Source organism: Ambystoma mexicanum, chromosome 12, assembly GCF_040938575.1.
Source record: "Ambystoma mexicanum isolate Mex_15411 chromosome 12, UKY_AmexF1_1, whole genome shotgun sequence".
NCBI classification, from domain to species: Eukaryota; Metazoa; Chordata; class Amphibia; order Caudata; family Ambystomatidae; genus Ambystoma; species Ambystoma mexicanum.
The window spans coordinates 1,143,509,502-1,144,086,217 of record NC_090936.1 but is presented as its reverse complement, the minus strand read 5'-3'; the positions used below and the strand labels follow the sequence as shown (position 1 = coordinate 1,144,086,217).

The 576,716-nt window shown below is 46.2% G+C and overlaps 1 protein-coding gene across 4 annotated transcripts; it reads right to left on the bottom strand.

The window, feature by feature from the left end:
- Nucleotides 1-130,120: 130,120 nt before the first annotated feature.
- MDM1 (Mdm1 nuclear protein) lies at nt 130,121-520,256 on the bottom strand. 4 transcript variants are annotated; one of them, XM_069629725.1, is made up of 15 exons: nt 520,083-520,256; nt 514,240-514,351; nt 504,672-505,159; nt 504,450-504,584; nt 469,975-470,154; nt 393,304-393,431; nt 379,862-379,961; nt 347,836-347,874; nt 347,286-347,461; nt 327,932-328,219; nt 287,907-288,055; nt 287,647-287,780; nt 264,763-265,006; nt 175,991-176,053; nt 130,121-130,421 (listed from the first exon to the last, which is right to left on the bottom strand). In XM_069629725.1, exons 1-15 carry the CDS (start codon nt 520,098-520,100, stop codon nt 130,309-130,311), a joined length of 2,367 nt encoding a protein of 788 aa, XP_069485826.1. In that variant the 5' UTR covers nt 520,101-520,256; the 3' UTR covers nt 130,121-130,308. The 4 variants fall into 4 exon arrangements, with proteins under 4 accessions (XP_069485826.1, XP_069485827.1, XP_069485828.1 ...); XM_069629726.1 differs by lacking the exon at nt 347,836-347,874 and having other exon boundaries at nt 520,083-520,230; XM_069629727.1 differs by lacking the exon at nt 469,975-470,154 and having other exon boundaries at nt 520,083-520,230.
- Between the last annotated feature and the right edge of the window lie 56,460 nt (nt 520,257-576,716).

The window sequence follows — 576,716 nt, the reverse complement described above, 5'->3', positions numbered from 1 at the left end:
GAGTTGAACATACTATGCCCTTCTCTGTGAACGAGTTTGTCATGTTTAACTTTGTCATTAGGTCTCATCCCAATATATTCACTGGGGTTTGCCTCGAATATAGCAGTGGCACATTCATGTCACTTTCTCCTATGGAAACTGGAAGTTCTTTGTGAAAGGAACACAACTTGTTGCTCCTGTGAAGCCCTGAGTATTTATGGCATCGCCGGACAAAGAAAATGTGCCTTCTGGTATAGACAAGCATGTCGCACCCATATCAACAAAGAAAGAATATTCTTTATCCCCTATAAAGACATCTACCCTTGGTTTCTAGTGAGGGTTCAGTGTCACTGATAGGATAGAACACATCAGGTCTCCTAGTGAGCTGTCCTAGTCCATATATAATTTTGTCCCATATTGAGTGAATGGACTTCCTCCATCACCAGTGTCATTTCTTATTCCAGAATTGCATGCCTGTCCTGTACTTGTTGTTTGTAACAATTGCATTGGCGTCTTTTGAGACTGTCCCAGTGGAAAATGTGTCCCACTCTGTGGTTGCAAACTTTGCTGTGCTCCAGGTGCTTGCTGCGTGTGATTTAGTGCTTCTCCATTTCAACCCTACTGCGAGAAGGCAGGTGGATTCACCATCCATTCTCGTGTACCTTGGTCATTTTACAACATGCCTTGACTTTTGCATGTGCGTGCTAGATGCCCTGTCATCTCACACGTCCAACATACTGGCAGCAGTCTGATTATTTGCCCATTCTGCATATCCTGGTTACCGTTTTGCATGTTTTGAAAACCTCCCTGATTACTCTGCCATCCTCTTACTCGAAAAGCCTCTTCCTCTTGCGTAAAGCCTGTTATTGCCGTGATCAAACTGCCTTTGATTATTTATCTGCTGTGTATGTGATCCGTCTGTGTTAGTAATCATTGTCCCCTCAATGTCATATTTTGACAATTTTTTCTGCACTAATTTGGCCTCTTCACCTTTTTGTACAGCATCCTTTTTGAGATTTTTCTCTTGCAGCAACCTGCAATAGTGTGCGATGGTCAACTGTATGTCAGACCACGGCTTGGCCTCAATTCCTACCAAGTTCTTGATCTGCTTCTGTACTTGTTTTGGCAGCCCTTGGCATAATACATGGTAAACACGTGTATAGATTTCCCCCCAAGATTCACAAGTTTCTAGCACCCAGGCATCTTGGAAATTCTGAATGTAAAGCAAAGGATCATCTGACTCCTTCATTTTATAAGTCATTATAGCTCCCATATCCGAAGTGTCTGGGTATAGCACTCAAAGTGCTTTCCATACCGCTGTTCTACAATTGTTAAACAGCACTCCATCATGCACAGTATTAACTGTAGTTATTCCAGGGTAACCTGCATGTGTCCATACATCGTCAGCTCTATGACCAAGTATGGCGATTAAAAGACCCTTTATATCCCCAATAGCTAACGTGTTCCCTCCTGTCATTTTTTCTAAATAATGTATCCATTTTCCAGCTCCCGATGTCAACATTGGGAGCTTATTTTTCAGGTTTTCCCGATCCATTGGGGCCAAGGTATATATTGTAGCCTTGTTCCTCGTTTTTCAACTAACAGGAACTGTGACACATGGCACTCCTTTTCTTCTCTCATAATTTTTCTGTCCACTGCAGGGGTAATATTCCTGCATCGCCGTCTACCTGGTAATGTCCTTAGTCTGCTCATATAGGGTGGAGGAGACACCCCCCTCTGACCATATGATACTCCTTCATGCTGATCTGATTGTATGGCTGACTCTGATGTCTTGGGTGCAGACCCACTAGAATCTGACCATCTTATTCCCTTTCCTCCAGAGAAGTGTTTTTCGCGTCTTCTCTTGTCTTCTCTTTCTTCACATTCTTCTCTTTCTGTGTCTGATATTGTCTGTGCCCAACTCATGCAACTTCTCTCATCCTCTTCCTTTCTGGTTAGCATTAGCCTATCTAAGGACAGCTCTCTATTTCTGCACTTCTGAAGGCGTCCTCAGTATTGTACAACTGAGTCCTCTCAAGACGCTCGTCCTCTCCTTTCCATTCCTGTTCTAGCCCCATCTCATCATATATCCTATCAATCGTCTCTCCGATGCTTCTGGTTTCGAAGTCATCTTCAATATTTGCCCTAGACATGCCTGGTACTGAATCATATTCAGGGAAGAATTCTTCTATATCCTCACAGTCTACTACTGGATCAGGTTTTTTTAACCTCTCTCTCCAGATATTCAAGATCCTGTGCTCTCTGTCTTTGCTTACGTTCTAGGTCATCATCAAACTGTCACAAGCTTCTTTCTTTCTCACCTTTTTCTCCTTGCTTGTGTTCTTCCGGGATGAGGTTTCTTTCTTTTTCACCTACAGTGACTTGTACATGCTGGAACGCGAGTCCTCAGGTTCGTGCGTGGAAGCCGGCTGCCAAGCCGGTAGCGTTCGATTTCCAGGAACAATGTCAATAAATCCAGGAAGGAAGATATCGGAAGGTAAGGATTGGAGGGAGGGGGGGTCCCAGGACCCAAGAAGGAAGATAGAAATCACAATAGCAAAGAGAGCGAACTCGAACAACGTCTAGTAACTCATAGGGGTAGAGTTGAGACGCGCACAGCTGCAGGGGCATGCCGGTTTTCTATGAAGCCAGTGACTGCACGCAAAGGCTAGACCACAATGGTTCTGACTCGTCGGCCATCTTGGATGAGTTGCAGAGTTTATGTTGCGGTGCATCATGGACCACGAAGTCCAGAAGGGTTGAATCCAGCTATTCATGACAGTATGTCTCCTCCTGAGCCCATACCCACCAGGTTTGCTCGGGTTTATTCAATGAAACCTCTGCAGTAGACGAGGAGCATTCATGTTAGAGACTGGTTCCCATATACACGTGCTGTGGGAGTAACCTTTCAACTTTACCAAATATTGTAGTTGGGCTTGTCTATATCTGGAATCACATATCCTGGAGACTTCGAATTCAACCTCATCATTGATGAGCACAGGATTAGGTCTAGGAATAGTCTGATTGGATTGTACATAAGGCTTCAATAAGGAGGTGTGAAAGACCGGATTATTTCTTTTCCAGGATTCTGGGAGCTGAAGTCGATATGCCACTGGGTTAATGATTTCCTTGATGGTGAAAGGTCCGTAATACTTGGAAGCCAGTTTATAGGGGCCGTAGATGTCGAGGAAGGAGTTTGGAGGATAGCCAGACTTCATCCCCTATGAATAAGAAGGGCTAGGTCTCCACTTGGCATCTGCATATCGTTTAACAGCTATCCTGGCCTTTTCCAGATGTTCCTTAGCATCCCTGTGAACATTTACCAACGTTTCAATCCAGGAATCAACTGCAGGGACCGGGGTTGGATGTGGTAAAACTGATGGTAAAACTGAAGGATGGAATCCTTGACTGCAGAAGAATGGACTTGTCTTGATGGCCGAATGGTCTGAATTGTTGTAAGCGAATTCGGCTACAGGAATCAATAGCGACCAATCATCCTGGACCTTTCTCGCAAAACAGCGGAGATACTGTTCTAGAGTCTGGTTGACTCTTTCTGTGATCCCGTTGGTTTGGGGATGGTAACCTGACGACAATGCCCGCTGAATGCCTAGTATTTGGCATAGTTGTTCCCAGAACTGGGAAATATACTGAGGACCTCTGTCAGAGATGATCTTGGAAGGTAATCCATGGAGCCTAAATATGTGTTCGATAAATATCCCAGCAAGCTCAAGGGAGGAGGGTAGTTTAAACAGCGGTGTGAAATGTGCTATATGGGTTAACAAGTCAATGGTAACCATTATAGTCGTATATCCCCGGGATGGGGGTAATTCCACAATAAAATCTGTGGCGATGATCTCCGAAGGACGTGTCGGTAATGTAGGTTGATGCAGAATACCGGCAGGTTTTCTATTGTCATGTTTGTTTTGATTGTACATAGCACAGGATTGGATGTAGGTTTTTATGTCAGTAATCATTCTTGGCCACCAGAATTATCTCTGTATGAGTTGAAGGGTAGTAATGCCTCGATGTCCTGAATGAAAGGTGTCATGAGAGAGATTCATGATTTTATCTCTCAGTCCTTGTGTAGGGATGACTAGTCTTTTGTCCTTGAAGAGATAACCATCCTTTGTGTTCAAGTTCCATTGATTGTTCTGGGTGTATTCTTTCCAGAGATGAGGGGAAGGTGTATGAGCATGGATGTCTTCCAGGAGAAATTCAGCTTGTGCCACAAACACGGTTTTAGGAAACATCTTGGGAAATGCCCTGACCTCGACAGATTCGTAGTCAGGACATCTGGATAAGGCATCTGCGACGATGTTATTGATTCCAGGAAGGTGGTTAATTTGAAACTGGTACTGTGCAAAAAAGAAGGCCCAACGGGCCTAGCGACTGTTTCTGCATTCCAGGGATTGTAGTACTTGCAAGTTTCGATGATCTGTATGTACTTGCACTGGATATTTAGCTCCCATGAGTAAATGACGCCAGTCAGTGAATGCTTGTCGGATGGCCAGTAGCTCCTTCTCCAGGACGGAATAATGGCATTCACTTGGCGTCAAGGTGCGGGATAGGTAGGCAATAGGATGCTCCATCTTGTCCTCAAATTCTTGCTTTAAGACTGCCCCAATGGCATAGTCAGAAGCATATGTTTCCACCAGGAAGGTTCGATCTGTATCGGGTTGGGCCAGGTTAGCATCTTCAGTGAATTTTCGTTTCAGTTGTTGAAAGGCCTGCTTTTGTTCTGTAGACCAAATAAACAGTGTATCCTTCTTTAGAAGTGCCACGATGGGATGTACAATTTTAGAAAATGTCAGAATACATTTTCTGTAAAAATGTGCAAGTCCTAGGAAGGATTGTATCTGTTTCATAGTGGTAGGCACAGGCCACGAAAGTATGGAATCTATCTTGCCCGGATCCATTCCTATTCCATTAGGGCTGAGCACAAATCCAAGGTAATGAACGGTCTGAGCATGAAATAGACACTTTTCAGGCTTGGCCAGGAGTTTGTTTTCACGTAACCGTTGCAGAACACTCCTTAACATGCTCTTGATGAATATGGGGATCTTTAGAATAAATCAGTATATCATCCAGGTATACGATAACAAAAAGGAACAACATATCCGAGAAAACCCTGTCCATGAATCGTTGAAATACCGCGGGGGTGTTGGCAAGACCGAAGGGCATGACCAAATATTTGAAGTGGCCAAAAGGGGTTCTAAAGGCTGTCTTCCATTCATCACCTTCCTTAATTCGAATGAGATGGTAAGCACTCTTAAGGTCGAGCTTGGTGAAAATAACAGCTCCTCGCACAGCCTCCAGAATATCAGAAATGAGGGTACATTGGGTAAGACCATGGTAATCTAAACAGGGTCATAACTCTTTTGTGTTTTTCTTGGGAAAAAAAAACAAGGAGGCACCGGCAGGAGACTTTGAAGGCCGGATAGTTCCATTTGCCAAGTTAGTATCCAGGTAATCACGTAGAGCCCTCTTTTCAGGTTCGGATAATATGAACATTCTCCCAAATGGAATCATGGCAGAGGACTCAGTTTCTATGGCGCAGTCCTCAGGTCTTTGGGGTGGAAGAGCTTGAACAATGTATGTTGAAAACACGTCGGAGTATGTTTGGTATGATTCCAGTACTTGGATAATGTTGGACACGCTTAAGGAGGATGGTTTGTGGTTCTGGGAGTTTACTGGAGGAATCCGGGACATGTCCTGACATAGACAGTGGGACATACAAAACTCTGAACCAAGGAACAATGAACCTGCTGTCCAATTGATGTATGGGTTGTGCTTCTGTAACCAGGGCATGCCTAAAACTATGGGATAGTGGGCAGCCTTTATGATGTCAAATCGTATTCTTTCCTGGTGGTTGTTTATTGACAGTTGCAATTCCTTTGTTTGGGGAGTAATGGGGCCTGAAGACAATGGTCTACCGTCAATTCCTTCCATGAGTTGTATCACTTCTTTGAGCTCTCTAGGGATGTTATGAGTGATGGCCCATTCGTGATCAATGAAAATCCCCATGGCACCGCAGTCCACGAGAGCCAGTATGGGAAAAGATTCATTCTTGGTGGATGTCAGGACAGTTTGTAGAATCACTAAAGTATTCTGTCCCGGAGTATTCAAGGAAGGAATGGATGCGGAGTAGGCATCTTTCTCCAGAAGCTGTGCTCCATTTAGGATCGGGAGCTGGCGTTTCCCTAACGCTGGGGTGGTGCTATAGGACATTCTCTAACTAGATGTTTGTCAGAGGCACAGTACATGCAGAGTCCCGTATCGATTCTACGAAGCCTTTCTTGTGGAAAAATTGGATTCCTGAAGGCGCCTAGTTGCATGGGTTCTGGATCCGTGGTACGTGGAGCAGCGGTTTCTTTGGTACTGGGGTATTCAGTAGTTGTCTTTGGGAATGTTTTCACCTTTCTTTTCTCAGCTTTTCTCTCCTGGATCCTAAAATCTATCTGCAAGGAAAGGTCCATAAGGGCCTGGAAGGTTCCTGGACATGCTACTCTGGCTAGCTCATCCTTTACTTCATCATTTAAACCCCTTCTGAAGAGAGTGAAACTGGCTTCTTGTGACCAATCTGCTTCTTTAGCCAGCTGCTTGAAGCGAGTCACATAAGTGAGCATATCCTGACTCCCTTGCTTAAATTCAAGAAGTCTTTCTTGTGCACTGTAGACAAGCTCTGGTCGATCGAACATGGCTTTTAGGGCATCCACAAATCCTTCGTAGTCATCCAAAAGCTGATCTCCCAAATTAACTAAGAGAGTTGCCCAGGTTAAGGCATTGCCCATTAAGTGTGATATCATGAATCCGACTTTTGCTCGTGGTGTAGAAAAATAGTAGGGTTTGAAAGTGAAGTGCACCAAGCATGAATCTAGGAAGGAACGCAGGGACCTAGAAGATCCATCCTACTTGTCCACAACACCTCCTACCAGAATGCTTTCTTTGACTGCGGAATCCCCGGATAAGACCAGCTGTTTTAAGGCTGCATTTTCGGCTTTGGGATTTTGAACCTCGGTAGTTAATTCTTGCATACCTCTCATGAGGTCTTGGACTGCCGCTTCCATATCTGTTTCCATATCAGGTTCTAGGCGTCTCAATATGTCACAAGCTTCTTTCTTTCTCACCTTTTTATCCTTGCTTGTGTTCTTCCGGGATGAGGATTCTTTCTTTTTCACAGACCGTGACTTGAACAGGCTGGAACGCGAATCCTCGGGTTCCAGTGTGGAAGCCGGCTGCCAAGCCAGTTGAATTCGATTTCCAGGAACAATGTCAATAAATCCAGGAAGGAAGATATCGGAAGGTAAGGATTGGAGGAGGGGGTTCCAGGAACCAAAAAGGAAGATAGAAATCATGATAGCGCAGAGAGCGAACTCAAACAACGTCTAGTAATCGTAGGGGTAGAGTTGAGACGCAGAGCCGCGGGGGCGTGCCGGTTTTCTAGGAAGCTGGCGACTGCACGCAAAGGCTAGACTGCAATGGTTCTGACTCATCAGCCATCTTGGATGAGTTGCAGAGTTTATGCCGTGGTGCATCATGGACCACGAAGTCCAGAAGGGTCGAATCCGGCTATTCATGACACAAACTCTACACTTTCTTGCTTCCTGTCTGACCCTATCTTCTTCTTGTTTCCTAGCATCTCTTCATTCATTTGCTCTTCGTATTTCCTCATCTCTTCGCCTTTTTATCCTCTTCTCCCATACTTTTTGTTCTTCTTTTTCTATTCTCCTTTGTTCCTGTCTATCCTGATCATCAGCTGTTCTCTGCTTATGATCGCGTATTCGTGGCTCTTCTGCCTTTTCCTGTTTTCTGACTTGCTCATCACGCTATAACTGCTCTCATTTCTGTCTATCCTTTTTTTTAGCCCCTTTGTCCCTTAATCATTTTCATTTTCCTCCTTTTTCCTTTTTAATTCTTCTTGCTCTCCCTTTTGTCTCATATCCACAATGCCTTTACCATTGAATTTCAATAAAATCTGACCTCCCATCCATTCGTTCTGTGCGAATGCCGTACTTTTAGTTCTTCTTTTTCTATTCTCCTTTGTTCCTGTCTACCCTGATCATCAGCTGTTCTCTGCTTATGATCGCGTCTTCGTGGCTCTTCTGCCTTTTCCTGTTTTCTGACTTGCTCATCACGATATAACTGCTCTCATTTCTGTCTATCCTTTTTTTTAGCCCCTTTGTCCCTTAATCATTTTCATTTTCCTCCTTTTTCCTTTTTAATTCATCTTGCTCTCCCTTTTGTCTCATATCCTCAATGCCTTTACCATTGAGTTTCAATAAAATCTGACCTCCCATCCATTCGTTCTGTGCGAATGCCGTCTCATCAGTTCTTTCCTCATCTCCTTTCTCTCTCTACACGTATCTAGAGATGTACTTGCTTGTGCTTGATCTCCTTTTTCCTTTTCGCATCTCTCCTTGCCCTTTGGGCCTTTAGAGGTAATATCTCTTTCTCTATCCTTGTCTGGGCTTTTGTCACTACTTTGCGTAGGCGACTCATATGCCGGGTTGCTATATACAGTGGCTGCTTTAAGTTCCCTCCATGCGTACAATCCTTCGTCTTTACTAGCTTTGTTTTTCTATTCAGACGGGGCAGGTGGTGCAGAAAGCTCCTTCCCCCCTCTGTGCATATATTCAGTATCCAATCTAACGGTGGCTCCTCCTCCTTTTCCTCTTGATACATTTCCCAAAGCTCTAAACTAGCTAGGCAATTTTCTAACTTTTTGCCAGTGTACGTGGCGTGCATATATGTCATCATGTGCTGCAGGACCGTTTTGGATAGCGATCCTCCTTGGGGCCATGGCATATACATTTTGTTTGCGGCCCCTTTACCCCATTCTGCACTGTACTGTTTAAGCTTAGGTGCATGTTTCGGCAACTGTTTGCACAAGTGTACCAATGGGGTAACGTCTTCCATGCTCAAACCTGTTTATCATTTCCATATATAACACTTTATTATGCTTTACGTTTCACAAACAAGATCAACAATATGAGCGAGCACCAATCGTTGCAAGCTCCAATCCTGTTTTTTCAACAATAATTTTACTCTTACTTTTATAAACAACACTCATCAATCCATGTCATGCAACATTTTATCTATTCAATCGCACAATTTTCATACTATTTTAAAAGTTTTTTTTATCTACTGACATCATAAAACATAAAACAGAGAGGACAGACAAGACAGACTCTGGCCGGCTACACAAATCTCATGCCATCTGCTTCTTCTGATGCATCCTACCCCTATTTATTATTCCAACATGGAATTTAAGCCGATTTCTTTCAGATCGTCTTTAATCGATTCTGGTCTCCTACGTCATCCTATCAATTCAGGACCTTACATGAAGGCTTCTTCTAGTGCTCTATAAAAACCTAGGTATCTGGACATATACTCCTCTCTTGGTTGCTCCCGGTATCACTCTCTATTTCTCAGCCATTCTTGAGTCAATATTTTCCCCTTATATATTCATTATGCTCTTACTCTGTCATTATTCTTTTGTCCCACCTCCTTCCGTTACCTTCCCTTACTTGTTATAAGGCATGTCGTTTTTTGCCAAAGCATTCAGTCTTTTTCACTCACAGTTCGCATATTTTTCCTCTCCGAACGCTCGGGATCACTGCCTTCGCTACCGCCTTTCCATGCTGTTCGTCCGATCGGCTGCTCGTTGAAGTGGGAAGGGGTTTTTGGGAGAAAATAATGGTTCCTTCAGACTTAACCTGCAGGGCTTTTAATTAAACAAACCACTATCTACGGGGAGCTTCTCGTTCTACTCAGCCGGATGGCAAAGGACTCGTGATATTGCCTGGGACCCAAGTTACTTATGTCAACGGTTAAAGGGTGTCTTATCCAATCTTAACCATCTAACTCTACTACCAAGTGAGCCGGATGGACCTCAGTCGGCCCATAGGACTGGGGGTCTCCAAACAGCCCTTTAAGATGAGCAGCAGCACCCTCGAGATAGATGGGGATGCAGATTCGGACTCTTGCACCAAATAATAATGACAACTCAATAGTTTGGCAAAGGGAGTCCATTTAATGACAAGTACACAAAAATGGGGAGTTCAATGAACATCAGCTTCCGCTCGATCTTCCTTCTCGCTTAAACTCCAATTAATTTCAGAAAAAACATGATATTTATACCAAAATTTCGTCATCACTGATGTGTAATTTTTAAAATGTAGCATGCAACTTGATTGTTTATAGGAAGGTAACTTTAATATAGATACTATATCTGTATATGGTAATGGGGAGAGGGTATTGGATAAACAATGTCAGATGGGACAACTAAGCCCTTCTTTCAAAATGGCTACTGCAAACATCACTAAAAGTATGATGTCTCATTGGTTCTACTAACTATAGGACCCTAGATTACGCGGTCCACTTTGATTGGATTGGCATCGACCCCACTCATACTTTTCCACTTGCGCTTAGCAGCATGCAGAATAGCCAGCCAGGTGCAGGGAGCTATCTTCCCTTCAATTATGTTACAATCAATCATCACCTCAGTGGTCATGTGTCAATTATTTTCTTGTAGTTTGGCCTTGAGTCTGATTTTTGGTCTGGGAAAGTTAAGGAGTATGGGTATGGCAAGGATTCATACGTAGGTGTGAAAGTCTCATCCCTTTCTGCCTGCCTGGTCACGTGATTCAGACACCGTAAATCATCCTCTTCTTCATGCAATTTTATGTATTTGACTTAATTCTGCCAGTCGTCTACCATCTGTGGCTTATCTTGACCTTTCTGAACAGTTCTTTTTTCTCTTTAATTGTATCCACTGTTGGCCTATTCCAGCTGATATGACCTTGGCTTCTTGTCATGGTTATCTTCAGCTGAGTTTCTCTCCGTCTTAATTCTCGATTTGTTTTCTGCAGCACTCTCCTCCTGAGACCTTTAGTAGCCTCTGTTCAATTCTGCTCATGTGCTTAGTGGAAGTATACTTATACAAAGTGCTTTTGAGGTAGATATATGTATAGGTGGCGCTTGCCGCAATCTATTTCACTACTAAGCAAAAGCAAGCTTCATGATTTCTTTGCTTCTTGCGGTTTCCTGTATCTGTACACGTTTAAACTGACTGAATATCTTCATCATGCATATGGCATAAGCTTCTTCATCTTAACATCAACTGTTCCACCTTAGGCTCAAGATGTCACTTATCCATGGTATTTTGTCTCCTTGTCATTATTCTCAGGTCATTATATCTTCTATACGTATGTCAGTCCGATTTCTTATGACGTCACCATTCATCTTCCTTTAGTATTTTCTTGGCTTCTTCGGGCATTACATTTTGACAACCATCATTCTGTCTTGCTTGTAGATATGGTTTTCTCAATGGGTACCTTACTGTCCAGGTTTTCTTAGGTGTCGGTACTTCAATAGGTGTTGTTATTCTAATAGGTAGTGAGCAGAGCCCGATGGCGGCTCTCTGCTGGTTTATTTGCTCATCATATGTCACATACTTTGGCGTGAACGTACCTGGTACTACGAAGGGGTCGTCTGGAGTGTGGATGGTGCTTGGCACTTCCTCTTCACCTGGTAAAAGCAGGGGGATTCTACTGGAATCCATTGTAAATTCCTTCCTCAATCCTTAATTGCAGGCAACAGTTACACTGTTTGCACTACATAGGAGAAAAGAAACGTCTTAAGGCAATTTTTACCACTACCTTTTAGAAATGTTGGTGGGGAGAACTCCCAGGTATGCCAGAGCAATACTGGAAGTCCACAGACTTGGAGGGCCCAACAGCCTCCCCCAGAATACACAGAGGACTAAGTTAACAGCAAGTTCAAACTGCAGTTTATTACAGCCAAAACCAACAGGGATCGATACAAGAACTCCGAAAAATTACAGCATGTCACACAGTAAATGGCGTGCATGTCACTTTTGTCTAACAAATGCGTCACTGCTCTGTCATTACTTGGGCCTCTCTCTAGAAACCTATCGCAGCATGGGATTGGCAGTCAGGGGCATAATAACCTATATGTGTACATATATATGTTATTCTACTGGTTCTTCCATGTCAGGTGACTGGCCTGTTCCATTCCCAATTCACTATCAATAACCTTGTTGCAGTGTTGTGGACTTAACATTGGTTCTTGCCCATTGCTACCCACCACTAGGGTACTAGAGTGTGATTGGCTTGAGCTGACATCCCGAGGCCTGGGACCCGACATGGTTCTCAGCTCACTGTGTATCTTTTCAAGGTGATGAGAACGAGTATGTGTCTGTATTGTAACTTATGTGCACCACCTTTGTCTTATGAGAATATTCTCCTGCTCTGCTCAGCACTTGTTGCATACTTGTTGCAGTCTGTGTCTGGCTGCCAGAGATAGGCTCTCCTTTCTCACCACAGATCACGGTCCATTGTCTGTTTCAGCTGCATCACATGTTTGGAGACCATGAAGTTGAGCTCTGCAGCTCTGAATTATGAGTATGTATTCCCTTTTTCTGCAGCTGGTGCCCTTGCCGTCTGGGGATTGGAATGTCATCCGTATCTCCTGACTTTGGCTGTGGGTCCTGTCTCATACGTCTTGCTCTCTGGCCAGCCTGAATCAGAACGATGTGTCCCTTGCTCAGTGGTCTGAGGCCTGCTGTAATTTTCCTAAACCCTATAATGTGGTTTCCAAATTGTCCACGCTACACTATATTATTCATAGGTTAGTCACACTTGGGTCTGCCAGGTCCCATAGGTGCTCTTGTAGTCCCATAGAGTAATTTGTGTTTAAGAACTACAAGCTTTGCTCAGGATCTCTTGTGCCTTGCAGTATCTGCGTTTCTGCATTTGACTAGTTGCAAAAATAATAAAAGTGATGACAGTGTGTATATGCATCTGTCCCCTAACTATAGAACTGTGCGCTCGTGTTCTTCATGTATTCGAGTGTATGTTTGTGTCCCGAAGTGCGGATGGCACGTGTGCCTCATGTCTAACGCTGCTATGTTGTGGTATCTCTAACGACATCAGCAACATGGCTTCTTGGCACTTTAGTCTAGGCTGTCCATATTAGTGTCTCTGAAAATGGCCTGCGGCTCTTCATCCACACATGGATAGATCTGCACTGCATTTGGGCTGGATGGTTGACTGAGGGGAGACCTCTCAACGTATTTCTCAATCATTGGTGCATTTGTGATTTGTCTGAAATAGAATGGGTGATTGCAGTGTTTTCTGGCCTTCCGTCTTGTCATGAACTTGATGGGAGGGGGAGGGGGGGGTTGTGGCAGGATTCCGACTCCGCCTTCAGAGTATACGGTTTGTCATAGTACTTTTAAGCAGGTTTAATGATAAACATCCTATCAAAAGAGGATGGATAACCCTCTCAGTTGGGGGGGAGGCCTACCCTGGGGACTCCCAGAGCCAGTCCTGCCCCAGAGATAGGGTGAGTGAGTTGGGAGGGCCCCAGTCCCTGTCTCTTCTTCATTTACCTGCATGCTTCCAATACATATCACTTGCGTCCACCCCATGCCTGCAGTGTCCAGCTCTGGCCAGTTTCTTTCTGTTTTCCCCATTGGACTTCCAGTGCCAGCGGTCTTATCAGTGGATCTGCCAGTGAACAGCATGATGGGTAGAGAAACAGCAGGGAACATGGGGAACCAGCAGAAATAAACAAGCAGCACCAAACAGCACAGAGCCTGGGGCAATATGCCAGGCTCCGCCGGCATAAGAAGCAGGCCCCTCAGTAGTTCAACAACTTCTGTACACCTTTTGCAACAGACATAGACAGTCCCCTTACCTGCCAACAGGCTGTGGATCAGCCACCCCTAGCGAACCAAGAACATGAAAGTCCAGAAAGCCACTGATACAAACTACGACATTAACTTGGATTTCAGTGGGCCGGTAGAGCCTATGAGTGGCGCATCCATGTACAAATAAACGGCAGAGCTTAAGACACCTTTCATGCGCTTGTCCACCTGTAGCAACTTCCCTGGGAAAAGGAAAGCCAGCAATAGGCCCTGGGAAACAAGAGAGGAAGAGAGCCAATGGAGATAGAAGACGTTGGGGTACAGGAAACAGGAACGTGTGGGTGATTTGGGAGAGGTCAAGGGAGGAGAAGGATGACTAAGAGACCACGCAGAGGAGCGATCGTGTAGGAGAGCATGGAAGAGAATTGCTGAAGGACTGAACACAGCAAGGCATTGGTTGGTGAAAGAAAGTGATATGTTGGTTTGACTGTGTATGCAAGGTGTGTGAGCGATAGAGAGTGGAGTGTTAATAGGGAGGAGATTCGGGAAGTGAAAGGAGAGTGTATGAGTAAGGTTTGGGTGAAGAATAGTGGTGTGGAAAGGGGTGTAGTAGTAGTGTGGAAAGGGGTGTAGTAGTAGTGTGGAGAGGGATGTAGTAGTGTGGAGAGGGGTGTAGTAGTGTGGAGAGGGATGTAGTAGTGTGGAGAGGGATGTAGTAGTAGTGTGGAGGGGGGTGTAGTAGTGTGTAGAGGGGTGTAGTAGTGTGGTGAAGGATGTAGTAGTGTGGAGAGGGGTGTAGTAGTAGTGTGGAGAGGGGTGTAGTAGTAGTGTGGAGGGGGGTGTAGTAGTGTGTAGAGGGGTGTAGTAGTGTGGTGAAGGATGTAGTAGTGTGGAGAGGGGTGTAGTAGTAGTGTGGAGAGGGGTGTAGTAGTGTGGAGAGTGTAGTAGTTTGGAGAGGGGTTTAGTAGTAGCGTGGTGAGGGATGTAGTAGTGTGGAAAGGGATGTAGTAGTGTGGAGAGGGGTGTAGTAGTGTGGAGAGGAGTGTAGTAGTTTGGAGAGGGGTGTAGTAGTGTGGAGAGGAGTGTAGTAGGTTGGAGAGGGGTGTAGTAGTAGTGTGGAGAGCGGTGTAGTAGTGTGGAGAGGGGTGTAGTAGTAGTGTGGAGAGCAGTGTAGTAGTGTGGAGAGGGGTGTAGTAGTGTGGAGAGGGGTGTAGTAGTGTGGAGAGGAGTGTAGTAGTTTGGAGAGGGGTGTAGTAGTGTGGAGAGTGTAGTAGTTTGGAGAGGGGTTTAGTAGTAGCGTGGTGAGGGATGTAGTAGTGTGGAAAGGGATGTAGTAGTGTGGAGAGGGGTGTAGTAGTGTGGAGAGGAGTGTAGTAGTTTGGAGAGGGGTGTAGTAGTGTGGAGAGGAGTGTAGTAGGTTGGAGAGGGGTGTAGTAGTAGTGTGGAGAGCGGTGTAGTAGTGTGGAGAGGGGTGTAGTAGTAGTGTGGAGAGCAGTGTAGTAGTGTGGAGAGGGGTGTAGTAGTGTGGAGAGGGGTGTAGTAGTGTGGAGAGGAGTGTAGTAGTTTGGAGAGGGGTGTAGTAGTGTGGAGAGGAGTGTAGTAGTTTGGAGAGGGGTGTAGTAGTAGTGGAGAGGGGTGTAGTAGTGTGGAGAGGGGTGTAGTAGTGTGGAGAGGAGTGTAGTAGTTTGGAGAGGGGTTTAGTAGTAGCGTGGTGAGGGATGAAGTAGTGTGGAAAGGGGTATACTATGAACAGTTTGTAGAGGGATGTAGTGGTGGTGTGGCGAGCGTGTTGCATTTTTATATAATGTGTGACTAATGGTGCTGTGTTTACTGAATTAGGAAATCTTGATCAATGTTCATAAATCCAGTGGTGGCCAGACGTTTGTGTCATTCTCACATAACATTTATCGAATGGTCAATATTGTACTGTACACAAATCACTGGCACTACCACACACATTGTCCCCAGCGCTACATTGTGCTGTATATAGACACACTAACCCAAGCACTGTGCGCACACAGCACTCCAGCACTACAGCACAGAATGTACACAGCCCCAACATTGCTCTTCACATATTTTTTCCATCCTTGCACTCACCATTCCCACACTGCATAAAGGCTCACAGCCCCGAAACTGCTCTGAACACACTACCTCCAGCAAAGCACCCGCCACATACAGCCTCTTGCATTGCACACTTGCTCACACTGTCCCCGGTATTGTACTGTACACACAAATCACCCTCACCACCACATACATTGTCTCCGGCACTGAATTGTACTGTACACAGACACACTAACGCCCTAGCACTGTATATGTGACACTGTTCACACATACTGCCCTAGCACTGCACACACAAAATGCCCCAGCATTTCACACACAGTATTCCAGTACTTCTTAAACATGGTCACACACATACCTGCACACACAGTACTGCACAGATACCACACACAGTACTACACACTCACCACCCCCAGGCACTGTGCACGCGAGCACCCTCCTAACTGCACTGCCCACAAACACACCATTCCAGGACTACACCACACACATATCACACTGCAGTACACCCAGTGACACTTCAATGCACACTCACACTGCCTACATGGCAACACATATACATTCCACTGCAACACATACAGCCCCCTTCATGATATGTCTGTGCAGTGCTAATTGGGCTTACTGTGCTGGTGAACACAATGGTATCTTGCTTTACTTTGATAACTACAAATAATGGAATGCGGCCTTACTGTACTAGCTCGGCATATTTGAATCCGCCATAGCTCATGGTAACTTGGCATATTGGTATCTGACCTTTCTGTGGTAAGTTGGCATAATGGAACCTGCCATTGATGTCTGTGTATGGTATAAGGGATTCTTGCTATACTAACTAGGCATCACAGAATCTGGCACTGCTTCCTAATTGGGCATAGTCTTGACAATGGAGTGAGTACCTGGGCATTGACTGGTAATAGAGCAGGAACCTGGTGCATTGATGGCAATAGCTGGTAATGATATGAGTACCTTTGATTTTAGTAAGAGAACCTTGAAATGGTGAGTACCGAGGTGTTTGATGTCATCACCTGGTATAGGATAGCAAGATATGGTACATGGTGTGAGTACCAGGGCACGTCATGCCAATGTCTGACAAATTGTGGTACTCTGTGGGCTTATGACGATTAGCATTAGTACCTAGTGTTATAATGACAACGGCCATAAAATGCCTATAGATGAGCCACTAGGGCTGGCTTCATCTGTGCTTATTCTAAGTAGAATCTAAAGTGTTGCAGCAAGCATGGTAATAGGTAAATGAACATTGGATTTGGCGAGCTTTATTGTGGCAATTATCTGTGTATATATGCCCCTCTCCTCCTGTCCCCCTCTCAAATGATCCTCCATCCGAGTCATCTTCTTTTACCACCACTCTCAATCTAATTTGATAACAACTCTCCTCCTAACCACTCCCTTCTTTCGCTCTCTGCCAATCCCACCTTTCGATCTCTTCCATTCAACTCTTCCGCCAACCAGAGAGAATGGGCCTCATTACGAGTCTGGCGATAGCCGTGCCTGTAACAAAGGCACAGCTGGCGCTGGACCTGTGATTTTACCGGCACCCCGCGAATGGGCAATTACCTGCTCATGCCGAGGTCGGCAGACCCAGTAATTGCCCATTCGCAGGTGCTGGCAATTAGGGACTCCCCATCCCCATTCGGCCCCATAGGTCTGAATGGGAATGGGGAGCTCGGATGCACCGGCACCGTTCATAACGGCGGGCAGAGCGAGCCCTGTGAGTACAACTCATAGTATGGCGGTACGGTAGCAACGGTGCCGGTAGCGAAACTGGCGCCGTCGTTTTCTTACCGCATTACTTGTAATGACCCCAATGTCTCCCTCTCTGCACAATTAGCAACCTTATCGAGGGTGCGCAAGTATTTTCCCGTCTCAGAACTGGTAGCCATTTTTTCAAGGATCCTTCCCACAAAAAGAGCTTTCTTTGCAGAGATGATCCTCTTAACAGTTCCGGCTTCTTTCTTGCTACGTTCAACGAAGTCTCAGAAAAGACTGAATCATGTTGCATTGTGCAATATACAGAAAGATAACATAGATCTCGAAGAAATACAAGCAATAGGAAAAGAACTTGCCATGTGGACAGAGCGACACAAAAAAATGAACACATGTTCATGATCATGACTGACTATGAAACAATTGACCCATTTTACTCTGTGGATATTCTTCCAAAGAAAGACGATGAAGGAGAAGGGAAACAGCAGTCAAGGAACAGAGTTGGGGCTAATCAGTCTAGAAGGAATTTCATCGTTATCGTGTTTATCATATATGTATTTTATATAATTGTATTTCAGAATAATGTTTATTTATAACTTTGTAAATAAACCAGTGTGTGTGTTATGTAGTATAGGGTGAAAGATTTGCACTGGCTACTAGCCATTGGCTAGTGATAATTAACTCCTGGTGAGTAAGAACTGGTGTGATGATTTTTTATGGCTGGCTAGTAGCTTACAATTTGAAATGTTTACCCCAGATTGCCATATGTATGAAATATATATATACATATATATATTATGAAGCACAACATATGTTGATATTTTGAGATTCAGGTTATTGCTTTTGGTTAGATGTTCCCTCAATAATGCTTTTTCATTAACCATCAACACCTTAATGCTGCCTGTAAATGTTGTGTGTCAGTATCTATGGTGTATTCTTGTAAATGGTGTGTGAATGAGTCTGTCTTGATCTCTTCTCATCATGTATCACCAACATTTTAAGTGAGCAGTGTCCAGTTAAAGCTCTGGGGCCACAGAACTTGGAACTTCCCCCAGCAGTGACATGCCAAGCCAACAGAAATCACATTGGGCCTCAACACAAGTTGGGCGGTAACGCCGGCGCTAAAACCGCTGGCGTTATTAGCCCTACTGCCAAACCCACTGGCGCTATTAGCGCCGGATCACGGGTTTGGCGGAACGGATATTGCCCATTCCCCATTGAGCGCATTCGGGAATTCCCCATTGGCTCAATGGGGAAATTTCGCGCTTTTAGCGCCGGTGGATTTCCCGCCGGCGGTAAACGCTCCGAAAATTGGCAAAATCTCAGCTCTGAGCTAGGGGGAAATCAGCCAAGCCGTGATTTGGTGGACCCTTAAATCCAGCAGGAACAGCACTACCGCCGGAATTTAGGGCTACCGGCAAACTCGTGATGAGCCCCATTGTGTGAGTTCCTTCCAACTATGCCACCTTAGTGCTGTAGGTGGTATAGGACGAAAATGTCGAATCCCATTACTGCACCGCGGAAATGTGGGGGTTTTATCTTGTTGGCACCTTTTTCAACATCAACACAAATAGATGGTAAGTGTGTTAGGGGTGTTAATTAGACATGGAAGAGAGCTGGGTAGGTCTCCCCCTGCATTTCATTGCGAAAGAAAGTGCAAAAAAAGAAGAAAATAAATTAGACATTTTGGGCTTTTGCAGTCATTTCTTTGCAGTGATCACTTAGATCCTTATAGGACACTGGCATCATGGCATTCTCCACCAATGCATTTTAACTGATATATACCTTCAAAGTACTTTTATTGTAGCGGCAGCACCACAAGGAACATTTAAAAAACACGTGTGAATTATTTGGTTGTTGAACCTAAAATAGATTTGTAAGACAACCGTAAGCTTCTCCCAATGTAACAGAATTCAGCAGTGCAGAAACATTTGGAGGCACCTAATTCAAATGTTGATTTTGCTTGGGTAATCCCCCTAATCAAAAAACCTAACCTAGACCCTAACATTCATACCAACTATAGGCCCATCACCACGGTACCATACCTTCTAAAAATCTTGGACCGGGCGGCATACATCCAATTTCAAAGCTATCTTGACAAGAACAACCTACTAGGACTTAGGCAATCCGGTTTTCGGCCGAGACACGGCACAGAGACCGCTCTTATAGACCTAAAAACACAAATTGAGGACCTGAAAGACAAGGGCAAACAAGCGCTCCTACTCCTCCTAGACTTATCAGCCGCTTTTGATCTGGTAGACCACCAAATCCTTTGCCAGCACCTTATAACGGCTGCCCATTTCTCTGATGCAGCTACTTCCTGGATCAGTTCATTCCTTGCAAACAGATCCATGAGAGTCTTCTCATCTCATGCCGCAGCTGACCCAGCACATGTTCCTTGCGGTGTCCCACAAGGCTCATGCGTATCACCCACGCTTTATAATGTCTTTACAAAACCACTCTTTGATATTCTTGACCATCTGGGTGTCACCTATACAAATTATGCGGATGACACCCAGATACTCATCCCTATAACGGGTGACTACGCAACTGACGTCAAAGCTCTCAATGCAGTTTACTCCGTCATCCAGGCATGGATGGCCCACCACGGTCTCTGCCTCAACGACGAGAAGACTGAGCTACTCATCTTAGGTTCCCAAGCTAAACTTGCAAAACTTGGCAGCAAATATGACGCATTCAACATTGATGGCAACATTATTAAGGTCTCCAACGTTACTAAAACACTTGGAATCTACTTGGACTCCACCCTCTCGCTCACCAGACAAACTAACTCAGTAGCTTCAGCATCGGCTTACACGTGCAAACTAATCACTGCCTGCCGTCCTTTCTTAACTCTGGACAACTGCCTGATCCTTGCCAGAACCCTTATTTTATCCAAAATTGATTACTGTAATGCCCTGTACCTCGGAACTAATCAAAGAAACATCGACAAACTTCAGGTAACCCAGAATAACGCCATTAGGGCTGCTCTCAACATTCCTAGGCGCACCCACATCTCATCCACGAGACGGAACTTGCGATGGCTCTCTATCCCACAGCGTATTGCCTTCAAAACTCTTATCTTAAGTTACAAAGCACAGAACAACGCAGCACCAGCCTACTTGTCAGAGCGCTTTACACAGCATACAGCCCACAGACCACTAAGAGCTGCGCAAGCACATACACTCATTATTCCCTGCTTTAAACTACAGACTGCCAGAGGCTCAAGCTTCCCGGTATTGGCCGCTAAGCTCTGGAACTCACTTCCCAATGACCTCAGGAACGTCCCCTCCCTCCAATCCTTCAAACACAGAACAAAGCAATGGCTCTATGAGCAAGACGAAGAGCTGTCCACCATGTGGTAATCATCCACTACATGCTCTACAACCCCATCCACTGCTGTATTTATTGTGACGACTTTCTATGTATGCTTATTTTACTATGCAATTTGTAATCGATATTTCTGTAAACTTATGTAACCCTTCTAAACATGCGCCCTGATGCCTTTGGGCAGGCTGCGCAATATAAATAAATAAATACAAATACAAATACAAATACCTTTTTTGCATGAAAGTCATTCAATTTTTATCATGATCCTTTATAAAACATGCTTTAAGTCCAACATGTCAATTGAACAATATAACAACATCAAAGCCCCCTCATTGCCACTACATTGAGATCTTCAAAGAGATTGAGAGAACTTTGTTTTCTTAAAATCCCTGTTGTAAGATCTCAAAAGTTTGAAAGTTTGTTTTAGCAGTGCACAAATACTTTATTTCTAATTGTCTTGATGAAAATGTGTTTACTATCATCTTTAAATATTGTGCCTTGGATGAGAAATCTTGAATGTATTTGAAGTGGAACTGTGTTTTTAAAATTGCCATTATTCAGTGTTCTTTCTTAAAACAAATCTAACAACACATAAGTTTATAGGGGCTTTTACGCTTCAGCGTCCGACCCTACGAAAAGTTGGATTGGGTTGTGTCTGTAGCAAAGTCCCCAAGGTTCCCCTTTCCCCCTCGGAGGTTTTGTGTGTCTCCTATGCCCCTTCTCTTCAGTGCCTTTGCTCCGGCACCTCCTGGGAGAACCAAAGTGGAAACGAGTCCCTGCAGGCTCTTTGCCACATCTCTACTGGATTAGCATTAATAGAAACAGAGACTGTTTCTCCATTAAGTTGCTTGTGCTACACAAATGCCGCTGGACCATTCAATGCCCTCCGGGATAAAATAATGGGATACACACGCGCCACTGGCCCGTTCAAAGCCCTCCGGGATAAAACAATGGGATACACAACCGCCAATGGCCCATTCCAAGCCCCCTGGGCTAAGACAATGGGATACAGTTGATAAGGAGTCAGCGGCGGTCCTTGTGTGGTTCTGAGAGGGAGCTGACTTCCCTAGCGCCTTCTTAACGTCGTCAGTGACTGTATTAACATATGAGAGGCTGGCCCATAAGCCACAGAGAAGGATGTGACACCAGGCGCTGGGCCCTTTGCAGTGCCCACAGAGGAAGTTATAGAGAAGATGAAAAGAGAGAAAGAAGGTGAGCCTGGACCGCTAGACCCCTTTGCATGCTATGTCAGCACTCTCCTACCACCGCTGTCAGAGTACCCAGGGACGTCATTTGGGGGTCACCAGAGGTCGCAAGTGCGACCTCTGAGGTCTCCCTTGCAACCTCTGTGGTCTCCCTTGCGACCTCTAAAAAAAAAAACATATATATATATATATATATATATTATTTCTTTTTTTGCAATGCAAGCTCCTGCGCTGTGGCCAGAACCATGTGGATCTTTAATTCTGGAGTGGCTAGCTGTCTTGTTCAGGCCCCTAAAAAAAAGAAAAATAAGAACATGAGGGCCACAAGTCTAACACTTTCAGCACTGAACCTAAATAAGAAAGGATAGGAATGCCAAAAAATGTGTCTTTCTGGAATTCTATACAATAATTGCTAGACTAATTAAAGGTTTATTTCAGGCACACTTCAGGGGGTGAGTCACTGATTTAGTCTGTTCTTAAATGCCTCAACTCAGCCTTTCATCCTTCTGAGGTCTATAAAAGGGTACCAACACAGGTTGGGTGATATTGTGTGTATATTTCTTCTTTGTAAAGCGCTTAAGCGTAAGTGCCATATAATAACACATCATTATCATTTGGTCATGGACGTCTGCTTGCAATCACGGTAATTTGGTAATATGGGCCTATACACACTGATCTTAACGATACATATGGCGATCCATTCAGGTATGAAATGTATATCACATTATAGTCATATCGTAACCATATTTTTCGTAGTGTACAATGCTATGTTATGCCACTTCCTGTTTTGTCAACAGGTAAAAGGTCGTGTTCCATCGCTTCCCGCAATATCACTTTGGGGTGGGGTCAAATGACATCACTTCCTGTGATGTCATCAGGGGGTCAAGGGTCATGCGATATCACTTCCGCTACCCCTGGCATTCTGGTGAAATGATGTCCCTGAGAGTACCTTTCAGCCATGTGAGAGTGAACGCTCAGATCTTTCCTCTCGACTCAATCTTGAGGCAGGTCAGAGTATGTAATGTAATTACTGTAGGAGCTGTAACCATTTTGCGATATCAAGGAACCATTTGAAAGCATAAATGTATACATTGGCCATGCATTACAAAACCTAAAACAAGGTTTTTCGCTCAATACCTGTGACATATAGTTAGGAGATTGTAGTAGGATTTAGAAAAGGAACGAGCTGAGGAATGTAGGAATGGTCTTACCATACCAATGGTCTTGGACGGTAGCCAACAGTATTAACACATAAACCTCCAAATGATGGAAGAGGCTATTCTTAAACTCCAGTGGTTCTATTTCCCGGGACTGCATGGATAACCAAGAGACTCCTGAAATGATCCCTCTTCTACAGGGAATGTTGAGGGGAAGGATCCCCAATTCAAAAGTTCCAGAATCCCCTTGATTCTGAAGCGAGGCGGAGAATTTCATCTTTGCAAGAATGTTCACACACCGTATCATTAATAAATGTCGACTCCCGAATACCGACCAAGATCTGGACTATGCATAACCGACGAAGATCTGGACGATGCATAACCGGCGAAGATCTGGACCATGCATAACCGATGAAGATCTGGACCATGCATAACCGATGAAGATCTGGACCATGCATAACCGACGAAGATCTGGACCATGCATAACCGACAAAGATCTGGACCATGCATAACCGACGAAGATCTGGACCATGCATACTGAGAAAGTTCAAGAGGTACAGGTTCATTAAAGGGCTGTTTCGGCTTTAACAACTGCTGTCTGCTACAGGACATCATTAGGGTGGCATAATGGGATGCAGGCTCAAAGATCTTGGTTGGGTGTGGTGCAAAGAAAGCTTTGGCTAACGCCTTTTGGGAGTTTTTATATCTAGCAATGTTCTTCAATTAAAATATACACAATTCTAAACGTCAAGTGAAAATCTCAAAGAGGAATTGCAACACTGGAGCTCTATGTCAGGTTAACAGAGCGGGCACTGGGTTCCCAGCAGTAAATTACGAACACTGTAACTTTCATGCATTTGTTGTATGGAGCAGGGGGGCAGTGCGTAAAGTCGGCATCTGTCTGCCCCATCCACTTGATGCAGCAAATGCAGATTTATCTCTGCCTGTATTTAATGTTGCATGGAATTGTGGCTGGTTTTTGCACTGGCAAACAACTAGGCAGAATCCATTGTGATTCATCGAATACAATGTGCAATTCCAGCACAGTAATCCAGGCCTGTCCTGACTTCCATGCTAGAATTCCACCCATGCACAAGAAAAATAGGTTCTACGTTAGAATAACGGGGGGAAAAACGAGGCCCAAAACTATGTATTTTTGTGGCTGAATTACGAAAAAGAAATGGATTTTTCAAAACTCTGTTTATTTTTGAAACGCAGGGGTGAACCCCATACATCCTTTCACATCGCCCACCCTTTTCCTTATACCCTTTCCCAACCCCCTATATGTTTTCTAAATAAAAAGGTACCAAAATCCCACACAAATTAAGCCCAAAAAATGTGTTTTTTTGACACGATACTGAACATTATGATACAAAAGGGTCATTTGCAAAAGTATGTGCCTTTACATAAATCAGTTCATGGAAATCACATTGTTAGGAACGATTTCCCTTAGGTGCAATTATCCCTCCATTTGTGAACCCTCCAAACATGTTGCTTTTGTCTGGAGTACCTAACCTGACTTTTGACCAGAGAAGCCCAGCCTTAAACTGCACTCCTCTGGGCTTTCACTCACTTGTTATGGGGAAATTGACACGTCCTTCAGGCTGTCAGTACTGGGAAACTATGTTTCCCTTAGTCTTTGTTGCCATTTCTTGATGCATAGGGGTCCTTTTGTTTTATATCCCTAGCCACCCGCTAAGGATTCTTTGGTGTTGTACAAGTGTGCCAAGGATGAACTGGTGTCAGCAGTTTACTTTTAAAGTATTCTTACATCGTTTGTATGGACCATATTGCATTTACCACGTTTGGCCCAAGACTGTGGTCAGTGCCGAAAATGGCTGTGCCGCAAAGTCTTTTGTTCTGTCCTTTGGCCCTTTTGTCACTTTTCCTTCCCCCAGGTCGAGAGACCTGGGTATTCCTTATTTGGGCATGCAGCTTCCCGCAAAAGCCGCACCTTTTGCGGGCTCCTGCATATCACGTGTGCTAGTGCCCAGAAGTGGGTTGGGACTGTCTGGTCCCAATCCACACTACTGGTGCCAGTGTGTCTGGTACCCATGAATGACTAGAACCACTGTGGGCCACGATTGGCTCACATCTGGAGTGCATGTAAGAAGGCAGATCTTCCATTGGCTAGCTGAGATTTGAGCGCAAACCGAATCTTGGATAGGAGAAGGGGCTCTGCTTCCATTCCATGTCGATCTACTGAGGTTCACATCAAACCTCAAAAGGAGCCAAGTATCCTTAACAAGAAAGGAGACTCTAGGAAATGCCAGTGATATGCTTGGAAGGTTTGGCACCCTGACCCCACTGTTGTCCCGTCGGACCACTGTTTCTTTGTCGAACCTAGAAAGCCTGCAAGGGGGCTTTGCGCCTTTGGAGTAGTAGGAACAACTACACTCGACTTCTCCTACTTACCCTTGCAAAGCACCTCTTCAAAAGTGTTCCTGAGCCATCCAGTGAACTGACCAGTTTGAACCCAGGGTATCGCACAGGAACACTGCCATCCCGAGTTGAGGCTCGAGACTCTGGGAATCACCAGCTTGTGGTCCTGGGCCCTCTCCCACCAAAACTCGTTGTCCAAGCACCTCTGGCTTTACAACAGTGCACCATGCCGCGAGCATTTGCAGTCCTTGCACCACCCCGCTGTTGTGACCATCACTGAAAGTGCCTGCAGTTCTTGCCTACCTTGTCTTGAGACAAGCCGCATTGGAACAAACCTTCTTCTTCCTTCAAGGGCTGAGAAAAAGCAAACATCCCATCAAGGACGATTCTTCATACCGCAGCTGCTGAGAGCCGGAGCATCCTGAAACTGCAGGGTTAACACCAACAGGTAAAGTGGTCTAGACTACCAAAGTATGGTCGAGACTGTGTTGAGAACCGGTGAGTACTTTCCTAACTTACTGGTGGCTCCCTGGCACATCCATTCCCTTTTACGCACGAGTGTCCCTCAAAAGGTACTCACCTTGGCTGGGATAGCCTGCTCGCCCCAACTATTCCTGAACTCCGAAGGTCACTCTATCTTCAAGGGTAGACCCTCTTCTAGGAATAGGAACTTATTCTTCATCGCCTCAAGCCCCTCCCTGAGCAGTTACAGTGCCCTGAAGAGAACCTGCTTTCTTGTTTACGCACCACTGCGCGTTGCTAATGCACAACTGAACTTTGAGAGCTAGGCTCCTCTCTTTGTAGGGCTGGAGTACATAAATTAGGGATTGTTGAAGGGCTGCCTAAACTGATACCTGTGTTGATTTAACCCTTTTGCTGTTACAGGTTGTGGTCATTTTCTCCCCCATCACCAGCCTTAGTCTAATCACATTATTGTATGTATGTTAGATAATATGTAAACTTGTGTGGTATTGTTTCTTCTTAACTGTGGTTTAATTGTGTTTTGATTATAAGGCCTATAATAAATGTATTTTTGATACATCTGTCTAAGGGTAATCTGTGGAGTTTTACTGTGCTCATTGTGGTCTTCCGATCACTGTCACCCCTTCTGAGACTTAGTCTTGACTGCCTGCCAAGCTACCGTAGATTGGTCTGGTTTATCCAGAAGCTTCCCCTGTTCCACTTAACTAGGATGGCCTCCTAAACTTCTGCTCACACGATCAGAGTTTAGAAATCTATCTTAACACACAGGAATCCCTTATCTGAAAAACTACGCCGACATCAGATCACAAGACTCCTTTTCTGTTACTGCAGAAGTTCCGAAATCCAGAACGGGTGGCCAGATCTTTTTTTTCATTGCATCCAAACTTTGGAATAATCTTTCTCCTTTCAGAAACGATGACAACCTTCTATCATGAACAAAGCATTTGACAACATTCTCACACGCTGCTCTTGATGGCACTACTCTAGTTAGTGACTTTGTAATATTTTGCTCTTAGTTCTCTCTGTTTAACCTTACTGGTGTGGACTGTGTTGTTCTTTAGCACCACAATGCCTTTTGGTGAATGTATGCACTGTATAAAACTTCTATCGACCACAAATACAAGCACAATAATCCTTATCACATGGGGGGAAGTAACTGGCCATTCAGGTGTCCAGGAAAGCAGGTTTATTGAATCAGTGACTGCCTATGTTCTCCCACTGACCTCAGAGCCTCCTGCGGGTATCTGCCAGTTTCTTTTACCAAGCTCCCACCCTGTCTCCTTTCCCCATTGTCTATCCACGAATGTGGGGCTTATCACTGTAGAATTGCACAGAGAGGCATGCTTACACCCTAGTGTAAACGTAAGCGGTCCTCCCCAGGCAATTTATGCGTCAATCCAAAATAACCAACTATTATGTTTCCAATTCTTATTATTACGAAGGAGCAGGTTTCCCGGGTGTGGAGGTGCAATAAAATGAGGTTAAGGCATCTGCTATATCAATGGTGAATGCTAAAGCCTGGAAGAGCACTGATTTACTGTTCAATTGAAACTAAAAATAGATTTTGCTAACAAAATTGATGACCATTTTTTTTATACTAGGAAATGTGGTTGCAATATGTGAATCCTATAAAACAATTATACTTTCAACATATACTATGAAGTCATTAACCAGATCTTTGCAACCATTTTAGTAGTAATTTGACAACTATGAATCAGTAGCTGATCAAAGTGGCTGTGTATGCAAGCTATAAAATGATGTTGCTGGTTATTGACATCCTCTGGAAACCAAGAAGGCTTCTCACATAGTTGATGGGGATATGTATGAGGGGACAACCGCCAGCCTGGGAATTAACTTTAATATTATTAGACAACTAGAAAAATCTAGCGATTACGAGGCAGGGACGTCCAATCCCACCCATATAATTTGTGAAATTTATTGGGCAGCTAGCAATTAGGATTAGAAAGAATCCAAGGGTTGAATGAGAAATTCATGAACGGAAGCTGCCCAAAACTAAACACTATACGCTGTGGAGGTAGCTTTCGTTTTATATGCAGGCAAGAAATCTTTAGAAGGGTCATTAGTGGTTTCAAATAAATATTCCAGGGTGGCCCACTCTAAGATTAATACGGCTAAAAGGACGAGAATTTTAGCAAATACTCAGAGGTATTACCTTTGGAACAGGAAATAGATAGAATGTTAAACCTAAAAGATACAGTAATTGGGAGTCAGGTTATTATTATTGTTATTATTATTATTATTATTATCATTATTATTTATTTATTATATACAGCACACATGAAAAATAATAGTATACGACAAGATATACAAAAACAAAAAACATCAAAATAATTAGGATGAATAAGCAAAAATCAGCACTTCCTACAAATCATATAACAACAATCAAGGGCGATTTCCTGAGCAGACTTGGCTGAAATGTTGACCAAAAGACAGATCAGTCCAATATAATTCTCATGTTGGTATTAGTTGACGTATTGCTCAGTTTATTACATAAACTAAAAAACAGTGGTAGGGTTACTCTGTCCGCATCCTATCATAGTGCAATCTGTATTGCTCGCTGTGCACCAGTTATCAATATGCACCGTATGGAGAACTCTCAGGTCCCATTTTCTAATACAGCTTCGGGCGGCTCTTTGATTGAACCAGGCCAGAACTTTATTCCTGGTTAATATGCAATAACATCTAAACTATGATCCAGTATTAGAAGAGTTTAGGAATAATTCAATAATTAAAATGGAAGGCAAAATATTCCACTGATACGCATTGGAGGGACACAATTAGTAAGCATGGTTATTCTAACACAGTTGCTGTTTTTCTTCCAAACCATTGCAGTAGTTTTATTCTGAAGACTTTTTGATAATCCTAATAGCGTTAAGGTGAATTTGCTTGTGCTGGTAAATCCCTGAGGATAAGTAGAAAGAAACGTTGTAGTGCGATTGATCGAGGGCGTGTGGGGCAACCCAAGTATCACAAAGACAGTTGAATCAGGAACAAACATCCAGGAAGGCTAGCTCCGGGAAGGTGTCTGGTCTTGTAGTCAAGACTGAACTGAACAGCACGGTTTTGATATCCGCTTCAAGGCTGGAGTCCGGCATGACACGCAATATAAGAGACCAATTTAATTTATAATATTCAAATCCTAAAGCATATAACAGCACCATTCTCAGCGGAAGACTAGTTAACAAAACTTGCACTTCAAGTCAGGGAGATGAAGTTTGGGTTGACACAGGATTTCGTAACCATCTACACTTTGATTAGGACATTTGTAAACATACCTAAATACATTATTGTGGTTCCAATTTGAGGTAGCCTCCAAGGATCAGAGGTTCAAAATGTTTACTATGCCAAAGTATGGAAGGTGGCAGGAATTAAACCACATGGTCAGCTGTGTGAGGCAACAACTCAAAGGGGATTTATGATATTATCAAATGCACTTTTAAATATCTGCAGATCTGAAGAGATATTAGAGCTGGTAGCATTGCAGCTAGAGTGGTAGCATTGCAGCTAGAGTGGTGAGACACCCACTCATGGTTGTGATCCATAGGAGACATCTAGGATGAAAGGAAATATACCTCTTCCATAGATATGTGCAAGCAACTGAAGAGTTGGAATTCAATGTATAAATAGATGCTGCACTAGCGCAATGGGATTGAATAAAAAAAAGGATGAGACAATAATCTCATGCCATGGCTACCTTGGAAAATATATTCTGGGAGAGCCTGGAACCAGATGGCAAAAGAAATACAAAAATGTCTGTTATATGCTTCATAAATCAGTGGCTTTTGGGATGGCAGTTTGGTCATGGAAATACATTAATCAAGTGCAATGCTTAGCTGTTTTAGGGATATTGTTAATGAGGGCACTGATGATGCACAATGGATGGCGAAACATCTAGTGATATTTGAGAAGTGGTTAGAAAAGATGAAGGGAGTGCACAAATTAGAGAAAACTGTTTCATGCCTGGAAGTTGGGGTTTATTATGTATATATCTGAGAGTGAGTTGAGTACTATTGTAAATGAGTAACCCGGCAAGAGACAATCTGAATGCAACAAGCATTCTGATTGGCTCTCGCCAGGTCCCTACCTGGCCGGAATCCCTCCGTCGGGATTCCACAGCCTTTGTCCCCGGCGGGGGGCGTGGCAACCCCTCAGCCAATGAGGAGGCTCGAAGCGGGGGCATCCCCGCTCCGAGCGTCCCCGCGGCTGAGAGGCTGCCTTCGCCCCCCGCCGGGGACTTGGGTAAGTCTTTTTCGGTTTTTTTTTTTGCATTCCTTTCCCTCCCTCCCACCTGCACCCCCCCCAACTTACCTTCTTGGTCCTGAGTCCCCGGCGGGGGATGAGGGAAGCCTCCAGCCGTGTGGAGACTCGAAGCGGGGCCATTCCCACTCTGCGCCTCCACACGGCTGGGGGCTTCCCTCGTCCCCCGCCGGAGACGCAGGTAGGTTTTTTTTTTCCCTCTTCCCCCATCCCACTCCCGCCCTCCCAACCCCACTTACCTTCTTTTTGATCCTTTTTCGGGAGCGTACGCGCTGGGAACACTTGTGTTCCCAGCGCGTCTGCTCCCGATGGCCGCAATGCAAAGGGAAAATGGACTCCATTTTCCCTTTCCATGCCGGTGGCCATTTTCCTTTTTTTTTTTTTTCTCCCAACGCTACAGCGTTTCGGGACAAGAAAAAAGCTTTTAGTGCCTCGGTCATGCAATTTTTGCAGGCCGGGGTACTAATAGCAATAGAACACTCACGTCGGGGGCATTACCGATTCTGGTAATAGGGATGCAGAAAGACACCCCCTTCCCTTGCCCCCAAAAAATCTTATGCAAAATTTCACTGAGGCCATCAGAATGTGTGCATTTCTATCCCTCAAATAGGGATAGTAATGCTTTTTTTCTTTTTTAGCATTTCACAATGATGGGCCAGGCTTCTAAGTAATGTGCATCCCCTGTGCTATTTTAATATGCAGACTTGTTTGAGAATCGGACAGAATGTATTTCAATTTCATTTCCAGCCGCTAATATAACAAGGCAAGGGAACTATTTACCCTAAAGGTTTAAAAGTGAGAAATAGGCGATACAGCCATAGTTCTTCCTTCCAGCGTGGAAAAACCCAGTGTGAGTAGGATTACAAAAGTCATCCCTCTTTGCTCAGGTGGAGGTGGAAAAAGGGATATAAGCGATGGCATTCCCATGTGGCTACAAAACGAGCAGCGGACAAAACAGATGTTGCCTTATGCAGGTGGTCTGTGTTCTCTTCCACAACCTCCAACCCACACCCAGGATAGGTCAACTGTTATACCCTCCAAAAGAATCTGTGGGGTTCATTAATACCACATCAGCACACAAAGCCAGATGGACAGAAAGCTGCTTATGGTAATAGGCTTGTAGAAGAGGTGTGATTGGATGTAGAAGCACTTTTAGTGGCCCCTATGGTGGTCAAGAAAAATCTTTGGATCATAGATTGGATCGCGACAAGAGATAAGATTGGGAGTTATACAGTACATGACCATGGCACTCATTACAGTCTGGCGGTAACCGCGCCGGTAAAACCGGCAGCTAGCCGCTGAACCCGTAAACAGTTACCTGCACTTGACTTGGCGGTAACACTAGGGTATTAGAACCCCGGCTGCCGGTAAGTCAGGCACTGGTAACATGTTGTTCACCATTCCCATTGAGTCCAATAGGACTCAATGGGAATGAGGAACACGGAAGCACCAGCACCTTTAATAATGGTGCTGGTGCTTCCATGAAAGTCTGTGGGCCGCAGGTCAGACCTACCGGGCGGGATGGCATCCACCCACCAGACTTGCACTTTGGCGGTCCGGAAACAAAGGTGCCAGTAAGCTTACTGGCACCTTTGTTTCCGGACTGGCAAAGTTGCAATGAGGGCCCATATCCTAAGCACGGAAAAACCTTTGAACTGTGTTCCTTTTTACATGAGGAACTTCTCGGATGGAAGGGACAGGACCGTGGTTCTTGAGGTTCAGGTTATTGCACAGTCATGATATATTAGGTGCTCGCCTCAATATACCGAGAGCGTTAAGAAGCTGTAGATTTTGGCGAGCACCAGAAATGGCGGAAACCCTGCACCATCTGATGGTGGAATGTTAAACGTCTGCTATTTTATTCAAATTTCTTTCACAATATAACTTTGGTTACAGAATGTGAATTTTAGAATCAAATTATGGCTGGGAACAAGGTTTCATCCATTTTAGAACCTACCAGATTTTTAAAATTGTCAGAGAAGTTTTAAAAGCAACTTTTATAAGTATGGAATGAAGAGTGTTTGATGTATATTTAATGGGATTAAGGTTATTTGATTATTATTCTCTTTTTCTTGTAACAGTTTGACTTGTAAGGGGAAAGGATTGATTTTCAAAATGTGGCACCTTTAATAATAACAGGGGATGCAGAACCCCTTTCCCTGTGGCTTCTAGATGGCACTGTAGAGACCGCTCCCATGGGATAACATCAGGGTGTCTGCCGAAGATACTTTCATAGCCTTCTAAGTGCCCATGAATGCAGCACTCAGGCAATGCCCAATTACCCATGTGGGATAATTGGACCCATACCAATGTGCCTCACTACATCACTTTACCGCAATTGTGAAGGAAACAGCCCAAAATGACCGCTCTGACTCCTGTGTGCGCCAAAAACTGCATTTGTGTCACAACCAGAAAAATGCTGCACACCCTGCCACACACAGTTCAGGGGGTGAAAACAGAGTCCTCACTGCAGGAGCATGCCAGTGGGCTCTGCCACAGTCAACATGGAGCAAAGTGAATGAAACAGCATCATTGTGCTGAAAACACGTAAATGCCTTTTAAAATGACATTTTCCCAAGTGCTGTTTTTGGCACCAGATCCACTCATTTCTACTGAATCATTGAGATTAAAGGGCCCTGCAATGCCCATCATCATCCAGTGTGGCTCAGAGGAACCGGGCTTCATTGGAATGACAGCTCCTATAAAATGCATCTATGAAAAAGCAACCCAGGAACGCTTGTTTTCATTTACCACAAAGAAAAATGCAGCTATTTCTTTACAACAATTATCAAGAAACAGCTGTGCAGAGAGAGTTTCTAAACAAAGGCATGATACATTTATCCATGCTGCCTACAATCTCAGCACTCGAGGGAAGAACTAGTGCTGACTGAAATGTGTATTTGCTGCAGATGTAAACCGGATTTAAAGAAATAAGTTTAATGTGCTTTTTCATGAATGAAAGGCAAAATCGCCGCTTAAAATATATTCTTGTGTAAAGGCTTCATTCTTTAAGAATGTCAAAGGATTTGCTAATGTTAAAAATCCACCTATAAACTGTTTTAATTTTATATGTTTAAAGGAAAGATTTAAAAAGGTGAAACTTAAGCTAAACCCAGTCTGAGTTAATCATCTATATAAAAAAACTCTGCTCTGACAGTTCTTAGCCCTGAGAAAGGTCAACACCTGCACTGCTGGCATGGGAAAGGCTAATTGCTGCTGGGAGGCCTTCAATACTCTTGACAAAGGGACTTCATTAAACATTCATCTTTGTCCCAGGCGAAGACAATAGCAGGCTTGGACACTCACCCTTCCAGGGGAGGGGCAGGAAGCTCCACTCTCCCCTCATTCAACTTCAAAGCATGTGACATTTGCTTACACTTTGGAAAAAGAAAGAAAAACAGGCATGTGACTTTTGGGTTTAAAATGCTTATTTTGCCACTAAACTTCAAGACATTTAACTTGGCAGCAAGAAGGAGAAAATATGTGAAAAGTGCATAGATCTAAATCTGAATTTATGCTATTCATTTGAAAACTTGGTAGAATTTCTTACTGTGTAAGGAACAGAAGTTATCAAGAATAACCAATTGCGCAGAAACTGTTAATGTTGCAAACATAACGTTGTGTACACATATTCTAGGGGTAATTTGTCAAGGATGGCACTCTGTCAAGAGTGGCACAGGGCCCCCAGTTAGGGTTTGGGTGGCTGTGTTGATGTAAGGTGACAGATAAGTACACACACAGCAGGAAACTCATCAAGAAAGGAAAGTAGGCAACTGTAGTTGTGAACAGAAAGGGACAGGAAATATAAAGATACAAACAAACTGGATTCCCTCTTGGGGTGTATGCAGATATGGAAAAAGAGTGTTCCACGGACCTTTGGAAACTCCAGCCTTCTGCATGGATTACTATTACAGAGGCCCATTCTGTCTGCTCATGGCTGGGAACAACAGCTGTGGGTGTCTGTTAAACAGAAAACGCGACAAGGGAAGGGGCAGAGATTGCCTGCCGGAAACCAACAGTCAAGCTCTGTACAAAGGATCAACATAAGACACGAGAGACAAGAACAGAAATAACCAGGGACAAGGAAGTCTAAGAGAAATCTAGCAGAAGGGAATGAAGGAAGAAACAGTACAATAGCAATGGGTAAACTAAAGGAGAGGACAGAGGAGTCAAGGAAGAGAAGGACAGGGATCAAGAACAAGGGGTTGCAACAAGGAAGAGAGCAAGGGAGCAGCAGCCAGGAAAGAGGGGGGCTGCAAACAAGGAAGCAGGGCTGCAATACCAAATGGTACAAGGTACAGACAAACTGTAGTGGATTGCAGAGGACTGCAGTAGGCTGCTAGGCAGAGAGTCCAGAGGAGCAGGACTGAGAGCTGTAGAAGGTGGCAGAGAGCCCAGAGGAGTAGGGCAGCAAGGAGCAAACCCAAAGGAACAGGGCATAGAGGCAGAGAGACCCGAGGGTCAGGGCTGAAAGCAGAAGAGAGTAGCAGGCTGCAAGGCAAGGAGCCCAGCGGAGCAGAGCATCAAGGAGCGAGCTCAGAGGAGCAGAGCAGCGAGGCAGGGAGCCCGGAAGGCTATGGCTGTAGGCAGCAGGGTGTAACAGGCTGCAAGCCAGGAAGCCCAGAGGAGCAGGGCTGTGAGGCAGGGAGCCCAAAAGGCTAGTGCTGTAGGCAGCAGGGTGTAACAGGCTGCAAGGCAGGAAGCCCAGAGGACCAGGGCTGTGAGGCAGGGAGCTCAAAAGGCTAGTGCAGTAGGCAGCAGGGTGTAGCAGGCTGCAAGGCAGGAAGCCCAGCGGAGCAGGGCTGTGAGGCAGGGAGCCCAAAAGGCTAGGGCTGTAGGCAGCAGGGTGTAGCAGGCTGCAAGGCAGGAAGCCCAGAAAGAGCACTGGAACAAAAGCAGGAAAATGCAGCAGCAGGAACAGCATACAAATTCGAGAAAAAAGGCAAAAAGGGGCTGGAAGGACTCTTGATGCAAGAGACTGAGCTCCTGCAGGCAGCTGCTTAAATACCACCCTGCCCTGTACTGAGGCAGGCTAATTGGCAGCACCTGGAGCAGCACACCTGAAAACAATCTGCCTCCTCCCTCTCTGGTCCTGAGATGGTAGAAGCTGCACTAATCCCTAGGGCTTCTGGGGATTGTGGTTCCAATGCTGATGAATGGGAATGGCCAGGAATTGATAGCTGTAGCAAGGTGCATTGTGGTACATGTAGTTAGTTGAGTTATATAAGAAGGCACCAAAGTCACGCAAATGGGAATTAAGTACCAAAGTGTGAATAGGGGTTGTTCTAAGAGTATTCTGAAGATAAATGAATTACAAATAGTCCATGATGGTTGCCAATGTGTGCGCCCATGGCGCAGGCATGACATAATTGCACATATATGTACAGAATTGGGAAATGTTAGGCCAAACCTTTCAGGGTTAAAATTGCCAAAATTCAACAGGAAGACTAAGCCAAGTCACACAGACTTGGGAGTTGGACTGAAATGTGGCCCACGAAATATGTAACTTATGTATCTGATTTTCTTAGATGACTTAACTACATAAATATGTATTTGTGGGAACGTTAGATTTTGGTCCCAACAGCTATGGGAGGTTTACAGATCATCTCATAAAACATGACCTCCCTTCCTGTCATCCAATCAGCGAAAAGCAAGGCGGAAACTGTGCCTTTGACCAATCATAGCATTGTGGGTGTGGGTTGTAAGACTGCCCCTACCCTATCGACCCGGGAGGATAGCTCAGTGGCAACGTGCATGCCTTGGAAGCAAGACAACACGAAGCAACACAGGTTTGATCCCCGGGTCCGCGCTTAGAAACCTCTGGGTGTTTAAGCGCGTTATAAATACGGAACTAAGACCAAAAAAAACAATTATGCAACTAACAATTCCTGTAACAGCGCCTCGATGCCCGTGGGCTGTGTGAGCGCTTTAAAAATGTAAAATAAATAAATAAACTTTAGTAATGTCATTTGGCATGATAAATAAGGGAACCTCACAGCACACACTGATTCCTGACTTCATCCTGATATCTGTGTGACACCCTGTTCCTGAATTCTCTATCTTTGTTCCTGATTCCAGATTTATTTGCAAAGCCAAGGCCTCTGCATTGCTGAACTCCTTTTCAGCCAAGCCCAAATCCTGAAGCAATCCCAAAACTTAAGGGAAGCATTTTGATCCAGTCTTGCTTGCTACCATTATATGCTTGCCTGCTCCAAAGTCGCTCTCCCACTGATATCCGGTCTCCAGTAACCAGTGCAGTGCAGTGCAGTCCAGGTGACCAGAACCGCCCAGCTGATCCTGTTCCGCCAGATGTGCCCTGCTGTCCTTTGTTAGACCCAATCCGTGTGATGACCAGAACCCTTGACGGTCCAAAATCTTAATTTAGAGTGGTCTGTAAGTATTAATAGGAATCATAGTAAACCATAGCATATCTTGTCTTGCCTTGTCAAATCCCAAACTCTAAACCATCCTATCTTTACCTTAAGAACCTGTAATATTGTCACAACCATTCTTGCAACCCTGTCTGTGATTCATAGTGTTAGCGCCGGCTTTCTCTTCATTTTTGTTTTACTAGACCATAAGCCATTATTGATATTGATTAATTAAAGTAATTTCCATAAAGAAAATGGGGTATCCACCACGTGAAGGGTTACAGCGGTCGTGTAACTGTGGAGATTCACAGGTGGCATTCTCTTTTTCTTAGCCATTAATCTAGTTTAAGTAAAATTAATCTGTCAATTTAATTTTCCTAAAAACACCTCTCATTCAACGTTGCATAACTTCCTCAAATTAATAGCTAGGGAATTAATTTCAACTCTGATTTATACATAAGGCGTGTAACTACATCCCAACACAATCGCATCCAAAAACAGTATTTCACCTGTTTTTCTTAAAAACCGTTTAGTGAATTTTAGGCGGGAATTTGCATTTCTGCAGTTTTACACATGTGATTTTCAATTTCAATTATTTCCAAACTTCGATTAAGATTCAAAGTGTTTAATTCTGCTCATAATATAGCTCATGATTGATAGCATCTTTCCAATGTTGCTCTGATAGAGATTTATATTGATTTAAGGACTTTTGCACACTTTTCATTGTTTTGATAAGCCATTTTCGAATGTCATTTTAAAAGTGTAAGATTTCCAAACTGTCTTTCTCTCTTGTTTGGGGAGGGAAGGTTATATTTAAATTCTGTTGACTGTTCTTTATTCCTGAACATCTGCTGCTTCCTTACATCTGTTTAGAATTGCTTATTTGTGAGTTGAGGAATTTTGCAGGGGGAAATCTTAACTGAAGTGCTATCTTTTAAACAAGCCAAAACTGTTCTTTTCTCTGTATTTTCCTTCTGTGTTGCTAAAAGTGAATTCAACTGCATTACCTATTTTCTTATTTGTATTGTCATCACATTGGTGATTGCTGCTCCATATATTAAAACATGTTTGATTTGAATTTTAAATAAATAAATAAATATTACCTTTACCAACCAGCCTGATTCCTGGTCCATTGTGACCTGGGGGTATTTTGAGAAGGGGTGTGATATGAGTGGTATATCACTCAGAATATTGAACCTATAGACATAAATAAAAAAAGTATTTCATTTGTGCGCTGCATACTAGGCTGAGACCAGGGTGTATCGCCTGATTGAAATCCTTAAAACCCATTAGGCCAAGTAGGTAACGGCCTCTGTGCCCCACTCCTTGTAGGGGCCCGCGACAACGGATCAAAATAAAGCGGTGCAGAAAATTCAAAACGTACTAGGAGATAATCTGTGAGTGGGGCCCCAGACATTTTTGACTGCCTAGGGGCCTCCACAGGGTTTAATCCGGCACTGCAGTCAGGAAAGGAAGTGCAGTTCTCTGTTCTCCCTGCTTCCTGTTTCCACCGAGGCTGCTGCTTGAGAAAGTGGGGAGGAGAAAAGTGAAGCTGAAGGACCAAGTAGAAAGTGTTTTTAAAAACGATAGTGTTTCTGTGTGTCTGCATGAGTGTTTGTGTATGTATTTATGCATATGTGTGCACAAGTGTGTCTGTGTGTGTGTGTGTGCGTGAGTGTGCGGTAGGATGGGTTTGAGTACAAGGCTCATAGAACAGAACGGGAGCATGGAGCAGTAATTTGGGCAGATGTTGGGTGCATAGAGCAACATTGGGTCTCATTACGGGTCCGTCGGTAAAGGTGCCAGTGATACTGGACCTGTAATGATTTTCCGGTACCTGACTTTGCGGTAACACTGAGAGATTACAACCATGGCAGACCAGAAAGTCAGGCGCTGGAAAATTGTAAGTCCCCATTCCCACAGAGTCCCATAGGACTCTATGGGAGTGGGGACCACAAAAACACTGGCACCATTAATAACAGTTCTGTTGCTTCAGAGAAAACTCTGCAGGCATGTGCTGTTCTGCCCGGCAGGTCTGAACCCGCCCTCAGACCTGAAATATTCCAGTCCGGAAACAAGTTTACCGGCACCATTGTTTCTGGACCGGCCGGCTCAGAATGAGCCCCATTGAGACGAACTGTAGTAGTGAGGGTCCATGCCACTGACAGCGTTGTGCGACAGGATGGGAACGCAGAAACTGATACCGGTATGCTTTGCTGTATACTCGCCATCCTAAAAATAGGTTTTGGAGTGATAATGCTGGCATATGTTGTTGACAAAATCCCCATGATTTTGTGTGAGAACAACCAGCAAGAAATAGGGGCAGCACTGGAATCATTTCTTGAGACAAGCTGCATAATTTTGCTTGACCATAACGAGCATGAAAGTGTTTTTTATAGTGACCATGTTGGCTTTGGTACAGTCAGGCAAGATGAAAATATGTTGCAGAGTTCTCCTGTGTGCTGTTGTCGGCCTGGCATCTACTGGAGCATTCTATATTCGCCCCTACATTCTGTGGCTTTTTTACCAAATGTTTTTGTAATTCGTGTTGTAAAATTCACATTTCCAAACCATAATTTAAATTGTTTTCCCGGGAGTATAACAAGCCTATATTAGTTTACGCTGGCTTGCAAGTCTGTCTCGCACAGGCCTAGTCAGGCTTTTATGCCCGACTACTTGAAAAATTCACCAGGCGCCACGATAAAACTGTACATCTTTTCATAAATAATTTAATCTTCTTCATCTCAAATGGTATATACGCATAATGAAGACATGCACAAACAAAGCAATGGGCCTCTGTACAAGTTTGGCGGTAGCCTTGCCGGTAAAACCTGCAGGCTGCCGCCAAACTTGCAATTTGTTACGGCATCCGCGAATGGGGAATTACCGGGTCATTACGGCCCCGCCAGACCCGGTAATTGCTCATTCGCGGGCGGCAGAAAAAAAATGCTCTCCGTTTCCAATGGGAATGGGGAGGTCAGATGCACCGGCACCATTCAGAATGGTGCCGGTGCATCCGACATGCTCTGCTCGCAGGTGCCGATACACCCGCCAGGTCAGACCTGGCGGGCAGGAAGGCACCCGCGAGCAGAACTCGTAGTTTGCTGGTGCGGTTGTTACTGGACCAGCAAACTTATAATGAGGCCCAGTGTCTTAATTGCTTGCTGGCAATGCCCTCCGCTTGTCGCATCTCATACCCCAGTTTGGAAACATGTGGTTTGCCGCTCATTTTTTCAGTGAACAATTTTTCCCTTTTGAATTGACACATCTTTTAAATTCAGTGCAATGGCAAAAGATTCTAGGAAACCCCCCACAGCCCCACAATAACCCCCAGCCCAAATAAACCATATCCTCTTTTTCCAAATATATCACTTGCACTTTTTTTGTGCAAACATATATTGCAGGTGAATTTGCTTTTAGTTCTTTTTCTGTGTTGAAATGTTATAAATATTCTGGACTAAGGAGACTGGGTGTCCTGGTTCTTCTTGGGGTCTCAACCCCATGCACCGATCTCTCCTCTGTGCAGCGCGTTATGTTCAAGTAAAGGACCTTTGTAAAGCGCGCTCTGCTGCCGATTTGTGCTTTACCAGAGACCTAAATAATAGATGACATCTTTAATACCAATGATATATTATGTTATGTTATGTTACATGTTCTTATACAGCGCACGTTCACCCGAGGGCATCTTGGCATCTTGGCACAAACAATCCGAGCAGCTGGTACTGAGAGGCCAATGTCCAAAGGTAAAAGAGTAAAGCTTTCCATTGACAATTGATCATGATTTTCATTGCTCTCTAAGAGAAAATGGCAATTATTCCACCTTGTGGATGCAGCGACTGAGAAGGCTCGTCCACCAACCCTGGACAACGGTGGGTGTCCTCCTTGTATTATTATCCCAGTGAAAATAACTTTTTTTTAAAAATGGGTGTATCTCAAATCTTGTGTACCTTCAATACATAAGTTCTGGCCTAAGCATATATTCACATTTTTGATTGGCTTGTAAAGCAAAGTGCGGATTGCTCAAATGCAGAATTGTGTGAGTTTATTGCTGTGGCTCTTGAAAATGCAAATCTTTGGTGAGTACAACATTCTGATACGTGGTATAACCTTGAGGAAATTTCTTACGGCACAAACCTACAAGAACGATTTGAGAAGTCAACGTCCGCTCTCACGTTGATCGAATCTCAATCAACACCGGTTTGCCTCCGAAAGCCCTGCGAGTGCATTGTCACTGATGCGCCGTTCACACCGGTGGAGTTTCCAGGCTTCCTGAGATGGCGCCTTAGTGGTTTCCGATTCCTGACAGTGATCAGCCCGTTTGACTTACTGACCGATATCGAGTTGTGAGGATTTCTGGGGTGGTCGGGTGAGGTTCAGAACGTTTCCCCCCCAAGAGCCACAAGCACTTCCTCCTGATGTTGGAGCCAGGCCACAGCTTAACGTCAGTCTGTAAAGAAGGCAAAGAGAACTTATATTTGGGCTGCAGAAAGAAGTCAATGTTCACAGTAGGGCTATATGCCAATATCCACTTCCTTGAACCTCTCAAACTTCTAATCAACTTGATCCTCTTGCAAACTAACATTGAACATATCAATTTAAGCTCAAAATCTGGTATCACTTTATTTAACAAAGTTAATGAAAAGAGTTGCAGGGTAATTCAGAGAATTTCGCAGAAAAGTGTCGCAAGCGGCTGGCGCAGAGTGTCCGCGTGCGATTGTCTGCGCCAGGCACGTGCGCTAAAACCGATTTCCGCGCACAGCGTATTCATGGATTTTAGGCTCCCAAACCAGCCGTGGCGCAGAGTATCGCAGCGACCCTGCAGCAGCGCCAGTAACGCCCCCAAGAACGCCCTCGCGCAAGGAAAAGCCTTCAAAATCCCCAAATAATCGCAAAGGGCTGCGCCAACCCTGGACCAGTTCACCGTGCTGGCAAACAGCAAACGCCAAGCGGGGAACGTGTATTTCAGTGGTTCGCGGGAAGTTCCACACGCGATTGTCCTGTGTACGTGTGCATCAGGGGTGCGCGGGAAGTTCCACACCAAAATCAGTAGGGTACGTGTATTACAGGGGTGCGCGGGAAGTTCCACACGCGATTTCAGCAGGGTACGTGTATTTCAGGGGTGCACGGGAAGTTCCACACGCGATTGGCCCCATGCGAGCAGGGTACGTGTATTCCAGGGGTGCGCGGGAAGGACCACACGCGATTTCAGCAGGGTACGTGTATTTCAGGGGTGCGCGGGAAGTTCCACACGCGATTCCATCAGGGTACGTGTATTTCAGGGGTGCGCGGGAAGTTCCACACGCGATTGGCCCCGTGCAAGCAGGGTACGTGTATTTCAGGGGTGCGCGGGAAGTTCCACACGCGATTTCAGCAGGATACGTGTATTTCAGGGGTGCGCGGGAAGTACCACACGCGATTTCAGCAGGGTACGTGTATTTTAGGGGTGCGCGGGAAGTTCCACACACGATTCCATCAGGGTACGTGTATTTCAGGGGTGCGCGGGAAGTTCCACACACGATTGGCCCCGTGCAAGCATAGTACGTGTATTTCAGGGGTGCGCGGGAAGTTCCACACGCGATTTCATCAGGGTACGTGTATTTCAGGGGTGCGCGGGAAGTTCCACACACGATTGGCCCAGTGCGAGCAGGGTACGTGTATTCCATGGGTGCGCGGGAAGTTCCACACGCAATTTCAGCAGGGTACGTGTATTCCAGGGGTGCGCGGGAAGTTCCACACGCGATTCCATCAGGGTACGTGTATTTCAGGGGTGCGCGGGAAGTTCCACACGCGATTGGCCCCGTGCAAGCAGGGTACGTGTATTTCAGGGGTGCGCAGGAAGTTCCACACGCGATTTCATCAGGGTACGTGTATTTCAGGGGTGCGCGGGAAGTTCCACACGCGATTGGCCCAGTGCGAGCAGGGTACGTGTATTCCATGGGTGCGCGGGAAGTTCCACACACGATTTCAGCAGGGTACGTGTATTCCAGGGGTGCGCGGGAAGTTCCACACGCGATTTCAGCAGGGTACGTGTATTTCAGGGGTGCGCGGGAAGTTCCACACGCGATTCCATCAGGGTACATGTATTTCAGGGGTGCGCGGGAAGTTCCACACGCGATTGGCCCCGTGCAAGCAGGGTACGTGTATTTCAGGGGTGCGCGGGAAGTTCCACACGCGATTTCATCAGGGTACGTGTATTTCAGGGGTGCGCGGGAAGTTCCACACGCGATTGGCCCAGTGCGAGCAGGGTACGTGTATTCCATGGGTGCGCGGGAAGTTCCACACGCGATTTCAACAGGGTACGTGTATTTCAGGGGTGCGCGGGAAGTTCCACACGCGATTTCAGCAGGGTATGTGTATTTCAGGGGTTCTGGGGAGTACTACACGTGAATTGGCCGTGTGGGTCCTCCCAGGTGTTTGCTCCACAACCTCCACGGCCCCTGCAGGCAGCCCACACCACGGGGGACTACCCTGCACCCCTGCTCATGTCCCGCAGGCAGCCCATCCACCATGGGCATGCCCCCCAGCCAACCCATATGTCACCTTGCACTACTGATCAACAATGCATGTCTCCCACCACCCCCACCCCCCAGCAGTGCAGGGGCAGCCTCCACCAGGCCCCCACCCATGTCTACCACCACCCCCCCCAGCCACCAGGGGCAGCCTCCACCAGGCCCCCACTCATGTCCCCCTGCACCCCCACCCCCCAGCAGTGCAGGGGCACCCTCCACCAGGCCCCCACCCATGTCCCCTATCACCCCCACACCCCAGCATCCAGGGCCACCCTCCACCAGGCCCCCACTCATGTCCCCCTGCACCCCCGCCCCCCAGCATCCAGGGGCACCCTCCACCAGGCCCCCACTCATGTCTCCCACCACCCCCACCCGCCAGCAGTGCAGGGGCAGCCTCCACCAGGCCCCCACTCATGTCCCCTATCACCCCCACCCCCCAGCAGTGCAGGGCACCCTCCACCAGGCCCCCACTCATGTCCCCCTGCACCCCCACCCCCCAGCATCCAGGGGCACCCTCCACTAGGCCCCCACTCATGTCTCCCACCACCCCCACCCCCCAGCAGTGCAGGGGCAGCCTCCACCAGGCCCCCACTCATGTCCCCTATCACCCCCACCCCCCAGCAGTGCAGGGGCACCCTCCACCAGGCCCCCACTCATGTCCCCCTGCACCCCCACCCCCCAGCATCCAGGGGCACCCTCCACCAGGCCCCCACTCATGGCCCCTATCACCCCCACCCCCCAGCAGTGCAGGGGCAGCACCACCAGGCCCCCACTCATGTCCAACTCATGTCTCCCACCACCCCCCAGCATCCAGGGGCACCCTCCACCAGGCCCCCACTCATGTCCCCCTGCACCCCCACCCCCCAGCATCCAGGGGCACCCTCCACCAGGCCCACACTCATGTCTCCCACCACCCCCACCCCCCAGCCACCAGGGGCAGCCTCCACCAGGCCCCCACCCATGTCTCCCACCACCCCCACCCCCCAGCAGTGCAGGGGCACCCTCCACCAGGCCCCCACTCATGTCTCCCACCACCCCCACCCCCCAGCACTGTGGGGCACCTGCCAGTAGGCCCCCACCCATGTCCAACTCATGTTCCCCACCACCCCCACCCCCCAGCATCCAGGGGCACCCTCCACAAGGCCCCCACTCATGTCTCCCACCACCCCCACCCCCCAGCACTGTGGGGCACCTGCCAGCAGGCCCCCACCCATGTCTAACTCATGTCTCCCACCACCCCCACCCCCCAGCAGTGCAGGGGCAGCCTCCACCAGGCCCCCACCCATGTCTACCACCACCCCCACCCCTCAGCCACCAGGGGCAGCCTCCACCAGGCCCCCACTCATGTCCCCCTGAACCCCCACCCCCCAGCAGTGCAGGGGCACCCTCCATCAGGCCCCCACCCATGTCCCCTATCACCCCCACCCCCCAGCAGTGCAGGGGCACCCTCCACCAGGCCCCCACCCATGTCCCCTATCACCCCCACCCCCCAGCAGTGCAGGGGCACCCTCCACCAGGCCCCCACTCATGTCTCCCACCACCCCCACCCCCCAGGGGCAGCCTCCACCAGGCCCCCACTCATGTCTCCCACCACCCCCACCCCCCAGCAGTGCAGGGGCACCCTCCACCAGGCCCCCACTCATGTCCCCCTGCACCCCCACCCCCCAGCATCCAGGGGCACCCTCCACCAGGCCCCCACTCATGTCTTCCACCACCCCCACCCCCCAGCAGTGCAGGGGCAGCCTCCACCAGGCCCCCACTCATGTCCCCTATCACCCCCACCCCCCATCAGTGCAGGGGCACCCTCCACCAGGCCCCCACTCATGTCCCCCTGCACCCCCACCCCCCAGCATCCAGGGGCAGCCTACACCAGGCCCCCACTCATGTCTCCCACCACCCCCACCCACCAGCCACCAGGGGAGCCTACACCAGGCCCCCACTCATGTCTCCCACCACCCCCATCCCACAGCCACCAGGGGCAGCCTCCACCAGGCCCCCACTCGTCTACCACCACCCCCCACCCCCCAGCCACCAGGGGCAGCCTCCACCAGGCCCCCACCCATGTCTCCCACCACCCCCACCCCCCAGCAGTGCAGGGGCACCCTCCACCAGGCCCCCACTCATGTCCCCCTGCACCCCCACCCCCCAGCATCCAGGGGCACCCTCCACCAGGCCCCCACTCATGTCTCCCACCACCCCCACCCCCCAGCAGTGCAGGGGCAGCCTCCACCAGGCCCCCACTCATGTCCCCTATCACCCCCACCCCCCATCAGTGCAGGGGCACCCTCCACCAGGCCCCCACTCATGTCCCCCTGCACCCCCACCCCCCAGCATCCAGGGGCACCCTCCACCAGGCCCCCACTCATGTCTCCCACCACCCCCACCCCCCCGCAGTGCAGGGGCAGCCTCCACCAGGCCCCCACCCATGTCTCCCACCACCCCCACCCCCCAGCCACCAGGGGCAGCCTACACCAGGCCCCCACTCATGTCTCCCACCACCCCCACCCCCCAGCCACCAGGGGCAGCCTACACCAGGCCCCCACTCATGTCTCCCACCACCCCCATCCCACAGCCACCAGGGGCAGCCTCCACCAGGCCCCCACTCGTCTACCACCACCCCCCACCCCCCAGCCACCAGGGGCAGCCTCCACCAGGCCCCCACCCATGTCTCCCACCACCCCCACCCCCCAGCAGTGCAGGGGCACCCTCCACCAGGCCCCCACTCATGTCCCCCTGCACCCCCACCCCCCAGCATCCAGGGGCACCCTCCACCAGGCCCCCACTCATGGCCCCTATCACCCCCACCCCCCAGCAGTGCAGGGGCAGCACCACCAGGCCCCCACTCATGTCCAACTCATGTCTCCCACCACCCCCACCCCCCAGCATCCAGGGGCACCCTCCACAAGGCCCCCACTCATGTCCCCCTGCACCCTCACCCCCCAGCATCCAGGGGCACCCTCCACCAGGCCCCCACTCATGTCTCCCACCACCCCCACCCCCCAGCCACCAGGGGCAGCCTCCACCAGGCCCCCACCCATGTCTCCCACCACCCCCACCCCCCAGCAGTGCAGGGGCACCCTCCACCAGGCCCCCACTCATGTCTCCCACCACCCCCACCCCCCAGCACTGTGGGGCACCTGCCAGCAGCCCCCCACCCATGTCCAACTCATGTTCCCCACCACCCCCACCCCCCAGCATCCAGGGGCACCCTCCACCAGGCCCCCACTCATGTCTCCCACCACCCCCACCCCCCAGCACTGTGGGGCACCTGCCAGCAGGCCCCCACCCATGTCCAACTCATGTCTCCCACCACCCCCACCCCCCAGCCACCAGGGGCAGCCTCCACCAGGCCCCCACCCGTGTCCCCTATCACCCCCACCCCCCAGCAGTGCAGGTGCACCCTCCACCAGGCCCCCACTCATGTCCCCTATCACTCCCACCCCCCAGCCACCATGGTCAGCCTCCACCAGGTCCTCACAATCCCCAATCATGTGCGTTATGGTCAGGCTCCACAGCCAAAAATCCCTACCAAGTAACCCATTCACCCACATGGAAATGGAAATTACATGTTACACCCCCAATGTTCATAAAGCTAATGAACCCATGTCCGTCACACACAATGGTTGCAATTGAATGGGAAAACACCCAACATGACATACATGAAACCAATGAGATGATACCACACAGTGAAGTATGAAAACAAAATTGTATTAAAAAAAAAGAATGCAAAAGAAATGAAACAAACTACAATGGCAATGAAAAAAAGATAAGCTGCATGTCCGTTTAAAAAAATAAAAACACCAAATCCTAATCCAAAAAAATGTTGTCCAAAGTCAAATGAAAAATAAAATCAATCCAATGAAGAACTATGTACAAAACATCCAAGGGTCCATGAGCCCAACTGAACAAAGGAAACATACAAAAAACCCTAACTAAAATGCAACTATATACAAAAAGTGGAGCAGTGTCCGTCGACTCCAAATCATAAGAACAAACAAAGGAAACCTAAAACTAAAGAACTATATACAAAGGCGGCGGGCAAGTCCAGCGGCTCACTCCGTGGTGTTCCGGGCCAGGGCATCATCGAACTCCTGTTCGATGTCCCGGAGGCGGTCCTGTTCCATGGCCCCGAGGGTCCGCAGGGACGACGCCGTGTCCTCCTCCAACCCCCTGCGGATTGCCTCGAGGCACTCGGCCCGCCTCAGGGCCCTCCGCATGGAGTTCTCCGCCCTGACCATTGTGAGCCGCGCCTCTTCCGCCTGCCGCCGCTCCGCACCTATCTGCTGGCCCAACCGCTGCCACACAGAAGACACACCCCGTCCTGGGTCAACCTGCCCTCCGGCCGATGCCTGCCCCTCCGATGTTGAAGGCCCCGAGCCTTCATGGCTCCCACCACGTTGCTGCTGCTGCTGTGCCTCTGCCCGTGCACTGCCTCCTGCTGCCTGCACATCCTCCGCCGGCTGGGGTGCAGTTGTTGATGTGGCCACCCCTGCTGGACGTCCGACTCCCGACTGTGGCAGGGATGCCTCCTCCACCAGCCTGGCCGCACCGTCAGAGGCAGCTCCACAGGGCACCCAGGTGACTGATGGGTGGGAAGATGGCACAGAGGACGACTGGCGTGTAGGGGGTCCAGTTGAGGAGGGGGTCGGAGCAAGCCCCATCAGACGGAGGAATCCGGCCTGGGTGACCTGTCCCAGCAGGCTGACGTGGTCAACGAGCCATTCGAGATGACGTGCAGTCTCTCCATGAAAAGACTGCAGGTCACCTCGCATGGCCCGTTGACGCAACGCCACACCAGCCAGGACAGGCTCAACCCGGACCTGGATAGCCACGTCCGCAGGCAGAGGAAGGCCAGTTGACATCAGCTCATCCCCTGCCTGAAAACTGGTCTGGACGTAGGCATCCCTGCTGGTGCAAGATGATGCAGGGACAGGATCGGGGACAGGATTGCACACAGGCACCTCCGCGGCGGCCTGTGCTGCCTCCTGTCCCTGGTCCTGCACTGCACCACTAGCACCAGTGGGATCCCCACCTCCAGACCCCGTCTCTGGTGCTTGCACGGCCTCCTCCTCCACCAAACCCCCCACCAACCTGGATGACTCCGTGCCATCTTCCCCTGTTGGGCCCTGTGGGGTCCCAGCTGCCCCTTCTGCTGCCGAGGAGTCCAACTCCAACCTCCGCCTCTTGGACCTCCCCCCGGCAGCTGCGGCCTGGGACGCGGCACCGGACTCCTCACTCCCCGACGAGATGACAACACGGGAGGGGAGCCGGGCCTTGCGTCTCCGGCTGGCGGTGGGATCCCCGCCGCTGTGCTCCACGGCACCTTCTCCGCCCTCTTCATCAGTTGACGCTGCAGACAGGGAGAAACAAAACACAGGCATCAGGGCACTGTACAATGGACACATACACACATGACAGTTGCACATGAGTGGCATTGGCAAACCTCAGACATGTCATCACAATCCCCAACACACATGTCATTACAACTCGCACACATGAGCCATACCACAGCCATATCGCAACTGCCACCACCATCCCTACACATACAACAGCATGAGCAGCCAAAGGTGAGCCAGACATCACATGCAACACAGGAAGTGCACCACACATGTACACACACCACCACACTTGCATGCATGTGTACACCTCTGCCAAGTGTCGTACTGTTCAGACGGGCATCCATGTCACATCTGCCAATCAGGCTTCCACATACCGCTGTCACATGCATCCATGTTGCATCACTGTTGCACCCTTGTCAAATACACACACATGCACATGTACACAGTGCTGATACATGCAGCCGAAAACAACATACATGCGTGACATCACGGACATGTCTACTTACATACACATTCATCCAAACATGTGTTCCCACACAACTGCATTTGGCATGCAAGCCTACACACACAAGCACCATCCATGACTCACACATTACAGCCCTCGCATGTGTCAGCCCCACGGCCCTGTACACCCCCACCCATACTCGACCCCATACAAACAGATGTGCAACCTGCACACTACCGAATAATCACCACACGCACTGCTCACAATCAGGATGCATGTACACTCACCGCTCGACTCCAGACGGGTCTGCTTCTCTAGGACCTGGACGTGGAGCGCTGGGGATATGCGTTCCAGGACCCTCATCTTTTCTTCCGACAAGTGGCCCCGGCGCCCCTTGGCATCCGCTGCCTTCAAGAGGCGCCGGGCCTTGTTCAGGGTCCTGGAACTGAAGTCCTCCCAGCGCTTCCTGACATGTTGTAAGTCGCGGACTGCCACCCCCTCCGCGTTGATGGCAGTCACGATGTCAGTCCAGATCCGAGTCCGTCCTTCCTTGTCGGCGCGGGAACTTCCGAAGAGGGCATCATACTGCCCCAGGACTTGCTCCACCAGGACACCAACTTCGGTGGCACTGAAGCTGGTGCCCCTCTGCCTCTCTGGCCAGGGGTTGTCAGTGGTCCCAGATGGTGTTTGTCCCGACATGACAACCCCAGAGGCAGGAGTGGGTGGGCAACTGGGTCCTGGGGCTGGGCTGTGGAGCGATGGAATCCCAGTCGGGAGTCTTCGGTCCCAGCAGGGGTGGTCACAGCAACAGCACCCCTGGCTGATGTGCAGGCAGCAAATGGCAGTGCACGTGGGCAGCAGGCAGTCAGGCAGCAGCAGATGGCAGGTGGGAGCGTGCTCGGGGCTCTGGGGGGCAGTAGTTCGGCCTTCTGGGCAGGAGCGTGGTCTTCCGTGTGCTTACGCGTGGCCAGCTTGATACGGAGTGGCAGCTAGGCTGTGAGACAGCGCCCTGCAGCAGCCGCCCCCACCCCGTAGCATGTCTAATTCTGTTTCATCAGAACAAATCGGGACAACCCGCGTCCCACAGAACCACTCCGCAAACTACGGGACACAGTCCCCAATTACGGGACAATCCCGCAAATTACGGGACAGTAGAGACTGGTCTCTAGTACTAAGCAATTTCCCACAAACATTTGAGTGGTCAGATTGGGAGGAATCGGGTGTTTTTGTTTTTTGTGTCGCAGATGAGAATCCTTTAAAGTATATGGAGTGGTGTGGGGCTTGTCATGAGGTTCAGGGTGGGTGACATCCACAGGCGTGTCACAAGCAAGCGGTGGGAGTGGCGCAATTTACCCTGGGCTTTGACTGGGGACCGGGGCACTATGACTGGGGACTCCCATTCCGTGTCTTTCTTTTGTTTTTATGACTGCTGCTCGGGCCAGCTGTAATGTCTGCCCAGAGCGCCACATCTGACAGGGTGGCTGGTGCTGCTCCTACTTTTCCTCCACACCCCCCTGTTGCCGCCATTTCTTTTGCTGATGTCTTTCAGCCCTTCTGCCAGGTCATTCTCCCTTCATGAACCTCAGCCTGGAGAGCACAATTCCCCAAAGTGAAACTGCAAGTGTTGACAGCTGCATGCAGTCTTGTAAACTGGCACCGAGCTGTCCTTTCCTTTCAAACCTTTTGATATGCAGAAGTTTGTTTCTTTCGTCCAGTGTTTCACCTTCTCAAATCATAATTCTCAAACATTTCTCCTTTCTTCCAGTTGGCAATATACTTTGTAGAATAAGGCAGATGCATTTCTAATATTTTAATGATGCACGGATCTTACGGCATTGCCTGTAGAAAGCTATTTCTTCGTTATCGTGATAAATTCTCACCCATCCCTTTAACCATGCTTGTTTTACCTAACATGTATTCTCCTATATATATTCAGGTTCATTTATGAGCACGGTTGTTTACAGAAAAGTAAAATAAATGATAGGCTATGTTGGGTGGTTGGGGAGATAACTTGGGGAATGGAAATCCCAAAAAATAAGTGGTAACCTGGCCCCAGGCTAAACAAGCCAAGTTATGCCATTACCCCCCACGCCTCTCTACCCCCAGGTAATCCTTCCTCGCATCAGGCTAAAGTATGTATTAAAAATAATTAATAAATTCCCTCACATGTTTCTGGAGCGCCCCTTTCCTTTTTCCGATGGACCAATGCGAGTGTGCTTTACCCACAGTGCATCCTGCTCTTCCATTCCCCTAGGATCAGGAGTAATGGAGATTACCAGATGTAATCAAGGCGATCATTTGAACCCAATGCACAATAAGTATACGTGTGTGAATCTTGGTAAGTTAGCATAATGTGACAATTCATATATGTGTTAACCTGTTGTTATCGCAGGTGTATAGTTTGGAAACAGGAGACGTGGATTCCCCACATTACCAGAATTGTGTGATCCTGGGCAGGTCACCTTTTCTCTCTGTGCCAGAGTCGCCCTAAGCGTTGAAATCAAATGGGAGGACATACAAGAGGGACCACCTTAATTACTGATACATACAAATTAAAGAAGTATTGGCAAAGAGGGTCTATGAGGAGTGCAGCAATGGGGATGTGAGGAGTGAGGCAAAGAAGTTGTGTGTGGAGGAGAAGGGTGAAGACGAGTGCAGGAGAGAGCATTTGTGATCTGCAAGTGAAGGAGTAGAGCTTTCACGCTGCTTGCCAGCAGATGTTTGGGGAGAGAGAGAAAACTTCCAATTGACATTTTAGAAACTGTTTCTATTGGATCCGGTTGAAGCATATGGGATTTAATAATGGGTTTCACCTGATTTCGTCCTCAAGGACGTTTTTTGTACAGAAATCTACAGACACACATCTGTGAGCAACTTTACCCATTAGTAACCATGTTTTTATTAGCATCATATGGTTAACCAATTTAGTCAACTATTAATAAAAAATCAGTGTGATTAAAATCTCTCCAAACATTGAGTCCCATCAGTGAGTACAATTCAAATTCCTACAATTCCATTTAATTCATATCTTGAGCAGTGCAACCTCTGACAATATCAATTATCCCACTATTCCTTTTAATCCACGGATAACGTTCTACCTTCCATACATCATGTTGAACATCACATTAAATACCTGAAATGTTCTTCCATACTGAAGTTAAAAAGATGAAACATCCTTCATGGTGAGCCGCCATGAAAGTGTACCAGAGACAATCCTTGTGGATGGATGCATGAAGGCGTGCAGCTTGTATCGCCTTCCTCAATCACCAAGGAACATTCACAGATAATGATGAAAGACCGACTCCAGCTCGGACTCTCGGCATAACCGACAGAGTCTTTCCCTTCTCTGAGTTTTAGACTATGCCTCTGTAATCCCTAAAGTTGTCACGCAATTAAATTTAAGCCTCATGTGATCCCACACCAGTGTGTTGCCTACAAAGTGGTGAATGTACAACGGCCCATGCTCTTGTTCACGTATGTAGGGTATTGTAATTGTAATTGGTTATTTATAATGCGCTTAATACCCATAGGTTTCTAAGCGCGGACCCGGGGATCAAACCTGTGTTCATCCGCGTCTTTTTGCTTCCAAGGCAAGCGCATTGCCCCTGAGCTATCCTCCTGAGTCAATGAACCTACTGGGGTTAGCTTTAGTTTCAAACATGCTTATCAGTGCTTTCATAGATCGTTTGTAGCTGGCCATGGACATGTCAAAAGGATCTCTTGGAAGTCTTGCGTTCCATTTATTTGCCTTCGATTTTATGGGAGCCAAAGCACTGGATTGCATGAACAAGATGTTGCTGGAACAAATAGCACCCCCATAAGCGTATCTCCTGAGGTGCTGGCCATTTTCCAATAAGTGCTCAAACAATTCAATTCAACTCGTTCCTTAAGAGGCAAAACATCACATTCCAAATGCAACATTTCCACAGATGTATATGTGGGAAGTCTCAACAATTTCTTAAAGAGGATAATTTCCATTTCCACAATCTGTGGCAAAAGACTCAAAGCCCAAAATTCAACCCCATACAGCTCTGAACCCGTGGGGTCCTTAAATCAGTAACATGTCATGCATGGATGCGATGCAGAATAACTCTTACACCAAAAAAGACCGACTCAAGAAGTTGCCATAAAGTCTCCTTCGACTGTTTTAATATGAATTGTCTAAAACAAGGAGTTACAACGGACATCAACGGATGTTTGCTTAAGTTCTCCCAAAGCATTTAATAAAAAACAACATTATATAACAAGAAATGGTCATACGTGACATCATACTATGTGGCAAATAAGAAAAACCTACGGGGGTTGTGATACGATCAAAGGGAACATCTAAGTATACTGTCTATACAGGGACGGGTTGTGATTGGATCTCTACATTCAGTTGGACAACTTACGCCCACCCCTAGTGCAAGTCATCCTCATCAGTTATTAGGTACACAGTATATTATTGGCACTAAAAATATACAGCCCTTCATTATATGGTCCTGTATAATTGGTTGGCACGCTTGTACCCTTCTGGAACATTCGGCAAACCAGCAGCACGTAAGCTGGTACCCCAGGTGCCTGTGGGTGGACATTGACCATGTCTCCCCACCCAATTAGCCCAACATCTTTCATCGCTCATGCCTTCTGCCATTCAGATTGTCTTTGAACTTGGCCTTGCAAACTATCCTTGCTCCTGGGAATAAAAGGGAGTACAGGCACACGCTATCCCAAGTCCAGAGCAGCATGCCCACCTTCTCTTTTGATCCTTAGCTTAAGTGACATGGGACCTGTATTTTGGCCTATTTTGCAGCATTTATTTGTCTTTAACAAACTTGACGCTCATAATGTTCTAGGTTTGTACCTTAACACGAGATGATTCAGCATTGCACGGTTACTGTTCTTTTAAGATAGATAACCAGTTCTTGGCTACTTCATCTTTTGATACCAGGCCAGACAGCTCCCCCAGGCTTTTTCATGCTTTTAGCTTCATGTTGCTGCAACACAGCTTTTCCGATCCTTCCTTCTTCGTGGTACCAAGCTTACAAAACATGTGACACTGATGTCCAGCTTCTATATAATGGTGGCAATGCCTGCAGTCTATTCACTATATATAGCCAGCCTTTATGATTACTTACTCTACTTGTGTTGCTGCATCTGTACAGTTATTAAACGGCTTGCATTTTCTGCAGTGATCGTCATATGTGCAATCTTCATTCTGCATATGAAAGTTTACTCGATTCTTTATTTCGTCATCAGATTCCATAAAGTCTATACATCTTCTTCGTTAGCCATTCTTCTCAGTGCGTCACGCATGCTTCTTCTGACGTCATTATCTTTTATTTCTTTCATCTTCATATTCCTTCGAGGATCTCTTCCAAGAGATTGTCATCTCTAAGGGGATACATTATATAGGGTTTTCGAAATGGATACCTTTTCTCAAAGACTCTCTTTGGAATTGGCACAATTACTGGTGTCGTGCATGTCACAACTTCTGGCTTCCAGCATATGGGAAGGATGGGGGCGGGACTTCCTCCAGAGGCATTCATCTGCTCCTCTACACTCTCCCCTCTGGTTGATTCATAAGCCACTCCTTCATCAGTCTTCACATCTTGGTATCCTCTCTTGAAGAAGTGCTTCTTTGGAGTCCAGATCTTCATCACTACCTTCACGTACCCTGCTGATTTTAAATGTTCATCAACACTCCAGGTAATGTAGCTGCACTGTCCATTCGGGCTACAATAGATCCATCGTCCCACATACTCCTTATGGTTCTTTGGCTATAGGATCTTTGTCCCCTGAGGTGCTACAATGCTGGCCTTTATGCATTTTCCAATCTCTTCATCAGTCAACTCTTGGGCCCAAATCCTAATTCGACATAGATCATTATCTTCATTCTCACTACTTTCTTTGCTGTCTTCTTGCACTGTGCGATGATTATCCTGATTACACAGAATCCAAACATTATCATCACCAGTACTGCTCCAAGAAGCTTAAAGATGTTTGCCATCCACTGTGGAATCCATGAGAATATGGATGCAAACCAACTGTCATCCATAATATCCTCTGTCTCGTCTTCCATTTTGTTGTGCAGGCTTGTCAACAGCGTTATGGCCTCTGTCAAGGTCCAATTCTCGTCATCGTGAGAAGGTGTGAACGTGCAACATGATGGCCTGATTTTGGCGCAAACTCCTCCATCCATTGCTGTAATCATATCCAGGACATATCTATTCTGGAGGGTCATCAATCTTATGGCCCTCAATTCTTCCCTGATCTCATTGAATCCCTTTATGGTAGTGCTGATCGTCTGCAGGAGCTCCCAGAGAGTGATTTTCAACCACTTTACATTGGCCATCATCTGAATCCCAGGCATAAAGATAGTCGAAAATGCTGAAGCAGTCTTGCTGAACACCCTCTGCTCATATGGAATGGAGTCATATGCTTCTATTGATTTAGCGGAAAGTAATTCCCTCTTCTGGTTCGATGGAGAATTTCAAGTGGTTTTCTTTTTCTCAAATGAGCATGCACATTTGGAAATTCTCCAATGTTCAGGTCACTCAGAGGAATCACTAATGCTGGAACATGAATAAGCACCAAGGAACACATTCCTCCCCAAATCTTGGGCAGCTTCATGTAGACTATGGACCCACAAGCCCAATAATGATCCATTAAGATGACTGTCCAATCCTTCATGCCTGATACATCAAAAATTCAGCTACACTAGTGATTCTCTCCAACCTTTCTCGTACCATGATTTATGAAACACAAGGATGCACTCTTTAGAGGTAGTATCTGTAATGGTCCTCCTTTGTCATCGCCCATGTAATCAATTTCGTAATATTTAACCAATGATTCTTGCATTTGTTCTCTGCAGTACCTATAACTGGTTCGTACTGTCCAGTTAATGGTGCCGCTCTGCACACTATTAGGTCATCAGCCCATCCTTCTGGAGTCAGCAGTGTTCCTTTGATTTGCAATTTACCTCTTTCCTAACATCTCTGTATCTCTTATTTATTCTTGCCTTGACAGTTTAGCATCTTATTTTCTTCAACCTTGATTCCAGCTCCATTTGCTCCAGGCTGTTCATATCTGATTACCCAATGCCTTGTTTCAGCGTCTCTCTTGATTTTAAATCTTGCACATAATTATCTTCTCTTTAAGATGTCTCCTTATTTACCCATACCAGGGATGCTGTTCTGCCTTGGAACTGTCCTCTTGTCTGGCAGAGTGTGAGATGTGTCAGGCAATGTGTTTTTTGCACTGGTACTTCTGTAGCTATGAATTTCTTGGAGGTTCCCATTACATATGGTATCAGGGAACACACATAGCAACTTTCCTTAGATGTTCTCTCTCCTACCCTTCTCATGTGCTGATACCACATGTTAATGTTACTCACATGTACTGAATTGTCTAAATATGGGTTGAGCCCATCTTTGTCTTCTTCTGCACTTCTCCTGTGTCTCCCTCTCAAAATGTTAGCAGCCCATGGAACCAACTCTAAAACTGCCTTATGATGGGGTAAGAACAACAAAGGGTTTTGGCTCATTAGTAATGGGCAGATCAACAAGAGTTCCTGGAGTGGGGAGGATCAAAGGGACTTCTGCCTTGTTTGGATCAATGAGACAGAAAAGGGGAATCAAAAGAAATGGAAAAACACATAGCATAATGCTGCATATGTATATCACAAACCAACATATTAATCCCCACCACTTAGGCCATTGTGGATCGTCTTGAGTTAACTTCAACAGTTCTAGTTTTTACTGCAATTTAAGGAAGGAAAAACACTTGACTCCGGTAACTGTAATGAATTCCTCTACTATTGCTACACGTAGACTTCTGATTACATGCCCATTCCTAGGAGCCTGTATAAAAGTGTGTATGTCCACGTCTCTTCTGACGAGAGCAGGATAAGCTCGAAGGATAAACACAAAAACAGCAAGTACGAGACGATGACCGACTGTCCTAGCATGGTATCCGTCTCGACCATGGCTACATGGGATTCTACTGGGAATAAGGCTCCAATTTTCCCCTTTGTCATGGGATTTTGATTTATTTCTGCTTCGATTTCATGAGCATCGTCAACCACCACCACAGACTGCATATCTGCGGTTGATTGCTCATTCGTAGACTTCCTTCCCTTTATGTAAATTGTATCTCCTTTTGTATTTTTAGATTTGGGGAGGCATATTAGTTTAGCCGCTCTCTTTAAATCACAGCCGTATTGCGCTGTATTAAAGTTCACATATCTACAGTCTGGGCACAATTTGTGGTTAATGTCCCTAATATTTCAAAGCAATGCAATTACTAAACAGTCTGTCACAGTTTACAGTGGGCAGCCGGGACAGTGAGAAAGAACTTGCTCAAAGCACTCGAGCCAATGCACTTGCGCCGAATGCACGAGGCCCGTTGCTTAAGTAGTTTCCGGCTCCTGTAAGGCAGGCCTGTTCCAGCCACCAATCAAATGAATGAGTCTCTGCGGCTCACCGATACCCTATGATGAACTTTGCAATTGATTCTGTTAGACAGAAACAAAGTAGCCAGTCGAAGACAGCGAGACAGCACTCGCTCAAAGCACTCAAAGCAAATATCATTTTTCTGTTTCTCAGTCATCTTTCACCATGTTGAAAAAATGCCTTGTTGCTATTTCCTTGTGAATGAGCCGCATCATGAATCTAACTACTCAAAATTCAAAAGAGAGTTGCACACCGAAGAACTAAACTTTACCTTTAAAAACACGTTGTTCCTAGAAATACGGGTGCGTGCAATGCTCATCTGACAGGGGATAGTGTCAACCAAAGAATGAACAGCTAAAGAGATTTAAAGAATTCTAAGAAAGTAAAAAACAAAACATAAAGTCCAAGAACGATGACTGAGGAGTAGGAATGATAACGGAGCAGGAGGAATGACGACTGAAGAGTAGGACGAATGACTGAGGTGGAGGAATGATTGCTGAGGAGTAGGAATGATGACTGAGAAGTATGAAGGATGACTGAGAAGGGTGAATGAGTACTGAGGAGTGGGTTGGATGACTGAGGTGGAGGAATGATTACTGAGGAGTTGGAATTATTTTTGATGTGTTGGAATGATTGATGAGAAGTAGGAATGATGACTGAGAAGTAGGAAGGATGACCGAGAAGGGGGAATGATTACTGAGGAGTGGGATGGATGACTGAGGTGGAGGAATGATTGCTGAGGAGTAGGAATGATCACTGAGAAGTAGGAAGGATGACTGAGAAGGGGGAATGATTACTGAGGAGTGGGATGGATGACTGAGGTGGAGGAATGATTGCTGAGGAGTAGGAATGATGACTGAGAAGTAGTAAGGATGACTGAGAAGGGGGAATGATTACTGAGGAGTGGGATGGATGACTGAGGTGGAGGAATGATTACTGAGGAGTTGGAATGATTTTCGATGTGTTGGAATGATTGATGAGAAGTAGGAATGATGACTGAGAAGTAGGAAGGATGACTGAGAAGGGGGAATGATTACTGAGGAGTGGGATGGATGACTGAGGTGTTGGAATGATTGATGAGAAGTAGGAATGATGACTGAGAGGTAGGAAGGATGATTGGGTAGGGCTAAGGATGCAGAATGATAACTAAAGAGGAGAAGTGAGGAGAAGTGGGGATGCTTGTGGTCTTGTGCAAAAAGGGATGTGACCTAGTAGTTCGGGCTGACCTCCCCCACTTGAGGTGGGACCAACCTGGTTTGCATATGGTCTTTCCCCTTTTATAATGGCTTGGCAGGCGAAGAGCAGTGGTCTGTCTAGAGCAATGCCAGAGGTTAAGATTAATTCTAAACCTTCCAGCCGAACACCTCTTTTGTTTTGCTGAAGTGACAACTGGTACATCATTTTATCGCCAGGGCTTTTTTCACAGAGTTTTTTGTCGAAAAAACTCATCAAAAAATATAGAGGGGCGGGGGAGATAAAGGGTTATAAGGGGCACAGGGCTGTGCGGAATAGGGAGTAAAAAACTGGGATGAGGCAAGTGGGGGATCCCCCAAATTTAAAAAATATGTTGATGAGTTTTGTTGGCCGAAAATCGGCAGCAATAAACTCAGTGAAAACAAACCCTGGCGATGGAACAATTTAGAACCAAATAGGAGCATTAAGGAATGAGGTGTCAGGAGTACAACTGCTGATTGAGGACGAGGAGGAATGAGAAGGAGTAAAAAGTGAGGACTGATGAGTGAAGTTGAAGAGGGGTGAGAAGGACAAATAAGGATTAAGCATTGTTAGTGAGGGGGAGGAGCCAGGTTGTCCTAAAAGGATGATTTACTGCATAATGCTTTATCCACTCAGCTTTGACTCCTTGCCCCAGTTTCTGGTTGCCCTGCTGAGAGTGGTGCGCACCCTGGCTATTCCATCGTACCAAATCCAGCTTTCCAATGCCTTTCCTCTACCCACTGACCCCCAACTAAAGAGCAGAATCATTTTGCAAGTGTTTAACATTACTGAAAATAAGGAGTAATTCCAAAGCCAAGCTACAACCTTCCACTAAAGCATATTCATCACCTGGTGTAAAGTTAAACATGCGTTAAGATGATATGAAAGTAGGAAGGTTCAAATGCCTCACCACTGTGAGCGGCCTACATTTTATCTGCAAACCCAGAACACTTCATGAGAAGAATCTTGTATCAGTGGTAAAACAAAGTTCTCTTAGTAGAAAGGAACTAATGACTTATTCTCCTGGCTCAAGGCGCTTCACTCTAGCAGCAGATTATGCGGGTCGTAAGTACATAACTCTTAATTTTCAGCTCCTCAATGTTGTTTACGATTTGGTTGCTATTTCTGAAACCACCATGAGTGGGCTAAAGTTAACAATCAGCATGAGTGTTTTCACACCTTGCCCAAGCCCTTTTTATTTCAAAACCAAGGTGGTCTGAGGTTTCCTTTGAATCTCTGAGCTGGGCACCCGCTTGCCAGTCTTGGTTAACTTAGAAACCAGGGTGGTTTCGGGCGATAGGTCTAGCGCATAGGTCTTTGCTATAGTGTACGCATTCACCAAGTAAGACCCACCTTGGAGCATTCACTTAGTGTCACAATCCCTGTAGGTAAACAGAGAATAATTCCAATAGGATGTGACTAATCCTGGGTCTATATGTGACTCTCTGGATTAGGTTACTTCCCCATGCATGGGCTGCAGGAAGCCAACAACTCTTTGGGGACTGGTAAGTATCCCAGGTGTTCTTCATCCAACATGAAAAACAGAAGCGGATGTGTAAAACAGCAGCAGGTATCTAGCTAAGAGACAGATGGTACTGATGAATCGAAATGATTTGCGGATGGCCGATATGAGAGAACGGGATGTGGTCGCCCCTGGGCTTGACTACTGCAATGCATGTTATGGATGGCTCCAGTACAAATACATTTAAGAATTCAGAGATTGCAAAGAACAACTATCCAAAATCAATGTTGGACTAGGCCAACTCTTTAAACTGTCCACCTTTGGCCAATTAAAGTCAGAGCTCAAATCAAAAGGTACACGTGTGTGCCATTCTGATAAACAAAGATCTCCCTTATCTTTCAGGGACTGGATAATCTATCAAAAAACTTCAAATCTCAGATTGGCTAAATATTCATGGACGTTTCCTATAAAATGGACTGTAACACCCTTATGGAGTCAGGTATTGCATCTATCCGGATCCTACAATTCTGGGGTATAATTCAGAAGATCCAACTACCAACCCCGCACTATAGGAATTTTAGGAAAAAACAAAAATGTGGATTTTAGAGAAAAAAAAACGGTCTAAAAACGTATCTTACAGTATCCCAGAAGCATTCCCACAATTTCCCACCCTTCTCTGATCCTCCCGTGCCAACGTATTGCATATGTTATTTCCATATGTCCCTCGCCCTATGTGACTACTGCAGACAACCCTTTATGTTTTAATGTAAAGCTGATCTCAATGCACGTGTTTTGAAGCAATAAGTCGGTTATATGCTGTCAACATATGTAAACCTTGAGATGGCCCAACACTGCAGAGACTTCCCAGCGCTCAAAGAAGCCCCAGTCCCACAACTCGGCTCAGGCCGTGCAGCCGCACTATGCCACAGCAAAAGCCCAGTGGCCTGATCAAGAACGACTGGGTGGAAGTTCCATCCGAGATAGTGCCTATGGCATCATGCTACATGCTACTTTAGAAGGGGAGGCTTCAGGAGAACAAGGAGTCATGTTTCTCTTTGGGGCCTTCATCTGGAACCAACGGTCCATGACAAAGCCCCATGCCTGGTTCTGTGGACTGCCAAGGGGGTGTCTCTATGCTATGAGGATGATCCACGTGTCAGTCTCCCTTGGTGCCCGTCCCTGGAAAGAGACAGACACTGCCCTCCATGGCAGACCAATTTAGGACACCCCGACCTTTCCCAGGAAACCACTTAGGGGACAGCTGTATAGAACCTCCTCCCACAAAGTCTGTTCTTCACAAATGACCTGTCTCCTGTATGTGCTCTGTTGATGTGTGGAAGTTGACGGCCACTCTGGCCAGCACTAGAATCTAGTGGAATTTTTTAAGCTTGGCATTAAACGAGACATTTTGTTATCCGTCTGCGTGGTTCCTTGTGGGTCTTCCATATTTTGCCTGTTCCATTACTTCATTTTCACTTTCACAATCTAGTGATTGTAGTCAGATTCAGATGCTCTTCATCCAAGAACGATGCATACAATGAACAAGACTGGGATAAGAGTGACGGAGCCATCAATTTGCCAACTGCTGTCATGTACATGGAGAGGGCTGAGTCGATCGACTGGACCAAGTAGAGCATTCTAAACATCCTGCACCAAGCGTAGCCTCCTGCATTGCAGAAGGATATCTGTACACATGTTATACTCAAGTAACCCAAGTGACACCAGCATGACCCCACCACCTCCACCATTACAAAGCTTGGTTGTGGTTTGTACTGGATTGGTCAGGCCTCACCATAATGACATGACAGCCTTATGGAAAACCCACTGGGGCTTAGACCCACAAGGGTGAGAACTCGCATGTGTGATATCACATGGGACGATTGACCATCCTGTGGCTGTGGAACCTTTAGGCATATTGCATCTTTTTAGACCAGTCAACCGCTGCCACTTGGACTGACAACACTCAAGCATTTGATATGATAAAGCAAAAAATATAGGGCACTCAACTGGAACCGTTGCCTTGCTTTCCAAACAGTAGTTCAGGGTGGAGAGGACTTCATTTTCATGAGGTTGGTTCGTTTCTGTAAGGGTACGGACATGGTAAACTACTGATTTCTACCCTTGTGTTTTCTAGCAGCGATTATTATTCTGCCCGGCTCATCGGCCTTCCCACCTATCAAACTTGCTCCCATGTGCTCGATCTTTAATTCCTGCATTCATTCTCTCTTCTGTCTTTTTCCCCGTTCTATCTCCTGATCGCTCGGATCCATTTCCTGGCTCTCATTCGAATCTCATTCAGTCCCCCATTTCCTAAGTATTTTTTCAAAAGTATACATGGTCTCGGCCCACCATACGTTAGTTCCTACTTATGTACCGCGCCGCTCTCTTCGGTCTCAAGCCCATTTTCTTCTTGAAGCTCCCAAACCACCATGTGCACAATCTCGTTTCTGTTCCTTTTCACTCCTAGCCCTTAAACTCTGGACCGCTCCGCCTCTGCCTTTCAGATCCTCCTCTACCCTCTCCCAGTTGGATCTATGTGAATACTGCGAAAAAATTATGTCGAAGTCGAAAATACAGATTCTTCTTTGCCCCTTTTTTTACCACATATATATGCGCGGGAAGACCCCTGCAGCCCCTCCAATACCCCTACGCCTAATATATGTACTTATCCCAACTCCCGCCATATATATGTGGTAAAATGGGGGGGTCTCAAATTTTGGTATTTTTGCCTCCGGCCTTATTTCCGTCTCTATTTTGGTATGATCTCTCTCAGTTCCCTTCGCTTCTCAAACATGGCGTACTCTCTTCGTGCTAAGCTTATGTTCAGTGGCATCGCCAGGAATCAAATTTAGGAGGGGCACATAGGGTGCCAAAGACAAAAGTAGGGGGGCACAGACAAAAGTAGGGGGAGAACATGGTTACTGCTCTCCTTAGGTAGGGGGGGACAAGGTGGGGCACAGGGTTTCACAGGGGGGGCTGGTCCCCCAGACCCCCCCCTAGCGACGCCACTGCTTATGTTAGGCCAAATGTGTTCATCTATATTGTTGCTTTAATGTTCAGCATTTTGCCGAAAGTGCTTTATAAGTCAGTCAAATACGATAAATATAGCAGGACAGTGCATGAAAGAAATAATCGATTTTACGGCATTAGGAATATTTCACAAACATTATCGAAAAGTTGACTAGGTCACTGAATTGAAAGTCGAGCTTGTGAGCAAGGGCGGAAATTAGAAAGAACTTTCTCCCACGCCTCATTCTGTGCACCTCTCTCTGAGAAAGACTCACCGGCTGCTGCGTTACCGAAGCACCGCCTCTACCGCCGGACTTTCCAGGGACACGAAGAAACCACAATGGCCCGATTTTCTCGACAACGAACCCCGTGGTTATCGTGTTGACCGATATCAAGCTGTGAGGAGTTTGACGTCGGTTTGGAAGCATGCTTGACATTTGCCTCAAAAGCCACAAGGACTTCCCTCCCAAAATGTCAGCCAGCCCGAAGATCAACAACCCATACTGTACCACGATGCAACAGGTCCAGAAAGCATGACGCCTTCCCAGTCTAGCAAAACAGCCCTCAATGGACTCGGAAGAAGATGAACTGCTCGCAGCTAATTGCACGAATGTCTAAAATAATCCCCCAAGTGTTTCTTCTGCACCGGATGCCATTTTGTACATCCAAAAAATAAATTGAAAACAGTGCCCAGATGGTACAGTCCTGCGTTGAAATATAATGGTCACTTGTTTTGTTTAGTGTATTTTGTGTCTTGTGTTGCTCGCAGAAATATAAATAACAAGAGGCAAAGCAGAGTATTAGCAAAATACCACACCGCTGACCAGCAACCGTAGTACGTCACTCTCATAGAGAGTCCATCATTGCCCCGCGCTGACTCTCCAGTTGAGAAATAGACAGTCATCAACCAATTCAAGAAAATCTCACAAAACACTGCTCGGAACAAACAGTCAGCACCCCCATCCCATCTTGGTGCTTCCCAGGCTGGTCCTCATTCCAGCCAAGAACTCCCCCAGACTTGGCAAACATGATGACCTTCCTCAGGGCCACCTCAAGATGACGTCCTAGCTTCCTGTACCATAGCACACCTTCCCAAAGAAGAACTGGCAACTGTCCTTGAAGTAGTTCATGTGTACCTCACACCGTGCTCATTTCCACCCACCATCAGAACTGGGCAAGCTCTAGCCCAGAGGTGTTGCTAAGGGGGGGCTTAGGGGGCTATAGCCCTGGGTCTTTTGGTTGTAGCCCCGGATAGAATCTCAGGGTCTACAACCAAAAGTCTGGCTAGCCCCAAGTCCTGACAATCCCGGCATTAGTGCAGCTCCAGATCTTTTCCAGACCTAGCAACACCCCTGCTCTAGCCCATCTCGAAAAAATACATTTAGTGCTGGCGGCCCAATCTAACTATTGCCTTATCCCAGGGGTCTGCAACCTTTGGCTCTCCAGATGTTTTGGACTACAAATGTCATGATCCCTCAACATTGAATATGCTAGCTGGGGCTGACGGGAATTGTAGTCCCAAACATCCGGAGAGCCAAGCTGCCTTATCCCCTATCTTACTAACTGCTATAACAAGCAGCTTCTTGGACCTTCAAGCCCATAAAGGTCCATATAGGCTGTCATATCCTAATCCCATTCACAGCCCCAATCCTATTGGTCAGTGATACGCTTTGCATACAGGGCAATCGGGGCCTGCGCCTCCTAGCCCTACTAGACAGTGGGGTCATTACGACCCTGGCGTTAAGGGTTTAACGGCGCCGTAAAAGGTGTCAGTGCCGTTAAACCCTTAACACCTGATTACGAGGTCCCTTTGCGGGACCTGACCTTAACGGCTGGTTTTACCAGCCAATAAAGTAGGGTGCCGCAAAGGGACCTCGGTGCTAATTACGGTACTGCAATTTGCAGTACCGTACTTAGCGCCTTCCCCAGTCCCATTAAGCCCTATGGGGCGAAAATGGGAATGGGGAAGGGCCATGGTGAAATGGGGAAATACCGCCCCACCAACCTTGGAATGGGGTGGTAATTCCCCATTGAACATTGGCGGACTCGTTACAACACCGGCACCAACCATGGTGCTAATAGCGCCATGGTTTAGCGCCGGGGTTGTAATGAGGACCATGGCAAAGGCACTTCAGCCTTTCCCCCTGCATGTGTACAGGAAGGCCACTTATTCACTGGTGGTCCTCTTTTCCAACTAACCACTAGCAATTTGTTCAAATGGATCCTCCTAGACTGCTCATTCCCTTACATATCATTTGTGAGATCCCAAATGCCAATGTGGATCCAATTAGCAAATGAAGGCATCCGTGTACACTAATAGCTAGCCATATAGCTCTGTAAGTGAAGCACATACCTCATGAATCATTGCAACCAAAGTTCGAAACTTGCTAAAACAACTCAATCAATCACTCAAAAAAGAACTCAAGACCCACCTCTTCAAGGAGTCTCTCCTCCTCAAGACCTAAGCCACCATGACTCCCCTGGCACCACCTGATTCGCTAAGGCGCCATCTGCCCTGCCACCCTGTACAGCTGTACCCCTCCTCTGTGCTCCTCAGTATCCCAGCCCCTGCTGTATACCTGTTCTGTCGTTGCCTCTGAAAAATTCTCCGTTGCTTCTCAAAACCAGGTCCATGCTCAATAAATACCAAAATAATAACAATTAATATTAATAATAATGCTTCTCATGCCAACCTTGACTGAGCCCCACTGGCTAGACTTCAAATAATACGCATACCATTGTGAACTGGCTAAGCCTGGTGGCCAGAAGACCGACTTATCTAGAACAAACATAACTCAAACCGAGACAGAGGGAGATAAAAAAAGAAGACCGGCGACACCCATCGCACCTACATCCACATCCTACTCTGTTCAAATGTAATAGAAAAAGCACTAATCCCAAACAGTAAAGAATGTCTCCATGTGCTAGGTTTCACATATTTTCACACCGAAATTCCCAACCCTCAAAAACGCACTGATGACCACTACTGTCCGAATAAAGTAATTTATACAGAGAGAGTGCGTGTGCGTGCTCCCCCCACCCCCTATTTCATACCCCCTCTCTTCCTTACCAGGAATTTGTTCAATTCCTCTTCTGTTTCAGTGTCTGTGTTTTGAAGACCCCCACCCCTTTACTTAGCCCATCCTGCTCACAGTCTCTGACCGCTCTAGTTTCTTTCATTTTAGAAATGTAATTTCTTTGGCCCTCATTACGACCTTGGCGGAGAACCATGGTGCTATTAGCACCATGGTCCATGGCGCTAAGTTGCCAACTCCGCCATGGTGGTTGGCGGACTTACCGCCCCATTCCGACCTTGGCGGGGCGGTAAGTCCCCAATCCCCATTTACCCTTCCCCATTCCCATTTTTGCCCCATAGGGCATAATGGGAGTGGGGAAGGCGTTAATTACGCCACCGTAAATTACGGTGGCGTAATTAACAACAAGTCCCTTAGCGCCATGGATTTTACCGCCTGCAAAAAGCAGGCGTAAAAATCACCATGGCGCTACGGGAACTCGTACTCAGGCGGTAAGGGTCGGCAAAGTTTACGCCGGCGTAAACCCCTTACCGCCTGGGTCGTAATGAGGGCCTTTGTCTTTTTATGGGCCAGTGTTCTCCAATTCTGCCTGCCTATGTTTCACTCTGTTTCACCCATTTCTTGCTGTCCAGTTTCCCCTTTTGGAAAAGATATGCCCCCCCCTCAGTCACTGATGCAGTCTGTGTTCTGTCCTGGCCCTCAACACTTCTTTTACTGAGGTTGCAGACTCAACAATGAGGACAGTTCACACAGAGTGAGGGTGAATATGTCTTGTTCATTCATATTCTCCTGGTAGTCTGCTTTGCCCGTGCCTCCCAAGACACATGTGCTTACTTCGTGCACGTGCAAGCTCCTCCCACATAATGACATGGGTGAAATGCAAAACCTCGCCCTGACTTAGAAAATGTAAACCCACATCAGCCCCTGGCCTCAATCCATCTGGTGGGTCGCTTGATCACTCTTTAAGATCGACCTTCGGGCTGCACAACCACATTATTGCCTACTTGCACGTAAACCTCATCATTTAACAAGTTACTGGGGGTCATTATGAGTGATTCCACCCCGGCGGTATTACTGTTACCGCTGGGAGGACCAGTGGAAATACTGCTGTTTTTTGTCCTGTCACTCCGTATTACCATTACTGGTGAAACACCAGCTGGTATTACCGTTACTGGAGGCACACCAGTCAGTATTACCGCCGCCAGTATTACCCACAGCGGAAATAACATCACCACCGGAAGGGGAAACATGCCGGCCATCTTTAAAAAGGGAATACACCCCAAATCACCCATTTCCTGTTGGCATCCAGTCCCCACACTTGTGATAGCATCATGTCACAGGAGAAAAAGACACGCCTCCCAGAACTCCGCCTGCAGAAGCCCACGTTTAGGGAGAAGAGCTCACTGAACTGGCAGATGCAGCAGTGGAGCAATCAAAGGAGCTCTTTGGCAGCAGGCAAAGGAAGACCTTTGCACAGAGGAAGACGGACATATGGCCTGATGTCAAGGGTGATGGCAGTGATCATCCCTGTGACTCCAAGGACTGTCACAAGCATTGGGATGACCTCAAGGCGGGGGTCTGCAGCCTCTTTGCCAGACACAGGAGCGAAAAATGCATGCCAGCATATGGCCACATGAGCAACACCCATGTGTGCAATGATCGTCCATATTAGCAAGCGACATCCCACCGCACCCACAACAACAAGCCACCTTGGCAGGTCAACAGGCAGTGTGCGCATGCATGTGCCATGCACACCCTCATCAGGCACGACCACCACCTACTAGTAGCAGCACTCATTGGACTGATAACAACAATGCCAATCATACGAAATGTGCTTCTCTGGAACACACACAATGCTGCATGAGTGTCTTGCAAGCCCGTAGACATGTCTGCAAGATGACTGACAGCGTGTCATTCTATTCCCAAATGTCCATGAGCAGTGAGGAGGCAGGACCCTCCACTCCAGGCACATCATCCACTTCCAACCCTGCACAGGCCAGACCCCTTGGCAGCGGGAGCAAGCAGCGGGCACAAGGCCACCATCATCACCTACTACCGCAGTGGATGCACCAGTAAGTCTGGAGGATGTCACCATCCCCACGGCTGCGCTCAGTGGCCCCTCCACCAGTCAGGCAGGTGGCACCGCTGTCACTGAAGCTGCCGCAGCCAGCACCTGCCATGGAACACACTGCTGCGGTGCCTGCTCTGGCAAGAACTTGTCAGGATTCCATCACGCCCTCTTCACCATCACAGGCAGTGCAGCCACCGGCCCATCGTGGCAGGTCCCATGTTGATACCACCGAGGAGGATGAGGGAAATGCAGAGGATCATGACATGGGATTTGCATCACCTTGCTTCAGGCCAGGCCCTCTACACAGCCCACCAACTCTGCCCCAGCCACTATGTTGGCAGTGTGGGCGAGGCTGGATGCAACAGAGCAGCACCAGGCATCCATTGATGTTTGGGTGGTCCAGCAGCTTCAACATATGCAGGCAATGCATGACTGCCTGCAGGGGTGTAGCCGCTGGTTGTCCCGGTCACTCGGCCATGCCACCGCCACCATGACCTCAGTGGGATAGAGACCTCCACCTCTGTGACCCTCACAGAGGTCTCCCTACCCAGATCTCCATGACACCGTTCACAGCGCCACCTCATAGGCAAGGAGCCGGAGAAGGCCCCAATGCTCAAGAGGGGCAGAAAGTAACTTTTGAACACTGCAAGGGAATTTTTGGGGAGGAGGTTTTTGGATTGGTTTTGAGAGAGATGTTGAGGAGGGTTTTTTGGGGGTGGTGGTATTTTGGGGAAGGTCATGTCACGTTTCAACATTAAATTGTTTATCACTTGAAGCAATGCTAGGACATTCCTTATTGTGCGCAAGTGTTTAATTAGTGATGCGAATATGTTCAGAGGTGTTAGGCAAGTGTATAACAATGGTGATGTGAGATCATTGTCAATGAGTTCTTGGCGAACCAGGCAACTGTCCTTGCACCTCCAGTGCGGTGTAAGCATCAGAAGCGAGCTTTCAACAGGCCAAAGGTCCGCTCAATACAGACCTTAGTCCGGACGTGTGCCAGGGTGTAGGCGAACTCTTGTGGCGTCTGTGGATTCCTCAGTTGTGTCCTGAGCCATGGAAGCTGGAGGTATCCAGAGTCACCTGCAAGGGCAAAGGTCATAGGTGTCAGTCACAGTGCATTGTGGATGTGTTGCTTGCTGCAACCGCATGTTGATAGGCAGTCTGTGCATGCATTTCACAATATTGTCACACCACATGATGTCCCATTCCAGTCCTTGCATTTGGACTCATCTACTCAGGGGGTGCATTTGCTCTGTCATTGTATATCGTGCACATAGCTCACAGCCAGCACTCATCGCTTTCAAGGTCTGTAATTGACAGGGTGCCATGCTGCATGTGTCCCTCCGAGGCATGTGCCCTGATGGGTGTTTGCTTTTACTTGTGCAGGTTGTCTGTGTCTATTCCATGATGGATTTGCATCCATGGTGACCTGGGTACATGGCATGCCATCTGCCAGTGTCAACTTTCTTAGTGGCAGTTTAGAAGCATATAATTCCATGTATAGTACTGGTCCTTAACCTTTTTCATACCAGCCCCCCTCCCTCTGAAGATCTAATAGTGTTTGTGAGACCTCCACCTAGGGTTTAGACCCCCACCCTATAGGAGGGCCAAAGGATTTCCGGGGGGGGCTCTTCAGAAAATTGTAAGATGTTAAAGTGCCTCTATATTGTATGATAATCAGTGAACTTAATTCTTTTGCATTTAAAGAACATTCACCTTGATCCTTTGTTTTATTACCAACAGTCATCTTCATCCTTTTTAGCTGACTCAGGCCCCCCGGACATTCTTTGGACAGCCATCCAGTTTGAAGACCATAGCTGTATTGGGATAGTGAATGCTGCATTGTGGTTTCTGTAGTCCAATGTGTGTGTAGCTAGCTTGTTGGGCAAATATGCAATGACCATTTACTGCAGCTTAATGACACATGCCCTGGTCCTGTGGGTTGTAGTCTGTCATGTGTGCGGTATGCGGACAGATCGTGCTTGTACAGGGCCTTGACTGAGCATACAATCTACATTTGTGGAAACACCCCCTGCCCCCCACATTGCATGTCAATTTTGCTGATAGAATAGTGTGCTTGTAACGCTCACCTGGTATCCACGGGGACGTCATTCAGCCTGTTCTGACCTCTTACGACCTTGAACCCTTCCCTGGAGTCTACTCGACTGGAGACTGGGCCTGAAACACAGGATTGGTAAAGTTTAACTCCCTATTGTCTCTGTATGCTTGAACCCCTTCTTCCCCGGGGTCCAACCCTTCCCTTGGATCCACAGCTCACCTTGTTTTCTTGGAAAGTGTGCTCTCCGTCCTGCTTTCAGCGCAGGGGCGCGCTGATTGATGCGGGCTCGTTGCTGCCTAGTTACTTCAATGGCAAGAGTCCGACAGCTAAGTATATTTGAGTCTTTTGAAAGTTCTTTAACTTCGTTCCTTTCCTTCCTTAGATAATGGCCGGCGTCCGGGGATGGCAACGTGCTGCTGAGATGAGTAGCGCTGAAGGTGAGTGAGAGCGCAATGCGCGTGCGACCCTTTCGTATTTGTATTGAACTGAGTTCTTTTTCTGTGTCTTTTAGGTGCCGCGACGTTTTCAGCGTGGATGCCGGTTATGAAGAAGAAATGCGGTTAGTAAGCGCGGTATGCGGCGCCTCTAGATGTTTCCACGCTAACCTGGAGTGTCTTTTCCCTCTTGCAGATGGATGAGAAGTTCCGGAGACTGAGTTCCTCCAGAGCGGATTCAGGTAAGCGTTTGAAGCTCGTACAGTCTTTAAAAATAAGCAAAGATTTGCTGAATTCTTACTAATGCCTTTTTTCTGTTCCTTTCCCTTTTCCTTAGGAAGCGGCATGCCTGGATGGGAATGACACTGCCTAAGATGCCTGCAGAACAGAAGGAGCGATGAATAATGGGCAGAAGCGCCGCAAGGTAAGGCTGTTCCAAACGGTGCTCTTGTTCTTGCAGGAGCTCAGCGCAGAAGAAAGATGCAGGCTTACTGTAGACCGATCCGAACATGAGCAGGTGCAGAAAACGCAAAGCATGTTTCTCAGCCTGGGCGTGGCTTAAATAGTCTCTGGGTATCCCAGATGTCTCTGGGCTGAACCACACACAAAAGACTAAACTGCACATGCAGTTCTGGGAACCGAAATATGTGGGAGCATTCATCTTGTCCCCATCAATGCACTACAAGTCCAATCCCCAATGTTATCCTATGGGAGTGAGTGAGTCTGGTGCCACAAGCGCCAAGTCTGACTCCAAGTGGGTCTTTGGAGGGATGGAGAGGCCCTTGAGGGCCATGTAGGTGATCGTGGCCTGGCTCCAGCCTGACATCTTGGAGGGCTGGGTACATGAGGGGCAGGAATCATGACAGTGATGGCACTTGTACTCACCCAACATCCAGGTCTGTTGCCCTCTGTGCATCTCCATGTATCCCGGCAGTGTGCTGTTCCACAGGACCATGATATCATGGATAGAACCACGGAAGCGGGCATAGCAGTGCGGGATGATGAGGTCTGGAGTACAGACCTGGTGACCTGGACATTGAGGGAGTGGTACTGCTTCCGGTAGCGGTAGACCTTTTCTGATACCTGGGATGCCACCAACTCCACATGGGTGCAGCCCAGAGCTGCAATAACATTGGGCATGTAGGCTAAGGTGTAAAAACATGCCTTCATGGCGTTCATCTGTGCCGGAGTGGCGGATAGGGAGATGTACCTTGACACATGGCGTATGAGTGCTTCTAATACCTGCATGAGCACATGAGAAAATGTGGTTTGGGACATGCCATGCAGTATGCCTACGGCGTGTTGGAATTTGCCAGCTGACGGGAAGTGCAGGACCGACTCAAGCATCACCAGGGTCAGCAGCTCAGCGGTTGTCTCCCTGTTCAGCCGGTTCAGAATGAGTAGCTGGCTGTCTGTCAGAGGTGCAGGGTGAGGGCCTGACCCAGGGTATGGGTGCGTGCCTTGCATGGTGCCCAGTGGTCGAAGTCGGCTGGAGCGGTTGGGAGCGGTGCTCCTCTACTTTTTCAAATTAACTATTCCTATACTTTTATTTTTAAAAGAAACCATTCCGGAATGGTTTAGTTTTAAAATAAAAGTGTAGAAAGAAGTTGAAACTTGCCCTTTAGTGCAGTGCACTGAACGTTCCCTTATACCGCAGGCGTGTTTGTTTGGGGGTTTGGATTGAGCGTGAGAGGGGCCCGCCAATAGGATTTGTAGGTACCTGGGCCAGGCCAAGAGGGAGCCTAGTTCCACTACATATTTTCGTACACTTCGACCACTGAGTGTGTCTGCTCCTCCCACTCCTCCTGCTCCACTCCTCTGCATCCAGTGCACTCCTCCAGTCCCTGCAGCGCAAAGTGGAGCTGGAGCAGTTGCATGTCAATGTGCACAGAGACCAGTGGCAGCATGATGGTGTTGGAAAGTGTGTTTTGGGAAGGTGCAATCCTTCTGTACCCTTCCTGAGTGCATTGGGTGCACCTGTGACCCAAATGCCATCATCTGTATGCATTTACCTCCACCTTTCTATGCTGTGTTTTTGGCAGTATTACATATCCAAACTTGTAATATGCCAGTAATACTGTTTTGGTATTTTGACGATATTACCGTTGTTTTTCTAAGAAGGATTAGTTCTTTTTAATATGTATGCTGTGCCTCTGAGCAATGATCATGTATCCTTTCATGCTGGTTATGGCCATGGGGTCTTGAGCAAATGGAGCTATTGCTTTTGGAGTCAAGGGCTAACGCTCCAGCACTGTGCCACCAACATCAAAATGTGAATATCTGGCTATTCCCTTTTCAGTTTGGCCTTATCGCCTCATCTCCTCCTGCGTAGAGTGTCTTTCCTCCTAATGTCATGATCACCAGCACTTTCATCGAGATTGGTGGGAGGCATGTATGTACTTTTGTTGCAAACATGAATTCTGGTGGGCACTGTTCTGTCGCGCTGTGAGGGGTATTACGATAGTCCCATAACAACTGGCTAAGAGCTTGCTCGAAAGATTTGTTTGTTATATAATAGATCACTATTGTCCTCTTTAAACTATCCATCAATCATTTAACTACTCTTTTGGCTGGTGGCTATCGAATCATCATATGACATTGTTCAAATCCCAATTACTCTGCAAACAGTTGTAAATCTTGACTACTAAAAGGTGGACAATTGTCAGTCTTGACTGTCTTAGGAACATCATATGCATAAAATATGTTGTCAAATTCAGACATTTCACACTATGCAGCAGTGGAGGCAATACGCAGTATTTCCTTATATCTTGAATTTTCATCTAGTATGAAAGTTACATACGCTCATGTGTGGACCGGACCAAAGAAGTCAACCTCACCTCTTGCCACACAGCCAGTCATAGGGGCCAGGAAAGTGTTGAAAGGGGCCCCTAGGGGACCCTCACATCTATGGAAACAAGGCAAGTCACCACACACGATAGATATGCCAGACACAAGGTTGTATTCCCAAAGCTAGGGTTTATTGCAAAGCAAATAGTCTCAGTTGGCCAACTCGGTCTCACGCCCCGCAACGTGTATCTCTAGACCTCTAGAGATGCAAGAGAGCGAATTACGTACATCAGTTACATATATACAAAATGCATATCATACAATCAGCTGTGACATGTTTAACACCCCCCTTTATTGGGTTTCTTTGAACTCGGTTTGATGATGGACACTTTCAGCGAATATGACACCTTCAGATATCTATTCTAGTAACAATATGCAACTTTGCAAGTGCAGAGACATCTTTTACTTGTTGAACAGAACACAGTGCTTCTGTTCTTGGAAGCAAGGTGCATACGGGGGAAGAGTCACATTCCAGACCTTGCTATCTATGAGGTGCTATTCATGTCCTGGGAGCCGACACGCTCTACAGAGCTCGGTAAAGGGGGGCCGTAAGAAGAGCATATTTCAAGCCATTAGCTACTTTATTCTAACATATTCTACCATATAACGAGACTGGCTGGCAGCTGTGAAATGATTAAATGCCCTGCGGCTCTGCTTCAAGGCTACATTCGGGAGGTAGCCAGGCATTCCTTCCCGGCACTGCCTACGTTGTGTTTCAACAAACTCTTATTAGCCTTACGGCCCTGCGGCCTTGTCCTTTCATGTTCAGACAACAATATTAACAGTCGAGCAGTGTAAGCAGAAAATGTGCTGCGAAGCAATTTGAACAGAAAGCAAGGAGCAATTGTTAGAAAACAAAATGGCGATCCTTTTTACATCAAAATGGCCGTTCATTGATAAACTCGGAAACCTGTATTTCTATCGTATTGTGCATGAGACGGTTGGCCTCCGGCCACCAAAATACGTTTGCCGTCAATCATGAGAGGTATCAATTTTTCTAGACTGACAAACCCTCCTTTGGCCGTATGCCAAACGTCTCATTCATCTATTGTATCCTCCTCTGATGACGATAAGTCCAAAGCACTTATGTCGGAATCTTGCATGCTATTATAAGCATCATCATCTTCATGAATATCTATAGCCATTAATTCTTTCACTGTTTTTATTTCATGTGTGTCTCTGTCATCCCGGCCATAAGTTTGTTTTCCTTTTGTTATCATATGCATACATCCCTTCATACATTCCTCAGTTACCTTAGTACAAACTAACAGTAGGCAGTGTATGCAACAACAGCACGTTATGAATATTCCAAACACCACTACTAATATCGAGATCAACTTCCATCCCTAAGAACGCAGTATTCCCCAAAACCAGGACTCTATTCCCCAGCCCCCTTCTCCAGTAGGGAGTTCAGAGCTTAGGAAATGCATTTTCTTTATTGCTTCAAAAATCGTAGGGGAATAGTCATCTACAAATACACAGCACGCTGATCCAACAATCTTGCAAATTCCCCCACGATCAACCAGGATCACATCGAGAGCCATTCCATTTTGCAGCATCATTAACCTGATTCCTTTTTCTTCCAACGTCATGTTAAATAGTATGTCTGTCGTTGTGTTTATGGTATCTTTTAGTATTCTGGACGGCTGCCTTATGTTATAGGAGTTCACTATCTGGGACAAGAATGGAATTAATGATTTTGCTACGTCAGTCGCTATCAAAACACCTTCGCTACTCCTTTTGGTTCTAGATCTGGATAGTCTGGCCATGTCTGCTGTTTCTAAGAGGAACACTCCCGGGAACAGCAGACCTAGGTAACATGTACCTCCCCAGTTTCTGGGCAACCAAGGATATGCTTTCTCTTCACATATAAAATAGAAGACTGGATCTCCCACATATACTGGTTCTATTTCCCATTTTAATACCACTGTATTCATGCATCCAGTAAATGTTCCTACTGAATAGGAGCCTTTCTTTTTTAGACAAAAAGGTACAGTTCTCGGGTTATAATTCACCGTGTAAGAAGGGGGAACTGCATCTTTGTTCCCGTCTGTTCTTACACGAAACGTCATCACAGATGTTTTAACTGGTGGGGACAATCTATCTTGTCTATTTTGTCGTGTTATTTTTCGCGTACTTTTTCTCATAGGTTCTGGGGTCATCACTTGTGCTTTATGGAATATGGAACAACCCACAGGCCTCATAATTATTTCCTCAAACTCATTCATGTTTGTTCTGTCTAATTGACCCGTACTACTCTTATTCCACTTTCCATACAACATTGCACTTGAAGATGCACTGCATGCAGAGCTTAATGGCAATGGTAGTACACATCACCCTATTCCATTCCCTGCATGCTGCGGTAAATGGGCGCATACCCAACAATTATTTTTCTTCAGAATTGCATGCGTCATATTCATAATGAGTAACAGCGTATTGTTCCCATACCCTTCTCTGTGTCTTTCTTTCATTGGGGACAAGGTATAAGTAATCACCTGAACCGGGCTTTCAGTAGTGGATATATTAATTATTGGTAAAAACATTCCCAATGGTTGTATAGATTCCACATACCATAACAACAACGCTGTCGTTATTGGTGCTACCACACTCATGAAGCACATTATTATCGTCAAAGCCAGCATACCATTTTTTTTACCATGCGTTTTCCCTAAGTTTACAGTCTTTATAACTAACTCATTCTCAGCCGTGGTGCAGGAGGAGGCTGAAACCGGTCTTGACATTTTTCTCACCGTCCTTCTTCTTCCTGACAACGTTCGTCATGGCTATCTCTCTTCCTCGCATTTGTCCGGATGTCAATAAGTTCAAAGGAAGTATCAACAGTTTAGTCTGCCAGCCTTTTGCAGCCTGGTTTGCTTATTAGTTCTAGGCAAGATTACTTATTCTCTCTTATACTGCTCAGAGGACTTCTGAACAGTTCTCTATTGCCTTAGTACCATGTGCGCCCAGCTTATCCGCTCTGGTTCAGGACACATGTACTTTTTATGATCGCACCGAGGACCCGCGAGTCTTGAATTGCCCGATTTGCACAATTCTCACGCTTCTCTCCTCTACACCTCTAGTTCCTTCTCCGTCCATGAGCGGAACCAGAGGTTAGCATACCCACCAAAGAACTGTGGATCACTCTGTCTTTCGAGGCCGCAAATCATATCGCCTCACTCCTGGTATTGTGTGATCCGTGAACAGTGCCGATGCACTTCCAAATCCAGGCTCAGCGTCAGCCTGCGGCGCAATGACAGATGCTGGTGTGCGTCGTGACAGTGATGCGGATTCGGTCTTTGGCTCTGGCGCAATGGCAAGTGCTGGTGGGCGCCAAAGGGGTACACGTTTTGTATCTGACGTTATTTGCAATGCAGATTTCGTGTCGGTCAGCAGTGATATAGGTTCTGCTGGACAACGTTGGGGCACTCTTTGCCCTTCCCCCTTTTTGGCAATCTCTTCAGGCTTTGTTTTGATTTTCACTTTCCGCTCGGACAGTTTTAGTGGCGGTGGACTGGCAGCAGTTTCATTCGTTTCTGGGACCGCTGTCTCTTTCTGGTCGTCCGGATTGGGCAAATCTTTCAGTGGAGATGGGATCTTTTTGGCATGGGTGGCATGGATCCACGACTTCCTCCCATCCACCCGTATTGCCGTCTGCGTTGCCAGAAGTAATTGATAGGGGCCGCGCCACCTGGGTGTTAACGACAATCTTCTCTCAAAGTTTTTTAGAAGCACACAGTCGCCTGGCTCCAGCGCGTGCCCTGGACCAGTATATTTTACGGGTAGAGCCTCCTACACCTGCTGATGAATCAAATGCAATTTCTGCATTAAAAGGCCAGAATAAGTGCTAAGTGCAGGATGTTCCACTTCACTCAGTCGCCTTGGCTGAGGTGCACACCAAACATTTGCCGGTCTCCCCATCATGATCTCATACGGGGAGAGCCCAGTTCTAGCCTGTACAGACGTACGCATGCACAATAACACTATTGGTAATGCATCCAGCCAACTCAACTTGCTCTCTGCACATATCTTGCCAATTTTTTCACTTGAGGATTCCATTGTGCCTCTCAACAAGACCGGCCGAACTCGGATGCCTTGAACTATGAAATCTCTTATCAATCTGAAGACCCGCACATATCTGTAACACCACTGCACCCACAAAATGTGGACCATTATCTGACCATATAACACGGGGCAAGCCAAAACGGGAAAAGTATTCTTTAAGCATTACTTTTGCCGTACTCATTGCTGTGCAGTCTTTTAAGGGATATGCCTCCACCCACTTGCTGAATGCACAGATCACCACTAAGACATATTTCAAGTTTTGGCACCTCTCCATCTCTATGAAATCAAAATGGATTACCTCAAAATGCATAGAGGGCGGGCCAAAACTGCCTATTGGAGTCACTGTTCCCTTTCCTACATTGTGTTGTAAACACGTGATACAGTTCTGCACCAACTTCTCTGCATTTTTCTTTATGTTTGCATTCTGCCATACCGTAGATAGGTGCTGTATTATTTTTTCGCACAGATGTGAGTAGGGCTGTGAGCCATTGTGACCATTGCAGTCACATAAGAATTTGGCAGCATCCAGTTTTTAGTTCCCTTGTCCACCCAACAACCCTCTAAATCTAACTCAGCAGAGCCCTCTGCCATCCTTGTATCTCATAGGACGTGGCTTTGGCCTGCATTTCTTTGACAGTGGCAATTCCATCTTCTATCATACAGGGTACTTCCTCAGTCTGAACTGTCATCATTTTATTATTCAAATCAGTGGCAGTTTGTTTCGCAATTCTGTCTGCAAATGCGTTTCCCTCTCCCACTTTGCATGTTACATTTTTATGTGCCTCGCATTTCACTATTGCTAGGCGTTTTGGAAACGTGAGTGCAGACAGCAATCGTACAATCAAAGGGCCATGTTGAATTCTGGCCCCATGTGATGTCAAGAAACCTCTCTCAGCCCAGAGTCGACCAAAGATATGAACCACCCCAAAAGCATACTGACTATCAGTATAGATATTCACGTTCAAATTTTCAGAAATCTCACAGGCTCTGGTCAATCCTATTATTTCTGCGGCTTGTGCCGAGTTGTAGGGAATTATTTTGCTTTCTACAACGTTCTCTAGGGTAGTGATAGCGTAAGCGGCAGTTGTCGTGCCATCAGGTAGTTTAAAACAAGAGCCGTCACAAAATAACTCTCCATCTGGCTCTTTTTGTGGGGTGTCACTTAAATCAACTCTCCCCTTCGTTTCTTCCTCAGTGACCACTAAGCAATCATGGGGTGGTGATTCGTTGTCAACAATTTCTTTTCTGGGCAGTGGCATTAAATCTGCAGGATTCAAAGCGCTACACCTCATAATTTGGATATTGGGCGCAAACAAGATAATCTCATATCAGTCTAGCGGAGGTGAGGTGTTGCGTCTGTGTCCTATTTAATAGGACATCTATGGCATGTGGCACCATCAGAATTAAAGTATGCCCCAATACCATCCCTTCCATTTGTTTCACCGATGCAGCAGCCGGCGCAACAGATCGCAAACATCGTGGTAGTGCACGCGCTACAGGGTCCAGCGCTGAAGAAAAATAGCCACACGGCCTATTTCTTCCACCTTGTTCCTGTGTCAAAACAGCTAATGCACATCCTTCATTCTCGCATACAAATAATCTAAAAACGTTTTCATAATTTGGCGTGCCCAAAACTGGAGCAGAACATAATGCAGTTTTCAATTGATCAAACGCTCTCTGGCATTCTTCATTCCATTGCAAAGGCATCACCGCATCCTTCCTATTTAATAGCACCATTGGCCTCACTATTACCGCAAAATTACCGATCCACTGCCGGCAATAAGAAGCCATGCCTATTATGGCTCTGACTCCTTTCTGTGTCTTTGGAATAGGCATACAAGAAATACTTTCTATGCGTTCTGGCGTTAGCCTTCTCCCCTCTTTCAAAAGTAGGTAGCCCAAATAAGCTACCTCCTTTCGATTATATTGAAACTTCTTCAAACTAGCTTTATGGCCATGTGCCGCTAGGTGTGACAGTAGTAATACGGTGCTCTTTTTACAAATCTCTTCTGTATCAGCAGTGATCAACAGATCATCTATATATTGCAATAGTACACACCCCACTGGTAATTCTAGCATGTCTAGCTGCTCTTTTAACGCTCTACTGTAAATACTCTGACTTTCCGTATAACCTTGTAGAATGCGCGTGAATGTGAATGATCGTCCCCCTAATGTGAACGCGAACAAATATCTACTGTCCTTGTCCACCGGAATGCTAAAGAACACGTTTTTTAGATCAATTACGCTAAAGTATTCTGCTGAGGCAGGTATCATTGTCAATATTGTAGTGACGACTGGGACCAAAGGAAATTGTGGATCTACTTTGTTTAGCGCGCGCAAATCAATTATGAAACGATATGGTACTTCATTGCCTCCTTTCTTAAACACTGGAAGAATTGGGCTGTTACATGTACTACCTGTAATTTCTTCAATTGCCCCTAATTTCCCCAAATCTGAAACAATACTTTTAAATCCTTTCTCTCCGTTAGCCGAAATTTTATACTGGGGAATTCTTGGCAGTGTAACTCCTTCTTTCAAAATGATCCTCACTGGCTCTATCTTCAAGCATCCTACATCGTTGTCATGCATCGCCCATATACAGGTTGGCACTTCTCGTAACTCTCCTGGCAAGGTTTCAGACATGAATTCTGGCACAGGGGCATTTTGTGGCCAAATCATTAGAAACACCCCGTCTGACGTACAATGTATAATCGCACCTAGCTTTTTCAATAAATTCAATCCCAACAAGTTCACCCCACAATTGTCTGTTAAAAGGAAAGGACAATGTTCAGTGAATGGTCCTATACTAACTGGGACTGGTTGGGACACTGGGTTTATGACTGGTGTACCTGCGAACCCTACGGAAACATTCTTTTGCCCTGACAGTGGTATATCCGGAACCAAGTGATGGTCTATTGAACACTTTTGCGCTCCTGTATCTATAAGGAAGCGGTGCTCCTTATTCCCGACTCCCATTTCTACATAAGGTCCTTTCTGATTCACGGGAATGGACACTGGTTCCGACCCCTGCCCTGGGCTGTCCTATTGGGGAAATAACACATTGTTCGATGTGTAGTCACTACTATTACTATAATACGTATTTGGCTGCGTATTGAAAATGTTCCCATTCTTTCCTCTATTTCCCCCACTCTGATTCCCATATTGTTGGTTTTGCTGACCCTGACTCTGGTTAGGAGTACTTTGGTTTTGGCCTTGGTTTTGATTACCTTCATTATTGTGGTGCTGCTGCATACTATTCCTATTTGGTCCATTCGCTCCTTGGTGCCCTCTGTGCTGTCTTCTCTGACCAGATCCATTTCTATTCTGTAAATTTGGACATTGCACTCGCCAGTGTCCTTCCTCCTTACAGTATGCACACTGATTTGGTCCCAATGGCCCCCCATGCATATTCAAATTACTCCTCCCATGTGCGCTCCCTCTTCCTCTATTATTTCCTGCTACTTGCTGCAGTAACACCCTTGTTTTCAAATTTACTCTATCTTTCTCCTCCTGGTCCTTTCCCGCATTCACTCTCGTCTCATAATATTGGGCCATGTGTAATACTTCACCCAGCGTTTTTGCTTGCCATGCACTATCTGATGTCATTATTAGGTTCTGAATTGGATGTCTCAACCCCCTCACATTTTTATCAACAAATAGCCTTTTCCCCGCTTCCGAGCTCACATCCTGCCCACTGAAGTCTGCGAATACTTCCTCGAATCTATTGAAATAATCTGTTGCTAACTCATCCTTGCCTTGCACAGATGTAGTCAACTTGTCCCATTGAATTCTTTTCTCTGGGACAATTTCTTTTAATTTCTGTATTATGCGTGCTGGTAATGCTAGCATGTTCGCTCCTGGTGTCCCTCCAACCGCTTTACTCCTGTCTTCTATTACCAAGTCCGCCCATGTGGCGCCATAGGCTGTTTCGTCATCCACCTTTCTTATTTGCTTCCATATGTCTGTTGGTAGGATCACTGGGAATATTAGGTCTATGTCACCCATGGTAAGCACGGATGATTGCAGGCAGGACTCTATTTCCTCATAAAATCCTGCAGGATTCTTTATTATATCGGGAATCGTCTGCTTTATGTTGTTCACTTCCTGTCTGGAAAAGGGGACATGCACATACTGGGCGGTATAATGGGCTGGCGTTACCTGCGCCGCTTCGTTGCCCATTGCGGGAACCTCTGTTTTAGGCACAAAGGTAGGTGGGACCTCCCTCATAGGAAATGCCCCACTTACTGTCCCTCCCCCTTCTCTCATGTAAAATAATATTCCCAGATCAAATGATAGGGCTGTCTCTCCTGTCCTTCGCTCTAGTGCTCTCTTATATACTGCCATTATTTCGGGTGGGCTGGCCTTGTCGTTTTTTATATCTTTGTCTAGTAAATGTTCAGCCATCGACTGCAGTGCTTTTCTTTTCATGGGCATGGAATATTCATCAAATATCGCATGTATCTCCATTGTGGGAATACTGGGATCCGACATCCATCTGAACGCTTCTCGTATACATACTTTCAATTTGTCGCCCCTCTCTACTAACGACATCGTATGTCGTCGCTGTCTATATGGCTCTACTGCCTCCTTTCTATTTCTCCCGATATCCTTACCCCTGTACCCAGGTGCAGTAACATTTCAGCATATTCATTATCCAAATCATTTTTAAGTTTAAAAAGTCCATACACATGTTCCCTCACTTCTTCATCTCTTTGTTTACAGCGTGCTAATGCATTTAAGTCTAACAATCGCTGCGGTGGTAATTTCCCAATTAACTGTTTCCATCTCTCCACCAAATATTCACCCACACATTCCAACACTACCTGTCTTTCGTTGCTTCTTCGGAAGTCATACATCGAAGCCACTGCTGCCGTCCCATCAGTCCCGTCTATATACATTTCTGCCTGTTGCTGCAATTCCACCTTCCTTTCTTTGCTGATCGCACTGCGAGTTACCCTCGTGCATCCACTTTGTTCAGCCCCGTCTCTCGCCCCGCGGTTTCAACTTCAACGCCTGGAGGGACGGACGGTGCCGAGTCTGTATCTAAGGCGGGAGGTGCGGATGGGACAATGGGACCGGGGAGAGTCTGCTGTGGGCCTGGTTGGCTAATAGGAATTGTTACGTGCACTGTCTGTGGTTGTGGGAGGGCTTGAGCTGCGGGAGGGAGAGTTTGGGCTTCGGGAGGGGTTTGGGCAATAGTTACTGACGTGTTTGGCCTTGCTTCTGATCTTGGGCCTTGTTTCGTATGGATCAATATCTTTTCCATTACTTCATCTGCTATGTTCAATTCTCTTTGTGGGTATATTTTTTCTATATTTAACTGGTCACGTCTACCTGACCTTCTTAGACTCTCAGTCCACTCCTCCTCCTCCTTTTCTTCTGCTACTTCACCTTTTGATTTATGCCTGCGCGCATGCTTCGCTCTACTTCTAAATCGGAGCATTGCTTCCCTTCTCCAGTCCTTAACAATATCAAATGTTGCGGGACGCGCTTTCTTTCTTATCAACACTCTTTCCAAATTATCTATTCTCGCTATCTCAAAACTACCATTTATCGGCCACTGATGGTCTTGTTGCTTTCTGGTTTGCCTATGCCAAGTCTCACAGAATATTATCGCTCCCACACCATACTTTACATACATCTCATACGCCGGCGTTCCCCCAGGTGGTGCAATTTGGCCATCTTCCAAAGATTGTCTATCACAGCGGAAAAACCCCGCTAGGGTGGACAATACCCCAGGCATGTTTCAACCTTCCCCCTTGTTAATCAACCTTACCTAGGGCATTTGATTTTGCAAAGTCAACTCTCAACCAATATCAGGATTACTTTGAATCGGGGAATGACTCACCTGATAAATCAATTTGTCCTAAAGGACACAATTCGTCTGTATAGTGACGCAACCAATGACGTTGTGTCTGCATTTCTTGGCTTCCGCCTCGTTTCGGGACCCTCACCTCCTTGTTCTCTAGCCAGATACGTCGATCAGGGATCAGGTGTGTGCAGATCTTCAAAGGAATCTCTCATCACTTCTACAGGGCGCCCCAAACACATCTTGATCCCGGCTCGATCGTCCCGTCCTCGTCGTTCTCTGCCTTTACTCAATTACAACGTACACGATGGAACAAGTGGGGGAGGGTCCCTATTCGGGCGCCATCTTGAAAGGGGCCTCTAGGGGTCCCTCACTTCTATGGAAACAAGGCAAGTCACCACACACGATAGATACGCTAGACACGAGGTTGTACTCCCAAAGCTAGGGTTTATTGCAAAGCAAATAGTCTCAGTTGGCCAACTCGGTCTCACGCCCCGCGACGTGTATCTCTAGACCTCGAGGGACGCAAGAGAGCGAATTACGTACATCAGTTATATATATACAAAATGCATATCATACAATCAGCTGTGACATGTTTAACACCTCCCTTTATTGGGTTTCTTTGAACTCAGTTTAATGATGGACATTTTTGATGAATATGACACCTTCAGATATCTATTCTAGTAACAATATGCAACTTTGCAAGTGCAGAGACATCTTTTACTTGTTGAACAGAACACAGTGCTTCTGTTCTTGGAAGCAAGCGACATACGGGGGAAGAGTCACATTCCAGACCTTGCTATCCATGAGGTGCTACTTGTGTCCTGGGAGCCGACACGCTCTACAGGGCTCGTTAAAGGGGGGCCGTAAGAAGAGCATAATTCAAGCCTTTAGCTGCTTTATTCTAACATATTCTACCATATAACGAGACTGGCTGGCAGCTGTGAAATGATTAAACGCCATGCGGCTCTGCTTCAAGGCTACATTCGGGAGGGAGCCGGGAATTCCTTCCCGGCACGGCCTATGTTGTGTTTCAACAAACTCTTATTAGCCTCGCGGCCCTGCGGCCTTGTCCTTTCACGTTCAGAGAACAATATTAACAGTCGAGCAGTGTAAGCAGAAAATGTGCTGCGAAGCAATTTGAACAGAAAGCAATGAGCAATTGTTGGAAAACAAAATTGCGATCCTTGTTCCATCAAAATGGCCGTTCATTGATAAACTCGGAAACCTGTATTTCTATCGTATCGTGTATGAGACGGTTGGCCTTTGGCCACCAAAATACGTTTGCCGTCAATCATGAGAGGTATCCATTTTTCTTGACTGACAGTGTGGCGAGCAAGACTTTGACAAATCTGACATTTCTTTAGAATCTCTTCGATTAAAGAGTCCATTCTCAGAAACGACACCTTCTGGTAGAGTAATCTCTTTGCGGACCCAGTATTGTGATGTCCTTCATGAACAATGAGGCTGTTTTGAGAGGAAGAGGCAATGGAATGTCTATTCCAATTGCTTTTAAGCAGTATCTTTGAATACACAGAAAGTTCATCTTTGACTAGTAGTAGCTGTCCTCCTCAATGTTCACACTCTCCATGACTCTTTTCTCTGCATCTTCTGTCTTCCTGACGGCTGGCACTCTACAATGAGGAGGAGGCGTGGATCAGCCATAGCTTCTCTCTAAATGTCTCTTAATGTCAATGATTCAGTCCGGGCCTGTTGTACAATATCATTGATATAATTGGAAACAGACACAATGGTTGAGACCCATGATGTGATTATGTCCTGGTCTTATAAGACACGCAGTTCATCTTCCACTTGTCCATGGATGCTGAATGGAATACCCCAATAGTGTTGCACAATGGGCATGATGGTGTTGTCAATAGGAAAAAGCATCTCAGTGGTACCCACCGTGTTGTGCTGTTCTTGTACTATTATGTGGTATAGGTGGAATGGTGATCATCATTTTAGCTTTCTGCAGCGGCAGGACTGAGCGGTTAGGATACAAACTGACAAAACAGAAATGTCTCAGAGGCCAGAGGTATCTTCCTTGTGACAGTACTTGACGAGAGGGAGCCCAGTTGGTCAGAACGGAACTGAAGAGAAAGCGGTGTCTGGGACACACATACAGAAACAAGGCATCTTCCTTGTGACAGAACATAGCGAGAGAGGGAGACAAGTTGGTCAAACCAAAGAGCAAGAGAGACCAGGGTCTGGACCCAATAGAAATGAGATGCCTTCCTCACATCAATGCTTAGCAGGGGAGTGAACCAAGTGGGCTGAGCCAAAGAAAGAGAGAAGAGGATCTGAGATCTCTTTAGGGGTTGTGAACTGTGGACACCAAGATGAGAAAGGCCAGGGGAACTGAATCATTCACCCCTGGCATTGTGAACTGTGAAACCAACCCTGAGAAAATGCCAGGGGAAGGGAATCATTCTCCCTGGTATTGTGAACTGTGAAAGCAGGCCTGAGAAAAGGCCAGGAGAAGGGAGTCATTCACCCCTGGTATTGTGAACTGTGAAAGCAGGCCTGAGAAAAGGCCAGGAGAAGGGAATCATTCCCCCTGGTATTGCGAACTGTGAAAGTAAGCTTGAGAAAAGGCCAGGGGAAGGGCGACATTCACCCCTGGTATTGCGAACTGTGAAAGAAAGCATGAGAAAAGGCCAGGCGAAGGGAGTCATTTCCCCTGGTATTGCGAACTGTGAAAGTAAGCATGAGAAAAGGCCAGGCGAAGGGAGACCTTCTCCCCTGGCATTGTGACCTGCAAAGTAAGCCTGAGAAAAGGCCAAGTGAAGGGAGTCATTCCCCCTGGCATTGTGAACTGTGAAAGGAAGCCTGAAAAAAGGCCAGGGGAAGGGAGACATTTCCCCTGGTGTTGTAAACTGTGCTAAACCAAGATGAGAAAGGCTAGGAGAAGGGAGTCATTCCCCCTGGCATTGTGAACTGTGAAAGTAAGCCTGAGAAAAGGTCAGGAGAAGGGAGTCATTCCCCCTGGTATTGTCAACTGTGAAAGTAAGCCTGAAAAAAGGCCAGGAGAAGGGAGACATTTCCCTTGGTGTTGTAAACTGAAATGTAAGCCTGAGAACAGGCCAAAGGAAGGGAAACATTCCAGCTGGTGCTGTGAACTGAAAAGTAAACCTGTTGTAAAAAGGCCAGGGGATGGGAGACATTTCCCACATGGCATTGTGAACTGCAAAGTAAGCCTAAGAAAGGCCATGGGAAGGGAGACATACCCCATGTCATTGTGAACTGTGAAGGTAAGCCTGAAAAAAGACCAAGGGGAGGGAGACATTCCCCTGTTGTTGTGAACGGTGAAAGTAAAAGCCAAGAGAATGTTAGTACAAAGCCAGGGAAGGTTGCTCGGGGGAAGGGTGTCCTTCCTCTGACATTGTGAAACCTCTGAGAGCCAGACAACTGGAGAAGGGAGTCATTCCCTGGGAACCCAATAGAGAGGAAGAAAATATGGCCAATAACGAATGTTGATGTTTGAACTGGAACTTTACCCTTTGAGTTTGAACTGAGAACTTTACTGCCTTACAACCTGGGAAATTGTTTTGTGCCTTGGAAAGGGATTGAGACCTGGGGAAGGGAGTCATTGCCTCAGGTAAAGATCCCACCTAATAACTGGAACTGTGATCTACTGTCCAGAAGAAGGGAACCATTCCGCTGGACCAAGGAGATCCATTACATCATACGTTTAAGCGACAGAAGCAGGCTTTCTGACATAGGACTGTGGACTCTTGATTTATATGGACATCTTGACTGACTGAACCCTTAGTATTTTAGTTGCGACAGGGAACCCCTTCTTATAGTTAGGTGTTCTCTTTTTTTTCTGGTATAATAAAAGTTTATGCCAACAACCATGTCACCTGTGTGTCAGCCTCCTCCTTCTGCACCCTTACAATAGTCCACATTTTGGTGAGGTGTGAAATATGGGTGCGTGCACCCTTTGACGTAGCAGTGGTGTCCTCAAGTTGTTCATAGATTGTCACGAACTGACGGTTCCACCAACAACATTAGCAACTTTCTCTTGCGTGTGTTCGTCTTGAGAGCCAGTTGTATCTAGGGACACACCAGATTCACACATTCAACCGTGCCCAACGTTGGGACCAAGGCTGCTGCAGTTTGAGATGTTGAAAGGTACCTGCAAAGAAATAGTTTCCATGTTTGTACATATTGGCCAGTAGTATTCAGAGTGCGGCTGGAAGATGACACATCTATGTCAGACATACTGGCATTGGAATGAGGACAATACAGTGGAAAAGAGACGTATTGTAACAGAGTCAGTCAGTGTGATGAAATCTATGGTTGCTTGGTGAAGGTCTGGCAATGAGGTACACAACTCCACTGAGATAGACTCATCAGTTGAATGTGAAGATTTTCAACCTTGAGATTTGCTTTCTACTAAATGCAAAGGTCTCAGAATGTAGTTCTGGCATGGACCGGCTGCCATGTTGCAGAGTGTAGGCACCTTGTAGTGCAGTGTATGTTCATAGAAGGTTGCGAGATGTGGTAGGATGCTGTCACAGTGGCACACTGGAGCAATTCATACGTTTGTGATGTGGACGACCGGTCGCATGGAGGAGGCTGCTCATGGTTCACCAAGGGTGCCACAGTGCTTCAAGGGTGGCACTGTATGCCACACACTAGTGCCGGAAGTGATCACAACCATCCATCTTGCAGGAGAAGAAACAGCAGCTGTCAACAAGCACAGGTTGAAATATCTCTGCTCGTCACCATTGTTGTATGTAGACTCGACATTGAGGACACAGGACAAAGATCGAGGGGGAATACATCTTCTTCCTTCATGTCTTCATCATACCCTCCTCGCCCGTGTCTCCCACAGTATGGCCACTTCCTTCGCCCCTTCCTAGCCCCTCCCACATAGCAACATGAATTAAATCCAAAACATGACACTTTATTATTCGTATAACAAGTTTTTCCCATGTGAATGTTGGTTGGTGTTTATTTTGTGGGTGCGGGTTGAAGGGGGTAATTGAGTTGGGTAATCACATCATTATAATGTGATCATGCCCTTTCATGTTACCTGTATTATAATTAGTGTCCCTCCCTAAACTGTTCTTGCACATTCAAAAGGGTAACCTGATCTTTCTCTCTGAGTATTGACAAAGTAAATCTGCCCTCCCCAACCCCCCCTCCTTTGCATGTATGTGTACATATCATGAGTACTCCTTTGTCCCGTCCCCTTTACTCCATAATTTGGGAGTTACCGCCGAGCAGAGATGGGACAGGAGCCATAGCAAGCAGCAAGCCCCAGAAGGCTTCCTCTTTAAGAATTTGGTAACTGGAGTCAGGCCACATGAGCGTAGCAGGACGATGGGTCCCTAGTCCCTGGCTCCCACGCTCCTTCCCCTTAGTCCCTTTCTCTGCGTTGGACAACAGACGAAACCCTCTTCTTTTTCTCACCGCTTCCATGCAGTAATTCATATTTTGCTTTTTTTCCACGCTCATTCCCCTCTCCTCCTCCCATGTATGCTGGGTGTCACAGGTCATTGGTGGTAGACACATACACTTGTTGTTTTGAGTATTTTGGGCCTCCACCAGTGGGATGCCTCTGTGCTCTGTGACCCACTTTTCTACAAGTCCCTAAATATTCGACTTGCATTGTGTGAACAGTTCTAGGTTACTACATCGTCGGTCTTTTTTTAATGTTCCCCCGATCCCCTCCCCCTATTTATTTTAGACTATTCCATATCCCCCAGCCCTTATATGCCTGTACCTGTACCCACCCCTCATATATTTTTCTATTCTTTTTTCGAAAAAGAAATTGTTGAAAAAAAAACATCGAGAAAAAGCACTGGCGATGAATGAACGTTATACCATTGGGAACACATCTTTCGGTCGTCTACACAGGATACTCTCAGGGATTTCCTCAAAAGTAAAAAGGTATGTCAAATTCTTTTTTCTTCGGCACCCCTGTCCAGGTAACACCCTTCTACCGTTTACAGGGACTGTTGCAGTTAGCTGCCGCACAACCAAATCTCGCCCCAAGGTCTCTGTAGAGAATTCCGCAGGTGTTCGCACCAAGGACCCGCACGGGCCTCATAAGGTCTGAGGTGTCTTTGGCCACTCACAAGGGGACCAAAGAACCTCGTTTCTGAGGGCATTTTGTCTCAAGCGGAACATCACTCCGAAGCCTTATCCATTTATCAGGGCCCCCGGTGGCCTGTGGTAGTGGTAGGCTCACAGTCCAGTTTTCTTCAGACAGCCTTGCTGCCTGTACGGTATACAGTAGCCCCAACCACACCTCACTTGCAGTGTACCATGTCGCCCGTTCATCTGCCGTCACTATCTCAGGATCAGACACAGGGCAGTCATCGGTAGAGCCATCACTGTCTCCTTTGGAGCACACATCAGGGTACTTCTTCCCTGTTCCTTGGGGCTTCCTCCTTTCTCTCTCTAGTGTAATGGTTGGTCAATTTGAGGGGATATTAGGTCCCTCCTCTTTCTGTGCCTCTCAGTAGTTGGGCACTGAGGTCCACTCCAGGCTGCTTCATATAGCCTAACACTTCAAGAGAGGACAGATTCTTTGGGAGGTTCCTACACCTGATGCACTCAGGACCCATATGGCAATATTTTAAATACCCCAAGAAAGACGTGCTCCTCCCCACATCTCACGCAACAGCTCCTCGAGACCAACCTATGCTATCTCTATGAGGGGGGGGGGGTCTAAAAATGTATCAGAAACCTGCGTCCGTGCTTCCAGTGGCAAAAAGAGTAGACATGAGGTACAAGGCCCCTCCTTGGGAAACACCTATGTGTAAATAGCCATCCTCCAGTTCATTCTAAAATAGTGTCAGGGTCGACTAGTTGTTGCCACTCTAGATCTTCCACCTCTTCCTTCAAGCCAATGCAGAAGCTGTCATGGCTGCTGGCCACCTTACGTTCTGGAAAGAACCCTCCTCTATCGTGATTTCCTAGCTGGGTTTCACTCAGGCTTGGCTGAGACTCACCAATTAACCCAATATCACATTGAAGTCTCCTACCATCAGTTGAATTCAACAGGAAATGGCTATGGGGTTGTCTATCAGAAGGCAAGCACTCTTTAAGGGTATCACATTTCAGTCAGACTTACAGGATGGAATCCTGGATTTACCGTTTCATGGAGTGGAACTGTTTAGTCCTGATGCAGGTGAGAGACTAAAGAAAACAAATAACAACAGTGCACAGACAGCAAAGTCTTTGGCTTCACTAACAAAGTCTCCTTCCAAACCAGGTACCTATCGACTGCAAGGACACCCTTTATCCTCTAAGAATTCAAGGGGATTTAGAAGATTCCTTGATCAGCGGAGCAGAATGGACAGTTCTCCGAGCGGTCAGCATAAGAAGCAAGCATGTCCCTCCTCTATGGTGTTCTTTTGCCAGATCGCAAACAGTTTAAGTGACGGGAGGATGCAGATTCACAGCTCACTGGTCAGAGGAAATGTGCGTTTATCCCCTGCAAATTGGAGGAGTATAACCCGTGAAAACTGGGTCATATCAGTGGTACACAAGGGCTATCGCTTCCCCATGCCCCCTATGCCACCATTTTCCCCTCCATTACATAATCCGAGTTGACCCCTCAAAGTCTATATCTCCAGTTCTCCATAGGCAAGGCCCACTCTCAGTGCAAGGTCTTGCCTGTCTGCCTCAGTTCGGCCCCACGGGTCTTCACCAAGTTTATGGCAGTGGTGGCTATGTTCCTGTGCTTAAAAGGAATACACCTATATGCCTACTTGGATGACTGTCTCATCATTGGAGAGTGTCCAATGCTAGCATCCTGCTATATCCAAATGATATACTCACAGGGCCTACCGGTCAATGTTTTAAAAAAATATATCCATCTTCCGTTTCAGAGACTAGAGTTTACAGGTTTCCTATGGGATTTTCATTAGGCAAAGTCTTTCTGACAGAAACACGAGTGAGGGATGTCCTGTAGACATTATCTCTCTTCCTGCCTCACTCTCAAATGGTGATTTGGTGTTTGTTGGGCTTAATGGGAGCTGGGTTCTGCCAGCACCCATGGCGAGGTTATAAATTCAATGCACACAACCAAATCTAGCGGTGAGTTGGCACAAAGTCTCAACACCCTAACCATGGTGGTCTCCATCCAGCCTGGCAGACCATCAGAATCTCCAGATCGGTATGCCTTTTCAGGATCCTCCTCATTAGTTCACCATCACAATAGACTCCTCCCTCGCTGGTGGGGAGCAACCTTAGGGGACCTGCAAGTCCACAACAGGTGGAATGAGGAGGATTCTCTGGAACACAAACTTCCCTCCTGGAATTGAAAGCAGTCTTTCTGGTGCTAAAGGCATTCTTGCCATGATTTTGAAAAAACTCCAATGTCCTACTCCTAACAGACAATGTAGCAACCAGGTTTTAAGTGAACAAGCACTGAGGTACTAGATTGGTGAAACTGTGTGCTCTAGTGCTCTATCTATGGGAATGAGCCGTAAGGAACAACATCATCTCGCAGGCAGCTCCTCGAGCATTAACGAATAACGTTCAAGTGGATGAGCTGGGCAGGAGGCCCTTCACCAACTACAAAGGGGAAAAAATCAACCAGATCCTTCTGGAGATTTTCGCATCAAATGGATCTCCCCTTGTAGACCTGTTCTTGGTAGAACTGAACAGTGTCATCAATATACCTCATGGAAGGGAAAGGGAATGGGTCGTTGGGGGACGCCCTGTCGATCTCATGGAACAACCTATTTGCGTACATTTTCCTCCCCTTCCTCCGATTCCAAAAGTCTTGTGTAAGTTCAGGGTATCCAAGCATTGTGAGATCCTCCTGATGGACCCCTGTTGGCCACAGAGGCACTGGTTCTCCAAAGTCTGCTTATGGCAAGTTGTCAACATCTCCTTCTTTCCCTCCTTATCGACCCCTTGCTTCAGCAGGGGGAGAAGGTACTGCACCCTTGTCTTCAATCGATTACTGTGTCGCTCTGGCACCTGAAAACTGATCACCACTTTTGTCAGCATCCAACCAGGCAACCAAGCTGGAAAAGACACTATAGCCATTTGGATCATTTTGTGCATTTTGATCACCTACTAAGTTTCAGGCAAAGATCCACCTCAAGGCATTAATGTTAACCTGATGAGAGAAAAGAGCACAGCATTAGCCTTCCAGCGTTGTGTATCATGGGAGGCCATATGCAAAGCGTCAACTTGGACCTCACCTACAGCTTTTAGTAACCACTACTCAATTGATTTCAGTTCCAGGGCTGATGCCCAGTTTGGGCAAGCAGTCCTAAGAAATATTTGCACAACAGTGTAAAGTTAATTCTCCCTGGGTCTGAGTAGTGCGTTGTACTCTCCCAAAAGAATAGAGGAAAGTGGACAGGACGTAGGAGTAATGAGAAGTTACTCGTCTTAGTGACTACTGTACTCCCAGTCCAAAGTCCCCTTTCCTCTAAGCGCCCACCCTCCAACCCCCTAAAAAATAGCAAGATAGTATTTGCAGTCCTCTTCCCGGTTCAGGGTATGAGGGGAAGGAGTGTGGGTGGTAGTGAATATGGCAGGGTCACAGGTGGCCACCCCGCTTACCAAATTCTTCAACGGGATGCGCAGTAGGGTTTGCTGTGGGTCCGGTCCTATCCCCGCTTGGTGGGAACTCCCAAAAGTATGTAGGAAAGGGATCTTTGGACTAGTAGTTGCGAGGAGTCAGACATGAGAGGCAGACACAAATTTGTAGTGTTTTAAACATCAGACATTGCTATTAAAAGAAAAGGGTTGGATAAAAGCATCTCTGTTCCTATCCTTAAGAGAGTTTCCCCACCTAGGAAACTAAAACTAAGGATCAGTCTGTGGGGGTCATTCCGAGTATGGAATCCGGGTCCGGGTTCCCTGAATGGGGAAATACCAGGTCATTCCGACCTTGGAGGGCCCCATATTTCTCCATTCAGGGAACCCAGACCCTGTGCACCCCCATTCCCATTCGAGCCCCCATAGGGCTCAATGGGAATGGGGAGCATGCTAACAATGGGCCCATTAATGAAGGGCCCGTTGTTAGCATGCTGGAACGTTCGCGGGACCTGCTAAGGACGCCTGGTTTAACCAGGCATCCTTAGCGAGTCCCGCAAGTGGACCTCGTAATCAGGCAGTAGGGGTTTAACGGCTAACGGCGCCGGCAGCTCTACTGGCGCTGTTAACCCCCTACCGCCAGTAGAGGGCGCTAGAGAGCCGTCCAAGATGGCAGCTCACTAGAGAGCTACGCACCGATCCCGAGAAAGATCCTGGCAAAAATAGCTTCATACACCCTCAAACCCCCCTCCATCGGTCACAATATCGTGTCCAAAGACACAAGCGTCTGGCAGGTACCAGTTTCAACGCCATCCGCCAACATCCTGGTCAGCGCGATGTCGGCGGGAGAAAGGCCGCAACAGCGCTGCACTACGGCAACACAGTGACCGATCCTCCAGCGACATCCTCACCCAAGAGACCTCCCCCGGTCGCAACCTCCGCAGCTCACAGGCGGTGCGTGTCCCAAGCAAAGCGCAGGCTGCGGAGCATGGAGAATAGCACCCCGGCCCCCTGGAGTAAGTGCATGTGGCGGACCGGAGATCCACGGCCCCGAGCATAGTGGAGGAAGCCGAGAGCCCGCCTGACCTACCTGCGACATCAGGCCTCCTGTCGGGAGCCGGACTGGGCACAGGCGTTCGCCTCCGGCTCACGGGGCCCTCCTGACACAGGCGAAGCAGAGAGGGAAGTAGCCCGGACACACCGCCGGCGTCAGGTAGGAGAAACGCCGCCCCGACCTCTTTCGCCCCCGCCCTAGGTCTCCGGTCCGGCTTGAGGGCCCCTGGGCAGCAAACGGACGGCCCGGCCCAATCCCTCTGACCCCGTAGGGGAAAGTAATGCTAGAGCCTGTGGCGAACCACAAGCCTCCAACTCCTCAAAATCCCAACGGCCCCAGCCCCGCCTCCAGCGAACGTTCCACCAACATTGTAGACCGCTGTCAGACAACCCGTGCGGTGAGCAGGCGAGGGGTCGACGCGGCTATTCCAGTCAGGCCCCTCTGGCCCGGCTGAGGAGGAACACTAAAGCCCTCAGCGAGCTGCGGACTCTCCAGCTCCTCAAACCCAGGCTGCCCTGGGCCCCACCGTCGCCAAACGCTCTGCCAACAGTACCCTAATTATGGCTAACTAATCAAAGGTCATACCGCAGAGTGAAGATCCACTGCTTGGGCCCGTACCACTACCCAAACACCCTTGGAGGCCGGGGCTGCTCCCGGCCTACCCAACAGAGGAACAGCTGCAATTCCCGCAAATTCACAAAGCAGCACGGGGGGGGAAGAGGACTCTAAAATTGGCAACGCCAAGCTCCACCAACAGCTGCGACAACTCCACAAAGGCTTCAGCTACCAGCCCTGCGGCGGCAGCCATAAGGAAATCTCCTGTTGTTATTCTGGGACCCAACAGCGGGGCTCGACAACCACTGCCCCACATAAATTTCACTCAAGCCGGCCACTCATTCTCCGCAGCACACGGTATCCAGCCCAGTAAGGCACAAGCCTTTGAACCATATCTGGACCCTAGGCTTCTGGCGGAATTAGAGCGCATAAGATCAGTAGCATTCCCAAGACAGCTGAGAGTACCCTTCTACAACCAGAGACGTAACCCAGACAGCACATGCTCATCCGAGCTGAGAGCCGCTTCACCGCCCCTGGACCAACCCAGCAAAGTAAAAGAAACCACACCAGTATGGGCAAAACAGACAAATCGCAGCGAAAATTAATGATCGAAACCGGGCCCATAGCCAAAACTCCCAAGCAGACGAATCGAGAAATAGCACCAACACCAAACATGGAACAGGAAACCGAATCAGCACCCCCCCAATCTCTCGACATACGAGAAATACTGCTCAAACTCAAAGCAGGCATAGGCAACCTAGATGCCAAAATCGAGACCCTCTCATCCAAAGTGGACCAAATACAACATCGCCTAGATAAACATGGCGAAAGGCTGGACACTGTAGAACAGAGGGTCTCTGATCTTGAAGACAGTTCCACATGCCTGTCCTCCAAAGTGACATCACTAGAGCGCCAAGTAAAAGAAATCGTAGCCAAAAACGAAGATTTAGAAGGGAGCAGCCGCCGCAACAACATTAGGCTGGTAGGGATTAGAGAGCAACAAAATCCTGCGAAGATGGAAGACTTTGTGGAACAACTATGCAAAGAAATCTTCGGAGCAACTACCTTCTCTCCTCTATTCGTAGTTGAAAGGGCTCACAGGATTCCAACCAATCGCCCAATCCCGGGAACGGCACCTTGCCCTATCATCGCTAAACTGCTGAATTTCAGAGACCGTGACCTAATACTCAGGTTAGCCAGAGACAAAGGCGACATTCAATACGATGGTGACAAAGTCCAAATTTTCCCTGATTTCTCACCGGCCGTGCAAGTATCTCTCAAAGCCTTTGGTGGAGTTAAGCGCCACCTATGAGAGGAACGAATCCAATACTCAATGCTCTTTCCAGCCAAATTACGCATCCTTCATGCTGAAAAAACACAATTCTTTACGTCACCAGAGGAAGCCAACACCTTTCTAGACAATATTGGATGCCGTCCATTACGTGAAATGCCTAGACCACGAAGGAGAGAGAGGAACGGGAACGATCCGCCCTGAAAAAACTCCACATCCAGCTCGACTTGGGAGATTGGAACATGAGCATAAGTCTGTTATATACACCTCGGGATAGGTGATCCTTGGAAGGCACCAGCGCCCCGAGCACAGCACTGTTCACTAAGTTATTTAGGGAGGGGTTAACTTCGGGCGGGTTGGGGGTTGCCCGACAGGGAGGGGAAAAGGGAAGAAGGGACTCAAGTTGAGGGGAGGAGTTCACAGAAGAAACAAGCCAGCAGTTTGAGACGTGCACCGACCAGGGCCAAAACCGGCCCCACCCGATCCCAACCGGGACCAACGACCCCACTTCGAATATATGAATATCTTTTTCTGAATGACAGACACTCAAGAAAAGCTGCTTTAAGCACCCAAAAACACCAAACAGAAACACAGCAGCAGAAACGACGTAGCAACACTAAACAAATTCAAACTAGCCACATGGAATATTAAAGGGGCAACCAGCCTTCCAAAACGAGGAAGTTGTTACAATACCTCTGTCGTCATAACATCGATGTGGCCCTTATCCAAGAGACGCACCTACGACCTAACTCAGAAAACCACTGGGCAAAGACATGGGGATGCCACAGATACTTCGCCTCGTTCTCATCATACGCAAGAGGAGTCGCCATTCTTATTAAGAAAACAACAAATTTCAAGCTAATCCGGACCCAGAACGACTCCGAAGGAAGAACACTGCTCGTCCACGGAACCATAGACGGGGAAGAAATAATTATGACCAACTCCTATGGCCCCAACATAGATGGCTCCAATAATTTCGACTGGGACCAGACCCACATTGAATCGAACAGGGAAGCCACAATAATATGGGGTGGCGATCTAAATACCCCACTCGACCCACACATAGACAAAACACACAAGACAACCGCCCCACGCTCCAAGGCGAGTCTACAAATAACCGAAATATGCAAAGCACATGATCTCATTGTAATATGGAGAAGCAAACACCGTGACTCTCAGGAATTCACTTTTTACTCCTGGGTACACAAATCCAGCTTGAGACTCGACTCGATTACATCTTCGTGTCAGCTCAAAGTAGACTTCAATGGGGTGAATACCAAATTCTCCCCAGGTCCATCTCAGATCATTCAGCGGTCACCTTAGTGTGCACAACATCTCGGAGGGACTTCACCAGACCTCAATGGAGATTCAAGCACAGAGCCCTTCAAGATCAAATCTTTGCCAATGAACTGCGTACTGAACTGAGCACATTTCTAGAAATAAACCAAGGCACGGTAGCGTCGCCGGGAACACTCTGGGAGACCCTAAAATGTTTCATCAGAGGGGTGTGCCGAGCAAAAGAAAATGGAATCCTAAAGATGTTGAAGAGAGAATTAAACACATGCGAAGATCGCCACAAAACACTTGAACAAGTTGTAATAGTGACAAATACTGCCAGCTCGCTCGCAGCACTTAAGACAGAACTAGAAACCTTCAGAACACTAGCAGAAAGAGAAACCAAATTCCTAACAAGTCACCACAAGATCGGTCAGTACGGCGAAGGTCAATGACCCGGTGCACTACTTGCAAGATTGATCACCGCAGAACGAAAACCCACGACAGTCGAAGCAGTGCTGGACACATCGGGAACCCTCGTCTACTCTGAAGACGACATATTAGAAACATTCCATAAATTTTATCAAAACAAAGCCAATTATTCCAGAGATGCTACCGAAATAACACAATACCTAAACACAACCAAACTATATTGGACGAGTGCCGAGTTACGTGAGCCGTTGAACGCACCCATCACTACGGAAGAGATCCTAGAAGTCATCAAGGAATTACCGAGCACCAAAGCCCCAGGACCTGACGGCCTAACAGGTGAATTTTACAAATTCTTCGCGGATATCCTAGCCCCGCTCTTACTGCAGGTCTACGAAGAAGCCATAGAAAAAGACCAGCTCCCACCAACACTCTATATGGCGAACATCATTCTCCTACACAAAACAGGTAAACCCAAGGAAGATTGTGCCTCCTATAGGCCCATATCGTTAATAAACTTTGACAACAAAATCTTTGCAAAAATCCTGACTAGAAGGTTGATTCCACTCATGCCCGCAATGGTGCTGGCAGACCAAGCTGGATTCGTTCCAGACAGAAACACATCATTTGGCCTCAGAAGAATGTTCGGAGCAATAGAGGCCCTTAACCCAGAAAACCAAGCGGTGGCAGTGCTTCTCGACGCCGAGAAAGCGTTCGACTCTGTGGAATTGCCCTTTCTATTTGCAATATTAGAACGAATGGGCCTCGGCAAGCGATGCATCCAAATGATAGGCCTCCTCTACAAACAACCAACATCTAAAATTAAACTTGGAAATAAAAGCTCCTCCGAAATCCTCCTACGCAGAGGGACCAGACAGGGCTGCCCACTGTCAGCATTACTCTTCGCCCTGGTCATGGAACCCCTAGCGTCAGACCTAAGGCTTTATCACCTGCACAGAGGTCTCGCCTTCGGCCCACACAAATTGGTGGTTTCACTATATGCCGACGACATAGCACTCTTCGTTCGTGACCCACAAGACAATCTGAACCCAGTGATGCAAGCATTTTTCAAATTCGGCAACTTCTCAGGACTAAGAATCAATAATTCAAAATCGATAATTTTCCCTCTCACAGAAACAAGCAAAGAATTCCAAGACGACTTTGGCTTCCACTGGCAACACTCGAAGGTCCGATATCTAGGGATACTTATGTCCAGATCCAGCACAGACATTGTGCAAGACAACTACGAGACGACACTCGACACCATCCAAACCAAAGTGAACAGATGGAAAACGCTTCCCCTCACACTTTGTGGAGTGTCCCTAGCGAAAATGGTAATCCTCCCCAAACTACTCTATCTCTTCACAAATATTCCTCTACTACTCATGCAAAAATTCTTACAACGAATCAAGTCCATTCTTCTCGACCTAGTCTCGGTGGGCAGGGTTGCCCGAGTAGCCCACAGCATTATGATCCTGCCCATAACACAAGGCGGACTGGCTTTACCCGACATAGAGGGCTACTACTGGGCAGCACAAGCTCAGTACCTGAGCCACTGGTATGCAATACACTCCATCCGGCCACACGTGCAAATTGAGAGAGCCCTAGCAACGCCCTATCTACTTCGTGCAGTCACATTCAACGAACCACCGACACCTTCAACACTGATTAACACAATGGTCACGACGCACACGATATGGAAATAAATTGCTAAAAGAAATGGAATCCAAACCAGATACTCTCCCCTCCTTTCGGTGAGAAGCATTCCAGGGATACCTTTATCATCAGAAAAAGTGTTCCAGCTATGGACCAAGAAATTACAAATCCACTCACTAGGCGACTTGTTTCCAAACGGCACGTTCCTGTCGATCCAAGAAGCCCGCGACAAAGGAGGCAACCACGCCCTGGACGTCTTCATGTACTACCAAACCCGACACCCCATGCAAACCAACATTGTCACATTTCCACTCCAACCCCCGACATGGCCACTGCTCCACGGAGTGATACAGGCCCAAGGCGAAGGCCGCCTGGTGTTGAATATCTATAAAACCCTGTTAACTGAAAAACTCACACGCTGCTCGAAAGCTCGAGCAAGGTGGGAGAGAGCTCTGAACATTACAATACCTGAAGAAGACTGGTCATACATACTTCGACTCACAAAGAAAGTGGCAATAAACACAAGGTACAAACAAATTCATTTCAACTTTGTCCATCAGGTCTACCACACTCCAGCAAAACTTCACACCCAAAGGATGACAATATCCACCTCCTGCTCTCGCTGCGGGCACTCGGAAGCCGACTTTGTCCACCTGGCATGGTCCTGCCCCGAAATAGGAGTGTTCTGGACAGCGGTCCTAGGGAAAATATCAGCAATAATCGAAGTGAAACTGGATCCCGACCCAACACTGACCATGTTGGGCTTAACCAAACAATTACCAGAGTATACCAGAAAACTGACAAACCTACTCCTTGTCCTGGCACGCAGACCAATAGCTTGCAACTGGGGCAGAGGACCGCCACCAAAACTGAAGCAGTGGCTACAGGATGTCACCTATTGTCAAGATGTCGAAACAAACTACATACGGACTCTGCCCCTCCACGCACGTCCCCCAGACATCTGGGGCCTGTACATAGCATACCTGTTAGATGCAAACGACGACACAATCTCACAGTCTCCGCCACCAATACAAAACCGACACGAACAACCGGAAACCTTAACAGCAGCCACGAGTGCCAAATAACGACGGCAATTGAACTGATAAGAAACAGTGCTAAATATCAAGTGGGGAAACGAGTGGAGGGTGGAAGGGAGGTCAGGGGTCATGTTGACCGGTGCACGGTCTTGTAATGTCATATTATATCATTGTTGAAAAAGCAATAAAGAAAGTTACAAAAAAAACCCTACCACCAGTGTTGTAATGACCCCCTATGTCATCTCATCAAAATTAGGAAAACTGTCCTTGTATCCAAAACATATCTGACCCGCACACTAGAAATGAAACAATTAAGAAGTGTAAGGAGAATTGTCTCTGATCTAAGTTTAGCCAAAAGGTGTTCAAATGTAAGGCAAATAGATAAATAAAAAATGGTTTCTTCCAAGGATACGTCCTTGGATCCGGAGAATGGTTCCCTTCCCGTGGATTATTTCAGAAAGGGAGGTGAAAGTGTCTTTTCCAAAAAATGTTGTCTTTTGTCCAATAAATACCCCAAGAATGGAAAACGTGTTCTTTCACACAATATCTTTCTAAGGATGGCACGAGTGTCTCTTTTATATAACAACTTCCCAAGGATAACCTCCTGGTATACTCCCCTGACAGGAATCCTTCAGTAGATTTTTTAAATCCCCTGGTATAGTCCCCTGGCTTCTATGGGCCTCATTACGACACAGGCGGTAAGTTACCGCCTGGGCCGTACCTTTACCGCCATGGTGTAAACTACGTTTACGCCATGGTGGTTGGCGGACTTACCGCCCCATTCCGAGGTTGGCGGGCGGTAAGTCCCCATTAACCCATTTACCCTTCCCCATTCGCATTTTTGCCCCATAGGGCATAATGGCAGTGGGGAAGGCATTAATTACGCCACCGTAAATTACGGTGGCGTAATTATCAACATGGTCCCTTAGCGCCATGGATTTTAACACCTGCTAAAAGCAGGTGTTAAATCCTCCATGGCGCTAAGGGACCTCGGAATCAGGCGGTAAGGGTCGGCGCTGTTTACGCCGCCGTAAACCCCTTACCGCCTGGGTCCTAATGAGGCCCTATGTTCTTACATTGGCGGGTTTTTTTTTTCGCTGAGTAGTTTGCGAAAAGGTTTGTGTGAAAAAAATGAAGTAACATTTTTTTTATTTGTTTGGGGGGTTCCCCCATGGCCTCCCTTTGCTATTGTCTAGTCTCTACTCCTTTTCCCCCTACTCCTTATATCCCCTTACCCCCCTCCCCCATATTCTTAGATGAGTTTTATCGGCTGAAGTTTTTCATCAAAAAACTCCATGAAAAAAAGTAACAAAGTTGTACTCTCTCCTGCCAGGAATCTATTCACAGTGTCCTTTTCTTTCATATACTTTCCAAGGATTACCTAGTGTACTCCCCTGCCTTGGAATCCCCCTCTCGGTTTTATAGATCCCCTGGTATACTCTCCTGCCAGGTATCTTTTCCTCAAAGGCTCACTGCCGGATATACTTCTTTTACCAGGACTTATTTAAATGTCCTCTTAGTCTTTCAGTATAGCACAGTTGTACTCCTGCACAGTCTATACTTCACTGGCTTTAGATACTACTTGTTCCAACTTTCCCCACATTGACCTTTCATATATGGAGACTTGTTCAAGTTATATCTTTTAACTTCTTCATCAATGTTCATTTGCTTGTGGCAATACTTATTCCAACTTTCCCCATGTTGGCTTCTCAGATATGGAGACTGGTACACATTCTGTCTTTCAACTTCTTCATTAATATGTATCTGCTTGTAATAACATTTGCTCAAACTTTCCCCATCTTGACATTTCGTGCATGAGGATTTGTGCGAATTCTGTCTCTCTACTTGGTTGGTATTCAAAATAAACTTTCAATTGTTCATGTGCCGGTCGGCATGCAGGGTTCCCACTATCACTGGGCCGACTCCCTGGTTTTGGAAGCGTTTACAAGCTTTGTCACACTGCTGCGGCAAAGTCCTCACTCAGGAATGGCATCTCCCGCTTTGCAGGCCCACTTTCAGCTTTCACGCCAGCTCTACGTTTACTTGCCGATGAAACTGTTGCTGTTTGACACAACTGCGTCCTTGACAACTTTGCTGTTGCTGCTGCCGGTTCTTCAGTGGCTCTTCCCTGGTGCCTGTCACACTCCCCTGGGCCTCCTGTCACCGCAGTAAGAAATACGGATGAGCGGCAGCTTGAAAGCATTGGCCTCCTGCTGCATGGGCCGTTCACATGTGCCTGCCTTCTCCTGCGGGCCAGCATCCCGCTTCACCTGCTCTGCTTCTCTCCTCTCCAACTCCTGATTGAAAGTGGGAGCCATTTTTAAATGTTCCACGCAGCTGATCTCCATTGAGACAACTAGTCTGCATGCTTGGCTTGGCATTTCATTCAATCCAAAGTAACTCCTTCCTCTTCCTTGTCTTAGTACTTCAGGCATTATGGGAGGTGGAGTCGATAGGATTGTTTTTAAGAACAAAGGCATCGAAGGAAAAAGATGAAGGAATGGGTTTCTGTTCAGAATTGCAGAATGCCAGCAGTAGTGTAGGTACAGTGCTTTCTTCAAAAGGGGGCGGAGGAATACAGTGTCTCTCCTAATGGAGTCATCACTTCCTCCGGGTAGTCATCCCCTCCCATATGATCCTCTCTCATAATACCACCACAGGGTCAGGATCAGGTAGTGGCTTCCCCCCCTGGCCATGTGGTGGGAGACTATCACCGGGGAATTAGTGATGACTCCGTAGGATTCATCAGAGGACAGCGGTCACTACGAAGAGTATAATTTCCTATTACGATGTGCCGGTGCTCTATTTTTGCAGTATGAGACGCTTGTACAATTTAACATGAAGATATCAGGGGAAGGGTCTCGAAAGGTTATGTATTGACTGTTGACATCTGATATGTAAATCAGTGTACCTTCGACCTGCCCAGATAGGAATCTGTGGTCCAGAGCAGTTCTTGTTCTTAGTTGGAAAGGCCGTGCAGCAGTGTTCACCCAAGCTGCAGGGACGTCATTTCACCAAAATGCCAGGGGTAGCGGAAGTGACATCACACGACCCTTGACCCCCTGATGACATCACAGGAAGTGATGTCATTTGACCCCCCCCAAAAGTGATATCACGGGAAGTGTTGGAACACGACCTTTCACCCGTTGACAAAACAGGAAGTGGCATCACATAGCATTGTACACTACGAAAAATATGGTTACGATATCACTATAATGTGATGTACATTTCATACCTGAATGGATCGCCATATGTATCATTAAGATCAGTCGTATAGGCCCATATTACCAAATTACTGTGATTGCAAGCAGACGTCCATGACCAAATGATAATGATGTGTTATTATATAGCACTTAAGCGCTTAACATAGAAGAAATATACACCCAATATCACCCAACCTGTGTTGGTACCCATTTATCGACCTCAGAAGGATGAAAGGCTGAGTTGAGGCGTTTGAGAACAGACTAAATCAGTGACTCACCCCCTGAAGTGTGCCTGAAATAAACCTTTAATGAGCCTAGCAATTATTGTATAGAATTCCAGAAAGACACATTTTTGGCATTCCTATTCTTTCACATTTAGGGTCAGTGCTGAAAGTGTTAACTTGTGGCACTCCTGTTCTTATGTTGGTTCTTTTTTTAAGGGGCTTGAACAAGAAAGCCAGCCACTCCTGAATTAAAGAGCCACATGGTGCTGGCCACATCCCAGGAGCTTGCATTGCAAAAAAAAGGTCTCAGGAGAAAAAGACCGATCTCTCATGAGTGATTTTCATTTTGCACACCCAGCATATTAAAGGATAGACACATGCACTGTTAGCTTAAGTTTCTTTTTTTTTAATTGGGGGGTTACACCCCTCAAACCTCCCCTGTTGCTCGTCCCCGTACCCACCCCATCCCCTCTCCCACCCGATTACCTCGGAATCGTAGGTTTTGTCCCCTGAACTGCCCTCTCTTAGCCGCTGCCCCCTCTCCTCCCTCCCCTGACTCCAAACGAAAACACACAGAGACACAGCACACACAGAGACACAGCACACACACCAACACATACGTGCACACAATGCACTTACCTGTTCTCTTCCAGGCCCTAGTGAGCCTGTCAGCCCCTGTGCGCACTCGTGTGCGACAGGGGTGTGACAGTTCGATGTAAATGAATTTTTTTCGAGTCAGGCGAAATAAAAAGGTAATTTCACCTAGAACGCTCCATTGTGGGTTACTTCCAAGGGCAGACAGAACACGAGAGGTAAGAGTAGCAACTTCATCGTTCATGCTTTTTTCTCTTTGTCTTTTTTTAATTATGAATGCTTCAAAGTAGTGTTGCCAGGTCTAGAAAAGGTCCGGGGCTAGGCTCATGTCGGAACTGTCAGGACTTGGGGCTAGCTAGCCTTTTGGTTGCAGCCCCTGAGCTTCTATCCGGGGCTACAACAAAAATACCCGGGGCTAAAGCCCCCTCAGCTCTGAGCTGGGAGTAAATACGCTGAATAAATGCCCATTTCAGGCGCAATTACCACCAGCGGTGTTAGCGTACAGTAATTGTGCTGAAAATTGACCCAATGGGGAGAAAACGCTACCTCCGAACCCATGATCCACCGGTAATACAGCCAGACCGGTTGGCGGTAATGCTATTTGCCCGGGCAGTATCCCGGCCGGGATACCGCCCAAGTCGTGATGAGTTTCCTCTGTAGATTCCTTGGCCCACATCACGAGTTGGGCGGTAGCCATTAAATGCAATGGTAACAGTAATACTGCTGCATTTAAGGGCTGGGTCTATAACGAGTAGGGCGCTAAATGGGCTGTTCTGCCTCCATCTTTTTCTGGAGTTGAAAATCCCATTTAGCGCCCTGTTTTCGAGGCAATTACCGCCTGCTGTATTAGTGCACAGTATTTGCACAAAAAATGCCCAGAGGAATGGGGATTTACCGTTAACGCCCAACCCGTTATCCGGGGCTAATAGCTTCTGAGTCTAGACTCTACACACGAGAGCCTTGAAAACGTGCGCAGAGTCGAAAAAGTGTCTGCCTTCAAATCTCTTGGATTGGAAATCTTGTCGGGCAGCAGTCAGCAGTGGAGCCTGAGGTGGGGGGCAGAGGGGCGGCACTACCCCCCTGGCGCACAGTGCGCCCCCCAACCTCCCGCTGGCGGCCTATTAGCAGCAGTGGTAGTTGCACAGTCCCCTCAGGAGTCGTCTTGTGCACTCCCCGTAGGCCGAAGAACATTCTTGGGGTCCAGCGTATGCAGCCACTTCTCCACCATGGAAAGGTGACGTGGGGCAGCTGAAGTCGGAAGCTAAAAAGACAGGTTGATGTGAACCTCACTTATCACCTTAGCTAGAAAAAGTGACTGGATGTAGTTTCAACTGACCCCAGCCAGCTCACCATCTCACAACGTGTGGAGAGGAATAACAGAGAAAGGCTTTCATAGAGCATAGATGTCATTCATATCAGTCAGCCATGTTGTGTAAAATGGGAAATGTCTTGCACAAAATGGATGAAACACGGAAAATGTGTTTTCAAAGAAGCCAGGTACATTTTCTATTAGTTCTATGAACCTTTCATGGGATGTCATGTGGTGCATAAAGGTGCAAAGAAGGAATGAGTGCATTATTGTTTAATGTATTGTTATTCTTTTAATGAAAAAGGGGAAACAGAAAAATAAAATGTGTGCTTGCTATTAGCAGACCGCGACTGTGCTGGACTACACTATGTTCTGATTGGTTCCGTTACTATTGTCAGAGGTGTGCATTTGGTGCTGGGGAAATAGCACGGCTGGGCTCAGCAGCGCTGTGACAGCACTGAGCTGTGACTCGCTGTATTTGTATCCACTATCTGCAAACTCACTTCTGTTGACTGAAATAAACGTTAATGCCAGGATGGCAGCAGTGTTCGCAGCCTCCTTCAAAAGACCCACCATGTAGATAAACTGTGTGATACTGCAATCTGCCTGGGTTGTACATTTGATTGGTAGGGCGATATTAATTGATCATGAAATGCTCTATAATCACAATATTGGCCCTCATTACGGGTCAGGCGGAAACCGTGCCGGTAAAACCGGCAGGTAGCCGCTGGACCTGTAATGATTTACCGCTGCCTGACTTGCCGGAATCACCGGGGCATTACAGCCGGTCCGGTTAGTCAGGCGCCGGTAAAAAGTTGATCCCCATTCCCGTGGAGAACCAGCACGCTGGTGCTTCCGTGAAAGTCTACGAGGGGGTGCTGTTCCGCCCGCCAGGGCTGATCCTTGTAATGTAGTGGCCCTTTAAGAGGGGCGTGGTCAGTAGACACGGGTTACGACTGCGTCACCATGTTAATAAAAGGAGCCACTGCAGGCGCGTGTGGCACTGCAGTGCAGACCCAGTTAGCGGCTCCTGTGTTCCTTGTGTCGTGTCTTACTGTGATTGCTGTGCGTCCACAGTGCCCAGGCGTTGTGTGCTCCCAGTGTTGCATCTACAGCGGGTGATCCCGCGACCTGAGGGTGATCCCTCGTGTGTCCTGCACAGCGTTCCCGCTGTGCACCCAGGTGATCCTGGGGTCCTGTGGCCTGCTCTGGTGCCCCAGAGCACGCCATCACAATCCTGGCGGGCGGAATGGCACCCGCCCGCAGTCTTGTAGTTTCCCGTTGTTTCCGGACCGGTAAAACTTGTAATGAGAGCCAAATATAATTAGCTAGTAGACGCTGTGCCGATTTTATTTACTAGCTGTAACTGGCATATCATATGCTGATCTTGTGTGCACACACAATCTCTCACCCTCTCTGCACTCTGTCTGGTCCTCGCTGTCTAGGTCTATGTGTGTGTCTCTCTCTGCTGCATTTTCAGGTGTGTGGTTGCTAGAGCAAAGCAGGCGTTGCTCACAGCAAGACAACCGAAGAATATACACATATCTCGAGGGTCAGGGTGCTGGTTACTTTTCTATGGTTCTAAATAGAATGGGAGCAGCAGTGACAGAGGCATCACATGAGGCGGGGACCGGCTTGGTGTTTGAAGGCATGTTTTGCCATTACGTGTGTCATGCAAGAATGTTGCCATCACCTTGAGAGGGCACTGTCTGCATGGGGAGCGGTGAAGGGGATCTGGATAGCTTCTTCAGGGGTTTTCTGTGGTGCCAACAGACCTTATAAGGTACTAGAACACCGGACTGCGGGGTGTACAAGGTTTGAATTTCTTTTGTCGTTAATTCATCAGTGTTTGCGCATACTATGAAAAATGCATGGGTTCAACAACACCACTGACCAATTAGTGACAAGCACACACAATTAAACATTGTCTTGATGCCCACAAAAGAAACACATTATTGGTATTAACATGAGCCAGACCTTTTCCAAGATGGAAGGGCATTTTGAGAGGCAAAATGGTGTGCATTCGTGGGATAATAAGCCATTGCAAAAGGACATGATTTAATTGTGCTAACATTGTTAACTGGCTCTTTTTAGAAGTGTGTATCATTCATTCCTAATCATCACTTCCACAATATATTGCAGTCATATTAAGAACGTTACACTTGTCTTACTGAGCAAAGCACATAGTCAACACCTAGAATAATGATAAACATAATTTTCTGATAGGTTATCATTCCATGATGGACAGTCTGCTGCACACCTATTGGAACCTTTTGAAATACAATACTCCTATTAAAAAAGGGAAAGGGAGCAATAGAATCAATGTCGGCCCCTGGCTGCTTTGCATAAAATCAAAGCGAATAAGAATGACTACAGATATTTATGTTTGTCAAATGTCTGTGAACAAAATGGCTGTACGCTTGAATCATTAAACATACATTGCAGACAGGGCTTGGTCTTAGTGATAATTTAATTTTTCACAATACTGGCATATGCTTTAACGTGTTTATGAACAGCACTCACATCTGTTCCTCTATTGGAGTTAAGGGATGGTGGCGCCCGGATATAAGGAGAGCATTTTTGGTTTTGAATGCCTGGCTGTGCCAATGGGGCTGTGTGCATGCCCAGCCCCTAATACACAGACATCCATAGAATACATATATATATATATATAAATATATATATATATATATATATATATATATATATATATTACACAGCCACTCTAGTGGCTGTGTAGTTATGGTCAAGTTGCTGTTTCCATTGAGCACTTTTTGGGCGGCTTATAACTTCGCTCCCCCTGGACGAATCCTCACCAAACTTTATATGTCAAGTATATGGCCCATTCTAAATTTGTTTGCAAAGTTTGGTGAGGTTTGGTCCAGGGGGGGCAAAGTTATAGATGCGGTCCCAAACTTATTTTTTTCCCATAGACTGAATGGTGGAAAAACTTTGTGCACGCCTACAGATCAAACCGCTGGACGGATTTTCACCAAATTTGCGGCAGGAGCAGCAGTTTGGTCTCGAAAGCGTGCTTCTGTAAATTTGGTGAAAATCCGTCCAGTAGTTTATTTTTTAAACAATCAAAAAGTAGGTCTCAAAAAATTAGTGATATCTATGTCCGCTCCGCAGACACACTTCCCTGTTCGCTACGCGGACAAGATAACGATTGGCTAATCGGACGCGTCATGTCCGCAGACATGTGACGCGTTCGCTCATTGGATGGTGAAGAGCGTGAAGTGCGTCAGATTGTTCCAATGCGGCCGCCATCTATGATCCGTGTTTTGGTGTCCATGGACATCGCTGCAAAAACATATAAAAAACCACAACATTGCACTTGTTAAACTTATCAAATACTCTCTGGGGAGCTGAGGTTTGATGAGGATGGGATGGGATGTGGCAGCAAGAAGCAAAAAAGTGGTGTTTTTTTTGTCACGAAAGTCATACGGTATATTTGGAGGTAGGGTGGCCAACTGTCCCGTAATTTGTGGGATTGTCCTGCAATTGGCGCCTGTGTCCTGCAGTTTTCCGAGTGGCTCTGCGGGACGCGGGTTGTCTCGACTTGCTCTGTACGAGCACAATTTGTAATCTAACAGAGTAAGTCAGGAGTCACAATTAGTCATGCTGGGGGTTGGGGCCGAGCGGGGAGGGGGTCATTTACATACATTTCCCACGAATGGGAATAAAAGTGGCTGGCAAGTGGCAGCTAATCTGTAAATAAGAGTCCTATTGCATTACACTGCAACTGTAGCTACTGACGTGACAGGCTCGCAGGCCGGTCATGTCAGTAGCCGCGGTTGCAATGCATTGATTCTGCCAGGTGAATGACGCCTGAACGTCATCACCACCTTTTGTCCCACAAACGGATGACAAAGTTGGCCACCCTATTTGGAGGTGTTCCTCAATATAATGTGCGTAAAGTACCGGCGAAGGACTAATGTGTCTGTGTTACAATGTATTTAAAATAATATTGGAGTTAGATTGGCACCCCCTAGAGTTTGGCATCTGAGGCAGCCACCTGCAGTGTTTGATGGAAACAGAGGCCCTGCACGTGTATGCGAGTACCAGTTCTCATGAATGCGTTGAGCCATGTTGTTGCAAAGTGAGAATGTATTTAGATTCTGAGTGAAGGTCACCAGCTTTTTGGTTGCGAGCTAAGGAAGCCCACGCATGGGACAGAAGGTAGAAGGGTCAATTGTTTTTTGACCTTGAGAGAAAGGGAATATTTCGTGAAGAGCCAGTGAGAGGAGGTTTGTAATAATGAACATTTGATAAGGTTATGCATTCCAAAAGTGTTGACGGAACATGTAAAATCAGTTCATGAAAATTCTTTGATGCGAGCGCATTGAGCATTACGGTCTGAGTTACGCGAAGAGAATGGAGACGGTGAATATCATGTAAGTTTGCTTTTGACGACTGTACACCGGAAGGAGCTTTAACTTATTATTATCTGAAGATTAATTTTGGCAATGTAACTCAAGTACTATTTTTCTGTGTGGTTGTCTTTTTTCTGTGGTTATGGGGGTGCAGAATCTAGGTGTATGTCGACTATCACAAGATTCACCCAGGTTCAAAGCTAATATTTCTTTAACATGTCATGTATGACCATATGGAATTGTGTATCAGTTTCCAGGTTCTTTTTGTCTTTTTTGAGATTGTTTGATGTGTGTGCTAATCGTTAGTTTAATCTCTATGCCGAATTAAGAAAACAATAGATATATTGTAACAAAGGTCGGGTATTGATACATATTTTCTGTTATGTTTTCCAAATAGCTACATGCTGCCTTACTGCGATTGCCATGGATTCCAGCTGCCAACTGATAGCTTCTTCATTCGTCAGGTGCACGTAGTCGTCAACGGTTGGATCACCGTGACTGTTTTGTGGGACGATCGCCAAGGGCCCATGTGCCCGTACGCTGCACTAGCGATTAGGAGTAACATAACATCTTTTATGGTGGTCTAGGCGCAAGTTGATGCAGACGCACTGGAATTCACTGTGCGACCCAAGTGGTTCCTCTATCGAAAACGAACACTTTGTGTATGGAAAAAGAACAATGTGTGCCTCACGATTAACATTTTCAATCACGAGCGAAGAAACAAATTTGCAATTTGATTGAATATGGGACTAGTCGATGTTCTCGGAGAGTTTATTGTGAAATAAAAGTATTTTACAAATTGTACAGTGTTATTGTTTTCTTTTAAAGACCGGTTTAATATTTCGAATTGTGACGTGCTATGTTGTTGGTCGATGTGTGTTGATTTTCGGGTTCTGCGTCACGTCACGTACGTGATTATGGGCACATTTGACTACTCTGAAGAGGAACTTCACCGAGAAAGGTGTTGATTATCACTAGGGTTGGTTATGTGAGGGTCAGGGGTGGGGCATATGATTTAATGACGTCAGGCCAGTTTACCTCAGGCCGATGCAGCAATGGATAACAATAGCACAAGAAGGACACGCCCTGCTGCCAGATTTCGTATGTTTCTCAAAGAGGAAAAATGAGGTAAGGTGAATTGGAAATGTTTGCGATAGATCAACGTATGTACAAAAATACATGGTCGAACCCTCGGGACAATAATATTTTCTGAGCATTGCACTTGTGAAACTAATGCAATCATTTTTGGGGAGGTGAGGGGTGATGATGATGGGTGGAATATTTCTGATGTGATTTCGAATGAGTTTACAAAGTTTGTTGGGATTTTGTACACAGCTTATATGACGAATCATTTGTGTATTCTTTTGACAGTTTTGAAAAAATAAAACATGGGTGCATTTACAGCAAATTTGTATAAGGCTCATTGGCAAGGATCGAAAAGCATGGTTTTGCAAATGTGGCTGTGTTTTCTAAAAAAAATAGCGGTATAGCTTTAGTGCACGAGGGGTAGGCTGTAGCCATGGGCAGTGGCCAGAATGTCGGGGTCATGGTATAAGGTCATGATCCGGACAATGTGGCTACTAGCCATGACCACAAGGGATAAACCATAGGATTAAAGTGGTCATGTACACCTGGGACTGGCTTTGTGGTAAAGTTATTCGCAATTAGGATAGATTCGAAAGGGAAGAAAAATGTGCTCATGTTAATATGGTTAGAGGGATTTCTTTTTGCCTTTTGGAGGCTGCCATGGAAAGCAAAGAGGGGCCCTGTATGGAACTGGTGCTTTCCCTTTCCATGGTGGCCATCTTGGAAAAGGATTTTCTTCCTAAACCGGGACGCCAAAGGCGTCCAGGTATAGGATGATAAATCCTCTTTTTTAGTAGCACAGGTTACCGCTTTGGAAACCTAGGCTGCTAATGGCGTTCATCCCCCATTGTAGGGGCGGAAATGGGGGGTAATGGTCCAGAGACCTCGTTATCCACCCTCGCTTCGCTTGGGCTGATAACTTGGGCTGCTGGGCCGTTATCCACCGTTCCAGTCCCTGGAACGGCGCATGAACGCGACAATATTCCCATTCCTATAACACAAAATGCAAATGGAAATGTTGGAAAATCTTATTGCGTCTATATATTTTACTGAGAAATACAAAGTAGATGGAGTCTATGTGTTTTTTTTTTTAGTTCTATATTTTAACTGTGAAAGGTGGTTCCTAAAGGAACATTTATTTTGTTTTTGGATGGATTCTTTTTGGCAGGAGAGCTAAGAACGAAAGGTGGGGAGAGAAATGAGGGAAGAGGCACCAAACACTAATATGGAGGGGCAGGTGGAAAGGGGGAAATGTTGCGTGTGTGTTATTTCTAAGGTAGGGGGCAGTGTTTCTCATGCTCCTTGATTACAGCAGTGCTGGTGTCTCTTGGGGAGGAAGGATGGCCTTAGCTGATGTCATTTTAACATAAATAGCCGTTTTGCTAAAAGTATGTACTGTGTACTAGATTGTTAATGGATGAGTACGAATAGGTGTTGGAGCTGTGCAAGGGAAATGTTGAAGTTGCAAGTTCCTACATCAGTAGAAAATATAGTTCCAAACTGTCCACGAAGCACAGATGTTATTGTGAAGTGCGTATGGGTTCTCGGACACGTCATCATGCTGTGCGCCAGCATATGGTCATGTGGCATTCTCCGGAAGGTGTGCAATGAAGTCATATGTTCGTAGACATTATGGTTAAGTTACGCTAATAAAAACCTATGAAAATCGCTAAAAAAACTTTGTTAAAGGGACGTTATGGTTCAGTTGCGCTACTAAAAACCTATGAAATTCAGTGAAAAATCTTTGTTGAAGGGGCGTTATGGTTAAGTTGCACTACAAAAAACCTATGAAATTCAGTGAAAAAACGTTGTTAAAGGGAGGTTATGATTCCAAGTAAAATCGAAAAACCCCTGAAATTCACCAGTTATGGTAAGCTAATCAACCATAACTCGCGCCACCACTCTGCACTGCTAAGACTAACACCCAGGACATCAAAGATGACATTCTTCACTGAATTTCATAGGTTTTTAGTATCGCAACTTAACCATAACGTCCCTTTAACACTGAATATATGTATGAAACAGACGTTACTAACACAGTACTAACTAACACAGTAATAGTCTTTCTGTTGCTTGAATCTGTTTAGGGTCATGTCAACTAGGCGTTTGTCTGGAGATTTACAAGTTCTTTCTTTACAAAGTAAAAGTAGGCCTTGATATTGGTGTTCATGTTACTTAATCTCTAATGTATGTGTGCAGTCTCCCACAATTACTTTTGGCACCTACAGCCTAATATTGTTTATGGTATTGCAGTGTGCTGGACTGAGGGCAGTTTGACCAAATACAATGGGCCACATTGAGAGTTTGGCTGTAATTCAGCAGTAAATCCACTGAATTACCATCAAATCGGTTACTGTTACCTCCACTGGGTCCCCCACTTTTGGAGTCCGTAGGACTCCATGGGGATTCCAACACATTTTTGCATTAAAGTAGAGGATTAATCTCCAGCATGACACAGGAGGCTAATCTATGTCAAATTCGGGATTTGGCTGTGAAGTAAAAACAGCAGTAATTCTGTTGTTCCCCAAAAATGTGGCGGTAACAGAATTGTTGCCGCTTTTTTACTGCTCTGCCAAAATTGGAATGAGTCCAAAATGTTTTGTGTTATGCATGCAAAGGGAGTATTGGCAGGTATATGTGACTCTATGCACACACAAGCACCACCACGACCATTACTGTGTAAGTGATGTCTGTCTTCTGAGGCTTGTGAATCTGTTTATTCTTACATTCTTTGCATAGATTAACAAGCAGTATTAGGGCCTCATCACGAGTTGCGGGTATCCCGGCAGTAATATTACCCAACTGTAATTGCGTTAGCACCACCCGGTTCGGTGTCATTAGCACCGATCATGGGTTGGGCGTTAACATAAATCCCCATTGGCACTGGACCCAATGGGGCACTTTTGGCAACGTTGCAACTGTGTTAGCACAGCATGCATTGGGTCAGCCTTACTGGCGTTCTACTGGCGTGCATAGTAGTTGGAGGTACCACTTCTGCTGCCCTCATGTTGGCATGATCAGCCTTATTGTCATGCTCTTGTTTTGATGTTTGTGGACTATATTTTGGATGACAGGTGTCGAGGGGGGGACCCATAGAGAATTGCTTAGGGACCCCTCTTCTGTTGACCCGGAGGCAAAGATGTGGCATTTGGAATTTTTACTTGTTTCGCAAATAGATCTATATCTGGCGCGCCTCATCTTGCAGAAATATGTATTAGTGCTTTTGCGCTCCGCTCCCATTCGTGTTTTGGTTGGATATCCCTGCTGACGCTGTCCGGTACATTGCCCACTCCTGTAACATGCTGTGCATGCACCAGTGCCAAACCTGCTGTGCTATCTTGGATAGTGTCAGGCAATGCGGCCCTTCATTTCTCTAGATAAAATACTGCTGTTGTTTTGTCTGTTTTGAGGAAAGCATTTTTGTTTTTAATTTGGGTTTGAAATCTTAATAATGCATGTTCCACTGCTTGTGTTCTAATACATTGGTGTGCAGATGTGCTTCTCGTGTTGTCCACCATCACTCAGTGGTGATGGGGTGAAGGCGTGCCCCCCACCCTTGGTGGGACATCTCTCTTGTAATGGTCACTTGCAAAGGCAGACTGATGGCAGCTCACCCTTAGCATGCTTGTGGCATCCACCATCGCAGAGCCTTTAGGACCGGATGAGTTATCACCACTGTATCTTCCCAGTTTCCTGTTGCTTGTGACCACTGTGACCATTACAAGCTGAGCCATTACTGAAATGATTTAACATGAAGTCTAGCATGTAGCAGCAGGTACATACAGGTCAGTATCGTGCCTTACAGTTTGATCGCCCTTCTTACTGTTATAAGTAATGACAGCTGAAAAAGGGTGGACTGGTGTGTTTGCTTTGTGTAACTCTGGATAGCTCAGCGGTAACGTACTCGCCTTGGAAGCAAGACGACACAGAGCAACACAGGTTCAATCCCCAGGTCTGCGCTTAGAAACCTCTGGGTATTAGGTGAGTTATAAAAAAAACTATATCATATCATAAGAAGTGTCTTTATTTGCGACAGAGTTAGATTTGGGGAATATTTATGGAGAACCCTAGATGAACAAGGCAAATCATATGTTGTGCGCTTTTTAAGCATTGTTCTATGCAGTCTCCTGTTATCAGTCGGTCATCTAGATAAGGGTAAAGTGGTATGCCTTGTCTGCGCAGATGTACACAACTACTGCCAACACCTTTGTGAATACACAAGGTGCAGATGTTACGCCAAAAGGAAAAACCTTGAACACTCTGAAATATGTATGCATCTCTCATGTCCAGGGTTTTCATGTAGTCATCCTTCTTTGGCAGGGGTATGACTGTGTAAAGTGTGCTGTTCGTATGTTGAGGCAGTACCTCATGTGTCCAGCCTTATTGGGGACCAGGAATATATTTGAGGTTTACTGTCATGATAAGGGGCCTCCTGAATGCTCCCCTTCAGTAGAAGAGCTGTCACCACTTTCTCTAACAGTATTTAATGTTCTGGTCTGGTGTGGCTGTTCCTTGATGGTACTGTGTAGGGATTTCCTGAAATCCCTATACAGTAACCATTCCTTACGTTGTCGCCATCTCTCTGATGTGATCTTCGCTCATGCGTGGGAGAAGCATGCTATAGAACCTACTACTGTAGTTGCATGGGAAGGAAGGGAGTCAGTGTTTAAGGGTGTGGAGAAGCCGCATCCAAGACCAGGTTCCCTGTTAGTCTGTACTGACCTTGAGAGGACTGGTAGAAGGACTGTTGTCCTTGTGGCCATGTTGCAGGTGTGTCTTGGCTAGCTTGGTATTGCTGTTGGAAGGTTTGCTGCATTTGAGATCTGAAATTCCTTCTTTATGAGGATTTTCCTCTATGAAAGGCCCTGTATCAGGGGTCCTCCGATCCCACCATATAAAACTGTGTTAAAAAAAGAGTGCACATCGGGTAAGAAACAACAGTGTTTATTACAGCTGGGCGAGCACGGGTCAAACAGAACTGGAAATGATTGAGAGCTGACATCTGGGCATGGAGCGAACATTAGTTTTACACTATGAACACAATGGTCAAGGCATTATAAACAGTTGCAGCTCAAACTCTTCATATTTTCCATGTTTCCTAAGAAACTCATTGGCTTAGCTACGTCATATACATAGAGCTAACGTATGTTAGTAGAACGTGATTGGAGCGAACAGATCAACAGTAGCCCAACTCATCGCCTCCCCATGTGGTGCCACATCGCTTTTTATCCCTCCCGGGGATATGATATGATATGGCATTTATAATGCACCTATACACAAGTGCTTCAGCGTGCGACGAGGCAAGGGAAGAGGAACAGAGGGAAGACAGACAACGATCCTACTAGGCCAGGTGACATTCAGATTGCGCAAATGCTTGGGAAGGGGGAAGGGGGATAGTGCAGGGTGGGGAGGGGACAGTGCAGTACATGGGATAATAGAATAAATAACAATAAGTAAAAGTACGGCCAGCAGGTGGCAAGTGCAACGGTTAGTGCAGGCATCAAGCGTCAAGTGCTGGTAGTGGGACTGTTAGGATCCAGAAAATAGTTCCCAAGTGCGGGGGTTGCCAGGAAGGCAGTGCAGGTGTGCGACTGGTGGCGGAGGGGACCTGGGCACGAGATCAGGGGGTAGCCAGGTAACCAGTGCAGTTTCAGTTTCAGCCAGGAAGTCAGCAGGGGAGAGGAGGAGAAGAAGCAGAAGCAAAGAGGAAGGTTTAGAAGTGCTTCCGGAACCGGAGATGATTCTCCACAAGTTTTCAGGGAGGCAGGAAGGCTGTTCCAGAAGGAGGCCCCAGCTGAAGAAAGAGATCTACCACCAAATTGTTGCTTGGAGAAGGGAATGACCCTGAGGGAGTTGGAGGCGGATGAGTGAAGAGCTCGAGATGGAAGAAATTTAGGAAGAGAGAGTTGAAAGTATTGAGGCCCCAGAAGGTTGTGTGGACAATGCAGAGGGATTTGAACTTCATCCTCACAGCCACTGGAAGCCAGTGCAGAGATTTTAGTCCTGGAGAGATACGATCCCTGGGCTTGAGGCCAAGGACAAGTCTTGCAGTCCTGTTCTGGATGAGTTGCAGACGGCGGAGAGTAGAAGCAGGCAGATTTAAAAAGAGGCTGTTGCAATAGTCCAGCCTAGAAGAAACCAGAGCACTGAAGACAGTGAGCTTCTGGAGAAGAAGAGGAAAGGAAGACTACCACTGAGGAGGTGCAGCCAGTAGTGTGACTTCTAAGAGACGTCAGAGAAGTGAGGAGAAAAGGAGAGTGTAGAATCGAAGATGACCCCAAGGTTTTTAGCCTCACAGATGGGAGCAGGAAGAGGGCCAAGAGAGGCTGGCCAGAGAGTGACAGGAAAGGATGTTGTGGGCGTGCTGATGAGGAGAATCCCGGACTTAATGGCATTCAGGAAGAGATCATTGGTGGCACACCACTCCCGGATGGCGGACAGACAGTCAGAGATGAGAGAGGGAGAAGAAGTGGCTGAGGGTAGCCTGAAAATGAGCCGAGCGTCATCCGCATAGCACTGGACATGGACAGTTTTGGAAGTTGGACAGTATTGCAAACTGGAAGTTTGCAATAGGTAAAATAGCATTTGTGCTGACCGCTGGGATTTTATTATTCTGCCATTGGTCAGCACCAGTGCAAAAGGAACACAAGACACCCTGCTCGTGGTGGGAAGGGAGACTTTCACACGGCACCTGCTGGATAGCAGCCTTTAACCTTGTGGTGAATACTCTGAAGGCTGGCCACCTCCCAGGGACATAGACACTTACTGTTTGATTGGTCCTCCCAGTAAACGCCACCCTGTTCAGCTTCCCATCCCCATTAGCACCTGCCAACACAGGCACTAAAAGCTATGTGAATGGTTCTCTAGCTCAGGCCCACTTCCCGCTACCCTTGAGTGCCACTGGGATTGGCTTGCCGCCCCATCATTACATCACCCAGGGCTGTCTCTGCTGCGTTGGTGTGCCCATGACGTGCAGACTGAGCTTTGTCTCCCTCCTCCCTAATCCGTGGTGTGTTGATCATGTGCTTAGGGCAGGTTTCCCGCGTGAGGTCCAACCTGCTACATGTGTTTACCTGGGATTTTTTCCCTATCTCGTAGTAATATGCATAAGCTCCCTGGGCCATTTGGACACACAGTGCAACCCTACCTCTGTGTTTCCCTGCCTGGCCTTTATTCATGGGTAACTACAGTTCATTTGTGTGCCCTTGTTCCCCCCTAGGAGTTTCCCCATCCCTTCTTGCTTATTCCCACAGGTGTTAGGTGCGCCCCCCTATCTGGCGCTGAAGTAGCACCTTTAATAGAGATCTTTGCCTGGAAAATGCACCTAAAGCCTTAAAAGGGTCTAACTCTTCCCTAGCCTGTTCGAGGCTCTCATCAACCTCCCCCCTGAAAGTGTGTTCTCTGTTAAGGGGTTTATTAGCTGAGCTTGACTCTCTGGTTTGAATCCTGTGACCTGCAACAAAGCATTCGGTTTTATAAGTGTGGCATTGGTTGTTTAGCATCATGATGTTTCTGTTGTTTCAAGGTTGCTCATAAGGATTGTGTTGCCCCTGTTTGGTGATAGTTGTGCTCTTGAATGGTTACGCCTCTGCTCTGAGGACTGTCTCATTAGCAATTCTGACATTGTATGCTCCAGAATTACCTTTCTTTTTGTCCATAAAGTATAGTCTTTTGGCTTTCTCGGTCGGTGCAGGGAATCAGTGGTGGAGGTAGGAGTGCCACAGTATTTGCAAGCAGCTGTTCTCACCATATTGTCTGTGGTTATTTGCCTCTTTGAGCATGCATGGGTCAGAAGGAGATGGTTTACATGTTTTCTTTATTCTTGCATTCTCCACCTTTACATTAGCTGGTAACTCAAACGAGGTTTTTAAATTCTTTTGAGCTGATTTTAAGAATTGACAAATATTGAGCAATTGAAAGTTAAACAATGTGTTCTACTCTTTCCCCATGTGTAATAATTATATACATGTTTTTTGTTTTTCAATCCGAGATTAAGTATATATATTTATTTGTATTCAAATATTTACAGGCGAACACCCCTTGAACCCCTTTAACTGCCCCTACCCCTAACCACCCTACACCCAACGGTATCCAATCATATTATCACTATAAGCCTTTAACCTGCAACACGAGTTTTTTATAATTTACATTTATTAAACAATCAATATATTTCCTTTTTTATTGTTGATTTCAATCTTTATTATAGCAATAGTAGGATTGGATACCGCCCGGGTCATTTGAGTCATCAGCTGGTCCTACACCTTCCCTGTCGGAAGATGGGAAATGCCAGCTTCAGCTCCTAAACGGAGCGATGGGAGCAGACAATCTGATGCGCCCCCGTGTGCTTCCTGGGTACTCACCACCACCCGAGATAGTATCTATCATTACTGTCCACTTACTTAAAGAAGCCAACAGGCAAGTTGAGGTGCCGACACGGATTGGATCTCGAATGGTTTGATTTTTTATGGATGACCGGTGGGCAACTCAACATCCCATTGGTCACAGAACCAAGTCGCAAGCTCAAACTGTCTTAGACATAAATGGCAAACCACTAGTTTCTCGACTGGTGGTAGAGCATACCGTCCCACTTCTGATGACCAACAGCCGAGCCTGTAGAGGCCACGGCCTTCGACCTCATAAGAAACACGCATGTTCCCATGCTGGTAGGGTTACCTTGGCTTCACACGTACAACCGTTTTATCAATTGGATATATTAGACCTCATTCCTCAACTCTAAATACTGCATGGACCACTGCATGAACTTTAGATCGCCAGAAGCAACAACTAAACAGGTAGCACGATGCCTGGCGGTCAAAACGGTCTGCAAAGTGCAACTGGTTCCAGTGGAGTATCACGCTTTCCTGGATGTGTTCAGAGACATGCAAGAAAAGAAAATCTCCTTGGCTGGGAAGACCTAGCAATTAACCTACATTGTAGTGCCAGAGATCACTTCCGACAGATATTGACACTTTCCAAGCCTGAAAAGAGAGCCCTTAAAGAATATATGGATGACAATTCAAAGCATTTTCTCACCGCTAGATCCAAGTCTCCAGAAGAGGCTTCTCTATTTCTTGCACCGAAAAAAAAAACATCACAGAACTGCATCTTTGCTTTATCTTCCAAGGATTAAATACAATCACCTACAAGGATAAATATCTGCTTCCCTCGATCGCTGGTATTCTTGAAGCCCTGCGTGCAGCCCATGTGTTCAACCAATTAGACTTGCATTCACCTAACCATCTGATCAGGATGAACGCCTGGGACGAGTTGAAGACAGCTTTTGGAAGCCCTTTGGGAACGTTGAATGTCATGTGATGCCCTTCGGCCCCACCAAAGACCCATCTGCATTGCAGCAATCTATGGATACGATTCTTTTCCAACATATCGCTACACTGTACATCTTGAGGATTTTTTAGTCTATTCCAAGAACCCTGATGACCATGCTTCCTACATATTGGGGGTCCATACATGTCTGCACCACCACTAACTGCTAGTAAAACCCACGACGAGCGCTCCTTGTTGAGTTATAGTCTCTCGTCAGAAGGTATTGTGATGGGATCCCAAAACATCTCTGCAATACTAGAATCACCACCCCATAGCAATTTTAAGGAAATCCAAAGATTCCTGGGCATAACCAATTTCAATAAAAAACAAGCATTGTCGAAGCCAACAGTTTGGGCTTGTGTATAAGTATTAGGCATTTACCAGGCACCTTTTTGCACCTGCTTCCATCAATGGACAGTTAATCCCACTATGGGAGTGCCTGTCAAATGCCTTTCCCATGCCTAACCCAGAAGACCAAACTGTTGGCATTGCCAATGCTTGTTTAATCTTGGTTGTCAAATGTTTGTTTTCGTTTATTGGCCTCTTTTTTTTCGGTACTGACCTTTGCTGCTTGTTTAACTGGCAAGGCCGGGGCTTCCATTTTACCTTTAGCAATTGTGGTAGAGACACGGTGGCCTGTGTGGTCCCCTCAACCAAAGGAACGCCATGGGAAGCCACGTTTTCCAGTGAGTTCTTCATAGATGATGGGCAGCTGTTTATGTGTTTCGATGCTGTCAGAGGTAACTTTGTTTCGTCAGAGTCCAACTGTTCCCCCACCCCCCACTGATTCCACTTCTATAACATCTTAAGGCTGTAAGGCTTTGGGCGTGCTCGTACCATACCCTATGCTTCCTAGCATTGGAAGTTAGTGCGCCAGGCATCAGTTACACACAGTGAGCCGGGGCTACACTGCGCTCCATGGGAGGAATCAACATCAGTGGATATCAGCTGAAACGTAAAATTCATTAACTCAGTCATTGGGGGTCATCACGGGTTGGGCGGAGCAGCAGTATTACAGCGATAACGCTATTACTGATGCATTACAGCTCTGCCCAATCCCGAGTTTGGGCGGAAAGTGGGAGATTTACCTCCATCTTCTTGCTGGAGGTAAATCTTGGCACTTTCTGCCAATTTGTTGCGCTGTAATTATCGCCCGGGAATGTCCCATTGGGTCAAATGGAATGGGGATTTACCGACCCCCCCAGCAACTCGTGGTAACACAATTTCCATTGGCCGTATCCCGGCGGATTTACCGCCGAGGTTGTGATAGAGACCCGATTGTCTGGTGTTGGCATGACATCACCACCGTAATGAATTTGTGATCATCGGTGCAGAGAACTGAATTTAGCCTCCTGCCACATGTGTCGTTGGTGACATTTCTTTCTGTCTTGACTACAAGAAAAAAACATCATTAGTATATAGGTACCCAGAAGCATTATGGGACACTGCAGGAGAGAAGGAGAGAGGGTTAGAGGGACAGGATTGTACCTGTCTAGGACAACTCTTACTTTGGAAAGAAAACATCTTTTAATACACTTCGGATCAATTGCTGGATGGCAGAATTAGTAAAGAATGCAAGTCTTCACAGATTCAAAGCCTATAGATCTCTCTATATATATATATATATATGTATATATATATATATATATATATATATATATACATACACACACACACGCACACGCATCACTGGTGTCTTGTAGAGCACTATATTGTAAATAACACATTTGTTTCAAAGCATGGGGTTGGGAAAAGGGAGAGTTGAGAGGTCAGGGCGTGTTCATAGCATAGACCCATTGACTGAATTCTGGTTTGTAAAATAAGGGGAAGGACAGAAAGGAAAGAAGGAGTGGGTGGAAATACAGTGGAGTGAGAATTGGGGAGAATTTTCAGCAGAGCCCAAAAGCCACATTTGGGATCCTGAATGAGTGATGGCGGTAGAAGGAAAGATGAGGTGAAAGATAGGAGGCAGATGTTAAGAGATTGGGAGGATGTGCAGACGGTGGCTAGAGTTAAAAAACTTAACAGCTAGCTGGCAAGCTGAAGATACAGGACCCCAGACTGGGAGCCAAGTAACCAGTTGGAGCAGCAGACAGCTACGTTAGCAAGGGAGCGAGAGAGAGAAGGCAGGGGAGAAAAGGAGGGTCTTGAGCTGCTTCTGGAACTTCAGGTGGTCCTGCTCAAGTTTGAGAGGGCAGCCCCATTCCAGAGGGAGGCACCTGCAGAGGAGAGATCTACCACCCACTCTCTGCCTGGAGAAGCGTCTAACCCTCAGAGAGTTGGAGGTAGAAGCTGTGTTTTATGAGCTGGAAATAAAATTAAGTATAAACATGCAGCAACATTATTTGATGATTTCATGGGCACTTGTAGTAATGCAATCAACCGTGTGCTATTGCTTATTTAACTGAAAAACGGAGTAAAGTACAGCATTTTATATAGATGGCTTTATTGGCCAGCAACAGCACTATAAAAGGACATGCTCATTTTCCCCCCTGAGAAAGTTGGTTTTAATGTATTAACAAAAAATTCCTCCATTTACACAACACCTTGAACGTCACTGAAACATTACAGAACAATAAAGCAACGTGTGAACTTATTTAGTTTCAAGACTGATTCTACACATACATTAGGATTCAATAAATAAAATACAGTAAAATGTGCCTATAGCTCATATTAGTACACACACAAAAAAACAATTTAAAATAACTTTAACAAATCAATTAAAAGTATTTATTACTTCAATCAAATGCCAGTTTGGCTCGGTATGCCATTAACTCAGCCCAGATGAGTTGCGTCACCACTTTCCCCAAATATTCTAGGATTGGAGTTTCTGATATAAAATGATAGCCCTCCTAGAATATTTGGGCAAATCATTTTAGGGCTCAGGAAAGAAAAAAGTCACCTGCCGACTGTTTCCCGGCGACATTATCACATGGAACCTCTCATCACTGTCAGACAAGACGGGCAGTGGGGGGTAAGTCCACTATTTCCAGTGCCACTGTGGAGACTAGGGTGAGACGGGGGTGTGTGGAGCAGTGAGAAAGCTTAAATCTCTGGCCTGACTTCTAAAGTGAGCATATTTACCCGTAAGAGTGTGATATTACTCGCAGAGATGGCAGTCTCTGCGTGGGACAGTGATGCTTAATTAAAAACGGACAGCCTGATCTTTCTTGTTTCTGAATTGATTAATACCGGAGACCAGTCTCTAAGCGCGGGACCAATATTCCAACCTGTGTGGCTCTGCTTTGCCTGGCTTCCAATACATTTCCCCTGAGCTATCCTCCTGGAATGTATAATTCTGTTCAATGGTGAACAGTGAGAACAAACACAGATTATTTGTTGCCGAATTTTAAAGTAACCATTACATGCATTATGACGTACAGGCATGTGTGTGGATTTAGTAGCGTTCATGGAAAGGAGGAAAGTCCCCTAAAAGAAATGTGCTCAGTGCAGTGGAAGCTTCTTTGCAGAACAGACCGGTGTGCATTGGGCAGCTGAAACTGGTCAGGTGCTGATTGCAGATCCCCTGGACATTCGGACTTGGACTCTCTGCTGCGACAGGCAACAAGGATGGCAACTGTAATTATTCTCTTTGGTGTGTTTGAGGCAGTGGAAACATGGCTGAGGTCACCAGCTCATGTCACAATGGGCAACAAAGAAAGCTGAATGCATTTTAATTGGGAAGGCATTGATTCTGGTTGGCCAGACCTCCCAACGGTGAAAGCCAATCAAACCTCTGCCTTACGCTTTATTATTATTTAGGGAGCCAATACCATTGAAAGGAGCTGCTAGAAAAGGTGCCACAATTGTTCTGACACAGCACAACAGAAGTGTGTAATTGTCTTAAGTAATAATTCAGCATTACATGGGCTTTTCTGTGAGGGCCAAGGGTCATTACCACCTGGTAATGTCTCATAGGGAAGGCATTATTGCTATTGAAATATTCGGCCCAATAAATGTGAAATGTTCTGTTTAAAGAGCAAGGAAAGTCAAAGGGGAAACACTGGAACAGATGCTTACACCAGACAGTATTGCCTGAAATGGATCAGCGAACATTCCAATGTTCTAAGTCCCACCCCAAACACAGCCAATAAAGCGATTAGCACCTCTTCATTCTTACAAATGGAAGAAAACCCTGGTTTTCAGTGGAAAAGGGCAAAAAAGATGAAAGGGTGAAAAGTTTAAATATTTTTATAAGGTTTTCAAAAATAACTGCAGCCCATTTGCTGTCTATGTCAGCGCACGATCTGGGTTTATACATCAGTTGGTACCCTTCTATCAAATCGAGGAGTTTTGGTTATTTTGTATATACAATTACTGCACTAGGTTACTGTATTATTAAGAGACACACTGTTTACATCTGTGATACTTGAAGAGGGAAAAGAAAAAGGCATTGAACAATATACTGCTTTCCAGGCTCGAATAGCCAACATATTGGCTAACCGCCACGTACAATGGGCATCACAAGGGTTTAGAACAAGACAGAGAAAACAGAGCGTCCTCGACGGACTGACTCAGCCATGCTGTACAAACACCATCTTGTGATTTACACAATATTGTTTTGGGGAAAATATTGTTCTCTGGCCCATTGCGACTGGAGAAATCAAAGGTAATATCATTTGAGAGAAATATGAGTGATACAGGAAGAGGACCCATAATGCCCTGTCGATGGGGTTTCAAGAGCTGGTTAAATATAAAAGTGTGCTAAAACAACAGCACTGACGTACACAGCAAGTCTCATCTTCATGCTCATGGTTACATGATTTGAAGTCAAATCAGAAAGAAATACCTAATCTAAAAAATAAAAGAAAACCTTAGATTTGTAGGAGTAGCCACAAAGCCATGGCATGCTGCTCTTTTGCATGAACATTTCACTAGGGATGTGCAGAACCAGAAAAAGAAATGTTCACAAAAAAGACAAGCATTTTTTTAAAATGTCCAAATATTCACACCACCAGCTGACAAATATAAAACCGACAACTATAACACACATTTTCAGCATTCAAATTACACACACACACACACACACACACACCCCGCCCCGCCCCCCCCCCCAATGGTAGACTGCCAAAACAGCAAGATTAGTCTATGTGTTTCCACTCATAGTTTTGAGCTAAAAGACATTTTGAACTGGAAGTAAACACATCTGCACAAATAGGTTTACACTCTAGGGAAGACTGTGACCCTAAGCACACAAGACAATACAAGCATTTTAACATCTTCTGTTTTGTCCCTTCATTTATGTCTAGTTAATTTGTCTCAGAATTGTTTTATTTAGGGTACCAGAGTTCACCCAAACACGCAATGGCAAGTAAGGTGAGCATGGCTGTTCTTAAAATGAGAAACATAAGACAAAAGAACACTGATAGCCGACATGGGTGCCTCTGGCTATATCACAGCATATCCAGAGCCGGTGGCAGTATTTTTTATATGTGAACATAAAAAAAACGACCATCACCAGCTATCCATATACTATGACACAGCAGAAGGTAAATCTTGACCCAAATGTGCTTAAGACCAAGACGTGGATGAGCTCCATACATTCCAGCAGAACACCAAGCAACTGACCAAATGGTCAATCGCCAAGGTCCCAAAACAATTGTATCAACAACAGTATCACAAATTAACATTTATCATCAAGGACGAGGCGCCAAATTAAGCTGATCGGATTTGGACCAAACAACAAATGTCTAAGGTGTAACTGGAGAGTCTTCAACTTAAAATAGATACCAGTTTTAAGGTGACTGCTTTTGATTAAGGATATAACTGCAGTAGTGTTTAACATTCTGTTAATTGAGGGGATTAGTCTAAACAAAAATCTTGCAATATTTCCATCTTATTTAATTTTTTTCCAAATAATTTGTAGTTTTCCTTAAAAAATTTCTTGTTGGAAAAAACAGTTCAACATCTTATAAGATATTTTTTTTCTGCCACTCTACATTCCAAAACTTGAAACAAAGTGCCTGGCTCTCTTAAATTAAGTACCTTCAGTAAAATGTTCCTTTTCAGAGTCAATACATTTTAAACATGTTCCCAGGTACCAGGCTGCAACTTCAGACTCTCTTCTTAACCTCTGGCAGTGCCAGGAACCATTGTATAGGTCTCAGGGTGACTACAGATACCAAGCAGCGCCAACCAAAAGTGATGACATTGCAGACTGCATATGGCCTGTTGTCTGTCTCCTTAGAGAGATTCTTACATAACCGAGGGGAAGTGGTGGGCAAACGATGAAGACTCGGCAGAAGAAAACAAATAGCAATCAAAACAAACAATACTGAATGTACATAAACATTTCTTCATATATGTATACCATTTTCTTGGCAGATTCTTCATTTTTCCTATAGCCACTGGAGCATATAAAACCTTTAGAAGGAAGGATCTGGATAGCAGATAGAGAATGTGTGTGCTAGTCTAAGATATGTTGAATGACTAACATTTCAAATAGGGTCTCTTGAGCATCCCAGTCAAAGAAACACTATTTTGACAAACTGTCAAGGAATGGCTAAGTAGATGGTTTAAAGAGTGCTTGAATACTAACGATAATGCTCTTCGGGCTGCTCTTCAGACTGCAGAATGAGAAGTAACCCCCTTGGAGGAGCCTTGCTTGCTGCTTCACAGCATGCAACGTGTCAAGCCACTGACCTTTGAGATACTGTCTGCTGGGCCACCGCCATGCCTTTGAAGGTTCCACCGTATACTATGACCAACTACTTATCCATGCAACACACCTGTCTGGGATATATAATGACTCCAATCCTGTTCACCGCCAACAAATGCATGGCAGTGAATGGACTTGTATCAGTAAAGGTCCAACACAAACCTTGATAAAAACAAAGGGTTAACATTAAGTGCCATGATGTCTGCCATAAACACTTTATAAGAAAAGTATCAATGGAGCCATTACTAGTGCCAAAACCTGAACCACAAGCTAGGCTTCTATTCATAAGACTGGCTCATATGAAATTCAAATCCCACTGAATTGGAGCACAGGAAACCTATTGATGAATCCCTTTGCAAGTCTGTTATTTCAGACAGCGGTACTTCTTCAGACTGGGTTTCAAATATACATTATACAGCCACAGGTCGTTGGAAATAACAAAATGGAGGCAAAGTACAAGCCTGGGACAAACAATACAGGTCCCAACAATGGCTGTGTGGCATATCCCTAGCTACAATATCTTGGACCTCTTGTGACATGTCTTGCACCGGATACCCAAACAATTCATAAGCTAAGCGGGTAATTGAAAACTGTCGGGATTCGTAGGTAGAAGGGTCACGCCACCATTTTCCACTACTATGCCTGAGAATCAACAGGTAAGAAAATGCTCTGCCATGCTGCTTCTGAGTTTCCTTAGCCATCTCAATGCTACCTACAAAGGTGGGACAGGTGGGAACGCACCTCTCTGCAGCAGTCGCTCCTCCTCAACACCTAGGCCATCATGGTGCTCCTCGTGTCACCTGACTCGCTAGACGCCGCGGCACCTCTCCTCTCCACTACCCGGTACAGCTGTACCCCTCGTCTGTGCCCTCTTTATCCTACCCCCGCTGTACATCTGTTCTGTTACTTCTGAAAGGCGTTCTGTTATGCATCTGAACTGTTATATACCTCTCTAAAGTGCCTCGTTATGTATCTGTACTGTTGTATACCTCTGTAAAACGCTCCGTTTCTTCTCGGAGCTAGGTCTGCGCTGAATAAATACAATAATAATAATAATATACCAATCTATAAGGTGGGTGTAACAAACCTTGCAGTGCTTCCTATGAAAGGAAATCCCTGGGAGAAAACTGGTGATATTTGTTACTACTGTAAATGGAAAAAAAGCTCAACTTGTGGAAACTCCAACATTGAGAAAAGGTGATCTACAATGTACTAGGCTTCAACACACTCATACAATATTGTCGGGGGGAGGTGGCGTTGGCTTAATTAAATAAGTCATTTACACACACACACACACACACACGTCGCTTTGGAGTTAAGGGAGGTAGCAGAACTGTGTGGTAGGATGGAGGGACCAGTGATGGGGGCTGTGGGGAAATGGGATAAGAGATCACAGCAGCACAACAGGGGCGAGTAAACCTCCTGCCCCCGATTAACAGTAATGGAAAGCATCATGCGCCAGATCCCAGGACTCTGCGAGGCAGAGGGTGTAGTGTTGGTGAAGGAATGTACGTTGACCTTTAGATACAAAGGTTGGCCTAATTTGTGGGTTTTGAAAACTATGTAACATGTGTTCAATGGAACATGTACATCATATTACAATAGGTTTTACGTCTGGTTTCTTGAGTCATAGAATTGGACAAGCTGCAGAGTGGACGGTAGCCTGACAGTCGCAAGAGCAATTTGGAAAATCCTTCCATGCAAGCATTACCTCGGTCAATGTGAATTTGGACGAATGATTGTACTACGTTTCTAAAGACGTGGTGGCAATAGAAGCCTCATTTTCTTATGGAGATATAATTGATAAGCGGCAGATTAGATTATTGATATATGGAGCAATTGAACAGAAGGAGGTCTTAATTTAGGGTTAAACTAAAAAATGTGCCCTGTTTGACAATGGACAGAGAGAGGATATGGGGACTTTCCTTCATCTTGCAATGCTGCCAGACTCTTCAACAGCATAGTAAGATTAGGCTTACAGTTGAGGCTCTGGGGACTTTCCCACTTGCCCCTCTACAGTTTCTTTCACTTGGTTACTTTCAGTCCCGTTCGTTCTGTCACTTGTTCCCTCACTCTTCCACTCTCTGGTCTCCTCGCAGTTTCACGACACAGCTCAATCCTTCACCCCAACGGCCCTCTTACCTTTCTGTCACATCTAACCTCCTACATAATAGGTTTTCTTTCTCTGCTCTCCTAACTCTCTTGGTATAATTCACAGTCAACATTCCAAAGCCAATGAATCTGCAGAGAAAATGGCATCCGTTAGAACACATATTTCAATCTTGGTTGTGTTGGATTGTGCGATGAAGAAGTTGGATACGTGCTTCATGAAAATGGTAATAAAATCCCTAGTTCCACAGCTAAAGCTTTTGAAGTGCTATCACGTAGTATTAGGAAATCTGTGCACGCTCTCCTACTTTGCAAAACACAAAGGTTTCCACTGTGGGTACATGCGCAATATCAACCTGAAACACAATGGAAACACAATGGTGAAGGTGTCTGCAGACACCATTTCATATTTCACAAATGAAAGTATAGTAGAAGCCGTAAACCACTGCACACTGCTGTCCTAATAACGCACAAGTCTTTCTAAGGGGCACCGTAGAAAGGGAACAAAAACAACAGCACTTGTGAAAAATAAAAATAAAAAAAATTGATTCTAAACATTTCCCCCTTTAGTTATAAATTGGTGATCTAGCTTTGAAAATTAAGGTCTTATAAAATGTTCACATTTTCAACATGGTTAAGTGACATTAATATTTTTTTACTTTCCTGGCTATCACACCCTTTGGTTTGCTTGGGACACTGACAGGATCCGATGCATGATTCTGGGATTGCCTTAGGACATAAGCGGAGATATTTTGTGAAATATAGTGCAATAACAATCCAGAATGCATTTCCTCGTTCTTCATTACATTCTGCACGATCTAAGCATTAGGGTACATCTATGTCTCCCTCCAGTTAAAATGGTGTGCAAGTTCAAATCGCCTGTAATGAGTCTGCAAATCCACACTACAACAGTGGTGCTAGTGTTCACATTATCTAATGGATTACAAATGTTCAGGAATATTGTGCTAGTTTAACCACAAAGTACTTCTAATTCTTTTCCCCCAAGCCTCTATTGAACCTCATACCCAAGCATTAAATAGAAAAATAGACGTGGCGTAGGATCCAAAATGATTTTAAGACCACATGAGCTGCTTAGTGAACATGATGGGTACAAAAAGGTGACCTGCCTTTAAGAAAATAGATCTGTATAAAAATACAAAAGGAATTTGACATTTTCATAAAACATGTTGACACTCAGCAGCGGGCTCCTTTTCAGATGGGACGTCACTGAAACGACGGACAGTTCATCTCTTGCCCCAGAAATGCTCTTTCCTTTTCTGGGCACGTTGCAGAGTCTGCACCGCTAGAGAGCTTGAGGCAGCTGACCGAGCCGAGATTTGGGACATTCGGTCATCATCTGGAAAGAAAATTAGGACACTTAATAATGAGCATCAGAACAGGTGATCTTATCTCTCTCTCTCTCACACACACACACTTTGCAACAGATACATGATAAACATTTTTATACCTAAAAATGGGCAGAGGCATTCAAATCACAGACACATTGACATAACCATCATGTGTAGTCCTCTAATAATATATTTAAGCTAATTTTTGGTTTAATATGAGCTCAAACAGATATTAAACATAGGATTGCTACCTTTGTTCAATGAAAAACCCATCTATTCTGATATAGGTCACCATCATGGGTGTGCCAAAAGACAATTCTTTCGAGAAGTAGTACGGAGAGATCATGGGGAGGGCAAGGCATGGGGGCAGCAAAGGCTTCTACGCACTTAACCACAGACGTGCCCAGATGTGTTTAACTCCTGTCCATCCTCTCTTGCAGCGATTCCGAAAGTGTCTTGCTCCTAGTAGAGTCCCTTCAAGGCAGAGCTAAAGATAGTAGAATGGACATTTCCTGCGCCAGAGTGTATATGCTGCCTTAGATACACCCATGTCCTTCCTCCTAGAGAAAAAACATCTTCCTGCACTTACCTTACCCCTCCCCCACACCCACCCCCCCCGAGCTTGCATTCAGCCCAAAGTTTTGGAATCCTCACAATGATATGCTGGTGAGGTGTGAAACTGTCACTTGGAATCACAGAAGGCCTTTCTGGGATTGGATGAAATCATCTAGTATTGGTTCTAAAGAGGTGAGGCTTTCCCAGCAAATTACCCTTTTATTTTTAGAACCAGTGCAAGAAACATTAATATGTTTATCTCTGGTAAAATTAAAGTTAGATTATTGTAATGATTAGTTATGCTTTATATGTTCAAATATGCTTTGTCTCTGTATGAGAACCCTGGGCATTTGTGATCCTTATCAATTTATATGTTACTCCTCCATTAGAAAATAATCATTTTTAAAAAAGGGTGGGGGATATGGCTACAAGCTTGTTTCTAATCATACTACAATATTATCCTTTGGCGAAAAGGTGCTTTACCTTTAGTTTTGCTTAGCAGTCAATGGATGGAGTGTTAGGAGAGTGCTACCAGGTATGAGAGAACAATGACGATACTAATGTGTTTTTACATGAGGAGACGAAATTGCTGGCAGGTGGTTTTGGGTCTTAACAGACTTTCATGATTACTTTTATACATTCCCTGGCCCATATCTTTTAGTACTAATAGGGTCAGAGGTGACAATAGGCATTGGTATAGCGTTTGACCATCTTTCTAGTGCAAACTACCTCGGTCAAAGAATGATGGGTCATCAAAAGACTCAAAACCATTAAGTAAGTTATGTTTCAGGTTTATTCTACAAAACAGGATAGATTCTCAAAGTAACAGTGAACATGGTCCAAAGGAAGCACAGGCAAGTGAGATTAATGTGCAAGCACTAGTCTAAGAAACCGGTGTCATTCTAATTCCACATTCTGTAGTCTACAACTGTTTGTGTTTAGGGTTCTATCACTCTGAGTGATTTATGCAAAGTCACTCACAATACATGGAGATGCTCGGGCACCACAATCCTTCTGTGATCATCGTGGCAGAAGGAAGCCCACCTGGGCTTTGTATGCGTGACATCCAGATGATAGTTTATTTCTTTCTCGTCGGCCCATGGTGGATTTTCAAACTGCCGTCACTACCGTCACAATGCTCATCCATCGGCGGTTAGATTGTGGGCATTCAGTGAGTCCTTCAAACTTGCTCTGATTATCAGCAAGCAAGTATTATTTGTTTGTCTTTGGTGGGCTTGCCTCGCCAAAAAGAGTTGAAACTATGGCTCCTGGCTAGTAATTTAGTTTATCTTGGTTCCTTTCTCGCTCTCTTTCCCCCTCTCTTTTCAAGGCTTTAAGCTTTTTGACCAAAAAAGGCTCTCCATTTCTCTGTGCTGGCTGCACCCCAGATCGGTACCCACTGCTTACACCATATGCCGGTCAGCACCATTTTTAGCTGTTATCCCTCTTAATCCCTCTTGCCCTGGCTTTTCAACCAATAACTGGCAACTCTTGCCAACTGCATTGCCATTTTCTGATCAAATTTCCAGTGCTACGCTGACGACACTCAACTCATTTTCAAGCTGCCCTCTGCCACCTCCTTTCCCTCTCTCATCTCTGATTGTCTTACTGCCATTCAAGATTGGTGTGCCGCCAATGATCTTTGTCTGAATGCCAGCAAGACGGAGATCCTCCTCATCGGCACACCTTCACCATCCTTTCCCCTCACTCTCTGGCCGGCCTCCCTTGGCCCTCATCCTACCGCCACCTGCGAGGCTAAGAACCTTGGGGTCATCTTTGACTCCACTCTTTCCTACTTCGCCCACATCTCTGAGGTCTCTAAAAAGTCAAATTTCCGACTGCACCTCCTCAGAGGTGCTCTGCCTTTCCCCTCCTTCCCCCAGAAGCTCATGGTATCTCAAGCTCTGGTTCTCTCTAGCTTGGACTATTGTAACAGCCTCTATCTAAATCTACCTGCCTCTACTCTCCGCCCTCTGCAACTAATCCAGAACAGGACTGCAAGACTTGTCCTTGGCCTCAAGCCCTGGAATCGTATCTCTCCAGCTCTGACATCTCTCCACTGGCTCCCAGTGGATGCAAGGATTAAATTCAAAACCCTCTGCATTGTCCACAAGGCTCTCTGAGGTCTCTAAAATGTCAAATTTCCGACTGCACCTCCTCAGAGGTACTCTGCCTTTCCCCTCCTTCCCCCAGAAGCTCATGGTATCTCAAACTCTGGTTCTCTCTAGCTTGGACTATTGTAACAGCCTCTATCTAAATCTATCTGCCTCTACTCTCCGCCCTCTGCAACTAATCCAGAACAGGACTGCGAGACTTGTCCTTGGCCTCAAGCCCTGGAATCGTATCTCCCCAGCTCTGAAATCTCTCCACTGGCTCCCAGTGGATGCAAGGATTAAATTCAAAACCCTCTGCATTGTCCACAAGGCTTTCTGGGGCCTGGGTCCAAAATACCTTCAGCTATCCCTCCGCAAATACCTCCCCTCTCAAGCTCTTCGCTCCTCTACCTCCAACTCACTCAGGGTCAGTCGTTTTTCTAAGAAACGAGCTGGGGGTAGATCTCTGTCTTCGGCTCGGGCCTCCCTCTGGAACAGCCTCCCTGCCACTCTAAAACGTGAGGTGAACCATCTCCGGTTCCGGAAGCACCTCAAGACCTTCCTCTTTTCTTCTGCCTTTGCTCCCTCTCTCCCCTGCTGATCTGTTCTCTCTTGGCACCGTGCACCTGGCCACCCTCTGTCTTTTGGGCCCAGGTACCTGCTCATCCTGCCACCCTCCCGCACTGCCTCCGGGCCACCCCTTGCACTGGGGTCTGTATCTGTACCCATACAGCCCCCCCCTTTTCTTCCTGCACTTATCAGACCTACCATGTCTGCTGCCTTAAACCTAGCACTTGCAAATTGCTGGCTGCATGACCACTGTTTGTTGCCTTTATTATTTATTTATTGTTAATTATCTGTTTCTCCTCTGCTTCTCACTTTCCACCTCTCCCCCTTCCATGCACTTTTCCCCTCCCCCCTCTCCCATGCCCTTGCGCGTTCTCAATGTCACTGGGCCTAGTAAGATCACTGTTTTGTTCTCCCCTGTTCCCCTCCCTTGCCTTGTCACGCTCTGAAACACTTGTGTACGAGCGCGATAGAAATCAAATATCAATCAATCAATCAATCAATGTGGCCATTGCCGATAGATTTTGCCTTGGATCGCTCTACCCACTTCCCCCTCCTCTCTGTCCTTCCTCTGTCTTTAATAAACACATTTCTCTCTACATGTTTTGCCTTCAAACTGCTCCATTGTTAACTATCCTTCTCCTTTCTGCTCCTCTGCCCATCCTTCAACTCTGTCTTCTGTCTTGCACTCCATCCATCATCCAACTCTCTGATATTACCCTCTTCCAATCTGCCCTTCTCACTGGCACGTCTTCTTTCTTTCTTCCTCCTCTCCTCTCAGATCTCCCCGTTTTCCAAGTCAGTCTTCGCCTGGCACCCTTTCTCTCTCCTCCTTCTTGACTCTCTAAACACACCCCCTACCTGCCCATCTCCTTCTAAAGTTCCTGACTGTGGGCCTTCATTACCCCCTTTTAAATCTGGGCTGATGATGGGATTGGCAGTGGAAACACAGGAATTGGATGGTGGCCCACCCTGTGCACATGTTTGCCTACTAATCTTCAAATTCTTTGTTGTGGCTCTGTGGGCTGAAACTACAAACTGGGGACATGCTCTCTTGCAATCAGATAGCCTTGTCCAGACCGCCTCATGATTCCGCAATGTTTTCCTCGGGTCCGTGTGAGTGTTGCTTGGTGTTAGGGCAGAAGTACATTTTGAGGGGTTCTGCAGTCTCATGTTATTGGACCCCTACTCACTCTTTATGTTTTGGGTTTTCTGTCATATTTTGGTGGTTTGAGGGATATCTGCAAAAGTCGCCCTGACACTACATCCCATATAACCTTACAGTGTATGGGATTTGGTCACATTTAAAGCACTCTCAGGAGTGTCCCCCATGCACTCCAGTTTTTCCTCTGGTTATTTTATCACTCACATTGGTTTTAGGGGTAGGCTGGTGTCAGCTAATATTTAGTTTTGGGTCCAGGAGAGGGGCAAGTCGATTTACCCCATTAATAGCTCAATTTAGCCCAATGTACCTTTAAGGTAGTCATTGGAGTACTTTTAAGTCCTACTCTAAGTTCAGGTGCTTCAAGGGCTTTTTTCGTTCAGGGAAACAATGTCTGTGTCTTTGTGAAACCAAGATGGCAGCCTCCATAATTCATTATACTTGTTCTTTTATAACATGATTAATACCAGAGATTGGTTTCTAAGGATGGGATTGGGATTCAAACCTGTGTTGCGCTGCATTGTCTTGCTTCCAAGACAAACGCTTTGCCCCTGAGCTATCCCCTTTCTCCCCATAGTAGTTTAAACTGGTATTCACCAGTTTCTGGCACTGGGCAGGCCGCTACACTTGCTGTGGGGGGGGAGGGGGCAGGGTGGCCTGGGTGTTTGCCAGTTTTTTAGGCCAATCTGATTGGCTGGCCGTCAAACCCTTTGTTTAAAATCTCCTAATGGGATACAGTGATTGAAGGGACATATAGAGTAAACCCTGTTCCTGAGCTCAGTGCTGCAACATTTTCGGAAGATGAGCGGGCCTGTTTGTCTGCTCTAGGTCTTTGGAACCAGAAGCATTGTAGCCGATTTAGGACCCAGTCTGGCCATACTGGTGGGACTGGTGTCTCTTGCCTGTGCTTCAGTTTGCATTTTCACATTCTGGGAGTCCTTCATAGGTCTTCATAGTCCTGCTGCTGGTCCTCCTCACATGCATGGGTTAGATCTTCTATTCTGGGACCATTTCCCAGGCCGTTTTATCAGATTTGACTGCAGTTTCCCACCAGGATCTGCTGCCATGGTTTAGGAATCTGCTTGTATGGGGCAGATTGGTAGCCGCCATGTTGTCCTGCCATACGGGCCAATTTTACTGTTGTGCTATCTACCTTTGCCTGGTGAGCCACTGGGGTCTGTCGTGATCGGGTCCTCCGTCATCCAGGAGCCTTCTCTTTCACTGATTTCACTTCTGGATGGTGTGTCCCACTCCTGTGAAGGGTGAGTGTTCTTCTTTTGGGCTGTTAGTGTCCTGATTGCATCAGGGTGCACGCCTCTGGGTGACCAGATTCTTCATTTTGCTACTTAAAAGCAAGGCTTTACTTACCAGGTTACTCTGCATTCCTGGAACAGTGTTTTTAGGATTTGTAAGTACTATCTTCTGGGCCCTTGTTTGATGGGTTATTCAAGATACTCAACCTAAGGAGTACCCATGGTCTGAGGTCGCCAGGTCCTACAGGTCCCCTTCTAATGCATTTGCTGTTTGATTAACATTGGGGGCTGAATCCTGCTATGCTTCTCTGATCCTGAGGCTGCTGGGTCGTGATCTCCACTGGATCTCTTCTTCTGGGCCCCCATTGGTGTTCCCCGTGGTGAGCTGCATTCTTTTGGGTCCCTGTGGGGAGGAACTGGAACTTACCTGGCTTTTCCTTATAACTGCAGGTCAGCCTTGTTATTTCCGACAGGGCTTTCTTGAACTTCTACAAGTGAAACTGCAAGGTGTTTACCTGGACTGTAGCATTTTTCTAGCATTTCCCCAGGGCCCTAGAGATCTTCACAAAACTTCGGCTTTTCAGAGAATTGTGTCAATTTTGTAGGTATTTTTAAATCTATGTATTGCAATCCTTCAAAGGATATGGGATACATTACTCACCGTAATCGTATTTCTGATGCTTGTATCTGCTTATACTCATATGCTGTGCATAGGCCGACATCTAGTGGAAGCTGCAGAGTATTACAGTTGTTGTTTTCGAAATTCGAAAAAGGGATGTCGACAGGGCGGGCCGGTAATACCATCCCTAGTGCGACGTCCACTGTACCCATGGTCCTTCACGCATCGAGGTCCCTCAGATTGTTTTTTACCACCATCGTAGACCGATGCTATTTCGTGGAGTTCTCCTTTCGGCATAATGCCATTGATTTATACAAATTAGAGATAGTTTCATAGTGACTATTTCCCTCCTTGTTTTCTAATATGTCCTTCTATGCCTAGGGGCTTTCTTCCAAGCATCCTAGACTTTGGCAGTCCTTCCATCTGAGTTGGCCAGGAAGGCTGTTGGGTTCTACACCTATAACTGAGTTATATGCATATGTATTGTGTACAATACTTTATTTAGGATGTAGTAGGAACCAGTGATAAGTTATGTATGGTACCCTTGGATTCGGAATGGTAACCATTACTCTGTGTAATGTTGTCTGGGTCATTAACTCGCCTCTGGAATGCTATATGTATTGTGTCTGTCATCAGGAATGGGGCTTACATTTTAAGTTAAAGAGTTAAGTTAGGTCATAACTGGCCATTTATTGTTTTCCTTATACACTGCTCTTCACTTGTATTCTGTGTAACTTGAGTACTGATTATTACCAGCATTCATATTTTATGCGTGACCTTAAATAAAGTGTACATTTTGTCAGTAAACCAGTGTAGTGTATTCTTATGTGGTGTTGATTGTGATTAATTGTAGCTCCCTGCAAGCCTTTCCTCGCTCCCTCCCTCCCAAAGTTAAGCCTGACTGCTCGGCTACGCTTACCATTGGATAGTCTGGTCTGTCCTTCATGGTGACACACTGTCCGGGTTCCCCGTACCTATTTGGCTAGGAAGAGGGTGAGGCTGGTGAAGGCTGGGGTGAGCCATGGGAAAGGTATGGTGTAGTGAGTCTTTTGTATCTATTCAGGAGCCCAGAGTTCTCGCAGTGTAAGACGGAGAAGGAGACACACATCCCTTATTGGCTGGGTGTCAACTGTGTGGTGGTTTGGAACCTTGCTCAGAATTCCAAACTGCCTTTCATTCATCCAGAGCAGGTCACAGTATAAGGAGCTCCTGAGAATGTAACTACAGAAGATCATCTAAAAGAAATCTAGTGTCCAGTCCGTGAGGTAGCAGGTTTAAGATCAACAGCAGGAAGCTTGAGATAAGTGTGACACCAAAGAACTTTAATATTGTACAAAGGTTTGACAAGTTATCAGTGCAGTGAGCAGAAGAATCAGTTTTTATGTTATATGGCTGTTCTGTGTGTTCAGAGATTTACTAGAAATATTTCTTAAAGGTTGCAACTACAACATGTTAAATGAACCTTTATCTTTATTGAAAAGTACTGCGTGCAAGTTAGTGCAAGTTAGTGCAAGTCAGACTAACCAAGAGCACCTCACAAGGTAACTAACGAATACTCTGCGCGTGGCGTTTGAGGAAACTAAACTAATCTGTGAGGTTTTGACAAGTAGTTTACTATTTGTTTCTTCTTGAGTCAAGCGGTCATAGTTTGTGGAAGCGTGGATTGCATAGCAGACATTGCAGTTACATTGGAGGAAAGGATCTAGTGATCTCTCTTCCTTACGCGTGTCTTTCTGGAATTCGGGCGGAGGAGGTTTTGGGAGCTGAGCTACGCAGTAATTAAAATATGTTGTAGATCCGCTGGGGCCAAGAGTATCTCAGGAAATACAGTTCGGGGGGGATCCGGAATGGCCAAGTGTATTTCAGTTATTACTTCTGTCAGGGATATGTTGGGCTGAAGCAAGTATCATCTTTCCGACGTAAAGTGTGTTTGCAGTTAGGCGCCTCTCTCGTAGAGTTAGAAATCGAGTGCATCTCCAATTCATCAAAGGAAGAGTAATTTCAAATTTGTGCAAGTAAGATCCGGGGGGAGGAATCAAAGATAAGTTAGAGTACAGTCTACAGTCAGTTTTATAACTAACAGAACTATGAAGTTGGGACCATAAGGCATTAGCTCTCAGCTTTTAAAGACTATTCACAATTTATTTTCTACATTTTAAGAAGAAATAAGAAACATTTGTTCCAGAAGAACTGAAGAATCTGTGAAGTAAAATAATCTCTTCATCACAGTTTTTTTAGAGACTTTCAGCTATCAGGTACAGGGATTTTAGGGAGGGTTTTCTGATATTGAATAGTAGAAATAGGAAAGGACAAGTACTAATGATTGCATTTTTTCATTTGTAGGTCTGAGGATCCATAACAATTGATATAATTGAAAATCAGACAAGGGAGACAAGAAGAGACCCGACTTTGGTATTTTATCCACTTCCCCTTCGCCTTGGGCACAAAGCAGTTGTTTATTTAACTGCTGTTGTTTATTTAACTGTTTGGTGAGCAGGGTTAGGGGGGCTGGAGGGCTAGCATCCACTCCTGCAGGATATTCTGGCTGGGACCCGACACACACTGTTTTACTATTAGATTACATCATTACACTGCCCTCAGCAGAGATTTTTGCGAATATCTGCCTAACACGTGGCTTGCCTGTACAGCTAACTGGGTTTTCTGTCTACCCCTGGCTCCCTGCGTGCGCCTTGCTGTAGAGAATACCTGGTATGATTGCGATTGTGGTTCGTGTTCATCATGCACTTTTATAATCTACACCTCCATCATCCTGTGTTGCACTCATGGTTTTAGCTTGAAGATCACAATTATTTTCTTCAGTGTCTGAGTGTTTTATTGTATGCATGCACTACAGAAATGCAATTTTTTAATTTGGTAATTTTGGATAGTAAAATAATGAATGGTACCTTATCAGAGTTTTCAGTAATGATAAAGATGGAATAAATAGCTAATAATTTAAGACTTACCACTTGTATTAGGACAAACAATACACATCAAGACCTACAATACATACACATCTGAGGCACATACAAGAAAACACGAGTAAGGAGGAAAGAAACAAAACCACCAAAAAATGACAGTAACTTCAGACTTTATCATGAAGTACACAAATGATTTATTTGTGTGTTTGAGGCTTGCTTATTTCGCCAAGTATGTGTACCATGGACTGAGGCCAAATCCTAAGGAAAGTGCCATCGCAACATGCAAGAAGGTTAATGTGTACACATGAAACACTTTTTAATTTGTAAAATTGTCTATCAGAGAACAAAACCACATGGCCTACATATATCAGTGAACAAAAAAAAGTGGGCCAGATATGTGATGTCATTGGTGATGTCATCAATGACATTTATGATGTCATCTTTGATATCTTGGGTGTTAGTCTTAGCAGTGCACGAAGGTAGTGCGATTTATGCTTGTTTGGCGTACCATAACGGGAGAAATTTGTGTGTTTTTGTTAGTGCAACTTAACCATAATGTCCCTTTAACAAAGTTCTTTCAGTGAATTTCATAGGTTTTTACTAGTGCCCCTTTAATCTGCTACAAGTCTGTTATATAATGCTCGCCCCCAATATGTCAGATATGAAGTCCGCGGACAGCGCGGTAGTACATGGACATCGGGCAGCATTTAAAATGCTCAGAATCATAGGGGAGATCCAAAAATAGATATACCCAGCAACCAACAAACAGATGCACCTGAAATCACAACTAATGTTTACAACATGCAAATATACCTTTTTGAACAAACACGTTTTCTATATAACACACATTACAATGGAATGCACCAATCACAAACCATAAGTGTACACTTCATATAATCTCCTCACTACAATTCTGCGTACAGATTAAGCAACACCATGTGCTTATTGGACAACACATTATTATTAAATAGTAAGTGCATTGTATGTATTTCTCTTATTAGCTTTTATTACATGAACATGTGTTATGAAACATAAGCCCTTTTTTTCTCACAGAAATGGCAAGCACACTTGAATGGTTAGAGGAGAAATTCCCAAACGAAGAAATGTGCGACGATAACATCTCCAATGGTATACACTAGCTATTTGAATGTAAACAAATAATGTATTTTTTACACACCTTACTAAAATAATAATGTCCATTTCTCTTGCAGTTGTATGGGAGGATTAGTCCAGGAGACCTCCATCCCCTTTATCCCCCCCCCCGGTGAAGTCCATGGCTCGTCAGGGGTCCCCCCTGCCACCAGGGCCCAGGTGGTGGGTGGGCCACTGGCTGAAGACATTGACCAAACCTGCTGAATTTAGCTAGGCCTTGGAAACCATTTTGTGAAATAAAGATGGTTTAAGCCCTGTGCACCACAGCGCGGCCCCCACCCTTGGAGAGTTTCAATTATCCCTGTGGCCGCACCTCTCTGGCAGATCCACTGAGAGCCCGTTTCCACGAACAGACGGACATGAGCTAGTCTTAGATACCAACACTGTAACATTTCACCTTCCGCAGTGTATCGCTGTTTCCAGTATGACCCGGCCAGCAGGACCGGGGTGGAAAAGAACTGTAAAATGGTCCCCTGACAAAAGCAGAGTCCCCAAATACTAATGAGCAAACCACCTGTGATGAAACTTTTCTCTCCACAACCTCTCTGACTAAAAACCTGTAACCTCCATAAGAATGGCAGAATGTGTGCTTATATAACATTAGGGTTGAAGCACCCACATTCCTGTAGCTATGCACAAACAGTAAAAGTGTCCTGGGGGTTTTTCATGTTTTGTGTTCTACCAAGAAGCCTGCACCCCAAGGTCCCATGCCATAACTGAACCAATGCTGCTAGAGTGCAAGGGAAGACAAATGCAACCCAATTGGGAGCTCACGTAAGGGGTGCATGAAAATGCACCATATGTATTTCCAAGCTCACCATGTGTCACTGCCGTCAGTCTTATTGGCGGGTTGTTCCTGCGCGCTCCACCAACCTTACTACTACCTCACTTACCGCACATGTATAGACATGTAACAAAATGCTGTGGTTGTTAAATACTTAGCGTATAAGTAAATATGTTCGAATTGGCCATATGGATGGCACCAGCAATGTCAAAAACGTGAGCCTTAAAAAGACTCAATGAGTATTGTATATAATGTGAATGTTTATGTCTCTTCCACCTAAATCTGCAACACACGAGGAAAATACCTTTGTGAAGCACATGCAAGGCCATTCCCCCTCCCCCCAGTGAAGCCTGCCAGATGAAAAAGCAGAGGCCTGTGCTGCTCTGCTCCACCTCCCCCAATTCGGCTGGAGCCGCTTCAAACATTCACATTCCCCCGCAGCGCCCAAGGCCTCGGCCTGCCACCTGAATTATTTACAACCCAGCAGTAAACCCCGGCCTAAAAACACAGATCCAAAGGCACCCTTTCTTAGGCTCCACGACCCACCAGCTCACCTTAGGTTAATGGCCCCTGTAAAATTAGGACACCCAATATTATGGCAACACTGCAGGAACACATCCATAATGACTTCTAACAAGACATGATAACACGGACCGCCTGTCCCATGCCCTGAGACCCAACCTCGCGACCTCTGGTCAACAGGACGATAGTAACCATGTATTGATGTATTGCCAAAAGACCCCACTCTAGGCGCATTCCTCCTGTGTTGCATTAACCTGTAGAGTAACCTATTGGAAGATTTACCAGGGAAGATAATATTGCAATGTTGAATGACTGCGGTGTGCGTGGCCCTAGGGCAGAAAGCCAGGAAAGACATTCATCACTGACACTGGTCACGGTTGGCACAACAACACCGTCCGGATGAGCCCTGCTGACCTGCCAGGCCCAGCCCAACCCACGAGGGTAACCAGTGACGTCCTCCAGCCACGGCAAACCACATCGCAGCAACACCTATAGTTAGTCGCCGCCACCCAATCCCCACGAACTTGTGCCCCCTATAGCATGTAGGTTCTTATGACACATTCTGTAAATATATACGCCTGTCTTTGCTATTGTCAGACAGAGCGCTCTCGGAGTTTGCAGAGTTCTTTGCATGCCCTATTCTGATAAACTCCCATTTAAGCTCACCCGGACTTTGTCCTGGCCTTATTCCCATCCTGGGAGAGTCCATTATTGTCTCTCATTGTGGGGAGGATCGTGCTATTTGGGGGACGCTCGCCTTCAGTGGTGACCCCGAAAGCATGATTATTATTTTTCTCCTAACATATATATATATCCCTACTGTCCCCTTTGGCACGAAAATCTCCGGTCGAAAAGGGATACGCATGGTGCGCCGGCTCCGGAAGGCTGCCCGCCAACGGCGACCGGTATGCTCAGAAGTGCGCACTCAACAGAGAGAGGGTACGGGATCCCGGTTGAAAAATCCCCTTTGAGTACCGCTCGCTGACCGTTGAGCGTACGGCAACACTGCCTGGACGGACCCAGTTTCGGAGCCTCTCGGTTCAAGACGGGCACGTGAGTATTGAGTGCGAGCGACCATAAAGGGAGTAGGGGAGGAAATATAAGACAGGGAACGAGGCTGGTTGAAAGGGGACACTTTGGGTCTACTAAGGACCACTCTAAACTTTCTTCACTTTTTCTTTGCATATGGCCATTAGGATTAAGAGGTGAACAGAGATAAAGAGGCGGGAACCTAGCTCTGTGAAGGGGTAGAAGGCGGCGCCGCATAGTGCTATCTTGACTAGTACTGGGAATATATGAAGAAGTGGAAAATGAGATAAAGGTGTCTGGTAAAGGAAGACACAGAGAATACATTAGTGACTGCTATTTTTTCTATTCTTCTCTCTGGGTACGGGGAAAAAACAGGGTTAGTACAAACAAAGAGATAATATAGGTAGAAAGACAAGTTTATATCAAAACTAGAAGACGAATACATATCAGAGCAAAACGGAAAGGGACAGCTGGCAAGGGAGGAAAGGGAAGACAAACTGGGCTATGAATAGAGTGTTGCCTATGAGTGTGTAAGCATCGTATGTGTCAGAACATATTTGTTATAATAAATGTGTAAAGGTGGTCAGAAATGCATAATTATGGTATGGTTATGGTAAGTGTGACCAGAAGAAATATCACAAAGAAGAGTGTAATGTGGTAAAGTGAGTGTTTATTTCTCTGATTTGTCGGGTAAAATTGCTGAAGTAATTGATAGTTTGCTCTTGTATGTGCCCCCTAACGTGTATAGAACAGAGGCTATACGCAGCCATTTCTCATACTGTACAGGTGGCGGAGAACCACAAAGGTTCCCACGCTCAGTAAGACACAAATACGTAGACTCATATGGTGATACATCTATATTAAGATATATACAGATATACGTCCGTATCGAGTAACCACGAAGTATGGGGGCAGAAACACCCTTATCGCATATTTGCAAGAGTCTACCTGGGTACGCTGAACGTATTAAGAAATATCATGATCAATGGATCACAGAGCTGAAGGGAGAAGGATTGCCTCAGATATGGCCCGAAGGGGGATCATTTGACAAGAGTGTCCAAGATATGGTAGCTACATGCATTTGTTTGAAATACAAGGGGAAGCAGCTACACAATAGGAGAGAAATATTAGACCTATGGAGACTGTTTGAAGAAATACCCCCGCCCAAGAAAAGGGAATTAGGTACTGATCTGCCATCTACCGCTGACAATCCATTACTGTTACCAAAAGATGACAAGGTGTTGCCAGAGGGGGAGCCACCGGCAGAGGCAACTAGGTTGTACCCAATACTAAATAAGCCAGTGCCCGCAGAAGGATACAGTGACCCAACATATGTACCCCCAACAACGACCACTACCACTCAAGGGCCGACAGCACCCCCACCATATGAGAGTCATAGAGAGCGAGACCAGGTAAGTACACCAATGGTGAACATAGAGAAATTAACAGGAGACCTAGAGTACAGGCACTCTATAGCCAAAGACGAGCTCTCGAGAATAAAAAGCATATGTGAGCGGACTGCACTCAATACTGCTGGGTCAGAGCCTGCATCAAGAGCGCAGAGTGAGAATAAAATAATTGAAGAGGGGTGGAAAAAAGGAGAGATATTATTTAGAATACAAGAAGAACCGGCCCGAATAATTGAACTAGAGGGAGGAGAGGGGTGCACGGATGATGAGATAAGGACTACAGGAGGTAGAGAGGAGCTACTGTGTGATATAGGAGAAGATTTAGAAGAAAGTGAAAGGCTAAGTATGGCAATGGGAGGGGGAAGCGAGGGGTTGGATGGCGCATGTTCAGGGAGAACAATGGACCAAGAGTGGACAGGTCGACTAAGGAATAGGTTGGGGAAAATGGCGCCCTGGGAAAAAACGGAATGAAGACGAGTGCAGATACACCGACAAAGGGGAGGTTACAACTCCCACTAATACACAGGGGAGGAGGGAGGCCAAATTACATACCCTGGGCTCAGATGGACAAGGCCAATTTGTTAAAGTTATTGCCCCCGCTATCAGGAGGGGCAAGCAAGTGAATATATGCATTCGAGAAACACACAGCCGGGGTACCTCTAGCAATAGGTGATGTGAAGAGTTTGCTAGTATCAGCAGTTGGGGATCAAGCTGACAGAGTATGGGTAAAGGCTGGCTTCCCAGGAGTAACATTAGACTGCGATCGCCACGATGGCGCCTCTTTCAACACAGTACGTGCCAGGGTGTGGGACGCCTTACGGGAGACGTTTCCAGATACCCCAGATTTGCAGTCAGTAATGCAATGTACAATGAATGACGGGGAAGATGCTATGGATTAAATTTTTCGGGTCCAAGAGATGTGGAGAGCCGAAACGGGCACGCCCTAGTATCAATCACCATCATTATTCTACTTCATAATAAAGAGGGGGCTCCCAAAAGAGGTGCAAAAAGCACTTGACAAAATAGCAGGTATTGAAGCAAAAGGATGGCCCGAAATACAGAGCATAATAGTTCATCACTGTAAACGAATAAAAGAGAGGGAAAAGGAGATAGCGCAGAGGAGATTGGCAGACGAGGCAAAACTAGTACAAACAAAGCTGGTGAAGGTCGCTGCAGCAGTAGCCGCACTCCCACACAGCAGGGAGGGAGATGAGGAGGAGGAGGGGCTGGTAGCAATACAAGGGAGGATGGCAACGAGTTGGGCAGGAGCAGGGCAACGGCAGTGGAACGAGCAGGAGCAGAGTGGAGGTTCGCAGTGGCAAGAGTGGGCCCCTCGAGGGGGACGAGGTGGGTACAGGGGTCGAAGAGGGGGTGGAGAAGGGTACGGGGGAATGGGAGGAAATGGATGGCAAGGTCCAAGAGGTGCGCAGGGAAGCTGTTGGAACTGCGGGAGGTGGGGGCACTTCTCCAGAGAGTGTAGGAGCAGAACAAACAACGGATTCCCAGAGACAGAACACTATGGCCACCCCCACCCGGGAAGCCCATATGGTCTCCCAATGGGGCAACAACAACGAGAACCAGAGCAGGGGTACACTGAGCAAAGGCAGGGACATCACTACAGAACACAGAATCACCCACAGAACAACGACACTATGCACTACACACCAGGCAACCGTTTCGCAACGACAGCAAATGGAGCCCCAGCACCAGCCCCCTATAGTGGTGTATCAGTAGTTTCAGGGAGTGTATTCAACCGGGGGGGGCAATGAGACACCCAGCATAGGACAGCCCACAGAGAACACTTGCGTGTCCTGTTCTATCTACAACCTACGATGCAGCAGAGGAACCATTGGGAGGGGCGCAGATAGGAGACAAGCAGTTCATATTCATGGTGGATTCGGGAGCGGAGAAATCATGCATTAGGGAGGGCCGGTTTCCGTTATCTAACCGGAAGTTAGAGACGCAGGGGTTCTCTGGGGCTGTAATTGAAGTTCCTTACACAGAAGCTTTGGATGTGACAGTGGGGGGTAAAATGGTAAAAACACCCTTACTGTATTATGAACAATCGCCAATAAACTTGCTCGGGAGGGACCTTCTTAGCAAGCTCAACATGACAATATCATTCACAGAAAGAGGAATAGTGTGTTCGACACCAGGAATATGCCCATTACGTGTAATGCTGGTAGTACAGGCTCAAACAACTGCTCCGGAAATACGTGGCCTGCCAGTGGACGAAAGAATGTTCATTGAAGGTTTAAAAGCACTGGCCCAAGTAGTTCCTGAGCTAAAAAAGCTAGAGTGGAGAATACCCGCAGAATTTGTCTTCCGCCCAATAGTGCACCCAGACATAGCACCAGGGTCAGTGGTATCCTTAGACTTGCATGCTGTACAGGTATCAGCAAAAAGGATTGCAGTGATTGGGATAGACATAGATGGGTGTGAATGGCGTACTGTACTGTGCACCAACGCCAACATTGCCCTACGGGACTTGTCTGATGAGGATCTCTTTTCTGATTCAGAAAATGATGGCGAAATAATAATGGAAATAGCAATGCCCTGTGACATTTTGATTCAGACAAGACAAATTCCCGTCCAATTGATGGCAGTGGTGGGATCGCCAGCGTCGTTTTTTGATGATGACATGCAACTGGTGCCGAACAATTTGTGGACAACAGGCCCCCATGATGTGGGGTTGTTGCATGGAGTGACACCAGTGGTAATAAAGCTCAAACAAGGGGCAATTTTGCCCCGGGTGAAACGATATCCATTGTCCCGTGAAGCCGAGGAAGGGATAAAAGAGACAATAAATGCACTGCTAGCACAGGGGATAATAGTGCCTTCAAACTCCCCATGTAACACCTGTATCTACCCGATCAAAAAAGCAAAGGGAGGGTCGTGGAGGATGATCCAGGATTTACGCCCCCTAAATGACGTCATACAGAAAGAGTTCCTTCTGGTCCCGAACCCTGCTTCAATATTGTGCAGCATTCCAAAAAACGGCATCACATTTCACAGTGGTCGATTTGAAAAACGCATTCTTCTCAATCCCCTTGGCAGAAGAAAGCAGGTACCTGACAGCATTCACATTGGGTGGAAAGAGATACGAACATTGCAGATTACCACAGGGATACTGTGAAAGCCCAAGCATATTCAACCGCATACTACACGAAGACATGGGTAATTTATCAGTGGAAAGCACGATCATTCAGTACGTAGACGATTTACTCGTCTGCGCGCAGAATGAAGAGATGTGCAGAAAAGACTCAGTAACACTTCTAACGCTGCTGGCGAATAAAGGGTACAAGGTGGACAAGGGAAAGCTACAATACTGCCGGACAGAGGTGTTGTACCTGGGACAGCTGATATCAAGAGACGGAAAAAGAATAATCCCTGACAGAGTGGAAGCTATAAGGTCAGTGAGAGAACCCACAACAGTGAAGGAGATGCAGAAATTCTTGGGAATGTGCAACTATTGTAGAGCATGGATATTAGATTATGCAGCCTACACCAGACCATTACTGCAAGCACTCAAGGAGGCCCAACAGGAGAACAGGAAAATAGAATGGTCAGAAGAGATGAGCGACTCATTTAAGTCACTAAAAGAATTGATTTCGAGTGCTCCAGTACTCGCCAATCCTGATTATGAACGCAAATTTTACCTGTTCTCACACTGTAAGGGAACACTCATGACAGCTGTAGTGACACAAAAGACTTCCCTAGGACACAAACCCTTGGCTTACTATAGTGGCACATTGGATGCGGTGATGCAAGGACATTTTGCGTGCGAGCAATCTCTCGCCGCCGCCGCGTTCGCCATTGAGAAAAGTGCCACAATAGTAATGGGGTGCCCTGTCACGTTGTTCGTGGAACACTCATTATTTGCGATACTTGAGAGATCAAAAAGTACACTGACCACACAGCGAGCAACCGCCTATGAAATAATACTGTCCAGCGCCAATATCCACGTGGTACGATGCAGGACAGTGAATCCGGCAACATTCATCACAGAAGCATGCACACTGGAGGACATGCAGGAACACAATTGTGCGACTTACACAGGGGAAACAGGGGAGGACACGGTGGTGTGCGAGAATGCCTTGAGCGAGGGGGAGGTGTACTTTGTGGATGGGTCAGCATCGATTGACATGAACACAGGAGAAACATGTGGGGTTGGCAGTGGTGAGGTTAGAAGAAGGTGAGAATGAGATACTAGTACAGTATTGCCTTCCATCACATTTCTCAGCACAAGCAGCTGAACTTATTGCCCTAATAGAAGCATTACATGCAGCTAAAGGTTGTGCAGTAACAATATATACAGATTTAGCTTACATGACGACAACAGTACATGGAGGTCTGGAAAGATGGGGGCGGAGGGGGTTTCGAAGAGCAGATGGGACCTCAGTGCAACATGCAGAACTACTGAAGGAGTTGATTGAGGCCCTAAAAGATCCAACAGTGGTAGCAATAGTAAAGTGCCAAGCACATACGTCCAACACAGACGTTGTGTCTTTGGGGAACGCGGCAGCGGACGCTGCTGCCAAGGAAGCCTTGTACTTTGAAAAACATGACACAGGTGAGTACATGTTACAGCACAAGACAAGTGAAGAGCTCCCAGAAGGATACAATGCCATGCCCATATCACAAATATTAGAGCTGCAGGAAGGGGTAGTGGTGATGAAAAGATGGTGTAGGAAAAACGAGGGTGCAACCAATCGGCCACAGACTTACTATGGCGACAAAATAACTCAGGGAAAGTAGTGATGCCGGTCAAACTATTAGAAATAGCATTTCAGCAATTACACTTTCCAGCACACAACACAAAACAACACATTGCAGCAGAGATACAAGAAGACTGGTTCGTGCCCTGTCTCCAGGAGCACATATCCAGACTGACAATGGAGTGCACAACGTGCCAGATCTATAACTCTGGAATGACGCTACGAACACTCAGGGGAACAATTCCAAAACCGGTATGACCCTTCAGAGAACTGCACATAGACTACGCGGATATGGGGGAAAGATGTAATGGGGCACGCTACATGATAGTGGTTGTATGCCCATTTTCGAGGTGGGTGGAAGCAAGTCCATGTGCACGACCTGATGCTAAGAGCGCTGCAAAGTTCCTAGTAAGGGAAGTGTTCCCGCGTTGGGGAATTTGCGACGTAATTCGCTCAGACAACGGCACTCACTTTGTGAACGAGCTCTTCAAAGAAGTGACCACATTATTGGGGATAAAACATAAATTGTGCTCGATTTATCATCCTCAAAGTAATGGCGTTGTAGAAAAGATGAACGGACTGTTAAAAGGGAGACTGTCCAAATTCTGTTTTTCATTAAAGAAAAACTGGATCTACTGTTTGCCCCTTGCGCTGTTTGAGCTGAGGAATCAGCCAAGCAAGGACCACCATTTGTCCCCGCACGAAATCGTGACAGGGAGACGGATGCACACTGCACATTCCTCACTATGCCAACAATCAGATGCACACAGAAGCGCCACAATATTGGGAGATGAGTTCACAGAATATCTGAAAAAGCTAACTAGGGCAGCGCGCGCAATCTCAAAGGAGCTCTCTCCACCATTCACAAGGGAAGAAGGAAACACAACAGGATCCCATGAAGAACATGCAGTACAGGGACAATTAATGCCAGGAGAGTTCATTTATGTCCGGAGCTTTGTGCGCCGGTGGAATACCCCAAGGTTCCATGGACCGTACAAAGTGGTATTTTGTACCCCTACAGCTGTAAAAGTTAAGGGGCTCAAATACTGGATACATTTGACGGATGTGCGAAAGGCATATAATAGTGTGCAGGAAGAGGTGATGAGGAGGCACAGACAACAGCAAACAATACTAATGAAAATGATGAGTGAACGTGAACATGTGAATGGAGGAGTGTAACTGACAGACAAAATCGTTAGCGAGAAACATTATATTACAGGTTATCGATAAAGATTAAAAAAAAAAAACGATTTAAGTGTAAATAATAATGTGAAGAATATGTATATTGTCTGCTCCCTTCTCTGTACATCCCAACACCCCTCCCCTACCCAGACCCATCTCCCTTCCATGACCTCTTGGCACTGGTAGTGCCAACAAAAATGTTTAAATGCATGCACTTAATGCACTTTTATATCTCAAACAGGAACTACCATGGCAACTAACGGGCAGCCTGCAACGGATAGATTTATTAGATATAGAGAATTTTTAGCTGAGAGATGTAGATATTCGTATGAGTGTGGATTGACTGTATGCATTACATTATTTTTTACAATACTGTTTGGCCTGGTTACGTATTGGTTTATAGCGTTCATCTCTATTGAGATGAACGAGGGGGGAGGAGGTTATAATGGGATTAATGTGACAAATGAAACAGCAATTGCAAATACTAAAGAAGGTGATTTTTTGGTATGGGATGGAACTAAACTGGTATGGGGGTATTACACGACACCATCTAATGTTGCTATCTCGCAAAATGAAGGTTTGCAGGAAAAATGCAAAACAGCACAACTTCCCCGCCTAAAGTATCTAATTACAATGCCCATAGTCTAAATGATCGTAACCCCTCAGTTATATCATGGTTATATAATACCCCCACCAGCGTGCCCGCTCCCGCAACAGAAAGCACCCTGCTAGATAGCATGAAGAAAGAGAATGAAAAAATGACAGTGAGATATGAAGTATTATATGATGACTGGGCAAAGGGGGGCGAGAGGGAGAAAGGGGGGCCCACACTGTCCATCGCCCATGAAGCTGGGAAACACCTTAGAAAAAGAAATAACAGACGGAAAAGGGAGGCGGGGAAGAGGAAATATGATGAATATTATGGGTTGGGATTGGACAAAATGGAAGACCCACGACACCCCCACCAGACAAATAAATGGTATGCGGACATGAGTGCAACGGCTAAGCAAACAACAAATGAGAGCTGTTATGTCTGCTCCCTCATTCCCCATGCTTCAGGTACACCCAAAGTATTGTTACCCAAAGAGTTGCCTATCGTCGATGCCCAGTGTCTCCTTCATCTCACGTTGTGCAGAATTAAGAACACCTTCCAGGCACATGAGGTGACTTTTAAAATGCTGTAGAATGAGAAGACCTGTTATCCGAAGGCGGTAGGAGTGGTATGTTTGGAGGAGCCATTTTTTATAATACAAGGGACACTTTTTTCAGACAACAAGTGGGAAGACGAAGAAATAATGTGCAAGGCTGAAGCACTGCAGGGTGTGGCACCAGAGAAACTGCAATGGATAGAAGAGACATGCACACCAGTATGGAAGGAACACATCTCAAAATTGACTTGGGTAACGGCCATTGAAAACCCTTCAAGCTGCAGAAAGAAATAAACTATGAACTGTGTTTCAAGGGAGACAGGAAAACCATCATGGGGGTAAACAAAAATTGTAACAAGACCCTCACCATCCCAGATATGAGAAAGGGGACAGCAGCCCTCATGGACACTTATTGGGTATGTGGCAATCAGGCATACCTACACCTCCCACAATCCTGGGGTGGCGCTGCTCATTAGCCACCCTACACTCTGCACTAATGGTAATCCCGGAAAGCCACATTGATGGGAGCAAGAAAACGCAAAAAAACCCTCAGCAGAATGAGGCCCAGCCAACTGCAGAGTCGCAAGTATATGCCTTGTCTTCCGGGAACAAGGAGGAGGTGCTGTCCCGAAACAAACGATCATCGAACTACATATCAAAAGCATCATCAGAACTGCTGGCACAGATCCCGGATAGATACCGATTATTCAGCTCTGCAGAAACTTTCTTTGCCTCACTCATCCCAAGCATCCAGGCGCGAGCAAATGCAAAGTGGCTCCAAATCACACGCTGGGAGCTGATCCAGCTGGCAAATGACACCGAAGAAGGGTTTAACGTAATAAAAGAGGAACTGCGAGCACTGCGACTAATGACCATGCAAAATAGGTATGTCTTGGACCTGTTGACAGCAATGGACGGAGGTGTTTGCCGAAAAATTGGAAGTGCCTGTTGCACTTTCGTACCTTCCGAAGACGCAGATAACGGTTCCCTGTCCCATGTGATCGAGGCAGTGAAAATGGAAGGTGGAGCAGAAGAAAGCACATGGTTCGACAATATCTTCTCCTGGGTCCCATCGTGGCTGGGAATGACGGTCAAATTTTTGATGCCGGCTGTAGTGTTCATTCTTTTTATTTTTTGCCTGTGCCAGGTGGGTCTTCGATGTTGTGCTAACGCAGTACCGAATGGTGCAATGATGATGGTGACAATGGGCAACGCCCGGGGTACAATACAAACTATGCAAAAAGTACAGGTACAAACAGGAACGGATGACACGTCAAGATTCCAGATGGTGCCCAGGTACCACGACCAGGATATAGTAGATAAATTATGGGACACTACAATTAAAGAGCCCCGTATACTTGAATGGTATGAGGAGGTGTGGGTAGACTTAGAAGGGGAGAGCGGTTGTATATACCTGACCTGCACCCCAGATGAATATGCTAGAAGAGGCGAAAGCCTGCGAGGGGTGTGCAGGGCATGGATGCCCATAAAAGGCACCCCTGCATGGGATGACGCTATAGCTGACGAGGAAGAGTGCAGGAGATTGGAGGATTTAAAGTATTCGTTACTTAAGTAACGAAAGGGGGGAAATGTATGGGAGGATTTGTCCAGGAGACGCCCCTCCCCTTCATCCCCCCCCCGGTGAAGTCCATGCTCGTCAGGGGTCCCCCCCTGCCACCAGGGCCCAGGTGGTGGGTGGGCCACTGACTGAAGATATTGACCAAACCTGCTGAATTTAGCTAGGGCTTGGAAACCAGTTTGTGAAATAAAGATGGTTTAAGCCCTGTGCACCACAGCGCGGCCCCCACCCTTGGAGAGTTTCAATTATCCCTGTGGCCGCAGCTCTCTGGCAGATCCGCTGAGAGCCCGTTCCCACGAACAGACGGACATGAGCTAGTGTTAGATACCAACACTGTAACATTTCACCTTCCGCAGTGTATCGCTGTTTCCAGTATGACCCGGCCAGCAGGACCGGGGTGGAAAAGAACTGTAAAATGGTCCCCTGACAAAAGCAGAGTCCCCAAATACTAATGAGCAAACCACCTGTGATGAACCTTTTCTCTCCACGACCTCTCTGACTAAAAACCTGTAACATCCATAAGAATGACAGAATGTGTGCTTATATAACATTAGGGTTTAAGCACCCACATTCCTGTAGCTATGCACAAACAGTAAAAGTGTCCCGGGGGTTTTCATGTTTTGTGTTCTACCAAGAAGCCTGCACCCCAAGGTCCCATGCCATAACTGAACAAATGCTGCTAGAGTGCAAGGGAAGACAAATGCAACCCAATTGGGAGCTCACGTAAGGGGTGCATGAAAATGCACCATATGTATGTCCAAGCTCACCATGTGTCACTGCCATCAGTCTTATTGGCGGGTTGTTCCTGCGTGCTCCACCAACCTTACTACTACCTCACTTACCGCACATGTATAGACATGTAACAAAATGCTGTGGTTGTTAAATACTTAGCGTATAAGTAAATATGTTCGAATTGGCCATATGGATGGCACCAGCAATGTCAAAAACGTGAGCCTTAAAAAGACTCAATGAGTATTGTATATAATGTGAATGTTTATGTCTCTTCCACTTAAATCTGCAACACATGAGGAAAATACCTTTGTGAAGCACATGCAAGGCCATTCCCCCTTCCCCCAGTGAAGCCTGCCAGATGAAAAAGCAGAGGCCTGTGCTGCTCTGCTCCACCTCCCCCAATTCGGCTGGAGCCGCTTCAAACATTCACATTCCCCCGTAGCGCCCAAGGCCTCGGCCTGCCACCTGAATTATTTACAACCCAGCAGTAAACCCCGGCCTAAAAACACAGATCCAAAGGCACCCTTTCTTAGGCTCAAAGACCCACCAGCTCACCTTAAGTTAATGGCCCCTGTAAAATTAGGACACCCAATATTATGGCAACACTGCAGGAACACATCCATAATGACTTCTAACAAGACATGATAACGCGGACCGCCTGTCCCATGCCCTGAGACCCAACCTCGCGACCTCTGATACCTGGTCAACAGGACGATGGTAACCATGTATTGATGTATTGCCAAAAGACCCCATTCTAGGTGCATTCCTCCTGTGTTGTATTAACCTGTAGAATAACCTATTGGAAGATTTACCAGGGAAGATAATATTGCAATGTTGAATGACTGCGGTGTGCGTGGCCCTAGGGCAGAAAGCCAGGAAAGACATTCATCACTGACACTGGTCACGGTTGGCACAACATCACCGTCCGGATGAGCCCAGCTGACCTGCCAGGCCCAGCCCAACCCACGAGGGAAACCAATGACGTCCTCCAGCCACGGCAAACCACATCGCAGCAACACCTATAGTCGTCGCCACCCAATCCCCACAAACTTGTGCCCCCTATAGCATGTAGGTTCTTATGACGCATTCTGTAAATATATACGCCTGTCTTTGCTATTGTCAGACAGAGCGCTCTCAGAGTTTGCAGAGTTCTTTGCATGCCCTATTCTGATAAACTCCCATTTAAGCTCACCCGCACTTTGTCCTGGCTTATTCCCATCCTGGGAGAGTCCATTATTGTCTCTCATTGTGGGGAGGATCGTAATTACCCCCATGGCCATTTTCAATCCCCTCACAACTCCTACTAAAAAACCTCCTGCTACTCTCTCTTCCTGTACACCACACCTAGGAAATCTGATTGGCTATTCCTCCGATGTCCGCAGACACCTCGACTGTTCGTGGCCTCAGCAGTCCCCTTTCCATGCAAGGCAACCTCAAAAGACCTGCATGTGGCACATTTGCTTTTCTGATGTTTATTTTCTAAAACTCCTTACAAATGTTTTCATATGCTCTGTACATCTTTTTCACATAAACGTTCTCAGAGCATTTTGAATATTTACAAGGAACATCCGATTCCCATAATCAGTAAAATTCACTCCATCGGCCACCTTGATGTTTTCATTTTCAAAAGATGCCATGCGTAAACCATTCAAAAAAGCACACCTTGTTCTAGTTGTGCAAAAAACACATTTGGGCATTTTCACACTTTCCTTGGATGTATTTCTGAAAAAATAACCTTGGCACATAGAAATAATTTCATTAAGCCTCGGAACATATCTTTTAATGCAACCTGCAAATATGGTGGAGTAACATACCCCAAACTATTTGCTCCACAATGAAGAAAAAGAATATGTGGGCACTGAAAGTGAGCCATAGTCTTACAAAATGGTAGTAGACTCACCCAGTTTAGCCCAGACACTGTATACCAGCAAACCTACACTCCATAAACTAATAGTACAAGAGATGCCACACAACTCAGTGTACCTTTTCAAATGATTCACCCAACAATCTCCCACCATCCACACAGGGAGCTTGTCTTGAGCACTAGCCACATTCATCTTCCCTACACACAACAACCAAAATACCTACTACCATCTCTTCCTGTAAACCACAACCAAAACACTTCATTGGCTAATCCCCAGTCCCCTTTCCATGCCAGGCACCCTTACAAGACCCGGATGTGGCACATGCCGTTCGCAGACTACTGCGGTGTCCGTGGATGTCGTGGCCAGGTGTAATGAACCCAGTGGTTAAACAGGTTTTTCTAAAATTATGAGATTATCATTGTACTGACTAGGGAACATTGGAAATGGGGAGAAAGAGTGGAAAGAAGACAGTGTGGTTGAGTACAGTGGAGAGAACTGTGCACTTAGCTGGAGGAGCGGGAAACAAGCTATGGTAAGAATAGTTCAGGCTGCCCACTGGTGTGTGGAGGTAAATTAGAAGGAGATGAACAAGTTACTTCTTACCTTGTAACGTTCTTTCGATGGGATGTTCCTCCGACGTATTCCTTATCTTAGAAATCTCTTTCCAGCTTTGCTGGTCTCGGAAAATTTTTCTCTAGAGGGCGCTGCGCGTCGACGTCCGCCGAGTCGATGTCCCTCGACAGCCGCCGTATAGACGTCGACGTCATCCTGCCTATAAAGGCTGCGCGCAGCGTCCGTTGCTCAGTTCCGTTTTGTAGCCCACAATTATTCTTTCTGGACTAGACTAATCACCCTGAAGGAGCGTAAGCTGCAACCACAAGGGAAGTAGTACTGCGGGGATGGATGGGAGGGTCGATAAGGAATACGTCGGAGGAACATCCCATCAAAAGAACGTTACAAGGTAAGAAGTAACTTGTTCTTCGAAGGGATTGTGTCCTCCGACGTATTCCTTATCTTAGATAGGCTCCCATAGCAGAATTCTGTTATTGGAGGTGGGAGTACGGACTTCATGCTTCCTTTTATTGATGAATAGAGTGCAATACTGCCCTTCCAAACCTAGTCTCTTGACTGGAGGAGGAATCCAAGTTGTAAAACCGTGTAAAGGTATGGACGGACGACCATGTGGCAGCCGCACATAAATCTTTAACCGGCACTCCTCTTTTGAGGGCCGATGAAGCTGCGATACCTCTGGTCGAATGAGCCCTAAGATTTTGAGGGGGCTCTTTTCCTGCCAGTTTATAACATTCCAAAATGGCTAGAATGATCCATCTGGAAATGGTCTTCTTAGTTATCGGTAACCCCAGCTTGTGACCTGCATAGCCTACAAACAGCTGGTCTGCCTGTCTTATCCTAGCCAGTCTACTGATGTAAAACTAAAAGCCCTTCTTGGGTCCAGCCTGTGTAACCTCTCTTCCTCTTTCCCCGGATGAGGAGGAGGATAGAAAGATGGAAGGGTAATCTTCTGAGTGATATGGAATTCAGAAACCACCTTTGGGAGGAAATTAGGCTTCACTTGCAGGACAACTTTGTCTTTGTGAAAGATTGTATGAGGGGGTTTACAAGAAAGAGCTTGTAACTCGCTCACCCTTCTAGCAGATGTAAGTGCTATTAATAAAACAGTTTTAAGGGTGAGAAATCTTAACGAACAAGAATGGAGTGGTTCGAAAGGTGTGCCCATCAGGAAAGTTAGGACTAAGTTTAAATCCCACAGGGGAACCTGGAATGGTCTTGGGGGATAAACGTTAGATAACCCCTTTAGAAACTGTATTACCAAGGGTAACTTGAAATAGGATGGTTCTTCCGGAGTGCGCTTAAAGATGGATAGCGCTGCGAGATAGGCCTGAATTCGCCAAATAGAGTAGGAAGGACAAAACCATTGGTGTACCACATGAAAAGGGGTCGATATTCTTTTCTCTACACCAGCTGCAAAATCTGTTCCAACGGCAGCGGTATAAAGACTTTGTTGCTGGCCTTCTTGCCGAAAGCAACACCTCTATAACATCATCATGGAGGTCCCAATCCTTGTACCTCAGCCTTTCAGAAGCCAAGCGTGAAGGTTGAGGGTTTTGATGTCTGGATGGAGAACCTGACCTCCCATCTGTGAGAGTAGATTCTCTCTGAGTGGAAGTCGAATTGGAGGGCAGATGGAAAAGTCTAGAAGGTCCGGGTACCACGTTCTCCTGGCCCAATCCGGGGCAATTAGGATCATGGTTTTCCAGAATCTTCTCAACCTCCTGATCATTTGAGGAATGACAGGGACCGGTGGGAACGCGTACAGAAGCGGAAACTCCCAGTCCACTATGAACGCGTCTCCCAGAGCTCCTCTCGGGGGAAATTCCCTTGAACAGAACAGATCGCACTTCCTGTTGACACTGGTGGCAAACAAATCCACCTGAGGGGTTCCCCAAAGGGCGAAGATCTCTTGAAGGACTTCCTGAGCTAGTTCCCACTCGTGGGAGACTGTGCTCTGCCTGCTCAGAGCATCCGCTGTCAAGTTCTTCTCTCCGGCTAGGTGAACTGCCGATAGAGAGATTCCTCCTTGGATTGCCCAAAACCAGAGCTGCATCGCCTCTCTGCACAGAGGTAGTGATCCTACACCTCCTCTTTTGTTGAGGTAATGCATGGCCACTGTGTTGTCCGTAATTATCAGGACATTCTTCCCCTGTACAGATGGCAGGAACGCCTTCAGCGCAGGTCTGATGGCCCTCAGCTCTAACAGGTTGATATGTAGTCTGGACTCCGATGGAGACCAACGACCGCTGATGGTCAAGTCGTTGGTGTGGGCTCCCCACCCCGTGAGTGAGGCATCCGTGACTACTGTTATCTCCAGCCAGGGTTGCCAAAACTGTTCTCCTTTCAGAATGTTCTCCTGACAGGCCCACCACTGAAGGTCTCGATCTACCCTGACGGGAACCTGAAGAAGATCTGTCATTCTTCCTGAGAATTGGGACCACTGAGTTCTCAGTGCCCACTGGAGGGATCTCATTCTCAGGCGAGCCTCTGGCACTAGGAAAATGCAGGATGCCATGAGGCCCAGCAACCTCAAAAAGTCGAAGGCTGGGAGACATTGGGCATATTGGAACTTGGTAACCATCTGTAGAATATCTTGAGCCCTCACCTCTGGTGGCGAGGCTTTTCCCAGGGAAGTGTCCAGGATCGCTCCGATGAACTGGAGTCTCTGCGATGGTATCATTTGTGACTTCTTTAAATTGAGGGAGAAGTGAAGGGAGTGGCAAACGTGATTTAGCTGGATCTGAGCTTGTTCCGAAGATACAGCCCTGATCAACCAATCGTCCAGGTAGGGGTAGACGTGAATCCCTTCCCTCCTTAGACTTGCAGCCACTACCGACATTAACTTGGTGAAGACCCTCGGGGCGGAGGTCAGCCCAAATGGCAGCACTCGAAATTGATAATGAGAGTTGCCAATTGCGAACCTCAGGTATTTCCTGTGTTTGAGATGGATAGGCACATGGAAATAAGCGTCCTGAAGGTCCAGAGATACCAACCAGTCCTGGAACTGAAAGCCTGAAGGATCTGAGAAAGAGTTACCATCTTGAATTTGTCTTTCCTGAGGAATTTGTTCAATTCTCGCAAGTCCAAGATGGGTCTCAGTCCTCCATCTTTCTTTGTAATGAGAAACTAAGGGGAGTACCAGCCCTTGTTCCTCTCCGCTACAGGTACTGGTTCTATGGCACCTTTCTCTAGCAGGTCTAAAATTTCCTGCAAGAGGAGCGGATCTGGAGCTTTTTGAGAGCTGATCCCCGGTGGATGACTCTGAGGTATGCGTAGGAGAGGCAGGCAGTAACCTTGTGCAACTGTCTCCAATGCCCAAGCATCTGACGTGATAGCCTGCCATTCCGCCAGATGTTGAGTTAACCTGCCTCCTACAGGTGTCTTGTGAGGGAAGTCCTCAGAGTGGTTTTGGGGCGTCTGATGCAGATGCCGATGGTAAAGAGGCACCTGCTGTTGCTGCGGCTTTTGAATATCTACCCAGTCCACCTCGGGTAGTTCTTCTTTGTCCCTTTGAGCCGGTCGTCCTCTACCTCTTCCGAATGCGGAGTAGAAGCGAAAGGACTTGCCTCTCGCAGAGGTTCCTGTGGGACGAAAAGGTGTCTGACGGATTGCAGCGCCTAGGGATTTTGCTGCTGCCTTTGATGTTTGCAGTTTTTATAAACTGTCATCCGCCTTTTTCCCCAAACAAAGAAGAGCCATCGAATGGCATGTTCAAGAGCCTGGCTTGCACATCTGGGGCAAAACCAGACTTTCTCAACCAAGCGAATCTCCTGGTTGTTGTACTTGCCGCCATTGCTCTGCTGATACTGTCAGCCGAATCCATGCCCGTCTGGAGGGATTCGCACATAGCGTCTTTACCGTCCTGTATGATATTTAGGAACGCCTCCCTTTCTTCTCCCTCCGGGATGCAGTCAGCCGCTGTAGAAGCACACTCCCAAAGTGTATGGCTGAATCTAGCAAGGGTGCAAGAAGCATTAATAGATTTTAACGCCATGCTACATGCCGAAAAAACTTTCTTTGCCATGGCATCATATTTCTTATCGTCCCTGTCCTGTGGGACGGTAGGGTAAGCAGTCTTGAGGTCAGTAGAAGATGCTGCCTGTACCACCAGACTTTCTGGGGATGGGTGTTTTCACAAAAACTCCGGGTCTGCAGAAGATACCCTGTATTTAGTAGACAGTTTTTTATTTACTGCCGGGACGACATCTGGGGTTTCCCAGTTCGTCATGATTTTCCTTTGAATAGCTTTATGAAAAGGCACTACAGGATCCTCCTGTGGACCTTTATCAAGAATATCCGTGAGGTCATCTTGTTGGAAAGCCTGTGAAGGTGTTGACCACCCCATAAATTCTGTGATCCTTGCCATTAAGGCTTTATAGGGGGTTTCAGCATGCTCCCCCGGGTCTGGCCTAGCGAACTCCACCTCAGGGGAAGTGTCTAACCCACTTGCCTCATGTAAGGAATCATGGAGATCCTTTAACCTGCGTTCTTCTGGGGATAACTCCTCTTGAACTGGGGTTGCAGGTCCCTGCAACTCAAATGTCTCTTCTTGGTCAGATAGTTCTCCCTCTTCCATAATTGAGGACATAGTTCTCAATTGGTCTGAACTCACAAAGGGTTTGAAACCCATCTCCAAGGCAGAGGGTGCCAAACTTCTTGTAATCGGCCTCGAAAACGTTGATGTCGTCGAAGGCTTCGAGCGTGGCGTCGAAAACAAAGGCGGAGGCCTCGAGGTCCTCGATAGAATTGGGATTCTGCTCGAGGAAGTCGACAATCTCGACGCCATCGTCATCGAGGACCTGGGGATAGCCACTGGGTGCGCCGCAACCGTGACTTTCCTTGGCGTCGACGCCGGTGTCGAAGATGGCGTCGAGTCGACAGACCCGTGTGTCGAAGGTCCCTTCGACAACGGCGTCGAAGACACCGACCTCGGCTTCGACGGAACCTTCGTCGACGGCGTCGACGGAACCTTCAAAGAAGGTTTCTAGGTCATAGCTTTACTCGAGGGTTCGTGACGCGCTCGAGAAGCTTCCTTCGCCGGGTACTGCGACTCGCTGTGTTTTTGACCTTTGGGTCTTTCGACCAGAGCATCGCTCTCGGCAGTCTTCGAGGGGGTCGAGGCCGCTTTCTCGAAGACGCTCATCATATTTTTGCGGAATTCCTCCCATTCAGCCCGGGAACTATGTTTCGTGGGGCAAGGGATTCTCTTAGGAGAAACAGAGGAAGAGGAGGACGGAGAAGGGAATCTTCGACGTCTCCTCTCTGAGTGCTTCGATCTCAAGGAGTGATGGGACCCACTCCGAGACCTGGAGCGCAAATGGTGACGAGGAGACGAATGTCTTGACTTCGTCAAGGAAGAAGAAGCTTTTGAAGTCTTACCTTTTTCCAGCTTCCCCCTACGCTCCTTCAGGGCCTTAGCTGTCATGGACATACAGTCCTCGCACTCCGAACAATGGTGTTCAGCTACCAAACACCACAGACAAACTCTGTGAGGGTCAGTCAGCCACATCTTTTTCCCACAGTCTCGGCATTTTTTGAAGCCGGACCGAGGGGTCGTCGGTTCCGACGAGGAAGCCATCGAGTATGGATCGAATATCTCGAGGAAATAGGATAAATTCTCTACGAAACTGAGCAACGATATTCCGAGGCACTGAGTAAGCGCGGAAAAACGGAACTGAGCAACGGACGCTGCGCGCGGCCTTTATAGGCAGGATGACGTCGACGTCGATACGGCGGCTGTCGAGGGACATCGACTCGGCGGACGTCGACGCGCAGCGCCCTCTAGAGAAAAAATTTCCGAGGCCAGCAAAGCTGGAAAGAGATATCTAAGATAAGGAATACGTCGGAGGACACAATCCCTTCGAATATAAGTTTTATATGGTACAGTATGATCAGGATTGCACAATGGAGGATTCATCGGGGAAGTACAGAATGGTAAGGGGGAGGAGCAAAGTTCTAAGGGAGTAGGAAGGCCAGGCTCAGGCTGGCCTACACAGCAATACGGCAATGCCCAAAGCGCTGATACAACATGCCAGTGTAAATTGTGTTTTTGGCCCAAAGGATGAGTTACTGCAGTTTCTGATGAAATGTGTTTAAAAATTGGCAATTTACAATATATTTTACCTAAATCACTGTCTTAGATAGTACTCAGTTTGCCATGTAAATTAACAAATTGCCACTTGCAATTGTGAGATACTTTATTTCTACCTGTGTCTATTTTTTGTCACAGATGTCCCTGTACAAGGTGTGCAACCGAGGCATGTGATTTACATCAGCAGTACCATGACATGGTCTAGGCATTTCCAGCACATTCGCATCTTGAGACACTTGTGTACAGGCGTGTTATAAATGCCATATCATATCATGCGTAACAGCACGTATGTGCTGTTACTTAATACTAACAGCCTTGGAGTAAGAGGAAGCAGGCTAGGAGAGAGTTTCAAAAAGGTAGGACTGGGGCAACGCCAGTGGGTACAGAACAGGAGAGATCTCATGATGATGCGTTTATACATTCTGTTTCCTCTCCTCCTTGCTTCCTATTACACTGAATGGTTATCTGTCCTGCTCTACTCACCCCTCTGAAACACACAGAAATTACTTTTTGTACCAATGGTTAGTACTCTGTTTTGAATTTTTATACAAGTACAATATTGATACCAAACCTGTTCTCATTTCTGTCACCTGCGCTTTACATATTTCTACTGATTCACTAACCTACAGTTACTTGAATTTGTCAGGTTTGGTCTTAGACTAACATTCTTGTATTACTTCTGCAGGTCTCGACTGTGCCTTTGCCTTCTGTGCTGTGACATCTGATTTGCTAATGCTGTGAACTTCAGAAGCAGTAGTTATCAATGCACTCAAATAACCAGGCACCACACAGAACTGTGTCTGGGAGGCACAGGATAGTGTGTTAAGAGAGATGCCGGAGTGCATGAAGGAGCTTCAGGGATGGAGAGAGGTAGATGCAGAAGTGTCAAAGAGGAAATAATGCATTTCTCATATAGTACATGGTAGTACAATTGTGTGTTTCTTACTTTTACCTAACCCAATTGTACATCAATGTACATATCTCGTGAGTATTTAAAGGATAGTTCCGGGACTTTTTTTTTATTGTCCCTACGGGTCGGCCATGTGTTTGTAAGCATAAATCGGTAGATCGTAGGAAACTTTCCTATGGACCTTACCCGACTTTTCGCCCATTATCGCACTCGAAATCAGCCTCCATTTTGTGATAATCCTATCATTCCGCCGCATCGACCTGGCTCACCTGCCTTTGCGGCACTAAATCAAATCCCCCGCCCCTGAGCCTGACATCAGCAGACGCGTACTGCCCATTTCAAGCACGTCTCGTGTCAACAATCGCTGCGCCTCAGCTATTGACGTGTTGCCATGGAAATGGCAGGACGCCTCTTTCCCCAATAAGTATAAACAGACCGTTTCACAACACACAGCAGCAGATTTTCGATTCCATTCCTCTCTCTGTGTTACTTTGAGTATTCTGTGACTCGTTTCAGTGCTCTGGTCAGCTACCTTCGCCGCTTGTAGCCCGTGTGAACACCTGTACCATCTCTGTAAATTATTTTACTATCTTTACCGCACAATGGCCACAATAATGCCGTATATGTACGAGCCCGAGTACACCGAGGAAGAACTACTGGAAAGTCAAGCACGCGAAAACGATGGGGATTCGGACGGCAGTTGGGAGGACCAGTCAACGGATGAAGAGCCTGGACCATGTCGCATGGACGGCGTCTCCACCTGGTGCACGTGCAATCGGTGCGAGCTAATGCCAACTGAGGAGGAGAACTGCTGCTGCCGTGAAAATTCCGGGTGCTTGGCCTACATTTCGGAAAGCGAGCAAAGTCTGCAGGAAGGCGAGCAAAGTCCGCAATGCATCACCGAGCTGCCAGAGTTCAGGGAAGCCTGCCTCTCACGGACCGTGTTGAGGATGATGATGGTGCTTATGCACGAACTTCGCGGCACTGTTCGTCCGCGTAATCCGAGTAACGAGTAAGTATACTCTGTTTGTGATGTCAGTGATGCCACCACTATTTCATGGTCGTCTCCCACATATAAAATTACATTTACATATCATTCGAACGCATGTAAATTTGTTCCATATAGTGCATTTTCTAGATATAATTTTTTTCTAAGAAAAATGACATGTGTTACCTGAATCGACATTGATAAGAAAGTTTGGTCAGTTTAATACAGTTTGCATCTTTTTTTTTCACAGGTGGTACAGGCTGGTGGCCTATCGTTGCTTCACTTGGTGGCTTCACGGGAGGCTCGGACACCGCGTTCGGAGAGTAATACCTGCCTGTGCGGTACTTGCCATTAGACAACATTTCCCCAGTGACAGTGGACAATACCGCGGATTTTCCCTCGATGTGCTGCAACCTCAACTTTACAATGTGTAATGTTTATTATTTATGTTTAATTAAAATCTAAAATAAAGCCCAACATATATTTTAACAATGGTTGTTTTGATTTTTTAAATGAATCTAGTGTATATTCTCCTGGGAGGGTGAGGTATTTATAAACTCACCCCCCTGCATTCCATGTAGTAGATCCTGCAGCCATCCTCTTACATTCAGTTAGATGGCCTCTCCTTGGTGAGGCCCTGCGGCAAACTGGTCTTGTCTGCACGACCACCGCCCCGATCCACCCCCCGCCCTATCAAAGGCAGTTCGCACCGGGGTACTTGTGCTGGCAAGTGGAGCTGTCAGGGAGCGATAAAGGCCAAGAGGTGCCAAAGACCATGTACACTTCAAAGTGGTCTATAGAGCATGGGTTGTTGTTCCCATGTCTACCTACAGACCCCGTGTCTCCTGCCAAGCATCCCCCCTCACGCTGGACGGCCCCCTGCAATCCACATAAGTGTGTCTCCATTCACGAGTCTTCCTGTGTCTTGTCTGCACGACCACCGCCCCGATCCACCCCCCGCCCTATCAAAGGCAGTTCGCACCGGGGTACTTGTGCTGGCAAGTGGAGCTGTCAGGGAGCGATAAAGGCCAAGAGGTGCCAAAGACCATGTACACTTCAAAGTGGTCTATAGAGCATGGGTTGTTGTTCCCATGTCTACCTACAGACCCCGTGTCTCCTGCCAAGCATCCCCCCTCACGCTGGACGGCCCCCTGCAGACCGCATAATGCCACGACATATACACGTCATTCATTCACAAACACACCCCTGTTTCGAATTCTTTATAACCCACTTCATATTTCTAATGAGAACTTCTTTGCGCTTTGCTAGTCAACCCGTGAAGGTGCTGGTTATCTGCTCTTCGTCTCTGTGAACTTCCGTGACCACTTTGAGCAAACTCGTCAGTTTGCAACCTGTGAACTGCTCCCTGTTCTACGACAAGAAACTACTCTGATCCCTGCATCTAACTGTTTGTTCGTCAAGGTAAGTCCATGTACCATAATCATTTTGCGTCCAATTTTTTAATTTATATCTATTTGCTAGTAGTCATCAAATTGCATCCATGTTTTCTTTTCGTTCACGACAGTACATGCAAGGAACTAGTCACATGTTCTGAGTTTAGTCAAATTACTTTTTCTATTTTTTGAAAGTTATTGAAATACTTATCCGCATGTGAATAACGTGTATAGTTCCAAGAACCAAAACGGACCTTGCATTGAACCTTTTATGTGTCATTTAATGTTTTAACACATTGGTATTCATAGAGAATTGTTGATCTTTACTTTTCAGAACTTTCCATAATGCCTGCCTGTTCCATTGGCGGTTGCCCTTCGAAGACCCATAACAAATCTGAAGGTACTATAATGCATGTTTTCCCTAAGACAATAGATCAGATAAGAGAATGGGTCCGATATTGCGGATATCCAGCCTCTGAGATAGAAAGTAGAGTCCTAGAAGTCTTTGCGGACAAGAGGGGTGATCGATACCGCATCTGCAGCAGGCACTTTAGCCCAGACATGTACTCCACATCATTGCTAATAAGGACGAAAACACCGCGAGCGAGGCGAAAATTGCTCTCACCCGCTATTCCCACTCTATTCGTCCACATCCCTCCACTGGTGAGTCAAGTTTACGTATTTATCTCTCGGCATTGCGGTAGTGTGTAGCATTAGCTAACAATAATTTCCCCATTTATGTATCCACTCAATATGAAGGCTGAAGATTCTCCATCCGTGTCGTTATTGCAGTCATCAGCCACTTCAAGCGCCTATCGGGTAATCTTACTTAGCTATTCTGACACTGACTTGTTTTAGGCATGTAAATCAATAGTTTTAATTGATCGTGTAATTATTTTACCTAATGGTACACCACAGTACTCGTCCTCTAGTCTTTGTTTTCAGTTATAATTATTGTTATCCAAAATAATGCAAGTACTGTCTTTCAGGGAGATGCTGAGGAGTCCAACGCATTGACGACAACCGTAGATGTCACTCAGATGCTCGAGGTACGTTTCCGGACAGTTCCATCGATGGAGATCATCAGATCTTGCATTCTTGTAGCGTGATTGTTACACACAATGTTTCTTTCGTTTTTAGCCATTGGTATGTCCTTCTGTCGTCGCCCTCCTATGTGTCTTCTTTTTTCAATATTGTGTTCATTACTAATGAAAGTCCTATGTTTCAGGGAGTCGATGGAGCATTAGTCCAAGAGGAAGGGGGAGCATGCAGTTACGGGTCGGCGCAACAGCTTGCAGAAGTGTGCACCGCAGTTACAGCGTCCCTTGATGTTCTTATGCATTTCGAGGTATGGATACTGACAGATCAATCATGCGAGATCAAATGACGTGATTACATCCGCTATACTTCCTTCTTTATTAACGCAAGTACTATGTTTCAGGGAGCTGACGGAGCTTCTTCAACAAGAACATCACCCCTAGTAGTTGATGCAGATCTCTGGGTGGTGACACTTCCAACGATGGAGCAAATCGAATCATATTTAGATATCCATTATTTATTTTAGACAACTGATCATTTGTGCAGGTCTATTTAGATGAGCCGTTGACGCCTGCAGAAAGTTTATGTTCTTTTAAACAAAATACAAAACCATACTAATGCAATTACTGTGTTTCAGGGAGTTGCTGAAGCCTCATCTTCAATAATATCATCAATGGAAGTCTATGCGGAGCCCGAGGTATGGATCTTGACAGTTCAATCTAACTAGATCAACAATGCGTGAACTATTGTCGTTTGAATGTTCTACACAATGCGTTCATTCGTGTTTTGCTATTGAGATGTACGTATGGGTATTGGTCCCCAAGTACATTTTGTGTTTTCAATATTATTATACATACTAATGAAAGTTCTATGTTTCAGCGAGTCGATGGAGCCTCAGTGAGTGATGGATGTGCTTATCATGAAAGTATAGTCGTTGCAGCGCGAGAGGAAGTGGAGACATGCACACACGAGTCGGAGCAACAGCGTCCAGATGTTGAAGTTCGAGGAAAGAAAGTTTCAAAGAAAAGAAAGCAAAAGAAGGTTAGTGTCCTGTTCACTATATTATGTTGTCTTTCACTGTCAATAGTTCAATACTGTAAGTTGTGTTTAAACTGAACATCCCTTTTCTAATCTGTCCTCTAGTTGCGAGTGGGTGTAAGAACTAGATCTACACAGACAGTGAAGCGAACGAGAGATGTTGCTTGTCAAACCTTTTGGCAGGGACTTGAGACTGGAGATGCATCGTGCCAATGGGAAGAATATGAAGTGATTGACAACGGAGCTATACCACCACCAGCCATTGATAGTGAATGTCCTCCTGGTAGTTTGGATGCAGTCGTAGATCAATTCACAGAATCCACACCCGCAAAAAATAAGAGCACGCGAAAGTTGAAGACATTGTTTTTTTCTCCCATCTCCGGACAAGGAACAGATGTTGCAATGGAAGAGAATGAAGTGGACGACAATGAAACACCATCAATATCACTCAGCATAGCGGAAGACGATATCAGAGATTGTACCTTTCATGCGAGTGACATGTCCTCAACGTTACAGGCCGAACCAGCTGGGATGCAGAGTGACAGTATAAGGAAAGAGGCCAAATTCATTGTATTCGATAGCTGTTTGATGGATATTATTATGATGATGAAATGTGGGCATTGGGTTGGTGGGGAAGTATGTGGGGAGCCATTGATTAATGTGACTCGTGCAATTCGAGGCACTAACCTTAAAATACATGCCACCTGTACACAATATCATCCGTTCGCATGGTCTGCACAACCCATGCTGGGGCAACTGCCAGCAGGCAATCTACTTTGTGCAGCGGCCGCACTTTTTAGTGGTTCAAGTTTTAAAAAGTTACAGTATTTCTTTCAGTTTGTGGGAATCCATTTCATTGCGAAAAGTCAGTTCTACAAATACCAAACCGATTATCTATTTCCAGCCATCAGCGAAGCTTGGAGAATGGAAAAAATGTCAATGGAAAGTACATTCGCGGGCAAACGCTTCAGGCTAGCCGGTGATGGACAATGCGACAGTCCAGGATTTTCAGCCAAGTACTGCACCTACCACTTTCAGGACATGGAAAGTAAGAAAATTGTGAGTTCGGTGGTCGTGCAGGTGTCACAAAGTACATCCTCAGTGGCCATGGAGAAAGTTGGCTTTGTAGCATCATTGCAAGAACTACAATCGCGGGGAATGGTGATCGACCTGATAGCCACGGACAGACACGTTTCAATTGCCAAGACAATGAGAGAACAGTACAAAAATATAAATCACCAATTTGACGTTTGGCATCTTGCAAAATCAATCAATAAAAAATTGTCGGCTGCAGGAAAAAAAAAAGATATGCAAGGTATTTCACAGTGGTCCAAGTCAATCAGCAACCATCTTTGGTGGAGCTCAAAAACATGTGAAGGGTCGTTGGAAATTCTACTGGAAAAATGGCGGTCAGTAATGTTGCACTGTAGCAACGTACATCGATGGTCGACAAATGAGCATTTCCACAAATGTGAACATGGCCATTTGTCCACAGAGGAGGCACGGAAGAAGAAGTGGTTGATTCCTTCATCACCCACTCACAAGGCCATTGAAAAGATTGTATTTGATAAAACTATAACAAGAGATTTGAGGGGACTCACGGAATTCTGCCACACAGGAGATTTGGAGGTGTTCCACAATATGTGCCTAAAGTACAGGCCCAAAAGATTGCATTTTGGCATGGAAGGCATGATAAATCGGACTCTTCTAGCGGTCTTGGCACATAACCATAATGTTGGCCGTCAACAAAGTAGGACGACCGGAACTTTAGGGACGCTTCGCTACAATAAGGCCTTCACTAAAAGAAGTAAACAATGGGTGATCAAACCAGTGTTTGAGGATATGCAATATGAGTTTATTGAGAGACTTATCGTAGATGTCCTCGATAGGCACATACATGGAGTGGTGAACGAACCTATGCAGGGGACAACTGCATTGCCACCCAACATTGCCTCTGTTCCATCCACCTAAAGCAGAGCTCATTGAGAAATACACATCACGGTTTAAATGATTGTAATTCGATTGTCTGTTCTCTCGAGTCTCCTCATGTTGCAGGCCCATTGCAATTAAACCAAACAGTAATATAAATCATTTTTACAAACATTATAGAATGTTTCCGTATTACAAACACATGGCCGACCCATAGGGACAATAAATAAAAAGGCACGCAGACAAGATGCCCTTACACTAACTGGAGCTAACTAGAAATGTGTGCTCGCTCAAAGTGAAGGTCAGCTGCTTTGATGTTTTGCTCGGGTGGCGGAACGGCCCACGACCCAATGTAAGGTTCTATTGTGATTTGACCTTGACAGGCCGGGACCATCCTGAAAGACTAAGAAAAGATAATGAATAAAATTTCAGAAACGAAACGATGAGCCACGTTCATTAGAAGAAGTAACGTCGGCAAAGAAGGAGTGGTGTTTCGGGTCTGCCCTACACAGAGACACAATGGAAAATGCAAATATAATGTAAGTAACTTTTGATGAGTTTATACCGCGATTTCATTACTATACAGTGGCTTTAAAGACGGGTTCAGTTGTACTTGTTCGTTCTATGTGGCATAGTGTTTTCTACTGCGCACTATCTGGAGGAGAAACATCTGCTTTTACTGAAGCACCTCAAAACCTTCCTCTTTGCTTCTGCTTTCTCTCTCCCTCTCCCCTGCTACAACTGGTCCACTGTCTGCGACCTCGGTCCTGGGCCCTTCCACTCTCCACCTGCACTGCCTCCCTGTCAACCCCTGCACTGGGGGACTGTCTCAGTATCCTACAGCCCCCCCTTCCCAGCACTTGTTCTGCACTTACCTTGCACTTGCCACCAGCTGGCCCTATTTATTTATTATTTTATGCTACTTACCTTGTACTCCACTCCCCCCCCCCTCCATGCCTCGCCACGCCTTTAAACACTTGTGTACACCCAGTAGCGCTGTCCTCGCTATGAAATGAATAATTTTAATAAGGATCTGATGGTGAGACTAATTTCATTTTTTATGTTTTTAGGTACATCATTCACTACTGTCTGTGTCACGAGTACCAGACACCGGCGGACGGCTTCTACAGCCGCCAGTTGCTTCTCCGCGTGAACAACGTTACCACCCTGACCATTTTATGGGACGATCGCCAAGTACAAGTATGCCCTTACGCGGTACTAACGGTTAGATGCAACATACCTACCGTTGTGGTGGCCTAGTGCCTCGTTGTTGGAACAGCCATGCGATTATCAGTGCGACAGAAGAGCTTATTTTTATCGTAAACCAACACCCTGTGTACTGCACACGAACATCGCTTCCCTCAAGACGAACTAATTTGGATCGAGAGCAAAGAAAAATGCAAATCGCTGAATATTCTCTAAACATTTGATGTCCAATAAACGTACTTTGCCAAATGTACAATCTTGCCGTTTGCTTTTAAACCACGGTTTCACATTCCGAATTGTGGTGCTGTATTGTGAGATGCTCTAAGACCCTGTGTACAGCAAAGGACCATCGCGTTCCTCAATACGAACTTTTTGGAACATGAGCAAATAAAAATGCAAATCGCTGAATATTCTCTAAACATTTGATGTCAAATAAATGTACTTTACCACATTTACAATCTTGCGGTTTGATTTCAAAGTACAGTTTCATATTCCGAATTGTGGTGCGCTGTATTGTGAGCTGATCTGTGTTGATTTCCGGGGTCTGTGTGGAGTCGCGTAGAAGACGCCTGGGCGCGTTTGCCTACGCAGCTCAGTCACGTCACGGATAGAGGCGGGGAATATGAATGTTTTGATAAAGTCTGTTTCAGGGGCGGGGGATTTGATTTAGTGCCGCAAAGGCAGGTGAGCCAGGTCGATGCGGCGGAATGATAGGATTATCACAAAATGGAGGCTGATTTCGAGTGCGATAATGGGCGAAAAGTCGGGTAAGGTCCATAGGAAAGTTTCCTACGATCTACCGATTTATGCTTACAAACACATGGCCGACCCGTAGGGACAATAAAAAAAAAGTCCCGGAACTATCCTTTAAGTATAGGAAAACACGAGAATATACATACGTGAGCAGTAGACTAATTACACCTAGGTTTTGGCATTACCGTACTGGTGTGGCTTTTATTTTTATCCGAGTAATGTTTTTTCATTTATATTGTCAAAAAGGTAGGAAGACCGGGCCCAAAAGATATGGTAGTGAATGATTTATTAGATAAAATGCTACCAAAAAGATAACAAAACCAAAGTCTCTCAACGTGAGCTGAACTTCTCTCAGTCCAGTGGTGTGGTGGTGCCCGGGTCCTATCTAGTTGTAGTCTTTTCAGGATTTCATACCCTAGGGGTATCTAAAAGCTGATAGTCCAGTCCCCCATTCCAGGTAGGTTCTCAACACAAAGTTCAATGTCTTGGGTTGGTTTGATTCTCTTGTATGTTGCCTCTGCTTGCTGTAGATATACATGGAGCGTTGCAGGGATTGAAGGTGTGGACAGGCGGACCTTTCGGCCTCACCTATGCCCTGATCTATTCGTCTGAACCCTCTGCCCTGTTCCTCAGGTCTTCCTACTTTCTGAATTACTCCACCTCTGACCTCCTTCCCTGGTTCTCATACCTTCACCATCCTCCTGGTTCTGCTTAGGGCCGGATTGACCCACCAGACCTTCTTGCTCTCTTTTTCCTAACCTTTCCCACTTTAGCCAGTTCCTTCTCCTAATATTACTGCATCCTCCCTCTTCCTGGATACTGCTACCTCCTCCTCTCAAGTTGTTACCACCTTCATCAAACCTTCATCAAACGACAACCTTTACCTGATTGTGCCACTTCCTTTTTTAGTTGTTCCCACCTCCTCTGAACTACCTCCAGCCACTCCCCCTCCTCCTCTCCAGTTACTGCATTCTCCTGTTCCTTCTCTCCACCACCTTCAACCTCCTTCTACCACTCTGTATACTGCTCTCAAGTCCTCCCAGTCACCTGTAACAGTCCACAATATGGGAATGATTCCCTGGCTTTTATAGGGCACTAGCAAAAATTAGCAGTACTCTGAACGGGTTCTGTGGACAGACATGACAACACTCATCAATTATTGAAAATCAATGATCCTGTAAGTCGCTGTTCAGATTCGCTTATCGCTTGATGTGTTTTGCACTCTGAAGTTAAATTGCACTGAGAATGGGCATGTGTGGCTAGCTGACATACGCAAGAGCAGGCATTGTGGGGAGGTGAGAGTTGGTGTGCTTCTGTATACTGGGACCTACTGTGAACTCTCCCCACCTGTAGCCTCACCTTGTGACAGAAACCATCAAATAACATTGTGGGAAGGCGAGAGTTGGTGTGCTGCTGTATACTGGGACCTACTGTGCACTCTCCCCACCTGTAGCCTCACCTTGTGACAGAAACCATTAATTTTAGGGTTGAGGACTGGTCCTTTTTACGACCACATTGATGTTTCGCAAATTTCAGGCAAACGTCTCATGCGTGAAGGTGCTGAAATCCATGGAAAGGGGCGGGGTGTCTAAATATCATGAAGCTAGTAATGTTCGGAGCGTCCTAACAGGTAACTATGCAAAATGTGGTACAGATTGGTGAAACGGTGTGGAATTATATAAGGAAAAACTCTTAGCCAAGCCACAAACCCACAAAAAATGTTGACGTGTGCTGAAATCCGGGAAACAGGGTGGTGTGTGCAAATGTCATGTAGCCAGTAATGTCTGGAGAGTTCTAACAGGCAACTATGCAAAATTTGGTGTAGATTAATGAAATTGTATAAGGAACAACACTTTGCCACAAATCCCGTTACAAACAAACACATTTTCACTTTTCAATATATATATATAAGCCCCTCCCCTCTGGGCTGGACATCCTGGATGTGGCTGCAGCTTTGTTAGCAGCTGAGGGGAGGATACTAATTGGTTGACATTATGCAGCCCAAGTCTTCTCACTGGACTACTAGAGGGCATGATCACACCTATAAAAAGGAGATCTGCCATCTTGGATTTCAAACTATGCTCATGTTGACTATAGGCATCCCAGGTCGTCTCTGCTTTAAGGTTAATCCCTGTAAGCGAATCAGGTGGTCTATTGGTAACCCGTATATAATTTAAGTGGGTAAAAAGAGCTTCCCTGCAGTTGCTAGATGCGCTGCAGTTGCCGTAAAATGAACATGGCATCCTTTGATATTTAGGCATCCCAGTTTGTTTGCCTTTAAAGTGTGTTGTGGTTTCCCAGCATGGAGTCACACACTCTGTCATTAATCGTATGTCAGCTGCAAGATCTCCAGGCTGTTATCATAACATTTCCCATTTTCTTAGTCTGAACTCTGCTAGCCCTTAGGAGCAGCAACAGATGAAATTTCAATTTCTGAATTTAGCTACGTGGCCTCAGCAGGAGCCTCAATTATGCCACCACTGAAATTCTCCAATGCCGGTCCACATTCCTCTGAGTGGTGTCAGAAAAATTCTGTTTCACAATGAGTCGGCTATTGAAAGCTTTGACCCTCCCTGGCTCCTAATGACAGGACGGGAAGGAGATTTTTTATTGAGGAGTTTGTCACAGTGACTGTCCCCTGTACAGTGACAGTGACTACTAGGGAAGGGTTATAAGGGGATCCTTCCCATACCAACTGCATGCCCAACAGCCACTCGATCGGGGTAGCAACCGGCCCCCATAGGCACCCCATCATGGTCCCCAGAATCACTCTGGGGTCTTGGTCACAATGTGCTCTTTCTTCTCACCTGTGATCTTGCAACAGTCTTTTTCTATATTCAGTTAAACTTATCCAATGCTCCTAGTTGTCACTTTCTCCAAGTTCTGTTTTCTCCTCTCGCGTGTGCACTTAAACCCTCGTTCCTCCATCACGCTCTTTCTTCTCCTAGCTCTCTTTTATTTATATCCCTGGGCCTTACTCCAATCTAGCCTCTGCCTTTTTGTTATTGCATTTCATATCTTAACTTACTGTGTCTCTCTTTACATGTGCCATGCTTTGCTTCTTCCCCCCTCTTCTTCCTGTTTGTCCCAGCTGTCATGTGATCTTTGCATCTCCAGGCTTTCCTCAAATGTGCCACTGTATCCCTGTCTTGTTGCTACAGGTCTTATTTTGATGCTAGTTTCTCATCACATCTGTCATCGGTCTCCCTCTGTCTGTCCTCAGCTCGCTGCTATATTTTCCTCTCCGTAGCTAAGGTGCCACTTCTAATCCGCCTTTCTCTCTTTGCCCCCTTTTTCTTTCCCCATCCTTTGTGAGTTAAGGGAATGAAGGGAATACCAATAATGTATGGAAAGGAAAGACAGGGTTGTCCAACCACATCTTCTAACTGGCATTTAATTAACAGGAAAGCTCTGGTCTGTCAAGGATCCCCTCCCCAACCAGCCACAGAACACTTTGAAGCAGAGGAAAAGCAGCATATTACACCCAAGGGTCAACATTTCAAGTTGCAAGCTACTAGCCAGCCATAGAAAATCACTCACCACCCCAATTCTATACATGCATAGAGCACCATTTCATACTTGCCAAGAACCAATTAACACTAGCCAATGGCTAGTGGGGAGTGCAAATTTCGCACCATGTTATACTTATAAAAGAAAAAAAACCTCAAATAAAATAAGAGTGGGAAGTATGCCCATAAACAGCATCAAGCTGCAACTGATTAAGTTGTTTCTCTACCGTAAAGGCAACTGGGCATAGAGGAGGTATAGAAAGGATTAACTCCTTTCAAACTGGGTGGGGCTTTGTCCTGAAGTTACATCTTAAGATATCCAATGCATGCAGTGGTTCTACGTGAAACCTTTGCCTACAAAATGTCACCACAGAGGCAATTTTCTTTTCTCTGACTCCTACGACTGGTGTATTTTACTATTCTAAACTCCAGTCCTAGAATATTTGGGGAAAGTGCTTGATTTTAGTCAGGGTTCAAATTGGAGTAACTATTGCCACCCTGGCGACCTTTTACATGATGAGATTTTCACTGGATACCCAAACATGTCATCCTTCTGGAAATGGGGAGCAGGCAAGCATCACACAGAAAAGTGTTTTATTCTTTTGGCCAAACCAGACAGTGCATTACATGAATTATAAGTTATTACATTTTCTACAAATAACACAGCACTAAAATAGAAGTTAATCCGTTGTTCATTGTTTATCTAATATGACAGAACACCTATGAATAATACTGCACACAATGTTAAGCTTCCACTCACCCGAAAGAAATGAGTGACGTCCTTCAAATAATTTGTGGCAGACGTCATCAGAACAAGAATACAATGTAAAACATGAAAAAGCAAGTAAATACTGATACCTTCATCAGCAGAGTTCATCTCATAAAGTGGCAAACGAAATTGATTGTAGCTTGCAATGTTTCCTGTGACGTAGAAATATAAATGCATTTTTAAAAAACAATTTGAAAAAATAACATTGAAAGACCTTGAGAACAATTGTTAATGAAATCATTGTAAATCACTCACTACAATGGATAACTATAGTGCAGGCAACACAACTCTTTGAAAATGTTCCCTTGCCAAAATGTTACATCAAAAATGTTCTCCTGCCAAAATGATACATCAAACAAGACATACATGCTAAGTGCCCATCCTTTATAATATACACAGCTTCAGTCAGGATTACTACCTTAGACAGTATGTTCCAAACACTGCACTATTCCTCTACACCTCAACCCCTGTGGAGTTGCTGAATGGTCCAACATGTTTTACTTCAGTCCATAACAGCCGAGCACAAACACCGGATCTCAAAGCATTTTGGGAAGTAGAGGGAGTGCATTGGTAACCACTACAGCAACAGTGTTGAGGATGGGCCACTTGGGAATTCCTCAAGTAGAGATATACTGGAGTACTATTATGTAAACCCTGGCTCCATTCTTGGCATCAAGTGCCACACTGTAGGGCTTTATAGCTGTAGCCAGTGGTCCAGATGAGATTTTGAGGTTGGAGTATTTCACTCCCTATTTTTTAAAGTTGGGAATAAAAGGATTCTTTAGGGAGCCTCATTCCAAATGGGACTATTTTTCATAAGCAAGTAAAAAGATATTTGAACTAGAACACAAATATATTTTTAATAAATATTTCTTTGAACCTAGTTATTTGTACACATTAAAAGATATATTTTCACTGCTTCATATAAGGTAGTAATAATAGAGGTGCCTTCCTGTGGCACTACTGGTCCAAACATATCCATGGAGATGTGAGAGGGAAAGCAGAGAGACAAGCTCATATGCGTCAGTTTCCTATTTTTTGTTGGGAGTATTTTTACTCCCTATTTTTTTGGGAAGTGTTTCCCAAGTTTTAGACAGTAAAATTGGCTCATACACCCCTTATCTGTAGCGCTGGATGAATGCATGGAAGACCAGGCGTTATAATGGAATATTTGAATCTAAAGAATGTTGATCTTTAGAGAAGTGGTTTTTGCTTTTGCTGAAGTACTGCGTGCACTGTATCTTATTAGTACCCGCTGAGGGACAATCAGATTGTTACAAACAATCTGATTGGCCCTCGCCAGTTCCTTACATGCCCGACAAGTCCTGGTCACTGTTGCGGTCCTCTGTGTTCCTTCCCAGAGTGGCTGCCATGGAAAGGGAGAAGGGACTAAATCTAGTCCCGTCTCCCTTTCCATGGCAGCCATCTTCTTTGTTTACCTTGTTTTACTCTTTTAAATGGCCGCCATGGAAAGGGAGAATAGACTTTGTACCCTGTTCTATGATGGCCAATTTGTTTGCCTTTTTTATGTTATTAAACGCCAGAGCATTTGGCAACTGAAAAAAGATGTTATTAGCACCCCAGTCTCATGGGTGGGAGTACTACTAACAATAAACTCCTTGCTGGGGTTATTAACGCTTCAGGCAATGCCCCATGGCCTGCCTTAAGTCCCTTGCTTAGCTAGGGCCTGTAACTATGTGCTCCGGGGTATTACCTGAAACAGTAATGCGCCCCCAGCTCGGTGCTTATTGCTTAATCATTTTATTTTTCAGTTATTTAAGGGGCAAAAAAAACTAGTGTATCAGAGCTCGGTACATATATTGTAATACATACACAACCAGTCCAACAAAAGAAAAGCAAGTCAGAAAAAGTTAAAAACAATAAAAAGAAAAACAGACTGCCCACTGACTCAGTCTCACCAAATGGTAAGCTGATCAGTAAACTAGAAGCAACAACCCTCAGCCGGGCTTTCAGTTTTTTTCATAAAAAGAAGGATGTCTGTATAGTTCTTAGGTCGATGGAGAGGAAATTCGAAATGGAAACTGCAGAGCAGCGAAAGCTCTCAGTGTGGTGGTTTCTAGACAATTAGGCAGCACTAAGCAAAGTTTGGCTCTGCTCCTCAACCCCCTGCTGCCAGCTGAAACATGTTGTTTTTCAGCCAAACAGGATGGCGTTGGTATTTGTAAAGCCTTGTAGGTCCAGCAGGCAAGCTTAAAGGTAACACAGCAGGGGAGCCAAAACAGTTGTTTCAGCAGAGAAGGGGCACAGACTCTAAACTTTTAGCACAAGATACCAGCCCGGCTGCAGCATGGACTACTCACTTAAAAGGGGCAAAAATAGAAACTAGAAGCTCTACCAAAGAACAAGTTACTTACCCCTGATAACGTTCTTTCGACTGGATGTTCCTCCCACGTATTCCTCATCTTTGATATTCGTATCATCAGCTTTGCTGCTTCGGAAAAAAAAATTCCACACCAGAGGGCGCTGTGCTTGATGCCATGGCATCAATGTCCCTCGAGGGCTGCCGTAGGGTGTCGACGTCATCAGCAATACAAATAGCTTGAGCCGTGCCCGTTTGCTTCAGTTCTGTTTTTTCGTTCCCATCAATCGAGTGATTGACCAGGTGTACCTCAAGAACGCAAGCTCTCAGCAAACACGGAGTGTAAAGCACATAAATTGTACGGCGGGATAGGATGGGAGGGCCGATGAAAAATAGGTGGAATAGGTGGAAGGGACATCCAGTCGAAAGAATGTTACCAAGGGTAAGTAACTTGTTCTTCGAATGGATTGTGTCCTCCCACGTATTGCTCATCCTTGACAGACTCCCAAAGCAGTGACAATTTGGAGGAGAGAGCACCAATTAATCTAATCATGGACTGTATGATTTGCAAAAAGACCTCCTTGAGACAAGGTTGAGTCGAAACAGTAATTCTTTACGAACGTATGCATAGACGACCAGGTGGCCGCTGCACAGATATGGTTTACCGGGACACCCCTTTGCAGAGCCGCAGAAGTTGCCATGGCCCAAGTGGAATGGGCCCATAGCCCATCTGGTTGTTCTTTACCTGCCAGTCTATAACATTGTCGAATGGCTAAAATTATCCATCTGGATATAGTCTGTTTGGTTACTGCCAGGCCCGATTTGTGGCCGGTATACCCAATGAAGAGTTGATCATCTTGTCGAAATTTAGCAAGTCTTAACATAAAAAAGCTTAGAGCCCTTTTTGTGTCTAGCCTGTGAAGCCTTTTTCCTCTTTTCCTGCATGAGGGGTCGGGAATAAAAAGATGGCAGTGTTAACTTTTGAGACAAATGAAAATCAGAGACTACGTTAGGAAGGAATGATGGTTTGACTTATCCTTATGATAAACAGTGTAAGGAGGCTTACAAGAAAGAGCCTGTTAACTCACTCACCCTGCGGGCTGATGTTAGAGCCACTAGAAGGACATTTTTTTTATGAAAGAAGCCATAGAGGACATGAACGTAATGGTTCGAATGGAATGCATGTGAGAAATTGTAATACCAAATGCAAGTCCCAAACAGGCACATGAAAAGGGACTGGAGGGTACACATTTGTGAGACCCTTTATATATTGCACAATCAATGGTATCTTGAAATAAGAGACCTCTTCAGCGGTGTGCTTCAAAATGGAAAGTGCAGATAGGTATCCTTTTATCATTACAATCCGGAGCCCCAGATTGGCTAAATGAAACAGGAAAGAAAGCACTGTAGGTGTGCCACATTGGAATGGATCCACATTCTTATCTTTGCACCAGTTACTGAACTTATTCCTGTGACACCAGTACAAGGATTTGGTTGCTGGCCTTCTGGCCGAAAGCAAGATCTCCATTACATCATCCACGAAGTCCCAATCCTTATATCTCAGCCTCTCAGAAACCATGCGTGAAGGCTGAGTGTCTTGACCTCTGGATGGAGAACCCGACCTTCCTCTTGCGAGAGAAGATCCTCTCTCTGTGGAAGACCTATTGGAGGGCAGATGGACAAGTCCAGAAAGTCCATGGACCACGTCCACCTAGCCCAATCCGAAGCAACTAGGATCATGGATTTTCCAAACTTTCTCAACCTCCTGATCACGTGAGGAATGACGGGAACTGGAGGAAACGCATAGAGAAGCGGAAATTCCCAGTCCCCTACGAACGCGTCTCCTAGAGCTCCCTTGAGCAATACTGTCTGCACTTCCAATTAATTTCGGTCGCGAACAAATCCACTTGAGGGGTTCCCCAAAGGGTGAAGATCTCTTGAAGCACTTCCTAAACTAGTTCCCACTCGTGGGAGGCTGTGCTCTGCCTGCTTACAGCGTCCGCCACCCTGTTCAGCACTCCGGCTAGGTGAAATGCTGACAGAGAGATTCCTTCTTGAATTGCCCAGAACCAGAGCTGTATTGCCTCTCTGCACAGTGGTAGTGACCCTACACCTCCTCTCTTTTTGAGGTAGTACATGGCCACTGTGTTGTCCGTCATTATCAGGACATTCTTTCCCTGTACAGAGGGCAGGAAAGCATTCAGCGCTAGACTGATTGCCCTAAGCTGCAAAAGGGTGATGCGTAGTTTAGACTCCAATGGAGACCAAAGACTGCTGATTGTTAGTTTGTTGGTGTGGGCTTCCAACCCCTTGAGTGAGGCGTCCGTCACTACCGTTATCTCTGGCCATGGTTGCCAAAAAGATTCTCCCTTGAGAATGTTGTCCTCGCAAGCCCACCAAATCAGGTCTTGAGCAACTCTGCTCGGAACTTGCAGTTGATCCGACAAATTCCCTGAAAATTGGGACCATTGAGTTCTGAGAGCCAATTGAAGGGATCTCATTCTCAATCGGGCCTCTGGCACCAGGCAAATGCAGGATGCCATGAGACCGAGCAACCTCAGAAAATTGAAGGCCGGAAGATGTTGGGCATTCTGGAATGTGTGGAACTCTCCCCTCAGGAGGCGAGGCTTTCCCCGAGGAAGTATCCAAGACCGCTCTGTTGAACTGGAGTCTTTGGTATGGTATAATATGGGACTTCTTGTAATTGAGGGTGAAGCCCAGTCTGTGTAGGGAGTGGCAGGTGATGCTGAGATGTTCCTGGGCTTGCTCTGGTGAACGAGTCCTGATCAACCAGTTGTCCAGGTAGGCATAGACATGAATCCCTCCTTTCCTGAGACTTGCCGCCACTACCGCAATCAGCTTGGTGAAAACCCTCGGGGCTTGAATGGCAGAACTCAAAACTGATAGTGAGAACCGTCAACCGTGAACCTCGGGCATTTCCTGTGCTTGAGATGAATGGCACATTGTTCTGACTTGAGTGTCGTGTAGACCGATGAGTCCTCTGTCCCCAAGTGACGCACAGGGGAACTAAAATAGAAACCCGCTGTGCGACCTTTGAGGCCACAGGTGGGAGATGTCTTCCCAGATCCACGGAGCCTCTGGAACACCGATGCTGCTGTCAAGAAGGAACGGGGTTAAGTACCAGGCAATCACAATACAGTCAGATAAACAAAAGGATCTAAAGTGTCTTACCTATCTGGTGTAAGGGTGACCCAGGTAACCTAGTAGAGAGGTTCGAGACTCAGATGATGCGGCGGTCCCTGGAATGGTAGAACCGCAGGTTAGCGTGGATGACGGGTTAGCCACCTGTAGGAGAGAGGGCTTGACTTGAATCCCAAGAAGGGAAAGGGCGTAGAAGTTCAGCAAGGTAACCAGGATGATCCAAAGACAAGTCGAGGTGAAGTCCAAAATCCGGCAACAGGTCAACAGTTCCAAGCAAAGGTACAAAAGGGGTGTCCGAGGGAGTCCGAGGTAGAGTTCCGTGATCAAGATAACAAGGAGCAAGTAGTAACGCCAAACAGGGTCTGAAGCCAGCTGAGAAGCAATGAGCGTTCTGTCTCTCAGACCTTTATACTGAGCGTCCCTGGGTCATGTGACTTCTCTGGGTCATGTGACGTCCACCAAGATCACGTGAGGAACGCCACAGTGAATCACATGACCGACGTGAAGACGAAACGCCGCCCCTTCTGCTATATGTTCTCCAAGGCAATTGCCAATGCAGAAAGGGTTGTAATCGAGCCCGTACACTAAAGCTGGTATGGAGTTTTCGGTTCTGTGGGTTCACCGAATCACATGAGCCTCGAAGCTCGGGAGGGGATGCTGGGGGAATGTGAGCAGTGTTCTGATGTGTAGTGGCCTGGTGTGCAGAGGATCGCCTAACACACATGAAAGTAAGCATCCTGAAGGTTAAATGATACCAACCAGTCTTGGGGTTGGAGAGCCTGAAGGATCTGAGAAAGGGTTACCATCTTGAACTTGTCCTTCCTGAGGAATATGTTCAAATTTCTTAAGTCCAAGATGGGTCTCACTCCTCTGTCCTTCTTGGGAATGAGAAAGTAGGGGGGAGTACCAACCCTTGTTCCTCTCTGCTACAAGTACATGTTCTATTGCACCTTTCTCTAGCAGGGTTAACATTTCCTGCACAAGGAGCGGATCTGACATTTTGACAGAGTTGGTTCTGGTGGATGATCTTGAGGCCTTTTTTGAAAAGGAAGGCAGTAACCTTGGGCTACTGTTCCCAGTACCCAAGAATCTGAAGTAATGCCCCGCCATTCGTTCATATGCTGAGAGATTCTACCTCCCAATGGGGTCTTGTGGGTCAAGGTCTCAAAGTGGCTTAGAGGCGGCTGCAGCAGCGGCTGAGGGTACAGTTGCTTCTGCTCGGGCTGATCTAGAACCCCTTCCTTGTCCACCGTGAGGGAATATTTTCTGTCCCCTTTGTCCAACCTGCCCTCTTCCCCTTGCAAATGAGGAATAGAAACGAAAAGGACAACCTCTCCAGGAAGATGAGTCTGAATAGGATTGTTGTTGAGTTTTTTTTTTTTAACAACTTTATTTATATTTGCGCACAGGTTATGCACATACATTAGCTATTTTCTTTGATTATACAGACATACTACATATACAGTTCAATAGCTTTCTGTGTTCAGGTTTTCCGATTCACTGAGGTCAGCCAGATATTGCTTGTATCGCGACCATATGTTTCTGGGTCTACTTTGTGGTGTGACCAAGTCAATATACAGTTCTTCAGTGTCATTAATCCACACCATATCTCTGTTCCAGTCCTCTATTGTAGGGGGTTGTACGTTCTTCCATCTCATCAATATGACCCTTTTGGCTATGAGCAGACTCAGATTCAATAATTTCCGCCACGTCGGATTCAGTTTCCCTTCTGCCCCCAATATGCAAATCCGTGGTGTCCATGTCACCGGCTGGTCTGCCATCTTGTCTAGAGCCCCGCATACCTCTGACCAATAATGTCTCAATTTGGTGCAATCCCACAGCATATGAAATATATTAGCATTTCCAGCATTACATCTTGGACAAGCGCCATTCGATGTGGGATATATCTGCTTAAGCCTCAATGGAGTGTAATGTATCCTGTGTACTATTTTATAGTGTATCAATTTAAACCTTGAGTTGCATGATATCCCTTTAGTCAGTGTGCAAACCCTTTCTTGTTCCCATCTCCCTTTAGCTGTGTGGGTTACCGCAGGGCGTGTTTGTATTATAGTTTTGTATAGAATAGAGGCTGTGACCTTTTGGGTACCTCCTGTAAATATATAGCCTAATGCCGTATTTATTTCTGGTTCTTCTGGGAATGTTGGGTGGATTCGTTGTGCCATGGTTGCAACCTTATGGTATTGCTGTTTATGTGTGTGTGTGTGTTTCCCAGTGTATCCTTAATATCCTCCCAAGTTATAAAGTGTTGGTCCAAGAATAACTGGCACCACTGTGTGATACCTTTAGCGCTCCAGTGCCTTGCTATTTCACTATCAACACTGAGTGGTATGTGTGGATCTCCCCATATTGGCATACTTGGATGATATAGTTTACTGGCACCATATATGTCAGTGATTCTGGACCATGCCGTGGTTGTGACTTTGGAGGGGTTGGTTGTATTGTGCTGCTTCGGGGTGGGTCTGGACATCCTTTGCAGCGCCCCTATCGCCTCTCTCTCTTGTGGCGACAGGGAAACGTCAGTAGGGTTAAGAAAGGATGTGGCCCATCTTGCCGCTTGTTGTACCTGTGCCGTCAAGTAATAAAGTTCCATGTCCGGTGCCATCAGTCCTCCCCTTGGATATGTGTCTGTCAGGACTCTCCAGCTTAGTCTGGGGTGTCCGCCCCAAGCAAAATTTGCACAGGCGCTATTGATTTTGGTGAACACAGCGCGGCCGGGCCACACCGGAACTGTACTAAAGAGTTAGAAAAGTTTCAGTAGTATCACCATTTTGATTAAGGCTAACCGTCCTGCCATTGATATTGGGAGTACATTCCATCGTTTCATTTTAGCGCACAAGGTGACCGCTTGTGTCGTGTTATTCAATGCTCGGGATAGTTGGGCCGTTCTGGCTATGTGGGCCCCCAGATAAACTATGTGTATAGGACTCCATATAAGTCCGTGAAGGTTCCGGAGTTGTGGTGTGGCGTCTGTGAGCGGGAATATTTCTGATTTGTTGGGGTTGAGGCGTAGTCCCGAGTATTCGCCGAATTTTCCTACCTCTGCCAGGACCTTGCCGAGCGTACTGTCTGGGTTTTTTAGGTATAAAAGAATGTCATCCGCATACAGCGTTATAATTTGCAGTTTGCCTTCAAGCCATATCCCAAACGAGCTGTAACGAGATCTGAGAATATCTGCCAGTGGTTCTATAACTAAGGCAAAAAGCAAGGGGGAAAGGGGGCAACCTTGTCTGGTACCTCCCAACAGCTCCAGTATGCCCGTGAGGGCTCCATTCACTCTTATCCTCGCATGTGGTCGAGTATATAGCACCTTAATCCACTTTATAAATTGTGGGCCAAACCCATAGTTTCGCAGTACTCCGAATAGAAAGGGCCACGAAACTGTGTTGAACGCTTTTCTCATGTCTAGGGACACCGCTATCCATTGAGTGGTAGCAGGTATGGAGGTCATTATCTGATGGCATCGTCTAATATTTGTGGCTGTGGATCTACCCATTATAAACCCGGCCTGGTCTTCATCTACCATATATGACATATATGGTGTGAGTCTTGTTGCAAGTATTTTTGCCAGGATCTGGCGTCAGTGTTTATTAATGATAGTGGGCGATATGATCCACATTCTGTAGTTAGTTTACCGGGCTTAAGTAGAAGTGTGATTATTGCTTCTCTGGTGGTTTCGGGGAGTTCTCCTATTTCCAGAGTTTCCTTCCAGACGGCGTGTAGTCTGGGTGTAAGGATTTGACTAAACTCCTTATAGAACTCTGCTCCTAGCCCATCTGCGCCCGGAGCTTTTCCATTGGGAAGAGCTTTAGTTGCTTCATATATTTTGGCCACAGTAATGGGTGCCTCTAGTAATTCCCTAGTCGATTCTGATATAAGCGTTGTTGGTATCTTGGAGAGGTATTGTTCTATCTCGATGTCTGTGCTCGTGCCCTGGGGGGAGTAGAATTCTTAATAGAATTTATAAAACTTGTCTTTCACTTCATCCTGGTTTGTGGAAACCGTACCATCTTCTATTTGTATACAGGGTATACTAGTGGGTCCCCTCTCTCCAAGTACTGTTCTGGCTAGTAATTTCCCGGGACGCTCCGCCTCCCCGTATCTACATGCTGCTATAGGCCTATCAAAATATCTTATCTCTTGGTCTGCCGCCTCTCGATACTGCTCCAGTTTAGTCTTAATTTCCGTACCCAATTGGGGGGTCGGGGTCTCGGCATATTGGGGTTGTAGTGATGCTAGTTGCGTCTCAAGTCTCCGTAGACTGGCCCTGATATCTTTGAGGATTCCTCCTTCGATGGATATCGATTGGCTCCTTATACAGACTTTAAACGCTTGCCAAAGCATGGCCTGGGTTGAGACCGAGTGTTCGTTGATCTCGAAGTAGTCTTGGCCATATTGCGCCATTGAGTTTTTGTATACTACGTCCCTTAGGGCTGCTGGTTTAAACCTCCATGGTGGTCTTGGAGTGACCTTGTCCGGGATTTGCAATATTAGTTGTATCGGGGAGTGGTCGGAGTAAGTTCTGGGGTATATGTGAGATTTCGTTACCCAGGCCATGCTATCCGTGTCTATTAACCACAAGTCAATCCTGGAATGCATATCATGGACTGTGGAGTAGTATGTGTATTCTCTGTCATTAGGGTTTAATGTTCTCCAAAGATCTTTTAATTGCAGATCTGTCATTTGTGTGTTTATTGTCTGTGCTGCCTTGGTTAGTGTTCTGGTTTTTGTTGACGTACGATCTAACTGCACGTCCAGAATTGTGTTGAAATCCCCACCACATAATACCCGAGCTGTAGGATATCTCGCTAATTTTTCAAACACTGTGGAGTAGAATTCGGGTTGGTTGATATTTGGGCCATATATGTTTAGAAAAACTATTTCTTTGTCGTATAGCATACCATGTACTATAACATATCTCCCTTCGGGGTCGTGTTCAGTCCCATTACATACAAACAGAAGTGTTTTGTGTATTAGTATCTCCGCACCCCCCCTTGCCCTAGTGGAGTAGGTCGTGAAGTATTGATGAGTGCCCCAGTTAGAAATCAATTGGTCACCTTGTCGAGGGCCTATATGTGTCTCCTGGAGGAAAATTATCTTAGCTTTTTGTCTATTGAGGTAAGCCATGATCTTCCTTGTCTTAATCTTAGATCCCAACCCCCTGACATTCCAGCTCAAAGCATTGATAATTTTGGTGTTAGGCTTATCCATTATCTATGTAGTATTTGCCATGTTGTGTGTGTCAATGTGTCTGTATTTCGGCCTGAAAGTTTCTGTGCCTGGAACCTGTGTGCTTTTTGTGCTTACAGCCTTGCTTTTTTAAACAATAATCAAACTCTCCCAGTCCTTCCCCCCCCCCCCTCCCTCACAGTTCCCCGAACTTCAACCGTGCCTTGATTTCCTCCCATCACCCCACCCCACATCTTCTCTAGCACCTGCTACAGGGGGGGCTGCGGCGTCTCCTGTGCCTAAGCCATCCATTATTATAAGCGTTGTCTCCAGTTCTGGCTTGTTACTCTCCTTTTATTTTGGAATCTTCGAATCAGCCTTTGTGTTATGTTTCTTTGCATTGTTTCTCGACAACTGTAGTATGTGTCTCCCAACTTGGAACTGTCTCTTTGCTGGTCCTATTTTCTTCTTGATCATAATGTCTGTGAAGCTGTCTCAGATTTCTCCTATTGGTTTTACTTCCATTTCAGGATTGTCCTTTATTCAGCGGTATGTGCGTCTCTATGAAGGTCGCAGCTTCTTCAGGGAATGTAAAAAAGTACGCCTTATTTTGATGTTGGATCTTGAGTCTGGCAGGATAAAGCATTGCATATTGTATCTGCCGATCACGTAGCATCTTTTTGATTCCTGTGAACAGCTTTTTCTCCTGCTGGACTGCTAGGGTGAAGACTGGGTAGATGCGTATTGTGCTGGTTTCCCACTTAAGCTCTTGTTTCTCTCTTGCTGTTTTTAGGATCAGGTCTCTGTCTCTGTAGTTAAGTATACGAGCTATAATGGGCCTGGGGTATGCTCCTGGTTTCGGTGCCAATGTTCTGTGCGCCCTTTCCACCATGAATACAGGTGACCATCCTGGTTCTCCTAGCAGCGTTCGCAGAAGATTTTCCACTGCTTTCTCCATCGTTCCTTTAATTGCCTTTTCCGGTACACCTATTATACGGATATTGTTTCTCCCTGATCTCGCCTCTAAATCTTCACACTTAGATTTAACTGTCCCCAGTTCAATGGCCATCGTGGATACCGTGTTCTGCAGTGTTTCCATCTTATCCTCTACTCCTGATATTCTGGTTTCTGCCTCCGTCATGCGAGCCGTCGTTTTGTCAAGCTGCGTTTTGATGCTTGCAACACTTGCCGTGATTCCGTCCAGCTTGTCTGTTAGCGTTGCAAATCCCTGTTGCATAGCTTGGAACACCGCTTGTGGGTCCATCATGGAGGCAATAGGGGTCTGTTCAACCTGTGTTAGCATTGCTGCCTCTCTCTCGGGCTCGGAACCTTTAGGCATTGTGGTTGTGTATTTCTCAATTGTGCCTTTGTTCCTTTTCGGCCCAAAGCTTTTGGGCATTGTCCTTGGTCTGAAAATTATGCCGGTGTCTTCAGTTGGAGGATCACTGATGCAGTGAGCCCAGGGTATGTCTCCTCTGTATACCTTGTTATTATGTTCACGTAGTATGGGTTTGGTTGGTGCCCCGATATTCCTTGTGTAGTTCTCTGCCCGGATCAGGGTATTACCGGCCGCCCGGGGGATTAGTTCGAGCACAGTTCAGTGTGGGCGCCCTTGCCCACCCCCCACAGTGGGCTGCTGTGGCTTCACTCTGTGATGTCTATGTTGTCCATGGCTTTCCTGTCGGGTCGCCGAGGGGTGGGTTTGTATAATACCGTGTCACCCCTGTGGTAGGGCAGGCAATGTTATTTGTGTCTCTTATTTAATCACTTCTTTAAAAGCGGAGGGAGCGACCTCAAGCCGGCCTTACTCCGGTTTTCAGTCTCTTAAGGCAAGCACCAGCAAATCGACAGTCGTCCGTCCGCCAACCCTGCGGCGGTCGCCGTGATACGTGGCAACGGCCGTGCGGCCTACCTTTTCTGTTGTGGGCCGAGCTCTCGGATATTCTCTTCTTGTGTGGGGAAGTTGCTTCGTTGAGGGCGGCAGGGGGTCGGCGGGGTGCTCTACGAGGAGCAGAGCACCCTCGACACTTCCCGCCGCGCTAAGAGTTCTGCGTGCATCGGTCACCGCCTCCGCTCCAGCAGCTCCTGCGCCGGGCTCCTCCTCTCAATCTTGGGCGAGTGCGCCACGTCGTGTCCCGTTCAGCTACAGAGTCCCGATTCTGCGAACCGCTGTTCCTTTTTTCGCCGAGATTGTGTGTGGGTGGTCTTGGTTCACTGAAGCATATTTTCCTTAAAATTCGTGCCGAAATGGAGTGTATAAATGTTGTAAGCAGGCTTTAAGGCCCAGGATATCGCCGGACCTTACACGGACGCCGCCATTTTGTTCCGTGCGCAACAGCGCCCCGATTGTTGTTGAGGTTGACGTATGGAGGGGCTAAGTGACTTATCCGCTGCCTTGGAGGTCTGCAGGTTCTCCAGACTCTCATCCGCCATGCTGCCAAACAACCTCAAGCCGTCAAAGGGCATATTGAGTACGCAGACTTGCACATCCGGTGCAAAGCCTGACTTCCTCAACCGCGCAAACCTGCGTAGTATGGTGCTAGAAGCCATGGACCTGCTTATACTGTCAGCAGTGTCCAGTCCTGACTGAAGACACTCTCCCATTGCCTCCTTTCTATCTTTCACTAAAGCCAGGAAGCCGCCTCTTTCCTCGACTTCCGGAATGTGCTGAGCCGCCATGCTTACACAGTCCCACAGGGTGTAAGAGTAATATTGAAAGGGTACAAGTAACATCAGCTGACTTCAGGGCCATACTGCCCGAAGAGAAGATCTTACGAGCCCAGGCATCAACCCTCTTGTCGTCCCTATCTGGGGGAATAGAGGGGTAAGCAGACTGCCTGGTTGATGTGGCTGCCTGAACCACCAAGCTTTCAGGGTTAGGGTGCTTGGTTAAATAGTCCGGATCAATGCTAGAAGGTCAATATTTTCTGGCAAAGTTCCTATTTACAGCAGATCCGATTCTGGAGTTTCCCAGTTTGCCATGACCTTCCTCTGAAGGGCTGCATGAAAAGGTAATACTGGATCCTTCTGAGGGCCTTGATTCAGAATATCCATCACATTGTCTTGTTCATGGGTAGGAAGACCCTATTCATGATATTCTTGTATGCAGAAGCTGCATGTTCAGCCAGACCATGTCTGCCAAATTCGAGCTCTGGCAAAATGTCTAAACCATTACCCGACTGCAGGCAATCATAAAGATCAATTATATTGGATTCCTGATCAATAAGTTCCTCAGGAACATTTTGTGTACCATAACCCAAAACAAATGGGGGAGAATCCTCCTCAGAGGCTTGCTGTTCATCATAAATTGGGTATAAATTTCTACAGGGGTATTGCCCCACACGTATCTGGTATTTACCGCTCCTACTAAGTGGGGATATAATCGAATTATTTTACAAACAAAGGAGGAGTCTAATCCCTAATAAACATTAACAATGTAAAAAATGCACATAATGGTAATACCATGACATCACCTTGTACATTCGTCAATCATACGTATATGTCCTCAAAAGATGTTCCAAATCACATATTTTAATATTCAAAAAGAACTCAAAAACACAAGACCCTGACAAAAAATTCTAAAACATTTAAAAAGCATATGCACATGTTACAATACAATATATACAAAGCAAAAAGACACATTTTAAACAATTAAAAAGCACAGGAAACACAAAGTTGGAACCTGAAAACTGAGAACAGTGCCAAATTAATTGTTATTATTCCACACTGTGCTCGTCATAGCCCGACTTATATAGGTTTCTGTCCTTAATGTTGTGTGTTAACTGGACATTCCTCAGGGGCAATCATATCGCTTGTGCTCTGAAATGGCAGTCCTTTTCCGCTCAAAATTCTATTCTTGGTTTTCAAAAAAGATATTCCAAAATCTGAAAACTGGCGTCCCAAGAGAATAATTTTCTTAGGCCAAAATAAGGTAACAACTCCTTAGTTCTGTAGACACTGGTCGTCTAGTCCAACAACAGACCCCACGGTTCAACTTAATAGAGCCGTGGAGAAACGTGACATTTCCGATGGATACAAGTGTCTCAAAAGGCTTCAAACGTCCTCCAATTGTTCAGGTAACAACCTGATGTTGAGCCTCCAAAGTAGGTCCTCCCTCAACACGCGCTCGTAGTGTGTCTCAGTATCCACTCCCTTCACTGTGGGGAGCAAGCGACTTCGTTGACTTGCATCGTAAGGATGTATTACCATTGTGTGCATTTTTGACATTGTTAATGTTTATTAGGGATTAGACTCCTCCTTTGTTTGTAAAATAATTCCTCATAAATTGGGGCCATAGATTTGAAAAAGTATTTTTTCAGCATAGGCTTACAAGGCCTTCTCTGTATTGGGCAGAGACTTCGAAATGTCGAAATGACCTTCGAAGGCGCCGACACTGGCTTCGGCAATGGCGTTGATAACGTTAATGGCGTTGACGTTGTCTTCGACAATAGCGTCGATGGCGCCTTCGACTATGGCGTCAACTTAGGTTTCAACACCAACGTCGATTTACTTGGCATTGCGTTCGATTTATGCAACGATATCTCTGTAGAAGGTTTGCTCTTTTTTAGAGGTATCAGAGAAGGGCTATGTTCTCTAAACGATACCCTTGACGATTTGTCACCGGACCTAGAACAACTTGCCGATTTGACACTCGGCTTTGCCTTCGTAGTCTTTGACCTCCCTCTGTCCTCTGACGGATCGACCGGGGCATGGTCTTTGCGTAACTCCTTCGAGGGGGTTGAGGCCACATTCTCGAATATATGCAACATTGAACTCCTGAAAGCCTCCCATTTTTTACAGGAATCATTTTTGGTTGGGCACCTGATAACCTCAGTAGAGGAATCAGATGAAGAGGAAGAGGGAGACCTATGGCGTCTCTTCTTCGCCTTCTTCGACGAAGAAGGCGAAGACTGTCTCGATCGAGACATCTTTGACTTTTTGTGCTGGGACGAGTCCCTAGACTCCCCGGACTTGTTATCCCTCTTCAAAGAGGACTTCAAAGCCCCCTCCCCGCCTGCAGTTTACTTCGGCGCTCCCTGAGAGCTTTTCCCGTCATGGCCCGACAGGACCCACAGTCATCGGTCTGATGTTTGGAACCCAGGCACCACAGGCATACCCGGTGGGGGTCGGTGATGGACATCTTCTTCCTACAGTCATGGCATTTTTTAAACCCAGACTTTGGGGTAGAAGGGTTGGAAGATGAAGACATTTCTGACGAAACTGAAGCATGCCGATGAACACTCGAATCAAAGCTTTTGGAAAAACAGAACTGAAGCCGACGGGTGTGGCTAGAGCTATTTGTATTGCTGATGACGTCGACACCTCACGGCAGCCCTCGAGTGACATCGACGCCACGGCATCGAGCACAGCGTCCTCTGGTGTGGAATTGTTTTTTCCGAAGCAGCAAAACTGACGATACAAATATCAAAGATGAGGAATATGTGGGAGGACACAATCCATTCGAAAGTGAGTTACAAGGGACAAGGTGAGAGTCCACAAGTGCCTGAAACAGAGTGTGCAAACACATGATGGAATAAAGGGATTGGTTGAAACTGGACTGGTAGGGAGTCAAGGGTTGGGAATTGGTGACCAATATAATATGTTGTAGTGATACCACACCCTCCATGCTCAACGGTACTCCCCTGAAAAGGCGATGAGGTAATAGGGCACGAGTTAGCCAAACAGATGGGGTCAGATTAGGCCTTTCCCAACAACACAGTGATATTGCCAGTGTTCGGAGAGCGTGGAAGGCTCCCTGGGTTAAGCATGCGTGTTATTAGCTCACACCAGAAAGTGACCAGACAGGTGAAAAAAAGATGAATCTGTTGAAGGGGTAGGATATCTTCGGCATAACAAATGGGCATTATTTGGGCCACAAACAAGTACCATATCTTTAAATTGCTCTGAAACTGGAAAAGCTAGCATACAGTGCTATTTAAAACAATGATTATTATTATGAGAAGCATACTCCCTATGAAGTAATTTACTGATGTGGAGACACTTCTGGCTTGGCCAGCACCACAACTAGGACTACTTGCATTAAGAGGTATTTGGAAACTTATATCAGACCGAGTTCCACTGGCTTTTGTTTCTAATGTACATTTGGTCCTGCTGTATGCTTAATAGTATTGTGCTAAAACTAAATGTACCTTCCTGGCGATTCAGGTACTATTATTTCATGGCTCTCCCACCTCCACAACGTCTTGGGAAAACCTCGTATTGGAGCAGGTCATGCCAGAACACTGCTCTACAGATGTTGCATTAACGCAGTAATAGAACTTGGAATTAACAATCACAGTACGTGGACCTTGTGTAAAACATTCAGGCACCTTCATGCCCTGCACTCAAGCAACCAATTTCCCTGTTCTTATGCCAAGCATAGTGAAAGATATGACTGGCAATGCTCAAGGGGATGGCTGGGTGGGAGCTGTGAAGGAGGAGAGTCATGGACAAGGAGTGCCTTATTCAACTGAAGGTCATTTTGTCGTACTCTTTTGTCTAATGGTTCTCCCTCTTTCTCAATTTGTTTAGGACATGTAATACAGCAAAATAATGTTTGAGAGGAAGCGCAGCATAGGTCAGGAAGTTTCAACCGGGGGTTCATATAACACTCCTGATTGAAAGATGAAGCTGGAAGAGACTGCTAGGGAATAGTGCTTGACAAGCATGTGCCTCTAATTATGCCTTAGATTCGGCAGGAAGAGATGTAGGACACTGTCCATCAGCCTATGGTGGCCTTGGCTGTCTCAAGTCCAGGGGAAAACACCAAAGAGTGACAAAGGATTATCCAATCTATACAAAGGTCTAGTTTTGACCAAATAAAACCTTAATGTTCTTGTCACATCCAAACTGAGGATGGCTTTCGCAGCTGCGGAGCAGTGAAGCTGGGGCCAGAAAAAAAGATGAAAATCAGAGAGGGCTTTGGTCATAAAGGGTCAAATTGACTTTAGAATCACCTTATTAGCATGAACGACTATGTACAAACTGTACAAGATGAGGCATGCAATGCATTCACCCTCCTGGCAGTAGTGACAACAGCTATGAAGGCTGAGGTGGTCAGTCATAGACACAAACTGCATCCTCATTAGAGAATCTGAAACTATCTAAATTAATTCAGCTCGTGGTCTATCCATGAAGTGCAGGAGTGACTCTTTTCATTGCGCCTTGCAGAAAATAAGTCAGGTAGGTATAGAAGTCCACACACATCTCTAGAAATACACCACACTGACATATTGAAAAATATATACTTTAACAAGGTCACACATACATTATTATGGTATTTATTGAGCGCGGACCTAGCTTTGAGAAGTAACGGTGCGCTTTTACAGAGGTATACACCAATACAAATGCATAACCGAGCACTTTTCAGTGGTAACAACAGAACAGATATACAGTGTGGAGTAGGGTACAAAGGGGGACAGAGGAGGGGTACAGCTGTACACGGTGGCGGAGAGGGGTGGGTGATGTCTAGCACATCAGGTGGCACAAGGGGCGACTTGATGGCCTAGGTGTTGAGGAGAACTATCAGTTCAATTACATACTCAGGTAAATAATACATAGTATTAAAAAGATAGCAAGCAGATTATAAGAACATTAATGTCTATTAGCACCCCGGCAGGAGGTACCAGCCAATCGGGTGGCAATGAACGCAGGCTTTAACCGCTGATGAAAGCCCAGTCTAAAGAACATTACCAGGGAATGGATTGTGTCCTCCCACATATTCCTCATCTTTTGATAGACTCCCAAAGCAGTGTAAGGTTCTGGAGGAGCGAGTACACATTTTCAGACTTAAGATTTGTCATGGATTGAATGTAGGGCAGCTTTCCCAAATCCTCCTCCTTGGCTAGAGGATGAATCCAGACGGTAATGTTTAGTAAATGTGTGAATAGTTGACCAAGTGACTGCCGCACAAATGTCTTTTATAGGCCCCCCTGCCATGCCCCTTGTCGAAAGAGTGCTCAGGCCTTCTGGGGGATCTTTCCCAGCCAATCTGTAGCATTCTGTAATAGCAAGAATTATCCATCTGGACAAAGTTTGTTTTGTAACTGGAAGACCCAGTTTGTATCCAGTGTACCCAATGAAAAGCTGGAGTTGTTGATGTATTTTTTTCGCTATTCGTGAAACATACAAGCTCAAAGCCTATGCAGCCTTTCCTCTTCCTTGCCAGGATGAAGAGACAGATAGATGGACGAAACAGGATTGTCTGGGATGAATGAAACTCTGATACCATTTTTGGCAAAAAAGAAGGTTTATCCCCAAGGACAACCTTGTCCTTGTAAAAAATAGTAAATGGAGGCTTACTAGATAATGTAGGAACATTTTGGGTTTTTTGTTGTGCCAACTATATTGAGTCCTGGGCCCTAATTAGTAGATGCTGATTTCTCAGGTGTTGCAGGTATGTGAGGAAAAGATCGAGGCAAAGACCCCTACCTCTTGTTGTAACGTGAAAAGGGGTGTTTCCTCACACAATAAAAAAAATGTGCCACACATGTATTTTGATAAACAAATTTTAGATTTTAGTCATAATGTATACAGATTTTCCAAATCTTGTAACAACGAGGTGCCCTCTTGGATAACGCGTGTTTCAACACAGCAAGTTTCTTTGACTAAAATCTAAAATTTGTTTATGAAAATACATGTCTGGCACATTTTTTTTATTGTGTGAGGAAACGTCCTTTTTCTCAGTTTACTAGATAAGGCTTGTAACTCACTCACCCTGCGGTCTGATGTCAACGCACCTAAGAGAATGGTGTTGAAAGTTAGTAGTCTTAGTGGACATGAACGGAGTGGCTCTAAGGGAGCACATATCAGAAATGCCAACACAAGATTAAGGTCCCAAATCGGTATTTGGAAAGGTGTAGGAGGGAACACGCTGGTGAGCCCTTTACAAAATTGAATGATTAATGGCTTCTAGAAATAAGAGACCTCTTCCGATGTGCGCTACCAAATAACCTTTTATTGTTCCAATCTGGAGCTCCAGATTTGCTAAATGCAACAAAAAAGATAGCACTATTGGTGTATTGCATTGAAAAGGGTCCACATCCTTTTCCCTACACCAGCTGCAATATTTATTTCAACGGCACAGTATAAGGATTTCGCAGCTGGCCTTCTGGCCGAAAGCAAAATCTCCATTACGTCATCAAGGAGGTCAGAATCCATATTGTTAGGGAGCATTTTCATACATGTGCCAATTCCTACCACCTTAGAGCCCGCCAGCTCTTTTGCTAAACTTTGGGGCTTTGAACTTTTTAATTCTGTTTTCTGTGTTTATTTCCTTTGGTTATGGAGTTTTAAACAACTCCATATGCATTATCTTTTTTATTTGTGTCACACAGCACCCTCAGTTCAGTGACACAGGGATGTCTTTTAGACTTCCCAACGGCTTAAATACTCTCTCTGGGATACACTACTGTTTCCCAGAGAATGTAAAGTGAAATTGACTTTACTAGTCTTTCCAAATTCCTAGACCCAGCACACACCATCTTACGATGGAGTGCTGGAGGGGATGCATAGTATCCCCTGTGTCTGGATACTCATGTAGAAGTCAATTGCTAACCTTTCCTACTGAAAAAGCTGGTGGCAGTGGTTTTACAACGAACTACCATGATTTTCCCGACTGCGAACACGGTAGCCATGTTTTTCAAGATGGCGCCTTAAACCCCTTTTTTTAAACAGATCCCGGTCTTCTTTTTTTGCCGTTTCTTTTTTAAAAGGTCCTTCTAGTGTTTGTCTCTGCGTGCCAAACCAGGTTTGGTCCCTTTGTTTGTATGCCTTTGTCAGGCTTCAAGACTGAAGACCGCATCTGGTCTGAGTGTCTGGGGTGGGCAGGAAGTGAGGGAGGTGCCTGAAACTCCCTGTGCCTAGTCTTCTAGGAGACCCAAATTCACTCTGGCGTGATTGGCTGGCTGACTGTCCAGCAAGGACAGCCACCCTGCTGGTTGAGTGACAGCTAGGCTGCAATGAAAGGAAAAGAACTGTTTAAAAGGCGAGGACTGGAAAGCAGAGTCGACCACTGGAACGAAAGAACTGAAGAAGAGCTGGAAGGGGACGGCTGCTGCAACTCCTGAACCGTTGGTTTGCCCGGTGAAGCCCTGCTGCAGGTCCAAATTGCCAAGTCCATCTCGACAGAGAAGCCCCTTCAAGGACGACTTCTCCCTTTGAGTTGGTGGGACCAATCAACTCATAAGCCACCTGGATACCATTCTCGAAGCTGGTTAGGATTAACCAGGGGGAAGGACACCAGCTTGTGTGCTTGAAGAACAGCTACTCGAACTGAAGTGACTCCATTTTGTCTGCGTTATCCAACAATCCTGTACAGTGCAGGTGTCCCCCAACGTCCTCCCTCTTGTCCCCCCAACTGAGGCTCAGGAACAGTGAGATCTGCAGGAACTACCAGGAACCAGCGACTTCAGCTGCATTTGTTTCTTCATACTAAGGTACTGTGCCAACCCGATTGAGAGAACGCCACTCTTGCGTGAAAGTTTGTGAAACTTTCCCAACTTGCAGACCAAATCAGCTTGTGACCCAACAAATTATTCTTTTTCACCTAAACTACTTTTAAAAACTTTTTGCAAAGACTTTTCCGTTTAATACTAGAACTGCTCTTTCCAGAACACTAACGCATTGAATTTGGCCTAGGCCTATTGAATTAAATTGAACTCTTCTGGTCAACTGAAAAAATTTGCACTATCTAACAAGTATATGTGGTCTATTCTACTTACCTTCTGCATTTTGCTCACCTCTAAGTAACTGAACTGCCATTTGGCTCCTATTTCAGGGGAGCTCAAACTGTCTAAAAAGCTTTGAGTTTTGAATTGTAGCGTATTGGTACATAATATTAAGTTGTCTATTTTTAGCGAAATGTTTTCTAAATGATTGTGTAATAAATTAATAAGCGCTTTACCAAGAAAACTTGAGTATAAGTGTCTACTTGAACCACTGGGATTGAAGACCTCTGTGTAACCTCTTGTACTGCTCACATTCACACTTGAGATAAGCCAGGCTGCTCAGCTCGCTACTAAAAACTGTGTGGTACAGACTTATACCAAAGATTGGTTTGGCTTATACCTGTAGTCCTAATTGTGTGTGGTGGTCCCAGAGGGTACTGCATGCAATTCTGCCCAACACTGGTGGCAGGGGTGGGATAAAGTATAGTTGTTATATTGAGAGTGCTGCTCTTACCTTTGTTCAAATAACCTTCACAAGGCTAAGCACCACTAGAAAAGCAATTGTTTTATAATGCCAAATATGGATAACTTCAAACAGGAAGCCCTGATCATTCCAACAGTATATCAATTGAAAGAATGTCTCTCTGTTAAAGGCAAGAAAAATGAATTGATTGAGAAATTGTTGACTCATCAAAGACTGGGATATAGAGCTATATCCCCCAACCCCTCAGCAAATGTGGATAATGTTGATGAGGATGATAATGATTCAGAGTTCAACTCTAATGTTATTGATGAGTTAGAGGAGTCAGAGGAGTCTCAGGATGTGAGCCCCACTGCACCTTTAATTGCTTTAGGTCCTCAAGCTATAACCACAGGGACCCTACCAGGTCCAGTACTTAGTCCAGAATGTGCCTCTCTTGAAAAAATGAGACTTGAGTTAGAGTTCAAAAGGCTCCAAATGAAAACTGAAAGTAAACATCAAGAAATCAAACTCAGAGAAATGAAAATGCATCATGCTCTTGAAATAAAGAAATTGTCTCTTGAAAATGGTTCTATCCCTGAGTCATCTAGGTCTTCCTGTCCTAAGAGGCCTCGCATGCCTAAAGAAGCTGTGAGTATGTATGAGGTGAGACTTGATATTTTGGATTGGTTGGCTGCTTTTGAGTGTAACTATGGGATTCAGGGTTTCACAGGGAATCAGTTGATTCCTTGGCTTTTGTCTAGGCTCCCCCAGGTTGCAACTGATCTGTAATGGAGATGTGGGAACTTAAAAGATTGGAGTATTAAAATGTGAAGCTGGCTTTGATAGCTAGATTTGGGAAAACTCCTTCCCAGTACCTCAACAGGTTTAGGACACTCAAAAAGCATGATGGTACCCCTTGGGCTACCTGGGTGTGTGAATGTTTGAAGAACTTAGATGTTTGGGTAAAGGGTTACAGAGTTGACACTTTTGAAGGAATGAGAAATCTATTTTTGTTGGAATCTATTTTTGATGCCTACTCTCCTGAGCTGAGACAGCAATTGGCTGACTCTGGAACTTGATCCCAAAAATTTGGCAAGAGCAGCTGACTCATGGGTAGCCAACAGGGCCACTCGTAAGGATTCTGGGGCCACTCACAAAAAGGATGAGGGGAAGCAGCACAGAGAGAATAAAGATAATTCTAATTCCAACCAACCAGAAGAGGCCCTCAGATCACATAAGGGTAGATCCACTGGGAAACCTGTTCGGTCTAGTGAATCCTCTGGTGTCCAACCAGAGGGAGGTCAGCAGAAACCCCCATTCCAGAGAGCATTTGGTGCCTTACTTCACTCTTTGTGTGCCTGCCAGTATCAACGCTGCTTTTTCTGTGTTGGAAAGGAAAGGCGGACTTGAGGCGGACCGGAGGATGCGGACATTTGGGGAGGTGGTCCAAACTGAAACTACATTACGCTGACACCGGCGCGGAGTGCAGCGTGGTGTGTCTGGTCTCCGGTGCCCGCTGACCATGACAGGCAGACCACGCTGGAAAGAGGTATGAAATTTCATATTGCATATATTAAATATCTCCCTGAGCTAAAGTGAGAAACAACCGAGAATCTGAGCAAAGAGGTGACTGCGGGCAACACGCCTTTGGAACCTCATGGAGATGTAAAGAGGAAAAGGGAGTTACGGAACTGCTAGTGGGTATCATATTTTTCTTTGAAGTAAATTAACGGCGACGCTAAATCAAAGGAACTAGAGGTCGCTTTTGAGGAAATACCGGGCTGACTTTGAGATCGAGATCCCACAACTAATCTTGAAGGAAAAAATCAGATACTGCCCCTAACGACGAGGCAACTGCGGACTAAGGTCTTTGAACCTCGTCATGGCCTAAAGAAAAATCCTTGAGATCAGTGTCTTTGTGGGGGTTTTGTGCGTAGTGATTTTGCAATAACGCCATCTCGGTGGCACCCAACCGGAAGGCGATGCTGAAGCGAGAGGTGGCAGCAAGTGAAAAAAGGACTCTGCCACAAACGAGATTGCAAACTAAGCCTATGCCTAATTCTGCTGCCGAAGCACCAAATCGCAAGGCGCTGCGCAACTTAGGACTTGCGCCCCATAGTGATCCGGAAGCAAAAACGGAGGACATGGAGACCAGAAAAAACAACAAGTCTCTTTTGGCTAATGAGAGTCTCACACTGGCTTTGAATGACTCCACAGCCTGTGATCTGCTGACAACAAAAGGAAAAGGTCAATCAACGGTAACGCAAAGAGAGTCACAGAGCACATCGGCCCAAAGTGACATACGGAACAGCATTGGGAATGTTGAGCCACTGATTATTGATAATCGCTTAAAGACGGCAATGGGAATTGAGAGCCCAGAAGGTAATGTACAGACCAAAATGATGGAAATAAGGTGAGTGGACGACCCAAATAAAATACTGATGGCTTAAGAAGAGGAAATCATGGTCCAGCAGCATGAAAAGGAAATGGACCAAGTCTCCTGTGTTACGAGGCCTATAACAGACCACCCTGAAATAACTCACCAAACAACAGGGAAACCGATGTGTGTACCCGATATGCAAAACAACGACCGAGCGAAGACCCTATCGCAGGATACAGGTGAAAATACAGCTGACCTAACATTAAAAGAAAAAGCAAAAATGGCGAAAAGGGAATGACAATCACTGTATGAAAGCCGAAGATATTACCAGCAGCCACCACAAAAAAATAAAGATCAAACTAGCTCAAGATCAGCAAGGTTGCCATTGGACATTATTGAGATAGAGATCCTCATGGAAAACCATGAATAAAGAAGAAAAGTCTTTGGGAAATTACAATATACAGCAAAGCCATTGCAACCAGAGATAGCAAAGGTCCAAAGATGAATCCACAGCAACTACATGCCCAACTAACAGAAAGCAAAGCTCAATCAGACAAGCACCCCTAAAAAGGAGCTAAAGTCGCAAGTTTCGTGGCATAATGCCACGGGTCATGGGCTACAAGTAGACGACTCCGCATTAAACAAATGCTGATGCGAACTATCACCAAACCAAGAATGCCTTTCAATACCCACATCAATGCTTGATCTTCAAAACATGTTGATCGCAACAACTTTGCAATCGCTCATCCCATTTATGAAAATGCAGGAGGCGCTGGCAGACACAATCAAAGACCAAGCTACCCTTTTGGCATTAATGCACACTAAGCAGATATTCTTGGAAACTTTCATGAACAGACTGCAAGAACGTCTTGACATAGAGTTTCAAACCAGCCAGCAATGGCAAACGAGGCTATATGAAATCACAAGAAGTGACCGAGCAGAAACCGAGAGCTACCCAAAGTTTGAAGATCGCCAAAGTGATAAGCCACTTGCATACTTTGATCCAACCTCAAATTTAGATGAAGAACGCAATTCTGAAATCTACAATAAAAGGCTAATATCCCCTAAGGTGAAAAGACTGCAGAATGTGAGAGAGGTCGGTAGAGTCAATGAGACAATCTAAAGAAGAGACATTCCCAAAATGTGTAATATGGAGAGAACCTGAAAATACACCATTAGAGGAACAAGGAAGACACAGACAACGATATTAACCACCAATCAATCAAAGCAAAGAAGCAGAACATCAAGTTATGTTCCTGGAATAAACGAGGACACAAACATTTATTTAGTCCAAATAAATACCAGCTAAACCAGCATCAGCTGATATGCATACAAGAATCCTGGCTAACAGTGCAACCAATATACACTGGCTATTTTGTTTACATGAATCCGGCCATAAAAGAAAAAAGAGGTTGACCGTCTGCTGGTCTGCTGACCATGGTGAAAAACAGGGAACACATTGAGATGCTTGATCCATGGGCCCAGATAACGATTGTCAAACACAAGCAAAGATCCACTGAGAAACACTTGTTGAGGTACAACTTAAATGGCACACAAATATGGGTCCTCGTGAACCTCTACTGGAATCAACTCTCCATGAAAGATGATGTGTTCATTGACTCAGCATTTTCTGCATTAGATAGAGCTGGAGAAAAATATACTGACATAAACATCATAATATGTGGAGATCTAAATCTACATCTCTGTGACAAGTCTGGACACAGCCTGGATGAGCAGATGCTGAATCATCGAGCAAAATGCTGGAACAGAGAGATTACAAACAGGAATTTAATTAGATCATACAGTGTCGACCCTAGATCTGGCCGTTTTATGAACACTTGGGAACAAGGCAAGAGCTCAGCATTACACTGACTACATATACATGTCGAAGTCAATCTATGATAACATCAATAACTCTATGAATATAAAAACAAAGGAAAGTGACCACTATATCATGATTAGAGATTGGCATACACAACTTCAACACAATTCTGAAAGTAATCTTCCATTACTCGAAGTTAACAACGGAATGAACAGGCTACGAATAGCAGAAAGCAGTGTAAATAAGCTACCAAGTGTAGGGGAGGATTGGTCCAAAAGGCCCCCCCCCTCGCCTACATCCCCTCCCCCGGTGAGGGCCATGGCTCATCAGGCGCCCCCTCCTTACCACCAGGGCCCAGGTGGTGGATGGCTCACCTGCTGAAGACATCGCCCAAACCTATTGAATTTAGCTAGGCCTCAGAAACCATTTTATCTAATAAAGATGGTGTGAGCCCGGCGCAGCCCCCACCTTTGGAGAGTTTCAATTATCCCTGTGGCCGCAGATCCCTGGCAGATCCGCTGCGAGCCCGTTCCCACGAACAAGACGGACATGAGCTAGTGTAAGATACCAACACTGTAACATTTCACCTTCCGCAGTGTATCGCTGCTCCCAGCATGACCGCATGACCCGGCCAGCAGAGCCTGGGTGGAAAGAGAACTGAAAAATGGTCCTTTAATAAAAGCAAAAGTTTTCAAACACTAATAACAAAACTACCTGCGATGGAAGCATTCTCTCCACAACCCCTTTACTAAGAAACCTGTAAAATGTATGGATATGGCAGTATGTGTGTTCATATGGCATTAGCAATGAAGCACCCACACCACTGCAGTTATGTACAAATAGTAAAAGCGTCCCGGGGAGTTATTTGTTATGCGTATCATTGAAAAGATTACACCCAACGGTCCCGCGCCATAACCGAACTAATGCTGCTAGAGTGCAGAAAAAGACAAATGCAACCATATTGAGGGCTCATGTAAAGGGTGCACGAAAATGCACCCTTCATGTGTGTATGTCCAAGCCCCTTATGTGCCACTACTGTCACGTATAGTGGCGAGTCGTTTCTATGCGCTCCACCACCCTCACTTACTGCGAATGTATATGCATATAACAAAATGTTGTAGTTGTTAAAACACAGTGTACTAATAATGTGCTCAGACTGGCTATATTTGAGAAGCATTAGCAATGTCAAAATGTGAGCTTCGGAATGACTAAATTAGTATTGTATATTATTTGAATGTTTATGATGCTTTCACCTAAAATCGGCAACACATGAGGAAGATACCTTTGTGAGTATATGCAAGGCCATTCCCCCTCCCTCCCAGCGAAGCCTGCCAAACGAGAGAGCAGAGGCCCGCGCCGCGCGGCTCCACCTCCCCCAACTCGGTTGGAACCGCTTCAAAGATTTGTAGTTCCCTCTGCAGCACCCAAGGCCACGCCCCGCCACCTGTGTTATTTACAGCCCAGCAGTAAACCTCCGCCTGAAAACACAAATCCAGAGGCGCCCTCTCTTAAGCCCCACGACCCACCGGATCACCTTAGGTTAATGGCCCTTGTAAAATTAGGACACTCAATATTATGGCAACATTACAGCAACACATTCATAATGACTTCTAACAAGACAGGATGACATGTACTGCCTGTCCCATGCCCTGAGACCCAGCCCCACGACCTATGGTACCCAGTCAACAGGACACTGGTAACCATGTACTGATGAATCGCCATCAAACATCTCTCGAGGTGCATTCCTCCTGTGTTGGGTTACGCTGTAGAATAACCTATTGGAAGATTTACTAAAGAAGATAATATTGCAAATGACTGAATGACTGCAGTGTGCATGGCCTAGCAGGGGTCTGCAACCTTTGGCTCCCAGATGTGTTTGGACTACCATTCCCATCCGGCCTGTACAGCATAGTCAATGTCAGGAGATCATGGGAATGGTAGTCCAAACACATCTGGGAGCCAAAGGTTGCAGACCCCTGGAGGGCAATGAAGCCAGGAAAAGACATTCATCTCTGACACTGGCCACAGTGGCACAACGACACCACCCAGATGAACCCAGCTGACCCGCCAGGCCCAGCCCAACCCACGAGGCTGACCAGTGACGTCCTCCAGCCGCGGCCAACCACATCACAGCAGCACCTGTAGCTTGTCGTCGCCACCCAATCCCACTGAATTTGTGCCCCCTATAGTGTGTAGGTTCGGATGACGTTTTTTGTAAATATATACGCCTGTCTTTGCTATTGTCAGACAGAGCGCTCTCGGAGTTTGCAGAGTTCTTTGCATGCCCTATTCTAATTGATAAACTCCCATTAACGCTCAGCCGCACTTTGTCTTGGCCTTATTCCCATCCTGGGAGAGTCCATCATTGTCTCTCATTGCGGGGAGGATCGTGCTGGTTGGGGACGCTTGCCTTCAGTGGTGACCCCGAAAGCGTGATTATTATTTTCTCCCAGCATATCCCTACCGTCCTCATTGGCACGAAAATCTCCGGTCGAAAAGGGATACGCACGGTGTGCCGGCTCCGGGAGGCTGCCCGGCAACGGCGACCGGCACACTCAGAAGTGCGCACTCAACAGAGAGGGGGTACGGGATCCCGGTTGAAAAATCCCCTTTGAGTACCGCTCGCCGGAGCCGGGGCCGACTGTTGAGCGTACGGCAGCACTGCCTGGACGGACCCAGTTTCGGAGACTCTCGGTTCAAGACGGGCACGTGAGTATTGAGTGCGAGCGATCATAAAGGGAGTAAAGGAGGAAATTTAGGACAGGGAACGAGGCAGGGTAAAAAGGGGCATGTTGGGTCTACTAAGGACCATCTTAAACTTTCTTTGCTTTTTCTTTGCATATGGCCATTAGGATTAAGAGGTGAATAAGAGATAAAAGTGACGGGAACCTAGCTCCGAGAGGGGGTGGAAGGCGGTGCCGCATAGTGCTATCTTGACTAGTACTGGGAATATATGAAGAAGTGGAAAATAAGATAAAGGTGTCTGGCAAAGGGAGACACGGAGAATATATTAGTGACTGCTATTCTTTCTATTCTTTCCTCTGGGGTTACGGGAAAAATAAAAGTGGGTCAGTATAAAACAAAAGGGACAAACTAAAGAGACAGAGTTTTTACTGTGAAATTGAAGATCAAACTCATATATATATACATATATTGAATAAGACGGACAGGGACAGCCGGCTAGGGAGGAAGAACTGAACTGTGAATAGAGTGCTACATAGGGATGTGTGAACATCATATGTGTCGGGACATAATTTGGTATAATAATTGTGTAAAAGTGGTCAGAAATGTATAGCCATTGAGTGGTCATGGTAAGTGTGACCAGACAAAGTATCATAAAGACAAGAGTAATGTGGTGAAGCGAGTGTGTACCTTTTCGATTTGTGGAGTAACATTGTTGAGATTACTGGCGGTTTGCTCTTGTACGTGGCCCCAAAGAGGATAGAATAGAGGCCGTGCACAGCCGTTCTTACGGTGTGCAGGCAGAGGGAGTAACAGAAAGATACCCACGATTCAGTGAGACATAAAATACGTGAACTCACATGTTGACACGTTTATATTAAGATATCGAGATATATAGAGACATATAAGTACCAGGTGGGCACAAAGGATGGGGGCAGAAACACCCTTATCACATATTTGCAAGAACCTACCTGGGTACGCGGAACGGATCAAGAAATATCATGACCAATGGATCACAGAGTTGAAGGGGGAGGGGTTACCTCAGATATGGCCCGAAGGGGGTTCATTTGACAAGAGTGTCCTAGATATGGTAGCCACAAGCATTTGTTTGAAATACAAGGGGAAGCAGTTGCATAATAGGAGAGAAATATTAGACCTTTGGAGGCTGTTTGAAGAGGTACCGCCGCCTAAAACAAGGGAATTAGATCCTGATCTACCATCTACCACTGATAATCCACTAATGATACACAAAGATGATAAAGTATTGCCAGAAGAAGAGCCTCCGATAGAGGTAACTAGGTTGTACCCAATACTAAACAAACCAGTACCCGCGGAGGGATACAGTGACCCAACTTATGTGCCCCCACCGACAACTAGCACCACCCAAGGGCCAACAGCACCCCCACCATACGAGAGTCATAGGGAGCGAGCACAGGTGAGTACACCTAGGGTGGACATAGAAAAATTAACAGACGATCAGGAATCAAGGCTCTCTATAGCCAAAGATGAGCTCTCGAGGATAAAAAGCATATGTGAACGGACTGCACTCAATGCAGCTAGATCAGAGCATGCATCCAGAGCACAGAGCGAGAGTAGAACATTTGAAGAAGGGTGGAAAAAAAGGCGAGATACTGTTCAGAATACAGGAAGAACCAACACGAATAATTGAACTAGAGGAAAGAGAGGGATGTACTGACAATGAAGAGAGGCCTATAGGAGGCTGAGAGGAGCTACTATGTGATATAAGGGATGATTTAGAAGAAAGCAAAAGGTTAAGTATGGCAATGGGAGGGGGAAGCGAAGGGTTGGATGGTGCATGCTCAATGAGAACACTGGATGATGAGTGGACGGGGCAATTAAGGAACAGGGTGGGGAAAATGGCATCATTAGGAAAATCAGGAATGAAGGTGAGTACAGATACGATGACGAAGGGAAAGTTGCAGCTCCCGCTAATACATAGGGGAGGAGGGAGGCCGAATTACATACCCTGGGCTCAGATGGATAAGGCTAACTTACTAAAGTTATTGCCCCCGTTGTTCGGAGGGGCGAGCAAGTGGATATATGCCTTTGACAAACACACAGCCGGGGTACCTCTAGCAATTGGGGACGTGAAGAGCTTGCTAGTATCAGCAGTAGGGGATCAGGCTGACAGGGTATAGGTCAAAGCTGGTTTCCCGGGAGTAACGTTAGACTGTGATCGCCATGATGGTGCCTCCTTCAACACAGTGCGTGCAAGGGTGTGGGATGCTTTGAGGGAAACGTTTCCAGATACCCCAGACTTGCAGTCAGTAATGCAATGTACAATGAATGACGGGGAAGATGCTATGGATTACAATTTTCGGGTCCAAGAGATGTGGAGAGCAGAAACGGGCACGCCCTGGTATCAATCGACATCGTTATTCTACTTCATCATAAAGAGGGGGCTCCCAAAAGAGGTGCAAAAGGCGCTCGACAAAATAGCAGGTATTGAAGCAAAAGGATGGCCAGAGATTCAAAGCATAATAGTGCACCACTGTAAGCGAATAAAAGAGAGGGAGAAGGAGGTGGCGCAGAAAATATTGGCAGACGAAGCGAAACTAGTACAAACAAAGTTGGTGAAGGTCGCAGCAGCAGTAGCCGCGCTCCCACACAGCAGGGAGGGAGATGAGGAAGAGGAGGGGCTGGCAGCAATACAAGGAAGGATGGCAACTAATTGGGCAGGAGCAGGACAGCGGCAGTGGAACGAGCAGGAGCAGGGCGGAGGTCCGCAGTGGCAAGAGTGGGCCCCCCCGAGGGGGACGAGGTGGGTACAGGGGCCGAAGAGGAGGTGGACAAGGGTACGGGGGAATGGGAGGAAATGGATGGCAGGGTCCCAGAGGTGCGCAAGGGAGTTGTTGGAATTGCGGGAGGTGGGGACATTACTCTAGGGAGTGCAGAAGCAGACCAAACAGTGGATTTCCAGAGGTAGAACCCTATGGCCATCCCCATCCGGGGAGCCCATATGGTCTCCCAATGGGACAACAACAAAGGAACCCAGGGCAAGGGTACAATGAGCAACAGCAGGGACACCAATACAGAACACAGAATCACCCACAAAACAATGACAATATGCACTACACGCCAGGCAACCCTTTCGCGACGACAGCAAACGGAGCACCAGCCCCCTATAGTGGCGTGTCAGTGGTTTCAGGGAGTGTGTTCAACCAAGGGGGGGCAATAAGACACCCCGGATAGGACAGCCCACAGAGAACACTTGCGTGTCCAGTTCTATCTACCACCTACGATGCAGCAGAGGAACCATTGGTAGGGGCGCAGATAGGAGACAAGCAGTTCACATTCATGGTGGATTCGGGAGCGGAGAAATCATGTATTAGGGAGGGCCGGTTCCCGTTATCTAACCGGAAGTTAGAGACGCAGGGGTTCTCTGGGGCTGTAATTGAAGTTCCTTACACAGAAGCATTGGACGTGACGGTAGGGGGTAAAACTGTAAAAACACCCTTACTGTATTATGAACATTCGCCAATAAATTTACTAGGGAGGGATCTTCTTAGCAAACTCAACATGACGATATCATTTACTGAGAGAGGTATAGTGTGTTCAACACCAGGAATATGCCCATTACGTGTAATGCTGGTAGTACAGGCTCACACAACCGCACCAGAAATACGTGGTTTGCCAGTGGACGAGAGAATGTTTATTGAAGGACTAAAAACGCTGGCCCTCATAGTTCCTGAGCTGAAAAGAATGGATTGGAGAATACCGGCAGAGTTCCTCTTCCGCCCAATAGTGCACCCTGACATGGCACCAGGATCAGTGGAATCATTAGACTTACATGCTGTGCAGGTATCCGCAAAAAGGATCTCTGTGATTGGAATGGACATAGACGGATGTGAGTGGCGCACAGTACTGTGTACCAATGCTAATATTGCCCTGCGAGACTTAACTGATGAGGATCTCTTTTCAGATTTAGAAGGTGATGGCGAAATAGTAATGGAAATAGCAATGCCCTGTGACATTTTGATTCAGGCTAGAGAGATTCCTGTCCAGCTGATGGCGGTGGTGGGAGCACCACCGTCATTTTTCGATGACGACATGAGGTTAGTACCAAATAATTTGTGGACAACAGGCCCCCATGACGTGGGATTGTTGCATGGGGTACAACCAGTGATAATCAAGCTCAAACAAGGAGCGATTCTACCCCGAGTGAAACAATATCCATTGTCCCGTGAAGCTGAAGAAGGGATAAAAGAGACAATAAATGCACTACTAGCACAAGGGATAATAGTGCCTTCAAACTCCCCATGTAACACATGTATTTACCCGATTAAAAAAGCAAAGGGAGGGGCTTGAAGGATGATCCAGGATTTACGCCCCCTAAATGATGTAATACAGAAAGAGTTCCCTTTGGTCCCGAACCCTGCGTCAATATTATGCAGCATCCCAAAAACGGCATCACATTTCACAGTGGTCGATTTGAAAAACGCATTCTTCTCCATCCCCTTGGCAGAAGAGAGCAGATACCTGACAGCATTTACACTGGGGGGGAAGAGATATGAACATTGTAGATTACCACAGGGATACTGTGAGAGCCCAAGCATATTCAACCGCATACTACATGAAGACTTAGGAAACTTATCAGTTGAAAGCACAATCATTCAGTACGTAGACGATTTACTAGTATGTGGACAGGAGGAAGAGACATGCCGAAGAGATTCTATAACACTCCTGACCCTGTTGGCTAATAAGGGGTACAAAGTAGACAAAGAAAAGCTACAATATTGTCTGACAGAAGTCCTGTACTTGGGACAGCTGATATCAAAAGATGGAAAAAGAATAATCCCCGACAGGGTAGAAGCAATAAGATCAGTAAGAGAACCCACAACAGTGAAGGAGATGCAGAAATTCTTGGGAATGTGCAACTATTGTAGAGCATGGATATTGGATTATGCAGCATACACAAGACCCTTACTGCAAGCGCTCACGGAGGCCCAACAAGAGAACAAGAAAATAGAATGGTCAGAAGAAATGAGCGCCTCATTCAAATCATTAAAAGAGTTGATTTCGAGTGCTCCAGTACTCGCTAACCCTGATTATGAACGCGAATTTTACCTGTTCTCACACTGCAAGGGGACACTCATGACAGCTGTACTGACACAAAAGACGTCCCTAGGACACAAACCATTGGCTTACTATAGTGGCACTTTGGATGCTGTGATGCAAGGACATTTCGCATGCGAGCAATCACTCGCTGCAGCCACGTTCGCAATTGAGAAAAGTGCCACAATAGTAATGGGATGCCCTGTGACATTGTTTGTGGAGCATTCATTATTTGCAATACTGGAAAGGTCAAAGAGTACACTGACAACACAGTGGGCAACAGCCTATGAAATAATATTGTCCAGCGCCAACATCCATGTGGTGCGATGTAGGACAGTGAATCCAGCAACATTCATTACAGAAGCGTGCACACTAGAGGACATGCAGGAACACGACTGTGCAACTTACACAGGAGAAAGAGGGGAGGACACAGTGGTGTGCGAGAATGCCCTGAGCGAGGGGGAAGTGTACTTTGTAGACGGGTCAGCATCAATTGACGTGGACACCGGAGAAAAACATGTGGGTATGGCAGTGGTGAGATTAGAAGACGGTGAGTATGAGACACTAGTGCAGTACCGCCTTCCATCACATTTTTCAGCACAAGCAGAAGAACTCATTGCCCTAATAGAAGCATTACATGCAGCTAAAGGGTGCGCAGTGACAATTTACACAGATTCAGCTTACATGACGACAACAGTACATGGAGGTCTGGCCAGATGGGGGCGGAGGGGGTTTCGACGAGCAGATGGGACTCCAGTACAACATGCAGAATTACTGAAGGAGTTAATTGAAGCCCTACGAGATCCCACAGTGGTAGCGATAGTGAAATGCCAAGCACATACGTCCAACACAGACATTGTGTCTTTAGGAAACGTGGCAGCGGCTGCCAAAGAAGCCTCATACTGTGAGAAATATGAAGCAGGTGAGTACATGCTGCAGCACAAGACAAACGAGGAGCTTCCAGAAGGGTACAATACAATGCCTATATCACAAATACTAGAGTTACAGGAAGGAGCAAGTGCAGATGAAAAGATGATGTGGGTGAAACGAGGGTGCAGCCAATCAGCAACAGACTTACTCTGGCGACAGAATAACTCAGGAAAAGTGGTAATGCCAGTAAAGTTATTAGAAATAGCGTTTCAACAACTACACTTCCCAGCACACAACACGAAACAACATATTGCAGCAGAAATACAAGAAGAGTGGTTCGTACCCTGTCTTCAGGAGCAGCTGTCTAGATTGACAATGGAGTGCACAACATGCCAGATATACAGCTCAGGAATGACATTACGTACACTAAGGGGAACAATTCCTAAACCGATTGGGCCATTCAGAGAACTACACATTGACTATGCAGACATGGGAGAAAGGTGTAATGGGGCATGTTACATGATTGTGGTTGTGTGCCCATTTTCAAGATGGGTGGAAGCAGGCCCATGTGCACGACCTGATGCTAAAAGCGCTGCAAAGTTCCTAGTGAGGGAAGTATTTCCGCGCTGGGGAATTTGTGACGTGATTCGCTCAGACAACGGCACTCACTTTGTGAACGAACTCTTCAAGGAAGTAACGACACTGTTGGGAATAAAGCATAAATTGTGCTCGATTTATCATCCTCAAAGTAATGGCGTGGTATAAAAAATGAACGGCCTGTTAAAAGGAAGATTATCGAAACTATGCTTCTCATTAAAAAAGAACTGGATTTACTGTTTGCCGCTTGCGCTGTTTGAGCTGAGAAATCAGCCAAGCAAGGATCACCATTTGTCTCCGCACGAAATAGTGACTGGGAGACGAATGCACACAGCACACTCCCCACTGCGCGAACACTCAGATGCACACAGAAGCGCTGCGATATTGGGAGATGAGTTCACAGACTACTTGAAAAAATTAACAAGGGCAGCGCGCGCAATATCAAAACAGCTTTCACCACCATTGACGAGAGAAGAGGGGATCACAACAGGGTCCGGTACGGAACCTGAAACACAGGTACAACTGATGTCGGGTGAATTCATTTATGTCCGGAGCTTTGTGCGCCGGTGGAATGCACCACGATTCCATGGCCCATATGAAGTTCTGTTTTGCACCCCAACGGCTGTAAAAGTGAAGGGCCTAAAATATTGGATACATCTGACAGATGTACGAAGAGCATATAATAGTGTGCAGGAAGAGGTGGATGAGGGGGCACAGACAACAGCAAACAATGCAAATGAAAATAATGAGTGAATATGAACATGTGTGTGGCAGAAATGCACCTGATTAAGAAAGTTGTTGACAAGAATAATTACATTTAAGGGTATTTAAAAAAAAAAAAAAAAGAATGTGTGGACTTATATGTAAATAATAATGTGATAAAAAAAAGATAAAAAATGTATAGTGTCTGCTCCCTTGTCTGTACATCCCCAACCCTACTGCCCTACCCACTTCCATTCCCCTTCCATGATATCTTGGCACTGGTAATGCCAACAAAATGTTTACATGCATGCACTTAATGCACTTTTATATCTCAAACAGGAGCTACCATGGCATCTAACGGGCAGCCTGCAACGGATAGATTTATCAGATATAGAGAATTGCTAGCTGAGAGATGTAGATATTCGTATGAGTGTGGATTATCTGTGTGCATTACATTGTTTTTTACAATCATGTTTTGCCTGGTTACGTATTGGTTCATAGCGTTCATCTCTATCGAGATGAACGAGGGGGGAGGGATTAACAGCACTAATGTGACTAATGCAACAGCAAGTGTAAATACTAAAGAAGGTGATTTTTTGGTATGGGATGGAACTAAACTTGTATGGGGATATTATACGACACCATCCAATGCTGTCATCTCGAAAAATGAAGGTCTTCAGGGAAAAATGCAAAACAGCACGGTGTCCCCGCCAAAAATATCTAATTACAATGCCCGCAGTCTAAATGATCGAAACCCCTCCGCCATATCCTGGTTGTATAACACCCCCACCAGCCAGCCTGCCCCCGTAACTAAGAACACACTGTTAGACAACATAAAGGAAGAAAATGAATAAATGACATCAACATACGAAATATTATATGATGATTGGGCAAACGGGGGCGGGAAGGAGAAAGGGGGGCCCACTTTGTCCATCGCCCATGAAGCCGGGAAGTACATTAGGCAAAGAAATAACTGACCAAAAAGGGAGGCGGGGAGGAGGAAGTATGATGAGTATTATGGGCTAGGACTAGACAAAATGGAAGACCCGCGACACCCCCACCAGACAAATAAATGGTATGCGGATATGAGTGCAACAGCCAAGCAAACAACAAATGAGAGCTGTTATGTCTGCTCCCTCATTCCCCATGCTTCAGGCACGCCTAAAATATTGTTGCCCAAAGAGTTGCCTATTGTAGATGCCCAATGTCTCCTTCACCTCACGTTGTGCAGAATTAAGAACACCTTCCAGGCACATGAAGTGACTTTTAGAATGCTACAGAACGAGAAAACCTGCTATCCAAAGACAGTAGGAGTGGTATGTCTGGAAGAGCCATTTTTTATAATACAAGGGACACTTTTTTCAGACAACAAGTGGAAGGAAGAAGAAGTAACGTGTAAAGCTGAAGCACTGAGGGGTGTGGCACCAGAGAAATTGCAATGGATAGAAGAAACGTGCACACCAGTATGGAAGGAACACATCTCAAAACTAACTTGGGTAACAGCCATTGAAAAACCCTTCAAGCTGCAGAAGGAAATAGACTATGAACTGTGCTTTAAAGGAGAAGGGAAAGCCTCCATGGGGACAAACAAGAACTGTAACAAGACCCTCACCATCCCAGATTTAAGAAAAGGGACAGCGGCCCTCATGGACACGTATTGGGTATGTGGCAACCAGGCATACCTGCACCTCCCACAATCATGGAGTGGCAGCTGCTCGATGGCCACTCTGCACTCAGCACTAATGGTAATCCCGGAAACCCACATTGACCGGATTAAAAAGATGCGAGGAAACACCCAACAGAGTGCGGCCCGGCCAACTGTAGAGCCACAAGTATATGTCCTGTCTTCAGGGAACAAGGAAGAGGTGCTGTCCCGAAACAAACGATCATCGAACTACATATCAAAGGCATCGTCAGAATTGCTGGCACAGATCCCAGACAGGTATCGATTATTCAGCTCTGCAGAAACATTCTTCGCCTCACTCATCCCAGGTATCCAGGCGCGAGCAAATGCAAAATGGCTCCAAATCACACGTTGGGAGCTGATCCAGCTGGCAAATGACACTGAAGAAGGGTTCAACGTAATAAAAGTGGAACTAAGGGCATTACGGCTGATGACCATGCAGAACAGGTATGTCCTGGACCTATTGACAGCGATGGATGGAGGTGTTTGCAGAAACATTGGAAGTGCCTGCTGCAATTTCCTACCTTCCCAAGACGCAGACAACGGTTCCCTGTCCCACGTGATCGAAGCAGTACATAACCTAGGAAAAAGAATGAGAATGGAAGATGGAGCGGAAGAAAGCACATGGTTCGACAATATCTTCTCCTGGGTTCCGTCATGGCTGGGAATGACTGAAATTTTTGATGCCGGCTGTGGTGTTCCTCCTCTTTATTTTTTGCCTGTGCCAGGTGGGTCTTCGATGTTGTGCTAACGCAGTACCGAATGGTGCAATGATGATGGTGACAATGGGCAACACTCGTGGTACAATACAAGCTATGGATTCAGTGCAGGTACAAACAGGAACAGATGACACACCGAGATATCAGCTAGTGCCTAGGTATCACGACAAGGATATAGTAGATAGATTGTGGCATACTACCATTAAAGATCCCCGCATACTGGAATGGTACGAGGAGGTATGGGTAGACTTGGAAGCAGGGAGCGGATGCATATACCTGACTTGTACCCCAGATGAATATGCTAGGAGAGGTGAGAGCTTGAGGGGGGTGTGCAGAGCATGGATGCCCATAAAAAGCACACCTGCATGGGATGAGGCAATAATTGACGAGGAAGAGTGCAGGAGATTGGAGCACTTAAAGAATTTGTTACTTAAGTAACGAAAGGGGGGAAATGTAGGGGAGGATTGGTCCAAAAGACCCCCCCTCGCCTACATCCCCTCCCCCGGTGAGGACCATGGCTCATCAGGCGTCCCCTCCTTACCACCAGGGCCCAGGTGGTGGATGGCTCACCTGCTGAAGACATCGCCCAAACCTATTGAATTTAGCTAGGCCTCAGAAACCATTTTGTCTAATAAAGATGGTGTGAGCCCGGTGCACTGCAGCGCGGCCCCCACCTTTGGAGAGTTTCAATTATCCCTGTGGCCGCAGATCCCTGGCAGATCCGCTGCGAGCCCGTTCCCACGAACAAGACGGACATGAGCTAGTGTAAGATACCAACACTGTAACATTTCACCTTCCGCAGTGTATCGCTGCTCCCAGCATGACCACATGACCCGGCCAGCAGAGCCTGGGTGGAAAGAGAACTGAAAAATGGTCCTTTAATAAAAGCAAAAGTTCTCAAACACTAATAACAAAACTACCTGCGATGGAAGCATTCTCTCCACAACCCCTTACTAAGAAACCTGTAAAATGTATGGATATGGCAAAATGTGTGTTCATATGGCATTAGCAATGAAGCACCCACACCACTGCAGTTATGTACAAATAGTAAAAGCATCCCGGGGAGTTATTTGTCATGCGTATCATTGAAAAGATTACACCCCACGGTCCCGCGCCATAACCGAACTAATGCTGCTAGAGTGCAGAAAAAGACAAATGCAACCAAATTGAGGGCTCATGTAAAGGGTGCATGAAAATGCACCCTTCATGTGTGTATGTCCAAGCCCCTTATGTGCCACTACCGTCACGTATAGTGGCGACTCGTTTCTATGCGCTCCACCAACCTCACTACTACCTCACTTACTGCGAATGTATATGCATATAACAAAATGTTGTAGTTGTTAAAACACAGTGTACTAATAATGTGCTCAGACTGGCTATATTTGAGAAGCATTAGCAATGTCAAAATGTGAGCTTCGGAATGACTAAATTAGTATTGTATATTATTTGAATGTTTATGATGCTTTCACCTAAAATCGGCAACACATGAGGAAGATACCTTTGTGAGTATATGCAAGGCCATTCCCCCTCCCTCCCAGCGAAGCCTGCCAGACGAGAGAGCAGAGGCCGGCGCCGCGCGGCTCCACCTCCCCCAACTCGGTTGGAGCCGCTTCAAAGATTTGTAGTTCCCTCTGCAGCACCCAAGGCCACGGCCCGCCACCTGTGTTATTTACAGCCCAGCAGTAAACCTCCGCCTGAAAACACAAATCCAGAGGCGCCCTCTCTTAAGCCCCACGACCCAACGGATCACCTTAGGTTAATGGCCCCTGTAAAATTAGGACACCCAATATTATGGCAACATTACAGCAACACATTCATAATGACTTCTAACAAGACAGGATGACATGTACTGCCTGTCCCATGCCCTGAGACCCAGCCCCACGACCTATGGTACCCAGTCAACAGGACACTGGTAACCATGTACTGATGAATCGCCATCAAACCTCTCTCGAGGTGCATTCCTCCTGTGTTGCGTTAACCTGTAGAATAACCTATTGGAAGATTTACTAAAGAAGATAATATTGCAAATGACTGAATGACTGCAGTGTGCATGGCCTAGGGCAATGAAGCCAGGAAAAGATATTCATCGCTGACACTGGCCACAGTGGCACAACGACACCGCCCGGATGAACCCAGCTGACCCGCCAGGCCCAGCCCAACCCACGAGGCTGACCAGTGACGTCCTACAGCCGCGGCCAACCACATCACAGCAGCACCTATAGCTAGTCGTCGCCACCTAATCCCACTGAATTTGTGCCCCCTATAGTGTGTAGGTTCTGATGACGTTTTTTGTAAATATATACGCCTGTCTTTGCTATTGTCAGACAGAGCGCTCTCGGAGTTTGCAGAGTTCTTTGCATGCCCTATTCTGATTGATAAACTCCCATTTACGCTCACTCGCACTTTGTCTTGGCCTTATTCCCATCCTGGGAGAGTCCATCATTGTCTCTCATTGTGGGGAGGATCGTGCTGGTTGGGGACGCTTGCCTTCACAAGCCAGTTCGTAAATGCTAAAATGGAGGATACGCAGAAGATAAATTATGACTCGATATTAGCCCCGTTCCGTGAAGCAAACAAGGGAAAGCAAGTTAGTCTACGGGTACACACACATGCCTACAACATCGAACTGGTAGAGAAAAAGAAGGAAATGCGGCGGACGATAAAGAGGCTAGCAGGGCTGAATCCAATAGATAAACTAAAAGAAATAAAACAGGTGAAACAGAAATATAAAAATTGGACAAAAACCAACAAGATGTCTACACAGCAAAAGGACTCTGAAGACATCATGAGACGGTTGAAAAAAAACGAAATACCAGAGAGTTATGGTCCCTAGTAAATGGGAAATCCCCAATACAAGACGTAATGATCCTCAACGTCCCAGAGGCCAGCTGGATAGCATATTTCACTGACCTGTACAAACCGCGAATGGAGCAAAGAGAGCAACAAATTCAAGAGAGAACGCAATCGTGGCTATTCACATGGGAGAAATCTGACATACTAGAGTTGATTCAAAAGCTAAACACATTGAGAGCCCCTGGGCCCGATGGCCTCTCTAATGAAGCTATAAAGAAAAACCCAGAGATCAGGGGAAAAATCTGCAATAACATATTTCAACTAATCCGCAAGATGAAAAAGATTCCAGCTACATGGCAGCAAGCAATTCTGATCCCAATATACAAACAAGGGCCCTCTAAAGAACCAAGTAATTACAGACAACTTGCACTCCTGGATCCTATAGGCAAGATCTTTGCAAAAATATTACTGGACAATATGAACAGATGGGCTATGTCAGAAAAATATGCAAACGGACAAACAAGTTTTGTTAAATCAATTGGAACAAGCATACATTTATTCATACTTAACCTGTTAAAACACAAAGCAATGAGATAAGGAACTCATATACATGCTGGATTTGTTGACCGAAAGCTAGCATTCAACATGGTCAACAGAAGAAATTTATGGAAGAAGCTAAAGTCTTGGGGTTATCTGAATGACATACTCAAACCCATAAAACTCCTGTACGATAACACCATGATACGGATAAAAATGTCCAAGGACGGAGCCCTTACAGAGTTAATAAAAACATGGAACGGTCTCAAACAAGGCTGCCCATTAGCGGCAATGTTGTTCAACTTGTTTACGGCTGACTTTGAAGAGCAAATATCAACTCCAACGACGAATCCTCCAAAGTTCAATAACACCAGTCTGCCATGTTTAATGTACGCTGATGACATTGTGCTTCTCGCAAAGACACTGATGGGGTTACAGATAGCACTAACGAAGCTCGAAGACTACATGAAAAGAAATGAACTCAAAATAAATGTAAAGAAAACAAAAATCATGACACTAAGGAGTGACTATAAGCAGAAAACAACCAAGTTTCAATACCACATTGGAGATGAAAGACTACAATTAAAGACCTTCAAATATCTTGGGGTATGGATTGCACAATCAGTAAACGAAAAAGAATGGTCGCAACATTTGAAAGAAAAAGCAATTTCACTGGCGCAACAAGCCAAAATATTACATCAAAAATATGGAAGGTTCTTGTTATCTCCATTGATAACATTCTACAGACAGAAAGTGATAGTCAGAACCACTGAATACTTGAGATGGAGCGAGTTGCCTCGTAGTGTAGACGAAGAAGTCTTCCAAATAATGTACCTGTCTGATTGTTAGAATTCACAACCAGAATGGTCTATTAATGGAAAGACAGGAGACCGATGACACGGGCGTCGTGGAACTGGATACAAGGTAGGCAGGAGTACACACCACTGGCGTCGTGGAACTGGACACAAGGTAGGCTGAAGTACACACCCCTAGCTGAAGACAAGGCAATAGTCAATATCGTATAACCAGGAAACACAAAGTACCCAATAAAGTAATAAGCAGCCAAGTGAATTCACAGAGAGGGGAACCAGGAATTAGGAATTGGCTAAGGCAGAAACATGAAAGAGTCAAATTAGCAGAATAACAGTCTTACCGTATTGGACTCCTGTCCGATGGCCAAAACGAAGTTCAAGAGCAACTGACATGCGTGGCAAGTTCCTTGATGGCAAAACGTACACCCAGAAGTCTCTAGTCCGTGTACTTAGTCTCCAGGCATTGTGCAAAGTTCCGTGAAGCAAGGAGAGCAAGGTAAGGTAGACGAAATCAGAAGACAATCCTATGAGTTTTCCAGGTCAGGCAACGTGCAGGCAGCAAGGTACTTAAACGTGTCCAAAGATAAACCCAAAATCGGTCCGTGATCAGGCAGGAGGCAGGCAACGAAGAGTTGAGTCGAAATCCAAAGGCAAAATAGCAGCGGTCCGTGGTCAGGCAGGGTGCAGACGACAAAAGGCAGAATCAGAATCCAGATAAGCAAAACTATTAGCGGTCCGTGGTCAATTCGAGGAAGGCAAGAAGAAAATTTTACAAAAAACCAAACAGCAAGGTTCGTAACGCCACCGAAGGTTGTTCAGAAGCGCCGGCAACTTCAGGGGGAAGGGCTTAAGAAAGATGAATCATGTGACTGCATTGCGTGCTGCCGTCAGCGCAGGGCAGGCCAACCTGCGGTGTAGAGGACGCCAGCGTTGCCAAGCGACCTTCCAGGCGCCAGGCTGTGTTCCAGGTAAGCAGAAAGTTTTATGGATGCGGCCCGCATCCTTGTGCAAAAGCATGCGATTACAGGCGTGCCTACACTTGTATTTCGCTACTGCCCGCACCTTCCCTGCTACTTTTCCAGGACGGCAGGGAAACCTGACACTATCCTCCCTCAAAGAGGCCTTCACCCTGCAGGCAGACCAGAACCGGGACAGGAGATCAGGGGCATGTATGTTACTTGCAGGTTCCCAAGTACGATCTTCCGGACCATAACCCCTCCAGTCCACCAAATAAAACCGTCTGCCCTTACGTATCCGTGTCCCCAGAATAGCGCTCACTTCATATTCATCAGAACCGGGAACTCTAATCGGAGGCGGGCGAGATGGAAGTCTAGCAGAAGGATGGCAGGGTTTCACTAGCGAAACATGAAAGACTGGATGGATCCTCCAGGCTGACGGAAGTTCCAGTCGTACGACCACTGGATTTATCTCCTCTATAATTCGATATGGCCCCACAAATCGTGGCAGCAACGCTCTGCGACCTGGTATTCGCAGATTGCGTGTGGACAGCCAAACCTTCATTCCCTTCTCATATAGAGGTGCCGGAGATCTATGTACGTCCGCAGACTCCTTCACCTTCGATTGGACTTGAAGCAGGTGTTGCTTAACCATCCTGCGTGTTCCAAATAAGTCTCTCACACAAGCAAGCGCCGCAGGAGTATCCAGCGATGGGTCGAAGTGAATTGGAAGGGAACGTGGATTCATGCCATACATGGCATAGAACGGGGAAACACCTGTTGCAGTATGCAACGAATCGTTGTACGCATACTCTGCGAAGGCCAAAAGAGAAACCCAAGTGTTCTGCCGCTGATTGATGAGACAACGTAGATATTGTTCCATAGTGGCGTTCAGACGTTCGGTCTGCCCATCCGTCTGTGGGTGATAGGCACTGGAATATCTGGCGTCTATACACAGGGCAGAAGTGAGTGCTTGCCAGAAAAGGGAGGTAAACTGCGAACCACGGTCCGTAATAATGATCTGAGGAAGACCAAAACATCTGAACACCTTTTCCAAAAACAAGCCAGCCAAGACAGGAGCAGTGGGAATACCCCGACAAGGAATGAACAATGCCATTTTCGTAAAATAATCTATGACAACCCAGATAGTGTCATATCCTTCCACCAGGGGTAATTCCACAACAAAGTCCATGGAAATCATTGTCCAGGGTGACTCGGGTACGGGCATGAGTCTTAGCAATCCCACGGGCTTGCCATGCGGATTCTTACACTGGGCGCAAACCGCGCAGGTTGCCAAATGGTCTTTGACATCCTTCTCCATACAGGGCCACCAACACCAACGTTTCAAGAGATCCAGAGTCTTCCGGATTCCTGGGTGGGCGGCAACAGAAGAGTCGTGGCACCATTGCATTGCTTGAAGTCTCGTAGAATTATTGGGTAGGTAGATTTTCCCTTGTTTATAGGGTAGAGATTGCACTACCTCTAAACCAAGAGTGGTGATCTCAGTGGGAGACGTTCTGACCCAATCACGTATCGTCTTCTTGAGAGAAGGTTGGAGAGTACACCCACAAACCACTTTATTAGGCAAAAGCAGAACCCCATCCATGCTATTGGGTCCCGGATTTCCATGGTTACGAGAGAGTGCATCAGCTTTAGAATGGAGAGCCCCGGGGCGATAGGTGATCACAAAGTTGAACATAGAGAAGAACTCATGCCATCGGGCATGACATGCTGTGGTACATTTGACGGATTGAAGTGCAAGCAGGTTCCTGTGGTCAGTGAATACTTGGACAGGCTCCGGGGTACCTAGCAGGTGATGTCTCCATACCATGAAGGCATCTCTCACTGCCAATAACTCACGTTCTGTGATCGTATAATTTCTTTCGTATGATGTGAGCTTTCTGGAATGATAAGCAACAGGGTGGAGGTTGCTAGTCTCCAGGCATTGTTGGGATAATATAGCCCCAAGGGCCATATTAGATGCATCCGCCTCCACATTGTATGGCCGCGTCGGATCAGGGTGTTGGAGTATCGGGGCCGAAGTGAAAGCGATTTTAAGGGTCTCAAAAGCATTCTGAGCGTCCTCATTCCACCGAAATGCCCTCTTAGAACTGGTCAAAGCAGTAAGGGGGGAGGCGATGGCTGAGAAGTCCTTGATAAAACGCCGGTAGAAATTAGAGAACCCTAAAAAGGATTGTAGTTCTTTCAAATTCAGGGGGATCGGCCATTGCAATACTGCAGATACTTTGGAAGGACTCATTTGCACCCCATGATCGGTGATCCTGTAGCCCAGGAATTCAACCTCATGAACATGAAACGTACATTTTTCCAACTTGGCAAACAAATGATTTTCCCTCAAGCGTTGTAATACACTCGTTACATGGGTAACATGGGTTGCAAGATCAGGAGAGTAGATAAGAATGTCATCTAGATAGACCACTAGGAACTGGTCCAACATGTCGTGGAACACCTCATTGATGAAATACTGGAAGGTTGCTGGTGCATTGCACAGCCCAAAAGACATAACACAGTATTCGAAGAGACCATATTTCGTTTTAAATGCGGTCTTCCATTCGTCTCCCTTGCGTATTCTTACCAGATTGTACGCCCCCCGCAAATCTAATTTGGCGAATATGACAGAGGTGCCAAGTTGGTCCAACAGGACTGAGATCAGAGGCAGTGGATATTGGTTCCTGATGGTAACAGCGTTCAATGCCCGATAGTCAATGCAAGGGCGTAGGTCCCCCTCTCTCTTGGGAAAAAAAGAACAATGGAGATGCTGCAGGGGATTTTGATGGGCGGATGAAGCCAGTTTTTAATGACTTATCAATGTACTCTTTTAGTATTTAATCTTCTTTAGGGGTTAAAGAGTAGATATGCCCCAATGTATTTTTGCCCCAGGTACTAATTCTATAGGGAAATCTTAGCTTCTATGAGGTGGCAGTATATCGGCTCCCCCTACATCAAACACATCCTTGTACCCTTGATATTCATGTGGCAAAACCACGTTGACAACCGCCCCCACAATGGGAGCTGAGTCAAGCAAGGCATAACTGGGATTCGATGAATCCAGGCTGGCCTCCAAGCAATTAGTTTCACAATGATCAGAAAGGAACATAACCTCCCCTGTTTGCCAATCAACGACAGGATTGTGTAACTGCAACCAGGGTAGTCCCAGGATGCACCTGAACTGCGGAGCGGCAATGAGATCAAAGATAATCTCCTCCTTATGTCCACAACCTGTGGTCATAACCAAAGTGGCAGTGCACTCTGTTACAGGACCTGAAACCAGCGAGGACCCATCAACCGCATTAACAGTTTCTGGACAAGACTTGGGTACAATAGGTAATCCTAACTCTCGAGCATAGGTTCCATCCACGTAGTTCCCAGTGGCTCCTGAGTCTAGGACGACCGACACTTCTCTTAAACCAACCTTTTCCGAGGCTAGGGTAACAGACAAACAATATGCAACGGACATCTTGGATCCCATAGTGGAAACGCCCAGCAGCTGGACCCCTTCTACTGCCGAGCTTTGGCGTTTCCCTGTTTCTTAGCCGGTTTCTTAGCACAAGTACGCTAAAGATGGTCTGAGGCCCCGCAATAGAAACACAACCCATTCTTTCTTCTGTGTTCTCTTGTCTCAGCGGACAGGGGACCTCATACAACACCTATCTGCATAGGTTCAGAAGATCCTGAGGTTTGTATGGGAGAAGTGACGGCAGTAGGAGGGATTGTTCGTCTTTCCCCTTTCCTTTCCGCACGTCTGTAATCAATCTGTAAGACTATATCAAGGAGTTCAGGAAAGGTATTCGGAAGTATCGGAACAGTAGCCAAGGTGTCTTTCAAGGATTCAGATAGACCTTTGTAAAATAATGAAGCCTTTTTGTCCTCAGGCCATCCAGTCTCTGCCACAAGCTGGTTGAATTTGGCCAAGTATGCAAGAAGGGATAGGTCCCCTTGTTTGAGTCCGAGCAACTCCAAATCAGTTGCCTGGGTCGCATAACATGTATCAAACACCCGGCTCATCGCCTCTATTAAGGCGTCGCAATTATAGAGAAAATGGCTGCCATCCTCTAACAAGGAGTTGGCCCAAGCGGCCGCAGTACCTCCTAAATGGGACAGTAAAAAGGCAGCCTTTGTTGTAGAGTCCGGGAAGGAAGCAGGCCTACAAAGAAAATGTAGCCTACATTGATTCAAAAAGGTCCGATATGTCTTAGGATCCCCATTGAATCATTCTGGAGGGGCCAAGGGAAACTGGGCAGTCATGTACACCGGTCCTGTACCGGATACTGCCGGTCCTAAGCCCGACCCAGATGCCATGTCAGGGGGTGGTACCTGTACACCAGGAGGTTGAAGGCCCACTTGTAGCTCATCAATCCGTCGTTGTGTGGCGGAATGAGCAGCCGTCATGTCATTACGTAGATCGGCCACTAATTGAAATATAGCAGCTAAGGTCTCGTTCGCTTCCATAATGTATAAGGCTTCTGAATCTGTCAGAACCACTGAATACTTGAGATGGAGCGAGTTGCCTTGTAGTGTAGACGAAGAAGTCTTCCAAATAATGTACCTGTCTGATTGTTAGAATTCACAACCAGAATAGTCTATTCATGGAAAGACAGGAGACCGATGACACGGGCGTCGTGGAACTGGATACAAGGTAGGCAGGAGTACACACCACTGGCGTCGTGGAACTGGACACAAGGTAGGCTGAAGTACACACCCCCAGCTGAAGACAAGGCAATAGTCAATATCGTATAACCAGGAAACACAAAGTACCCAATAAAGTAATAAGCAGCCAAGTGAATTCACAGAGAGGGGAACCAGGAATTAGGAATTGGCTAAGGCAGAAACATGAAAGAGTCAAATTAGCAGAATAACAGTCTTACCGTATTGGACTCCTGTCCGACGGCCAAAACGAAGTTCAAGAGCAACTGACATGCGTGGCAAGTTCCTTGATGGCAAAACGTACACCCAGAAGTTTCTAGTCCGTGTACTTAGTCTCCAGGCATTGTGCAAAGTTCCGTGAAGCAAGGAGAGCAAGGTAAGGTAGACGAAATCAGAAGACAATCCTATGAGTTTTCCAGGTCAGGCAACGTGCAGGCGGCAAGGTACTTAAACGTGTCCAAAGATAAACCCAAAATCGGTCTGTGATCAGGCAGGAGGCAGGCAACGAAGAGTTGAGTCGAAATCAAAAGGCAAAACAGCAGCGGCCCGTGGTCAGGCAGGGTGCAGGCGACAAAAGGCAGAATCAGAATCCGGGTAAGCAAAACTATTAGCGGTTTGTGGTCAATTCGAGGAAGGCAAGAAGAAAAGTTTACAAAAAACCAAACAGCAAGGTTCGTAACGCCACCGAAGGTTGTTCAGAAGCGCCGGCAACTTCAGGGGGAAGGGCTTGAAAAAGATGAATCATGTGACTGCATTGCGTGCTGCCATCAGCGCAGGGCGGGCCAACCTGCTGTGTAGAGGACGCCAGCGTTGCCAAGCGACCTTCCAGGCGCCAGGCTGTGTTCCAGGTAAGCAGAAAGTTTTATGGATGCGGCCTGCATCCTTGTGCAAAAGCATGCGATTACGGGCGTGCCTACACTTGTATTTCTCTACTGCCCGCACCTTCCCTGCTACTTTACCAGGACGGCAGGGAAACCTGACAGTGATCCCGAACTTGACTTACGGAGGGGAGTCAATAATTTACATTGATAATAACATATGACAAAAAATCAAAGGTGCATTCTGGAGGAAAGCACTGGCATTGCCACAGTCCCTACCGATGCCAAGAATTGGATTTGAACTTGCTCTCCAGTCTATTGACTCGATCATAACATGGAAGCAACTGGATCTTTTCTGGAAAGTCTGCTGCGAAACAAAGATCCCTGCTCTGGAGATTTTCAAGTGTAAACAGAATGAAAAACACAATCTCCCCTTAGCTAAATGGCAAAGATATGTGGAGAATAAGAGAATAAAAGCAGACATATCCATGGATATGCTGGCGAACAGACCACGGAAGGCAAAAAGAAAAAATGCTGAGAATGACTGCATATGGACAATAGCTACAAAAGCAAAGTATAAACTCGATCTACCATGCAAGTTGGACATCAGAGCACTATATATGTTGCTAGTACACCTAAAGATTGTCCCTTCAAGCCACATAGGAGATACCTTCATGAGACTCAGGATGAATATCCTACAAACGCATGAAATCATGGCCACAAGAAATATGATTCCAAAAGAACAGAGAAATTGTCGTTTTTGTAAAAATATGGAGATAACAAACCCTGCAATACATAATAATGCACTGCCCTGCTCTGACGGAAGAAAGAAATCTCTGCAGAGGATGGTTTAGTCTAAACCAAACGAAATTGGTGCTGAAAGAAAAATGGTAAGATATTCTGCGGGGGAATTAAAAAAATACAGATTTTCATAATAGTGTTATTCTGGAAGAAGATAACTGTGAATAACAAAACTGTATGACATGTTGGTCTGAGATAGAGCTGGCGACGAGCACAGAAATGGTATTTTAAGATGAAAGGGTTGGCATGCAAACCAGAACATTTTAATAAAAGAAAATATATATATATAATATGGATAGTGTTCTTGTAAATGGCCAGGACACTCCTACCATGAGAGACACTGGGGCCGGCAGAACAGTTGTGGATGAAAGCTTTTTCAAGCCTGAGGATGTTGCTAAGGCACCAAAAGGTCCCACTAGATTTGCTGGAGGCCCTGTCCAATTGGTTTTAACTCTACCAGCTCTCATTCAGTGTAATATATGAACATCCTGGTTACCTCGCAAGAAGGGTGGTTAGATCCTTACTTTTCAAAAGGAATTTACACGTTTCCGTCTTGCTTTTTTCATGAGTGTTTTTTATTTTGTATTCGGAATATTGTTGAGACAAATTGTCTTAATGGTGAAGGTCAGCCGACACGTGTTTCAACCCCTAAGGGTCTTTCTCAAGGCTGAAGTATTCCATATTACAATTTTGTTAAGTGACATTTATAGTGCAAAAACCCCCGTGTTGTGTTTAACATTTAAAGAATTCATAGTTGGTGACAGCCAGTGTATGGTGACATTTCCGTGTTTTATATTTTGGCAGTAATAATGGCACAGAAACAATACAGAGTACAGTATGAACACGTGATTTGAATAAGTATTACCATCATAGTTAATGCAAGAAAAAGGGAGAGAGGTGGAGAAAAGAAAACAAATTGGGGAAAAAGCAGAAAGGAAAAGGAGGGTTACAGATATGTCCGTATTGGGTTGATGTTGGGTGCTGCTCTGAAACCTGTAGTGGTAAAAGTCAAGGGCATCTTACCCGTTTAGGAAGTATTCATGGTTGAAATCCCCTATGGTTCAAGGTAGCCACTGGCTAGCATATGGTCCAATTCCATGGAATGTTGTAGGCTGAAAGAATGCATGGGTACTTTAGGAGAATTGTATATTACTCCAGCTATAGCTTAACACATGGTCAGTGTCCTACTTTGTCTTATCATGTTAACCAAGTTGGGTGCTGTTACCCAGTTTAGCTATCCAGGATGGCAAGGTCCCAAGCAAAATACTTGCGGTGGAAGTGAATGGTGTGATAGACTGAACCGGAGTGGTTTAATGGTTACTGGCACCTCAGGGGTACTATATTACATAATATGAGCCCCGTTTGTGTGTGAGCTTAACGTGTTGGAAGTAGGTTTGCTTTGGTGCCATGGCGAAATAACGTAGCAGGTCGATAATTTGTGTGAAATAACGTGCCGTGATTGCGCCTGGTTAGTGGGCCGGTGGGTTGGACCGGAGATTCAAGTGCATGTTAATTATGAGTGGTGTAATCTCTTATTCAGTTGAGTGTGGTGAGGAGTGACAAGGGATTCCTGTGTACCCCTGTTGAGGACTGCAGCAAAAATTGGCCAAGTACATTTTAGTGCAGGGTTAGGCACGCCCAAGTTCAAGGGGTGAATTACCAAAGTGCACAAGTTGTTTTCTGCTCAAGAATATGTAGTCTTGTGGAGGGCATGGCTCTAGGTTGCTATGGATAAAGGCAATGAAAGCGCATGCTTGGAAATGGACGATCGCGTGAGGGGAACTTACCAAATGTCTACGCGCGGGTGTCTCCTTGCGGTCTGGGGCGTCCATATATAACGTGAGGTATATATGCCTCTTTTATTTGGGAAAATTACTGTGCTCAAGCCTTCTCAATGAAATGCTATCCTGTCGCGCAGCTGCACATTGTCATCTAATGGGCTAGTCCCGCCCCGCTATGTTACGTATCCTGCGCGAGAGACTCAGATCTGGTACTAGTCTCTTGCGCATGCGTTATGAAGGAAAATGCCCTTTTGTCCAGGATTATCCGTGTTTGATGATAGATCTGTTTTAAAAAAAGAATGTATCTGTTCGAAAAAAGCATTTTCAAGCTAATGTGAAGAGAAATTTGTTAGAGTCAAGGCAGTTCAGAAGATTGTTGCAAAAATAGAGCATTAGAAAATTAAAAATCTGTGTCACAGTCATTGGGGTGGTGAAAAGTGGGAAAGACAGGGGGTGAGAGAATTAAGAGCCGAGTAAAAAGAGGGGGGGTAAGTGGCCTATAAATTGGGAGGCCGGCCTAATGGCTTTGGGCAATTAGATTAGTATGAAGGGCTAATTGTAGTTAGGATGTGTTTGAACATCAGAGGTTATTAGGAAGGTAGAATGAAATACATAGGGCAGAAGAGTCAAAGAAAAATGCTTGACTCATAAGAAAACATTAAAATCATGATCAAGCCCTTCTTTGTACATCTGAAATGGCAGATCATTTAAGCCTCCTCTTGTCGTAGTTTCTTCCCTCTGTCTCCTCCTCTGGGTCCGCATTTGATCGTCCTTAGTCCTATGAACCGTATCTGTTTCTTGTCTCCCAACTGATGTTCTGTCTGCCAGTGATAGGCCAGGGGTAGTTTAGGATCTTGCAAATGTATGCTGCTAAGATGTCCTCTTATTCTGATTGCAGGTCTCTGATTGTGCTCCCAATGTAGATTGTCTTGCATATGCAAATGATTGCATATATTGTACATTTTATCCTGCAGTTTACGTGATCATTCATTTTATATTCATGGCAGTTGTAGAATTTAGCAATTGATGTTTTTTCTGCGTAGTTGCCCATGGAGCAGGTTCCACATTTGGTGAAACCAATTGTGGTTCTTTATGTCAACCATTTGGTTGGTGGACTCTTGTTCTGGCACGTACAATGAGCTTAGTAAGGTTCTTAGCGTCAGTGCTCTGCTGTATGAGATTCTAGGATAAGTTTTCAGTGTCTGATTGATGTCTGGATCCAATAGCAGCAGTGACCAGGGTTTTTGTAGTATTCTTTGTACCATGAAGCTGTCTGCATTGTACCTTGTTATAAACCTGATTGTTTCCTCCTAAGTTTTGTTTGCTTTGATTTTGGGGGTGAGTAGTGTGGATCTTGATAGAGCTTGTGTTTTCAGCTTTGGCTTTGTTGAAGGTTGAGGCCTCATAGCCCCTTGTTTTGAAGCAATTGTCAAGTAAAGTGCATTCTTCTTCGAATGTTTCCTGAGTTTCATAGTTCCTTATGTATTCTCCTTTCGGGATATTTGTGATCACTGATCTTCTGTGACAACTTTGGGCGTGTAGTATTGAGTTCACTTCTGTTGGCTTACAGAATGTTCTGGTTGTGATACTATTGTTCTTGATTTCAAGAAGTTTATCGTGTTGGCACTGATGTGGCTGGTAAGCTCTATACCAAATTTTTTCTGGTTTAATACTTTTACATAATTCTCCAGAAGATCTTGTGTTCCGTTCCATATTAGGATGATGTCGTCTATGAATCGGTACCATATGATAATATGTTGCCTGTATTCCGGTATGGCCAGTGCAAACTTGCTCTCATAGCTGTGCATAAAACAGTTCGCTAGTGCAGGTGCGTATCTGGCTCCCATGGCGATTCCACACGTTTGCCGATAGTAGTTACCATTGAAGAGGAAGATGTTGGTTAAGGAGAAAATCAGAAAGTCTTTGGTCATTTCGACCTGTTCGTGGTATGATGCTGATTCTTGGCTCAGTAAGTATTCTAAGCTTTGTAAGGCCAGCTGGTGGTCAATTGAGGTGTATAGGGCTTTTACAGCAAGTGTCGCAAGGAGGTATTCTGATGTCCATTCAATATCTGCTAGGATTTTCAATGCGTGCATAGAGTCTTTCAGATATGTAGGTATTGTTATTACCACTGATTGGATTATGTTGTTAATGTAATGCCCAAGAGCTTCTGTGGTGCCTCCTATCCCACTGAGTATTGGTCTTCCCTCAGGGATTTCATCAAAGGTTTTATGTATCTTTGGCAGTAGGTATAGCGTTGATGTTACTGGATGACAGGTGGTGATTTAGCTATTCCATGTTATTTTAGGATCTCGGGCTGTGGGTTGCTGTTCAACTTTACATAGTTCCCTGGTTGATTGATGTGTGTTTCAGCCATCTTGATATAATCTGTAGTGTTCATGATGACAATGTTTCCACTCATTCAGTGTAACAATAGGACAGTGAGGATCCTGTCAGTATTCAGAATGAGGTGTCTGGGAGAGTCCTGTTGGAGGGTGTGCAGTCACAATGTCGAAAAAAAAGGTTGAAAGACAAAAATGTTAAATAAAGGTTGAAAAAAAAAGTCAAATTCCCTTTTTTTAAATTATATATTTATTTTGGGGTCTGGGAATAGAAGAAAAATGGGTAAAACAAAAAAAAATGTAAAAAAGGGGGGTTGGTGGGTAACCCCCCCCATTTCGAATAAAAAACGTATTAAAAAATAAATGCGACTTTGTTTTTGACATTTTTTTTTCGACATTTTGACTTTCGACCTTTTTGTTTTCGATTTTTTCACTATGAACCCTGCTGGAGAGTGACTTAAAGACTCTAGGAGTTGTGTCCAGTACCCCCAGATCTCCCAGTGAGAGGAAACAGAACCAAACCAAATTGGCTAGAGAGACAACCTTAAGAGACCACTCTGAGCCTGGGGGAACCTCTACAGAGACCCCCACTGTAAGCCCCTGTGTTAGTAATATGACCTCTAAACAAGGCAAATCTGAGGCTAGAATAGTAGGGAAATGGGAGCCCCAACCAAGCTCCAGCATTGCCCATCCAGTTGTAAAGTCTCTGCCCCACCCTGCTTCTGAGGAAGAGGTGGATAGACAAATTGGACCCCTCTCTAGGCCTGTGAGAACTGGCAATTCTCAAAGCTGGTGGAAAGCCAGGAAAATAGGTCTAAACACCTTAAGACTATTGGATCTTCTACTGAAGACTGCAGTATAAATCCTAGTATTAAGAGGGAAACTTCTAAAACAGGTAAGGCCAGATCTCAGAGGAAGTGGAAGCATGTACCTTGCTTGACTACAGCCCCTCCAACCAAGATACCCGAGACCCAACCTGCCCTTGTGAGAGAGGTGGTGAGGAACCATGGAGGCCCCTCTAGGTCTAAGGGAATCCTTCCTAAGAACCCCTTGAAAATGCCTATTGTAGGTTCAGAGGTTGTTACAACTTCTGAGGGACTGTTAGATCAGATCCCCTATACCTTAAATAAGAAAGATGTACCACACAAGGTTTGTAGGTCATATAGCTTGCAAATGAAAACACCTGATAAAAAGTGTCATAGCAAGGGTTACAAAAGGTTGCTGGTGAACTCAGCAGCCATTTAACCGACTTGCAACAGGAGTTCCATCCTGGTGGGGATTAGATCCTCCTGTCCCTTAGTCTGGGGGGTATGAGTGTTAGGGAGAATTCTCATACATATGCCAATTCCTCCCACCTTAGAGCCCTGCAGCTCTTTTGCTAAACGTTGGTGCTTTGAACCTTTTAATTCTGTTTGTTTTCTGTGTTTATTTACTTTGGTTATGGAGTTTTAAACAACTCCAGAGGCATCATCTTTTCTATTTGTGTCACACAGCACCCTCAGTGCAGTGACACAGGGATGTCTTTTAGACTTCCCAATGGTTTAAATACCCTCTCTGGGATAAACTACTGTTTCCCAGAGAATGTAAAGTGAAATTGACTTTACTAGCCTTTCCAAATTCCTAGACTCAGCACACACCATCTTACAATGGAGTGCCAGAGAGGTTATATAGTATCCCCTGTGTCTAAATACTCATGTAGCAGTCACATGCTACCCTTTCCTATTGAAAAGACTGGTGGCAGTGGATTTACAACAAACTACCATGATGTTTCCCGACCGTGAATGCCAGTAGCTAAAAATCATGGGAGCCATGTTTTTCAAGATGGAGCCTTAAGCCCCTTTGTTTAAACAGGTCCCGGTCTTCTTTTTTCGCTGTTTCTTTTTGGACAGGTCCTTCTAGTATTTGACTCTGCACGCCAAACCAGGTTTGATCCGTTTGTTCGTATGCCTTTGGTGGGCTTCAAGACTGAAGACCGACTCTGGCGTCCGAGTGTCTGGGGTGGGCATGAAGTTAAGGAGGTGCCCGAAACTCCCTGTGCTTAGTCTCCTAGGAGACCCAAATGCACTCTGGCGTGATTGGCTGGCTGACTGTCGGGCAATGACAGCCACCCTGCTGGGTGAGTGACAGCTAAACTGGAATGAAAGAGGGAGAACTGTTTAAAAGGCAAGTCTCTTGGACTGGAAAGCAGAGTCGACCACTGGAACGAAAGAACCGAAGAAGAGCTGGAAGAGGACGGCTGCTGCAACTTCTGGACCGTTGGTTTGCCCGGTGAAGGCCTGCAGCAGGTCCGAATTGCCAAGTTCATCTCGACAGAGAAGCCCCTTCAAGGGTGACTTCTCCCTTTGAGTTGGTGGGACCAATCAACTCGCAAGCCACCTGGATACCATTCTTGAAGCTGGTTAAGATTAACCAGGGGGAAGGACACCAGCTTGTGTGCTTGGAGAACAGCTACTCGAACTGAAGTGACTCCATTTTGTCTGCGTTTTTTCCAACGATCCCGTGCAGTGCAGGAGTCCCCCCGACATCCTCCTTCTTGTCCCCACGACTGAGACTCAGGAACAGTGAGATCTGCGGGAACTGCCAGGAACCAACAACTTCAGCTGCATTTGTTTCTTCATACTAAAGTACTATGCCAACCCGATTGAGAGAACGCCACTCTCGTGGTGAAAGTTCATGAAACTTTCCCAACTTGCAGGCCTAATCAGCTTGTGACCTAACACATGATTCTTTTTCGCCTAAACTACTTCTGAGAACTTTTGCAAAGACTTTACCATTTGATACCAGAACTGTTCTTTCCTATCCAGAACACTAGCCCATTGACTTTGGCCTAGGCCTATTGACTTGAATTGAACTCTTCTGGTGAACAAACTATTTGCACTATCTAACAAGTATATGTGGTCTATTCTACTTACCTTCTGCCTTATGCTCACCTCTAACTGAACGGCCAGTTGGCGCCCATTCCAGGGGAGCTCAAACTGTCTAGAAAGCTTAGAGTTTTGTATTGTAGTGTATTGGTACATAATATTAAGTTGCCTACTTCTAGTGAAATGTTTTCTAAATGACTGTGTAATACATTAATGAGTGTTTTGCCAAGAAACCTTGAGTATAAGTGTCTACTTGAACCACTGTAATTGAAGACCTCTGTGTAACCACTTGTACTGCTCACATTCCCTCTTGAGATAAGCCTGGCTGCTCATCTCGCTACCAAAAACTGTGTGGTACAGACTTATACCAAAGGTTGGTTTGGCTCACACCTGTAGTAGTCCTAATTGTGTGTGGTGATCCCAAAGGGTACAGCATGCAATTCTGCCTAACATATCTCAACCTCTCAGAAACCATGCGTGATGGTTGAGTGTCTTGACCTCTGGATGGAGAACCTGACCCTCCTCTCGCGAGAAAAGGTCCTCTCTCTTTGTGGAAGATGCATTGGTGGGCAGATGGACATGTCCAGAAGGTCCGGGGTACTACGTCCTCCTGGCCCAGACCGGGGCAATTAGGATCATGGATTTCCCGAACATTCTCAATCTCCTGACCACGTGAGGAATGGCAGGGACTTGAGGAAATGCCTACAGCAGTGGAAACTCCCAGTCCACTACGAATGAGTGTCTGAGAGCTCCTCTTGGGGGAAATTCCCTGAGCAGAACAGTTTGCACTTCCGGTTGACACTGGTCGCAAACAGGTCCACTTGAGGGGTTCACCAAAGGGTGAAGATGTCCTGAAGGACTTCCTAAGCTAGTTCCCACTGTTGGGAGACTGCGCTCTGCCTGCTCAGAGCGTCTGCCACTATCTTCTCCTCTCTGACTATGTGAGCTACTATCGGGAGAATCTTTCTTGAATTGCCCAGAACAAGAGCTGCATTGCCTCTCTGCACAGTGGTAGTGACCCTACACCTCCTCTCTTGTTGAGGTAGTACATGGCCACTGTCTTATCTGTCATTATCAGGACATTCTTTCCCCATACAGAGGGCAGGAAGGTCTTAACGCAAGTCTGATTGCCCTCAGCTCCAAAAGGTTGATGTGTAGTTTGGACTCCGAGGGGGACCAACAACCGCTGACTGTCAGATCGTTGGCGTGGGCTGCTCGTCCACAGAGTGAAGTGTCTGTAACTACTGTTCTCTCCAGCCATGGTTGCCAAAAAGGTTCTCCCCTCAGAATATTGCCCTTGCAAGCTCACCACAGGAGATTCCTAAGCAGCCCTGCTTGGAACCTGAAGGAGGTCTGTCATCCTGTCCGAGAATTGAGGCCACTGTGTCCCGAGAGCCCATTGGAGGGATCTCATTCTAAAGCCAGAAAAATGCAGGATGCCATAAGGCCCAGCAACATCAGAATCAGCAGAGTCCAGTCCTGATTGTAGAGCCTCAAACATAGCCTCCTTACAGTCTCTTACAATATTCTGGAAGCTGTCTCTTTTTTTCCACTTTGGGAATATGGTCAGCCGCCATAGCAACACAGTCCCACAGGGTGAATGTAAACTTTGCTAAGGCGCAAGTGGCTTTGCAGACTTTAGAGCCAAGCTCCCGGCAGAAAAAAACCTTCCTTGCCCAAGCATCAAAACACTTTTCAACCCTGTCTGGTGGGATGGTGGGTAAGTAGGCTGTTTGGAAGTAGGCGTTGCTGCCTGAATTACCAGGCTCTCTGGTTGTGGGTGCTTTGACAGATAGCTAAAGTGCTACTTAAGGGCCTGTACTTCTCGGTGAGGTTCTTATTCACCACTGGAATTTGATTTAGGAACCTCCCAATTTGCCATAACCCTTTTTTGAAGTGCAACATGAAATGGGAGAATGGGATCCTTCTGTGGACCTTTTATCAAGAATATCTGTCAGGTCGTCTTGCTCACGTGGTGGAGCAGGTCTGCCCCATCCCAGAAAATCTAGAACTCTGGTTCTAAGGTGCCGGTCTGGCGTGCCAAACTCAAGTTCCGGTGATGTATCAACACCACTAGGAGACTGGAGAGTCTCATACAAATCTTTTAACCTGGATTCCAATGAAATGAGGCCTTGGTGGAGTTTCGTGGTCCGAAGGCCCGTACTCCTTATAAATCTAGGATAAAGACTTGAAAAAATCCTTCTTTGGAAAGGCTTGTAGGATTTTTCATCTTGTTTTGAAATTGTCGAAGGTTCAGTGGACAAAGGCGTTGATGGCTTTGACCCAGATGGCGCTGATGGCTTCGACACTAAAGGAATTGACAGCTAATGGTGTCGACGTTATTGACGATTTCTTCATCGATTTTGGCATCGATGGAGCCCTCAATGGGCTAGACACTCAACACGATGGAGTCTGTGATGATTATTTGTCGTGTCGAGACCTTAGGTGTTCTCGAGGGGTCTCCAGTCTACGTCCCGGGCTCAAGGGTGCACAGGATTTAGCCTTAGCCCTTTCCTTGTTGGCTTTCGAAGGCACGACAAGGCGCATGGCCGCTTTATTTCGAGGGGTTTGGGGCCTCATTCTCAAACATTTTAAGAATTTCCTGCCTGAATTCTTCCCACTCGGCTGGAGTGGAGGATTTGGTTGGGCAGGTTAACATTCTCTCGGGAGAGGAATAGGAAGAGGACGAAGAAGGCGATCTATAGTGCATTTTCTTTGCCTTCTTCGAAGAGGACGAGGAATGGTGCAGCCCGCTCCTGGAGCGAGAATACTTTTTCTTTTTTCCTACAAAGGAGAGACACCTCTCGACTCGGACAATATTTTCTTCGACGGAGTCACGGAAGGAGATTTAATTCCCCTGCTAATTTCCCTTTGCACTCTTTCAGAGCCTTACCAGTCATGGACTCACAGGGCTCACGTCCTATGCTGCACGGCAAGACACCACAGACACACTCAATGAGGATCCGTGAGGGACATCTTGGTGCCTCAGTCGAGGCATTTTTGTAACCCGGTCTTCGGGGTTGATGGTGTCGAAGACAAAGCCACCATACTCGAGTATCGAAGTTTTTCTCACATAAAACTGAAGCGCGCTGTATCACAACTGAAGCTTATGGGCACTGCGTGTGCTATATATACTGATGATGGCAGCGACTCCGAGATGTAAGGCCTTGAGGCACATCGAGTGAACCGCATTGACGCACAGCGTCCTCTGCCGAATTATCTTTCCGAAACAGCTGTACCTGGAAGGGAAGATATCAAAAGATGAGGAATACATGAGAGGACACAATCCATTTGAAAACAGCTCTTTTGCACAGGCGTGGTTTTCATGATTTGGTTGCCAGGGATAAAGGCCCTGGGTCAACGATGATCCTAGAAACCCAGTAAAGGAACAAAGACTCTTCCCAGGTCCGCAACCCTCAAGCCTGCATCAGAAAGTTCACTGAGGAGGACCCCAGGAAGAGGTAGGTACCTACAAAGGCAGATTTCATCAGCTTGATGAACAAAAGAAGGAGCCAGATCAGCAGCCAATGATCACAGGATGGAGACAAGAGCTCGAAGCACCCTTGAACATCCCAAGCTGACGATCTGGTGGATTTATGAAGTCTCACTGTCTTCCAGAACACCAGCAGCGACCCACAGCCAAGCGGTTCATCATAGTTTAAGTGGATGGCTTGACACAACAGATGTGGGGAGTCACCAAGAGTCTTCAATAAGCCCTGACTGGACAGGTAGTGAAAAAAATACAAACCGGGATATGCCCAATCCACTGCAGTTAGCAACTTTTGCGAAGGGATGGCTTTAAAAATGGCAAAAATGGGAGGTTGCGCAGAAAAATGAATTCCATCAAGTCAGCAGACCTGCCACCTCCAAGTAACAGGAACAAGAAAGGGGGCTCAAGTTTCCCCGTCTTAGCTTCCAAGTTATGGAACTCCCTCCCTGTTACAATTAGAGCGGAAGACTCTTTCAATACCTTCAAAGCCAATACTAGATCTTGGCTTTTCAACCAGCTTTAAGGCCGGCTTCGCGCTTCTTCCTGACCTACCCTGACTTGCCGACCGCTACTATCACCTATCGGCACTGACACTACTGTACATATGTATATAAGATCCTCTTGTAAATGTATATAATGTTTCTTGGTTATACCTGCATATCTGATCCCATGTGTAAATGTTTAATGATTCTCTGTTATACCTGCATATCTGTAACCTTGTACAAATTGCGCCCTGATGCCTCCGGGCCTGTTGGTTTGCGCGTTATAAATAAAATACAAATACAAATACAAAGCAAGAGAAAGAAGCCCAAATACCCTTGTAAAAGAGGGCAAACTAAATGACAGCCAGCCAATCACTAAAAAGTACTAGGGCCATAGGGGCAGAACATCAATCCTATGAAATTTGGGTTTGCTATGGTCTCAGATTTTCACCTCTCTCAGTTGAAATCTATTTTTGAGGACCGCATGGGTCGACTTTGAGGTAGGTGGATTCACAGTTCTGGCCCATTTGATTGGGGTCAAACTACTAAAAGAGCAACCGTGACATGAGGTGGAATTATGTTGTAGCATTTCTCATTTTGAGTACATTGAGCTGAAGTCCCCATGGCAATCAATGTGTCAATCGGGTCAAGAACTCTACACAGAGAATAGGGGCAGATCTGCTCAATGGATCTAAACAACATCACCAGATTTTTAGCCAAAAAAAAAAGCATTTTGTTAGGCAGTCTGGATTCAGTCATCCAATGGTCACTGTAAAAATCAGTCGGACAGCAACATATTTTACTTGGTGTAGTCTAGAGCTTCAAGATTGTTGTACAAGGTTTTTTACCTTACATATCATCAACACCATTTCTTCATGCTGCATAACATATATCTAACGGCAAGGAATTGGAACAAGTGTGGATGTAGTGATGTCACATTATATTGAGACCACCCTTAACCTGGGGATTTCCTTTCCAACTCCAATCAAGGAGCCCTGCAATACTCTAAGTGCTGGCCTTACTGAAGACTCATGTAGAGTCACACAAATCTCCCCACGTGTGGACACAGGGGGCCAAGAACCAGGCCGGAGAATATGAAATATATTTGTATTTATTTGGAAGCTAGGCAAAAGAGAGTTCAATAAAATGACACACTCCACCTTCTTAGTGGCTCACAATTAAACGTCTTGTTACACAAATCAATCACGTAAGTTGGTTGGGAAAAACACAAATCGCAATACTTTACTTTAAACAGATTTCACTTAATGAAATATTCAAAATGGTTAATGAACACAAGCAATTACATCTATAGTACTGTGCAATTTCAATTTTCCTGCACACTTAAAAGGCTAGTAGTTTGGGTTATAGATGAAGGAGCTTGGTTCTGTGATCTCTGAACTAATCAGGCAAATGGTCCAGTTAAGACAAGTTCTGGTTTTACTTGGGGGCAGTCTGTATTCATTACTACGCTCTGAGGCAGAGCTAATGTTTCACAAACTTTTAAATTGCATATTTTGTGATTATGAGATACTAGCACCTCAAATCCAACCCCAAAGCATAATAATAGCAAAGGGAGGTGTTTTGGTATAAAGATCTTGACCTGGCACTTGTTCAGAGAAATGATATTGAGGCACGGTTGCTGGGGTCGGGTTTCCCTGAGGGAGTATGGCTGTCTTATAGGACTGGTACTGTGCATCATTTTCCCTTAAATTATTGAAGTAATGGCACCTTAACAAATGGCAAAATACTGGATATAAAGTAGAGCTCAAATGATCACTCAAACGGACTTCTGTGGGTAGCAAGTTAAGGCAAATCCTTGCCACACTGCAGCAACTGTTACAAATGCACACACAAACATTGATTATTGAAAGCCGGGCCTTAATCTGCTGAGGCTCCTGTCTATCTCCAGTGTCTCTATGTGTGTTCAGTGCAGTGATAAAATGTGGCCCGTGTTACTTTCAGACTAGACGTAGCTTCAGGAGAAGAATGTCAGACTTCCAGTAATCCATGTTACCGGTTACCTTCTGTGATAAATCCTGCAGAGTCATCAATGATCCCAAGCCTAAAGTTTCCTCCATTGTGGCCAGGGGAAGGCAGCCAGTACCTGATCCTGACCCTGGGGGGGGGCAGTCTGAGGGTGGATCTCATGGGAGGAGATGGCTGTCAGGGGAGATTGGTGACTCCAGCAGAAGAGAATCGGTATACTTCTCTTTCTTGTGGGGAGGATACGTTAATTCCGGAGTTTTCAATGGCCTGTTGTCAGTATTCAGGACCATGTAATTATAAAACTCTGAAAACCACTTTATTCAAACAAAACCCTATTCATTCTTAATGTGTACATGGTAAGCCTAGAACATATGGAACATCTGATGTCTATGGTGATTGTAATTTACATGCAACTGTTCAACAATGTACCTTAAAAATCAGTGGAAATCTCCTTGGATGCCAGTCCCAGAAAACCTCAAGTACTGAGATGAGGAAGAGAAGCAAGGAGTTAATGTGGATGAAATGTGACACCAAGAGTAATGTGCAGTCTAGTTGTCAGGACCCAGATCAGATGCCCAGGACATTTATACCTGGGGATTACCTGGGAACGAAGAAGGAGAAGGAAGGCTGCAGAGTGCAAAGAGCAGGAAGCGAGAGCAGTGGCAGAGTCAATCCCCACAGAGCAGAGCCGTGGGGAGAACAGGAGACACCTGGAGAAGAGGAACTCCGGTGAAGAGAAGGCAAACGGTGCACTGCAGGGCTGTCAAAGGAGACGCGGGTTCTGGCGGCAAAGGTGTCAGGTTCCAGCTCATCCAGACACCCTAGACATGCTCACGCAACAATCCTTAAATTAAAATTGCTGAGCAGGCAAACCTGAGAGCAAAGGGGAAGTGGAGAAAATAATAAAAAACAGGTCTTGCTTGAAGCCCTTTATTTTATTTATTTATTTATTGGTTTTTACCGCACTGTAGCCCGCAGGCATCAGGGCGCAACATAAAAACAAAGATGAGACAAGGACGAACAATGAAAGAGCAACTTAGACTAGACTACGTTTACTGAGATATGTGCAGAGAAACTTTAATTATCTCTTGTTCACTTAAAAAGGTGAGTCTTCAACTTTTTTCTGAAGGTGTTGTGATTCCTTTCCCGTCTTAACTCAATTGGGAGTTTATTCCAAATTTGGGCTAATCTGCCTGGGAAAATGCTCTCCCCATGCCATGTGAGCATTTGACCGGGGTGCTTTTTATCTGATTCATGACCTCTGATCCTTAAGGATTTTGTAGGTGTATATAAAGTGATCCTTTCTTTGAGGTATCTTGGGGCCTGTCCAAATAAGCACTTGTGTGCAGTGTCATGCTTTTAAAGATGATTCTTTCTTCCACTGCAAGCCGGTGTAGATCAATTCTTTCTTTTGTAATGTGTTCTCTCAAAGGCCTCTTTTTAATTATTCTAACCACATTGTTTAGAATAGTTTGGCACTTGGCCAGACAACCTCTGCTAGCACCTAGCATCAATGCATTCCCGTAATCCAGCCGGGATAAAATAATAGCTCTTGCAATTGTTTCTGTATTCTCTTCACTTAGGCACGGTCTAATGGACTGGAGTAAGCGTATATAATATTGACCGTTTTTTTGCAGATTCAAGACCAGTGAATCACCCCCCAAAGAGGCATGCAGTGTCATACCTAGTATTTTCACTTCCTCACTGAGCGGGATTACCGCATCTTTGATGGTGAAAAACGTATACTGAGGGGCTCAGTTGATTTCTCGCTTGAGAGGAGCCGAATATCATCGGCTCTGTCTTTTTCCCATTCAAGCACATCCAGTTCTTCAACATCCACGCCTCGATGGTGTTATATCTGGCTCCCAGCTTGGCGCAGTCCTGGATGTAACACCAGCTTAGTTCAACCACCACCTAGGTGTCATCTGCATAATTGGCAAAATAAGCTCCTATGTTCTGGAGCACAATACAGAGACACCTCAGGTATAGGTTGAACAATAGCAGGGAGAGACTAGCACCTTGTGGGACACCACAGTCAATAGGCACTTCAGCGGAGAATTTATCTCCCCAGTGGACTTTGGATTTTCTGCCCGAAATGAGGGCGATCCGCCATTTAGTAGCTTCTGGAGAACAGTTTGCCACCTTTTCTAGGACCCACTGTAGCTGCTTATGGTCTAACAAGTCAAAAGCAGCACTTAGGTCAATCAGAATCAATAATCCTGTTTTGCCTCCATCCCTGATGTTCAACATGTGGGTTTGCAGGTCTATCATAGCCGTTTCTGTGCTATGTGCCTATCTGAACCCAGATTGTTGCTTATGCAGAATTTAATTCTCTTGGACACATTTTTGGAACTGGGCTGCTGTAATCTTGTCCATGATCTTAAGGAGGAAATAGCAATTTGGTATCGGCTGCAAATTGCCGGGGTCGTTTGGATCTTGTCCTAGTTCTTTTTATCAGCTGGGTGGTCTTGACTGTCTTGAGCTTCTCAGTGATTATTCCTTCTTTGAAAGAGGCATTCACCATCCTCGTAAGTAACGGTGCAAAAATCTCTTTATTTTCCAAGATGATCTCTGGAGGGAGAATGTTCTCTGCACAAGAGGTCGGTTTCATGAGTGTCAGTATTTTTAACATCGCTTCCGAAGTAATCGGCTGGAAATCAAATTTATCCTGAGTGTCTACTAACTTGGTCAAGGTGGGAGACTTTTTTTGAGACTGTGATAGTGTTTACGCAATTTGTATGGTGTGTCTTGCCTTGCAATTTGACATTCCTTCCGGAGAACTATGCACTTTAAAAATAAGCTTCACTGGTAACACTGAACTTTGTTTCAATTGAAAAGCCAACAACTTTTCCAGGCTAACTATTATACATCGCAGAGTTGGCTGCTAAGTTTGCTGCAGTCTACAGCAGTTTAGGAGCCCTGTTCAGTTTCCACGTGTATGCTGGAAGTCTGTCTACCAGTGTGACTGCAGGAAGGAGGAGTGCTTGTTTAAAATCATATTTGCGCCGCGGAGCAGCCGTGGCAGTGATAGCAACGAGATGAAAACCGGAAGACGAGGGCTGTTGGTCGCGGAGCCAGCGTTCAAGAGGAGAAGACTCTGGGCTGGAACACAGAAGCCCTTTGAAATCTCCCTTGAGGCATAAAAGGACACTGCAACCACAGGTTGATAAAGTGGAGATGTCCGACGGAGGTAAAACTCCAACAATTTCATTAATGAATCAATCGGAATCCTCACAACAATGCCCTTACTCCCCTACTTCCCCTGTAAGACTCTAGACACACGTGCATCACGCCAGAGTTCAGCACACCAAATAAAAGTAAAAAACACACTCACCCTGTCTGAGGATCACAGGGTTGAGAAGGCGATAGAGGACTCAGGCGAACTTGTGGTGGGAGAGCCCATGGAGGAAGTGGGGGTTAGCAGCGCAATAGCGCAAGCAGCGTGAAGGGAGTGTCGTGATTAAGGACCCCAGCATAGTGGAAACAGGTTCAGTCAGTGCCGAGCCCGGGGCGGACCTTCACTCATTCTGTGTTAACTGATGGACTCCCAATGCTAAATTTAGTGGAGAATGATATATGTGTGGCTTGGGGGAGGTCCTTTGCGAAACGGTGTATCTCTGGCTCGATGACATTTGTGGTCAGCTACCTCCAATGCAAGATGAAATGCCACAAGGTTCTCCAGACCTTTTACAATTGGACACACCCGATCGGACATTACATAACGAGCACATTGGAGTAGTTCATGCCATGAAGAACGCTCCAAAACAATTAGATTTGAATGAGATCCAAAACGGAAATCAAATCGATGACAGAAGGAATCTCAAAGTATTGGAAAAAATTGAGATTCAGCCATCATCGAATCATGTCGATCTCAAGAGTCCGACTACACAACCAAAGCCTCCTGAAACATCATGTAAAGAAAGAATACCACAGGATATTGACGTTATAGGGCTGGGGGTAGTTCGGACAGAGTTATTACGTTGAGGATCAAAATGATTGTACGATGGATCTAGATAATCCAATGAACTCCAATGACTTGGATGGTAAATTCTTCAAATCTGCAAAGGAACAACAAATTGATTTTACAAGTAAACATATCTATTCAAAAGTAATGAACATCCCCAGGCAGTCAGTGAAACAAGGAAACCTGCAGGGTCTTCAAGAATCAAATCAAAGAAATATTTCTCTAAAACATGGATCAAAGGAGGATAAAACGACGAGAACGTTTAGGAAAATAATATCAAACAGACCAGCGATCTTGCCTTCGGCAGGTTCTTGACCATTCTTTTTCCCCAAAAATGTGACATTACCACGGATAAACCTGGGCAAACTCTCCGATGCAGGAATATTGGAGGGTGTGCAGGTTCAAACCACCAAAGTCAAAACTGGGTCACAACGATTTGTTTGGTCTGGAATTTCTCCAGCATTAAGAACAACTGTGGATCCTGTGACTGGCCCTTCCCAGATTAAAATTGTGACAGCAACAGTTGGTCAAATAAACCAACAACTTAATCAGCCTCACGTGCACGACCTGAAAAAGTACTTCTTTACAAAACAGGGTGGTTATCGGCCAGAGTAAACAATTCAACAACAATTCCTTTATCTTTCACAAGGAGAGAGACATTGTAGAATTTAATAATGACATTTGGGCAGATCGGACGGAACAAAATATCTCACCTTTAACAATACTTAAAAATGGGAACAATGGATCATCTAGTAGAAGCACGCAGGCTAAGTCATCAAACGACACTGTGTTGAAAATCAGTGACCAAAAGGTAAGAGGCCACAAGATACACCAATCATCGAACCTCTAATACCACAAGAAACAGAAGAAAATGTTTTCTGATATGAATAGAAATGAAACACAGGAGGGGGAACAACTGCCATCACTGACGGTTCCAAAGAAAAAAAACTTTTAGAACATCGTAACTAATTGACGAGGAAACCCCCACAAAAAAAACAGATCTTTTAGCGATTATGTTGGCCATTGCTATAGCCCTGGCAATGTTCTCTAAATTATGAGGCTTTGAACGATACTTTGAAGGACCATACCACGTTATCAGCTATGATGCACACCAAGCTGATTTATCTGGAAGGCTATACAACTGTTCAACTCAGTTAAAGAAAGAGAAATACCAAATTTGACCAATTCAGAACCTGGAGATAAAAGAGGTGATAAAGAAAAGAAATGTGCAACTTTTACAAGTGGCACTCAAACAATCACTCAATTGGACAAAAAGTAAACTCCACCGGAGACCATTACAGTGCAAAAAGATGATGAACAAATCACCTTAACAGAACCAAATTTGATTTCTAAAAATAAAAAGCCTATTTCGCAAGAAATGCCAACTGATAAACAACCAAAAGTCCTATCTGGAAAAAACGTGGAAAATATTCTGCAGCGATCAAGAACTCATCACAATGGATGTAAAGTCCTAGAGCTAAATAATACAAAGACTCCAAAATCAACAACTAATTTCGGATCAAATTCAAATCGCCAATAACGACGATGTCTAACTTTTTTTTGCACAGAAAGTGTGTGTGAAACCACAAGGAGTAAGACGGGTCACGATTACCAACGACCAACAAACGGAACCCTTAGCCCTTCAAAAAGATGGCAACCTAGAAAAACATAGGCGGCCTCCAGTTCCAGCGCCTGGAAAAAGCCTTTGTGAAATACATCTGATTGAACACCTAACCGGCCCAGAAGCTACGATAGACGAAAATCAAAACAGGCAGCAGATAATTATAGCAGAATCAGATGAGAGTATAGATCTGATGGACTTATCCCAGTATTCGGTGGAAGAGTCGGAATCTGAGCTGCCAAGTTCTGCACATGATGGAAAACACTGACGACTCAGCACAAAACAAATTATGGAAAGTAAACAAGTGAAATTGCAAAAATCACCTGTCTTTTTAACCCTGGCAGACAAATGTGAGAAAATAGATAAAGAACGACAGAGAGTCCAGGAATTATCAATCCCACAGTCAGCTAGGGTATCGCCAAATGAACCAAGGAAGGCTACTTATTCTTATTTACGATGCAAATCAAAATCATGCAGTAAAAATAGGAAGAGTCAACACGGAAAATCAGCGGGGCTCAAACGAACAACGAAAAAGAGGCAATCACCAGAACATGCTAGTCAAAGACCCCGGGATAGAGAACAGAACCAGAGAGAAAAGGAAAAAACTAGAACGGGGCAGAGTTTGATATATAGTGAAAAAATCAAAAGGATTAGAAACTTTAAACTCAATCAAATTGGAAAGACACAGGAAGATATGGTTCTAAACAGAAAAAATGTAATGACCCTTTTTCAATGTGTGCCAAACTTGAGACAGATAAGAACTGAAGATGTCAAATTTGTGGAGTTTGGATTTAGGGGAAAATTGGATTCTGTATATCTTCATGTGCCTTCCCAAGTGGTGCGTCGATGTTAGCTTCAGCATCTGAAAGTCTCTTAATGTTGGGATTCGATCTTACGATTGTGCGAGATAAGGACATAGCACCCCTGGATCCCGGACAGGGGAGACGCCCTGTGAACAATACAGTGCATACGGTCCAAAAGCAAAATATAAAAAACCTGAAAGGATGACCGCCAAGTGGACGAAAGAAATAAGCAAAAAAATTATGAAGGGGTTTAGGCAAAGTCTGCAGAAAAAGAAGAGCGCCAAGACAGCCCATCAGGCTGCTCAGGGTGCGAGACAGATCTGAGGATAAGGGGAAAGGTAGAATGTAACACTTTCAAGGACCCACTGAACATAGGACAGGTGCCCACGGGCCCTTTGCTAAGATTAACGATAACCTTCACACCAAACGAAACCTCCGATCTGAAACCAGATGGAGCCAACGGTCAAAAGTCAAATTCGTTAAATCAGGAGGGATTGAAGTGGACCTGGATTTCCAAAGCACTAACCTTACCAGCACGAAGATAGCCAACCAAAGTTGACGAATTGGCCCAGAAGCCTGTATAGGAGAAATCTAAAAGCCTAGGCTGTGTCATGCTGGGGTCATGGAACACGAGAGGTTTTAACCATCTACTCTCCCAGTGACATAAACCTACGAGATTTCGGTATCCTTTGTCTGCAAGAGACGATGGATATGAGACCTTTTCATCTCCAGCAGTGAAAGGTGCTTATGGCCGACCATCTTCTGGTCTACTGACGTTGATTCGTTCAAACACAGAATTGCATTATGTACAAACTTTGGAGACAAGTTTGTTTTTCCAAGTACTACTGTTGAATTGGAAGGGAGAAGAACCTTCCGATTCTGAGAATAGGGGAGAAGACTTGATAATAATGAACACATATTGGAATCCCCTGACTATTTGTAGTGACACATTTCTGGATTTGACAAGTAACGTCTTAGACGAAATCTACAAAAACCACGGGCCAAATTATATAATCCTATGTGGTGATCTTCACCTGATCTACCCAGAAATTCAAAAAACAAAGAACAACGTCAAAATTACATCAGCAAATCTCTCTCTCTGTCGAGAGAGAGAGAGAGGTTGGTTGTGGTCCAAACTTATGTTGTCCCGAAATCTATACAACTTACATACATTAAAGGAAGGAGAAAAGGAACTAGTACCAACATGGGAAAGTGATGGGAAATCAGCTATACTAGACCATACTTTCGTGTCTAGGGAATTTCTTCTGTATATTATTTTAAGATTGTACAGACTAAACATAGTGATCATAACTTGTTGATTACTAGATGGAAAACGAGGTATGACATTTATTTTAAAAATGAGAGTCAAAATAGAAGTCTGTTGTGGTGGAACACGATTAAGACTGACCACGAAAGCTGTGAAAAACCTAACATTGACGTTTGTCACTAACATTCTAAATGAGGAACACCAAGACGTTCTAAATATTGACTACGAACCTCTCCTTAACCTCTATCGAAGTAAAGGCAAATGTAACAGCAAAGGTTAAATCAACACCTTAACAATAACAAATTCGTTAAGGAAAGAAGAAAATTGAGGGCAGCAACTTGCCTGGCAAAAAAAAATAAAAAGGCTGGAGAGGTAGAGAATGCCAAAGAGGTGAAAAAAATATACAAATCCTGGCTGAGATCCCTAAGAGCAAACCTTTATCAAGCAGATGCAGAAGTTATGTTAAGAGCTATAGCTGGAAGAAAATCCAGAGAATTTTTGACATTGATAAAAACATCAACAAAAACCATCAATAATCAAATACAAAAAGTTGGAGAAGACATCAGGATTTAACATTTCACAAAACTCTTTTACAAACCTTCCCAGCGCTGCTGCCATGAATTGGACACTTCTGACGTAATCTAGAACCTATCCTATGATAAGTAAACAATTAGGTCCAAAATCAACAAATTGCATAGCTCAAGAGCCCCTGGACCGGATGGACTTACAAACACTCACTTGAAAGAGTTCCGGAAGAGTGGACAACTTTTATGCACATGGTCATTAAAAAAATCATCGATACTAAATCCATACCATCAACATGGACCACATCAATAGTAGTTCCGATATATAAAAACGGTCAGAGATATAATGGAAAAAACTATAGACCTATAGCATTACTGGATGTTATCGGCAAAATCTTTGGCTCGCTGATATTGGACTGCTTCCAAGATTGGGTAAAAAAGGTGGATGTGGCAGACCCTTTTCAAATCAGGTTTTGTGAAGAATGCTGGAACCTTGGTGAACATCTTACTCTTGAGCATATTGAAGGGTAGGATCAAAGAGGGCAGTCCTAGGATTTTTGTGGTATTTGTTGACCTGGTCCAGGCGTTTGATCAGGTCAACCGTGAAAAACGCTTGGCAAATAATTGCCCTAGATAAATCCTAGAACCTATACAAGCCCTTCACAACAATACCTCAATGACTGTTCATCTAAGTCAAGCTGGCATCCTGTCTAAATCAATTCCTACAGCGAGAGGGGTGAAACCGGGGTGTCCCCTTGCCCCCACCCTCTTTAACTTGTATCTATGGCACTTTAAGGATACAGAATCTAACGTCAGATATTTCCCTCCTACACCGGGGGAACTGCAATATCCCACTTTCTTTACGCGGATGACTTGATCCTAATGGATCAGACGCCTATAGGTGTCTAGCGTCAGTTGGACAACCTGGCGAAATACATCGAAAAGAATAATCAGGAAATTAACAAAACTAAAACAAAAGTAATGGTATTTGAAAAGTCTTCAAGGAAAAACAAAAAACTCCAATGGTACTTGGATGGTGTAAAAATTCAAAAAGTGAATGCATATAAGTACCTAGGGGTTATGTTGAGCAACAGCCTACAAGCGATTACCAATGCAAGAAAATCTCTTTGACAAAGTCAATAAACTGACCACGCAAGCAAGGGCTGTAGACAAAAAGATTTGTCGTTTTTCTCTGATACCAATTCTCTAATTTTACAAAGCCAACATTGTTCCATCTTTGAGCTATGGAGCTGATGCTATGCCAAAAATTCCAAACGGAATTTGGCTGAAGCTGTCCTGGTACTTGCAACGTCAACACCAATGGCGCCAATACGAAGAGAACTAAGTACCCTTTCACTTCAGTCGGTAGTGATAAGATCTAGCCAGATGCCATATAGGAAAGTAATTTCAAAGGACCCCTCAAACATTTTTGAAATCATCAATACAGAACTTCAGGGGGAAAAAAACATCACCCTTGCAGATTGGGCAAAGACCAATCTGGCCAAGCTGGAACAAATACAATCAACGGAAGAAGAATTAATAAACAATCCAACCAAAGTGAAAACTAAGCTCGAAAGATGGGCCTGGATACAGACACTGGAAAAAGCTGCAGGATATAAATTGACGTCTCATCTCTCAGTGGCACCTAAAATATTTCATGAGATACGGCTCTTCATGGAAACATTTCCCAACAAAGTACTGCGGAATGTTTTCATGAGGGCGCGATTAATTCTCTTATTGACCAACGAAATCAGGGCAGTAAGAGGAATCTCGCTTAGTAATAACTGCCGCTTTTGTGACCTTCCAAATCAAGCTGAAACAGTCAGAAACTTGCTCCTATCCCCTAATGGATTAACAAGCGAAAGGAACATACAAATTGGCCCCCTGTTTAAAGATCTATTATTCTATAATGAAGAAGACTGGTGGAATCGGTTAATGGGAGTAGAAAGAACAGGTGATGCGACAGCCGTGGCACAGTTTCTACAAAAGGTGAACCTTCAAAAATAGGAAAAGACTATTTGAGGAAATTGAGAAATTCATATGAACTTTTAAGGATGATGTGATTTTGTAAAAATTGCTTGAGCAAATAAATCAGATAAAAAACATTTTTTTAAAAGAAATTATACATCTGACTTCGCAATAAGTGTTTTTTCAATAACATTTTCCACAAGTTCAAGTTTGAAAGATCACTTCTCTGGTTAACATTTTTAAATCTTCCTTGGGTTTTATTCTTCTTCTGACTGCTGTGACCTGCTCTGGCTGTAGTCTGAATGAAAGGCAGTTTAGAATCTTTTGCAAGATTCCAAACCACATCACAACTACCCTCCAGCCCATCAGTGCTGCATGCCACTAACTCCCTCTTGGACTGTGATGACACCAGATTCCTGCAATTAGGCTAAGGAAGAAGACTAACCCAAGAGCCCCACACTACAGACTCAGACTCAACAGGCAGCACACCCCCTGCACCTCATCCCTGCCTTAAACACCTGCCCGTCCTTCTGATCAGAAAGCACTGGGGAAACCTGATCGTTGGACACAGGAGCCGATGCAGGAACCAAATAAGACTCTGCCCAGAAGAGGAAGCTGGACCCTCGTAAGCTCATCACAGCAGCCGCACCGTGAAGTGGTGAGTCAGCCTAGGCGAGTAGGTGGCCCTGGGACGAGTGATCATTTTGAAGAGTGTTTGGAAAGCACTTTCGAATACTGACCAAATAGAACTGAAATGAGGGGGCAAATGTCACTTAGGGGAAACCTGGAACCAGCATTGTTATAAGCCAAAAGGCATTGGGAGCGAAACAAAGAGGCAAGAATTGTACAATTTGCCTGATAAGAGATGTCAGTTGAGGGAAACCTAGAACAAGCATTGCCAAGAGCCAAGAGAGATTGAAAGAAAGACTGACAGACAGAGCTTGAACAAACCTTCATGTATGGGATGTCAGGGTCTGCGGAAATTGGTACAAGTAACAACTGAAGTCAACCAAGTTGCACTAATGAAGAAGTAATATTAAGAGGAATGTGACAGTTACATAGAGACCTGATAAGAGCATCAGATGGTGAACATTTTTGGAAAGAGATAATGTAAGCAAACCAAGGGTATTTCTCAATCAAACCCCTTGGTATCCCTTTTTAGGGTCACCGGAGAAGGGTTATAACTGTTGGGTCCGGAACTGGAGAGGGAGACAGAGTCTCAAGGTGAGACATTGGATCCCCCTTTCCGTAAAACCTCCATAGTCGATATTCCCTCTGTGGCCATACACCATTTCAGAACCCATATCATTTAACCCTCCCCAATTCCAATAGATACCAACACGAAAGGGAGGTATAGGAGAACTGGGAAAAGTCATTTAAATAGGTCACCCCGTGCCCTAAAACAATAGGACTACCCCCCCCTTTCCCTACAATATTTTACCGGATTTCTCTAAACCTCTTAGTGAAAACTACCATTCCCATAATTCCTCCCCTCTGTTCTTTTCTAAAGTCGCCGGGACGAAGAAGAGGGGGACCGGAGCTATGAAGATTGCCCATAGGAACCAATGTACCATGGAATCCTATGGATAATCTCCATTATGTCCCGCTAACGAGGACAGGCAGAGACAGGAATTCCCTCCACTCACACCTGGTTCTAGTTAATACTGCCCGGAAGTATAAAAGGCGGAGCTGGAAAGCACACTCTGAGCGAGTTGGGGATGCTGGAAGGTGCCAGGAAGCAGGAGAAGCACCTATCGAGTGGCAGAGAACCTGAGAGACTTGGAGGAGGAGAAAACCACCCAAACACTGGCCCTGCTACTTGAGAGGAGACTGCAGTGTGGAGGAGGGAGCTGTACTTCCATAAGGCAGGAACAGGGGCAGCTGGGCTTACCTGGTGGTACCCACAGCAAAACTAGGCCAGGTATCTGAGGGGTACGTGGAGAGACCCTGACCTCCAATTAACATCCCCTTTTGGCTCCTGTAGTTCCCAAGGCCAGAAAACGCCATACCGGGGAGCTGTGAAGTGAGAGCGAAATTAGCCAAGTGCATTCTGGGACTAGAAGTCCCAAAACCTTTTTTGTGTGCAAATTGGGAACTTTGAAAGGAGGCTCAAGCCCGGCTGAGGGAAGCCTTCATTTGTGAACCTTAAGAGCTGGAAAGGAGATGAACCACGCCTGACTACGAGTTGTGAACTTTGAAAGAAGGCTCAAACCCGACTGAAGGAAGCCTGCAAGGTGAACTGTGCAGCATGAGAGAAGGCTCGAGCCCGGCTGAGGGAAGCATTCATTTGTGAGCCTGGAAAACTGGAAGGGGGAGGAAGTCACCTGACCAAAAACCTTGCCCAGGAAAGCAAAGCCAACGAGCTCAGCACAACCGGTGAGTCGGGAGAAGCTGATAGCCAGCCGAGCCGTATGATGTTCGAGGTTGCAAGTGGCAACACTGTACGTGTTGAAATTGGACTGAGCCCAGCTGAGGGGGACTAATTGTGGAAAAAGGGGATCTGAGCCCGTCAGAGGGGGGATCTGGGGTGAATAGCTAAATCACTCAAGAAGATATCGTAGACCTGAATCCCATGTACATTCGAAAGTCTTCGCCTATGTGCTTAAATTGGTCTGAGCCTGGAAGAGGAGCACTAATTGTGAATGAATTGGTCTGAGCCCAGAAGAGGGGAATTCATTGTGAATGAATTGGGCTGAGCCTGGCTGAGGGGGACTAATTGTTTATTTTATTTATTTTAATTTTTGTAATGCGACAACATGCCCGCAGGCCTCAGGGCGCACACAGAACAAAACAAGGACGAACACAACAGGCATGAAGACAGAAGGATAGAAGAGTCAGATTATTCCAAGTTGAAGAAATGAGTCTTTATAGCACGTTTGAACACAGTATAGCTTTGGATCTGCCGTATCCTTGCTGGAAGTGTGTTACAAAGAAGGGGACCCTGAGCATCAATGGGTAGTACCTCCAAATTTGGCTGTCCTGAATTTAGGATGTTCGAGAATGATCGCAGAGGAAGAGCGAATGTTCCTCACATTGGGTTTGGTGCTTATGCGGGATGACAGATAGATGGGGCTGCTTAGACTGAGGCATTTGTGGGTCGTGGTAAGCATCTTATGTGTTATGCGGTGTTGGACTGGAAGCCAGTGGAGCTTTTTCCTGAAGGTGGAAATGTGTGTACGACGAGAATGATTGAAAATGTTTTTTTTTTTTTTAAATATATTTTGATTTTGTTTTAAGTGAAAACAGTATAAACAAACTTGTAACATTATATACAATAAAACAATAAACACTTAAAACATAACACTGCACTCCCCCCCTCCCCCCCAAGAGCTCATCCACAGGGTAGTTCCGTATCGACCTGGTGTGGCCGGGTGACTTCCTCCTCCGAGGCAGTAGGTTCTCCTCGAACCCCAAACAGACCAGTGACTAATGACCTCCAGGCTACTAGGTTGCCCACATCCTCCTCCCCGCATTTACTGCATGCCTCTTGCCAGACCATGGTTTCGGCTTCCGCCCATTTTTGGAGATCCCTCCACCACATCTCTATCCTAGGTTTGTAGCATTGCTTCCAGTTCATAGCTATCCTCCTCTTAGCGAGTATGTACGCTAGGTCTCTCAGTTTCCCCAGATGTCTGGTGTTCTTCGGTCTGGGGAACCCCCCTAGAAGGCAAGCCCAGGTCGTGTCAATGCTTATCGGGACCCCTTTGTCAGCCAACTTCTGTGACACTTCTCTCCAGAAGACTTCGATTACTGGGCAGGACCAGAACATATGCGTCATGTCCGCGTCCTCCTCGTTACATTTCGGGCATGCCTGCCTGCCCGAGTTCGCAAACTTAGCTATTCTCTTGGGGGTCATATACGCTCTGTGTGTGATATATAGTTGGATTTGCTGTAATCTAGCATTTCTGGACACTTTTTTATGATATCCCAGAGCCCGTTCCCACATCCCATCAGTCATCTGAACCCCCACCTCCATTTCCCATTCTAGTCTCAAGTCTGTCAAGTCCTTTCCCACTCGGGACATCACCACCTCATACAATCTGGAGATCTCGTGTCCGCCCTCTGATATGTCATATATTGTATCAATCAGGGTGTCGGGATCCTCCGCTAACACCGTCTCAGGCCAAGATTTTCGGATAATCCGTACCAACCTGAGATATGTAACGTATTGGCCCCCATCTAACCCAGCTTCTTCTTCTAGGTCTGCAAAATCCTTGATGGCCCCATCTTGCCATATATCTCCTAACGTGGCCAACCCAACCGGTTCCCAGTACATTCTGATCGTTTTTCTAAGTTGACCATCCCCCGCAGTCAAGGCAACCAGTGGCACCTGCGGCGAACACGGATCCGGGCTTTCCAGTAGCCGGCATGCAGAATGATTGAAAATGTTATGCACGGCATTATTCTGCGCCACTTGTAGAAATTGGATATTAGAGACTGAGGTGCCCGCTAAGAGACTGTTACAATAGTCCAATCTTGAATTAACCAGGGCAGTGGACAAAAGAGCACAGTTCTCTTCTGAGAAGAATGGTCGAATATATCTTATTCTCTTGTTAATAAGACCACAGCTGGATTTAATGCTGGAAACATGAGATTTCATGGAGAGTTTTTCATCAAGAACTACTCCTAATGTCTTAACTTTCTTTTGAACGATAATGGTGTTGTTGGCTATGTGGAAACTGTCGTAGTTAGAATCAAGTTTTGCTCGAATGTTTTTAGATGCCACGATAAGGAGTTCGGCCTTTTTATCGTTCAAGGCAAGAGAATTGCAGGCCATCCAATCTTGTATGGCTTTGTATATTTTGTTGATTGTTTCCGTGTCACTGCTATATGAGCCACTCAGCTGTATAGCAACCTGAGTATCATCGGCGTAATTTGTATATTGCAATCCTAATTTATTCAGGAGATCAAGAAGGGGCCGGATGTAAAGATTGAAGAGCAGCGGCGACAGACAGGAGCCCTGAGGAACTCCACAAGTCTGCGAGATTGGAGAAGATTGATTATCACCAACGCAAACCCTTACCATTCTGGGACCCAGAAAGGAAGCAATCCATTTGGATGCAATCGCAGAGCAGTTGGCGACCTCTCTGAGCCTTGACACCAGTAAGCTGTGATCAACCAGGTCAAAGGCTGCGGAGAGGTCCAATAGCATGAGCAAAGCAGCTTGGATTTTATCAGCTATGCTGGCAAGTGTAGATTTGAGATCCAACATAGCTGTCTCAGTCCTGTGACGAGCTCTGTATCCCGACTGACGGGTACCCAAGATGTTGTGTTTTTCAACATGGGCCTGTAGCTGTAAGTAGGCAAGTTTGTCAAGTATCTTGAGCACATAGGGCACGTTGGTTATGGGCCCTTAGTTGTCATTGTTGGCTGGATCAAGGTTTTCCTTTTTCAATAGAGGAGTGATCCATGCCGAGTTTAGCATGTCCGGCACCAGACCCTCATCAAAGGAAAGGTTAACCAGTTTGGTGATCCATGGAACCATGGAGTCCAAGGATTCCTTAAGAATACTAGTGGGGCAGTCGTCAGTGAGACAGGACGTGGCTTTAAGGTCCTGTATGATTTTGAATACTTCGTCTTCCGTATAGTGCGTGAATGAAAATTGAGGGATAATGTTTTCATGGCTGTTAAGTGAAGTGGCATCGGTGAGAGATTGTGTGGAAGTTACATTGCCTAAGGCTTTACTGATTTTTTCTTTGTGAGAATCAATCTTGGGAAGAAAGGCATCATGAATGCCCTGACACCACCTGTTATCCTTGATGATGTTATTAGTGGGTGGAGGCTGATTTTGAAATTCTGCTAAGATTTTAAAAAGCTCTCCAGTGCTAGATTTAGCATTCACTATTCTTTCGTTATAGTGTGTGGCCTTGGCTTGTATAATGAGTTTTTTGTAGTTGAGAATTGTTTTTTTTATATTTTGATCGGGTGTTTTCACTAGGGTCTTTCCTCCAGGCTCTTTCAAGAGCTCTCTTTTCTTGTCTGGCAGTAAGAATTTTGTTATTGAACCAAGTGTTCTTTGCAGTTTCGGTCTTAATTGCCTTCATTTTCAATGGAGCAAGATCGTTAACCGCTTCCTTGATGTTAGTAGACAGATGGTTTATGAGTTTTGAGGAATCAGCAAAATTGTCTAGGGGTTGAAGCTTGGTAGACAGTAGTGCCGCAAATGTAGGGGCTGTAAGATTCTTTAGATTACGGGTCTTTTTTGTATACGTGGGTTAGTGTTAAGTTTGGGAGAAGGAGGTGGTAGTGAGATCTTGGCTTGAATGAGAAAATGGTCAGACCAAATACATGGCGTGACCAGGATATCAGAGATGTTAGTGTTTTGAGACAGGAGCCAGTCTAGAGTGTGACCCTTACTATGCGTGGGAGACTCCATCCATTGGATGGAGTCTGTGAATGTCAAGGATCTGAGCCGGCAAGAGGAGGATCCAGGGTGAAGAGTAAATCGCCCGACGTGAATATCAGGGAAGGAACTTTTTCTCTTTATTGTTTATAGAACATCAGGCCCTCTGAGGCAAGAGACTTTGCACCAAAAAAACTTGGGCACGGAAAGGGCCTAATAAAGGAGAAAGGAACTGTGATCTTGTGCCGCAGAAGCCCAAGAATGTGCTGTGCTCAAGTGTCCCATGCTAAAAACGTGGGGAAGGGGAGCCGAGGCCTACATATCCTGACATCATTTTGTGAACACTTATTTCCTTTTGTGAACATTATCCCACACTATTTTGCAGCATACGATTGGCAATAGTTTATTTTTTTGTATAGGCCCTTTTTATTTGACTAGACTCCACAAGGAATGTCTTATCATTATTTGATGGTAGTAGCTTGCTCTCATCGTAGATTTAGGGTTAGATAGGTGTTTTTCACACCCCTGATGAAAGTTCAATAAACACCCTTGGACTGTGATCACTTGCGTCTGTCTTATGATACCATGCCTTCCTCACAATACCTAGCAGGAAGAGTACACCAGGGATTCTGTGTGAGCCAAAAGGGGGAATATTCCTGGCAGGAGAGTAAACCAGGATATCAAGAGTTTTCAGTTGAGAAGTTTCCTGGCAGGAGAGCGTACCAGGAAAAACACTTTCGACTGGTGTGTTGAAGAGAAAGGAAGAAAAACTTTGTCTTATTAAGTTGTTGTTTCAATTGAAAATGTTGTCAACCAAAGACTTTGATAAGACTTGCCTTTTGCCATACTTTGATTACTATTGGAGAAAAGATATTCTGTTTTGCCATCCTGAAAGACTGGGAGAGACTTCCTCTTTGTTATATTCAAATCAGGGTTGTGGAGAGAACCTTTGTTTTGCCATTCTTACAAGAGTATTAGCTACAAGAGACATTTGTATTGCCTTTTAGAGACTGGCCTTGACACACAAAACTGAACAGTTTTCCTGAAATTATCCAGGGGAAGGGAACCAACCCCTGGACACAAGGATTGTTTTGGTTGAAGTTATATGTTTGAGTTGTTGCACATTTCTGTTGAGTTGCAATTTGAAACATTTACCTTGCACCTTTTGCTCGTGTATGTAGGCATATGGGAAGGGACATTCACGTTAGGCAGTGGTCAAAGTGTATGAAAAGAAGTAGTGGAACTATGTTCCCTGCTGACCTGCCCCCGCTACCCACAAACTTCATCAACATGCCCCCTCCCACATGCAATACAAACCCCCAAACAAATGTGCCTGCTGTTTAAAGGAATGTTCAGAGCAGTGCACTGAAGTGCAAGTTTCCTACATTTTTATTTTAAAAACAAGACCATTCCAAAACAGTTTATTTTTAAAATGAAAGTATAGGAACAGTAACACTTAATTAAAAAAAAAGTAGAGGAGCAGCACCCCGAACAGCTCTCACCCACTCCGATCCCTGACGTTAGGATAGGAAAAGTTAGTCCTTTCACCAAACCCCTTTCTATTAATAAAATGGCTAATGTTGAGAATATTACCACTTTGTGTCCGCCTCTCACTACTAACTTTACTTTACTTTATTACATTTGTAAAGCGCAACCATAAACCCATAGGTGTGAGGGCGCAGACAAAACACAAAAAAGAGAGAGACTGCCAGGAAATCTAAGGAAAGGAACCGCAGACAGAGGGCGACTATTTGAAGAGGAAAGTTTTAAGGCCCTTCTTAAAGGTGCTCAGGGCTGCTGAGTTTCTCAGTTGATCTGGCAGAGTGTTTCAGAGTGCCGGTGCCGCAGAGGCAAAGGCACCACATTGTGCTTTTTTACTTTTAACTTTGGGCTGGTGGAGCAAGTTCTGGTTGTTGGACCGAAGATTTCTAACCGAAGATTTTATTCCAATATACCTTTGAAGATATTTATTTTTTTATTTATTTGCATTTATAAAGCGCACAGAACTGCCCTGGGGCATCGTGGCGCTGTTACAGCAGACTTAGTCATGAACACAAGCATAGGAATGTGTTTACAGATGTAAACCGAGTTACAGAGTACATTTCACATTGGTAATAAACATTGAGCTTAAAGGTTATGCTATGCTGTGGTTACAATGCAAGCATGAGAGTGCATGTGGTAGACTTTAGCGGAATAGGAGGGTTTTGAGGTTTTTACGGAAGGTATGGTATGATTTTTCGTTCCTTAGTGAGGTAGGTAAGGAGTTCCAGTTTTTAGGTGCGAGGTGTTGGAAGCTGGTTCCTCCCGCCCTGGATCTTTGAAACGTGGGGACATCAATCATGTTGGTGCGGTGAGCTCTGGTGGGTCTGATGGAGGCTTTCGGTGTGATTCTTTCTGCGAGATAGGGTGGGGCATCCAGGGATAGGCATCTATGTGTGATGGTCATGGCTTTGAAGAGTATGCGTTCCTTCACGGGTAGCCAGTGAGCATCTTTCCTTGCTTGCGAGATGTGTTCTCTTTTTGGAATGGACAGTGCTGCCCGGAGCGCATTGTTTTGCGTGATTTGGAGTTTTTTTAGGTTGTGGGCGGAGGTGCCTAGGAACAGGGCATTACAGTAGTCTAGTTTTGTCCCTATAGTGGCTCTGGCGATGGACAGGCAGTTTTTAGCGGAGAGAAAAGGCTTGACAGCATTTATCATCTTGGTGGTAAGTGCCGAGGAAGAGGCTATGGCGTTGACCTGGCGAGACATAGATAGTGAGGCATCTAGGTGAACGCCTAAGGTTTTAACAGTCTTGGAGACTGTGATGGTGGAGTTGTCGATGTTGAAGGATTTGTATTGGGGGGGGGAGTTTGTTGAGAATTTCATTGGTCCCTACTATGAGGATTTCGGTTTTGTCCCCGTTTAGGCAGAGGCCGTTGGCCGCCATCCAGGTTTGGATGGCTGTGTAGATTTTGGTTAATGCTGTCGCATCTTCTTCGTAGGTACCAGTTAGAGGGAGTAGTACCTGCGTATCGTCTGCGTAGTTGGTGTACGCTATGTTACGACAGTCGAGGTCATTGAAGAGAGGAAGGGTGAATATATTGTAGAGAGTGGGGGCGGTGCAGGAGCCTTGTGGGACGCCGCAGTGGATGGTGGTAGGGGTTGCCGAGGCAGTGTCTGAGAAGACTTTCATGCGTCTGCCATTTAGGAAAGAGGCCACCCATGCAATGGCTTCCGGGGAGAAGTGTGCTTCATTTTTTAGGTGCAAGCCTAGGATATCGTGGTTGACAAGGTCAAAGGCGGCAGATAGATCCAGTAGGAGAAGGAGTGCAGGTTTGCCTTTATCCATAGTGTCTGCAAGCTGTATTTTCAGATCAAGTAGGGCTGACTCTGTTCCGTGACCTGGTCGGAAGCCTGACTGTCTTTTTCCTAGGATATGGTTGGTTTCGAGATAATCCTGGATTTGTGTGTAGGCCATTTTATCCAGAATCTTGAGCAGGAAAGGCACAGTGGTGATGGGCCTGTAGTTGGTAGCTACTTCAGGGTCGAGGGTGGTTTTTTTTAGAAGCGGGCGCACCCAGGCTTCTTTTAGACTGTCAGGGACAGTATTGGCTTTGAAAGAGGCATTAATGAATGATTTAAGGAAAGGTGCGAGTGTTTCAGTGCAGTCTTTGATCAGGCTGGCGGGGCAGGGATCTCCTTTACAATTGGATGGTTTGATCTTGTTCATTATCTCAATAACTTCGTGTTCTGTGACTTCCCTGAATTTGAACGGGGTAGTGGGGGCTTTGGTGGATGTGGTTCCCGAGCTAGGGGTGGGTATGTGGCTCGTGGTGGTGGGAGATTTGAGGTGCAGTGATAGGTTTTTGTGGTGCTCGTTAATTTTTGTTTGTAGGAGTTCAATTTTATTTAACAAGGCAGATTGTATGGAGTTGCACCAGATTTGGTCTTTAACAATGTCTTGTGATTTGGTGGCCGGTGTGGTGAGTTCGTTGAAAATGGCGAAGAGTTCTTTGGATTCGGAGCTTGCATTAGCAATTCTGTCATTATAAGAGACTGATTTAGCTGTGATTATGGCTTTTTTGTATTGGGCAGTGATTTTTTTGTAGGAGGATAGGGTGGCTGGGGAAGGCGATTTCTGCCAGGAGTTTAGTGCTTTTCTTTTCTGTGAGCGGAGTTCTTTGAGTTCAGTGGAGAACCAGGTATTTGAGTGTTTGATAGTTTTGGCTTTTTTGGTCTGCAAGGGGGCAATGGCGTCAATGGCGGTGCTTATGGTGCTCTTGTAGATATCTGCTAATTCTGACGGGTCAGATGACTTGAGGTCTGTGGAGAGGATGTGAAGGTGGGGTGTAATTTTATCTTTCGTGAGATTTTTTACACATCTTGCCAGTGCTGGGGGGATGGGGTTAGGTTTGTTTGTGTTAGATACGGCGGGAATAAAGAAGTGAATGAGGTGGTGATCTGACCAAGGAGTCGGGGTGATGGAGCTAATGTCGACGTGACAATTGTGGTCAGCTATCCAGTCCAGGATACGGCCTTTGTTGTGTGTGGGTGAGGTTATTTTTTGGTCGAAGCCTAGTTCTTTTAAGGCTAGTGCAAGAGATTTAGCTGGCTTGTCCTTTTTGTCGTTATACCCCAGGTTAAGGTCACCTAGAAGGATGCTTTTGGAGGTGAGTTTTAGGTTTTCTGTTAGGCGGTGTACAAGGTTCTCATGGAACTCAGTTAGTGGGCCGGGCGGGCGGTAGACTAGGTTGAAGGTGATGGTGGAGTTAGGGGAGAGGGCAATTTTTATAGCTAGAGAGTCTATGGTGTCACCTAGATTGGAGGTGATTTGTCTGGCCTCGAGGTGATCTTTCAGGATGAATGCTACCCCACCACCTACTGAGGAGAGGCGGTCTTGCCGGATAATGGCGTACCCCTGTGGGATAGTAAGGTTGAGGGCTGGCCCTGCAGCGCTGTGCAGCCAAGTCTCGGTGATGGCTAAGATGTCAAGGTCCAAGCTAATTAGGAGTTCGTGAATTTCAATGGCATGGGCAGGGATGGATCTGGCGTTTATGAGGGCACACTGTAGGTTGTGTGTGTGTTGGGCCGAGGTAGGGGTGGTGTTGAGTGGTGTCGCCGGGATGGGGTGCGGCATGGTGGGTTTAGGTAAGGGTGTTTTGACTGTAAGGGATGGCGTGTTAGGCGTGTTGAGAGTGGTGGGAGGTGCTTGGTGGGTGAGTCTAGGGTATCTAGAACGGAGACCTAGGAGTTGGTTCCTGGTGTGGATGGGTCTGGTGTAGGAAGTTATGCTGGGTGGAGGGTGACGTGCTGTGGGGATACTTTCAGTGAAGAATGATGGTAGGAAGTAGGTAGGAGGAATGTTGGAGGGGAATGCCAGTGGGGCAGCTGGTGAGCTAGTGGATTGTTGAGGCATGGCGAGGGTATCGTTCAACATGGCACAACTAGAATCAGAATGCTATGTGGGCAGCAAAATCAGGGCACAGTATGCGACCATAAGGCACAACACAATAGTGAGGTCACTATGCGACCATAGGGCACAACACAGTAGTGTGGTCTAGATACGACCATAAGGCACAACACAGTAGTGTGGTCTAAATACGACCATAAGGCACAACACAGTAGTGAGGTCACTATGCGACCATAGGGCACAACACAGTAGTGTGGTCTAGATACGACCATAAGGCACAACACAGTAGTGTGGTCTAAATACGACCATAAGGCACAACACAGTAGTGAGGTCACTATGCGACCATAGGGCACAACACAGTAGTGTGGTCTAGATACGACCATAAGGCACAACACAGTAGTGTGGTCACTATGCGACCGTAAGGCACAACACAGTAGTGTGGTCTAGATACGACCATAAGGCACAACACAATAGTGTGGTCTAAATACGACCATAAGGCACAACACAGTAGTGTGGTCACTATGCGACCGTAAGGCACAACACAGTAGTGTGGTCTAAATACGACCATAAGGCACAACACAGTAGTGTGGTCACTATGCGACCGTAAGGCACAACACAGTATATGACCAGAGGGTGTGTGACTGGTAGTAGTGACCTTAGACCATCTGGGTAGAGGTGGCTAAAAGTACATGCGTGCAGTAATGTCCCGGTACTTGCAGGTACTTACAGTACGTTCTCCTTATGCGAGAGGGTTCTGGTGGAGGGTGGGGTGTAGGTTGAGCCGAGTTGATGGCCACTCCGCGCTGCCATGCGCGTAACAGGCGCAGAACAGGCCTTTGTATGGCCTTAGGATTGGCCGCCGGCGATTCCGCCTGCCGGCGGTTCTTTCAGATCAAATCGAGGTTCGGCCTCGATATCGTGCCGCGATGCGCCCGGCATGGGCGAGTCAGGCACTTCTTCCGGACAGGGTCAGGCAGGCCCTGCACAGTGGCACGCTCCGTGCCTGGGTCCTGCTGTGGATCCTCTGCTGGGCTGTAGGGCTGGGGGGGCTCCTGCCCTCACCCCTCTGGGTGTATGGGAGAAATGGGGGAACCTGGGCGCAGAACAGGCCTTTGTATGGCCTTAGGATTGGCCGCCGGCGATTCCGCCTGCCGGCGGTTCTTTCAGATCAAATCGAGGTTCAGCCTCGATATCGTGCCGCGATGCGCCCGGCATGGGCGAGTCAGGCACTTCTTCCGGACAGGGTCAGGCAGGCCCTGCACAGTGGCACGCTCCGTGCCTGGGTCCTGCTGTGGATCCTCTGCTGGGCTGTAGGGCTGGGGGGGCTCCTGCCCTCACCCCTCTGGGTGTATGGGAGAAATGGGGGAACCTGGGCGCAGAACAGGCCTTTGTATGGCCTTAGGATTGGCCGCCGGCGATTCCGCCTGCCGGCGGTTCTTTCAGATCAAATCGAGGTTCAGCCTCGATATCGTGCCGCGATGCGCCCGGCATGGGCGAGTCAGGCACTTCTTCCGGACAGGGTCAGGCAGGCCCTGCACAGTGGCACGCTCCGTGCCTGGGTCCTGCTGTGGATCCTCTGCTGGGCTGTAGGGCTGGGGGGGCTCCTGCCCTCACCCCTCTGGGTGTATGGGAGAAATGGGGGAACCTGGGCGCAGAACAGGCCTTTGTATGGCCTTAGGATTGGCCGCCGGCGATTCCGCCTGCCGGCGGTTCTTTCAGATCAAATCGAGGTTCAGCCTCGATATCGTGCCGCGATGCGCCCGGCATGGGCGAGTCAGGCACTTCTTCCGGACAGGGTCAGGCAGGCCCTGCACAGTGGCACGCTCCGTGCCTGGGTCCTGCTGTGGATCCTCTGCTGGGCTGTAGGGCTGGGGGGGCTCCTGCCCTCACCCCTCTGGGTGTATGGGAGAAATGGGGGAACCTGGGCGCAGAACAGGCCTTTGTATGGCCTTAGGATTGGCCGCCGGCGATTCCGCCTGCCGGCGGTTCTTTCAGATCAAATCGAGGTTCGGCCTCGATATCGTGCCGCGATGCGCCCGGCATGGGCGAGTCAGGCACTTCTTCCGGACAGGGTCAGGCAGGCCCTGCACAGTGGCACGCTCCGTGCCTGGGTCCTGCTGTGGATCCTCTGCTGGGCTGTAGGGCTGGGGGGGCTCCTGCCCTCACCCCTCTGGGTGTATGGCAGATAGGAGGGCATCTTGCCGATAAGGCATTTGAGTGTGATGACCATGAGTCTAAAGAAGATTCTTGAGTTCCCAGGCAACCAGTGTAGCGTTCTCCGTGCCTCAGACACATGTGCCCTGTGTGTAAGACCAGATACCACTCTGACTGCTCCGTTTTGAACCACCTGAAGACGGTTTATGTTTTTTTTTACTGGAGCCTGCTAATAAACTACAACAGTAATCCAGCTTAGAGCCAATAATGGCTCGGGCGATGGTCTCTGCGTTGGATTGAGAAATGAAAGGTCGCAGGTGGGACAGTAGTTTAATATAATAGGTGGCGGAAGATACAGTACTGGCCACATAAGTTTTCATATTGAGTGATTGATCCAAAACCACACCCAGGATTTTAACCTTAGGAAGAGTAGGGATTAGAGCGTCTCCCAGCTGGAAATGTTTATAAACTGGGTCTAATTTGGCAACAATGCTGTCAGATCCCACGACCATGAGTTCCGTCTTGCTGCGATTAAGTGCAAGATTATTCAACATCATCCATTGTTCTATCATGGCAAAAATGCGATTAAGTTCTTTTTTGTCCTCATCATGCTGGCCTGTAAGAGGGATGACACATTGAGTGTCATCGGCATAGTTGGAAAAGAGAATGCCCTCCTTGGCAAGATGGGCAAAAAATGGAGACATGAAGATGTTATAGATGCACAGCGACAGACTAGCGCCTTGTGGCACTCTGAACAATGTCTGGATTGCTGGTGCTTTGGCATTGTTGGCACAAACCCTGCTAGATCTGTTGGATAAGAATGAAAGTAGCCAGTTGGTAGCAGCCTGCGAGCTGTTGGCTACGGACATGAGTCTGTCTGCTAGTATGGCATGGTCGACAAGGTCGAACGCTGCCGATTGGTCCACAGAGATCAGAAGGGAGACCTTTTGGGAGTCCATTCTTTGGAGTAGTTGTGACTTGAGATCCAGAAGCGAAGTCTCCGTACCAAAACCTTGTCTGAACCCTGACTGGAAAGGATTGAGAATAGGGTAGGAGTTGAGATGTTGCGCTATTTGCATATAGGCTACCCTGTCCAGTATCTTAAGTAAGAAAGGAGTGTTAGTTATGGGTCTATAATTGGTGGGGATCGTTTTGATCCAAGCTGGGTTTTTTCAAAAAAGGGGTAACCCATGCTTTTTTCAAATCGTCTGGGACCGTACAATTCTGCAACGAGGCATTTACAAATTTACATATGGCTTGAACAAGAGAAGGGGGACATGTTTTGATGATTGTCGAGGTACAAGGATCCCCTGTACAATTAGTTGCCTTAAGTTTATTAATGATGGATGCCAACTCCTCCTCTGATATGGGTGTAAAATCAAAGATGGGGATATTGGGGTCCCTAATGAAGGTGTTACTAACTGGATGGGTGCCCAGTATGTCAGTAGCACTTTTTTTGGTTGCTATAGATTCCCGGATACCATCCAGTTTATTTGCCATAGCATTCTGGATAACCCCTCACACTTCTTACAGGTCCCACCTAAAGTGGCAAAGATTCATTCTACGATGGCTGCCCACAGGAGTCAATTTGAAGGCTTATTTGAGGGCTAACTGACATTTACATAGAGTTGTTTTTCTATTCACAAAGATACTAATGATGATTACTTAATTGTTTAAAAGTGTCTCTGTTCACCATCATTATTTTAGTTACAACTCCAGGTTTCTGTGTGTAATTCTATTCTCCTTTTAGTCTCATTTTTCCTCTGTTTGATGAGTTTTAACTTGGGAGCCCACGTTCATATAAACATTCTGATATTTATGTGGACGGTTCACTTCATGGCCTAACGGTCTAAGGTGACGGTACATTAGGCGGACAAAAGAAAAAAAGGCTTACTTAGCAATTGTCAATTCCAGTTGATACACAGGTCAAGGAAGGAGGATTCATCAAACTTGTGTCATTTGGAAAACGCTCGCATTTGGACGTAGGAATCATTAACTATCAGATGCCTTGCAAAGCCCAATTCATGCAAAAAGTTAAGACGGATATATGTTGCTTATCCAGCTTGCTCTTACTGGCATAAAACATGCTGGTCAGATTGGTATCATCGGTTTATAGTCAGTGAATTGATTTAAAAAAGACAACACAAATGAAACTATAAAATATCATACCATTATGCTGAAATTCTGGGTCCCTTAGAGCTCCATGTATTCGACACGATTGACTTCTGTGCGGTGATTTAGAAATAACTAAGGCCCTTTGTGAAGGGGACATGTTCCAGTCCTCATCTCTTGGTTTAACAGGAGATAGTTTATCGCAATCATCCAAAATAGGCCACTGATCCTCTCTCAACGGTAGGGGATCCACTGTCTTCACTCCAGCAGCATGTGGCGACCGCATTAAAACATCTTTATTCTAAAAACCAGGCCAAAACAACAATTGGTGAGAAAAATAAAAGAGAACAGGACGATGAATTTGAACACACCCACCCCCCAAAACTTCACTAAGGACAAAGAATGGTGTGACAACATCCAAACAGCCATGCGCAATAAGATCAGCTCTCTCCAAGCCAAAATCTTGAACACCAAACTAACACTATCCACCCACACTACACCCTCCCCACCACCACTGCCCCCATCACCCACTGAGGCCCCACCCACCTTCTCGTTTAAAACCATCCAAGAAAACGACATGATCAACATTATGAAAAACATAAAACCCTCCAATTGCAAAGGCGACCCCTGTCCTGCCCCCATCATCAAAGACTGCGCAGACACCCTGGCCCCTTTCCTAACAGCCTTCGTCAACGCCTCTTTCACCACAGGGAGAGTCCCCGCCTGCCTAAAGGAAGCATGGGTCCGACCCCTCATAAAGAAACCCACACTTGACCCCACCTCCCCTAATAACTACCGCCCCATCACCACTGTCCCTTTCCTCCTCAGGATTCTAGACAAAGCAGCTTACCTGCAGGTCCAGCACTTCCTCGAAGAACAGAACCTCCTTGGACTGAGACAATCCGGCTTTCGCCCTAGGCATGGGACAGAGACCGCCCTACTCGACCTACAAAACCAAATGGACGACGCAAGGGACCAAGGCAAACCTGCCTTGCTCCTTCTCCTGGATCTGTCGGCAGCTTTTGATCTTGTAGACCACGACATCCTCTGCCACCACCTCTCCTCCACAGCCAACTTCTCTCAAGAAGCCATTACATGGATCACCTCCTTCCTCCAAGGCAGGACCATGCAGGTCTTCTCTGACCTAGCCACTGCATCACCCTCTATCATGCTATGTGGGGTGCCCCAAGGCTCCTGCCTCTCCCCCACCCTCTACAACATCTTCACCCGCCCCCTCTTCCTCATCCTTGACGCCATGGGCATCTCTTACACCAACTACGCCGACGACACACAGATCCTTCTCACTCTGACAGGCGACTATGACACGGACTCCGCTACCCTCAACAACATCTACAACACAATTCAAATGTGGATGGCTATCAACGGCCTCTGCCTTAACTCTGACAAAACTGAGCTCCTACTCGTAGGCTCCCCTGACACCATCAAGAAACTTGACGCTCAGTTCAGTCATTTCACCATTGACTCAATCACGATACCAGTACTTGACACGGTAAAAACATTAGGCGTCTACTTAGACTCCAATCTATCCATGACCAAACAAGTAAACGCCATTGCCTCCTCGGCCGCTTACCATGCAAAACTCCTTAACGCAATCAGACCTTATCTGTCAAAAGACACTTGCACTAACATAGCCAGGGCCATAACCGGCTCGCGTCTTGATTACTGCAATATTCTTTTCCTTGGGACCTCCAACAAAAATCTTGAGAAGCTCCAAGTAATACAGAATAATGCCCTACGCGCTGCACAAGGCATTGCCAAGAGAGAGCACATCACCGCTGCCAGAAAAGCATCCCACTGGCTCCCCATAAAGGAGAGGATCCTATTCAAGGCTCTAAGCATCACCCACAAATGTGTCCATCTTGCCGCCCCAATGTACCTTTCCCAGAGCATCCACCTGGTCTCCTCCACAAGACCCACTAGATCACCCTATGCCAGCATGCTCTCAGTACCTAGGGTAAAAAGGACCAGAGCAGGGGGCTCCAGTTTCCCCTACCTCGCTGCCGTACACTGGAACACCCTCCCTAGCTCCTTGCGCTCTGAACCCTCACTGACCGCCTTTCGGGAAACCCTGAAAACGACCCTGTTCATCTAACAATTACATGGCCTAGCCCTCATAATTGTATTGTATGATGTATTATGTGGTATATCTGATCACAGGTCACTGCCTCACTGTAACCCAAGGCACAACCTGCACACATTGTAACTAAGTCTTCCTTGCAAGTAACAGTGCCACAATGCCCCTGGGCTGCCTGCGCGCTATATAAATTTAATAAATAAATAAATAAATTTGATTAAAGGCTTGCTGCTATAATTGGGGGGCACCGCTAGGTTGTAGTGACAAAGGAAACCGACATGAGTTTGATGGCCCACTATAAACATTTCTGGTGTTAAGCTGAATGCCATAAGGCCGAGTAATGGCACAGTTGGCCACTTATGATAAACTGTTGTTCATCAGCAATACTTCACAGTATGTTCCTCAGGTTCAGGTCTTAGAATAACCTTTAGCAGCTGGTTTGGAGCCAAGAAATACACTAGAATCACATTTCAACATGCATCTTGACTTAAAATTTCAATTAGCTTTAAGATAACCAGTTACATTTTTTTTACTTGCACCAGGCTTGTACTATCCCAGGCTCGCATGATGCCATTTTTGTTCCTTTTTCTGCTTTGTCATGGCATCACAGGGGAAAACGTATTTGTGTTACACACAATCTTATGTCAATCATATACAGTGTAAGTTAAGGTTTTCTTTCTGACATTTGTGTACATTTACTATCATTTTCTCTCATTTTTTAAAAGGCATTTCTTTGTCTTGTGTAATTTATCTCTTTAGTATGTTGCAGAAGTTCTGCTAACAGTTTCAGGGTGATGGGCTCCTTCAGGTTACCTGCTCAGTACGATGGCATGATGCCCATGTGCCTACTGCCTGACTCATGACCATGACATCCTTGAAGATTCTGTCAAGAGGAATTTGTGAATGAAGTTAGTTCCCAAAGGTAAGTTGAGACAACATGATGTGTTGGGCCCGTGTGATAAAATGCTTAAGAAATCAACTCAATTGGTTGCCTGGTGAACGTCTCATTCAAATATGAAAATCAAGTGCTAAAGCGTTAGCACTTCTGAGAGAAAGGTCTTCATACATTTAGTATTTGACACTGGCCTGCATTGATCTGATCCCATTAACTCTTATTTTGAAAACCCCTTTCTTTTCTCTCTCTTTCCCACAGTGTTGGCTTGCTGCAACTGCATAGTCCTGCTGTCACAATTTGACAGCTGCTATCTCCACACAACAGAACCACACAGAACTCTCTGCCCCACTCTGTATGGGAGTGAGGGGCCCCCAGGCCCGCTCGCGCCATACACTCCTCAGTACAAAGCTTGGACCATGTGCCTCCGGTAGTGGGCTTGCCCCTTGCCCTTATGTAAAGTTAACCACGGTTGACCGCTACATAGATGGGACCACCGAGCAGGACACGGGGCATCCATCTTTTGTGCCCCCTTTCGACTCCATCTTGGGTAAACAGGCCTCACTGCGATAGTACAGCAAGGCTCAGCTCCCCCTTCCACCGCAACAGCCAAGGACAGAGGCACACACAAGGTGCGCGGGCAGCTGGCTGGCCCCCACCCTTGCACTCCCCCTGCGAAGGAAAGCTCTGCGCTCCCATTCTCACACTGAAGCTGGAGAAAGTTGCAACAACCAATATGATACAGTTTTCTTCCTCTGAGGTCACTGCCAGCATGAGAACCAGCATGTGAACCAGGATGAGCTAAGCACTTTTTGCTCGTTCGTCCCCATAAACGTGCAAGCCACCCACCCCCATTTAGAGTAATTTATTGCCATCCTGACCCTGCGCTCCCTGTAAGGTATTTCTTTCAAGTGCCAGACCCTCGCCTGCGCTGAGAAACCCACCCAACACACCCGCTTCTAACCTTAAGCACTTTGCCACAATATATATTTTTACTTATACTAATAGGTCTAAAGCTTAGGAGATATGTGAAACACAGCTTGACTCTTTTTACATGCACAATAAAGGTCAAGGCCTCCAATTAAAGCCACGAATGACCCAATTGTACTGACAATAAATACTATGTGTGATTTGTGTAGAAATATGAAAAGTAGCATAAAATGTTTAGATAATTTGTTATTTAGTGTTTTACGAATGCAACATATTAGCTTAGGTAGTGACCAGTGACCTGACCCTGACCTGCGTGGAGCACAAGATATTTGACGTCCATCATCTCGTCAGCCACTCAGCCAATCAGAAGGAAGAGATGCCACCCACACCTACAGCACCACACCGCCTGGCCAATCGGGTCCATTTAGTATTTTTTGTTAGAGTTACTTTAATTGATATATATATATGAGTGATGATGTAAATGGGTTTTAGGGGGTTTTTTTGGGGTTATTTCCTAGCTGGAGAAATAAACCATCCTTTGAACTCTTGCAGCCGGTTCTCAGTGCCTCCTTCCCCAACAGGGGTTGTGTTGGTTATTTTATTTTCTCTTACACGTAGTAAGCCGGGGAAAGGCACCTACAACTCTCAGACACACTCTCAAGCACACATGACTCTTGCTCACATCCCTGCTCTCAAGTACACATTACATTTACTTGTAAACCACATGCGTTCATATTCATACCTGTTCTCTTACACACACATCTCGCTCATACACCTGCTCTCAACTCTGCACAAACATACACATTCCCCTTCCCCTGTCAGAACGTAATGATTGCGTGGATAGAGGGGGGGATCTATGATGTTTCCCTGCAGGCCGATTTCATCAAATCCCAGTTGCCTGAGCCTGGTTTCAGCGCTGTGGGGAAACAACTTTCCCTTTGTAGTACTCCCTTCTTTTACTTTGCTATTGCGGGGGACACCCCACAACCCCTGTTCCCTCCCCACCCATCTCGCTCCCATCCCAGTCGTTTAACGGGTGGGGAAACCCCCATCCCAGACCTCCTACTCCCCCGACCTAACCCTCTTTCCTGACAACATTCACATAAAGAGGCACCCCACGCACACACATACACACATCTCACCCCCTCTCCAAACCCCCTCCTTACCTCACAGCCTGCTGCAACTTCCTCATTGCCCAGTGTGAAGTAAACACATGCACAGTACCCTGACAGGTCGCCGTTCGATGAAAGCGGCATGTCATGGAAATGTTTTTACCAACCAGAGAGTAGGCAGTGTGGGGCATGGAGGTAGAAACGCTAGAGAGACACCACGGATTGTAAGACAAAAGTACCGGATGCACATGGTTAATGAAACTGGGGGATCCGGGCACGAGGAGCAAAGAGGAAATAAACTCGACATTCAGGGATAAACTAAGCATGCACAGACACAGAAACCCTACTACTCTGCTTCCAATGCTCAAGCTCAACTTACACTGTTACTATCCCTCATTTCTATTGGATCCAACTACTGTAAGGACCAGGCTCCTTGAGCATCGCAAAGAAACCAAAAAAGGGATCATCAAAAAAGTTAAAAACATCCCCATTCTGAGCTGGTCTTGTTGAACTACGGAACTGTATCTATGGGAACTGTGAGGAGTCAGCAATGAGAGGTGGAAAGAGGGTGGTCATGTTTTCAAACAAAGACATTTATTAAATGAAGAGTTTGGGGAAATGCCTTTCCATCTCTATTCTAAAGAGGAATTTCCCTACCTAGAAAGCAAAATTAAGGATCCGTCTGTGTCTGGAAGTCCATAACTAGTAATCTGTCTGTGTCCAAAACATCCTATCCTGGCCCTCACACCATAAACAAAATAACAAAGGGTGCAAGCACATTTCTTTGTCTTGATGATGGCAAAAGTGTTCAAAAACCAAGTAATAACTGCAACAAAAATGCTCCTATAACTGACTTATCAAATCATATCATATCATATCATATCAGGATGTTTCCCTTTCCCTAGATTCTTCAAATAGGACTGCCAAAGTGTTCCTTTAAGTAAAGGTTCCTTTAGACCTGCTTTGGATTCACAACGTTCTTGTTTAAGAAGCAAATCTAGGGCTTCTTTTGAAGGATTGCAGATTATCTGCTACATTCCCCGGCCAGAAATCTTGGTTCAGTCTCAATTGCCTGGTATACTCGACTGCCAGGACTTCTTGAATGTTTCTTAGTTCTTAAGTTCCATCAAAATAGCATATACTGAGAGGTGCTCGGCACATCTATCTTGGCAATGCGTGTGCAAACCTCTCCCCCCCATTGGCATCTCGCGCATCTGTATTGGGTTGGGGGTTGCCTTATGACTGTCTTGACAGCATTCAAAAAAATGTTTTACTTTGTATTGGCTGCATTCAAACATTCTTCATACTGGGTATTGGTTTTGAAAACTTTGGGATTGGCCCCCATTAGAAATTTCATATGCTTGTTGGCATGCCCCGGGGTCCCCTGCTACTCTGGACAGAGTCACTAGGTTATTCCTGGGTTCCCGATACTCTTTGTGCCGTTGCAGGATGGTTTCTTTCCTCCGTTTGGGGGGATGCAGATGTTGTAATGTAATGTAATGGGCTATTCAGGTACTCCATAGACTCCTTTTGCACATACCCAATACCTATGAGAGATATTCCCATTTGCATGCTACTTAGAATGTACAGAGATTAGGTAACAATTGTTCGACGTACTCATTTCCACTTTGTACCTTTCATTCCATTTGATGTCTCTTTGCAATGATTACTCCATCATATGTGATATCATCCATCGCTCAACTGAACCATGGTATGGCTTCTTATTTAATCTTATGGGATACTTTTATCATTCAAATTCGCAACTATTTCTTATCAAAGGAATGATGCATTTATTTCTTTATTTATTTGCTTTACTTTCCATGATGTGATGAATATAGACCCCTATGATGTGTTCAATTTAATTCATTATGTTTTACTTTCCATTACTTTCACATTTTTTGTTTTTATATACTATGTCTTCTGTTTATTTAATTACTGATACATGTGCAGCCTTGATAACGACCCGGAGGGTCGAAACACATGTCGGCTGGTGTATTATCACAAATCAAAATAAATATAAAGACTTCACTTGTCACAGCACAAGATCCGATCTGAACAAAATTATTTTTTTCAAGAACCTTTTGAATCCATATTGACTTAAACACGTGGGATACGCGCGTCACACTTACCTTCAATTCTCCTTTCAGTTATTGTGTCCTGGTACTTACTAGGGGGCACCAGTGGAAGTGTTTTTGATGCAGCACAGCCCACCCTTAATATATTATTTATATTTGATCAACTTTTGGCTGCATTAACAGCGCACTATCTACCATAACGACCCCTAAGTTTCATTACAGTTGTAATGTAATGTAACACAATGTATAAAACGTGACTAAGGCCCTGTGGCGTCTAGGTGCTGAACACAGGCAGACAATAAGGGGTAGCTCTGGTATTTTAAGAAAAAAAACACTTTAGAAGAGATAGGTTTTAAGTGCCCTGCAAAAAGGAAGATACTCCTCAATGACTTTCAGAGATAGAGGAAGCCCATTCCATACAGTAGGAGCATTCACTGAGAAGGAGCAACCACCTAACCGGGCCCGCTGATACCTCTGAGGATTGAAAGTGAAGATAAACAAAGACATCTAGTGGGATGGCAGCACTCTACTTTACTTTTCAAGTAGCTAGCACCCGCATCATGAAGAGCGTGACGAGTAACACAAACAGTTTTGAACTGAACTCGGGCCTTCACCAGTAACCATGAAATTGGTGTAGGAGCCAGGCAGGAGGGGTCAATCTAGAGGCATTCATGGCCATCTGGATGCTGAATTTTGAAGTATTTGAAGCCGCTGAATCTGATGTTTTGGCTGCCCTAGATAAACCTCATTACAATAGTTCAGCGATCTCACCACTGAGGTGACTATCTTGGTCCGGCTGTCGGGTAGGAGCAGCAGTAAAATCTTTCTCAAGACTAAGTTTGCCAAAACCAGCATTACAGACAGCCGAAATCTGGGCTTCAAGCGAGCCGCTGGACAAAAGCCTCACCCCTAGACTTTTCACTAGACCTTTCACGAGGCATCGGGCAGGGGCCGAGAGAGTCAGGCCAAAACTGAGAACACCAAGAACTAGTAGCTGCCTGGGGACCAAACAACAGCACTTCGTTTTTTTTCTCGTTATGTTTTAGCCAATTGGCAGACATCCACATGCCTACAGTAGAGAGGCAAGTTCTAACTTTAGCAGGCGGCTCAGTCATAGGGGAGCCCAGCCGAAACACCATTGTGTGTCATCGGCATAGGTATAAAATAGGACTCCAGGCTCAGGAATACGGTCTGCCAATGGGCATAGGTACAGCTTAAACAAAAGATGGGAGAGCCTACCCCTGGAGGACACTACAGGAAAGAGTTGAGGGGGAGGAGCGACAAGCCTGAAAAGAGACAGTTTGTGTGCGCTCTGCAAGAAATGAATTGAACCATGCCAATGGAGCCCCTATAATCCCCACCTGCTCCAAATGAGCCAGCAGAATGCTGTGATCTACTGTATCAAAGACCGCAGAGAGATCACAGAGGATCAACAGTCCAACCTCTCCACAGTCCTGAAGAATCGCAAGATTCTCCAATAGCGATATCATGACTGATTCCGTACCCATTAAGGTCCTGAAGCCGGAGTGAACCAAATGCAGACAGTTATTGGCTTCCAAGAACTGAGAAAAAAGTGGAGTGATCACAGCCCCAATGAGTTTCATCGGAACCGGCAACAAAAAATAGGCCAATAATTGTCGACCAAAGTGGGATTGAGATGTGGCTTTTTTAGGAGAGGAGTAACCAATGCATGATTCAGGGGAACAGGAATCTCCCCTGAAGAAAAAGAGAATTGTAGATCCACAGTAAACATAGAAATGGTCTTTGTCAGAAGTGCTTTTACCATATGAAATGGTATCAGATCAAGAGGAGAGGCCGACTTAAGCACATTCAAAACGCTAACAACAGTGGCAGCACCAATAGGTTCCAGTTGAAAAACCCCAGCTGGAGTAGGTGTAACAGCCTCCCTAGAATGGCTTACCATCAAGGCGGCATCCTCGAAATCAAGTTTTTTTCTTCGATGATGGCCTGTTGAATACCCCTGATCTCGTCAGAAAACAAAACACTAATCACATCACAATGTGCTTGAGAAGCAGGTGTATTTTCAGCCATTTTTAAAGGACAGGAAGAAAGCTCTTTTGCAACTTGAAACAACTCCCGAGAGGAGCATGATGCCTCCATAATCCTGTTAGCGTAGAATTTCGATTTTTCTGCAGCAGTCATTTTATGGTAAAGTGATACTGCTTGTTTATAAGTAGTATGTGCGTCCTGGGAATAGTTTATCTGCCATTTCCTCTCCAGGCAGCAAACTTGCTTATGAATCCGTAAATTGGTTGTGAACCAGGACGCAGTCGGCTTGGACTGTCCAAACCGAGACTTCACAGGAGCTAAAGAGTCTGCTACCCTTGTCAAGGTGTTCCGAAGGGCTGTACATGGGTCTTGCCCATTCGTCATTAACTGATTGTTAACCCCAACCATTTGATCTGACAAGAGGGACGGATCCACCTTACTTCAGAACCGATGGGTTCAGAGACAGTGGGAAGCCGTGGGAGGGAAATGAGATACACTAACAATAAAAGGTACCAAGAAATGATCCGACCAAAGTACTGGGAGAGGGGTGAAAGTGGCAGTGAGACTCACTTCAGAAAAGAAAAGATTGAGAGTGTTTCCGCTGCAGTGGGTAGGCAAATGGTTGCGTAGACTGAAGGAAAAATTGGCTAAACTAGCCACCATGTTCTTTGCGTATAAATCAGCAGGGCCATATGGGTGAAGATTGAAATCCCCCAAAAGAACCAAGTTAGGGTTGTTCAGGCTAAATCAGCAACCAGTGTGAAAAATTGGTAACAATGTTTGCAAGTCGGAGTGAAGCTGCTCTATACATCAACTGGAAGTGAATCGACACATTGGGGTTCACCTGCACTCTTAACATAAAGCGTTCACAAGACAGTGAGTTTTCTACAGGACCGTGTAGCCACTTAAGGGAGGCATGATGAATCACCGCCAGGCCACCACCCCGACCAGGGAGAGGTCTAGCCCAGGGTAACTCCACTACATTGTAGATGTCATAACGGTGTGCCCCAGCTGACCTAGCATTGATTAACAGTCCCTTAAAAGCCCTCATGGGGGTAGTTTTCCCTCCACTCCCCATTCTACTTTCCTCTGGAGCCAAAGTCCCTACTTTATCTTTAAGAGAGGGATTAATTAGCTCTAATAGACCAACCTGGCTCTTCCTATGAACTCCCCCTGGCAGCCAAGAGCCAGGTGGGGATATATCAAGACGTTTATTACGTGCATATTGTTTACAGTCCCTCTCTGAATAACATTTATCTAAAATAACATATTGATCCATTTTTTGACAAAGCGACTGGGCCCAAGGCCCATCCAGCACCCAGACATGCCCAGACGCGATTGTTTCTCGCGCATCCACTCCAAGCTTCTCCTAAATGCAATCTGAAGAGCGTGACGCGTCAGTAAAGCTAAAAGAAAGACTTTCCGGTTGAGATTCGGAAGTCCTAAAGTGACAAGTGCAGCACTACTAATAAACCCCCAGTTACACATAAAAAGCAGATAAACCAAAGTTATTTTCAATTTCTTTTAATCAGTTTTTTAAAGTCTGGCGGCTAAGAGATTCTCCCAGCTGCTTAAATGGCTCTGCAGTAACTTGCCGGCTTCCCTTTTCATACGGGAATGAAGAGTGCTGCTTCACCGAGCAGTCTGACCTCCAGGAGCTCCAGCGCGGCTCCTTTCATCTTCTCGATGCTCTAGGGCTGGCACGCGCCGTCTCTTACTCCATTCTGGTGGCCTTATTCGTGTTCACGAGTCCCGGTTTGGGTCTTAACATCCTCTCCTACACAGCTCACTCACACAGTACGCGTTCCATCTTTAAATGTCATATGCACAGAAGGTATGGCAAAACAACTAGTCTGCATATGATAGTTTGAGTTCCTGTTCACCTGCACAAACTCCTTACTCCTCTTCCTGGTCCAAGTTCCCAAGTGATTATGGGAGTTGGAGTCCATAGATGATATTGGATTCTCAACTCTCATCTGGTTTTCTATTGGGATTTCACATAAGGGCATATCACAAAAAGGTGGTGTGTATGTGCTGTAGGTCTTTGAGCCTGAGCAGACTGACAATAGGCTATCAAAAACTCAGGGATTAAGGCGTCTTCCTAATGGGAAAAGGGGGAATACTGCGTCTTCTACAATGAAATATCTCCTGGTAGTTAGCTGTGGTCGCATATGATCCTCCCTCATACAACGCCCCCAGTGTCAGGAACAGGTAGCAGCTGCCATCCTCTTGCCACACAGGAGGGGGTCACCGCTGGGGAATTCGCGATGACTCTACTGGATTCATCACAGGACTTTCCATAGTGGATTCTGCTTCCTGACAGCCTACTGAGGAGCCCAGTGACCCCTGTACTCCAAAACCCAGAATGAGGATTTAATCACAATCAATGAAGTAGATTTCAATGGAAATTGGAGGGGTTGCGAAGGGACTCTTCCAATCTATACTCTGGCTTTGGAGTGGGTAGCAGGTGGCAGCAACAAGGTTGCATCACATGGCAAGCAGCTTCCTCTATCCCCAGACTCTCCACCAACTGGTCTGTTTCATGTGACTTTGTCACACACGTTAAAGACAGAAGTGCTCATTCTGACAGTGAGACAGGAAACTACGAGCGTTCTTAAATCAATGTGCTCAGATGGGTTAACAATAAATGTTTTCATAACTAAGAGAAATTCAGCACTTGACACCAGTAACTACCCAGACATTATTAAACAAATCTGGGGGTGGGGTGGGGATTTGAGAACCGGGAAGACCATGTTGATTTAATGATCTGGATGGTTGACGATTGGCTCTTCAATATGCTTTAACCCGTACCCGGCCCAAAAGGCTTCAAAGGGCAGGATCCTCAAGCAGGAGTTGAGACTGGTTATTCCCACCAGTACAAAGGTTGAATCACTGATTAAGTCCTCCAAGAGATCATCAAAGGACCAGGGCTTCATTGGGATGGTTGAAAAAAATGCTGGATGGCTGAAATAATAGGTCTGGGTCTTCAGCAGACTGCTCCTCGCCAAAGGGGGTTTTGGCTCCAACAACTATCTGTCCTTTTATCCTGGATTTGAGCTGGAGTAGCCCCTATGACCCCTAATAGTAAGGATCTGCCCCATTCAAACTGCGTCCGACTACCACATCTGCCCAGCAACACACATACTTTGACCATGATGCAGGCTGGGACCAGACAGTTACAGCCCCCACATCCGACCACAAACACATACCACTGCTTTGACTAGGGAACTAGAGGTTTTGCACCCCAGGAAAAGGGCTTACCATATATGGCATATCCAGCCCTAAGAGGGCCAAACGACAAGATAGCCAAAGGACAGGGTGAAATCTTGTGTGTCAACCATTTTAGAGCATATGCTACTCAAAAAGGCAGTATGTGGTAAAATTAACATGGGTGAAGGTAAAAAAGCATGGTAGAAAACTATCTGCTGCCGCCAGCTCGTTGTGCACACTTCATGCAAGGAACCATAAAGTTGCAAAAGACAAAGTTAAAGGGACACAAAGTATCCTTACTGCAGCGCACTGCAAGTACGTGAGGGCAATGTAAAATAAATAAGGAATTTCACTATGGAGGACAGAGACCCCATACATAGCGCCTAGTCAGTACCTCTGGTTTCGCAAGGCAAGTGAAGCGAAAAGGCAAAAAGGCTCCACTTACCTCCAAAGGTCAGAACAGGTGCAAACCAACTAAATGTTGCAATGTTCCATGGATGTCTAAAGTTGGTGCGAGGAACTCATGGTATCAAAAGGAGAGTCACAAACAAGATATGCAATTTCAATAGCTTTATTTATAACTCTGCAAGGGGTTGGAGACTTCCTAACTGGCCCTAAATCTAAAGTGGGCGTAAACTCGATCACGAAGTAAATGTAAAACAGTCCCAGTCAGTACAGTCAAAACAAAAGGTTCTACACATAATGACTGCCCTCATTCTAATAAAAAAAGGTGCAAGAGAAGTGTACACGAAGTGAAAAGGATAGTGTTCTCAACAAAAGGATCAGGATGGCAAGGGTTTTGAAGCCATGATGAATCCGTCACCACAATGTCACCTTGGCACAATGGGATTCGAGGGAATTGAGACTTAGGCAGCACAGTTTTTCCCAGTGAGACACACTCTGCCTTACTGGGGCGAGTCAACAGAATGTGCCGGCTTCCTTCATAATCAAATTTTAGTTTGGACTTTCCAAAAAACAAAGGTTGCAAATGTTTTCCACAAATAGACTTCTTTGTCTTGGAACAAAAATCTTAATAATCACAATCGCTCACAAAGACCCGAGGGATACCCTTCGCCAAGCTTTCTTTGTCGAAGACTTTCGAGACAGCATGGGTGTGGCTTCTGACCATGCCTGAGCACTTTGACAACTGTTACCTTGACTTTCTACCAATGCTTTCTGGTACTTGTAGTTGCAAGATTATGGGCTTCTCTCTGTTTAGCTCGAGACACTCATAATATTATTAGTTTCCATCAGTAAGGCTCACACCTCTATCTTTCACATCAGCATCCTTCAGTCGGGCTCAGGCCTTCAATACCTTTTACACATTCACACAATCTCCCCTCAATCGGGCGCAAGATTCAATCCACGTTATTTTCTATTTCCAACAATCCCTTTTGCTTCAGGACTTTGAATAGTCAGGCATGTTACTACAGAGACTTTTGACCATGCTGTATCCAGCAGCAGGACCACTCTGTGTACATTTGTATCACACTGTCTCTTTAAAGCGTTGATCTTTCTATCCTCGCCGTTGCCGTATTATGCGCAACCTTGTCTTGATACAGTTACTTTTAAGCAAAAACAACCAGGCCTTTGTTCTTCTCTTTTGTTAACTCACCAGCTGTGTTTTAATATTATTTGCGTGCCCGCGTTCAAGGTTCTTTTACTCGTAGCTTTATCGAATATCCTCAATTCAATCATTCACAGGGAGGGAAGCAGGCTTCTCATCAAGGTTCCCCAGAAGGACGACTTCCAGCTCAGGTTATCAGTCGCTTGTAGCAAGTGCTGTTCTTTTGCCTGGCTTTCATGAGACTTCTCCACAGCTCAAAGTCCTCTGGCCATCTTCCCTCCAATCTCACATTCGCAGCAGCTCCTCAAATCCGGTCCCTTCTCGCTGCCAGCCCTGCTCAGAGTGTACCTGTGTGCCCCCCTTTTATCCCAGGTGGGGAAGTTAACAGGTTTCAGGTGGGGATGATTGGGAAGGGAGGCCTGACCCTGCCTGGCCTCATTACCGGGACAGAGCCATTGAAAAGAGTCAGAGGTAATCTTCATGATTGTGTTCCCGATCTTCCTCGGCCCAGTAGTACTGATAAAGTAGGAAGGGTGAGAATCATGGGAGTTGCAGTGTTCTACAAAGTAGGTTGGGATATGAGTAGGGAAGGTGTCAGGAAAAGGGGGATAGCATGTCTCACTAGTGGGTGTTCCACCCCCACTGCCCAAGTACCCTTTACCCAAGTGATCACCCCTCGCTTGTCCACCTCCAGGATAGGGATCCAAAAGTGATGGCCCTCTCCTGGCCACCTGAGCAACAGATCCCTGGGGTTTAGGTAGTGAAACACTCCCTAGTTTTTCATATTGGGAAGCTGTTTAGATGGATTTCTAAACTCTGAACTGGTGGGCAGACGTTTTGGTGGCCATCCTCAGTTTAGTGAAACAGGGGAACGTTCTGGAAACGCCAGACCAATCTAGGTAGCTTGGCAGGTGGTCAAGACTAAGTCTCAGGAGGGGTGAGAGTGATCGCAAGCCCACAATGAGCACACACAGTAACGAACCTGTTGGGTGTCCTGACCCACGTTTGGACTATTATGCTGCAACATTTGGTGCTGTGGGCTTAGAAAATCCAAGAGGGCGGAAAAGCCCACATTTTGCGCCAGAATCCTAGAGAACCGTGCAGTTTTGCGCACAACAGAGTGGTCCCCTGACCTGCCACCCACCAGTGCAAGCATGATGGGCCAGGGGTGCCATGAGTGGAATGTGTGCCAAAGGAAAAACAGCAGTGCCTGTTAGCTTAAAAGCGCTTTAAAATCACCTTTGTTTCCCAGAATGCAAGCTAAAAATGCCTATTTTAAACATCACAAGATATTCAAAAATCTCAATGAACACCAGCAGACATTTGGCAGAATGTATTCTTGTGTGCATACAAAATCTGGAAAGATGAACAGTCCAAAACAATGTTTATATCAAAACTGGCTGAGCTGTGGATGTCAACAGCTTAAGTTAAATGGACAGAAAGCCACTAAAATCGAAATGTTTAAAATAAATGAGTGACCTACTTTTGAGTGTAACATAGGTTGCAACTGTTCAATATCATAGTTTTGAACTTATAATCAGCATTCTAGCTGCATGTGCAAAAATTGTGAGTTTGATTTGAATGAAGAAAAACTGGGAACAAAAGTGACATTTAGCTGAAGCCTGGCTTAATGAAACTGGATTCTGCCTGACAACTACCCCCGACAGGAGAGGGAATTCAGCAGCTGTGTTCTCAGGCCTGGCTGCATCCTGCTGCCCCTGCCAAAAGGAGATGACACCTCTCTGATTGAATTAGGGGAGTGGCACCTGGGGACTACAGGAAACTAAACAAAGCACTCTCCCTGGCTTAGGCAAATGTTATATTGGGGGGGGGGGTCGTAAAATGGCTTCCTCTTGCGAGAAACTGGGAGGGCCAGTGCCTGTGAGAGCAAGCTGAGCTTGGGGAAGTGGATAAACCAGAAATTCCACCATGTGCTTTGGAAAACCACACCCCTTTGGGGCCAGAGCATGATTTTAAAAAGATGGATAATTCATAGTATATAAACAACATCATCATTCTTGTGATTTTTCTGTGCACATTTTAAGAGGTGTTAGGACCCTGTGGTAGGTTCTTGGGGATAGGAGCGGAAAGGGAAAAGGTTGTTACTCCAAATGTATGCATGTTAAAAATCTGACACTATCATCTGAAACCGATATCCCTGGTGCACATTTGTGTAAAATCTGGAAAGGTTTAGAGGTCGTTTTCTGGATGAAAAGGGGAGAATTCTGTCATAAGTGGACACAACATCGTACAAAGACAGGGATCGGATGGTTTGGTGCTACAGAAAATATGTTAACTGGACCTATAATATTAGAAAAATGGTACATAGATAAATATGTATTTGGGTCAGAAATAGAATTGTGTGCAATTTGACAAGGGGAGGTTCCTCTGACCATAAAACCTACAGCATCACTCTGACACTCCATTTCCTTCCCCCAATCAAGGGAGAGAGGAAAGCTTGGCCAATAATAAGGGAGAGGGGCAGGTTTAGCTAGGCCCAGGCACACACCCATTTTCAAAACACATAAAAGGAACATTGAAACCCAGGTAGAGACATTCACTTTCCACTTTCTTGCGGGATGCTTTGCCGGGAGACTCCAGACTTCAAATCCAGAACTCCAGGGATCCAGAACTTTACTTCAGAACTTGTAGCAGAGAGGCTAACCCACAAGCTGAGTTCTCTTCAGCAGGCCTAAAAAATCATTTGCAAACTATTCAACTGCCGGGCTGTGCGGTTTGCTGCTTGCTAAGAATCCACTTGATCCAGACCCGCAGAACCAGAGACCGCTGTATCCGGAACCGCTAGCAGAACCGATAACAGAACCAGAGACCAGATCGCTGTGAAGAACCGCTAGCAGAAGTCCAGCCAATCCTGACCCGATCGTTGACGAAGTCGCATTCCTGTCCAAAATCTAGTGTGAGTACCCAGCTAGCACTGTGCCAAAACCAATCTCTTAGTTTAAAATAATCTAATCCAAACTATTTTAGCCTATTAGAACTGCCTCCTAGAATCGTGTCATCCTGTCATCTTTAAAACTGAAAACTGTCATCTGTCATTCTGAGCTTTAAAATTTCAAATCCGAAAAACTACCTTTACTAAATCGGCCGTATCTCCGGAACCGTTTGTGCTATGAACGAGATCTTAAAGCTAAGATTCTAGGCTTTCCAACGAACCTAGAACCGACTTCCTACTCCTCATAGTGCCTCAGTAATTGCGCTCGAATAACACGGCTAAATTTGCCGCGATTTGACATTTTGCTTAATTTCAGCCACGTGTAAAAATATTTGTCCTTGCTTTCCTTGCTGAAATTCGTGTGCAACCTGACAATCATTCATAGAGCATTGCTAAAGTGATCCTGAATTAATTTAAGTATCTCTCACTCACCCTGAACCTTCTATAGGGAATTAAAAGCAATTTGAGTATATTTTTCACTTCATTGCCACCACATTTAAAATGATTTTGCCTGTGTTTAAAACTCCTACCTGTTTTCCTCTAAGCTTGCAAGGGGGAACTGAATTATATTTGATTGGATTCCTGAGAACTGTGTGCTTTCCTCCCATCTCTTTACCTTGCATAGAGGGGGGGGGGGGGTGAATTGTCAAAGAAAAGTGATTACATTGTCTTTTGTTGAAGTGATATCAAGTTTATTTTCTGTACTGCATTTTCATTCATCATTGCATTTTCCTTGAAGCCATAAAAGCATTCTCAGCTACTTTATCCTCTCTATATCACTTCTAAGCCATCAAAAAGAGTGTACCACTATAACATTATCCATTGTTGATCACTATCATCTTCACAAGTGTGCTATCAAACATTAATTTATTATAAAAGTGTGATATATATATATATATATATATATTGTTTAATTTTCAAATAAACCTTTTAATTTGCAAAACAAACCTACGTCTTGGCTCAGTGGGGTCAGGCGGATTCTAAGAGAGGGGTGTTATATAAGGGTTGTCATCCAGAGTAAACGAACAGGACATACAAATATATCAATAAGGGTTTCCCTCAGCATCCAAGATTAGGCATTGACTTAGCTGTAGTGTTGAACTGAATCCGCTTACAAACCACAAATTACTCTTAGACAAATGTAAATGAAAAATATCTATACATGTATTGTCAGCTGGACCAATAGCCACAAGTAACTTTAGTTATGCAAAAATAGTTATCACGCAACATCCTTATACTATACAATATATATATATATACATATATATACACACACATTATGTTTCCTAATGCAATACAGTGGTAAAATACAGCAACAACCTGTAAAGAGAGGGTTGAGATAACACATTAATAGCATTAGGTAATTCTTCAGAGTCGTTCAATAACTTTCGATTTCAGCCTTAAGAAGAGGAGAGTCTTGTGCTCAACAGTACAGTTGTGTGTAAAAACGCACGATCACGCAGGTGAAGGAAATAACTGGTATTACTGGGAAGGCTGGAGAAAGCAAGGAAGGGGCTTGAGGCAATTACCAATTGGTTCCCATTATTATTACAGGGTTTGCCCTTGGCGGCAGAACAGTTTTGAAAAGGTGAGAATAGCTAGGGAGTGCAGGCTAACCCAGCCAGGATTGAATACCTTTAAGGGATACTCATACGCAAAAGTGATCGGTTCTGCCAAGGGGCCACCGGTAAGTGATGTAAGTACTCACGGACCCTTGGCACAGTCCGGACCAAACTTTGAGAGTTTAGTCGAGGTCCCTAGTAGGTTTGAGTCCTGCAGAAGCCTGCGCAAGAGATCGGTTTTCGCAGGAGGCTACATGCCCAAATAAGGAAAACCCGGGCTGCTCAACCTGGGTGAAGGCAAGGGACACAATAGCCATGGGACAGAACAAAAGACAAGGTAGTGGAAGGTACATTGAGCATTGTTAAAAAGTTACCAAGAAATGGCAACATAGTCAAAGACTAAGGGAAACAACGTTTCCCGGTACTGACAGTCTGAAGGACGTGTTAGTTTCCCAATAACAAGTGAGCACAAGCCCAGGGAGCTCGGCTGAAGGCTGGGCTCCACTGGAAAAAGTCAGGATAGGAAAGCCAAACAAAAGCAATACATTTGCAGGGTCCACAAACGAAGGGAAAAATACACATATATGAAATCTTTCGTAACAGAAGCAGCAAAAAGAAAATCTTTCCTGACAAGGTGGCAAGGCCAATGAACCTGTCGAGGTAGACACAACTATGTGCTTGTGGGCTCTGCATCCGGGTACGACAATCTTGGTCCAGTATCTCCCAGGAGCTCACAGTGAACAGGTGGATTTTCTGAGCATATTAGTTGGAGGAGCAGAGTTAGGAGCTAAAATAGAAAGCACTCTAGAAGTCGGATGCAATGAGCATACACCTTTTCAGGCTGTGTCCTGTGCAAAAGGTGCCCCCGTGTGTCCAGTCCTGCAGTGGTGCCCGGTCCTGGCACAGCACAGGTGCTGGACTTGTCTTTCCACTTATGCTTTTTGTAGTTTTTGAATAATGTTGAAATTTGTTCTCATACTGGATGATTGTGATGTAGAGTTATTTAAGAAAAACAAAAATTAATGAATTGCCTCTGTGGCTGCAGGGAATTCTACGATTGTGCAGCGCCCAGTTTCTGTAAAACAAACAAGGGATTTTAAAGGCATAGCCTCCCTTTTCAGGACTTGAAAAAGCCTGAATTTAAGGAAGCAATTTAAATTTGATTCAGTGAGCGTCAAGGGCCAGTGTTGCAGCTGGAGATTTTTCGGCAGAACTATTGTTGCTAGTAAGTTACAGTTGCCTGCTAGTCATGGTGCTGAAGCTTAAGTGGAGAGATCTGTCCTTCATCTCCACCACTTGACACGCTGTAGCTGCTACTATTCTCTAGGAGTTGTTGCTGCAGCCTCATGGGCACTGTGGGGTTGAGAGGACATAATTCCTTCCCTGGTGGAGTGTACTGTAATGGAGTCTCGGGCAACGGTTCTCTGTGTGGCGAGGAAGCCGGCCTTGATGGTGGTGAGAGGGATCCAGTGTACAGTCCTGCAGTAGTGTCTTGTAGTGGCCTAGAAAAGTTGCTGGTGTTTTCCTTCATCCATGTTTTTGTAATGTTTGTCATATTGTTGAAACATGGGTGTTTTCCTTCACCCATGTTTTTGTAATGTTTGTCATATTGTTGAAATCTGCTGTCAACTTCACCCATGTTATAAATGTGTAGCACATCCAAAACCAAAAGGTGATGGATGGAAGGTTCAGAATGAATCCTAACCTTGGGCACAGCTCTGGGCAACCCTGCAGACCATTGTTTTTCAGCCTGCCAAGCCATTACAGAAGGGGGAAAGACCATATGCGAATTTGGCTTGGTCCTATCCCATAAGGGGTAGTCCAGCCCGAACTGCCAGGTCATATCCCTTCTGCACGAGACCACAACCATTCCCAGACATGTTCCGGCCTTGTTGGGCATCTTCATTGAGGAGTAGCTTGGGTCTCTAGGCCCAGCAGGTATGGGATCCACATCTGAACATACTCGTCCCACTCGAGGTGACATAAGCAAAACCAAAAGGTGATGGCTGGAAGGTTTAGAATTAATCTTAACGACAGGCACATCCACCACTGATTTAATCTACTCATTTTGGAGTTCATTCCTGAGTGACATAAGAGGAGAGTTTGACCAATGATTAATTCAGTCTGATCACCAAGGAACTGCAACAACCCAAACATTCACTGCATTACTATATGTTTTTCTCTAGGTGATTCCTATATGATTTCGAGTGGGTTCCTTTAGGTTGCTTGCGGGAAGAATGGGAAATGTCTATGAGTATCATAGAAAATGTCTTTGGTAGGATTCTTGTAATAGAGCTGTGTGACATCCTTTCTAAGACATCCTACAAGAAACATCTGTTTTGTATCGATTGTTGTAGGACTTTCCTATTGCACTACTATTTGACCAACAAGCCCTCCATAATGTCTTTCTATAAAGAGCTAATCAGAAAGGTGACAGTGGTAGGCGAACTGTGCTTTTGTGTTCAAAACATTGGTGACACGTTTAATTCTGGCACCAATAAAATGTGCAATTGCAACAGTAGCAAAAAATGCATTATCAAGTTCTACATTTAAAAAGTTACTATTTATGACTAGTGTCCTGTAGCAAATAAGCATACAGACATCCTACAGGCTTCTGATTACATTTTTTTATTAGAACTGCATGGATTCCTGTTTGGAAATACATATGATGATTTTATATGGAACCAATGTTTCAACCACCAGGTAGCACTGTCTAGGACCCATAGTGTCTCCCCAGAATCAGCAAGGATCAAGTGTTCTGTACAGAACTACATGTGCCAGAATGGTGTTAGGTGAAAATCTCTTTTTATTCATTTCAGGGAAAAAAGAAAAAGAAACCGCTTTAGAAAGACCACCCTGAGACTGCTCGGAGAGGTCTTTCTAAAGCGACATGTCACGCCCGTGGACGCATGCGAGTGTGCGTAGGGTCTGACCAGCATAGCCGTTGTTAGGCAAAGTTTGTATGCAGTACCCTCTTGGTATAAGTCTGTACAACACAGTTTTGGTAGCAAGTTGAGCAGCCAGGTTGATCTCAAGAGGGGAGTGTGAGCATTAATGATGTTACACAAAGGTTTACAATCACAGGTGTTCAAATAAACTCTTACACTCAAGGTTTCTTTGATAAATACTTATTAATTTATTTATCTGTCCGTGAGGCAATTATATAACACCCAAATATACTTCAATACTATTTCAGCATACTTTGCAAGAAGAGTAAAAGGTAAAGGTTATTAGAACATGAAAGGTGTAGATATGTTGAGTTCACCAGAAGAGTCAATTCAATTCAATAGGCTAGGCCAAAGTCAATGGGCTAAAGTCTTGGATAGGATGAAGCGGTTCTGGTCGTTAAACGGAAAAGTCTCTGCACAAGTTCTTAGGAGTAGTTTGTAGAAATAAGAATCATGTTGGGTCACAAGCTTATTAGGCCTGCAAGTTGCAAAAGTTCCAAGCACTTTCGCAGTGAAAGGTAAGTACTCTCAGTCTTGTTTTACAGTACCTTACAATGAAGAAAAATAGGAAGCTGATGACTTCTCTTCCTGGCAGTTCCTGCAGATCTCGCTGTTTCACTTTAATTACTCTGGGAAACAGTAGTTTAACCCAGAGAAGGTATTTAGACCTTGGGAAAGCCTGAAAGGCTTCCCTGTGCCACTGCACTGGGGGTGCTCTGTGACACCAATGAAAATATGATGCCTATGGAGTTGTTTAAACTCCATAACCAAAGAAAACACAGAGGTAAAACACATATTAAAATACACGAGAGAGTGGGTAAAAGGCTCACACTCTCCAGGTAAAAAAGAAATCAAGCCCTCACAATCCAGCTAAGTTGCTGGGGTCCCTAAAATGAAGGGAATTAACACATTTCTGAGAATTCTCCCCAACAGCCATGGCGGAAGAGGGAAGTCATTGGCATCCAAGGTAAGTGTTGTGTTTTGTGGGTGTATGTGTGTCTGTATGTCTGTAGGTTTGTGTGTGTATTTGTATGTAGGGGACAAAATGTTTGTGGCAGGGAAGGAAAGGGCTGGGGAGCAGTGGGTGAGTGTCTTTGCATGTTTGTATGTGTTGATGTTAGTGTGGTGGGGGTCGAGGGGAAATGTTTGGGCCCAGAAGGGCGCCAGCAGAGCAAAGTGGGGCAAGGGGGCTGCATTTTAAATAATCACGCCAGTGTATGGAAGTGTGATAGGGATTAGCTTCCCAGGGTGCCTGAGAGAGGGGGGGGAGTGAGTGGGGGCTAAATCCCTTGAAAAAAGGGATCATTTCACCTTTGAATTCTGTATAAAATTGGCTAAACAAAATTGGTCTTTTTTTCATGCGCGGCATTTAAAATGCAGAATTATCACATGGAATTGCCAGAACCTTTCAATGATGTACGCACACATTATTAAAAAAAAGTGTGAATCCTGAAACAACCCTAAGCAATGCTTCAAATTAACAATAGACTTATACAGGGATCTACCTATGTACATTTAAGGAGGGTCAGGTAACAGACATTGACAGCATGAGAATGCAGCACTGAAGTTGGTAAAGTGCTATCTGACCTTGACAAGCTCCCTTCTGGGAGATTCTCTGGGGACACGCTTGTGTGGAGAATAGCGTCTTTCTGGAGAGGTTTTCTTTCGTCGATCAGGTGTCTGAGATTTCAGCTTAGGCGGGGAAACTAAAACTGCACCACCTAAAAATGAGGATGAGCCATGTATTAAAAGGGGCATGTACAAAGCACCCCCTTAAAGAATTACCTGGGAGATGTGTTGACAGAAAAGGAGTTAAAGGTGACCAAGTAGAACTTGGTTTTTCCTACCAATAACCGGTGTGGTGAGATCATGGTGAGTTCTCTGGGGTCCTCCAAGGGATTTCAGCTGTGGCGTTGGAAGCCTCCCACCTTCTCCAACAGAAGCAGTTGATGGTTCAGAAATGGTTTCTGAATCAGCTGGTGATAGCATATCCTCTCTGAAAGATATGAACAAAACCACTCATTTCACAATCTGACTTTGTAGACGATGCTTGTCAGAATATGCAGCTGCAAAGAAGAAGGCAGGAATTCCTCATAAAGTTTGCAGCATTTCCTAAAACGCCACATTCGATCTCGGATCAGTGACTTGACCTTGTGCTTATAAGGGACACTGTCATCTTTTTCATTTCATGTCTCTGCATTTATTTAAATTGTAATCACCACTTAAGGATGCCGGTAATCAAATAGTATGTTTGGAAAGCTAGCACAGATAATAATCTAAATGTGTAAAGTGTCAATTCGTAAAGAGAATAAACAAGTAAACACACACAGAAACCACAATCTAAAAAAGTAAATCTTACAACACACAACTATCATTGCAACACTCAGGAGGAAATGGATAGCTCAGAATCTCCAAACTCCAACAGTCACCCATGTAAATGGCTGATCGCTCCAAATTTTGGCAGCATAGTATGCATCTGCATTGACCTGCATGAAGGTGTACACTTCACCTCGTATACAACTCACACCTTCGTCCATAACCAACCTGAGGTTTGTATTCCCAGTTCCATCAGTGATTTCTGTAAATCCTGTAGCTGTCCGAGCTTTCACAAAAAAGGTCAGGGAATAAGAAATTCTGGCTCTCATACTGGAATAAATTTAGTGTCGTGGCCATCAGTATTCCATCACAAAGGCCCTCCTCTACTAAGGTGATCAGCACAAGACACTGGGTGATGGGATGGGAGAATTGGAAGCGGTCTAGGTTTCCAAAGGTTTTTGTGGCTGGGGAGGTTCTTGATAAATTGCCAACTGATCCAACCAGATACCTGCTCCCGAAGCTTGGTTGAATATTCACAAGCGGGATGTTTTGGGATATTTGGTGGCCTAGCATTAATACTATTAATACTGACCGTTAGTTCAAGTCTGCTAAGAAATCTGGAGATCAGATGAGTGGACTGGGGGGCTGTGGGACCAGGCGGAGCCACCCACACTGCCATGCGATCCCTGGACGAGGTACATGGAGGAAACCTCAGAGGGGTATTGTACCAAAATGTCGCCCTCATTTGAGCACCCCCACAGTCACTGAGACTTGGAGGTGCACAAAATGAGGGCAACATTTACTGCGCCCAAGCAGAGCGGGGGCGTCCCTCGCTCTACTTGGGTGCAGTAACGGGTGCCGGGGGCTGTGGGGGGTGTCCCCCTTTTACCATTTCGGAAAGCGGGGGACACGTAAGAAAAATAAAAACAAAAAAAGAAAAGCACCCTGCAGCGTCAGTTCCAACCCATGTTAGTGGGAGGAGCTGACACCGCACGTATAGCAGAGTGCGGGCAGCACACGCAGAAGTGTGCCGCCCTAAAGTTGAGTGGAGTGGGGGTTGGAGGTGTAAAGCAGGCCGGGGGAAGCAAGCACAGTGATCATGAAATGATCACTGCGCCGCGCCGTAACTGGCGTCTGCATTTTTTCGGCTGTCGCAGTTATGGGCGACACAATGATCACATAGATCACTCAGAGCCCATCCAGCCCCTTCTCCAGCATTGTGCCCTGAGATCCACAGCTCATCTATCAAACAAACACAATTTTTAAGAATCGCAAATGATGGGCTATGTTAACAAATAGAAACAATCCTTTGACACAGCCCGGAGGTGAAGAGATGGCATGAGTCCCCAAAATAGGTCAGCACACAACGTGAATATGCCATCCCGAAGTAGCAAGCAGTGCGCAGCACCACTGCTCTTCTGCCAGTCTCTGTGCAGGCCCCACTGAAAAATGAAGGAGTGTTGTGAGATACGCTGCACAGATCAGGAAGACCCTGGGTGGTGCATGGACAGAAGCTTGAAGGAAAACAGAGACTTGCAATCCCTAGTAAACAAACCAATGAAGATTGCAGCACCATGAGGGAGCAGATGTGAGACAATCAATGCCTGCTTCAGAGAGTTGTGCCATTGGGCTGTCCAACAATCATACTGGAGATACCTGATCCAAAAGATGGCAGACAGTGCTTCTGAGCCAGCGAACATTACACACAGTACTCTAGTGATAGGCGACAGGTAAGCACATGCGGAGGAGGTGGGCCTAAGGAGCGCTAGCCAATACTATGACTATGTTCTGATGGGAAAAGGGCCCACTGAATCACTACCATTATTAAATCCCCTAACACAGCATAAAAGCAGCAGAAGTAGGCCAGTAGTGAGGGAGATTGGAGGAGAAGGTGCTTGGAATTGGAGGTGGCTATGCAAACCCAAACCTTTGAAGGAGTTTAAAGAGACGGGAGCAAACAGCCTGCTGGGACTTTGGGGAAATGTTCTTTTTGTAGCTTTCCCACCATTGATTTCATTCGGGCCCCCATCATATTAGTCAATTACCTGGAATCCTGGCTGATGTTTAAGGTGAGTAAAACCTTTTTAGCCTCACTCACTCACCTGCTCAACTTATTTATTTTGCTAGTGCAGGAAGATCTGTACTCCCACGCATGTTTTCTGTATTTTCATTTTGTAACAAACCACCTTCAGTGGAGTGTTACAGGGATCTCTTGTGTCTTTTTTCCTTTTGTCTGGCAACATTTTGCATGCTTTTCAGATATGCCTAGGACTGTCTAGTGGCAGTGAAACAGGTTTGAGCATTTTTGCTACTGTGCGCCATCAACGATAATGCCATTATGAGTAGTATGTACTCATACTGGTTGTCCTGCGTGTTTTAACACCTGGCCTTTGCCCATCTTGCTTTTTGTCCACCTTAGTGTCCTCTCAGGCTGGAAACCTCCAAAGATGGCCTTGTACTTCAGAGAGGTATATGTACCCACTTGTTGGCTTTGCTAAAACTTATTTAACTTTAAAGATTTTCATTTCCCTGCAACAGGTACTTGCCTGGAATATTGACTCTTTCTGAGGCCCAAGGCCTTCTTAGCCAGCAGCAAAGGACTTCTGAAGTGATAGGTGCTTTATATTTATAAGTCAGGATATATGTTTCAATTGCTGGGAGATCTCTAGTGAGAGCAACTGTGTGTATAGATATGTGCATGCAATTGTTTTAGGGATGTTACTTATCATTGATTTTACCTGTTGTGCATGCTTTAAAGGCTTAATAAATGTTGTATTTTTGTACTTCTGTCTAATTTGATTATTTTTGGTTGCTTTGTGCATCGCTCATTTGAGCACCCACATAGCTCCGGAGATCTTGCCTTACTTTTCTACTAGATGTAGCCCCTGTTTTTTTTTTTTTTTTTTTCTATTCCTGGCCCGTGTGAGCACAGTATTAAAAATACTCCAAACCAGGGACTGACCAAACTGACTCAACCCACCGTACCATCCGTCCCACCATCACCCGTGCTCTGGTGAGGCGCTAAGCAACCTACAAATGAAAAAGTTTAATAATTCAAGAGATGGGCCATGATGCCGAGTTCAGATCTTAAATGAGGCAAACTACACCGGAGGGAAGCTTTGATGCCCTTACTGACTTTTATATAAAAACACATCACTGTGGGTGTGTGGCTTGGAGCCATGAAAGTCGGAGCGGCTCCGTAAGAGCTCCCGGCTGGTGCCACGTCGCCAACGAAAATGCACCGGTAATCCTTTATCCCCGAAAGCCAGAGATACCGCGTTCGCCGGCTGAAGGGCTGCTGCAGCAAATGTCTGTCTCCTAAGCGCCATTGATAAGGCGTTAGCAGCCCCTGTGGATTGATGCCAAAATCGCTTGGCAGTTAGTGAAACAAATGTAAGATGGCGGTGACTCCTACGAAGCACAACGTCCCCTGAGACGTTGCGCTGATCCCAGTACCGTGGGGGAATCTGCCTGAAAAGGAGAAGGAGATGGTCGGCAACACACCGCGGGACCGGAGCTACATGCACGGCAGCCCATACCTGTGAGGGGCCACCCGGGCATCTGGCCAGCATCCTGCCCCAGTGACGCCGCACAGAGCTCTGTCCCAAGCGGCCTCGGGACCGAGGCCGTAGTGAATTAGGCCATAGACCGGGGCTGGGGGAGCCCCCCCTGCTGTCTCTCACCACCCACCCACCAACCCGACGAGGAGGACGTCCGTGGCGCCGGGGCCAGGTGCAGGTCCCACGCCCTACTGGCCAACACAGAGGAGCACGAAACGGGAGACCGGTCTTTTGTAAGAAGCCATGTAGTGAGGAGCCACACGCTGGGAGAGGCCTGTCCTGTCCCGCCAATGTAACAGCAGAGTCTGTTGCCGCCTGACTGGGTGCGGGCTCAGACTGACCTGAAGCGCCCAAGTAATCAGACCCTCCCTGACGCTCTGAGAACCCTGTTCAGCGATCCCCGTTCCCCTCACCAGGCACCCGGAGGCATGAAGCGGAGCGGGAGGGCTCCACACCAAACAAAGGAGCCGGGCTCCTTCCCCTCTCAGCCCGGAGCCGCGGTGGCCCCCTGACGAACCAAGGGAAGTCTGCTGGGGGCACACTCGGAGGCCCGGCCCCCCCCTTTACCACCTAATCCACCCATCCAGGAACTCAACGCCTAACAACCCACGCTACATAGACGCAAGAAAGCCGGGGGGCAGCAGCAATAACACTTGATGCCAACAGCTGAGCGTTAACCCCTCCAGGTACCACAACTAAAGCATCCCACCCAGGGGGCAACAACCTTGTCCCCTCATGACCCAAGCTCAGCAGTACAGCTGATAAGAAGTTAAGGCGGCACCTGTCGCACTTGTGGGGGGAACTCAGCAGCAGCACAAGCAGTGTCTTACTGCCCCACGGGACGAAAAAAGGCAGACTGACTCAGCCATATAGGTGTGAACCTAAGGATCCTCGGAATTGGGGTGAGCCGCAGGCTCCCTTTGTCTCAAATTCCAGGCCATAGCTGATTCCCTAATCTCCAGTAACCTGAACTTAAAGATCTCAAGCAGACCCTGAAGTCCGGAGCTTCAGCGCACACAGCGGCCCCAGGTTACCTGTTGCCCCCCCATAAAGTCACCGGCAGCGGAGCAGAGGTTCCCCTGACTCCCACCAATAGCACCTAATGGCGGTCTCAGCAGCAGACAAAGAGTGAGGATTCCTGCTACAAGCAACTAAAAGCATGAGTACTGCCGAAGGGACTTCCTCCCCCCAGCCCCCATACCTTCCCCCTACAGGATTGTGAAGGCTCTCACAATGTCCAAGATTCCCAAGCCTCCCAAGCAGACAGACATTGCTGCACTGCTCACGACACTGATGGCAGAAAAAACGAAAAGGTGTCGCGTAGCGACAGCACAGCTCCAAGTAACCACACAGAACAGAGTCCTGACCTAGGTGCACAATCAGTCACAAAAGCAGACTTACAAGAACTCCTATCTGCCATCTCGAAGGAGCATCAAAAAGGGACCGATGAGGTGAAGAGCAAGATTTCAACGCTCGACAAGCGAATAGGGGAAATCGAATCAAGAACTGTAGAAAATGAAACCACACTCTACAAACAAAACTTTGAAATAGGGGAGGGGGCTGATAGGCTTGTAGCACTAGAAGCCAGATGTCAAGCTCTTGAAGCCAAACAGGAGGATACCGAAAATCGTTCCAGGTGCAACAACATCCGCCTGAGACGAATCCCGGCATCAATCCCCAACGAGGAACTGGGGGCTTATGTCAACTACTTATTGCGCTTCATCATAACCCTCCCGGACAAATCCCCGCTGGAACTTGAAAGGGTACATAGGACGAGAGTAAAGCAAAACTCCTCCACATCCTCGGACGTGCTGGCAAGAGTGCACTTTTACAGACTTAGAGAGGAAATAATGCGGGAAGCCAGAGGCATACCCCTCATACACTTCAGAGACGCCACAATATCTCTGTGCCAAGATCTAGCTGCATCCACATTGGCAAAGAGGAAAGCCCTTAAGCCCATGACGGAATGGCTGCGACAAAGAAAGATCATATACCGCTGGAGTTTCCCCACAGCCCTTGCGTTCTCATGGGAGGGAGCCCCCCGGCATATCCATACCCCAACAGAAGCCAAAAGCTTAATGAACCCCGAACCAAACAAAGGCGAACCCAAGGAAACAAGGCCTAATACGGAGAGAGCAGTGAGGGAACCCCTGAAATCCTGGTCCAGGATGGAGGGTCGACGCAGAATTTGCGCCCCCCCCAACCCAGGAACAAAAAATCCAACAACCACTGAAGCAGGTGGTGGGGATTACCCCCCACAGGCCCACCGTTCAGTACACACTGAGCCATCCTCGTAGGACTGACTGAAACATGGGTGCAACAAGGGTATCTGGCGGAAGACAAGTCAACAAACATCCTGGGACCCCCAACCTTCTGGCAACAGGCCTTCCGCTCTCAAGCCAACCGCCAGGTAGTCGAGGAAACCGAACCCTCACTGCAAAGCACGCAACCCAAAAGAACTGTCCAAACCCAAGTGAGGACGGCTATAACCAATCGGAACAATGTGAGGCGTATCAGTTAAATTCCTTGTTCAACGCTGAGAGTGAGGTTTTGCCAGGAGCACGATTTTTTAGCAAAGGCATTAGGCTTCATTAGGAGTTCACTGGTCTGGTACCGTTTGTCAGTATTTACGTTACCCACCTCTTGTTTTGCAGAAACTAAATTAACAACAATGTTACCACATTATCAAATTCTGAGTTTGGCGTTGAAGGAGTATTTACCTCCAATATATAGCTGGAGGTAAATCCTTCACTACAACTAAAAATGTCAACAGATTTACTGTGGCAGAATAACCGATTGCAATATATTAACAAAAATCCACATGGAGTCCTTTGGACTCCTAGAAACGGGATTAACATCGCTCTACCGCCCCTGCAACTTGGCAGTAAAAACATCGGACCGAATGGTGGCAAAGACAAAAGAGTTTGGCTGTAATTCTCTGAATGTTCACAGAATTACAGCGACACTCAGAATGAGGCCGTTATATGGCAAATTAAGTCTTCATATGTGTACCATATACATTTTCAGAGGTTTGATTATGTTACAGCTAGTATGGCAATTTAATCTAAAGAAACACTGATTCCAAGTAAACCATAGAGTGAGGCAATGTTTCCTCTAAGATGTGTGCATGTGCGCTTGCTACGTTTCCCCCTGGGTGCTGCTCAGAAGAGTTTTAGCAGCGCACACAGACATTTCCCATCTTCTCAAAGAACTAAAAAGCCACAAGCCACAGCAGTTTATTGTTGGTTGTAATATGAATAATGATAAGCAATGATACCTTAGCAAAAGCATCACCCACGCTATGCAACCCAAGTGTCAAATAAAATATTGAATAATGACTAGGTAAGCAGGCTACTCGAATGTGTAACCTCATACCATGATTCATATTCTTTGTTCATATGTCACAGAGGCGCTTTGACCTGTACATTTGCAAGTTAAAACATTATAAAACTAAAATATTAATTTGTCCTCTAAGGATTTTGAGTAGGCAAATTTTGTGGCCAGCCTCTTCTACTGTAGCATTCCTAACGTTATCCTCTAAGTGGAGAGCGACATTACAATATCATCTACTTGAGATTATGGATATGGAATATGGCTGGCACTACTCATACTTCAGAGCAATGAATAGTGAAACAGCTACATTGCTTTTCGCACAGCATGCAGGTTTTCTGAGTTCCATTGGGCCTAGACCGTAACAAAATGCTCTGGTAAAGCTCTGCTATACAGAATGGTTTCACTGAGCACTTGTATAATCCTGCCCAACAACATTAGAGAATGTTGCAAACAATCTGGTTTGCACTGCAAAATAATTCTGTGTATGCATGTTCCTGGCATTTTCTTAAACCGCCCATAATGTCATGGTGAGGCTTTAAATAATTTGAATGTCTTCGTAAGAAAATGTGGGGAGCTTGACCTCAAACTGAATATTGAAAAAACTAAGGTTTTGGTTTGCTAAGCATTGCAAAGTGGATATAGCTGTGGGCGGGAAATCTTTAGAACAAGTCATGTTATATGACTATCTTGGAATTAGATTTCATGAGAATGGTTTGTTGACCGCTCAGTTAGATACGGCTTGTATCACATTAGGGAAGTACAACGGGGCACATGGGACTTTTTTCATGAGACATGTAGCGGTGCCATCTCCCCAGCCCTAGATTTATTCTGCGAACAAGCTATTCCAGCCTCCATTTACACTGCTGAACTATGGGGGCGTGTGAATACAGCATGTTTAGAAAGAATAGAGAATGAACATTTGAAAAATCTGCTGCAAGTCCCTCTAGGATCCCCTAATGCGCTGTTACATCTTGAGCTCGATGTGAGTCCAATTGGAGAACAAGCCCCTGTGAACCCAGCATTATACTGGGTCAGGCTGTGCAGTATGAGGGGCTTGGAAAATAGCGAGATGCTTTAAAACACTTATCGAGCCTAGATGGGGCGAGGGGCAGTTTGCCATGGTTGGTCCATGTGAAAAATCTAGTGCATAATCTAGATGAAATTGGGCTCTGGGGGAACCACATAGTGCTGTTAGGGTGGCCCTAACTAGGTTGAAGAGAAAAGCTCTCATCTTGGCTATGACAAAACAAGAAGAAGCCGCCAACATGCTGAAACTTGGCCCAGATTATTTGGCATGTAAATCGGACTATGGCCAAGAAGATTATTTAGACAGTATAAACCCACCTGCCAGAGGTCTATATGTCATCTTTAGATTAAGGGGGTTACAAACTGCTACAGTCACAAAGTCCTGGGTTGCCGATGGGTTGGGTATGTGCCCACTACATAGATTAGGTGAGGAAGCCACTGTGCACTTTCCGTTTGTATGTTCTATTCTAAAACCTTTGATAGCCCGGTACCCAAGACCTATAGCTCAGGAAGGCTGGTATCCGTTCAACTTTGGAAGCTTTGAAATTCTACAAAAGCAGCGCCAACTATAATACTGTGAGCTGCATCGCCAAATATGTCCATCATGCATGGCTGAGCAGACAGAAAATGAGTATCAGTGCTGCATGAATTACTCACACAGACTAAAGATGAATATGTAGGAAATCTATACTAATGATTAGCAAATGCAATGTCTATAGGGCTGCGAGAATACTCTCCCTATTTTAATACCTAATTTGTACATAGTTGACATTTATACTTCAAAATGTTAGCTTCATGATTATATATCTTTTTCTACTCGTTTTTAAATTAGCATATTTGTATATTCTGTGGTTGTGTGATGGACTTTAATTGCTGAATAAGGTTGGATTGAATTAAAGAAACAAATTAAATATGTTTTGCCTGCAAGGTATTGTGGGTATACAAATATTTTAGTGTTTTACTGCTACAGTCCCTCACGGTTTACAGAGATCTGTCAACTAGTATTACAGGATCCGGGGTGATGTAGGAGGGGCACAGGAGAGCACCCCTGGGGGCTGAGAACAAGTCAGCATGTTTTAAAAATTCCAGTTAGATGTTTGGGCAGTAGAATACAGTTAATGAAATGTGGTGTTTTCTTTCTATGCTCAGCTGATGAGGGATTTTCAGTATAATCATGTGTTTCTGTATTAATTGCCTCGAGCATCCCCTTGCATCGTTCCTAACTGATAACAGTGAATTGCAGAAGATGGGCTACAGTTACAAGAGCAGGCACTCCATCTGTTGTACCTCTGAGCACTGATGCCATTAACATAACAGGCATATTTTTGTGATTTTCTTCAAAAGGGCTCCAATAAAACCCCAGTGAGGCTCTCACTGAATTTCATCGGGGTGAGGAAGGGTGGGGAAAAGAACTATCGGCTGTATTATGTGCCTTGTCATTTCACTTCCTATCCAACGGTTACAAGCAGGTCAGATTTTACTCTCTACTTGAGTCAAATGATCTTTTAAGGAGTAACCAAGTAATAATACGCTTTGCCAAAAGGAGCACTTTATACGTATTACTTAACATTTCTCATGGGATGGGACAGTAATATTATTAGATCTCCTTCTTAAGCTACTGCTCTGCGGGTCACTAATTTGAAAATATCAGTGGAACTTCATGCTTGGAAGCATGGGGTAAACTCTGATGTGTTCATTGTTTCCCTTTTTTTAAAGACCTTATTTGTACTCACTATTTTTAGGGAGTAATGTTGGGTGGTATGCATGCTTCTTACACGCAAGGGTGGTTTGAGTAGGTGTTCTCACTGACAATGTAATGTTAATGGTAAGCAGTGGCTCACAAATTGTGATCATCATACTCTGTGGTGTAGATTATGTGATGCAATTAACATCCTGACTCACATTTTGAGAGAGATGCTCGCCTGGTCCATGACTTACTTAAAGTGGCACACAAAAGCTTATTGCCTTGTTTTCTGCCACAGTCATTTTAGCTGCCATTGCTTCATCTTGCAAAGAATGTATTGCGACTGAATTATGTGACAGCCACATCAGTTGTGATAAGCAATATTTGTTTTTTGTAATACACATGTGTTCCTTCATTAACATATAACGTGTTCTGCATTATCTGAGCAGTGTCAACAAATGAATAGCCAGAACTAAAACTACTGCGCATACTGAGCATACAACATTTGTATTCGTGCATACAGATATTTTTCTGTACATAGGAGTACTTTTGCTAGGTACTGTGGCAGACCTGGAAGTCTTGGACTGGTTGATAAGCTCTCTTTACAATCACAAATAAAACATTTTTTAGCTTATATCTTTGGAAAAAAACGTTGTAACTGCACCTTTTACATCGATTTGTAAAGAACTGCAGAGGTTGGGGTGGCGACATTCCTTTAAACTCTCTTCAGATATGATAGTTCACTACCTACTAGTGCTCACAAAAAAGCTTAGTCAGTTAGTTGCACACACAGAAAATAATGTGCACATGAAAGCCAACCTCTTCTGAGGTACAGTTAATAAGGCACAAGTTATCTGCTCTTTCATAAATAAACATTTGGTTATAGGGTGTGGTGACCTTACCTGTGCCACTCCAACATCCACTTCAATATATTTTCTAAGTCCCGCACAGATGCCTCGGTTCACCCCATCTTCTTTTCAAATCTAGAAGGAAGAGTGCAGGGATGTCTATAAACACCCTGAGACTCTAAGTGATCTGAAGAGCGCTTGCAGAGCGACCAACCCAGCTGTCATGTTTGTTAGAGTAGGGAACTGGAACCAAGATCTTCAGTCATCTTAGATTAGACTTGTGCACCAGATATATTTACCCTCCATCATGACACTTAACATAGAGCCGTGACACCTGTGTGCTGTCCCCACAACCGTCTAGATGTCCTGCCTACCCTTCCCTGTTAGGAAAATAAAGGTCTTTAACTGATACCAGTGTCTCATGTGTTCTGTAGTAGGCCCCCTGTTACACCACCTTCCACAGCCTCAGAGCATTATAAGCTATTGTGTCTAGCTTGTAGAACAGTACAAGAAAGTGCCGATCACAAAGTCGAATAACCTACTCACCTAGAATTGTAGTTCATAAGCATAGGTGTCTTTTGCAGGTTTCACAGCCAGAGCTGAGAGGTAGGAATGTACAAACGATCCACAACTGGAGATATATAGGGATAGTTACAAGGGGCACTTCAGTGCTGATACTAGTAGATAGAATGGTGTCTGTAAGCACAGGCCTGATAGGAGAAGAGACACCTCAGAAGACTGTCTAGTTTATGCCAACAAGGCATTGCAACGCATGCACCAGCAAACCTAGGACCAGTGGTCACCAGTGAGGGGCGCCACCAGCACCTCGCAATGAGAGCTAATGACCTTATGTTCAGGGGGCACCTCAGTATAGCCTGCAGGATTTGGCCTCAAACTCCTCGTAGTTGCCCTTAGGTGACATACATCCATGTTGTAAGATGCAAGACAGTGTACCCAGCCACATTCCTCACACAACCATGCGCCGCTGAAGATTTGCAACAGCATGACTGTGCATCTTATGAAAGCAAAGACGATGATATGCCCAAAGCCAAAGACAGCCCCCTGGAAGAGGGACATATTCTCTTTGTTAACGGGTGAGCATCAATTGATCAAGAGACAGGTGAAAGACCTGTTGGGCCAGCAGTAGTACGCCTAGAGGAGGGAGAATATGAAACACATGTAATGAGGAGAATGTCCAGACATTATTCAGCACAAGCAGCTGAAATAGTAGCACAAATAGAAGCCCTGCTGGCCTCTAAGGGGTGCTATGTTACCATTTATTCAGACTCTGCCTTTGTAACCACCACAGTACACGCAGGTCTGTCGCGCTGGAGAAGGAGGGGGCTCAGGAGAGCAGATGGCTCACCAGTACAGCATGCCACCCTGCTCATCACAGTGATTTCCGCCCTCGAAGAACCCTTTGTGGTGGCGGTCGTTAAATGCGCAGCACATACACACAATACAGATGAAATATCACTGGGAAATGCAGCCGCCGAAGTGGCAGCGAAAGCTGAAGCATATCTCCCTGTGCCCACGTCTTCTGAGTATGTTTTATCCACGGTAAGCACCCAAACAGATACAGAACCATACACAGCTCTCCCTATCGCACACATCATTGAGCTGCAGTAGAGCATCCCCAGAAGAACAGGATATATGGCTCAAAAGTGGGTACGTGCAATCACCCATTGTCATGATGCCTACCTCCAAGGAGCCAGGTCCGACCCAGCAACCCCAGAGGCAGGCATAATTTCCCCCAGGGGAGTGCCAGCGGGCCGAAGCTGGGGCCCTTTGGACTCAGTCCTGGCGCCTTAGGCGCCAGGCTCATGTTGGACCTCTGACCTGGCGCCTTAGGCGCCAGGCTCATAAAGCTAGACATGTGTTCAAGTGTTTTAATGTGCACTTACCTGATGCAGACCATGCTGCCACATCCAGGCCCTCTTGAGGCCTGAATAGGAACTACTTTACCTGTGGGACTACTTTCCACCCGGGTGTGGTCGGGGAAGGATACATACCTGATCGGAGGAAGGATACACACTTGGAACTTCTTCCAAAGCTATTTAAACCACACCCGATCAGCAACTCACGCTTCGCGTTGTTCTGCTCCTTGCAGCTGGACACTCACCGTATCAGCTCCTGCATCTGGACTTCAGCCACGCCTGTCAGCATCCTGGGTCACCTGCAAAGGGAGACAAGAGACCTACCAGCTAATCTGCACCACGGAGACATCACCGACGATCCTGAAAGGGAAGACATCATTTTTAAAAGCATTTCGTTACGATCGCTGCAGCGCTGCATTTCACTCACCTTTCCTGGGTTCCTCCATCTTCAGCAGCGATCATCCGGATACGCAAGAATGGAAAAGCAGACGCCTTATCCCGGATTGGCATGGAAGAACCTAATTCGAGCTTAGAACCTGTGCCCATCATACCTGAGCAAAGAATCTTAGGCTTAACTTCATTGCAATCTATTGAGGATATCCAAACGCAAGTAAAACAACTTCTAGACTCTTCAACCTTACTGGAATGGAGTTAAAAGGGTCCTCATTACACCGTTAAGGATGACTTACCCTACTTCCAGGAGCGGTTGTTTCTGCCAAGTAAAGAATTGCAAGAACTTGTTATTGCCCATCATCATGAATCTTTAATGGAAGGACACCCTGGTATCGCTAAAACGGAGGAAAAAATCAAACGCCACTTCTGGTGGCCTTCTTGGAGAAAAGACATAAAGTCTTTTGTACTGTCTTGTGGAATTTGCGCCCAAAACAAGGCTCAAAAGAAAAGGCCAGCCGGCCTACTTCAACCTTTGGATATTCCACCGGCACCATGGCACACCCTGTCAATGGACTTTATAACAGATCTGCCTCCTTGTGCTGGTTACAACACAATCCTTGTAATTGTGGACCTATTCTCCAAAATGGCCCACTTTATCCCTTTAAAGGGTTTGCCTTCAGCTTCCACCTTGGCCAAGGAATTCCTGGAGAATATAGTTTGCATACATGGTTTCCCTTCCATTTTAGTCTCGGATCGTGGAAGTCAATTTATCTCACATTTTTGGAAGAAGTGTTGCCAACTAGCACAAATAGATGTGCGGTTATCCACCAGCCACCACCCCCAGACCGACAGACAAACCGAGAGAACCAATCAGACTCTCGAGCAATATCTTCGGTGCATGTTACACCAATCCGAGTTAAATTGGAAAGACATCCTTTGGATCGCAGAATATGCATACAACAATTCAGTGCATTCTGGAACCGGACAAACCCCCTTTTATACTTTGTATGGTCACCATCCTCGGACCTCTGATCTAGATCCACCTCTGACCCTGGAAGTGCCCGCAGTAAATCATCTGCATTCCACAATAACCCGAGCCTTCAAAGAAGCTGCAACTCATTTACAGCAAGCCAAGAAAAAGTATAAAGAAAACGCTGATTTGCACCGAAGTAAAACTCCTCCTTACCAAGTAGGAGACCAGGTATGGCTAGCACCTAAACATTTACCCCTCAAGGGCCCGCGAACCTTCAATCCCAGATTCATAGGACCTTATCCCATCAAAGCTATAATCAACCCGGTGTCCTTTAAACTGGATCTACCTTCCAACATGCATATTCATCCAGTTTTTCATGCATCACTTTTGAAGCCAGTACAACCAGGAACCCGATTGTCCAAGCCTCCAGATCCAGTTCAAATTGAAGGGGAATTAGAATTCGAAGTTAAAGACATTTTAGACTCCAAGGTGGTAAAGTCGAAACTCTTCTATCTTGTTGACTGGAAGGGATATGGACCTCAGGAGAGATCGTGGGAGCCTAGTAACCATGTCCACGCACCTCGATTAGTACAAAGGTTTCACCGGAGATTTCCGAACAAGCCCATACCCCCGGAGGGAAGAACCTTGGGAGGGGCCTTGAGGGGGGGTACTGTCATGATGCCTACCTCCAAGGAGCCAGGTCCGACCCAGCAACCCCAGAGGCAGGCATCATTTCCCCCAGGGGAGTGCCAGCGGGCCCAAGCTGGGGCCCAATGGACTCAGTCCTGGCGCCTTAGGCGCCAGGCTCATGTTGGACCTCTGTCCTGGCACCTTAGGCGCCAGGCTCAAAAAGCTAGACATGTGTTCAAGTGTTTTAATGTGCACTTACCTGATGAAGACCATGCTGCCACATCCAGGCCCTCTTGAGGCCTGAATAGGAACTACTTTACCTGTGGGACTACTTTCCACCCGGGTGTGGTCGGGGAAGGATACATACCTGATCGGAGGAAGGATACACACTTGGAACTTCTTCCAAAGCTATTTAAGAGAAAAAGACAAGAAAAAGAGGTGAGAGAAGGAAGGGAATAGGAAAAGCTCAGTTTCCTTCTAAGACTTACCTGTTGGGTCATTCCCATTTCATTTCGGGTCTTGCTGCTTCCAAGCAGGACCCCGGCCCCTATGGGGAAAAAAGACAAAGACATTAGATGAGCGAATGCAAAAACATTACCTGAGCGCTCATCTAGGACTTACCAGATCTTTACTGGAACTGCACGTTTCACTTCGTGTCGGCGCCATATCTCCGGCATTCCGAACCCCGGCCCCTATGGGGAAAAGACATCAACATCAGCGCTTTGTTGCAAGAAGTCTCCAAAGGAATCTTCATTCATCACCTGAAAAAAGACAATGAACATTATTATTTAAAGCTTGAACTTTTGAACCTGCAACAGAACTTTTACAGCGCCTTACCAGTATAATCAAGCTTACCTGAACTCCCATCCAACCTCAATCCAGTGAAGTAACTGGGTTCAACGCGCCCCTGCGTCAGAAGCAGGATGGAGAGCTTGTCCTTTCAGACCCTAAGGTGAGACTTCACGGGGAATCGTGGAAGGGTATCGTGAAGGGTTGGAAGAGAGTGGGAGGCTTGAGCATAACTCAGTCAGTAGGTAATACTCCCTTTTCACGCACAGGGGAATATTCCTGCGAGCCAGAGAAGCCAGAGTAGAGGGCCCTTCCTGTCCATCTTCAGAGTCCTGCGCTTCACCATTGAAGAAGCATCAGCACTCGAAGCCAGACCTGCGCCTCCGTGGGAATCAGGTGAGCGTTACAGAACGCGAAGCCTACCCACAATTTCCCACCCGGGCGCTATGGAGACTTCCGAGACTGACCAGCTGGCCCAGCTTTTGGGGGAATTATGGGCAGAGGTGCACTCAGCCCGCCAGGAGACTAACGCTCTCAAAAGAGAACTGATCTTATCTAAGGAAAGAACTGATGACCTAGCCAAAAGGTTATTACAGGCCCAGGCAGGGCACACTCCTTTACCTAATTCCGGAGACATTTCCACATCAATGGGTTTGAGTAACCCGGTACAAATTAATCTACCTGGACACATGCCTTTGGCCCCGCCTGAACATTTTGCGGGGGATCCCAAGAAATATGCCGTCTTTATGAACCAATGTCGTTTACACTTTCTATGCAGACCCGGAGCCTTCCCTAACGACCAGACCAAGGTAGCCTTTATACTATCTTACCTCAGTGGCAGTGCTGCCGATTGGTCTATTCCATTGGTAAATCAGGATGATCCCATTCTCCAGAATTTTCAGGGCTTCCAGGCCAGCATGGAAAGATTGTTCGCTCGACACTCTCAAGGACAGGCCCTTGATAACGAACTGCTATCCTTACGACAAGGTAATCAGGATCTTCTGTCCTACATAGCCACCTTTAACAGACTGGTTGTGGAAACTGGATGGCCAGAAAGCAAAAGGATCACATTGTTTCATCGAGGCCTGCGCGGAGATCTTAAGGATGTTCTAGCTCAGATAGTTAACCCACCCCAGGTCTGCGCAGACTACATTGACTTGGTGGTTAAACTTGATCACAGACTTCAAAATAGAAAAGCAGATCGGTTCAAGTATGAAAACCGAGCACCGATCAAAACCCACGCTACCTCCAAGAGTACTGACGTATCTGAACCTATACAAATCGGTGGTGTTAAAGGACCTTTAACGCAGAAAGAACGAGAGAGAAGGCGGCAAATGCAACTTTGTCTGTATTGCGGGACTTCCGGTCACTTTCTTCGAAATTGTCCAGTTAAACCACTTAAGAAGGTGGTTGGAGCTACTGATAATGAATTAGAGACACCTGATTCGGGAAACGACCTAGCCCGGCAAGCGTAGGGGTCCGCTTGCCGAGCTTGAAAACTAACTCTTTGACCTCGCATTTCGTCATGCCAATGGTGCTCGTGGACCCAAAACAGCCTCAGCAGTTGCATGCTATAAAAGCATACATCGACAGTGGAGCTATTGGAAATTACATAGACCGTGAATTGGCTTCCAGGATTAAGCTTCCTCTCCACCCGAAAGTAACCCAAGATGTCATTACTACAGTAGATGGAACCGAAATAGCCTCAGGGCCTGTAACGCATTCCACTGTTGAAGTGACACTGGTGGGTCAGGATGGACATCGGGAAGCAATCATGTTTGATGTGATCAAGGCCCCACAATTTCAAGTAATTCTTGGAATTCCTTGGTTAGAAACACACAATCCCAGAATTGACTGGTGAGCAAAGAAGATAAGTTTTCCTGATTGTGAACCAACTTGTTATCCAAGAAATCCAGCTATGGGTCTAGCCACAGCAACTTCGACCCCTGTACAGCTACCGTCAGAATACCAAGAATTCCAAGACGTTTTTCAGAAAGAACAGGCTAACACGTTACCTCCCCATCGGTCTTATGATTGCCAGATCGATCTGGTACCCAATGCTCAACTACCTTGTAGTAGGATTTATGCTCTTACGGAACCTGAGAACCTGCATTTGCGTCAGTATTTAGATCAGTACCTAGCCAATGGTTTTATTCGCCCGTCCAAGTCTCCTGTCTCTTCAGCTCTGTTCTTCGTGCCAAAAAAAGAAGGCGACCTTAGAACGTGTATAGACTATCGCGCCCTAAATCAAATAACGATTAAGAATCGTTATCCTCTGCCCTTGATCCCTGAGCTTATCGACCAGGTGAAAGACGCTTGTGTGTACACCAAGTTAGATCTCCGAGGAGCTTATCACCTGGTGCGCATAAAAGAAGGCGACGAATGGAAGACTGCATTCCGCACCAAATTTGGGCTCTTCGAATATCAGGTGATGCCCTTCGGTTTGTGCAATGCACCTGCCGCCTTTCAGTACTTTATGAATGATGTTCTTCGGGAACTTATCGATGTCTGTGTCATTGTTTACATTGACGACATCCTGGTGTACTCTTCTTCAGAATCTGATCACAGAAAACATGTTAGGGCAGTTCTTGAGAAACTGCGCCAGCACAGACTATTTGCAAAACTCGAAAAATGCGTTTTTCATACCACAGAAGTTGAGTTTCTCGGATTCATCCTGACACCTCAAGGAGTCCGAATGGACTCGCGAAAGGTGGACGCCATCCTCAAATGGCCATCTCCAAGCTCGGTGAAGGGAGTTCAGAGCATGCTCGGCTTTGCCAATTTCTATCGAAGATTCATCCCGGAATTTTCCCGAACAGTCCAACCCATCACCGCTCTCCTAAAGAAAAACAAACGCTTCGAATGGACTCTTGAGGCCGAACAAGCCTTCCAGGACCTGAAAACCAAATTCACCTCTGCACCTGTATTGAAGCACCCGCACCCAGATCTCCCGTACATAGTGGAAACCGATGCTTCCAGTTCGGCCATGGGAGCTGTCCTGTCGCAAAGAGACCCAAAAACTAACCAACTACACCCAGTGGCCTTTTGGTCCAGAAAATGTTCTCCTCCTGAAATCAACTACGCAATTACCGATAAAGAGTTACTGGCCATCAAATCTGCTTTCAAGGCTTGGCGTCACTACCTTCTCGGGGCAAGACACACCATCACCGTAATTACGGACCACAGAAACTTACAGTATTTAAAGACGGCCAAAGCTCAATCTTCACGACAACTCCGATGGGCTCTATTCTTTGCAGAATTTGATTTTGTAATTACCTATCGCCCTGGGTGCAAGCAAAGGGAGACAAGAGACCTACCAGCTAATCTGCACCACGGAGACATCACCGACGATCCTGAAAGGGAAGACATCATTTTTAAAAGCATTTCGTTACGATCGCTGCAGCGCTGCATTTCACTCACCTTTCCTGGGTTCCTCCATCTTCAGCAGCGATCATCCGGATACACAGCCACTTCCCAGAGCCTAGAGAAAAAGACAAGAAAAAGAGGTGAGAGAAGGAAGGGAATAGGAAAAGCTCAGTTTCCTTCTAAGACTTACCTGTTGGGTCATTCCCATTTCATTTCGGGTCTTGCTGCTTCCAAGCAGGACCCCGGCCCCTATGGGGAAAAAAGACAAAGACATTAGATGAGCGAATGCAAAAACATTACCTGAGCGCTCATCTAGGACTTACCAGATCTTTACTGGTACTGCACGTTTCACTTCGGGTCGGCGCCATATCTCCGGCATTCCGAACCCCGGCCCCTATGGGGAAAAGACATCAACATCAGCGCTTTGTTGCAAGAAGCCTCCAAAGGAATCTTCATTCATCACCTGAAAAAAGACAATAAACATTATTATTTAAAGCTTGAACTTTTGAACTTGCAACAGAACTTTTACAGCGCCTTACCAGTATAATCAAGCTTACCTGAACTCCCATCCAACCGCAATCCAGTGAAGTAACTGGGTTTAACGCGCCCCTGCGTCAGAAGCAGGATGGAGAGCTCGTCCTTTCAGACCCTATGGTGAGACTTCACGGGGAATCGTGGAAGGGTATCGTGGAGGGTTGGAAGAGAGTGGGAGGCTTGAGCATAACTCAGTCAGTAGGTAATACTCCCTTTTCACGCACAGGGGAATATTCCTGTGAGACGGAGAAGCCAGAGTAGAGGGCCCTTCCTGTCCATCTTCAGAGTCCTGCGCTTCACCATTGAAGAAGCATCAGCACTCGAAGCCAGACCTGCGCCTCCGTGGCAATCAGGTGAGCGTTACACCCATGGACCTCTCATGGAGACAACAAAGTACAGGAAAAGTAGTTATTGGATACTGCTTTTGAGCAATTGCATTACCCTTCCCATAAGCTCTAAACAACACATGTATCAGACATTCAAGAAGATTGGTTCGTCCCCAATTTGCAGGAGCAACTGTCAACTATGGTTGTCTAATGTACCACGTGGCAAGTATTTAGTACAGGTATGACCGTCAGAACATTGAGAAGAACTCTGCCTCGCCCTTTCAGCCCATTACGTGAACTGCACATTGACTATGCAGACATCGGGGAACGATGCAATTGGGCACGATATCCGATTGTAGTGGTATGTCCGTTCTCCAGATGGATTGAGGCTGGCCCATGTGCCATTACTTGTCAGAGAGGTCTTCCCCCACTGGGGAGTGTTTGACGTCTTGAGATTAGAAAACAGCACCCATTTGTACAATGAGCTCTTCAAGGAAATAACTGCTCCATTAGGGATCAAACGTTGTATGTTTTCGATTAACCACCCACAAGCTAATGGAATGGTAGAAAGGATTAACGGCCTCCTTAAGTGCAGGCTCTCCAAACTATGTAACACCCTAAAACTGAAGCTTGCCCCTAGTACTGTTTCATCTGCGCACACAACCCAATAAGGACCACCACCTGCCCCCCCCCATGAAATAGGGATTGGCAGACGCATGCAGCCACCTCTGTCATCTGCAAGGAGAGCATCAGATGCTCAGAGCGGCAGCAATCCTGGGGGAAGAATATAAGCAATATCTGTCCCAATTGACACGTGCGATAAGCTGTATTGCAAAACAAATGGCTCCGCCAAACACAGAAAATGTGCAATCATCAATTGCACCACAAACTGACGCCACACCCGTGCAACAACTGTTACTCGGTGAATTACTCTATGTCAGAAACTTTGTGCAAAAATGAACAACCTCAGGTTCCATGGCCCTATGAGGTCGTGTTTTCCACCCCCCTCACAGTGAAAATGAAAGGACTGAGATATTGGATACACCTCTCTGACATTCGCAGAGCCTCACTCGACTCGACACTAAGTGTCCAGAATGGAAACAGTACAACTACCTCAGTTTGCATAGCTTCTGGCTAATCATATTACGTGCATGTGAAAAAGTACACAATACAATACATGTATTGCGAGTGCACCAGCTATGTGAATTAAAATCTCTCTCTCTCTCTCCCTCTCCATCTCTCTCCTCCCTCCGCCATCCCCCTCGTTGGTCCCTCCCTTCCCTGTTTTTTTCCCCAAAACCCCAAGGAATAACAACGATGGGGATGACGACACCAAGATATTCTTCAAATGTAGATAGAAGTAGTAGTAGTAGCAGCATATACAACTATGAGTGTGGCCTCCATTTTGTGGCCATTCCGTTTACAGTAATGATGTTCTTATTAGGAATTTATTGGGGAACGTCTTATCTGGGCTGGCCATCTAAAGGGAGGGCACCATGGGGACTGTACTGCCCAATGCCACCGATTTACCTTCCAATTTCACTGAATTGACCCCTGTATACTCCAATCTAACTGTATTTACCACAAGCCCTATATCCTCCACTGTATTAGCACTTTGTTGCAGCCTGTGCCCTGACCCTAATGAAAGGATGAATGAAAGCGCACCATTCAGTATCTCATAACCAAACAATATAACGAAAGCAGAACCAGTACATAATGTGATCCCTGCAAATAGTAGCAGCTCCCATGACACTGTATGTATAACCAAAATGTTCCAAATACTACTGCCAAATGTAAAAAAAACTCTGTATAATGGAAGTAGTAATGTAAATATAACTAATATTAGAAACAGCAGAAGTAAAGTAGTGAAAACACACGTGCTATGCAATAACAGAGCAAAATGATAAGCGCATCAGTATAAATATGCATACCATGGTCTAGGCCTAGATGCAGTACAAGATATGTCACCCTGAGCACTCGAACAGTTGGTACTCTGACATGAGTGCAACGGGAAGACGAACCACCAATGGGATTTGCTACATCTGTTCCTTAATACTACACACATCTGGAGAACTCATGGTCTTAGTACCGCAAGCCGTACCCATGATAGAGACCCAATGCCTAATTCATCTTGCACTATGTAGGATCAAAGGCACTTTCCAGGCACACAACGTCCACCTAGAACACATCAATCCTGACCCCCAAAAATGTAAAACCAGTTCCACGAACCCTAAACTGTCTGAAAGAACCACATCTGGTGAATGAAGGGGCGAGATATGTCAACACTGAGTGGCAAGAAACAACACACACGTGCAAAGCTGAAGGGACTTTTAGGGTTGTTCGAAAAAAATGATAGCACTCGTGAAGCAGACTTGCGCACCAACATAGACAGAGCAAATCACCAAATTAACTTGGATTAGAGATATTGAGAAACCAGTAAAAATACATCTAGAAAAGACGTGTGAACTATGTTTTTATAGTGAAGGAACTGTCTCTGTCGGATCAAACCAGCGGTGTAACAGAACTATCCTAATCCCAGACCTCAGAAAAGGCACCGGAGCAGTGAGAGGCTATTACTCGGTCTGCGGCCAGCAAGCGTACTTGCACCTCCCGCCTTCTTGGAGGGGCTACTGTTCACTAGCAATGCTGCACTCTGCCCTGTTAGTGGTACCAAAAGAAAACCTGAAAGAGGGGCCCCTGCTTTATGAAGTGCCCACCTTGCCCCCAAAAATTGAAGCTTGACACACAATGTCAACACAAGACTTTCGTATCCTCCCTAAGAGCCATACGACATGCTGCGAAGAAGAAAAAGTTCCTCGAATGATCTATCGAAAGACTCGACCGAACTGCTTGCGCAAATAGCTGGTGAATACAAGCTCTATAATTCAGAATAGACATTTTTTGCATCTGTAATACCTAGCATTCAGACACAAGACAATGCAAAAGGGCTCCAGGTCATAAGATGGGAGCTGATCCAGCTGGCTAACGACACCGAACAATGGTTCAACGTCAAATGTGGAGCTGAGGGCCCCAAGACTAATGACAATGCAGAACCGGTACATGCTGGATCTCCTGCCAGCCATGGAAGGAGGTGTTTGCAAAAAGATCGGGAGTTCATGTTGCACATTCGTATCTTCTGAAGATGCTGAAAATGGGACATTGTCACACGTCATTGCAGCAGTACATGAACTAGGGGTGAAGATGAAGAAAGAAGCTGGGGTTCAAGAAGAAGATTGGTTTACCATGGCTTTCAGCTGGGCCCCATCATGGCTTGCTATACTGGTGAAAATGTTGGTACCCCTCATCGTGTTTATCCTGGTGATCTTCTGCACTTGCCAATTGGGTCTCCGGTGGTGTGCCAAAGCTGTGCCTAATAGCGCAATGATGAACGTTTCAATTGGTAATACTAAAGTACCCTGAAATACAAAGGAAGTATAGATACAGACTGACCAGATGGACCGCCCCGTTCACCACATGGTCCCAATCCCTGTTGGAGATGTAGTAGGAAACCTATACCACACAACCATTATTCCTCCCCTGACCCTGAAAATGACAAAGACGTGTGGGTTGACGTGGCTGGGATGGAGGAATGCATTTACATGGCCTGTACACCTGAGCAATAAGCGAAGCAGGGGAAGGTTTAAGACGTGTGCAGAGCCTGGATGCCAATAAAAGGAACACCCACATAGGAGGAAGAAGTAAGGCGGGCCAACAAGCGTAAATATGGAGGAGAATTTGGTACTGAATAATTAATTTTGAGATGGAAATAAGTATATCCCACCCCCCTAAACGCTTTCAGGTGAGGTGAATACCCTATGAGATAGTGTTGTGTATAAACTCTATGAAACTCAGTGCAAAAAGCAATATAGCGCGAACAGTAGATGCATGGCATTAGGGGACACATTGAAAGAAAAGCCATTTTGAATTTATGACGAAAGCGCAGGCTTGCATGATCGTGCTGCACTAGCTGAACTCCATGGAAATGTGTCACTAGGCCCAACATCATTAGGGCAGAATGAATCCACTCCACCAGTCCTCACAGAAGTCCACTTCCCCATGTCCCTTCATTGTTGCAAACATTTAGTATCTTTCAGAGGAATTCGCCTTGAAAGGGCGTGAGACAAAACCAGACTCTGTGCAGCATCTATTCATCACCACTAAGCTGCCAGCAGGCCTCTAACCCCCACCCAGCCAGCCCAACGCCAACTCCACAGCACTAACCCAACCCCAACACCCCTGGATTCTATGATAAGCAAGCGACCCCCCTGTCTTGGCACAAATCAAGCATCCCCAAAAGATCTAAGCATATGCGACTGTTTCACCCCCCCCATAAAACACATCCTTTGTAACATGAGGTACAGGGACGGATACATTATAGATCAAAACCCAGGGTGGCGACCTTGAGTGCGAGAGGTGTGGTATCAACGAAGCACATAATGTGTGGGTCAGTGTGACTGTATTTCATCCTCCCTTCCCCCTGGCACCAACCCCTGAGCCGGCCACAGCGACATAGTAGTAGGTTTAGCGTGTAAGTATAAATATAACAACCCGACCTTCACCAGACAACAGGATGAGCCCAGCTGACCCACAAGCAGCCTGCTAGAAGGGGAAGAAACCAACCAATAGTAGCCTGGCATCCCCTATGGAGCAGACCCATGTAGATGGTCTTGCCAATCAGTGGCACCAGTGTTTACTGTATATGATGACACCAACACGACTTTTTAAGCTCTTCTGCTTGTTCTCAGATTAACCAGAACATTCTCGAGCAGCAGAGTCCTTTGATATTTGTATTCTGTATTATTAAACCTTGTTATCCTTGCAACACTATCTCCTGGCCTATTCCCCTAATGGGTTGTATTCACTCTGGAGTGTGCGTAAAAAGGGACACCAGCCACACCATCCTGACTTATCATTTTGTGAACACTTCTTTCTTTTCTGGTGAACACACTCTTTTTTTTAATTTAGTGGTAAGGATTGGCAAAAGGTTTTTTAGTATAAGCCCTTTTTATTTGACAAGACGCTACTAGGACTGGCTTTTTATTATTTGATGGTTGTAGCTTGCTCCCATCTTAGCTTTAGGTTTAGATTAGGCGTTTTTCTCACCCATGCATACAGTTTAATAAACTGCCTTAAACTGTGATCACTTATGTCTGTCTTTACTGTTGCCACCATGAGTTCCTTACAGTACTTTCTATGAGACTTGCATTATGAGCAGGCGGCGGTCAACGACTGCACAATCGACCCAGCTCCATCCACTAACCTCACAGATGGAACTCTGTCACAAGGGACAGTAAATACTTTTAATTATCTCACAATAGAAGGGCCAAAAAACATCTGTAAGAATATATTCTTCACAAATCAGTTGTTCATAGTAAATAACAAAAAATTATATAGTTAAGTAACAAAGGGCCTCATTAAATGTTTGGTGTCATTTTGGTGGTAAATCTGCTGAAATACCACCAGATGGATTTACCGTTACCGCCACTTGGTCCAACAGAATTCTAGCCGGATTACAAGTAGTGGTAGGTGGTGTTAGTCTGCATTTATTGGAGTCCATAGGACTCGGCGGAATTACCACCAGAGGTAATTCCGCTGGTGGCAATTCTGTAAATTTTGCCATTTCTGAGCAGTAAGGTGGAGGAATTATCTCCTCTGTACCTCCAAACCTATAGTTCGGCAGTGCGGTAATGCAGTAGTAATCCAGTGGTTGCCACTGGATTACCACCGTTTTTGGCCACACCGATGAACTCCTAATGAGGCATATTGTCATAACGTTTTAGAATATTACAAAAGAACAAGTTACTTACCAACTGGTAACGTTCTTTCGACTGGATGTTCCTCCAACGTATTCCACATCATCTTTGTAATGTCCACAGCTGTGCAATTCGGAAACTTTTTCGACAGAGGGCGTCCTGCGTCAATGGCATCGGGTTCATGTCCCTCAAGGGCCTCTGTCGAGGACGACGTCACAAGATGTTATAAATAGGACGCACGGTGCCCATAGCCTCAGTGTAAGTTTTTTCCCCCAGTACGTGTGACACCAGTCTGATGCCTGCTGGACTGCATTTAGCCTTGCAGAAACGGAAGCTGCAATTGCATAGGAAATTCTCCTGAGGGGCAGGCTGGGAGGGTGATATGGAATGCTTTGGAGGAACATCCAGTCGAAAGAACGTTACCAGTTGGTAAGTAACTTGTAACTTGTCTTCGAATGGATTATGTCCTCCAACGCATTCCACATCTTTGACAGACTCCCAAAGCGGTACTAGCAAATGGAGGAGGGAAAAGAATTTAGAATACCCAATTAGATTGCGGAATAAAGAACCGCCTTCGCAAAGGCCATATCCTGACCATGGCCCTCATTACGACCCTGGCGGAAAGTGACTGACCGGACCGCCACAGCGTAAATAGCGTTTCCGCCATTGCACGATGGAGCAAAGTGCGGCCCATTCCGACCCATCGGGCACGAGCACCACGCCATGGCGGAAGTGCAAAGTCCGCGATGGCGGAAATGACCCCAAAACGGCCCACACCGCCGCCGTACGGCGCCCTAGGTGCAATACCGCCACCCATCATAGCGGACACCGCAGTGAGCGCCAACCGTAAAGTACGGCGACCGTAAATATACGGAAACGGAAGTAAAAACATGGGCCCGGAACGGGAAACAACACCCCGTACACCTATAAAACCACAAAATACACACAACCACTAAAAACACCACCCTGAGACACATCCCAACCCGTCATCCACCCTAGTGAAACCAAGAAAAATGGGAAAAGTAGCGAAGAAAGCGTGCGACCGCAAGCGGCAGGTCCACTTCTCCCGTGAGGAACTCACCGTGCTAACAGAGACCCTCCAGGAGAATGCCGCCGCCGTCTTCTCCACGCAAATGACCAGGACGGCACTTGCGAACAAGAAGGCCATATGGGCCCTGGTGGCACAGCGGGTAAGTGCGGTGGGGACCGCACCCCGCAACCCACAGCAATGCAGGAAGCGGTGGGACGACCTGCGGATACGCGTCCGTAGCATACTTTCTGCCAACCGCAACATTGCCACAGCCACCGGGGGAGGGTCGGAATCACCCATCAAGTTGACCCCCTGGGAAGAAATCTGTGCCTCCACCATTGGAATGGAGAGCATAGAGGGAGTCGGAGGGATGGAGAAAGGAGTGCAGACATCCGGAGAATCAGGTAGGTGGCCCAAATAAAACCATGCCAAATCCACAATGTCCAATCATGTGACTCACATGTGTCCACATAGCGCAACAGCAACACATGGCCAGGAGAACGTCCACACACATTGGCCTGATAGCGCACTTTAAAACCACAATAAATACATAAATAATTAAAAAACCCAAAAACACCCACTACACGTGCAGCAGGCACACCCTAACTGCAGGCTGCCAAACAACTGCACCCTCACTCCACACACAAATGAAAGCACCTCCAAGGCCCCGACCCAAATCACCCTCAGGTACCACCCCAATGCATGTGATACATTGCCATTCCAATTCCCACAGACCCATTAATAACGCTCGCCCTCCTTTACTCCACCACAGGGTCCGATCCAAACGATGAGCTCCAGGACACCCCTACCAGCACACCTGCAAAGAGGGCCAAGACCGACGGCCAAAGACCCTCCACCTCAGCTGCACGCATCAAGACACGGCAGCAGCACATATCAAGTGGCAGCACACAGGAGGGAACATCAACAGGCACCCCAGCAGCCAGCATGCCCACAACAGCACCACCACAGGTCCCCCCAATGGATGCCACAGAAGGTACTGCCTCTGGTGGCAGCAGCACCATAGGTGACACCCCATTAATGGCAGCATGCTCCGACACAGAAGACGGGGATGTCGAAGTCAGATCCATCCATGACCTGTCCCAATCCCCCTGTCTGTTCCATCCCGTACACCATGAGGATACCACGCAGGGGCACCCACAAGACGACGACTGGCCATCCCCCACAAGCCCTGTGGCAGGGCAACATGAGGCGAACAGCCCCTCTGTGACACCACCGCAAATGGCCATGGCCCAGCAGAGGCAACAGTCCCTCGACCAGTTAATCGTGCAACAGCAGCAACTGGCCACGCTCCTCAAGGACCATGCCGATGGATGTGGGGGCACTAAGGCAGACATAGAAACATCAACTGAGACACTTAGGGCACAAATCGAGAGTAGCACCGAGAGCCTGAGAGTCCAAATGGAGAGTAGCACCGAGAGCCTGAGAGTCCAAATGGAGAGTAGCACCGAGAGCCTGAGAGTCCAAATGGAGAGTAGCACCGAGAGCCTCAGGGGGGAACTGCATGCGACGTCCAAAGACGTATGTGCCGAACTTGCCGCAGTGCGCCGTGTGCTCACTGAGCTCTCACAAACCCTTAGGGACATGCATGGACGTGAGCAGGCAGAGACATCATCCGTTGCAAGTTCCGTCCAGGGCAGCCCCCAACGTAGATCTGGGAGGAACCTGCGCTCCACAGGCAGGGGTGCCCCTGATACCCGCAGAGGTGGCTTGCAATAGCGACTGCCCACTGACAATGAGCATCTTTGGACACTGGTGTTCGGGGGGGAGGTGGGAGGGTGGAGGGGGTGTGTTGGGCTCACTTGGGTGGCGGGTCGATAGGGTGTTCCACATGATATCACATATGCCATAAACAATGCACGATCAAACAATGAGATGTGTGGACAATGATCTTTGTGTACTAGGCCATCATAGGCGTACAGTCCATATTGTGCATGTACCAGACACACACAGTGCCACGAGTCCCGTGTCCATGTATCAGCCACCAGGCGTGAGTGCTAGAAGCATGCATCTATGAGATGCTGACGAATTTCACGGCCCTCCTGTGCCTCGCAGACTCCTTGAGGTGCTGCCACATCCCCACCCTCATCATGACCATCTTCAGGTGCTTGCAGTTCTGCGTCAGGGGGCATGGGCACATTTCTACGTACGCACATGTTGTGGAGCATGACACATGCCATCACCATCTTTGCAACCTTCTCATGGCGGTACAGGAGTGCCCCGCCAGACCTGCTGAGGCACCGGAAACGAGTCTTCAGTAGGCCGAATGCCTGTTCAATGACTACACGGGTACGTGAGTGGGCATGGTTGTAGTCCTCCTCATGCTGGTCCCGTGGGTTCCGGACTGGTGTGAGGAGCCATCTCTTCAGTGGATATCCGGCATCACCTGTATGTGGACGATAAACGAATTATGTGGAATGCCATTGCTACGTACGCACCCCCCCCCTTCCTGCCAGGTCATTGCCGCCTCACATACCCCACATCATCATGCATGAAATGAGACTCACCGAGTAGCCAGGATCTGTTCCCTGCGTGTCGCTCCATGTAGCGTGGTATTGTAGAGTTCCTCAAGACCATAGGATCATGGGTTGATCCAGGGAATCGGGCACAACAATGTGTAATGTTCCTGTTGGAGTCACACACCATTTGTACATTCAGTGAATGAAATTGTTTTCGGTTGCAGTACTGGGCCTCCATGGCATGTGGGACGACCAATTCCACATGGGTGCAGTCGATGGCACCAATGCAACCCGGTATGCCGGCAAGTGCATGGAATCCCACTTTTGTGTTGGTAATTTCCTGCTCCGAGCGTGGTAGAGAGATGTAGTCGTCTGCGTGCTGCAGGAGGGCATCGAGCACTTGCAATAGTGTCCGTGAGAACAGTGGCTGAGAAATGCCATGCAACTGTCCGACTGTGTGCTGGTAGGTGCCTGTGGCCAGGAAGTGTAGTACAGACACCACCTTCAGTAGGGGTGGGATGGCGGTTGGGCTATCTATCATGCTGACAAGGTCAGCCTGTGTCATGTCCACAATGGCGGCTATGGTGTCCCGGTTCAAACGGTAGAGGGTGTGGATCTGCTCATCAGTGAGGTTGAACGGATGTGCTCGGAGGCGTGGGATTGCGGGCTGCCTGCGTGGTGGTAGTGGCTGTGCTGGCAGCCCTTGCTGGCCCTGCCTTGCCCTCCTCCTCCTCCTGCGTCTCCTCCGTGCGGCCGGTTGTAGTTGGTGTTCTTGGAGTTGGAGTACTTGCAGTGCTATCAGGTCCCCCAGGGCCAACATCGCGAGTCCTGCCGGTAGCATTTCGGAGTGGTTGTGGGAGGAGACTGGGCGTGCAATTTATGTGTTTTCAGGCTGTATGGCCTCCACCTGTGGTGATTCATTCCACCTGTGCAAGCTGCTCTCCCCTTTGGGCGAGCACGTCCCGCACACAACGCTGCAATTCGAGGAATGGCATCTTGCTATTACAATCATGTATTAGTACCCGATGGCCGTGTAACATTGGTTGATATGTTCATTCGGCTATGGTCCCATTGTTTCACATGCATTCTTTGCAGTCGCGAACAGACTTGTGAAGGGTCAGTGGAACGTAGTACTCGAGTAACGGTGGGCCCTCATGCATCACTGTACCGAGTTGCACCGACGGGCGGGGCGTCCCATTTGTGGGTGAAGGCAGTTGCCATTTTCACACACAGCCGCACTAGATGGATTAATTTGTGATTTCAAGCGGCCACAGATGCCTTTTCGACGTGATGTTGCAAATGAGGAATTCGAAGGGCGGCGCTTTCGGTCTTCAGCTAGCGGCGAGGAGATGCCCACAGGTCTGACTGCAAATATAACGTTCTATTGTTCAGTGTCCTTGGGTCAGGGGCCATGGCGAGGATGCAATGATTGATATGAATAGTTTGGGATGCGCAATAGCGAAGTGGATGATGAGGCCGGACGTTCCCAAATACATGTTACTTCACAACACTGGAATTACGGGCTGGGGCACAGTGGATTTTGCAGGCTGCATAACGCACAGACTCAATGGAATTCTCACATGTTATGTGAGTATGGAAACAGGCGTTATCATTACGGGATGAGGGAATGATGAATGGATGCATGGGCAGATGATTTGATACGGTGTTTGCCATGTACAGGGCTTCTTGGAATCTGTCCGCCTCCCCTGCGCTATGTGATGCAGGGCTGCCATAGTGGGACCATCGTCTATCTGGCCTTGTTGAGCCCTCCCTGTCTCGACGCGCCTTCAGACACTTGTGTCCATGCACGTTACCAATCCCATCTGATGGATTCTGTTTTCACAGACGCATGCACAGGTACACTCGTTTGTGATGGTGTTTTCACCTCGATATGGATAGTTATGAGTCGCAAGTGGTTTTGGGGTGGTGATGATCCTTTGGAGTGGGCTAGCATGCATATGGCTGTGGATCTAGTGTGATCATTGAAGTGAGTTGTTCGAATGTAGTTCTGATGGCCATTCTTTTCTTTTTCTTTTCTTTTGGTTGACAGGTATCTCCTCCCCTTTTGCCACTGCCATCTGTATGCCACTCCTGCAGATGGGTTTTACTCCCGACACCTGCTGCTTCGTGTTAATCAGTGGAGTAGCATTACGATCTTATGGGACGATCGCCAATGGGCCACATGCCCTTACGCAGTACTAGTGGCTAGGAGCAACATTTCGGCCTTTCAGCTGGACTAGTGCCTCCCTATTGGGACGGCCCTGCGGTTCTAGGCGCTTCCATGTTGCCTTTTCGTACGAGAATGTAGCCCCTGTGTACCATGAAGGAACAGGGCGTCACACAAGAAGTAGCTGGTCATTTATTGCCGATGCAGCCCACAATGGTGAAATGTGTTTTGGAGTTCATGGCCTAATGGCTGTATGGGCTTGGTGAATTTGTTGTGCATTAAATTTCTATTCTGATATGGGCCGTGTAGCGTTCTTCTTTGCAAGTGATGTGGCATATTCCTATTTGGGGAGCGATGTATTGTGAGGAGATCTGCATTGGGTTCCAGCTTCGGAGTATAGTTGCGTGGTACTGTGCTGGGCGCGTTTGCCTACGAAGCCCAGTGAGGTCAGGGGTGAGGGCTGCCAATATGACTGTTTGGATGATGTCATGCTCAGGGGCGGGGGATTAGGTTTTGTGTAACAGATGCCGGTCAGCCAGGTGGATTGGTGGAATGATGTGATTATCGGAATATTGCTGGTCACAGGTGCCTGTGTTTGCGTGCGTTTCTTGGTGGGAGTCTGAGGTCATGTCCATTGGAATAGCTTCTGTGTTCGTGCCATCTGTGCCCTGCAGCTCCCATTGGCCCCTCTTGTGATTCTTTTGTTCGTTGGCATGCATGGGTGACGTGTACATTTCACTGGTTGCATTGTGTGACTTCATTGCACCTACGAGGAGTTGTACTATGTGGCCAGGGAGCGGTGTACAGGCACTCAGTGGGACCGTTTACGGTTGATTCGCGATGCCGTACTTCTCACCATGGCGGAATGGTACTTTCCGCCGTGCTTGATGGCGTTAAGTACATGTCCGCTAGGGTCGGAATTCGCGTACCCTTGCGCCATGGTGGTAATTACGGTTTGGCAAGGCGCGCGCGCGCGTACTTGGTGCAGTTAGCGTTGGCGTTCACTACGGTGTCGCTAATGGCATCGTACTTTACGGTGACGGGTCATAATCGCACCGAGCGCTATTCGATGGCGGTATTGCATTTCCGCCATCGTTTTTCGATTTCCGCAAGGGTCGTAATGAGGGCCCATGGATTGTATCCAGGGAATAATGTTTTACAAATGTATGGATTGAAGCCCAAGTAGCAGCATCACGAATATTCCTAATAGGAACACCCCGCTGTAGGGCGGTGGAAGTAGCCACGCCCCTTGTGGAATGATCTCTCAACCCTTCAGGAGGGTCTTTACCCGCCAACCGGTAACACTCCGTAATGGTAAGGATAATCCACCTGGACAAGGTCTGTTTGGTAGCAGACTGGCCCAATCGGTATCCAGCATATCCTACAAAGAGTTGATCGTCCACTCTGTACCTGGACATCCTAGAAATGTAAAAGCTAAGAGCTCTCCTAGGATCTAACCGATGGAGACGCTCCTCTTCCTTACCAGGATGAGGATGAGGAGGAGGGTAGAAAGATGGAAGAACCACCTTCTGACTCAAATGATATGCAGAGACAACCTTATGTAGAAAAGAAGGACGTACTCGCATTACAACCCTGTCCTTGAAAAACACAGTAAATGGTGTCTTAGCTGAAAGTGCCTGCAATTCACTCACTCTGCGAGCGGAAGTAACCACAACCAAGAACACAATCTCAAAGGACAAGAGTGCAAGGGTTCAAACGGAGCACCAATGAGAAATCTCAAAACCGAATTCAAATCCCAAACCGGCACCTGGAAAGGGGACGGAGGGAATACATTAGTCAATCCTTTAAGAAACTAAGAAATCAAAGGAATCTTAAAGTAAGAGCATTCTTCAGACAAGTGCTTAAAGATAGACAGCGCCGCCAGGTAACCTTTAATGGTAACCACTTAAAAGCCAAAGAAAGCAACAAAGACAAAACCATAGGAATGCAGCACTGAAAAGGGTCAACATTGTGATCCCTGCACCAGTTGCAGAACTTACGGCAACAGTACATGGATTTTGTTGCAGGCCGCCTGGCCGAAAGCAACACCTCCATCATGTCATCCGGGAGGTCTCAATCCTTATACCTCAACCTTTCAGATACCAAACGTGAAGGTTTAGAGTCTTGACCTCTGGATGGAGAACCTGACCCCCCCACTTGCGCGAGAGCATATCCTCTTGGTGGGGAAGACGGCATGGAGGGCAGATGGACATTTCCAGAAGGTCCGGGTACCACGCCCTCCTGGCCCAATCCGGAGCAATGAGGATCATGTGGGAACCAAACCTCCGCAACACTTGAGGAATGACGGGAACTGGAGGAAACGCATCCAGCAGTGGGAATGACCAATCCACCACAAACGCGTCACCTAAGGCTCCTCTTGGAGGAAATTCCCTTGAGCAGAACCTCTTGCACTTCCGGTTGACACTGGTGGCAAAGAGATCAAATTGTGGGGTACCCCAAAGGGCGAAGATCTCCTGAAGGACTTCCAGAGCCAACTCCCACTCGTGAGAGACTGTGCTATGCCTGCTCAGAGCGTCCGCCGCCGCATTTTCGTCGCCGGCCAGATGAACTGCCGAGATTGTAATTTCCTGGTGGATGGCCCAGAACCAGAGCTGCATTGCCTTTCTGCACAACGGGAGTGAGCCGCCCCCCCTTTTTTTGTTGAGGTAATGCATGGCCACTGTGTTGTCTGTCATGACCAGGACACTCTTTCCCCGTAACGAGGGCAGAAAAGCCTTCAGGGCTAGCCTGATGGCTCTCAGCTCTAACAGACTGATGTGGAGTCTGGACTCCGACAGAGACCAACGACCGCTGGTGGTCAAGCTGTTGGCATGAGCGCCCCATCCTGTGAGGGAAGCATCCGTCACTACAGTCACCTCCGGCCACGGTTACCAAAACGGTTCCCCCTTCATCAGGTTCCCTTCGTTCACCCACCACAGAAGGTCCTGGGAGATAGAGCGTGGGATCGGAACAGGATCCGTCCTCTTGCCAGAGAATTGCGACCACTGCATCTTGAGGGCCCATTGCAGGAATCTCATCTGCAGCCCTGCCTCTGGCACCAGAAAAATGCAGGAAGCCATGAGGCCGAGCAACCTTAAGAACTCGAAAGCTGGGAGACTCTGGGCATGTTGAAACTTGTCCACCATCTGCACAATGTGATGAGCCATTACCTTGGAAGGTGAACACTTCCCCAAGGATGTGTCCAACACAGCCCCGATATACTGGAGCTGTTGGGAAGGCATCATGTGCGACTTCTTTAAATTTAGGGAGAAGCCCAGCCTGTGGAGGGTGCGGCAGGTGACACTGAGATGATCCAAAGCTAGCTCGGGAGAGCATTCCCGGATCAGCCAGTCGTCCAGGTAGGGGTAGACGTGAATCCCCCCGTCGCTTGAGGTACGCTGCCACCACCACCTTGAGCTTGGTGAAGACCCTAGGGCGGAGGTCAATCCCAACGGCAGGACCCGAAACTGAAAGTGCGAATCGGCAGCCGCAAACCTCAGGTACTTCCTGTGCGCGGGATGGATCGGCACATGGAAGTATGCATCCTTGAGGTCCAGAGACACCAACCAATACTGAAGTTGAAGGGCCTGGAGGACTTGAGAATGAGTGACCTTCTTGAACTTGTCCTTCCTGAGAAGTTTGTTCAACCAACGCAAGTGCATGATGGGTCTCAAGCCACCATCTTTCTTTGGGATAAAAAAATAAGGGGAATACCAACCCTTGTTCCTCTCCACTACAGGCACCAGTTCTATGGCACCTTTCTCCAGCAGGGACAAGATTTCCTGCGCAAGGAGCGGATCTGGACTCTTCAAAGAGTGTTTCCCCCAGTGGATTGTCGTGCGGCCGCTGAAGGAAGGGAAGGCAGTAGATGTGAGCTAAGGTATCCAGATCCCACGCATCTGAAGTAATGGCACGCCATTCTTCGAGATGCTGAGACAGTCTGCCCCCAACCGGCGAACCATGGGACATGGCCTCACGACTGTTTGGAAGCGGCTGCGGCAGTGCCTGAAGGCAAAGAGGCAGCTGCCTGAGCAGCTTTGGCACCACGATTTCCCCGACCAGCACGGGTACTTTTTCTCTGGCCCCTTTGACTGGCGGCCCCTCTCGTTCTACCAAAGGAGGAGTAGAAATGAAAGGAACCTCCCCTCCACTGCTGTCCCCTAGGACGAAAAGGCAGAGGTTGACGCACCGCAGAGCTTAAAGAGTTCGCCGCAGCTTTTGAGGTCTGCAACCTCACAAGGCTCTCGTCAGCTTTGCTGCCAAATAAATGTGTGCCATCAAAGGGCATGTTCAGAAGACGGGCTTGCACATCCGGAGCAAACCCTGATTTCCGCAACCACGCAAATCTGCGTATAACGGTGCTCGCAGCCATGGACCGTCTCACACGGTCAGCCGTATCCAAACTCGACTGAAGGGCCTCACACATGGCATCCTTGCCATCCTGCACGATAGCAAGGAAACCATCCCTTTCTTCTCCCTCGGGAATACGCTCAGCCGCAAAAGCAACACAAGACCACAGAGGGTGTGTAAACTTTGCCAAGGCACAAGTGGAGTTGGCCGATTTCAAGGCCATGCTCCCAGCAGAAAACACATTCCGTGCCCAACCGTCAAAAGTCGTGTCGTCCCTATCCGGGATGGTAGGGTACGCCGCCTGCCTCGAGGTGGCCATAGCCGCCTGAACCACCAAACTCTCAGGAGTGGGGTGAGTAGACAAATATCTGGGGACGCTAACGGAAGGGCAGTATTTCTTAGTAAGATTTTAACTCACCGCCGGAAGAGATTCCGGGGACTGCCAAGCAGCTGCCACCCTTTTCTGCAAGGTAGAATGAAATGGCAAAACAGGGTCAGAGGACGCACCTTGATCCAAGATGTCCGTCAGATCATCTTACACAAAGTCTTCGAGAGGACTAGACCAGCCCAGATATTCCGAGACTCGTGCCATGAGTCTCCTATAAGAAGACTCTGCATGAGCCCCAGGCTCAGGTCTACCAAACTCCACTTCCGGGGAAGTGTCCAGTCCACTTGCATCATGGAGGGTCTGTCTCAACTCCTGCAACTGACTGTCCCCAGAAAACATTGGAGCATCATCAAGGTTACCAGGTCCCTCAACTTCAGACTTTTCCTCCTCTTCAAAAATATTATTCAGAAGGGGGTTGAAACCCAAGTCTGGGGACAGAAGAGGGCCTGGAGGCCAAAACTGGCCTTACCGACTTCGATGTAGCCTTTCTTGGAGGATCCACAATGTCAGGGTACTCCATCGGCAAATTCCGAAAAATAATTCCCGAAGGCTTCGGCGTTGAGAGCGTCGACAACTTCGGCGTCGACAGAGGTGCCGACGGCGCCGTGGGCTGATACGACGGCAAGGCGTTGATGTCTGAATCGGACGGACACAGCGCCAAACGAATCGACGCCGGCCCGAGCCCTCAATAGGTTGCTGCGGTCTCGCTGGGGACGAGGACCGAGACCTAGAGACATGTCTCCTGCGACCTTTCGAAACCTTGTCCGTACGGGACCTTGACAACTCCCGATGTGTGTCGTGAACCCGAGCCCGAAGGCGTGCGAGCCACAGACTGAGACCGATTCAGGTCGGCTTTGTCAGAAGGCACGACCGGACCAGTGTCTTGTTTGTTTGTTTATTTATTTATATTGCACAACCAGACCCATGGGTATACGGGCGCGAAGGCAGAAAGAGGGTTGTTCAACTTAGGTTACATGGTGCATATAATCATGGAATACAGCTTATTGTTACAATGCTGTAGACATGCAGTGTCAAAGAATCATGAAAGTATGTACAGTAAATTTACAAAAAATGCAGCAATGACAGATAAATAGAACCGAACGATTGAAAAAATCGCCATCATAGATTTCTTGAACGCTGCCCATTCCTCCGGAGTCCAGCACTTCGTAGGACATGTAACCTTCCTCGAGGCACCATCCTCCGAGGAGGATGGGGAAGGCGACTGGTGACGGCGCTTCCGCGAGTGCCAGGATGAGGAAGACGAGTGGCGGGGCCCACTCCGGGACCGAGAACCCTGGGATTCCTTCCCACATGGAGAGTCACCACTCGAGTCATCGGTGGAAACCCCTTTGGACTTGGAAGTCTGGGACTTAACAGGCTTCGAACCCCTACCTACCTGGAGCTTCCCCTTCCGCTCCCGCAAGGCCTTTGCAGTCAACGACTGGCATTTCGAGCAGTCGTCGGTGTCGTGCGACTCGCCGAGGCACCACAAAAAAATGCGGTGGGGGTCAGTGAGCGATATCCTGGACTTGCAGTCCCGGCAGGTCTTGAAACCGGACCGCAGAGTCGGAGGGGTCGAAGAGAAAACCATCTTCAATGAAGAAAAACACACGAGGTGCGCTGAGTCTCACGAAGTTAACACGTTCGCGGAAAGAACGGAACTGAGGCTACAGGCACTGTGTGTCTTATTTATAACATCCTGTGACGTCGTCCTCGATGGAGGCCCTCGAGGGACATGGACCAACGCCATTGACGCAGGACGCCCTCTGCCGAAAAAGTTTCCGAAGTGCACAGCTGTGTACATTACATGTCAAAGATGTGGAATGTGTTGGAGGACACAATCCATTCGAAATATCGACTAGTGCTATCACAGGATCGTAAAATGTAGTTCAGTATCTACAGAATTCAAATAGACTTTCAGTGAGCCCATAGCAAGCACTTAACCTTCCAAGCACAGTGTTTTCCTAAATTACCCACAGAAAATCAATGACCCAATGGTATTTATTGGAGGTGAGTAAGAAGGATGTATACAGGGCGCCATCATCAAGGGGAGGCCAAAGAAGGCCTTCAGATGGACAAGGACACACCTAAGAAGATGTCAGTATACAACGTTTCACTCGCTCCTGTCCAGCATGGGTGATTGCAGAGGACAGCAGTGACGTCACTAGACAGGAAGATCCAAGTTCAGTTTTAGATGAGCTAACCCAGCACAAGAGCCCTACAGCCATGGAGAAACAGAACAAACCTCCACAGCCGAGTAAGCAGACCCCCAAGCGGAAGTCCTACTGAACAGGTTTGCTCCAAACAACACAGGTTCAGAGCCTGCAGATGTGGCAACAGAAACAGCAGCAGCAGCAAGCGAGGTTGGACAAAGGTCAGCATGAGAAACTGCAGCGTCAGAGGAAAACCACCACTTTCTTCGACATCGAGGGACCACTGAGAAGACATTGTGATGCAGAAAAGAAGTTGAAGCCACACTGTTGAGGAGCCTGAAGAGAAGAGGCCAAGAAGGTTCTGCAGAGAAGGATGCAGTTTGTATCTACCTGGGCAAGGTCAGAAACCGAAGACCCTGAACTCAGGAAATTGAGCACAGGGGAGGCCCGACAGACTCCCTGAAGAAATGCAGCCAGATTAACACAGGCTCAGAGACTTTATTTTTTATAATTCCAGCATAAGTGACCATAGCAAGGAGTTAACATTAACAGTTTCAAGTAAAAGCTGCAGGACATGCCAAGGGGGACCTCCACACTGGGAGAATGATACCAAACTCCTGATATACATGTGAACTGTCAAGCAAAGTGTGCAGCAAAGGCAACAGCCATGATTGTAAATCAGAAGGATGCAGTGTTGTATATCACCGGTCAAGCAACACAGGTAGGCCTGAGAGTTGCTCAGTAAAAGAAATAACTCATTAAGAAAGGAACCAGCTGTCCCCACAGTATCAAGGAAAAGAGCTCTGGTGATGGCCCCTTCTGGTGAGGAGAGCTTCACAGTCGGATTTTCAAGAGTGCAACAGATGCAGGACCAGAGCTTCTGTCATCTGGTCAGTAGCCTCTCTGGATGCTTCAATATCAAATCCCCCATGTTATGTTATAAATTGTTTCATACTGTGCCAAATCACCACTGTAGTAGTTTCCAGGTGATGGCAAAGTCACTGGTTCACAGTGTTAGAATTGTTGCCAAATGAACAGTTGATTGTAATCCTACTCAGATGCACAATCCTACTCAGATGCCATTTAAAGTGGTCACCACACACCCCAACTTCCACATGCATCTTTGCAGAAAACACAGAGGATGTGGATTCCGTAGGAATCACAGTCATACCTTCCCACAAGGATAACCACACATTCCTTTGTGAGCTCCTGTGCAGAGCTCACATCAGAAAAGGACCCTGCTTGGTCATTCCCTGTCTCAAACCAATCCCACTCAATGGCAATAAAGTGCAGTTGCCCCCATACAGTAGTTTGCAACACTGTAGCAGCTCCTAGGAAGAAAAGTCTTCAGGTGAGCCAAAATGGCTCCTACTCATGCAGTCACTAAGTGAAAGTGCACGGCCACCAATCAGAAGCAGTACAACTATCTGTGGCAGAGTACTGAACCAGAGGGAAATTTCAAGGTAGCCCAAACCCTTTGGGGCCATAAGGTTCCATAAAAAGCCATGAAAACATAAGAGTTGCATCCCCAGTAAGATTATTATGGAACTCATGGGGGAAAAATAGTAAGGGAAGCATAAAGAACGAGAAAAAAGTTATGGGGACTCATATAAATGGGTGCAAAAGAGGATTTCTTCCTTTTAGACGGTCTTTCCTGAAAGCCAAACAGTCACATCTCTTCAAGCCCCAAACTTGACATTGATGAGATCTCTGAGCTTCGCCAGACCTCCCATTACTGAGGACTAGTACATATAATATACATGCATTGAAAGCCTGATAATTCTTCATATCTTGTCTGCCCATACAATAGACTACTGCACCATTATATAAAGATAGAGCCTTGAGGCCTCAATTAATCACATAAACATAGATCTCAACTATGCATTTGAAAAGACTCACCCTTGCTTTCTTTCATCTATTCTCAGATTGGCATTGTTCCGCTCAAATTGTTGTGCTGGTTCTACGCCGTCTTCCTCACTGTTAACTTCGTCCTGCTCATCTTCTTCTGCTATTGGTGTTATCTGCTCACCACTGCCATCTTCCTCCCAAACCAGCCTCCTCCGAACTGAAGCAGAGGAAGCATCCTCTTCACCCATTCCTCCAGAGTCCATTTGCGGCAGATCTTTTTCTAAGGATCTCCTTCTTTCATCTGGAGACAAACCGGCAGGCTTAGCTGTTCTACGGGAACTGGGCAATGGAAGGAGTAAAAAATAAGACCACATTCAAATTATGTATCATTTATTTGGGGCAATCTCAATACATGAGCTGTGAATCCATGGCAAATTTAAGATCCCACGGTATGCTACGAGCCTTAAACAAATGCAAACAGTTCAAACAAGGAATGGGGGGACCATATGTAAATGTGTTCCTTTGTTCCACCAGAACAAAATCTGAAAATGGGGTTCACGTTCTTTCCCACAGTCATGTAGGGCACCTAAAATCATCGCTGAACAACCGAACCAAAAGGGAAGCATTTGAGAGGTGAAGGGTAAACATTTCTTCAATGATTATCTGTGTGAGTAAACTCACATGGAACAACAGTCGATCCTCCTGATACCTGCAAAGTTAACTAATCATCGTTCTCCACAGTATCTTAAGCAAAATCACACACTGTGAAAATAGCCACTCATGTGCAGGATTTAATAACATCAAATGGAGAGAAAATTAGCAAGTCAAAATAACGAGTAATTCCAGAAAGGTTTGCTTTTTTTCATTGAAGCACAATACTGCTGCATTGAATTTCAAATCTCCAAAACCCTTTTAATAACGGGAAAACAAAATAATGGGAAAACAAACAGGCAGGGGATGTCAATAAAGGAAAAGAGTCCGACAATGCAATGGAGTTACAGTGAAAGACACTTTATTTGATATTATTTTTGTCCAACATGCATTTTTTATTTACGGAAACAAGGAAATTCAGAATAACTAAGGGTAACATACAGAGTGTTCGATACAAAGTACATTATTAACAATGTATTCTGAAATTTAAGGAAGCCATGCTACTACAGAGCTGGATAATGTAAGAGGCAGGTGACACGCTGAGCAAGAGACCCTTGGGGCGGCAGTCTGCTCAGTGATCCTGACCCCAAAGTCAGTATATGGAGAAGCCCACATAGCCTCTCATCATTGCCCAGCCTTGTGTCTCAGGCGGGGCCCCTGGGGTTCTCTTCGGTCAAGAAAATATGAACCTCTATTCAGCAGTCAAAACCCCTAGTAATATAGATCATCTGGATAGAGACCAGACCTTGACCTGCAGGAGAACCCCTGAGCTGGCCTTACCAGAGACCCAGGGATTCTGCGGGGAAGGGGAGAAAACAGCACAGTACAAGCTACTGTAAGGTGCAGAAGTACATGTCTTACGCAGTCATGGTGTTGTATATAATACTGGTGACCCCAACTTGGGCATAGAAACACCAGCCATGCCATGTTCAAGCTCACCAATACGCAAAACCACCTAACCCTTTACCATGTGGCTCTTGTATCTCAACACAACGTGCATACTATTCAAAAACATACTGCTTTCGTCCTTGAGTTTCCCAAAAAAGTGCCCCACATTCTAATCACTAGCACATTGCTAAAGATGAAGAAAACTCAACGCTTCTACCACACTATGATTTGCATGACTATTGTGAATCTTAACCTTAAGTTCAAACGGACCTGCAATAGATTTTAGTTCCTGAAATATGCCTTTATTGTTATTGATCAGCTTCAAAATGGTCCCAAAAACTGCAATGCAAGAAACATGAACCTTTAAAAACATGCAATATCTAAGCTATGACTTGAAAACACTATACATCATTCAACAATAGATACACATACACCTTGATAATTGTCACAGCACATCACCTCAAATTCAAAAGCCAGTAAGCATAACCTTGCCTTCACCACACTGGAGCGCATGCCAACTCTTCAACAATTTCAGCTGTTCCAATAGATTCAAAAACACAATAAATATTCATGTGCTGCATCCCAACTTCCAAAAAGTGCTCACGTTAGCTGCAATTCTTGTATTAACCCACATTCAGCTCTTAATTTACCTGCGCAATGTGAAGCAGCCGGCCCCTCACGAACAGCACATCCGTTTAATTGCACTCCAGCGTTCATTTCACTTTTATCCTTAAACAGACCCATACATGCTGATGGGTGGCCCAAGCAAAATAGATGACTGACTAAACATTTGTTGACAAATAGACCTCTATGTGTACTGCGCACCATCTTGGAGTTCCCAACATGATCCTCCATACCCAACATGATACTTATTACATACTAAAAAAGCTACTACTTAGGTCCAACATAAATACTAGGTCATTTCCAGCAACATTCTAGTACTACCAGTTAACTGCTGTGTCTTTTGGTCGCTCTGTTTAAAAAATTTATTAATTTTGTAATCTATCTGAAAATTAAATTAATCAATGATTGATGTTCTGATAATGTATTTGAACCTTTCAAAACTATGTCCTTATCGCCTTATGCTCCCTCCATATTTCTTATATAAATGAAATGTCCTAATGAAACTACAATGACGAGGCCATACGCCATGTTTAGAATTCCAGAACTGTATTAACAGAGCCAATACCGACACTCTCAAGAGGGTATCGCATGATATCACAATTTCAAATAATAGTACTGTATTACTTCAATTATAATCCCAGGCTATTACTACTAATCAAGGACATTTAATCATACCTCTGATCAGAAATCTCTAAAAGATTCCATTCCTATATAATCACCATATTAATTGTCATGTTCTCATTCATAACCTCAAACAGGCTGGTGGCTTTGACATGATGAACCCGGCACAAACACGACAAGGCAATCCAAGTCCAGATATGGTGAACACTGCACTTCAAGCAAAGTACACATTGTTGTCATTCTCCTCTACTCATCTACTTAGATGATCTTGTACTGACCACCAAGTATCAGGTAAAGGCCTACTTCAAATATAATTTAATTGAGCACATATCTGTGTAAGTCATTCTAAAAACACATTGGGCCTCATTACAAGTTTGCTGGTCCAGAAACAACGGCACCCGCCAGCAGACTTTCAATGAAACACTGGCAACGTCATTAACAGTGCCAGTGTTGCAGTGGTCCCTATACCCATTGAGTCCTATAGGACTGAATGGGAATGGGAATTTACGAATGCCGCCGCCTGACTTACCGGACCGCCAGGGCTGCAATGCCCCTGTTATTCTGGCAAGTGAGGCAGCAGTAAATCACCATGAACCCGGCGGCAGCCTGCCGGTTATACCGGCACGGCTACCGCTGGACTCGTAATGAGGTCCATCTAGTTTGTTATCCTTATTCAAGCCATCTTGAATTACTTTTAGTTAAAAAAAATCAAGTCTGTTTCTGTCTTCTCATGTTCAGTTCCCGGTTGTCATTCCTTTGATCCCTCTCAAATTTTCTTATAGCCGCAAAAATGAATTTTCTTGAAATCTTGTCCACTATGTTCCTTACGCCAATGCTGGGCCAGAGGGTACTGTCAATTCTGTGTTATTATGGCATATAAATGTTCACAAATTGTACATCTCAGTTCCCGTTTAGTGCTCCCTATATAAAATATGTTGTGCAGGCAAATAATGATGTAGACCACAAATTTTGATTTATAATTCATAAAACCTTTGATGTTAATGATTTTGTTTGTATAAGTATTGATCTGTGTCACTTTATCAAAAGCATAATCGCACAGTCTACATGTTCCACATTTGAAATAACTTTCTGGTTTGGTGAGCTGCATGCTTTGACCTGGCTCAGGTGTAGTATCCAAAACACTGGGGCTAACCTTGTGCCCTACTGTCTTTGCCTTCATTAATACAATATCGGGTTTAGCCCTAATGTACTGGTGTAAATCTTTATCCAGTCTCAAAACATTACAATGCTTGTTTAGAATGTTGTATACATCTTTGTTGTGAGCTGAAAACCTTGTAATAAATCTCACCAAATCAGTGCCCGTAGTCTTATTCCTGGATTTAGGTCTTAATAAAGTACTCCTCTCTCTCCTTCTAGCTTGGCTAACAGCTTCATTAATACGACTCTCATTGTAGCCCCTCTGTCTGAATCTGCATGTAATTTGGGTGACCTCATCCTCAGAAACATTATCTTTGCTACAGTTCCGTCTATCGCTAAACATTTCACCATTAGGTATGTTCTTGACAACACTATATTTGTGCCCACTAGTGGCATGTAATACTAAATTTGCTTCAGTTGCTGTTGTTTTCAATCTTATTATGAATTCTCTTAAATGTGATACACTCTGAACTATGTGTGCGAGCAAACTCAATGTAAAAGGGATGATTGCTGAGAATATCTCCAATTCAGTTGTAGTTCCTTTCCAGACCTGACCAGAATGTCATCTATAAATCTTTTCCACCTGATCACATTACTTTCAATCTGGTTCTGACTCAGTTCAAGTGCATGTGTAAGGAACAAGTTACTTCGCTGTAACTGTTGTTCTCCAGCATGGGCTGGCACGGCTTCACATGCTCATAAATATTCCCCGTCGTCAGGCTGGGAATCCTCTGTAAAAGAAAAAACTGTTTCAGTTTCGTTTCTGAACTGTTTTTCTCATATAAACCAATCACTGAGCTCTGGGTCATACTGCCCCCAGCCAATGAATGCCCTCCACCTAAGCCCCTCCCCAGGTAGCCATCTTCAGATTTAGTAGCACGTAAAGTGGCAGTAGGACCAAGAGAAGAGCCGCAGAGGGATAGGCGGGAGGGTTCGCATGTGAATCCATGCCAGACCCATGCTGGAGAACAACAGTTACAGGTAAGTAACTTGTTCCTTCTTCAGCATGGGGTCTGACATGGATTCAAATGCTCATGAATAAAGAATGCATAGCAGCATAGCAGTACATACATGCACAACCACGGGAGGTGGGCAAGACTCAACAGAAGCAATTAGTCTTACCTCCTCACCAGGCACACCTTCAAGTGAACAGGTTGCACAGCACTGCTTGGCCGACTCTGGACTCCTCCCTGGAATCTTTGTCGACGCAGTAGAATTTTGTGAAGGTGTGTGTCGACCTCCAAGTAGCACCCCTGCAGATGTACAGCAGGGGCACACCAGACAGAAACGCTGTAGTAGCAGCGGTCGCTCTGGTAGAATGGGCTCTCGGATGGCCAGGCAGCGGTCAGTTTGCCAACCAGTGACAATCAGTGATACAGCCGGAGAGCCACCTGCCTTGTACAGGGCCTTTTCCATTGGTCACAGTACCAAAGTTCACAAAATGTGGAGAAGTTTCCCGGAAACTCTTCGTGCAGGCCACATAAAACTTCAGCGTTCGAGCCACATCCAGCAAGTGCAAAGTCCTCTCAGCTGGCGACGAAGCGTCGGAAAAAACACAGGTAACACCAAGGGCTCATTGAGATGAAATTCCGCCAGAACCTTGGTCATGAAGGAGGAGTGCGTCCGCAGCACCACCCTTGTCTCGTGGAAAGTCAAGTAAGGTTGCTGGCCTGAATCTCGCCTACTCTTCTAGCAGATGTGATGGCCACGAGAAAAGCTGGCTTCCATGACAGAAACTTGAGCGGAGCTGACTGCATAGGTTTGAATGGGGCCCCCATGAGCCTAGTCAGCACCACGTTGAGTGACCACGCCGGGGCCGGAGCCTTCACCAGCGGGAACGAGCGGAACAGTCCCTTGATGAATTCCTTGACAATACGGTGGGACAACAGTGAAGACTGTCCTGGAGACCTGGTATAACAGGAGATAGCCACCAAATGTACCTTGATGGAGGCGTGAGCCAGCCCCGATTTAGCCAACAACAGTAAATACGGAAGTACCTGAGGGGCCGTGACCCGTAGAGGGTTGATCTTCTGCGATCGGCACCAAATCGCAAAACGCTTCCATTTGTGTCCGTAGCATTTCAGTCGACGATGCCCTGGCCTTAGCAAGGACCTCCCTGCAGTGCGTCGGCAGCTCGTAACCACTAATGCTGCAGGAGCCAGGCCTTCAAGTTCAACGATTCTGGGTCATGGTGCAGAATTGCACCTCCTTCCCCGGCGAGGAGGTCCACGACCACTGGCAGCTTGACTGGCGGCGACGTTGGCATGCTGAGAAGGTCCGGGTACCAGATCTGCCTTGGCCACGCGTGGGCGACGGGGGTCATCATGCACAGGTACCGTCTGAGTTGACTGATGACTCGTAGTAGCAGCGGCAACGGGGGAACGCGTACAGAAACAAGCCTTCCCAAGGGAAGGAGAATGCGTCCCCCATTCTCCCCAGCTGGGGGAACCTGCTGGTGAACCTCAGGCACTTGGTGTTCGTCGCCATCGCAGACAGATTGATCTGGGGACTGCCCCATTTGAAAAAACGTTGTCCACTTGATCCTGCCGAAGCTCCCACTAGAGGCAAGAGCGCAGTGTTCTTTATTCCTGCCAGGTGAAATGGGATGAGGAACATCCCCTGGGCAACGGCCCAGTGCCACAGGTTCTGCGCCTCTTTGGAGAGCGCCGGGATCTAGTGCCCCCTTGTTTCCGGATGTAAAACATTGTGGTGGTATTGTCCATGAGGACCCTCACCACCTTGTCCTTGAGGGACGGAAGGAATGACTTGAGGGCCCAAAACACTGCCCTTATTTCCAGCACATTGATGTTTAGAGTCTTCTCCTCTGGCAGCCACAGGCCTCTGGCGTGAAGACCTCAGGTGTGGGCTCCCCATCCCTCCAGAGAAGAGTCTGTTGTGACCGTCTCCTGGTAGCACACGCCCCACCGCTTTATTGCTCGACGGAACTCCTCGTTGAGCGTGATCCTGTCCTGGAAGCCTCCGGACACCTGGACCCAACAGGCCTCGAGGAACTCCTGGAGTGGACGCATTCCGCAACCTGCAGAGCCGAATCAGGTATATGCATGACGACATCGTGCCGAGCAGCGACTTGATGGTTCTCACCGTGGCGATCTTCAGTGCTAACAGCTGTTGCACTTTGCCCAAGCTGGCTGCTATCCTCTCTCCTGACAGAGCAGCCAGGCAGGACACCGTGTTGAGCCTGGTGCCCAGGAGCAGCATGTCCTGCGATGGCATCAAGCAGGACTTTGCACAATTCACAGAGAACCCCAGGTCCGTCAACAGCCGGAGTGATCGACGGCAATGTCATTCGACACAGCCCGGATGAGTCAGTCGTCCAGGTAAGAGTACACGTGAATCCCCTGAAGTCACAGAAGTGCCGCCACCTCATCACCCTAATAAAACGCAGTTATCCCATGACACTCCGGCCTTGCTGCTCACATAAGCGTCCTTCAGGCCTAACGAAGCCAATCCCAGTCTGGATGTCCAACCACCAGACTGCAAACGCATCCAACTATTATCTTCAACACTACACCCAACGCTAGGATGCAGCTACCACCCAACATTTACACCAGCTGCATACTAGCTGGTGCACCCACGCACCCTATGACACCATCTAGATCTACTGACCTGAACTGCGGTCCCCGATGGCGTTCAACCTACCAGCGCTTTGAGGTCATACAAATTTTATATAGAGCGCTATATAAATGCCAAGTAACATAACATAACATAATATTAAGGGAAGGGCCTTGAGCTGGTAATGCTTCCCTTGTACGACGAAGCGCAGGAGCTTGCGATGCCTCTAGATACGACGACAAAGTCTCCCATGCTCCAGCTGGCCGAGCATGTGCTGCGGTGTGACCATCCTGAACTTCTGGGACTTTATGTACTTGTTGAGCCGTCGTAGGTCGAGAATGGGCCTCCAGCCCCCAGTCTTCTTTCTTACAAGAAAGTATCTTGAGTAAACTCTGAAGCCCCAGAGTCGCTGTGGGACCAGCTCTATCGCCCCTTTCCTTAACATGGCCTGGACCTCTAGCATCAGCAAAGGGACGTGTTGTTCCTGCCGGGCCCTGTTGGTATTTAAGAACACTTTTGTCCAAATGTCCAAGGTGTATCCGTGGGCAATAGCATCCAGCACCCAACGATCGGTAGAGATGGTCTCCCACATGCTGGTCTCCCACAAGCTGACAAAGTTCGCCAGCTGGCCTCCCACAGGGGTGCATGGGTGGCGGGCCGACGTCCTAGCTGGTTCAATCTTGCTTGGAGGTCGACACGCCGCCCTGAGGTCCTTGACAACGACAGTGGCCACCTCCGAAGGCCTTGGAGCGATCCCGGTTGGCTTCCTGGGTCGAGGAGTGAGGGGATTGGCAGTAAGAGGAAGAGCCCCCACCGAAACCCTTCGAAGACCTATTAGACTTCCCTCCTGAGGAACGAAAGGACGGTCTTCGTTGCTGCAGAGTGCCCAGGGCACGGCCCGTCTCTGTGTCCGTCTTGATGGCGTGGAGGGGTTAATCGATGGCCTTCCCGAACAGGTTGTCTCAATCGAACGGCATGTCCAGGACCCTCGTCTGGACCTCTTGCCTAAAGTTGGTGGCCTTGAGCTAGTCGCGACGGCGAAGGCAAACCCTGTTTCCCATCCTGCGGAAATCTGTATCTGCAATGTCCAGGGCCACTGTGATGGCATGGTCCGACGCCATCTCTCCTTCCTCGAGGATCTCCAAAGCCTCAACCCGCTTGTCATCGGGAAGGAAATCCAGGAGGGGAGCCATCTTATACCAAAGCTCCCGTTCGTATCTTACCACGATCACTAAGGCGTTGGCAGCCTTGACCATCGTCGTCACTGAGTAGATGCCCTTTTTACCCATGGAATCCAATTTATGTCCCTCGTTGTCCAGGGGTGCGGATGAAGAAGACACCGAACCCAACGATTTTTTCCTGGCGGCCGCCGAGACCACAGAGTTGGAGATGGTTGAGACCGTAGACTCTTGGGCACCCTGTTCTTCTTTTCAAGATGGTCTTTCTTTGCCGGGGCAGAGGCAGGGTTCCTCGGCAGTGCCAGCCCCTCGTCCAGGAGCAGGACCAAAAGGATGGTTTTCCCCTTTTTCTTCCTGGCGCTAATACAAGAAGCCCTCCTGTTTCTTCTCCTCCAGGGTGAGCTGGAAAAGCTCTGATGTACAGGCGATCATGGAATGAAAGGATCCCACTTTGTCCAGTGGAGAAGCTCTCGGCTGTGGAGATAGGGTCTCCCATCCCACTGTCATCATCGGTGCCCATTGTCGCTGTGTCCGACTCCGTCCCCCTACGTGGGAGGGTAGCGACAGTTGGCAAGGAGGTGTAGGATGTCTCCTCTTCTTCGTCAGAGGTTCACACAGTGTCAACGGGGTCACCGGCGCCATCGGCATCCTTCTCTGACTCTCCGACACCAGTGTGTGGCAGGTCGAGAGTATGTCCTGCGAAAGGTCTCTAGCAGGCACCTGGGGAGAGGGGCCGCCTAGCTCAGTGCCTACGTCGTCATCCCTGTGGACGCTGTCACGGGCGTCATCCTGATGTTTTCCTCGACAACGTCATCCCCCTGAATGGTGTGGACAGAAAGTATCTCCTCCTCATCGGACAAAGAAATGTCCGTTCCTTGGAGTTCTTCTCCGCTGCCCCCCCTTTCTTCGGGTCTTGAGGGATCGGTCTCGGGCTGAGGTCTGGCATCCCCTTCTCTGGAGTCTTCTCAACCGGCTTGGGGGAAGAGCCACTCTGGCCGTCATCGGGGTACCCTAGCCCAGGTCAGCTCCTATTGTCTTCGAGAGGGAGGCCACCACTAACTCGATGGAGGATGACTATTCGGCCTGGTGCACCAGGGCCTTCACAGGAAGACCAGATCCCTTGTCCTGCTTGGACTTCTCTTTTAAGGACGGGTCGGAAACCTTGTCCTGCTTGGCCCTCTCCTTCACAGCCGGATCGGACACCTTGTCCTGCTAGGCCTTCTCCTTTACGGGCAGCACGGACACCTTGTCCTGCTTGGCCTTTTCCGGCATCTCCCGCAGCTTCCCTGAGGTAGCTGACTTCCTCTTGTACGGAGAGGTGGAGCGGTGGCTGGAGATCGAAGCCGATGGAGATGACGAACGCGCCCTGGCAATTGTGGGACCCGTAGCAGCAGCGACCCCGATGGAAGTGGATTTGCGGTGCTTGGCCTTGTGTTGGGCCCCAACAGATGGAGCGCCCTCAAAGGACTTAGAAGCCCACTGAGGTTGGCTGGATCCGGAAGAGGCATGCCCCTGTGACCCACCAGGGTAGAGGCCCTGGCCTTGAGCCAAGTCACCAACCGTTCCTGTCGATCCTTCATCGCGCACTTGGTCAAGCCATGGCAGATCTCACAATCTTCTTCCTTATGCGTCAGGTGTAGGCAATACATGCACTGGGAATGCTTGTCCTCAGTGAACACATTCCACAAACCGCAGCCGGAGCAAAGCTTGAAGAGGGAAGCGCTGTCCTTCTCATCCGACATGATCCATGTGGCTTGACGAACTTCTGGAAGCTTCCAAGAAGAACACTTGACGATTCCTGCCTTGGAGGGGCGTAAAAGATAATCGGAAGCATAAGCAAGGGGCTGAAAAACTGCAGAAGAGCGAAACGTGAGGATTCCCAACACTTGAAAGTGCAGTAAAAATCTGATGATGGCTGCCTGGGGAGGGGATTAGGTGGAGGGCAGTAATTGGCTGGGGGTAGTATGACCCACAGCTCAGTGATTGGTTTATAGGAGAAAGACAGTTCAGAAACGAAACTGAAACTGTTTTTTATTTTACTGAGGATTCCCAGCCTGACGACTGGGAATATTCATGAGCCATGAATCCAGGCCAGTCCCCATGCTGGAGAATCACAAATTTGCCCATAAAAAGATTGGCCAATGTTGGAGCATACTTTGCTCCCATCGAGACACACATGGAGTGATTATAATATTCTCCATTAAAAAGAAAATTATTGTGGGTCAGTGTGAACTCTAAAAACTCTGACAGCACCTCGCAAAATCAATAATGGAATGCAGATTTCCGTTTCAACCATTAGCAACCTGGGCGGGGGAGCCAGCCAATCAGGTGGCTAGGAAAACAAGCTGACACTGCCAGTAAAAGCATGCGTTCTATGCCCCACGATGGCCGGCTCCCCCGCACGCCCTCTTACCCTCATCCAACCATGCTTTTTATTTTTAAATCCCTCCCCCAATCCAACTTGCCTTTTCGTTGCAGCGGCAAGTCCCACGGCTACAGCTGCTGTTGCTCCCGTTCCCGCTCTGGCCACCATGCAAATGGATGAGGGGCTCCATGGCGGCCATGTTGGTAGAGTATTTTCTCTCTGTGAACGGAACTGTTACGCTCACGTGGCTCCCACAGGGGTGTCGGTCGGACCCGGACAGCTGCGGTCTCCACCCACGTGATGCGTAGTGCAGCGATGACTGACTGGATCCCCCCTCCTAATCTTGTCTGCTTAACCTGTAGAAATATTCTCCTGCAAGTGGAGAGATGGATTTAGCCACTTGTGGATTCAAGTGATGGCACCCCCAAAGTCCTCCCCAACTAATCACCTCCGAAATGCCCTCACAGCAATCTCACCTTATATTCTTGAAAGTTGAGCTCTCCATCCTGCGTGGATTTGCAGGGGCGCGTCAATTCCAGTTACTTCACTGGTTTGAAGGCTCAGGAGAGTTCCGGAGAGTATTGACTCTGAGGTTCCTGGTGAGGACCAGTAAGTATTAAGTTCATAGAGTTCAATATGTCCGATGTTCACTCTTGTTCCCCCTTTCCTTTCTTGTCTTGCAGTTGGCTCGTGAAAAGATTCTCTTGTGGCAGCTGGTGGCGCTCAGGTAAGAGTCTGTATTACCCGGCGCTGTCCGGTAAATGTTGCACGAGGAAAACGTGTTGTTTTGTCTCTCTTTGTAGATGCGGCACGTGAAAATATGGAGAGTCACAAAAGGATGCCTCCCGTGGTAAATCAGGTAAGTCTATGGTGGTAAGAATTATATTTGTTGGTTCCCTCGGCTCACCTTGTGGTTTTCTTTTGTTTCCTAGGTGCCGAAGTTCGGCGAAGGAATGATGGAGGCAGCGCCGACCCGAAGGAAGCTGTGAAGACTGGCGAGTATGGCGCGGCGCTGCAGCTTGAGGTGCGGCGCGTGCAGAAATGATGTTCTTTACAGGTCCGGAGACAAGATGGATCCAGATTCAGGTGTGGAATAGAAATAAGTTTGTTTTCTAACATTGTCCCTTTCTTTCCTCTTTGTTTTAGGAGCTCCAGATTCGAGGCGGGCGTGGCAGAAGACTGGATACAGGCTGCAGGCACGGTGAGTGTTACGCTGCTGGATGCAGAATAACGCGAAGCGTCAAAAGTAGTCCCAGGTAAGAAGTCCCTAGAAACACACCCGAGTAAAAAATATTCCCTGTACAAAAATAGTCCCTTTCAGGCTTCATGTTGGATTGGAGTCATTTGCAGCATGGTCTGCCTGAGGTAAGGAATGACTATGAGCCTGGCGCCTCAGGCGCCAGGACTGATTCCTACTATGAGCCTGGCGCCTAGGGCGCCAGGAATGAACCCAGATAGCCCCTAGTCGGGGCTGCTGAGGTTTTACTAAATGTCTAGATGCCTGCTCCCGGGGCTGATGGACTTGGTCCGGATGCCGAGGGTAGGCATCATGACAGCACTCCCCCAAAAGCCCCCCCCCCCCAAGGCCCCTCCTAAAGTTGTTCTTCCCCAGGGCCCTGGTTTGTCTGGGAAGTTCCGATGGAATCTTTTCACCAACCGAGGTGCATGGACATGGTCACTAGGTTCCCATGACCTTTCTTGTGGTCCGTAGCCCTTCCAATCGATTAAATAAAAAAGTTTTGATTTAACCATCTTGGAGTCCAGGATATTTTCTACCTCGAATTCAGGTTCTCCATCTATCAAGATGGGGTCGGGAGGTTTGGTTAATCTTGTTCCTGGTTGAACTGGTTTTAAAAGTGAAAAATGAAAGACAGGATGAATGCGCATATTAGAGGGTAATTCCAATTTGACGGCTACCGGGTTGATAATAACATTAATAGTGTAAGGTCCCAAATATCTAGGGTTAAAAGTCTGAGTTCCCTTCAGAGGTATGTGTTTTGTAGCCAGCCAAACTTGATCCCCAATCTGGTATTGTGGAGTTTCACTTCTATGTTGATCAGCATTTTTCTTATATTTCTCTTTTGCTTGTTTCAAATGTTCTGTTGCCTCTTTAAAGGCTTGTGTAATAGTAGAATGCAAATGACTAACTGCAGGCATTTCTAAATGCTGAGGCGAATCTAGTTCTGAGGTTCGAGGGTGATGTCCATATATGGTATAAAAGGTGCTTTGTCCGGTTCCTGAATGTACAGAGTTATTGTATGCATACTCGGAAATCCATAAAATATCTTTCCAATTACTTTCGGTCTAGTGTAGCATGCAACGTAGGTACTGTTCAAGGGTCTGGTTGGTCCTCTCCGTCTGACCATCGGTCTGGGGATGGTGACTGGTTGATAACCTCACGTCGATTTGCGCCAGTTGACAACATTTCTTCCAAAAATGTGAAATGAATGGACTACCTCGGTCAGAGACCAATAGGGAAGGAAATCCGTGTATTCGAACAATGTTTTCGAGGTACTCCTTGGCCAGAATTGAAGCAGAAGGTAATCCCTTTAGAGGAATAAAGTGGGCCATCTTGGAAAAAAGACCCACAATAATTAGAATGGTCTTAAATCCATTACATGGAGGTAGATCTGTAATAAAGTCTAACGATAAGGTGTGCCATGGTGTAGGTGGAATATCCAAAGGTTGTAAGAGGCCAGCTGGTTTTTTCTTCTGACTTTTGTTTTGGGCGCAAATGCCACAAGACATTACAAATGACTTTACGTCTTTTCGCCAGGTGGGCCACCAGAATTGTCTCTTAATTTTAGCTTCAGTTTTTGCGATACCTGGGTGTCCTTCCATCAGGGTGTCATGATAATTGGAGAGGACTAGTTCTTGTAGTTCCTTGTGTGGTAGAAATAGTCGCCCTTGATAATAAGGTAGGTCATTGATGACTGAGTAGTCCGGCCCTTTCTTCACCCAGTCCTGCAGGGCTGTTGGATCGAAGAGTTGTTGGATCTTTACTTGAATATCCTCTAGTGTCTGTAGAGTGGTTATGCCAAGAATTCTTTGTTCTGAAATTATAGGTACCGGTTCCGGGTTCGCATATGCTTCTCCCATCCCTATTCGGGATAAGGCATCTACCTTGCCATTTTTACAACCTGGTCGATAAGTGATCACAAAATCGAACTCGGCAAAGAACAATGCCCATCGAAGTTGACGCGACGATTGGGCCTTGGCTGTTTTTAAATACTGCAAGTTCCGGTCATCTGTGATTATCGTAATGGTATGCCTGGCACCGAGAAGATAATGCCGCCAAGCCTTGAAGGCGGATTTGATGGCTAAAAATTATTTATCGGTAACCGCATAGTTTAACTCGGGTGCCGAGAACTTTCTGGACCAAAATGCTACTGGGTGAAGTTGACCGGTTTCAGGATCCTTCTGGGACAGGACAGCTCCCATGGCTAAACTGGACGCATCAGTTTCAACTATGTATGGAAGTTCGGGGCGCGGATGCTTTAAGACAGGTGCAGATGTGAATTTCGCTTTCAGCTCTTGGAAGGCCTTTTCAGCTTCTTCGGTCCACAAGGAGCGTTTGTTTTTTCGCAAAAGTGCTGTGATAGGGTGTACAGCATGTGAGAAATCCGGAATGAATCTGCGGTAGAAATTAGCAAATCACGAGCATTCTTTGTACCCCTTTAACTGAACTGGGTGATGGCCACTTGAGGATTGCGTCCACGTTTCGAGAGTCCATTCGCACTCCTTTTGGAGTCAGGATAAATCCAAGGAATTCAACTTCCGTAGCATGAAAAACGCATTTTTCCAATTTTGCATATAACTTGTGCTGGCGTAGTTTCTCAAGGACTGCACAAACGTGCTTCACATGGTCTGAGTCTGATTCTGAAGAGGAGTACACTAGAATATAGTCTATGTACACAACAATACAGACGTCAATGAGTTCACGAAGGACATCGTTCATAAAACACTGGAAGGCTGCTGGTGCATTGCACAACCCGAAGGGCATCACCTGGTATTCGAATAACCCGTATTTAGTGCGAAAAGCAGTCTTCCATTCGTCGCCTTTCTTTACACGTACCAGATGATATGCCCCTCGGAGATCTAATTTAGTGTAGATGCAAGCGTCCTTTACTTGGTCTATTAATTCGGGGATCAGAGGCAATGGGTATCGGTTCTTAACCGTGATCTGATTTAATGCGCGGTAGTCTATGCACATTCTGAGGTCACCTTCCTTTTTAGGCACGAAGAACAAAGCTGAAGATGCAGGGGACTTGGATGGACGAATGAAGCCATTAGCAAGGTATTGGTCCAAGTATTGTCGTAGGTGAAGGTTTTCGGGTTCCGTAAGGGCATAGATCCTACTACATGGAGGTTGTGCACCGGGTATGAGATCGATTTGACAATCGTATGATCTGTGAGGTGGTAGGGTGTTTGCCTGTTCCTTTTGGAAAACATCCTGGAATTCTGGATATTCCTGAGGTAACTGCACGACTGGAATAGCGACTGTGGCCAGGCCTTGGTTCAAGGGTTTTTGTGGTTAACAAATATGTGCACAATCCGGGAAGGTTATTCTCTTCTCTCGCCAATCAATACAAGGATGTGTTTCCAACCAAGGTATCCCCAGTATTATTTGGAACTGCGGGGCTTTGATTAAATCAAACACAGTAGTCTCTCGATGCCCATCCTGACCCAATAGTGTAATCTCTGCGGTGGAATGAGTTACAGGCACAGAGGCAATTTCAGTTCCATCGACTGTGGTGATGACATCCGAAGTGGTCTTTTTGCAGAGAGATAGATTCATGCTAGAAGCCAACTCGTTGTCCACATAGTTTCCTATGGCCCCGCTATCAATGTATGCCCTCACTGACGTGATGGCTGCCTTGGATCTATAAGGACCATTGGTATGATGAAGTGTGAGGTCCGAGTATCCTTCTTCAAGCTCGGCAAGTGGACCTCTACGCTTGTCGAGCGTGGTCGTTTCCCGAATCAGGCTCCGTTTGATTTTTATCAGCAACTCCGACTACTTTTTTAGATGTTTTTATAGGGCAATCCCGTAGAAAATGTCCTGAGGCCCCACAGTACGGACACAATTGCATCTGCCATCTTCTTTCTCTTTCCTTTTGAGTTAAGGGTCCCTTGACCCCCCCGATCTGCATCGGTCTGATACATCTGTTCCTTTGAGGGTAACATTGGGTTTAACCAATACCCGCATCTCGAACTTAGCTCGATCAGCCTTTCTATTCTGAAGTCGGTGGTCTAACTGGACCACTAAGTCTATATATTCTGCACAATCCTGAGGTGGGTTCACAACTTGGGCCAAAACGTCTTTGAGTTCACCCCGAAGTCCACGATGAAATAATGTAATTCGTTTTACCTCTGGCCATCCGGTTTCCACCACTAACCTATTGAAAGTGGAGATATAGGTTAGTAGATCCTGGTTACCTTGTCGTAATGATAAAAGTTCATTATCCAGGGCCTGTCCCTGTGAATGTCTGGCAAATAGTCTTTCCATGCTCAATTGAAAACCTTGAAAATCCCGAAGAAGAGTGTCATCCTGGTTAACTAATGGAATCGACCAATCCACTGCGCTGCCACTAAGATATGATAGTACAAAGGCTACTTTGGTTTGGTCGTTCGGAAATGCTCCAGGTCTGCATAAAAAGTGCAAGCGGAATTGGTTCATAAACACGGCGAACTTTTTTGGGTCCCCAGCAAAACGTTCGGGTGGAGCTAAAGGAATGCTCCCTGGTAGAACCACTTGCACAGGATTGCTCGATGAAGCAGGAGTTGGATTCCCCCCGAGTCCAGGTAATGGTGTTTGCCCAGCTTGGTTTTGCAGTAATTGTCTAGCAAGATCATCAGTGCGCTGCTTTGACACAATCAGTTCTCTCCTGAGGGCATTAGTCTCTTGGCACGCAGAGTGCACTTCTGCCCTAAGTTCCCCTAACAATAGGGCTAGTTGGTCGGTTTCTGAGGTTTCCAGATCGCCCGGGTGGGGATTTGTAGATGGGCTTTGCGTTCTGTTACGCTCACCTGGCTCCGACAGGGGCGTCGGTCGGACCCGGACAGCTGCGGTCTCCACCCACGTGATGCGTAGTGCAGCGATGACTGACTGGATCCTCCCTCCTAATCTTGTCTGCTTAACCCATAGAAATATTCTCCTGCAAGTGGAGAGATGGATTTAGTCACTTGTGGATTCAAGTGATGGTACCGCCACAGTCCTCCCCAACTAATCACCTCCGAAATGACCTCACAGCAATCTCACCTTATATTCTTGAAAGATGAGCTCTCCATCCTGCTTGGATTTGCAGGGGTGCGTAGATTCCAGTTACTTTACTGGTTTGAAGGCTCGGGAGAGTTCCGGAGAGTATTGACTCTGAGGTTCCTGGTGAGGACCAGTAAGTATTAAGTCCATAGAGTTCAATATGTCCAATGTTCACTCTTGCTCCCCCCTTCCTTTCTTGTCTTGCAGCTGGCTCGTGAAAAGATGCTCTTGTGGCAGCTGGTGGCGCTCAGGTAAGAGTCTGTATTACCCGGCACTGCCCGGTAAATGTTGCACGAGGAAAACGTGTTGTTTTGTCTCTCTTTACAGATGCGGCACGTGAAAATATGGAGAGTCACAAAAGGATGCGGTAAGAATTATATTTGTTGGTTCCCTCGGCTCACCTTGTGGTTTTCTTTTGTCTCCTAGGTGCCGAAATTTCGGCAAAGAAATGATGGAGGCAGCGCCGACCCGAAGGAAGCTGTGAAGACTGGCGAGTATGGCGTTGCGCTGCAGCTCGAGGTGCGGCGCGTGCAGAAATGATGTTCTTTACAGGTCCGGAGACAAGATGGATGCAGAATCAGGTGTGGAATAGAAATAAGTTCATTTTCTAACCTTGTCCCTTTCTTTCCTCTTTGTTTTAGGAGCTCCGGATTCTAGGCGGGCGTGGCAGAATACTGGATGCAGGCTGCAGGCACGGTGAGTGTTACGCTGCTGGATGCAGAATAACGCGAAGCGTGTGTTGCTGGTCGGGTGTGGTTTAAATAGCCTCAAAAGTAGTCCCAGGTAAGAAGTCCCTAGAACCACACCCGAGTAAAAAATAGTCCCTGTAGAAAAATAGTCCCTTTCAGGCTTCATGTTGGATTGGAGTCATTTGCAGCATGGTCTGCCTGAGGTAAGTAATGACTATGAGCCTGGCGCCTTAGGCCCCAGGACTGATTCCTACTATGAGCCTGGCGCCTAAGGCGCCAGGACTGAACCCAGATAGCCCCTAGCCGGGGCTGCTGAGGTTTTACTTAATGTCTAGATGCCTGCTCCCGGGGCTGATGGACTTGGTCCGGATGTATGGGGGTAGGCATCATGACAGGAACGGCACGAGGCGTCCCGTGAACGGAAAGAAAATAAAACCATTAGCATCCACGTAGCATGCTACACAGGTGCTAATGACGATATGCCCCTCGCCGGCTGAGCCCAACCTGTGGGGAACGGTCCGCCACCCTCGATAAGTGACCCTCGCTTCGCTCGGACCTTTAAACTTGGGTGGCGGCCATTACCCACGGTGTGGGCCCACCACCTCGGGGCATATTGCCTCAATATTCAAATGTTTCCAGTGCTACGTTGAGTCTGATAGAAGTATAAAGTGGTTTCACACCGTAAAACACTAATATATAATCCTGCTGCGAATCAATGGACCTTAAAATGTCCAGAATATGCATTGAGTCCCTGGTGTATAACTCTCACCAGCCTATAGCTGTCAAACACATTCTGGGTGAGGGAACCCACCCTATGACAAAATGGTGCACATTAAAGTGCCTGGCCATGCATAGCCAGATGGATTCTTTAGTGCAGCGCATCAAAAAAGCAGCATCAGCGTTCCAAGAGACTTTGCAAAATGTTTCACTGTTGCTAAAACAAGACAGGACACCAAAAGGCAAAAGGCCTAGGGGACTACCAAAGTTAGCAAAAAGAAAACAAAAATAGGGGTTTCTGACTTCACACTATCTCTGATATTCCCCCATTGCTTTCTTCCTTTTTGTTGCCTGAATTTTTTTTTTCTATTTTCAGGAGTTGCCCTTATTTTCAGGCAGAGGTATTCACCTAATGGATGCAAACACAATTTCTGGCAGCCTGTGTGACAAGGAGCAGGGGCACAATATATTCAGAATTCAGCGCTTTGGTAGACAAGAGGACCCATACATTCAACTTTCACCCATGCCATTTTATTAAGTACTTAGTTATGAGCCACTATTTGTAACTCTACTATTCAGATTTGGAAACTGTGTGTATACCAAATTGTGACTTCATGTATAGAGGAACTATATTGTGCAAACATTTAAAAAACTTTGAAATACATAACATAAGACATACCCAGCAAGGTCTAGCGCTTTAATGTTGGCGCTGAGCATTTCATCTGTGCTGGTGCTGGATGCTGCTTCCCACAGTTTATTGTTTTTGGACAGTATCTGGTTTAGATGGTCTCGGGAAAAGTGTGTTCCAAGAACCCGGTGCCTATATGACTCTGCTTGTGCACGAAGTTCTTTCACCTGCACATGAGAGGCAAAGAGAGTTCATATAGTAACTGATGCAGAATTGGATCAAAATAATAAAGCACAAACAATGTGCAAGAAGATGCTTACATGAATGATCTGGTCACACGTGTGAAAAATACAACAAAATCACAGTTAAGACAGCAAGACACTCATGTCACAAAAGAACAGTGCAGTCCACAACAGTAAAAAATGCAAGGACCATGAACACTAAAGGCTTTCAAAGAAAGCAACAGACCACACATGAAACTAATACTTTTACAGGCAGGACAACAACAACAACAGGGGACCATACATGAAAGGATGGGACGGCCAATCCTTCATAGATGGAAGAGTGGTCCAATTGTTAAAAGATTTCTGGTACAACCAACCTCTGCATACCATATGGCACCCAAGGTGCTTTGAGAACCCTACGGGGAGGAACACAGAAAGAGACTTAAGAATCATTAATGTGGCGATAAGTACATAAAGTGCATAAAGTCAGTGTCACGTTGTGGATGGTACACTTCAAAATCATTTTATGTTTTATATAGTGCTCACACAGCCAGACAGTGGTTTCAGAGTGCTCAAATAAGATGGGGCTGAGAAAAGAGTGACAATAATAATATAATCGTAATAATATAATCGTAATAATAATAATAATAATAATAATAATATTCTTTTTAGTATAGAGATTGATTCAGCAGAGGTTGCCCTTCTTTGAATTGCTGTAATTATAGCGGTATTTTTTACCAATTTAATGGTACTCAAATTTACTGACCTCAGAAGGATTAAGGGCCTAGTCAGCCCTACCGGGGATTGGAACACGTTAAGTGGAGACATGCCCCATGTCTGATGTGAGCACTTAAACCAGGAGCTATTCAACAGGCACAATAAACATCAGAAACATGCTGAACCCTAGAGGAAATGTAGCATGGACCAGAGGCAGAAGTCTAACAGGAAAGGGGCTTTTCCAGTTGAGCAGAACTTGAAGGTGGTCGGCTGAAGGATGGAGTTTCATAGGGAGAGGTTTTGACAGTGAGAGCATCATCACCCAAAGCAATATGTATTCCATTGTCTTGAGTGATAACTTATTTTAGGAGGCACATTTTGGAGTCTGTTATGTACTTGCTAATGAGAAGCTTTTTCATATAATGTGAGGAATGAGGCCGATTTCTTAGGACCAGGGCAGGCTACCAGAAGCCCGGGTGGAAGAATGTTCTCATCTGCTTTGTCTCATTTTGCTTGATCTGGTTAACAGCTGCTGGAATCAGGGGATTTTTTCTAATTGTCTCAAAGGGGTGCGTGGGGGAGGGGGCTATGCCCTAATGTGGTCTCTATGAACCTTGATTATTTTAAAAGGCAGTCGCAAACTCATAATGCTCCCGTTTTTAGAAAGAAAAACACTGAGTAGTGTGGGACTAAGTAGCATAGTTATAGTTTTTGATGAAGAATAATCTTCTGGTTGGTCTGCTATTAATCTGATGAACTGTGTATATGTAGGTGCTTACTGAGTTTGACTCCTAAAAAAACTATTGGGTATTTAATTAAAGTTGCATTTTTGTTTTGTTAAATTGAATGTAGTACAAAACAAGGAACTGAATAGAGTTATTCAAACAAACAAAATTAGTGTGTATTTATTTCGAAAGTTTTCATGTCCGTAATTTCGTCCACTTTGGAAAAGTGTTTTTACATTCAAACTAAAATGTAATTTGATAATGTTCAATCTTCGATTTTCATTTACTTTCAATATGCTTTATGTACATTTTATAAGCATTAGCTTGGAACCATTTTTTATAAACAGTTTTTAACCTCTCTCGTTGTATAAACATGTACTTTATCCACTTAATAGCATCATGTGGGTTTGGGGTCTGTAGGCACAAAAGACTGACTTTGTGGAATCCAGCACACAAAAAAAGCCCTCGCAAGGTTGGTGTTTATTTCCTGGCCCTGTTTCTTTAAAGGTGTTTGCCCCCCCAACACCCTCCTGAGACGCTGTCCTCTCCTCGCTCCCCCTCAACTTACCTGCTGTGGCTCCCTTGACTGGTCTGACATTCTGTGCAGCACACTCCACAAAGCCCAATGTACAATGATGCATTGATGCCTTCGGGCCTTAGTTCATGCTGTATACATACCCCTACATACATATAACATGTCACGCTTCGGTATACAACCCTTTGTGCATTGGGCTTATTTAATATATTTTTGGGAATTTTTGTTCAGTGCTGGTCCTACCCAGAGGGTGGTAAGTGAAACTGAAGTAACTAAATATTTTTAGGATAGGATAGGAAGATTAGGATAGACAAGTGGTACCAGGGGAAGGGTTATGTGTGGGTAAACAGGTATGTTTTGAGGCACTTAAAATGGTGATGGACTGTGCAGTGCGGATGTGAAGAGGTAGTTTCTTCCATTCTGTCAGTGAAGGCTTGTTTGTGTGTGCTTGTTTATTTGCTGAGTGGAATGTGTACAAGATTGTGTGATGGGTTTAAGGTTACTGCAAAGGTAAGGTGAGGGTTTGTAGTGGATAACCTTCAAAACAATGCAGAGTCCTTTGAATGGAATTATCTGAGGTCAGAGGAGTTAGTGGAGCTGGGCGAGAGCTGAGGTGATGTGTGTATGTTTGGGTAGCTGGAGAATGAGACTGGCTGCTGCATTTTGTATGGCTTGCAGGGGGACAAGAGTACTGTTTTGGAGTCTAGTGAGGTGAGCATTGCTGTAGTTCGGCATGGAGAGAACCCATGCTTGGACTGCACTGTGGAAGTCAACAGGAGGAAGACTTCGTGGTACACAGTGTGCAGACTGCAAACGCATCAAATGACCTCTCTTTTTATATGACTATTTTGTTGCCTGACCTTTGGTTAATTGAAAAGACAGGATGTAGCAAGCAAATACAAGCTTAACAAGTTCCATGGATGGCAAAGTTCCACAGACGGCAAGGGACTATTGTGAGGAACGGAGGAGGATTTATCCCGTGACTTTTGTTTGCTTCTTTGAACTGTCAACCCAGATACGGAATTTAGCTCTTTGACTAGCACTGATTTGAAAAAGACACCTGTGTGTCGAAACACGTGTTATCGGAAAGGGCAATTTATTAAATAACACCCTTGTTTCACCAGAATCTAGTGTGGCGCAGTTTCTAATAGTGTGGATCATTTCTGTCTACTGTTTTTTTCGAGGGGTCGGGGTCTGGTGCCCCTTTCTTTGCCCCACACCCACTGTGACACACACAAATTGTACAGAGCAGCTGGGCGCATGGGACTATAAGTTGGTAAAAAAACCCGAAAAGTGTGTTAAGTTCCATGAAAAGATTGGCTAACGAGGTGCATACTTTGAACCCAGGGTAGTTCCATATGCTTATCTAAAACGGTGTCCATTATTGAAGCAAAAAAATGTGTTGTTTGCTGCGAGCACCTTTTCATGGGTATTTGGCACTGTTCTCTCCAAACTGGATTCAACAGTTCCTTAACGGCTGGTGGCATTTGGGCTCCTTGATCCATGGACCTTATTTCCCACAGGCCGGGCTCCCTTTATATTAGATTGTGCTTTCTGCTGCCTGGGTAAATCTATTTGTGATATTTTGTTTTATCCTAGTCGTCATCATGATGCCTGGTTAGTTTCCAGGCCTATGGACCTCATCTTATAGCCCCCACCTACTCTAGATTGCTTTCCTTTCAGTTAGACCCTGTACTACCTCTCAACAGCAATTGCAGATTCCTTTTCAGTAGAAGGGGGTGTTGCTAGTAGTATGTTAAGTCTCTTATTCTCTCATTCTGCATGCTTCAGATGAACAAAATGCACTTATTTGCAGTGCAAGCTCGAAGAAGCCGCTGAAGGGAACACACTTTTATACGATGCACATTTCATGGGATATCCAATGATTTTAACGAAAACAATTACAAAGAGGTATTTTTCAGAGAAACAATTACACATCGAAGAAATAATGAATTATTTAAAAAAATATATATGTGGGGAGGTAAGGGGTTAAAACCGGTGGGGAGGCGGTTTGGGTGGAGTTACAAGCGTAGGGAAACGGAGGGGGTCGAGGGTATCCCCCCCAAATTAAAAACAGCCCATGGAGGGAGGAGGGCAGGTGTATAGAGGTTGTGTACAAGGCAAGAGACAGGACCCTGAGTGAGGAAGGTGACAGAGGTTCTAAAATCAACAAAGGCCACAGACAAGAGGATGCACAAACACCTTAGACCTGGGACTATTGAAAGGATCACGGAAGCAGCGAAACCCTTAAGCTCCAGACTACACATGGTGGAGCAGCTCTACTAATACTTGCAGCTTAGGGTTGAGACGCAAGAGCGCATATTGGTTGTGAAATGCTATTTAGAGACTGTAAATGGAGGGAGGTCCCCAATCATTATAACTATATACAGAGAGACTAAGCAATTAACTGAAAAGACCCAAGTTTGAATTTGGTTCAGAGAAACGGTTCAAAGGTGACTCCTGCAAAGTGTGCCTTAATGCAAAGAACAAAACAAAATCTTTTAATGTCAACATTAACGTGCCACACAATGCAAAATGTTTCATGGACTGCCAGTCCATCTTCTGCAAATATCTCAGTATTTGTCCTTGCTCGGAAATTTACTTTGGCAGTGTTATGGAGAATTCTCATTTCTGCGCTGATTCCCGTCAACCTTAGAGACCGCCAGCTCTTTTGCTGGACTTTAGGACTTTTAATTTTTATCCTGAAGTGAGACCTTTTTCTCACTCTCTGATGTATTTTTGATCTGATTTGGACTCTGTTTATTTTGGTCTTGGAGTCAAACTCCATAGGCATCACCTTTTGTATTGTGACACCCAGCACCCTCAGTGCAGTGTCACAGAGAAGTCCTTTGGATTCCCTTTGAGGTTTAAATACCTTCTCTTGGATAAGGGAGTAGTTTCTTGCCTGTAACTCCATTTCTCCAGCGTTGGTATCTTTCATGGATTCACATGCTTAGAATATTCCCCGTCGTCAGACTGGGAACCCTCGCTACACATATATAGTCGTTTCCTATAGGAAAAAACTTCCGACACTTGTGTGTCCTATCCACATCTACGTCCTCCCCGAGGACGTCCACGCATGCCCCATAGGACGTAATGGTATAAAAGCCCCGCCCCCGCGGGTCCCGTCAGATTTCGACCCCTCCAAAGAAGAAAGGGGGAAACCTGTTTGCACATATCCTGCACATTGCATTTCGGGGAGGCTGGTGGGCGCATGTGAATCCATGAAAGATACCAACGCTGGAGAAATGGAGTTACAGGTAAGAAACTACTCCCTTCTCCAGCATTGGATCTTTCATGGATTCACATGCTTAGAATAGATTGTATAGCAGTATCCTAGAAGAAGGAGGTGAGAATGCAATGCAACATACATTACAAAAATAAACCACTCCCAGTTCAAATATATATATATATATATATGCACGTAAGCAGTAACATATTTATATAAAGATGATACATCAAGGAAAAAACCAAACATCGGCAAGGTAAAAGACAACAGTTTCACCATTTGGCTTACCTCATTGAAAAAGATGGCGCAGCACTGCCCTCCCCATCTGTACTTCATCCGCATGCTGCCTTTCCAGGCAGTAATGGCGTGTGAACGTGTGTGGGACTGACCACGCCGCCGCCTGGCAGATGTCTGTCAGAGGAATTCCTGCCCATAGCGCCGCGGAGGAGGCTGTCGATCTCGTGGAATGGGCTCTAGGGTGCCCTTGTAGGGGTCTCCCGGTCTTGGAGTGACTAAAAGCAATTGCCGACGAGACCCATCGGGCCAGTCCTTGCTTGGAGATTGCCCTTCCTCTCGTCGACGGAATATATGCAATGAGCAGCTGTCTGGTAGTTCTGAGTTCTTGCGTTCTTTGCAGATAAAACTTTAACGCTCTTTTCACATCGAGCGTATGAAGAGCCTTTTCCGCCGTCGACAACGGGGTCGCAAAGAAAGTAGGGAGAGCAATGGTCGAGTGCTTGTGATAGACCGTCGGTACTTTCGGGATGAAAGTAGGATTAGTTGATAGTATTACTTTATCTTTAAAGAATCTCATATATGGAGGGTCTATGACTAATGCCTGTAATTCCGACACTCTTCTAGCTGACGTAATGGCAATTAAGAAAGCCAGCTTCCACGATAGGAACTGCATGGATGAAGAGGACATTGGTTCGAAAGGAGGTTTCATTAAAGCAGCCAACACCACATTTAGACTCCACGACGGTGGGAACCGCTTTGTAGGGGGGAAAGTTCTAAAGAGACCCTTCATGAAATGTTTCACCAGTCTGTCGCTGAATAACGGTGCGGAATGTCTCCTTCTCGTGAACCTTGAGATGGCCGCCAGGTGCACCTTGATGGATGACGAGGATAGCCCACTCTCTGCTAGGTGCAGAAGATACGGTAAAATTTGTTCAGGAGTTACTTCCCCAGGCCGTATTTCGTGCTGTGTTTGCCACCACATACAGAACCTTCGCCACTTGCATATGTATGACTTGTTAGTGGAAGGAGCCCTAGCCGCCTGTAGAATTTTTCGGCAATCCGACGAGACTTTCAAATTGCCAAATTCTGCAAAGTCAGGAGCCATGCCGTCAGGTTGAGGCTGTCCGGATTGTGATGCCACACCGTTCCCTTGTCCCTGGATAGGAGATTCGGAACTTTCTGGAAAGTTATCGGTTGTTCCAACGATAGGTGTAGTAGGTCGGAAAACCACGGTTGTCTCGGCCAATACGGTGCCACCAGAATGACCCGGCATTTGTATCTGCGAATCCACTGTATTGTCCTCCGTGTAAGGGGAAACGGAGGGAAGGCGTACAGGAACTTGTCTGTCCACGGAAATGAGAACGCTTCCCCTAGGGATCCTTTCTGAGGCCATCTGCTCGCAAACTGCTCGCATTTCTTGTTTTCTATCGCTGCAAAGAGATCGACTGAGGGGTGACCCCACCTTTTGAAGATTCTTTGCAGCTGAATGGTGTCCATCTCCCACTCGTGTATCTGAGCCATGCTCCTGCTCAGGGAATCCGCTTGTACGTTCTTCACTCCTGGGAGATGGTGAGCCACTATAGATATGTTGTGTTTCAAAGCCCAATGCTGTTGTCTGTCAGCACTCTCACTCTCGACCCCTTGATATGTGGGAGGAATGATTTCAAGGCCCATCTCACTGCCCTCAGTTCCAGTACATTGATATGTAGGCGTGATTCGGTGGGAGACCATCTGCCCTGGGTTTGGTGGTTGTCCATGTGTGCTCCCCAGCCCGTCAGGGATGCGTCCGTGATGATGGTATTCTGAAATTCGGGTTCTTGTAGAGGAACCCCTCTGTCCAGGTTGTGAAAGCTTTTCCACCATTGGAGGGCTCGGATGATTTCGTCGTCGTCGACGGTTAGCCTGTCCGACCACCGACCCGTGGACTGCTTCCATCTGTCCGCTAGGAATTCCTGAAGCGGCCTCATGAACAATCGACAGTTGGCTACTAGATGGATGCAGGAAGCCATGGAACCTAGGATCGCCACATACTTTCTCACTGAGAGTGTGCCATGTAGACGTAGTTGACTCGTCAGCCGATTGATCTTTGACATTCTGTCTAGGGAAGGCTTCGCAATTCCCGACTGGGTTTCGAATTGAGCTCCCAAGAACTTTAAGTTCTTTGATGGCCTTAGAGAGGACTTTTCGAAGTTCACTGCGAACCCCAGTCGTTGCAGAAGCTGTAAGGTAGCCTGTACGCTGTCGTTGGTCGACGCCGAGGAGGATCCCCTCACCAGCCAGTCGTCGAGGTACGGGTATACATGATGCCCTTTCTTTCTCAGCCAGGCTGCCACGGGCGCCAAACATTTTGTGAACGTTCTTGGGGAGGATTTGAGACCAAACGGGAGCACTGCGAATTGGTAGTGTGTCTGACCTACCATGAACCTCAGAAACTTCCTGTGTTTTTGACACATAGGGATGTGGAAGTACGCGTCCTGCAGATCTAGAGATGCCAAAAAATCTCCCACTTGAACAGACCTGATCACTTCCTGCAGCGTGAGCATTTTGAATTTCTGGCTCTGTAAGGTCTCGTTGAGGTCGCGTAGGTCGAGAATGGGACGCCATTTTCCGTTCGGCTTTTTTACCACGAAACACCGCAAGTATACCCCTTGGCCTTTCTGCGATGCAGGGACTAACTCTATGGCACCTTTCTGTAACATAAGTGCTACTTCCTGCAGCAAATTGTCCAGATGTGGTTGGGGTAGGGATATAGGTGGACACTTTGGAGGTTTGCATTTGAATAGTAGAGAATGTCCGTACCTCACTGTGTCCAACACCCACTGATCTGTTGTGATGTTTTCCCATTCTTTGACGCAGCTTGACACTCTTCCTCCCAGAACGGTGCGCTTTCCGTCATTGCTGGTCTTTCTGTTTGCTCGTCGACGACGAATAGGTCGGTCGTCTCTTGGATGACTGGAAGTTTCTGCGCCGGCTTGAGTTTTGAGAGGCGCGTCTATATCCTTGGGAAGGGTACGCCGATCTGCCGAAGGATCTATCCCTGGGTGTAGAAAATCTTGAGTTGCCAGATGCCCCTCTAAAGGGACGAAAGGATCGAAAGTGTTTACCACACTGAAGAGCACCCAACGACCGTGCCGTATCCGAATCCTCCTTCATGCCCTTCAAGGCCTCGTCCACCTTTTCTCCGAAAAGAAGGTCACCTTCGAAGGGCATGTCCAATACCTTATACTGCACCTCGGGTCTGAAGTTGGTGCACTTAAGCCAAGCCTGGCGTCTTAGAACAACTCTGTTGTTTATCTGCTTAAAACCCGAATCTGCCAGGTCCACCGCTATGTTAATAGCATGATTCGACGCCTCTTCGCCCTCTCGTACCAGAGACATCGCCGTTCTTCTATGTTCCTCCGGAAGGTGGTCCAGTATAGGGGCCAGTCTGTGCCACATCTCCCTGTCGTACCTGGCCACAATAGCCAGAGAGTTGGCTGCTTTCACAGTTGCAGCACCCAAGGAAAGAACCTTCTTACCAAACACGTCTTGGCGTCTTGCCTCATTATCCGGAGGGGTAGAACACTTGTGTTGAGCCTTGGCTTTCCTCGTCGCCGCTGCCGACACCACTGAATCAGGTGTAGGTTGGGACGAAAGACACTTCGGGGTAGAGTCTGGCACTTTAAATTTCTTTTCAATGCGGCCTTTGACGGCCGGTTCAGAAAACGGGTGACGCATGGTTTGAACACCCTCTTTCCAGACATGATCTAAAATGGGTATTGAGAATATTGAGCGTCTATTCTTACCCATATGATCGAATATAAAGCAGTCCTTTTTCTCCTCCTGCTGGGCCAGGCCAAACTCCTTACATGCTTTTTCCATCATTGAGTGAAAAGCGCCAATATCGTCTGGTGGCGATGGATGAGTGGGGCTCTTTGGTGTTTCCAGTTCCACATCCGAAACCCAGGATGGATCCCTAGATGGAGACAGGGAGATATCCGATGCTGACCCACGGTCAGATAAAGAGTCCGAAAGCTCACCCTCCTCCTGGACTACTGGAGTCACCGGAATTCCACTCGTTTTGGTTGGACGGTGTGACGGGCCGGGTCCGTCGACGGGGGGGGGGGTCGACGCCACAGGTGGAAGCCTTTCATCCAACGATTTTAGCAGCGAGTGTAAGGAGGACAGGACCTCCATGGACAGGGCCGATTGAGAGTTTGGAATATTGGTAAATACCTGAGAGCAGGTTGCTCCTGATGGCGACTTGGCTCGTAGCCCAAGGTCTTCCGGGCCCGCAATCCTGAAACCGTCGTCTTCCTTCGAGGAAATCGACACTGCTTGTTCCTGCAGTAACGTGTCCGGCAACCCCATACCAAAAACTTCTGGTCTCCAGGCCAGAACTTCGGTCGACGAGGACATCGTCGCCGTCGTCATCGGGTTGATGACGGGGGAAACCAACTGCGTCAGAGGCAGTGAGGGCACTGACTGGTTCGTCGTCGTCGACGGTGGGCCTGCAGGTGGCTTAGGCGGTCCCGCCGTAACGGTGCTCTCCCTGCGTTTATCCGATTCTCTACTCGTGGCAGATCTATGAGGATCGCCCGAGGAGGATTTTGGCCTTTCCTTTCCTTGTTTTTTCGACGATGATGATGATGGTGTCTTTTTTGAAGATTCTTTTGAAGACTCCTTGGAAGAGTGGCTTCGTGGAACATCCCTTTCCGCCGGTCGAGTCTTCTTCGCCGGTGGTTCCGACGAGGTTGAACGGCGCGGGGCTCCCGATGTTTTCGTCGAGGCGACGCTGCGCACGGAGCCCACCTCCGACTGAGGGTATGCTCCCGCCCCGTCATTTAACCACGACACCAGCCGCCGATTCCGATCTTTCAGGGTTTTCTGAGAAAAACCCTTACATATTTCGCACTGGTCTGCGGAATGGTGAGGGTGGAGGCAATAAATACAATCTAGATGGCCGTCCCTCTCGTAAACCTTCTTCAATCCGCACGTGGCGCACGGGCGAAACAACGGTTTGCCCGACATTCTGGTAAGACCAAAAAAAAAACCTCAGAGGCTCGTTCGGTCAACCCAGCGAGTAATTTCAACGATAGCCTAGAAAGTAGAGACTATGCGAGGAGATCCCACTATCTTTGGAGACGGTTGAAATCTGACGGGACCCGCGGGGGCGGGGCTTTTATACCATTACGTCCTATGGGGCATGCGTGGACGTCCTCGGGGAGGACGTAGATGTGGATAGGACACACAAGTGTCGGAAGTTTTTTCCTATAGGAAACGACTATATATGTGTACCGAGGGTTCCCAGTCTGACGACGGGGAATATTCTAAGCATGTGAATCCATGAAAGATCCAATGCTGGAGAAACTACTGTTCACAAGAGTAGTAAAGTGAAATTCACTTTACTTACATGTTTTTTCTATGTAGGTCCACTACACCGCTTCTTATGTGGAAGTACTGGGGGGTTACTTAGATTCCCCTTTCCTACTTACACATGTAACATTTTTTAGGTTACCCTTACTACAATTAATGGCTGGTAGCAGCGGTTTAATTTTCCTACCATTGTGCGTTTTTACCGCAGGCTGAATCCTCAGCTACAGTATTGCACCCATGGGTGCCCATTTTGTAAAAATGTCCCCAGTTTTATTTTTCACCCTTTCTTGCTTGTGAGGTCTTTCTTGGGTTGTACTCTGTGCGCCAAACCCGGTTTAACCACTTTGTTCGTTTTGCCTTTTTGCGGACTTCACTGCTGAAGCCTGCCTCTGGCTACAGTGTGCAGAGCAGGAAGCGAGGAAGGTGCCCAAAGCTCCCTGTCTTTTGTCTCCTTGGTTACAGGAATGCACCCAAAAGGTGATTGGCTGGCTGGCGGTCCTTGGAGGACAGCCACCCTGCTGTTTGAGTGACAGCTAGGCTGTGCCTAAATGTGAACAACCTGCATAAAAGGCGCGGTCTCTTGAACAGAAGGCAGAGTCGGCCACTGGACGAAGAATCAGAAGAAAGGACCTGGAAGAGAAGCTTGCTGCACCCTCCTGGACCACTGGTTTGCCCAGTGAAGCCCTCCTGCAGTTCTAAAGCTCCAAAGTTCATATCGACTAGAGAAGCCTGGAACTGACAACTTCTTCCCTTGGGTTGGTGGGACCAACCGACCCCACGACGAACTTGCCTGGAAACCCTCTCTCTGTTGGCTGTACTTCCTTGCTGCTGCTGGAACTGAGTCCTAGGAGTCAGGAACACCAGAATCAAGTGCATCGTCTTTAAGCCGGACCCAAGCTCCAGGAAGATGACCCTGCTGACGCAGGACAACCCAAGCCTGAGTCACCTCAACAGAGCGCTGGACCACAGAAGCAAGGGGAGCCCACAAGGTGTACAAGTACCACGGTGGTGCTATTGACTGATAGCTGAAACCGCAAAGTGCTGCTGATTTGGAAAGAGCCCATTGCCGCCGCTGCCAACCTTCAAACTGCAGTGTAGGAGTCCTATAGACGTCCTCCCTCCTGTCCCCATGACTGAGGCCCAGGAACCAGGATCTGCAGGACTGCAACCCGAACAGCTGTCATGATGCATACCCCCTGGCATCCAGACCATGTCCATCAGCCCTGGGAGCAGGCATCATGTTGCCTTGAGAAAACCCAGCAACCCCTGCTAGGGGCTGTCTGGGTTCAGTCCTGGCGCCAATGGTGCCAGGCTCATATGGGACATCAGTCATGGCGCCACAGGCGCCAGGCTCATAAGTGCACACTTACCTGATGCAGACCATGCTGCAAGAAGATACAAGCCCATATGAGGCCTGGAAGGGACTACTTTACCTTAGGGACTATTTTGTTACTCGGTGGTGGTCGGGGATGATAACCTACCTGGGACTACTTTGGAGGCTATTTAAACCACGCCCGAAGAGCAGCACACGCTTCGCGTTATTCTGCATCCAGCAGTGTAACGTTCACCGTGTCAGCAGCAAGCATCCAGCCTTCTGCCACGCCCGCCTCGAACCTGGAGCACCTAGAGAGAAGGAAAGAAGCAAAGGGTAGAACAAGAGTATTACCTGATTTCTTACCTGATCCCGGATTCATCGCATCTTCAAACCTGAGGAAAGACTTTGTTTTAAACGCATTGCATCGCCAGCAGCAGTGCCGCGCCATACTCACCCTTCCATGCAGCATCTCTTCGATCCGGCGCTGTCTCCATCTTTACATCGCCGAATTCCGGCACCTAAGGGGGACAAGAAACAACAAGGTGAGCCGAGAGAACAGACAGAGACAATCTCTTTAGCCGCCATATGCTTACCTGATTTTACCGCCGTAGGTATTATTCATCAGCACGCCACATCTTCTTATGGCGCACCTGGGAGAAAAGGAGAAAGCAGCAAGTTTAACCCTTGGCATTAATTACCGGACAGTGTTGGGTAACACAGACTTTTACCGGAGCGCTTTCAGCTGTCAATCTTCTTATTGGGTCAAAGCTGCAAGATAAAAGGGGAATTGGACAGGAGTGAATTCCAGACACTTTGAACTCTTACGAACTATATACTTACGGCTCTTCTCCAGGACCTTTTGGGAGTCAGGATTCGTCTACAACTCTTCCAATATCTTCAGGCCAGTGAAGTAACTGGTCATCAACGCGCCCCTGCGTACTTCGCAGGATGGAGGGCTCATCCTTCAAGAATATAAGGAGAATATTTCTACGGGTCAAGCAGACAAGAATTGGAGGGCAGATTCAGTCAGTCATCGCTGCACTACGCATCACGTGGGTGGAGGCCGCAGCAGTCCGGGTACGACCGACGCCCGTGTGGGAGCCAGGTGAGCGTAACAACAGCAGCCAGCTGGATCTCTTCTTCCAACCTAAGGTACTGTCTTGATTGAAGGGGTACTTACCTCTTTTGTCTGTAGCTTGCTTGATCTCAATGGAGACTTGCAGTAGCTGCTTTTTCTGCAGAGTTGCTTGCAGCTTTGCCTTCACAAGCCTTACAGCTTGTGGCCCTACAGGGATTATTTTCTACAAACTCTCTAAATAACATTGTGCAAGACATGTGTGCTATTTGAAGAGGTGCCTCAGCTCTCTAGACATTGTTCCAATTGACTTCGGGTGTCCTGGCTCCCTGCCAACTCTTCTGACCCACTGACTCTGTGTTTAACTGTCCCTCATATGTGGTGCATGAGCTACTTGTTTTGCTGGGCATGGGTTAACCTACACTGACTTGGGAAGATTGCAAAGTATTCACATATCCTGAGAATCTGTTAACCTTCTTGCTTCCTTAACCTTTTTCCTTTTCCACCACCTCAGTATTTCATTTAAGTGTTAAAAAGTGATATATCAATGTCCAAAGTGTCCTAGCTATTGAAGTCACCTCAGAGTGTAGGAAGTGGGTGCGTGACATCACAAAAGGGTATCTACTTACTTAACTTAAATCCGAAGCAGTGGTTTTGAAGTGTATTTTTATTGTTACCTATTTCCCCTTTCTAAAAAAGGCTTTATTTATAATGGACTGTTAAATAAATAATTATTTTAATAGAAAACCTTGAGTATAAGTGTTATTTGAATACTTGTATTTGTGAAACTCTATGTTGCATCCCTACAGCGCACATTTACCCCTCTTGAGATAAGTTTGGCTCGTCAGTCACTCTACCAACTTGTGTAGTACAGACTTATACCAATAGTTGGGTTACCTATTGCCAAGGAGACAGGCTGGTGTAGTCTCCAACAGGGTTACCGCATACAGTTATGCCTAACAGGCAGTACAAGTAAAAAAATTAAATAAATCGACAACTAGAACATACAATTAATCAAGAATTATGATTAAAAAAATTACCAAAAACTGGTCCACATCAGCCCCGTCCCCTGAGTATTCCGACGAGTAAAGACCCTCGTAATAATGCCCAAACTCCCCTGCTATCATGTCATCCTGCAGAACTCCCTCCCCCGTCCGACCCATAATACGATTCACCCTCCTGCTGTTCCGAAGTTGTTCCCTTAGGTGCCACGCCAGGATCCTGTCCGCTTTTCCCCCCGCTCCATATACCGATGTTTCAAAAATGCTAGCTTTCTTTCCGTTTGTCCCACGAGCAAGGCAGACAACTTAGCCTTAAGATTCCATTAAATCGCACCCTGTTCTTGCTGTCTTGTGGTCGGTCTGGAAGCCCTCTAGAGACAATAGGTTTCTTTCCTCTTGGCCTTCCCCCTTGTCATCTTTGTGGGGTCCCCTGATTGATCTGGGCGCGAGGGGGTTTCCGGGAGACGCAGTCCTGGTCTGATCAGGGGTTGGAAAGGGCTGCTCAGCTGTTTAATAAAGGGTCTTTCATGGAATACGACCAAATGGCGGAGGTGTTTGAGGACAATCCACTCTCGGTCTTTGAATATTTGAGGCCCAAGGGAATCCTCACCCAAGCGTGGTGGGTGGCTGACTTATCGCGCCCCTTAACTCCTTTTGAGAGGATTTTTGCAGAAGCCAAGTCCAGGAAGGGATTCCTCTCTGAGATTTATAAAGTGCTCATTTCCTCTAACCTAGTAGGAAGGCAGTCATTCAAGCGTATCTTGGAGGAACGGTTGGGCTTGTCCTTGGATGACTGGACTTGGCAGTCAGTGCTTAGGTCGGTGCTTCCTGGAGGGCTGAGGAGCATAACTTTAAGATTTTGCACTCCTGGCATCGTCCCCCGGTGGCCCTGTCCAAGATGTTTGTAGAAGTGTCCCCATGGTGTCCCAGATTGTGTTCCAATAAAGGTACCTGGTTTCACATGTGGTGGGAGTGCCCGGTTATCCGGTTTTATTGGGTGGAGGTGCTTAGCTGGATTAAAGACATCCTGGGGTCATGTCCCTCCCTGCACCCACTCAAGGTTCTGCTGGGCACTCTCCTGTCCGATAAAGGGGTGGGTTCCTTCTCAGGGGTAATGGGAGCCATGTTGAGAGCGGGTAGACTGGCTCTGGCTCAGAAGTGGAAGAGTTCACAAGCACCCTCCAAGACAGAATGGTTTACCAAGTTAATTGCTATTTTTGAGTACGAAAAACTCTCTGCTATTGCCAATGATTCTATGTCATCTTTTTTGCAGGAATGGACTGTAGTTATACTTAATGCGGATTGTGAAGCCTTGAAACTATGAACTGTTTAGAAGTTCTATGTACCCTGTCGCCGGGGAGGGTTTGCTGATGCTTTTACCGGCGGAAACGTGCTTGGGTGTTTGCAGGGACTCTGCCATTAGCTTGGCCTAAATGTACTGATGTGTATGTGTTTAATCCCTACTCTTAGTCTCTAGCACCATGGATTCTCAGAGGCCTAGTCAACCCGGGGTTAAGGGGGTGGGGGTAGCGGGAGGGATAGGGTAGGGGGATAATGGGAGGGTTTTGTTGTCATAGAGATTCTTTTGTTGTTCTTTGTTAAATGTCCCTTGGGGAACTTGTTTTTCTTTTGCTGAAAATTTAAATAAAAATAAAGTGGAAAAAAAAAATATATCCAAGGCCATGCATTTGTAGGGAGAACATGTACAATCCAGGAGCTAACGCTCCAGGCTTAGCTTCCGACCCAAAATAACTACTTGCTATCCCTTTCTCTCAGCTGATGACTTTGCATCCTACTTCTCCTTCGAAATCACAAAGACTCACAAGACCTTGTCATCCCTCGTACCTCTGACATCTCCTCCCTCGTCTCCACCTTGTTAGGGAGAATTTTCATGTCTTTGACAATTCCCTTTAACCTTAGAGGCCCCCAGCTCTTTTGCTGGATTCAGGGCTTTTACAATTTTACTCCTGAGTGAATGGGTCCTTTTTCCCACTCACTCATGTGTATTCCTGACTATGATTTTCTATGCTCCTTACTGTTTTATGGAGTCTTGTAAACTCCACAGACATCTGCTTTTGCATTGTGACACACAGCATCTTTTGTGCAGTGCCACTGAAGAAGTCCTTTGCACTTCTCTTAATGTGTAACTACATTTTATGGGTGAACTACTGGTCCCAAGAATAGTAAGATGACCCCTGCTTTACTTACCTTTACTTTATGGGTCCAGCACACACCACCCTATGTGGTGTTCTGGGGGAGGGGTATTACCTAGTAATTCATTTAACCCATTCCTCATGTAACATTTTGTTACAGTAACTCGCTAGAATGGCTGGTGGCAGTGGTTTCTTTTTTACTACCCAGTGACATGTATCTGCAGGTGGATTCCTCAGCTGCAGTACTGCACACAAGGGTGACCATTTTTTCCAACATGGCCCCTGTCTTCCTTTTTCGCCATTTCCTGTTAGTTAGTTTCTTCTAGGCTTTAACTCTCTTGTTTGCATCAGGTTTGAGTCCTTTGTGTAGTTTGCCTTTGGTGGGCGTCAGCCCTGAAGCCCGCCCAGGCTCTAGAAAGGCGGAAAGTGAGGGAGGGTCCCGAAACGTCCCTGTACTTTGTCTCTAGGTGAGCCTGAGTGCAACTAGTTCCAATTGGCCAGCCGGCTGTACCTGGAGGACAGCCACCATGCTGTGTGTTTGACAGCTTAGGGCTGTGAATGAATGGGAACTTACATAAAAACTGAGATTTTGGGGATTAGAAGCAGAGTCGGCCACTGAAGGACAACATCCAAAGTAGAAGACAAGAGAAGACACCAGCAGCACCCTCGTGGACCATGAAGTTTTTGAATCGACAGGGAAGACCAGTAAAGGACAACTTCCTCCCTTAGGCTGGTGGGAACAAAAAGCCTCGAGACAAACTATCTTGGCACAACCCCCGACTTGCTGTGCCTTTCTAAGGCTTCATAAACCCAATACCCAGGGAAGCTCAACCACTTGTGAGTGCATTGTCTTCCGAAGTCCGACTCCGGCCAGATCTTCGTGGGCATCCAAAGGACACCACAGAAGCAAGAAATCTGCATCCAGAGTCCAGAGTCGCTTCACAAGAGTCCAGGACCAAGGCATCAAGGAAATCCTAACCATAGGTTTTTGTTCTTCGTAGGCACTGAGAAAAAGGCACCAAAATCACAAAGACACTTAATCGACAGAAATCCATTGCTGCCGAGTCCCTCTCTAAAGTGCTGGCTCAGGAGCTCAACTTCTTCAACTCCTTCACTGAACCTTTACCCAGCCACTGGTCCGCTAACACATCTTGTGCGTTAATTGACCCCCTTGAACCACTAACAATTAAGCAACTGAACTGCCGCCTCTTCTTACCTCACACCTCCCTCTTCCATCTCTCTCTTCCCCTTGGTATTTTCACTGCGGGTTATAAAATAGACACTGTCATGTGCATAATAAAGAAACTTGTTGCTGACAATCTCTTGTTCTACAGTCCAGGTACTCTCCCGCCTCACTACTCCCATTGCTCACCACTCTCACACCTCTTCCATCCTAATCCCACTTGACCTCTTTGCAGCCATTGACACTTAAGACCATCCCCCCTCCTAACCCTCTGGTCTCTTGGCTTAAAGGACACTGCACTCAATCAGGTGGAATCTTATCTCGCAAACCAATCACCCTCTGCAATTTACACAGGTCCTCCCCCTACTGTCATGCACAGTAATGATGCAGGTTGGCTCTCCACGCATCACCACTTTCTCTTTTAACTTCCTACTTCCCGTCTACAAAGCTATTCATTAACTTGCCCTTCCCCCACATTGCTGAGTACATCTCTCCCTCTTTAACGCTATGATCCTCCTCCTTCCTTATCCATTGCATCACCAGCCCCCTGCACTTCCTTCTGCGTATACTTCTTCTCCCTGCTAGACACAGTCTACGAGGGAGCATTTCCCACCCCACTCCTAGACTCCACAAACTGACTCACCATTGTCTGTTCCAATTGTAAATATGTATTTTATCATATGCTGTGTATGTGGTCATTATATCTGTTACCTAGCCCATGTCCCAGGTTCAAGTCCAAAATACCCTACCCCCTAATAAACCGATTACTCTCACTCAAGATGTCCTCAATTTATTGTAAAAGCACCCTACATAGGGACTACCTGTGTCGCCAGTATTATTTCCTATGGACATCATTTCTGTTCAAAGTGGCATCACCAAAAGTCAATAAATAGAATAAATGCACAATACCAAGTTATACAAGGAAAATACAATAAAAGCTAAATGAAGTTTATCAAGAGTCCAGAGAGCTACAGGCAAGGCAACCTTAAGCCTGGTGTTGGGGTGGTCAGGAAATGTTTCAATGATGAAGAGGGTTTCACGTTGCGTGCACCATATGTTTGACTGGGGGTGCAGCGAAGTTAGCACAAGGTTCCAATTATATATGTATCCAGTGTAGGTAAATGTGTATGGGATGTGTTACTTTCAGTGTTACTTTGTGTTCCAGTTGATGCATATCAGACTTGCATGCGAGTAGCAAGATAAATGTCAAAATCGCCAAATGAACTATAAACATGATCCAGATATGGTGTGCTCTTAAGTTCCTAGAAGCTAGGCAACAGGGAGTTTCATTATGCACATGTAAGGAAAGGGACTTGTCATGGAGAACCCACTGTGAAGAAAAACATGATAATTATTAGACCTGCATGTGCACTGATATACATACACAGGGAATTTATAAATCTGCATTTGGTGGGCTTTTTTTTATAAATGGATTAAATTCGGCAGTCAGGTTTTAGCGAGGTGAGTTTTAAGTGAATTGGAGAAACTGATTTTGCAGAGTTTCAGAGGCCAGAAGAAGGGTAAATGAGTAACTATGCCCATAGCAGATGGTCAGCTTACAAATCAGCCAGGGTTTTTTTATGAGCTGGAAGCATCAATAAAGGCAAATCTTTTTTAAGTACATGGAGGCTTGCAGAGGTATCCGAACATTTGCTTTTGGCCAACAATAAACGTGGAGTGATGGACACCTGAAGCCAGGGTTGATCGATACTCCCTGTGTTTCAATTGCTTTCAGGATGTGCCACGTGTGCTGAATTGGTAGTCGTTAGATTCAAATTTTCCAATTATGCCAGTAAGCAGGAGTTAGGGGAGTTTTCCCAAAGTCTTCTGGAAGGTAGGACTTCACAAAACTATGCCAGTGGTTTGTAGATACCCAACTCTTACTATCAGTCTGTACTACTGCTGGAACCTTGGTAGAGTGGCAGCGCAGTCAGGCTTATCAGAAGAGGAAGATATGCGCTGTAGGTAAGTACATTGAACCCAGATAGTAACGCACACCAAAGAAACACTTACACATACATTTATATTAAAATTCAGATTTATTATATTTACACAAGAATCACTTTCAAATACTTAGCACAATAAACCAAAACACTTAGGAATACTTAAGAATACTTTTCAAAGGCCACTGCTTAGTTTGTAGTTGCTCGCACTTACATTCGTTACAGCTTTTGACAGTAATGACAGTTCTGTCTTATTATCAGTAATAATTTGCTCTACTTACACATATAAGATAGTGACTTTGGGAACGAAAATAGTTGATTAGGGTTATACTAGCAAGGCTCAAGGTTCTAGAGGCAGTTTCTACACACAGCAAGTCTCCAAAACGCAACCCTAGCCAAAGGCAGTTCAGAGAGGGCTTAAAGTCTTGACAAGCAGCAGAATAGAAAAAAACCTGTAGATACTTTAGAGTCTCTAGTCTTTATGATGTAGCAAGATTAAAACGACGTCAGGGACCCTGTTAAGGACTTGCTGAAGGGATACAAACAGCGGCTTGAGTCAGAGGTAAGAGGTGGATACCCTGGACTCCTCTACGTGCACTCCAATGCTCTGGAGCGACTTCAGGGATCAAGGTAAGCAATAACATTCTCCACACAGTATCTTAGGTTAGAAGAAAAGATTGTGGCTGGATTCTCCTCGATGTGGTGGTTCTGGACCCGACCTCCGGATTCCTGGGTCTGATGATGAAAGGCAGGACAATGGACGGGATCAACTTCTCTGGTCACTCTGCAGTTTTGCGCCTTTTCTGCAGCACCAATAAAGGACGCAATTTGCCCGGTCAATCTTCTTCACGTCTTACTGTCCCACACTCTGCTGAGGGGGTCTGGACGAGTTGGATCAGGTCTCTGGAGTTTCCTTGAGATCCCAGCAAAGACTTGGACGAATACGGCTTTTCCACAATGATGTACTCGAAATGGGCAGGTCTCCGTCTCCTGGTATTGGGATTCCACAGCTCTAGAAACTCGCAGGACTTCGGGAGATGTCGCAAATCAAAGTTTGTCTTGAGACTGGTTGTGCCCACCAGTCAAAGGGAAGGAGTTCCTTAGGAGTTCCTCTGTCACACAGAAAATGGGGTTAGGACAGCAGTGGTTCCTTCACTGTGTTGCAAAGAGTCTGCAGTCTTCTCTGGTCATCTTCTTCAGTTACTTCAGATTCCAGTGGTTGACTTGCCTTTCACCTCATGAGCCTGAACTTTTATACAGTTCCAGCACACACTCCTCAGCAATCTCTCTCAGCAATTTACAAGGGGCGAGTGGCTGTCCAATCAGGACAGCCAGACCCCCAGTGGGAGCTGGTTCTATTCAGGCACTCAGGCAGACAAAGGGTATTGGAGTGAAAAACTCCTCCCCCACTTCCTGCCTGCCCAGACACACTGGAACCTAGGCGGGGACACCCAAAGGTTCCTATCAAAGACAAAACACTCATTCAGGCCTCCCTCTCCCGGACAGTAGAAGAAGGGCTGACAAAGAACAACCACACTAGTAATGGCGAAAAAAGAAAGAGCCACCAAGTTGGTACTTGGGTAACCCTATTGTGCATAATCGCGGCTATACAAATAGCCTGCGGTAGAAAACGCACACAATAGTTGGTAGAACACATCCACTACCACCAACCATAAGTAGGAGATTGTCTGTTTGACATAAAAGTCACAGGAGAAGAGAGAAAGGGGATACTTAGTATCCCTTTGGAACTCCACCGAAGGTAATGTGTGCCAATCTCTCAGATTATAACATTTTTAGGAGAGATACTAAGTATCTCTCTATCCTAACTGTAGTAACTCTAGGATATAGAAAAGAATCTCAAAGGAGGACCCACTGGGTTCCCACCAACACTGCCCATAAGGAGCTGTGTGCTGCAATAGAAAAATACATATGCCTTATAAGAGATATGAAGGAAAACACACTCCATAGGACAGTAAAACAAAAAAGAAAGAGTTCCAAAAGATAGAGACCATAAGAATGAATGAGTGGAAAAAGTCATGTTATGTTGTGTTATGTTATGTTATGTTAATTGAACTTTTAAAGTGTGCGGTCACCAAAGGTATCTTGGCGCTGAGGAGGAGGTGAGGCGAACAGCTGAATAGAAAACCACATAAAATTAAAATAGCAGGGTCTTCAGAGATTTTCTAAAGGCTAGATGGTTGGATAGAGCCTTGATCGTAGGAGGAAGATGGTTCCACATTCGGGGCGCCGCAACCGAAAAGGCCCGGCCTCCAATGCATATGCGGCGGTATGAAGGGACTACCAAGAGTTCCGCTGAGGAGGAGCGCAGTGTGCGAACAGGGTGATAGCGACCAAATTTAGACTGAAGATATTCTGCTCCCAGTCCGTGGAGTGCTCTATGAACAATGCACAGTGACTTGAACTCAATTCTACGACTGACCGGGAGCCAGTGCAAAGCACGAAGGACCGGGGAAATATGAGCTCCATACGGGGATCCTTTGGCGACACGAGTAGCCAGATTTTGAAGGTGCTGTAGCCGCTGGATTAGGTCCTTAGGTTGGGTGAGATACAATGAGTTGCAGTCTTGAGACATGAAAGATCTGAATGGAAGTGAGAGGACCCCAGAATTTTGACAAGACTGCAGGAAATGGTGAAAAGAGTCGAGGAAGCATTGGTGCAGAAGCTGGTTCTAGTGTCAGGATTTACTTTCGGTTATGGTGTGCCGATTCCTGTAGGCGAGTCTAAAAGCAGAGTCCTGGGAGATCGCTAGATGAAGAAAACCTTTAAACACCTGCTTTAGGGAACACACACAGTGCTAGACATAACATCAGTGAGTATAACAGGGAACGTTTAAAATAGGTCAGAGCCATGATTCCATATCCAGGATTGATTACTGGCTTCTGTCCCAAGGAACTGATGGGGAGAGTGCATGAGTGCTCCATTCTACCGTGCACTTTCTCTGACCACACTACAATTTGTATTGTCCCTGTCCTTAAGACACACACGCAGACCCAGTCCCCTCTGGTGCATGTCACCCATGCCACTGAGGGATCCCAGTACCACCAAAACACTTTACACCAAAACTGAAGCATTATTTGACACAAATGTGTCACAAATGTGGGTTCTTTTACACTGTGCTCTAATGTATAGGAAACCTTTAAGGTGGTTGTTAGAGGGGGAAATGCGGTTGTTGTCTATCAGAACTCTAAGGACACTTCAGTGGGAAATGTGTGATCTCGAGGGGCAGATTCGACAACTTGAGAATGACTATGGGAGGACGGAGAATAAAACTCTCCTGAGGCTGATTAGGGCCAATCTAATGCACTTTCAGGATTTAGCGGACAGGGAGATACTGTACATCATCAAGCCATTTCTCGCTCATCGCTATGGCGAGGCGGACAGGCCAGGGCGGGCTCTGGCTAGTGTAGTCAAAATGGACTTCACCTGTAAGGAAGGCATGGTATTAACAGTAAGACAGACACAAGTGACCACAGTTCAAGGGCGTTTATTGAACTTCAATTGGGTTTGAAAAACATCCATCTAATCCTAAATATAAAGATGGGAGCAAGCTACGACCATCAAATAATAATAACACAGTCCTAGTGGCGTCTTGTCAAAATAAAAGGTCCTATACTAAAAAACCTATTGCCAATCCTTACCTCTAAATACAAAACAGTGTGGGAAATAATGTTATGCAAAGGAAACAAGTGTTAAAGAAATGATATGTCAGAATATTCAAGCCACAGGCTTCCCTTCCCCACGTTTTCAACACGGGACAAGGCAGCACACTCTAACTTAGCACAGTCTCTGGCTTCTCTAGCATGAGGGTGCAGTTCTGATGCAACACAGCAAACAACAAAGTTCCTTTCTACAATTTTCTTAGGTGATTTACTATTCACCTTGAATCCCCCTACGCCGCCCTCAGATCCACTTTAACACAATGTTCTCAGTATTTTCACGTATCTAGTTTCTTGGGTTATTCACTGTTTACCCCAGAACCCCCTCCGCTGGGCTCAGATCCACTTTAATACAAAATCTTCAACCAGTCTCCCTTTGCTGGGCTCAGACCAATTTATTTACTTTTAAAACAAAAGCTGCTTTACTGTATCAACATTGAAGACTTTCGATTGTGCGCAGGATTTTGCTTGACCCGTTGCAGGAGCACTTCGATTCACAATCCCTTGCCACCCTTTCACTTTTGTCAACTCTCAGTTGGATTCCTTACAGAGACCTTTGATTGAGCACACACGCGGTGCCAAACCACTGTTGCAGGTATCGTATCTTGGTTTCAAAGTTCAATCACTCATCTGCGGTTCAACTTTACTTGTGTCGGTTATCACATGCGTTTCATACAATGTTCGTGCCAGCACTCGCCCTACAATGTTGCCGTTTGCATCCTTGGCTTCAACACAGACCAGTCTTCTATCTGTCTCCCCAACTCACTGCCTGTGTGGATTTTACGGACACTGCTTTATTGTTGAAGCCCAGGAGAGTAGCCCATTGCTGGTGATTCTCCCTGCCTTGATTATCGACGCGGGAGGGCACTGGGTTCCTGTGACACACAATGCAGAATTCCTCAGCCTGGTTTCCTGGTCTTATGCTTTCTATTCTCAAGGCTTAGTGAAAGTAACGGTTCCTTGTCGAAAAGGTCAAGGTAACTTCCCTCCTTGCGATCCCCTTCTGTTTCGCTGTCATTTAAACAGCCATCTTGGAACTTTTGTTTCCTTGTGTGTTTGGCCTCGCTCAAAGTGTGCTCTCGTACTCCACCTTTTACCCATGTGGGGTAGTGTCATGGAAGTCAGTGTGTGTGATGGTCAGTAATTGCCTGACCTTGCCTGACCATTGTATTGGGACACATCAGGTATAAGGCTCAGGTGTTAGTCCGTTTTCTCTAATAGCGAGCAGTCTGTGAGAAATTGTTTGTGTTGCAAAAGGGGGTGGGGGGTTTGAGCTCCTAAATATTCTACCTGGTAGGATGGGGTAAAGGTGTTAAGAGGGAAGGGGATAGTGCGGATCACCATCCGGTGTCCCACTACCCGAAGACCCCTCACCCAGGTTATCCTCCCGCACTGGTCCACCCCCAGGAACTGGATCCAAAAGTGATGGCCGTTTCCTGGCCACCTGGATAACAGATCCCTGGGGACTAGTGGGTGAGACACCCCAAGAGTTATCTCCACATCCTCTGGGGCCACTGTGACGTCAGACGACATTAATGCAGAGTTTCAGGCGCACTATCAATCCTTATACTCCTGAAAGGATACTAGCACAGACGAGGAGTTAGCACAGTCTACCAGTACTCCTGGAAGCCTGGCGCTGGATGCCTGAATCACAGCGGAAGAAATAACTAGCGCCATTAAAGCTCTGCCGTCCGGTAGGGCTTTGAGATCAGACGGGCTGGCTGTCCAATTATACAAGGAGTACAGTGCTTTTCTTGCTCCTCATTTGGTGTGGGAGGAGTCACTTGAAATTGGGGTACTCCCACAGACCATGCACAAGGTGAAAATGACGGTTCTGGTGAAGCCTGGAAAACCGCTGAATGAGGTCACTTCAAACCGGCCACTGTCATTACTGAACACAGATGCAAAGGTCTTTGCGAAGGTCTTGGCAACCAGACTCCTTCCCATTATGGGAGACCTAGTGCATTCCGATCAATCGGGATTTATTCCAACTAGATCTACAGCTTTAAATCTTCGTAGGCTCTCTGGAATCATATCCCAGATTGATCAGCGGGCAGGGCGGGGGCGGCATCTTTAGATGCGGAGAAAGCTTTTGACTCAGTTTCCTGGAAATACTTGATGAGGGTTCTGCAACGGTTTCAATTTGGGGCAGCCTTCCGGGGATTTGTCCGACTGCTCTACTCGCAGCCGGTTGCTAGGGTTAGGACTAATACTACTAAGCTATCACCTACTTTAACCCTGCACAGGGAAATACGCCAGGCCTGACCTTTGTCTACCCCCTTTGCACTGACAATAGAGACTTTCACTGCAGTCATGAGGGATAGGCACAGACAAAGGGGACTTTGTATGTCTGGAGTACTGCAGGTTATGTCTCCGTACGCAGACGATGCACTGCTATATGTCTGCAACCCTGAGCCGGATGGCGGATCCCTTGGGGTTCCTCGGCATTTAGGTTTCCCGACAGCGGCGCACATTATATGAGAATAATTATGCTGAGTATATGCAGAACTCAGAGGAAAAGCTTAAAATCTGGGCTAAATTACCTCTCTCCCTATACGGCAGGATGACTTTGTTGAAAAAGATTGTTCTCCCAAAGTTAATATTTTTGTTGCAACATTGCTTTTTGGTGGGGTTGGTTCTTTTTCTCAACTGTACGTTCCAAAATGGTGGGGTTCCTATGGCGGTCAGGGGTGGCAAGAATGAGTTGGGAGAAACGTACAGAGCCGTACAACAGAGGGGTACTGGCTGCCCCCGACGTTGAGCTATACTACTTGGTCTCTAAGGCTCAACATGCAGGATACTGGTACTCACTGAGGCCGGAAACTGAGCATGTGATGCTTGAAAGATATGGGGCCTTGCCTGCTAACCTCGGGGCAGTTATTTTAAGTGACAAATACACTGGCTCCTGCACCTTTGATCCAGTACGTACAACTGTCAATGCTTCAGCCAGGCTGTTCGAGAGGTTGGAACCTTTGGTTCTCTACTATAAGAATATTCCACTCTGGAACTTCCCAGGGCTGGTCCCCACCTTTGATGCCAATCTGCAGAAAGCCTGAGGTGACAGTGCTGGATTGGTTTTCCGGGGACAATGTTCGTGTCACTAGACAACTTTAGGGCTAAGCTTGGTAGCAGTCCCATTCTCATTCTGAAATATTATAGGTTGAGAGTCGTGGTAAAGTGGTTGAGGCGGATGTTTCCACAGGAGCCTGAAGCCCACCCACTCATAAATGCTATAGTCTCTTGTGAGGTTCCCAGAAGGTTGGTGTCTAGACTGTATGAATTGGTGCTGAGGGCCCATTCCACGAGGAACACAGCATGGCAGAAATGGGAACAAGACTTAGACACCCAGTGGGAAAATGTTGTGCACTTATTAAAGAGGTGTCTCTGTGTGCCTGGTATGGACTAATCCAGTGTCAGGTTACCATAGTATTCATGGTTGAGACATTCTGTTTGGAGGGGTGAATTATCTAAGAATTAGACTGCTCCTTTGGGAAAGTGATTGGGTGTGAAATGAGTATTGTTTACAGTGCAGATTCCTTAATGTATTTTTCAGGAGGCCTTTGTTTACCCGGGGCAAGATGGAGGTTGTCTGCAGTAGCATTGATTGGCTGTGGCTGGGTGTGAGGTAGTTTGGAATTATTTTTAGAATTCTAAACTGCCTTTCGTTCAAGATATCACCAAAGCAGGTCACAGTTTTTATAGCTCCTGAAGTTTAAGGTATAAATCCCATTATCTAAAGAATTCATCTTAAAAGAGGCGAGTAATGGTGAGAATCGAGTCCCTGAGAAGAATTGAGAACATTTTGAAGATCCCAGGATAGGAAGCAGTATAATCAAAGCTAAAGAAGCAAGCTAAGTGAATTGTGATCTGAGTTACTGAGCGTATACAGTAAAGCACTAGCAAATGAAAAGGAAATGCTAGTGAAGGACTGTTAGAATTCTGTTCTTTTTGTGCCAGTTTAGATTGCCAGCAGACAAGGTGTTAAAGTGGAGACAGCAGGTTGCTGCGTTTTTTTTATTAACAAAAGCGAGCGAAGCGTCGCTAGTTTGTAATTAATTGTGTTTAACCACATAACTTGCATGCGTACAAACTTGTAATTAGTTTATGAGGCTTTTTGCGTTCGTTTTAGGAAGTGCGAGGAGATTACCGTCGGGCCAGTTAGAATAAAGGGCCTGCGGGTTTGAGGTGCGAGCATGCGCGGAACGTAGTGTTCGGCTCGGAATGCATTCTACGTCATTCAAGTCAGTTTCAGGAGAAACAGACGCCTTCTCGGTACGCGGCTGCGGCGCGAAGTACTTTTGATTCCAGTCAGCTGTCAATTATATTTCAAACGTTCTCGGTACGCAGCACGAAGAAATGTTTGATTCAGTCAGCTGTCAAATAACTTTAAAATACTTTTACTAAGTGAACTCATGCTGGAAAGCACAAGGTGACTTTTGGGGCGATTGAGACTACTTAATACAAGGAAAATTGATGATCTATTTTCAAAAGAATATTCTGTGAGATATAAATTAGGAGTAGTAGTTAAAGGAAGGCAGAGAAGCAGTCCCAGTATCTGGGATATCATTCTTAGATTTAGGCAAATAGAATCTAAGAATTAAAGAGGATTTTGAGATTTAGAGCAGATATTTAAGACGATTGAGTGAATCAGCAAAACTTCAACCATCTACATTACAGAGCCTATCAGCAATTCAGCATAGGCAACATGTATGCAGGGGGAAATATTGGGCAAGTAACAGCACTACGAAACGGGGAAAGTAGCAGATCAATGGTAACCTGTTTGTAATGACTTATTAGGAAATCTTCTGAGCCATTCAGTCGTGAGGTCAGATACTGAAGTCCTGGGCTAGAAGGAAACCTGTGTTTGTTATTTATAAGACTGTTGGGTCGGCAGGCTTGGGGGGTCTGCTGGGCTATCGTCACTCCCGCAGGAATTCCAAAGCTGGACCTGACATCCAGTTTAAGCTCTTAAATCAACTGGACTATAAACCTGCGAAACTCGCTAAATTCTCCCGAGACAGTTCTGATGAATGTTTCAAATGTGGCCACTCCCTGGCCCACACTATACATATGTTCTCGCACCGCCTGAGTATTGTTTGTTTTTGGCCGAAAGTTGCGACTACCCTTCATGAGATTATGGAGATACCTCCCTGGCTGGCTCCTGTTACATATTGTGAGGAATCCATGGTATCAACAGTCAGAGGACAACACAAGCGATGCAAGTTCAAGGGTGTTTATTAAACAGCTTCAAAAAGGTTAGAGACTTTCTACCTTGCCCTAATGCTAGAATGGGAGTCACAGTCAGTCTAGTCCAAAACGATAATAATTACACTAATAAACCTATTACCTGCCCTAAGCTCATACAAAAAGGTGTGAGGTTAATGTACTTAAATAATAGAAAAAGTGTGTTCAACAAAAGAATCAAGATGGCAAAGTGTTCACAGAAGGGTGACACCCTTCCCCATGATTTCCGCATTGGGATAGTATGTGGTAGGGATAGGTAACACAGTTCCCTTCCGTTAGGCACACTCTGGTTGCCTAGGGCAGTTCAACAGCTTTTTCAGCTTCAGGCTGTATCAAGGTTAGGCGTCTCTCAATCTTCAAAATCAGGCTTTTCCCGATGTTCAAAATAAAGTACAGCCAATGTCTCTTTGTAAACAAGCTTCTCTCAAGGTTCAAAATAAAGTACTGCAAAGGTCTACTTTCAAACAAGCTTCTTCGCTTCAAATAAATGTACAACATTCCTTCCTTCTCAATTTACATGGGATTCCATTTCCCATTTAGCAACAATAAATAATGATATTCACAGTTTCTTTCAACTTACTTGAGGTTTCCCTTCCCCAAGCTTTCTTTGTGTCGCAGGCTTTCGAGGCAGCATAGCCCTATGCCGGACCACTGCGACAGTCACTCATTTCCATTGGTTTAGCAATGCTTTCTGGTAGTTGTAGTTCGGTCGATTAGGGCTCCTCTCAATCGGGCGCAAGCTCCTCCTAAGTATTCTTTCAATTGACAGGCTCCCCTCGATCAGGCTCAAGCTCTTATGTCCATTTTTCACAGCAATGCTTTCTTTCTGGAGAGCTCCCCTCAATCGGGTGCAAGCTCCTCCTAAGTATTCTTTCAATTGACAGGCTCCCCTCGATCAGGCTCAAGCTCTTATGTCCATTTTTCACTGCAATGCTATCTTTCTGGAGAGCTCCCCTCAATCGGGTGCAAGCTCTTTTGTTCTTCTTTCACACTTTATACTTGAAAGCTCCCCTCGAGAGACTTTTGGCTGTGTCGTCTTCAGTACAGCAGGACCACTCCGATTCAATATATCATCCTGGCGCTTTAAAGTAATCTTCACTTTTTCAAACGCAGGCTTTTGTTCTATCTTGCATCACTCACCGGTTGTTGCCGTTCTTCAGTTTTCACTTTATGCATGGACATTTTAGGCTTTGTGGTTTATCGAACCTCCCCAAATTACATCTGTCCGTGAGAGGGAAGCAGGCTTCTAGAATTACGCTCTCTGCTTAATTCCATCAGCCGTCACTTGGAAATGTGGGTCTCTCGCCTGGCACTTAGCACTTTTTGACCAAAAACTTTTTTTGCACTTACTTTCATCCACTGTTTTGATATACAGTGGCTAAAATGTATTATACTTAGCAGTGCCCAATCAGACAGTTTTTTTTAGATTTTTTCTAGAACTTTTTTGATAAAGAATATGTATTTATATACATTTTAAAAATGTTATTGTGTGATTTAAAAAATTCTTTTTACCCTATTGTAATTTTTGTACAACTAATAAAATATATGATTTTGATTATTTACCTGACTATGCCTCTTATCACCCCTTCACTCACCTGAGTCAATTAATTTTTTCAATAATTGTATCTATCTGTGTAGCCTTCTGTTCTACTTTTGTATTATTTGCTGAACAAAGCCTGCTATGTTTACCTATGTTTTAAATAAAGTTAAAAAAAAGAAAAAAGTTAGAGGATGTTGCACTCAACAGAAAGGACTGCATACAGCAAAAATTGATGTTTGGAGTCTGTTCCAGGTTATCCCAAGACGGAGCAACCGGATCAAGAAGTAGTCCCTTGTATGGAAAAGAAACACACATTCACTTCTGAAGGATCACGAGTCAGCAGCACAGCTTCTTGTAAAGAATGCTCAGCTCTGAGTCAGACTTCAAATAGGCAGAACAGCCAAAATGGTCATTACTACTGTAAAAACAACACAACAAGAAGGGTTAAAAAGAAAATGGCTATTTCACAGGCCTTAAAAATGACTTAATAGTCATTTTACTCATTTTCAGGAAGCAAGTGGATACCAAAAAAGTCAAAAGGCAACACCAAGTAAAACCAAGATAAAAGTATGCAGCTGCAACCAGTGTACGATTTTGGAACACCTAGGTGAGTAAACCTGCCCAGGGACAAAACAAGGCACTTTACAGTAACCCTGTCCTAGTAGCCATATGGCCTACTTAGGGCAGCATATTTAAAATGCAGTTGCAATCCCAAGTGAAACTTTGGAAAATGTTTCACTGTTAAAAATAAATAAGGATATTCAAAATCCAGCAGAACGTCTAGAGGACAACCAAAGTTTGCAAAGGAAGACCGAAAGATTGATTTCTGACCTAGCAAGTAGGCTGTGGAAAGAGACCCTGACTTTGTGGAGTCCATAGAGAAATCTGTAACAAGCAGGAGCTCACTGGGTGAAAGGTCCGAAGGTAAAGCATGCAGGCACAGTGTGCGCCGGCTGCAGGGAAAGGTCTTCTGCAAAGAAAATGCATTTCTTAAAACCAGTTCTAAATGGTGTGTTTGATGATGGTCTTCTGTTCTAGAGCCCCAATAATTAATCAATAATTGTCCAGAAATTATCAATGCTAAATGACAATGTTGATAACGTTCTCCTGTACCTTCTTTTCAATTTAGATACATTTAGATACATTGCCCATGTGATAATGTAAGAATGTGTAATTAGTAACCAACAAATGCCGACTTCATGGCCATGTGTTTCGCCCATGGAGCTTTTTCCAGGCGATTCAGTTAAGTTTCTATATTGTTCCTTAATGTATGAGCACAGTTAACATTGCACTATGTACCATAGAGTGTGTGCCTGCGTAAGAAAATTGCAGGCAGCTAGTAAGCTTAATGCAGTCAGAGTAAGTGATGGGGGATCCCTCATTGTCATACTATTTCGGGTACAAGAATCTACAGGAGGCTCATGTAGATTATTGTACCCGCAATAGTATGACAATGTTGCAAACTATTGGGATGTGTAGTCCATCCCAATGTGGTCGGATTGTTCGATATACATTATCTTTAAGTTTTAGAGCCTCATTAACCTATGTATTTCATGTGAGGCCATATAATTGTGCTGTGTTGGGAAAGAGCTGCAGTACTACGTGTTGTTGTGCGAAATAGCATCTACAAAGGGAGAGAGGCCCATTCCAAGGTTAAAACCAATGAAATTTAGAGCAACGATGATGGCACTCTTAAGCAAGTAAGTAACAGAAATGACATGGGGAAAAAGGAGGCAACAGGCCAAGAAGCTTTATTCCGAGACCACAAGCTGGCAGAAAAACCAGAAACAAGGTCAAGCAGTTGTTGAGATCCTATTTATAGGAAAGGGGGCATTGCATGAATGGACAAGCAACCAGCATCCGGCCTGCATGTAGTACCACACACATTTCACAATCTTTTGGGAAGGAGTGAGGCACAAACACACACACACACACAAGAGCGAGAGTCACAAATCTTTGAGGATACCATGAGGGGAGTTTCCCCCTGAACTTCCCCAAAAACAAAGCAGAAGCCAACTGGATTTTAGTACGTTTCTTGTTCAGTCTAAACTCTAAAGCAATGGCTTTTGGTAGGAGCATTTATGACAACGGTTTAATATTTTAATAAGTCTAGAAGCACTGGAAAAACCAATGGGTATACCAATCATAATAATTGGTTATTGTTTATGACAAAAAGAATGCCATCACAACATATTAAAGAAAATCTTTTTAACTGAATTATTTTCATGTCATCATTTTCATACAACATAACAAAAACACCTTAATTTTCACTTCTAATTAATTTTACAACTGAATTCCAACTTCACTTCATTATTGATCATCTGCATTAATCCAACCTAGAGTTTACAATTATATTTAATATTTATATTAATAGGTCCTTTACATCACATTCGGTAACTCAGCCAATCATTCCGAAGATTCATATGCCAATAGTACAGGCTAGTCTTATGATATGTGAGTGAATGACCACTTACTTCATCTGGAGCTTGTTGCCGGATACGGATCCAAGAGCCTTTGCGATATCTATACTCTTCTGGAGACACAAAGTTTGCTGCGTATTCCGTCGTCGCCTTCCTTGTATGGAACAAAAATTCAAAAAACAATCAGCATCATCATTCGCTAAATCTTAGCAGTTCATTTAGGTAGGAAATAAGTTAGATGAGCAGTGAGAGTAAAAATTACTTTTCCGTGACAAAGGCTCTCTAGCATTGACATTTTCCACAGATTCAAAGCTGGCAGAGGCTGCAAGGTGCCCTCAAAGTGCTGTGGGCATGGGTGGTGCCACCAGGTGCCACGTGAGTGGGATTAAACTTTTCTGGGGTCCCAGCCTGGTGGCTGAACATTTCAACAATAGAAATAAGGAATCTGTAGATGAGATAGTAGCCAATAGAAGTGGAATAATGTCCTGAATATTTGCAGGTTTCTGTAATCTCCCCTCCATTTACCCTTATTCCCAGAGCAGTTAGATTAGCTGTATCTGGAAAAGGATGCAGCGGCTGTCAAACTTTCCAATGAGACAGGATTTACTTCTAGCCTGTTCCCTTTCTTGCCCATTATATTTTATTTTATTTTCTCTTGGCTTCTTAGAAGGGAACTTTCTTATGCACAGTAAAATTACATCGACACAGGCAAAAGTGACTCAGTATAGTTGAGACAAATTGAAAAATATGACCCTGCAAAACTATACCGGAGCTCTGTAGAGGATGGAATTTGTAATTACTGTGAAGGGCAGTATTCCTAAGCTTGGTTTTGGGCGATATGTCTTTGAAATCGGGCCAAAGATAGAAAATGAAAACCTTGACAGGGGCCTGCTCCTCAATTTCTGTCCCTTAAACCAGTTATTTCACTTCTCCATTTCTTAGGACAAGTTGCGAGAAGCAGCCATGACTGTGTATTGACTATGTCCAGGGGTCCTATACAAAGATGGATTCCTAGGGCCCTTTGACTATGCGGTTATGTGATTATCAAGTAGCACCGGCTCAGTAAGAGATGGCGGGATGGATTCTTGCTACATTGCTCAGTCAGTCAGACAGATGATTATGAAACTTGGCACTCATATAGACACAATCTCAAATGTTGAGGCTTATCTTCCTGAAATATCATAATCATAAAACCTAAAGCAATTGTGGGAAAATGATCACCGATTATTTGTAGGAAGAAAGCTCCCACTCTACAACCTATCCTGGGAAATCATGGCACTCTGCTCTATTCTGATTGACTCCATACTACCAAACCTTAAATCTCATGTCCAAAAACACTAAAATGTGACTCAGAAAACTGCTCAGTAATTACTAAGACTGTCTCTTCACAGCAACAATTCTGGCAGAAAGATAACAGCTTTACTCCTGTTCACCAAGAACGTACCTAGCTGGCAATCAATAGTCAGGCTATTGTACGCCTCTGGCCTCCAATCTAATCGAAGGAGGAGACTGCACAGTAGCCAAAAAAACTCCTTAAGAAGTTCAGCATTACTAGAAGTGTCTACAAGATTGGCACCTTGTTGTTCCAGGCTAACAATCGAAATTGGAGGTCATTGGTACTCAACTTCCATTAGGTCAATAATCCGGAAATTAGGCAGTTGATTACAGGTCCATAACCGCTTGCTATTCTATGAGAAACCTTAAACACTCTCAGCTTATTTCTCAACAGAAGATATGCATGGAGGTTGACCCATGTGACTTTCAAGACCATTGCATCTTTTTTCTTCAATTTTACCACTTTATGTCTGAATATATTGCTGTACTCTTGACCGGTGGCAAGCTTTGTCAGCTGTGAGACAAGACAAGTAATCGGCGTGATTGTTGATGATAGCCATTGTTTTATAGAAAAAATAAGAAAAGCAAAGAAAATGCTAACCTAAGTAGTAAGAACAATCAAATTAATTGTCTATCCTGAGATAAAAAATAATGTTGGCACAAAAATCAATGGTGAAAAACTGCTAAAAATAAGAAGGTAAGAACTTTCGAAAGTCACAAAAACACAAATAAATGTGCTGTATAAATGTATACTGCATGTGAAAAAACTAGATTGACCAAATGCCTTCTCATCAAAGGGTCCTGAGTGAAAAGCTGCTGAATGCAACTGGAGGTCGCTATGTAGTGACTTGCTCTACCTTGTGTGTGACAATAAAGGGGACAACTGCAATCTCATATCGGATCCTGTGTGTGTGATTCCCTGCGTGCTCCAAACCTGACAACTGGCGACAAGGCAAAAGCGGAATGAGCAGAGCGGCGACCCCTGCGAAGCGAAAAAAAAGGGAGGTGTCCGACTTGCTTAAGACCGAGCTGTGCTACAAACATCAGGTGAGGTCCGCCCCTAGCGAGGGAGTACTAGGAGGTCCAGAATCGGCAGCAGCTTTGGCACAGTGTTTTTTTCCTGGAGACATAAGGTTGCCACAGTCCTGTGCCCGCGCACAGCCCCATCTCTGTGCAGCCTGCCGTTGGCCTTCCCATTAGAAGAAAGGAGCGTCGGAATGCGCACGGCCATCTTGCGACCTGAGAAGCGTCCTGCGTTGCCAAGGCAACGTTCCGCGCTGAAGACGAACTGTGTTGAGTGCATTCCCCAATAGCAGTTACAGCGCTGGGTGCAGTCAGGGTAACAAGTCCCCAGAGGCAGGTAGTGAACTGAGCGGCAAGGCGCACACCATATGGGCTTGAAGAGTTGCATGTTTTCAGGGTCACAGGACCAAAATGAGCATCCAATGCAGACTGGATTAAGTGAGAAGGATCACTTTAAAGGGCTCAAGGAGCTGTAAAACTGCAGGGTTAGGAGACCAATAGGAACATCCACTATTTTGGCCGAGTGAGAGTGGGTGACACACAGAACCATGCCCAGTGGTGCAAAAGACATCCACTGAGAGCAGCGCACAATCTTTTCGCACCTGCAGAGACAGCTTGCCATGGCCAATGTACCCAGGCCAGTATTTTTCCTTCCCAATCCTGGTGAACCCGGAGTACGCTGCACTAACTGAAGAGATGGGTTCACCAAATACGTATTGGCCGTGTTTGGTGCCAATTATTCAAATGATATATGGGAAGCCCTTTTGTTTCATTGCCTTGGATCTACCGGCCAGGACATCTTAAAAAAGCTACCCGAGTCAGTAGGGCTGGGTGATGTAGGTTTGTATGAGAGGACAATTGCCAAACTCGACAAGCACTACGAAGATCAGGAGAATATAATTTTAGCACGCTACCATTTTGGCACCAGAGAACAGAAAGTGAGTGAGAGCATTGAGGAGTTTGTTACAGCCCTGAGGGGATTGGCGGTCAAGTGCCAAGAGCAACACCTGCGAGGCCAGCTGATGATCAAGTGTAGCAATAATAAGATACGGGAGGAGATGTGGAAAGAGAGCGCATCCCCACATTGGTAAGAGCAATTGAAATTGCAAAGTGCTTAGAGCACACGGAGAGCTGTATCAGAGCTATTCACTCTGACAAAAATTCTGAAAGCAACAAGACAGCTCCAGAGGAGGGATCTGTGAACAAGGGTTCGAAAGCATCTCAAAAGCAATGGTCAGTCATTTCAGTAAAAGGGTTAGAGGGGTGACAAAAAAGGGAGAGAGACTCCAGGTGACACTGGTCCCCACAACAATAGAAACACAGGACGATTGTGGGGTCCCCCGAAGGAGCTCAAACCCTCCCCGGGCAGAAGATGCTACAGGTGTAGCAGTGGCTCCCACCTAGCATATGATAAGGAGTGTGTAGCCATCCACATCATTTGTCATGAGTGTGGGCGCAAGGGTCATGTGGCGCGCTGCTGCAAACATTTCAGATCCTTTGGGCAAGTGCAGGAAGTGCTTGAGGATAATGAAGATGATGAATATGGAAACATGGGAAAGGAAATAATAGGGTTGGTGCAAGAAGTCTCTGAAAGAGTGAGAAGAAGTAAACCATATGCCATGATAATTTTAAAGGTTTTGTACCAAGCACCATCACTAACGGGATTGGTCCTCAGGCGCTATGGCGCATCTGCAAACAAAAAAAGGAGGCGTGGGGGCTAGTAGGGTGAAGAGGGAGTAGGAAAAGTGAGAAAGAGGTGTCCTGTTGGCAGCTACAGTTCGGTTTCAGTGTGCGCTTGGTTTGGGTGTGATTATCACATCGATGTGGGTCCTCATGTGCTGTTGGTGCGAGTTATGTGATGTTTGTTTGTTGTTGCGGTGTGGTGAAGTACGTACGGTTTGCTGTGCGGAGAAGTGGTTGTGTGGGTTTTTGTGTGCGATATGTATGGGGAAATTTGAGCTTTTGGGTTAGTGGGTTTTATGTCTCTTAGTATGTGAATTTCTTGTCCCACTTATCGGATTGTCCTATGGAGTTGGAATTTTAGTTTGTCCATATAATTGTTAGGTGTGATGGGTTATTAGTGCTGTATATTTTATATTCATCTGCACCCTTCCTATCAGTTTCCCTGTCGGTGATCCATCGCTGCCTATGTTTGCTTCGTCGGCTAAAGTGTGTTGGCATGTCATCCTTATCCTTCCCTCCTGATCTCTCCATAATCATTCTTTAGTGTGATTCTAACTTATTTATCTTTCAATTTGGTATAGTGATTTGCCGTAGATTGTTCTTCCCCCTCCTTAAGTTTATGGAAGCTAAATTAGGGAGAATCAGTTGGAGTGCCCATCTCCATGCTAATAGACAGTGGTACCAATTACACAATCATAAGTGTTCAGGTATGGAGAAGCAAATTTGGCTGCTGCACATTACAAGAACCAGAGATAAAGGCCAATGCATATGGTGACATACCCATCGACATTGTGAGCCAGTTCAGTGAGAATTTGAATTTAAAGGCTGGAAGGCTGTAGATATAGTTTATGTAGCAAGGAGAGAAGGAGAATTGTTGTCCTGGGGTGAGGAAGCAAAATTGGAGATCCGACTAGATGCAAGGCATCCTGAGCCGGTGTTTGCACTTGAAGGAGCTAAACAAAGTGGCAAATCAACAGACTTGACAGATGTTTGCTAGGGAGCATTTGAGAAAAGACTAGGATGCCTCAAAGGATTTGTGCACTGCATCAGACTTGGACGTGGAGCTCAACCCAAAGTGGCTAAGTTGCTGATGGTGCCACTAGCACTGCGCAAAGATGCTGAGGAGGAGATCACCAGAATGGAAAGTGAAGGCGTTATTGAGAAGATTGAAACATCGGAATGGATCAGTCCCATCGTTGTTGTAAGGAAGTCCAACGGATCAGTGAGACTCTGCATAGATCTAAGGCATTTAAACAGCATGGTGGTGGCTGAGAACTTTCCACTAACAAGAATTGATGATTTGTTGACGGGAATTGCTGGGGCTCAAGTGTTCTCAATTCTAGATCTCAGAGCAGCTTCTCACCAGATTGAACTGCATGAAAGCTCTATGGATTTGACTGCTTTTATAACAACAATTGGTCTTTTCAGATGCCGAAGGATGCCGTTTGGACTTGTGTCGGTGGCCAGTGTGTTCCAGAATGTTATGTATCGATTACTGGGTAGTGAGAAGGGAGTGTTGTTTTACCAGGATGATGTTTTGATCTGCAGTATGAGTGAAGAAGAGCATGACATTCGGTTAAGAAGAGTTTTAGAGATTCTGAGTGAGGCGGGACTAATGATTGCCAAAGAGATGTTCACCTTCAGGGCGTGCAAGGTGATCTACTTGAGGCATGAAATTTCATCAGAGTGTGAGAGACGGAACCATGATACAGTTGAAGCCATCAGGAAGATGGAATGCCTCAAAAGATGTGTCCTCTTTTCTTGGCCTAGTGGAATGTTATAGTAAATTCATTGAGAAGTTGTCAGATAGGATAAAGAGTATAAGGAGACTTACAAGGAAGGGTGTACCATTCCATTGGTACGGATTGTGTGCCAAAGAATTTGAAGACGTTAAGCAAGGGATCATAAAGGCTCCAGTTCTATCTAGCTTTGTGGAGGGTCGGAGGACCTTGATTTATGCCGGCGCCAGTAATTATGGTTTAGACACTGTGCTGATGCAAGAGTGTGGTGAAGATCTTCTGACCATTGCGTTTGCCTCTAGAACGTTGAAGGAGGCTTTGGCTTGCCCATGGGCAGTCAAATTCAAAATGTACTTGTGGGGGTGTGAATTCACGATAAGAACGGATCATAAACCACTGATTAGCATGTTTTCGAAAGGTGGGATACTCCGAGGTGAGATACTCCGAGGTGAGATACTCCGTGGAGGAGAAGGAGGATTTAGCTTTGGCTTGCGCATTGGCTGTCAAATTCAAAATGTACCTGTGGGGGTGTGAATTCACAATAAGAACGGATCATAAACCACTGATTAGCATCTTTTCGAAAGGTGGGGTAAAGGGCGTATCAAGGAGGATAATGAAGTGGGTCAGTAGCCTATAGAGCCTACAGTTTCACATGGAAAACGTCCAAGGGAGAAATAATGTGGTTGCAGATGCCCTGCTAGGTCCGTGTTGGAAGACCAGGTGGCTGGTCAGAGTGTCAAATGTGATGAGAAGGACTTTGCGAAAGTTTTCGGGTGCAAGAGTGCAACAAGAGAGTGGATTGGGATGTGGCCTATTCTGAGGATGTGTGCACCAGTTGGTACTTAGTTTGGTGAGTAGGAACTTCACCGATATTGGAGATGAAAGGGTTAACGACCACAGAAAAGTGAGGAACGAGCTCTGTGTGAGGGACAATTATTTGTGCATGGGCATAGGTTGGTAGTTCGGGAGAATATGAGGTGTGCTGTAATGGAATTGGTGCATCGTGGCCATTTGGGGCTAGCAAGGACCAAAGGTTTGATAAGGTCTGATATCTGGTGGCCTGGAGTTGACAAGGATGTAGAGAAGCTGGTTAAAAACATGTCAGACTGTGTGCATGGAGAAAAAGCTTTCAAGGTACACACATTCCCTATGATAGTAAGAGATAGCCCAAAGGTACCCTGGGAAGAGATTGCATTGGATTTGTTGGGGCACTTTAACGTTAGAAGTTACAGAGATACTTATATGTTGGTGGTGATGGTCCTCTTATCGAAGTGGCTGGAAGTTTGTGTGTTGAGAGATGTGTCCAGTGGTAGCATTGTAGGGTTCTTAGAATCACTATTTTGGAGGAAAGGATTCCCTCGCCAGTGCTTATCGGATAATGGAGCTCAGCTGGTTTCAAGGGAATTAAAGCTGTTTCTGCAAAGGTGTGGCATAGAACAGGTCACGACCACCCTTTATCATTCCCAGGGAAATGGGTGTGTTGAGAGGTTTAATCGTACTTTAATGGATGTTATCAGGATTGCTGTGGCTACTGGTGGAAACAGGGTGAGGGCGGTAATGGAGAGAGCATTCCGGTCTAGGCTTGCTCCGCATTGTTGCCAGGAAGGAAACCCAATACCCATTTGTGCCCGGGTCGGATGGGGAGGTCAACATGTGAAAGCTTGGAAGTGGAAGGGGTGAGAGAAAAGTTGCTAGTCATAGGGCACAAGTCCAAGCAAAGATATCACAAAACAAACCGTTTCAAAAGCTTCACAGTGAACCCGGGTGCTGTGAGGAAGGGCAACTCAGTCTTCTGTGAGCCCAAGGAAGTTGTTAAGGATCTGGGTTCTTCTATTCCGGTCAAGGATGGAGGACTTTTTAACAAGGAGAGAGTAGCTGTGTTGAGCAGTAATGAGGTGTCTGTGAGAGAGTAGAAGGAAAGGAGGTGTTGGGAGTGTTCAATGCTCTGTTGGAGTTCATCAGCATGGGTGTGTGCATATGTAATCTTATTTTATAAACAGGCATGTCATTCATCACTGCATTCATTTGATGGTTTCCCATTACTTGTATGCAGGTTATAGTTATTATTGTTGGATGTGGTTGCTTGCTCTGCCTCATGGAACCTGGAATCTGGTGCAGCCTCAGGGGTTCCAAGTTCCAGGATGGTCAGTTGTGGGGGATGCAGTCGGAGGTCGCTATGTAGTGACTTGGTCTACCTTGTGCGTGACAATAAAGGTGACGACTACAATCGCACGTCGGATCCTGTGTGTGTGATTCCCTGCTTTCTCCACACCTGACAACACCCGAAAAGATGGACAGAAGCCTAAACTCCCCTGGAAGCTGGGAACGCAATGTCCATTGGCAGGAAGGAAGCCAACTGAGTGGTCCAGGCAATAACTGACATGCAGGGAGAAACCAGTTTGGTGGATCCATGAAAAATCCAAGAGCCTACCGCGAGAGCCAAGAGGAAGCCAGAGATGTTTGCCAGTGTTGCTGAGGACCAGAACCCTCGTGGACCAAGCTAGAAGGTACGCAGAAGTGGACCAGGAAAGCGCTGAAAAATACTCGAGGTTGTGGTTGGGGGAAAGTGGGGAACTAACTTCCTGATCCCTGTGGAACCGAGCAGAGAAACGAAACAGACATACTGGGTGAGAGAGCACCCCACGGAAACCAGAAGAGTAAGAAGGGTCTAAGACCTGTGTATTGAGAGAATTGAAGAGTTGTACATGCAAGACAATGCCTGCAGGTTAGTGAACCAGGTCTGAATAAGAGACATTATACACCTGAGAAAAGGGTCTGGGACCCACATAATGAGAAGAGATGACCAGTGGAAGAACGACATATCCTTTGGCAAAAGTCAAGAGAAGTATGGAGGACGACAGATATATCCTCTGGTAAAATTCAAGACGTCATTGAAACTATTGGAGGACAGACTAAGGAAGGCCTGGGGAAGGGAGACATTTCCCCCACCTTTGTTGAACTGTAAAGAAATGCCTGAGACAGCGTGGGGAAGGGAGACTCCCCTCCCTCTTTCTGTGGAACTGTACCAAAAAGCCTAGTGAAGGTCAGGGGAAGGACGATATCCCCCCCCATCATTTATGAACTGCCTAAAGTACAATGCAGAAGGAGGCAGCCAGCCTTCTGGAATCAGGGTATAACCCATTCTATAGTTTTTAAGTGTGAGGGCAGAAATAGGTTTGGGACAGGACAGTGGACTATTTGATTTCTGACACCATCCTTAGTTTTATTCGAGGCAGGGAAACCCCTCTTAGTTATAGTGACAGATAGGGTTCTTCCTTATTTTTCTGTTAAATAAAGGTTTATGCCAACAAGCATGCCACCTTTGTGTCTGCGTCTACTTCTTCACCCTTACACTTCCCTCTCTTTCCTAGTTTTTCCTCATTGGCCATTTCTACCCTGTTTAATTTACTAGTTCTTCATAGGCTCCTGGGATCTTAAGCCATCCCACCTGTGCTTTGGAGCTTCGGGTGTTGGTAGAGACAGGAAGAGATAAAAACCCTGACTACCATTTTGAATTTCACACTCTCCTTCAGCATTCAGGCTCCGAGCTTCTCTGGTTGTATGCATGCAGCAGTGGGACCATCAGCAAGCAGATCGCCCTGCAGAATCCCTGCTGATGGCTCTTGCAGACTTCAACTTTCTTCAGGGTAATTTAGGGGTGTTCTTATCGTTAGTGGTATAATCCTGCATTTGCCATGGCACTTGGATGTTGCATGCAGTACCTTTAAGTGTTTGTAAAGAAAGGTGGAGGATAATCTGCCACAATCCCCATCGTGTATATTAGTTATTGAAATGGCCCACTTGAAGCGAGAGATCCTCCTAGATCTCAATTCATCGACTCCATAATCAACCTCCATTTCTTTTATTAGCACTCTTGTTTTAAAATCTTTTTTTAAAGTTTAGGATTGACAATCATTCCATGTATACTAGAAACTCGAGATTGGAGGTTTCAGTAGCTGATACTAACAATTGATAAATGTTTATTACAGCAGCTGGGAAAACATTTATCAAAACAACTACCAAGATATAACAAGATGGTGCATCAAATTATAAAAAAAGTTGAACTTTGTCGAAGGATGAAATACAAAACCAGTAAGCACATATGGTTACAGAACAAATTCTTAGAAATATATGTGTTAATGCACAAAGCAGCGTGCTTCTAGGCCGACGAACATTAAGCAGGGTTTAGAAAGTAGCAATAGTCCTGAGCCCACAAGCTCTTCACTTGCTGCGCAGGTAGCCAAGCATGCTCCTGTTTATTTCGATTAATTAGGGTTAATAGAAGCTAGAGATTTTACAAGGTGAGAGTTAGGACAGTATATTGCTCATTAAACCTTGCAGTATTCTCTGGATCATTTCAGTGTGCAGGTGGATATGTACAGAATGGCATGTAGCCACCATCCTGCAGCCATCAACAGACATACCTGAAGAAATGTACAGACCTTTTGTCTCCCGCCCTCCATAGAATGTGCCCCATTCTGCAAAACCTATCGTATCTGTCCCTTTGCAGTCCTTTCTCTTCAACTCCCAATTTCAGCGATGTGATACCTCTCAAAACGCCTAAAGAGCAGATTAGTAGATTTCTATAATGTGTAGTGAGAGGCACTACAACCAAATGTTTTCACAGCGCTCGAAACAGACCGCAATCAGAAGTCATAATAGCTTGTCTCTTAGCTTAGAACAATTTGGTTTTCATTTTTTGTGTGAAATCTACGTTTGTCGGTGATCAGGCGGATGACGGATCCATAGTTTAGCTGTCACAACAGCATTGGATCTACTGAATGTTCTAGAAAGCTTTGAGGCATGCCTATACATCAGGGGGCTTTAGGCCGATCAGTATCGCATAGAAGATACTAGCCACATGAATCGCTGCTTGATGTTAAGAGGAGAGGAACTGTAGAGACCTTTATGGGCCAGAGTAAGAAGTTTTAGGAGATTCTGCTCTTGATTGGTAGACAATGTAATCTCCAAAGTACGGGAGAGATGTGAACAGATGTAGGGATGTTGGTGATGACCCTAGCCATGGATTCTACAAGATCTGAAACGTTTTAACAGATGACATAGTACAACCAGCGTATAATGAGTTGCAATAATCCAGTCTGGAGCCCACCAGAGCTCTGCCCAAGATAGAAAAATGCTGCTCTGAGAGGAAGGGCCTAACTTGTCAGAGCAGTATGAGAAAATAGTTTGAATAGTTCAGTGTAAGGTTTATTTGAGGGACCATAGATACAGAAGAATCAAAAGTATTGCCATGGGTATTTAGAGCCTGCCTGAGGGAGAAGGGTGCCTGTAGTTTGAAGGTGTACAGAGTCTCACTATCAGTGTGATGAGTTTGGCTGAGGGTTCGGGTGCACAGATAATAGGTGAGGGTGCCCAGAATGTGACTGAGGTTGTTCACAGCATGGCTGAACATTTGCATCGCTTGATTGAGGGAGAGCAGGCAATATGGCTTTGGAGGTGAAGTGTGAGGGTGGCATTCCACAGACTGAGCATATGAAGAGTATGGCTAAGGATGTCCACAGCATGACGGAAAGAGTGCAAAGTGGAGCTGAAGGAGTACAGCGCATGGCTGAAAAAGTGCAGAGCGGAGCACGGGATGTGCAGGGCTTGTTCAGTACTTGGGCAGAGCATGGCTGAATGAGTGCAGCTTATGGTTAGATGCATTTACATAATGCAGCCCAGGCTGGGTAAAGCATGGACGAGAAGAGCATAGCTGGACATTTCCCCAGTGTGGATTGTAATAACTTAAGATGAGCATGGTAGATTGCGTGAAGGGGTGCAACCTAAATGGGATTCATAGCATGCAGTTGATGGGTCTATAAACAGGATATGTTTTTCAATACCATAGTATATAAGCTCTTGGATATTGATGTGGGCGCTCAAAAATGTGGATGCAACTTGCTTTCTGACATGTCTGCAAAAAGAACTGTTCCTGATTACAGTTCAAACATTTTCTCTCACAAAAGTGGCAGTCATCTAACTACCACCGTAAATCATATAGGGCAAGAGATCTCCGGCTGCTTTGGACTCCGACTCCCATTAGCTCTAGCTGTTATAGTCAGTGGTGAGCAATTATGGGAGTTGTAGTCCAAATCATCTGGAGCGCCAAAGACTGCTTACTTCTGATATAGGGGAAACCACACTCAAGTGGGGCCACGTTTATAATCCTTTCAATGCTTTGTTGAGGACATTAGGATGTATCTATATCTCGAGGACAGTAAAAAGGTTAATGTCCCACATTTCATGACACAAATATTGTTTGGTTTTCTCCATCGTAATCACAGATCTTATGTTCTTCAGGACATGTCTTCAGACAGAGACACGTTCAACCAAATCGTGCCAAGAGAGAAATCTCTATCACTACCAACTTTTACTGTAAATATATGCGTGCATTGTAATCTGCCAAGGATCTTAAGAGGATGGGCATTTTCTTTTATTTTTGGAGGCGAGAAGGCACACCGAATCTAACAAAATGTGACTTGTTTGGCTAGGGCTTTCCTTAAAAGGGCAAAGTAATGTGCCTTGCACAAGAGTCCTAGGTAGATCACAAACTGCCTACTCAAAAGGTTTCCCACACTTATTGAGATCGTCCTACAATAGCTCGCCAAGCATGAGGGGAAAGCCTGGCCCCACAATTCACATTTTCTAAACTCTCCAAGCAACTCATACCCGTGTGCTTACACTTTTCCCAATATGTTGTCCCAAATGCTAATAAATGGCAATGTTCATTACAGTGATTTGTACTACAGATTAAATAGTGCAAAAGAATTGCGGGTGCCATGGAGATGCTTTGTGCTGCATGCATGGTCACAGTCATTGGCCACGGTCATAAAAGTTGACTGCCTTTGTGCCATGAGGCTGGCAGCTGCCCTGAAAGTTAGTCATTGTGTTTGCTGGCTGTTCTGGGATCAATAGGTTACACCATCATTGTACAATGCCTTCTAGCTCTTCGCTCTTTGCTGGTTGTGGCTTGGGAGTTTTTAAGCCAGTATGGTGGATGAACACTTCCTTCCTGTCACATGGCCCAAATATACTGAAAGGGTGACCAGTATGCAAGAAAGACATGCTGCAACTCTCCTGTATTCTGACACGCTTCTAATTTCTTAGAGCCGTTTTGGTTATTCTAGTAGTTTGGTCAATGCTGGTCTGATCTCTGAAAGACATACCAGCAGGAGGTTTTATTCTATCAGGATTATTTTCCCCAGTAAAAGGGTCTCATGCCTGTACCACTTTGCAAACTGCTGGGTACAATACTGAGGTAGTGGTGAAGAGGCACCATGTTTGTTTGGGGCTCCAGGCCTGTGCCCTTCACAATGTACGAAGGGGGAGCACCCCTTTACATCCCCACCCCACTCTTTCACCACCCTCTTCATTCTTAGGGGGGGGGCTCCCTCAAACCCTGCCGTTGTGTCCCCTGCCCGCCCTCACCCACCGCTCCACACGAATCTTGTGGCTCCTCCTCCCCTTCCTGTCCCCTCCCAACCCACACACAGACCATTGCTGCGCCGCCGTTAGCAGATCAGTAAAGACCTGTGACACAGGTTCAGCACAGTTAAAACCTGCACTATTAATGTCAGCTGTGTAAATACGCATCACCTGGAGATCAGAAGCCACATGTCCCACAGCAGCCTGCAACGCAACACTACTATTTTTAAAAGAAGCAGGCTGGCCTGTTAGCCTGCTCACACAATCGAACACGGTTGGTGATGTGCTTACCGATAGCCCCGGTGTGGAAAGTGATGCTTTTGAAGGTACTGCTCCCTTGATTTCTTTCTCTGGTTAGCATGTTTGTGCGCAGATCCAGGTTGCTTTTCCTTTGATGGATAATACTCTTCCTTTTTATTCTAAGGGAGACATATATATTGTACTTTGGTTTGCAAACGAACATCAATATACAGTGTTATCAGAAGTCATACAAGTCAGGATATTTTGATTTTATTAGAAATGTTATTTATTTATTTTTAAAGCAATATCCACAGATGAAAAAAATCATTGAAAAAACAAACCAGCAGGATTGTGCTCTAAGGGCCCTCTTCCTGACAGGTGGAAAAGGAATATGAACTGAAAGCTCTACATTTGGAACTCAAGTGATCAGCTCTGATTGGTCTGAGTTAGGCTGGCTGTACGGCATGTGCTTTCTAACGACTCTGTCACCTATTTTATGCAGCCTATGTTTCAAAGATAGGAAAACTTTCCTTTTTATATTAAATGATACATTTAAAGTGCTAAATAGCACCAGCACATCCATATAGGTATTGTTTCCTTGCTCTTCCTTTCTTCTCACCCTCCTTCAAAATTTGCTGGTAACCTGATAGCTAAATGAAAAAGTTGGATGGAAACCGGTAGCATATGCCTTCTGGGCAAAAGCAGCATACCTCCAGAGCAGTAATTCTTACTGAAAATATGTGGAAAGGCCCATGTGGCTGCCCCTACATATGTCTGCAATGGGAACACCGCTGCCTTGGTGCTGGTGGAATGAGGAGTAAGTGGTTGTGGAACTAGTGCATCTCATATATAGTAAGTTTTGGAAATGCAAGAGACAATCCCTCTGGCAATAGTAGCCCTAGTTGTGTTTGATTTTGATTTTAAATTTAAAACACAGTCAGGCAGAACTAACTGCATCTAGGCTCAGAGGTTACAACATGGGAGAAGGGCACAGAATGGAAGTTACGTAAAGATACAGTGGTGAGACATAGAAAAATTGAGTTATGTAAAGAGATAAGTCTTAAGAATCTTTCGGAACAGGATTGGCGGTAACACCACTAAGAAAAAAGGGAGGGCATTCCATAAACAAGGGTCAAATTGTAGCAAAGCATTTGTCTCCACTGTGAATAAAGCAGGAGGTGGGCACGACCAACTAAAGTTCACCTTCAGATCGAAGAGGTTGAGCCAGGAGATATTTTCAGAGCTTCTCTGATATAAAGGCTGGGGCTAATCCATGAATGCCCCCATAAAGAGACGAAGTATTTTAAATTCAATATTCTGTTTGACTGGCAGCCAATGAGGAAATCGTTGAAGGTCAATCGGAGAAGACTGTAATGCTTGAAAAATAATTCCAACTGCAGCATTTTCAGCAGCCTGAAGACGAGAGAGTTGTCTTTGTGGAAAGCTAGCTGACGATGCATTTGAATAGTCCAGTCTGAAATTAGCATAGGGAAGTAACCAAAGTCTATAAAAAATAGATTGCAGTATATCCCCAACTTGTTGCTCACAGCCCAAGTTGGACTTCCGAAACAGCCCACATTTTCCACATTTGGGCAAAAGAAGTAGCCAGATCAAACAAAAAAGGAGAAGGAATTTGAGCTACATCAACCAGCAGATGTTTGTGTCCTACGTGCTTAATCTATTTTAAAGATGGGTGTAGTTGAAGTTTATTCAAGAACATCCGCAGTTGCACTTCAGAAGTACAGTAAACATTTTGTGAAAAGAAACAGTAGGATTATTTATGCGCATGTAGCTCTGCGCGTCATCAGCATAGGAGCGGTACTGAAGATTGAATTGGGTGTCAAATACTGCAGATATATCTAACTTGATTAGCAGAGTCAATGCACCCTCATCTACATATTTCAGGATGTCATCGCAGACAGCAACCATGGCAGTTTCTGTGCTACTACAGGGGAGAAACCGGGCTTAAGAGTCTAAAAGGGGAAACTTTCCTGCATGATCTTGCAGTTAAGGCGCCTGCCTTCTTCAAAATCTTTGCTGGCCAAGGCAACCCAGCAATTGAGCGATACATTTGTAATGAGCGGAGGTCAAGCTAAGGCTTTTTAGCAAAAGCATAACAGTAGATATTTTTAAGGCCAATGGAACAATCCCTTGAGAAAGAGAAAGGTTGACAAATGCAAATATTAAGTCTTATTAGAGAATTCATGATATATCTGATAAAACGCTGGTCAAATGTTCAGAAACGGTTAAAGAAAATCTTTAGTGATGTACTCCATTCAACTGAAATAGTCGGAAGATAATGCTTATATGATTCTTCTAGGATGCCTTTGTCGGTGAAACAAGATAATGAAGCATAAAACATAATTGAAAGATGCTTTTAGTGGACTGATAGGTCTCTCTTATTGATAAGCTCATAATGATTACTAGTAGATTCAATCATGGCACCACACAAACCCTAATTTTGAGTGGTGTGGCAATGGTAAACACAGGCAGAATTTCCAAACAGCTGATACTTTAACTCTGTATACTCCCTCCAAGGGACAAGTAAACATTTAAAAAGCAATACCCAGAAGTTTAAAATCATAGTTTTTCCTGTACTGAAGGGAAGTGCCAGGGCATACTGGAATACTGCAAAACAGGTTTTGATATGGGGAATGTTAAAAGGGTTCTCCACTGTCCTATGTGCAAGACACGACAAAGACCTATTGTCACTGCCCAAGGCTCCTTTCCCAGGGATCGCCTCACCTGGATCTTCACTGTGGCTGAGTACCTTCTGCCTCCTTCTCCGGTCCTTTGGAGGTTTCTCTTCTTCCCCTTCCTTCCTTAGAGATCCTTTCCCCTTCTTACGTTCAAAGAGATAGGGGCGGTCTCCTCCCGAGGCCACTTTGACCGTTAATAAAACAAACAGTCAAGTGAACCCTGGGGAGCCCGCTCCTTCAAACAGGGAAAAAGCCTGAAAGGCAGAAAAAACCCTGTGTAGCTGCAGATGACGATGGCCGGGTAGAAAAGAAGGTCCAGAGGCAGGTGAGGACTTTCTACAATGATCTTGGTTGTAACTCCAAAGGATAGCGGCACTGATGCGGGGCTTTTCTGGATGAAGGAGCCCGGGAAGGAGAGGTAAGGAAGAGTCGCTGAAGAGGACTTCCGCAGTACACGCGGAAGCGGACAAAGAAGGGTAAGCACGGGAATAGTACTACCGGAGAAACAGGTAAGATCAGAGAGAGCCAGAAGTCAGAACGAGAAAGAGCACAAGAGAGAATGAGTGAGTGAGAGCGCGAGTGAGTCTGAGTGAGAGAGAGAGTGAGAGAGAACGAGTGAGCTTGAGTGCGAGAGAGTGAGAGAGCGAGAGAACGGAGATGTAGTGAAAGTAACCCCGAGCGGGTGGGAGCCGACAAGTCGGAACCCGGCCGCCGGGGAAGGCAGGTCTGCGGCAGCGCGAAGCAGATAGCAGAAACAGAACTAGACAAAGCCGGAAAACGTAAACAGAATGATATGCAAGGAAGGCAAAGGAAGAGAACCAAGATCCGGCGAGCAGGATAGGGCAGCAGAGGAAATATATAGCAGCAAAAGGGGAAATGCTGAGACGGGAGGAAATCAAGGAAGGCACTGGTAAGGGACAAAACAAAAGTCAGCGAAAGCGAGTTGCAACGCGACTCGCAGGGGGCGTGGCTTCCATATATGCCCGTAGCAAAAAAAAGGCTAGACCGCTAACAGACAAGCCGTAGAGTCCTAATAGCGCCTCCATCTTGCCCATAGCTTCCATGGCCGCATCGGTGTGACAGTATGCCCTCTCCTTATCCCTTCTCCTCCAGGTTTCCCTGGGTGAAGGCGATGGAACAGTCTAAGTAGACGTGGGGCGTGAATGTTACGTCTGGGTTCCCAAGATCGTTCTGCAGCAGAGTACCCTTTCCAGTGGACCAAATACTGTACGGTGCCATGTCTGTAGCGGGAATCCATCAGCCTCTCTACCTCATACTCTTCAGGGTCAGGATCCTCGATCCTTGAAGAGGAGAGTCCACGGCGACTCATGGGATCGGGATGATAAGTCTTCAGAAGAGAGGTATGAAATACAAGGTGAATCTTCTTCAGACTAGGTGGTAGTCGTAAACGAAAAGCGACAGGGTTCACCTGAGACAAAATAGGAAACGGACCTATGAAACGGGCCGAGAATTTCCCTGGATGAACCCAACGTGGAAGATATTTGGTTGATAACCACACCTTAGTTCCTACTGTCCACCTGGGATTAGGTGATCTTTTCTTATCGGCGTATTTCTTGTAGCGGATCCTACTAGCCTCCAACTTCTGCACTGCCTCCCTTTGGATGGAACGAAGCTCATGAAGGCGTTGATCAACCGAGGGCACTGTAGTAGGAGGTACCCCAAAAAGAGGTATGTGTCTCGGATGATACCCGTAGGTAAAGAAGAAGGGACTACATCCTGTAGCGGAATGTTGGGTATTGTTGTAGGTGAATTCGGCCAATGCTAGATAAGACTGCCACATGTCCTGTTCCTGATGGCAGAAACAGCGGAGATATTGTTCGAGGGTGGCATTTAAACGTTCTGTTTGGCCGTTGCCCTGGGGATGGTAACCAGAAGATAAATCTCTCTTTATTCCCAACGAGCTACATAACGCTGACCAAAATCGAGAGGTGAATTGAGTCCCCCTATCAGACACAATGGTCCGGGGCAGGCCATGTAATCTCACCACATCTCTCAGAAATACTTCGGCCGAAGCAGGAGCAGAAGGCAGACCGGCAAGGGAGAAAAATGTGCCATCTTGCTCAGGGTGTCTACAGTCACCATGATAGCTGTGTACCCCTTAGAGGGGGGAAGATCTACAATAAAATCAGTAGAAATATGTTCCCAGGGTTGAGACGGTAGAGGTTCCTGTTGGAGCAGGCCTAAAGGTCGGTGAGTGGTTTGCTTGTTGGCGGCACATACTGGACAACCCGTCACATATGCCCTAATGTCCTTTGTCATTGTCGGCCACCAGAAATATCTAGAAGCCAAATGTAGAGTTGCCCCTTGGCCCTTATGCCCAGCCGAAGGAAGGTCGTGGCACCAATACAGGGCTTGAGTTTGAAGTTCCTTAGACGGTAGAAACAATGCGCCCTGATGAAAGTACAACATACCCCTCTTAACCAGGAGTGGTTGGTACTCCGATGACACTTCGGAACGACTGGTAGCAACCTCTACATCAAGCAAGAAGGAGCTAATCATTCCCAGGATTCTCTTGCCCACAAGTATTTCATCCTGGCCCTGATTCTCTTGATACTCCAGGCTCCGAGAAAGAGCATCCGCTAAGGCATTGTCCTTTCCGGGAAGGTAAGTTATTTCAAAATCGAATTGGGAAAAGAAATAGGCCCAACGAGCATGTCGGGAGTTCCGACACTCCATCTGCTGTAAAACCTTCAAATTTCGGTGGTCAGTACGGACCAGAAAAGGATGGGCAGCTCCCTGTAATAAATGTCTCCATTCAATGCAGGCCTGGCGAATCGCCAGTAGTTCTCGTTCCAAAACTGAGTAATTCCTTTCACTTGGTGTGAGCGACCTAGAATAATATGCAACCGGATGTTCCATTCCATCCTTGCCAGCCTGCAGGAGGGCGGCTCCAATTGCTCCTCCTGAGGCGTCCGTCTCGACCACAAAGGGGAGAGATTGGTTAGGTTGCACTAGAATGGGAGCAGTCGTGAAGGTCTTCTTGAGTAACTAGAAGGCTTGGTCGGCTTCATAATCCCATTCAAACTTCTGACCCTTCTTAAGAAGACGAGTGATGGGCAATACTATGTCAGAGAAATTAGAGATGAATCGTCTATAAAAGTTGGACAGACCCAGAAACCTCTGTATCTCCTTGGGACTCTTAGGAGTAGGCCATCTAAGGACTGCCCGTAGCTTTTTGGGATCCATCTGTACCCCCTCCTTTGAGAGGATGAACCCTAAATATGACACTGAGGCAGCCTCGAAGACGCACTTCTCTGGCTTAACCAGGAGCTGATTATCCCATAATCTTTGGAGAACCTGAGTGACATGCCTTCGATGTTCTGAAAGGGAAGAAGAAAAGACCAGGATATCGTCCAGATAGACCACTACAGAGGCATAAAACAAGTCTGAAAAAATCTTATCAACAAAACGCTGGAATACAGCAGGGGCGTTCACCAGACCGAAGGGCATGACTCTATATTCAAAATGTCCCAGAGAAGTCCGAAAGGCGGTCTTCCACTCATCCCCCTTCCGGATTCTCAGCAAGTGGTAGGCTCCCCGGAGATCTAGCTTGGTGAATATTGAAGCTCCTTCAACAGCCTCAAGTACCTCCTTTATAAGGGGCATAGGGTATCTATCTCGAATAGTCAAGCTGTTCAATCCCCGGTAATCTATACACGGCCTGAGTTCTATGGTGCCCTTCTTGGGAATGAAGAACATTGAGGCCCCTGCTGGAGAACGAGATTCTTGGATCAAGCCATTCTGTAGATTGGCATCTAGATATTCTTTCAGTGCCCTTCTTTCCGGGAGGGACATCGGGTACATACGCCCCAAAGGAACCGATGCTTCAGGCTTCAGATCCATAGCACAGTCCTCTGCTCGATGTGGGGGTAGAGTACGGGGTAGTTTATCTTCAAAAATCTCGGCGTACTGCTGGTAATACGGAGGAATCGTCTGAACAACCGCCGAGGAGGTTGGAATTGGGACTCCCCTCCCCTCAACAGGAGATGCCAGGGGTAGACACGAAGCCGAGCAAAACGGCGACAAAAAGCTGACAGTGTTGGCAGACCAGTCAATCCTGGGATTATGTTTGCGTAACCAAGGTATGCCCAGGATGACAGGGAAGTGAGCAGCTCTAATTACATCAAAGGTAATCTGTTCTTGGTGCTGAAACAAAGACATGGTGGCTGGACCGGTCTCCTGGATGATGGGTCCGGATGAGAGAGGAGCTCCGTCTACACCCTCTACTGGCAAAGGACAATCCTTTTGAAGTAGGGGAATAGCTTGTTCTTGCACCCACTGAATATCAATAAAGTTTCCTGCGGCACCGCAGTCCAACATAGCCAAGGTTTCTAATGAAGCGAGTGATTCAAAAATAAGATGAACTGTAAATACCATAAGTCTATGGTCCTCTCCCGACACGTCCTGTTGTCTAGAATTGCAGGGATTCTTCAGCTCCGCCCGGTTCCTTTCCCTGCTCAAGACCGGGGAGATGCGTTTCCCGAACGTCTCGGGGGTACCTCAGGGCAACTCCGAAGCAAATGCTTCGAGGATCCGCAGTACATGCACAGACCCTGATCTCTGCGTCTTTTTCGTTCCTCAGGAGTCAACGGACCTCTAGTTGTTCCAATTTGCATAGGCTCTTCTGTCTGTGGTCTGGTAGGGGTATTTGCCGTGGGGTTTCCTATAGACTGATGAAGTCTAAACCTCCTTCTTTCAGACCTTCGCTCGTGCAATCTGTATTCCAACTGCAGAGACATCGTGACCAAATCCTGGAAGGCAGCAGGACGTGCCATCCGAGCAAGCTCGTCCTTGAGTTCATCATGTAAGCCTCGTCGGAAGAGGGTCTGCTGTACAGAATCCGGCCACCCTGCCTCTGTCGCCAATTTCATAAATGTGGAAGCATAAGTCTGGACATCTTGGTTTCCTTGACGGAGGTCTAGGAGGGCTTCGTAGGAAGAATATTGAACTTCCGGTCTTTCAAACCTGGCACGCATCAATTGAGTGAACAGAGTGTAGTCATTAACAGCAGGATTTGCCTGAGCTATCAGTGGAGTAGCCCAAGCCAAGGCATTACCCACAAGGTTGGAGACCAGAAACCCTACCCTGGCTCTGTCAAGTTCATAAGCTTTAGGTCGAAACGTAAAGTATATCATACAGGCATCCAAAAATTCTTTCAAGAGTTGAGGACTGCCATCATATTTCCCAAAGGAGAATGTCAGTGGTGGTAAATCGCCTCGGAAATCTTCTGGAGCCGCTACCTGTTGACGTAGGTTGATATTCTCTGTTCTGAGGCTCTGAACCTCTGCCTGAAGGCCTTGGATCGCTGTCACCATCTCCTGGTATTGCTCCAAGGAGGCCATAGTAGCTGTTTGGCGTTGCAAACTGTCACTGCCCAAGGCTCCTTTCCCAGGGATCGCCTCACCTGGATCTTCACTGTGGCTGAGTACCTTCGGCCTCCTTCTCTGGTCCTTTGGAGGTTTCTCTTCTTCCCCTTCCTTCTTTAGAGATCCTTTCCCCTTCTTACGTTCAAAGAGATAGGGGCGGTCTCCTCCCGAGGCCACTTTGACCGTTAATAAAACAAACAGTCAAGTGAACCCTGAGGAGCCTGCTCCTTCAAACAGGGAAAAAGCCTGAAAGGCAGAAAAAACCCTGTGTAGCTGCAGATGACGATGGCCGGGTAGATTAGAAGGTCCAGAGGCAGGTGAGGACTTTCTACAATGGTCTTGGTTGTAACTCCAAAGGATAGCGGCACTGATGCGGGGCTTTTCTGGATGAAGGAGCCCGGGAAGGAGAGGTAAGGAAGAGTCGCTGAAGAGGACTTCCGCAATACACGCGGAAGCGGACAAAGAAGGGTAAGCACGGGAATAGTACTACCGGAGAAACCGGTAAGATCAGAGAGAGCCAGAAGTCAGAACGAGAACGAGAAAGAGCACAAGAGAGAATGAGTGAGAGCGAGAGAGCGCGAGTGAGTCTGAGTGAGAGAGAGTGAGAGAGAACGAGTGAGCTTGAGTGCGAGAGAGTGAGAGAGCGCAGAATGGAGATGTAGTGAAAGCAACCCCGAGCGGGTGGGAGCCGACAAGTCGGAACCCGGCCGCCGGGGAAGGCAGGTCTGCGGCAGCGCGAAGCAGATAGCAGAAACAGAACTAGACAAAGCCGGAAAACATAAACAGAATGATATGCAAGGAAGGCAAAGGAAGAGAACCAAGATCCGGCGAGCAGGATAGGGCAGCAGAGGAAATATATAGCAGCAAAAGGGGAAATGCTGAGACGGGAGGAAATCAAGGAAGGCACTGGTAAGGGACAAAACAAAAGTCAGCGAAAGCGAGTTGCAACGCGACTCGCAGGGGGCGTGGCTTCCATATATGCCCGTAGCAAAAAAAAGGCTAGACCGCTAACAGACAAGCCGTAGAGTCCTAATAGCGCCTCCATCTTGCCCATAGCTTCCATGGCCGCATCGGTGTGACACCTATGCACAACTAAACAAAAGTGTGTCCCACAGGACCACCTGGTCCACCAAGTGGTAACTATGTCAGAGAAGCCAAACTCTGACATAGTTACCATTTGTCAGGGGTGTTTTTAAAATAGCAAGTCATCCTAAGCAGGAAGTGTTTTTTGTCCAATGGAGAGTAAATGATAGTGTGACCCCTTAGTAAATGGACCAATGAAAATGTATTTAAAGTAAGGTCCAGATTTGCATATAAATATTGTTGTGCAATCCTGTATTTGCTATAAAAAGTGTGTTTAAAATGAACAGGCTGAAGTTCCAGCATTTTTTGACTGACCAACCGTGGCTGCTGTGATGTCTTCCAGCTGACTGAAAATAAATCTTGCTGTGTGTAGAGATCCATTGTCTATTGAGGCTTTTTTTGAAGTATGAGTGTGCTGGGGCCTTCGGCACATTAACATTACCAGATGTGCTGCTGAGTGAAGGCAAATGGGCCCCAATTTTGTAATATGGTGCTGCTGTAGCTGATGGTGTAGGGGTGGTATCAAGCAGACGGTTGCTTACGGGCGAATGTCGGATAAGCCTGGGACTCGTCAGAATCTCAGGGGTCTTTGAGGAAGGTTCCTTGATTAGATATAAGGCTTTTTATGAATTTGGCAGTAATTCATCAATAAATACCCCAAGTCGTTGTCAAAATCAATTACCGTTACCGCCACCTGCTCATGCACTTAACATGGGATTACGAGTGGTGGCAAGGTGGTTTTAATTCCCATTTTCAGAGTCCATAGAACACCATAGGGGTTTTGGTGGAGTTACTAGTCGCAGTAATTCCGCCACAGTAATTTAGCTGATTTTTGGCCCTAAAATTGAAGATTTAGATCCAGCATTATGCTGAAGGTGAATCCTCCACTTTAAGGTCATACTCGGAATTCGGCAGTGAGGTAAAAACAGCAGTAAATTATTACTGCAAAAACAGTAGTGGTAATAAAATTACCCCACTTTTGTTCGGCACGGCAGAACTCTTAATGAGGCCATTGTCTTTTTGTAAAGCTTGACCAATTACAAGACCACAGTTGTATGGTGCACCTGCCTATTCAAAGCAAGCCCTGAAGGATATATAGCCAACAGAAAATTGATGGAACAACAAAGTAGAAGTCAGGTTGCTGTTCTTGTTAAATCTCTAGGAGCAGGGGCACATTGGAAGCTTGGAAACCAGCTGGCCTCAGTGGGTCAATGCAAGGGAATGACGCTCACAGTTACCCTGAGTTTTGGTGAAGGCTGGAAGCCTCCGATCCCAGCAGTGCTTTAACGTCAGAGTGTCATCTTCAGCAGCTTGCTGAAGCACAGCCACTACTGGGTCCTCTTCAGTTTCAGGTTGCTGCTCTGTGCTTCAGGACTCATCCCAGACATTGACAGGGGTTAGGTGCAGAATCCCCAACCATCAAAATATTGGAAGATGAAAGTGTGCTCCCAATCCATTCTTCCATGCTTTCACACATTTGGCACCACCCAGTTAATGGGGGGTCACATTCAAACTTTTATTTTCTTGTCATATAATCTCCAGATCTGATCCTGCCCCAAGAATTCCTGAGATCAGAGTAGCCAAGATCACATTTGGACCCATCCATAGCCTATAACACAGTCACATTAAACTGTGGAACTCCTTCAGTTTCGTATGCCAGATCACCACCTAGGGGCTCTGTGCAAGAGAACAGATTACTGATTCCAGAGGTTATTTACTTGCAAGTGCCTGGATACCTTGTAAAGTACTTTCACTGCCACCATCATCTGGTGCTTAAGGTTACGTACCCAGGAAAACACGGAGTAACCTTTGGGAACTGCCACTGGAAGGCCTAGGGGACAACACCTTGAGTTGCATATTTAGGTGCTCGTCACGTGTTGGGCAGTATCCTGAATGGGATACCACCCAACTTTATTTGCGTTAGCGCCTTTCCTGATGGGTTGGGTGCTAACTGTTACTCCCCAATGGACACAGTGGGGAATTATTGCCACAATTACCATGCAGTAATACTGCCAGCACTAATTGTGCCGAAAATTGGCTTTTTTACGGCATGTTTGAGCAGGGGGTAAACACGCCAGACTCGAGATTGGGCGGAGCGGTAAATGCGGCGGTAACACTGTTACCGCCGCATTTAAAGGCAACCGCCCAACTCGTGGTGAGGCCCTTAGTTAGGCCTTGGATGAAGACTAAGCAGGGAAAAATGTTGGTGAACCAGTACAAGACAAGCAAAAAGATCAGGGGGATCACAACCGAGCCACAGCTCATGACATTTAACCTAACGGAGCTCCATCAGGACCAATATCGTTGTGAGCTAATTTGAATCTGGCCCATCTCTAGCATTGATTTTTGCAAAGGGTTAAATCCCAGTTGAGCCGATAGTGACCCTAAGGTACCTCTGTGCACAAAATGTGAAAAATGAAGGCCCCACTGTGCATTGGACTTCATGAACGGCCCTAATTAACAGAATCACAATCTGAATGCAATTACCCATCTTCATCTATGTGTACATCATTTGATTCAATGCACTACCTTGTTACCCTCTATCTTAACCACCCCAGTCCCCTTCCAACAATTCACCATGAATGCTCAACCCCTGCTACCACTAGGTGAAGGCATGCAATTTTAAAGGAGCCTGTCTGTTTAGAAATAGAAGGAGAGGACAATGGTTAAGTGGGAGATGTATAAAAGTGATCATATAGGGATGGGGTAAAAATAATAGGGTGAGAACAGGCCAGGGGAAACGGAGAAAGAGTAAAGAAAAGATGTGTAGAATTGGTAAGGCAAAGAGTAGCTGCAGGCAGTAAGCAATGGTTAAGGATTTGGAAAGCACTATGTTATAAGAAGTAGTCAATGGTTCAAAAACTCAAGGCTATCCGTAGTGATGGAAGTTTAGAGAGCTGAAAAGCTTTATGGTGACTTAATTTCTAATCAAGGATTAGAGAGTCGTGAAGATCTAGGATGATAGAAACGATTAAGGGCTAGAGTGTTAAGGAGCTCTAAGGTGGAAACATTGAAGAGTTGAAACGTTCTAGGGTGAGAGTAGTGATGAAGAGTCACAGAGTTTGAAAGATCTGCGGCCAAAATAGCAATTGAGGGTTAAACAGCTACAAAGTAGACAATTGGAAAATTCAAAAGGTAGCAGTAGTGACTGAGTGTGAGAGAATTAGAAAACGAAGGTATCAGTAGTGATTGAACTCTAAATAGAGTTTAAAAGCTGCAGGGTAGCAGTATTTATGGATGCTTAGAGATGTTTCTATAACTAAGGCTGCTAATTTCCTCCCATAGATTTCTATCGGACACCCTTTCTTTTTGCTTTGTTTGGACTCCTGAGCAGACATTTTGGAGGCAAGTATAGCCTTCTGATTTACTTCCCTTGTCTTTTTAATCACTCGTATAGGGGAAACGTATCAGTCAATAAAACTATCAGCAATGAGAGACTATGGGCCTCATTACAAGTTTGGCAGTATTTCAGTGGTAAATCCGCTGAATAATGCCAAACCGAATTACTGTTAGCGCAACTTTGTCCCACAGATTTAACTCTTGATAGCGTGGTGTCCCCCTTTTTGTACTACATAGGAATCCATGGGGATTTCAGCAGAATTTCCGCTGGTGGCAATTCCACTGATTTTACTGATTTTTGGTAGTAAGGTCGCATATTTCACTTCAGCTGTTTGCGGGAGGACAATCATCCATCTCACTGCCAAACCTGTAGTAGGGTGGTGCAGTAATGGGCGGTTATGGAATTACAGCCACGTTACCGCCATTTTTTGCCACACTGCTACTACTTGTAATGAGGCTTACTGCCTCTCTTGGTGGATTTCTTGTATTTTTACAACTGCACACCTCACTCTAAAGTGGAGTACGATTAGGGTACTTTGTAGCCTTCTTACTTTTTTTCTGTAATGGCTTTTTGATTACATTTATAATGTATCCAGGATGAGCTGGTGGCAGCAGATATTTTACTACTGTGTGTTATACCTTTTACGCATGTACTGTTGCATTTACCACAATTGGTTACTAAGAGATGGCTGTGCCATGAGGTTTCAGCCTGTCCTTTGGCCATATTGTTCTTTGGCCGTCTTCCTATCCTCTAGGGTCTGGAGTTTCCAGATATGGCATGTCCTTTCCAAGGGAAAGCTGCTGCTCTCCTAGCCAAAGAGGCAGTTTGTGTGTGAGCCCGGATGTGGAGGCTGGGCAGATGTTGTGGCTAGTGGCTATCCATGATTGGGTAGCCATACCAGTTTGAGTGGATCAGATCCTTACCGTTGGTGGATCTGGGCGAGCTTCCATTCCAGATCTTGGATAAAAGGGGGACTCCTGCGGCCATTCGACAGATGATCATTGGAGCCAAGACCCCCATGAAAATGTGCAGCTGCTGGCGACCAGAGTGAAGGTTCTGGAGAAGCACTGCTCCTCTGTCCTGATCTCAAGAAGGCACTCGTCAGTGCTTCGAGCCCTGGTACACTGCCTCACCATGGTGACCCACATTGCAAACCATCTGCTTTGCTCCCTTGCGGTGTCCTGAAATTTTTCTTTTTTTCTTCACACAGGTGCTCAGCTGGAAGGTGCCTGAAACAGAGATTCAGGCACCATTACCGGTCACAACTGAACCCCGAAGTTGAAAAGGACCTCTGCCTCACTCGATGGGACAAAGCACAGAAGAACCTGTCCCCAACGGAATCCGAACCTCTGAGGTGCTTTCTGAAGAAATCAGAGTCAGGGGGGGTAAGTTGATATTCCTTTCCGCCATGTTATCCATAGGTTTACATGTCCCTATCATGTATCCCTTCTTAGGCCTATACTGGTGTATTAGGAATGAGTGTGTTACTTACTTGAAATTTCCTTATCTTTTTGAACTTTGAGTCATAACCACTTGCATCTTCCAATCACTTAGTAAACCTTCCTAAAAAATGTAACTTTGGAACTGTTGACTTTAGGGCAGAAGGCACAAAAAATATCTTAGGGCTGGACTTACTAAGTGATAGGGAACTGTTTTATGGTTGCTCTACAGTGTTTCGACTGAACTTTCTGCATCTGAATGCTTACCTGTTTTGCACTGGTTATTGAATGAAATGTTTTCTATCTTCTCCTAAAGGTGAATGTATATATCTGTTTATAGTAAGTATGTGGCAATATCTGCCTCGAGGTCTCATTTGCTTTGTGTGTAGTTTAAAGGCATAATATATCATTGCATATGTTTGTACAAAGCGGTCTAACTGGAATTATTGTTTTTCTGTGGGGACTCATTGTAGCCGTACATTACTCTCAAACCACTCCTGAGACTAGGCCTTGCCACTTTGCTACCATACCTTGATTGGGTTTGGCTAGACTTCAGTGTCTTTCCTGCTCACCATAATAGGTTGGCCTCCCAAAATCCACACCCAGAGCTAATTTTGGAAATCCACATGAACATCATCTTCCATCTCACCACATGTATTTAATTTAAAAGACATCTCAACTAAATGTTTACTCAACTCAAGGACATTTCACTTAAATCGCACTGTCAAGAATACATAAAAAAAAGCACATGCACACTAAGGGCCTTATTCCGAGATTGGAGGCAGCCATGGCGCTAATAGCGCCATGGCTGCCTCCAATATCGGTACTGAGTCCACCCTCATTCAATGGGGACTTACCGGTCTAGTCAGACCTCTGCGGGACCGGTAAGTCCCATTGAAAATACCATTCCCCATTCCCATCTGAGCCCCCATAGGGCTCAATGGGAATGGGGAAGGTGCAAATAACGGTACCGCAATTTGCGGTACCGTTATTTGCTCCCTGGACCCTTTGCAGCTCCCGCTAAGGCCGCCTGGTAAAACCAGGCGGCCTTAGCGGGACCCGCAAAGGGACCTCAGAATAGGGTGCAAAGGGATTACCGGCACCGGTGTCCTTACCGGTGCCGGTAATCCCTTTGCGCCATCCTCGGAATGAGGCCCTAAGAGTACAATTATAAAAATAAAATAAATAATAATGAGGAAAAAAGCACACATGTGGGAAAGGATAAGGAAAAGGGAGGGAAAGGGGGTTGCAGAGAAAAAGAACAGAGTAAGCAGGATTTTCCATCAGTGAAGGAGGCCTATTACTGAAAAAGTCAGTTGACAATTAAACAGTGACGTGTTTAAAGGATGAGTTCTATTTTGGTGAAATAGCCTTTTTAAAACCACCATAACTTGTGTGGTGTTTTCTATTCATGCCCCAATGCTCCAAACACAAGGCTGTAAGGACTCTACTGCACTGATGTGGCTCAAAACTGGCGATGGCTACTAGGTGGCATTGTGGAAAGTGGAACTTGGCTCAAATGGACTATCCTACTGTATTCTTTAAAAGTTCAAATCGATTAATATGTTCCTGGCCTCTCCCCCATTCTCTCATTTTGGTTTTTTTTCCTTTTGATCTTATCAGGATAACTTAAAAGAATATTTCCAGCTAAATCCAGGTGCAGAAGTATATTGTCAAAAAAAAATATTTTTCCCCATAGCAGCGGTCAATTCCATGAATAAACAGTGATGAGTCTCGCAACAGATTAGGGGATAGTCAAACATTTCAGAGGGTTATCCTGAGATCTAGGTTTCAAAGGATCGTTTGGGCCACATAAAGAGGATTCGGAAACCAGGAGAAAAAAGTTTAGATTCAAATTAAATTGCAATAAAACATCCAGCAGAAAGGTGGGTATAAAGAACTGCCGTGATCCTATGAAAAATGCGATCATACGAAAATAGAGAAGGCAATAATGTCAAAGCCCAAAATACCGAAATTCAAGACCCACATTTTACCACATATATATGTAGCGAGGTGAATTAAGTAAATATAAAAGGTGAGAGGGTATTGGGGAGCTTGGGGGGTCTACCCGCCGCATATATCTGTGGTAAAAGGGGGTTAGTGGAGAAAAAAAAAACAAAGAGGTATTTTCGTCTTCGATGTTACTTTTTCACAATATTCACATAGATCCATGAAAAACACAGGGGCCAGCCAGAGGAGAGGCACGGACACTCACTTATTCCCTCTTTGCGGCCGTGCTAAGGAGTCCTGAAATGGAGCTTTGCGGGCTCCACCAGAATGGTTACATTGGCTGGGTGGGAAACAAAAGATAATACATGATCTAGGCTGCACCCAAGATGGAAGATGTTCTATTCATGCACCTAATGAAAGAATCTGGCACCTTTGTTCTGGTAATGGCGATCCAACCGCAACAAACAGTTGGCTGAGGATCCTTCTCTACTCGGGAAGTGGATGAATTACACTTTGCTTTCTTGGTGGAGGCAAAAAAGCCAGATGATAGTTGCCCCAAAACATAGAAAATTAGATCCCTCTACACAGACTGATTACACAGAGACAGGCTTAGGGTACCAACTCGACTCAGTAAGCTACTAATTACAGAGCCGTTTGGTACCGGCCCACTGTGTTGAAGGGGTGTGAGTGAAAGTGACCAGTGCCTCAATATCTGCATCGGTTTGCCTTAGTCCTTATGCAAATTGCAAGAAAAGGGGCTGCCCCTTATAACTTTCGGCAACACTTAATCCTCCCCCTTGGGTATATCACTAACAGTCCAGTGGACCACAGTGCCCCTTACCTTACTTCCTTTCATCATGGACAATATCTTCATCTACCTTCCTATCCAGCCAGTGAGCACATATCCTACACTCACTCACCCCGCCGTCCTTCACTCCAGCCCAAGTCTCAGGAGAGGCCAATAGGGCACCTCCAACAAGCGCCCACGTGGGAGACCCAGCACGCAAGCCTCATGTAGACACCACACAGTTACCCACCTCCCCCACCACTCTATGCTACCAATTACCAGGATCCTTATCTCTCTTGCACCTCCCCTTCTCCACCCAGATGCCTCAGTCAACAACATGAAAGTGATAACATGGCCCTTGCCTGTGATACTCTCTACCCCATTTTACATCAACGTTCAAAAGGCCCCACAACGCTAGAATCCTCCAGGCTGCCAGCAATCCCTGCTATAACCAAGTCTCATTAGGATGCAATGTATCATTCCACCCCCATGCTTGATAACAATACCTCACAGAGACCCCCCTTTGACCGCTGCAGTTTCTTCATGTCAGTGACGAGCAGAAGCATTGACCCCTATGGGGTCCAGGCAGACAGGTGCCCAGCCCCACCCTGTGAGCAATACTCTGCCTCTGTGCTAAAAACTTTGCCTGTGCTGGGACACCCCTGCAGAGGCCCATTGGCCATGCACCTCCCCAGTTAGGTTCCAATGCACCAATCGTGCCTTGGAACAGGTATCCAGCTTAGGCCCGGGAGATGGCACCTCGCGTCACTGAGTGGTCTGGTATGCATTGCACGATGACACAACTCAATGTCAGGCCATAAGTTGTTCTCTGGATCTAGGCACTGGAGGGAGAGATAAGGACCTCAAATCTGGGGAGGATAGCTCAGCGGCAACATGCTCAGCTTGGAGGCAAGACGACACAGAGCAACACAGGTTCACTCCTCGGGTCCACGCTTAGAAACCATTGGGTATTAAGCGCGTTATAAATAACCAATCATATCATATCATATCATAGATCCGAGCAGGCTAAGCCTTTTAAATGACCAAACCTTGGGGTGCCATTTTGAGGTGCATTAAAGTCCTGTCTTACAGCTATAACTGATCATCAAGACAAAGAGATACAAGTCTATCTATCTTAACTAGTGGCCATCAAAAATGTTCTAATGCTTAACAAAGTAACAAAATATCCTCTCACCCCTACCTTGTCTTATGTGTCAAAGTTAAATGACAGCCGTCGACCAGGCAAATGGCCCCAAACCCTATGCTCCCTCCATAACTTCATAACTTTTATGAAACTCCAGACATTTATTATGATCTGTGACGTTATGAGTCATACCCTCCACTTTACCCTTAAGGGTAGCAGGGTATTGAAATGAAGGACTCCAGTTGTTCGTCCCTCGCAGCCTTTTATGATAGCATGAAAAGTGTCCTTCCAATCCACCAAGTCTTTGCTTCTTAAGTTTTTAAAAACATCTTACATTTCACACGGAGACCTTGGAGCTGGTGGGGAGCATTCATAAAGCCGGCATGAGGTCTTGCAATGGACGGTTTGCTAGTGACCAGCAGGCAAAGCATACATATTATGGCCCTAATGGTTCCTCCAGGATAGATTACGCATTGGTCTTGGGATCAGACTGGCATATAACAGAGGTTTGTAGTCTTGGAGCATTTAGAAAGTGACCATAGACGGATCATGCTCACCCTTAAGACGTTGGCACAATCGTCCTCTGCAAATTCAGATAGAGCAGTCGGCATGACAGCCCATGGGCATGCACAACGCTCTGTCAAATGGGTGAATGTCAACCTACAGGACACAGGTCCGCCCCTGTATGGTAACATTCTGGGGCAAATTGAGGCATTTTGTGATCCAGTTACCCAGTTGGAATGTATATGCAGGAACATTGTCACCATGCAGAAGACTGTTGGACACTTATCAGTCCCAGTAAAGCGCAATAGAAAAGGGGCCCGAAAAATACATTCCTGGTTTGACAAGCACTGCAGAGCAGCCAAGTGGGCTTTGATTGCTTGTCTGAGGGTGGGATGCCTGATAGCGGACAAGCTAAACCTTCCGTTTTTGAGGGGTTCATACAAGAGTATCTTGACCACTAAAACGTCCCTGTATATGCAAGGTAGATGAGCAGCCATTCAGGACTGCGCCCAATCCAAGGATCATGTAGGCTTTTGAAAGCTAATCAGCGATTTCTGATTTAAAAGTGGATGCAAGTGCCCCCGAATGCATAACTTCGGCTAGATGGCATAATCACGTTGAGACCTTATATAGTCATTTACCCAGTGACAGAGGTACTATCAATTGATAGACGCTGGACCCAGCACAGTAGAGGTATCCGGGGGCAAAAATCACCTAGTCGTTAGATGAAGTGTCCAGCGCCGTAATAGCGCAGAAGGGGTCCCGGTTGACCTTTACAAAAGTGAACTGTCAGTCTGGGCGCCTGTCCTCACCAGGGCGTTTAATGCCATCTTGCAACATGAATGGGTATCGGAATCCTGGACATCGGCAGGGATTATCCCCATATACAGGAAGGGAGATAGAGCAGACCCCGGCAAATACCGGCCCATCTCATTATTGGAGGCAGCAGGCAAAACTTTTGCAAATGTCCTTCTACAGCGCCTAACGGCCTGGGTTGAGGAACGAATCAACTAAGTCTAGTGGGAAAAGGCACAGTTGAACAGGTATTTAGGTTCCACCTAGTTATTCAAAAAGATCCAAGGATTACTAAAAACCAACTTGTATGGGGTCTTTGTGGACCTAAAGGCCGTGTTTCGATAGTGTGCCAAGAGACATGCTGCGGGCTGTTTTACAGGCCAAAAAGGTCCCTGAGGAATTGCTGACCCAGTTCCAACTGTTATGTACGGAAACAATATGGCTGCCGTCCGATGGGTATTTTGGGGGTGTGGGGACTCCGGGTCAGTTTGTTGTGGCTAGGGGCGTGCGACAGGGATACGTTCTTGCCCCCATTCTATTATGTCTCTACATCAACTCAATAATAGTGAGGCTTTTGAAGGCGAAAGTGGACTCTCCAAAGATGGCGGGGGAGGCATCCCGGTTCTTTTTTTTCACGGATGATGCGGTCCTGATGTCAGCATTACCAATGGGTCTGCGGTGGGCCCTGGCTTTTTTTCAAAATTAATGTGCTGAGCTGGGTTAAGAAATCAACGCTTCCAAAACCAAGTCCATGGTTTTTTCACCAAATAAGGCAAGGACAAAACCATTCAACTTGCAAGTGAAAAGTTGCACTATAGAGCAGGTGGATTGGTACGATTATCTGGGGATCTGGTTTTCAAAGGGGGGCTCTGGGAGAATCAGGTAACCAAGGCCAACACAGTGTTACAGAAAGCAACAGAGTGATAAAAGCTTTTGGTCCGGGGGCCGTAGGACCTGCACTTAACATTTATCAGGCTCAAGCGAAGGCGTCAGCCATGTATGGGGCAGAAATATGGGGCTATGCAGACACAATACTACAGAGTAGGTCTGAAAATACATTTTTGAAAGCACTTCTCCTCCTCCTCCAAAGTACCCCAAGCAGTCCCACTCGCATAGAGTGCGACCTTCCCCTGATAGATGAGGAGTTAGCAGTAAGGCCTGTATTTTACTGGGTTTGGGTGTGGGGAAACCAGGAGCTAAAGTACTGTGACGCTCTGGGTAATGTCCTAACTTTGGGGGGCTGGCTGGTTCACGTTAAAGAATGGCTAGCCCGTTTGGGGGTCTCTGTATATTGGCAAAATCCTCACCAAATTGATGGTCACGCTAAATCCAGGGTGAAAGAAGCCTTCTCTAGGTATAAGGTGTTCAGAGCGTCAGCAGTCACTATGGCCTTGGTGATGGGCCCAAGTTATTTGGCCCTTAAACACTAAGCCCAGTATATGCATCTAAGCTTCAACTCTCTTCCAGTGCGAGATCACACTAAAAGCTGGTCTGGGACAGAAAATACAATGTGTCCCCTGTGTGACAAGGGAGTGGAAACAATGGCAAATGTGTTATTACTGTGTGAAATATTGAAAGATTTTAGAACAACTTATTTGATACCCCTGTTCCGTTTGCATGGTGTTTTAAGAGCCGGGGAAGCCATGCTGCTGTGTAAGCAGTCTACAGACCTGAATGTGGCCTTTTTTGTATGTAAATACATTCACAGACTGTGGCTAAGAAGAAATAAGGCTCTTCCAATCAATGGCCCAAGGCACTGATTAATTTATAATATCCATCCGATACATTAATTGACTTTTAGAACAGTTCCTTTTTTTATAAAAATCTTTGCACATTGATTTTAACATTTGAATGTACATCCTTGTAATCTATCTACGTGGCTTTGTTATATAAACATGTTTTTGTTCATTTGAACTAGTTTTAACAATAAAAATCTTATTTATCCCCTCCCACGACACCTACTTCTTGTCCCTGGCAGATTTCCTGACCATTTCCTTGTCTTGAAAGGTAGGAACCTCACCACAAATGCCCTAGGCCTTTGCCAAGTAGGGGGGTTTTGGAGCAAGGGTCATGTGTGCTCTCTTAAGAGTGAGAGTTACTCCACTAGGCAGATTTTGCAGGCCACTCGGCACTTACTGTAGAAAGTCTGTTGATTTTCCCTCTTCACAATCCTCTAAGAAACCAAGAATTCTGAGGCGATTCCTTCTCAAGCAAGTATCCTGTTCTGAAAGCCTCAGATTTGAATTAGCTAAATCATGAGATCCCTGCAGCACTTTCCTTTCTAATACTAAATGTGAATCATCACTCTAGGACTGTCCCTATTCAGGTTCAGTATTTATAGCATCAAATCCCAGTTGGGCTCTCTCCAATCTGGCCATGGAGTCTCTGAGAACCCCCATTTCTTTTGCCGTATGCCCGTTTCAAAGAGTCAATTTTCTCTTCCTTCATCTCCAAGAGTTCCCATAGCCTTGGGGTTGCCCCTACATCCTTAATTCTTTTAGTTGGGCAGAATTTATGTGGGGTGTCCGTTTGCTGTTAGCCATTTGTGGGTGAAGGTAAGTAAGAGTATCTGCCAGTAGTTGAAGGTCAAGGGAGAAGTTTCAGGCACTCAGCATAGAGCTGCCATCTATGTCAACCGTCACTTCCCACTTATTTTAATTGTGCAATGGGTGTTGAATTGCGTTCGCGGGCCATGCACCTCAGCGGAAAAACAGTTGACAGCATGCCTTTCCACAGCAAGTTTGAATGAAGAGATGGTGCTAGTTCACTTTCTTGACCATACAGATTGGTTGGAAACTAGTGGAGAGACTGTCTTTGCCCAATTATTTTAAATTGACTAAAAACTGATCAAACCCTTTCTTCAACATCCACATGACTGAGAACATAGTGAACAACATCTCTATAGTCAGCTGTTTTGTAGGAGATGATGAAGATTACTGTGTTCCCCAAAGGGATTCAGAGAGGTTATGGTGCTGGCCTTCTGCATCTTGCAAACCACTTGAATAGAGACAAAAGTCAGTTTCAGCTGTGGCTATGCTACAAATTGTGTTCAGTGTAACTATTTAGGGTCAGTTACCTAGACATATCAACTCTCTCTCTCTCTCTGAAGCATGTTCCTTGAGTAATTGATGCCTTGATATTCTAAACTTGAATTGCAATTAATATGCCCTTACCATAGAAGATGATCTAACAAGGGAACTGTAGTCTATCTTCAATATTTACATTGTAAACAGTACAAAACCATTATTTGCTATTGTGACGAATCCCATGAAATCGTCACTGCTCCCCAAGAGGCAGCCCCTTTCCATGAGGCCAGGGTGGTGAGGCTGCTTCCTGACAGTCCCCCTGAGGGTGGTATTGAGCAGGTTGATCTCTTGGGAGGATGAGCTCCTTTTGGGACCAGTGATGACCACATCAGGAGAATGCAGTATCCCCACCAAGCACATGACCCTGGTACCGTTTTCCACACTTATCCCGCCTTTCCTTCACCTTCTTCCTCTTCAAACCTACCCTCATACTTATGTACTTTTCTAAAGCAGTCAAATATAGATTACTGAGACGAGTCAACACTCACTTAGTATTGAGACGAGGAGGGAGTGTGGAGCAATACAGAGTAACCACTTTCAACAGTCTAGTAGTTCACAAACAGTGATAGGAGGATACAACATAAAAAACAACAAAGGGCATGAGAGCCAGAGCGAGCCCGATGTACAGGCAGGAGCCAGTCCAGGCTGTGGGAACCACGTAGCCCACAAGCGGACCAAGACTCCAGACGCCCAGAGAGCTGGAGACCACGAGAGTGCAGAAACACACTCTCTGAGGAAGAGAAGAGAAGAAGACTGTGGAGCGGCTGCAGGGAAAAGGAATCTCTGGAATGTTATCAGAGTGTCACAAACAAGACTCCAGATTCCCCAGATAAATGGGGGCCGCGAGAGTGCAGAAACACACTCTCTCTGAAGAGAAGAAGACTGCGTAGCTGCGGCAGGGAAAAGGAAACAACATAAAAAACAACAAAGGGAATGACAAGGCGTCAAGCCTGCCCTGAAGTAACCACGAGAGCCAGAGCGAGCCCGATGTACAGGCAGGAACCAGTCCAGGCTGTGGGAACCACGTGGCCCACAAGCGGACCAAGACTCCAGACGCCCCAGAGAGCTGGGGACCACGAGAGTGCAGAAACACACTCTCTGAGGAAGAGAAGAGAAGAAGACTGCGGAGCGGCTGCAGGGAAAAGGAATCTCTGGAATGTTATCAGAGTGTCACAAAAAAGACTCCAGATTCCTCAGATAAATGGGGGCCGCGAGAGTGCAGAAACACACTCTCTCTGAAGAGAAGAAGACTGCGTAGCTGCGGCAGGGAAAAGGAAGCGTCATAAAGTTACCAGAGAGCCACAAACAAGACACCAGACACCCCAGAGAACCGGGGACCGCGAGAGTGCAGTGAGCCACTCTCCCTGAAAGAAAGAAGCCTGCAGAGCCCCCGCAGGGATGGGAAAAGGAAGCCCCAGAGAGTTACCGGAGTGCCGTGAACGAGCCCAGCTGCCTCGAGGGAGCCAGCATTCGCACAAGCTATACAACAAGGTACACAGACTGATATGTTTGGGATATTTCTTCTCGCTGAAAGATAGTGAGCTAAAGACTCGGGGCAAGTCTCTTGCAACCAAGACTAATGTCTGGCAAAGGGACTCCCAGGACCCCCCTTGTTAATTTGCATATTTAAGTAACTTTGGGTCTCACCCTAAGTTACTAGGGGAATCCAGACGTGGACCCCTTGCCCTTGCTCCCTATTCTTAGAGAGGCACAGCTATACCCTACTGATGAGGTCCAACCAGACCAAAACACGTGTCTGGGGTTGCTGTTGGTACTCTTGTTCAGAGGAGAATTGCCTAGCATTTCGGAGCTGGACTGCCGCAGGGCAGGACAAAGACTGATATGTTTGGGATATTTCTTCTCGCTGAAAGATAGTGAGCTAAAGACTCTGGGCAAGTCTCTTGCAACCAAGACTAATGTCTGGCAAAGGGACTCCCAGGACCCCCCTTGTTAATTTAAGTAAGTACTATAAACATCATATAAACACAATCATAAAATCCAATTCAATACCTATGGTATGCAAACCAAGGGGCTTTGTCCCTATTTGAAGCTATGGGTTATACACCCAAATGGTCTACAGAGTGGCAGTTAATGCCTTTTACCTCTGAGGAGGGGTCCCCTACGGTGACCTCTTTCCCTCGAGTTTAAGAGCATCAACCTGTGGGGGGGCGTGGCTAACTAGCCATGGACTAGGATGTGCCTTCGTGTTCAGCTCCTGTTGATCGACATTAATCCTAGAAATTACGCTGGAAAAATGCTGCACGCGCCGTGTAACTGAAGGAATGGACGTCTGAACATATGCACTGCAAGTATCCTGAGAAGCAAGTACATTGCGTCTAGGAATCGAGAGATAAAAGACTTTTTGAGAGGCATCCGTGTGGATAAATTGTTGCCAAGATGGCGGACAACAAAGGGAGCGTAATTGCAGCCCCGAAGAGAATCGAATGCTGCTGAGTTACATGGATTGCGAAGGAAGTTAGCTGCCAGACGAAACGCTTTAGAACCTTGCTCTATATAATACAATAACGTGGTGGCGCTCCCGGGCGCGAATGAAAGGAATGATTGAAAATTGCAACAGTATCTGAGGACAAACGCTGTATGCTTGCGCGGCTCCCAGCCGCTCACAAAGGCAGCTGCGAACGATGAACGCTGCGATCGGAGGTATAAAGAGCGGGCGGCGGTGAGACCAGCAGGGGAGATGCTGACCGCGAGTGACATATGACTGAAGGCAGTGCAGCCCCGAACGCCGGTGACGGAGAATGTTTGCTTAAGCACGGAGCACACGGAAACGGTGTGCTGTTGTTGAAACAAACGGGGCGAAATGGCTGCTTGAGTTCCCTTGCATTGCTGTAGTGCACGACAAGCAAGGAGTGGCAAGCTGTTTAAATCGGAATGCTGTTGGGAATGAGTGCCACACGAAATGAAATGAAACAATTGAACGAGGCGCATTGAACAGCCTGCCTTTTCACAACAAAGGCCCAAGAACTGATCCCTTCCATTGCCGTGGTGCTCAGTAAATGCGGACCAATAAGCTGCTCTGTGGTATCACTTCTGAGAAGAAGTGCCACGTGAAATGCAGGGATAAATAGGCTCACGATGCGCGCTGATGGCCTGCCCTCTTGTGAACTGATGCAACGTTGTAAGCCCTGAAAGTATCTAGGACCTGCAGAGAGGACATAGATCCCATGTTGAAACGCTGCCAGGGGACATAAAAAGTGAGTGTGTGCACTGGCCCCGGAAAATACTCTACTGAGACACTGCCCAAAGGAGAGACGTGGGAGGACACAACCCACTCCAAGCATAACCTTGTGTGCCGCCTTGCAGTGCAGCCCACTGAGGACACCCAGGCATTGAACTGAACTAGGGAAGATCCGGGGATGACGCGCCTGAAGGAGAAAACCAACAGGTCCTAGTGGCCATAACAGACCTAAGTGCTAAGTGGGGCGCAGCAATGGCAAAACTGCCGACGGCCCTGGAGAACAAAATAGATGCCGTAGGAATCAAAGGCCCTCTGCTGCGACAAGACGTCAGAGCGCTGGCAGAAAGAACTAGCGGCCTGGAGAGCGCAGTGAAGACTAACACAGACGTAAGCACGAATAATTCGTAAGAGGTCCATGTGCTCAAACAACAGGTTGCCAACCTTGAAAATCGAGTGGAGGAAGCAGAAGGGCGAGACGGAACAACATCCGGGTGGTCGGCCTGCCAGAAGGAGAAGAGGGCCAAGACCCCACGGACTACGTGGAGAACATAAAGAAATAGGAGCAGACAAGCTCTCACAGGGGTTCACGGTTGAGCGGGCACATCGGGCCCTGATGAGGAAACCATAGCCTTGAGCTCCACTGCGGCCGATAATTGCGAAAATTTTGAACTATAAAGACAGAGAGATGATTCTGGAGTATTTTCGTAAGTGCGGCACGATAGAAAGAGCTTCCTCTAAGATTACAGCATACCCTGACTATACTATGTTGGTGCAAAGGCAGCGATATAGCTACGTGGCAGTTAAGAGGAGACTGCGTGCAGCGGATATCAGGTACATGCTATTGTACCCTGCGAAGTTAAAAGTTCTGCACAAAGGCAGAGCGCTGTTCTTTGATACCCCAGAGGAAGCAGCCTTGTGGTTGGACTTGCAGGGCTGTGCGGCACGAGATGAGGAACAGGATCGCCAGGAGCACGATAAGTGAAGATACTATATCATGTACACTGCGAGGATAAGCGGGTAGGGAATCCTAGTATAACGCCTTGAGGCACTTGATTGACAATGGGTAGCCCTCGGACTCTATGACCCTGTTGGACTGGAATATAGTGAATAAAAGCGCAAATGAGTATGGGAGCACTAGGCGTAGCAACTTAAAACAAACAGGAGCAACAGGATGGCAGCTACCTACCCCCGAGAATTAGTAGTAAGGCAGCCAATTGGGCGCTTCACCCTGCTGAGCCGCGAGTACAGGTTTTTGCCAGAAAGGGCTAGATGCGGGGGTGCCTGAGATCCAGGGATGGAGCTGGGCAGCAGTTGGGGAGGGTGTTGTTGGGGAAAAGTAGGGAGGCGGGTGGGATGGAGGTGGGGGGGTTGTTGTGTTTATAGTTAGAGGGTGTTTGAATTGGGGTACGAGCCTACATGGAATAATTAAACAACTGAAGTTGGACTGCATGGGTGAGGGAGGGAAGAGGAACACAGACGTATCATGGGGGACCTTAAAATAGTCACCTGGATTGGTAGGGGGCTCAACAGCTACTTGAAGAGAAATAAGGTTATGCTATACCTACGGAGACAAAAGATAGATATTGCCCTGCTGCAAGAAACGCACCTGACGTGAGACAAGCTGGAGATATTCGGAAAGAAATGGAAAGGTACGGTGGTGGGTTCGCCATATTCGGCCTATGCCAGGGGAGTGATTATTTGGGTAGCGCCACATGTCCCGTTCCAGCTGTTACAGACGTTGGCAGAGACGGACGGGTGGATGGTCATGATGAGGGGATTGGTGGAAAATAGAGAAATAAGTATTATAAATACGTATGCCCCAAACCAAAATACTGCGACATATTTTAAAACCCTGTGTAACAATCTTAGCATGTGTGTGGGGAGCGCAAATGATTGGGGGGGGGGGGCTTTAACTGCTTTCTAAACCCTAGATTGGATAGGTCAGATGGGAAATTAGATAGACCTCCCACAGCAGCCAAAGCGTTACAGACGCTGCTGAATGATTTTGGGCTAGAAGATGCATGGAGGACGTGCCATCCTCACGATAGGCAGTACTCGCACTATTCCGCCCTGCAGCAACTATATACAAGGTTGGACTATGTCTTTGTCACCCTGGAAATATTGCCAGAGATCACACAAGTTGAATATAAAGCAAGGGTCCTCTCGGACCACTCGCCTTTGATACTAGGATGGAAATATTGTCCCCTGAGAGCGAGAATCCCAACGTGGCACCTCAGACCGGAGGCGCTCAGAGACCCCCTTTTTAGGGAAGACATGAGAGATGAGATAGTTAACTACTTTGAGACGAACACGGGCAGTGTAGATTCAGCGGGTACATTGTGGGAGGCCTTTAAAGTTGTGATAAGGGGAGTGGCTATAGCGAAATCCAAAGGATTGCAGGGAGGGATTTTGGCAGACTTGCAGGAAGCTGAAGGAGAGCTGGAAAAAGCACTCAGAGGGGAAAATAATACCAACCAAGACAGTGACCTGATAGTAAGATTACAGCAAAAGTGCGCAGGGCACTGGGAAAGATTGTGCAACCTCAACTATAAAAAGTATATAGAGAGGCAGCATGCCGGAGGAGATAAACTGGGGAGGATTTTGGCATGTCTGTATAAAAGTGGGACTCCTAGGCCCCCGATTAGATTGATAGTGAAGGAAGACGGTAGGGTGGTAGATACCCAAGAGGGAATTAATCAGGAGTTTGCAAACTACTATGGCCTGCTATATGGGGATGAAGGGGAGGATAATCGCACGACAATAGCGGAAACGTTACAAGACATAGGATTGCCACAGATTTGCGCAGAGGAAAGGGAGGAGATGGATGCACCGATCACTTTGGAGGAGTTAGAAGAGGTGGTGAGACAGTTGCCAACTAGTAAGACCCCGGGGGTTGACGGACTCCCAAGTGAGTTTTATAAAATATTTAAAGATGAGGTGCTCCCCCCCCTTGTTAAATATGTTGAATGAGGCGTATGAGCTAGGCAGACTACCGGAGTCGCTCAGAGAAGCGATACTAATACCACTTCCCAAACCGAACAAGCCAGCACATAGCTGCAGCTCTTATAGACCTCTGTCGATGTTGAATCAAGACAGCAACATTTTGACTGCTGTCCTGGCCATTAGATTGAGGAGAGTTATAAGTAAACTGATACACCCGGACCAGACAGGCTACGTCCCTAATAGGAACATCTCCAATAATCTTAGAAGGTTCCAGAGAGTCTTCGAATACGGGAACGGAGGGGAGGATGAACTGGCAGTTGTGTCACTGGATGCAATAAAAGGCCTTCGACTCGGTCAAATGGCCATGGTTGTTGGCGTCCTTGGCTGGCTATGGGATAGGTCTGGGGTATCTATACTGGGCCAAGATGTTGTACAGTGAACCGCTGGCTAGAGTCAAAACGGGGTCAGTGGTATCGGAAAGATGGAAGCTGCGTAGGGGAACCAGGCAAGGTTGTCTATGGTCCCCTGTGCTCTATATATTAGCTCTGGAACCCCTAGCGATCTACTTAAGACAGCAATATGACATGATCGGTATCCCTGTGGGTGGAACACGACACCTGATATCATTATACGCAGATGATATACTATTGTATCTGCGATATCCAGAAGAAAACCTCCAATATGTCTTGGAGGAGATGGGCAGATATGCGGAGATGTCTGGAATTGCGGTGAACCCTCATAAATCCAGCATGTTCCCATTGGGTGGATATAAAGGAACCCCCCAGAACGATTACCGATGTTACAAGTGCCATGGGCTACTAGCACATTTCGCTACCTGGGAATAGATGTATACCACACGGTGGAGGAAGAGCATAAGCGCAACACAGAAGTGGCCATTACCAAGATAGAAAATTGTATGCGGTTCTGGGTAAAACTGCCCTTAGCAATGGTGAGTCGGGGTGCAATGTTAAAGATGGTGGTCTTGCCTCAGCTCTTACACTACTTCGGGAATATCCCGTTTCTGATACCAAAGAAATTCTTTAGTAAACTGGCTGGTATATGCAGAGACTTTCTGTGGCACGGGACACGGAACAGAGTGGCCCTCTGGAAGCTGCAGAACACCTACGAAAAAGGGGGTATAAAATTGCCTAATTATGAAGTTTACTATGTTGCCAGTCAGCTACAGTATGTGGCTAAATGGCTCTCTGAGCATGTGACCCCGAAGACCAAACTGTTCAGACAGGACTGTGTCCCATTCTATCTGAAAGAGATAATATGGTTACCCCAGGCTGCACTAAAGGGGCGCCCCAAGATGTTGTCACTAGGATGGAGGATGTGGCGTAGGGCATGTCAACTGATGGAGAACCCATTCCCGTGCTCCCCTCAGATACCGCTAGTAGCACTGGCGGGCGGGGAAGAGCAACTGAGGATGATAATCAGGAATCATTGGGAACCGGATGGCGTAGTGACAATGGGAGTCATCTGGCGGGACGGCACTATAATAGATTTTGGGGAGGAAACTGGGCTACACACTGGCCAGTATATCATGTACTATAGATTGTTGCGAAGGATCAAGAGAACATGGTCAGAATTGGTTCTTGAGGAAGAACCAGACACTACTGTAGACGTAATATACGACATAGCAGAGGGAGGGCACGAATTATCTAGGATATACGAGATAATGATGTCCAAAGTGGGAAAGGAGGTGGTACAACTGAGACTAGACTGGGAGGATGAAGTGGGTACCCCAATGGATGAGGGGATGTGGGAACGAGTCCAAGGGTATCATAAAAAGTTGTCAAGGAATGCAAGACTTCAGCAGATGCAGTTGTATATTACCCATAGGGCGTACCTGACACCCCAGAGGATAGCCACGTTTAAAAATGCAGGACGGCAGGCATGCCCTAGATGTGATGAAGAGAATGCGGGCATGGTGCATATGTTCTGGTCCTGCCCGGTCACTGGGCGCTTCTGGAGTGAGATTGCACATAAATTAGCGGGAAAAGGTATTAAGATTGTGGTGGATAATGTGTGGGCCTGTCTGCTGGGGGGGTTCCCTAGGCCGAGGAAATTCAAGAATGTGAGCAAACTGAAAGATCTGGCATATGCGCTTGCGAAGAGAAGAATTACTATGGGGTGGAAGACATGCCACAAACCTCGACCAGAGATATGGTGGAAGGATTTGCAGAAATGGGCGGAGGAGGAAACTATGGTATGGCAAGAAGCCAGCAAAGCTGGGGGGGAGGAGGAAACAGACTTTCATGGCCTGGAAACTGCTGATAGCAGAGCTATTTGGGTCGGTATCTAACTCAATGGACCTCATGGACAGCAACCCCCCCATCACAAGATGCAGAACAGGACATTAATTAAAGTAGGTTCGTAGTGGGGGGAGGGAAAATGGAAGCAGTGAGCGTGACTGCATAATGTACAATGGATATGCTGCTGTATGCACTGCAAGTTTGGTTTGTATTGTTTGTTTAAATATCTAATAAAAAAAAATAAAAATAAAAGAGCATCAACCTGTTTACAAGGTGGCTCAGCCGAGTCTATGACAACAGCTTTTCTGCTACACTCACTGGTAACAGGCCCTAAAGGTACACAGAGATTGGACTTTCAGACCTTTCTTTTGCCTCGTTCCCTTAAGGGGTTTAGATATGGAGAAGGTTTCTTCTAAGGAACACGTTACTTACCTGTAAATGTTGTTCTCCAGCATGGGTCTGGCATGGATTCACATGCTCATGAATATTCCCCGTCCTCAGGCTGGGAATCCTCGGTAAAGAAAAAAAAAATCAGTATCAGTTTCGTTTCTGATCTGTCTTTCTTAGTAGTAACCAATCACTGGTCTCTGGGTCATACTGCCCCCAGCCAATGACTGCCCTCTCCCTAAGCCCCTCCCACGGCAGCCATCCTCAAATTTGGTAGCACGTAAAGTGTCAGTATGACCAAGTGAAGAGCCGCAGAGGGGAAGGAGGGAGGGTTCGCATGTGAATCCATGCCAGACCCATGCTGGAGAACAACAGTTACAGGTAAGTAACTTGTTCCTTCTCCAGCATGGGGTCTGGCATGGATTCACATGCTCATGAATATAAGAATACATAGCAGTACACACATGCACAACCACGGGAGGTGGCAAAAGGCTCAACATTAAGCATTACATAAACTCAACATTAAGCAACTCTTACCTCTGCACCAAGCCCACCTTCAGGCGAACAGGTTGCGCAGCACTGCTTGGCCGACTCTGGACTCCTCCCTGGAATCCCGGTCGACGCAGTAGAATCTCGTGAAGGTGTGCGTCGGCCTCCACGTAGCAGCCCTGCAAATGTCCAGCAGGGGCACACCAGACAAGAACGCCATAGTAGCAGCGATCGCTCTGGTCGAATGGGCTCTTGGACGGTCAGGCAACGGCCGGTTGGCCACCGGATGACAGTGCATGATGCAGCCGGAGAGCCATCTGGAAATGGAAGCCTTCGAGAGAGCCTTCCCTTGGTTCACAGGTCCAAAGTTCACAAACAGCGGTGATGTCTTCCGAAAACTCTTTGTTCGGTCCACATAGAACTAAGCGCTCTAGCTACATCCAGCGAGTGCAAAGTCCTCTCGGCCGGCGACGAAGGCGGCGGAAAGAAAAGGCGGCGGAAAGAAAACTGGCAACACCAAGGACTCGTTAAGATGGAAGTCCGACGGCACCTTGGGCATGAAGGAGGGGTGCGTCCTCAGCACCACCCTCGTATCGTGAAAAGTCAAGTATGGAGGCTTGCAGGATAGGGCCCGAATCTCTCCCACGCGTCGTGCGGAGGTGATGGCCACAAGGAATGCTGTCTTCCACGACAGGAACTTCAACGGAGCCGAATACAAAGACTCGAATGGCGGCCCTATAAGCCTGGTCAGCACCACGTTGAGCTCCCACGCCGGGGCTGGAGCCTTCATCGGCGGGAACGATCGGAACAGTCCCTTCATAAATTCCTTCACCAGTCGATGAGACCACAAGGACGGCCGTCCTGCAGTTCTGGTGTATCGGGAGATCGCTGCCAGATGTATCTTGATGGAAGCGTGAGCTAGTCCAGCTTTGGCCAGCAACAGTAGGTATGGTAGCACTTGAGGTGCCGTAATCCGTAGAGGGTTGATCTTCTGTGCACGGAACCAGACAGAGAACCTCTTCCACTTATGTCCGTAGCACTTGAGAGTTGAGGACGCCCTGGCCTTTGCAAGAACCTCTCTGCAGTCACACGGGATATCGTACCATCCAAACTCTAGTGCTGCAGGAGCCAGGCCTGCAAGTTCAGCAACTCCGGGTCGTGATGAAGAATGGCGCCTCCCTCTCTAGAGAGAAGATCTGCGTCCGTCAGCAGCTTGACTGGTGGGGACGCTGAGAGGTCCAGAAGGTCCAGGAACCAGATCTGTCTCAGCCACGCCTTTGCGACGAGGATCATCCTGCACTGGGACCTCTTGAGCTGGCTGATGAGTCGAAGCGGCAACGGAGGAAACGCATACAGGAACAGGCCGTCCCAGGGGAACGAGAAAGCATCGCCATGCTCCTTGGCTGGGGAAACTTGCTGGCGAACCTCTGGCACTTGGAGTTTGTCCCCGTCGTGAACAGGTCTATCTGGGGTTTGCCCCATCGTTGGAAGAGCCGATCCACTTGATCCTGGCGTAGTTCCCACTCGTGGCACGAGCGCAGCTCCCTGCTGAGTGAGTCGGCGATGGTGTTTTTTATTCCTGCCAGATGCAAGGGAACCAGAAACATCCCCTGGGCGATGGCCCAGTGCCACAGATCCTGGGCCTCCTTGAATAGGGCTGGGGATCTGGTGCCTCCCTGCTTCCGAATGTAGAACATCGTGGTGTGTTGTCGGTGAAGATCCTCACGACCTTGCCCTTGAGGGACGGGAGGAACGACTTGAGCGCCCAGAACACGACGCAGAGCTCCAAGATGTTGATGTGGAGGGACCTCTCCTCTGGGAGCCAAAGGCCTCTTACGTGGAGATCTCCGGTGTGCACACTCCATCCCTCCAGGGAGGCATCCGTCGTCACCGTCTCCTGGTGTGCCGGGGTCTGGAAGTCTGTGCTTGCACGGGTGCCCCACCACTGAATCCCCGACGGAAAACCTCGTTGAGCGGATCTTGTCTTCGAAGCTGCCCGCCGCTTGCATAAAGCGGGCGTCGAGGAACTCCTGTAGAGGACGCATCCGTAGCCTGCACAGGCGCACTAGATAGATGTATGAGGACATCATTCTGAGGAGGGACTTGTTGGATCTCACCCTGGCCACGTCCGTGGCTAGCAGGCGCTGCACCTTGCCTAAGAAGGCCTTCATCCTTTCCTCCGACGGAGACGCCAATCGTTCCACTGTATCGAGCTTCGCTCCCAGAAACAGTGCCACCTGCAACGGAACCAAATGGGATTTCGGGTAGTTGATGGAGAAATCCAGCTCTGTGAGTAAGCGGACGGTCTTCGCCGTGTGCTCGACGGCGAGTTCTCTTGTCCTTTCACGGATGAGCCAGTCGTCCAGGTAGGGGTGGATTCCCTGCAGGCGCAGCCGCGCCGCCACTTGTGCTAGGCACTTGGTGGACACCCTGGGTGCCGAATTCAATCCGAATGGCAGAGCTCTGAATTGGTAGTGGCGTCCATGGACTACGAATCTGAGGAACTTTCGGTGTCCTTTTAGGATGGGGATGTGGAAGTAAGCATCCTCCAAGTCCAACGACGATAGGAAGTCGCCCTCCTCCAGCTGTCCCATCCTGAACCTCTGTGCCTTGATGTATTTGTTCAACCGACGTAGTTCCAGGATGGGGCGCCAACCGCCTGTCTTCTTTCTGACAAGGAGGTATCTGGAGTATACTCCGGAGCCCCAGAGCCTCTTGGGAACGAGCTCGATGGCACCTTTCTTGAGCATCGCCTTTACCTTCAACAGCAGTTGAGGGACGTGATTTTCCTTCCTGGCCACGGGAGGAATGCAGGGACACTTCTATTGGAATTCCAGTGTGTGCCCGTGGGCCAGGGCATCCGGCACCCAACGGTCAGTGGAGATGGACTCCCATACCCTGACGAACATCGCCAGCCGGCCTCCCACCGGGGTGCTTCGGTGGGGGCCTGACACTACGCCCGGTTCAATCTCGCTTGGAGGCGGCCTTGCCGCCTTGGCCTCATTGGAGACGATGACGAGATCCTCCTTGCTTGCCCCGGCCTCTGTAAGCCTCTTGGGACGAGGAGGGGGTCGCCTGGCGGTACGTAGAGGAGCCACTGCCTGATCCCTTGGAGGCCCCCTGTCTGCCTCCGGCGCTCCGAAAGGGCCGTCATAGCTGAAGGACTCCCAGGGCTCGGGCCGTCTCTGTGTCGGCCTCGATGGCCTGCAGCGACTCATCCACTGTTTTCCCAAACAGGTTGTTGCCGTCGAACGGCATGTCCACAACCCTGGTCTTCACATCATGATGGAAGTCTGTCGCCTTGAGCCAGCCTCGTCATCGAAGGCAAACACTGTTGCCCAACTGGCGAAACCCGGTGTCGGCAATGTCCGTTGCCACCGTTATGGCGTGGTCCGATGCCACCTCACCTTCCTGCAGAATCTCCAGGGCCTCCGCCCTCTTGTCCTCTGGTAGGAAGTCCAGTAGGGGGGGCTATCTTGTACCATAGCTCCCTGTCGTAACGGGCCACAATTGCTAAGGCGTTGGCCGCCTTAATTGTCGTCGCCGCCGACTAGATGACCCGTCGCCCCATGGCGTCCAATTTATTACCCTCGCCGTCAGGTGGGGAAGTAGAGGTTGAGGCTGTCTCCCCCGCCGCCTTCTTCTTGACCTTTGCCGAGACGACCGAATCCAGCGTAGGTTGAGCCCTGAGGCACAAAGGGGAGTTCTTCTCGTACCTGTCCCTCTTGGCAGGCGTCGTGGATGGGTTCTTCAGGATCACAAGTCCCTCGTCCCAGATATCATCGAGTAACAGTACCGCAAGGACTGGCTTTCTCTTGGCCTCTCGCAGTTGATAGAGGAAACCCTCCTTCTTCTGTTCCTCGGGGCAGAGCTGGAAGAGCTCGGATGCCCTGGCGATCATGGCATGAAAGGAGCCAATTTCGTCGGGCAGGGAAGCCCGAGGGAGTGGTGATGGAAGGTCCGTCCCGTCGTCACCACCGTCGTCATCCGTCCCCGTCGTCGTATCCGTCGCCGTGTCATCCCTGGGGTCCGGTGAGGGGGATGAGGGCTCCACGGGTCACGGGGGCATGAAGGGCGGGGAGGGGTGAACTCTCATCTGCTTCTTCGGAGGGGTTCCCGACGGGCCCGGTTCTGGATCGTCCGCCGGGGTTCTTGGTAATCTCGTCCTTATCTCTGTGTATGAGGTTTGGATTGCCATCAGAATGGCCGCAGAGTTGTCCTGAGGCTCGGGCAATGTCTGCCACGGGAGGGATGGCTGCTCCTCCACTGGGGCCTCGTCGCTTTCTTCGACCACCTTTTCGGGATCCCTCCCGTGGGATCGTACCTTCTCGAACCTCTCGTTGAGGTTCTTCATGGTTTCCACCAGCTCCTCCTCAGAGGCTGAATCCGTGTCCGTGATGGCCACCGCCCCCCCCCTCTTTTTCCACCGGGGTCTTCACGGGGGTCTTGTCGATTGGCTGGAAAGAGGATTCCCTCTGCAGTGGCAGGGAAACTCTGGGCCCTGAAATCGCCTCCACTGGTGTAGCCTCCCCAAGCTTCGCCAGGGCCGCCGCGACTCCCTCGATAGCCGGGTGAATGAAGGCCTTGGCCACCTTTGGCGCGCTTGAGGCCTTCACCTTGGGGGGAGGGTCACCGCCTCGCTCCCCCTCGACCGAATCCTTCGAGATCGACCGGGGCTTCTCCAGAAAGCTTACCCGGGTTCTCAGATTTCCTCTTCCCCGCAACCAGAGCTGCCAGGCGCGCCCTGCCTGGCAGCCGAAGAGTTTGAACGTTCCGCGCTCCGGTGCCCGCGGACTCGCGGTGCTTAGCCTTCTGTTGGGCCCCCGTCACCAGGGCGCCCTCACAGGACTTAGAAGACCGCTCGGACCTTTTCTTCTTCTCACCTGCTGGGCCCTTCTCCAGCCAGCTGGTGAGGCAGGAATGACGATCCCTCATGGTCCGTTCCGATAGGTTCTTGCAGAACGCAGAGTTCTTCTCCACATGCGTCTTGTCCTCATGAAGGCAGTAGAGACATCTTGAATGCTTGTCCTCCTTGAAAACATTATGTAACCCGCATCCAGGGCAGTTCCTGAACAGCTTGGATCCGGGCGTCGAGCTTCTCTTGTCCTGGGCCATGTCTGTGGTAGGCCTCAGATCTTCTGGAATCCTCCAAGAAGCGTAACTCGATGATAACTTCACCCTTGAGGGGCGTAGAAAATTCCGAAACGGGTCTCCGTTGATCGGAAGTAGAACAGTGGAGCTTGAGACTCGATTTAACCGAAAAATGAGAAAATCTCTTTGAAAAAAGCACGAAAACACAGTAAAAGCTCGAGAGCTATAGCACGAGGACTCCCAAAACCTGAACGTGCGGTAAAAAATCTGAGGATGGCTGCCGGGGGAGGGGCTTAGGGAGAGGGCAGTCATTGGCTGAGGGCAGTATGACCCAGAGACCAGTGATTGGTTACTACTAAGAAAGACAGATCAGAAACGAAACTGATACTGATTTTTTTTTGTTTTTTGTTTACCGAGGATTCCCAGCATGACTACGGGGAATATTCATGAGCATGTGAATCCATGCCAGACCCCATGCTGGAGAATATCTAGTTATGAGAAGAGTTTGTCTCACCCAACTATAGTTACATCTTTCAGCCTCATTCATAGCCAAGATCACAGGAAAGTCATTCTTGGGAAGCCTAAAGAGAACCCAGGGAATCTGATCTCTCTTACTCAAACCAAACTTTTTTCAAGTAAGGTCAAAGGTGTTCAGCCATACAACAATATCACACTCCAAGTCCTACAGACTTATCAACTCTGGGATCCTGGAAGCTTCTGACTCATCAGACCCCAAAATAAGTAAGGTCCAAATAATCCTTTTCCATAGATGCGTTAGGCTCTTGTTCAATTTTTCTGATCTTTAAGTTAAGCCACATTAGAAATTTACTTTGGTTGAGTTCTATGAATAGACCACAAGCTAGATTAGAGGGAGAGATAGGGACACGAGAAGGAGAGAGGGCTAACACCATCCTCCTCATCAGAACGTTTATATTCCATCTCAGAGGAATTTTGACTGGTGCCTAAAACATCCTCGTCTTCACTCTCATCGGTATCATCAGGAGTTAACATACGTGAGGGGCATATCACATTATTGTCCCACAACCTTTGTAATATTTCCAGTCTACTTCCTTTATCATTGAGGCCAAATCCTTCAGACTCCACTCCATTGACAAGTGTGTTTAGTCCTCAGGCCTAAAGTAGACCATTGTGTTACTTTTAAATTGCAAATACAATTTACTTTGGCTTTCTAAGTTCCAACTAAGGGCTTCATAAAACCATAAATCTGGGGCAATACATAAGTTCCACTCTTAGTATAAGGCTGTACCACCTGAGAATGTGGTAGCATGGACAGAGCAGCCAGGCTTATCTTAAGAGGGAGAGAGGGCTGTAGCTTTGTACAAAGAAATGGTAGCCTACAAATGGTTCAAAGAAACAATGAAACACTATGTATTGTATAAATGAAGGGTTTATTTAAATACAAGTAGTTCGAGATATTTCTCGGTTAAGTAAGTACTAGAACATCATACAAACACAATCATAAAAACCAACTAAATACCTATGGTATGCAAACCAATATATACACTTATTTAGAGGAGCAAGAAGCAAGTCAAGGTGAGTCAAACGTAAGGTTATACATTCAGGATAGTAATATACTATTCTTGGGGAATAAAACCAGGTTAGAAATACCTTTTGCAATACAATCAGAATTTCAAGGGTAGTTGACCCCGTCATTCATGCATTGACACTCAGTTATTAAATCAAATAATAAACCAACCATGTTAAAAGTATATTCCTTGCAACATTACTTTTTAGAACTCAGTTCAGAGCTAGTAAAACAACTCCTACTTTCTGGAGGGGCCTCAATCTACTCAATGATAAGTAAGCACACAAATCAGGGAACGCAACACCCTATTACACTTTAAAAAAGACGCAATGTATTTCAAGGTAAGTAATTGAGCTATTGGTACATAACTATCCGCTACCTAATAGCTAGTTATACCCAGTATACTTTTAAGAAATGTATAATACAGTTTCTAAGGTAAGTAAGAACTTTATGAAACTATTTTAGAAAAGCACCACAGCAATTCAGGGAAGCATAACCCAGGGTTACAAGTTTAGAAGAGCCACAACTAATTAAGGCGAGTTAGACCTATATACTTTTTAAAGAAGCCTCCAGCTACTTCAAAAGGTAGGTATAAACCCTAAGACTGTATTAGATCCCAATGTTACACTTTAAGAATGACACAATGTTATTAAAGGCAGATAACCCATATTGTCAAGCTTTTACACTCATTTGGTTAAGAATAATAAAACAGTATCAATACTTATTACTTTTTGGAAGGGGGGTAAACATCATTCAAAAAACAACTTATATACTTTTTAGAGGGGCAGAATGCAACTCAAAGGTAAGCATACATTTAATGTCACTTTGTAACGTCTTCATTCACAGAGATGCAGTTACCACACTACCTTCTTTAGCAAGTAAGTACTTTTACACTTGTTATATTTTCAAGCCAGAATCCTTTTCTCATCCCGTCCTTCCCTAGTCTATTGCATGAGTTCTCTCAGAGGCAGAAGAGGGACCCTAGTGGTCTAGGTTCCAGCTGTAGGCAGGTTGAGATAGAGTTCAGTTGCAGGAAAGCCAAAGTTCCACAGAAGATCTTCTTAAACAAGTAATTATAATTGTTTTTTTATAACGTGCTTAATACCGAAGAGGTTTCTGAGCGCAGACCCGGGACACAAACCTGTGTTGCTCTGCGAGCGCATTGCCACTGAGCTATACTACCCATAAGCATCAGAGCTTCAGAGGTAGTTAACGTGCTCAGGGACTTCACAGAACACTCCCTATATGTGTTCCAGGCCTGGGCAAGCGGCATGGGCAAACTCCCAACCAAACGAATCACCCACTCACCCTCACAGGATGCACACCAGATTTTGGGTAAGTATTACCCATGTCCACACAGTACCTTAGGAGAAAAGAAGAGCTTCGGAGTGGATGCCTTCAGGATGCAGTAGCACAGGACCCGGTCGCTGGATTATTGGTCTCTGAGATGAATGAACTGGATACGGGATGGGAACTTGCAGCAGTAGTCGTCAGCGGAGGCTTCCAGCAAAGACTTCTTCACGGATTCTCGCAGCTCTGTGGATTTGACACTTTTTTACAGCAGCCAAATATACAATGAATATTGCTGGTCGAGTTCTCTTCACTAATCTGGTCCTGCACTCTGGTGAGGAGACTTTAAGGATTTGAATTGTGTCTCTCGAGATCCAGCAGGAGCCCACCAAAGTTTCAGACGGATTCGGGCTTCGGAAACCCACGCACCGCCCTCCGGCTCGAGGTCCCAGGGTATTGGAGGTTTGCAGTCCAGCAAGTTAACAGTATGTTGTGGGATGTGTAAGGAACTCGTGGTGGCAACAGTAAAGACAGACACAAGTGATCACAGTTCAAGGGTGTTTATTAAACTGTTTGCATGGGTGAGAAAAACACCTAAACTAAACCTAAAGCTAAAATGGGAGCAAGCTACGACCATCAAATAATAATAAGGCAGTTCTAGTAGCGTCTTGTCAAATAAAAAGGCCCTATACTAAAATAAACTATTGTCAATCCTTACAACTAAGTTACAAAAAGAGTGTAGGGGAGGACTGGCCGCGAGGCCCTCCTCACCTGCAGCCTTCTCCCCAGGTGAGGACCATGACTCGGTGGGCGTCCCCTCATGCCACCCGGGCCCAGGTGGAGGAGGGTTCACCCGCCGACGACATTGCCCACACGTATCCGTTCCTTGCATATACCAAAATTCAGTTAGGCCTAGAAGCCATCTTGTCTAGCAAAGATGGCGTGAGTTCAGCGCACTGTAGCGCGGCCCCCACCTTTGGAGGGCCTTTCATGCATCTCTGCCGCCGCAGCACCATGGCAGCTCCGCTGCGAGCGCGTTCCCATGAGAAAGTTGGGTACGAGCTAACACCAGATATTAACACTGTAACAATCTGTTATCCACAATGTAATACTGCACCCCGTGTGACCTGGTCCGCAAGGCCAGGGCGACGCAGAAATGAATTCAAGTAGTGGTATTAGTGAACGACTCTTCTTAAACAGAATCTGCAAACTATGAATTAGCCACAAAAGTGAAATGTTTATATGACTTCACATGTGACTGTACTAATGCTGCTAGATCACAGAGAAGGGAATAGTTTCTTACCTGTAACTCCATTTCTCCAGCATTGGTATCTTTCATGGATTCACATGCTTTGAATATTCCCCGTCGTCAGGCTGGGAATCCCCGGTACATTATATAGACCCTTTCCCGTAGGAAAACTTTTTCGACGCTTATGCGTCCTATCCACCTCGTTTTGTATCATGCGTGCCCGTGCCGTCAGGACGTCATGATATAAATACAGGCCCCGCCCCCGCGCTCCCTCAGATTTCGGCCCCCAAAGTAGTGGGGGAACCGGTTTGCATGATCAGGGGAGGCAGGTGGGCGCATGTGAATCCATGAAAGATACCAATGCTGGAGAAATGGAGTTACAGGTAAGAAACTATTCCCTTCTCCAGCATTGGATCTTTCATGGATTCACATGCTTTGAATAGATTACATAGCAGTATTACCCCCAAGAGGAGGTGTGCATGCAAACCCCTATACATTCTTCGCAAAAGGCCGTTCCCTAAGATTATGTATACATCAGTAATAGTTTACATAGGGAAAAAACGGACCACATACAGTCATAAATTCCACAGGATGCCACCCCGCAGCCGGGGCTTACCTTACTGGAATAGGTGTCGAAGCACCGCCTGTCCCATCCGGGTGTCTTCGGCATGTTGCTGCGACAGGCAGTAATGGCGGGTAAAGGTGTGTGTAGTCGCCCAGGTAGCCGCCATGCAGATGTCCCCTAGAGGGACTCCGGCCCACAGTGCCGTCGACGATGCCGCTGCTCTAGTTGAATGAGCTCTTGGCCGTCGTAGAAGAGGCTTCCCTGCCTTGGAATGGCAGTACGAGATGGTAGATGACACCCATCTTGAAAGTCCTTGCTTTGAAATGGCTTTTCCTCTAGCACCCAACCCATAGGCCACAAACAGCTGTCTCGTTTCTCTGAACGGTTGCGTACGATGAAGATAAAACTTGAGAGCCCTTTTTACATCCAATGTGTGTAGCATGCGCTCCGCTCCCGAGCATGGCTCCGGAAAAAACGTAGGCAACACGATAGAAGAGTGTTTATGAAACACCGAAGGAGCTTTTGGTATGAACTGTGGGTTAGTGGCTAGGACTACCTTGGTCTTGAAAAATCGTAAGTATGGTGGGTCCACCATTAGAGCCTGAACTTCTGAGATACGTCGGGCTGAAGTGATGGCCACCAGGAAGGCCAATTTCCACGACAGAAACTTCAGAGACGATGATGACATTGGCTCAAACGGAGGTTTCATAAGAGACGTTAAGATCAGATTGAGGCTCCACTCCGGTGGAAATTTCTTCTCTGGAGGGAAACTCCGAAAGAGGCCTTTAAGGAAGTGCTTAATCAGGCGGTCGCTGAACAATGGTGCCGAGTGCCGTCGACGAGTAAACCTGGAAATGGCTGCTAGGTGTACTTTTATTGACGACACCGACAGGCCCATTTGAGCTAATAACAGCAAGTATGGAAGGAGCTGTTCCGGCCTAATCGATTGCGGGGCCAAACCTGGTTGATCCTCACACCATTGACAGAACCTTTTCCATTTGTACGCGTATGAGGCGTTTGTGGAAGGTGCTCTTGCCGCTTGCAGGATACGTCGACAGTCCTCCGGAATCGTTAGCCGACCAAATTCGGCGAAGTCAGGAGCCAGGCCGTCAACTTGAGGCTGTCCGGGTCGTGATGCCAAACGACACCCTCCTGTCGAGACAGAAGGTCGGGGGTCTTCTGGAATCTCATCGGTTCCGCCGCCGCTAAGTGTAGTAGGTCTGAAAACCACACTTGTCTGGCCCAGTATGGGGCCACCAGAATTACCCGACATGGGTACCTGAGGATCCATTGCAACGTCCTCCTGACAAGGGGAAAAGGAGGAAATGCGTACAGGAATTTGTTCGTCCATGGGAATGAGAACGCATCCCCCAGTGAGCCCTGCTGAGGCCATCTGCTTGCGTACTGATGGCATTTCTTGTTGTTCTTCGTTGCAAACAGGTCTATGGAAGGGTGTCCCCATTCCTTGAATACTTGTTGAAGTTGTTGGTCGTTCAGCACCCATTCGTGAACTTCGTTCATTTCTCTGCTGAGGGCATCGGCTTCCACGTTTTTCACTCCTGGTAGGTGAAATGCTAAGATTTGTATGTTGTGTTGAAGGGCCCAATGCCAGATTTTCTGTGCCTCTGTCGATAGGGACCTGGAACGTGTCCCTCCTTGTTTCCTCAAGTAGAACATCGTAGTGGTGTTGTCCGTCATGACACGCACCACCGAGTCCCTCAGTTGCGGAAGAAAAGACTTCAGAGCCCATCGCACTGCTCTCAGTTCTAGCAGGTTGATATGCAGGGAGGACTCCTGCAAAGACCACTGGCCTTGTACCTGTAACATATCCAGATGAGCTCCCCATCCGCTCAGCGATGCATCCGTCACCACCGTCTTTTGGAACTCTGGTTCCAGTAGAGGCATCCCTCTCGTTAGGTGAGTAGACACTTTCCACCAGCCGAGTGCTTGAACTAGTTGTTCGTCGACGACCAGTCTGTCGGACCAGCGACCTCTGCTCTGTGCCCAACGGTCCGCTAGAAATTCCTGGCAAGGCCTCATAAACAGACGGCAGTTGTTTATTAACGGAATGCAGGACGACATGGTCCCTAGCAGGGACATGTACTTGCGCACAGAGACTCTGGTACCGCCGCTCCATTCCGACGCCTTGTTTTGAAGTTTCTGAATTCTTTCGCTGGATGGTTTCACCAGGCTTGTGTGCGTATGAAACTCCGCTCCTAGAAAGACCAAGGTCCTCGAAGGCTCTACTGAGGACTTGTTGAAGTTTATTGCGAAGCCCAGTTCCTGTAAGATGGACATTGTGGCTCGTAGACTGTCTCGTGTTTGTTCCTTGGATGACCCTCTGATTAGCCAGTCGTCTAGATATGGATAGACATGATGACCATCCTTCCTTAAATGGGCCGCTATAGGGGCCAAGCACTTGGTGAACGTCCTGGGGGAGGACTTGAGCCCGAACGGGAGGACCTTGAACTGAAAATGCTTTCTCCCGACGACGAATCTTAAATATCTCCTGTGTCGTGGGCGTATTGGGATGTGAAAATAAGCATCCTGAAGGTCTAGTGAAGAGAGATAGTCCATGGGTTGCACCGATCTGATAACCTCTTGGAGTTTTAGCATTTTGAATTTTTGGCTCTTTAGCCACTTGTTGAGTACCCTCAGGTCGAGAATGGGCCTCCATTTGCCGTTTGGCTTTTTGACAACAAAGAACCTGGAATAAACTCCTTGGCCTTCCTGTGCCACAGGAACTCTCTCTACCGCCCCTTTTCGCAACATAAGCTCCGCCTCTTGTCGTAGGATTTGGAGGTGGGGCTGTGTCGAGAATAAAGGAGGAAGACGCGGAGGCTTGTCTTTGAATTGCAGCGCATGACCCATGCGAATCGTGTCTAGGACCCATCGATCTTTGGTGATGCATTTCCATCGGTCGAAGTGATGAGAGACTCGACCCCCCAGGACGTTCCGAAGGCCGTCATTGGTTGCTGGTTTGCTTGTTCTTCGTTGACGACGGACCTGAGCCTCGCCGCCTGGAGGCTTGATAGTCCCTGCTTCCACGTGCCGACTGGGACGCTCGTCTGAACCCTTGTGAAGAGTACGAGGGCCTGTTAAATCCACGGTCCCTCGAGGCTCCAAAGCGGGAGTTTCCAGAAGCACCTCTGAAAGGGCGAAAAGAGCGAAAATTTCTACCCGTTTGAAGGGCGCCGAGGGACCTAGCAGTATCCGTGTCTTCTTTCATCCCTTTCAGCGCTTCATCAACCTTTTCGCCAAACAGGTGCTCCCCTTCGCATGGCATGTCCAGGACTTTGTACTGTACTTCAGGACGGAAAGTAGTACATTTGAGCCACGCTTGTCGACGAAGCACTACTCCATGGTTGATTTGTTTGAAACCAGACTCTGCTAGGTCCACTGCGATATTAATAGCGTGGTTCGAGGCCTCCTCGCCGTCCCGCACCAGTAACATAGCTGCTTTTCGGTGTTCGTCTGGCAGGTGTTCTAGGATAGGGGCTAATTTGTGCCACATTTCCCTATCATATCGTGACACGATCGCTAAGGAATTGGCTGCTCTTACTGTCGTCGCTCCGACCGAGAGCACCTTCTTTCCAAATGCGTCCTGCCTCCTAGCCTCGCTTTCCGGTGGCGTTGAACATTTTTGCTGGACCCTGGCCTTCCTAGCTGCTGCCGCCGACACCACCGAGTCAGACAAAGGCTGTGATGTTAGACATTTTGGAGTGGACTCCGGAGCTTTAAACTTTTTCTCGATCCGTCCCTTTATGGCTGGTTCCGAGAACGGATGGCGCATCGTTTTGAGACCTTCTTGCCACACGTGGTCAAGGATTGGGATGGCAAATACCGATTTTCTCCTTTGACCCATATGGTCAAAAAGGAAACAGTCTTTCCTCTGCTCCTCAGGAATCAAGCCGAATTCGGAACACGCTTTCCCCATCATTGCATGGAAGGCTCCCACATCATCAGGGGGAGATGGCTGTGTCTGGCTCCTCGTAGACTCCAATTCTACATCCGAATTCCATGTCGGGTCCCTCGACGGTGACAGGGAGATGTCTGACCCAGAGTCATCATGTATAGAGTCGGACTCCGACAACTCACCCTCCTCCTGAGCTCGAGGACGATCTTTTACCGCCTGGGGAGCCGATGGGTGATTCGTCGACGAGCGAGCCGTACAAGTTTGCTCGTCGACGGAAGGTACAGACAGAAGTGACGATGACGTCCCAGGTTGAGGGAACTGGGTATCCAGCCGCTGTAGTAGCTTCTGAAGAGTATTAAGCACATCCAGAGACAAAACTGTCTGGGGGTTCAGCAACGTGGATGATATAGGTACCATACCCCCGCTCGCACTCGTCGCCGTCGTCGTCGACGTGGAAGGCCGTAAGCCTAAATCCAATGGCTGCAGAACCATGTCACCTTCCCCTTCCGCCGAGCAGGCCGTGTCTGGCTGCAGTAAGACCTCAGGGGGGATCGGGTCATAGACCTCAGGCAGCCAAGCCATAGACTGAGTTTCCGTCGACGAAGGAATCCCAACCGCTGCTGCTTGAACGGTAATAGGCATCGTCAATGACACCGAGGTCGACGAGGAAGTCGTCGTCGTCGAGCCTTTAGACTTCGTTGTCGATTTTGATGCCGACTTCCCGGCTGAAGCTTCTCGACTCACGGAAGACCTGGGACGGTCCCCTGAGGAGGATTTAGACAGCGCCAGCCTCTCCGTCTTAGATGATGAGGAGGAGGAGGGCTTTTTATGAGATGAGGAGGATCCAGCATGTTTCCCCTTATGCTTGTCCTCAGGGCGAATTTCTGCTGGCCGCACCTTCTTCGATGGAGGCTCCGACTTGCTCCTGGAGGCCGTGGAGCCAACTTCCGAAGCCGGGTAGGCACCCGCTCCGTCATTAAGCCAGTCGACCAGCCTTCTTTTACGGTCCTTAAGGGTTTTTTGGGAGAAACCCTGGCATATCTCACATGTATCCGCCGTGTGGTGCGGGTGGAGACAGTAGATACAGTCCATGTGGCCGTCTCCTTCATAAACCTTTTTGAGGCCACAGGTTGCACATGGGCGAAATAACGCCTTTCCAGACATAATTCTCCAGATTTGAACTTCGCTTACGCGAAACAGACAAAAAAACAATCTAGTTATCACTAGTAGTAACACGAAGATCCCACTGCTTTGAAAGACGGTTGAAATCTGAGGGAGCGCGGGGGCGGGGCCTGTATTTATATCATGACGTCCTGACGGCACGGGCACGCATGATACAAAACGAGGTGGATAGGACGCATAAGCGTCGAAAAAGTTTTCCTACGGGAAAGGGTCTATATAATGTACCGGGGATTCCCAGCCTGACGACGGGGAATATTCAAAGCATGTGAATCCATGAAAGATCCAATGCTGGAGAAAGTGTCTTTAAGTCATATGTAGACACATGAACCCCTATATATCTTTTGAGTCACCCATAGTAGCAACCGTCAATCTCTGTGGTCCATAATATAGTTCTACCTCATGTACCGTCGAATGTATACAAATACTTAAACACTGTAGTAGATATAATACCATGTAATGAAAAGGTACTCGGACCGACTGTATTAAAGAAATGTGTAACGAAATTGAAATATATATGTGTGTTTAAATAAGATCAAAATAAGGCAAAACATTATAAAAGTTCTGCATTCAAAAGTCAGCAACGCACGAGGAAAAAACCTTTGTGAATATATGCAAGGCCATTCTCCCTCCCACCCTACCAAGCCTGCCAGATAAAGAAGCTAAGGCATGTGCCGCGCTCCCTCACCTCCCCCAACCAAGCTGGAGCCGCTTCAGAAGAGTCAGAGGCCCCGGTACCGCACCCAAGGCCACAGCCCGCCACCTGTGTTATTTACAGCACGGTAATAAACCCACGTTTGACTCCACAGATCTACCAGCACCCTCTCGTAAATCCCACAATCCCCCCAGACCACCCCAAGAATCATGACCCCGTGCAAAGACGACCCCCAACGCTGGGACAAGACACAGAGACCCATTTATATAATAACTTCTAACGCAGCAGACAGACATGTATCATTCGGCTCAGGCCCCAGAGCCCAGCCCCTCGACCTAAAATACCGGTCAATAAGACACAGGTAAATCTCACCCCAACCGACAACCACCAGACCTCTCACGAGGTGCATTCCTCATGTGTTGCGTTTATTTTATCAGATAAACTACTGAGCGATTTATTGATGAACTTAAATGTCGTTTCTTGAATAACTGCAGTGTGCATGGCTTAGGGCAAACGAGTCAGGAAAGGTATTCATCTTTGTCACAGGCTGCCCCAGCATACCAACACCGCTCGGATGACCTCAAGCTGGCCTGCCAGGCCCAACCCAACCCACGAGGCTGACCAGTGACGTCCTCACGCCAAGACCAACCACGCTGCAGCAACACCTATAGTTAGTCGACGCCACCCAATCCCAATTAACTTGTGCCCCCTATAGTGTGTAGGTTCTGATGACGTTTTTTGTATTAGAAATACGCCTGTCTTTGCTATTGTCAGACAGAGCGCTCTCGGAGGTTGCAGAGTTCTTTGCATGCCCTATTCTTTGGATAAACGCCCACTTACGCTCACCCGCACTCTGTCTTGGCCTTATTCCCATTACGGGAGAGTCCCTTATTGTGTCTCATTGCGGGGAGGATCGTGCTGAAATTGGGGGCGCTTCCTTTCAGTGGTGACCCCGATAGCGTGATATCTCCAAATTATTTTTCCTAACTCCTTTTTAACGACCCCCTTGTGGCACGAGAATCTCCGGTCGAGAAGGGATACGCACGGTGAGCCGGCTCCGGGAGGCTGCCCGCCAACGGCGACCGGCACAATAAGAAGTGCGCACTCAATGAGAAAGGGTACGGGATCCCGATTGGAAAAAAATCCCCTTTGAGTGCCGCTCGCCGGAGCCAGGGGCTGACCGTTGAGTTACCGGTGACACTGCCTGGACGGACCCAGTTTCGGAGACTATCGGTTCAAGACGGGCACGTGAGTACCGAGTGCGAGCGATCGTAAAGGGGAAGGGAGGGGAAATTGTGAACAGAAGAACGGGGACAGGTAGAGGAGAAGAATAACGGGGGTCTACTAAAGACGGGTCTTGAAAATTTCTTTATCTTTTTCTTTGCATATGGCCATTAGGAGTAAGAAGTAAATGAAGAAGTAGAAGTGACGGAAACCTAGCTCCGAGAGGGGGTGGAAGGCGGCGCCGCATAGTGCTATCTAAACTAGTACTGGGAATATATAAAGAAGTGAAAAATAAGTTATTAGTGTCTGGCAAGGGAAGACACAGAGTATATTTTAGTATTTGCTATTTCTTTCTATTCTTTTGCTCAGAGGGTAGGGGTCTGGACTAAAAGTGAGCCTGGGGTGAACTGATTAACATAAAATACCAAGACAAGGGGGAAAACAGCAGAAATAGGGATCAAAAATACTGGCACATGCAGACGGGTATCTAGTTACCCGAGTAGAACAACAGGGACAGCTGGACAGGAAGGAAAGGGAGGAAAAAAGCCAGGTGTGAGTGGGAAAGCATTGTGAGGGGTGCGCGCACCGTGCGAATAGTGAAGAAGAACGACTGATCGCGAGGGGGTGCCAGACAGTGTGGACCATAACTAGCAGGTGGTTGATTGTGAATGAAAATTGCGCGGGATTGAACAGGGATGCGAAGACAATGAGGAATGGCGAGTAAGAAAGAATGTTAATAGTGAATTTAACTTGCGTGATATCGTTGAGAAGTCCGCTCTTGTCTGGGCCATAAAAATATACTTAGACATATCTATACGTAATCAAAAGTAAAGGAGGTGAACACGGTCAGTGCTATTGATTTAAAATATGGGGGCAGAACCTCCCTTGTCACATATTTGTACGAGTTTACCGGGATACGCTGAACGAATCAAGAAATACCACGATCAATGGTTAACAGAATTAAAAGGGGAAGGATTGCCCCAGATTTGGCCTGAGGGGGGGTCTTTTGAAAAAAGCGTTCTAGATATGGTACGAACGTGCATTCGCCTCAAGTATAAGGGCAAACAGTGGCAAAACAGGAAGGAGATATTAGATCTCTGGGGACTATTTGAAGAAATACCCCCACCCAAAGCTCCGGCACCAAATATTGATCTACCTTCCACCACAGATAACCCATTGATGATTCCAAGAGAGGAAAAGGAACAGCTAAATACAGAACAACCTGCAGAGGTGATTAGTTTGTACCCGATATTACATAAACCAGCCCCCGCAGCATGGTATAGTGATCCTACTTATGTGCCTCCCCCTACAACTACTACACCCCTAAGACCAACAGCCCCCCCACCATACGAAAGCACTAGAGAGCGTGCCCAGACAAGCACGCAGAGAGGGGACATAGAAAAGCTAACGAGCAATTTAGAATCGAGGCTCTCGATAGCAAAGGATGAACTCTCAAGAATAAAAGACATATGTGAGCGTACAGCATGCACTCCCACTCGATCAGGACGTGTATCCAGAACATCAAGTGAAAGTAGACAAATTGAGGAAGGATGGAAAAAGGGTGAAATATTGTTCAGAATTGAGGAAGAACCGACAAGAATAATACAGGTGGAAACACCAGAGGGGAGTATCGGTGATGTATCACGGCAAACAGGGATCAGAGAGGACCTGCTATGTGATGTCCGAGGCGAAATAGATGAGAGTGATAGGTTGAGTATGGCAGTAGGAGGGGAAAGCGAGGAGCTGGATGGTGCATGCTCGCTAGGAACAATAGATGACGAGTGGATGGGACGACTAAGGAATAGAGTGGGGAGGATGGTGTCATTGGGGTCAGCGACGACCAAAGTGGGTGAGGGCGCCACGTTAAAAGGAAAATTACAACTTCCACTAATACACAGAGGGGGAGGAAGACCAAACTATATACCCTGGGCCCAGATGGATAAAGCTAATTTGATGAAGTTATTGCCCCCGCTGTCCGGAGGGGCGAGCAAGTGGATATATGCATTCGAGAAACATACTGCCGGCATACCGCTGGCAGTAGGCGATGTGAAAAGCCTACTAGTATCAGCAGTAGGAGATCAAGCAGACAGAGTATGGGTTAAGGCTGGTTTCCCGGCCGTGACATTAGATTGTGACCGTCATGATGGAGCGTCCTTTAATACAGTGCGGGCACGGGTTTGGGATGCGCTGCGGGAGACGTTCCCAGATACTCCAGATTTACAGTCAGTAATGCAGTGTACAATGAATGACGGGGAGGATGCTATGGATTACATTCTCCGGGTGCAGGAGATGTGGAGAGCGGAAACGGGCACACCCTGGCACCAATCCACATCTCTATTTTATTTTATCATTAAGAGAGGGCTCCCAAAAGAGGTGCAGAAGGCACTCGATAAAATAGCGGGCGTTGAGGCAAAGGGGTGGCCAGAGATCCAAAGTATAATAGTGCACCATTGCAAAAGGATAAAAGAGAGAGAGAGGGAAGTAGCACAGAAAAGGTTGGCAGACGAGGCAAAGTTGGTACAATCAAAACTGGTGAAGGTTGCAGCAGCGGTAGCAGGGCTCCCACTCATGAGGGAGGGAGACGAAGGAGAGGAGGGGCAAATAGCAATACAAGGAAGAATCGCAGCAAATTGGGCAGGACAAGGACAACGACAGTGGACTGAGCAGGAGCAGAACGGAGGTCCAATGTGGCAAGAGTGGGCCCCACGAGGGGGTAGAGGTGGGTACAGGGGCCGAAGAGGGGGACAAGGGTATGGTGGAGTGGGAGGAAATGGATGGCAGGGTCCCAGAGGTCCACAGGGGAGCTGCTGGAACTGTGGGAGGTGGGGACATTACTCGAGGGAGTGCAGAAGCAGACAAAACAACGGGCTCCAGGAGGCAGAACAGTACGGTCACCCACACCCAGGGAGCCCATACGGCCTCCCTATGGGACAGCACCAACAACAAGGAAATGAAGGGCAAAGAGGTAACGCACAACTACACGGACATCAGTACAGAACACAGAATCACCCACAGAATAATGACACTATACAATACATGCCAGGTAACACTTTCGCTACCGTAGCGAATGGAGCCCCCGCACCCGCGCCCTACAGCGGAGTATCAGTAGTTTCGGGGAACATTTTTGATCAGGGAGGGGCGATGAGACACCCCGCATAGGACAGCCCACAGAGAACACTTGCGTGTCCAGTACTATCTACGACCCACAATGCATCAGAGGAACCATTGATAGGGGCGCAGATAGGAGACACGCAATTCATATTCATGGTGGATTCCGGAGCGGAGAAATCATGCATTAAAGAGGGCCGGTTCCCGCTATCTAATAGGACGTTAGAGACGCAGGGGTTCTCTGGGGCTGTAATTGAAGTTCCTTACACAGAAGAATTGGATGTAACGGTGGGGGGGAAAACAGTGAAGGCACCCTTACTGTACTATGAACGCTCTCCAATTAATTTGCTGGGGAGGGATCTCTTGAGCAAACTAAACATGACCATATCATTTACAGAAAGTGGTATAGTATGTTCAACACCGGGCATATGTCCTCTACGCATAATGACAGTAATGCAGGGCCACGCAATCATCACAGAAATTAGAGGATTACCAAAAAACGAGGAGGTGTTTATTGAGGGCATGCGAACATTGGCCCTCATAGTACCAGAACTAAAAAGAATGGATTGGAGGATCCCAGCTGAGTTCCTCTTTCGCCCCATAGTATGCCCCGACACAGCCACTGGGGCAGTGCTATCATTGGATTTGCACGCAGTACACGTGTCAGCAAAAAGGATATGTGTAATAGGGATTGACATGGAAGGATGCGAATGGCGTACAGTACTGTGTACAAATGCAAATATCCCACTGCGAGAGCTGTCAGATGAAGAGCTCTTTTCAGACGCCGAGACAGACGGCGAAATAGTAATGGAACTAGCCATACCATGTGACATCGTGATTACGGCCAGAGAAACTCCAATTGAATTAATGGCAGTAGTTGGAGCACCACATACATTTTTTGATGATGACATGAGGTTAATACCAACTAACATATGGACGAACGGCCCCCATGATGTAGGGTTATTACATGGAGTTCAACCTGTGGTGATAAAACTGAAAGAAGGGGCAATTTTACCCCGGGTGAGACAATATCCATTGTCTCGCGAGGCAGAAGAAGGAATAAAAGAGACAATAGAGGCACTGTTAGCACAAGGAATAATAGTGCCCTCAAATTCCCCATGCAACACATGCATTTACCCGATCAAAAAGGTGAAGGGAGGGTCCTGGAGGATGATACAAGATTTACGCCCACTCAATGATGTGATTCAGAAAGAGTTCCCTCTAGTGCCGAACCCGGCTACAATACTATGCAACATCCCAAAACCAGCATCTCATTTCACAGTTATTGACTTAAAAAATGCGTTCTTTTCGATCCCCTTAGCAGAAGAGAGCAGGTACTTAACAGCATTTACACTAGGGGGGAGGAGATTTGAACACTGCAGACTACCACAAGGATATTGCGAAAGCCCAAGCATATTCAACAGGATATTACATGAGGATCTAGGGAACCTATCTGTAGAAAGTACGGTGATTCAGTACGTTGACGATTTATTGGTTTGCGCACAGAGCGAGGAAGAGTGTAGAAAGGATTCAATAACACTCCTGACATTACTGGCCAACAAGGGGTACAAGGTGGATAAGGGTAAGTTACAATACTGCCTAACAGAGGTCCTATACTTGGGACAGCTAATATCAAAGGATGGAAAACGGATCATACCAGACAGAGCAGAGGCAATTAGAGCCGTTGGAGAGCCCAAAACAGTAAAAGAGATGCAAAAATTCCTGGGCATGTGCAACTACTGTCGAGCTTGGATATTAGACTACGCAGCATATACGAGGCCCTTGTTACAGGCACTTAAAGAAGCGCAACAGGAAAACAGACACATAGAATGGACAGGAGAAATGAACACATCATTTAACTCATTGAAGGAGCTAATATCAAGCGCTCCAGTTCTGGCAAACCCAGATTATGGACGCGAATTCTTCTTATTTTCACACTGCAAGGGAACACTGATGACCGCAGTGCTGACACAAAAGACATCGTTGGGTCACAAGCCACTGGCTTACTATAGCGGCACTCTGGACGCAGTAATGCAAGGACATTTCGCGTGCGAGCAATCTCTCGCTGCTGCCGCGTTCGCCATTGAAAAAAGTGCCACAATAGTAATGGGCTGTCCAGTAACACTGTTTGTGGAACACTCACTATTTGCAATATTAGAGCGATCAAAAAGCACATTAACAACACAACGCGCCACAGCATATGAGATAATATTGTCCAGTGCAAACATCCACATAGTAAGATGTAAAACTGTAAACCCAGCCACATTCATCACGGAGGCGTGCACAATAGAAGACATGCAGAACCACAACTGTGCAACATACACCGGTGACGAGGGTCAGGATCAGGTGGTTTTTGAGAATGCCCTGAACGAGGGAGAGGTGTACTTCGTGGACGGGTCGGCCTCAATTGACATGGAGACAGGAGAGAAACACGTGGGTATGGCAGTGGTACGATTAGAGGAAGATGAATATGAGATACTAGTGCAACACCGCCTCCCATCACACTATTCAGCCCAAGCAGCAGAACTGATAGCACTAATAGAAGCATTGCATGCAGCTAAGGGGTGCGCAGTAACAATATACACAGACTCAGCATACATGACGACCACAGTACATGGAGGGCTGGCACGGTGGGGGCGGAGAGGGTTTCGACGAGCAGATGGAACACCTGTCCAACACGCAGAATTGTTAAAAGAATTGATTGAGGCACTGCAAGACCCCACGGCAGTGGCAATTGTGAAATGCCAAGCCCATACTACAAACACAGATCTTGTATCTTTGGGAAACGCGGCAGCAGACGCCGCCGCCAAAGAAGCTTCATACTTTCAGAAAGGTGAGGTAGGGGAGTACATGTTGCACCACACAGTAAGCCAAGAGGTCCCCACAGGATATAACATGATGCTCACACAAGAAATACTAGAGCTGCAAGAGGGAGCTAGTGCAGAAGAAAAATTGCTATGGACTAAGAGAGGATGCAGCAAATCACCAACAGACTTATTGTGGCGACAAGAGAGTTCAGGAAAAGCAGTGATGCCAGTTACGTTGTTAGAAATAGCCTTTCAACAACTACACTTCCCTGCACATAATGCTAAGCAACACATAGTGGCAGAGATACAAGAGGATTGGTTTGCACCTTGCCTCCAGGAACACATCACTAGGCTGGCATTGGAATGCACGACATGTCAAATTTACAACTCAGGAATGACATTACGCACACTGAGAGGTACAATACCAAAACCCAATGGCCCATTTAGAGAGCTCCACATCGATTATGTAGATATGGGAGAAAGGTGCAATGGGGCTCGTTACATGATTGTGGTCGTATGTCCCTTTTCAAGGTGGGTGGAAGCGAGCCCCTGTGCACGTCCTGACGCGAGAAGCGCCGCAAAGTTCTTAGTGAGGGAAGTATTCCCGCGCTGGGGAATTTGCGACGTGATTCGCTCAGACAACGGCACTCATTTCGTTAATGAACTGTTCAAGGAAGTGACTACATTATTGGGAATAAAACACAAATTATGTTCAATTTATCATCCTCAAAGTAATGGCGTAGTGGAAAAGATGAACGGCCTGCTGAAAAGCAGGTTGTCAAAACTATGTTTTTCCCTAAAAAAGAGCTGGATGTACTGCCTACCTCTGGCCCTGTTTGAATTGCGCAATCAGCCAAGCAAAGACCATCATTTATCCCCACACGAGATCGTCACGGGAAGGAGAATGCACACAACACATTCGCCTCTCCGTGAACGTTCTGATGCACACAGAAGCGCTGCGGTATTAGGTGAGGAGTTTACCGACTACTTGAAAAAATTAGCACAAGCAGCGCGCGTAATTGCAAAACAACTTGCCCCGCCCTTCACAAGAGAGGAAGGAAATGCAACAGAAGCAGTAACACAGCCGGACAAACAGTCACAGCTGTTGCCAGGCGACTACATATATGTCAGAAGTTTTGTGAGAAGGTGGAATGCACCACGGTTCCATGGCCCTTATGAGGTAGTGTTTTGCACACCCACGGCGGTAAAGGTGAAGGGCCTAAAATATTGGGTGCATTTGACGGATGTACGCAGAGCGTATAACGCCGTGGAAGGTGAAGTACAGGATGAGGCACAGGCAACAGCGGACAATGGAGTTGTGCAGAACGAATGATGGGAATTTGGTGTGCATTAAGTGATGAACATTGAACGCGACTGGCGCACGACAAGTGTACTAAAATAAATATGTATAAATATATATACTTTTTACAACCTTTGAAGGTTTTTGTGGGGTTTTTTGGTTTTGGAGAAGTTTTTTTTCCACTTTCCTTTTTTATATATGAAATAATGTACGGATAGTAATGATTGTAAAATTACCTTGTCTGTGGACACACCCCCTCCCCCACCCACTCCCATACTTTGTCGAAACAACGTCACAACGTTAGAAATGTTTACATGCTTGTACTTAATGCACTTTTGTGTTTCAAACAGGATTTACCATGGCATCCAATGGGCAGCCTGCAACTAATAGATTTGTTAGATTTAGAGAAATGTTAGTAGATAGATTGACATATTCATACGAATGTGGTTTATCAATGTGTGTTATTGTGTTCTTCATCTCAATATTTTGCCTGGTGACATATTGGTTCATAGCGTTCATCTCTATCGAGATGAACGAGGGGGGAGGGGGGAGTAACATCACCCTGGCCCCTGGGACGAATTCAACTACAAGTATGAATATTAAAGAAGGTGATTTTTTGGTCTGGGATGGATCACACTTTGTATGGGGTTACTATACTGCACCACCCACTGCTGCCCTGTCACAAGCAAGAAATTTCCAAAAAGAAATGGAAAATGACACAATGTCCCTACCTGAAATATATAACAGCCCCACTACCCTTCCCGCCCCGATACAAAACAGTGATTTGTTGTTTATTGAGGAAAATGGAAAAGTAATTACGATGACAGAACACAAGTTCCTATATGAGGAATTGGAAAAGGGGGGTGGGAAGGAGGAAGGGGGGCATATTTTTTCACCTATCGAAACTAAAAGGTATAGGGGGAGGGAGAAAAGTAGGCGAAGAAGAGAGACAAGTAGGAGGGGGTATGATGAGTATTATGGGTTAGGCTTAGATAAGATGGAAGACCCACGACACCCCCACCAAGCAAATAAATGGTATGCAGATATGAGTGCAATAGCTAAACAGACAACCAATGAAAGCTGTTATGTCTGTTCGCTCATCCCCCATGCATCAGGCACACCCAAAGTGTTGTTGCCAAGAGAATTGCCCATTGTGGATGCCCAATGTCTCCTTCATCTCACACTGTGTAGAATAAAGAACACCTTCCAAGCACACGATGTCTCTTTCAAAATGATGCAGAACAACAAAACGTGCTATTCAAAAGCGTCTGGAGTGGTCTGTCTTAAAGAACCCTTTTTTGCAATACAAGGGACACTGTTTTCCGAAAACAAATGGAAAGATGAAGAAGTACTGTGCAAAGCGGAAGCACTGAGAGGTGTCCAACCAGACAAGCTGCGGTGGATGGAAAAAACGTGCTTACCAATATGGAAAGAACACATCTCTAAACTAACATGGGTAACAGCGATGGAGAAACCCTTCAAGCTACAAAGTGAAATAAAAAATGAACTATGTTTCAAGGGAGAAGGAAAAGTGGCAATGGGAACGAATAAAAACTGTAACAAAACTCTCACCATCCCAGACATGAAAAAAGGAACAGCAGCGCTAATGGACACATACTGGGTATGCGGGAATCAGGCGTACTTGCACCTTCCCCAGGCATGGAGTGGCAGCTGCTCAATGGCCACTTTGCACTCGGCCCTAATGGTGATTCCAGAAAGTCACGTCGACGAAAATAAAAGGACGCAAGGAAACGTGAACCAGGGTGCGACTTCTCCCACTGCAAAAGCGCACCTCTATGTCCTGTCCTCCGGAGGGAAAGAAGAGGAGCTATCACGGAACAAGCGAGCATCGAACTACATATCACAAGCATCATCCGATTTATTGGCACAGATCCCAGACAGGTATCGCCTGTTCAGCTCCGTGGAAACATTTTTTGCCTCGCTAGTTTCAAGTGTCCAAGCAAGAGCAAATGCAAAATGGCTCCAGATCACACGATGGGAACTGATTCAGCTGGCCAATGACACTGAAGAAGGGTTCAACATAATAAAGGTGGAACTACGAGCTCTGCGACTGATGACCATGCAGAACAGGTATGTTCTGGACCTGTTAACAGCGATCGATGGAGGTGTTTGCCGAAAAATAGGAAGTGCCTGCTGCACGTTCGTACCTTCTGAAGACGCAGAAAATGGGTCCCTGTCCCACGTCATTGAAGCAGTACATAACCTGGGAGAGAAGATGAAGATGGAAGGTGGGGCTAAAGATAGCTCATGGTTCGACAATATCTTCTCCTGGGTTCCCTCATGGCTTGGAATGGCAATGAAGTTCTTGATACCAGTTGTGGTGGTCCTCCTCGTGGTGTTCTGCCTGTGCCAGGTGGGCCTCCGATGTTGTGCTAACGCAGTCCCTAACGGTGCAATGATGATGGTGACAATGGGCAACTCTGGTGGTACAGTTAGGGCGACACAAGAAGTACATGTACAGACAGGAACAGATAACACTCCCAGGTACCAGTTAGTGCCTATGCACCGTGATAAGTACATAGTAGACAAACTATGGCACACCACTATCAAAGAACCCCGAGATGTGGAACTGGAATGGTATGAGGAGGTCTGGGTAGACTTGGAAGAAACTGGTGACTGTATATATTTAACATGTACACCAGACGAGTATGCTAGAAGAGGTGAGAGCTTGAGGGGGGTATGTAGGGCATGGATGCCTAGAAAAGGAACACCTGCATGGGATGACGCAGTGATAGAGGAACAAGAATGTAGAAGATTGGAAGAGCTAAAGAATTCGTTACTTTAGTAACGAAAGGGGGGAAATGTAGGGGAGGACTGGCCGCGAGGCCCTCCTCACCTGCAGCCTTCTCCCCAGGTGAGGACCATGACTCGGTGGGCGTCCCCTCATGCCACCCGGGCCCAGGTGGAGGAGGGTTCACCCGCCGACGACATTGCCCACACGTATCCGTTCCTTGCATATACCAAAATTCAGTTAGGCCTAGAAGCCATCTTGTCTAGCAAGGAGGGCCTTTCATGCATCTCTGCCGCCGCAGCACCATGGCAGCTCCGCTGCGAGCGCGTTCCCATGAGAAAGTTGGGTACGAGCTAACACCAGATATTAACACTGTAACAATCTGTTATCCACAATGTAATACTGCACCCCGTGTGACCTGGTCCGCAAGGCCAGGGCGACGCAGAAATGAATTCAAGTAGTGGTATTAGTGAACGACTCTTCTTAAACAGAATCTGCAAACTATGAATTAGCCACAAAAGTGAAATGTTTATATGACTTCACATGTGACTGTACTAATGCTGCTAGATCACAGAGAAAGTGTCTTTAAGTCATATGTAGACACATGAACCCCTATATATCTTTTGAGTCACCCATAGTAGCAACCGTCAATCTCTGTGGTCCATAATATAGTTCTACCTCATGTACCGTCGAATGTATACAAATACTTAAACACTGTAGTAGATATAATACCATGTAATGAAAAGGTACTCGGACCGACTGTATTAAAGAAATGTGTAACGAAATTGAAATATATATGTGTGTTTAAATAAGATCAAAATAAGGCAAAACATTATAAAAGTTCTGCATTCAAAAGTCAGCAACGCACGAGGAAAAAACCTTTGTGAATATATGCAAGGCCATTCTCCCTCCCACCCTACCAAGCCTGCCAGATAAAGAAGCTAAGGCATGTGCCGCGCTCCCTCACCTCCCCCAACCAAGCTGGAGCCGCTTCAGAAGAGTCAGAGGCCCCGGTACCGCACCCAAGGCCACAGCCCGCCACCTGTGTTATTTACAGCACGGTAATAAACCCACGTTTGACTCCACAGATCTACCAGCACCCTCTCGTAAATCCCACAATCCCCCCAGACCACCCCAAGAATCATGACCCCGTGCAAAGACGACCCCCAACGCTGGGACAAGACACAGAGACCCATTTATATAATAACTTCTAACGCAGCAGACAGACATGTATCATTCGGCTCAGGCCCCAGAGCCCAGCCCCTCGACCTAAAATACCGGTCAATAAGACACAGGTAAATCTCACCCCAACCGACAACCACCAGACCTCTCACGAGGTGCATTCCTCATGTGTTGCGTTTATTTTATCAGATAAACTACTGAGCGATTTATTGATGAACTTAAATGTCGTTTCTTGAATAACTGCAGTGTGCATGGCTTAGGGCAAACGAGTCAGGAAAGGTATTCATCTTTGTCACAGGCTGCCCCAGCATACCAACACCGCTCGGATGACCTCAAGCTGGCCTGCCAGGCCCAACCCAACCCACGAGGCTGACCAGTGACGTCCTCACGCCAAGACCAACCACGCTGCAGCAACACCTATAGTTAGTCGACGCCACCCAATCCCAATTAACTTGTGCCCCCTATAGTGTGTAGGTTCTGATGATTTGTATTAGAAATACGCCTGTCTTTGCTATTGTCAGACAGAGCGCTCTCGGAGGTTGCAGAGTTCTTTGCATGCCCTATTCTTTGGATAAACGCCCACTTACGCTCACCCGCACTCTGTCTTGGCCTTATTCCCATTACGGGAGAGTCCCTTATTGTCTCTCATTGCGGGGAGGATCGTGCTGAAATTGGGGGCGCTTCCTTTCAAGAGTGTGGGATAATGTTCACCAGAAAAGAACGAAGTGTTCACAAATGATAAGTCAGGATGGTATGGTAGGGTCTCCCTTCCCCACATTTTTAGCACGGGGCAAGGAGCTCCCCTGAGCACAGCACACTCCTGGGCTTCTCCAACACGAGGTTCACAAGTGTATTTCACAATACCAGAACCTTGAAGGGTCAAGTCTCTTTCATCAAAGTCTCTTGCCTTAGAAGGCCTGCTGGATCAAAACAACAAACAAAAGTTCCTTCAGTGGTCTTGCACCTTTGGGCGATTCTTAGCCCCTAGGATCTCCCTCTGCCGGGCTCGGATCCCCTTTGCAAAATGGGCCTCCCTCGGCTGGGTTCACTACGGCCTTTCAAATATCGCTCGTAACATTCACGAGCTTTAATGTCTTTTCAAACAAATAACACTGTGGACAGCCCTCAACCGGGTTCACTCTCGTCGACACACTGTTCTCGGGTGTATTATTCTTCACTCCAACTCATAGGCATCCCTCAGCCAGGTTGCCGTTTGCCACAAATACAATTCACTATACTTTATCTCAATGCGGGATTCACTCTCAATAGCTTTCCCCTTGGCATCCCTCCGTCGGCTTTACATAGCCATCTTTAATACAGTTCATGAATTTCTACTAGTTCATGCTTTGCTCATTTTCATCAGAAAGCGTGGGTTGCCTTCTCCTGCCTTTCTTACGGCATCCTTCTGTCGGGTTCACACTTGCCTTATTCCACAGTTCACAATCTTATCAAAAAGCAGGGATCCCTTCCCCTAGCTTTATCACAGCGATAGATCAGAGACTTGATTGTACAAGGGATTTGACGTGACCATCAGAGGACCACTCGGACATCTCACGCCGCCCTTTCCTAGGGCCTTCTGGTACTTGCAGTTTTCATACGAAATCAAAGAGGCCAGCGAGAGTCCTTCGAAGGAGCACTCCTACAACGACTGACCACTCTGCAGCTGGCCCTTGTCTGGGCTTTCTCAAAAGTACAAACACACAAGTTCTTTCTTCTCATGTTCCTTGCGTTCACATAATGTTGCCACTCGCAACCTTGGGCTCAACACAGTTCGGTTTGCCATCAGCTTCCCCCGACTCACCGGCTGTGTTGAACCTGTTGGCTTCTCTTGCTCCTGGAGTCAAGGACGGTACCACAGTAGCCAGCGTGCCTCCCCGCTTGTGTTATCAATGCAGGATGCCCCTGTGCGCTGTTGACATCTGTTCCTCCACATGCCAGCTGTAACTCCCAGTCTTATGATTTCCCTTTCGGAGGCTTCGCAGGTCTGAGTTGAAAAGGGTGTATGGGAGCGAGGGGTCCTTAAGCCCCCTTGCGTCGTACGCTCCTCAGTACAAGGCTTGGACCACGTGCCTCCGGTAGTGGGATTGCCCCTTGCCCTTATGTAAAGTTAACCACGGTTGACTGCTACATAGATGGGACTACTGAGCAAGACACGGGGCATCCATCTTATGTGCCCCCTTTCGACTCCATCTTGGGTAACCAGGCCTCACTGCGATAGTACAGCAATGCTCAGCTCCCCTTCCACCGCAGCAGCCAAGGACAGAGACACACACACACAAGGGGCGCAGGCAGTTGGCTGGCCCCCACCCTTGCACTCCCCCTGCGAAGGAAAGCTCTGCGCTTCCATTCTCACGCTGAAGCTGGAGAAAGTTGCAACAATCAATATGCTACAGTTTTCTTCCTCTGAGATCACTGTTCGTCTGAGAACCGGCATGTGAACCAGGATGAGCTAAGCACTTTCTGCTCGATTCGTCCTCATAAAACGTGCAAGCCACCCACCCCCATTAGAACAATTTATTGCCATCCTGACCCTGCACCCCCTGTAAGGTATTTCTTTCAAGTGCCAGACCCTCGCCTGTGCTGCGAAATCCACCCAATACACTCCTTACTAACCTTAAGTATTTTTTACTACTATATATGCTTTTACTTGCACTAATGAGTTTGAAACCTAGGAAAAGATGCGAAACACAGCCTGATTCTTCTACATGCACAATAAGGTCAAGGCCTTCAATTAAAGCCACGAATGACCCAATTGTACTGACAATAATCATTGTGTGTGATTTATGTAGAAATGTGACAAGTAGCATAAAATGTTTTAAATAATTTGTTATTTAGTGTGTAACATATTAGCTTAGGTAGTGACCACAGTGACCGGACCCTGACCTGCATGGAGCACAAGATGTTGGACGTCCGTCAGCCACTCAGCCAACCAGGAGGAAGAGATGCCACCCACACCTACAGCACCACACCGTCTGGCCAATCGGGTCCATTTAGCATTTTTTGTTAGAGTTACTTTAACTAATATAAATATAAGTATGATGTAATGAGATTTGGGAGAGTTTTTTGGGTTATTTCCTAGCTGGAGAAACAAACCATCCTTTGAATTCTTGCAGCCGGGTCTCAGTGCCTCTTTCCCCGACAAGGGGTTGTGTCTGCTATTTTATTTTTTCTCTCACACGTAGTAAGCCGGGGAAAGGCAGACATTTTTGGTGACCCGCGCAACGTGATTTAGAGAGGTGCCTTGAGGCCTGCACCGCCCGGCAGCGAGATCCAGGGCGCCCCCCAGCAGAACCATCGCCTCCGCGGTTGACCAGACTGTGCACACCAAGAAGAAAGGGTCAAGGGTTCCCGGTTGACGAATACCCGATTGAAAAAGCTGCTCGCCAAGGCAGGCCATGGCTTGGTTGGGGGACGGACCTGAGCGAGGTCCGGCCGTGAGCGGCGACCCTCGGAGTACCTGACTGAACACGTGGAGTCCCGGTTGCAAAGACCCCAAAGGAAGGTAAGGGGAAATACGGGAAGAAGGGAATTAACAACAAAGGGAAGGTAGCTAAGAATAGGGTCTGCGTGAGTGACGGTGAGGCTTTTCTGATCTATCCTTTATATGGCCATTAGGTGTTGTAAGAAGTGAGAAGAAGAAGAGAAGTGGTATCCTAGCCCGTAGAGGGTAGAAGGCGGTGCCGCGTAGCATTTGTCCCGACCAAGTGCAGAATAGAGATAAAGAGAAAAATAGTAGGGGTCTCGTGTCGGCTCGGAGTAGTTTTTAGAATATTCTTTTTCCGTGGAAGTAAGAAATCTTGAGACATAATAAAGGTGAAAGAGGTGGGGAGTGAATGCGAAATAGTAGGTAGAATAGGGAAGAAGAAAAAACAGGGACAGTAACGGGAATAGGGAAAGAACAAACGCGCGCAGGCAGTGCATGTGTATGTTCCATTATATTATACACTATGTTTGTCGGTCTGCTTCTGGGTATATGTCTTGTTGAACACGCTAAAGTATTTTAATACAAGTAATTTGTAATTGATATAAGGTAAAGCAAAGAAATAAATTGTGAGAGGTGACTAGGTAACACCTCTCAGAAAGCTAATGTGACATATGGTAATTGTGAGCATTGATAAAGAACGTATTATTTCCACATATTGTAACTGACATACCAAGTCAGAGGTGGGAAGAGATTCAAGGGTACCAGAATACACAAGAAAGGAAAAGAAACATTGCCATGGGGGGAGTAACACCACTAGCACATATTTGCCAGCACCTTCCACTTTATAGCGACACAAGTATCACGATCAGTGGATCACTGAGATAAAAGGAGACGGGGTTACACCAATTTGGCCAGAAGGAGGATCATTTGACAAAAGAGTGTTGGACCTAGTATCAACACATTTGCTAGCACGATACAAAAGGGAAACAGTTACAGAACCGGAGAGAAGTGTTAGATTTATGGCGAATGTTTGAGGAAGTCGCCCTCATGGCAGAGGTAGGTACAAGCCGAATGACAGAAAAGCAGAAAAACCCTGAAGAAGTAGGCGGGACACCAAAAGGGGAATGCTCAACAACTACAACCGAAAACAAAGTAACAAAAATCTATCCCTTAATGACTAGGCCAGCGGTAGGGTTTAGTGAACCCCTGTATATACCACCCACCGCCACTGCCCAAGGCGGGGCAACAGCCCCCGAACCTCCACCATATGACAAAGGAGGCCTGTATGGCCCCACGAGTGCGCCTCCTGTGGACATAGCACGTTTAACAGGTGATTTGAACCGTCAGCTAGCACACGCACACATGGAAATAACACGGTTAAGAGCTTTATGTGACAAAGGGCAAATGCTGCCAGGGGGAGGAGAGGTACCCCCGCTGTCACTGGCAGATCTCATTCCTCCGATCGGGGCAGCAAGCAATCCAACCACAGCAGCCTCGGTATCAGGGCAGTCTATAGTATTGCAAGGGACGTCATTGCAGCAGAGGCAAGAACAAGAGTGGCAGTCAGGACAGTTCCTGTTCCAATTGAATAACAAGCCAGTGAGAATTATACGCACAGATACCCCGGAGAGTCAACAAAGTGGAGATTAGGGTGAAAGACAAGGAGGTGAACCCAAGGAACTGGGAGGATAATAACGAGCTAGAGTCAGAAATAGAAGAAATATGGGACGATTTAGATGAATACGAAGAGGCAGCTGCCGCAGAGGGGTCCCCACTACCAAACCGCCGTTACCCAGACACACTATCGCCACCATTATGGCAAGGTAGATTAAGACAACGAACAGGGAGGATAGGAAACATACTGGTAAGTAAAACGAAAAAAGGGAAGACGAGCAGAATGGGAAAGAAACAGAAACTACAAATGCCACTGATACATAAAGGAGCAGGTAGGCCAAACTATATTCTGTGGGCCCAAATGGACAAAACCAACTTGTTAAAACTCCTTCCCCCGCTGACGGGAGGGGCAGGTAAGTGGATACATGTATTTGAGAAAAACACGGCAAGCGTGCCTTTAGCTATAGGTGATGTAAAAAGTCTATTAGTATCAGCAATCGGGGACTAAGCAGACACTATCTGGGAAAGGGCAGGGTTCCCGGGTGTAACGATGAGCTGTGACCGACACGATGGGTCACCATTGAACAATGTTCGAGCACAAGTGTGGGATGCATTGCGGCGTGCATTTCCAGACGTTCCAGATTTACATGCAGTGATGCAGTGCACGATGGAGGAGAACGAGGATCCTGCGCAATTAATTTTACAAGTGCAAGATTTATGGAGAAGCAAAACTAGTAAGGCATGGAATCAATCAACAGCTTTATTCTATTTTATCATTAAAAAGGGGTTGCCGAAAGAGGTGCAGAAGGCCTTGGACAAAATAGCTGGGATCGAAGCCAAAGGGTGGCCTGAAATTCAGAGCATAATTGTACACCACTGGAGGAGGATCAAAGAGAAGGAAAAGGATGTCACGCAAAAGAGGCTGGCTGACGAAGCAAAATGAGTACAGACGAAATTAGTGAAGGTCGCCGCCATTACTGCCAGTGCAACAGCAGACAGAGGAAACGAAGGAGAGGAAAACGCGGGAGGAAGGCCCGTTGGGATAGCAGCACAGTGGGTTGGAGAGGACCAAGGACAGTGGAACGGAGAGGAACAGCCATGCCATGGATCGCAGTGGCAGAACAGGTTGGCCCAAGGAAGAGGTGGGTACCGCGGGCAAAGGGGAGGATATGGAGGAATGGGAAACAGAGGGTATGGTGGGCAAGGACCAAGGGGAGGACAACAGGGGTCGTGTTGGAATTGTGGAAGATGGGGACATTATTCACGAGATTGTAGATTGCGACCATCAGGGTATTTTCAAGGGCAGCAACAACAGCCCATGAACAATGAACAGGGGTGGGGCTGCCCACACCCAGGTAGCCCTTGTGGAGCTCTAATGGGGAGGGGCGGACAACAGGATCAATACTGCTATGACCCTCAAATGCAACAGAGACAGTCAGCCCCACAACAGCAGCAACAGCCACAACAGCAAAATGCACTACAGCCCATGGCAAGACAAAACCCAGTAGGGAACATAAACAATAACCCTTTTGCAGTGGCCGCAAACGGTGCCCCTGCACCATTCCGCGGCGTAACGGTTGTGGGTGACAACGTTTTTTCAATGCCAGGTCAGCAAAGATACCAAGACTAGGACAGCCCACAGGGAGCACTTGCGTGTCCAGTCCTATCCACCACACAAAGTGCAAATGAGGAACCACTAGTGGCGGCAGAGATAGGAAACAGTTTATCTTTATGGTAGACTCTGGAGCAGAAAAATCATGCCTCACAGAAGGGTGGTTTCAGCTCTCGGGAAGAAATTTGGAGACGCAGGGGTTCTCTGGGGCTATTTTAAAAGTTCCTTATACAAAAGATCTTGATGTAACAGTGGGGGGAAAAACAGTGCGTGCACCCTTATTGTATTACGAAGACGCACCAATCAATTTGATGGGACGAGACTTACTCAGTAGGTTAAACATAACCATAGCCTTTACTGAAAGAGGAATAGTGTGCTCGACGCCAGGGGTATGCCCCGTACGAGCACTCTTGATAATAAGCACGATTACAAAGGAAGTTGCAGTAAGAGGGATTCCCATTGACATGGACATGTTCGTCTATGGAATACAGGTATTAGCCCGAGTAGTGCCTGAAATAACACAAAAGGAGTGGAGAATACCATCAGACTTCATATTCCGCCCAATCACACCAACAGATGTAGTGGCAGGCACAATTGTGTCCATAGACATTGAGGCAGTTCAAGTTTCCAACAAACGCATTGTGGTCATAGGCCTGGACACGCAGGGACGCGAGTGAAGAAGTGTACTATGCATAGAGCCAAACATAATGTTAAAGATGTAACTGATGAAGAATTGTTTACTGATTACGAAGGGGATGGAGAAATAATAATGGAAATAAGCATACCATGTGACATTATGATCCAATACAGAGAAATACACAACCCACTCATGGCAAACATAAAGGCCCCACCGACAATATTTGAAGAAGACATGGCCAGGGTAGCACCTGAAATTTGGACTACAGGGCCACACAATGTGGGATTGTTGCACGAGGTAACTCCCATAAAAATTAAACTGAAACCAGGTGCCCTCCCACCCAGAGTGAAACAATACCCAATATCAAAAGAAGCAGAGGAAGGTATTAGAGAAGCAGTGAATGCACTCCTAAGCCAAGGTATTTTAGTGCCATCAACTTCCCCATGCAACACAGCTATTTTTCCGATTAAGAAAGCGAAAGGAGGGGCGTGGAGAATGGTCCAGGACCTCCGCCCACTTAATGACGTCACTCAAAAAGAGTTCCCTTTAGTGCCTAACCCGTCATCAATATTGAGCAGTATACCAAAAGAGGCAACTTGCTTCACTGTCATTGATCTGAAAAATGCCTTTTTCTCTGTGCCACTCGCACCAGAGTCGCAGTACCTTACAACTTTTACATTAGGAAACAGCAGATATGAACATCGCAGACTCCCACAGGGGTATTGCGAGAGCCCAAGCATTTTTAACAGAGTACTACGAGAAGACATTGGCAACATAGATGTAGGGAGCACCATTATACAGTATGTAGACGATTTACTCATCTGCAGCAAAACAGAAGAACAGTGTAGAGAAGACTCGATAACACTGCTTAACGTATTGGCTGCCAAGAGATACAAGGTGGACAAAGGAAAGTTACAATACTGCCTTGCTGACGTTGTGTTTCTTGGCCAGCAAATATCCAAAGATGGAAAAAGAATACTACCAGACAGAGCAGCGGCCATTCGACACATTATTTTACCAAAAACGGTGAAGGACATGCAGAAATTTCTTGACATATGTAACTATTGCCGAGCGTGGATCCTCGATTACGCAGCATACACACGGCCAATGCTACAAGCACTGAAAGAAGCACAAAAGAACAGAGCCCCAATAAAATGGACCCAGGAGACAATTGCCCAATTCTCTCGATTAAAAGACCTTATTTCAGACGCCCCAGTCCTTGCAAATCCAGATTATGAAAGGGAATTTTTCCTGTTTTCACACAGCAATGGAACATTAATGACAGCAGTATTGACACAAAAGACATCGCTAGGCCACAAACCATTGGCATACTACAGTGGAATATTAGACCCAGTAATGCAAGGACATTTCGCTTGCGAACAGGCCCTCGCTGCAGCGGCCTTCGCCATTGAGAAAAGTGCCACAATCGTAATGGGATGTTCAGTGACGCTATGTGCAGAACACTCGTTATTTGCTATCTTGGAAAGATCAAAATCTACCCTCACAACGCAGAGAGCCTCTGCTTATGAAATAATAATATCAAGTCCAAATGTACATGTGGTCAGATGCAAGACAGTGAACCCAGCCACATTCATTACAGAGCCATGCACAACTGAGGATTTACAGGAACACGATTGTAGCACATATGAGGAAGAAGGCGATGACATTCCCAAAGCAAGCGAAAACGCCCTTACAGAAGGAGAAATTTATTTTATAGACGGGTCAGCCTCCATAAACTCAGAGACAGGAGAGAAACATGTGGGGATGGCGGTAGTGCGCATGGAAGAAGACCCATACGAAGTGATTGTTCAAAAACGCCTCCCCTCACACTACTCTGCACAAGCAGCCGAACTGACTGCACTAATCAACGCGATACACACAGCCAAAGATAGTGCCGTAACAATATATTCAGACTCAGCTTGTGTCACCACCACAGTTCACTCAGGGCTATCACGTTGACGAAGGAGAGGGTTCAGAAGAGCAGACGGGTCCCCTGTACAACATGCCACATTGCTTAATGAACTAATAGAAGCTTTAGCAGAACCATCGGTAGTAGCGGTGGTTAAATGCCAAGCCCATACCAATAATACAGACGCCGTCTCATTGGGGAACGCGGCAGATGACGCAGCAGCGAAGGAGGCCTCGTACTTCAATAAGACACCAACATCAGAGTACATTGTAAAAACAACCACAGCAGAGCAACCAGCAGAAGCATACAGTAACACGCCATAGCACAGTTGATAGAACTCCAGAGAAGGGCCCCACCAGAAGAGCAGGAGTTGTGGGGCAAACAAGGGTGTAAGCCATCAGCCACAGATCTCATTTGGAGACAGGAAACGACAGGCAAGGTAGTGATGCCCGTAGAATTATTAGAAGTAGCATTCCAACAACTGCATTTCCCAGCTCACGTTGCAAAACAACACATTGCCTCAGAGGATTGGTTTGTTGCTAATCTACACGAATACTTGTCTAAATTTGTGATTAAATGTACTACATGCCAAACTTACAATTCAGGAATGACATTACGAACTCTGCGTGGCACTTTTCCACACCCTACAGGTCCATTTAGAGAACTACATATCGATTACGCGGATATGGGAGAAAGATGTAATGGAGCAAGATACTTGATTGTGGTGGTATGCCCTTTTTCACGGTGGGTAGAAGCGTGCCCCTGTCCGCATCCTGATGCAAAATGTGCTGCCAAGTTCCTTGTGCGAGAAGTATTCTCGCGGTGGGGAATCTGTGATGTGATCCGTTCAGACAACGCCCCGCACTTTGTGAATGACCTCTTCAAGGAAGTGACCTCCCTTCTGGGGGTAAAACACAAACTATGCTCGATTTATCATCCAATGGCCAATGGAGTTGTGGAGAGGATCAAAAGCAATTTATCAAAATTATGCAGCACGTTGAAAAAAAAATTGGGTATATTGTCTGCCCCTAGCACTGTTCCAACTCAGAAATCAACCATGCAAGGATCATCATTTAAGCCCGCACGAAATCTGTTAGGAGGGCGTCTGATGCGCACAGGGCTGCCACAGTGCTGGAAGAAGAGTTTAAGGAATACCTAACACAGCTAACGCGCACAGTACGCAGTATAGCAAAACAATTTGTTTCACCATTTACTGAAGATGTAGCCACAGACACCTCCATGCCGACAGCAGAAAGCCCGGAGGGGCCTTTAATGCCAGGGTAGCAGGTTCTTGTTGTCAGAAATGTTGTAAGAAGGTGGAATTCACCACGATTTCATGGTCCATACACAGTGGTGTACAGCACCCCAACTGCAGTTAAAGTTAAGGGGTTAAAGTACTGGGTGCACCTCTCAGACGTGAGAAGGGCACACAGTGTTGCACCTCCCCAAAATGAAACCGACTGTGTGGATGCCATCACTGGCACAGATTGACATGATGAAAATTGCAACTTAGACAGGGAAAGCATAGGGGAAAAGCAAAGGTTTTTACATATTTTGTCTCCCTCTCTCTCTCTCTCTCTCTTTCTTTTCTTCTCATATAATTTGTGTTGTTTTTTCTATTTTTCCTCATTATTTCCATGATGAAATGAAAAGGAATTGTTAAATGCCTAACTGAGTAAAGAAATGAAAAAGAATGAACAATTGCAATTATGTTTCTTTTCATATGACTTAACGAATTTGTCTCGCCCACATAGGTTCAACATGAGCCAATGCGACGAAATGGCTGAGCAGGCTGAAATGTTAGATAGAAATAGGGATGCCACTAGGGCCAGTAGATTAAATAATTTGGAATGTGTTATAAAATATGCTGCCATACTATTTGCAATAATGATGTTTTATCTTATTTGGTATAATGTTGTTTTATATGTGGCAAATGAAATGAACAAAGGGGGGAGCGGAACTGATATGACAAATCAGGGTCTAAATTAATATGGACTGAAGCAACAGCTATCTCGAAGGACACTTATAACATTGAATTGAATAGTAAAAATATAACGTTGCCCCTTGAACAATTGCACGTAAACAAAACTGCTAATCCATTGTTGAATAATACTGTGGCCAAGGAAATAGAGCTTGGATGGAATGTAAATGATGATTACTATTGGTTAACTAACTCCAGAAATACAAGCATGCGTACACACACTGCACCAGAAACCACTACTGAATACACACGTCACCATGAACAACATAGATGAAGCATGGTCTAGAATATTCCCGCTGCAATATCCACGAGTTGGTACCCAATTAAAAAACAGAAGGAGGAGAAAAAGGGGGGGGTGGGAAAAAACAGATACGATATTTATCATAACCTGGGGTTAGATGAAATAGAGGATCCTCGACACCCTGACCAATCAAACAAATGGTATTCAGACATGAGCGCCGCAGCAAAGCAAGCAAGTAATGAAAGTTGTTACGTGTGCTCACTTATTCCTCACGCAACTGGAACCCCAAAAATGTTAATCCCACAGGAAGTACCCTTGTCTGAGGCCCAATGTTTGATTCATCTAATGCTGTGTAGAATATAAAAGACATTCCAAGCACACACAGTCACTATGGAAAAATTGGAAAACGAACAAACTTGCACCAGCAGACGACAAGGAGTAATCTGCCTCCAGGAGCCATTTTTCATTATAAAAGGGACAAGATATGCAGATGACAAGTGGCATGATGAAACGATTGAATGCAAAGCTGAGGGGCTTCGAGGACTGCCAGATGAAACATACGAATGGGCAAAAGAAACGTGCATCCCCATCTGGTCACAGCATATCACCAAGCTGACATGGGTCACACCCCTGGAGAGACCCATAAAGATTCAAAAGGAAATACTGCACAAACTTTGCTTCCATGGAGAAGGGAAGGTGAACATGGGAACCGTGCGGCAGTGCAATAAGACTTTAATAATGCCAGTTATGAAAAAAGGCACTGCTGCATTAATGGACATATACTGGATCTGTGGCAAACGAGCTTAGCTGCATCTCCCAGCATCCTGGAGGGGCACTTGTGCCCTAGCCACACTTCACTCAGCAATAATGGTGATACCAGAGAGCCACGTCCAGTTTACAGCAAGGCCTTCGGCTGATACATCGGTAGCAGGGCAATCGACTGAACCATCGACAGCGCCCGATGAGACAATCACAGAGCCCCCAGCATACGAACTATTGTCATATTTCATCCAAATTGTTAGAACTCCTTGCTGAAATCCCACAACAGTATAAGCTTTTCTCACCTGCAGAAACATTCTTTGCATCGTTCCTAGCACCAGGCGTTCAAGCAAGGGCAAACGCGAAATGGCTGCAGATAACACGCTGGGAGCTCATCCAGCTGGCCAACAACACTGAAGAAGGATTCAACATCATAAAAATAGAGCTCCGTGCACTACGCCTAATGACGATGCAAAACAGATATGTCTTAGATCTTATCACGGCGATGGATGGTGGTGTTTGCAAAAAAATTGGGGGGGGCGTGTTGCACGTTCGTACCAACTTCCGATGCTGATAACGGGACACTGTCACATGTGATAACAGCAGTGCATAATTTAGGAGAAAGAATGAGAGCAGAAGGTGGAGTAGACAACAACACATGGTTCGACGATCTGTTCAGCTGGATACCATCGTGGGTGAACATCGCAGCAAAGATACTCATTCCCATTATAGTCTTTCTTCTCCTAATATTCTGTGTGTGCCAACTGGGACTAAGATGCTGTGAAAATAATATGCCTAATTCAGCAATGATGATGGTAACCGTGGGCCGACAGACAACGGTGGCTACCATGATAGATGCCCAAGTACAAACCGGAGAATACACCACACCACAGTATAGGATGACTGCCATCTATAGACAGTATGGGGACGTGGTCGATAATCTACATTACACTACCATTAGAGGACCAAAAAACTTGCTGTGGTATAACGAGGTTTGGATAGATTTAGATGGGGATGGTGGGATATACTTAATGGTCACCCCAGAAGAATACGCAAGAAGAAGTAACAGCTTGAGAAGTGTGTGCAAAGCATGGATGCCAATAAAGGGTACACCTGCTTGGGATGAGTCTGTGGCTGAAGCTGAACGCTACCGAAGGGAGAACGGGAAGAACGAGATAAAGTAGTTTGTTACTTTAGATGTAACGAAAGGGGGGAATGTATGGGAGCGAGGGGTCCTTAGGCCCCCTCGCGTCGTACGCTCCTCAGTACAAGGCTTGCACCACGTGCCTCCGGTAGTGGGATTGCCCCTTGCCCTTATGTAAAGTTAACCACGGTTGACTGCTACATAGATGGGACTACTGAGCAAGACACGGGGCATCCATCTTTTGTGCCCCCTTTCGACTCCATCTTGGGTAAACAGGCCTCACTGCGATAGTACAGCAATGCTCAGCTCCCCTTCCACCACAGCAGCCAAGGACAGAGACACACACACACAAGGGGCGCAGGCAGCTGGCTGGCCCCCACCCTTGCACTCCCCCTGCGAAGGAAAGCTCTGCGCTTCCATTCTTACGCTGAAGCTGGAGAAAGTTGCAACAATCAATATGCTACAGTTTTCTTCCTCTGAGATCACTGTTCGTCTGAGAACCGGCATGTGAACCAGGATGAGCTAAGCACTTTCTGCTCGATTCGTCCTCATAAACGTGCAAGCCACCCACCCCCATTAGAACAATTTATTGCCATCCTGACCCTGCACCCCCTGTAAGGTATTTCTTTCAAGTGCCAGACCCTCGCCTGTGCTGCAAAATCCACCCAATACACTCCTTACTAACCTTAAGTATTTCTTACTATATATGCTTTTACTTGCACTGATGAGTTTGAAACCTAGGAAAAGATGCGAAACACAGCCTGATTCTTCTACATGCACAATAAGGTCAAGGCCTTCAATTAAAGCCACGAATGACCCAATTGTACTGACAATAATCATTGTGTGTGACTTATGTAGAAATGTGACAAGTAGCATAAAATGTTTTAAATAATTTGTTATTTAGTGTGTAACATATTAGCTTAGGTAGTGACCACAGTGACCGGACCCTGACCTGCATGGAGCACAAGATGTTGGACGTCCGTCAGCCACTCAGCCAACCAGGAAGAAGAGATGCCACCCACACCTACAGCACCACACCGTCTGGCCAATCGGGTCCATTTAGCATTTTTTGTTAGAGTTACTTTAACTAATATAAATATAAGTATGATGTAATGAGATTTGGGAGAGTTTTTTGGGTTATTTCCTAGCTGGAGAAATAAACCATCCTTTGAACTCTTGCAGCCGGGTCTCAGTGCCTCTTTCCCCGACAAGGGGTTGTGTCTGCTATTTTATTTTTTCTCTCACACGTAGTAAGCCGGGGGAAAGGCACCTACAAGGGCAAGGGCAGTTCCCCCTTCGTCGTCCCTCCAGGTATCGCCTCCTTTAACTCAGAGATTTGTGAGGTTTGTGAAATGAATAGGGGTGTGGGGGGGGCAAAGTGTTTGGTTAAAGCAGACTGGGAGTTCGGGAACTAATAATCAGAGGGACGATGAGACGAATAACTGGGAGTGCTCGGGTAGATAACAGGAAAACAAGGATTCTGGGAAATGTAGTTTCCCACTGCAGCAGAGTTTGGATTGCAACAAGGATTTCCCAATGCAGAGGGGTTGTTGGATTTTGGTAAAGGAGATATTTTGGGTGCAAGGGAGGTTGATCTGGAACAGCCTTTAGGTATTTTGTCTTCCTACCCGGTGAAATAGTGCGTCTTACCTGGGGCATTCCCCCCAAGCATAACCCCGGGCTCCCCTACCCAGGGGATCCTCCCTCGCTCGTCCATCCACAGAGTGCCAGCCCTTCCCTAGCCACCTGAATAAGGGATTCTCGAGGTTTGCTTAGGAGAATACCATCAGGTTTCTTACAGATGGCTCAAAATGTAGGTCGAGAGTAGTGGGTCGCACCAGCCTCTGGGTAGGAGTCGTAGCGTTTGGACCCCGAGGTTGATTAGAAGGAAGGGTTGCATCAGGCTCCGGTTACACAGCAGGGTCTCCGGTCGCTGGAAATCACTAGAGATGTATTTTCTTCATCTTTCTCTTCAGTTCCAGCTCCAGTGGTCGACTTGTCAGCAGCTTCCAGGTTCAGAGTATTTATCGGGCACTACAGCACAACTTCTGCAACCTCTCACCTGCAGTTTACAAAAAGGGACCGCCTGGCTGTCGAATCAGGAAAGCCAGCCCCCAGCCCCATTGGGACGTGGTTCCTTTCAGGCAAGGTGAAGGACAAAGGGCTGCAGCGTTGTGTACCTCTCCCTCGCTTCCTGCATTCTCAGACACTCTGGAGCCTGGACGTGGAATACAAAGGATTCCCGCCAAAGACAAAACTTCCACTGAGGTCGTTCCCACCTAGAATGGCTGGGGAAGACCTCAGAAACAACAAGCAAATGAGAAATGGCGAAGAAGAAGGCACCCACAATTCTAGAAGAATGGTGGCCCTTCTGTGCATTACTGAGGCTGATTTAACAGCCTGCGAGTAATAAGTCCAAAATGTCACTAAGGTAAAACCAGTGCCACCAGCCATTCAAGTAGACTTGCAATTGTAACAAAAATGTTACCAGGTAAGTAAGAAAGGCAACACATTATAACCCACCCAGCACTCCACATACGGTGGGGTGTGCTGGCTCACTATATAAAATGTAAAGGGGATGAAAACAGTAGTTCACCCAAGTACATTAAAGAGAAATAAACAGGGAAGCCCAAATGTTATATGAAACTATAACTCCAATCTCACACTATGGAGAGACATTAAAAGGTCACCCACAAAGAGAGTAAAATACTAGGTAAAAGGAGAAAAAGATTCTCCTTCACCTAGGGACAAGGGAAAAAATCACCAAGTCCAAGCAAATGATCTGGGGTTCACACAGATCAGGCAGATTTATCATAAATATGAACACCTTACCTAACAGCACCCAAGGGTCAAGGACCCACTACAGCTTGGAAATGACATCCAGGCACTCTTCTTCATCGCAGTACTCGAGGAGAGGGAACCAGGTCTGCACCCAAAGGTCAAGGACCCACTACAGCTTGAAAAGAGCATCCAGGCCATTCTTCTTCAGGGCAGTACCTGGCTAGAGGAGGTCAAGACTCCCAACCAGCATCCCTAAGGAACTAATCACATTTCTTACCAAGACAAGAACTGCCTTTTGTCCAGGGGAACTGAGTAATTCCTCTGGACATCTCCTTTTGATTTAGTTAGCTTAGTGTGTAAGGGACTGAGTTAGGATTTTGACATTGGGACTTTTTTTGGGGCATTCTGACACTAGTTATTTCAGTTGAGGCAGGTAAACCCCTCTTATAGTTAGGACGAGATAGGGTTTTCTTTTCCTTTTTACTCTTGAATAAAGGTTTATAGCAAACACTATAATCCCTCTGTCAGCACCCTTACAGAATACAGAGTAGTGTCATACATTCATTACCCAATCCACAGTAATTGCCCTGAAAAAGAGTTTGGCTCTTAAAATGTATTGGCATACGTTGGTGGTCACAAATAGAATTTCTGATGCCATATGTATATATATAATTTCTGGTGGTGACCAGAAAGCAATTATCAACAATGTAACCTTGCAATATGTTCTCTGGTTACAATCAAACACAAGTTCTTCATAGAAACTAGGAGACATATCAAAGTCATGCAGTATTGCGATGCTCTAATAACAGGTCACAGTGGAAAATAGGGTTTGATCTGTGTTGGGGTAATTATGATTTCAGTACAAAAATATTTTATCTAAGAAACATTGGGTCAGCGTAGACTCCGTTTATCGTAGACAATCTCAATTGCTACTCTTCAGAAGAATTTGTTTTAAGTTCTGACCAAGGGCTCAAGTTATTCAAATATTTGCATAATTGAAAAAGAAAATGTAATTTTGTCAATTTTTTAAGTCACAGCGTGGCATTGGGGAATTGCTTTGAATCTGGGGAGAGTCGGTTTTGCAGGAATGAGAGATCTTGTGAAACAGTTGACTAGATCTTTCATTCCACTAAATAATAACAATTAATAATAGAAATATTTCAAATAAAGAGCACACTACTCTTCTACTTAGCTGGAATTTGCAATTGACTGATAAAAGAAAATACTCCTAGTCTAAACAGAGCAACAAATAGTGGGCAAAAATACCTTTTTTTCTGGTGAAATATCTTCTGGTACGTACAGACGACCTTCTTTTTCTTCCCAATCTCTTCTCAGTTTTGGACCTTTAGCTGGAGACAAACCCTTGAACTGGGTGTGATACTCAGTTACACGAGGAACAATATCCTTTTTAATTGGTTGGATAGAGGAATTCTTATTGTAGATTACCTGGGGATAAACCACACGATGAGGTAGCAGTCACTGACATTTAAACAAGAGCAGTTATCCTACTCAGAGCATCAAGTGTGAAAAGACAAAGATTGAGGATTATATGCGTTTTTTGGGAACCTTTTTAAATGTTTGCATCTGACAGAGTCAGAACTCCAATACAGATTTCCGTATCTAACAGGCACTCTCAGAGTGCCAATGTAACCTGTAACCCTAGTTGAGTGGTTTACGTTATACATTACACATGCACTGTACAGGGCATCCAAAATATGATGCACATAGATCGTGTGCACCAGAGTTCCTAACTACATGCTATCACAGCCCAACACATTTCCATGCAGATGAGGCGCAACAAGCTTGACATTGATTACTCGTAAAAGACTAAGGAGCTAGGACTGATTTGTGATAGCAAACTATGCACTAAAATGACAGTTGTGACCAGTAGATAGGCAGCAGTGTATGCCAGTCGAATGTAGTGCTGTGATTGCTTGAAAGCTATGCGCCAAAAAGTAAAAACACTGCATGGGTTGTTTATGTCGGTGAGAGGAGCAGCATACCACATTTTCTTGCACAGTAGGTTTTGGAGGGGGTAGAGAGATAGGCAAACAGTTGAAAAAGGTCTTTGGGTATAAGGCATAAGGAGGGGAGGAGGTGGTTGGCATCACTGCAAAATGTGATAAGTGGGCCCATGCAGACAGATGGCCCAGATCGGTCTACATACACCTTTGCATTACACTGGCACAGGGAAGATGCTTATGACACATATTGGCCCTCATTAAAAGGTTCGCTTGTAGTCAGGCGGTAATACTGCTAGGATACTGGCAAACGGTAATACCATTACCAGCGCCTGATCTGCCGAAATTACCAGCAGATTATAGGTGCCAGTAAGGGCATGGAAATCCCCATTCTATGGAGTCCCACGGGGGATTGCCGGTAATACGGCTGTTATTTTCCGGTGGGGCGCCTGACCTACCTCCAGCTGTTGGCTGCAGGTAAATCAGGCCACCCCATCAGCAAACTTATAGTTTGCTAGTCCTGACACATTAATTAATTCCGGACCAGAAACTTATGAGGGCAATTGTCTCTTTCTGGCTGCTTCGGGTGTCAAATACAAGAACACACAGTTGGCCTTATTCTAATTTTGCCGGTAGAGCCGCCAGGATACCAGCAAATGTAGATAGAATTTCCGGCATTCGGTCCGGCAGTATTGCTGCCTGATTCCGAGTGCCGGAGTGACGGTGTAAATTCCCATTCATGGAGTCCCATAGGACTCGATGAGGGGATTTGCTGTCATTATGGCTTTTTTGCCAATAGGGTGCTTGGCTTACCTCCAGCAGGAGGTAACACAGGTGCCCCATCAGCAAACCTGTGGTTGGCTGGTCCAGTGGTGCCGGTATCCATGAAAACCAGCACTTTTTTACAGGACCGGCCGACATAGAATGAGACCCACTGTCAGGCCAACCCTGAAACCCAGCACATCGTTAGTGTGACCTTTCTTCAATCCTGTGACCAAGTCTAAAAGGTGGCTGCTGGGTGACGGGAATGTGGATATCATAGGGCTGGGTAATATCACTTGCTCTGTGATGCAGGCCCTTGTTAGGCAGAGTTTGTATGCAGTACCCTTTGGGACCACTACACACAACTACGACTACAGGTGTAAGCAAAACCAACCTTTGGTACAAGTCTGTACTACACAGTTTTTGGTAGCGGAGCTGAGCAGCCAGGCTTATCTCAAGAGGGAATGTGAGCTGTAAGGATGTTACACAGAGGTCTACAATAACAAGTATTCAAATAAACTCTTACACTCAAGGTTTCTTGGTTAAACACTTATTAATTTATTGAACAGTTAGTTATTAAACGTTCACTAGAAGGAGGCAGTTAAATATCATACATCAATACACTTCAATACTATACTCGTTAAGTTTCTGAGGCATTCAAACTACTTTGAAGGAGGAGCAAAATAGCATTCAGAATACTTTGAAGGAGGAGCAAAAAGGAATAGGTTCAGAACATAAAAGAATTACAATTTCTTAGACAGTGCAGATACTTTGAGTTCACCAGAAGAGTCAATTCAATTCAATAGGCTAGGCCAAAGCCAATGGGCGAAAGTCTTGGATAGCTAAAAATGGTTCTGGCAAGTAAACGGTAAAGTCTCTGTAGAAGTTCTTAGAAGTAGCTTGTAAGCAGAAGAATTATACATGGGGTCACAAGCTGATTAGGCCTGCTAGTTGCGAATGTTTCAAGCACTTTCACCGCAAGAGGTAAGTACTCTCAGTCTCGTTTCACAGTACCTTTCAAATGAAGAAAATGATGCAGCTGAAGACTTTTGTTCCTGGCAGTTCCTGCAGATCTCGCTGTTCCTGAGCCTCAGTTGTGGGGACAACAGGGAGGACGTCGGGGGACTCCTGCACTGCACGGGGACTGGTCGAAAAAGCTGGTACTTGACGAATCTTCAATTCCAGTTGCTGTAGTAAAGCACACAAACTGGTGTCCCTCTCTCTGGTTATTCAGTTTCCTGCAGCACTCTGAGGAAAATACAACCAGCTCCGAGAATGGTATCCAGGTGGTTTACGGGACGAGTTGATATGTCCCACCAACTCAAAAGGGAGAAGTCGTCCTTGCACGGCTTCTCTTTTGAGATGAACTTAGCGATTCGGACCTGCAGCAAGGCTTCACCGGGAAAAACAACGGTCCAGGAGTTGCAGCAGCAGTCCTCTTCAAGCTCGTCTTTGGGGATTTCGTTCCAGTGGTCGACTCTGCCTTCCAAGCCAAGAGACTCGCTTTTTATCCAGTTTCCTCCCATTCATTCCAGCCTAGCTGCCAGTCACCCAGCAGGGTGGCTGTCCTTGCCGGACAGTCAGCCAGCCAATCACGCCAGAGTGCATTTGGGTCTCCTACGAGACTAAGCACAGGGAGTTTCGGGCACCTGCCTCACTACCTGCCCACCCCAGACACTCGGGCGCCCGAGGCGGTCTTCAGTCCTGAAGCCCGCCAAAGGCGATGGAACAAAGGAACCAAACCTGATTTTGCGCGTAGAACAAACCTCTAGTAAGGATCTTTCCACAAAGAAACAGCGAAAAAAGAAGACCGAGACCTGTTTTTAGTGAGGGCTCAGACGCCATCTTGAAAAACATGTCTCCCACGATTTAACGCTACCGGTGTTCGCGGTCGGGAAAAATCATGGTAGTTCATTGTAAAACAAATTAACAAGGGGGGTCCTGGGAGTCTCTCTGCCAGACATTAGTCCTGGTTACAAGAGACTTACAGCTCCTCCCTACTGATGAGGTCCAACCAGACCGAAACACGTGTCTGGGGATGCTGTTGGTACTCTTGTTCAGAGGAGAATTGCCTAGCATTTCGGTGCTGGACTGCCCCAGGGCAGGACAAAGACTGATATGTTTAGGATATTTCTTCTCTGTGAAAGATAGTGAGCTAAAGACTCTGAGTAAGTCTCTCGCGACCAGGACTAATGTCTGGCAGAGAGACTCCCAGGACCTCCCTTGTTAATTTGCAGTTCATTGTAAAACCACTGCCACCAGCCATTTCGATAGGAAAGGGTAGCATTTGACTGCTACATGAGTATCTAGACACATGGGATAATAAGTTACCCCTCCAGCACTCTATTGTAAGATAGGGTGTGCTGGGTCTAGGGATTTAAAAAGACTAGTAAAGTCAATTTCACTTTACTTACTCTGGGAAACAGTAGTTTATCCCAGAGAAGGTATTTAAACCTTGGGAAAGCCTGTAAAGGTTTCCCTGTGCCACTGCACTGAGGGTGCACAGAAAGCACTAATAGCCAGAGAAGCAAGTCAAGTTCTGAATAGAACCTTATTAGCAGAGAAGTGCCCTCCCAGTTAAGAGGTGTCCCCCCTAACCCTCAACAGATTAGAACTAGATATCAGTGAGGCCACCCGCCCTCCCCAAAGTGCATGCTACAAGATTTGCATCATCTGCGAGAGCGCTAAACATGGACACTGCAGCTGCTCACTCAGAAGAGATGCTGATTTATGGAACAGGCCCGGGACCGAGCACCACCGGACCCCACAAATAAAGTGAATAAAGAATTTTCTGACTGATTTTCACACAGGAACTAGTAAGGCGCTGAACTTGTTTACACAGGCCCTGTGAGTTGGGAGCAGTGAGGCTTGCACTCACCAGCGGTGAGCGGACATGGAGCCTCAGGACATGGACACAGTTGTTCAATGCAAAAACAGAAATCCAAGATAGTGGACCACCCTGATTAGAGTGTGTTCCACTGAGCCATGCCTGAGCATGGAAGTCAATTAGAGTCACCCAGCACATTGGTAATTGCAACCCTACAAGCTTGTGTAGTCCTACAACTCAGGTAAAGGAAATACTGGAGAAATGGAAATTGCAGAAATTTAGAACATGGCATGACTTCCGGACTATTACTTCAACTGTTCAATGCTACCCCCTTGCTAGCCCACCCTTCACCTCAAGAGTCAGACTGAGTGCTTTATCACAACTCCAACCACTCAGACTGGAAACTCATTGAACTACAATCTTGGATCTCTTCATTGGGTCTCCTCTGGTCAAGCATATCCGTTTTGGGAGCATTGATCAGTCCCTATGGTGATCAGTGCAGGGGAAATCTGTTCTTCATTGTGAAATTCTCCGTTTGCTTTACACTGCAATCTTTACTTTACAGTGAGGTGCAGTAGGGATCATTTGTGTCCCTAAAACTTTGTTTTTTGTAACTTTACGGTGACTTGCATAATGTGTCCAGGACAGGCTAGTGGCAGCAGACCTTTTGTACCATGTTCATTTTAATTGTCTCATGCATTTCTGCATTTTACCACTTAATGCTTTTTAGAGTCCCACATATTCTGAAATGACTGCGTGGTAAGAAGTTCATCTGTCCTTTAGCCATCTTGTATTTTAGCTCTTATCCTTCCCTCCCGGGGCCAGACTTCCGATATATGGGAAGCTCTCTCCTGGGAAAAGCACTGGTATATGCTTATGGATGATGTGGGGCTGGGACTGTCTGGTCCCAGTCCACACCCATGCCAAAGTGTGTCTATTGCTGGACAGCTGTGTATTTTGTATTTGTATTTTATTTATTTATAACGCGAACCCACAGGCACGGGGGCATCAGGGCGCCAAGTGGTGGCCCAAGAGTGCAGTGGGATTGGAGTATATTAGTCAGGAGAGAGGCAGGATAGGCACAATAGTATTAGGACTGTGTTTCTTCCGATGGCAAGAGGGCTTTGAGATTAGATTTAAATAGTGATAAAGAATGAGTTGTGCTGAGAGTGTGAGGAAGACATTCCAGAGTAGGTGTATGAGAAGAGGAAGAGAGCAGAAATGAGAGTGCAGGGGGCTTGAGTGGTGAGAAGGAGATGGGTCAAGGACGATCTTAAAGTCTGAGGCGGAGAATAGTGGATGAGGTGGATAGATAGGTAGGGAGGGGCAAGTCCATTCATGGTTTTGAAGATGATGAGAAGAAGTCTGTATTTAGCTCGAACTTTGTCCAGCGGTGAGAACGCATAGTTGGGAAGGCCATAGAGGAGACTAGCACAGTAGTCCGCTCTAGAGCGGACTAGGGCAATGATGCAATGTTTGATAGAATTGAAAGGAAGGAGATTGTGTTTTTGTCGGATATTGAGGTGGTTTAGTCTGGCAGCAATGACCGATTTGAAGATAAAGAGAGAAAAGCTGTGATGTGGGTAAAAAACAACACCATGGTTTTGAGCAGAAGGAGATTATGAAGATAGTCACTGGAGAAGAGAATGGGAGGAGGAGAGTAGGAGATTTATTTGGGGGTAGGAAGTAAAGAACTTCGATTTTGGTGGAGTTGGGAGTGAGATGCCATTCAATATTGGATTGTGGCAAGACAGCGAGAGATGTCTCTCAGTTCATCAGCTAATGAGGGAAAGGAAAGAAGATCTGGGTGTCGTCATTGAAAAGTTGATATGAAATAAGCCATAGGAGGAGATAAGGGCGCGGAGAGCAGAAGTGTAGAGAGTGAAGAGAAGTGGACCTAGGACTCACCTTTGAGGAAAACCCAACAGAGAGGGGGGTGAGCGAGTGGGTTCGGTAATTGCGCTGGCGGTAATAATGCCGAAAACGGCCCAAAAAGGCAATTTTCCACCCAACTCGTGATTTGGACAGCCCCAATAGTATTTTACAGGACTAACACTTTAAAGTTAAGGGTTCTGTATAACAAGCACTATAAGATCACTCCAGTGAGCTTTCACTGAGTACCAATCCCCTTATCCCACCGTTGAGCACCAATTGTCATGATGGATTTTCAGAATCAGCCCTGTGGACAGATTCTGCAAACCCATTTTAACATTGTCCCTCGGCATGTTTCTTATACCAAGTTGGGATTCAGGGAGATTTAGACAAAGAACTAGAATGGTAGTACTCACAAAAGATTATTAATGTATTTTAAAGTCATGCTCTCAACTTTTTTTTTTTAAATCACATTTTATGCCCGAGTCCAGCCTCATAGCGTGGGACTTGATATCAAACCTATGGGCGTTGTTGTGATTCCAAGACCATCGCATTGCCCTTGAGCTATCCTCCACTGTGTGTAGTTTTAAATAACACTTTGGGGCTCGGTGGGAGAATGCCCCCGAATTTTAAAAAATAAAAAGGGAAAACTGCATTTTAAAAGGTCTTAAGAGAAAAAGACCTTTACAATGACGGTCTTCCAATCAAAAGAAAACCGGTCAAAGTAAATCAGTCTTTTTCTCTTGAGACCTTTAAAAAATTGTCAAAAAAGGGCATTTCACATAGAACCGGTTCTTTCTGGTTGATATTGAGGCAGATCTTCACCTTCTGGTTTCTTAGATTCCAACGGATGCTGGTCCCAGGAACACTAACACAAGCCCTTTGTGATCTCCTTCATCATAGATTGACCTTACCCAGTGTGACGAATCAAAGGTATTTGTCTCTTCTCCCCAAGGGGGGTGCCTCCCCCTTTGAGGCTAGGGAGGTGAGACTGCTCCGTAAGACCCTCCCTAGGGGTCTGGGCAAGTGCGACCTCACTGGGAGAGTCTCCCCCTTAGGGGACAAGGACTCCTGTACCTGTGAGGAACTCCCTTAACCACACAACCTAGTAGAATACATGTGACTAATGGCTGCAAAGACTACTGTATCATCCACTTGTTTGGCTGAAGGTAATGGTGGAACCTACAGCATGAAAAAGGAAATGTGAATATCTCTTTAAGAGAACATGCATACTTAACTGGGATGAATTTAGGAATCTCTTTAAGAGAACATGCATACTTAACTGGGATGAGTGGAGGAAGCTGGAGAACAGAGAGTATCCTACGCCGGAGAAGCCCCTTGACATGAGCACACTTGAAGGAGGCGGACCAGAGAACAATTGCGAAGCCCGCGACTTTCAAAGAGTGGCGGAACACCAGTCTGAGACGCTGGAGGCCCAGCGTATCCGACAAATGGAGAACCGTTATGCCACAGTAAAGCAGAATCATGCTTCAGTTGGAGGGAGATTGCTGGGGCAATGGAAGACGAGAATAGGAACTCATCCCAGTACTCATGAGGAGTTACTAAATGTAACCTATGTAATTGGAACTATATTAAGCTGAAAAGGAGGGGATTGTATAACCCTGACTGGGAATTCCATGAAGGGTCCAAACCAGAACGTGATAATAAAGGGAAAATACTATATGAGCAAAATGCTGCAAAGACAAGATACTGTGACAAAGTCTTGTAAGAGAGAAGGACAGACAAACTTGTCAAGTACAGAAAATGGTGACAAAGAGAGAATCCAGAGTTGGAGAAATATCAAGTAGGCAGAAACCCCAGCCAAGCTGAGAGAGCTTGGATCAATAGACTGTGGGAAGTCAGATACCTCCAACCAACAAGTGAGGAAGTATCATAAAAAAGTTGGTATAATACTTTGCTAAAGTGAATACCAAACCCAAGAATGTTGTAGAGGAATTACATGATCTACTGCTAGAGTTAAGAAAAGACTATTACTGAAGATCCTGCTATGTAAATAACAAAAGACATTGATACAAAGAGGCAGTCGAAAAAGACTAGTACCTCAGGAGAATCAAGACAATCTCCTGGAATTGTTTAGGTTTAGTGTCTCAGTATTAGGGTCAGGGTAGAACTAGATTTGAATGGAGGGATTTTCTTTCTTTGGGACTTCCTGACAGACAAGCACCTTTAGTTCCTTTAGCTAGGTAGGGAAAAACTTTAGAATATAGAAAGCTAGGCTGTTCTCTTATTTAAATAAACATAATTTGGACTATTGTCCTCAAAGAGTCCGACTCCTTCCAACCCACCACACCAGTCACAAGAGCAACAAAAGTACAGAGACCTTGCTACTGCATTGCCCAACAAAATACTATAACTCATGCAGCCACTATAATAAACCACTGCCATTAAGTAGTATAACTGGCTGGGTCCGGGAGCATCTTGGGTCTACACCTTATCTTTGGGAAGAACATGGTCCCCAACAGACCACAAATATTAAGAATCTCATCCCCAGAAGGAGCCGGCGGGAACTCACTGGCAAGAATGGTCAGAACAGGACAGGAAAACATCAAAAGGTGAAAGGAACGCACAAAATAGGCCCAAAGTGGATATCCTAGTTAATAAAACTGGTCTTCCTGGCAACAATTGTTGTTGCATACATCTCAATGGTTATTGACTTTCGTGTCTTCTTGATGACCTGTGCCAATGACATGAGGGAGACCAAGGATGGGATCCTGATCTTTAGACTTTGACTTCCTTGAAGATGACAGACCACAGAACCTAGATGATGGGCTCTGCCGTTCCTGGTGCACCGTCTTCCTCGACAGTGAGCATGGTGGAAACAGTGACAAAGAGAAGCCCTGCATGAATACTATGGAATGAAAAAGGTCAGTTGATGGTAACCACAGGAACAGTGTTCCTACAGATGATGGGCATCTCGCAATAAGGGCTCCATGGACCCTGACGATTTCGTGAGAGCTATGCCTACCTTCGTAACAACTCTGATCTCTCCCTTCCCAAAACAGAGCCTGCCTTGACACCTTCCTCATGGTGATCATTTGTAAATGGCTGACATTTCAAATAAAGTCCAGAAGTAGTCACTCCATCAATGACCTAAGCTGGGCTCCCCTCGTAGCTAGGATTGCACCCTTCAACATGCTTTCATAACACTGTTGTACAGTCAAGGTAACTCTTCAGGAGATAAAGGATGGCTTAACAGTACAGTGAACACTGATAAACACGCAATAATTGGACACCCACGATGCTGCAAAAACATTTTCCTTGGTGCAAAGTAAGAACTACAAATACTACAGAGAAGAGTCGTTTTTCAGAATAAGAGAAACCCACAAAAAAATGTGACAGCGCAGGATCATATGGATGTTTAAAAATTGTATTCACTCCAATTGGACTTTTAGTGAGGGTTAGTTACATTAGCCCACACTCGCAATGTTATTCAATGGCCCACTCGAAATCAATGGCCTAATAGAAGTAAAAGGAGGTAAGTACAAGGTCTGTACACAGGGTTCCATGAGATGTGAAAGCCCAAAAAATGATGAGTGGACCCGAGAGAAGAGATCCTGACCCCAAAGACGAGTCCCCTGCATGCCAATCTAGAGACAACAGAGAGGAATGCTGCCATCAGCACTCGCACTGGAAGGCCCTTGGTCCTAAAGCGTGAAACAAAATCCCTATGTGAGTAAGCAGACTCCAAATGAGGGATTCTGAAGAAGCAAGCACCTCAAAATAGAAAATAAGGAGAGGTTCCTGGAGGAGAAGCAGAAGACGTTGCTGTTCCTTCCTGGATCTGCAAGGTGGTCAGCATTGAAGTGTCATGCAGGGAGGTGAGCAGAACACGACAACACGTTTCGCAAACGTACTTGTTGCTTGTTCACATTACCCAATCCCTAGTGACCCCACATTAAAATAAGAAAACACATAATGTCACATAACAGGGGTGCTTAACAACTGGTGAGTTAACGGAGAGTGCAAGAACTCCACAGTGTTTAGTCCTTCATTGGTGTTGGTAAGATCAGGTAGAGATTATGTTAACCTTGTGTCAGCCATTTTGAGTAGGGGAGGTTCGAAATGGGCATTCTTCTAGTCCAAGTACAGAAGCAAAGTGACATGCGAGGTCAGAAAGAATGCGAAGCATAATGAACAGCATTAATGATTGAATTCTGCATATCCCACTCTTTTGCCCAAACTGCGATGTGTAGGGGAGGACTGGTCCAGGAGACCCCCCTCGCCTGCGTTTTCTCCCCAGGTGAGGGCTATGGCTCATTGGGCGTCCCCTCATGCCACCCGGGCCCAGGTGATGGAGGGTTCACCCGCTGGAGACATTGCCCACACGTATTGATTGCCCACATGTATTAAAATTTAGCTAGGCCCAGAAACCATTTTGTCTGGTAAAGATGGTGTGAGCTCAGTGCACTGTAGCGCGGCCCCCACCCTTGGAGAGTTTCAGTCATCCCTGTCGCCGCAGCACCCTGGCAGATCCGCTGCGAGCACGTTCCCACGAACAAGACGGACATGAGCTAGCGTAATACACTAACATTGTAACAGTTCACCTCCCGCAGTGTATCATCGCTCCCAGCATGACCCGGCCAGCAGGCCTGGGCAATGAAAAGAACAGTAAAATGGTCATCAGATGGCAGACAGTCTTTATATATTAATGTCAAGACCACTCGCAAAGTATGCTTTCTTCCACAAAATCCCTTATATTACAAAAGCCTGTAAAATGTATAAATATAAGAAAGCATGCTTCCATGATATAAGCGATGGCGACGCCCACACCATTGCAGTTGGGTGCTAATAATAAAGGAACGCACCAGGGATCTATTTGTTACGTGTATCACTGGGAAACTTACACTCCATGGGCTTGCGCCATAACTGAACTAATGCTGCTAGAGGACACGAGAAGACGAATGTAACCATACAGAGGGCTTATGTGAAGGATGCACGAGAAGGCGCTTGTCATGTGTGCATGTCTAGGCCCCACATGTGCCACCACCGTCACGAACAGTGGCGGGTTACTTTCTATGTACTCCACCAATCCTAATTCTACCTCACTTACTGCAAATATATATGCCTATAACTAAATACTGTACTTGTTAAAACATAATGTATGAATAAGGTGCTCAGACTGGGTATAATCGAGACACATCCAGCAAAGTTTAAATGCATGTTTTGTATTGATTTGAATAAGTATTATAGAGTGTTCAAATGTTTGTGATGTTTTTACCTAAATCGGCAACACACGAGGGAGATACCTTTGTGAAATACGTGCAAGGCCATTCCCCCTCCCACCCTGCGAAGGCTGCCAAGGCATGAGAGCAGAGGCCGCGCCGCGCTGCTTTACCTCCCCCAACCAGACTGGAGCCGCTTCAAAGATTTGTAACCCCCTCTGTAGCACCCAAGGCCGCGGCCCGCCACCTGCATTATTTACAGCACAGCAGTAAACCTCTGCCTGAACACACGCGCCCCCTCGTAAACCTCACAACCCACCGGACCATCTCAGACTTATGGCCCTGTGCAATCAGGACACCCAACACTTTGACAACACACAGCGGAACATCCATAACAACTTCTAACAAGGCAGAAAGACCTGTACCGCCCGTCCCAGGCCCTGAAGCTTAGCCCCTCGACCTATGGCCCCGGTCAACAGGACACTGGTAACCATGTCCTGACGTATTACCTCCAGACCCCTCACAAGGTACATTCCTCCTGTGTTGCATTAACCTGTAGTATAACCTATTGGAAGATTTACTAAAGAAGATAATATTGAAATGACTGAATGACTGCGGTGTGCATGGCCTAGGGCAAATAAATCAGGAAAAGACATTCATCTCTGACACTGGCCGCGATGGCACAACAACACCGCCCGGATGAACTCTGCCACCCTGCCAGGCCCAGCCCAACCCACGAGGCTGACCAGTGACGTCTTCCAGCTAAAGCCAACCACATCGCAGCAGCACCTATAGTTAGTCGTCGCCACCCAATCCCCTTGAACTTGTGCCCCCTATAGTGTGTAGGTTCTTATGACGTTTTTTGTAAATATATCCGCCTGTCTTTGCTATTGTCAGACAGAGCGCTCTCGGAGTTTGCAGAGTTCTTTGCATGCCCTATTCTGATTGATAAACTCCCATTTACGCTCACCCGCACTCTGTCTTGGCCTTATTCCCATTTTGGGAGAGTCCTTCATTGTCTCTCATTGCGGGGAGGATCGTGCTGTTTGGGGACGCTTGCCTTCAGATGTGTGGATAACACGGCAAGTTCCTATACATTTAGCACGCGTTCGGGAAAAGTTAGTAATATTTGCTCAGCAGCACCTTATTAAGTATCGCACCAGCATGTTACTATATGCCTAGTGCCAAGTGCATAAGCCAGTATTCAGTGTGCAATGTGCAATAAGCACAATAATAATCATTCTAGCAGCATGGAAATAAAATCTGTATCTAAAGCGCAAAGTGCAGTAACCGGAATTCAAGGTGCAAAGGGCAATTAAAAGGTCTCATTCGCTTTACAAGAAGGAATTCACTTCCAAAACGCAGAATAAAAGCATAATGGCAGCATATATTTGCCATTGTGAGGCAGAATGAGCAGCATCATAAATTAAATACTGCATATCCCAATCTTTGTCCCAAACTGTGAAGCATGGGTGGAGTGGCAGGTTCCAATGCATTTCACATGTGTTGGAAGAGGTTTGTGGCAAGGTATCAGCAAAACCTTGGCAAGCCTCGCAATTACAGGTCACTGTCTGCCTCTAAGTGCAGAGTGCGGAAGCCATTGTGCAATAAACAAAATTCTAGCAGCATGGAATTCATATTTACATCTGAAGCACAACATACAGAAGCTGAAAGGCAAAGTGCAGAGGACAATTAAAAGTCACATACGCTGTGATATCAGGTACTAAAACTTCAACATGCAGCATAAAAGCATAATAGCAGCCTCGAATTCCTGAAAGCCTCTAAAGTGCAATATCCAGCATGCAATGCGCAATGTGCAATCAGAAAAGGAATAAACATGATAACTGAGACATGGTGCTGCCTGCATCTAAAGTGCAAAGTGCAATGGGTGATCAGACAGTTGAAAAGCATAACAACAGCTTCAAGAATCATTTTAAATGCGACATTTGTCATACCAAAGAGCAATCCGATTGACAGGAAACATGCACGCTAGCAGCATTTGCAAAGACATCTCAGATTTCAAGGGCCTCATAAGTGCACAATAAAATAGCGCAGTGCTCATGGCCTACACGGGGAAAAGTACTCAACAAAAATCTGACAGTAGCGGCCCTGTAGTTATGGTTAAGTTGCTCAACCCAGAAGAAGAACACTTTTTTGGGTGGCTTATACCTTTACCCCCCCGCCCCCTGGATGAATCCTCACCAGACTTTGCAGACAAAGCATATGGCACACTAGGAATGGTTATGTTAATTTTGGTGTGGTTTCGTCCGGGGGGGGTGGTGGGGGGTTGCGGGGGCAAAGTTATAGGGGTGTCCAAAATGTGTGGAAATCCTCAGACACAATGGAAAAGAAAATTTGATTGTGCCTACAGCCCAAACCGCTGGACTGATTTTCACCAAATTTGCACCAGGAGCAGCAGCTTGGTCCCAAAAGCATTCTTTTGTAAATGTGGTGTAAATCCGTCCAGTATTTATTTAAACAATTGCCAAAAAGTAGATTAAAAAATGAATTTGTGATATCTGGGTCCGGTCTGCGCACTCTCCGATTCGGAGTCCGCGGACGCCTCTTGGCCAATCAGAGAGCCGCGTGATGTTCGTGGATATTGTACGCGCCTGCTGATTGGTCAATTAAAAACACGCGGTGCGTCAAAACTCTTGAAACGGATGCCATGGTGGATTCGCGAACAGCGCCCGTAGTTCACTGACATTGCAGTGAAAACATTAAAAAACACACCATGGAACTAATTAAACAATCTCTGGGGTGATGAGGATGGGGTGGGATATGGCCATAAAAAGGCAAAAATCGGGTGTTTTTTCATCTCCGATATCCGCAAACATTTCAGATGTTTGTGGGCATCCATGCATAATTTTGCATTACAGGGTCTGTGAAAGGCAGTTTTTGGATGGCTTATAAGCTTGGCGCCACTCAATGAAACTGCAGAAAATGTTGCAATATCATTTAGGACCAAGAGCGGTCAAACTTAGAGGGGGGTTCCCAAAATATTTGAAAGGCTTATAAATTTGGTGCCGTTTGACGAATCTGCACAAAGGTTTGGAAAAAGATTTTAGACCCAGATTTGAATGTTTTTGCAAAGTTTGGTGTGATTTTGTCAAGAAGGGGGAACAATTGGGGGGGGGGGGGGTGTGAGAAACCTGAAGGCGTCTCACTCACTAGTCCCCTGGGATCTGTCATCCAGGTGCCCAGGACACGGCCATCGCTATTGAATCCAGTTCCTGGGGGTGAACCAGTGCGGGAGGATCACCTGGATAAGGGGTCTTCGGGCAATGAAAGTGGGACACTGAAGGGTAAGACACGGCATCCCCTTACTTATGACACCTTTTCCTCCTCCTGCCCTGTAGGATACTTAGAAACTGTACCCACCTTTTTCGAACACAAAACCCTTTCTCACACCGTGAGTGACAACGGACTAAATACCAGAGCCGTTTACCTGACATGTTCCAACACAAGGGTCAGGCAGAGTCAGGCAATTGCTGACAACAACACACATCTGACTGCCCTTTCCCTTCCCCATAGGGATAAAAGGCAGTGCATGAGAGTACACTCTGAGCAAGGCCGAACACACGAGAAAGCAGCTATTCCAGGACGGCAGTTCAAATGGAGGAGAAAGGCGGTGAGCCAGAAAGGACGTCAAGGAGGGAATTGCCCTTGCCCTTTTCAACCCAGACCCGCAAAGCCTCTGACAAAGGAAACATAAGACCCGGAATCACAGCTGGCGAATGGTGTGACGGATGTCAGCGGTACATGGAAACCTCCCGCACTGATAGCCAGAGCGGGGAGATGCGGTTGACACTGTGGTACCGTCCTTGACTCCAGCGACAAAAGAAATGCCAACGAGTTCGGCACAGCAGGTGAGTCGGAAGAACATGATAGTGGACCGGACTGTGTTAGGCTCAAGGTTGCAGTGGCAACATTAAGAAGATTAATAGACAGAGGTGTTTTTATGAACGAACTTGGTACCAGAGATAGAGTGGTCCGGTGCCACGTAGGCGCTCATTCGAAGGTCTCTGGCTGGTACCCCTCTGCTGAACAAAGAGAATGTGTTGAACTAAAAGAGTATTGAAACTACAAGTGCGAAGAGGCCATGGGGAAGGCCAGGGTGAGGTGTCAAGGTGGTCATACAAGGGTCAAGCCAAATCCTTTGTACAATCAAAAGTCCTTGACACGTTGCAGAATTTTTGACGATTGTGAAATTGTGAAACTGACTGAGGGAATTGTGAAACAGGCATTTGCACCCGGCTGAAGGGAACGCTGTGCGAACTGTGATTTTGTGAAGCATGCACTTGCCATAGGCTAACAGAGTGACCCGGCGAGACACGATCGCCCTTCGGAAGTCTCCGTTTAAAATTGGCAAGTGCTTTGGAAGGTCTGAGCCCGGATGAGGGGCACCGAACTAAAACTAGATGATTGTTTAAAAAGACATTGAGACTTTTGAATATTACAAATAAGGAGATTGTGATTGAAAGGAGGTAGTGAACCCGACTGAGGGACATCAAGAGAAAAGCTAAGCTAAGTGAACTACATTGTGATGACAAGTAGGAACCCGACTGAGGGATCTCCACAGTGAGTGGTTGGTCTGACCCAGACTGAGGGAGGCTAACAACAGAGAAGGATCGAAGCCCGGCTGAGGGGGATCCAAGGGTAATCACCCACCGTGAAGATTAATATAAGGAACATTTTGGTTTTGTTGTTTATGACATATCAGGCCCTCCGAAGCAAGAGACTTTGCATGAAAGAGACTTGGGCACAGAAGGCCCTGATATTGATGAAAGGAACTGTAACTTTGTGTCAGAGAAACATAGTAGTGTGCTGTGCTCAAGAGTCCCGCCTTGTCGCGTGCAAAAAAAGTGAGGAAGGGAGACCCCAGCGATAACATCCTAACTTATCATTTTGTGAACACTTCTTTTTCTTGTGAACATTGTCCCACATTATTATCCTTGCCCCTGTCATGAGAATCCGCCTGAAGCCCAAAGCCAAGTGTAACTCCTGGTATGACTTAGACCTCGTCACCCTAAAACGCAAGAGTAGGGTCGCCGAGAGGAAATGGCCTGCTTCAAGTTCATCCTCTGACAAACTGGCATGCCGCCTGCTGCAAAGGCAATACCGGCTCTCTGTCCTCACCAAGAACAAAGCTCATATGTAAGCCCGCGTCTCTGCGGCACCTAACAACTCGGCTGAACTCTTTAAAATCTGCAAGAAACTGGCCAATCCTGCCTCAGTCTCTACCTCTCCTGTCCCTTCCCAGGCCCTCTGCACGGCACCGGCTTCTCACTTCATTTCAAAAACTCAGGACATCCTGTCCTCACTCTCCTCCTCTCATCCCCCTCCCCCCATTCCCTGCTCTTCCTCTGGCCCTTCTGCAGCCACCCCTCCTCCCTCCTTCTCTGCCTTTCCCCTTTTCCCTCTCCAGACGAGGTTTCTAGACAAGTCCGATCTATGAAAATTTTGTCGAAACAGGTTCACCCCTGTTCCTCGAAAACTATCAAGGATAACATCGACTCCCTGGCACCTGCCCTGGCGGATTCCTGCAATCACTCCTTTGGCACTGGAGTCTTCCCTTCCCCCCTGAAGCACACCCTTGTGCACCCTTTTCTTAAGAAACCCTCTGCCGACCCCTCTTGCCCGGCTAACTATAGCCCAATCTCCATCACTCCCTTCCTGGGCAAGCTCCTGGAGAAACTGGCCATCTCCCAGCTCAATCTCCATACTGAATCTGTTGGTTGTCTTCATGACCATCAGTCTGGCTTCAGAGCTTCCAGAAGCACGGAAACTGCTCTCCTGATCATCCATGAAGACCTGCTCACCAACCTCGACTCTAACACCCCTTGCGTTCTTCTCTTGCTTGATCTCTCTTCTGCCTTTGACACCGTCAACCATGCCATCCTGCTCAACCGTCTCCGTGATAACCTGGGTATCACTGGTCAGGCTCTGGCGTGGCTGACTTCTTTCCTCTCCGACCGGCCATCCCAGGTCCTTCCTCTCCAACATCTTTTCTCTACCTGTGGTGTCCCCCAGGGATCTACCCTCTCTCCCTGGCTGTTCAACCAATACCTGGCACTCCTTGCCCACCGCATCGCAGCTCTCTGTCCCAACTTTCAGTGCTATGCGGATGATACCCAGCTCATTTTCAGGCTACCCTCGGCCTCCTCCTCCTCTCCTTCTCTCCTTCCCTCATCTCTGACTGTCTAACGACCTCTGCCTTAATGCCAGTAGGACTGAGATTCTACTCATCGGCACACTCACTCCCTCCTTCCCTGCAGCTCTCTGGCCGGCCTCTCTTGGCTCTCCTCCCATTCCCACCTGCAAGGCTAAAAACCTCTGGGTCATCTTCGACTCTGCACTCTCCTTCTCCACTCACATCTCCGACGTTTCTAATAAGTCATACTACCAGCTGCACCTCCTTAGAGGTATTCTTCCTTTCCTCTCCTTCCCCCAGAAGGTCACTGTCTCCAGAGCCCTGGTCCTCTCTAAACTGGACTACTGTAACAGCCTCTATTGAAATCTGCCTGCCTCCACTGTCCGCCCTCTGCAACTTATCCAGAACAGGACTGCGAGACTTGTCCTTGGCCTCAAGCCCAGGGATCGTATCTCTCCAGGACTGAAATCTCTTCATTGGCACCCAGTGGCTGCGAGGATTAAGTTCAAAACCCTCTGCATTGTACACAAGGCCTTCTGGGGTCTGGGGCCGCAATACCTTCAACTCTCTCTTCCTAAATATCTTCCTTCTCAAGCTCTTCGCTCATTTGCCTCCAACTCCCTCAGGGTCAGTCGCTTCTCCAAGCAACGAGTTGGTGGCATATCACTCTCTTCGGCAGGGACCTCTCTCTGGAACAGCCTTCCTGCATCCCTGAAACTCGAGGAGAACCATCTCCGGTTCCGGAAACAGCTCAAAACCTTCCTCTTTGCTTCTGCTTTCTCTCCTCCCCTCCCTTGCTGAATTCCTGACTGAAATTGCACTGGTTACCTGGCCACCCTTTTCTGATATCTGGCCCAGGCACCGTCAATTGCCCACCTGCACTGCCTCCCTGGCAACCCCTGCACTTGAGGACCGTTTTTCTGTATCTCTTTAGTCCCCCTACCAGCACTTATGTCTGCACTTCCTTGCACTTGCCACTAACTGGCTGTTTTATTTGTCTTTTTTTAATCTTATTAATTCCACTTTCCCATGTACTGCACTTTCCCCTCTCCCTTCCCCCCCGCACACTTTTCCTTTTCCCCCTTCCCATGCACTTGCGCGATCTAAATGACACCTGGCCTAGTAGGATCGTTGTCTGTCCTCCCTTGTTCCTCCCCCCCTTGCCTCGTCGTGCCTTGAAACACTTATGTATAGGCGCGTTATAAATGCCATATCATATCATATCATACCAATTTTACAGTTTAATAAACACCCTTGAACTGTGATCACTTGTGTCTGTCTTGCTTGGATTCCATCCCTTCCTTACAGGGGGTTCAACATTTGTAGATGGATTATGACTTTGTTGCTGTTTGTCGAATCTGCTCAAAGGTTTTCAGAAAGATTATAGACCCACCTTGAATGTTTGTGCAAAGTCTGAATGGATTTTGTTAAGTGGTGGCTAAGTTATATGACTATTTATTGTGCGTATATTTTGACACTTTTAAAAAATAAGACACAGCCGATTTGCAGCAAACTTGTGCAAGCACCCGAAAGCATGTTTTTGCAAATGTGTCCGTTTTATTTTTTTTAAAGTGTCATAATGTAGAACAAAAAGTGGTGATATAACTTTGGTGACAGAGGTATAGCCTGTGGCCATGGGCAGTGGCAGTGGCCATGACCCGGACAATCTGGCTACTGGCCATGACCACGAGGGACCGGCAATTGGGTTAAAGTGGGCATGGCCACCAGGGACCGGCAATGTGGTGACGTTTTTCGAAATCGAGGTAAGTTTGAATGGGAAAACAAAATTCTGCTTGTGGCTACAACCGAAGTGCTGGACAAGATTGCAGAAAACATTCGCGAGGAGCATCAGCAAGGGCCTCAAAGCATAATTCTGCAAATGTGCCCTGCGGTTTATTTTTTCTAAAGGGTCAAAATATAAGTACAGAAAATAGTGATATCACTTTGCTGCCTGGGCAGTGGGCTGGTCCTCTGCAAGGACAGATGTCTACTCGGATTTGCCTATTGGGGAATGCAGCATGGCCGAAGCCCATGCCCCATGGATTGTGCAGACTGGCCATGGCTGCAAGCCATGAGCACTTGCCACTGTTCACATTATGAGGGTATAGAGGACACTGAACTAGGATGCGGGATAGGTGCAGTGGATAACGGGGGTGGTTTGGTGGGGCTAGGGTCATGGTTGAGCCCCATGGCCTAGGCAAATAAACCATGACTTGCATCCCCAGCATGCACTGCTGATAACGACACACATCAGTAGGCGTTGCAAAAAATATGTTTGTTAAAGGAGGTTTACAGTTCTTTCATGTAACATCATGAAACATTTTCACTCATAAAAACCTATGAAATTCACAGAAACAATGTGGTTAAAAAGGGACGTTATGGTTACAAGTAAAGAAAAAAAACTAGAAATTCACCAGCTATGGTAAGCTGAGCTTCCATAACTTGAGCCACCACTGTGCACTGCTAAGACTAACACCCGGGACATCAAAGATGACATCACAAATGTCATTGATGACATCGCTGATGACATCACATATGAAATTAATTTTGATGAAACAGAGGTTGTGTTTATAATGTTGGTAACAAGATGTCAGGGGTGATCGGGAGACCTAGCATGAACTACTTAATCTATTAAAGAATGTAGTAATCGAAATAAAACATTATATTGAAGTGTTGTTCTTAATACAGCAACCTAATCATACATATACATAGGCAATGGCTGCCGCATGCACCATAGAAGTACAATATTTTTTTATCTGGTAATTTTGGATAATAAAATAATGAATGCTACCTCATCAGAGTTTTGAGTAAAGAAACATCACCAGAAAATGTCAATAACATTAAAGTTCATCATCATGTATACAAATGAATTGTGTCTTTGAGGCATACTTATGCCCCATATAAATGCACCATGACTGAGACCAAACCCTAAGGGAAGTACTCTAAGAGCATACAAGAAGGTTAACGTCTGGATATATAGCACCGAATGGTAGTTGTTTGACCACAGCTCCCCATCTAATCGGACCATCATAGCCATTGCGTTGTCAGCCATCACAGCCAACGATGCAGCCGCTGACACTTTTTCGGCCCATCGTCTCGGGTTTGCGTCCCTCTTTGTCAGGCGGGGCTGTGAGCAGAGAGGCTGGATTCTGCAGTCTCTTTCTTGCGCCCACCGTCACGACGGAATGTGGCTTTGGATGACCTGTTAGGCACAAAGGAGACGAATCAGGGTCCTTGTACTTCTTCTCGGGTCTTGCCACCAACACAGGTGGGGAGAGCGGAGTGGCCAATATCTCCTCACCTGCTTCCCAAATTGTGACCAGAATCGGTATGGTGATCACTGATCGGCATCTTTTGTCTCTATGTTCATAAAGAACTGAGGTTTTCTCCTCAGTAGCAACTTGGAGTTTAAATATCTCAGCTGATTTGGCAATGGTTGAATGAAAAGAGACGATATCATCTGGCGGGGAGCTCTTCCCAGAGTCATGCTTTCTCTGTTTTTCAATGACATGGGTGTCCCATTCGTCCGGCCCCTCGTCGGGTCTATCTCGGCCTTCCTCTGGGTCCTCCCCTTGTGTCTCGTGTTCAGAAAAATTCCAGAAAGGGTTGTCCCCATCTTCTGGTTCCATCGGATCCTCCATGGGGTCATCCTGCCATTCAGAGACTGTGATAGTAGATGGTGCCCTAGTTTCCCAGGTACTTCGTAGTGAGGAACAGTGCGGGGAGGGAGAAAGCCTCTGTCTTTGTGGTGCTGACGGTGATCTGTGCCTGGGTATCCACTATAGTGTGATTGTTGTCTATGATGACTGCTCACCGACGGACAGGAGTGTTGAGTGCGGACCACAGGGGATCTGCTTCGCGAGGGTCTACCTTCCCTTTGACTCAGTATAGTGGTAGTCAATCTAGCTGAAATTCCTCTATTATTGTTTATATGGTTTGCAATAGGGCCGGGTCGAAGGGATCTGCTGTGTCCTTCATGGCTGGTTGATATTGTGGGCTCTGCTCTTTAGGCCGTGCTGGCTGTGGCTCTTCCCCCTCAGAGTGCTGCTCCTGCAGGATGTTGTCTGGCAATTCTGCCATTTCTGTTATCGGGGACAGTTGTGCAGCTCGTCCTATGTTTCCTAACTGTGGTACTTGTGACTCCAGAAGCTCCTTCTCTGGGTGAATTAACTCTAGTTGAGGCTCGTCGACGATGTCCGCTGCCGTGGGCGGTTAAGTGCTAGTCGACGGGGCATTTTTCTGTTTGGTAGTGCCGTCGATCTCTGTCAACGACGTCTTCGTCGACAAGCGTTGCTTCATTGACGGATGATGTTTGGTAGACGAGTGCTTAGTAGACAAATGTTTTGTCAACGAGTCTTTCCATGCTGAGGTCTTCGTCGACGTGATCACGATTTTATTGGTCGACAAAGGTTTATCCGTCAAGGGGTCAGGTGTCTTGGCAGGTGTGAGGACACTCGTGTATAGCGAAACAGGTTTTGGCATGGACGGCACCCCTGTGGACAACGGTTCCACCAACGAAGACGTAAAGACCAGGTCTTTATCTTTTTTTGTGGTGATCCCCTTCTGCAGGACCTTGGAGGCCTTTTCTGATGTCAAGGTCGCCTTCTCACTACTTTTCTTGGTTTTGGGAGGTGGAGAGTCCGTCCGGACTACAGAGGATGCTCTGCTCTTAGGAGCTTGCTTCTCAGTGTGTCTAATTGATGTAGAAGGCACAGTTGTTGATGACTCCTCATAAGAGGACATTTGTCTGCTTTCCAAGTGTAGCAGTAGTCTTCAGTAGAAGGTTCGGCAAATATTGCAAGACTGTATTTCGTGGGGATGAAGACAGTAAATACAGAATTTATGAGGATATTTGATAAAAAATCACCCTCTTGCCACACTTGCTAGAGTCCCTGAAAAGGAAAGTCATTTCCTTAGCAGTGTGCATATTTGGATCTGTCATGCAGTGACAGAAAGGCATTCATAATTCAGCGAATTTGGTAGGAAGGAAGGTGTCCTGAGCACAGGAAACATTTTAGCCAGTGAAGGCAAAACCGCAGCAGTAAGAGCCTATCTCTGGGTAGAAGACAAAACAGGTATTCAAGAAATAAAGTGAAAATAACTCAAGAAGATTCCCCTGTCGGAAGACCACAGTGAAGATTCTGAAGATGGCTGCCTGGGGTGGAGCTTAAGCCCTGCCACCTCATTGGTTAGGGCCTAAAAGGACCAAAGGAGGTGGAGGGACTACACAAGTGAATGGCTACGCAGGCCCTATGGGGCATGCTGAGTAGCATTTCCCTATGGGAAAAGTTTATTTTAATGAGAAGTTTTAAATTACAGAGGATTCCAAGTCTGACCATAGAGAATATGCAAGCATGTGAATCTATGAAAGATCCATTGCTGGAGAAGGAGCATTGTACAAAGTTTCTTCTGGCAACAGTGCAGAGCTTCACCGTCAGGGTTCATAGAGTCCAATATATGCTGCTGCAAAGAGCATCTATAGTCCATGGGCAAATCCTCATTCCTGGTACTTTACGATAGAATCGTAGCAGTGTACAAAGGTTGGGTGCAGAATGGCAGCTTATATCCCTGAAAAGGGAGTAAGGTGCAACTCTAACCTCCAAAACCACACAGTCATGCAACACTGATAGTTTTTGGCAGAAGCCAATCTATGCTTGCCTCCACAAACATTTTCACAGGCATTTTCCCAGGAAAACAGACACAGGTTATTGTTATTGTTATTTTGCATTTATATAGCGCCTTATATACCATTGGTATGGTCTGAAGGCGCTGGTAGGTTGAACACCCTTGGGAACTGAAGTTCAGATCAGTAGAGAGTGTAGAGTGAGTCAGAAGGTGTGTGTGAGCACCGGGTATGTGTGCAGCTGGTAGGTATTCGTGTAATAGCTGCTTCTTAGCGGTAGGTGTGGTGGTTGAGAGATCAGGAGTATGTGTTCGTTCTGGCAGGATTTATCCAGACAGGATGTAGCTGCGTTAGGCCTGAGGAGAACGCCTGGCTGGGGGGTGTGTAACCAACAGTGTTTACTTAGAGTGATGTGGAGTGTGCGGTGGATGTTGGTATGAGAACAGTTATACCGAATGGTGTCATAGTATCTCTGTGTTCTAGTTGAGTGGTGATGTAAAGGAGAAAGTAAGCATGGTGGTATGATATGATGGGTTATATGCTCTTTCAAACGTTCTCTGCATTCCAACCCATACTATATACGTCACGCAATTCTATGCGCTCAAGTCCATTCCACGTACTTCTATCCACTCCGTGCACCCCAGTCTGCTCCACTCATGCATTCCAGCCCGCCCCGCGCGCTCCAGTCCGTCCCACGCGCTACAGTCTGCCCTGCGTACTCCAGTCTGCCCCACGCAAGCACTCCTGTCTGCCCCACGCAAGCACTCCTGTCTGCCCCATGGTCTACGCATTCAGTAGCTCTGCCTACTCTTCCATTCTACTCGTCAATACTGGATGCAATCTGTGCTCGTTTGTTCTACGTACTCATCCACTCTACGTAACATGTCCATTCACTCTAAGCACTCGTTCGCTCCAGGCACTTGTTCGTTCCAGGCACTCGTCCGCTTTATGCCCTCACACATACTACGCATTCACCCGTTTCACGCACTCACCCCCTCTACACACTCGCCCCATTCACCTGTTTTACGCACTCACCCCCTCTACGCACTCACCCCCTCTATGCACTCACCCCCTCTACGTACCCCTTTTTTCATAAGCACTCATTCGCTCATATGCACTCGTCTGTTCTATATATTTGCCGGCCCTACCCACTAGTCTGTTCTATGTAGTCCTCCACTCTACACATTCTTCCGCTCAGGTCATCCATCACGCTCCGCTCGTCCATCCGTTCCCCGCACTCTGTATGCATTCCCCATTTATCCATTCTACATGCTTATCCGTTCTACGCATTCACCCGGTCTGTGTAACTCATCCACTCTAGGCGTTTGTCCGCTTTATCCCCTTGCATGCACTACACCTTCATCTGTTCTATGCAATCACCCACCCTACGCAATCGCTTGTTCCCCGCACTCACCCGCTCCCTGAACTCATCCGCTTTATGCACTCATGCTTTTCACGCATTCAACAGCAATATCCTGTTCCATATATTCATCTCTACACTCATCTGTTCTATACCTTCATCTGCTCTGTACACTCATCCTCTCTGTACCCTCATCCTCTCTGTACCCTCATCCGCTCTGTACCCTCATCCGCTCTGTACAGTCATCCGCTCTGTACAGTCATCCGCTCTGTACACTCGTCCGCTCTATACACTCGTCCGCTCTATACACTCGTCCGCTCTATACACTCGTCCGCTCTATACATTTGCCAGGTCTGTACATTCATCTGCTCCAGTGATCTACACACTCACCGCACTTCCGTACTCATCCGCTATCCACACTCATGCGCTCTACATACTCATCCGCTCTACATACTCATCTGTTCTACACACTCATCCGGTTAACGCTCATCCGCTCTGCACATTCATCTGTTTTACGCACTCCTGCGTTCTACTCGCTTCTCTGTATTTACGTATTCATCCGCGCTACACGCTCATCCGCTCTACACACCCAGCCGCTCTACACACTCATCCGCTCAACATGTTCATCCATTCTATACACTCATCCGTTCTACATACACATTCGATTTCCACACTCATTCATACTATATAGTCCTCTGTTCTTCCACCTGCTTCATCCATTCTAACTATTTCATCCACGCCATTCACTTCGCTCACTCCTCATGCATTATGTCCATTTCAGAAGTTTAAATCTCTTTACCGTATCCGTATGATTTACTCTTATTAACCATTTCACTGCTTTGATCTACTTTATTCATTTAATTCTGTTTGTCTTTCTAATTAATATTAGGGGTTATTAGCTGTCAATTTCTCGCATCGGGTAGTTTTGTTGGATTGGTGTCATTGAGATGCTGTTAAGTCTGTTAGGGTTGGTTTGGTACGGGTTATTTTTAGGGGAAGAGCCAGGTTTTCAGCAGTTTGCGGAAAACATTAAATCCTCGGTTAGCGGATGTGGGGTGGGAGTGAGTTCCATAGCGTGGGGGCCAAGGATGAGAATGATGATCCACCTAACCTGACTGAGTTTGTCTTTGGTATGACTAGGAGGCCGGCTGAGCTTGACCTTAGGGTGCGTGGGGGGTGATAGGGTTTTAGCTTGTCTTGAAGATATTGAGGTCCAGTTTTATGCAGTGCTCGATGGGAGATGCATAGGGTTTTGAAAGTCACTCTTCAGGCTACTGGAAGCCAGTGCAGCATCTTAAGGGCTGGGGAAATGTGGTCTCTTGGGCCGAGAGCAAGTAGCAATTTGGCTGCCGCGTTTTATGCCCTTTGGAGTTTATTCAGTTGGTACGCGTGGACTTCGACGTATGGTTAACGATTGATTTGACCGCAGAGAGTCTGTTGGGAAAAGAGAGATATGTAAAAATGCGCCCAAGTGTTTTAAGGTGGTAGTGGCAGGACTTTGAGACGTTGTTGACTTGGCGCGAGAGTGTTAGGTCAGAGTCAAGGGTGCATCCAAGATTTTTCACTGAGTTGGAGGGGGTCGGTGAGTTGCCCATGGCAGATGGCCATGGTAGTGGGTGCGGAAGAAGTTCGGAGTTGCCACATACCATGATTTCCGTTTTGGAGGGGTTTAACAGGAGGTGGATTTGGGTCATCCAGAGTTCTATGTCAAGGAGGCAGGAGGCCAGGTCAGGCCGGGAGTTGGGTTTTGAGTTCAGGAGTTTTAGAATTAGTTGAGTGTCGTCGGCGTAGTTGTAACACAGGATGTTGTGTGAACGAATTATTGGTGGGAGAGTGATCAAGTAGAGATTGAACAGGAGGGCGGATAGGCATGCTCCTTGTGGGACTCCCATGTCAACTGGTCGGGCTTGGGAGGTGTAGGTGGAGAGTATCGTTATTTGATACCTATCTTTGAGGAATGAAGCTATCCATTTAAGACCGGTTGCACAAATTCCTAGGGAGTGGAGGCGGTCTAGGAGGATTGAGTGGTTGATTGTGTCAAAGGCGGCGGATAGGTCAAGAAGGATTAGTGCACTGCATACCGTGGAGTCTGCTGTCGTTTTGAGGTCATCCCAGATTCAGGTTAGGGTGGTTTCAGTTCCGTGACGGGCTCTGAAACCTGATTGGGCGGGGTCTAGGAGATTGTTGGCTTTGACAAAGGCATTTATTTGGGAGTAGGCGGTTCGATCAATGAGTTTGGCAAGGAAACTGGTGTTTGAGATGGGGCGGTAGTTTTTGGGCTCGAGAGGGTCGAGCGAAGGTTTTTTAATTAGAGGTTTGACATGAACCGTTTTGAATGCGTCGGGAAAGATGCCAGAGGAAAGGGAGGCATTTATGATGGATCTTGCGTGTTCTCCTGCGCAGGTGGAAGTGAAAATTTCTTTGAGGGTTGTGGCTGGTCAAGGGTCCAGCAGGAAGCCAGATGGTTTGCGGGCAGATAGAAGTTTGAGAAATTGCTCTGGTGATATTGGACTGAAGGATTTGAACGTTGGTTGCGTAGGCGCCGCAGCTGGTGGGCTGGCCGGTATGGGGGAAGAATTGCCTGGTGGATGTAAAAGAGCCAGTTTGGTGGCTAGAGTATTTGTTCTTTCGAGAGCCGTGGTGTAAAAGTGGAGGGAGAGTGAGTCGCACAGCGATTGTGAGGGGATCGGGACGGTCGTGGTGCAAGCCGGATTGGTGAATTCAGAGATGATTTTGTGGAGTTCTTTGCTGGATTTTTGCAGTTTACGATTCGGGAGTTGTAGTGGGCTTTCTTGGCTTTCCGGATTTCGGCCTTGTACTGATAAAGGTGTCGGGCCAAGGTGGCCCTGCTCTCCTGGGTTTTGTCTTTTTGCCATTTGCGTTCTAGGTATTTATATAGTTATTTAGTGATCTTCAACTCAGGAGTGAAGCATCTGGGGAAGAGGCCACGGCGGGTTGATGGTTTGCAATGGGGTGTGAGCCGCATCAGAGATGCGTCGAGCCATGAGTCAAAGGCGTCAGGGGTTAGTTGGACAATCCCAGACATCCCACCTCCAAGAATACACGCTCAAATCCCTTTGTGAGCTTCTGGCTGCAGCAACATCAGAGATGATGCTATATGGCTGTTTCTCGTCTCTACCCAATCACAAAAATCAACTAGAGACTCCATTTTCAAGTCTCCAGGAAGGCAAAAGGCTTCCTGAGAGCCAAAATGTCAATGACTTGTACAACCACCATCCTAAAATACATGACCACTGAATAAACTAGCACAATTGTCTGGGAAACATTACTTGCCCAGGGTGAGCAACAGGTAGCTTTAGTGGTAGCCCCCACCCTTCAGGGCCATACGTGCCCCTTAATGGTCAGAAACCTAAAAAAGGTTATGTCCCCAGAGAGTTGCAAATGGAACTCACAGGTGAAAGATAGTCAGGGCCTCACAAATATCAAGCACAAAGTGAAGGGGTCTCAAAACATGAGCGGGAAGGGATATTTATCCTAACAGAGAATTGCCAATAGTCTCCCTTGCCTTTCTTGCTTGATCCTTGATGGCACTCCTCTCACATGAGGCCAACCTGCACTTCGCAAGTTTGAATCCCACGGTGGGGAGTAGTAAAACCTTAATTGCTCCAAGGTAAAACAATCGAGTACCATGAATTGACGCCATTATTTCACTGGTCCTATAGTTCTTAGAAGAGGGAGGATTCTGGCATGAACACCTTTCAATATTAACATTAGTTTAATATGGATGTTAAGGTAAATGCACCTGTTATGGGGGGGGGGTCATCTTTATTTATTTATTTATTATATTTGTTAAACGCCCAAACCCTCGGGTATCACAGCATTGTTACAGACATATTATAATAAAATTCACGGTATTCACTTACATTAAATACAAGCATTGGTACAAGAAGTTTCATAGGTTAATACATTTCATGGTCTCTTACATATTTTACAAATTCTGGTAACAGTCAAACCTGGGGAGGCGTGTAATTAGGGATACGGTAGGTGGGCGTTATATGTAGTGTGACTAGTATTGGTTGAAAAGGCAGGTTTTTAGAAATGTTTTAAAACAATGGAAGGTGTCTTCATTTTTAATGTTTAGTGGGAGCTTGTTCCAGAGTTTAGGGGCCATGACTAGGAAGCTAGTAACTCCTGCTCTATAGCTTTTGAAACGAGGGATAACCAGGAGCAACTTGTTATTAGATCTGAGCATTCGGTTTGAGCCTTTTTTACTTATTGAATTGTTTAAGTAAGTCAGGGCTTTATTGGTGAGGCATTTGTGGGTAACACACAGAGATTTAAAGATGATTCTGGCCTTAATGGGTAGCCAGTGATTCTCAATCCTAATGTTGGAGATGTGGTCGGACTTCTTGATTCCTAGAGCCGCTCGTAATGCTTTGTTTTGCATTCATTGTAATTTTCCTAGGTTGTAGTTAGATGTCCCTAATAGGAGTACGTTACAATAGTCCAAATTAGATAGTATTAAGGCTCTGGCTTGGGTGATGCAGTTTGTAGGCGTAAGGTACTGACTGGCGGCTCAGGGCAATCAATTTGGAAGTGTAAGATGTAGACGACGAAAAAGCGCTTACATGTCTAGTCATTGTTAGATTGGCATCAATATGAACTCCTAGGGTTTTGACCTGTTTCGATACTGGGATCCGAGAACCATCAATATTGATGGTTGAATAGTCTGAATGGAGGGTGCTGATTTTAGTTTCGGAGCCCACAATGAGAACCTCTGTTTTCTCATCGTTGAGGCAGAGGCTATTCAGGGCCATCCAGCTTTGGATTAATGAATATATCTTATTAATGATCTTTGTGTCCTGAACGTAATCCCCTGAGATCGTTATGAGAATCTGGGTGTCATATGCGAAATCTTGAGTCACACTTTCAATATGCTGTGAAAAGTGAAATTCAGGGATTTTACAGAAAGTTCTTAGATGCATCTAAGCTTGACAACTACCAAACTCCTCGCAAAATCTGTCTGCAAATTGTTTTAAGGAAAAACTTAAAGCACTCTACTCAGTGAGCAGTATTCCCTCTTGCTTTTGGCCGGAAAAGGATCCGAAGTGAAGCCTGTACAGGTTGAACTTAGGTCATCAGCAATGATTGGCTAGTGGTGGGCTGGTTGGCAGTGCCTGAATTCCAAAAGTGATATGGACTAATTGTTGGCATAATTAATTCTAAAGTAAAAGTTATTTTCAGTGCTAAATGTTAATATTTAGATTCTGAGAGTTTCCAACCTGAGTGTGGAGAATTATCAAGTTACGTGTATCTACGGAAGACCCAGTAGTGGAGAACATACAGACTTAGATGGCCTTAATGTACATGCCCTTACTTTAAATTGTAACTCTATCCTAGTCCTTACAAATGTGAACACACGTTGTGGGTGGGGTGTAGACAGACAGGATAGGCTCAATCTAGAACTCAAGGGAACAGCTCATGGTGACCCTTTTGGGAAAACTGCATTGGCTCTGGGTGGGACCTATAGCTTGTGCAAAAGAAGTAGCTCACATGCCGTTATGCAAATCTACGGTTTCTGCAAAGCCAGGTATGCGTTATCTCTGGTGGAATGAAAACGGATACCTTCTGGCTGAGGGACTTTTGGATCAATTAACAACCTAAAATGCAAGCATATTGCGTATTGCAAGATCCAGCTGATTGTGCAACAGAGGCCTCAGATGGTTGGTTGTCTGAGGCTTTGCCCACTGATTGAGGGGGCCCTCTTTTGCATCTAGATTGTGGTAGACCTTATCAAAACACTGACACTGAATGAAAACTGCATTGATGTCTTGCATTGGTTGGACATTTGATGTTCTTTTGAATAATGGATGGATGTGTTTGCACATCTTTTCTCCCTGAAGGGCCTGGTGAGCTTCCTAAACAAAGTGCTCACAGTTCAATTAACCACCCAGTGAGTCAGCCACAGAGTCAATGGATGCCATGGGTAAAATCGGGCTGTTGACAAGCAGTAAAAGTGGGAGGATTTGATGCGTTGCAAAAAGAGCTGTTTTGGTTAAATGGCATGGCGGGGCACAGTCTCACGAGGGCTATTGCTCTAATACAGGTGTGCTTTACTTTTGAGAAAGAGATGTTAAGAAAGGAACGATTACATGAAATAATGAAATTAGAGTTATGGTATGATTTCTTTTTTAAATGGGATTGTGGAATGACTGTTTTATAAGAAAATTTATAAAGATGGTATATGAATTTGTAGACGAGATAAATGAATTTAATGTATTTATATTATAAAATGTATTGTGAAAAGTTCAATTTACTAAAACACAATAATACAAAAAGAATAATAGTAATAAAACAAAACTGGAAATACACTTCCTGGAAAGAGAATAAGTAAACTGCCAGAGTGGAATTTAAACAGGGGAAGGATGCGTATTCCAGAGGACCCCAATCTTCAATAAACGCCTGCTCCAGAAACCAATCATATGCTTACTGCTGCCAAATAATGTGTAAGAAGCAGGCCAACAATAAAGCAAGAGGATAAGCTGTGTTCTTGAGTGTCTTATTGAGTCTGGGTGGAATCCTCCATAGTTGTCCACACAACCTTCAGATTTCAATTTTAGAGGTTAGTTTTGGATAGCTAAAGAAAAGTAATTTAACAGCTTTCCCTTTAAGTTCAGTAATATAAAGGAAGTTTGGATAGTGCCACCACCTTTACAACAAAGGGTGTTTCTGCTGTGAAGCCTCCATGCCTGCATTCTTGGCTCGGTCCACAATTCTCACTGACCAACACTGACATGGCCAGGCTAGAGTTCATCAGAATAAATTAGCCGCTCTAAACCTTTTGAGGGTCTGTGGGAATAGGGACATCATTTGAACACATCTAGAAGAGCCCTGAGATCTTTGTTACATCCCAAGGAATGTTCCTTGAAAGTGCGTTTTTGGAAATATTGAGAAGATGGCTTGATATAAACGGAGATGGTGGTTGGGGACTATTGGAAGGATTAAAGAAATGTCAGTCTTGGAGAAGGAAGAAGATCTTGCTCTTTGGTATTGCCCCCATGTGTGGCGGTGGGAGTGGAACTATAAGATGGTACCTCTGGCTGAGATGTTTATAAGTATGAAAGACCTAGAAACCTGTGCACAAGATCGAAATATGGGTGCATGGTGGGGTTTAATATGTTTTGGACTAATCGTATGTGACTTATAATCAGTTGCATCTGGCTACGGATTGCTCGCAGCCAGTCTGTTGTCCATGACTGCAGTCATGTGATCCTGCCTGCATCACCATAGCCACCCAAAATGACATGCTGGTAAAAAGGTGGTATCATCTATTATCTTATTGTGGAGGAGCTGTGAGTTGCACGGCACATGTGCAAAGTAGGAAAAACAAAGTCCCGTAGACATAAAAAACAGGGGAAACCAGAGGAACTTAGGCAACAAGCCTGACAAATGGCTGACACTGACCCAGTGAGTGGTAAAGATGAGGAAGTAACCTATGCCGAGCGGAAAATGCTCACAGCTAGAAAGGGTAGAGCGACTGAGAGGAGCCTAAACTACTGTACCCAAATTAAGTATTACAAGGTGGTCCTCTCTTTGACCTCAGGAGGGAGTTGAAAGACAAAAGTGAGACAGAAGAAGCAGATCGCAGATGCCCTCATCAAACTAGAGAGCTAAAGAAGGGGTGCAAATCAGAAACCACAGAAGAAGCCAAAGGAATAAAGACAGCTGCATCTAGGGACTGAAAGAGGGGGGCCCAAAGCATCTTGGAGAAAAGGAGAACTGGAGACAGACACATTATATTGTGAAACTGCTGCATGCTGAGGTAGGAGATACTTGGCACTGTACAGTTTGTGAACTAAGTTGGGGGAAGGTGTTGCCTTGTTCCTAAACATCTCAAAACAAACACAAAAAGAGAAAACTGAAACACATAATACATTAAATCAACAGGGTTGCAAAGGCTTGCTGCCCTCGTCTGATAAAATGGTCAGCACCATTTGAACCTTGGCCGCAACCAGCATAGCACCCAGTTATTTGACTCCTCCTTGCAAGCCCCCACACCACCTCTCCCTTCTTATTTAGTCACGGTTGATCATACTTGGGCTCTAAAACATGAGCAAATTCCCACAGCAACCTGTGAAAACACTTTGTATGTGTAAACACTGCATGCAATATATCAAGTCCACATTCCCAGAGTGAACTGAGAAAAAAAACTTGCTATGGAAAGACTGCATGCGGGGAAATGTAGTCTAAAATCCTAGAATCACAGGAGAAACCAGACCTGACAAAAGCCAGGTATGCTAGGATATTGAGTCCGAATGCCCAGAAGGAAGGAAAAACCTTTGCTCTGAAAACGCTACTTGATGGTAGACTAAGTCCAAAATCCAAGATCAACGTGAGAATGACATCCTGGCTGAGGTGCTGCAGGCTGGGAGGGAGAGGCCAGAATCCCAAATAGAACTGAGAAAGCGATGCCTGAGTGAACTAGTGCATGCTGGGGCACGGAGTCTCGAATCACAGAACAAACTGAGAAGGCCAATCCTGATCCCTCCCTGTCAGAATGAAAAGTGTGCTCATCATAAATAAACCAAGTTCAGCAGCTGATACCAAAAAAACTCAGGAAGTGCTGTTACCAAGGTGTCAACAAAGAGCCTACAGGTAAACTCAGGAAATAGAATTAACCATACTTTGCCAAAAGCTCTAATCAAGCCGGAATAAATAAGCAGGTGCAGGAGGAGTGGGGCTCGATTGTAGCACCAACAACTCTGGCAGGGCAGAGCTAAATGGCTTTACTATGCTGTTTGTCCCCAAGGCTGAGATGGTGCTGATGACTTTATCGGAAGATGGCAGCGAGCATTTGCAACCCTGAGGTTTAATTTATTATCCTACATTGCATTTTTCTCCTTTTACGATTGCTCTGAGATATTTAGGAAAAAGAAAATCTCTATGCCTCCTCCCCCAACAAATTTGATAATGTGCAATTTATGAACCATCTCATAGGCCCAAGATGCTTGAATGGGCTTTATGCAGCCCTCTATCAATCTTAAGTAACATAACATGGGCGGCAAAGAAGCTCAGGGTAGTTTAAGGGAAAGCTTAGTATATGGCCAGGTGACAGGATGCAAGCTAAAAAGAACTCTCAGTGTGCCATTCCCCTTCTCCTTACAGTGCTTTTGCCAAAAGGGCACACACGGTCCTTTGAGGGCATTGCTCACATAAGGTTGAACAACTAAGGCAACCCATCTGTAGTCCCTGCTGGAGTATGTATATGCTGCTTAGAGTGATATGACCTGAAAGGCATATTGGTGTGCCTCCTATGCGCTATGCACACTGCATACTCTACATATACCCTCCATGGTGGCATCACTCCTGCTATCCAAGTATTTCACATTCCAACCAAGAGAGTCAGGAAGCTGTGTGGACGTGACCTGGTCAAGCATGGGTTGATAATGGGTAGTAGGGTTAATTTCCAATAACCAGAACTGCAGTTTACTTTCTATCAGCATTGAAAAGGAGTGTGGGGGCCCCTCTGCTGAGAACGAACATGAGTCAAATACCCTGTTCTATAGAATTTCTTCCACTCAGGAGGGTCTAAAACACTGTTTTAGCTCACTGCACCCTTCACAGAGGAGAAATATCCATTTGCATATCAGTCTTTATTCCCACCGCCCATCCCCAGAAAGGCATTTCAGCACCGAAATTGCAGGCAATTCTCGTCTGACCAAGAGTACCATCTGTCAGCAGTCTGCTTAGAAATCTTGTATGGGACATGGCAAGGTGTCATATTTAGGGCAGCCTTGGACTTTTTAACTTAAAGAATATGTTCTGTTTAACCTCAGAAAGGTGGGCCAGGACTCATTATGTATGTGTCCTTCGCAGTAGAAGATGTCCCGCCATCCGCTTCAAGCGATGGGCACATCTCTTTACTTCTAGATAAAAATGAACCAGAAGACAGTGACTCAGCATTTTAACATTTGTAGAACTGCAGATTTCCTCCATTTTAGAGTAAAGAATTCGTCAATACCTTGCCTTCACGCTTACCTGCTCTGCTGCAAGCATTGGCGAGTTCCGAAAGGGTTTCTTCCACACAAACTGTCGATTGTATTCGGTCGTTCTGTTTGCTTTATGTACAGGAGCAACGTTCATACCAGCCTTCTTCTGCAAAGCTCGGAGAAACTGGCAACATCAAACGAATCAACATACAAATCACGAAAGTACACATGATTTTACGCTGCGTGCCTAGCAAGAAAAGCTGCGCCTTACCCGCTCGGACTCGTTTCCTGGCTGCGTTGGAGCCGGTCCATGTGTTGGCTTCTCCAATACTTGGGGGTGTGCTCTGTTGTCAACGTCTGCCTTGTGCTCTCGACCCTGCCGTGGGCTTTGGGGTTTGCTGGCAGCTGCATTCTTAGGCTCGCGCACATTGTGTGCTCTGCGGGATTTGTTTGCAGTCTCGGCTTTATTTTCTTTTGCGTACTGCATTCTCGAGTCGGCGGAGCGGGAACGAGGCTTCTTGACAGGCACTCTGGGAGCCCTGGGGGTCTCCACCCTAGGGGTCTCCACCTTTTCTTGGTAATTCGGGAATTTCTGACGAGCAGCGCGTGGTTCAACGTGCTCCTGGGCTTTCACTTCTGACAGGACTGGCGCATTCCTCTCAGTGTCTTGGTCGCCTGGCCAATCAAAGGATTTGGAAATCTGAGGATCGTAGTAGGGAACCTTTTTCTTTGAGATAAATCCTGGTTCTTTGGTAATCCCTAGGACACAGAACCATGCAAAAAAAAAAAGATATGAGTGGACAGGTCCTAGTAGATCAGGAAAATGATGTTGTGTGGCTATGCCTCACTACAGGGTTGAAACATGTCTGAAAGGGTTCGATAATAATACTCTCCGCTCAGAACTTCAAGCTCAGACATGGAACAAACTTACTATTTGATGCAAGTACTGGAAGCACGGTGGATGCAGTAAGCCGGAGGCTAGTGGGTGGGATACCATGTTCTGCCTCACAACTGAGCAACAAATACTACCAGTAAACTATAAACATACAAAGGCTTTCTAACCATACAAAAGGTCCTCTCTATTGAGGCATGATCACAGTACCTAAAATATGGGTAAAAATTATGGCAATTAGGAACACCTGTTACCATGCGCCAGGACACTGGAATTTCCGGTAAGTAGAACTATATTAAACACCAAAAATTATTATTATGATAAGACAAGGACAAACTACACTGACCAAATAAAACAAGAACATCATGGTTATTCTGGGACCTTCTGTATGTTGCTCTCCCCCTTCAGAACATGTTGGGAGACCAGCTCCTGCAGCAGCCCAGGCAGAGACCTCCCCTTAAGATGCTGCACCAAGCAGCCACATAATTAAGAACTCTGGCGTCCCAGCTACAAAAGCCTCCTTTAAAGCTCCCGAGTACCCCTGCTCCCCCTATGTAACTGGCCCCAGTGGCTCAACCATTAGTTTCCAGGTTTTTACACAAAGCAGTAGCGTGCACATGAGGGGGTGACAGGGTGGGCGTAGTGAAAGAGTGAGACCTACACACTTACAGTACCTAAAGAGGGAGACCTACATACTCACAGTACCTAAATCACCATTACGTTCATTTGGATTACTCTGAAGTACAGACAATTACCCTCCTTTCCAACTTGCTGGCTTCCAGCAAAAAAAGGTTACACAGTACCTCCTGCCAAAAGAAACATCTTATCAGGAAGAATCTTTAAGGAAATCGCAGCTCACAAAACACATGGGGAATGGCCAGATCTCAGAAATGGAAACAAGCCTTTGGAAAGCCAGAGCTGCTGCATTAGATCTGGTAGATTGTAAATGCAATGTATCAGTCGAAGGACGCTAGAGAAAATCCCCCCAGCAATGGCGGCCTTGGCTGCCTCCAATCCAGGTGAAACACCACCATCACTTACACAAAGATCGCATTACTACAAACAGGTCTTCTCGTGTCCAAATACAACTTGAAGGTCCCAAGCACACTCAAATGAAGCGGAGCATCTTCTACTGGCAAATAATGAGGCTTAGGCTGAAAAACAGGTCCTGTTTCAAATAAAATGTAGACTGGGCTTCAAGAATAAAGGCAATAATGGTCCTTAAAACCACTGCTTTATTTTGGAGCACTGAGTGAGCTTCCTTTAAGGGTAGAGTTCGCTCACCCTCCTGGCAGAAGGTACGGCCACTAGAAAAGCAGTCTTACAGGAGAAGAGGTCACGATCACAAGAAGCCATAGGGTCAAACGATTTCCTGATAATGGAATCTAGAACTAAATTCAAGCCCCACTGAGGGGGACATAGGCAAGGCAGGCTGTCAACACAGCGCTTGATGGCTTCAAGCTCCCCCCTGTTCAAGAAGGCTGCAATAGCCAAGAGATGGTGTTCACCTGAATCAATCTTGATGCCAGTGCTAGCAAAATATGACATGAAAGATATGACATTGGGGGATAACATAATGCATTTCTGAATGCACTCAATTTTATAAGATGTAAATGGTAAAACTCGAAATAAAGTAATCTATCTATAATGATCCAGAGTCAAATGACAAACTCACATCAATTTGTTTTTGTACTGTTTTTGGTTTGAATCGTTCCTAGTAGGACACGATTTCAAAGTTGGGCTTTGCGCACATGGTAAGCAGAGTTCACAATTGAAATGTAACCCGAGGGTTTCATTGTTATTGTGAGCACTGCTTGACATCCGAGCATGGCAAGCAGCGCTCACAATGAAAAGTAAAAACTGCCTGGCATACCAGAATGCTCACTTTGCACTGGGGATTGCAAATGAAAAGGGCAAAGGGTGGCATACGTCGCCTTTTCCTTTTACATTTGCACCCTGCAGTGCAAATGCTGAAAATCTGGTGGTGGGGACCCGCTTACGTTCATGTGTAAACGTAATTGCCACCCGCTGTCGAACTACTCATTTCAAGAAAATGAACAACAGTGAGAGAACACAAGTACCCTCCTGCTTGATCAAGTAAAACGTTGCAGTAGTATTGTCTGTTTGAACTCCCAGAACAGGAAGAAAGGCGTCATGGACAAAAAGGATGCCTTTCAATTACAATACGTTTCTGTGTTCCCTGTACTCTTGTGCTCTCGTGCTGACCACAGGCCATACAGTTATAGAGTACACCAATTCCCCCACCCCATCTAAAACCTGAAGCATCCATTGTTAGCAGAATCTGAGGGCGATGACTTCCAAAAGTGCTTCCCAGAGGTGGACGTTCTTTCTGGGTCCACCAAAGAAGATCTTGCAACAGTTGTGGGGAAATCTCAAACAGCTTGTGTTGAGAATCTCACTGTTGGCCCCATTGCCTCGATAAATGAAGCGGTCTCATTCACAATGTAAGCTTAACAAAGGGCACCACGTGAGTGCAATGCTTAAATCACGTTGTATGTTTCAGAAACACTAGCAACAACTCTCTCTGGGACAGGAAAGGTCATCCATATTAAAGTGTTGAGAATTATGAAGAGGAATAGAATCCTCTGCCCGGGAGGCAGGTACGATTTCTTCCGGTTTATTGAAAATCAGAAGTTGAACAAGGATGACACCTCTTTTGAACATTCTCCAGGTTGAGTCCTGGAAGGGGCTTGGATCACATGACCCAGGTCGGGTTACAAAGGAGCTTTTGAATCTCTAGGAGTTTGGGGATCATTCTATGATGAAAGACAGCAATGCAGGGTAAAGGCGGGGAAGCTTAGAGAAGTAAACCATCTACATAGTGTTTGATGCCCATCTGTCAGCAGCCACATCTAGCCACTGGTGAAAAATTGGGTTATGCTGCCCTATACTGTTGGGGAAAGGGCATTTAATACGATAGAGGGCTAATGTATAAAGGTCTGAAACATGTCAGGTGGTCGTCTTGGTGAAGCCACAGCTTCATCTGAGAACTAAAGATTTTCTTATTGGCAGCTGCTTTGCTCTTTGACCTAGCATGCTGCCTTGACGTATAAGTCTTGAATCCATGTTAAAAATCCTTAAAACATTGTTTTGATAGCCCCCGTAATATGGCACAGAGACAGTAACACATGGGGAGACAAGCACTCTGTTCATCTGCGTACCATTTTGAACATGATCCACTGGCTGGAATGGGACACAGAGTTAGACATTTGCTTTAGGCATTTCCCTGCTCCATGCCGGGTGTCTGCCAGCATCTCCTTCCACATAACATTTTGGTGCGTACGGTGAGAGTGAGATCCCAAATTATTCTGCATGCTATTTTGCATTACATAAAAGCATTGCAAAACAGCAGGCAGTGTCCCTGGGCCTCCTGTGTATTGAAAGCCACCATGATTGTACTGTGTGTGCATGCACGCAAACTGTGATCGTATTGCATTCTCTGCATGCAGCAGATAATGGCATGGACACCCAGACATTACACCGATTCCAGCCCATGAGGAGAATTTGAAAATCCAGCGCAGCAGACAACAAACAGGGACACGTTCCAGGTCCTCCTGACCTGATTTTTAAAAAAGACTCATCAAAATGTCAGTAGATGAGGAGATGGTGTTCATGTATTTCACTGGAAGAAAGTCAACCTTACACTGTTGCCATAAAAAATATTTTCCCATCATAAGGGGTTCTAAAACCTTTTCTTTTGTGTCTGTTTGTAAATGTGGATGCCTTGTGGCAAACACGGCACGTCCTACTGATACCCTGAGACACAGCATAGGCCACAGTGCCCATAAGGTATCTGTTGCTGAAATTATTCTTTTCAGAAATTAAACAGCAAGAAGAATTCTTCTAGTGACCTTGGGTGTTAACAAGTTGGGGTATTTGTCAAATTCAGTAGAAATTAGATATCATAACTGCCCAAAATAGATGCGAGATTCACCTGCCTAAATCCCAGATCAGAAGGCCATTTTTTCAGCCACATTGCAAGTCGTGCTTGCCTTATTCAGAGAATGGAAAACCTGTGCAGCACATTCAATTTCCAAGAGCCGTAGTAACTACCGTAGGATCAGCAAAAACGTTAGCAAATACAACTAGTTATTAAATTCTGGAAGTGTTTTAGAAAAACCAGGTTCATAACATGGCTTTTTCAATAGAAGAGCAGCACATTCCAAAACAGACTACAACATAGGACATTCGACTCTCTCCCTGTGGCTATCAGCCAGCAACTCCAAAAATGTTTGTGAGGACCTAATATTAACAAGTTCTTCTCAATCCAAAGCAAACGTTTAGCTTTCCATCCTCATACAAGGACAAACGAAAAGACATGTGCGAGCAAGTTGAGTCCATCAACCCACTACCTGGCAGTAAGCAGTCAAAAGGTGAGCGTGCCCGTGAGTCAGTGCAGAAGAGCCAGGCTGCTGATGGATATTAGATTCACAGGTCTGGTGCACAGGATATTGGTCAAAAACACATCTGATAATGTAGAACAAGGTCAGAGATCTCTGCCACTGGAGAAAAACTCACTGGAAACTGACGATTAGAAGGGGTTTTGAGGAAAGATTCCACTACCTCATTAGGAATCTCAATAACGGAATCCTCTAGACGCTTTAGTTCAGAGAAAGAAGACATTTGACACTGCACTGGGCCCGGTACTGGGGTAGATGAAAATTCTCCAGAAGGCATCACGAGATGTTTCTTGAACTCCTGCTTGTCTTTGTGATGCATCTTTTCTAGAGAAAAGACATGGGTACTGCAGAATTAGTTCAGAATGTACCCATACAGTCACCCATTTTTCTTCTGCACTGATCAGATATACCCTATCCGACAAATCACGCACTTGCCTCTGCCTGCACTTATTCTATTTATTTATTGCATGTATTTATTTATTGCACTTATTTATTCTGTTTCTCTCCCCGTGCCGCACTTTCCAATCCTCCCCCTTCCTCGCACTTCCCCCCTTCCCCATGCACTTGCGCGCTCTTAATGTCACTGGGCCTAGTAAGATCGTTGTTTTTATTCTCCCTTGTTCCCCATCCTTTGTTTGATCGCGCTCTGAAACACTTGTGTATGAGCGCGATATAAATAAAATACATCATGCAGGTTGTAGAATTTCTGACTTTATGCTTTTCGTCAGGTTTCTAGGTCGGTCACTTGCCATCATTTGTCAATGGAGAATATTCAGAATACCGTGCAAAAGGTTTATTTAAGTACATATACTCTGCCTAGTGAATTAGAAACGTGTGAAGTAACATGTAGTTTCGCTAAATCTATATCATGTGACGTGGAGTACGTAGAATAGCAATATAACAAAAGAGGAGTGGTTTTGCAGTGACTAAAAAAGGGTTTAATAAAATACTAGAAATGAATGCAGGAAGTGATGTGTGAAGAGAATAGCATTAACTCAGGCCACTGAGAGTGGATAAGGAAAGATCAGCCAGGTGTTTACAACCTCACACCTGGACTTCAAATACCAGTCAATCATCTCCCAAAACGCAGCAAAAGAAAGGGGATCTCCCAACAGAACAAAACAAAGTGAGACTTGAATGGGTGAGCAAGGAAAAGAAAAAGTCTACTTGCAAAGTCCTTCATTTGGGGCACATCCTGGCCTCCCCTCCAATTTCAAATGAATTATACAAGCCTTTGTCACCAGCTTGCAGGTATTCAAAGGCATTTTCCTTTGCTGCATCCGGTGGTTTGTTTTGGATGGTCCTCAATCCCAGACAGTTGAATACATACAGGCTGCCCTAATGGAAAGGGTGAATGGCCACCAGGTTGACAATAAAATGACAGAGGGATTTTGGCCTTTATAATTGTTTATGCACAACGACACCCATATATAATTAGATGGGGCTTTTATTTATTTACTTGCCAAACTGGCACCAGGTCTGGGAGTACACAATGATGTGTAATTTGGATCAGGGTTTCCCACAGTTAAGGCCAGACCCTGCTGTTGCAACTTTGAGTTCCAGCAGGCTGTTTTCAGAAAGGCATAGTTTACTGTAAAACTGCTACGTTGCCAAATGACATGGCAGCTGCTGTGTGTCAGTAGGCTGTCTCAGCAGAGTTACTGGCTTGTATTGGGCTTTTTGGCATGGCACATTATGAAAGTGAAGTCTGATTAACAGAGCTCACTTTCAGGGATATAATTACCAGCATCATTTTATATTTAAAAATGAAACATTCCAGGCTATGCCACCGTTGCAGATAGCATTCTGTCATACATGACCAGTTCATTGAATAGCCAGTAGCAGTTTTGTGTGGCATGTGACTTTCCCGTGCCCAGTGGCAATGTGATGGTGACCAGGAGATCCTGCCCATTCCACCAATGGATTAAGCAGGATTAGCTGACAGTCTTGTGGAATCACCTTGAGATCAAGTCTAAAGGCATTATTGCATTGCACGCCGATTGCTGAGCATGTCTGTTCTTCTGTAAATAGTTCACTCTACATTGTATCCGTTCTGAAGGAGCTGCAGTCTTCGAGTCTGCATGTTTTGACAAAGTCCCCTCTCTGGTAGAGGGTGGAGTCATCATGGCAGCCAGGTACCGCCTCCACTAGGAGATGTCGGGCTTGTGGGGAGGGATTCCTTGGCCCATCCCATCATGCCCCAGATGTTTTTGCATGTTCTTGTTACATTTGTCCACAACCTGTGCCCAATGTTTCAAGGGAGCTCTAAAAACATGAGAAAGGTCCCCAGCTCACATGAAACAATGTGGCACCATTATTGTGTGATACTTCACAGCCCCGGATGATGTATTGTAAGGGACGCCAAAGGGGAGGATCTGCTACATCAAGACCACCAAGGGAATACAGCCACAAGGGTACTAGAATTTAGAGAACACATGGTACACCCTAGAAAGTATGCTCCCTAGAGTGAAACAGTATATGCAGGAGACCGCACACCAAGAAACCTATTGTATTTATTGTGTTTATTCTCAGTTAACGCACAGACACGAAAAGTGGAGTTCCACCAACCAGACCCACTACAGATAGGTGCCAAACGGAAATCCAAGATGACTGCTGTCCATAAACAAGGCTTGGTCCGAATTCCCCCAAATCTACAGGAGAGGCCGTTGGAGCGGGGAAGCCAGGAACTGACACAGTTAAACTAATCAAATTTAAAACATAATTGTGGCCAACACCCAAGAGCAGTTAGGCATCTGTATCCCAGGGGGTGGGACCAATCCATTGTATAATCCATGCGTTCAGAGAGAGGGGTGTGGGCGTTTAGAGAAGGAAAAAGAGCATTGGCGAAAGTTGGAGGTGGAAGGAGAAGGGCGGGGGCAGAGACAAGGTTGGAGAGAGGAGGCCTGCAGGAACAAGGAGGAGGTTGTAAAAAAGAACAGCAGAAGTTAGAAGGCTGGAGGTGGCATGAGGTAGTGTTAAGGGAGGACAGGACAAAATGTTAATTTAGGGGTTGCTTTTGAAGACAGCAGATGTAGAAAAGAGGAACATGTCGAGGAGGCAGTTGGAGGAAATATCAGGAGGGGGAAAGGGGGAGTCCATTGGGAAGGGGGATTAAGAAGATATCAGGATGAGGTTGATGGAGAAAATTAAGGAGGAAAACACCAAGAGGGTGTTGAAGATAAAACAGGCAGTCAGTGTTAGGGGCACTCGAGCTAGAATCCACTGCGCTGTGTAAGTAAGATACCAGGTATAAAGGTTTCCTACTACGAATATCTACCTGCATCTGCCAAGGCTGGGGGAGGCGGTGCCCTATTGCCCCCAAATAGGTGATAAGCCATACAAAAACAAAAAGTATCTCTGGCATTAATGCACTGGTAAATAACATGAAAAATGCCAAAAATCAGATGAGATCATAAAATCTTAACTTGTATTGACAGAAAAACATATATGACAACTGTATAACATAAAAGACTCACATAGAGCCCCAGCCAAAACGTGTTTCTACCCATAAGGGTATTTTCCAAGGCCTTAACACTTGGATCTTTGGTTAATATTATCGAGTCCAAGTTAAGGATATGTATTATTCAGTACTTTATTGTAAGCGCATATACTATGGTAATGAAGTATTGCTAGGCCGTAAGTAGCAGTCTATAACAAACAAGCAAGTTGCACTTCAATCGATTGATGGAAAGTTTCCATATATAAAGTTACTGTGTGTATATTTGATGCAATTACATCAGGCTGTGTTCAGCCTCTAACGTGGATTAACAACCAGTGTTCTTCCCTTAACTTTGATTCGATACTTTTAGCCTTAGACCCAAGCGTTACGGCCTTGAAATAAAAAATAAATCTGGGTCAAAACACGATATGTGAGACTAGGTTCGGTGTGCATATACCTATTACGAAATTGATCTGAAAAACAAGTAGGCCTTTCCAAGGCCAGAAACGGTATACAGCTTTCAACGGCCACGGTAAAGAACTACTTCGAACAAGCTTTTTCTTACAAGCCAGGGTAGTGCATGCTCTACCTTCATGGTGTTCTGTCTTGTGTGGGTAGCATCTGACCCAGTTGGCTAAAGCCCTGTGACGAGTCCAATAAAAATAAAAATTCACACAACTACCAAAACGACAGCACGAGGCTCAAGGATATATGGCACAGGTGAAACATAGGAGTAGACAATTTCATAGCAGAAAAGAGTATTTTGGTTGGGATCTATCTCTGTACAAAAATGACCAATGGGGAATGTGGGTCTTGGGCATTTATCGCACTGCTCCTTCTTGTAGCAAGACAAACACAGTTGAAACAGTCTTACAGCATTTCCAGAATGAGTCCCAAACGAATGTTTTATATTGAGATTAGCATAAGGACATATCTAATTTGATGCAAGTGTTTTAAAATAAAGCCAGTCCCTGGGTCATTTAATCAAACTCAAGAAAAACACTTTGCAAATTCATAATACATAAAGTATAAAAAAACTCAGAGATCTGAAACTTGTGGCAAGAGCAAGATATATCGACCTACTAACCCAGCTGATCGGAGCGCAGTCCGGCCCATGTACGATTCTGATCCGGAGAGAACCGCCCGTGCGGAATTTCACCGGTTTTCCATCTGAAGTTCCTGTCATATTCACTCATCCCCTGAAACAAGCACAAGGAAGGATTACACAAACTGGATATTTAGGGTTCAGAAGGCCATCTTCAAAATATTTCATGAGTTAATGACCATTTCGAACTTGACTGTTTAGTTTGATAAAGAAATAACATTCCACAACGTATAGCAATGGCATTCTTAAGACACACAAATTGATGGGTTCATAGAAAATAGCATGTTTTTAAAAAACGGTAGAATATCACAGCTAATGTGTGTGTAATATTTGGGACTGTACTCACCTTTATAAATTGTACTAACTTGATCACACAATCCTCAGATTTTACTCTTAACCACACTCGATGACACATACCAAACTTACCAGCTCTACCTAACAAACACACATTTGTTGAAGTACAATTTATGTACAGGAAATGAGTTTCCAATTCCCATGTTCAGTCTCATTCACAAAGCACTAACATCCACATTGCACAAAGAGTGACACTGTTACACTCTTGCAACACACTCAGTCACTGGGTAATTCCACTCCTACACCATACACACAGGCCTGTGCATCCGGCACTTCTATAACACCAACGCCCTATGTAGTTAAACTATTGCAATATGGAGAGACCTGTGCAGTAGCATGTATGTTACAGTCAAAGCCTCTATAGAGTTAGAGTTCAATAATGCATACAACCCTGTGCACTGCAGGGCCTCAATGCACTCAGTTCATATGCATGGCTCGAATGCATACAACCAGTACACAGTATCATGCGCAGAGCACATCTCAGGAATTCCCGCCAATATAGATCCAGTAAACTCCAACCCTCACACCTGGCCTCGGTCTAGACTCTGCTGAATGGATATCACCCCAGCACATTGGAGGTCATAGCCTGCACTGCACCGGACACCTGACAGCCTAGCTCAGGCCAATTGTATCTGTAGCAACAGGTCTACAGCAACAGTTTGGAGCATGCCTCCAACGCCACCACACGCCTGAAAGTTACCACATACATGCAATCCGTGTCCCAAGCACAATGCACCCAGACGCCAGGATCGTATTGCCTCATAGATTGCAAACTCTATTATTCCCACTACACCAGTTATTTCTCAATCTGTTCCTGATATTCAGACTTTATTACCGTACTGTCTGAAAGCTTCTGCTTAAGCACATTATATTTCCAGCCTATGTAATCAAATCTATTCATCGTTCTGTTTCTTCTTCCTGGCGTCCTTTAGTCAACACCATGCTATACAAGGGTTCTTTCTTTCCTGCATCACTAAAAAGTTGATCAAATACTACCATTTTTTTCTAAAGCATGGCCTTAATCCTTTTGATAATGCCAATGTTCCTCACATCCCTTCCTTGCCTTTCTTTAGGAAACTTTCTTGAGAAGTGTGCAGTGCTTCAGTTTTCCCATCACTTATCAACTCACTCAAGGAGTTCACGGGCCCGGTTCCCCACGTTCTGGCAACATTTTCAAAATTTGTACAGGGTGGACCAGCTAGATCTTGCACTCTGCCCATGCCTTGGGGGGTCCCGTAGAGTTCAATCCCCTCCACCCCCCATGTTGTTTAAAATATGCATGGAACCTCTCGGCGAACTAGCACATAGCATGAGCCTTAAGGTTCACCAGTCCGCAGATGACACTTAACAATATCTTAGGTAGTTGTCTGCAGATGGCGTAGTCCACCACAGAGACTGTATCAGTGCCACTGGGGAATGGACGTCCTTACTATCTTTGAAACTGGCCCCTACTAAATATGAATGTATTTTGGTTTCCTTTTCTTCCTCCCACCTTTCACAATTTCAAGAGGATCTTTCTCCACTCTCTTCGCTCAGTATCACTCCTGCTCTGGCAGCCTCTAAAATCTTTTGGCATTCTAATCTCAGTTTTAAGTCAATTATTTCTTCATTGCCACAATCCTGTTTTTTTCAGTTATACCTTCTCAGGAAAATCCAACATTTTATTTCTCCATACAGGCCTTAGGTCATTCTCGCTTGGACTGTAAAAAGCCCATCGTCTTGTCCCACCATTCTTCCACATTTACTGCTCTGAAAACAATTGCGCATTCATGGCGCGGATAATGTCTAGTGCACAAAACTTTGAACACAGTTTAATTTCTCTTAAATGTACCCCAGCTCACCTTAGACCTCACTGATGTTGCCAAATAACGCTCAAGCATACCTGGGGATTTATTTATTTATTGTGCATTTGTTAGGCGTTTATACAGCAAGTCAATTCTATTTCAAAGCGGCCACAGGTCAACAGGGAGGGAACATGGGGTAGAAAAAAAACAATGAATACAGTAAAAGATAAAGACAGACCTACTATGCCTTGTGAGTATTCAGACAGTGCAAGTGCAGCGAGAAGAGGGTAAATGGGGGGGGTGGGTAGGTGCTGGAAAGTCCATGCTCGTGGGTGAGCAGCAAATGAAGTGCATAGTATGGTAAGTGCTATTGGGTGCAAAGTGCAAACCTACAGAAGTGAGGCCAGGGGGTGCTAAAGGCAAGTGCTGAGGGATAGGCACAGGCTGGGGCGATTGGGTGTGTGAAGGCCAGGTCCCCAAGGGAAACATAAGGGCCCTGGCCACAATCACAGCGACTGTGATATTAGCAGAGGGACGGACGAAGGAGGAGGTGAAGATAAAGGTCTTGAGGAGTTTCCAGACCTTGAGGAGATCCAGCTGAAGACGAAGAGGGAGAGGGAGGCTGTTCCATAAGAGGGAGCCAGCTGAAGAAAGTGATCAGCCTACGGCCCTTTGCTTATCGAAGTGCTTTACACATAGAGATTTGGTGCCAGAGGACCGCAGAGGACTAGAGGGAGAGTATTTAGTTAGAGAGAGTTGTAGATAACGTGGTTGCACGTCACAGACAGCCTTATGGATAATGCAGAGGGATTTGAATGTAATCCATGCCGCAACTGGCAGCCAGTTGAGAGTTTTTAGGGCAGAGGAGTTGCAGTCCCTGGGCTTAAAGCCAAGGATAAGTCTTGCTGCCCTATTCTGGATTAGCTGGAGGGGTCATAAAGTGAAAGAAGGTAGATTCGGGAGAAGGCTGTTGCAGTAGTCAAGCCTAGAGAGAACCAGGGCCTGGGTAGCATTGAGCTTATGGGGGAAAGTGAGAAAAAGGAGAATTCCTTTGAGAAGAAAAGAGTTGAAAATGGGACTTCTTAGCAATGTCCCGGGTGTGAGGGAGGAAAGAGAGAGAGGAGTCAAAGATGACTCCAATCTTTCTGGCTTCAGAACCAGGAGCAGGAGGAGAGCCCATAGAGGATGGCCAGAGTGAGTGGAAAAACCAGGGAGCAGGGGTCCCAATGGGAATGATCTCAGTCTTGCTTGCATTGATGCAGATATCACTGGAAGCACACAAGGACTGGATGGCAGATAAGCAGTCAGGGATGATGGAAGATGCAAGAGGGTCAGCAGGAAGTTTGAAAAAGAGTTGTGTGTCATCTGCGTAGTACTGGAAGTTCTAAACTGGATGGTAAATCCATACTCTGGGACTGGGATTGTAATCGGATAATCAAACACGAAAGAATGTCCCGACAAGAAGAAATCTTTTTTGCAAGCTCTAACAGTGAAATAAGTCGCTGTGTACTGTCTCTGTATGTACTAGTGGGAGACCAAACCACTCCTAAGTGTATGCATCTATTTGTTACCTAGTACGTTGACCTAATGGTGGCTATCTACCCAAAGGGGGGCCATGATTATATGTTAATTAAGTAACATATATTTTTGTGTCCTCAAAGAAGCTCTCAAATATGTAGGAGCCAAGACACTATTTAAAATATTCAACCTAAACATCAGGAAAAATATAACATTTTATTTCTTTAGTTCACACAATTAAACTAATACTCAAATGACAATTTCTAAGTACAAACAATTATTAGATAAACACGATAGTAGTTCAAAAAGCCCAAAGACAGACTCAGCAGTAGAGAGAAACGAAAGTAAAAGAAATGTGAAAAGTTCTAATACAATTACAATTAATATGAAGAATCCAACATCATTTAAAATCCATCAACAAATTATAAAACAAAAACAGATCAATTGTACAACACAGATTAACAAAAATAAAGATCAAGCAATATATTCTGACCATAGACAAATCACTGGTTGGTCAATTTGTCATACCATGTAATGCCATTACAACAAAGGATTTCAAAAGATTTTTTCATTTATATGTCACACTACTGTTAAGTAGGGCACAATATCTTATTTAATAAGTCTACTCGGGGTCTACGTATGGCGTCTGCGACGTTCTTAAGCAGCGCACCACTCTCGCGTGTTGGTATAGTGACGCAAGAGTGAACTACGTTTCGGCGAGGTGATGCAGTGTCCACCTTCCTCAGGACCCAAGTTGGGGGTACCCAAATTCGGAGTGAGGGAGGGCTCATGTAATTAGGAAAGATGCTGGTCCCCGGATATTGGCTGGACCCACATGAGCCTTGACATGATATTGTCGGTACTGTAATATCACAACTCTGTTTTCCGAGTGCAAAAGCTCAGTGCAGCATTTAAAGATGCCAGAGAGTAGTGGCAGATAACTCTGAAGGGTAAACACATGGCGGTCGCTGTTGTGGCTTTCAATGTCTTGAGTAGTGAATTTCGCGTGAAGAGCAAGCTCTGATCTCCAGATACGTAGGCTAACTGAAGAGTTGCTAAATGCCAGAGATTTATGGCAGATGGCTCGAAAGGCTCAAAAGAGCAGGCGGGTGGACAAATAAAGGGCACTGGGTGCCTTAATGATGTCCACTGGCGTATGAGTGATTTTGTGATGAGCACAAATAAGGGGTACCCATACAAATGTAACGCAAGTGTCCTTGTATAGTGCCCTTCTGCCAGTATTGGTGCTCTTACTGTGCATGGATCTGTAAGAAAAATGAGGGGGTGGGGGGGAGAGTCTTTAGTCGGACCGTGGGAGAGCCAGATGTGAAACCTGTAGTATTGATGGGTGCAGGTCAGAATAACTCTCATGCTAATCTGCTTTTGATGAGTTTGGCGGAGAAACTTGGGAGTATGTTACCCATATGGAAGAGCCCAAGATCTCAGAATACAGTGCTTCGGGTCTGGTTAGCTGCTAATATGGGAGAGTGTGATGGGTCTAAATAATAGAGCCTAATCAGAACTCATTTAGTGGTGATGTGCTAATGGCTAGGCCTGTGGCAGCCATCTGTGGAGGGTTGGGGCGTGTAATGCAAGGTGGTAGATCTTAGCGGGAGTTGGTTAGTAAGGGGAAGGTGGTAGTAAGCCACAGAAGGCAAAACAACCCCAACCCTCCACTCCCACTACCTCTTGCAGGCAGGTCCCAATCACTAGCTCACATTGCTACCATCAATCCCTCTCTTTCTCTCAAATCGGTTTATTATATAAGCGGGAACAATAATAAATGCACTGCTGACACAATAACAGGGTATGGGCTGCAAATGCAGAGCAATGCATGCTTGGCAATGCACAGTTTTCAGGGGAGCGATTATCCAATTACATGGCCAAAAGTGGCAATATTTCTTTACCTGCTTCTCGCCCAAAAAAAAAAAAAGTTTCACTGCAAGTCAAACAAACACAATACTCTATCTCTCTGCTGCTAAACACCACTCTTGGCAGTATTTCCTGCTTTTCACCTTTGCCCCCATTAGACCGCAACCCAGGCATAGGGCGACCCCTCCACAGTCCCATTTCGCCAAGACATTCCCAATCCATCTCGCACCTTCCCTCGTCCCCTTTCACAACCCTCTCCCTGTGCTGGGGGGAGGGGGAGTGAGTGGGGGGTCTCACCTTGAACCGGGCCGGCATCCTGCGTCCTGTGCTAGTCACGATACACCGGGACAGTCCGGTACACTGGCCTCAGTACCGAGGACAGCAGCGAGCAGATGGCCGGGGAAGCGAGGGGGCGGGGCGTAGCTGCGAACTGTAAACATCGCCGTTTCCCTGGCGAGGAAGCGGCGTCCTGCGTCCTCTCTCCTGCGCATGCGTAACGCTCGGGCAAACTGGCGTTAACCGAAACAAAAGAAAGACCCACACGTCTCCTGGCAACCAGTGCCTAGTTACCATGAGAGAAAGGGATGCTAGCAACGCCGCACCTCCTCGCATCACGTGACTTTTAGTGCCACGCGGCCACGCCGCCAACTTTAGATCTGTTCCAACTAGCAAACATTGCGTATCGTGCTCAGTTGCTGAGCATGCTTACCATGCACTTTGATTATTTTTCATTTCCCGGGGAAAGTTCCCAAAGAAGTGGTGGGTCCGGCACGAGACTATAGTGTTCTAGCCATTAATTCACTGATAACATGGAGGGCCAAAGCGACAACAATTTCTGGGGTTAATACAAACTGTGGTTGGAGAGTGCCAAGGTATAAGGGGTCTGACAGGGGCTAATATACAAGGGGATCTGATGACGGATGAAGAGGGAGGAGTTGGATGAGGAGCTAATGAAGAGAGTTTTTATGTGTGGGCTAAGGATTGGGTAGATAGTTGTAAAATTGTGGATCTTTAAGCCAAAGGAGCATTTGTGCTTCTGCTGTGGGAGGGCTGGTACCTCACTGCTGCTCCGCACACCCTGCTTGCTCATCTTGGGCTGCCCGACATGCCCCATGCCTTGCATCGCATCATTGTGCTGGTCAGAGCCAGTGTCATGATGCGGCGCAGAAGAGGATATCAGGCTAGCGTAACAGTATCATCCCCTTGGTAAATCAATAAAGTTTGTACTGGCTGAGTCTTTGGAATGTTCTTCCTTAGTGGTCTGTCCATCGAATGCTGCAACCTACCTGTTCTCCAAATTCTTTAATGTCCAGTCTTCAAGCCTCTGTGGTTTGAGATTGCCAATGTAGAAGATCTGACAGGCTAATTTACAAGGGGATCTGATGACGGATGAAGAGGGAGGAGTTGGAATAGGAGCTAATTGTTGGGAAGGAATCACAGGTATGCCACAGTATGGCTGGGGGTCAACTGACTTTGAGGGCCCAACACCCTCCGCAGAACAAATGGAGGACTCGGCCAACCGCAAGATATGATGTAGTTAATTTCAAATAAAGCCAACAGGGATCAATACAAGAAAACAAGAATTCTCTGGTACATCTCAGCTCTCCATGGCGTGCAGCATAGTTTTGTGCGACTATGTCATCATCACTTTGGCCCTTCCCCAAAAAAGTACAAGGGATTGGGTATTTAGAGTACTACTACCTTATAGAGAATCCTACAGAAGTTATTCTACTGTTCTTTGCATGTTAAGTGGCTGGCATGTCCCAACCCCAAGAAACTATTTATTACACTGTTTCAGAGTAGTGGGTTTACCGTTGGTTAATGCCCCTTGCCATCCACCCCTGGGTTTCTAGGTTGTGATTGGTTAGAGCTGATCTGGGACTCGATCTGGTTCTCAGCTCGCTGTGCACCTCTTCAAGGTGACAAACAGTTATGTGTCTGCATTGTAACTTGTGTGTACCACCTTTGCCTATGACCTTGTACATATACTCATTAAAGAGAGGCGCCAAAGTTCAATTTAAAGGTTTCACTATTTAATTATCCAGTATGTGTGCCCTCTGATTACACATCTTTCGGCTGAGTTCCTTTTTAAAATCTGTGCATAATTGGTTCTCTCTATTGGTGTGAAAATAAACATACAGTTAAAACATTGTGACAGAAATATTGGTTTGGGAAAGGGGAGGAAGTTGAGGGTTTCAAAGAAAATAAATACAAAAAGTGCAAGTGAATACAATACAAAAGGATTATAAGGTTCAATCAATCCATGTTTGTTATTCAATGAATCAGAGTGAACATATTCAGATATGCAGATTCACAGTATAAATAGCTTGGTTTACCCTGGACAGGGAAGATTTTTATAAACATATTCCCCTTAGTAGCTTGTTTGTAACACATTAAAAACATCCATTATTCTAAATTAACACAGAATGGTGCCTTACCATCAATCCTGTGTCCCGATGTGCGCTATGTCCTGTATTAGTAGGATAAATCCCTCTGTAACAGAACGTACCATCATCTCATTAATTATTCTCTTCGTTTTAGTCATGATAATTGTTACAATTGTGTGATACTGCTTCTACAAATTTGGTCTGTGTGTACGTTTTGTTACCCATTGCATTAGGGCTTGTGTTGACTCCCGTTAGCATATCCCACTACATTTATCCCTGTTGTTCTCCTGGCCTTTGTATATACCGCATTCTATTTGTCAAAGTGTTAGACCAGAAAAGTAATCCCCTAGTCGAATGATATATATAGTATGTTGGCCAGAAGCGAATTGCATCATGTGACAAACATCGCAATCCAAGAAACATCAATGTAACCAAAGGGAGTCCATTTTGTGAAATGTCGGCCATTTGCTTTTTCTTTTTTGTTAAGTGCTTTTCAAATATATTCTATGCTTTTAATCCGCACACAGTGCGAGGCCACGGCTTGAACGCTGAAATGCTAACACAGTCAGGAATGTCAAACTGTGCAGAAATACATTTTTTTCTCTCTCACTAAGTCCTTGAAGTCGAGCAGAAGCCGCATCTAATCAGTAGTCCAGGTGCCGGTGTCATGATCTCTGCTTCCAAAAGGTCAGGGTTTTCCCAACTCCCTTGGAAGCAGATCCATAACCCAGGTTCCGAGTGCCAACCAGTCCCAATTGGGACCTTTTGGACCCAGTCCTGGCGCCAGTGGCACCAGGCTCATAAATATGCCCAGTCCCAGCGCTGGAAGCGCCGGGCTCATAATGCTTGGGTGGACTTACCTGCAGCAGACCATGCTGCTTACTTGCCTGCCAGTTGAGCCTCTGATCCTCTTCTGTTTGGAACTACTTTTCCTGTTGGGTGGGGCAGGAGCCACTCCCTAGATTCAGAACACTGGAACTCTTCTGGAAAGCAGGAACTCTTTTCTTACCTAGGCGTGGCTGTGGAAGGAGACACCTAAGCACTACAGGAGGCTATTTAAACCACACCCGATGGATGAATCTTGCTTTGCGTTATTCTGCATCCTCTGCAGCAGAACGCTCATCGTGTCTTCTGCATCTGATCCTGGGCCTAAGGAAAAAGGCTTACCATCCTGAATCCAGTCTTCAGCAACACCTATAAAGACAAGAAAGAACAGGTTAGCATTACGGTCTTCAGTGACAGCTTTTCACTTACCTGGTCCATCGGCTGTCACCAACGCCTCGCGCTGCATTCCGGCATCTGAAAGACAAAGGCTTACCAACTCTTCGCACGCTCCGGAGGCCTTCGGCGCTGCATCCCGCATCTGAAAGACAAAACAAGGTGCGTTTAAAGACATTGGGGAACTTTAATACTCACGTGCCATTACTCCTTTCCACATCTAACCCAGTGGGTATTCCGGCACCCTGCAGCCGCTCCGAACTTGTACCTGCAAAATAAAAAGACAGTTAGAGCGCATCGTGAAGCAGGCAACAAGCGCTTACTTACGTGCTTCCAGGCGCTTCTATTCGTCACACGGGCTCCATCTTCAACTCACTTCAGCCCATCATCCGCCATCGCCGGAACCCTGCAAAACAAGAGACATCATTACTAAAGACTTTAAAGACATTAGAATTACTCGAAACTTACCGTTCGTGCAGTAAACGATGGACAGCAGTCCTCTGAAGTCAAGAGGCCTGCTCCCCTTATCCAGTGAAGAAACTGGTTACAGCACCCTGCCCCGAGGCAGATGGAGAGCACAGCGTTCACTTACCTAAGGTGAGAGCGTTAACCTTTGGGGTTCTACAGGAGAAGAGAAAGGGAAGAAGAGAGAGACATTCAATAACCCAGTTCCTTAATCCCATATTTTCTATCTGCAGACATCTTACCCTTCGAGTCAGACATACAGTGCACAGAGGTCCAGCCCAAAGAGCCAGCCGTGTGTTACACTTCACCTTTGAAGATACGGTATACGCCCAGTCAAGACCGGCGCCTCTACGGGAATCAGGTGAGCGTTACAGCCGGTTTGTCTTGCAAGCACTGTTGTAAAAGGCAGTTAAACCTGAATTATATTCTCCTAGCGGTGCTTCTTCATGGAGAATGGTATTTGCTGCTTCAGAACTATCTGACCCTTAGCTCATGAGCTGTAACACACAGATAACGTAGTATGGAATGTTTCTCTGCTAAGTACAAGATATCCTTACCGAGCCAGAGCTCCATGTTCCCCATAACAGAAAGCTGTCTCTGCTGCCTATGCTAGAATAACTATGTTTAGGCTGAATGAAGACTTGTCATAATGTGTCATAATTGTCAATCACTGAACCCTAGCCTGTATGACATGTATGAGGGTGGGTCGAATTACCTTAACAAAAGATAATATATGATGTATATATATGGCTGCTTGAGTGCTGTTCCCTCTCTCTCGCATTTTACAGTGTCTGGGAACACACCTCGTGAGGCGTTGAGACCCAGTCGGCCTACTGAGAAACTCTGAATAAAACCAGACGTGTTGGAAAATGAACCTCACGCCTGACGTGTCATTATAGTATATGGTTATTGTGCCTTAGTTTCCATATGTTGTCTTTATGGCCTAGCAAATATGGCGCCCGAATAGGGACCCTCCCATTAATGCTCCATCGCATATGTTAGAGTTGAAGGAAGGCAAGAACGAGTCGAGGACGAAGCCATCAGACCGGGATTGGAGGGTGTTCAGGGCACCTCTGTAGAAGTGATGAGAGACTCCTCCGCAGATCTGTACACAACCGATCTCTGATCGACGAGCAGCGCCCAGAGAGCATCAAGGCGAGGGTCCTGGAAACGAGGCAAATTCAGCCAGACACGCGGTCACAACGATTCTAGGTTGCGTCTGTATACGGATGAATTGCGTCCTGAGTGACGAATTGGTTGATCAGGTGAGTCGTGCCCCGATTCTTAAACGTCTTGATATTGGTTGAGTGTTGCACTTGCAAGTTCAAAAGGCCCAGGTTAAGAAAAGGGTACGAATTAACCATGCTTGGGAAATTGTCTTCCTGTTTAGTGAGATTTTTTTCACTGCGGTATACAATCTTTGGAAACTGGCCAGGGCGCGCCACCTGAAGGGTCGCCGGCACATGAAATGTACATAGAGTATGGAATAGGGGCAATAGTGTTTAATGCGGTTTGGCATAGGCAGACCAGACATGTATCAGACCTTCATTGGCCTAATAATGGGAGCTTTGAATTAGTGCGTATAGAACACTTAGAATCAGTATTGCTACGGAAAAAGGCCAGACCTGCAGCGTTCGACGTTGTAAGAGAAATGAGGAAGGAAGCTAATCTCCGTTTGAGAAGTAGGGAGAAACACGCGCGTAGACATGAAACAAATGTAGAGAAAGCGCTACAGCATGATCAGCATCAGCAGACAGAAGCCATTAGGAACATGGATAGGGCCTTCCAATTAGATGTACAGAAAATATATCCATCACAAGATTTGCATACATCTGATGAACTAATAAAGAAAATATTAAATGAGCTAAGAAGTGAACATTAAAGTACTGACCAGTGTTCCCTCTAAGCTGTGCACATGTGCGCTTGCCCAGCTTCCTTCTGGGTGCCGCTCAGAAGAATTTTAGCAGCGCCCACAGACAATTCCCACCTTCTCAAGAATGAATATAGTAAAAGCCACAGCAGTTACCTGACATTTGCTTTCTCTCAAAATAAAGCTAGATTGTACTAACTAGTCTTGATATTCTGGTGCAGCCTATTTACATTACCCTACTACGCAAGCGTGGCCTTAAAAAACTGAAATAGAGAATACACCATAAAACAGCATGAAAAAGTAGCTCTTTGAACCTAAGATCTAACTAAGATATGCCTGCACACATAATCAAAGAACCTTGCCTCCCCACCCATGATTCCTATACTTGACTACCACACTTGTACCTTATGATTCCACTTCCGCCCATGTCCACATTTGGATATTACCGGACAACCTTGACTCGGCCTACTGTGGCTCTGTGAAAGGTTACCAGACGTGTACCTACATCCACTTGTCTTATGTTTGTTGGAATATTAATAACAATCAAGCACCAGAATTTCTGTTACTCGTGATCCTTAGCAAAAGTGTCATCCACACTATGTGACCGAACTGTCAGCTCAAATATCGGATACTGACTGCAAGTAAGAAGGCTACTTGGATGTGTAACCTCATCCCATGCTTCCTATGCTTTTGTATATATGTCACACACAGGCTTTGAAGCAGTACCTTTACAACGCAATATAAAACTCAAATACTAATTTGCCTTTTAAGAATTTTGAGTAGGAAAATGTCATGCTCAGTGTCGCCTACTTACTGCTAACATTACCCTATAGGTGGAGAGCAAGATTGCAATATCATTTACTTGGCCTGCAAGGGATAATGGGTATGGACTATGCCTGGCAGCATAGTGCAGTGAAGGAAATGTGTTTGTTTGCTAAACTAAAGGAAACTCTAGTGACCGCCTAGGAAACAGCACCTTCTGTTTCTTTCTGCTCAGCTGTTCAGGGCTTTCAAATATAATCATGTTTTCTGCGTTTATTACCTTGAGCATCCCCATGCATCTTGTTTAAGTGATAACAGTGAATTGCAGAAGAGGGGTCTCTAGTTACAGAAGAAGGCATTCAATCTGATGTACCTCTGTAAACTGCAAATATATGTAACTTTCTTCAACTGCCCCATAAGAAACCTCATTAAAGTTCTTGTTGAATTTTGTGTAGGCTGTGGTGAGGAAGGGTGGGCAACACTACAGGCTGTATTATGTGCCCTGTTATTTTCTCTTCCTTTGTCAGGGTTACAAAGCAGGGCTCTGAGAAGATTTTACTCCCTCCTTGCAATCAAATGATTTTTCGGGGAGTAATAAAGTAACTAGCTTTGCCAGTATGGATACTTTAGGCTTCTTAAACGTTCTTTCCCCTTAAAATGCCTCTTGAGATTGGGCAGTCATATTATTAGAGTGCCTTCATATGCAACTGCTATGCTGGTCCCTGACTAGAAAATATCAATGGAGCTTTGTGGGTAGAAGCAGGTGGTAGAATCCTTTATGTTCATTGTTTTGCGTCTTTGTTGAACATATTTTCCTATTTTCATTGAGCAAATACTGATGGTGTATATATGCCTCTTAGCTGAATGACCGATTTTGAGTGAGTGTCGTCACAGCTCTATTCACAGAACAATATAATGTTGATGGATAGCAGAGGAACAAGGATGTTCTGATCCTAATATTCTGTGGAGCAGTTATTCTGATGTAATAATCATCCTTTCACTAATTATTAGAGGCACGTTCTCCCGGTTCTTGAATTACTTCATTAAAGTGGCACATGAACTCCTACTGACATGTTTTCTGACGCATTCCTTTTAGTTGTCGTTATTCCTTTTGCAAACATTGTATCCTGTAAAAATCTTTTGACAGCCAACTCAGTTATGACAAGTGATATTTGTTTTTTGTAATACATCTGAGGGTTTTCCCCAATGGCAAACAAAATTCTGCATGGTCTCTGAGCAGTGTCGACAAATGAATAGCCACAACTAAACCAACTGTTTATACTGAGCATACAATGCTTTTTTGTACACTTATTTTTCTCCGCATAGGAGTACTTTTGCTAGATTCTGTGGCAGACATTGAAGTCTTGGACTGGTTGATTAACATTCTTTATATTCACATATGAAATATTTGTTTTTTGTAGCCTATATGTTTGGGAAAAGTGTTTAGGATGCCCCTTACACACTTCTTTATAAAGGATTACAGTGGCTGGGTGTGGAAATTCCCTTCCAAACTTTCTTCGGGGATGATAGCTCACTAACTGTGCATGCTCACCAAGTAACTTACCTCATTAGTGAGTTGCGCACACGGAAGATTACGTGTGCACAAAAGCCAAACATTTCCACACTTAGAGAAAAATAATTAGAGGGAACATTGGTTTGGGGTATGTCTCACCTTTCGCTCAATAGCTACTAAGGGTGGGTGGAGGTTACCCAGGAGGTCAGGTGCACGTTTTGGGGGCTGTGGCTGGAGAATGGTAGCTGCTCTCCTCAGCAGAAGCTCAAGTCAGCAAAGATGAGCCTGGAGCCAAGTTACAAAAGATCATTTGGCTTGATTAGCCTTTCTTAATTATGCGGTCATCTGGTGGTAGGACCCCGCCTCCACCAGTGCATCCCCATCAGGGTGAAAATGTCAAGTTGCAAGCTACTAGCCAGGTGTAAAAAGTCACTTGCCCCCTCAATGTTCTACATGCACGCAGCACACACTGTCTTTCCATCAATGGCTGGTGTCGAGTATACATGTTGTGGCCTGCTCTCATCACGCTGTAACGGGCGCTATTGAAACATTCATTCAAGGTTACATTTTTTATTTATTTATAGCATTTGTTTTACGCCCAAACCCGGAGGTATCACGGCGTAGGTTCCACAAGAAAGGTTATCTGCATGCATCACAGCACTGCACACTCGCTTAGTCTGCTGCTTGGGGGCTCCACCTGGACTTGTCCTTTGCTCTATCAGGTCCATCCGTCTGACTGTTTACCTTTCTGCTTCTAATTTATATCTCATTGCAATGCTCTTATCCTTCTTTTCGCACGTGAACTGCTGTATAGCTCGAGGCATTAAACCCAGGGGTTTTGCTAGGTCTGGAAAAGATGGGGGGCTATGCTAATGTAGGGACTGTCGGGACTCGGGGCTAGCAAGCCTTTTGGTTGTAGCTCCTGAGCTTCTATCTGGGGCTACACCCAAAAGACATGGGGCTATAACCGCCTCAGTCCCCCCCAGCAACGCTTCTGCTTAAACCTCTGGAATAGACACTGGAGGGGGCAGCGATGGAGAGTGGATCCGGTGGGCTGGCATCAGAGGGTGTGTTTGGAGGGGGGATCACCTGAAAGTTTGGAGGGGGGTTTCGTAAAGGGAGTTCTAATGGAGGGATTGAATGGAGTAATTTCGATGGGGTTCTGGTGATGCCAATGAAGGGAGAGGGTTTGATGGGGGGCATTCATGTACAAGGTTTCTAAAATAGGTTCAACAACACTCTGGATTGTGTAAGGGGGCAGCACCTGAGGGTGTGTTTGGTAGTGGGTTCCTGAGAGTGGATCTAGTAGGGACCGCTCCTGAGAGAGTCTGGAGAGAACATCTGAGAGAGGGTTTGGAAGAGGCTGATCTGGAGTGGTCTAATGAATGAGGATGACTGATGGGAGTTATGAAAGAACATTCTAGAAGGGGCAATGCAGAGGGCACTGGAGGGAGTCTGTATGGGGCTTTGAAATGTGTTCAAGAGGCTTGCAGGGGGGTCTGGGCGGGGCTGTGCATATGCGTCTAGAGTTGCACTTTAGGCAGTTTTGTTGGTTGTGTTTAGTTATAAGAGCACCTGCGAGGGTGGGAATGGGGTCCCTCATTCAGGCTCCATTCGACTGACCATAATGGACTAGTGCACATGGGCCGGCACTTTAGAGATAGGTGTGCGGTGGAAGGAGCACACAGTGCACTGAGCCTTAGAGTAAATGGTATAAATTAGGTAAGGTCCAATCAGAGGTTATTAATACAATGTAAATCACCCAATGAATGCCATCTAGCAAAGAGCGTGCAGGAGTAACCAACGAATCAGAGAACTCTTTCTCAAAAGGCCCAATGAAACTGTACAGTGCTGTTTTTTTTAAATGGCCATGAGGCGCTAAGGATAGCTTTGTCCTGGAAAGGACAGGCTTTGTGTGCTTTTGAGGAGCAGGGGTCTGCAGTCCACTGGGTGCTTAGGGGGAGCAGTGGCTCTGTGTGGTTCTGGCTTTCTCCTTTGTGTGCTGGTGGGAGTCCAACACAAAGATCGGGTTCTTTGGACCAGTAAGTCGATGCAGCTCTGTTGGTATTTGAAGCAACCTCATCTGTGTTCCTCCTCAAGTCATGCGCCAGCTTGTGCCTTGTGTGTGTGTGATCTCTCCAGTAGATCAGAGAGCAGAGGAAGAAATCTATCTCACATCCCTGGGTAGATCCCCAGAATGAGAGAAAGTGTGAAGGCCCCCTTACTCCGGCCTTGCATACTAGCACCCTCACTCCACAGTGTCAACTCCATGCTTTTTCTTCTTTCAGGAAATGGCTTGGGTCCCAAACCCTTTGCATTTGGCAACTGTAGGACCTATTGTTCAGGTTTCTGTTCTGTGCAGGCCCTTATACTGCAGGCTTAGGGTTGTGCCCTTTGATCTATAATGTGGATATCTGAAAAGCTGGGGTCACTGCTCCTCTGAACATAGGTCCCTTGTCTCTGTTACCTTGTACCATTCCTTGACTCTATTACTGTGTACCCATGCTTTGCCCCCGTTACCTTGTACCCGACCCTTGCCTGTGTTATCCACCAGAACTCTGCCTCTATTGCCATGTGCCAGTACCTTGTCTCTGTTACCTCCTACCAGTCCCTTGCTTCTGTTACCTTGTACCAGACCCTTCCCTCTGTTACCTTGTGCCAGTCCCTTGCCTCTGTTACCTTGGATCACCCCCTTGCCTCTGTTACCTTCTACCAGTCTCTTGCCTCTGTTACCTTGAATCACCTCCTTGCCTCTGTTATCTTGAATCACCCCCTTGCCTCTATTACTTTCTACAAGTCCCTTGCCTCTGCTACCTTGAATCACCCCTTGCCTCTGTTACCTTCTACCAGTCCCTTGCCTCTTCTACCTTGAATCACACCCTTGCCTCTGTTACCTTCTACCAGTTCCTTGCTTCTGTTACCTTGTACAAGACCCTTGCCTCTGTTACCTTGTGCCAGTCCCCTGCCTCTGTTACCTTGGATCACCCCCTTGCCTCGGTTACCTTGGATCACCCCTTGCCTCTGTTACCTTCTACCAGTCCCTTGCCTCTGTTACCTTGAATCACACCCTTGCCTCTGTTACCTTCTACCAGTTCCTTGCTTCTGTTACCTTGTACAAGACCCTTGCCTCTGTTACCTTGTGCCAGTCCCCTGCCTCTGTTACCTTGGATCACCCCCTTGCCTCGGTTACCTTCTATCAGTCCCTTGCCTCTGTTACCTTGAATCACCTCCTTGCCTCTGTTATCTTGAATCACCCCCTTGCCTCTATTACTTTCTACAAGTCCCTTGCCTCTGCTACCTTGAATCACCCCTTGCCTCTGTTACCTTCTACCAGTCCCTTGCCTCTTCTACCTTGAATCACACCCTTGCCTCTGTTACCTTCTACCAGTTCCTTGCTTCTGTTACCTTGTACAAGACCCTTGTCTCTGTTACCTTGTGCCAGTCCCCTGCCTCTGTTACCTTGTGCCAGTCCCTTGCCTCTGTTACCTTGGATCACCCCTTGCCTCTGTTACCTTCTACCAGTCCCTTGCCTCTGTTACCTTGAATCACACCCTTGCCTCTGTTACCTTCTACCAGTTCCTTGCTTCTGTTACCTTGTACAAGACCCTTGCCTCTGTTACCTTGTGCCAGTCCCCTGCCTCTGTTACCTTGGATCACCCCCTTGCCTCGGTTACCTTCTATCAGTCCCTTGCCTCTGCTACCTTGAATTACCCCCTTTCCTCTGTTACCTTCTACCAGTCCCTTGCCTCTGTTACCTTTAATCACCCCCTTGCCTCTGTTACCTTCTACCAGTCCCTTGCCTCTGTTACCTTGAATCACCCCCTTGCCTCTGTTACCTTCTACCAGTTCCTTGCTTCTGTTACCTTGTACAAGACCCTTGCCTCTGTTACCTTGTGCCAGTCCCCTGCCTCTGTTACCTTGGATCACCCCCTTGCCTCGGTTACCTTCTATCAGTCCCTTGCCTCTGCTACCTTGAATTACCCCCTTTCCTCTGTTACCTTCTACCAGTCCCTTGCCTCTGTTACCTTTAATCAACCCCTTGCCTCTGTTACCTTCTACCAGACACTTGCCTCTGTTACCTTGTTTCACACCCTTGCCTGTTACCTTGTACCAGACCCTTGCATCTGTACCCTGGTACCAGACACTTAGCCCTGTTACCTCATACCAGACCCTTGACTCAGTTACCTTGTCCCAGTCCCTTGCCTCTGTTACCTTGGATCACCCCCTTGCCTCTGTTACCTTCTACCAGTCCCCTGCCTCTGTTACCTTGGATCACCCCCTTGCCTCTGTTACCTTCTACCAGTGACTTGCCTCGGTTACCATGAATCACCCCCTTTCCTCTGTTACCTTCTACCAGTCCCTTGCCTCTGCTACCTTGAATCACCCCCTTGCCTCTGTTACCTTCCACCAGTCCCTTGCCTCTGCTACCTTGAATCACCCCCTTGCCTCTGTTACCTTCCACCAGTCCCTTGCCTCTGTTACCTTGTATCACACCCTTGCCTGTTTCCTTGTACCACCCCCTTGCCTCTGTTATGTTGTACCAGACCCTTGACTCAGTTACCTTGTGCCAGTCTCTTGCCTGTTTCCTTGAACCCCCCCTTGCCTCTGTTACCTTCTACCAGTTCCTTGCTTCTGTTACCTTGTACAAGACCCTTGCCTCTGTTACCTTGTGCCAGTCCCCTGCCTCTGTTACCTTGGATCACCCCCTTGCCTCGGTTACCTTCTATCAGTCCCTTGCCTCTGCTACCTTGAATTACCCCCTTTCCTCTGTTACCTTCTACCAGTCCCTTGCCTCTGTTACCTTTAATCAACCCCTTGCCTCTGTTACCTTCTACCAGACACTTGCCTCTGTTACCTTGTTTCACACCCTTGCCTGTTACCTTGTACCAGACCCTTGCATCTGTACCCTGGTACCAGACACTTAGCCCTGTTACCTCATACCAGACCCTTGACTCAGTTACCTTGTCCCAGTCCCTTGCCTCTGTTACCTTGGATCACCCCCTTGCCTCTGTTACCTTCTACCAGTCCCCTGCCTCTGTTACCTTGGATCACCCCCTTGCCTCTGTTACCTTCTACCAGTGACTTGCCTCGGTTACCATGAATCACCCCCTTTCCTCTGTTACCTTCTACCAGTCCCTTGCCTCTGCTACCTTGAATCACCCCCTTGCCTCTGTTACCTTCCACCAGTCCCTTGCCTCTGCTACCTTGAATCACCCCCTTGCCTCTGTTACCTTCCACCAGTCCCTTGCCTCTGTTACCTTGTATCACACCCTTGCCTGTTTCCTTGTACCACCCCCTTGCCTCTGTTATGTTGTACCAGACCCTTGACTCAGTTACCTTGTGCCAGTCTCTTGCCTGTTTCCTTGAACCCCCCCTTGCCTCTGTTACCTTGTACCAGACCCTTGCCTTTGTTATGTACCAGACCTCCATTACCATGTGTCAGTACCTTGCCTCTAGTACCTTGTACCAGTCCCTTTCCTCTGTTACCTCATACCAGACCCTTGCCTCTGTTACCTTGTTCCACACCCTTGCCTGTTACTTTTTACCAGACCCTTGCCTCTGTTAGCTTGTACCAGACACTTAGCCCTGTTACTTCGTACCAGACCCTTGACTCAGTTACCTTGTGCCAGTCCCTTGCCTCTGTTGCCTTGAACCACCCACTTGCCCCTGTTACCTTCTACCAGTCTCTTGCCTCTGTTACCTTGTCCCAGACCCTTGCCTGTTTTATGTACCAGAACTTTGCCTCTATTACCGTGTGTCAGTACCTTGCATCTATTACCAATCTTCAAGTCCCTTGCCTCTTTTACCTTGTACAAGATCCTTTTCTCTGTTACGTTGCACCAGTCCCTTGTCTCTGTTACCTTGTACAAGTGCCTTGCTTCTTTTACCTTGTACCAGTCCCGTTCCTCTGCTACCTTTACCAGTCCCTTTCCTCTGTTACTTGTACCAGACCCTTACCTCTGTTACCTCTACCAGTCCCTTGCTTCTGTTACATTGTATCAGACCCTTGCCTCTGTTACTGTGTACCCATCCGTTGCCCCTGTTACCTTGTACCAAACCCTTGCCTGTGTTATGCACCAGAACATTGCCCCTATTACCATGTGCCAGTACCTTGCTTCTGTTACCTTGTACATGTCCCTTGCCTCGTTTACCGTGTACCAGACCCTTGACTCTGTTACCTTGTGCCAGTCCCTTTCCCCTGTTACTTTGTACCAGCCACTTGTCTGTGTTATGTACCAGAGCATTGCCTGTATTACCATGTGCCAGTCCGTTGCCTCTTTTACCTTCTAGCCAAAGGTATCGCATTCATTTGCCAACAGGCTTTTTTTCAAAGTAATTTCTGATGCCGAAATTACTTTTATTTAAAGCCATCGAAATATTTCGGGGCTGGGTTAAAATGGGTGGGTAGGGGTTTGGTATAGGGGTAAAAGAGTAGGGGAAGGGGGCTTGGGGCAGGACCCAATCATAATAGCAAAAATGAATGGTTTTTTGGAAGTGATTTTGCCATCGGAAATTACTTTATAAAAAAGCGTGTCGGCAAAAGAACACAGAACCATACCAGACTCTTGCCTCTATTACCCTGTATCACCCCCTTGCCTCTGTTACATTGCACCAGTTCCATGCTCTGTTACTTTGTGCCAGTTCCTTGCCTCAGTTACCGTGTACAAGTTCTGTGCTATAGTTTTCTACATTCTCAGTTCATGCTTTTCTGTTGTGAATTCTTGTTTCCCTTTTGCACTCTTAGGGCCTCATTACACGGAAGGCGGTAAGGGTTAACGGTCACCAGTAAGGGTACCGGTGACCGTTAACCCTTACCACCTTACTACAAGGTCCCTTCGCGGGACCCGACCTTAACGGCTGGTGTAGACCAGCCGTTAAAGTTGGGACCCGCAAAATGACCTTGGTGCTAATTACGGTACCGCAATTTGCGGTACCGTAATTAGCTCCTTCCCCATTCCCATTATGCCCTATGGGGCAAAAATGGGAATGGGGAAGGGCCATGGAGAAAGGGGGAATTACCGCCCCACCAACCTTGGAATGGGGTGGTAATTCCCCTTTCCTCCATGGTGGTACCGGTATGGTACCGGCGGCAACCATGGTGCTAATAGCACCATGGTTTACCGCCTCCCGTGTAATGAGGTCCTTAGTGTCTGGCAAGTGTTCTATGGTGTTTGCACCCTTGCTTCTCTGTATTCCTTTGTACATAGATTGAGTCCTATTCCTTCGGAGGCAATCTCGCCCTTTTCTCTCTCTCGTCCTGCCTGTTCTCTCTCGTCCTACCTGTTATCTTTAGTGTATTTATTGCAACAGTGTGTTGGTTGCTGTTCCAACAGAATTCATCTGCTGTATGTTCTGGCTGGACCCACATAAGCTTGTCACGTGTAAGTACGTGTCTTGTTTGCTCCTTAGGGTCCAGACACAGAAGTCATTCTTGCTGCCCCTTTCCCATGGGTTTGCAGGGTGTGGTGCCTGGGAGAGTAGCTTGCACAGAGGCATTGAGCTTCCCTTATTTCTATCTGAAATCTCAAGTCAAACCTGTGTACACCCCTAGTGGGATTCCTCATTGTTTGTGCAGTACACGGTGCCCATCCCTTCTTGTTCACTATTGCGGTCTGCCCTTTCTTCCTGTTCCATTGTTCTGAATTACCTTGTCTGTTCTTTCTTCTAGTCTGCCCCCTGATGTATGTGCTTGCCTGTCCCTTTATGTCAGCAGAACACCCCCAAAACCTACCTAGGGTGCCATGTGCATCTCCTGACAATGGGGCCAGTCTGCACTTCACAGGTTTGACTCGTGCAGCAGGGCTAACAGAGCCCCTTATCCTCCAAAAGTTGATCAAAAGAATAGAAATAAGGCTTTTTATTATAGCACTTAGAGTGGGAAGAATTTAGCATGAAGCACTATACAAGCTCATTCACCATTATTATTATTATTATTATTATTATTATTATTCATTAGTTGTATTAGGCAATGCAGAGCCTTAGCATCTGTTACCATGGAAGCAAAGGAGAGAGTGAGGTGTGGCAAAGATTGGGATGGTGTCCAAAGTAGACCTTTCGAAAATGGAGGGCTGCAGTGCCCATTTGACCTTTCCAGTGGTTGTGCCTGTGTGTGGTACTGCAGGTAAAGTGAGATCGCTTTTGCCATTTACTCACCAAAAGTGAACTTTTGAAGTGGCTGTTAAGGATGTAGTAGTTGTATTATCTCTATAGACACTAGATGGTGGTATTGCTCCACTACTGGATTCTGCAAGTCAACTGGTTTTCCTTCAGTGCTTGAATGGTGTTGTTACAGGATCATGAGAAAACGTTCAAGAACATTTGATGGGACAGAGATGGGCAGTCTGTTGGAGACTGCAAATGTTCTTGGGGAGTTCAAATGTTGGTGATTTCAGTCTTCGGTGTCAGCTTTATGCCAACAACACCCATAGAACTGTATGGGGGTGCCAATGATGCAGTAAGACTGGTTGAGTGCCTGGGTGTGGCGCGGCGGAAGAGGGAATCTATGTGATCACTGCGCCGCCCCTAATTCCACTGCCAAAAATGTTGACGACCATTACGGCAAGGCGCAGTGATCAGATAGACCACTGTGGCCAACATCCCCCTACCCCACTCCCCCCTGGCCACTTACCTTAACGGTGGCACACATGGAAGTGTGCCGCCGACTTCACTTGATCCCTGGGGTGTCAGTTCCCACCCACTTACGTGGTTTGGCGCTGGCGCTGCAGTTTTTTTCTTTACACTTTTGTGTCCCCCGTTCTCCATTTACAGAAGCAGGGGACCCACCTGCAACCCCTGACCCCATTGCCACGACTACGAGGAGCAGGGAAATCCCCCACAACCCCGCTTCCTTTAGTCGCAGTAAATGGGGTCAGCATTTTTTAAATGCGCCAAGGCACTGTTTTTGTACCAGGCGACCTTATGTGGTTGCAGTACTGGTACGATTCCAGAAGATGCAGGACAATTGTCTCCACTTTAGAGGTGATTAGAGAGAGGTCCTGCTCCTTCGTGTCTCATACTCCCATTACTCCTCCCTACAAATGGCCTGGTCATCTACGCCAGCCCCGGGTGCCTGTGGAATCAATCGGTCAGGAATCAGGAGTCATATTTGATAACAAACCGTCTTTTGCCCCAAGGTGGAAGCAGTGACGAAGTCAGTTCACTATCAACGTTACAATATGGGACGGTGCACATCTATAGAACCATAAAAACTTTTCTTTTCAACCTGGCTGACTAATGCTTTTTCTGGTCTGACTCGGCAATTCTGTTGCTCTGTGTCTTCCTTGCTTGTTGCGCTCTGAGGCCTTCGGGCTTGTGGTGCCCTATTTAAAAATTAAAATAAATAAATAAGGGTTGGTCAGCCATTAAGTATAGATCATTGTGTTCTCCTGGTTCGGGCTGTTGATGCCCAGATTCCAGTACTGGATGTCTGTAGATCAGGGCATTTGCAAGACACTGCCGGCTAAAATGCAGGCTCTATCATCGTTCTACTAAATAAATCTGGATCATGTCTCTTGGGCTTGGTTGACTTTGGGTTGGCCAACCACAGCGCAGGAAATGGGACAGAGTGGGGCCCCCTCAAAATCTGTCCGTTTGTTGAAGTGCAGTTCACTTGTGCACGCTATAAGGCGGCTTCAGAACAGAGCTGTCCCCCAGGCTGAGGGGCTAGCACATAAGCAACACACATTTTAAAAAAAGGTGGAAACAGAATACTTAGACAATCAAAGGCTCACATGCTTGTCACAGGTGTCCAAACTGGTATGTATTCCTGCAATGTACAGACATCTATTTGTTACGGTGAGTATTGTGACCAATCAAAAACGCAGAGTTCAACTTCCTTTATTCGCTCAAATGGGTTTCTTACTGAATCACTATAAGGCACGTTTAAAATGTACCATTGTGGGTGGGTATTCTTTTGTTACCATAATGCTCTTTGCTTTTATGCAAATCACCAGGATTGGGTTCTATGAAGAGATACTGGGCCTCATTATGACCCTGCCGGTCCGGAAACAACGGTGGTGGTAAATCCGCCGCCACTGTTGTTTCCGGACCGGCTTATTCCGAGTCCTACAGGCAGGAGGTGTCACTCCCACCAGGTCTGACCTGGCGGGAGTAACGCCACCCGCCTGCAGGCGGAAATGGAAACACCGGCTCCGTCATAGACGGAAGCAGTGTTTCCATTGTCCCCATCCCCATGGAGTCCTATGGGACTCCATGGGGATGGGGATTTACGTAATTTCGCCTCCGGAATTACTGTGTCACTGGTAATGCCCCGGTGATTCTGGCAATCACAGAGGCGGAATGGCATTTCGGGCCTGGCGGCAGCCTGCCGGTTTTTCTGGCACGGCTACAGCCGGACACGTAATGAGGCCCATTGTGTTGTGACCTGGCCTCGGTCACGCTCCTTGCACCCACCCCTCTTCCCCACAGCCCTGCACCTCCAAGGAGGAGAGGGTTCCCCCAGTAAATAGTTTTCCTTTTTCCATTTCCGCCACTGGCCAACCTTTGATGAGCATATGCAAATTCAATGCCGACCCAGTTTTGTAAGAGGCTCTTAGGGTTGTTTTGTTGTCTCTTTATAGTTTATCTTTAAGAAATAATTCTAAGCTCCCCCCACCCACTTTCACAGTTAAGTTTAAAGAAGCACAGCTTTCAGACAATGGGTATGACATACTCTCTCCCTCAATCTATTGAGGCTTCCACTTTTTCAGAAGACATACCAGACCAAACGTATTCAAGTAGATGCCACCCATTCCTGTGGAAAAACAGTGCAGGGCCTGCCAGAGCCTGAGGTGTGTGCGCGTGGCATGGAGAACCACTACGGAAAGTTCAGGAGTGCAGGAAATGCAAAAGTGTGCCCTTCACGACTCCCGCTTTTAATTGTAGTTATGTGCAAAAATGCCTGACGCCTGGAGTGAGTGTGTTGTGTACCCGCATGTTCGCCAAGTATCTTATGTGCACAGCTTCTTGGTAAGACGCTGCTGCGCCGGTCTTCCGGCCTCGTTCCGGAAGCGTTCACTTGGGTGGCTCCTCCCACTTTACTAGAAATGTTAGAGCTTGAATTTCTTCTGCTCCCAGCTATGCAAGAATGCTTCTCACTATTTCAACCTATGAATAAGCCATCTACAAAAGCAGGAGAAATTGATAAGTTCTGGGACATATGGAGAAGCTTCCTTGAGGTTTATCGATGATGTAGGAATTTCATTTGCGTGGTAATGACTCTGGGAATGGTCACTGCTATTACTAAATGTTTGTATGAACTTCTACGGAGTTCTTAAGTGATCCTTCCAAGATTGTTACAAATGATTTTTTTAAATGCTGTATCTTAGTTCAATGTTCCTGAGCCGTCTCCCTTTTCACTATCTTTCTTCCTGATGTGGTTGGATAATCCATTGTTGTTGACAACCAGTCGCTTAGTATACTTAAGGTTTCGTTCTATTCTTGTATATATGATTGATTGTTGTTGTATTATGCTCCTATTCGCTGTATTGAAAATAAAAATTGTTTGGCTGACTGAAGAATGCTTCGCGTTCACTCATTTGACAAATACTCAATTTGCAAAGCTATTACACATGTAAACACTATAATGTTGATTTCTGCATAGCTACGTTACAGGATGGAATAATATTCATGAATAGTTTAAGTTCTCAATGTTGAAGCAGAACACTATAAATTCGCCTAAGAAAATCTGTTCTCTTTTTAATAACAAGCAAGTGTCGTTTAATGGAACTAGCTTGTCTTTCTGTTGCACAGAATGGCGTGCAAGGTCCTTCATTACGGAAGAATGCAGGCACATCTGATCTACCCTTAGTATGGTTCAGACATACCTACAATGTAAACCACCCGTTCCGCGTTGTGCTTGCTCGTTGCATCAAGAGCAAGCATGCAGCACAGGGCAGTTGCTCAGAGGCCGCTTGTCAGATGTAGGCCTGGCTTGCAGCTCCTAGATAATTGGAACTTGGCCTGGGCATGGTTTTACTGGAGTCTTTACAGCTCCTTTGGTCTCTTTGTTTGTTAAGAAGGATAGCTCAGGGGCAACGTGCTCGCTTAGGTCACAGAGCAACGCAGGTTCGATCCCCGGGTCCTTTAACCTATCATATGAAGGAGGCCAGCAGTCAGACCAATATTTGCAGCTGTGCTTTCACCAAGGCACTTTAGGCGATTCATGTATAGATTCAACTACAATTTAAAATGTTATTGCTTGCAAACTTAAATGTCCATTTCTGCTCTGATGTGAATGGCTGAGCAAATTCGACTGGTTCATTAATTCACAATTTGTGTCATGTTCATCCTTTTGGCCGGTCACTGGCCTCTGACAGCTGGGACTTTAAAAGACAAGGCACTTTAGGCGATTCATGTATAGATTCAACTACAATTTAAAATGTTATTGCTTGCAAACTTAAATGTCCATTTCTGCTCTGATGTGAATGGCTGAGCAAATTCGACTGGTTCATTAATTCACAATTTGTGTCATGTTCATCCTTTTGGCCGGTCACTGGCCTCTGACAGCTGGGACTTTAAAAGACAAGGCACTTTAGGCGATTCATGTATAGATTCAACTACAATTTAAAATGTTATTGCTTGCAAACTTAAATGTCCATTTCTGCTCTGATGTGAATGGCTGAGCAAATTCGACTGGTTCATTAATTCACAATTTGTGTCATGTTCATCCTTTTGGCCGGTCACTGGCCTCTGACAGCTGGGACTTTAAAAGACAAGGCACTTTAGGCGATTCATGTATAGATTCAACTACAATTTAAACTGTTATTGCTTGCAAACTTAAATGTCCATTTCTGCTCTGATGTGAATGGCTGAGCAAATTCGACTGGTTCATTAATTCACAATTTGTGTCATGTTCATCCTTTTGGCCGGTCACTGGCCTCTGACAGCTGGGACTTTAAAAGACAAGGCACTTTAGGCGATTCATGTATAGATTCAACTACAATTTAAAATGTTATTGCTTGCAAACTTAAATGTCCATTTCTGCTCTGATGTGAATGGCTGAGCAAATTCGACTGGTTCATTAATTCACAATTTGTGTCATGTTCATCCTTTTGGCCGGTCACTGGCCTCTGACAGCTGGGACTTCAAAAGACAAATGGAGTCAGAAAAACAGATTTGCAAAGGGGAGTGTCAAAAGGACACAGGGGTTCTCAAATGAGACCAGAATGAGAGGCGCGGGGGTCGAGACATGACGCACAGGTCAATCTGCCTAATGAGAGAACAGGCAGAAGAATCTCAGAGACGACAGGTAGGTGGGGCACACATACAGAAGACCTGATTTCCGCAAGCTTTTTACAAAGGCCCAATCCCATTGATAAAACGCTTTGTGAATCAGGCCCAGGGATTCGCTGTTTAGAGAACCAAAAGAGACTTGAGATGAACAACAGTGAGAGGAAAATGGCCAGGTGCACGTGAGCACAAGATAGAGGCAGAGAGCCTCAATGGACACACGCATCACATCTATGTCCTGGTATATAGTGTGGCCAGAGGAATCATGAAAACGCGTTTTAAAATGCGCCTGTGGACTCTTGGTGACTCGGCATCTTATTGGAATTTTTGAATATGTCAACCTCCAGAATGGAATGTAAACTGTATGGTCTTTTTTTCCAAATTTGTAACAATTAATGTGATGCAAAAGTGTACTATTTCAACCCATTATTTTGATACAAGTCTTGAGGTTGAGCCCCCTGCTCGCCCCAAACCCTTTTAGGTTGCTTTGCGATCTGTTGCTTCTCTTAGTCGCTCATGCACATTTTCTGGAATTTGTACACACCTCCACCGAAAAATGTCACCAGCCATCACTCACCTCGGACTTGATGGGGGGGTCTCGGACTTGATTTCACTTCTGTTACCCCTGGCATTTTGGTGGAATGACGTCCCTGTTTGTGGGAGCAAGATCCATTGGAACAGGTCTCTCATTTTGATTGTGATTGGTCCCACTTGAAGATGGAGAAACATCAGCCACAGCAGCAATGCCTTGTTGTGATGAATAACACAAATCCAATAGCGAGTCATTGTCAATGTCGATAAAATTAGAATGATCCTGTTCCTCGTGAATGGCAGAGACAGAGTTCCTTGTCGCTGGGACAGTCTCCAGTCCAATAGCACAGCACGAAGCCACCGGCTCTGCTTGGAAAAAGGCAGTAATCTTCCCCTTCAAGTTGTTTCCATCCTTGCCTAAAGGGGGGGTTACTGACTTGCATATCCGGTGCCGTATATACGGTAACTATTGTGCTGTCACGAGTAGTAACGGCACTGGTCTGGTCTCTATTTATTTATTTATTGGGTATTTATAATGCGCCTATACAGCAAAAGGTGTTTCAAGCTGCAACAAGACAAAAGAGTGGGGGGGACAGGGATGAAGAAAATCAAAAAATGGTCCTATTCGGCCTTGTCATTCGGACCATGAAAGTGCAGTAACGAAGTGCGGGGGAGAGAGGAGAGGGGAAGTGCCGGTCAGGGCAGACAAAGGGCCTATGGGTTAGGCGAGTTCTAAGGGGAGGCCAGGGGGACAAGTGCCAGGGGAATGCAGAGAGTTCAAGGGAAAGAAGGTCCACGTGTTAAGTGTGAGGGATGGGGCTGGAAGACCTCAATAGGGTGCAGGCCCAGCCAGGCTAGTGCAGGGGCAGGGAGCCTGGAAGGGCAAGTGCAGGTTAAGGGGTTGGGGAGGCAGTCAGGGGAGAGCAAGTGCTGGGGTAGACTGGTCAAGGAGGGTGTGGCGCCCTGTAAGATTCAGAAGGAACCAGGCAGCCAGTCAATGCGGCAGAGGGGAGGGGGAGAGGGAAGAAGGAAGAGAAAATTATAACAAATCGATTTAGATGTCACTTTAGAAGGCATGGCATATGATTGTACTAAGTGAGAGCAAGGTACTAATTGGTTCCAAACTTTAGATATGAAAAAGTACTGCTCACTTGCTGCCTCACTAACCGGAGCGCGCGCTGACGCGCATCATCTGGCTTTAACAAGCAGAGCTGAAAAAGTGTATCCAGCAGAGGGCCGAGCTGCAGGTAAAATCCCATACAACGCTAGTAGAGCGTTGCAATGATGCTGCGCACAATTCCAAAATGCCAGAAGCAATTCCACTGCTTGACGGCTCCCTTGCTCCTCAACTTGACCTTCTTCCTGTTCCTGTAAAGCCAGAGTGCTTGTTTATTTCTCCTCCAAACAGCCTGTGCTGAAAAGACTAACCTTAGCATCGAGACTCTGGAATATGGAGCAGGTCACAAGGATGATCAACTTCAAAACCGTTTTCTTTCACCATGGCAACTGTTAGTCTTGGCGCTCTGCTCTTTAGAATAAATACAATTACATGGGGAAAGTGTCTAATGCCTTGCCAGCATTATTATATGTATCGGGCATCTGATTGCTCTTACTCACCAATTACTTACAGCTCTATATAAACCTGCATAACTGTGGCACTGTACAAAAAAAGCCATCAACAGTGAAGAAAGCTAACGGAAGTGGGGGAGGAGATTATGGCGAAGAAGCTTGACTGGTGCTCGGTGGTAGTTTTTGGAATCAGTAACCCAGAGGGTGTAGGAAAGAGTGATTGATATTTGGTTATTTATTTTTACTTTTATAACGCGCCACATGCCCAAGGGCCTCAGTGTTCTGAAAATGTTCTTAACTAGGCAGATTGGCTATAATATCTTGTTGCTCGAGATGTAATGGGGCATTTGCATGTGATGGAATTGAGGCTTGTAACTTTAGTTAAAAGGGTGCAGTAGCCTCGAAAAGCTAAAACTCTGCCTGGTCTGCAAGACGATGCAAAGGGAAACAGGCCAATAATGTGGTGATTCGTATAGTGCTTCATGCAGATGCATCCGCTTCTGAGCACTGTAATACATTGTGTTATTACCCATTGGTGGGACTCAGTTTATCGCCCCCAGAAGGGTGAAGGCCTGAGTTGGCTGAACCAGGGTTTCGAACCTGTGCTGCATGCATCATCTTGTTCCAGAGTTGAGCGCCCAGTGCATGAGGCTCTTGGTGTATTCCAGCAAGAAGCTGGGAAACCAGTGAGGGACTGCATTTGGGGAATTGGAGTATCGGTTGCCACCAAGAACAACAAGCATTGGCAAATCCAACTGTTTTGGCTTTTGTATAGGTATTAGGCATTTGCCAGGCACTACTATAAGATGCCCAGGTACCTGCACCATTTTGCACAAAATCCCAAACTGTTGGCATTGCCAAAGTTTGTTTTATTTTGCTCTCATTGTGCTGATTAGTATATGTTTGTGTTTTGATTAGTGGTCATTTTTTGGCACTTCATTTTTTTAGTTGATCTTTGTATGTCTTGACAGCAGGTATGTCTAAGTATCTGTGGACATTTTGGTAAATTATTATTGAACAGTGTCTTTTTATGGTTGTTTTTGTCTTTTTACAGAATTTACCCTGATGATGGACTTGTAGTCCTAAATACATTACCTGTGTTTTTAGTCTGTTTCCTTATATATATTTTTGGGAAATTATATTAAAGTATCACACCACAAGCTGCAGGGAGTTTTAAATATTTTTTAAATGGAATATATGTACAAAATTATAATTCTATACCACTATGTGAGCAGGCAGAACCTTCAAAGGGTTGCTTGGTTTTTCTGTTGATTCTGGTATTTGCCAATTATGGAGGTATTTTGTGGCACCTCTGGTCTTTGCAGATGTTGATTTCCCTTTGCAGCGGTTTGGTAATGCTAACATTGGAGCGAATGCTCTCCAAACAGATTGTAAAAACTGCATTTGCAGAAGCAGCTTTGTGAGGTGGCCGTTGAGGATTGCAGGAAACCCTTGGCCTAGATGTACGAATGAGTGCTTCGCAGCACAACCATAGCAAATTGAAACAACTTACAAATAGTGATTCACAAATCACCACGTACCATAAATGAGTGGGAAATAATAACGACTCGCTAACAAGTGCAGTGCCGAGCCAGAAAGCCGCCATTATCGTATGACTAACATTTGGCAATAGCAAATCATTTGCTTCTGAATCAGACGACACCCCTGGCAGATGCAGAATGAGAGTGATTGTGCAGAACATGCATAGAGTGAGAGGAATGTACTCACAAAGAGCAGTGAAGGAGTCCACAAACCGGCCGGAGATGCCAGTGCATTCAAAGAGGCAACAGACACAAGAAATAAATGATGTACAATATACAAGGAGCAGAAGCATCACAGGAGTAGCTGACGAAGCATAAGACATTTTTCTCTGAAGAGTAGTTAAACGTTCTAGTAGAGATGGGGCAGCTGAGCACCAGAAGCTACCTAGCTGCGCACCCTCGACCGCTTAAATATCGTGGGAAACACATACCGAACAAGTAATGACCTCAATAAGTGGTGGTGTTATATGCATTTCCGTGTTAAGGAAACATTTGCCGCACAACGCTGTGCAGTGATGTGAGCTGGAGGTGGACACAGCAAACAGCCCCGTATAGGGTGTACCAACCCCTCCCCCTCAACTGAATATAGATAACATGATAGGCAGATCAAATAAATTGACTCTCCCATCCATCATTGCAGAAATCAGGATTAGAGTGCCTTTGTTAAAAGTAAGAAGTGCACATGGCACTGCGCATATTTGGGTTGGGATAGCCCAGGAAATTAAGGGTACTTTAAATGTTACACACACACCATAAGTGCACAAGGATATAAAATGAGAGATGCTTAATTAAATAAATAATAGCTCCCTGAAACAAAATACAGTGTCAGACAAAAACATATTTCAAAATGGATACTCAAGTGCAAAATGGTTTCCAGGCCTAAGCCAGGTGTGGAGGACTAGGACCCATGCCAAGAGTTTTCAGACAAGCAACAGAGTCTGATTCATTTGGAGACAGTCTTTGGCAGCATCTCGCAGTGAGGTAATTAGGTTTATCTATGTTCTTATTGAAGAGGGCACACCGTTTGTCATGCAGACTATTCTAAGAGACCAGCTGTATTATTTTGGCACCATATAATAGAGTATATATATTTCTCCAACAGTATAGAGCACTAACTAACTTGGCAGGACCTCAGCAATCAGATAATGATTAGATGTTGTGCGTGGAAATGTTTTTGGCAGGAGTTGAGCACTGTCGTAGTTGTGTTCAGCCAAGTCTAATAAAATTGTTGATGCCTGCTATGCTAATGTGCGCTTGGTGTACAGAGAAGATAAGCCATCTAATGATATTGAAGGAATGTTTTTTCTCTGACTAAAGTGACCAATCAGAAGCATATCTTATACAAGGTGGTCATTTGCATAAAAATGTTGCATCATCTGAAAAGTCTATAAACTAAGTTAGAAGAAAGAAATGTCTTTTTGCGCGCGTCTTCTTATTCCAGCCAATAAAGACTACAATGAATAACCTCCCAGGCGCCTGATTTTCTGTCTGCTTCTGTCTGGATCAATGAAGTGTTCATGGATGCCTGGTGCTTAATGAAAAATGGGAAGCAGGGCCCCCAGTTCAGCCCCACTGACTCAGCAAACACCCCCACTAACACCCACTGAAGAGCTTGTAGGAAGCACACTGCAACCAAACACAGTGGAAGAATCGCCAACAGTGTACAGAACCACAGAGGACCACATGGCAGATGACCAAGCACTGCCAAGTAAGCCCTTCTTTTTCAAGAACTAAATACGCAGCCGGCAAATAGATAGAAGTTTACAGTTACATTAAGATCTCACAGATACCTATAAACCTGTTGAGTCTTCAAGAAGGGGGATGGTTAGTACTCTGGAGGGTGGTCTCATTAAAGTCCATGAAGGGCATTGAGATGGTTGGGAGGATACAATAGGTTTAAGGTGGGTTGCCACCTCCGAAAGAGGGTGAGTCAACAGTCATTTTCAAAGCGCGACAGCACCATGCATTCTGCAAAATGTAGTCCTACTTCTGACAATAAAGTGCAAGTACCAGCATGCAAAGCGCTCTCAGAGGAACATGTGAAGCTTGCTGCTCTATTACTCGCACATGACATGTGCCCCTGTGGGTCTGTAATTCAGGTTTTGTGTAACTAAAAATGTTGAAGAACATTCTGCCATTGTTACCTTCAGGCAGTCGAACTGTGATGGTCACGTCAACCATAATGGGTCGCTGGATTACTGCAATGGGAGCTACCTGTGGCAACCTAAGTACCAGATACAATGGTTGCAGGAACTTCAGAACTCGGCAGCTAGATTGGTGCCTCGTCTGACCCCCTCTGTAGCTCTGCTACATCGGCTGCACTGGCTCCCAGGTGCAGCACAGATTGAGTTTAAGATCCTCTATGTCACTCACCGGGCTCTTCACCAGGCTATCTGAAAAATAAGATAGAGCATTACTATTCCACTAGTCAATTGCGTTCCTCTTCCCAGCTACTCCTCAAGATACTGCGGTATCAGCGTGCCCGGTCGGGAGGTCGCTCCTTTTCAGTAATGGCTCCTACACTATGGAATTTACTCCTGTTATCACTAAGAGTCATTGAGGAGTATCTTCTTTTCTGTAGGGCACTTAAACCTCATCTGTTTTACTTAGTGTGTGAATTTGCTTTTTCTTAACTCTGTACTGTTAATGATAGCGCCTAGACAGCTGCAGGCCTTAGTTTGCGCTTTATATATGTTTTTAATAAATAAATAAATATAGCTGGCATATAAGAACAGTCTTCTTAAACCATCTTTTAAACTGGGTTTCTTTCAAGTGTTTATTTCTCCTCCCTAACAAAAGCTGCCTTCCAAGGATCAGATGTATGTCTTTACTTCTTCCGCATTCACTTCACCATGCATCCACTTTGTCACTTTCATCTCTTCATACCTTTACTTCTTCTACCATTCACTTCGTCATCACAGGGGGAGAACCCCTGTAATTTCCACTCTTTTCTAACCCATATTCTTCCCCCACGCTCATTGCCTTAACTTCACAGCTAACCTTACCATATCCTTTGCCACCTTGACAATGTGACGATGCAGACGAAGTAAAGATAAGAAGAAGTAAATACACAAAGAAGTAAAAGCATGAAGAAGTAAATGTCGGAAGAAGTGAATGTAGGAGAGATAAGTGCAGAAGAAGTCTCCTGAGAAAAGTAAATGGGGGATACCCCAGGGATCTCCCTGAATCCAATCGAGTTTCCCAAGCCAGGCAGAAATAAGCAGTAAGTGCTCCAAGTTTCAATTGGGGGCTGCGGGCAACATGCATTTGGCATCCAAATGGCAAGCTAGTGTTTATGTATTTGTAGAACTGTATAACTGAATTGGTTCGTGGAACTTGCAGGGGTAACACACACAGGGTAGATTTCCACTAGCTCTAGGCTGAGGTTACCAGAGGCAGGGAATAGTCCAATGTTATAGGAGGGTGCCGTGGTATTGTCCTACACCACCCAGGCACTATAAAACCAGAATATAGGAGCTTCCGGAGAGACTAGGCAGGGGAGCACCCCTCATTTTATTCCTTTTTACCGGGATCTGCAAATCGCTGCTCGTCGGATATTTTGGACTATGACTCCCATGACGCTCAGAGTTCAAATCTGTAAGGGCTGCCTCAGGCTTCTCGGGAGTCTGTTCTCTTCCCATCTCCCGCCCATCTCCTACCCTCATCCCCACAACAAGGTGGGGGGCAGTGCCCTTCCCAGTGCTTCAGGTGAACACATTTTGGACAGAACCAAAAGCTGAAGCCAGAAGTTTATTGCAAATCTACAATGAAAAAACATTGAAATCACTTGATCTTTAGCTGTAATTCAGCCACTAGGTAGAACATTTGTTTTAATTCAGCCAGGAGCTCATCTAGTTATAAAACAATCCCTGGAAGAAAGAAGTTCCTATTTGCAATAGCCTGAAAAGCTTTCATTAACCCGTTGGTGCTCCAGTTGTTTGGAACTTTGTAGCCCATGGCCTAATTAGGGCCCGGCGAGGTGGATTAGGGAAAGTTAGGTAAATAAATAGACACATACACTAGGGAGGCAAAATACTTTATTTAAATGCTCTCTAGACATGAAAACAGCATAATGTGTTTGATGGGCCCATCAGTCTCCAAAAAGTGGGGCTGAGCGGGGGCCCCCCAGTCCCACCACAACATTGGCGGGACACATTATCCCGCTGCAGCCGCGAAAGGAGATGCGCCCGCCATTAAGTCAGGCAAGCTGACAGAAGTGACTTCTGTCAGGCACTGTAAATTCCTCTGGTGACCCCTCACGCGTGGGGTCACCAGAGGAAGTTACTGTCCCTTTGTTTCCCCACCCCCCACCCCAGGTCGCTGAGGTGTCTTTAACCATTGGCGAACCTGGGGATTCCTTGACATATTTCGATGTTACAAAAGATGGATTAAAAAGTACACAGTTCAAGCCATCTTTTATAAAGCTTTGCAGACGGACAAAGACGCCTCAGGCTTTGTCCGTCGTGCACTTGTGCACTTTTCAAGCCATATTGAAGAACACAAATCATAGTAAGGCACGTAAACAAATATATAAATGTAAGCATTTATATATTTATGTGCGTACCTTACTATGGTTTGTGTACTTTTCAAGCCATCTTTATAAACATATAAATATGTTACATATTTCTATGTTTATAAAAGATGGCTTGCATACTACACACACCATAGTAAGGTATGCATACAAATATATAAATGCTTACATGCATTTATATATTTGTTTGTGTACCTTACTATGGTTTGTGTACTTTTTAGGCCACGCTCATCCCACAAGCCACGCCCCAAAATGAGCCCCCCCCCCCTCGATTTCTTACCCCACTTAAAGCCCTGCACATGGTGAAGATCCATTGATGCCGACATGGAGCACCGGAAGGACTGGTGTGGGCCTCGCCCCCCCCCCCATCTGTGAGTTCAGGTGTGACGAGGGAGCAGGCAGGTCCTTTCCACTGTCTTCCCCACAAGGAGCATATTGAAGTAGCCGGGCTGCGGTGGTGAGTACAGTGCCCCACTGGCAGAAAGATAAACAGAGCACTGGGCGGCAGTGGTGACTGCAGAGCCCCAACAAGGCACAGGGTGCCACACCAAAGACAACATTCTACTGTGCTGAGGGCGTGACGGCAGTGCCCTAACACGCAGCAAAGCACCACAGGATGAAAAGACCTTCCCCTGCCCTTTCTCAGGGGAAATGACCATAGTGTGTTGGTGCTATTTCTCCAGTATTAATTCCACCGGCTGTATTAGCGTTGGTGGAATTGCCAGTAGTATCTGTTACCTGTAGTTTGGCGGAACGGTAAAAGTGGTGGTAATTACATTACTGACACTTTTTTCCATTACCACCATGCTCATAATGAGGCCCATTTTGACTCAGGACCAGCTGCCTATAGTCATTGTCATAAACCTCCAGCTTGCTGTTGTTATTCCTTATATTATAGCTGCAGAAAAGCAACCCCTATTGGCAGGCAATTTTTAAGGTGTTGGCCACACATCAGTATTTTGCGGACACTCTTTGTCATCTGCATCCTGTCCCGTTCATTGCAGCTCTTTAGGTGGCCAGCGTCTGGTCAGTATCGCCCCAGTAGGGGTAAAATCCCGATTCGCCCCTTGGTGCTCCGCACCTGGTATTGTTTCTGACACCTTACCATGGGGCGAGGTAGCTTCTGCTTTGCCCGCTGCCAATGGCCATAGCTTATTTGTAAGACCTATCTCATTAGTGGGGTGCCTGGCGAGCATGTCTTCCAGCACCACCTGTTAGTGGCCGACACGTACAACACAAGAGGCCCCACATCTGCTGCACACTTCCACATCAAAGATCAATTTGTGAAGAAAGTTCCACAGTAGCGGTTGCTATGACACTTTTTCATGGTTGCTATGCAAATTAGCAGTACAGCTCTACAGGCAGAGTCCATTCCCTGAATGGCTCTCAGAAATTATGAGAGCTGTACACACAATGATAATAATTTGAGTTCCTGTATAGCACTTCAAGACGGATTTCACCAGCCTCTAAGCACTGTACTAGGTGGTATTATCACCCGGGTTAATGGTACACAATGTATCAAGCATGGTAGGGTGTAGGGTAGAGTTGGTTGAGAGGCAAAGTCATAGAAGGGAAACTCGCCTTCTGCAGAACAATAAGCATTTTTTTCAGGCCAATGTTAAAATCAGGCCCTCAGTGATGTCAAGCAAATATATAACAAGATCCTTATGGACAAGGCCCACACCTTGAAGGCAGGACTGATTTCCTGCTTTTTGGATGGACGGCTGTAGAGCAAATGAAACCGGTCCTTTTGCAGCCCTTTGCAGATCACAGCCACAAAGACATCTGGCAAGCAGACCGTGGAAAGTGGTAAAGTCTGTGCACGCGGACTTAAATATGGTAAGGTAGTTACACACACACACGCATACAAAATACACATAAAGAAGAAACGTTTATATTCCGTGGGCACAGCATTACCCTAAGCAGGGGTCTGCCACCTTTGGACTACAGCTACCTTCAGCCTTATTTATTTATTTATTTTTATATTTGTAAAGCGCACTAGCAGCCCAGAGGCGTCGAGGCGCTGTTGCAAGAAGATGTCTTAGTTGTAAGGATGATGCTTTGCTCAAGGTTACAGTGAGCGTGGAACATAAACGTTACAGATTTAATCATCAAAGTCAATGGTGAGGGCTCCTGGGAGTCATAGGGGGTCATTCTAAGTTTTCCGTTATCCTGCCGGAAACTGCCCTACCGTATCCTGGTATTTCTGGGATTTCCAGGATATTCCAAATGCTGGCAACGGCGGGAAATTCCCATTCCAAGAAATCCCAGGGGATTGCTATAATTACCGGCACCAGTACCAGTAATTCGGGCATTTATTTGATGGTGGGGCCTGATTTGGCTGTTGGTAAATCAGTGTCCCCACCGGTAAACTTGTGTTTTGCCGGTGTGGTAAAATTACCAGTGCCAGAATTACCCGCAGTTCTACGGGCAGTTTTACCGCACCGGCAAAATTGTAATGACCCCATAGTGTAAAACATCTGGAGAGCAACAGGTTGTAGAAGAAGGCCTATATCCAAGCCCGCATCTCTGGGGCCACTAACAACACGGCTGAACTTTTCAAAATCTGCAAGGACTTGCCAATCCTATTGCAGTCTCCTTTTCTCCTCTGCCTTCTCTGGCCCTCTGCACTGCACTGGCCTCTCAGTACATTACTAAAGCTCAGGACCTCCTGTCCTCACTCTCCCCTTCACCACTCCCTTTTCCCTTATCCACTTTCAGGACTCCCCTGGCCCCCTCACCCCTTCCCTCCTACTCTCCTCTTTCTCTCCCATATCACCTGATGAGGTTTATAGACAAGTCCGCTCTATGAAAGTCTCATCCAAACAGGTGCTGCTCTTCTCCTCCAGAACTATCAAGGACAACATTGTCTCCCTTGCTCCAGCCTTGGGTGATTTCTACAATCACTCCTTTGCCACTGGATCCTTCCGTTACTCCTCAAGCACTCCTTTGTGCACCCAATCCTCAAAAAGACTTCTGCCAATCCTTCCTGTCTGGCTAACTACCACCCTATCTCCATTACCCCCTTCCTGGGCAAACTCTTAGGGAAGCGGGCCATATCCCAGCTTATCCACCACACCCATTCTAACGATCTACTCTGTCAACTGCACTGGCTTCCTATTAGGAGCCGGATCAAGTTTAAAATCCTATGCCTTGTATATCGCGCTACTCACAGCTATTTTCTTGCCCCAACGCTTTGGAATTCCCTGCTGACAATTTTTCGTAACATCCCTGGCTATCTCCAGTTTCAAAAGAACCTGAAGTCATATCTATTTTGATTCATCTCGCTACCGCTCTCACCTGTATCTCCTTAGTGCCTAAATGCCTCTCAGCCTTTGTTCATGATCTACAAATCCTCTTAATTACATTACATTACTGAATCTGTTGGTTGTCTCCACGACCACCAGTCTGGCTTCAGAGGCACCAAAACTGCACTCCTAAACACCCGTGAAGACTTGCTCTCTAATCTCGATTTCAACTCTCTTCCGTTCTTATACTTCTTGTCCTTTCCCCTGCCTTTGATATGGTCAATCATGCCATCCTTATTAATCGGCTCTGTGATACCTTTGGCATCACAGACCTGGCTCTGGACTGGTTGAACTCCTTCCTCTCTGACCGATTTTTGCAGGTCCAACTGGGCCCTTTTCTCTCCTCCATCTCTTTCTCCACCTGTGGTATCACTCAGGGCTCTATCCTCTCACCATGGCTTTTTAACATCTACCTTGCCCCTTTAGCCCATTTGATCTCCGTCTTCTCTCCTCACTTCCAGTGTTATGCTGACGACATGGAGCTCTCCTTCAGGCTTCCCTCCTTTGCCTCCTCCTCTTCCTCTCTCATTCCTGACTGTCTGTCTGCTATTCAGGCATGGTGCACTGCTAGCAATCTCTGCCTTAATGCCAGTAAGACTGAGATCCTTCTCATTGGGACCTCAGCTCCCTCCTTACTTCCTACACTCTGGCAACCTGCCATGGGCCCCCTCCCCTCACCCGCCTGTGAGGAAAAAACCTTTGTGTCATCTTCGACTCCTCTCTCTCGTTCTCTCCTCACATCACGGACCTTGACAAGAAGGCCTACTTTCAGCTGCACCTCATCAGAGGCATCTCTCTTTCATCACCTTCTCCCAGAAACTCAATGTCTCCAGAGCTCTGGTCCTCTCTAGGGTGAACTACTACAACAGCCTCTTCCTCAATCTGCCTAAATCCTCCCTTCGCCCCCTTCAACTAATCCAGAATAGGACTGCAAGACGTATCCTTGGCCTCAAGCCCAGGGACCAGAGCTCTGCAGCCCTTAATTCTCTCCACTGGCTCCCAGTTGCTGCGAGGATCAAGTTCAAATCCCTCAGCATAATCCACAAGGCTTTCTGGGGCCTGGGACCCCACTACATCCAACTCTCTCTCTCCCTAAATACCTCCCTGCTGGAGCCCTTCGGTCTTCTCTACAGATCAGATGCTTTTCCAAGCAGAGAGTGGGGGTAGATCCCTCTCCTCCACAGATGCCTCCCACTGGAATGGCCTCCCTAGCCCTCTCAGACTTGAGCCGGATCTCCTGAAGTTCCGAAAGCTTCTCAAGACCCTGCTTTTTTCTTCCTCCTTCCCTATCCCCCTGCCCTGCTAATGACCCCCTCTGCCTCTTGACTGGCTGCCTGGTTCCTTCAGATTTATACAGGGCACCATGGCCTCCTTGACCAGTCTTCCCCTGCACTTGGTCTCCCCTGTTGCGCCTTGAAACACTTGTGTGTAGGCGCATTATAAATACCCAATAAGTTAAATAGAGCCTGGCACTATAGGATATATTGTTATCAATCCAATAACCCAGTTTGTTTCCTGGCCTATTCTAGATGCCACATCTTTTTTTATTGGTGATGCATATTTTTTCCTTTTTTTACCAATGTGGTTGTGTTAAACAATTGTTTAATAAACAAAAAAATCTAACAGGTTAGACAGTGTCTAACAGAAACACGTATATTGAACAGTTGTCGCTGTGTCACTTTTACGCCACCACCTGAATAAAATGACCTATTACATTGAGTCACTAAGATGTTCTGCTAAAGGCTGCTACATTGCAGTAAATAATTCACCTAATTTAATCGTAAAGTGGTCACAGAGGTTGTCCTCAGATAACCTTAAAGGACAGAGGAAGCCTGTCTAAGGTGCTCAATAATGCGCCTTGGTGGGTCATCTTTTCAGGCCCATTACAATGTATGCAAATGTGGGAGGCATTTTACAATGGGTTTGTCACTAAAAGCAGGAGGATTCCATAGGAATCCAATGGTTTTTCCGCTTGTGTTAAAATGACATGTCGGTGGTAAAGCGCTTTGGATTAAAGCGCTATATAAACCTAATAAACATAAACATAAACAATTGGTATTCGATAGGCGGTGCCTGATTGGGAGTCGGACATGATAATTCTGTTCTAAGCCCCCACCCCAGCTGCCAAACAAACAATTCACCTCCTGCGAAGTGTAACATTTGTACACCTGATTTTAAGATCACTTTCTGTGCTCCAAGGAATTAAACAAGCATTGGCAAAGCCACTAGTTTTAGCGTTTACTGTTGTTTTTTGCATTTACAGGCACCAGGGTGCAAGGAGGAGAGTGCAACGTTTCAAAGGAGGATGCAATAAGGGGTGTAGGTGTGCAAGAAAAGTAGAATAGAGCAAGGAAGGAAGCAATTGGGAGAGTTTGCACAAGAGATAATAAGAACGAGAAAGGTTGAGAGTGAGAAGGTAAGCAATAGAGCTAGAGGGTGAGAAGGGGTAGAGATGGGAGTGTTTGTAAATATAGTTGGGTGGGGGAGCTAGAGAGAATTGCGTAATGGTGGGCGAGAGAGAGAGAGCAAAGGTTGGGCGGGTGGGGGTAGAAAGAGTGGGTTTGGGTGGGTGGAGGTAGCAAGAGTGGAGGCAGGGTGGTTGGTTTAGAGTGCGGGTAGGGTGTATCGGTGTAGAGAGAGAGAGACAGGGGGGTAGGGCGGGTGGAGGTAGAGAAAGTGAGGGTTGGGTGGGGGTTGAGAGAGTGGGGGTAGGGTGGGTGAGGGTAAAGAGAGAGTGAGAGTAGGGTAGGTGTGGGTACAGAGAGCGGGGGTAGTATGGGTGAGGGTAGAGAGAGAGAGTGAAGGTTTGTAGAGAGAGTGGATGTAGGATTGGTGGGTGTTGGTAGAGAGAGGAGGTAGGGTGGGGTAGAGAGAGTGGGTGTATGGTGGGTGGTTGGTGGTAGAGAGAGTGGGGTGGGGTAGATGTGGGTGTGGTAGAGAGTGGGATTAGAGTGCTAGAGTAGGGTGGGTATAGTGAGAGTTGAGGTAGAGTAGGTGGGGTAGAGAGAGTGGAGGTAGGGGGTGGGTGGGGGTAGAGAGAGTGGAGGTAGGGTGGGAGGGTGGGTGGGGGTAGAGCGAATGTGGAGGTAGGGTGGGTTTTCAGAAGAGAGAGTGGAGTAGGTGGAGGTAGGGAGCGTACATGTAGAGTGGATGGGTTAGATAGAGTGGGTTGGGACTAGAGAGGGTGGGCATAGAGTGGATGGTGATAGAGAGGGTGGGTGGAGGTAGAGGGGGTGGGGTCAGGGTGAGTGGGTATAGAGATGGTGGGGTCAAGGTGTGTGGTTGGTAGTAGAGAGGGTGTGGGTAGGGTGGTTGGGGGTAGAGAGAGTGGGGGTAGGGTGGGTGAAGGTAGAAAGGGTAGCGGTAGGGTGGGAGCTAGATAGCATTCCGGTAGGGTGAGTGGGGGTAGAGAGAGTGAGAGTAGGGTGGGTGTGGGTACAGAGAGTGGGAGTAGCATGGGTGAGGGTAGAGAGAGAGAGTGGAGGTTTGTAGAGAGAATGGATGAAAGGTTGGTGGGTGTTGGTAGAGAGAGTGGAGGTAGGGTGGAGGTAGGGTGGGGTAGAGAGAGTGGATGTATGGTGGGTGGTTGGTGTTAGAGAGAGTGGGGGTAGGGTGGGTGGGGTAGAGAGTGGGATTAGAGTGCCGGAGTATGGCGGGTGTAGTGAGAGTGGAGTTAGAGTAGGTGGGGGTAGAGAGAGTGGAGGTAGGGTGGGTGGTGGGGGCAGAGGGCATTGAGGTAGGGTGGGTTTTCATTAGAGAGAGTGGAGTGGGTGGGGGTAGGGAGAGTACATATAGAGTGGGTGGGTGGAGGCAGAGAGAGTGGCTTGGGGTAGAGAGTGTGGGCATAGAGTGGATGGTGATGGAGAGGGTGGGTGGGAGTAGAGAGGGTGGTTTCAGGGTTAGTAGGTATAGAGATGGTGGGGTCAGGGTGTGTGGTTGGTAGTAGAGAGAGTGTGGGTAGGGTGGTTGGGGTAGAGAGAGTGGGGTTGGGTGGGTCGAGGTAGAAAGTGTAGAGGTAGGGTGCGGGGTAGATAGCATTAGGGTAGGGTGAGTGAGGGTAGAGAGGGCAGGGATTGAGTGGGTGAAGGTAGGGTGAACAAGTTGGGTGTTGATAGGTGGTTTCTGGGGCACAAAATATTGTACTGGGGTGCCTAAGCCCCCTCCCTGGTATACCACCAAGGTGACAGACGTCACTGGCTCAAGCAGCCCTACAGACCACAACTAGATGACATCACTGAAGTAATCATGAAGAGGCAACATGGCTGAAAACACACACACATGTAGATGTGTTAGACATGAAGCACACGCATTCCTGCACAAAGTTATGTAGGCACTTAGGTCGCATTTCTCTTACACACAAAGAAAATGCTTATGAATCACATAGAGGACTAACACACATATACCTTTTGCCACACGGAAACAGAAAGATGCACAAAAATACACATGAACTGCTTCCTGATGCTTAAACGCAACTAAAATGAACATCCATGTAAATAAAGATGGAAGCCACAGTTGCATTGAAATGAATGCAAGACACTGGAGAGGCTCAAGAACACAGGGAGATATGATCGGACCAATTAGATCACCTATCCCATATAGAATGTGTACCTATCCATACTGTTTGCCCATTCCCATCTCATCTGAAGTTTTAGGAATGTATCTTTTGTTTGTGATGTCACTGTGTAAAACCCAGTACCAGCCTGGAAGTAGTTGAGAGTGCATTGGAATCTTCAGACGTCCATGTGCATATGCCTGCTTTTGAAATGTTATTAAAGCAGTCATTTTGTCCCATTTCTGGACTCCTCCATTACTCGGGTGTGGGGATTTCCCAGGAGCGTGACCTCTGGCTTTTTTCTTTGCTTCAATATGAAGAACAAAGCAGCCTTGGGAGGACTCGTCAAACATAGCCCAGAATGGCACAAACAAAACCCAACCAGCACACGTAATGGGTGGTGGTAGTGAGAGTGTTGTGGGTGGGGTTAGCGATAGTGGGGTGGGGTAGAGAGGGCTGGCATATTTTTAGAGAGAGTGGGGTTACTGTGGCTTGTTAGGAGTAGAGAGGGTGGGGATAGGGTGGGTGGTGGTAGAGAGTGTGGAAGTGGAGTGACTGGGTGGGAGTAGAGAGAGGGTAGGGTGGGTGGGTGTCAGTAGTGAGGGTAGGGTCAGTGGGTGGGTGGTGATATATTAAGTAGGGGTAGGTTGGGTATCGTCGAGAGGGTAGGGTGGGTGGGGGTAGAGAAATTAGGGGTAGTGTGGGTGGGTGGAGGTAGAGAGGGTTTGGCTAGGGTGGTTCAGTGGGGGTCGAGAGAGCGGGGTAGGCTGGGTTGATGGGGTAGAGAGAGTGGGGGAAGGCTTGTGTTATGCATTTAAAAAATGTAGTATCTTTGACTCAAAGATGGAGTCTATTGAAATGTATGCTGGGTGCACAAGTGAACATTTGACTCCAAGCCCCAGTGAAAGCTCATTTCAGAACACGGTTTGCATTTGCTGAAGCAAGAGAACAACCGCTTGTTATTCTGTTCAAACAAGTTTTGTTTTGCATTCCGCAGGGAGCCGAAGAGCAAGTTCTCTCGGCTCCCATGCGAAACAGAGGGTGTTTACGTGTCAGTGGAATTCTGCAGCCTACACTGGCCGGGTAGTTGAGGAATTGCATTGGCAGCCGACGTCTTTGGAAAAGTACTAAGTTATAATTGTGTACATTAGAGTGGGAAATATCAGACAAGGCTGGAAAAAGAGTCACTTTTTCTTCTGCTGGATTGAAAGAAGTCCATTCCGTGGCAAGTGTCTCTTTGCCTACCTGGAGTTTTGAAAGCTGCCCAGTGAAGTTCTTGGCCAAAGATGAAGTGGTGCAAACAAAGGCTAACGGTGATGTAATACTTTCTTTTATTCAGTATTTATATTCTGTAACATTTATCTGAGTTCTCAGCCATCGCTTTTTGTTCACTGCACCTTTCACAGAGGGAAATAATCATTTGCATATCAGTCTTTGTCCCGCCCACATGGGCAGACCAGCAGTGAAATGCTATGGCAATTCCCTTCTGAACAAAAGTACCAACAGCAACCCCATACACGTGTTACAGCCTTGTTGGGCCTCATCAGTGAGGTGGAGCTGTGCCTCTCTGAGCACAGTGAACAGGGAGTCCACGTCTGGGTTCCCCCAGGTAACTCATGGTGGCCAACCCCAAGTTCCTTGCAAAACATTTTCAAAAAAGGTAGTAGCCGCCCCTCTCCAGAAAGAACATGGCATGATAACCTGTTCTGTGTTTTTTTTCCCACTTTGAGAGCTCACAGTTGGAAAAGGAAGTTGTATATGCAGCTAAATGTGACACAGCTTTCTTCACCTGGGATCTAGATCTCGCTAACTGGAGGAATAACAGGGATGCAAGAAAAACCATGAAGCTGCCATCACTATCAGGTTGGCAGTCCATTAGTGAAGAATGCCTCAATAGTTGGGTTCAGAAGTGGGGATGTCTGTGCAGCTCATAGCCTGTACTGTAGCACCAGGAAGGGTAAAGGGGCCAGGTCAAGCTAGCTGGGAATGGGTAAGAGCAGCCTGCAGTACTCAGTGACAGCACAGCGTGAACATAAATCTCATCAGGGTTTCTCGTTGTCTTCATTAAACATCTAGTGAGCCACTGGGCATGTGATGAGAGGGTGTGCCCCAGCGGCCTCTGCCACCAATCCTGCCTGAGCACTGTGTGGCATGACCCAGATCTGCCAGACCTGCATAAGAGGCATATTGTAGGCAGACGCAAGATGAGATAATTAATTTACATGAAGTTGCCATCTGCCTTTGAAGTAAACCAACTATATTTGGACGGATAGCTCAGTGGCAATGCACTAGCTTTGGGAACAAGAGGATGCAGTGCAACATGGCCTTAGAAGCTGGAGGAGGCTGGCACTAAGCACCATATAAAGGACCAAAGAAAATAATAAAATGGGCCTTTTCTAGGGGTGGTGTCATGCAGCTGCTGCTGTTTACATTTTAAAATGTTTAAAAAACTGAAATGACTGCGAACTGCAACTCATCCTTCCCCTCTATCTCCCATCTAACACAATTAACTGTGTGTTACTTACCAAAGAAGCAAAACAGAAAGGTGATTTCTGGAAGTTTCCAAATCATTCATAACCACTGGCACAGCTCTGGGTTTGGGGTGTGTGTTTGAGACTCAATGTTATGGAGGCTGTTACTGGAGTTTTAGATGTTGTACTAGTGACTTACAGAAGGTGGGAGAGAGTGTTTGAGACGTAATGTGTTGTAAGAGAGTTGAAATGCATTGAATGTAGATATAAGATGTTTGAGGAGGATAATTGAGACTCACTGTTGTGGTGTTGAAGGAGGGTACTGGAGACTTAAGTTGCTAGTTTGCTTGAGGTTGATGGTGTTGGAGAATGCTGGAGACTTAAGTTACTGGAGGGTCGCACAATGTAAACATGAAGGTGTTGCAGCAAGGCACTGGAGGTTTAAGGTATTGGAGGGTGGGAGTAAGTGCCAGACATTTAAAACTAGTGATGGAGGGCCCTTAGTGACTTGCAGTGGATGGTGGGGTGCCTGTGGTGAAAATGGTTGGGGGATATTCAGGCTCTGGGTGACTGACGGGAGTGGGCTGCTGTGCAATGGTTCAAAGTACACCATTGACAAGAAAATCCCTGTGCATATTGTCCAAGTGTAAAAGCATGACATGGTACGGCCTCTGATTTTCTTCTGGTTGGACTTGTGTTGGTCAGTTGATGTTTCCAGTCTGTGGTCAGACACTTGGCAGGCACTGGATGTTTGCGCTTGGGGGATTAGGCCTCTTCAAGACGCTCTATCTGTTTACAGTTTAGCCCGAGTGATGTGCAATAGTCCACGTTGTTGTGTTGGACGTCTACTTACATTCATGGTAATTTGGTAATATCGGCCTATACACACTGATATTAACACTACATATGGTGATCCATTCTTGTATGAAATGTATATCATATTACAGTGCTACTGTAATCATATTTGTTTTAGTGTATCGAGGAACAATGCTATGTGATGCCCCTTCCTGTTTTATCAAGGGGTGAAAGGTCGTTTGCCATCACTTTGCATGATGTCACTTGGGGCGGGTTCAAATGAAGGCACTTCCTGTGATGTCATCAGAGGTCAAGGATCGTGTGATGTCACTTCTGCTCCCCTGGCATTTTGGTGAAATGACGTCCCTGAGAGTGAGTGGGGGGAAGGTGGGGATAGAGAGAGTGGGGGAAGGGTGCCTGGGTGGGTGTCAAGAGACAGGTGGTGATGATAGTTGATTGGGGCCAAAAATGTGAAGATCATAGCATCGTCAGGAGGACTCCTCAAAAGTAGCTCAAAATAGCACAAACAAAACCCAACCAGCATACGTAATGGGGAGTAGGGTGGGTAGGGTAGAGATAGTAGGGGCCGGGGTAGAGAGAGTGGGCATGGGTGGGTGGTTTATAGTAGAATGGCAGCCCCAGGAGAACAAAAAAATCTGCTGACAAAAGTAGCCCAAAAATAGCCTGATTGTCTGTGCAATAGCGCACAAAAAAGCCCAATATGAAATTACTGTGCATCCGGGGAATGGAAAGCCTGCCAGCTGGCCTGCTTCTTACAAAGCTGCTGACTGGTGAAAACAGTGTTAGGGAACTTTTCATTGGGTAGTGCAGCGGAGGAGTTTGGAAAAAGTGATTTTAGTGATTTGGCATTTTCATGCTATGGCATTGGTGGTGGCTATACAAACCAGATGTTCCCATTACAGAACCTCAGAAATCTAATCAAGCCAAACCAGGCCAAGCCAAGCCAAACCTATTCTGCAGCCTAAGATTATGGATCTGTTCCTACAGGGGGGCCATTCTCGGGACTTTAGGCCAGCCTGCAATCCACATTCTGAGTCTATCACCGCACCTAACTCCTCACCTAGCCCCCTATCTTCAAGTTCGAGTCGGTAATTGGAAGTCCTGGAGGGGAGGAGTGCAAGAAGAAGACAGAGGCTGAGAGTCGCGGAGAAAGAAGCTGGAGTGCCTCATAATCTTTCTGTTTTTTTCAGAAATTCTGCTTTGCCAAATAGCACCCAAGGACGTGCCACAGAAAATAACCACCATAAAAAGAGCCATCAAGATTTCCAGGAGAGCAAATAGGAAGGTCAAGGAGTTGGGCCAAGTGATCACCAGTTTGATTGAGCAGAAGAGTCCTTCAGCTGCTATTTCACAAACAGAGATGGATACGTCGCGGCTGCCACGGCATATAGGGCCGGAGATCAAAAGGCCCTTACCAGATGCCACAACATCAACCAAGAACCCCTTGCTACTCCCTCTTCCAGACCCAGTAAACATTTCTAGTTGTAAACAAAAAAAATACATGTCAGCTTACACTCCAAGGGATCTTCGTCTAAAAAAATCAAACGCCATTGATCGCAAGTAAAAAAATAAGCTAACTAATTGGTTATCGAAAATGTGAGACGAAGGAGTGAGATGAGGGCGGTGGGCCTTAGGTCAGCTCAGCACAACCATCTACGCCTGTGGTCCCCTTGCCCCATTCGCTTCACTCTCTACAGACCTTTTTGGATAGCCTCTCCATCCTATTTGAGGCACCCCTCCCCGTTTCTGCCTCCCTTATGTGCCCCCACCCTCCTTGTGGGGGGTCCCAATGCTGTTCCACCTCATTTTACTGCTGTGACTATCACTGAATTGACATTAATTTATCTGTAAATGTGATTTGGGGTCCTCAGGGTTCCAAGCGGTCACTATTGGTCATACCATCCTGCCTGATTGGGTCTTTATTAGTTGTAGTTTTGTCATCACTGGAAGGATTCAGTGGAGTCCTCTTCTGCGGGCCCTCTGGGTCGGTTAGGATCCTTGTGTAGCCAGAATGCCTCCCCATGGTGCCCAAAATGTTGCTGTTTTGGAGCCCACCAGAGCACTTTGGACTCAGACGCCCCCCTCCACCCACCCCCGCCATGGACTCTTTCATTTTACTCATGTAGTTTTGCATAGTATGTTTTCCTTTGGCCATGCTGTTGTAGTTCATTTCTTGCCCCCACTGTGGACTCATCACTTTACTCATGTAGTTTTGCATAGTATGTTTTCCTTTGGCCATGCTGTTGTAGTTAATTTCTTGCCCCCACCATGGACTCTTTCCCTTTACTCATGTAGTTTTGCATAGTATGTTTTCCTTTGGCCATGCTGTTGTAGTTCATTTCTTGCCCCCACCATGGACTCTTTCACTTTACTCATGTAGTTTTGCATAGTATGTTTTCCTCTGGCCATGCTGTTGTATTTCATTTCTTGCCCCCACCATTGACTCTTTCCCTTTACTCATGTAGTTTTGCATAGTATGTTTTCCTCTGGACATGCTGTTGTATTTCATTTCTTGCCACCACCATGGACTCTTTCCCTTTACTCATGTAGTTTTGCATAGTATGTTTTCCTCTGGCCATGCTGTTGTATTTCATTTCTTGCCCCCACCCTGGACTCTTTCCCTTTACTCATGTAGTTTTGCATAGTATGTTTTCCTCTGGCCATGCTGTTGTAGTTCATTTCTTGCCCCCACCCTGGACTCTTTCCCTTTACTCATGTAGTTTTGCATAGTATGTTTTCCTCTGGCCATGCTGTTGTAGTTCATTTCTTGCCCCCACCATGGACTCTTTCACTTTACTCATGTAATTTTGCATAGTATGTTTTCCTCTGGCCATGCTGTTGTATTTCATTTCTTGCCCCCACCATGGACTATTTCCCTTTACTCCTGTCGTTTTGCAAGTATGTTTTCCTCTGGCCATGCTGTTTTATCTCATTTCTTGCTCCCACCATGGACTCTTGCACTTTACTCATGTAGCTTTGCATAGTATGTTTTCCTCTGGCCATGCTGTTGTATGTCATTTCTTGCCTTCTAGTTGTGATCAAGACATCTCTCTGTAACTTACTTCCAGTGCCACAAAGCCTCCTAGGTGGCATATGGGCGCTCTGTAGAAACCATAAGCATCATAAGCTTAAACTTGAGTGGCACTAAAATAGGTCTACAGGGCAGAGAGGGGCTTTGCCGTGGCAGATTTTGTCCAATTCTATTTCATCAAAATAATTTTAACGGATGTTGCCGGAAATATCTGTGGGGGTGGGTTTAGGTGAATAAATAATCTAGTGGGTTTACGGGTGAGGGGGGCTGTGGGGGGTATGGGGGATCTCCCCCTGCAAATATTTGCGGCAAAATCTCCCGCAAAAAATCAATTCGATTAAATCGAATTCGATAACATCTTTTTGACAAAATCACACAGAACCGGTCTACAGCAAAAGACAAAAATAGAAAAAGTACTAAATGTAATTCATGCGCCGCCATGCTGAGAGTTTCATCTCGAACGATGACCTTTGAAGTAATGGTCACGTGTTTCAGTCAAAGAATAATTAGGTTGGCCTTCTTCGTGTTCAATTATTTATATCAGATACAATGCAAAGCGGTTTTCAGTGGATACCTTACACGTGCTCCTCTCAGCCAGTAACTGTGCTCTTCTCATTTTGATTATATTTATGGTGTAAGAAGTTTTCATTTCAGAGATCCGGGGGAGAGGGGGCAGGAGGGGAGGGGTTAGGCGGTCCCTATAACCGAGTGTTTGCATGAAAATGAGAGCTTTTTTGCAATACATCAGCATCTTGTGTTAGTTTGTTGTCCAGTCAGAATCGAATTAGGACACACGCAAGCCTCGCTAGGGGCACCCTTACACTGCTGGCACTTCTGTCCCGCGGTGCAATCAGAATTCCACTACCCCCCACCCCCCGCCCCCTGCACCATACCCACCTGGGCACACGGCAGGGCTCCCCATGAGCCAAGGGAAGGCTATCTTCTTAATTGGAGCGTTTTCTTTTGTGTGCGCCCACAGGCAGCCTGGAATGTCATGGGCCGTCTTCATTCCATTGGGAATGAGGATGCCAACCCCGGGAGGATAGCACAGCGGCAGCGTGCGCGTCTTGGAAGCAAGACGACACAAAGCAACAACAGGTTCGATCCCCGGGTCCGCGCTTAGAAACCTCTGAGTGTTTAAGCGCGTTATAAATACGTAACTAAGACAAAGAAAAAACACAATTACACAACTAAGAAAAACTAACAATTCCTGTAACAGCGATGCCTGCGGGCTGTGTGAGCGCTTTATAAATGTAAAAATAAAAAAAAATAAAAAAAATGGCACATGCAACGGTTTCCCAATAAATTGTATTCATTTTTTATCAAAGGTGTAAGGATAAAAAGCAGAAGGGGCCTGGCCACAAATTGAACATATGCATATAGCTTTCCATAAAGATTTCTGCAAAGTTACATATATATTAACTCAGGCCCATGGGATGGACCTTATGTAATGTAATGTAACACAATTCATGAAGTGCTAAACTATGGATGAAGGCATCTAGGCGCTATAAAGCTATACATTGGGCTCTCGCGTTTCTCCCTGTCGACGTTGCTCAACACTCTTCTCCTTCTTTCCTTCTTTGTAAAGCGCTGCATTTCTTGCTAGCTACCTTTCCATTGTATACATCTCACACATACATACATACATATGTTCATGTTTTCCCTTCTGCCACACAACAGTAATCTGCATACAAAAGTCCTGGTATTGATGCCACATGCCATTTTGCATTCATGTATTAAAAAAATGAAAATGACATTTTTATATCCCGCTTCATGTCGATGTGCAGTCTCGAAGTCACGCTCCTTGGCGTTGTCTTGCTTCACAGACAAGTGCACTGCCCCTGAGCTATTATTATCCCGGCCCACCTGATGGAACAAGGCCATTTGATGTGACTATAAAAGCCCAAACTGGTTAATTATTTGCATGACATTGAACAACTTGAGAGCCTGCCGAATGAGATGCGCTGCTTTTAAGACTCCAAGTCTGTGTGATAGTCACGTGCTTGTAGGCATTTCTGAGACAGGCATGCATTCTGTTTTTATGCATAACGTGCGTACCATTTGCAGTTCCACAGACCGTGTTTAGCACATGTTTTAGTCCATATAAAAAGCAAATATGCAGCACCCTAGTCAACAGTCAGGAACATCCGTGAACTGAGCTGTAGTCAGGATGTCCGGTTGGGCCCTGCTTCAGTGAATGTGGGCCTTGCCCCTCATGCCACACCCTGTCTACATTACTGTGTGTGAACTTTAACACTTCTCTAGGCTGGTGGGGGAGAGAAATGTGAAGAGGTGGAGAAGAATCTATTTAGGCATGTATGCCCATTGGCGCTCTCCCCCCACCCCCTTTCTTCCTGCTCTGCCACTTCTGTTAATCTTGATTTAGTGTAGCGCCAGATGACATGAGCTGTTACAGGGATGTCATTTAGGGGCTGCCAGGGGTCGCTAGTGCGACCTATGAGGTCTCCCTTGCTACGGTCTCTCTTGCTACCCCAAAAAAACTAAATCCCCTCTCCCTTTTTTTTTTAATGCCAGCTGGTGGGCTGCAGCCAGCGCAATGTGGTTCTTTGCTTCTGGAGTGGCTGGCTTTCTTGTTCAGACCTCTATAAAAAACTAAAAATTAGAGGGGTTCCACAAGTCTAAAACTTTCAGCACCTTTTTCAATAATTGCTAGACTTATCAAATGTTTATTTCAAGCACCCTTCATGGGGTGAGTCACTGATTTAGTCTGTTCTTAAACACCTCAATTCAGGCTTTCATCCTTCTAAGGTCGATAAATTAGTACCAACACAGGTTGTGTCATGTATGTATATTTGTTCTATATAAAGCACTTAAGCGTAAGTGCTATATAATAACACATCATTATCATTTGGCCATGGACGTCTGCTTGCATTCACAGTAATTTGGTAATATGGGCCTATACACACTGATCCTAATGACACATATGGTGATCCATTCCTATATGAAATGTGTATCACATTATAGTGATATCATAACCATATTTTCAATAGTGTACTTAGGAACAATATAAAGTGATGCCACTTCCTGTTTTGTCATGGGGTGAAAGGTCATATTCCATCGCTTCCCGTGATATCACTTTGGGGTGGGGTCAAATGACATCAGTTCCTGTGATGTCATCAGAGATCAAGGGTCATGGGATGTCACTTCCGCCATCACTGACATTTTGGTGAAGTGACTTCCCTGAGATCTTACTAACCTGATGCTGGTGGCCTCTGCTTACTGTAGCCCCCGAGAGCCCCAAATCTTGGCTCTGCCTGTCCCGCTGTCTGCTCTGGTCCCTTGACTCCAGTCAAATGGCCTTGCTGGCTCAGCACCTTTAGAAATGCCCATTCAGTGTCATGTTTGCCCACACCCCTATTCTGTAAAACTAGAGGGTAGAATTTAGGGTTGGCATTTGGCCATCAAGAGTTCCTAGCTGGACAGATTAAGGGATTGCGTGGGCATCTCTGAAAGGACAGATCTCCATTTTCCCTTTACCAACACAACATAGTTTTCAATAGACTTTTCAAAATAATATGGGATAGTTTGAAGGTTATTCATTGCCTTGCTGGTTTTCTTTTGTTTGGTCAGGCAGATCCACTTGAGTGTGAAGGAATGTTAGTTGCTTTGTGCCCACTGGTAATTTATCGGGAGTCCCTTTCGAAAAATGAGAAAAAGACTAGGTCAGTGACTATGTTTCTATTTACTGGGTATCAAATTGTCTTATCTTTCTTGGGATTACAGGGATTTGTTACTTCAATTGAACATTTTCAGGTAGATCCATATGGGATGTTTGCAGAGCGGCCAGTTGATGTGTCTTGAAGCTTAATTTTTAACCTTGTTTAATCACTGTGCAGGAGGTCATGTTGCAGGAGCAAAGTTCAATCACTCCAGGGAGGTCACGTTGCAGGAGCAAAGCTCAATCACTGTGGGGAGGTCACGTCGCTGGAGAAAAGCTCAATCACCGTGGGGAGGTCACGTTGCAGGAGCAAAGCTCAATCACTGTGGGGAGTTCACATCGCAGGAGCAAAGCTCAATCACTGTGGGGAGGTCGCATTGCAGGAGCAAAGCTCAATCACAGTTGGGAGGTCATGCCGCAGGAGAAAAGCTAAATCAATGTGGGGAGGTCATGTCGCAAGAGATAATCCCAATCATTGTGGGAGGTCATGTCGCAACCACAAATCTCAATCATTGTGGGGAGGTCAAGTCGCAGGAGCAAAGCTGCATCACTATGGCGAGGTCACATCGCAAGAGCAAAGCTCCATCACTGTGGGGAGGTCACGTTGCAGGAGCAAAGCTCAATCACTGTGGAGAGGTCATGCAGCAGGAGAAAAGCTCAATCAATGTGGGGAGGTCATGTCTCAAGAGCAAAGCTCAATCACTGTGGGGAAGTGAAGTCACAGGAGCAATGTTCCATCACTGTGGGGAGGTAATGTCACAAGAGCAAAGCTCAATCGGTGTGGGGTGGTCATATCGCAAGATCAAATCTCAATCATTGCGGGGAGGTCAAGTCGCAGGAGCAAAGCTTCATCACTGTGGGGAGGTCACATCACAGGTGCAAAGCTCAATCATTGTGGGGCGGTCACATCGCAGGAGCAAAGCTCAATCACTGTGGGGAGGTCATATCGCAGGAGCAAAGCTCAATCATTGTGGGGAGGTGTTCTGACTTGAGAGTCGTGTAGACCGATGAGACCTCCGTCCCCAAGTGACGCACAGGGGAATTAATAGAAACCCGCTGTGCGACCCTTGAGGCCACAGGTGAGAGATGTCTTCCCAGATCCACGGAACCTCTGGAACACCGATGCTGCTGTCAAAAGGGAACGAGGTTAAGTACCAGGCAATTACAATACAATCAGGCAAACAATAGGATCTAAAGCGTCTTACCTATCTGGTGTTGGGGAGACCCAGGTAACCTAGTAGAGAGGTTCGAGACTCAGATGATGCGGCGGTCCCTGGAAGAGTAGAACCGCAGGTGAGCGTGGATGTAGGGCTAGCCACCTGTAGGAGATAGGGCTTGACTTGAATCCCAAGTAGGGAAATGGCGTAGAAGTTCAGCAAGGTATCAAGGGATGATCCAAAGACAAGTCGAGGTGAAGTCCAAAATCCGGCAACAGGTAAACAGTTCCAAGCAAAGGTACAAGGGGGTGTCCGAAGGAGTCCGAGGTAGTGTTCCGTGATCAAAGTAACAAGGAGCAATCCGTAACGCCAAACAGGGTCTGAAGACAGCTGAGAAGCAATGAGCATTCTGTCTCTCATGCCTTTATACTGTGTGTCTCTGGGTCATGTGACGTCTCTGGGTCATGTGACGTCCACCAAGGTCACGTGAGGAACGCCACACTGGATCACGTGACCGACGTGAAGACGTAACACCGCCCCTTCTGCTATACGTCCTCCAGGGCAATTGCCAATGCAGAAAGGGTTGCAATCGAGCCCGTACACCAAAGCTGGTACGGTGTTTTCGGTCCTTTGGGTTCACCGAATCACTTGAGCCTCGAACCGTGGGAGGAGATGTTGGGGGAATGTGTGCAGTGTTCTGACGTGAAGTGGACTGGTGTGCAGGGGATCGCCTAACATAGCCCCCCCCCCAACGGCCCACGACCCCGTGGGCAGGACGGATGATCCTTATGGAAGCGGGCCACCAACAGAGGGGCGTTCAGATCTGTGGTGGAAACCCATGAACGCTCCTCCGGGCCGTAACCCTTCCAATCCACCAGATATCGGAGCCTACCCCTAAACCATCTGGACCCTAAAATGGCCGACACCTCAAAGACATCAGGAGAGGTCAGGGACACTGGCACAACAGGGGCTCGAAGACGGACGGAATCAGGACAGGGTTTGAGGAGGGAGACATGAAACACAGGATGGATACGCCAAGAACTAGGAAGCACTAGACGAAAGGCCACCGGATTCACCACCTGAGAGACCACATACGGGCCGACAAAACGAGGTAACAATTTTCGGCAACCCACAAGGCGAAGATGACGTGAAGACAACCAGACCCTGGAACCCACCACCAGAGGGGGAGCAGCTCGACGTTTGCCATCCACACGGGCCTTCATAGAAGCCTTTGCTTCAGTGAGATGAACCACAGTACTAGCATGTACAGCAGACAAATCCCTAAGACATGTCGAGGCCGCAGGATTCGAAGAACTAGAAGCATCAGGGACCGGCAAAACCTTGGGATGTTGGCCGTAGAGGGCGTAAAACCAGTAGCTGAATGAGACGCATTATTGTACGCGAACTCAGCAAGCCGTAAAACGGCCAACCATGAGGTCTGATGTTGCAATATCAGGCAGCGAAGGTACTGCTCCATAGATTGATTCGTCCTTTCGGTCTGCCCATCGGTCTCAGGATGATAAGCCGAAGAATACCTGGTATCAATGCCCAGTAACTTCGCCAACGACCTCCAGAACCGAGAGGTGAACTGTGATCCTCGATCGGATATAATGACCGAAGGAAGGCCGAATAACATGAACACATGTTCAAAAAACAAGTCTGCCAAGACCGGGGCCGAAGGGATGCCTTTACAAGGAACAAAACGAGCCATTTTTGTGAACGTGTCCACCACTACCCAGATGGAATCAAAGCCTTTCGACTTGGGGAGATCGGTAATGAAATCCATAGTCAACGTATGCCAGGGCCTGGGAGGTACTGGAAGCGGAAGTAACAAACCAACCGGTCGACCTCTTCGATGTTTAGCCTGAGCACATACTGCGCATGAATTGACATAACATTCTACATCGCGCGTCATAGAGGGCCACCAACACCAACGCTTGAGAAGATCTAAAGTGCGCTCTTGACCGGGATGGGCATTAAAGGGAGCATCATGAGACCACTCAAGGGCCAGATTACGAGTGTCAGGTGTGGGAAGGAACAAACGTTCATGTACGAAAGGTAATCCATCAGAATACACTGGGTCCCATTCGAGTCTAATAATGACAATGAGGGTGTACAAAGACAAATCACATGACTCTTTCCTAGAACGGTGTCAGGGAAGGTTGGCAACTCGACCCCCCCCGGGGAACGTGACAAAGCATCTGCTTTACCATGTGAAGTGCCAGGACGATGCATAATATGAAAATCAAAAGAGGAAAAGAAAAGATGCCATCGGACCTGTCTGCTATTAATGCACTTCAATGAAGCCAGGTCCTGTAAATTCCGATGTTCTGAGTATACAGTGATGGGATGTTTAGCCCCCAAAAGATGATGGCGCCAAACACGAAAGGCATCCATGACAGCCAAGAGTTCCTTCTCCGTCACGGTGTAATGAGTCTCAGTACTGGAAAACTTACGGGAATGGTATGCCACTGGGTGTAACTTGCCTGTTGTAGGACATGTTTGAGACAGTAACGCACCGAGAGCAAAAGAAGAGGCATCCGCCTCGAACTATGAACGGAAGATCAGGATTGGGGTGCTGGAGTACAGGTGCGGTAGTGAAGGCGGTTTTCAAAGCCTCAAAAGCCTCCTGATGTTCTCTCTGCCAACGATAGGGTACCTGAGGACTGGTCAGAGCCGTGAGTGGGGCAACAATTGTGGAAAAGGAAGAAATGAAACGTCTATAAAAGTTGGCGAATCCCAAAAAGGCCTGCAGGGACTTGAGTGTTTGAGGTACTGGCCAATCTAATACTGCTTTGACCTTAGATTCGTTCATGGATAACGCCCCAGGGGTAATGTGGAAACCCAGAAACTCAACAGACGTTTTATGGAACTGACATTTCTCAGGTTTGGCGAATAAGGAATGTTCTCTCAGACGGGATAGTACTTCTTGGACATGTTTTACATGCTCATCAAGACTACGAGAAAAGATTAATATGTCGTCCAAGTACACAACCATGTATACATCCAGAATATCCCTGAATATGTCATTCATGAATCGTTGGAATGTGGCCGGGGCATTACATAGGCCGAAGGGCATGACTAGGTATTCATACAATCCGTAACGAGTACAGAAAGCAGTTTTCCACTCGTCTCCCTCGCGAACGCGCACTAAATTGTATGCGCCGCGTAGGTCAAGCTTGGTAAAAATAGAAGCATGTGATAAGTGATCTAGAAGCGGTGTGATTAACGGGATTGGGTATCTATCTTTTTTTGTGATAGCGTTAAGACGTCGATAATCCACACAAGGACGTAAATCCCCCTCCTTCTTGGGCACAAAAAATATAGGGCTTGCCGCTGGTGAAGTAGAGGGGCGGATATGTCCTAAACGAAGGGCGTTCTGTACATACTCCTTCAACGCTTGTTCCTCCGAAGGGGATAAGGAATAGATCCTGCCCGAAGGAATAGTGGAATCAGGGAGTAATTCGATCGGGCAGTCATATGGTCTATGTGGAGGAAGTACCTCGGAAGAGCCACGATCGAAAACTGATTCGAATGCTTTGTACTCAGGTGGAATCCCAGACACCAAGCCCCCAACAGTATGAGAATGCACAATCTCTGGATCGTCAACAGTCAGCGTGAGTTGAGCTAAGGCTCCCAAGGCCCGAGAAGGGGTGTCAGTGGTTTGATGGACCGGGAGACAATAATTCTGACAGACTTCGGACTCGAAGAGCACCGTGCCTGACTGCCAATTGATCAGCGGATTGTGTTCACGTAACCATGGAATCCCTAATATGATACCGAATTGAGGTGTGGTAATCAAATCAAAACTTAAGGTCTCTGTGTGAATTTCTTGTATGTTCAACAAGAGAGGTGCAGTTTGGTGTCTAACAGGACCCGAAACTAACGCAGAGCCGTCTACGGCTTGGACATGTTCAGGTCGTGTTTTTACCACTAGAGGTAGGTTGAGGGAATGGGCTAAATCAATGTCTATGTAATTACCAGTAGCACCTGAATCAATGATGATATTGACTGCATGGAGAAGGCCTGCAGAGGGACATAGAGTAGCCTTTACAGAGATGGGTTGAACACGAGCAAAGGCAAGAGGGGTACCGGGAGATGATGACGGAACACTCGACCTGTTCTCCGGATCTAAGGTCGAGCCGTCCGAAAAACCTGGCTCTTCTTGGGACGTCGAGGACACTCTTTCACAAAATGTCCAGTGGTGCCACAATAAAAGCATGCATTATCCACCCTCCTAGGTTCCCTCTCAGATGTTGTAATAGGACTACGTAAACCTCCCACTTGCATAGGTTCTTCTGTACTGGGAGCAGGAGTACTAGTAAGAGTAGGATGGGAAGAGACCCCCAATTCGGCTCTACGCTCTGATCGCCGTGCATCTATCTGTAGGGCGAGATCAACCAATTCCTGATACTGAGTGGGCACCGAAGGAATCACTGCTAAAGCATCTTTCATGATGTTACTCAACCCCCTATAAAAGACCACCGCCCGCTTGTTTTCTGGCCATGATGTTTCAGCAACTAGTTGATTGAACCGGGTGATGTAGTCTATCAAAGTCCTTTTACCCTGAGTTAATTCTAACAACTCCAAATCCCTAGACTGTGCCTTGTGTCGGGTATCGAATACTCGAGACATTTCTAGAACCAACAGATCAAAGTCATAAAGGACTGGGCTATTATTCTCCAGCAGGGGATTAGCCCAAGCGGCAGCTGTCCCGGCTAAATGGGAAAGGGCGAAAGCAGCTTTGGCAGTGGAAGTAGGAAAGGCAAAAGGTCCGCATAAGAAATGTAACTTGCACTGATTAACAAAGGTTCTGAATTTCTTGGGGTCACCTTGATAGCGTTCAGGAGCAGCCAGGGGGGAAGGGGTTGGGAGGACCACCGGAGTTGGGACTGTAGTAGTAACCAAGGGAGGGGGTGTAGTTGAGGATCTAGCATCTCCAAACTCAGGGTCTGCGGGAAGGGAATGCTGAACACTCTGTATGGAATCTAACCTTTGGTGGATCACCGTATTCGCGGCGGCCATATCTGCCCTTAATACTGCAAATGCCTGGACTAAGGCAGCTATGGGTTCTTCCGTGGATCCCTGCATCGTCAAACACGACTAAACGGCTTCTCAGTCTGTTCTGACTTGAGAGTCGTGTAGACCGATGAGACCTCCGTCCCCAAGTGACGCACAGGGGAATTAATAGAAACCAGCTGTGCGACCCTTGAGGCCACAGGTGAGAGATGTCTTCCCAGATCCACGGAACCTCTGGAACACCGATGCTGCTGTCAAAAGGGAACGAGGTTAAGTACCAGGCAATTACAATACAATCAGGCAAACAATAGGATCTAAAGCGTCTTACCTATCTGGTGTTGGGGAGACCCAGGTAACCTAGTAGAGAGGTTCGAGACTCAGATGATGCGGCGGTCCCTGGAAGAGTAGAACCGCAGGTGAGCGTGGATGTAGGGTTAGCCACCTGTAGGAGATAGGGCTTGACTTGAATCCCAAGTAGGGAAATGGCGTAGAAGTTCAGCAAGGTATCAAGGCATGATCCAAAGACAAGTCGAGGTGAAGTCCAAAATCCGGCAACAGGTAAACAGTTCCAAGCAAAGGTACAAGGGGGTGTCCGAAGGAGTCCGAGGTAGAGTACCGTGATCAAAGTAACAAGGAGCAATCCGTAACGCCAAACAGGGTCTGAAGACAGCTGAGAAGCAATGAGCATTCTGTCTCTCAGACCTTTATACTGTGTGTCTCTGGGTCATGTGACGTCTCTGGGTCATGTGACGTCCACCAAGGTCACGTGAGGAACGCCACACTGGATCACGTGACCGACGTGAAGACGTAACACCGCCCCTTCTGCTATACGTCCTCCAGGGCAATTGCCAATGCAGAAAGGGTTGCAATCAAGCCCGTACACCAAAGCTGGTACGGTGTTTTCGGTCCTTTGGGTTCACCGAATCACTTGAGCCTCGAACCGTGGGAGGAGATGTTGGGGGAATGTGCAGTGTTCTGACGTGAAGTGGACTGGTGTGCAGGGGATCGCCTAACAGGAGGTCACGTCATAGGAGCAAAGCTGCATCACTGTGGGGAGGTCACGTCACAGGTGCAAAGCTCAATTACTGTGGGGAGGTCACGTCACAGAAGCAAAGCTCAATCACTGCGGGGAGGTCATATCGAAGGAGCTGAGCTCAATCACTGTGTGACGGTGTCAGGACTAGCTGGAGTAGCAATCAGGAAAGGTTTGGCTGGAGTAGTAATCAGGAAGAGTTTGTACATAGAATTAACATTGTGGTTGCCCAAGTCAAGATAGAGAGAAAGAAACTTAATCTGATTGGTTTAAGGAACAATAGTATGTTTGGTTTGTCTGATTGGTGGATAGGATAATGGGTTGGATTCTTGGGAGGTGAGCAAGATTCTAAACTGCCTTTCATCCATAGTAATTCAGTTGCTGGTTGTGTATTAGTTAAGCTCCTTAAGTAAGGCCTTTCAGAGTTCAGAAGATGTTCCAAAGGAGTAAGAAAATCGTTTGCTGAGCCAGAGTGAACTAGAACACATCAGGTGGGATTGTTCTTTTTAAAAGCTAAAAGATTTTCACAGTGAACTTTCATCTTTCATAAGAAAACTTAAAGAGTTAACGAGTTTGAAAGTTTACTGAGTGAAAAAATGTTTAACAGTTCTATTACTATAAGGAAACACGCGTGAAGACTGTGCGCTCAAGTTTTAAAGTTGTTTACTGCATGAAAAGTGTTTCAAGACTGTTTTAAAGCGTGCGAGAGTCCGCGTGACGTCAGTAGCGTTGTTATGGGAGCGTGCGGGTATTCTGAGCGATAGAGCGCGTGTCCAAATGAATAGCACGAGTGGTTTTTGAGCGTGTGCACATTTTTAACGTGAGAGACGTTGCGTAAGAAAGCGCGTGTTGGGTTGCGATAGAGCTCGAGTCCATTTTTTAACTAAGCGCGAGTTGTTTTGAACGCGAGCACAATTTTTAAGTGAGTGACGTTGCGTATAACCACGTGTGTTCGGTAGTGATAGAGCGCGAGTCCATTTTACTTAGCGCGGGTTGTTTTTTAGCGCACGTACACTTGTTTTCACGCGTGTGTGTATTTGTTAATATGCGCGTGTGAATTTTATACGCGAGGACAATTTTTCACGTCTTGTGATTTCACGTGTTTATCGCAAACGCGTGTCAAGAAAGAAACTATGCATTCGTATGTGTAAATAGTAAAGGTTCACACGCAGAAGGAGAACAGCATTCAAGAAAGTTTATGAGTTTCTATTTAATGTAATTTTTATGCAAAAGAATTCAATTCTTCAAAGAAAGACTGCATTTCACAAAAGCATTTAAAACTCAAACTTCATAGAGTTAAAAGAACTTAAAAAGCAAAGAAGAATATCTACATCTGTAAGGTGCTTGCAAGAGTCATTACTTTAGGATTATAAAGAGACTTGAATGGCTTGAGACTATATGCACTAAGCATGATAATTGTTTACAAGATATTCCATACAGATAATTAACCTCTAAGTCTTATACAGAGGTTTAAGAGGTAATGAAGTTAGAGTTTATTTTAAAATAATTTTAGAAAAGAGGTTTACATTAATATATAAGTAACCAAGTGTATTTGTTTACTACAGATACCAGAGCCTACCAGACAGTTGCAGGGCTGCAGTGTCTCAGTTGTTATTTTCTCCAAATTCCCCTTTCCCTTTCTTGGGGTTCTCAGCTCAGTTTATACTTAAGGGTTGAGAGGTAAACTCCTGGTGAGGGTCTGTGGGGCCAGCATCAGCTCCTGTGGAATTCAGTCAAGCCGGACCCTGAAAGGATGAAAGGCCAACGATCATTTTTCCACCTGAGCTGATATGGATCCCACAGAAGCATTAGCAAGTTCCATTAGGGACATGTTTTCAGAGTTAAAGGAGGAGATGAGGGCTGTGCGAAAAGAGAACCAAGAATTACAAGTCAAGTTTGAAGAATTAAACTCTAAGGTTACCCGGAGGGGTGAGGACATTTCTTTGGAGTCAAGTGTTTCAGAGAATCCTAGTAGAGAATTGCCAGTGTTAATTAGAGAGGATTTGGGTGAAGGAATGAGTTCTCAGGGGATAAGTAGGGGAAGTTTGAATATACCTATAGGTCCAGTCCCTTTAGCACCTCCAGAACATTTTGGGGGAGATGCCAAGAAATGCCAAATTTTCCTTACACAGTGTGAACTTCATTTCCTTTGTAGACCTGAAGCTTTTAATACAGATGCTACTAAAATAGCTTTTATGCTGTCTTACTTTACTGGTGAGGCGGCAACTTGGGCAGTGTTATTAGTTGG

Bases quoted from the DNA above. Each gene is read 5' to 3' on its own strand.
- MDM1 (XM_069629725.1), bottom strand. The intron at 504,585-504,671 runs GTAAGGCGCAGC...TGATGTTGCCAG, and splicing joins CAGGAAACGAGTCCGAGCGG to TTTCTCCGAGCTTTGCAGAA. The intron at 347,875-379,861 runs GTAAGTGGTCAT...TCCTCCCCGTAG, and splicing joins GGCAACAAGCTCCAGATGAA to GGTTCTCAAAGCACCTTGGG.